This window comes from Schistocerca cancellata, chromosome 3, assembly GCF_023864275.1.
Source record: "Schistocerca cancellata isolate TAMUIC-IGC-003103 chromosome 3, iqSchCanc2.1, whole genome shotgun sequence".
Lineage (NCBI taxonomy): Eukaryota > Metazoa > Arthropoda > Insecta > Orthoptera > Acrididae > Schistocerca > Schistocerca cancellata.
The window spans coordinates 673,380,672-673,957,387 of NC_064628.1; the positions used below are offsets into that span (position 1 = coordinate 673,380,672).

The following is a 576,716-nucleotide window of genomic DNA, read 5'->3' on the forward strand; positions in this document are numbered from 1 at the left end:
ACATATATAAATCTGTATAACACAAGGCCTTTATGACACAAGGCTTGTAATAGTACCTGAGAGAAAATCGATAAATTAAACAGAATATTCTAAATTCTTGAATTTTTATATTGAGCTGGAAGTTTCATGCTTCTCTTACAGATTATAGCTGACTATGGAAATGAAAATGGTAGAAAGTTGACTTACTTCTTTCATTTTGCTTACTAATGTCTTATGACATCATGTTCTGGGGTAAATCTTCACTGGCGAAGAACATGTTTGCTGCAGGGAACTGTGTAATAAAAAAAAGGAAAGAAGATTAAGGTTTAACATTGCATCGACAGCTAGGTAAATTAAGACAGGGTGCAAACTCATGTCGCAGATAAATGGGGAGGGAATCATCATGTGATTTTCAAAGGAATGATCTAAGCATTTGTTGTAAGTGATGTCGGATAAGCATCAGAAACCTAAGCATTGCTGGTCATATAGGACTCGCCATTGTCCCAAATGCAAAACCAGTGTCATACTGCTCACCCACCTCATTTAGGGCATGTAGTATGGTAATCGTTGTGTCTACTCTAGAACCTCTTTCAGCTGGCCTTGTAAACAGTTGGGCATACTGATGAGAACCTAACACTCGCTTACAAAATTTTTTTGCCATCAAGTGAATGGAGTTCGTAAGCACACTAACCTTCAAAAATATAAAACCAAAAGGAAAGTGACTTAATAACTAACAACAAAAGGAAGGAGGCATTATGCTCCCATAAGATACTCTTGTACAATACTAGCCTCAAGCTAAGAAAACCCCATTCCAGTGATGTGAAGAAAGTACACATCTGCCTACAAAAGGGTAGCAGAAGTGATCCACATAACTATCTTCCAATGCCACTGATATCCATCTGCTGTAGAATCTTAGAACATAATCTGTGTTAAAACATATTGACCTGTTTGGAACAGAACAACTTGCTCCATGCCATCCAACATGGATTCTCGAAATATTAGTCAGGAGAAACTCAACTTTCTCTTTTTTCACATGATATCCTGAAAGCCATGGATCAGGGGAATCTGCCATTTATTGATCTCTGGAAGCCTATGGATTCAGTAACACACCAATGTTTATTAACTAAACCATAATCATAAGGACTACCAAAGAGAATTTCTGACTGAACTGAGTATATTTAGGGAGGAGACAGTATATTATTTAGGATGGAGAGTCATCAACAAATGTAGAAGTGACTTCAGCTATGCTCCAGGGAAATGTGTTAGGACACTTACCATTCATATTGTATATTAACTTCCTAGCAGACTAATTTATAGTAACCTGAAATATTTTGCAGACAATGAAGTATTTTCTGAAGATATTCAGCTAGATCTTAACAAGCTTTTAAAGAGGTGCAAGACAGGAAGCTTGCTTTAAATATTCAGAAATGTAAAATTGTACACTTAACAAAATGAAAAAGAACATAGTATTCAAGGAGTACAAGATGAACACGTCACAATAGGAATCACTCTTACAAATACCTGTGTGTAACACTTTGCCAAGATGTGACACATAATGATCAATGGCCTACAGGCTCAGCTGTAGGTAAAGCAATTGTCAAACATCAGTTCACTGGTAGCACACTTGGAAAATACAATCAGCTTACAAAGAAGATTGCTTACAAATCATTTATCTAACCTATCCTACATAAAATATTATCCAAGTTTTTCAACTCCTTCAAATACAACGAACAGGGGATACTGAACATATATAAAGAAGAGCAGCACAAATGTGCACTGGTTTGTTTCAGTCATGGAAATACTGGAGAGTCTGAACTGACTAAACACTTGAAGACAGATGTCAACCAACTCATGAAAGCCCACCTTCAAATCTCAATAACCAAACAATGGAACCAGCATGTAGGAATATCAACAAAGTAGGAAGAAATAGATTCCTACTTAACCATAAAGAACACACATGAAGTTACAGTCAGACAGATTCTGGCCTGAGCTGCATGAGGTGTGCTTACTTGTGAGTATGAATGGCGCATGTTTCTCTGCTTCTCTTTTGCTGTTGAAAACTGTGGCCGAAAGCTTTATGTAAGTGTCTTTTTTAATTGTGCCTGTCTGCAACTTGCCATGTCTTTTTTATGGTAAGTAGCAATCTAGCTTTTCCTAAATTGTTGATAAATTTCAAAAACCACTATTCAATGAGGAATCTTCAATGCATCCTCGCCATAAGGACCATGATGACCAGATTAGAATAATTATAGTGTACACACAGACATTTAAGCAGTACTGTTGAGCATACAGTAAACTGATTGTAAATTGCAAGTTATGAACTGATCTGGCATACAGTTCTAACTTGTCACACACAGTTGAGACCCATTTACCTGAATTAAGTAAAGATTTTATGTTTAATTTCTTAATCTTACTTAAATTGTATATTTTTAAAAAGTGTTCAGTATCTAATAGTAGAATCTTATTGCACTTCCAGATAGCTGTAGGTTCTGGCAAGGAAAAGGGAGAAAGAAAGAATTCAGTTTTGTTTCGATCGTGAAACTAAATTAATTTTAAAAGGTCATTACTAACATCACTATTTCGTAAGACTATAATACCGATTACATAAGTTACAAATAATTACATATTCTTTTCAAATACTAGTATTAATGTGTAACAGAATGTGGTGGAAGTTAGAGGTTGTGAAACAGATGTATGAACAACTTCGTCCCCTAAATGCACCAACAACACATATACTTTCTGCAGTGCACCGTGCACCTATGATAGTAAAACTGAGACATACATATCACATTTATTTAAATGTCTCATGAATATGTCTTCTGCAAATTTTAGATAGTTCCTGCAGTAGACCAGAAATAGCTTCATTATTCACTTCACTACAAAGTAATGAATAAACAGACAGCACAACACCATAGGAACTATGTAATGGATGCTCACTGCTGTAAGGACAACGAGGTGTTATTAGTATTATTGGCAGTGGGACTAGCTTGGATTCCTGCATGTGTTAAAGTGCTGCTTTCAGGAAAGGGACATGCACCAGTGCTGATTAAATTCATCTGACAGACTAACAATGAAGGTTAGTGTTGGTCTGGATGTGGGTTTTGGGCATTTTCCTGCACCCCACTGGGTTAATACTAGGCTCATAATGGAATGGTCCAGTATAACATGTTGAAACCCACTCTAAAATTTTTTATGCAGGTTCATGGTGTGGGTTCCTGTAGTCATGTCCTAGTTCATGAACCACGGGTAACGTATGAGTGGCCAAGTAAGTGGTCCTGACAGTCGGGATACCAGTTACTTTGGAATAAGGCTGGGCATCTCGGACATATTCTGAGTCGTGGTCACCTTTGTGCTCATACGGCAAAGACTACCAAATCCACCGGTTAGTCCCTCAGCCGTTAGGGGTAAAACCCAATGGGACTCGGGGCAAGTAAGGCTAGCAACCTGCTTCCCTGGTACTTTAAATATGATGCTGGCAACAATCAGAGCAAAATGCCTCGGACCTTTGGAGGTGACGGAGTCCCACCTCTGACTGACAAACCAGGGACTCCTAAGATACGACTTGGCAAACAAATGGTAATGAGATGGGGAGCTATTAATATCAATGGGGGCTACTCTGGGAAGAAGGTAGAGCTGGCAGAGGCTGCAAGTAAGATGGGGCTGGACGTTTTAGCTGTTAGTGATATTCGGGTAAGGGGTGAGAAAGAAGAGGAAGTGGGAGAATACAAGGTCTACCTGTCAGAAGTCAAAGCAGGAATAGCACAATGGGGTGTAGGGCTTAACATCAGGAAAGAAATGGAACCCAGCGTAGTTGCAATAAGGTATGTAAACGAACGACTGATGTGGATAGATTTGACAGTGTCTAGCAAGAAAATTAGGATTGTGTCAGTATATTTGCATTGTGAAGGGACAGATCAAGATAAGATGGATAGTTTTTATGAGGCACTCAGTGATGTAGTTGTTAGAGTAAAGGACAAGGACAGTGTTCTGCTCATGGGTGATTTTAACGCCAGGATTGGAAATCGAACAGAAGGGTATGAAAAGGTTATGGGTAAATTTGGAGAGGATATGGAGGCCAACAGGAACGGGAAACAACTCTTGGATTTCTTTGCCAGTATGGGCTTAGTAATCACAAACTCCTTTTTTAAACATAAGAACATTCACCGGTATACTTGGGAAGGCAGGGGAACCAGATCTGTCATTGACTATATAGTAACAGATCAGGAATTCAGGAAGGCTGTGAGGGACACCCGTGTATTCAGGGGATTCTTTGATGACACTGATCGTTATTTAATCTGCAGTGAAATTGGGATTGTGAGGCCGAAAGTGCAGGAGGTAAGGTCCATATGTAGGAGGATAAGAGTGGAGAAACTTCAGGATAAGGAAATCAGGCACAAGTACATAACAGCGATCTCAGAAAGGTACCAGTTAGTTGAATGTAGCCAATTACAGTCATTGGAAAAGGAATGGACAAGGTACAGGGACACAGTACTAAAAGTGGCTAAAGAATGTCTTGGAACAGTAGTGTGTAAAAGTAGGAAGAAGCAAACAGCTTGGTGGAATGATACAGTCAAGGCAGCCTGTAAAAGGAAAAAGAAGGCGTATCAAAAATGGCTACATACCAGAACCCAGGTAGACAGAGAAAGTTATGTTGAAGAAAGAAACAAAACCAAACAGATAATTGCAGCATCCAAGAAGAAATCATGGGAGGACTTTGGAAACAGGTTGGAGACTATGGGTCAAGCTGCTGGAAAACCATTCTGGAGTGTAATTAGCAGTCTTCGAAAGGGAGGTAAGAAGGAAATGACAAGTATTTTGGACAGCTCAGGAAAACTGCTGGTGAATCCTGTGGATGCCTTGGGAAGATGGAGGGAATATTTTGAAGAGTTGCTCAATGTAGGTGAAAATGCGATCAGTAATGTTTCAGATTTCGAGGTAGAACGGGATAGGAATGATGATGGAAATAGGATCACATTTGAGGAAGTGGAAAAAATGGTCAATAGATTGCAGTGCAATAAAGCGGCTGGGGTGGATGAAATTAAGTCGGAACTCATCAAATACAGTGGAATGTCAGGTCTTAAATGGCTACACAGGATAATTGAAATGGCCTGGGAGTCGGGACAGGTTCCATCAGACTGGACAAAAGCAGTAATCACACCAATCTTTAAACATGGAAACAGAAAAGATTGTAACAACTACAGAGGTATCTCTTTAATCAGCGTTGTGGGTAAAATCTTCTCAGGTATTGTTGAAAGGAAAGTGCGAGTATTAGTTGAGGACCAATTGGATGAAAATCAGTGTGGGTTTAGGCCTCTTAGAGGTTGTCAGGACCAGATCTTCAGCTTACGGCAAATAATGGAGAAGTGTTATGAGTGGAACAGGGAATTGTATCTATGCTTTATAGATCTAGAAAAGGCATATGACCGGTTTCCTAGGAGGAAGTTATTGTCTGTTCTACAAGATTATGGAATACGAGGCAAACTTTTGCAAGCAATTAAATGTCTTTACATGGATAGTCAGGCAGCAGTTAGAGTTGACGGTAAATTGAGTTCATGGTTCAGAGTAGTTTCAGGGGTAAGACAAGGCTGCAACCTGTCTCCACTGTTGTTCATATTATTCATGGATCATATGTTGAAAACAATAGACTGGCTGGGTGAGATTAAGATATGTGAACACAAAATAAGCAGTCTTGCATATGCGGATGACTTAGTTGTGATGGCAGATTCGATTGAAAGTTTGCAAAGTAATATTTCAGAGCTAGATCAGAAATGTAAGGACTATGGTATGAAGATTAGCATCTCCAAAACGAAAGTAATGTCAGTGGGAAAGAAATATAAACGGATTGAGTGCCAAATAGGAGAAACAAAGTTAGAACAGGTGGACGGTTTCAAGTACTTAGGATGCATATTCTCACAGGATGGCAACATAGTGAAAGAACTGGAAGCGAGGTGTAGCAAAGCTAATGTAGTGAGCGCTCAGCTACGATCTACTCTCTTCTGCAAGAAGGAAGTCAGTACCAAGACTAAGTTATCTGTGCACCGTTCAATCTTTCGACCAACTTTGTTGTATGGGAGCGAAAGCTGGGTGGATTCAGGTTACCTTATCAACAAGGTTGAGGTTACGGATATGAAAGTAGCTAGGATGATTGCAGGTACTAGTAGATGGGAACAATGGCAGGAGGGTGTCCACAATGAGGAAATCAAAGAAAAACTGGGAATGAACTCTATAGATGTAGCAGTCAGGGCGAACAGGCTTAGATGGTGGGGTCATGTTACACGCATGGGAGAAGCAAGGTTACCCAAGAGACTCATGGATTCAGCAGTAGAGGGTAGGAGGAGTCAGGGCAGACCGAGGAGAAGGTACCTGGATTCGGTTAAGAATGATTTTGAAGTAATAGGTTTAACATCAGAAGAGGCATCAATGTTAGCACTGAATAGGGGATCATGGAGGAACTGTATAAGGGGGGCTATGCTCCAGACTGAACGCTGAAAGGCATAATCAGTCTTAAATGATGATGATGATGATGATGATGATGATGATGATGGAAGAATACAGTGAAAGAAAAGCACTTTCAAAATTTTGCCTGCTAAGACATACTGCAAGAATTTTTAAAAAATTGCTGACGTTACCCGTTTTGCCACATGAGGAACTACTTTTGACAGAGTGGTTTGTGCAACCCTTCCTGCCTAGTGTGCAATCAGTGATGGGAAGAGACTGTAGCATGAATATTTACAGTGACACACATGAATTTGAAGCACCTAAACTATACAAAAAAGACGCATATAATTAATTTTTTGAATAAGAGACAGTTCATAACGATAGCTAAACTGTTGCATATGTAATTCTTACAAAGGTGATTAGCAGAGGAAAAATAAAGGAAGGTGTGGTGTCAACATTAGACACCGTGCTAGAGGCTGCGAAAATTGATAGCGGTCCAGCACTTGCAATGTGTCTGGACTTGCTGGTGCTTGCAGCGTCGCCGTATGGCATGGAGAGATTTGCAGATCCCTCTGGCTGAGTCAGCTACAGGTCGTGAGCGACATCAGATTAGAATAGTCTTCAGCTCGCTAGGTTTGCAGCCTCTAGTTTGCACATGTACTATGCACGTAATACCAGAATTGTGTTATCTTGCTTGTTGTATAATCCAGTTAATGTTTGTTAATGAGTCATTTGTATTCAAGAAAGATAGTTGTCATTAGTTATGTTCCTGTAGAGCAGTAGCTGCAGGCACTGAGGTCCTTGCTACAACAACAGGTTCTCACTCCACCACAACAACCGCTGCCTGCTGCTGTTCCGCCTCCACTGCCACAGCATCCAATGCCGCAATTTCGCCCGTTCGATGCCACCGCTGAATTGTGGATGGAATACAAGGCTCAACAGCAGCAGCACCTCCATGCTCATTCAACATAACAAGTAAACGTTGTCTCCACTATTTCTTATCTGGAGTGGGAGTAGCCACCTACAGAGTGTTGTGTAACTTATATCCACGAACCTCTCTAGATGACCTAGCATTCGAAGAAGTTATAGAAAAACTGGACAAATACTTTGCAGACAGTATCAGTGTGCTTGCACAGAGATTTAAATTCTTCTGAACCTCCCCTAATCAGTTTCAATCGAACAGGGAGTGGGTAGCGGAACTGCATGGACTGTCGCGTGACTGCAATTTTTTTGCTCCTGTGGAATTTCCTATGCAGATAGCATGGTTAGAGATGCTATAGCTCAGAACATTGCGGATTCCCAAATCAGGGAACCAATTTTGAAATTGTCAAATCCCTCCCTAGAACAAGTGATGGACATTCTTGAAAGACAGGATGCTTTAGATTTTGCGGCAAAATCCTTTGAATCGCTGCCCGGAGTCTGTGGCATTAGTTCACTGGCTGCTTGCTGTGCACCCAGACTTACACGTGGCCACATTTCTGTGCATGCGGCTTGCACATCGGCCCCAGGCCGTCAGCATAAACAACTTTTGTCTGCTGTGTAATCATGTCCTAATTGACAGCGCAAGCATTCAAGTCAATCCTGCCCATCCTGGAAGGCTACTTGCTACTTTTGTAATCAAAAAGGATACAAACAGTCTGTATGTTTGAAACACAAATGTCCAAATCAATCTTCTGTTCCCCAGAAAAGTAACTCCCGGAACAGTTCTCAGGTCAAAACCAAATTCAAAGAGGCTTTACCTATGCACATTAATGTCGTTTCTGTTCCACAAGTGAACTTTGTTGTACTGAATTGTGACTCACATGGATTCGACTCTGAACTTTGTCAGTTGCACACGCAATACACACCGTGCACACGATGCCAGCCTCAGTCGTGACGTGCTCGTTTTGCTCATCAGGATGCTCAAGGGCATTAGCCACGACCTCTGACATTTTTTCACGATGTCAGAACAAACTTTTTATGGATTTGCTTATAAATGGACACACAATTACTTTCCAATTAGATACTGGAGCTGCCGTTTCTCTTATTAACAAGGAAACATATCATTTGCTTGGAAGCCTTCCCTTGCATGAAGCAAATGTGTCACTTGCAACATACAGTGATCATGACATCCCGGTATTAGGACTGTGTAGCTTGCCAGTGACATACCGTGGACAAACACAAGTGTTAACTGTGCATGTGCTTTGTTCCCATAATTCTGTCAACATCTTCAGCTTGGGCGCCTTTGATCTATTTTCATTAACTGTGCGTGATAAAGTACTGTCCCTCACCTCAAGTGTTCCAAAGACCAGCATCGAAGCCTTGTGTAACGAATTTGCAGACTTGTTCTTTCCAGGTTTAGGCTGCGTGAAGAATTTTCAAGCTCATGTCGAGTTAAAAGAAGATGCATGGCTGAAATTTTACCAAGTGTGCCCAGTCCCACAAATGCTGCATGACAGAGCTGCACAAACCTTGCATGATCTGGAAAAACAAGATGTAATAGAACCTATTCCAGCATCACAATGGGCTTCACCACCTGTTGTCGTAACAAAACCTTCCAGAAAGTTGAGACTATGTGTGGATTACAAGGCCACAGTCAACCCACAAACTGTTGTAACAACATTTCCATTGCCTCACCTGGAAGACTTGTTTGTTTGGTTTGGACCCGGAAAATTTTTTTCCAAGATAGATTTGCAGCATGTCTATCTTCAACTACCACTTTATGAAGAAACCCAAAAGTTCATGGGATTGAATACTCACCTCAGGTTGTAAAATACAACTGCCTTCCTTTTGGATGTGCTTCTGCCCCAGCCATATTTTACAGTTATCTACAAACCCTTTGTGCATCGGTACCCTCTTGCCTTAACTATTTAGATGACATTTGTCATGTCTGGAGTGACACCGATGGACCATTTACAAAACTTGCATCATCTCTTTCATGTGCTTCAGGACAATGGACTGAAAATAAACAGAGTTAAGTGCACCTTCTTCGCGAGTGAACTGACTTACCTTGGACATGTAATCAATACTCAGGGCATACACCCATCACCGGAACATTTGCGAGCCATCACCGATTTGCCAGCTCTGACAATGGTAAAGGAACTGCAAGCAATGTTAGGCAAGATCAATTACTACTACCGCTGCTTTATTCCCCATGCCTCTTGTCTTGCAGCTCCTCTTCATCGTCTTCAACAGAAAAACGTTCCGTTTGTTTGGTACCAGAATGTGACAAGGCTTTCCAGAAGCTGAAAGCAGCGTTGTTATCTAGTACTTGTTTAATGCCCTTTGAGTCTCAGAAACCATAAGTTCTCATGGTTGATGCTTCTCATTTTGGGATAGGGGTGGTTCTTGCCCATCAAACCAGTTTTCACAATCATCCAGTTGCTTTTGCATCTAAATTGCTCTCATCTGCTCAGAAAAATTATTTACAGATTGAGAAGGAAGCTTTAGCTGTCATTTTTGGTTTGACAAAATTCCATGATTTCTTGTATGGTTGCAAGTTTATTCTCATCACCAAACATAAACTATTGACTTCGTTGTTTCTCCCATCGAACCCCGTACCTCCACGTATGGTGCAAAAATTGATTCGCTGGTCTTCATTTATTTCGCAGTGCCATTACAACATACTCTGTCAGTCTACTGCTCAGTACAGTAACACTGATGTGTTATCTCATCTTCCCATTTCTGAAGACACAACTTTAGATGAATCTGAACAGGCTTGTATGTTTATTAATTTACAAAATGATGAGGTGCTCGAAAGGTTTTCTGCTCGACTATCATTACGTAGCGGCCACTACTGCTGCCGATTCTTCTCTTAGACTTGTTTTGCAATATATCACTGCACAATGGCCTTCTTATAGTTCACAGATTGCAGATCCTGTTCCTCACCGTTTCTTTGCACACCGACAGCAGTTATTTGTGCAATGTGGTGTTCTTTTGCTCCGCACGGAGAATGATCAGTGCTGTGTTGTCGTTCCACATTCTTTGCAATCAGCTGTGTTATGCTTGCTACATTGAGGTCATTGAGGTCTTGTACGGATGAAACAGTTAGCTTGCCGTATTATACCTGGTTTGGCATCGATTCTGATATTACGAGGGCAGTTCAATAAGTAATGCAACACATTTTTTTTCTGAAACAGGGGTTGTTTTATTCAGCATTGAAATACACCAGGTTATTCCCCAATCTTTTAGCTACACAACACTATTTTTCAACGTAATCTCCATCCAATGCTACGGCCTTACGCCACCTTGAAATGAGGGCCTGTATGCCTGCACGGTACCATTCCACTGGTCGATGTCGGAGCCAACTCCATTGATTGCCGTTTTGTTTCAAGTTCGAAGTGATGAACCCATGTTTCATCGCCTGTAACAAGCTTTGACAAGAAATTGTCACCCTCAGCCACATGACGAGAAAGCAATTCCACACAGATGGTTCTCCTTTGCTCTTTATGGTGTTCGGTTAGACAACGAGGGACCCAGCGGGAACAAACCTTTGAATATCCCAACTGGTGAACAATTGTGACAGCACTACCAACAGAGATGTCAAGTTGAGCACTGAGTTGTTCGATGGTGATCCGTCGATCATCTCGAACGAGTGTGTTCGCACGCTCCGCCATTGCAGGAGTCTCAGCTGTGCACGGCCGGCCCGCACGCGGGAGATCAGACAGTCTTGCTTGACCTTGTGGTGATGATGACACACGCTTTGCCCAAAGACTCACTGTGCTTTTGTCCACTGCCAGATCACCGTAGACATTCTGCAAGCGCCTATGAATATCTGAGATGCCCTGGTTTTCCGCCAAAAGAAACTCGATCACTGCCCGTTGTTTGCAACGCACATCCGTTACAGACGCCATTTTAACAGCTCCATACAGCGCTGCCACATGTCGGAAGTCAATGAAACTATACGAGATGAAGCGGGAATGTTGTAAAATATTCCACAAGAAATTTCCGGTTTTTTCAACCAAAATTGGCCGAGAAAAAAAATGTGTTGCACTACTTATTGAACTGCCCTCGTAACAAGCATTGTTCTTCTTGCACGGTGTGTGCTGCCTATCAATATGCACCACACAGACATTTTTTCTCTTGGCCCCATGCCACCGCACCTTGGCAATGCTTGCATTTGGATTTTACTGGTCCATTCTGGAATACACGATGGTTGATTGTCATTGATTCAAATAGAAATTTTTCATTCGTTGTGCAGACGCCATCAATAACTTCATCACCTATGATTCGTGCCTTGACTTCAATTTTTTGCATTGAAGGTTTGCCTCACATTATCGTTACTGACAATGGACCCCAGCTGCCTCACGTTATCGTTATTGACAATGGACCTCAGTTTGTCTCTGTCGAGTTTGAGAATTTTTGTGACTCGCAAGGTGTTCAGCATATCACTTCTGCTCCATTCTTGCCTCAGTTTAATGATGGTGCTGAACATTTTGTTCACACATTTATGATGTAAATGTCTAAGTTGCATGAGTTGCATTCTCAGGAAGCTGCACTTCTACTGTTTTAGGTCTCTTACCGGTCACAGCCACACTCCGGCTCATCACCGGCTGACTTGTTATATGGTTGTCCACATCGGACATTGATGCATTTGCTACATCCACTGAACCATGTGTCTGCACCACGGTCGTTTCCCAAGTTTTTGCCCGACGACATTGTATCTTTTTGCAACTATTGCGACACTCGCTGCTGGTTGCAAGGTCGGGTTCTTCGCCGCCTTGGCAATGCCTTGTATGTCATTTCTGGCCCATCTGGAGAGGTATGCCAACATCGGAACCAGATGCACCTTGTACACCGAGGAGTCTCTGCTGTTCGTCGTATGATTTCAGGCCCGGTGCCCCAAGTCGACGTGCCTGCACAGTTCCCCAGTGCCATGCCGGAGCTGCCCGTCATTGTGTCATCACTACGGCAGCCCGGTGATTCCTTGGGCCCATCGCAGATGACAGTGGGTGTGCCTCCAGATAGTGACGCCATGGCGGCCTCCACCCCCACTGTACAACCTGGCCCATGGATTGTGATCAATATTTGCCTGTCGGGTGCTCCAGACCGGCAGATCCTCCTATTGTAGTGGACACGCACACACCCCATGTTGATGTGCATCTTGGAGGTGGTTTTCTGGCATTTCCATGCTCCCCTCAGTCTAAATCTGCATCTACATCTACATCTACATCCATACTCCGCAAGCCACCTGACGGTGTGTGGCGGAGGGTACCTTCAGTACCTCTATCGGTTCTCCCTTCTATTCCAGTCTCGTATTGTTCGTGGAAAGAAGGATTGTCGGTATGCCTCTGTGTGGGCTCTAATCTCTCTGATTTTATCCTCATGGTCTCTTCGCGAGATATACGTAGGAGGGAGCAATATACTGCTTGACTCTTCAGTGAAGGTACGTTCTCGAAACTTTGACAAAAGCGGGGTGCAGGTGGGCGAGCCTTGCCTGAAGTTCGGATCCCTCCCCCGGCATCCATGTCAGCATGGGGTCCTCCCCCCAGCAGGCATAAACCCTACTCCATGTCTGTTTGTAAATTTGTCAGGGAGGAATGTGGTGTCAGTGTTAAAAGACACTGCACTAGAGGTTGCGATAATCGATAGCGGTCGAGCACTAGCAATCTCTCTGGACTTGCTGGTACTTGCAGCGGAGCCATATAGAATGGAGAGACTTACAGATTGCACTGACCAAGTCAGCTACAGGTCGTGAGCGAAGTCAGATTAGAATAGCCTTCAGCTCGCTAGGTTCACAGCCTCTAGTTTGTGCATGTATTACGCACCTAATACCAGAATTGTTTTATCTTGCTTGTTGTATAATCCAGTTAATGTTTGTTAATGAGTCATTTGTATTCAAGAAAGATAGTTGTTATTAGTTATGTTCCTGGAGTGCAGTAGCACGACAAAGTTAAGTAAAAGTTATTTACTAAAGTATTCCAGTACTAATTATTATAGAATGTTCCAGATTCCTACAACCACGTCACATTACAGATGACTTCCATCAATCATGACTTTAATTTATTTAAATGAAATATTTCTTACTCATACATCTTTTTATAACAATTCCTGTAGCACAATTCTTATTATAATTTTTGAATAATGTTTATTTTAGTAATAATGAAACAGTTCCTTGTTAATCCCTAGCCATCACAATAAAGTAAAGTGTCATTTGAATGATGAAAAACATTTTCCTTTCACCAGGCACACCCAATGAAAGAAAAATTATTGCTTTCAGGCACATCACAGTTTTATTTAGACAGAATTGCATTGGAGTAAGAAATGATCCCGGTTGTTGCTCTGCTTATTGTGCTGCATACTGAGCATACATAAAGTAATTTATAAAATGTGCCGATGCAAACTGATAATCCACAAATGACTGAAATTTGAGGACAATGTCCTCCTGATGAATCTGGAATGGCATGGAGCTATTGGAAATTATTTTGTCCAATCATTTCCTTAAAATACTTTCCACAGCAAAAAATCTTTATTGAGAGTTACATTGTTTGTTCTGTGTGGAAACTGAATTTTATCAACAATCTTCTTGTTGTCCTCCTGAAAAACAGAAGTATCATTATGTCCAGGTCAAGAGTCCAATAAAAGAAATGAATTATTTTCTGCAACTGGTTAGAAATTATTTCAAATGAAATTTTAGAAATTATTCTTTCCTATTTTTCCAGATTTGGATAGGTCAATTATAAGATTTTTGCGACTAAAAAGTCCTTTTTTTATTTTTGGTCCTAATATGTCTGAGGTTCTTGAAGATAGATATAAAGCTGGAGAAAAAGTAATCCACTCATACTTATCACTGTCATTGTTGTATATGAGTGTGTGATAGCAATAATTTATTGCACAACAGACCTTATCGTTTTTTGCCTCAAAATGATAAACTGCATTGGACACTGCACATGTGGGGACAACAGCAAGCTTCATCTTCACATCAGCTATGAATTAATGGCATTTCCTCTACACTTTTACTTGAAGTAAACTTTGTTGTTTTACACCTTCCTATACAGTATGATTTATTAAATTTACTCAACAAGGTTGAGGATGACTTAAAATAACCAATGTCCTTCTTTGTCACAATTTGGATGACCCAGTGTCAACAGAGCTCCATTGGTAACAGCACACTGCCTCTCATGAGCAACTCTACTTGGTTCATATCTCAAGAAAACTCCTCCAAAGAACTGTTGATCATGTTATTTATTCAAGTTTGGGGGTTTATGATGGTTATTAATGGGGTGGGGGAGTGAGGAGGTAAAGGGACTTTGTGACCATGCTGTACGGCAAATTTTTTGGGTAGCTTTTCTTTCACATTTTTGTAAGTTTCATTTCAGTGCGTATTAATCACTTCATGTAAGTCTTTCTCCCATTTTTAGAGATTTTAAAAGGGCAAAACCAGGTTTGCACTCTCTTTAACACTATGTATAAAACACAATGAATATTAATTCAGTTTTATCTCCATCATTAACACTTGTGTTACAACAAAAGCAACTGATTATTATCGTGGATATTAAATGAGTTGCAAATTTGAGCAAACAGTAACTGTGGATAATCGTTTCAGAGAAGCTATCACCAAAAACTGAAATTTGCTTTACAAATTAAGATCATGCTGAGTTGTGTTATCTGTTTACCAATGTGCTGTCACAAAGGATATGTGCCTGTCATGTTACACATATGTAGTCCACTATAGCTGCTGTAGTGGTGTACAATTCTACAACCACCTGGCAAGCCACAAATTTTTATAATTTTCAACATTTTCTTTTAAAAATACTTGCAGTGTGTTTCAGCATCTAAAATTTTGTAGGGTCTTTCTTTTGGTGTATTATTCCTGTATAAAAACAATTTCAGGGCATGTTTCAACGTATCGGACTGGACCATTCCCTTGTCAGTTACATGAGATGCAGATATTTAAAAAAACTTTCATTTACTTCTCACTTGCGTAACACTACACACAGACAGTTGGGGTATGCACATTCGATGCTAGGGGTGAGGGGGAAAGGTTGGGAATCACTGTTATAGATGCACAGCTGGTATAATAAATAAAAATAGTTACAGTCTTGGGATACATTTATTAAATCTGACAGACAGGTACTTTGCCTTATAGGACACACATAGCTGCTGTACAGAAAGAAAACAACCACTAAACAAATTGCTTGTCACTCCTGAGATTTCTCTCATACACATATTTATAGGTATGATTACCCTGTAATAGGATTATACAGCAAATGGTTACATAAATAATCACTTGACATATGTTTCTTACAGAAGAGGAAAATTGTGTGAATGCACCAAATAGATGGAGAGAAGGTTCTTCTTATTTAATTACTAAATGACATTGATAAGCAGATAAAGGCATGATGACAGCAATTATTTTATGACACACTTGCCTTCTGTTTTTTTCTAAAAGTACTGGAGCATGTGTGTTGTTTTGGGCGCAGTCCAACACAGATGTTATACCTGTAGTAGGCAAGAGCGAGGGAAGTTACTACAGGTACTTTTCCCCGGTACTTCAGAATTACAGTAGGCAGTTGTATCTTATTATTAGGGAACGCATTGCACTGTGCCATGGAGATATATATTATATATGTATGAAGGGGGGATGTGCCTGGTTGTGCTGTGCAAGAAGCCTATGGGAGGCTGGTACCATAAGGGTCCTTCCACAACACATTTTATTTGGCAACATTCAGCCTCTCCCCCCTCATATATGATACTTTTCCTATCATCCCAACCCTCCCATATTTCACACTGAATGTATATTTGCCACTGACAAAATAAATAAAGACCAGTATACCACAAAGCTCAACAGTTCTTTGCTGTTATTTTAAATAGCAGGCAACAATAAATATATTATTATTTTGGAATAAATAACATTTTAAATAATCTAGTATCATAAACATATACTATATGATTCATCATTGCACATTTAAATATATATTTATTTAAATATATGTATATATGTGTATATATAGAATTTATGTACTCCCATGTAAATTATCCATCACATACTCACTGAAAGTACTGCCAATAATACTTTTTTACACAGTATCACACTTAAAGCATATATTAAACAATCAGCTATCATAAACATTCAACAAAGTGCAAGCATTTATATTTGTGTTTCTGCATTTTTCAGTTTTTGTGCAGTGCTAATTATTATGCTACCATGTATATTCTGTAGAGTAACTGTTATAGAAAAGGAGGAGGTTAACATATTCTGTAATTCACGTTTGATGAATGAATTACACAACAGACACAAAAATATCTTTTGAATAGCAAAGTGTTGAGCCATGTTTTGTGCATTTTGTGCTTTGGTTTTATACTTCTTCATTATATCTACATATATTTGTACTGCTAAAGAGTTTTGTGCAAGGTTGAATAAAATAAAGTGCTTTAGGAATCTTTTAACAGCAGTGTATATAGTATATTTAAAATTGTATGCCGAGATTGATCCTGTGGAACTTTGTGACGTGCAACATCAATTAAGTGCTAGGCCATTAAAAATTCCTTAAGTTTAGCTTACAAGCTAATGTTTTATAATTTTTCAGTTTCTCCTATAACATATGGGACACACTAGAGCAGAGTGTGCCCTTTCTTTGTGGCATTCTTGAGGAGAAACTTTAAAAAATCTATACTTTTTCAAGTAATTCTCTGCTTTGATTTTGTCCACATTGCCAAAAGTGGGCAGAGAAGTCCTCCAGCATTTTAGGCTGCAACACAATTATCTTTGGTAGATTAATTTCCAGATTGTTTCTTATGTTGAGCATATCTGCTATCAACACACAAGTCTTGTATATATCATGTAGTTTAATTTTCTGTTTCCTTAATTTTCTTGATGCTGCCAAATAAACGTAAGTTTATCACATCTGGTAGCAAACTAATTGTAGCAGTACTTTAAAAATGCATTTAAGCACAGGTAATGGTGGCATGTAACTGATTAATCATTGCTTTGTGGTTGTTTTCCTGCTTTTTGTATGCCATTGTGTTAGTCATCTTACATGTCTTGCACATTTACATTTAAAAAGGAACTCAAATAAATAGGAAGTTTAAGTGTTTTTTCATCACATATTTTCCCTTGTAGAAAAGTACTTAAAAAAATAAAGCTGCTTTTGCTGAAGGAAAGGAATCTCTTTTTTATATGTGGTCATGAAAACACTAACTTTAGAACTGATGTGTGCAATTTAGAAGAATCCAAAATAAGAAATGTATTTTCAACTAAGGGATTTAGTTTAACAGAGATGTCCAGAACGTCAAAATCATAACACTAAAGAAAACATTAATGGTCAAAATGCATATCACTATAAGATAGCTCCTGCATGCATAGATAAGCGGCATACACCTAACAGTGCATATAGAAATACAATAAGAAAACCGCTTTTTTCTACAGAATGACATAAGCACTGTTATTATACTTCTCTTGAGATAGCATTAGTAATAATAAAGGCAAACACTGTAAAGTTTCTGTTCTGTCATTGCCATAAACATTGATGTATTGTTTAATAGTATCCTTAGCAATGAGTCTCAAGTTGTCTATGAAGTTCTACAAGGTACCAACAGTAGCTTTTTTTCTATAGATATCTACTTATGAGTAAACACAGTCTTACTATAACTAATTTGTCAAATTAGTCCTATTTTAAATTACAAACAAAAGTTGGCTATTTATTATTAATGGCATGTGCTATTAATTTTAAAAGAATAAAACCTGAGTGTTGTTGCTGAAAAAATAGGCCTACCATGCATGCAGAAGACCATCCTACATACAGCAGCATTCTGTGCTACATTTGTTAATCTCCTAGTTCACTCCTGAAGAACTAAACATTCGCCAACAGTTTACTCTTCCAGTCATATTAAGTTAACAAAGTGGCATTTAAATTCCTCTGTGATGGGAAATGATACCTGGTGTTTGTTCATCTAGAAATTATTGATGCCTGAACTAGAAGGTCAGCTCAGGTATAAACAATAAACATAAAATAATTTTATATACTACATAGCTACCAGTATTAATGTTAAAATCTTTTTCTCATATTTCATTTCTATTTATAATTTAGACTTTAATTAAAAATGGCATGACATTATCTACAAAATGTATGTTTCTCCAGAAGCCATAGGGATAAAAATGTTGTTATACTATTATCATGCAGCTACGTGCCATGCAGGAAGCCACAAACAGGACTGTGTGTTCTTTATTACGATACAGTTTTCTCTACATGCTCTCCATCTTATACAATAATCACATTAAATAATGTTTGTAAAAATATCAATTGATTATATCAGTTTTCTATTTCACTCTCTAATGCAATTTCTTATTACAATAATTTGAATATTTATCATGGTCCAATGTGCCTGACATTTCTCTCACCAATGAATAATATTTTTAATGTGATGTTATTTCTGTCAGTGTGTGCACAGCACTATTAGTGGCTTCCTGTAATTATTTATAATTTTTACTGCTGCTGTTGTTGTTGCTGCTGTTGTTGTTGTTGTTGCTGCTGCTGCTGCTGTTGTTGCTGCTGGGGCAGAGCCTTGAGGATTGCATGGACCTCTTCTGCAACGGCTGTCAGAACAAATTCAAACTGCTGCCGTGTCCTCACCATGCCAGGTCTCTGGTCTCGGATATGCTCCAGAGTGGCTGCTATGTCAATCTCTTTGGCTCCCTTAGCCATGCGATTCAGCACCATATCAATGAGGCAGTATGTACCAGTGCGGCCTACTCCATCACTGTAATATTTTAAAATTAAAATTAGATGTACAACACCTTATTAAAAATCATGAGATTTCATTCTAGGGTCAAAAAACCAAATTTAAGAATTAATATGTCAAAGATCTGCCTCAGTTGCAAAAAGTTACTGGTCTTTGCCCAGGGTTCAGCTAGAGGAATCTAGCCTTCTTCAGAAGTATAAAATAAACTAATACATGACCACGCAGTCAAACATAAAAAGCTAAAGTACCATGGTACCATGTCAAGCTACGTTACTTAGCTGAGGAACAGCCCAGGCCCCACTTCATGGAAAGCAGTCGGTTAGCCGCAGGCGCTGCATTGGGACTAACTGTGGGGATATGTACTGAGCAAGATGGCGGATCACGCACATGTATGCATGGAAAGTTAAAAGTGCCTACTATGGATGTCTTTGTGTTATGTACTGGGAAATTACCGATAATGTTAAACCATAAATTTGTAAGAGAACAAGGCACTAAGTAGATAGAATCCTGATGATCATTAACTATAAACGGAGATCTTATTAACTGACAAGAAAATCTACTTAGCCGTTAAGTTCAGCTTGTTAGATTAAAAACCTCAAATGATCACTGCTAAGTTATATGGTCCTGCACAGTCTCATGCAGGGGACAAACAAGGTTATATGTCCGTAGTGTGAGAACTTCTCAGGGTTATGAGAAGGTGGAAATAAAATAATTTCCATTATACATGGAGTAATACGTTGAGTGAAATTTGACTAACATTATGTTATGGTACTATATTACTATGCATTTATGACTGACTGGGTGTGTAAGGTTTAGATCATTATTTATAACTTTATGCACAGATGGTCAACATTGTATTTAGGAAACCTCTAGTAACTTAGCCAAACATACACTAACTATAAATATAATGTGTATGACCATTCACTAAATGTAGTCACAAGGGTGACATGGAATAAAACTCTTAAGGGATAAGGTTAATTATTAGTTAGTAGTGGGTTCAAGACCCCTATGCATTTAAATAGGTTATGCACACTCTAGTGTATCAAATACTACCTATTTATGAAATTGCCTATAAGGCTATTAACTATTTAGGATGAGTATTATTGTGAGTGTGGTGGAATTCCCACATAGACTACCAACAAATAAGGACCTAATATTTAAAGTAGGGTGTGTCAGGGCATACCATGCCACTGCCACCACATTTATAGACTGTTGAGTGACAAAGGTCAATCTAATAATATGAACATTAGGGATATGGTCTAATAGTGAACAAAGTAAAAATGTCTCACATAGGTTAATAGCATAATTCAAAATGTAATATTTACATTAGGGTGTGACTGGGTGTACAGCACCCCTGTCATCACACTTACGAACTATTGACCGACATAGGTCAAGCATTTACAATAGTAGGGTGTGCCTGGGCACACCATACCCCCGTCATCACACTTACGTACTTTTGACCAACATAGGTCAAGCATTTACAAAAGTAGGGTGTGACTGGTTGTACTATGCCCCCGTCATCACACTTACATACAACTGACCAACGTAGGTCAAGCATTTACAAACTACAGTCTGCTACCTAACCTTTGATAGGTATAATATCTCAAAGGTTACATTGTATACAGCATGACTACGTGGGCAACACATTATTTTTCATTAAAAAAGTTCTTTAAAGCAACAAGGTCAAAATTATCTGCCTATGGGAGAATATTTTAAACCATATTGTATAACTATTAAACTTAGCTTAAATTGGTGTCAAGGTCTCATCAAATAGTATTGGCCAGCTTGAATTAAGATGGGCATAAAGCTCAAAGCCTATGGGTAGAAAGAAAAGGCCATGTGTGCCAGCATCGTTAGTAGGTTTGGCTACCATATTGTCAGTTATGTTGGAACTATATTTACCATAAGGAAAATTAATTAAACCGTAGTATTGAATGTTACCAAATGTCGTGGTGAATTTCTGTCTTAAGTGTTGAAGTATTACGAATGGATATGCAGAGACAAGGCATGAAAGTTAATGTGATTCTCTAGCTACGTGCCATTCTTAACTGTTAGTCATAAACTAATAATTCAGGGAATTGCATATAATGATTTGGAAACTTAAATTGTATGTAACAATACTAAGTGTCATAGTAGCATCACAAGCTAGTGTATTATGCATAGAACTATGAGATGAAAGTTATGGTACCATAAGATCCTTAATAGAATCAAAGTAATAGCTTATACATACTAGGCAAATAAGTGGGCATTCATCAGATGTAAGTTTGTCTCATGTTATACATAAGTTTATTTTATTAGTCAATATACAGTTGTACATCTTTCATATCCTATTATCTATGTAAGATCATCTATGACAAATCCTTTGTCATTTTATAAATATGAGATACAAGGATGCTATATGAATAAATAAAATTTGGGCTGCTTCACTTTAAAAAAGTAGATTTCCATTTTAAGTTAGTAGTGTGCAGTTCAGTTGTAGTTGTTTCAAATGTTAGAGTAAACATTTTTTCTCAGAGTTATGAAGTAGGAAATAATGTGTCTATTTTATGATTTTTCAAAATAAACAAATGTGAATGTTAGATATTCAACTATAAGATATTTTCTCTGGCATCCATTAGGCTGTTTTCATGAAAATCAGAGGGATGTTGCAGACTGTAAACTACACAACTACATATTATTTCTTAATTCTTCATTCATATCTTATGAACAGATGGAACAAGTCTAGTAACCAGAATCAAGGAAGACTGGAGTGCACTGGCCTATGGGCCAATGGCACCAATGGGGAATCACCAGTGCAATACAGACAAACACAACAGGGACGACTGACAACCAGACCACATGGTGAGCTATCTAGACCAGAAAGCAAACCAAATTGGATACTGAGAGAGAGTAATTATCAGTGACCAGAGCAATGATGAAAAAATAAACTATCATGAGCACTGTCGGAACATGACTGTGGTCCGAGCACCTGTGCTGCTGGCTTTATAGGCCCAACATCATCACTGCACTGTTAGATCAACACAGTGGGCTTGGCCTGCGCATAGGGTTGTGGTGGTGACAGCAGCGCTCGCAGGTTATAGAGGTGCCGCCTAGCAGCTGCCGTCTATGTCCACGTCTTCTGGCAGGCTGTTAAATTGTCGGACCAGGATACCAGATCGATAGTAAAATCTAACAGGCAATACAAACCCTCTTTTTTCAGTGACTACTATGAATTATACACACACTATGATCAGTGAATGATAAAATGAGTTTATTAAAGGTGGCAAGGCTTGATACATGGATTTCAGTATGTTTCCAACTCAGTCACACCTAGGTGCAGTATTTTATGACTATTTATGTAATATTCTGAGGTGTTCAAATTACAGGTGGCATCACCAATCACAACATATACTGTTTTCTTGATTGATTTAAAATAAATGTTTCAAAAATTCTGCAGGCAGATGTTACACTAAGCTGATGTTAACTGATATTCACTTACCTGCAGTGGACAACGATGGGGCATGAGCGTCCACGGTATGATTTATTAACTTTCCTAAAAACAAAAAGCAAAAAATTAAGAAGCCATCAATATCTTGAAAATTAAAAGAAAGTTAATTTTTAAAAGTAAAGGAGTCAATAGGATGACTGAAATACAAACAATTATATTTATGAAATAATTTTATCAGCACTGTCTTAGCATTTCACTTCCTGTTCATTGCCCTCATTATTTATTAATACCAGCAGCAATTTTCATACCATTTCTCAGACAGACAAATAACAGCAGGATGTAACTGACTGAGCAGTGCAGTGGTTAGGACACTGAAGTCACATGCAGAAGGACTGTGGTTTCCATCTTGATCTGGTCATATAGTAAAAGATTCCAAAGCTTTCCCTAAATCATTTAAACCTTTCAGCCTAATTGGTTTCATAGTTTCACTTTGTACCTACTGCAGTGGTAATTTCTCACTGGACCCACGATGACCTCACTGATCTGTGCAGTCATCTTGCAGCAAAACAGGAAATTTGTGCTCCAGGAAGTTGCAGCAGTACTTGAAACAAATGGTCAAATGGCAGTCAATGCGTATTGCATCCTGTAATGTCATAAGGCCAATACTTCTGAAGAAGATATTTTTACAAATGTCAAAACCATAGTCAAGGGATAGTAAACCTTTATTTTCAACTGGTTGGCTGATTTTTTTTTTTTTCCCTCAAGAACACAGTTGCTGTTTTGCAGCCATGTTTAAGATTTTACGACTATTTTATTTTATATAATCACCATCAGTGACAGTTTCTATACATTAGATAATATTAAGTATATATAATATTTTACTAAGGAATGCTTATGTTATAATGGTAGTTTCAATCAAAACCACCAAGTTGCAGATCATTTTCAATTTTGGGTTACATATATTGTGGATCTCTTAAAACATAATAAATTACTGAATAACTTCATACTTTAGTGATTTTATGGTGAAATACCTTTTTTTTAAATTATTGTGATGTTTACTCCATTAAGTCAATAAATAAAAACAGGGGAACTGTCGATAAAGCAGACATATTGAAAGCAACATATGCCATTGACTAAAAAACAGAAAATAATGGTACAGAATATTCTGGCACCTCACTGATGTCAGTATTGTGAACAGTTACAGTTACATTTTCAATAAGTTGCCCAAGTTGTCATTATCATTTTTCAGGTGTGCTGTAGCTACATGACCTATTGGATAGGTATCTTTCATCCCCTTTGGGGGGAAGGGAGACAGGTAGTCCAAGAAACCATTTCAAGCCCTATGTCTCAAAGGCAGTGTATACTGATAAAGCAGAACACATTCCTGTAAAGAGCACTTCTAAGCATTGTGCCTACTGCAGCAGCAAGCAAAATCCCAAATGAACAAGATGTATGTGTTCCATGTGCAAATTTGGATTATGCATGATGAAGGGGTAATAGTGCTTACAGCTGTATCATGAATAGTGCTTTCACTTGTCAGAACTAAACATGAAGAACACAAAGGAATTTTTATATGCTTGAAATGAAGGATCATTATGAAATTATGTGTCATGGATTCTGATTTTGTCATTGTATTCTCAGTTCTGTTAATATTGGAATAATACTCCTGTTTAACACATGGCTGGTATAATTAAAAATGTTCATTTGTGATAAATAAAAAGGTGGTAGTTTTACCAACAATCTAGGAAAAGACAGATTGCTATTTACCATAAAGAACTCATGTCAAGTTGCAGACAGGCACAATTATAAAACTCTCTCTCTCTCTCTCTCTCTTTCTTTCTCTCTCTCTCTCTCACACACACACACACACACAAGCAAGCACACCTCATGCACACACAGCCACCAACTCCAGCATCTCAGGCTGCTGGCAATTTTTATGTTCAGGTCTTCTGAAGCTGGCATCGCTACAGTGGTTTATAAAAATATAATTTTCAACTCAATTTGAAACAAAATAGTTTGTGGCTCAAAGGGTTGATGCAAATACTGTAACTGTTCTTTGAAAGAGAAGTGGTTGATTTTCTTCCCCATCCTCCACCAATCGCAGTTTGAGCCCAGTCTCTAATGAACTCATCACTGACAAGGCATTAAACACTAATCAACTTTGCATTAAACTGTAGAGTGATGTGTTTTCAGGATAAACGAGAAAATGGTACTGCCTATGTACTTTTCCTTTCTGCTACACAAACTAAACAAAGGCAGAACACATCAGAATGGTTAGTGCTATAGTAAAAGTTGCCATTATGTATGATCTTTATCTCCTCTATTTGTTACATGGAAAAACTGATGGTATTCATTACAAACAAGGAATTCTGCAGCAACTCTAAAGAACACTTTACATCTCCATGCCCCAGGAAGATAATACAAATGATGTCTCATGATGTTGACAAACAAGCTGACAGGATCTGAAAGTCACTCTGAACTGTTGTCCACCAAACATGTTTAGGCTGTTTCAGGAAAGTGACTTTTTCTTAGGTGAGGAATCTGGAGTACAATTTGGAGTACAGTTTGCAATAGCTATGACATGGTCTTCCTCTGAGGTACAACTTACTTCTCAACAGTTACATACGTGTTTTTATTACTATATGTCGTTTTGATCGAAAGCACATTGTGTGACACGTAACTGGCCACACAATTCAGAGTTTGTGACAATTTCTGTATATTGTGCTAGTTTGATGGTATTGGGACATATGCTTCAAGATGAACACACTTCTTTCTTTCCTTTTATGTTGTATCTGGCCACAATAAATTGTTTAAAATACTGTGTGCTTCTATCTCCATTTGTTTGTCTGCTTCTCTACATCATACAGTCTATACCAAAGAATATCAGATATTAAGTGAGAATGTGAAAGCAGGAAACATCAAAGAAAAAGAAAGACTGTTATTTATCATTTTCTGCAACTAGAATAAGAAGATCAGGGTCAGTTTCAGTACAATGCAGGAGGGGGGGAATGAGAATAGAAATTTTTAAGCAGTGGTTCCTCTGTGGGGGGTGAAAGGCAATGTGAAAAAGAAAAGTGTTAAAATGACATACTACAGAAAATGAAATGACTCTAAAAGTCCTAGGAATAAAGAGAAGTTCAGAAAACTGAGACAAGTAACTTTCCTTTCTTTCCTGTGTTTGTGCTAATTTTCATGACCTCTTCTGTGACAGACAATGCAGATGCATTCATCTTCAGCCACATATTGTTGGGACTGCACAATTATATATGAGGCACATCAAGAAAGTAACTTTTCCTATTTTTTTGTAACAAAGACAACAGGGTTACACGAAAAAATTTATTAGCAACAGATATAGCAATGTTTGAGCAATTTTTCCACATAGTCACCAAAAGAACTGAGACACATGTCATATTGTGGGACCAACTTTTGTATTCCTGTGTCACAGAGGCCTGCCGCACGTGTATGGAACTAGCGTGTGACAGTCACCTTAAGCTCTTCATCATCGTCAGAACACTGACCGGAGGACAGGAATTTCTTGAGGTGCAGAAAAAGATGGAAATCACTGGGAGCAAGATCAGGAATGTATTCTGGATGACCAAACAGCTCCCAGTCAAACTTCTGCAAAACAGCTGCTGTGCATAGAGCCATATGGCAATGAGCATTTCCACGGAGCAGCATAACACCTGCAGTAAGCATCCCATGCCTCTTGTTCTGAATGGCATGTCCCAGTTTTTGCATTGTTCCACAGTAATGGCCAGCATTCACTGTTTCACCTCTGGGCAGAAAGTCAACAAGCAGATGCCCTTCCTGTCACGGAATAACATGCACATCACTTTCTGGACTGACACAGTCTGCTTGAATTTCGTCTAGACTGGAGATCCAAAGCAACACCATTGTACTGACTGCTGCTTGGTTTCTGGGATAAAGAGAGAAATCCATGTCTCATTGCCTGTGACAACCATTCAAGGAACTCATCACCGTCATCATGATACCACTGCAGAAATGTCAGTGCTGCTCCAAAGCAATTTTTTGTGCTCAGATGTGAGGTTTTTTGGCACCCACCTGGCACACAATTTTTTGAACAGCAGATGCTTAGTGACAATTTCATGCAACAAGGATCATGATATCTGTGGAAAATGGCTGCTGACCACGATTATTGAGAAGAGATGGGTCTCCAGGAAGCACTGCCACACCAGCTCAACCAGATGATCATGGATGAGGGACGGTCACTCATTGTGCTCTTCATCACGGACACTTCGACAACTTGAGGAAAAAAGCCTAGACCAGTGACACACCATCTGTTTGCTCATGATGTTCTGCCTATAAACGTGATGATGACTTTTCAATGGGTGCTATGTTTTATGCATTAAGCAACCTTATCACTGATCAAAACTCGCAGGTGGTGGGAGAACAAATGACGCCATTCCAGGGCACTGCTGCCATGGTACTGGCATCAGGCGGGACCTGTCTGGCTGGCATTTGATTGTCACATCATAGATCTGTTGTGCATGTGCAATTTTCTTGGATGCACCTCGTATTTCCAGGGATTGCATATTACAGTCTCAGATTTCAGAAATCATACATGGTCACCAGCTTTCATCAGTATGATCATCTCCACATCTATGTTCAAGTATTTTAAAGTGGAAGCACATGACAACATTCTGCTAAAATACCAGCGTCATTCAAGTACTTATAAAAACAGCAAACAGTGCTGTTGTATGTCCAAATATTTATTATATGGCAATATTATGGTGTACAACACTACTGTTCACTGCTTTTAGAAGTTGTTGCTTAATTTTCTGTTGTAATAGGGTTTTAAATGTATTTTCACACTCGCATACTGGGACTCAGATCTGCAGATGATAATTGTTGATAAAGCCAGTAATTATATGTTATTTTTATTACCTAAGACTGGAATAAGGGATTCCTTCAACTTCACTGGATTGCTGTGGTTCTTTGATGTGACCATGTCATATTCCTCAAAAATTTGCACATATCATACTGAAAACTCCTAATGAGTTAAAGACACAGTTCAAGAATAGTAACTTTCTGATAGTGTTTTGCTTTGCAGAAAGTGATTGTGTAAGTAAAAGAACCACATATCCTTGGGGTGACTTCACTGTCCAGCATACTGTTGTTTTCTGCATTATCATACTACTGAACAATGCACATTGACTTGTCTGTACTGATAGTTTGCCATTTAGTCACTGGAAAGTGGAATTGTGTTCTTTGTTATAGAAATCTCCTTGTCAACATCTGTGAAAGGTGGTTGTTTCATTTAACAGGTTTATGAAAATTTGACCACAATAAAGTCTTAAGATGCTTGGACTTAACAAGATGTTCAGCAACAAAGCAAGGCAAACACACCAGATATAAACAAGACAACTCATTCATACATTCACTCATTCACACAAAGTTCTACACATCCCTTTATGAAGGAGAACCTTCAGTCATATAGAATGAGTCAAGTTAAACATTAATAGGCAGAAGCAGTCACTGCTGGCTACTTCTGTAAAGTAGACTAACAACAAATTATGACTAGTGTTTATCTACACTCCTGGAAATGGAAAAAAGAACACATTGACACTGGTGTGTCAGACCCACCATACTTGCTCCGGACACTGCGAGAGGGCTGTACAAGCAATTGTCACACGCACGGCACAGTGGACACACCAGGAACCGCGGTGTTGGCCGTCGAATGGCGCTAGCTGCGCAGCATTTGTGCATCGCTGCCGTCAGTGTCAGCCAGTTTGCCGTGGCATACGGAGCTCCATCACAGTCTTTAACACTGGTAGCATGCTGCGACAGCGTGGACGTGAACCGTATGTGCAGTTGACGGACTTTGAGTGAGGGCGTATAGTGGGCATGGGGGAGGCCGGGTGGACGTACTGCCGAATTGCTCAACACGTGGGGCGTGAGGTCTCCACAGTACATCGATGTTGTCACCAGTGCTTGGCGGAAGGTGCACGTGCCCGTCGACCTGGGACCGGACCGCAGCGACGCACGGATGCATGCCAAGACCGTAGGATCCTACGCAGTGCAGTAGGGGACCGCATCGCCACTTCCCAGCAAATTAGGGACACTGTTGCTCCTGGGGTATCGGGGAGGACCATTCGCAACCGTCTCCATGAAGCTGGGCTACGGTCCCGCACACCGTTAGGCCGTCTTCCGCTCACGCCCCAACATCGTGCAGCCCGCCTCCAGTGGTGTCGTGACAGGCGTGAATGGAGGGACGAATGGAGACGTGTCGTCTTCAGCGATGAGAGTCGCTTCTGCCTTGGTGCCAATGATGGTCGTATGCATGTTTGGCGCCGTGCAGGTGAGCGCCACAATCAGGACTGCATACGACCGAGGCACACAGGGCCAACACCTGGCATCATGGTGTGGGGAGCGATCTCCTACACTGGCCGTACACCACTGGTGATCGTCGAGGGGACACTGAATAGTGCACGGTACATCCAAACCGTCATCGAACCCATCGTTCTACCATTCCTAGACCGGCAAGGGAACTTGCTGTTCCAACAGGACAATGCACGTCCGCATGTATCCCGTGCCACCCAACGTGCTCTAGAAGGTGTAAGTCAACTACCCTGGCCAGCAAGATCTCCGGATCTGTCCCCCATTGAGCATGTTTGGGACTGGATGAAGCGTCGTCTCACGCGGTCTGCACGTCCAGCACGAACGCTGGTCCAACTGAGGCGCCAGGTGGAAATGGCATGGCAAGCCGTTCCACAGGACTACATCCAGCATCTCTACGATCGTCTCCATGGGAGAATAGCAGCCTGCATTGCTACGAAAGGTGGATATACACTGTACTAGTGCCGACATTGTGCATGCTCTGTTGCCTGTGTCTATGTGCCTGTGGTTCTGTCAGTGTGATCATGTGATGTATCTGACCCCAGGAATGTGTCAATAAAGTTTCCCCTTCCTGGGACAATGAATTCACGGTGTTCTTATTTCAATTTCCAGGAGTGTATAAATAAATGAGCTCCTGCTCAGGGAATGAGAACAGGGGGAGTAAATGCAGGAATCCTGCATTGCCACTCATGGCAGGGTACTAGTGCAGGTGGTTTGCCATTGCCTTCCTTCGATGTGTGATGAAGTGTCAAGTATATATCTACGTCATGTGGGTGACTGTGATGACTGCTTGCACAGTGTAGTGTTTGGTTGGTGTTGTTATAGATGGAGGGAAGGGAGAGCATGGAACTCCTTGTCAGCACATAGCCTGCTCCTCTCGAAAAGCGCTAAAGGGTTGGCGAGCTTAATGCCCCCATCCAACAAACTGTTCACCACCAACAGGCCCTCGTTTCATGAGACAGTGCAGAGAGGCTTGGAATTTAATCCAGGACTTTGGCACAAAGACTGGTGATCAGGAACTTTACACCGCCACCTTTTCTCCCCGTGTCAGTCAAATACTGGCAGTGAAAATTTGATCCACCACCAGGTTCTGAATTGGTTTATCTCCTAGTCAAGCGCCACTGCACAGGCATGCATTAGTGACCACAGCAGTGGAATTGGGTTAGTGATTATTTATTCAAACTTATACTTATGGTAATTACTTTATACACTGATGTTAGGAGAAAAACAGCTAATTTGAAAAATAAAGAAATGAGTAAATAAACAAAGACAGAAAAAAGAGGCCACTGCTCCTCCTGCTATATTACTCACTCACTGTTTTTACTTAGTCTTTCAAACAGAGTATTAATCCAACTTCACACAGTCCTCAACTGACTATGTACTGGCAAATTCTGGATCTATCTAATACAAATACAAAAGTTACCCAGAATTTACATTCTAGAGTCCAAATATTCTGATAAATTGTAGAAGGGATTGCCAATGAGGCATTCTTTTACTTTGTTTTTAAATATTTTGAGATTTTCTATTTCCTGCCTCATGTCCACTGGCAATAAGTTACAAACTTTTGCACCAGAATATAAACTACATTCTGAACTGTAGTTAGGAATGCATAGTCTATATGGAAGTTATTCCTATTGCTAGTATCAGATTGTGAATTGCTGAGTCCATACAAAATTCACTCATATTATCAGCCACAATGCCAATCGTCTTGCCACAGTGGTAATAATGGTTCCTGTTAGATCACCAAAGTTAGGCGCTGTCAGGCTGGGCTAGCACTTGGTTGGGTGACCATCTGGTCTGCCGAGCACTGTTGGCAAGTGGTTTGCACTCAGCCCTTGCGAGGCAAACTAAGGAGCTACTTGATTGAGAAGTAGCGGCTCTGGTCTTGGAAATTGACATATGGCCGGGAGAGCAGTGTGCTGACCACATGCCCCTCCATATCAACATCCAGTGATGTCTGTGGGCTGAGGATGACATGGCAGCTGGTTGGTACCGTAGGGCCTTCACGGCCTGTTCAGAAGGAGTTTAGGTTTTTATTAGCTAAAAATGTCATTAGGAAGTATATGCACTAGCAAGATATTGTGTTATCAACTTTATTTCCTGCACACTTCTGTAGCAGAAACCCTTTTTGCCTAAGCTGCAGTGCCACAGAAGATTGCAATAAAAGACAGAAATGTGTAGAAGTATGCAAGATATTCTAGCAGTCATTGTGTTGCTCATCACATAGATGATGCACTGTGTGGCAGACAAGCACATTGAATAAAGGCTGCTGAATATTATTTAGCTCTCAGTTCTTCATCAGATATAGACAAAAAATAATGTCTAGCAGTTTTTATTCAGTATGCTTGTCTGCCACTCAATGCTGTCACTGTGTGGTGAGTAGCAATTCAGCCTTTTTTACTGTTGCTATTTCATCTCAGTTTTTCCATTGTTTGAGCATAGTGAGAGAGATTTCTGAGAGCAAAACAGGCAGAACTGAGCTTTTTGGTTAACTTATCCATGTGCTGGAGCCGCTTTAGTTTATTATCAATCTGGATGCTTTAAGGGATCCTATCAATGGTACAGACTTGTATACAATTTGATCCCTTAAATGTAATATAGAATCTGATACAGAGGTCATGGAAATTACAATATTTGTAATTACTGTTAACATTTGATGTTTTACCAAGATGCAGATGTAACTGTACTAAATACTATGCCACCAGATGTTAAAATTTTTACTTTACACATAAAAAACTGTTTTTGGAAAGTTCTAAAAGGTATTGTAACAACTCAAAATTAGTTTAAAAGTGTTTATGATATTTCTACAAAACTTTTGAATGTATAAGTTTGTTAATGTTGAAGCAAAGAGTCAGGGATAATGTTAGCAGGAACAACAAATGTGTAATTACAATGCAAATTAACTTTTACTGTTACTGTTTACACCTTTTACTATAAAAATGTTTTGCTATCTAAATTCTGCTTATACAGGGTGTTACAAAAAGGTATGGCCAAACTTTCAGGAAACATTCCTCACACACAAAGAAAGAAAATATGTTATGTGGACATGTGTCCGGAAACGCTTACTTTCCAAGTTAGAGCTCATTTTATTACTTCTCTTCAAATCACATTAATCATGGAATGGAAACACACAGCAACAGAGCGTACCAGTGTGACTTCAAACACTTTGTTACAGGAAATGTTCAAAATGTCCTCCGTTAGCGAGGATACATGCAGCCACCCTCCATCGCATGGAATCCCTGATGCGCTGATGCAGCCCTGGAGAATGGCGTATTGTATCACAGCCATCCACAATACGAGCACAAAGAGTCTCTACATTTGGTACCGGGGTTGCGTAGACAAGAGCTTTCAAATGCCCCCATAAATGAAAGTCAAGGGGTTGAGGTCAGGAGAGCGTGGAAGCCATGGAATTGGTCCGCCTCTACCAATCCATCGATCACCGAATCTGTTGTTGAGAAGCGTACGAACACTTGAAGCTAGTACTGTAGAGCAATGAGTCGCATGTCAACACAAGCACCAAAGTCAACATTACCTTCCTTCAATTGGGCCAACAGGCGGTGAATCGAGGAAGTACAGCACATACTGACGAAACTAAAATGAGCTCTAACACGGAAATTAAGAGTTTCCGGACACATGTCCACATAACATCTTTTCTTTATTTGTGTGTGAGGAATGTTTCCTGAAAGTTTGGCCGTACCTTCTTGTAAGATCCTGTATAAAGCCTGTTACCACATTTTTTTAGTAACAAATAGTGTGTTCAAACTGCCAAAGATATTGATTATAATTTCAGCTATTTATTTATCTAAACAATACTGTGAAATATTTTGATTGCTAAATAATATGTATACCATGATAGCAGGGCCTGCAAGTTAGTATCTCTGAAGTCTGATTTTAGTTTGGACTGAATCAGTAGCCTGTGTTGGTTCTTGCCAAAAATATTTCATGCTTTTCTTTGTCTGGTAAAATTTGAAGCCATAAATGAAGAGTAATTTAAAATGGTGTTTGGATTCAATAACATTCCTAGACACCTCGGCAGAGTTGCATTTCCCACATATGAGTACATTTTCAAAATTGTTTTTAGTTGTGCATTTACCATACCATCATTTACCTCTCAGTGGTTGCAATGGCAGTTGTTCCAATAGAAATAGACGTAGTTTTTCAAAGTTCATTACCTGCAATGATTATGATGTTCATAATTTTTGCAGTTTTTGAATGGTAGATGTTACGTTGTCAAGGAACTTCATACATGGAGCCTCATCCAATAAATGCTACTTATCTCCGCTTCTGTATACTATTGTTACTACTACATTCTTTAATCTTTCAGGAATTATACCTTGACTCACTGAATGGCTACAAAGATAACTCAAGGGTGATGTTGCCAAGACAGCACAATATTTTGGTGCTCTGGCTGAGACAGCATCATAGCCAGAAGAGTTACTTCTTTTTAGTGACACAATTATTTTTGTAATGTCTCTAACAGGTGAGTTGAAAAAACTGATGGTATGGAGGAATATTTATTACCTGTCTATGTAAGTTTATTCCATCTGTTTTCGATGGAGTATATTTTGTCCTCATATTTTCAGCTACTGTTAGGAAGAATTCATTGAATATAGTAACCAGTGATTTGAATTCTTTATTGTATGTCTTGCTCTGTATCATTTGCCTTGAGGTTATTCATTTCCACTGAATAATGCTCTAAATTGTACTTGCTCTGTCCTTGGAATTTTGAATGTTTTGTGCTAGTATACAGTTTCTACATTTTTGAAGAATTTTGCAAAACTGCTTGCAGTCCATTTTCAGTTTTGATTATTGTCAGTCCATTTCATTAAATAAAGCTCTCTCTTCCTAGTGCAAGAGATTTTGATCCATAGTGTAAACCACCCTTTCTCTGCTTCCACTGTATGCCCCTGAACCTTCGTAAAGGAAAACTAGATTGATAATGCATAATGTTGGAATAAGATTTTTAAGGAAAAAATGAAATTTGTCACCTACTATGTCCTTGGTGAACTTATGTGCATTTTTCATACTGTAAATTCTCTTTGAGTAATGTAACTGAATCAGTATTTAGGCACAATGAAAAAGACTTCTAAAATATATAAGCTTTTGGACAAAGTCCTCCTCCTGAAGTAGAATATGCACACATTCACACAAGAACAACTCACACATACAAGAGCCCAGCACCTGGAGAAGTAGCCATGCATGTGCGTGTGCATGTGTGTGTGTGTGTGTGTGTGTGTGTGTGTGTGTGTGTGTGTGTGTGTGTGTTCTATTTCAGAAGCTTATATACTTTAGCAGTCTTTTTCATTGCCTGTCTGTGACTCAATGCCTCCTCTATGTGGTGAGTAGCAATCTATCCTTTATATGTTGTTGTTATTCCATCCTGGACTTTCCACTTTTTGAATGAGTATTTACAGTTATTTACAATGTTCCTTTTCCTTTCTTAGTTAAATCTGTTTGATGAGTATGCTTAATTCTGCCATTTGGCCATCATGGTCAGATAGGTGTTAGTTCTTTCTTCACGCTATACGAGATTGGAAGATGGAGATTGTGAAGGTGGTTCAATGAACCCTCTGCCAGGTACTTAAATGTGATCTGCAGAGTATCCATGTAGATGTATGGGACTCACGTCTATTTCATTAAGGACTGCTGAATTTACAAATTATCAATTGCTGTTGCTCTATATTCTTCTACTCTTACCGATAACATTACTGTGGTGGTCAGACTGAAGCACACAGTAGCACTAGAAGTCCTCAGGCGGAACTATTGAAGATGAAATCTATACTGAAATCACAACATACATTCACTTCCTAGTTCCTTCACTGGACTGGGACACTGCCTTACCTGCGGAATTCCAAAAGAGGCCGTGCCGCAGGTACACCAGACTCTGGCCAAGAGAGGAAATGGAACTGGGTGACTGTGCGTGTCTCCCCAGTCTTCAGGTTTTTCAGATAGAAACTGCGGACCAGGTAATCGTCACACCAAATATGTTCACTAACCAGATGAACCTGTAAAAGACATAACCAACCTTTTATTTTTTTTATTTGTTTTCTACACTCTTCACTCACTCTCTCTCTCTCTCTCTCTCTCTCTCACCCACTCCCTCAAGCGCGCACACACACACACACACACACACACACACACACACACACACAAAAGAATAAAGGATTTTTTATTCAGTGTGTGAGTGGAGGCAGTACATTGGCACAACAAATGAGGTTCTAAACAATTCAATTACCCTTCAATTATAGCGGAGGTATTTGCAATCCAGCACGCCTACTATGATGAGAGGACTATGCCTGGCATCAGAGTAATATGAGTCAGCAAGCAGTCACTATCCCTGGACCATCTTCTGGGACCAAGTCATCCTACCTGGACTTGGCACCTTCCTATTGGTGAGCTGCCTCCAGCCTTACTCCTGCAGCAGTGGGACCCCTACACTGGGGGGCAGCAGATCACAGCCAGAACAGTACAGCTGCTCATGGTGCCAGGCACCCTGGCACCATGCTCTCTACTCACAGGGTGAGTTCCACCCCCACAGGTTGTCATCCCCTGTGATAATTCTAGCAGACTTCTACATCACTGGCACTTTCTCTGAGCAACCATGCTGTGCATAGCTGGTACACGGACCACAGAGTGGTCGTCTGGGTGGCAGCATTCCTGGGAACTGATTTCACAACTGGCCCTCTGGCCAACAGCTAACCACGGCAGGACACCACATGTCTTCCACACTGTGCACTGTAGAAAGCATGGCTGCTGTGTTGCAGTGCTGTGAGTGTAGTAGCATGAATGTCAATAAAGTGTTTGACTTCCTGATATTGTTTTCAAGAGAAACCAACAGACTGGACTCTCTTCACTCCAAACCACTACTGTAATTTGTCAGTAGCTCTGAGAGAATCAAAGCAGTTAGGAACCACTAATCACAGCAATAACATTAGGAATAGGTCAGATGAACAGAGTATTGGGAACTAAGCAATGTATTTAGGCTGTAATGTAAATCAGCAGCCTTGTGGACAAGACGAAAGAATACATACAACTCAATCAGATTGTTGTCAGCCATATAGTACAAACAAGGAAGTATAAGCCAGGGGGATTAAAAGACTGAGAGGACAATTCTTCCAGGAAGTTGTCATGTGGGGAAATCACCAAACATGGTTAAGAAAAGCCCTGGTAGGACATAAATAATTTAAGAGGTATAGGTAATAACTCACAGAATAGTTGAGACTTGCCTTTTTTTGAGCTAGTGCTATACACACACACACACACACACATACACATACACACACATAAAAACTGTACACCTACACTGTGCTGTGCTGAAATAGTTGCCTTTGCACAAATCCTTTTTTTGAGCTTAACTATGTTTTCAAGTGATCTTTATTCCATACAGAAATTGTGACTGATTTAGCCATTCTATGGACTACAATGTACTGTAAATTCCTCAAACAAAAAAACTGTGTCAGAAATGTTCCACAAAACTACTGTCCAATATCTTTGACATCCATCTATTGTAGAATCTTGGAGCATGTTCTGATCTACAACATAAAGCGATATTTCAGAAGAAATGGCATCCTCCATGCCAACCAGCATGGATTCCAAAAACCCAGCTTACTCTTTTCTCACATGATGTCCAGCAAGCGATAGTTAAAGGCAGTCTAGCAGATGCAATATTTCTTGACTTATGAAATACTTTTGACTGAGTAACATACAAATGCTTATCAACAGACATACAGTTATATGGAGTTTTAAATAAAATTTGTGACTGAATAGAGCAGTTGGGAAGATGTATCCTGTTATTTTGGATGGAGAGTCATCAACAAATGTACAAGTAACTTCAAGCATGTGCCTTGGATGTGTGCTGGGATCCTTACTTCTCATCTTGTATATAAACGACATGAAAGACAAAATAATCTCACTTTTTTGCACATGCTGCACTTAACTAAAGTGAAGTACAATTTAAAAATAAACTGATCTTCATAAGATTTTAAAGCAGTGAAAAGACTGGCAACTTGTTTCACAAGTTCAGAGTGTAAAATTCTGCACTTGAGAAATACAAAAATTTTGTATCCTTTGACTACAGTATAAATGATTTGCAATTGGAATCAGTCAACTTGCACTAATATATTGTAACAATTTGTGGGGATATGAAATAGGCCCAATCATAGCTAAAGCAGGTGGCAGATTTCAGTTCACTATTGGGATACTGCACACCGTCTACAAACCAGATGACGTACAAACCACTTATGCTACCCATCGTAGATCATTGCTCAAGGGCATAGAATACATACCAAGTAGGATTCTGAGGGACTTATGAAAGTATATGAAAAACGACCACATTAATGGTCACATGCTTGTTTGACCCATGGGAAAGCATAACAGAAATGCTATGACTTGAACTGGCAGAAGAGAGGTGTCAGCTATCCCATGAAAGCTAACTTATGTAGTTTCAAGAACTGGTATTAAGTGAGTGATCTAGGAACATATTACAACCCCCCCCCCCCCCCCCCCCACAACAGAGGGACTGCAAAGACAGGGTCAGACAAATTGTGTCACACATAGATTTATTTAAGCTGCTATTCTTCCCTCCCTCTGTCTACAAAACTGACAGTGGGAAAATCCTCATATGTGTGCTCCCTCTGCCACACACTTCGCAGTGGCTTGCAGAACATGGATGTAGACATTGGTGTACCATTTTATCCCACACACTATTATGTAGAAAAAATAAATTATTGTAATTTAGATACTGAAGTATGGTTAACACAAATTATCTATTCCATTGTGGAATAAGTTAGAAAATGTGTTATGAGGTTTTGATTTCTGGGTTGTACATTTCAAATGTTGTTACAATCAGTTGTGTTAAATGAAATATCAGATCCAAAGTGTAATGAAAGATGTTGAAATCAAAAAGGTACTTTACAGCAATTAGATTCTTCCTTTATAGTAGAATTTTATTTTCCTATGAAAATGTGCTTTCATGATAAAAGAACTTTCACAGATTTTGTTATGAACACAGTATCAAAAATCTATTTCATTTCATTGTGTTTATAAGGGCAAACTGATATGAAATAAAGTCATTTTTTGAGCAAAGTGGGCATATCACAGGTATCCCATGAGGTTGCAGCTGAATGAAATCAATATTTTGCCACTACAGATGGAGCAATAATTGACATTGAGGGCTAAACTCAAAAGATTGTGGTCATGCAGTGGTAACCTATGTGCATGCGGCAATTTCTGGTATAAACTTAATAACATGCACCACCTTTCTGCAGTGTTGAAACTCAGCTGCATGTCTGCCTGGATGTATGCTGAAATATCATAACAAGATGTCGATGTTACCTGGCTGTAATCCCAAATCCTCCTTGAATACTCTTATACTGTAAAAACATGAAGAACCACGAAGCTCAAAGTAGCAGCAATGGTAAAACAGGAAACAAATGTGAGAACAGCAAGCCTTTGGCTTCGCGCTTTGTGACTGAAGTTTACAAAAAAAGCAAATAATACTGAGACTCTGTATACCCTATCATTTGATGTATAAAATTCTATTGGTGTTCAACGTATGACATTTACTGTAAAAACTTGGATTTTTCAGAACTCACACGTCCTCTTTAGTAGGAGTGAAAACTTCATGTATGCCATTTATCTACTTCTGAGATTCAGATGTGTATGCATGAATATTAGTGGAGAATGATGATACCTCATAAATGTGATACAGCTCAGAGCCTTCCTCAGGCCAGTATCGATGGCACATGGCAGTGCCACCTTCAGTAAGTCGGGTGAGCATAACAAGCACAACAGCTCCTTGCTCCCATACAAGCTGCCAGAAGTCTGGAGCCGTGTGGGGAAGAGGCCCTTGTGCTGCAATGTAGGCCGGGTTTCGAGGATCATGATCGGTCTGCAACAAGTGTAAAAAGTTACAATGCTTTCTCTTTCACTTTCACTGTAAATCAAAAGAATCCATATGCTAATACCACTTCTGACAAAATTTTATGACGTGTGGCATTACATCAATAGAAGGCTTAATGAACACACACATCATATTGGTTGTCCATATGAAAGTAAACTTCCAGATGCATACATTAATGAGACAAAATGTTGTCCATCTTTGAAATGAAATACAGCAGTGATTCTCGATGGTACAGATTTGAAAACTCTTTGATAGGTTTCTGCACTCTTTGGTAAGTTTCTGGAAATACATATAACCATATGTGGAACCAGGTCACGTAATTCCTGCAGATTACAAGGTGCTGGTTTGTGGGCCCAGAGTTGGCCTCCCGATAATACCACAGTCATATTTTATTATGATGCATCAGGAAAATTTGATGGCCAAGACATCAACGTAAGTTCACCCTCATACTCCCCAAACTAACTATAGCACAATTCTGGCCTTGCGACATGAACAGTTGCCCTAGTGGAAGATTCTATTGAAATCAGGAAAAACTTCAAGCATGGTGGAATGCAAGTGGTCTGTAGTAATGTTTACATTGTCCATGGCTCTCATGGTGCCTTCAATTACTGCTACACAGTCCATGGAACCCAGGTGAACTTGCCTGATAATATAATACTGCCCTCACAGGCCTGTATCCATGGCACAGTGTGTATTTTGAGCAGATGTTCAATAGGATGACAATGCATCTGGACCTGACCACCTAACTGGTGTAATGACAAACATGATTCGTCTGACCAGATGTCACATTTCCATTGATCCATGGTCCAATTCATTGATCTCATGCCCAATGTCATCATACCTGACATTGTTAAATCAACATGGATATGTGTAAAAATGTCTGCTGAGGAGCCCCATGTTCAACAATAAGTGCTGACAGTGTTCCCCAAAACACTTATACCTGCAGCAGCATAACACTCTGTCATCAGATCTGCCACAGATCACCACCTATCCAGCTGTACATATTGGGCAAGTCTCCAACTTCCATGTTCTGTAATGAGACATGGAGGGACAATACACTGTCACCTACTCATGGCTTCAGCATCCTTTAACCACTTTCCATAGATTAATACTCGAGCAGCTTTGCCATCTCCAAGGAGCTCAGTCCTAGCTGCCAGGCCATAACAATCTTCCATTTGTCAAAGTTGTTTATGTCAGTGGATATCCCCATCTGTTATATGTATTATTGTTAGAATGATTCCCCATAGGCCTCTGATCCATTTTTATACTTTCCTTACTGGGTCATGTGCTTGAAACACAACAGGTGGCATTCAATCTCTTTTGTGGTAACAATATTTTGTCTCATGAATATAATAATTATTAGTATTCTTGTAGCATTGCCCACAACTGCTTGCAGGTTACCATCTATTAATCTCATTAAGCATGAACTAAGTTTTGTAACAGAAAAATAAGACTTCTCTAAAATTCCATTTCATACTCACAATTGTAGAAGCATTTATGTAGTCTGAGCCAGAAATGTTAGCAAGTTCATTCAGGACCACTCTTGAATGGTCATATGGCAGAAATTCAGGATAGCGATTCTTTCCAATATTTTCAGGCTGCAATACAATGACAAAACAAAAACTAAGAAGTCAGTAAATATTTAATAGTCAACATTTCAGATGAAATATTAGCAGATACTTTTAGTTATTATACTATTAAATATATATTTCTGAGTAGTAACCATCATATTTCTTTGCTTTTAAAATATACTTTTTTTTATAGTAGATGATTATGTCACTGTAAATATTAGTATAGATCTTTTCCTCATAGTTACCAATTTACTGAATATTGTCACTGTCTTGCGAGACTGAATTTTATGAGAAAGTCAAATGTTCAAATCACCTTAATTACAGCTGTAATATATTTATTGTTAATAATATTTATTTGTCCAAATGTAGTTGCAATATTCCCACCACGATCAAAAAGTAAAGAAAAATCTGTATGATTTTTTTTTAAATTTAATTGCCTTGATGGCACAGCTTTTTGAATAGAATTACTGGTTTCAGCTATGATATGGCCATCTTCAGATTCTCTCATCCTGCTGCACTCCAACAAGTCATAACATCTAAAAATAACATGAACTGAGTATTGATTCAAGTTATTTTTGCATGTTATGAGTTTAAGCAGTGCAGCAAAATGAGAGAATCTGTAGATGGCCTTTGCATAGCCAAAACTGGTAATCCTCTCGAAAAAGCATGGAAATTAAATAAAAATTATGTACATCATGATCGCTCTCCAAATGGTAATTTTTGCCATATTCTGTTCAAATCTGCATGAGTTTAACTTAAATCAACTTATTAAGAGTACTCTGCAACAATATTAAAATTAGGCTACTATATATTTTAGGTGGGGAACATAGAAGAGTTCAGAAAATGGGCGAAATTAACTTTCTAACATAGAATCATATAACCTGATAATACAAACAGCTTTATTTTTCTGAAACTAGTAGGTTATATTAAGAGATTAACAATACTGATTAGTTAACATTTATTAACAATATCTACAAGTATCAGCTCAATTATGAATAATATTAGATACTTAGCATTATTCAAAGAATAATTAATATTAACATACTTTCATTGTATCATACCTTTTGTGCTATGGTGGTGGCACAAGGCTCAGCTTCATATGCACACAGAGCAATCCATTCTCGCTGTAGGCGATCAGCATTACGGAGATGGTCCTCCATGTATGCCTATTTTATAATAACATAAAAAATTTTTAAGTGATGGAATATGAAAAAATCCAAAATTGATCTTTTATTTGGCTTAGAATAGGTGATTAAACAAATTTCTTGAAACTGAAAACAGCAACAGAAACTTAAATAAAACATGATGGGAGCATTAAGAAAGAATTCAGTAAAACACTAAGCCCATCATAAATAGAAGGAATATCATAAAGTGCTTTGCATATGGAGAAAAGTGAGAGATACATTAAAATTCCTAATCAAAAAGTTGAAGAAAAGGTTAGAGAAAGACAAAGAAAGGATACAATATTGGAGACAATGAGGAACGTAGTAGTACAGAACTGACAATATAAACACAAAATTTTTACCTGTATGAAGATAGGCAGAATGAGGAGTGTGGAGATACGGATATATGGCAGTGAGAGGCGGCATAACAAAAGTTACACATATATGTACCGAAAAGGTCCAGGTAAGTAAATTTCATCAGGTATTGGAACCCTAAAACACATGTCAGAATACGGTCTCACTTTGGAGGTCTAGCAAAGGAATCTCTAAACCTCTGACATGACGAAACATGTCATTTATTTGCAATGGTTGAGAGGCATGGCACATTAAGCAGAGAGAAAGAAATTGGTTATATTGCCTGTGTTTACAGGCAGCAAATATTGAAAGCAACTGTGCAAGCAACAGTGGGCTGGGGTATGGGAAATCCTATAAGCAATGGGTAAAATTTGTAACACAGTTCTTGGCAGTATGCACTGCAGACTGTCTAAAAAAAAGGTGCTGTAACTTTACAAACGAAAGCATTGGTATGTTGATAGAGACAATAAAAAACACACAAACACACACACAAATTTCAAGCTTTTGCAACCCAAGGTTGCTTCATCAGGAAAGATGGAAGGAGAGGGAAAGACAAAAGGATGTGGGTTTTAAGGGAGAGGGTAAGGAGTCATTCCAATCCCGGGAGCGGAAAGACTTACCTTAGGGGGAAAAAAGGACAGGTATACACTCGCACACACACACATATCCATCCGCACATATACAGACACAGGCAGACATATGTAAATCGAAGAGGTTGGGCAGAGATGTCAGTCGAGGCGGAAGTACAGTGGCAAAGATGTTGTTGAAAGACAGGTGAAGTACGAGTGGCGGTAACCTCCGCTAATTTCAAGTTGCCGCCGCTCGTACCTCACCTGTCGTTCAACAACATCTTTGCTGCTGTACTTCCGCCTCGACTGACATCTCTGCCCAACCTCTTTGCATTTACATATGTCTGCCTGTGTCTGTATATGTGCGGATGGATATGTGTGTGTGTGTGTGTGTGTGTGTGTGTGTGTGTGTGTGTGTGTGTGCGAGTGTATACCTGTCCTTTTTTCCCCCTAAGGTAAGTCTTTCCGCTCCCGGGTTTGGAATGACTCCTTACCCTCTCCCTTAAAACCCACATTCTTTTGTCTTTCCCTCCCCTTCCCTCTTTCCTGATGAAACAACCTTGGGTTGCAAAAGCTTGAAATTTGTATGTGTTTTTGTGTGTTTTTTATTGTCTCTATCAACATACCAATGCTTTCGTTTGGTAAGTTACAGCATCTTTGTTTTTATATATAGAAAAGAGACACCGCCAAAGAAATTTCATTAGTGATATAATCTCAGAGTAGTAACTTCATCTTCAGAACAGAAACAGAAAGGCTTCTCCATTCCATTACAAAAAAATCTTGTGAGATGAACAGTACATACTACATTAAGTGGTTTCAGGAATGGTGTGTTGTAAATCTCTTGTACAGATATATTGTTGTACCTGATGATACTCCATGTCACACAGTTCAAGAAAATTAGTGTAGTCAAAGCAGTGCTGGACTCCTCCATATTTGGCCACCACATGCGCGGATATGCTTTGTGGACCAGGTACAGCCTCTGCCTCAGCTCGGGAGGTTGTCAATAGAAGAGTCGCTGAGCTGTTTACCACAAAGCCTTCTGCAGCTGTCACAGCTTCTGAGGACACATGCCACGTTGATACATGGTGTGGAGATCACGATAAACAGCACTGCAGTCGCAGGCTACCTGTGTCCACACAGTCACATGTTCATGTGACACCGCACCTGTATTCCTCCACTGATGGGTATTTAGGTTGCTGCTCAGCCCCTCAATGGCTAATTCAGCTTCAAGCTTCAGGCTGACTGCCAGTCACCCTTCAGCCAAGGCTTTGGACTAAAACACCTGCCACTGCTGCAACCCATTACACAGTGCCATGTCAGTGCCTTCCAGGATCGCAGCCACTGTACATCCATCAGCCAATCCGGCATGCCCTGCTTCACCTTCATCTGGATCATATCTGATGGGCTCCTGTCAGCTACCCCAAATGCCCCCCTTCCCTAGACCTGTTCCTCGATTGCCCATGAGATCATGGCCTCGTGAGACCTTGTTGCTATGCCTCCACAGCACCTCCCTGCTCATCCCCACTACCGACAGTCATGAACTTCGTCAAAGTGAGCACTCACTATGCATGATCTCGGCAGGACATTTCGGTAGTACTTATGTGTGGACATTAATCCTCTAAATACACTCCTGGAAATTGAAATAAGAACACCGTGAATTCATTGTCCCAGGAAGGGGAAACTTTATTGACACATTCCTGGGGTCAGATACATCACATGATTACACTGACAGAACCACAGGCACATAGACACAGGCAACAGAGCATGCACAATGTCGGCACTAGTACAGTGTATATCCACCTTTCGCAGCAATGCAGGCTGCTATTCTCCCATGGAGACGATTGTAGAGATGCTGGATGTAGTCCTGTGGAACGGCTTGCCATGCCATTTCCACCTGGCGCCTCAGTTGGACCAGCGTTCGTGCTGGACGTGCAGACCACGTGAGACGACGCTTCATCCAGTCCCAAACATGCTCAATGGGGGACAGATCCGGAGATCTTGCTGGCCAGGGTAGTTGACTTACACCTTCTAGAGCACGTTGGGTGGCACGGGATACATGCGGACGTGCATGTTCCCTTGCCGGTCTAGGAATGGTAGAACGATGGGTTCGATGACAGTTTGGATGTACCGTGCACTATTCAGTGTCCCCTCGACGATCACCAGTGGTGTACGGCCAGTGTAGGAGATCGCTTCCCACACCATGATGCCGGGTGTTGGCCCTGTGTGCCTCGGTCGTATGCAGTCCTGATTGTGGCGCTCACCTGCACGGCGCCAAACACGCATACGACCATCATTGGCACCAAGGCAGAAGCGACTCTCATCGCTGAAGACGACACGTCTCCATTCGTCCCTCCATTCACGCCTGTCGCGACACCACTGGAGGCGGGCTGCACGATGTTGGGGCGTGAGCGGAAGACGGCCTAACGGTGTGTGGGACCGTAGCCCAGCTTCATGGAGACGGTTGCGAATGGTCCTCGCCGATACCCCAGGAGCAACAGTGTCCCTAATTTGTTGGGAAGTGGCGGTGTGGTCCCCTACGGCACTGCGTAGGATCCTACGGTCTTGGCGTGCATCCGTGCGTCGCTGCGGTCCGGTCCCAGGTCGACGGGCACGTGCACCTTCCGCCGACCACTGGCGACAACATCGATGTACTGTGGAGACCTCACACCCCACGTGTTGAGCAATTCGGCGGTATGTCCACCCGGCCTTCCCCATGCCCACTATACGCCCTCGCTCAAAGTCCGTCAACTGCACATACGGTTCACGTCCACGCTGTCGTGGCATGCTACCAGTGTTAAAGACTGCGATGGAGCTCCGTATGCCACGGCAAACTGGCTGACACTGACGGCGGCGGTGCACAAATGCTGCGCAGCTAGCGCCATTCGACAGCCAACACCGCGGTTCCTGGTGTGTCCGCTGTGCCGTGCGTGTGATCATTGCTTGTACAGCCCTCTCGCAGTGTCCGGAGCAAGTATGGTGGGTCTGACACACCGGTGTCAATGTGTTCTTTTTTCCATTTCCAGGAGTGTATGTCTTCATGGTCAATAAACAAACAGTTACTGTTTCAATGCATGTATATCATCCACTACCTTGGTAGACCATTTGGTCAAGGATACTACAATGGGCAATGTGGATATTGGTTTTGTGTTATAGTGCTCTTCTTTTGTCTTCCAGATGCAGTACTTCCACTGGTGACAAGGATAATGATTTCATAATTGTGTGACACTTATATTTTGTGTGGTTTCTCAGTACAGTGCCTGCTCAAGATTCGTCCACTCTAGCTGCTCCTCACAGTTTGCTGTCTGGATTGTCAACTTTTGGTCTCATTTGGCACACTGCTGCCTCGCCTCTGCCTCATCAAGATCGATGCTGCCACGCAATGTCGCATTCCACCCACACAAAGCTGCCATCAGTGGCCCCCTCCCTAAGGGTGCCACTGCCTGGACAGGACAAGGATGATCAGGTTGTTTGTTCACGCGTGTTTCAGTGCTTCTTCATATGTCTTTGTTCATTTTTGCTGGAACATGGTTTTATTCTTTTCCAAATGTTCAAATTTGCTTGTGTTTTCATTCATCTCTATGGGACAATGTGTCCATGCTATTGTGTTGTTCTACTCCAATTACAGTGTGAATTTATCCAACCATGTACTGGACCAAGGCTGTTTATGTCTTACTACAGTGAGAGTGTGTCCACCCACATACCAGACATGGACTGGTCTGTTCTTGGATTCAGTACTAGTATTCAGTTATTTGGTTGCCTTGATTCTGGCAGGTGTTGCTTTGTAATTTGTGTTCACATTTATCAGAAGATGCAAGTTCTTGGTAGTGCGCTCTCTTCTGTGTAGTTCAGGCATATCATTCATGCGTTGTTCCAATGTACATTCTGTTACTGGCTGTTGTTGGTCTGCAAATGCTTCATTTCTCTTTGTTCATTCTGGTTCTAGTTCACTAGGAGTGTCTTCTCCATCACAGAAACTACTGTTGCCTCCAGCCCTACAATTCAGAGGTCGGGCAATTTATTTCTGTCTCCAGCCCTTCCATTCAGCAATCGGGGGATTCAGGACCTGCTGCAGAGCATCATTTGGTTCACTCAGCTTCTCCAGTACTTTTTTCTGCAGCATTCAGACAGGGCTTCCTAGAGTTTTGTGATTGGCAAGCTGAGTCTCCTGCCGTCAAACCTGTTGTCACACTGTGGGGGCACTCCATTCTCATTCACTGAATTCTATGCCAGATATCCCACTGGTATCAGCAAATCCCTTGCAAGTGACGCCATCAAACTCTGACTCACTCATCATCAGCCCTTCATCATCAGTCCGGTCTTCAGTGGCCCTGTTGTGACCTGCCCGCCCAGTCCACTCCCTCACCAATCCTGTTGTGGTCGGCCCTCCAGTCATCACCAGCCTTTTCACAACTGGCCCTTGTGGTGCCATCCTGGGCTATCACCCCCACTGCCACCATTATTGCAGCCAACCTCACAGCTGACCATGTGGCCTCCTCTGTGGCCATTGCCAGCTCCTTTCACTGACGACCATCTCAAAGCTCTTCCCAACAGTCATCCCTGCTGCCTCCACCTCCTTTGTGGCCATTCCTGTACACTGCCAGCTATTCCCACTGGTACTGCCAATCCCATTGTGTGCTCTTCTGGGGTTGCACCTTCTTGGACATCTAGCTGCTAGTCCTACCATCACCCTGTGTTCCTCATTGCTTGTGGTGCCCTGTTGCCATTCCACTATAGGAAACAGCATGCTTCTTTTGCCAGGGTTAATTTCTTTGTTCACTGGCTGATTGTCCTTTTTTTAAATTCCAGTCTGCTCTGGTGGCCTCTTGGTGCCTCCTCTCCTGGGTGCTGCACATCTCTGAGATGGTTGCACCATCTGCTTTAAGGTGGCAGGAGTGCAGTATATGCAGGGCTTGCCCCTTGCACATTCAGCCACACACTTGTGGATACACTTTGGGGGCTCTAGCTTGGGAGATTGCTTGTCAAGGAAAAGTTTCTGAGCTGTTTACCAATAAGTCTCCTGTAGCTGCAACAGCATCTGGAAGTAGAAGCCATGCTAATATGTGATGTGCAGGTCACAGTAAAAAGCACTGTAGTCACAGGCACCTATTTGCATCCTTGCGGTCATGTGTACCCATGACACTACACCTGTACTCCTCCAATGACACTTACTTAGCTTGCCGTTCAGCCCCTCGATGGTCCTTTCAGCTCTGTGCTCCAAAGTGACAGTCAACTGCCCTTGAGCCTATGCTTTGGACCACAATGCCAGGCATTGATGCTACCCATCAGACAGTGCCATCTCAATGCCTTCTCCAGGACCACAGCCTCTGAATGCCTGTCAGCTACTCTGGAAGGTCCTGCTTTTTTTTCACCTGAAACACAGCTGCTTGAGTCCTGTCAGCTGCTTCACTGGACTTGCACCTCAACTACCCACAAGCTCAAGGCCTTGTGGGACCATGTTGCTACACCTCCATGCACCTGACTGCTTACCGCCACTATCGATGATAGTAAACTTCATCATAGTGAGCACTAACTATGCATCATCTCAGAAGGACAATTCTGCAGTACTCATATGTGGACCCTCATCCTCTAAAGCTGAACTGAGATAGTTCATGGTCAATAAACAAATAGTTGTTATTTCAGTACATGCATTTCAGTCACTACCATGGTTCACCACTTGGCCAAGGATACTATGATGAGCTTCCCAACCTAGTTTTCTGACAAGAAAATGCAATATCTTCACTGAGAAAAACATTGCCTCAGTGGTAAAAGACATAAGAATTGTTAGAAATGGTATGGTAAATAAAACTAAGCTTGAGAACATCATGGACAGATTTTAGACAAAAATGGGTTTTCTGTTGGCTGACTACCTCCCTACCACTATGACCTGTGATTAATTGAAGTGATATAGAATGTAACCAAACAAAACATTTAAGCAAGAAAATCTACAATTTTTTTTATTGAAGACACTGAAGAAACTAGCATGAAGTTGCAAAAAAGAAGCAACTGTAAAAACTGATCAAAAGCATGTGGATACATTAAAATGTTTAAAAGCAATATTGACACTATTGTGCTTTAATATAGTGGAATTTTAAAATGTATCCAACTTATTGGAAATATGCTTTATTAATATGGCAAAAGAATCTAATCATACAGCTGATGATTGACAAGAGAGTTTACAGCTATGTATAGAACTTATTAAGAACCCTTATTAATTAGTCATACATTTGTATTTATCATTTGCAAACACACAATACTTGTATTAGACTAATATTTATCCAGGCTCAATAATGATCTGCAATGGAGCGTACCTACAGTTCCCCTTCCCTCAGTACCGGTGTGATAATAGGGCAACAAACATTCTAACCACAAGTTATGTAATACATTTATAGTTACAGAAATATATTTTGAAATCGTGATACAAAACCATCTGTAATTTGTCTAATTAAAAAAAGACTTACCTTGGGAGAAAAAAGGACAGGTATACACTCGCACACACACACATATCAATCCGCATATACACAGACACAAGCAGACATGTCTGCTCCCGGGATTGGAATGACTCCTTACCCTCTCCCTTAAAACCCAAATCCTTTTGTCTTTCCCTCTCCTTCCCTCTTTCCTGACAAGGCAACCGTTGGTTGCGAAAGCTAGAATTTTGTGTGTATGTTTGTGTTTGTTTGTGTGTCTATCGACCCGCCAGCGCTTTTGTTTGGTAAGTCTCATCATCTTTCTTTTTAGATATTTTTATCATGCTGGATTTTGGAAGCTGTAATCTTACTTTGGATCTTGTACTCATGTAATGACACTTGTAAGAGATAGACTATTCAATTAATTATATTTGTTTTCTCCAAACTAACTAGGAGTAACACACACATTGCCACAAAAAGGCCAACAGTACGTATCACAATATTTCATTGAATGACTGGTTTATATTTTGAATCTTCTGAATCACTTGCTTAAAATCAAGAAATTTGGAATGGACTATAAAATCCTCAGAAAATTTGTTGTTGAATCATATTTTATTTGAGGTAAACTGACTGATGCTTCTTTCCACAGAGATTGTTTGAGAGCCTGTTAAGTAACTTCTCAATATTTCTTAACTGTTAGTAAGAGTGAGGTATAACTAGAAAGCCATACAGGTAGTTAGTTAAAGAGAAAGATAGGTCTTCCATTTATTCGACTATTCTACTGAGGTTGCCAAATCCCCAGCTTCACAAGATGATTTCTAAGGTGAAGAGCTATGTTTATTCATTTGTTAGGTCTGAGTGGCTGACCTGGAGGAACATTATCTAAAATTGTCAGGTATCCAGGTTGAAATCCTGGTTCAGCACTTACTTCTAACCTCCAAATTTTCCCTTGTGTGAGTGCTACTGAAATTTTTTTACAATTTTTTGTCTGGAAATTACAGAAAGGTTTTCTATTATTAACAACTGAAGAGAGTATCACTTACCAATACCATGTGTCCTGTTGATATGTCCATATTAGTTAGTGCAGGTTCTTCACTCCTGGAAATGTAAGAAAAATAAATGAATGAATGCAAGTGACACCAATAGGAAAGATAATTCTGTTCTTAACAGTACTTCCACTGACAGTGTGTGCAATTTTTGTCTTTTAACTATAAATTTGACTATTTGATGACTTATAGTTTTGCATGTTATGTTTACAACAAAAGCCATAGAACACAAAATGACGATTCTATGGACATGTGCATAAGTGAAATGTTTTCCTTGTTTTGGATTCAATAATCCATACACCCCACATGATCACATAGTTAAGAGATGTAAATAGAACTCTCTAGCCAGGGAAATTTGTCATAAAACTCCATATTACTCAACAGATATGAAATGCAGCAGTTAACTAAGTAAACATAGCAATGGAGTGAGAACTTCTTTTTTTTTAACTGAGGTGTTTCAATGCCATTATGACATTAATCTATGCTATGCTTCTCTACATCAAGACATTACTAGGAACCTTGCTAACAGGAGCAATGCGCTGGTACGTGTTGGGGAGCAAATCTACACCAACCTTTATACAAAAACCACGGTGTGAATATGTTGTAATACTTCTTTTGTGTTATGCTCCTATTTGATATGCATCGTATAGAGAATATAAGGAGAATGGGTGGCTGCTGCTGAAGTGGAAATACTGCTAGTGATTTGAGGATTTGTTGTCAACAGAGGTTTTCAAGAGTGATTAGTGAGGTGAAGATCAGTTCCCATGAATGTCGATCACTGAGCTGAGTACAGTTTGGTGAAACAGGTGGTAGAAAAGGTTTTGAGGTTCAAGAGGCATGAATCTTGTGTGCCCTCAGCATGGCTCCAGATAATAAATATGTCATCAGTGAAGGTGAATTAGATGAGGAGTTTAAGTTTGTTAGTGGATAAAAATGATTCCACAAGAGACCCGTGAACAGACTGGCATAGGATGGACCCATTCGGGTAACCATGGCAGTATGTTGGATTTGTTTGCAGGTGATGCCCTTAAGAGGAAGTAATTGTGGATTGCAGTTGGTCATGTATACCATGAAGGAAGTTGTGGGATTGGACTCAGCGAAGCAATATAAAAGATAATGTTCAAAGGTGGCAACTTAATGGGCATTAGGAACTTAGTGTGGGGGGAGGTGGAAAGGACAGCATCAGATGGTGTAAGAACGTGAATCGTGGAGAACCAGTGAAGGAACTGGTTAGTGTCTTTAAAATAGGAGGATAAACTCCAGACAATAGGTTGAAAGTGTTGGACTGCAAAAGCAGAGATCACTTCAGTGGAGATGCAGTAGCTAAATATGATGAGGCATCCTGTGTGGCTGAGCATATGTATCTTGGGAAACATGTAGAAACTGGGTGTCCGGGGAAAGATTAGTGTAAGAAGGGAGACAGTTGAAGAGCTGAAGAGATGCTTTGAGAGGGGCCTAGGGACTTGAGAAGGGATAGAAGGTCACACTAGATTCTAGAATGAGGTCACTGTGGCAGGCATAACAGGTGACTGAGTTGGAAAGCTGACGGGGGCCTCTGCCTGAATATAAGTGAAGTTTACAATGTGTAACAACATATCAATGTAAATGCATCCAAAGACATATCACTGTTTACTATCAGATTCTCTCTCCTTCACACATGTATTTTCTTGCATTTATCTACATTTTGGGTAGGCTTCTATTAACTATAACTTATGAAAAAGTTTCTACAGAACTTTAGTTTTATTTATTACTTTCTAGTGACAATCAACTAATTAACCTATAGGATTATCTGGCCAGCATAGCATACTAGACACTCTACCATTGTAGGTAATATTCCTTGGGCTTCCATTGATCTGTGAACCAACTAAAATATGTGTATGATGATTCTTTATTTTGTACTCATCATATTCTGTAAAAGGTTTATTTTTTTTTATTTTTTTTTAAGATTATCTCTCTCGCTTTCCAAAACATCACAATCTTTCTTCCTTACTTTTACTACAGATTCTACAGCATTTTTCTGTTTTGTTCCCCAAGATGTCTCCTATTCTTCTTCTCTATCAATGGTTCTGTTCTTTGCACTGGAAGTCGTTCTACTGTAAAGCTGTCATCAGTAGTGGCCTGTGAGTATTCATTCTGACTGTTCACAGATTTTTAGATTCAGATAAATACAAGAATGTGAAATTAATAGTATCTGCTGAATTACAGTTAAGCTTATCAACATATTTTCACAACTACAGCTACTGCCAATAAAAATATGCATAACTTGTCTCAAAAAATAAAGAATTGTTTCTGTGGAATTTTGTTGTTTTGTACATAATTAAGTACAGTTGAGGGCAAGAATGAAATAATGTTTAAGGTTTTGCTACACTTTGTTTCACACTTTTGTGTATGTGGTTGTTCCATGCTTTTTTATTTTTTTGGAGAAATGTACAAGATCCATAATACATGTATTATTTAACGAATTAACTTCTGGTCTGAAAACCAGACATTCTTATGTTGCACCCACACAAGAACTTAATGCTTATTATACGCTTCTTTTTTAAATATTTACTTGTAGTCATGCTTATTAGATTTTGTCACTTTCTCAATCAACAGATTTGGTCTGCGAGGTCCTAGTTCATTTGTGGCTACTGTTTCTGGTAATTTTCTCTTCTGTTAGCATTTAAAACAGATTTTATGAAGTTCATGTTGATACTACACACGGAAACCAATTCCTGCACAGTAAACAAGAAATCCAACACAAACTCCATTTGTGGAAATCATTGAATTCAAGTAGTATTGCTTAGCAACAAGATCACTTGAATAAAAATGTGCTGAGAAACATGAGGGCCAAGAGCACACCATCTTTGATCCCACATTTAAGTGAATATCAGAGAAACCTGTGAGACAGATTTTCATGGGTGCTTATATATACGCAAGCTGCAGTCCAGATAAACATGATCCACCATAAGATCGACAGATGTCAGAAGCATGAATAAATGCTACAGTCCCAGAACTGATGATGATGTGCTTTATGGTTCTCTGTGTCTCAAATGGATTTCTGTATGATAAAATCCAAAACTTAATATATTATATATCGTTTAGAATCACACCCAAATAGGTTTTGCTATCAATATAACTGTAATATATACTGATGTCCAATGTCAAATAGTGAGTGAATTGGCATATCTGAGGAATGTGCTACCATCTAGCAGGATTTATGCCAAGCGAATGGTGATAAAAGTCTGCTGCAGTGTGCTACCACCTGGCTGCATTGGCATAAACTTTTAGTTGAGTAGTAAGCGTTAGCTGTGCATGCCATGAACCATGCACATTGTTTATCAAATCTGTATGTATTTGGCATGTAAGGCAATTATGTGATGCCAGCTGTGCATGCATAAAAGCTCCTTAAAATGTGCACAACTGAAGATGCGCTCGTGACCTCAATGCTGAGTTTCATGGAGTCTAGAGTAGTAGCAATGTAGCATAGTGCAGTAGATTTAGTGCCATGTATTTCAGAGTACCACATCTACATTGTGCTTAACAGCATTCAAAGAAATATTACCAAAGAATCCATGTTGTTGTTGTTGTTGTGGTCTTCAGTCCTGAGACTGGTTTGATGCAGCTCTCCATGCTACTCTATCCTGTGCAAGCTTCTTCATCTCCCAGTACCTACTGCAACCTACATCCTTCTGAATCTGCTTAGTGTATTCATCTCTTGGTCTCCCTCTACGATTTTTACCCTCCATGCTGCCCTCCAATGCTAAATTTGTGATCCCTTGATGCCTCAAAACATGTCCTACCAACCGATCCCTTCTTCTAGTCAAGTTGTGCCACAAACTTCTCTTCTCCCCAATCCTATTCAATACCTCCTCATTAGTTACGTGATCTACCCACCTTATCTTCAACATTCTTCTGTAGCACCACATTTCGAAAGCTTCTATTCTCTTCTTGTCCATACTAGTTATCGTCCATGTTTCACTTCCATACATGGCTACACTCCATACAAATACTTTCAGAAACGACTTCCTGACACTTAAATCTATACTCGATGTTAACAAATTTCTCTTCTTCAGAAACGATTTCCTTGCCATTGCCAGTCTACATTTTATATCCTCTCTACTTCAACCATCATCAGTTATTTTACTCCCTAAATAGCAAAACTCCTTTACTACTTTAAGTGTCTCATTTCCTAATCTAATTCCCTCAGCATCACCCGACTTAATTCGACTACATTCCATTATCCTTGTTTTACTATTGTTGATGTTCATCTTATATCCTCCTTTCAAGACACTGTCCATTCCATTCAACTGTTCTTCCAAGTCCTTTGCTGTCTCTGACAGAATTACAATGTCATCGGCGAACCTCAAAGTTTTTACTTCTTCTCCATGAATTTTAATACCTACTCCAAATTTTTCTTTTGTTTCCTTTACTGCTTGCTCAATATACAGATTGAATAACATCGGGGATAGGCTACAACCCTGTCTCACTCCTTTCCCAACCACTGCTTCCCTTTCATGCCCCTCGACTCTTATAACTGCCATCTGGTTTCTGTACAAATTGTAAATAGCCTTTCGCTCCCTGTATTTTACCCTTGCCACCTTTAGAATGTGGAAGAGAGTATTCCAGTCAACATTGTCAAAAGCTTTCTCTAAGTCTACAAATGCTAGAAACGTAGGTTTACCTTTCCTTAATCTTTCTTCTAAGATAAGTCGTAAGGTTAGTATTGCCTCACGTGTTCCAACATTTCTACGGAATCCAAACTGATCTTCCCCGAGGTCCACTTCTACCAGTTTTTCCATTCGTCTGTAAAGAATTCGCGTTAGTATTTTGCAGCTGTGACTTATTAAACTGATAGTTCGGTAATTTTCACATCTGTCAACACCTGCTTTCTTTGGGATTGGAATTATTATATTCTTCTTGAAGTCTGAGGGTATTTCACCTGTCTCATACATCTTGCTCACCAGATGGTAGAGTTTTGTCAGGACTGGCTCTCCCAAAGCCGTCAGTAGTTCTAATGGAATGTTGTCTACTCCCGGGGCCTTGTTTCGACTCAGGTCTTTCAGTGCTCTGTCAAACTCTTCACGCAGTATCGTATCTCCCATTTCTCCTTCATTTACATCCTCTTCCATTTCCATAATATTGTCCTCAAGTACATCGCCCTTGTATAAACCCTCTATATACTCCTTCCACCTTTCTGCCTTCCCTTCTTTGCTTAGAACTGGGTTGCCATCTGAGCTCTTGATATTCATACAAGTGGTTCTCTTCTCTCCAAAGGTCTCTTTAATTTTCCTGTAGGCAGTATCTATCTTACCCCTAGTGAGACAAGCCTCTACATCCTTACATTTGTCCTCTAGCCATCCCTGCTTAGCCATTTTGCACTTCCTGTCGATCTCATTTTTGAGACGTTTGTATTCCTTTTTGCCTGCTTCATTTACTGCATTTTTATATTTTCTCCTTCCATCAATTAAATTCAATATTTCTTCTGTTACCCAAGGATTTCTATTAGCCCTCGTCTTTTTACCTACTTGATCGTCTGCTGCTTTCACTACTTCATCCCTCAGAGCTACCCATTCTTCTTCTACTGTATTTCTTTCCCCCATTCCTGTCAATTGTTCCCTCATGCTCTCCCTGAAACTCTCTACAACCTCTGGTTCTTTCAGTTTATCCAGGTCCCATCTCCTTAAATTCCCACCTTTTTGCAGTTTCTTCAGTTTCAATCTGCAGTTCATAACCAAGAGATTGTGGTCAGAGTCCACATCTGCCCCTGGAAATGTCTTACAATTTAAAACCTGGTTCCTAAATCTCTGTCTTACCATTATATAATCTATCTGATACCTTTTAGTATCTCCAGGATTCTTCCAGGTATACAACCTTCTTTTATGATTCTTGAACCAAGTGTTAGCTATGATTAAGTTATGCTCTGTGCAAAATTCTACAAGGCGGCTTCCTCTTTCATTTCTTCCCCCCAATCCATATTCACCTACTATGTTTCCTTCTCTCCCTTTTCCTACTGACGAATTCCAGTCACACATGACTATTAAATTTTCGTCTCCCTTCACTACCTGAATAATTTCTTTTATCTCGTCATACATTTCATCAATTTCTTCATCATCTGCAGAGCTAGTTGGCATATAAACTTGTACTACTGTAGTAGGCATGGGCTTTGTGTCTATCTTGGCCACAATAATGCGTTCACTATGCTGTTTGTAGTAACTAACCCGCACTCCTATTTTTTTATTCATTATTAAACCTACTCCTGCATTACCTCTATTTGATTTTGTATTCATAACCCTGTAATCACCTGACCAAAAGTCTTGTTCCTCCTGCCACCGAACTTCACTAATTCCCACTATATCTAACTTTAACCTATCCATTTCCCTTTTTAAATTTTCTAACCTACCTGCCCGATTAAGGGATCTGACATTCCACGCTCCGATCCGTAGAACGCCAGTTTTCTTTCTCCTGATAACGACGTCCTCTTGAGTAGTCCCCGCCCGGAGATCCAAATGGGGGACTATTTTACCTCCGGAATATTTTACCCAAGAGGACGCCATCATCATTTAATCATACAGTAAAGGTGCATGTCCTCGGGAAAAATTACGGCTGTAGTTTCCCCTTGCTTTCAGCCGTTCGCAGTACCAGCACAGCAAGGCCGTTTTGGTTAATGTTACAAGGCCAGATCAGTCAATCATCCAGACTGTTGCCCCTGCAACTACTGAAAAGGCTGCTGCCCCTCTTTAGGAACCACATGTTTGTCTGGCCTTTCAACAGATACCCCTCCGTTGTGGTTGCACCTATGGTACGGCCATCTGTATCGCTGAGGCACGCAAGCCTCCCCACCAACGGCAAGGTCCATGGTTCATGGGGGGAAAGAATCCATAAGGTGTCTAAAGTTAGAGTGTTCACGTGTTCTTACACAACAGCTGTCACTTGATGTGATCAAACTTGTCCTGCATAGTTGACTCAACAGTGTTTGGCTTTTTTCTCAGAATATTCCTTGCTAGTGTCCCAAAACATTTGTTTTTTAAGAAACGTTTCCTTTTAGATAGTCTTGTTTGCCTCAGCTATAGGGTCTGCATGAAGGTTTCAGTAATGAGTCTCTCTCTCTCTCTCTCTCTCTCTCTCTCTCTCTCTCTCTCTCTCTCTCTCTCTCTCCCTTTCCTCCCTCCCTCTCTCTTTCTTGTTTGGCTATTCTGCACATTTTACTCAGTATGGAGTTGAGAGAATGGGAAAGGCTCCACACAAATCTCATTAATTTGTCTTGTAGAATACTGAGTAAACCAGTGTTTTCATAGTATATACTTTTTTGTTTTTATTTTAAACTTCATGGCTTTTTAACTTCAAATCAATACAACTGGGTTGTTGCTTTTATTCTTCATAACTGGGAGGAATTATGCATCTCCAATTATTAATTAATTGTTTATACTTAACATCTAACTTATTATCACAAGCATGTGAATCTACTGCCTAGAACTTAAACACACCTAGTAATAGTCCAGTTCTATAAAGAAGCACAGCATCAGTGTAGAAACTGACACTGTCCCTCAGCATTTTAAGCATACTGTTTAATATTTTAGCATCAATTCTGTTCAGAGAATTATATTATTTCCTTTTTTTACCACATTATTGGTAAGTAATGGAGATACACTGTATTTTTATAATTATTTCTGGAAAGTTATGACATATATTTTAATGTACACTCATAATACAAAGAAATCTTTTCTTCAAAGATGAAGAATATATAAATTATGAACATAAATGGTTATATTACACTTATTTTATAATTGCCAGATATTTTTTATAATTCAATAGATGACTTGTCACCAAGTATAAGATACCAAGTTGATTATGTTCAGAAGACCATAGGACTGTTTTATCTAATATGTAGCACAAATTTAATAATTCTCATAGCACACATGTTGTAGATGAAATTTTGTGGATAGACATGTGGTATGAGATAAGGCAAATAAATGTCATGTGACTAGGGCCTCCCGTCGGGTAGACCGTTCGCCGGGTGCAAGTCTTTTGATTTGGCACCACTTCGGCAACATGTGCAACCCCTGAGTGCAGAAAATCTCCAACCCAGCCAGGAATCGAACCCGGGCCCTTAGAATTGACATTCTGTCATGCTGACCACTCAGCTACCGGGGGTGGACATGAAATATGGTTTAATTGATATATCTGATTAATTTAGGAATCATTATTCCCTGCTGACTTTAATTCTTGAAGTTTTTCTAACAAGAAGAGTTCAATGATGTTTCAGTATTACAACTTGACATCTTGCCATGATATTTCAGCTGACTACCATTCAGGCATTTACAGGTGAATTTTACACTGGGATTGCTGGCACATGTCACAGATCTCTAGTATAAAACTTACCTGTGCTGTAACTTGGGCACAGAATACAACCAAGAATGTTGGTACAACTTTATTACCCTATGGCATGTACTCCAATCACCATAACATATACTGAACACAACAAGATAAAGCAAATACATGCAAGCAGTAATAACATGATAACTGAGTGCAAGCATAGGGTGGCACAATTTAAATAGTCACTTGTCTGTGATGAGTGCTATCAGAAGTTCACAGTATTGCTCTTTGGTGGTACATTCTCGTGGATGACAAGACACTGCTAATGTGCATGGCTTTCAAGTGTGCGCACATTACTTCTTTCCTCTTCCCTTGGGGAACAGCTTGGATTCACAGGATGTCTACGGTGTCTTCCTCCACAAGGAAGTACCCCTTGCTGAGCAACTAGGTGGTGTGAAATCCCATCAGTAGCACCGACATACATCTTAGATGCAACAGATGACCAACCAGAGATTGAAAAACCGAACGGAGAACAATCCCACACGCGTCATCACTGGTGTTGTAACTTGGACACACGACACAACCATGAATGTTAGTACAACTTTATTGGACTGTGGCATGTACACCAATCACCATAACATACACTGAAAACAACAAGATAAGGCAAACGTATGCAAGCAGTAATAACATGATAACACACGAACATAACAAAGCAGCATTTAAATAGGCACCCACCCATGGTGGGCTCTATCAGAAGTTCATAGTATTGCTCTTGTGTGGTGCACTCTCGTGGATGACAACACACTGCTAATGGATGCAGCTGTGAAATGTGCACACATTACTTCAACCTGAAGATGGTTGAATGATTGTCAGACAAAATATCCTGGCAAGATCTCAATGTCATCCAGCTGCAAACCTGGCATTTAAGGTATATGGCTGATTTTGTTTTTGAAGAGCAATTACACAGCATACAGAAATACTAAAGCAGGAAGCAGGATTATAAATATGGATAAAATCCATGCAGCTCAAGAGAATGTCACTGACAGTTGCAATAGAAAACTCCATGTCTTGGTTATTGCAGAGGAACAGTCACATATTCTGTTGTAATTTTTGTGAACACAGGTACTTGTACATCAAAACACTTAATGATTTTCTGGAGAACACCCTGTGTTTATTCACACATCAATAGCATGATTTTTTTCATTTAAATGGATTCAGATGATGACTTCAGCATAGAATTATATGATGATGATGATAAGATTTGCAGAGCTTCCCCATAAATCAAAAAAACAGTAAGTCCTTCTTAAACAGTGATCAAAGATTTGCAAAAGAAATGTTTTTTATGTTTAACATCCTATCAATGTCAACATCATTAGAGCCAGCAAGGATCTATATCTATTTGGTACATGATCTACAAGACTTTAATATATTTTGTAAGCTTTTTTCCCATTCTTCCCTCAGAGTGATTTGGAGTTCAGAAGGTTCTGAATAGTTAGATGTCTTTGCACAACATGTCTTCCGAGATTGTTCAATGCATGCATGACTCGATCTATATATAGAGAACATGCAGGTTGCTCCATTTGTTAGTACCCTCATTGTCCAGTCGAAACATAGCAAGGTGGTCGGATAGGTACACTTACTACAATTCTACTCCTTGCATAATTTTTAATTTTTTTTACATTATACATGAAATGCATATACCATGGATACATAAAATGACTAAATTCTGATTCACACAATATCTCATTAAACTTCACTACTCATGGTGTAATTTGGAATCTATTGATGACAATAGTATATTTAGTTCATTTGACAACATTGCTCTTAAGTAAATATTCACAATTTAAATTTACAACCACATGCATGTCAGATTTGAATAACATTAAAAATTGTTCGTTTTAAGACTGATATAGTTTATTTTAAAGCCCTCATCCTCCACTTTTCAGCAAAGGTTTTACTTTCTCAAAAAGCTTTATATTCTATACACAGTACTTTAGAAGTTACTTGTCTCCAAAATTTTCTTATTCTACAATGTTCCAATCTCAAAATGTAATTCTTTCAAAATTCCAAATTATAATTTAGTAGTCCTGATTTTTCTGTTACTGAAAAAGTACATTTTCACTAACATAACATATTAGTTTATTAATTATTCAAATTAGAAGAGTTCACTATATAAAAAATTCTTGGCAAACTTTTGAATTCCCATGGGCATTAAAACTTCACTCCTAGAAAGTAGTACCTAATACTTTGTCATCTTCTAATTATACAGATTTTAGTTGAGCACATTCTCCCTTTTACGTTATTATATCAAATGTAATAATTCTGTCTTTTACCAATTTGTGATGTCTGTACTACCTGCCTCTATAAAAAGGTGTAATGTTACTTACAAAGTCTGAGTCAGTCATGTTTGGACAGTTAAGGAGTGCAATTAATATGTATCACTCAGTCAATGTTTGGCAATTAAGATGAGTGGTTACTTTGTCAGTGAGTAGTGGGCGAGTTTTCAGTTCAGTTATTATGTCAGTTAGTTAGCATCCTGTAAAGTACATGTTAGCCTTTTCCACAGGTGAACTTTGTGAAACTTCTGCTAATTGATGTAGCTTACTGATCTGTGTTAAGATATTGGTGCTCCTGTATTTTATGAAGTTAATCATTGAAATGGGACTTAGCATTAATATATATGAATAAATTTAAAAAAAATAATTTCTGTACTGTTGTGTATAGTACTAATAGCTGTTTAACCCAAGAATCACAGGATGACAATTAAAGAGAAAATTGAGAAATTTATGAAGTAAATACCAGTTCGGTAACAGTCCGCAATGTCTCAGGAATATGAGCAGTCACAACATGTAACTGACAACAACTCCTGGAAAAAAAATAATAATTACAAAACTAATGAAATTATACGAAAGACCGACTAAAAGGCCTACTACAGTTATGTTTTCTCCAGGCTTCCATCATTGCAGATACTGATGAATAGATATCTTCATAAAATCTGCCATTCTTGTCCCTTTCCTCTTTGTACCTCATACACCTCACCACATGTATAGGGTGTCCCTCTAATGGTCAACAGGTGCATTTTCTCTTGTGTTTTGGCAGATGTTTGCAGTTTTGTTTTCCAATGTCTTGCTGGAGTCAGCCCAAACAAATACTGCTTATTACATCTTTGACACAATGCCCACTGTCAACAAAAAGCATCAGGTTGTTTCCAATTACAAACAAAATGATTTTTAAAGTGGTATTTTATGTGCCCATTCAATAGGGCAGTACCAAATTAGACTAGTGCAATATTCATTTTGTTGATATATATTAATAAGGACAGTAAAACAAGAAGAATAACCAGGACTCAAGCAGCGACAGCACTGCTCTGGCCTGTACTGACTGCTATTGCCATGTAGCAGCATTGCGCAGTCATTTCTGGAGTATTGGATATTCTTCATGTTTTACTGTCCCTGTTAATACATATTGATAAAACAAACATTATACTAGACTAATTTAGGACCGCTCTATCAAATGGGCAGGTAAAAATCAGTTTTAAAAATCATCTGTTTGTAACAGGAAACAAATTGACGCCTTCATCAACACTGGGCATCACATGAAAGATATGATGAGCAGTATTTGCTTTGTCTGAGTCCAATTATACACTGCAAAAACAAAATTGCAAATATTTGCCAAAACACCAGAGAAAATGCACCTGACAAATCTTAGGAGGTACACCCTGTATATGTACAAACAACAGTGGAGAAAGTAAATGAGAAAATAATTAAGGATGTCTCTTGCAGCCAGTATAAGTCAATATTATAACACTTAGTGACTGACCAGGAAGAGGTACTGGAGCGTGAGGAAGGGCTCTGGTTGCTGTTCTCAGAGTCTCGGGACAGTGATGCGACACGCTGAGGTTCAGGGCGGCTGCCTTCTGCAGTACCGACTCCTGGCTGCTGTGGTGTCTTCGCAGCCATTCGTGCACGGCACAGGTCCTGCAAAAATCATTCATAAACTTTTGTACAGTGTGACAACACATTCAATCAGGTTCAGAGGCAATTTGATTCAGAAATTGTTGTAAAATTTGGCTCTTGAGTGTTTTGTGAAACGTCTTCTAATGTGATTATGGCAACAAGATGGGAACTATCAGAGGTTGATTGTGAGGCACATGAATCATAATATTTTGAAAATGGTTCAGAATTTCAATATTTTTTGAGTATTCTTGACTGCATCATACGTGAAGGACAAGTTTGGTCTAACTATGCTTCTGAAAAGTTGAACAGGCATGAAAAATATTCTTCTGACATCCATCCTACATGATGCACAACACCCCAACACCAGTAAAATCATTCTTTCCTTGATGTTTATATGATGTTTACTGGCTAACACACAAATGTGTCATGAGAATAATTCTGCAAAAACTTGTTAGTATCATCAGTGAAAAGCACTAACTCCCATATAGCCATAGTTCCATCATAGTGTTACAAACTCTACAATAAATGGACCTTTATCTGCACTGGTGTCAGCAGGATGCACATTGATGCATATCTGACATACAGACCAACTGCTCTGAGCTTCCATTACAACGTTAATTTGGATACTGGAGCTCCTGAGGTAGAAGCAGCTATTGCAGACAATTGTCTTACTGACAACACTGTCTGTCTCTGAGGCTACAGCCTAAACCTACCCTGACAATAAATAATTAATTAAAAATAAATAATGATTACTGTCTGTCTGTGGTGACTAGAAATAATGAAATGATCTTGAAGTTGAGACCTGACTGTCTCTCGCTGTATGCAATGTTCAAATAACTTATTGGAATACGGCTGGGTAACATCATCGACAACCGCCGATATTTTGACAGCTGCACACCCTGTCATTTTTGCAGTTTTGTCTTGAAAATGACAGGGTCTGCACACATTGGAATTTCAGAGGTTGCTGATGATGTCACCTGGCTGCATTTCTTAAGGTTATTTGAAGATTCAGAAGTTGACAAAGCTCATCAACCATTTTGGATTTACAGAGGCCTCAGACTTCAGTTAACTGAGGGAAGGACATCTCTTTTCATACTTATGAATCGAGGTACATTGTTACAACCTGTTGGTGTTACAGTCATTAAACTCGAAACAAAAGCAGTGGCAGATTTAATTGTGGGCACATCAGGTGCACATCTAGGGCCCCAACTGCTGGGGTGGGGAGTGAGGGGATGGATGGGGGGAAGGGGAGTGCACAAACCCAGAAATTCCACTTTCTTTTTTAGAGATAAAGGTACTTCAAAATAACTGTTTGTGATGAAGTAGTTAATAAGCCTAAAAAGCAGAAAGGAGGAAAATATAAGTAAATATTTAAATATTTTTACATTTGGCACTCAAATAAATTTTAATTGCTTATGTTCAAATATTTGATTTGACTTCTACCACACTAAATCCATTTCAGTAGTTCTCAAGAAGAAGGAAGGAAGATGTTAAAATATTATGTAAAAACATAGTATTGCACAGAAAGTTCTGGTTGAGAATAACAAATTGTTTACAAATAAAGAGACACCTCACCGAAAGGCAGAAGACTGTGCCGTCAACAGATGCACAAACGAAAGGTACAGAGCTTTGCTCTGCTAGCTTTCAGAATGAAATTTCTTTCCCAAGCTGTAGAAGAAACATCCGACAAACACACACTCACTCACACGAGGACGCCTGTTCTCCTACCTTGTGCTCATTCATCTGCCAGCTCTTTCCTGGCTCACAGTGAGTGTACTGGGGTGAGGTGAGAGGTGAAGTGTGGGATGGATTGAGGGACGGAGGGAAGCGGGAGGCAGGGAGGGCGTGGGGGAAACATCTAGTGGCTCATGGGAGTATGTGGAGCCGTCTGTGGGGTAGCTAGGGGTGCAGGTACAGGGGGCTGCTGGCAGATGGCTGAGCATGCAACTTCACAGATTAGGGCATGACATGGCAACAAACAACTAGCTGACACATATTGGGTGGTGGTAATGGGAAAGGGGTGGTGTACACACACACCCACACACACACACACACACACACACACACACACACACACACACACAATTTGGTGGGGGCTGTGTGTGTGTGTGTGTGTGTGTGTGTGTGTGTGCGCGTGTGTTGCCCCCTGTACCTGCACCCATAGCTAGCCCACAGACAGCTCCCCTTCTCCCATGGGCCACTAGACAGTTCCCCTCAACCCCTACCTGCCTCCTGCCTCTCTTCATCCCTCATCCCAGCCCACCCCGCACCTCCACCTTAATCCAGTACACTCACCTTGGGCCAGGAAAGAGCTGGCAGTCAAATGAGCACAATGTACGGAGACAGGTGCATGCATGTGAATGTGAACATGTGTGTGTGTGTGTGTGTGTGTGTGTGTGTGTGTGTGTGTGTTTTGCATGTTTCTCCTACATATTGAGAAAGGAATTTCACTCCAAAAGCTAGAAAAGCAAACCTCTATACCTTTTGTCTGTGTGTCTGTTGATGGCACATGTAAAAACGCAGTGTAGTTGAACATGTTCACCTCTCCATTTAGGAATATTCTTTCACCATAGTGAATGATTTCTGTTTTTCTTTCTTTTTTTTCTTTTTTTTACTGCCACCTCTGTGACTGATCTCCAACATACTTGCCCTTTTCCTTACTATAAAAATGTGTGCTGTTTTATCGTATCTTGAAAGTACAGCCACAAAGAGGACCAGTTTAAGGGTCTAACGACCCAAGCTTCTGCTTGGGGCACCAAGATGAGAGGCATGCCAGAGGTGCCTAAGTGCAACATCTGTACATTAGGTATATCATGATTAGTAATGAAAACTGACAAAGATGAAAGTATATATAACAAAACCAAAAATTCCAGTAAACATGGTCGAGCCATTCATGAAATAATTGTGAATGTGTGATTATGAGCCATCACTGAGATCAGTATGAATACTGGTTTGCAGACTTCCATGGCTGGTGTCATTTTGGATAAATAATTTTTCGTATTGGGTCACACCATTGTAAGTACTAAAATGACTAAATTTCTGACATTTCAATCAACTTGCTCTGCTCTTCTTCAGAGTGGTTCACTGCCCTGAAGAGGATGAAAGTAAGTCAGTTGAAACATTGGCAGTTTAGTTGTTTTAGTGGTTACAAAGACATGACCAAATGCACAAAATTATTTTATCCAGTATGAGTATTATCCTGGATAGTATAAATATAGTCAAAATGTTAACTTTGCAATAAATTCCTCACCTAAATAGGTTCAAATTTCACCCAAAGCCTTTCTTCACAAGGAATAAATGTGTCTTCAAAAGTACCTACAGTGTTTTATACACAGAAAAATGATACATGTCAGTGGACAGAGCATCTCCCGAGGTTGATCACAATACTCACCACAGCATAGTTGCTGAGCAGGTATAGAGGGCTGGAATGCCAGAGCATGGTGTATAATGCAATGATGCATGTGTATTGTTTCCTTCAATTTGTCAAATGTGAGATACTTTTGATGACTCAGTGATGGGTTCATACCACATACAAGTGAAAGATCCAACATACGAAACAATTCACAGGTGGAATAACATGGTCTGTGAGACTGGCTACTTATACTGTGTGAAGAAAACAACCTGGCCAGGACTGTCAGCAGAGAAGATGGAACATTTGTGACAATTATTTGTCAGGAGCCTAATGGAATCAATGATACATGCAAGCAGAGAACTACAGATACCACAGCCAACCATCTGGCACATTCTAGGCAAACATATGCATGTGTAAACATACCAGCTGCAGTTCTTAAATGCACTGATTACTTGGGACAATGAGCTTGATTCTGACTTTTGCAATGACTTGCAGTTGCTACTAGAGGAAGATGGTTTTTCACAGAGGTTGGTTATCACCAGTGAGAAAGCCCCATTTCATGTTTATAGAAAGGTGAGTTGTCATAATGTTTGTGTTTGGAGCACAGAAAATCTATAAGAATTCGTGAAACACATTTGCATTCACTTACAGTTAACATCTTTTGTGTCATGTCCTCTTCAAAAGTTTGTGGCCTATTTTTCTTAGTTGATAAAACTGTGACTCATTTCATGTATCTGGACATTCTGCACCAATGGCTTGTCAGATACATTTTTATGGTAAATTGTACAATATTTTTGAATTTTGTCCATTTGTGCACAGCTTTTCACCTCAGAGGTGAATCTCTGCTCAGATAATCTGAACTCTCTTTCTTGTTGCATATATTATGAGAGGAGTCTAATGAAAACCTTAATTGTTTTCATAATCTTTTTCAACATAGTCTCCCTGGTATTCTACACATTTCCTCCAGCAAAGAGGCAGTGAATAGATTTCTCAATTTCTCTGGGAAAAAAACCTTTAATCATGTGTGCAGTCACTCAAGCACTGCCTGCTGCTCCTCCTCATCAAAATGAAACTTCTTTCCTCCCATCACCTCATTCAACAGTCCACACTCACCTCTTTGAACAGTCCACACATCACTCAGTGCAAGGTCTGGTGAGTATGGTAAATGTGGCAGAATATTGAACTGCGGGTGATCAGTGGTTGCAAGTATTACAGGGGCAGTATGAGACCGAGCATTCTCATGCTGCAAAATGACACCTGTAGTCATAAGTCCACATCACTGTGATCTTATTGCAGGCCAAAGATGATTTTGTACCACATTGGAATATGATGCACTGGTGATGGTGTTTCCCCTAGTCATGCTGTATTCCAAGACAACACCTCGTTTATCTCAAAAGAGAGTCAGCAAAACATTCCCTGCCGATGGTTGCATCCAGAACTTCTTGGGTTTTGGTTATGACGAATGGTGCTTACTCTCTTTGTTTTGGGTTGGTGATAATGTATCCAGGTTTCATATGCTGTAATGATTCTCAAGAAGAAGCAATCACCTTCTGCTTTAAAGCACTGCAAAAGTTCTTCATGTATGTTAACATGTCACTCTGTGAGTTCTGGAGTGAGCTGCCTTGACATCCATCTTGCAGGGACTTTGTGAAACTTAAGCACTTCGTGAATAGTGCAATGTGTTGATCCATGACTGATGCTCAGATTTGCAGCTATTTCATCCACCATCATATAGAACTTTTCCATCTCAATGACTTCAACTGCTGCAGTAGACTCTGGTGTCACAAGGTTTTGAGCACCTGCCATATAATTCACACCATTTCCAAACTTTCTACTCCACTCATGCTCTTGCTGCAGTGACAGACAAGCATCACCATACTGGACCTTGGATGGATTTCAACAGGTTTGTATCTTCACCACTCAGAAAACATATGACACAATGCTGTTCTTCCTTGGTTTGTGTAACATGTTGGACAGCCATTTTGAACTTGTATTGTAGCTGCATTTCACTTGTCTGTAGTATGCTGCCACCTATAGGGCATTCCTTACATCATAGCATCAGTACTGCCAACTTACAGAACAATGACCAAAATGTTGATTTTTAATTACACTTTTAAGATTTTCACTTGACTCTCTTTTGCACCTTTCACCCAATCATTTTTGTTTCCTATTCTATAGCTGGTAAACTGAAATCCCCCCTTACACTATGCCATAATTATTAAATTTACAGGTTTCTTTCTCCACACTTCCTCTGAAATGTTCTGACACAATGATTTCTGTGACAAAAGGTCTATAAAAGTACCTGATTAGCCTGTTTGATCCACCTTTAACAATTACCTTTATCAAAATTATTTTGCGTTTGTAATCTGTACAAACATGATTAGAAACTATTGTATAATTTACACTATAAACAGGACTCCACCACTGATGTCCAGCTTGTCTTCGTGATATACATCCCAACCCAAATTAAGAATTTTGTTGCTAGTCACATACTGTTTTAGTCACCTTTCAGTTCCTAGCAATGTAGAGCATTGTCATAATGCCCATTGAAACAGTGAGACTAATTCTGAGATGTTTCCATGAATGCTCAGGCATTTAACTAATACTATAATAACATTTCCTATCTCCAATCTGCAGTGACCAATACTACCCTCTATAACTAATGGGGCTGATGTTTTCCCTTCTTCGAAATCACTACATATTCTTTGTATTAGGTGTATGAAATAGCTTTTATATCCTAAAAAATCCCGCATGTGACATGTGCACACCTCACATTCTCTGCTAACGTTGATAGTGGCTACCTGTTTGTAGTGCACATCTGATCTATTAAAATAAGCCCTACTGTTGCCCATCTGATAGCAGAGATTGAGACATCTGCATCCAAGATCATCACACAATCATCTGAGCATTTGGTTTAAGCCTCCCACTTGGCTCCAAGCCAGAGGATCATTATTGGTTCTAGGAATGGTGCTGCAAAACTGCTTCCACCATGTGTGAGCCTATTTGTCTTCCCCAACGTAGTCAGCCACCTGTAGGAACTGAGGATGGCCTCTGAGCCTAGATGACAGGCTAATGTCAAAGCTTGCAAAGACCAGCAGATTCAACTTCTGCACTTGTCTGGACCTTATAGGGCTATTGACACCAGTATTAACAGACAAGGGTGCCATGCTGGCTCTAATGTATTTTCGGCAATGACCAACACCTCAAATATATTTTTAAAGTGTAAGGGGACTTCTAGTAGCCAGTTTCACCTCATGACTTGTGAGCCCACCACTGTGCACTCCATCATTCCTAATTATTATAAACAATTTTGGAGACAATCTGAGCAACCCTTTTTGACTGTTTGCAGGTGATGCTGTTGTTTACTGTCTAGAAAAGTCCTTAGAAGAACAAAACCAATTGAAAAATGATTTAGACAAGCTATCTATATGCTATGCTGTAAAAGGTGCCAACTGACTCCAAACAAACAAGAGTGTGAGATCATCCACATGAATACTAAAAGTAATCTGTTAAATTTTGGTTTCACAATAAATCACACAAATTTAAAGATTACTGATTCAACTAAACACAAAGGGATTACAGTTATGAACAACTTAAATTGAAAATACCACATTCAAAATGTTGTGGGGAAGGTGAACCAAAGACTGCTTTTTACTGGCAGATCATTTATAAGATGCAAAACATCTACTGAAGACATGGCTTATATTATGCCTATGCATTGTCTTCTGGAGTACTGTTGTACTGTATGGGATTCTTTCCAGGCAGGATTTATGGAGGAGATTAAAAATGTACAGATATTACCATGAAATAGGGGAGAGTGTGTCATGGATATGATATGCAAACTGGGGTGGCTAGTATTTAAAAAAAAAGATCTTTTCATGACATTTCAGTCACCAACTTTCTCTTCCGAATGTGAAAATATTTTGTTGGCTTGAATGTACATAGGGAGAAATGACTGCTATAATAAAATAAGATAAATCAAAGCTCGCTCAGAAAGATTTATGTGTTCATTTTTCCTGCTTGCTGTTCAAGAGTGGAATGGCTGAGAAATATTATGAAAATGGTTCTTGAGCCTCCTGCCAAGCATTTGAGTGTGAATTGCAGAGCAGTCATGTAGATGTAGATGTTACCCATTCATCATCAAGATAGTGTCAAGCCAAATCAGATGTACCAGAGGGCACTATGACATCAAGGCGTACCGGAGGGCACCATGACATCAAGGATTGAGTCCAGGCTAAGGTAGAGGCACCAGAGGTGTCACAGCTTTTGTCACAAGTGTCTCAACACCACTGCAGGCCAGGGCAGCGTAGTGAAATTGCCAACTATGGCTAATGCTACTTTTGACTATTTCCTATATACTACTAATCCAAGCAATTACTAGGTACAATATAAGAATCACTGTTATGCTGCACCTGGATACCAATACATCACACAGTTATCTCATGTGGCACTAACACTCACAAATTATATGAATACTTGCAAATAATAATAATAATAAGCAGCACACAACACAGATAAATGTACAGTTACTGTTCATTTCTTCACAGATGACTAACTAAACAGTGTAACTACATGCTGCTGCTACTGATGGCTGGTTGTCTGTCAGGACTGGATTACTGCTGTATTGCCAACAATAAGAAATAATGGACAGCAAATTTCAAACTTCATAAACATTGTGTGAACCTTCTCTACATAAAGTACTGTTTGACAAAGATGCCAGTTGCAGTAACACAAGCTTGGATACATCCCACTTTTGAAACATTCCTTAGGTTTAGGGTTTTGTTTTGAAAATTATGAGTAACTGTCTTTCTGCTGTATGAGCAAGGTGACAAAATGGGTTAGGGACATTTCACCTTGTTTTAAAATATGCCACCTCACATGAAACTAGAATTATAAATTATGAACTTATGTTGTATAAAAAAATGAACTTGACAGATTATAGGGTCCTGTGCATTTATGCTCAACTATTATTTGAAAACTTTACAATTACTATTATGCTAACAGTAATTAAAAAACACTAGACTGACACAGCACTGCTTGACAAGTGCTGAATGGGTATTACAGCCCAAGATACCAAAAGTAATGCAAGATGGATGCTAATGTGCAAACCATTATCTGAAGTGGGACACACATGGAGAAGAAAAACAAATTATATACAAATCATACTCAAATTTTATTGGAGATAAAGTATTAATACTACATTATATTTTTTAATCTAATCCTCATATGCATAAATTAGAGAGTATGTCCACTACCTTCTCCTAAACCACTGGATCGATTTCAACAAAATTTGGTACACATACTGGTTGCCATACAAGGGTCAGCAGGAGTGGAAATAATGGCAAGTAAGGGTTTTTCTAGCCCTGACATGTATGCTGCCCTGCACAACATGCTTTTTATGCGGGTAGTATTGGCCTGCCTTGCAGGGGCTAAATGTGCAGATGGGTACAGCTGAGCAGAGAGATGGAGGAGTGGAGAGATGGTGGAGAGAGGGGAGGAGAAAGTCAACAGAGAAAGGGGGAAGAGAAGATGGACAAACAGAGAGAGTGTGGAGGAGGATGAGCTGGACAGAGGGAGGGGGACGAGAAGATGAACAAAGAAAGGGGCAAGGAGACGACGAACAGAGAGTGGGATTGGTTGAGATTTACAGAGAGAGAGAGAGAGAGGGGGGGGGGAGAGGAAGCAGAGATGGTCAGAGAGGGAGGAGGAGGAGGAGGTGGACAGTGAGAGGGGGAGATGCAGAGTCAGATGAAAAGTGTAGAGGAATATTGGGCAGTTGGAAAAGGAAGGGGGGGAGGAGGATGGACAGAAAGATTATAGACAGAGACAGAGGGAAGGGAGGAAGATATGGTTGGAGGGAAGAGGCAGAGGAGATAGTCAAAGAGAGGGGTGGGGGAGGAGGAAATGGAGAGACAGACAGACTGGGCAGGAGGAAATGGACATAGATGGGAGGATGGGGTGAACAGAGAGATGGGGTAGGAAGAGATGGACACAAAGAGGAGTGAGAAGAAGATGTGTGCAATGAAAAAATGAAAATAATCACGGGGCATTGATGGCTGGGAGGCCCCATCCATGGAAGTTCAGCTGCCGAGTTGCAAGCCTTTGTTCAAGTGGCGCCACAATGGGTGACTTGCATGCCGGTGATGATGAAATGATGATGAGGACAACGCAGCATCCAGTCCACGAGTGGAGCAAATTCTCCAACCTGGCTGGGAATGGAACCTGGGCCCACTGTATGGTAGGCTAACATGTTACCGCTCAGCTTAACAGGTGGAAGATGTATGCATTGTGTGAGTCGAACCCATAAGCAAGTCAAGCCACTGGAAAAAAGCTAGATAAAAATAAAATCTGTTTAACATTTACTCTTAATTTATTATTATTATAATATTCGAGTGGTTTCTAATTGTTTTATACCCAGGGTTCCAATCAATAAAATCCTGCCACTAAAAATAAAACTGGACTTGAGATGGATGGAAAGGAAATTGATGGGACCTATTCACAGGAACCATCTGTGCATTCATTTCAAGTAATTTAGAGAATCCCTGCACCAAACTGCAATTTGTGACAAATGTAGTGCAACTATGAGTTTAGTTCACATCTGTCATGCTTCAAGATCTTGGAGGATCAAAATCAAGTCTTTGTGGCATTAAAGCTTACTCGACAAAATATTAGTTCCTGTTTAAAAAGCACACTGTTTCCTTAGAGGTGCCATAGATGGTGTAGAAAATGGTGGTCATGTGGCCCTTCACTGCTGATAAGTCATAGTAGGGGTGTGGTGTCTATGTGCCAGTCAGTTGTATCAAATCAGCACAGTAAGCTGGTTTAATAGAGATGTGACTGAATGGCAGAAAGGAGCTATTGGATTTGGATGTGTCCACGATCACATTATGAATGCAGCTGCCTTGTTTGCTGGTGTTCATTGTGGATTGTCCACCTACAAGATAAAAAATGGTTCAAATGGCTCTGAGCACTATACAACAGACATCATCAGTCCCCTAGAACTTAGAACTACTTAAACCTAACTAACCTAAGGACATCACACACATCCATGCCTGAGGCAGGATTCGAACCTGCGACCGTAGCGGTCACTCAGTTCCAGACTGAAGTGCCTACAACCACTCGGCCACTCTGGCTGGCCCCAGCTACAAGAAATGAAGTATAACTCACAGCCATGTAACAGAGGCCGGAAAGATATCAAAAGAGATACCATGTTGTGTCAGCTTGACAAGAACAACATTGCAAAGAAAACTGCATGCACTGGGCATTTAGAGTTGCAAAACTCACAAAAGACCATTACCCACAGATGCATATAAAGCTGCACATTTCAATTAAGCTTTTGTTTGTAGCTGATTGGAAGCATGTAGTGTAATGTGATAGGTTGTGATTCTGCCTCTTTCTAAATGACACAAGCTGTCAAGAACACCAGTGACCAAGCAAACTGTTTAAACTGTGGTGTGCAGACAGGTAGTAGTTTTGTGATGTTTTAGGAATGCCTTTTGTACCATGATCTGGGCCCACACTTTCAGATTACTGACATGAATATGAACCAAGAAGTTAATTTTGAATTCTCAGTGAACAAGTGTTGCCCTTCCTCGCACACCTTCATGATGAATATGCTATGGACACTCTCATCTTCCAACATACCAACAGTCATGTTCACAGAGCTGCTTTGATGTACACTCAGGCACCTTGTCTGGCTTGCTAAATCACTCTATTGTAATCCTGCAGAAAATGTCTAGGACTGTCTGGAACAGGTTGGTTGGTTTAAAAGAGAGGGGAGAAGGGTCCAAACTGAAAGGTCATCAGTCCCTTGTTCCGAATAAAACAATGCCACAAGGGTGAGAAGAAAACAAACGAAACTTACAACACAAAACAGAAGAAAGGAAAAACCACAAGAATGAAGGAAAGGCAACAAACACTTAAATGGACAAAAGGGGCAATAGAACCACAGAGATGCAAGAAACAGGGAGAAGAGATTAAAATAAGAAAGCAGGTTACCATGGCTGGCTGACCATAAGAATAAAAAGGCGCCAGCCAGTCACTCTGCAACACATTAAAACCTCCACCCTGAAAGCTCTAGGGTGGAGGACACACAGGGACAAAGGACATGGGCTACAACTTAGATCAAATGATAAAGCCCACCCTCATGAATAAAACGTAAAACTAAATCAACCGATGAGCTGTTGTCAGATAAAATTAGCGGCAACGAGTCCGGTAATTGAAGATTTCATTGCAGGGCAGTCAAAGTGGGACAGTGCACCAGAATATGGGCCACTGTCAACCGGGCACCACATTGACACTGAGACGGGTCTTCATAGTGCAGGAGGTAGCTGTGGGTCGCCCAAGCGTGGCCAATGCAGAGCCAGCAGAGGACCAGAGTCCCTACGAGAGGCCCGCATGGAGAACTGTCACACATTCATAGTCTCCTTAATGGCACGCAGTTTACTGTGCATCCTGAGATTATGTAATTCTGTATCCCAAAGCTGAAAAACCTTGCAGCGTAATAATGACTGCAGGTCAGTTACGGGGATACTGATCTCCACAAATGGTTTCCTGTTTTGCCAGCCTGTTGGCAAGTTCATTTCCTGCGATTCCAACATGGCCTGGGGTCCACACAAACACCACAGAACAACAGGACCGTTCTAGGGTACATAGGAACTCCTGGATGGTTGCTACCAAAGGATGGCAAGGGTAGCATTGGTCGATAGCTGATAGGCTGCTCAAGGAGTCAGTAACAAGAGAAATGACTTGGCAGGGCATGGGCAGATGTGGTCCAGAGTATGAGACATGGCCACCAGCTCTGCAGTGAAAACACTGCAGCCATTTAGCAAGGAGTGCTGTTCAATATGTCCTCCATGAACTTATGCAAAGCCAACGTGACCATCAGCCACTGAGCCATCAGTGTAAACCACTTCATGGCCATGGCACATATCGAGGATCGAGAGGAAGCTTCAGCCTAGGTTTACACTATGGAGGTGTACGTGAACGGATCTCAAGGTGAGGACGCCAGTTCACAGAGAAGGGACAGGATGTGAACTGCAATCGTGAGCCCTGACCTGGACTGCTGATGTGTGAGGTGATGGGTGGGAAAAGGAAATGGTAATTTGGATGCGCAGGAGAACTACAAATGTGTGCAACATAACTGGTGAGCAGTTGTGCATATTGGATCTGTGCTGGAGGGACTCTGGCCTCCACCAGGACACTGTGCACTGGACTCATTCTAAAAGCCCCCGTTGCTAGGCAAACACTACAGAAGTGCACTGGGTTGAGTAAATGCAATGCTGAGGGCACTGCCGAAATGTAAACCAGACTCCCATAGTCATGGCAGGATAGAACTAGGGCTCTGTGGAGCTGCAGCAGCGTAGAGCGATCTGCACCCCAGTTGGTGTTGTTGAGGCGGTGGAGGGCATTGAGGTGCCGCCAGCACTTCCGCTTAAGCTGACAAAGGTGAGGCAACCAAGCCAACCGGGCATTGAAAACCAGTCCTAAGAATCGATATGTCTCCACTACTGTGAGTGGATCATCATTAAGGTAAAGTTCTGGTTCCGGATGAATAGTACGACACTGGCAGAAGGGCATGACACATGACTTCGTGGCTGACAATTGGAAGCCATGGGCTAGAGCCCATGACTGTGCCTTAAGAATGGCTCCCTGTAAGTGCCGCTCGAGCATAGTGCTCAGCAAAGTGCTTGGCAATCATGTTTGCATTGGTACATAACATACCATTCATGTTAACTCCAGGGACACCTGTTGGGGTCTGGTACACAGAAAGATGTCTGATCTTCGTCCAGACTTGGGAATGTGACATATGGCACCCAATGGTCATCAAGTTCCTCTCCCAACACTCCTGTTTCCGTTGTTTTATAAACTGGTGAATGCGGGCATGGTGCCACTTAAAGGCTATTAGGTGCTCTAGGAAAGGGTGCCACTTATGTCGCAGCAGAGCTCACCGATGCTCTTTAATTGCCTCAGTGACTTCCAGAGATCACCGACGGGCTGTCTTTTGCCGGGGGCACCCTAAAGAATGAGGGATCACATTTTCCACTGCATAAATGATTGTTATAGTGACCTGCTCAATGACAACATCGATGGCACCATGTGGAGGAGATTCAAGTAACAGCAGAGGTGAAGGCTACCCAGTCTGCATTGTTTAAAGCCCATCTGTGTAGGAGTCCATGGGCATAATGCAGAGGTAGTGACAGGAAGATGGGTAAATGGTCACTACCACACAGGTCGTCATGAGTCCTCCAGTGAATAGATGAGAGAAGGCTAGGACTGCAGACCGAGAGATCAACAGCCGAATATTTGCCATATGCCACACTGAAACGTGTGGAGGCACCTGTGTTTAAGAGGCAGAGGTTGAGGTGGGAAAGCAAATTTTCGACATCTCTACCTTGGCCAGTAAGTACAGTGCCACCCAACAAGGGGTTCTGGGCGTTAAAATCTCCCAAAAATAGGAAAGGTTTAGCGAGTTGATCAATCTGTGCAGCCAATACATTCAGGGGTACTGCACCATCTGGAGGGAGATATGCATTGCAGACAGCTATTTCCTGTGTCGTCCATATCCTGAAAGCTGCAGCTTCAAGAGGAGGGGCACAGGTTCACTACATACTGAGTTCAGGACATAGATGAGAACTCCACCTGACACTATTATATTCGCTACAGTTCTTGTGATATCACCTGTAGTTGCAAAGGGTAGGGGTCCCAATTGCCGGGTACTAGGTTTCCTGGAGGGCAATGCAGTAAGCAGGTGTAAAGCTTAACAGTTGATGTGGCTCAGCCACATGGTGGGAAAACCACTGCAATTCCACTGGAGGATGACTTGATCGTGAGGCTGGGAAGGCATAAGACACTCAATGAGGCAGTCTATACCTCAGGGTCACCTGCTGTCACCGGATGAGTACCTCTGCGATCAACATTCATTGTGTCTGAGGATCCAGAGAGATTTAAGCCCTCAGCAGACACGAGAATCACCACTTCATCCTCAGACACAGAGCTTGTAGGTAGCGGTGGTGTGGGTGCCACCACAGTGCCTTGGTTCTTAGGGGCCTTTTTCTTTTTCGGTTTTTCTCGCTGCTCCTTAGGTTTGTCCAGCTGGGAGGGCTTCACTGATTGAGTCTCAGAGACTGAGGAGGACCAGATACCTGTGGTTGCTTGAGCCACTGGCGGGTGTCAGCTTTACCACTAGTAGGAATCTGGGAAGGGAGTGACCCAAGGGATCCCAGAACATGTACACTTCTCTGGCTGAGAAGTGGGGATTGATATCCCTGATGGTTGGGGGGGGGGGGGGTATTGCTCCCAAAGTAGGTGGTGCAGGAGCAACAGGGAGGGGAGCACCCTCCACCATCAAGGGGGCAGGTGGAGTCTGGCAGCTCTGAGAGCCAACTGTATGCAGCGGCGTAGGGTGACATCATACACACAGTATGTAGCCTCTCATATTTTATCTTAGCCCCAGTGTACGTCAGTCAGTCCAGGGTCTTGTATTCCATTATTTTCCTTTCTTTCTGGAAAATCTTGCAGTCTGGCAAGCAAGATGAATGGTGCTCCTCACAGTTGACACAGATGGGATGCAGGGTACATGGAGTATTGGGATGTGAAGGACGTCCACAATCCTGACAGGTGATGGTGGAGGTACAGCGGGAAGACATATGGCTGAACTTCCGGCACTTGGAAAGCACCACATTAAGGGAGGGATATATGGCTTCACATAACAGCGGTAGACCATCACCTTGACCTTCTCGGCTAATGTGACACCCTCAAAGGCCAAGATAAAGGCACCGGTGGCAACCTGATTATCCCTCAGATCCTGATGGACACAACAGTCTAAATGAACACCTCGCCGCTCTAAATTGGTGCACAGCTCATTGTCAGACTGCAAAAGAAGCTCCCTGTGAAATATGATACTCTGGACCACATTTAAGCTCTGATGGGGTGTGATGGTAACAGAAACATCCCCCAGCTTGTTACAAGAGAGTAATGCCCCTGACTGGGCAGAGGATGCCATTTTTACCAAGACTGACCCTGACTGCATTTTGGACAAACCCTCCACCTCCCCAAACCTGTCCTCTAAATGCTCCCCAAAAAACTGAGGCTTCATGGACATAAAAGATTCTCCCTCAACTCTCGTACATAATGAGGTTCCAGGGTGCATAAGCTTCACTGCCATCCTTAGCCTGATGTTCCTTCCATGGTGTGGTCAGGGAGGGGAACAATTTGGGGTCATATTTCTTAGCATTGAAGGTATACCTCAACTGCTTAGAGACTACTGGTGGTGGACCACTAGCAAGAGATGATGTACTACACTTCACCACCCTGATGCCACCCACTCTGACCAGGAGCCCTCCCCAAGGGCGTCAACCAGCCACAGTAAAGGACACCTGGCAGGATGGCCATTGCCGGGAGTCCTGATGCCCCTGGGGGACGGGCATCTACTCCTTGGTATACGTGGGTAGTTAACGGCAAAGGCATCAGCAGAGCGATTCCTGTGTGGTCAGGGGGCTACAACCAACAGGGTACATGGCAGCCCCACCACAATGGACTGGCTCGATATCAGTTGCAACCAAGTAAACAAGTCCATTATCATTGTCAGTGAAGAAAACGATACTGCACAGTTGATAGAAAAATATGCACCCAGGAGGGTGACCTCGCCCAACAGTTTGAGAATGAGCAGAAATGCAAATCCACATCAACGAAGGATGCGAGAGGTCTCAGCACATGGTGGACACGATGCACCTTGTAAGGCACCCTTTCCCAGTTGGCTTGCTCTTCAGGCAAATTTTGAAAAATGGAGGTAAAACCCTACAGGGAACCATCACATAAAGGACAAAACATGTGAGACTCCTTTTAGTTGCCTCTCATGACAGGCATGAATACCTCGGTCCTATTCTATCCTCTGGACCTGAAGGGGAGGAGGGGTGTCTGGAACAGCAGAGGAAACACAGGCATCAATATCCCAACAGTTGGGTACCTCTACAGGATCTAATCAAGTGTGTGTGGCATCAGCTGGATATAGCATACCTGAAGAAACACATGGGCCCTTTTCCTTGCCAAACTGAGGCCGTTCTCATGGTTAGAGATGATGTTACATCGTGTTAGTGTAATGTTTCCTGAGGGTGACTTATTTTTTTTGTCCAGTGTGCTTAATGTAAACTTCACCAATGGGAATATACTCTGCTTGCAAGAAAAGTGCTAAACAACTTTGGTGTTATGACTGTTTTCTGTCACTCAGCAATTGCGAATTTTGAACGTAATATAGATGTTTATAAATGAAAGATTGCAATTAAATAAAATCTGCAGGTACTATCTTTATGAATTCAAATGATGAGTATGATAGTAGAAGTACTTTTTAGAATGCGGTACATTTCCGCAAAACACTTATTGGTGTCAATGGTCCAGCAATTAAATAAAATATAAGTTGAACAACAGGGAAACAGTAGATTCCTACTGTATGTAATTAGTCATGAACAACAACATACCTTGCAAGATATTCACTTCTAAACGCACACTACACCTTAACTGTAGAAGCCACAGAAATCTCACAAATGCACAAGTTGGCACAAAAGCAGGCCAGTAGCCTAACGTCTCTGTGTTTTCTAAAACACAGTAAATAATTAACTAATTTATTCATGAATAGCCTATATCACATATAAACAAAGACTTAGATGAATAAATATATTTATAAGTATACTGCTACCATTTTTTCATGTAACTGTGGAGTACTTATGGCCTGACACAATCGATAGTAATCGACCCCTTCAACTTCCAATAACTCATGTACTATTCAAGTTACATGCCTGTAATTCATGCCAATTTAGGTTTACACTAGTAGTTTTCTAAAGACATGTCGCTCGATGAAATTGGATGAGCCATTTAGATTTTGGAAATTTGTTGCTATATTGAAAATCTGATTACACCATCAGAATTGTCATGTAAATAATGGTAATGTACAACTCACCTGTCACCTCACAAGTTTCCTTTTTCTGCAGTTATGCAATACATCTGGACACTTGTGTAAGCAGACTATGAAAGTAGGTGATGTGAGTCACATTGGTTGGTCATGAAGTTTGGCCTCTGTGACAACCCTGTGGAATCAATAAGTGAGAAGTATGTCCCACCTGGTAGTCCTTGCTGGGCTCGGACTCAGGTCTGGAGAGTGCGTTGATCTTGTCCCTGGAGCGGGCATGCCGGCGGATGACAAAGAGGGCTGCAGCAGCAGCCAGCACAGCTCCCAACATGCCACAGACTAGCAGTGTTGCAACCAGCAGCTCGTGGTCGCTGCGTGCCAGGCTCGTCTGGATCACCGATGGCAGCTTCGCCTGCCACAAAGAAGCATCACTACTGTGGGTGTCCACAGAGATTTAAGTGGTGTATATACACAGGTACTAGGACAGTCTTGGGTCTGTATACTTCAGTATAATGAGGGTTTCAAAGTCCCCTGCCCCCTCTCCCCCTTCAAAGTCACTCTCTCCCCTATACCTCCACTCCCCCTCCCCTGTCCATGTGTGCCCAGGTGGTTTCTAAATAATGCTGCTCTAACACAAACAATTTGGAACTGTATGCCCTATTATTATTATTTATTTGAACAATTATGCAGGAGCAGATAGTGTTGTGAATGTCGGAGCAGTCAGCTGTTGCTACAGGTGTGTCTCACACACATGGACCTGAAGCCTCTGATTGACTGAGGACTCACACTGCCTCACACTCAGCAGATGCCAATTGATACCACTGTGGGATTAGGGATAGCATCAATCCCAGCAGCCTGAGCCCTGCCATCTCTGAAACAATTTTGGGTGGTCTACAATGGTGTGATGAACAAAGCACACCAGTCAGAGCTAAAAGGAAGAATAGCATACCAAAAGTATCTGCTTGTTTTCCCACACACATTGGGGGATACCTATGTACACTCCTGGAAATTGAAATAAGAACACCGTGAATTCATTGTCCCAGGAAGGGGAAACTTTATTGACACATTCCTGGGGTCAGATACATCACATGATCACACTGACAGAACCACAGGCACATAGATACAGGCAACAGAGCATGCACAATGTTGGCACTAGTACAGTGTATATCCACCTTTCACAGCAATGCAGGCTGCTATTCTCCCATGGAGACGATCGTAGAGATGCTGGATGTAGTCCTGTGGAACGGCTTGCCATGCCATTTCCACCTGGCGCCTCAGTTGGACCAGCGTTCGTGCTGGACGTGCAGACCGCGTGAGACGACACTTCATCCAGTCCCAAACATGCTCAATGGGGGACAGATCCGGAGATCTTGCTGGCCAGGGTAGTTGACTTACACCTTCTGGAGCACGTTGGGTGGCACGGGATACATGCGGACGTGCATTGTCCTGTTGGAACAGCAAGTTCCCTTGCCGGTCTAGGAATGGTAGAGCGATGGGTTCGATGATGGTTTGGATGTACCGTGCACTATTCAGTGTCCCCTTGACGATCACCAGTGGTGTACGGCCAGTGTAGAAGATCGCTCCCCACACCATGATGCCGGGTGTTGGCCCTGTGTGCCTCGGTCGTATGCAGTCCTGATTGTGGCGCTCACCTGCATGGCGCCAAACATGCATACGACCATCATTGGCACCAAGGCAGAAGCGACTCTCATCGCTGAAGACGACACGTCTCCATTCGTCCCTCCATTCACGCCTGTCGCGACACCACTGGAGGCGGGCTGCACGATGTTGGGGCGTGAGCGGAAGACGGCCTAACGGTGTGCAGGACCGTAGCCCAGCTTCATGGAGACGGTTGCGAATGGTCCTCGCCGATACCCCAGGAGCAACAGTGTCCCTAATTTGCTGGGAAGTGGCGGTGTGGTCCCCTACGGCACTGCATAGGATCCTACGGTCTTGGCGTGCATCCGTGCGTCGCTGTGGTCCGGTCCCAGGTCGACGGGCACGTGCACCTTCCGCCGACCACTGGCGACAACATCGATGTACTGTGGAGACCTCACGCCCCACATGTTGAGCAATTCGGCGGTACGTCCACCCGGCCTCCCGCATGCCCACTATATGCCCTCGCTCAAAGTCCGTCAACTGCACATACGGTTCACGTCCACACTGTCGCGGCATGCTAGCAGTGTTAAAGACTGCGATGGAGCTCCGTATGCCACGGCAAACTGGCTGACACTGACGGCGGCGGTACACAAATGCTGTGCAGCTAGCGCCATTCGACGGCCAACACCTCGGTTCCTGGTGTGTCCGCTGTGCCGTGCGTGTGATCATTACTTGTACAGCCCACTCGCAGTGTCCGGAGCAAGTATGGTGGGTCTGACACACCGGTGTCAATGTGTTCTTTTTTCCATTTCCAGGAGTGTATGTTAAATAATGATGACATGCCAGTGTATGGCACTTTTATAATGCAGTCAGGTGTGAGTTATTGAATGTGGTGTGACCTGATGTGTCTAGCTGAATCTTGTCTGGTTAGGTTGTACTGTGAGTGAGGTGCCATGTGCCTACTGTTGGGGTATACAGTAATGAGATGTCTCGGGCTGCCAATCCATGGCTATGATAGGTCACATAGTCAGACTGCAAGACAAAATAAGCTAAATTTTTTAAAGTTGCAGTTGGTTAATTCCATGTTCCATGGATCATTTTGGACAATATATCTTAGTGATGTCGAATGAGTCATTTTACATTCACATTACAAATTAATTTGTAGATATGGCCATATGTGAGTTAATAATTCCCACCCACCACCTTTTACTCATTACAATAATACAAATTCTTCTATGGAATAGAAGGAGTTGTCGAGAAGAAATTTTACTTTGCTGTCTGTCAGACATTTTATATCAGTGGGTTAGTGATCAAAAATTTTACATACATCATTATGCACCCCTTTTTGCACTAAAGACAAGCTTAATGTGGAGTAATGAATGTCATTTTTTCTTCTGGTATTGTAATTATGAACATCACTGTTTCTTTTGAACTGCAGGGAATTATTTACAAAAAACTTTATGAGGGAGTAAATATACTGAGAAGCAGTAGTCAGTATGCCCAACTACTTAAACAGATGTCTACAGTATGACTATGATGAGCACCACACGTTATTCTTAAAGCATGTTTTTGAGCAATGAAGACTTTCTTTCTTAAAGCTGAGTTAACCCAGAATATTATTCCATATGACATGTGGAATGAAAATATGCAAAATACATCAACTTAATGTTTGGAGTTCCAAAATGTGCTTTTTCCAATTTAAATTCTCACAATACAGACACCTAAAAATTTTGAAGTTTTCATCCTATTTATTATTTCCTCACCATGTGTTAACATGAAAAAAAAAAAAAAAAAAAAAAAAAAAAAAAAAAAAAAAAAAAAAAAAAAAAAGAGAGAGAGAGAGAGAGAGAGAGAGAGAAAGAAAAAAAAAGTTCAGACAGAATGTAACTATCAGTTGGTGCAGGATAATCATAGACTGTCGACATATATGTGTGTCTACACTGACGACACTGCTGTTGCAAGTGACATAATTGAGTATCCTCTAACGAAACCAGTGTCTGAACCTTCATGCATGAAAATATTACACTTCAATACAACATAAAGTTTTGATGTCAGTGAGATCAAATAAGTTCAGATTCCAGTGGTTGTCTTCAAACATCCTCTACGATGCAAAGTAAAATGACATTATCCAGTAATGAGAGGCTTCATATAAACAATAATCTGATGCTATTTGAAACCACGTTCAGCAGAAGTAGTCAGACTTCCACACAAAGGTCCTCATATGTGGCCAACAATTCAGATCACATTTGACAGCTCACTTGAGTAAAACCTAAAATGAGAGACTGTATAATATTTTGGCTTGATACCTGCATCCCTCCTCCAACTGGTTTGTGAGAAAACCACCCCTAAATTCCATGATGGCAATTAACTGAAAACTGACAGGATCGATAGATAATTGAAAACTGAGCAGCTTTCATCATCATGTATGGAATCAAACTACACTCTCCACATACTTGGTATTATAAGCCTCATTGGGTCATTGAGGCACTCTCAGTTTTGCATCACTTGATAATGCTTAAAACTAGAAACTGAGGAAATAAATTTTTATGGCTGTGGCTTATGTGCCAGAAATTCAACAAAAGTGCCATTGACAGAACAACCAAGCCATCTGGCTGCATAGCAGAGAACCTGGATTTGCATCTCAAATGCAGTCTGCAATTCACGCCCCCCGCACCCATATTGGTTGGAATAGGAGGGTTAATAAGGTAAGTACAGCAATAGGGAATAATAAAAAGGGAGGCAAATAAATTTCTCAGGTGACATGGATTAGCACAGAATTAAGATTTTAAGCTGTGTTGAACAATTCCGAGTAAGACTGCTTTGAATTTGTCTCAAGGCACCACAGACAGCTGACCTACACTTGTTTACATTGAGGTGGGGGATAGAATGCACACAGGGATAATTATGTTGGCCTCATTGCCTATTCATTACAAAAAGGTGAGTATTTCCAGCAATAACCTTATGTACATCAATCAGGAGTTGTTCTCCATCATTAGTCTGTTGTGATCCTTGAGTATATTTGTAGTGAATTTTTAAACAATGAAAATTATTTATCATTATTATTTATTAATTATTGCAGTGAATTTTTATCGTATATCCACAGGATAAAATACTTTTTGTGATATAATATGATGATTATCTGAAAATAATATAACACTTATACAGTACATAATTTGTAGTACATCACTTTTTTGTTTATGCAACTTTATTTTATAATTTTTCATCTCCACAATCTTAATAATGGAGGATGTACAGCCCTCTACCAGTGATGAAATAAATATCTGAGATTCTGTCACAGACAGTGGTAAGTGTGAAGTGGCCAACATTGTATATTGGCTTGCACAACTGTTGCAACACAGATGTATTATCAATGCACTACTAGAAACAGGCAGTTTATTTCTCAGCGTTCCAAACTAAGAGGAGCGACTATCATCGAGTGAGCTTTGGAACTGAAGAACAAAGTCATTTTTGTTGATGTCGAAGAACTGCATCATGGAGATGGTACAGAAGGTGGAAGGTGCTGAGATTCATGAATGTGAAATCAGTTGTAATGTTATGGAAATGTCCATGTTCAGTCAAGCTGTACTTCATTAATTACAGGTGAGTGCTGTGAACTGGTAACCAAAAGAGTGAACTATGAAGCTGTACTCCCTGAAGTAAAAGTAAGAGCAGTAGCATTAGGTAAGAATCATCCAGGTTGGAACATTGCAAAAGAATGAATCAACAGCAATCCTGAAAAGGAAGAAAGATTTAAAATTGTGGAAAAGAGGTATCATTAAAGGAGGGACAAGGTATGACAGATATATCAATAAATAAATGGACATTTTATTGATTTGTCAAATCTCATCTTCATAAGAAGAACATGACAATAAGAATACTCCAGCAGTGGGCTGTAGGTGCAGCACTCCCATGTCTAACCAACATGGATTTTAATTTGCTGCATCATTATCTTGGCAAGAAATTAAAAATTGGAGCATAAAATTAGTCAATGGCACATCATGAAATGCATCTTTACACACGGAGGTAGAAAATATAGAGGATATTACAATTTGCAGCAATTTCAGCAAGCAGATGGTGTCAATGTACATTTTAATGTGATTGACATCCGCCAGACAAGATGCGAATACCCGACGAACATTTGATGCACATTAATGCATATGGAAGAAATATAAAGTCTTGTTGCATTTGGTAATATACATAAAATAACAAATCTGTACAAGGTGCAATATTCTATCAAAACATCTTGAAAACCGTAGCCTAATTTTTTTTTTGTGCTGACAAGAAACCAATGATATATTTGCCCCTTGGGTTATAGAAGAGGCCAACTGTTTAACCAACTCTTTAAAAACATTTATGTCACTTGCTCCAAACTGGAAACTGACAAATTTAATTTACAAAACATATCTAGAGAACATTTTAAAATCATATGTTGCTGATAACAAGTTTTACCTGATATTAGATTCCTGGCATTGACAAAAAAACACTGTAACATATGTTACCATGCTTATAGATGATTCTGGTCAACTGTCTTGCATGGTAAAAGTAATACTGCCAAACTGGACACCTGCATGCCAGCAGTGTGATGTTTATTTTTTTTCACCAAGATAAAAAAAACTTTATTTTGAAGCTCAAAAATTGCAGTATGCTTCTGGAAACCCAGTGGGAAATGGACAACTGCATGAATGCAATAACAATTCACAGCATAACTCATAATCAACTTTCAGTACCAATTTTTCAGGTGATGCTACCATATGTATGGTAAGCATAAAAATTAATACCTGAAAAATAAATATTTTAAAATGTAAACCAAGGTTGTTTTCCATTAAGTCTTTAGAAGAAATGATACAATTGCATGAAGATTGAATTTATTAGATATTCTTGCTACTGCAAGTGTATTTGTCTCAAATGTTTATAGGGAAATGAAATGGAAATGAGCGTTTGGCATCATTGGCTGAGAGGCCCCTTCAGGGCAGGTCTGGCAGCCTTGGTGCAGGTATTATTACATTCAACGCCACATTGGATGGCCTATGCCCCAGATGGCGATGAAATTATGATGAAGACAACACAACACCCAGTCCTTGAGCAGAGAAAATCCCCGACCCAGCCAGGAATTGAAACTGGGCCCGTAGAATGCAATCCTTCACGCTGACCGCTCAGCTATCGGGGCGGACAAATGTTTATATGACAACCACCATCCATTCAGCTGTTCAAAGAAAAGTGAGGAGATATAACAGAGTGAGTGGAAGAATCATTTTATAGTGACTAGGACTAAAATTGTAATTCCTTACTAATCCAAATTGTTAGAGAAATTTATTTGTCTGCCTTGTTATTACCCCTTATTAAGCCACCTATTCCTACCAGTTTTGATACAAGAAAAAAAAATTAGCTGCATAGTGCATTTGAGATTCAAATATAGATTTTTGGACCTCAGCCAAATGCCTTGATCACTGTACTCATGGCTCTTTTGTTGAACAACGTGTAACTTATAGATACATAAATGCCAGTTGCAAAAGTTAATTTTCTTTATCTCTAGGAAAATTATCATTTGCTGACACCATATATGATGATTAAAAATGCTCAGTTATCAACTACCTATTGATCCCATCAATTTTGAGTCTACTCCATGTCATGGCTTTAGGGGGTGGTTTTCTCAAAACAGGATATTGAGCCAAATGTCTTACAGTCTTTCATTTTATGTTGCACACATGTGATCTGCTAGATATGAACTGAGTCAGTTGGCTGTGTCTAAGGCTTTCCTCTTGCCAGAGGTATTAGATGGTCATACTGTCAGCAGTAGCGATTTCTCACAAGCAGTGAAGATATATAATGATACAGGATGCATGCATTTACAAGAATGTATATATAAGTTAATATGCAATCTGGCAAGCTGCTTATGAACTCATTTTCTATGAGAAGCCATGGAAAAATTTGGTGCAGCTTATATGTAAGATTATACAGTAAGCAGAGGAGATCATTACCCAGCATACTGATGACTACTGTGCATCAGTATGTAATAACATGTATGATTCCAATACAACAGATGTAGGGAGAGAATGATAATAATGTTAATAGCACGTTCATATATACAGCTGGCCCCCCATGAAACATGGACTTTGCCGTTGGTGGGGAGGCTTGCATGCCTCAACGATACAGATAGCCGTACCATAAGTGCAACCACAATGGAGGGGTATCTGTTGAGAGGCCAGACAAACATGTGGTTCCTGGAGAGGGGCAGCAACCTTTTCAGTAGTTTCAGGGACAATAGTCTGGATGATTGACTGGTCTGGCCTTGTAACACTAACCAAAATGGCCTTGCTGTGAAGGTACTGCGAATGGCTGAAAGCAAGGGGAAACTACAGTTGTAATTTTTCCCAAGGGCATGCAGCTTTACTGTATGGTTAAATGATGATGGCGTCCTCTTGGGTAAAATAATCCAGAGGCAAAATAGTCCCCCATTCGGATCTCTGGGCGGGGACTACTCAGCAGAAAGAAAACTGGAGTTCTACGGGTCGGAGCGTGGAATGTCAGATCCCTTAATTGGGCAGGTAGGTTAGAAAATTTAAAAAGGAAAATGCATAGGTTAAAGTTATATATAGTGGGAATTAGTGAAGTTCAGTGGCAGGAGGAACAGGTGAACACAGGGTTATAAATACAAAATCAAGTAGGGGTAAGGCAGGAGTAGGTTTAATAATGAATAAAAAAATAGGAATGCAGGTAAGCTACTACAAACAGCATAGTGAATGCTCAAGCCTATTACAATAGTACAAGTTTATATGCCAACTAGCTCCGCAGATGACGAAGAGATTGATGAAATGTATGATGAGATAAGAGAAATTATTCAGATAGTGAAGGGAGATGAAAATTTTAATAGTCATGGGTGACTGGAATTTGATAGTAGGAAAAGGAAGGGAAGGAAACGTAGTACGTGCATATGGAATGGGGGTAAGGAACGAAAGAGGAAGCCGCCTGGTAGAATTTTCACAGAGCATAACTTAATCATAGCTAACACGTGGTTCAAGAATCATGAAAGAAGGTTGTATACACCGAAGAAGCCTGGAGATACGGGAAGGTTTCAGATAGATTATATAATGGTAAGACAGAGATTTAGGAACCAGGTTTTAAATTGTAAGACATTTCCAGGGGAATATGTGGACTCTGACCACAATCTATTGGTTATGAACTGTAGATTAAAACTGAAGAAACTGCAAAAAGGTGGGAATTTAAGGAGATGGGACCTGGATAAACAGACAGAACCAGAGGTTGCAGAGAGTTTCAGGCAGAGCATGAGGGAATGATTGACAAGAATGGGGGAAAGAAATACAGTAGAAGAAGGATGGGTAGCTTTGAGAGATGAAATGGTGAAGGCACCAGAGGATCAAGTAGGGAAAAAGACGAAGGCTAATAGAAATCCTTGGGTAACAGATGAGATACTGAATTTAATTGATGAAGGGAGAAAATACAAAAATGCAGCAAATGAAGCAGGCAAAAAGGAATACAAATGTCTCAAAAATGAGATCGACAGGAAGTGCAAAATGGCTAAGCAGGGATGGCTAGAGGACAAATGTAAGGATGTAGAGGCATATATTACGAGGCGTGTTTTTTAAGTAAGTACCATTTTGAAATTAAAAACAGCCATGCTAAGCTATCTCAATAATTTTATTTTTACATGAAAGCCTGCACCTTAATCTACTTTTCTACATAATTTCCATCAATACTGAGGCACTTGTCATAACGTTGTACCATTTTTTGTATACCCTCCTCATAGAATTCTGCTGCTTGACTTGTTAACCACTGCATCACCACTGTTTTGACTTCGTCTTGAAAATGCTGACCGCCCAAGTGTTCCTTCAAGTGCAGGAACAAATGGTAGTCACTGGATGCAAGATCGGGGCTGTACGGAGAATGATCTAGAGTTTCCCATCGAAAAGATGTGATGAGATCTTTGGTCTGATTCGCCACATGCAAACGGGCATTGTCTTGCAGCAAAACCATGCCTTTGCTCAACTTCCATGGACTGTTGCTTTGATTCTGGTGTGTCATAGGCCACCCATGTTTCATCGCTCGTAACAATTTGGCTTAAGAAATCATCATCGTCATTGTGGTACCGCTCAAGGAAAGTCAATGCACTGTCTAAACATTTGGTTTTGTGCACATCCGTCAACATTTTTGGTACCCAACGTGCAGACAATTTTCGGTAATTCAAGTGCTCGGTCACAATGCCATACAAAACACTACAAGAAATTTAGGAAAGTCATCCCGCAAGGAGGAAATCGTAAAGCGTCTGTTTCCTCTCACCTTATTGTCCACTTCCTGCACCAAACTTTCATTAACGACCAAAGGACGCCCACTCCATTGTTCATCATGCACATTTGTGCGGCCATCTTTAAATGCTCTCACCCACTTCTTACCATTCCATCACTCATAATGTTTTCTCCGTAAACTGCACACATCTCACGATGAATATTGATTGCTTTTGGGCCTTTAACACTAAGAAATCTTATAACATCCCGTATTTCACAGTCGGCGGGACTCACAATTATCGGAGGCATCTTAAACACTCAGTACACAACGTAAACAAGGAAGAATCAGACTGTAATGGCGTCAGTGCATCGATTAAGGTACAAGCTTTCATGTAAAAATAAAATTATTGAGCTATCTTAGCACGTCTTTTTTTAATTTCAAAACGTTACTTACTTAAAAAACACACCTTGTACTAGGGGTAAGATAGATACTACCTACAGGAAAATTAAAGAGACCTTTGGAGAAAAGAGAACCACCTGCATGAATATCAAGAGCTCAGGTGGAAACCCAGTTCCAAGCAAAGAAAGGAAAGCAGAAAGGTGGAAGGAGTATATAGAGGGTCTATACAAGAGCAATATTCTTGAGGACAATATTATGGAAATGGAAGAGGATGTAGATGAAGAAGAAATGAGAGATACGTATGATACTGTGTGGAGAGTTTGACAGAGCACTGAAAGACCTAAGTTGAAACAAGGCCCTGGGAGTAGACAACACTCCATTAGAACTAGTGATAGCCTTGGGAGAGCCAGCCCTGACAAAACTCTACCATCTGATGAGCAAGATGTATGAGACAGGCAAAATACCCCCAGACTTCAAGAAAAATATAATAATTCCAATCCCAAAGAAAGCAGGTGTTGACAGATGTGAAAATTACTGAACTATCAGTTTAATAAGCCACGGCTGACAAAATACTAACACGAATTCTTTACAGACGAATGGAAAAACTGGTAGAATCCGACCTCAGGGAAGATCAGTTTGGATTAAGGAAAGGCAAACCTACGTTTCTAGCATTTGTAGACTTAGAGGAAGCTTTTGACAATGTTGACTGGAATACTCTAATTTAAATTCTGAAGGTGGCAGGGGTAAAATACAGGAAGCGAAAGGCTATTTACAATTTGTACAGAAACCAGATGGCAGTTCTAAGAGTTGAGGGGCATGAAAGGGAAGCAGTGGTTGGGAAGGGAGTGAGACAGGGTTGTAGCCTCTCCCCAATGTTATTCAATCTGTATATTGAGCAAGCAGTAAAGGAAACAAAAGAAAAATTTGGAGTAGGAATTAAATCCATGGAGAAGAAATAAAAATTTTGAGGTTCGCCGATGACATTGTAATTCTGCCAGAGACAGCAAAGGAGCTGGAAGATCAGCTGAGCGGAATGGACAGTGTCTTGAAAGGAGGATATAAGACGAACATCAACAAAAGCAAAATGAGGATCATGGAGTGTAGTTGAATTAAATTGGTTGATGCTGAGGGAATTAGCTAGATTAGGAAATGAGACACTTAAAGTAGTAAATGAGTTTTGCTATTTGGGGAGCAAAATAACTGATGATGGTCGAAGTAGAGAAGATATAAAATGTAGACTGGCAATGGAAAGAAAAGCGTTTCTAAAGAAGAGAAATTTGTTAACATCGAGTATAGATTTAAGTGTCAGGAAGTCGTTTCTGAAAGTATTTGTATGGAGTGTAGCTGTGTATGGAAGTGAAACGTGGACGATAAATAGTTTAGACAAGAAGAGAATAGAAGCTTTCGAAATGTGGTGCTACAGAAGAATGCTGAAGATTAGATGGGTAGATCACATAACTAATGAGGAGGTATTGAATAGAATTGGGGAGAAGAGAAGTTTGTGGCACAACTTGACTAGAAGAAGGAATCGGTTGGTAGGACATGTTCTGAGGCTTCAAGGGATCAGCAGTTTAGTATTGGAGGGCAGCGTGGAGGGTAAAAATCGTAGAGGGAGACCAAGAGATGAATACACTGAACAGATTCTTCCCTTGATGTTGCAGTAGATACTGGGAGATGAAGAAGCTTGCACAGGTAGAGTAGCATGGAGAGTTGCATCAAACCAGTCTCTGGACTGAAGACTACAACAACAACAATATACAGCTGTATGCAAAAGTTTATATTGCACAGTAAATAAAAAATTGTAAGTCATGTTTTTTTTTCTCCCTATAAAATCACTTGTTTGCTAATGTAGTCAATTTTATGTCTGGATAGATGAAACGCTCTCTTAACAGTGACTTCATAGTAATACTACTGAAAAAGGAAGGAAAGTCCAATTTTGCCTGACAATATATAACTAATATTTGTGGGCCCTGCAGACTGTGGCAAGATGAACATTACAGTGCCATTTCATACACATCCTGGTGCAGTTTGCTATGAGCATATACATGGATTTTCAAAAACACTGTTTCAGTCCAAGTACCAGCTATTACAAACTATATATTCAGGCATAGATAGTATAACATACAAGACATGCTGTTCCATTACCAGAAACTACAGCTGAAACTGTGTTTGTAGGAATAATGTTGCTGTGGAAAACCTAGAATAGATACAAAATATTTCTGTTTTGGTTGTCACATGTCAGAAAATTTTGTAGCTAACGTCCAAGACTTGCATGAGCTGGAGACGGCATGATGTAGGGTAAGGAAGCAAATAGTATGAGCTCTTCCCTACTACCTAACTACAATGTAGCTATACAACAATATGGACGTCAAGGCGAGACTCACCTTATCACCGATGCCTGCAGATGTTACTTCCACTGCTGTTTCATCCTTGAGTCTTCCCTTGATGTTATCTACAGGCAAACAAAGATGAAATAGTTTTGATAGCTTGAAATGACTTAGGAACTTCTACTGTGATGCCGTGATATAACCACATACCAACAATGTTTAAGAAAAAATGTCACGTAGAACTAACCTAAATGGAAACTATGGAATATTGCGAACATAGGCTACATTGTGTCGTAGTCTGGACTCTTCCACTCGTGTAAGTCTTATGGTCTGCTTATGTGGTGACATTCTTTGGACATAATTAACATATGTTTAATATGTACTTCTGGTTACATTTCTCTTCCATTATCGAGACTTGTGACAATCAGCCTTGAATCATTCTTGAGATCTAGGTTTCATATTTAGACCTTCTGACTGGAACAAATGGACCTACACTCCTCTTCAAAATAATGGAATGCATAATGAATCTCTTGAGACATGACTCCATTTACGAACTCGTATCAAACGCACTAAGCCGATAATAGTAGATTCGTTTTACTTGTTTTCCCGAGTGTGCTGTTCAGCTGCCATAAATGTTGAAATGATAACAAACTTTCAACCTTTCTCTTTAAAATGTGATAAATATGACCCAGAAATGCCTATTTTTATCAGAGTTATAGAGGTATGAAATTACGTCAACTGAATCCCGACATCGATTTTAAATACGTTTTCAGTTCAAAAGACATCACTATTTTCTTCATGACAACGTACAATCCCGCAAGCAGTGAGGAGTGTTGACCTTTTGAAACCAGTCCACAAGTACACGTGACCATCGTCTTATTTCTTATTGTTGACTAATTAGAAGAAGAGAGAAAAGATCGAGGCCCGCGCTTACAGAAAAAAAGTCTATGACATACTACATCAGTACATTCTTGAGGACATGTGGGAGCTTGCATGTAGTTCTTGACAACGGAAGAGTGCATAAATATTCACGAAAGAATATATATATATATTTTTAAAGTAATGGCAAATTATTGAATATATTTGTTGCAACTGATTCAGATAAAAACTCTCAAAGTGATTTTCTTACCTACAACAAGTATTTTTCTTTAAACAATCATCAGCAACATACACTATTTGATAAAAAGTATCTGGACACCTATTAGTGGACTTTAATATAGGATGTCTCCACTATTCGCTTTCATAATGACTTTCACTCTGCTGGGGACACTTCCAATGAGGTGTTTGAATGTCTGTGGTGGAATGGCAGCCCATTCTTCCTCAAGAGCTGAAACCAAAGAAGGTAATGTTATTGGAAGCTGGGGTCTGAAGCGAAGTCGACGCTCCATTTCATCCCAAATGCGTTCCATTGAGTGCACGTTGGAACTCCAGGCAGGCCAGTCGATTCCAGGGATGTTATTGTCCACAAACAATTGCCTCACACTGCTGCTTTACGACAAGGTGCACTGTCGTGCTGACCAAACAATAATCGTCTCTGAACTGTTACTCCACTACATGCAGTGCACAATGTTGTAAAAACTGATCAGATCCTTCCACACTTAGTATTTTCTGAAGCATAATAAGGGAGTCACACCTTAACCACAAAAAACACCCACATATCATAACACCATCTCCTCCATTCTTCACTGCTGTCATTAAGCATGATGACAGGGTACATTCTCTAGGCATTTGACAAAACCATTTGACTGGATTGCCACAGGGTATAGGATGATTCATTACTCGTTTCCAGTAATCCATTGTCCAGTGGTCGCTTAGCATTGACTAGAGAAATGTATGTGTTATGAGGAGGTACTCGACCACCGTACCCCATTCTTAGAATGCCCTAAGCACAGTCATTGTGCTAGCTAGACTGCTGGTAGCACTTTGAAACTTACAAATGATTTCTCCCGGTAATTTAGTGCAGTATGAAATTACAATTGAAGGACACCCTTAGCTGCTTACAGGCGTTGACATACGTCAACGGGGCCAGATGAAAATGTGTGCCCCAACTGGGACTCGAACCTAGGATCTCCTGTTTACATGGCAGAGGCTCTATCCATCTGAGCCTCCGAGGGCACAGAGGATAGCGTGACTGCAGGGATTTATCTCTGGCACGCCTCCCGCGAAACCCACACTCTCAACGTATTGTCCCGCACTACATTCGTAGTGCCCCCGCCCATTATACTCATTACTCGCGGCGCATTGCCGATTCCTGTAAGAGTTCGGGCACTGTTTGTGCACTCGCACAGAAGAAGAAGAAGATGGTCAAGTGGTCGTGAGCCTTAACTATATATATACTAAGATGGTATCTGTTCTTTCGGACATGTCCGAAAGAACAGATACAATCGGTGACCATGCAGCTCGTTAGAATGAAATTACAATTAAAGAACACCCTTAGCTGCTTACAGGCGTTGACATATGTCAACGGGGACAGATGAAAATGTGTGCCCCGACCGGGACTCGAACCCAGGATCTCCTGCTTACATGGCAGACGTTCTATCCATCTGAGCCACCGAGGGCACAGAGGATAGCGTGACTGCAGGGATTTATCTCTGGCACGCCTCCCGCGAAACCCACACTCTCAACGTATTGTCCCGCACTACATTCGTAGTGCCCCCGCCCATTATACTCATTACTCGCGGCGCATTGCCGATTCCTGTAAGAGTTCGGGCACTGTTTGTGCACTCGCACAGAAGAAGAAGAAGATGGTCAAGTGGTCGTGAGCCTTAACTATATATATACTAAGATGGTATCTGTTCTTTCGGACATGTCCGAAAGAACAGATACAATCGGTGACCATGCAGCTCGTTAGAATGAAATTACAATTAAAGAACACCCTTAGCTGCTTACAGGCGTTGACATATGTCAACGGGGACAGATGAAAATGTGTGCCCCGACCGGGACTCGAACCCAGGATCTCCTGCTTACATGGCAGACGTTCTATCCATCTGAGCCACCGAGGGCACAGAGGATAGCGTGACTGCAGGGATTTATCTCTGGCACGACTCCCGCGAAACCCACACTCTCAACGTATTGTCCCGCAATACATTCGTAGTGCCCCCGCCCGTTATACTCATTACTCATGGCGCGTTGCCGATTCCCGTAAGAGTTCGGGAACTGTTTGTGCATGTCCGAAAGAACAGATACCATCTTAGAATATATATAGTTAAGGCTCACCGGCCACTTGACCATCTTCTTCTTCCGTGCGAATGCACAAACAGTGCCCGAACTCTTACGGGAATCGGCAACGCGCCGCGAGTAATGATTATAATGGGCGGGGGCACTACGAATGTAGTGCAGGACAATACGTTGAGAATGTTGGTTTCGCGGGAGGCGTGCCAGAGATAAATCCCTGCAGTCACGCTATCCTCTGTTCCCTCGGTGGCTCAGATGGATAGTGCGTCTGCGATGTAAGCAGGAGATCCCGGGTTCGAGTCCTGGACGCGTCACACCTTTTCATCTGTCCCCGTTGACGTATGTCAACGCCTGTTCTTTAATTGTAATTTCATTCTAACGAGCTGCATGGTCACCTATGGTATCACTAAGATACCATCTTAGTATACTCATGCAGTATTTTACAAACACCCTCTGCAGTGTTCAGTGGGTCCTGTCCAATCTGTTTTTAATTGCGATCGTTCCATCGCTTCACAATCACGTCGCCAATGTCGACTTGGGCAGCATTAGAAGGGATGAAATGTCCCTGACAGATTTATTACGGAGGTGACATCCAATCATTAGTCCACATTCGAACTCACTCAGCTCACCTTACCCACATATTCTGCTGTTACTGCTTCGCTGCTGCTGACAACACAATGGTTTCGTCCTCCATTTATGGTGACGGGCCCCCTTCTCGCTTCACCTAGTGGTGAATTCCACGTTACATACGGACGTCCAGATACTTCTGACCAGACAGGGTTTTCATAACGTGTAGGCTTTCACGGCCGGCGTCTTCATTAATTAAAACTTCCGGGTTAAGAGGCCGTGGTCGAACAGTACAAATTCTTTCTCCTGATGTTTCGTTGCCAAATGCGAGCAACTCACCTCGGATGGTGTTTCCCGCAGTTGCCAACGAAACGTCAGGAGGAAGAATTTCTACTGTTCGACCCCGGCCTCTTAGCCCAAAAGTTTTAATTAATAAAGACTGGAAATTAATTATATGTAAAATTAAATTATATACTATGGATCATAAACCCCACAGAATTGTGGGGCTGTTGGACTTTTCTAGCAGAACGATAATAAAGGAACCAAAATGACAGGCAGGACATCCGGCCAACCTCTAACATCTGCGAATCCAGTTCAGCATGCCGACCCCGTGAAGACATGGGACAAGGCGAGGAAAAAGAAGTAGTGAAGATAATAAAGGACCCATTGTTGAAAGCATAGATATGATTTGTTAATGTCCTCGCTGGATATTAGGCGACTTATAAGATTATGAAGTACACTTACCAATCCGCTTTGCCACTTCCGAAGCGTTGAGCCCGAGCTTATTGGGCTCCACTTTGAATGTCACTTCGTTCAGATCCACTCTGCAACACAGAATACACAACACACTGTTGTTGGTCTATACTCTAGAGTTATGTGTAGAACGACATACTGCAGTATACTATGACTTCTGATCTCCAACATCCCCAATCCTAAAGATCTAATTCACTCATATTCAACGATTTCCACAGGAACAAAAGTCAAAATAATGAACCAATTAGAATACATTATTAAATGACTTTTCCTACTCGTTATTGAAGCCGTTGCTCAAAAAGGAGTACATTATTCAGCAACAAAAGTCTTTGATCATTTGCCCAACAATATAAAGTGTCTGGCAGATAGATCAAGTTTTAAATCTAGATTACAATCATTTCTTTTGGACAACTCCTTCTACTCCATGGACGAGTTTCTGTTTCAGAAATGGCAAAAAAAAAAAAAAAAAAAATGTGCCTCTAAATGTAGTTGCACGTGTAGAACTAAAAATTTCAGTAACATTAACATTAGCACTATTCATGTGTGTATATATATCCTGTAATCTGACTTGTTCCACAACATATCGATAAAATAATCGGGAAAATGATCTAGAGAACATGACATAACTGAAACTAAAACTGATCATTTGCCCAACAATATAAAGTGTCTGGCAGGTAGCAGATCAAGTTTTAAATCTAGCTTACAATCATTTCTTTTGAACAACTCCTTCTACTCCATGGACGAGTTTCTGTTTCAGAAATGGCAATAATAAATAAATAAAAATAAGAAATGTACCTCTAAATGTAGTTGCACGTGTAGAAGTAAACATTTCAGTATCATTAATATTAGCACTATTCACGTGTGTATGTAATTATATATCCTGTAATCTGACTTGTTCCACATCATACCGATAAAATAATCGGAAAAATGATCTACGGAACATGACATAACTAAAACTAAAAACTATACGAAACTTAAAAAAAAAACACTCGCCGCTACTGTTTTTTGAGATAGGCACGAAAGAGTAACACTCTTCATCTGCTCTGAAATATTTAATTGATTTTGGGAGAGGAAACAAAAATTATTTTCCTTGAATAAAATATGATTCTACAGTAAGGTGACAAAAGTCATGTGGTAGCGACATGCAAGTGTACAGATGGCGGCAGTATCGTGTACACAAGGTGTAAAAGGGCAATGCATTGACGGAGCTGTCATTTGTATTCAAGTGATTCATGAGAAAAGGTTTCTGACGTGATTATGGCCGCACGACGGGAATTAACAGAGTTTGAACGCGGTCTGGTAGTTGGAACTAGACGCAAGGGGCATTTCATTTCGGAAATCGTCAGGGAATTCAATATTCCGATATCCATAGTGTCAAGAGTGTGCCACGAGTACCGAATTTCAACATTACATTTCTCCATGGACAATGCAGTGTCCAACGGACTTCACTGAACTACCTTGAACAGAGGCGTTTCGGTAGAGTTGTCAGTGCTAACAGACAAGCAACACTGCGTGAAATAAATGCGGAAATCAATGTGCGATGTACGACGAACGCATCCGTTGGGACAGTGCGACGAAATCTGGCGTTAATGGACTGTGGCAGTAGACGACCGACGCGAGTGTCTCTGCTAACAGCACGACACAGCCTGCAGCGCCTCTCTTGAGCTGGTGACCACATCGCTTGGACCCTGGACGACTGGAAAACCGTGGCCTGGTCTGATTTTCCCGATTTCAGTTGGTTAAGACCGAATGTGGCGCAGACCCCGCGAAGCCACTGATCCAAATTTTCAAAAAGGCACTGTGCAAGCTGGTGGTGGCTCCGTAGTAGTGTGGGCTGACGTTACACGGAATTCACCGAGTTCTCCTGTCCAACTGAACTGATCACTGACTGCAAATGGCTATGATTGGCGACCATTTAGAGCCAGTCATGGACTTCATGTTTCCAAACAACGATGGAATTGTTATGGATGACAATGCGTCATGTCACCTGACCGCAGTTGTCCGTGATTGGTTTGAAGAACATTCTGGATGCTTCGAGCGAATGATTTGGCCATCCAGATCGCCCGACGTGAATCCCATCGAACAGTGTGGGACATAATCAAGAGGTCAATTCCTGCACAAAATGCTGTATGTGCAACACTTTCGCAATTGTGGACGGCTGTACAGGCAGCATGGCTCAATATTTCTGCAAGGGACTTGCAACGACTTGTTGAGCTCATGCCACGTCAAGTTGCTGCACTACGCCGGGCTAAGGATCTGACACGATATTAGGAAGTAAGCCAAGACTTTTGTCACTTCAGGGTATACAGGGTGAAAAGTATTTAAACCGACAAACTCTGGGAGGTTGTAGGGGACATCGAAACAATATTTTTTCCTAATGTCATTTTTTCCTATGAGGAGTATTTAAACCGGTAGAGGAACATTTCTCTGGCGGCAAATTAGTTAAACCAACAAACACTTTTCCATTTTTTTATGACCAAGAGACAACAACCAGGTAGCAGATACGTCCCAATTAAACAGTCTCCAACAACACCGACCCACACATTAACGAAGAACCGCACTTGATGAGCGCTAGTAACTGTGGCATGTGGGTTATCCTCACTCCAAACATGCATGTTGAAGACTCTATCACGCCCGAACGTTGCTTCATCGGTAAACAACACAGAGGATCGAAATGTAGGATGCATTTCACACTGTTCCAGGTACCACTGCGAAAACTGTTCTCTGGGTGGATAATGAACTGGTTCCAGGTTGTGGACACGCTGTAAGTGAAATGGACGTAACAATTGCTCTCGAAGGACTGTTCTTACATTCGTCTAATTCGTCCCCATGTGACGTGCAATTGCACGAGTGCTGATTGAAGGATCCCGCTCCACATACTGCAAGACAGCTTCTTCAAATTCCAGCGTTCTTACTGTGCGACGGCATCCCTGTCCAGGTAATCTGCTAAATGACCTGGTCTCACGCTGACGTTGGTACACAGCATCAAAGGTCGTATGATGCGGGATACGGCGATTAGGATATTGTTGTTGATAAACCCGCTGTGCAGCTCGTCCGTTGTGGTGCGCTATGTAGTACGCACCAACCATATCAGTGTACTCATTCCAGGTGTATCGCTCCATTAGTAATAGGAGACAATGCACTACTAAACTGGTGGACAGCAGTTGCCTACAACTGAAGAGCGTAATACGCGCTCTAACTACTGAAGATCGTAATACGGCCTCTATCAACTGACGAGCGTAATACGGCCTCCAGCGGTTTAAATAATCCTCGTAGGAAAAAATGACATTAGGGAAAAATATTTGTTTTGATGTCCCCTACAACCTCCCAGATTTTGTCGGTTTAAATACTTTTCACCCTGTATACTGGTACTTGTTGCCTGTACGCCGAAAAGTCCGTAATTGAATTCTGGTGAGAACAGCAGGCCTTTAGAGGGTTCTACAGGGCTTAAATTTTAACTAACAACAACAGATTTCTTCACTGGAAATGGTTTTCATCTGACTCAGAACATTGAGGAAACACGCATAATTATCCTGCTGATCTTCATAAAATTTGTCAGCAAGGGGATATTGGCACTCTGACATGTCCGACTCTCTACTTAAAGTAGGCTGTTAAACGCTGCCATCACGGCGCGGACACTGCCTAATGCTTCTTAGCTCCGTCGCCGGCAGGCGCAGCTGGTATAGGTTGCCCGCCAGACGGCCGTATAACAGGCATTTCACCGCATGCGCGCCACTTCGGCAACCCTGCTCGCCTGCATTCGGCCGATCCAGAAATGTCGCACACGGTGACAGCCCAGGCGTCAATTGTTTGTCAACCCCTGCCCAATGATGGACACGTGAGCGGGAACAGCCTTTACACACTTTCTTTATACATTTTTAATATCAGCATGTGAACTTTCAGACTTTTAGAAGATTTAGTGAATAGTGCACTTGTTAATGTTGTGATGGTGGGAATGAATAGGGCAGTTAAAGATATAGTTAACGAAATAGACAAAAAGATGATTTTTTGCAGATGATATGGTAATGTGGGGTGATAAAGAGGTAGATGTACAGTTACAACTTGATGCGTGGAAGGAAATAATGAAAAGGTATGGATTAAAGATAAATAAAGATAAGAGTGAAGTAAAGGTATTTGGAAGAGAGAAAGGGATCAACGGAAATATTACCTTACCCCTCAAAGTGGTAGAAAGTTTCATTTATTTAGGGAGTGTAATATCTAGGGATGGAAGAATAACTAACGAAATTAATAGGAGGTTACAGAAGGGAGGCGATTTTTACCAAACAATAAAACATCTGATTTTGAATAAGGAAGTTTGAGAAAAATCAAAACTCCTTATGTATAAGAATTATTACTTCCCTATTTTCACCTTTGGTGGAGAAACATGGACAATGACAGAAAGGGACTGGAGCAGACTGCAAGCTGGGGAAATGAAATTTCTCAGAGCAGTTAAGGGAAAAACAAGAATGGACAGAGTAAGGAATGTAGAGATTAGAAAGGGCCTTAAACAAGAAAGTATGAGAGAAGAAATTGAAAACAAGAGATTAAGATGCTATGGGCATGTTAAGACGATGCATGGGCAGAGACTTCCCAAAATTGTAGAAGAAATAAAGATGGATGGGAAAAGACCTACAGGGCGCCCAAGAGCGCGGTGGAAAATGGGAGTGGGAATATCTGTGGAAAGGGGAGGTGTGACCTGGCAGCAAGTGGAGGAAGAAAAGTGTTGGGAGGACCGAGCCAAATGGAGAGGACTCGTCAGCACCCAGACCCGGCAGTAGCTGGAGCGGGATCCGGATATAGTACAGTGAATAAAATGGGGCGCAACCAGAAACTGTTACTCCTCCAGATAAATAAACAAATTTTGAGAAAAATGTGTCGCTGATGAAAATGGACCCTGAAAGATATCTGAAACGGAGCAGAGCCATCACTGGTAGTTAAGGTAAGTAGAAAGTCTACAACAAGAATTACTGTTCTTGCTGCAACCTGTTTAGTTTCCTTTTGAACCAAAACCTTTCCATAAAGCTCGTTGAAAAGACGCATTTCATTTTTATTGAGAAAGAATCCGCACCGTCCATGCAGCAAACAATACAAATACACTGAGGTGTCAAAGGTCGTGTGGTAAATACTAATATCGTCTCGGACCGCCCTTTGCTTGGCGGAGTAATGAAACTCGACGTGACATGGACTCAACATGTCTTAGCAACTCCCCTGCAGAAATATGGAGCCATGCTGTCTCTGTAGCCGTCCATAATTGCGAAAGAGATGCCGGCGCAGGATTTTGTGCACGAACTGATCTCTCGATTATGTCCTATAAATGTTAGATGGTATTCGTATCGGGCCAAATCACTTCCCAATGAAACGGTGCATTGTGATCCTTAAAAATTCCATTGTTGTTTGGGAACATGAAACGCATGAATGGCTGCAGATGGTCTACAAGTAGCCGAACATAACCATTTCAGTCAGTGGTCGGTTCAATTGGACCAGAGGATCCAGTCCATTCCATATAAACACAACTCACGTCATTTTGGAACCATTTCCAGTTTGCACAGTGCCTTGCTGACAACTTGGGTCAATGGCTTCGTGGGGTCTGCGCCACAGTCGAACCCTACCATCAGCTCTTCTCGACTGAAATCGGGACTCGTCTGACCAGGGCACGTTTTTTTCCAGTCGTCTAGGCTCCAATCGACATGGTAGCGAGCCCAGGAGAGGCGCTGCAGGCGATGTTGTGCTGTTAGCAAAGGCACCCGCGTCGGTTATCTGGTGCCATGTCTATTAACGCCAAATATCGCACCACTGTCCTAACGGATATGTTCGTTGTACGTCCCACATTGATTTCCAGGGTTATTTCACGCAGTGTTGCTTGTCTGTTAGGACAGACAACTACGAAAACGCTGCTGCTCTCGGTCGTTAAGTGAAGACCATCGGCTACTGCGTTTTCCGTGATTTGAGGTAATGCCTGATCTCGAAAGTTGTAAAGCTTTGTGTCGTGAAGTCATCAAAGGTAAACGAGTGGGCCTTTGGCTCCGGAAGCCCATATTAATGATATTTCTTTGAATGGTTCGCACGCTGACACCTGTTGATGGTCCAGCACTGAAATCTGCAGCAACCTGCGGAAGAGTTGTACTTCTCTTCAGTCGTCGTGAGGCCCGTTCTTGCAGGATCTTTTTCCGGCAACAGCGATGTCGGAGATTTGATGTTTTTCCTGGCTTCCTGTATCACGGTACACTTGTGGAATGTCGTACGGGAAAATCCCCATTTCATCGCTACCTCTGAGATGTTGTGTCCGTTGCTGCTGCACCCACTATAACACCATATTCAAAGTCACTTAAATCTTGACAATCTGCCATTGCAGCAGCAGTGACCGATCTAACAACTGCGCCCGAAACTTGTCTTATATACACGTTGCCGACCGCAGTGCCGTATTCTGCCTGTTTACATATCTCTGTATTTGAATACGCATGCCTATACCAGTTTCTTTCTCACTTCAGTGTAGGTAGCAACAGCTCTTTTATGGAGTATGAGTCTTGTGACTTTCAGCCAAAACCTGCTGGAGAGTATAGTGACAACATGAATGATGAAGTGTTTAGAAAATGGCCCAGTATGTGCTGCTGAAAACAGAGCCCTCTAGCGTTGCTATCGTGGACAACGATTTGCATCATACCGTCACGGTTGAATTCAGGCTACGAAAACCACGAAGAAAGTAAGACGTAAAATGACTGTGGAAATTAGAGCCAATGTCGACCAGATTGCAATTTAGGTCCGATTACTTGAACAGGTTGAAGCTTACGTTGTAGACTGATACACTGTTCATGAAACGGCAAAGGCTGCGGGTGATGTCGTTACGTTACAGCCGTACCACTGGAACGTAAACCCCTACCCAGTTTATTGAGAGTCAGACAAAAGGATGTATCGCTGGAAACAGTAAGACATTCGAGCTACCGGACGTGCTGAGATTATCGTAAAAGAAGATGAGACAATACGGCATCAGTTAAACAAATGGCAGTTACTGTGTGAAATGCGTTAGTCAAATTCTGATACTGAAAAAATTTAAATATTGCCAGACGGCTGATGGTAAGCACTTTCTTCAGTGGTTTCATTTCAGTATTTGATTATAGGGTGAAATCTATAAAGTACGCTTTTACACTGATCTAACATGGACGACTTGAATCATGCAATACTGGCGTGCACTAAGTACAAGGATTCACAAACAGTACTGTATTGGAAATTGGATGCAAAGGGTTTACCACTACAGACAACTGTTACCACTTGACTCTACAGATTCGATATAAATAAGTACAATTTGATAGCAGAATTCTTAAAAGAAGATGATATACGGAATAAAATTTTCAGTCTGCAGGGGAGTGTGCGCTGATATGTAACTTCCTGGCCAAGTAAAAATGTACGCTGGATGGAGACTCGCATTGGGAATCTCTACCATTGGCGCGCAAGTGTTCTGCCGACTGAGCTACCCAAGCGCGACTCACGACCCTCCTCACAGCTTTACTTCCGCCAGCATCTCGTCTCCTACCTTCCAAACTTCACAGAAGCTCTCCTGCGAAACTTGCAGAACTAGCACTTTTGGAAGAAAGGCTACTGCGGAGAGATGGCTTAACCACAGCTTGGGAGATGTGCTCACAATGAAATTTTCACTCTGCAGCTCGAACTAGGACGGGAATCGGCGAAATGCCGCGTATAATGAGGATAATGGGCAAGGGACACTACATTAGTAGTGAGTGGATAAGTTGAGATGTGCTAGGTTAGTCCGTGCAGTTGCGATGCCCACTGTGTTCGGATGGCTTAGTGGTCAGAACATCCGGATAGAGAGCAGGAGACACAGCGCGGCACAGATTTACAAACTTTTCCCATTGATTTCAATCAATGTCCACTCGCAGCCAATGTCTGTAATTCCTTTGCGTCTTAATTCATACTGCCTGATGGATCAAAATGGTGTCTGTTCTTTCAGACATATCTGAAAATAACAGACAATATACAGGGTGGTCCATTGATCGTGACCGGGCCAAATATCACATGATAAAAGCGTCAAACGAAAAAACTACAAAGAACGAAACTTGTCTAGCTTGAAGGGGGAAACCAGATGGCGCTATGGTTGGCCCGCTAGACGGTGCTGCCATGGGTCAACCGGATATCAACTGAGTTTTTTAAAATAGGAACCCACATTTTTTATTACATATTCGTGTAGTACGTAAAGAAATATGAATGTTTTAGTTGGACCACATTTTCGCTTTGTGATAGAAGGCGCTGTAATAGTCACAAAAATATGGCTCACAATTTTAGACGAACAGTTGGTAACAGGTAGGTTTTTAAAATTAAAATACTAAACGTAGGTACGTTTGAACATTTTATTTCGGTTGTCCCAATGCGATACATGTACCTCTGTGAACTTATCATTTCTGAGAACGCATGCTGTTACAGCGTGGTTACCTGTAAATACCACATTAATGCAATAAATGCTCAAAATGATGTCCGTCAACCTCAATGCATTTGGCAATACGTGTAACGACATTCCTCTCAACAGCGAGTAGTTCGCTTTCCATAATGTTCGCACATGCATTGACAATGCGCTCACGCATGTTGTCAGGCGTTGTCGGTGGATCACGATAGCAAATATCCTTCAACTTTCCCCACAGAAAGAAATCCGGGGACGTCAGATCCGGTGAACGTGCGGGCCATGGTATGGTGCCTCGACGACGTACCCACCTGTCATGAAATATGCTATTCAATACCGCTTCAACCGCACGCGAGCTCTGTGCCGGACATCCATCATGCTGCAAGTACATCGCCATTCTGTCATGTAGTGAAACATCTTGTAGTAACATCGGTAGAACATTGCGTAGGAAATCAGCATGCATTGCACCATTTAGATTGCCATCGATAAAATGGGGGCCAATTATCCTCCCTTCCATAATGCCGCACCATACATTAACCCACGAAGGTCGCTGATGTTCCACTTGTCGCAGCCATCGTGGATTTTCCGTTGCCCAATAGTGCATATTATGCCTGTTTACGTTACCGCTCTTGGTGAATGACGCTTCGTCGCTAAATAGAACGCATGCAAAAAATCTGTCATCGTCCCGTAATTTCTCTTGTGACCAGTGACAGAACTGTACACGACGTTCAAAGTCGTCGCCATGCAATTTCTGGTGCATAGAAATATGGTGCGGGTGCAATCGATGTTGATGTAGCATTCTCAACACCGACGTTTATGAGATTCCCTATTCTCGCGCAAGTCTGGTACTGATGTGCGGATTACCCGCAACAGCAGCTAAAACACCTACTTGGGCATCATCATTTGTTGCAGGTCGTGGTTGACGTTTCACATGTGGCTGAACACGTCCTGTTTCCTTAAATAACGTAACTATCCAGCGAACGATCCGCACATTTGGATGATGTCGTCCAGGATACCGAGCAGCATACATAGCACACGCCCGTTGGGCATTTTGATCACAACAGCCATACTTCAACACGATCTCGACCTTTTCCGCAATTGGTAAACGGTCCATTTTAACACGGGTAATGTATCACGAAGCAAATACCGTCCGCACTAGTGGAATTTTACGTGATACCACGTACTTCTACGTCTGCGACTATTACAGTGCCATCTATCACAAAGCGAAAAAAGTGGTCCAACTAAAACATTCATATTTCTTTATATGTAATAAAAATGGGGGTTCCTATTAAAAAAAAAACGCAGTTGATAACCGTTTGACTTACGGCAGCGCCATCTAGCGGGCTAACCATAGCGCCATCTGGTTTCCCCCTTCAAGCTAGACGAGTTTAGTTCTTTGTAGTGTTTTCGTTTGATGCTTATTTCTTGAGATATTTGGCCCGGTCACTATCAATGAACCATTCTGTATATGTCAGGTATTAGTATTAGGGTAGGCCTACGCATAAAATATCTCGGCATGTGCTGTATAGGCGGTGTATTAGCGGACAGAATAACGGTAATGGAGGGGGTCCCTTGTAAACGGATACCGTACGGTAGGAGGGGATCACTTCGATAAATAAAGCCTAAGCGCAAACAGATTTATAACTTGTAAGGTACAGCTAGCGAATCTGTAAATGATCGTATTAATAGGTTATGTCAGTACAACCAATAACTCGACAAATATGGACGTCCAAAATAAATACTTCCTCACTAGAGTACCGAAGAAGAAATAGTTGCATAAACAAAGGATCAGCCTAAGCAAAATCAGATCGATCACACACGACCAAAAGGAAATATTCTAAAATAAAATAGGGGTAAAAATTTATCATAGTAGACAATCCTGCTTACTGCGAGACTGGCAATGTACACTGAAGAGCCAAAAAAACTGGTACACCTGCCTAATATCGTGCAGGGCACCCGCGAGCCCGCAGAAGTGCCGCAACACGACGTGGCATGGATTCGACTAATGTATGAAGTAGTGCTGGGGGGGGGGGGGGGGGGGGAATTTACACCATGAATCCTGCAGGGCTGTCCATAAATCCGTAAGAGTACGAGGGGATGGAGATCTCTTCTGAACAGCACGTCGCAAGGCATCCCGGATATGCTCAATAATGTTAAATCCTGGGGAGTTGGTGGCCATCGGAAGTATTTAAACTTAAAAAGAGTGTTTCTGGAGCTCAGGTTTCTGTGTAGGGGCCATGTTATTAACCATTAGAGCCCAGCGTTACATTACTGGTACACGTGACAGGACTGGAGTGAAGTTTGGACAACAATGAACTTCTATACTACTGGCCATTAAAATTGCTACACCAAGAAGAAATGCAGATGATAAACGGGTATTCATTGGACAAATATATTATACTAGAAGTGACATGTGATTAAATTTTCACGCAATTTGGGTGCATACATCCTGAGAAATCGATACCCAGAACAACCACCTCTGGCCGTAATAACGGCCTTGATACGCCTGGGAATTGAGTCAAACAGAGCTTGAATGGCGTGTACAGATACAGCTGCCCATGCAGCTTCAACACGATACCACAGTTCAGCAAGAGTAGTGACTGGCGAATTGCGACGAGCCAGTTGCTCGGTCACCATTGACCAGACGTTTTCAGTTGGTGAGAGATCTGGGGAGTATGCTGGCCAAGGCAGCAGTCGAACATTTTCTGTATCCAGAAAGGCCCGTACAGGATCTGCAACATGCGGTCGCGCATTATCCTGCTGAAATGTAGGGCTTCGCAGTGATCGAATGAAGGGCAGAGCCACGGGTCGTAACACGTCTGAAATGTAATGTCCACTGCCCAAAGTGCCGTCAATGCGAACAAGAGGTGACCGAGATGAGTAACCATTGGCACCACATACCATCACGCCGGGTGATACGCCAGTATCACGCTTCCAATGTGCGTTCACCGCGATGTCGCCAAACACGGATGCGACCATCATGATGCTGTAAACAGAACCTGGATTCATCCGAAAAAATGACGTTTTGCCATTCGTGCACCCAGGTTCGTTGTCGATTACACCTTCGCAACGCTCCTGTCTGTGATGCAGCGTCAAGGGTAACCGCAGCCATGGTCTCCGAGCTGATGGTCCATGCTGCTGCAAACGTCGTCGAACTGTTCGTGCAGATGGTTGTTGCCTTTCAAACGTCCCCATCTGTTGACTCAGGGACCGAGACGTGGCTGCACTATCCGATACAGCCATGCGGATAAGATGCCTGTCATCTCGACTGCTAGTGATACGAGGCCGTTGGGATCCAGCACGGCGTTCCATATTACCCTCCTGAACCCACCGATTCCATATTCTGCTAACAGTCATTGGATCTCGACCAACGCGCGCTTCAATGTCGCGATACGATAAACCGCAATCGCGATAGGCTACAATCCGACCTTTATCAAAGTCGGAAACGTGGCGGTACGCATTTCTCGTCCTTACACGAGGCATCATAACAACATTTCACCAGGCAACGCCGGTCATCTGCTGTTTGTGTATGAGAAATCGGTTGGAAACTTTGCTCATGTCAGCACGTTGTAGGTGTCGCCACCGGCGCCAACCTTGTGTGAATGCTCTGAAAAGCTAATCATACGCATATCACAGCATCATCTTCCCGTTGGTTAAATTTCGCGTTTGTAGCACATGATCTTCCTGGTGTAGCAATTTTAATGGCCAGTAGTGTATGTTCTTCTTATGTTTATTTAAGGATTACTGAACACTATTCTTTCAGTCTTGTTTTAGTACTTATAAGAGGCAGTTCAGTACCGGGAACAATTGGTAACTGAATTCAAATATACTTTCTACGGCCAGAATCTCGTCGCATCATGGATTCAGAGTAAATATAACAATTAAAACATTTTCTCCTTTAGGTCCAAACATTTTAAATTAAGAAACTAGCAATCACATATCATTTATTGAAATTTATGCGATATCATTTGCATCACAGGGACAGGTACTACATTTTCAGCGTTACGTAAAAGTAGCACTAAGCTTACCGAGAGCACTATAATAATTTTTACTCCCATTTTGACTTGTATTTTGACATCCCGTTTACAAGTTTCAATTTGTTAACTGTTCTTAGAGAAGAAGGTTTCGGGGGCACTGGAACCGTGAGAGCAATTTGAATTCTTCAAAAATGTTCGCTTCCAAGGAAGAAGGAAACAGAATCATGATAGAGGTATCATTCATTCTACCACAAACAGTGGTCTGTTTCTGTGCAAATGGCAAGAAAACTCCTTTGTTTCTGCATCATAAAATGCAACAGGATCTAATGTTCTCAGCGTTCAAGGAAAACACGCCGAAGTTCCTCTACCCTCCATTCTGACGGAATACAACAAGCACATAGATGGAATCGTTCGCATTGATCAGAATGTGACTGAGTACAGGACAAATATCTATAACAGGAAATGGCACTGGCGCCTCACGAAATGTAATGTGGCACTGTGTTTTGAATGTTTTGCTGCTTATTACACAAGGTTATTATTTTTGATTTCTGATCTGTCTCTTGTATAATTTATTTCACTGAGTAAAATATGTGTAACCTTTTCAAATAAACGTATGTTGCTGTCAACAATGCCCAGCATTACATATATCGTACAAGGTGAAAATAATAAATATAAAAAAATTAACAAAAATTAATTTGGGTACTAAGGGGTTATGCGTGAGCTCTACTATAAACATCAGGTTGCCAAATAGTATTTGGAATTTCTGAAACGCTTCCTCATAGTGAAACTGAAACAGAAAAGGAACTCATTGAAGCAAGACTGTGGTGCTTTACTCATTCACCTGCCAAATCTTGCGACAGTGGAAGAACTTCCACACTGTACCCATTTTCATTTCTCTCTTGCAGATGCATCAAGCTTCACAGTAGCAAATCTATTTATACCGTAACATCTTGAGTGAAATAAGAATAAACCAAACAAATGTTGTGCATAATATTCATGTATTTTTATTTCATTTATTCGGTTTACAAGCTTGAATATTTCAGTGTTTGATCTTGGTTGTAAATTTGGGTTTTGATAATGCAACGCGTTACATTCTACAGGGCTATTACAAATGATTGAAGCGATTTCATAAATTCACTGTAGCTCCATTCATTGACATATTGACACGACACACTACAGATACGTAGAAAAACTCATAAAGTTTTGTTCGGCTGAAGCCGCACTTCAGGTTTCTGCCGCCAGAGCGCTCGAGAGCGCAGTGAGGCAAAATGGCGACAGGAGCCGAGAAAGCGTATGTCGTGCTTGAAATGCACTCACATCAGTCAATCATAACAGTGCAACGACACTTCAGGACGAAGTTCAACAAATATCCACCAACTGCTAACTCCATTCGGCGATGGTATGCGCAGTTTAAAGCTTGTGGATGCCTCTGTAAGGGGAAATCAACGGGTCGTCCTGCAGTGAGCGAAGAAACGGTTGAACGCGTGCGGGCAAATTTCACGCGTAGCCCGCGGAAGTCGACGAATAAAGCAAGCAGGGAGCTAAACGTACCACAGCCGACGGTTTGGAAAATCTTACGGAAAAGGCTAAAGCAGAAGCCTTACCGTTTACAATTGCTACAAGCCCTGACACCCGATGACAAAGTCAAACGCTTTGAATTTTCGGCGCGGTTGCAACAGCTCATGGAAGAGGATGCATTCAGTGCGAAACTTGTTTTCAGTGATGAAGCAACATTTTTTCTTAATGGTGAAGTGAACAGACACAATGTGCGAATCTGGGCGGTAGAGAATCCTCACGCATTCGTGCAGCAAATTCGCAATTGACCAAAAGTGAACGTGTTTTGTGCAACCTCACGGTTTAAAGTTTACGGTCCCTTTTTCTTCTGCGAAAAAAACGTTACAGGACACGTGTATCTGGACATGCTGGAAAATTGGCTCAGGCCACAACTGGAGACCGACAGCGTCGACTTCATCTTTCAACAGGATGGTGCTCCACCGCACTTCCATCATGATGTGAAAACACAGGACACAAAAATTCCCAGCTGACTACCCTCTCAGCTTCAGATGTGTTTTACAACAATTCAGAATTGACTTGATTAACTTGACGATAAATTACTTGAAAACAAAGCTTTCACGTTTTATTATTTAGCTTAGGACATGTACTGAAACAGAAGTGAGTGTTTTACAGTTATTAATGAATGTAATACATATTTTTCTTGTTCTCAAGTTAATTTAACTGGCGACACGGAAATTGTATACGGAGCCACACACATCAAAAATTCATGTGTTCAGACTATTGATTTTACTCTTATCCATAGGCAAGATGGTTAACGCGTGCTTGTAAGCTATAGTTCGGTACAGGGGTAGTTGGTCCGACTTGCAAAGCTGACACCTACGTTTCACCGTCAAAGGGAGAAGTGATGATGGTGTAAAATTCCTGATCACCAGACGTTACGTCGAACTCAAATCCCTCTACAGTGTCCCATTGAGAGAGAACATGGCGAACCGTCCGTCAGTTGGATGTGTTAGGCTTGGCGGCCTCCTTGGTGCTATACGAGAGCAGCTGACTATGTGGTGACATCGAGTTTCGCTCTCCTCCCTTCATCGTCACTGTCATCATCATTATCATTAAAGACAACAAGCACACGACTACAACACCACATAGCCACCAAGGTAAGATATGGAGTGGATTTGGTGGAGGCATGGTTGTTGTGTGAGGGATTGTTTGGTCCAAGATGGAGGTGCGGTAATTCTTCCGAACTGAGGATTTAGAAAGAGAAAGAGAGGAGTGGGGAAGGGGACATGTAAGAATAGGAGCATCAGACTGTTGTGGTTGGAGATATTAAGGAGAAACAGCGCGAGTGTGTGTATCAAGTTCACAGGATGTGAAGGTTATACATGGATTGTAATGTGGATAGACAGGAATGAAGTGACAACAAGAGATTCTTGTTAAGGATAGTAAGTTGATGAGAACAGCAAGGCAGCGAGAACGATGTTCAAGAAATCAGAGGGAGTGATAGGATTTCGGGAAAGCATTTACCCAAGTAGTGATTGCGCAAGTGTGGACCAATTGGGTTAAGGCTTTGTGGGTGTGGAGGAACGAGAAGGGACATTGTCCCGACGTTTGGCTCATTAATATTTATAGTGCATTGTGCGATTTCTGTTGGATGGGTAATGGGTGAGAGTATTATATTAGCTCACGGTTTCTATTTAGTGTGACGCATTTTAATGTGTTAGTTGGAGAGGGTGGTTGTAAATGAAAGTGGAAGCCGTAGTGGGTCGTTCTGTGACAATTGCCACGCTTTTAGAAAACGTTTCTCTTAAACTGCAATAGACTGGACCAAAGATGAACTGGTTCAGTGGGAACAGGAGACTCATTGGAATTTCTAGAAGGTAGAGTAGAGAGCTCCTAAATTGGCGGCAGTGCAAAGAGTATATACCTGTGGAGAGAGGACAGACTCTTGAGGCATGGTTCCTATGGGAAGAAGATGCAGGACGCTATGTATTAACAGTATTTTAGATTAAAATACATTATAATTTAAATTTGACAAAACTTTAAACTGTGAAGCAGAAACCAAGAACATATCAAATGGTGCAGTAAAAGTGAGTGGCATGTGGGTTAAATAGTATTAGAATGCAATTAAAACATTTGCATTTTAAATTGGAAAGTATGCATATCATATATTTTAAAGTAATGCTGGTAAATTGTTTCCCTAGTGCTCCAGTTAAAGAACGAAACTGATGTTTGGTTCACAGTCAGTTACACTGATATGTAAGTATAAAAGGCGAAAAAATAAATAATTCTAAAATATATCCTGTGTTAACAGTTGTTTCCCAGGAACCAAATTTCTACTTTCCTGGTCATCAATCTTCGATTTATTTAACACATTTCTCCATGTTTGGCATCCTGTGGCAATTATTCTATTTCTCCTCACTTGGCCCAATACGCTAATTAAATTGTGCCAAAAAATAAATTGCAGAATATTTCCTGAGCTGCAAATTTTGGCCTCTACTACTATAATAGGAAAAAATGGAAAAAAATAAGTAAACTGTTTATTAATTCAAAAGTAATCGCCATAACTCTTAATAAATTTATACCACTGTGAGACAAGACAGTACCTTCATGGAAAAATGTTTTCCGTTGCCTACGGAACCTTGATTGACCCCAGGCGTGCACCTGTTCGTCCGAAGAAAATCGAATACCGCGAATGTTTTTCTTCAGGGCTCCAAAAATGGAAATCGCATATAGAGAGCTCGAGGCTGTATGAGGGATGTCTACGGTCTTCCAAGTGAAACTTCTACAACGTAGTGGAAACAACCGGGGCAACATGTGAGCGTGCATTATGCTGCGACGGAATCATGCCGTCCATCAACATTCCTTCACGTTTGGACTTGATGAAACTCCTCAGTTTTTGCAAAGTGTCCACGTGAGGTGACTGAGATATACACTCGGTGTAGCGAATCAACTGAAATCACTTAATAAAGCCGTGTTCCGGTTCAGACTGTATACCAGTTAGGTTCCTTTAAGTGCGTTCTAACGTAATATTTAGCGAAAATATATAACCGATCGCTAGACGAGCGATTTTTTCCTAATGACTGCAAAGCCAATACACAAGAAAAGATAATAGAAATAACCTCCGGAATTACAGACCCACATCACTGGCGCCGATTTGCTGTAGGATTTTGGATCATATACTGTGTTCGGACATTTTGAACTGCCTCGGGAGTAAAAGAAAGGCCTGTTGTCATATGGCCTGCACGGAGTCAGAAGATATCGTTCTTGTGAAACACAACTGGCTCTTTGCTCACACGAAGTAACGACAGCTATCGACAGAGGGTCTACAATCTACATCTACATCTACATCCGTACTCCGCAAACTACCTGACGCTGTGTGGCGGAGGGTACCCTGAGTACCTCTATCGGTTCTCCCTTCTATTCCAGTCTCGTATTGTTCGTGGAAAGAAGGATTGTCGGTATGCCTCTGTGCGGTCTCTAGTCTCTCTGATTTTATGCTCATGGTCTCTTCGCGAGATATACGTAGGAGGGAGCAATATACTGCTTGACTCTTCGGTGAAGGTATGTTCTCGAAACTTTAACAAAAGCCCGTACCGAGCTACTGAGTCTCTCTCCTGCAGAGTCTTCCACTGGAGTTTATCTACCATCTCCGTAACGCTTTCGCGATTACTAAATGATCCTGTAACGAAGCGCGCTGCTCTCCGTTGGATCTTCTCTATCTCTTCTATCAACCCTATCTGGTACGGATCCCACACTGCTGAGCAGTATTCAAGCAGTGGGCGAACAAGCGTACTGTAACCTACTTCCTTTGTTTTCGGATTGCATTTCCTTAGGATTCTTCCAATGAATATCAGTCTGGCATCTGCTTTACCGACGATCAACTTTATATGATCATTCCATTTTAAATCACTCCTAATGCGTACTCCCAGATAATTTATGGAATTAACTGCTTCCACTTGCAGACCTGCTACACTCCTGGAAATTGAAATAAGAACACCGTGAATTCATTGTCCCAGGAAGGGGCAACTTTATTGACACGTTCCTGGGGTCAGATACATCACATGATCACACTGACAGAACCACGGGCACATAGACACAGGCAACAGAGCATGCACAATGTCGGCACTAGTACAGTGTATATCCACCTTTCGCAGCAATGCAGGCTGCTATTCTCCAATGGAGACGATCGTAGAGATGCTGGATGTAGTCCTGTGGAACGGCTTGCCATGCCATTTCCACCTGGCGCCTCAGTTGGACCAGCGTTCGTGCTGGACGTGCAGACCGCGTGAGACGACGCTTCATCCAGTCCCAAACATGCTCAATGGGGGACAGATCCGGAGATCTTGCTGGCCAGGGTAGTTGACTGACACCTTCTAGAGCACGTTGGGTGGCACGGGATACATGCGGACGTGCATTGTCCTGTTGGAACAGCAAGTTCCCTTGCCGGTCTAGGAATGGTAGAACGATGGGTTCGATGACGGTTTGGATGTACCGTGCACTATTCAGTGTCCCCTCGACGATCACCAGTGGTGTACGGCCAGTGTAGGAGATCGCTCCCCACACCATGATGCCGGGTGTTGGCCCTGTGTGCCTCGGTCGTATGCAGTCCTGATTGTGGCGCTCACCTGCACGGCGCCAAACACGTATACGACCATCATTGGCACCAAGGCAGAAGCGACTCTCATCGCTGAAGACGACACGTCTCCATTCGTCCCTCCATTCACGCCTGTCGCGACACCACTGGAGGCGGGCTGCACGATGTTGGGGCGTGAGCGGAAGACGGCCTAACGGTGTGCGGGACCGTAGCCCAGCGTCATGGAGACGGTTGCGAATGGTCGTCGCCGATACCCCAGGAGCAACAGTGTCCCTAATTTGCTGGGAAGTGGCGGTGCGGTCCCCTACGGCACTGCGTAGGATCCTACGGTCTTGGCGTGCATCCGTGCGTCGCTGCGGTCCGGTCCCAGGTCGACGGGCACGTGCACCTTCCGCCGACCACTGGCGACAACATCGATGTACTGTGGAGACCTCACGCCCCACGTGTTGAGCAATTCGGCGGTACGTCCACCCGCCCTCCCGCATGCCCACTATACGCCCTCGCTCAAAGTCCGTCAACTGCACATACGGTTCACGTCCACGCTGTCGCGGCATGCTACCAGTGTTAAAGACTGCGATGGAGCTCCGTATGCCACGGCAAACTGGCTGACACTGACGGCGGCGGTGCACAAATGCTGCGCAGCTAGCGCCATTCGACGGCCAACACCGCGGTTCCTGGTGTGTCCGCTGTGCCGTGCGTGTGATCATTGCTTGTACAGCCCTCTCGCAGTGTCCGGAGCAAGTATGGTTGGTCTGACACACCGGTGTCAATGTGTTCTTTTTTCCATTTCCAGGAGTGTATTTTGTAGCTAAATGATAAGGGAACTATCTTTCTATGCATTCTCAGCACATACAATTTATTCCATATTTCTAGATTTCCAGGATTCACAAGAGGCTTATAATCACATTGCGTGCCTACGGAGTATCATTGCAGATGTGCGACAGTTTTCATGATTTGCTGTCATAAAGGCCACAGTTCGTAATGACTGACGGAAAGTCACCGAATAACAGGAATAACAGTAGTGATATCTGGCATTCCACAAGGAAGTATTGTAGACCCTCAGCTGTTCGTAATATGTATAAACAATTTAAGAGACAATCTGAGAAGTTCTCTTAGATTGTTTACTGTCGTTTAATGCATAGTGAAGTCATCACAAGTCCAAAACTATTTGAATAATTTAGACATGATATCTACATGGTGTGAAAAGTGGAACTATCTCTAAACAATAAAATGCTTGAGATCATCCAGAAGAGTTCTTAAAGGAATCCCTTAAAATTCGGTTACACGATAAATCACACAAATAAAAGGCTGTCAATTCAATTAAGTATCTAAGGATGACAATTACGAACGACTTAAACTGGGAAGATCACATAGATAAAGTCGTGGGGAAGGCGAAACAAAGAATGGTTTTATGACAGATCAATTTGAAAATGCAACAAATCCACTAAAGAGACTACCTACACTACGCTTTTGCGTCCTCTTGTGGAGTATTGCTGCGCGGTATTAGATCCTTCAGTTAGAATCGACTGAGGATATCAAAAAAGTTCAAAGAAGGGCAGCTCGTCTTATACTACCGCGAAATAACGGAGAGAGTGTCACGGTTATTATACGAATTTGAGAAGCAAAACATGAAAACAAAGTCGTTTTTCGTTGCAGTGAGATATGTTCACGAAATTTCAATCACCAACTTTCTGCTCTGAAAGCAAAAATTTTTGTTATTGCCCCAACTACGAGGGTCGTTCAACAAGGAATGCAACACATTTTTTGCTTGGCCAGTTTCGGTTGAAAAATTGCGGAATTTGTTGTGGGTCATCGGCTAATATTCCCGCTTCAGTCCGTATAGTTTCACAAAGTTCCGATTGGTGGTGTCGCTTTACGTAGCCTTCAAAATAGCGTCTTTAACGAAGGTGAGTTCCCAGAAGAGAGTTGTCACTGAGTTTCTTTTGGAGGAAAATCAGAGCATCGCAGATATTCGTAGGCACTTGCAGAATGGCTACGAAGATATGGCAGTGAACAAAAGCACGGTGATTCGTTGGGTGAGGCGAGTGTCAACATAGCAACAAAGTCGCGCACACCTGTCCGATCTCTCGCGCGCCAGCCGATCGCACACTACTGTGATCGTGCAATGTTGGAACGTGCGGACACTCTCATTCGAGGTGATCGAATGTCTCGCTGCGCAACTCGACGTCTCTGTTGGTAGTGCTGACACACTTTTTCACAAGTTGTGTTACTTACGGAGGGTAGGACGTCAAACGGGTCGACTTGGAGCAGGAAAGGCACCACATGACATTTTAATTTCCGCTGTCTATACTTTTATAAATAAATTCATAAAACTTTGTCAGCATGACCAGGAAGGATGCAGGATTCACACTCATAGCAGAGGAAGTTAAAAAGCATAACAAAATTAATTTTATGCAGATATGAAATTTCATCATTTTTTTCACTTACTATTGGCTGCATTTCTTACTACAGGTACACTTTTCCTCATAAGTAAGAAAGATTCTTCGATGAATTTTGCACAGCACACAAAACATACTTACAGGTGTATGAAACTCTAGAATTTATTTAATTTATGAAAAATGAACAAGTTGTTACATTTAAAATTTCAAGTTTAGAAAAAACCCAAATTTTATAGTTAATTATCTCAATTTTTACGACAGTTTTTAATGGATTTTAAAAATTCTAGAATTTCATACACCTGTAAGTATGACTTGTATGCCCGCCCAGTTGGTCGTGCGGTCTAACGCACAGCTTTCAAGGTGGGAAGGAGCGCCTAGTCCACAGCACGAATCCGCCCGGCGGATTCGTGTCGAGGTCCGGTGAACCAGCCAGTCTGTGGGTTGTTTTTAGGCGGTTTTCCATCTGCCTCGCGGAATGCGGCCTGGTTCCCCATATTCCACCTCACTTACACTATGTCGGCGATTGCTGCGCCAACAAGTTCTCCACATACGCGTACACCACCATTACTCTACCACGCAAACATTCGTCTGGAGTGAGACGTTCCCTGGGGGGTCCACCGGGGGCCAAACCACACAGTAATCCAGGGTTCGGCGTGGGGCGGCGGAGGGGTGAAGTGGACTGCGGTAGTTGTCGTGGGGTTGTGGACCACTGCGGCAGTGGCGGGGACAGAGCCTCTCCATCGTTTCTAGGTCCCCGGATAACATACAATACATACAATACAATGATTTGTATGCTGTGCACAATTCATCGAAGAATCTCTCTCACGTATGAAGAAAAGTGTACCTACAACAAGAAATGCAGCCGATAGTGAAAAAATTATGAAATTTCGCAAGTACAAAAAATTTATTTTGTTATGTTTTTGAACTTCCGCTGCTATGAGTGTGAATCCTGAATCCTCCCTGGTCATGCTGACAAAGTTTTATGAATTTATTTGTAAAAGTATAGGTAGTGGAAATTAAAATGTCCTCCTGCTTCAAGTCGGCCTGTTTGACGTCCTACCGGCCTTAAAAGTGTGTGCCTGCTGGATTCCTCGCCTCCAGACGGAAGAAAATACAGAGCAACGAAGGAGCTTATGTGGGAAACTGCTTGAGGGTTACGAGGGAGGCTATTGGTGCAGCGAGAAGTTGGCTCCGATGTCGACCAGTAGAGTAGTGTTATGCGGGTATGCAGGCTCTCCCAGTAGGGTCGCCGCAGCCGCATTGAAGGAAAGTTATATTGGAGAATAGTGGGAAATAATATGGCTGACCCGTCAGGGTCACCGAGACCTCTGACGCGCTGCTTCCTGCACTCATGTAGGCGCGCCAGCCTGGTACCGAATCCGCCCGGCGGATTAACGACGCGGGTCAGTGTGCCGGCCAGCCTGGATGTGGTTTTTAGGCGGTTTTCCACAGCCTGCTAGGTGAATACCGGGCTGGTCCCCACGTTCCGCCTCAGTTACACGCGTTGCAGACATTTTCCAGACGTCTGCACTATTTCACGATTTACGGGGTGCATTCAAGTTCTAAGGCCTCCTATTTTTTTTCTCTGGACTGAAAAGAGATAGAATCATGCGCATTGTTTTAAAATGAGGCTGCATTCATTGTCAATACATCCCAGAGATGGCAACACCGTACGGCAGATGGAATTTTACCGCCAGCGGCGAGAATGAGAACTGTTTTAAATACTTAAAATGGTGACGTTTTCCTTACTTGAACAGCATGCAATCATTCGTTTTCTGAATTTGCGTGGTGTGAAACCAATTGAAATTCATCGACAGTTGAAGAAGACATATGGTGATGGAGTTATGGATGTGTCGAAAGTGCGTTCGTGGGTGCAACAGTTTAATGAAGGCAGAACATCATGTGACAACAAACAGAAACAACCTCGGGCTCGCACAAGCCGGTCTGACGACATGATCGAGAAAGTGGAGAGAATTGTTTTGGGGGATCGCCGAATGACTGTTGAACAGATCGCTTCCAGAGTTGGCATTTCTGTGGGTTCTGTGCACACAATCCTGCATGACCACCTGAAAATGCGAAAAGTGTCATCCAGGTAGGTGCCACGAATGCTGACGGACGACCACACGGCTGCCCATGTGGCATGTTGCCGAGGAATGTTGACGCGCAACGACAGCATGAATGGGACTTTCTTTTCGTCGGTTGTGACAATGGATGAGACGTGGATGCCATTTTTCAATCCAGAAACAAAGCGCCAGTCAGCTCAATGGAAGCAGATAGATTCACCGCCACCAAAAAAATTTCGGGTAACCGCCAGTGCTGAAAAAATGATGGTGTCCATGTTCTGGGACACCGAGGGCGTAATCCTTGCCCATTGCGTTCCAAAGGGCACTACGGTAACAGGTGCATCCTACGAAAATGTTTTGAAGAACAAATTCCTTCCTGCACTGCAACAAAAACGTCTGGGAAGAGCTGCGCGTGTGCTGTTTCACCAAGGCAATGCACCCGCACATCGAGCTAACGTTACGCAACAGTTTCTTCGTGATAACAACTTTGAAGTGAATCCTCATGCTCCCTACTCACCTGACCTGGCACCTAGTGACTTTTGGCTTTTTCCAACAATGAAAGACACTCACCGTGGCCGCACATTCACCAGCCGTGCTGCTATTGCCTCAGCGATTTTCCACTGGTCAAAACAGACTCCTAAAGAAGCCTTCGCCGCTGCCATGGAATCATGGCGTCAGCGTTGTGAAAAATGTGTACGTCTGCAGGGCGATTACGTCGAGAAGTGACGCCAGTTTCATCGATTTCGGGTGAGTAGTTAATTAGAAAAAAAAATCGGAGGCCTTAGAACTTGAATGCACCTCGTACACTCGACACAGACAGTTGGGGTACACTGATTCCGTCCTGGTGGGTAAGGGGTGGCGGCAGGAAGGGCATCCGGCCATCCCTACAATTAACATTGCCAAATCCGTTGTAACCACGCCGACCCTGCGATCGCTGCGGGACTATGCCGTAAGCGAAAGAAAGAAAGTGGGGAATAATATGGCGTACTGGAATCCTTAATAAAACCAACCTGCTTTCAGTAAACTATAAGTTGCATTACTTATTGAACGCTCCTGGTACATAGGAATCGTACATCAACATATTAAAATAAGAGAAATGACAGCTCGTACGGAAAGATTTAAGTGTTCGTTATTCCCACGCACTGTCAGAGTGTGGAACGGCAGAGAGTCTGAATGTAGTTCGATGAACTCTTTTCCAAGCACTTGGGTGTGAACTGCAGCGTGCTCGTGTAGATGTAGATGTGGATGTCGATTTTTTCACTTTTTCCGTAACTTCCTCGTGTTGAGCACTGTTCCCGTTTCTTGTGTGCCTGTGCGAGACTCACCTGACGTGCGAGAAGGCCTCGGGGTGCAGTCCCAGCAGGCGCGCCACGGCCGCCACGACGCGCCGGCCCTCGTCCCAGGTGTGCACGCTGAAACACACGCACACCACTGGCTCAGCCCCCTCCTCTCCACCTGCCGCGTCGCTTCCGCCGGACTGCAGCTCTGCTTCCTCTCTCCCTGACCGCAGGCCACCTTCCCGGAGCTGCCGACCTTCCCACACCGCTTCCGCGGTACGTCACTTCTGCTGCGGGCTTCCCTCACACAGTCGCCCTCGTGCCTTTTCGGAGGTGACGACGTTCCAGCGAGTCTCGTACATCTTTGTTCCGCAGAGACACAGAAATTATATACTGACAGAATTAATTGGGCGCTCGACATAGTGGTCTTTACAACCCAACAACTTGCTCCCTGTTTGCATTTTCCACGGTTTACGGGATGGATGCTTATCAAGCCTGCGACCAATCCTTTCAGTCATCCTTGGCGTAATCTACGAAGAAAGCACCTCACCTGTAGGTACCTTGCTGACCCCATGACATTGATACCTAACAGAGTATCCACAAATTCAATAAAATACGATAAGGAATGAAAGACGAAGCCGCTTGGTATAATTTTGCACAGAGCATAACTTAATCATAGCTAACACTTGGTTCAAGAATCATAAAAGGTTGTATACATGGAAGAAGCCTGGAGATGCTGCAAGGTCTGGTAAGACAGAGATTCAGGAACCAAGTTTTAAATTGTAAGACATTTCCAGGGGCAGATGTGGACTCTGACCACAATCTATTGGTTATGAACTGTAGATTGAAACTGAAGAAACTGTAAAAAGGTGGGAATTTGAGGAGATGGGACCTGTATAAACTGAAAGAACCGGAGGTTGTAGAGAGCTTCATGGAGAGCATTAGGGAACGGTTGACAATAATGGAGGAAAGAAATACCGTAGAAGAAGAATGGGTAGCTTTGAGAGATGAAATAGTGAAGGTAGCAGAGGATCAAGTAGGTAAAAAAACGAGGGCTAATAGAAATCCTTGGGTAACAGAAGAGATATTGAATTTAATTGATGAAAGGAGAAAACATAAAAATGCAGTAAATGAAACAGGCAAAAAGGAATACAAACGTCTCAAAAATGAGGAGGACAAGAAGTGCAAAATGGCTAAGCAGGGATGGCTAGAGGACAAATGTAAGGATGTAGAGGCGCATATCACTAGGGGTAAGATAGATACTGCCTACAGGAAAATTAGAGAGACCTTTGGAGAAAAGAGAACCACTTGTGAATATCAAGAGCTCAGATGGAAACCCAGTTCTACGAAAAGAAGGGAAAGCAGAAAGGTGGAAGGAGTATGTAAAGGGTCTATACAAAGGCGATATTCTTGAGAACAATATTATAGAAATGGAAGAGGATGCAGATGAAGATGAAATAGGAGATGTGATACTGCGTGAAAAGTTTGACAGAGCACTGAAAGACCTAACTCGAAACAAGGCCCCGGGAGTAGACAACATTCCATTAGAACTACTGACAGCCTTGGGAGAGTCAGGACTAACAAAACTCTACCATCTAGTGAGCAAGATGTATTAGACAGGCGAAATACCCTCAGACTTCACGAAGAATATAATAACTCCAATCCCAAACAAAGCAGGTGCTGACAGATGTGAAAATTACCGAACTATCAAACTTCCTGGCAGATTAAAACTGTGTGCCGGACCGAGACTCGAACTCTGGACCTTTGCCTTTCGCGGGCAAGTGCTCTACCAAATGAGCTACCCAAGCACGACTCACGCCCCGTCCTCACAGCTTTATTTCTGCCATTACCTCGTCTCCTAACTTCCAAACTTTACAGAAGCTCTCCTGCGAGATGGGTAGATCACATAACTAATAAGGAGAGATTGAATAGAATTGGGGAGAAGAGGAGTTTATAGCACAACTTGGCTAGAAGAGGGGTTAGGTTGATAGGGCATATTCTGAGTCATCAAGGGATCACCAATTTAGTATTGGAGGGCAGCGTGGAGGGTAAAAATTGTAGAGGGAGACCAAGAGATAAATACACTAAGCAGATTCAGAAGGATGTAGGTTGCAGTAGGTACTGGGAGATGAAGAAGCTTGCGCAGGATAGAGTAGCATGGAGAGCTGCTTCATACCAGTCTCTGGACTGAAGACCACAACAACAGCAACGATAACCCTTATTACTTCACTGTGCGAAAACTACAGATAAGTGGGGACAGCGAAAATAAATATCCCTACACGCATGTCTGATGAAACAGACATTATTGGCGATACACAGGTGTACTAAGTATTTCGCAATTTATTTGCTGATTGCGAGTTCCTTGACATTAGCTGTATTAGGTAAATTTGCACTACCTATTAGTGAGAAATGAAAATATATGTCAGTCTGGGTCCCGAACCTGGATTTCCTACTTATCGCGAGCGTTCGCCTTAACCACTTCTGCTATTCGTGCAGCTCCCTAGACTCATCCAAACTTCCGTATGTCACACTTTCTGCATCCTTACATGGTAGTCCGCAAAATTCATAACCTATATAATACCCGCAACATTTCTTGGATTACCGGAAAATGAAGAATGAGACAACGAGGAATCGAGACCGACGTTGTCCTCGTGTGTCCGCCTAGGCTTGTAGCACTTATTAAGGGGCTCCGGAACGCCCTATACTTGCAATGTTAAAATAACGCTTATAAATTACATCTTTCTTCACAAAATATTTGAGGTTGAAATGAAATGGCTCTGAGCACTATGGGACTCAACATCATAGGTCATAAGTCCCCTAGAACTTAGAACTACTTAAACCTAACTAACCTAAGGACATCACACACACCCATGCCCGAGGGAGGATTCGAACCTGCGACCGTAGCAGTCCCGCGGTTCCGGACTGCAGCGCCAGAACCGCTAGACCACCGCGGCCGGCTATTTGAGGTAGGAAGTTGAACTTTTTACAGATTATTTATTGGAATATGGGCTACAACTTAACACAGGGATTTTACAAAATTTTATGTCAGTTATTAAAGATGATTTTTTTTCAATTGCAATGAAAATGAATTTTTAGCAATTTTTTATTTATATATTCAAAAATATACAGTTTTTTGGAAAAAGGCTGTGTTAAATTATGCAGAAGGTACTGTGTAACATTTACTGAAAGTTTGAAACAAATATGTTTGGAAGATCCTTAGAAAACATGTAATTAGTATGAGAAAATAAAAGTTTTGGGAATCGAGCGACGAAGATTGGATTAACTTTTTAGTGCATTCCAGGTCCATAGGATTGATTATCTTCATCCTCTGCAAACTCCTCCTCCAGCTTCCTCTTGTTCCTCCTCCTGTTTACTCTTGCTTGTATTTCTAGACTCTTTACAGCCCTGTCTGCAGCCCGAAGGCGTTCCTTGTCTAAAGCAAGCATCGCTCGTCCCATGTTAGAACCTATCTTCATTCCCATATTTCTAAATACCTTGCACCTTACAATGTTGCCATCATTGAAAGTCGCAACAGCAACTTTACTTTTACTCATTATTATACTTCAACAAAACAGAGACTCAAGAAACAGAATTAATTACGAATATTTTCGAGATAACGACAGAGTAAATAAACATGAAACAATCGACAATCACACCAGCGATATATATTGAACCATCACAGGTTAGCCACAACACATACTTTATCTCACATCACTAAAATGTACCTGATGAACACGGACGTTAATAATAACACTATTTGACAGCAGTTTAACAGCGCCACAGTGGGTCACGCCCATGTAGAACACACTTCAAAAAAAATTTTAAAATAGTTGTAGTCTTCGGAATTGAATAAATTATATATCTATTAAAAGGTAATAGTCTGCAGATTCAGAAAACGCAAAAAAGTAAAAATTGAACTTTTCATGATTTTGAGCCTTTCCGGAGCCCCTTAAGTAAATTGAAGGTGGAGGGGGGAGAAAGGAAAGGACGAGGAAGGGACTACTGACGCCAGCTGCATCGGGAGTTTATGCGGATTCTGTGGCGACGAGTGAAAATGTGTGCCGGACAGGGGTTTGAACCCGGGATGTCGTGCTTACTAGGCAGCTGCGTCGACCACTGCACTACCAGGACAGTGTTTATGGCAATTGCGCGGACTATCGGCCGACCCATATTCCCACCTTGCGCCAGCTATCCACGTTTCTACATGTTCACTACTTTGAGATTCCCGCAGGAGGCCGGACGTAATTGTGGATCTGCACTGAGGGTGGTGGAGTCATTGCCCATCGAGGCGAATCAGTTACATGATGTGTGGTGTCTGTTCTTTCGGACATGTTCGAAAGAACAGACACCATGCAGAATTCACGGCTGTGATATATATTATGTAAATTGAAGGTGGAGGAGGGAGAAAGGAAAGGAAGGGAAAGGGACTATTGATGTCAGCTGCAGCGGGACTGAATGCGGAGTCAGTGGCGACGAGTGAAAATGTGTGCCAGACCGGGAATCGAACCCGAGATCTCCTAATTTCAAAGTAGCGAGCACGGACTGTGGCGATGGGTTGGAATGTGATTCGACCGAAAGGCGTGCAGAGATAGTCCGAGCTATTGCCATAAACACTGTGTCCAGGTGGCGCAGTTGTTAACGCAACTGCCTTGTAAGCAGGAGGTCCCTGGCTCGAATCCCTCTCCACCACACATGTCCTAAATAAGAGATACGAGACATTCATATAACCGTAGTGCTTGCATGCATGTTACTATCGGATAGTACTTCTATACCTAATACAGGTCATGGCAAGGAATTCGTGATGAGAAAATTAATTTGAAATACTTCGTACAGTTGTGGACTGCCAACAGTGCCAGTTCTTACAGACATGCATATAAGTACTACAAGCCGAGAAAGGCACACGACAATAACGACACTGGTCTCGATTGCTCGTGTCTCATTCTGCCCGTTACGGGATTCCAGATAATGTTGCGAGCATTATGTGATGAATTTAGGAGACTGACAATGTGACTTATGGAAGTTTCCGTCAGTCCGGTAAGCGTGCACGGATAACCAAAGTGGTTAAGGCGATCTCTCGCTATAAGTGAGGAATGCGAGTTCGAGTCCTGATCTGACATAAATTTTTATGTCATTATTCAGAGTAGATCTATTCTTAATACAGCTGATGTCAAGAAATTCACACTCAGTCAATAAATTTCGCAAAAAGTAAATATCAATGACCGGTTCTTTGTGTCGATCTTTATTTTTTTAGTTTTATTTATTTATTTATTTATTTGAGTACCTTGTGGAGTAGAAAAGGAATTAAAACAAGGAAGGAAAATTGCCACCGCCACTTTTACCCTAAGTAAAAAAAGACAAACAAACAAAACAAATCACTACTTCAAGTTTTGGCCCTTATCTCATCCCACTCCCAGTACTACTAATCTAGAGCTATGGGGGGGGGGGTGAGAAAGGATAAAGGGAAGGAAACCGCAGGGGAGCCATGAAAAATAAAGATAATTAGATTCTTGAGTTTCTCCCGGCGTATTTGATAATCGGTTGCCCGTTGGACACTATAGACCGGCAGCACACCCGTGGATATTTCGATTAAAGATAATTAGTTTTGTTTTATTTGAGCGCGGGGAGGAGCGGGTCCAGCACGCCTAAACGTGTCTTCGCGTTGAGTGGACGTAGATTCCGTTTCTCGTTCTGTTCGGTGCTGAGTGGGATTTTACATAATAACTCTGAAAGAAACTGTTCCTACACTTGAGAAAGGTGTTAGCAGAGAGTGATTGTCCAACCGCATCACCAGACAGGTGATGAAGGTACAGCCTGTGAAATGTTTACCTGGGAAGAAATGGAGCCCCTGATACACCTGCCAACGTCTCTCATCGGCGGATGATATAGAAACCTACAGTCAGATCATGTTCATCAGTTTCTTCCCCTACAGTACAGCGCAGGCGATTTGCACCTCCAGCAAAGCAATGTTCTGAACTGTATCATATTGGTTTGGGTAACAGTCTAAGCACATGACGGTGCTTCGACGGCTCTCTCACGTCATCTGACCTCCACATATACATCTACATTTATACTCAACAAGCCACCTTATGGTGGGTGGTGGAGGGTACTTTGTGTACCATTGTCTTTCCCCCTTTCTGTTCCACTTACGGACAGTGCGCAAGAAGAAAGATTGTCGGTAAGAATCCGTATGAGCTTGGGTCTCTCTGATTTTATCTGATTGGTTTTTTCGCAAAATATATGTAGGAGGAAGCAATAAACTTGTTAACTCTTTTAGGAAAGTACGCTCTCGGAACTCATACACAACGCCTGTCTTACAGCTCTGCCATTGGAGTTGGGTAAGTATGTCCGTGATACTTTTGGGCTTGCTAAACGAGCCTTTGAAGAAACGGGCTGCTCTGCTTGGGATCTTCTCTATTTCACTTATAAATTCTACCTGGTAAGTGTCTCACATCGACGAGCAATACTCAAGTATCGACGGAACGACGGTTTTGTCTGATACTTCATCCGTGGGTGACCTAGTCTTCCTGAGGAGTCTTCCAATGAATCGCAGTCTGGCATCTGCCTTTCCAACGATTACAATTATGTGGTCGTCCCTCTTAAAAGGCTCCGTGCACATACTCCCAAACGTTTACTGGATACGACTGCTTCCAGTAATTGTTCTGCAATCGTGTAGTCATACAATTAACGTATCTTCCCGCTATTTATGTACATTACGTTAATTTGCTTGTACACTGGGCCAATTTACAATCCTTGCACCAATAATCGATCCCCTGCAGGTCTTCCTCAACCAAGATGAGCATCCCAGCTTTGGACATTCCCTAAAAAGAGTTGAGGCCGCTGGTTCAGCATTCGTGGTGGATTATCATGGCTGCTCAACACTTCCGGTGTGAAGTCTGTCATCAGGCCGACAGGAGGTGTTCTCTCTACACGGAGGTGACAGAAATCATGGAATATTTCCTAACATCGTGTCGGACTTCTTTTTTCCCGCGTAGTGCAGCAAATCGACGTGGCATGGACTTAAACAAGTTTGGTAAACATTTTTGGAAAGCAGTGATCAATTAATTGTTATATTTTGACTAAAGTTCAGTCTTGATCACTCATGTATGTTTTAATGATATAGGTAACCGGTTTCGGTTCTTTCTACAGAATCATCATCAGACCCATGAGTTGACTGCGTAGCAGCGAGGAGAGCTCCGCCTACCATCCTAAGGGAGCCATGGGTCTGATGATGGTTCTGTAGAAAGAACCGAAACCGGTTACCTATATCATTAAAACATACATGAGTGATCAAGACTGAACTTTAGTCAAAATATAACTTAAACAAGTCTTTGGAAGTCCACTGCAGAATTACAGAGCCATGCTGCCTCTACAGCCGTCCATAATGGCGAAAGTGTTTCTGGTACAGGATTTTGTGCCCGAAATGATCTCTTGATTACGTCCCACAGAAGTTTGATGGGATCCATGTCGGGCGACCTGGGTGGCCAGATCATTCTTTCGAATTGTCCAAAAATTGTACGAAACCGATCGTGAATAGTTGTGGCCCGGTACTTGTCATCGTTGTTTGCGAACATGGAGTCCATGTATGGCTGCAAATGGTCTCCAGTAGCCTAACATAACCATATCTAGTCAACGATCGGTTCGGTTAGACCAGAGAACCCAGTCCATTCCAAGTAAACACGGTCCGCACCATTATGGAGCCACCACCAACTTCCACTATGCCTAGTCGACGATTTGAGTCCACGGCTTCGTGGAGTCTGCTCCACAGTCGAATCCTACCGTCAGCTCTTACCAACTGCAATCGGAAACATCGGATCAGGCCACGGTTTGCCACTCGTCCAGGGTCCAAGCGATGTGCTCACGAGTTCAGTTCTGCTACCACAGCCCATTAACGCCTTTGATCTCTTCCCCCAAATCAATGAAGCAACAATTAACGCCAAATTTCGCCGCACGTTCACAATGGATACGTTCGTCGTACGTACCCGATTGATTTCTGCGTTAATTTCACGCAGTGTTGCTTGTCTGTTGGCACTGACAGCTCTACGCAAACGCCGCTGCTCTCGGTCGTTAAGTGAGGACCGTCGGCAACTGCGTTATCCGTGGTAAAAGGTAATGTCTGAAATTTGGTATTCTCTGAACATACTTGACACTGTGAAACTTGGAATATTGAATTCGTTATTTTCGAAATGGAATGTCTCATGCGCCTAACTCCTACTGCCCTTTCACGTTCATAGTCTGTTAATTCCCGTCGTGCGGCCATAACTGCGTCGAAAACCTTTTCACGCGAATCACCTGATTACAAATAACAGCTCCGCCAATGCACTGTCATTTCATATCTCGTGTCCCCGACACTACAGCCATCTGTATCGCAATTCCATGACTTTTGTCACCTCAATGTGTTACGCAGTGGTCTCTAATTGAAACGTGTCAGTGTGTTGTGAGGTGTTTCTCCGAATAGTTGGAATGGAGGAAATTCCATGTTGTGCAAGCAATTACCTCAGTGTTTTCACTGATTTGTGATAGTTTTACAAACAACATATTTATAAGAATTAATTGTGACAGAAAAATTCACAGGAACTTATGCAGATGGTGGAATTACGTCACTTAAGAGGCAGTGTGGCGTTCTGGTCACGGCAACGGCCTACGTCTTAGTTTACACACCGCGAGTTCTACGCGGTTGTCGCAATCCTAACTTCCATGATTTCCCGTGATTCCGGCGGAGGCGGCACAGCTTGCGGCAGCTGGGAACGCCAGACCTCAGATTTTGACCGGGTTACGAAGACTGAGACTTCCATTCTTTTTTTCAGTTTTCGAATCAAAACAACCTTCGGTTAAATGAAAGGCAAGGGTGGCTACATTACGAGTGCAACTGAAAATCCACTGTTAAACGCAAAGGAGAGAGCGGAGAGATGAGAACAGTATACTGAAGGCCTCTGTGAGGAGGAAGATTTGTCTGATGAGACAGGAGAAGAAACAGGAGTTGATTTAGAAGAGATAGCGTTCCAGCATTAGAATCAGAACTTAAAAGAGCTATGGAAGACTTAATATTAAATGAGGCAGAAGAGACAGATAACATTCCATCAGAATTTCTAAAATCATTGAGGGAAGTGGTAGTAAAACGGCTATTCACGTTGGTTTGTAGGATATATGAGTCGGCGATATACCATCCGACTTTCGGAAAAATATCATCCACACATTTCCGGACTGCAAGACATGACAAGTGCGAACATCAGCTTAATAGCTCACGCATCCAAGTTGCTGAGAAGAATAATTTACAGAAGGAAGAAAATAAAGTTGAGGATGTGTTAGATGACGATCAGTTTGGCTTTCGGATAGGTAAAGGCACCAGAGAGGCAATTCTGACGTTGCGGTTGTTAATGGAAGCAAGACTGAAAAAAAATCGAGACATGTTCATAGGATTTATCGACCTGGACAAGTCAAATTGTGCACGTTGTCGAAATTCTGAGAAAAATAAGGGTAAGCTATGGGGAATGGCGGCTAATATAAATATGTACAAGAACCAAGGGGGAATAATTAGAGTGGAAGACAAGATCGAAGTGCTGCGATTAAAAAGGGTGTAAGACAGGGATGCAGTCTTTCGCCAATACTGCTCAATCTATAAATTGAAAAAGCAATGACGGAAATAAAAGAAAGGCTTAAGAGTGGAATTAAAATTCAAGATGAAAGGATATCAATGATACGATTCGCTGATGACAATGCTATCCTCAATGAAAGTGAAGAAGAATTACAGGTTCTGTTGAATGGAATGAATACTGTAATGAGTACAGTATATAGACTGAAAGTAAATCGAAGAAAGATCAAAATAATGAGAGGTAGCAGCGAGAAACTTAACATCAAGGATTGATGGTCACGTAGTAGATGACGTTAAGGAATTCTGTTACCTAGGCAGCAAAATCACCAATGACGGACGGAGCAAGAAGGACATCAAAAGCAGACTTGCATTGGCAAAAAGGGTATTTCTGGCCGAGAGAAGTCTACTAGTATCAAACAGGCCTTAATCTGAAGAAGAAATTTCTGAGAATGTACGTTTGGAGCATAGCACTGTATGGTAGTGAAACATGGACTGTGGGAAAATCAGAACAGAAGAGAATCGAAGCATTTGAGATGTGGTGCTACAGACGACTTTTGAAAATTAGGTTTACTGATGCCGCGCGGAGTGGCCCCTGCCGCCGGAGGTTCGAGTCCTCCTTCGGGCATGGGTGTGAGTTAGATTAAGTTAGATTAAGTAATGTGTAAGTCTAGGGACCGATAACCTAAGCAGTTTGGTCCCTTAGAAATTCACACACATCTGAACATTTTTTGGTGGACTGATAAGATAAGGGATGAGGCGGTTTTGCGCAGACTCGGAAACGAAAGGAATATATGGAAAACACTGACAAGAAGAAGGTGTAGGATGATAGGACATCTGTTAAGGTATAAGAGAATAACGTCCATGGTACTAGAGGGAGCTGTAGACGGTAAAAACTGTAGAGGAAGACTGGAATGCAGCTAGCAAATAATTGTGGAAGTAGGTTGCAAATGCTACTCTGAGATTTAGAGGCTGGCACATGAGAGGCGGACAGCATTAGACAAGTAAGATGGTTGATGAGCCTAAAAAACAAAACAAAAAAATAGATAGCGTACATGGCATAATAACAAAGTAGCTCGCAGTAATTGTTCAAAGCGACAACTGCGAACAGAAGATTACGCTAACTACAGTATGCACAATGTCGTGAAGACTAACAAGGTCCAGTCACGTTCATGTGACCACCGCCTATGTTCGATTTGAACGCGTAATAACCACTCACAGACGCACGTGGCAGCAATAGCAGTGGAAGATATACACTGAAGGGCCAAAGAAATTGGCACACCTGCCTAATATCGTGTAGGGCCCCCGCGAGCAGAAGTGCCACAACAGGACGTGGTATGGACTCGATTAATGTCTGAAGTAGTGCTGGAGGCAGCTGACATCCCTGAATCCTGCAGGACTGTCCATAAATCCGTAATAGTACGAGGGGAGTGGAAATCTCTTCTGAACAGCACGTTGCAAGGCATCCCACATTTGCTGAACAAGGTTCATGACTGGGGAGTTTGATGGCCAGCGGAAGGTCTTAAGCTCAGAAGAGTGTTCCTGGAGCCACTCTGCAGCAATCCTGGACGTGTGGAGTGTCGCATTGTCCTGCTGGAATTTCCCAAGTCCGTCGGAATGCATAATGGACGTGAATGGATGCAGGTGATCAGGCAGGATGCTTACATACGTGTCACCTGTCAGAGTGGTATCTAGACGTATCACTCCAACTGCACACGCCTCACACTATTACAGAGCCTCCACCATCTTGAACAGTCTCCTGCTGACATGGAGGGTCCAAGGATTCATGAGGTTGCCTCCAGACCAGAACACGTCCGGCCGGCCAGGGTGGCCGAGCGGTTCTAGGCGCTACAGTCCTGAACCACTCGACCGCTACTGTCGCAGGTTCGAATCCTGCCTCGGGCATGAATGTGTGTGATGTCCTTAGGTTATTTAGGTTTAAGTAGTTCTAAGTTCTAGGGGACTGATGACCTCAGAAGTTAAGTCCCATAGTGCTCAGAGCCATTTGACCCATTTGAACCAGAACACGTCCATCCGCTCGATGCAATTTGAAACGAGAGTCGTCCGACCAGGCAACATGTTTCTAGTCATCAACAGTCCAGTGTCGGTGTTGACGTGCTCAGGCGAGGTGCAAAGCTTTGTGTCGTGCAGTCATCAAGGGTACACGAGTGGGCCTTCGGCTCCGAAAGCGCATATCAATGATGTTTCATTGAAAGGTTCGCACGCTGACACTTGCGACGGCCCAACATTTAAATCTGCAGCAAATTGCGGAAGGGTTGCACATCTGTCACGCTGAACGCTTCTCTTCAGTCGTCGTTCGTCCGGTTCTTGCAGGATCTTTTTCCGCCCGCAGCTATGTCGGAGATCTGATGTTTTACCGGATTCCTGATATTTACGGCACATTCTTGAAATGGTCGTACGGGAAAATCCACATTTCAACGCTACTTGGCTGACGCTGTGTCCCATCGCTTGTGTGCCGCCTATAACATAACGTTCAAATTCGCTTACATCTTGATAACCTGCCATTGTAGCAGCAGTAACCGATCTAACAACTGCGCCAGACACTTGTCGTCTTATGTAGGCGTTGCCGATTGCAGCACCGTATTCTGCATCTTTACATATCTCTGTATTTGAATAGCATGTCTGTACCAGTTTCTTTGCCGCTTCATTGTGTAAAGCGTGTCAGGGGGATGCGGAAAAGAGTGCAACAGTTGTTGTAATGCGGAACCTGTGTGACGTATTTGACGTCCGAAACGACACGATCATTGGATTTCGAGCCAACGGTGCAAGCGTTTCCGAAACGGCTAAGTTTGTAAACTGTTCGCGTACCGCTGTGGTTACAGTATGATAAAATAGAGCTATGCAAAACCTATGCCGAGGCATCTGTGGTGCACCACGGCCCATAGGTAACAGGGGTGAACGATGGCTGTGGTGACGTGAACGGGGGAATAGTCGTGCAACAGTGGAACAACTGACGGCGTAGATGAACCAAGGGACTATCAACAGTGTTTCCTCAACGACCGTTGAGGGAACGTTGATGCGTATGGGCCTCCGCAGCAGGCACCCATGCTGACTGCTGTTCATCGGCGACATAGGCTGGAATTTGCACGCCAATACCTAACTAGAGGTCCACTGAGTGGCGACAGAGGGCTTTTTCAGACGAAAACACGTTTTATGTTCCACCGACAGACGGCTCGGCTGTTGCCGAGTAGGAGGTGAAACGTCTGAAAGCAAATACCCTGCTTGCATTATGGTCTGGGAATTGATTTCATGGTATTTCCTGGCTGATTTCCACATTCTGGAAGGCATAATTGATCAACACAACCATGCATTTAACCTTGGGGACCTTGACCACCCCTGCATGCAATTTGTCTTTCCTCGGCACGATGACATGTACCATAAGGGTAAATAATGCAAAGCGTCACGCAGCTCGCAGTGTGCTTGCATGGTTCGAAGAACACTCTCCTGGCCACCAAACTCCCGGATTTAAACACGTTCGAGAATCTGTGTGACCACTTCAATAGGGCTGTTCGCACCAGTGATCCACAACCGAGGAATCTAGAGCAGGTAGCCACGGCAATAGAGTTGGTGTGGCTCCACATCCCTGCTGTTGTGTTGTTACCAAGAGCACTGGTGTCTTTCGTCTGCTACCACAGCCCATTAACGCCCTTGGTCCCTTTTTCCCGGCGAGGTCAGGGATTTTCACCTGCCTCGAGATGACTGGGTGTTTGTGTTGTCCTCATCATTTCATCATCATCCAGGAAAGTGGCAAAATTGGACTGAGCAAAGATTGGGTAATTGTACGGGCGCTGATAACCACGCAGTTGAGCGCCCCACAAACCAAACATCATCATCAAACGCCCTTGGTCCCTTCCCCCAAATCAATGAAGCAACAATTAACGCCAAATTTCGTCGCACGTTCACAACGGATACGCTCGTCGTACGTCCCACATTGATTTCTGCGGTTATTTCACACAGTGTTGCTTCTCTGTTCGCACAGACAGCTGTACGCAAACGCCGCTGCTCTCAGTCGTTAAGTGAGGGAGGTCAGCAACTGCGTTGTCCGTGGGGAAAGGTAATACCTGAAATTTGGTATTCTCGGCACACTCTTGACACTGTGAATCTTGGAATACTGAATTCGCTAACTATTTCCGAAATGGAATGTTTCATGCATGTAGCTCCAACTACCATTTCACGTTCATAGTCTGTTACTTCCTGTCGCGCGACCATAACTGCGTCGAAAACCTTTTCACGTGAATCACCTGATTACAAATAACAGCTCCGCCAATCCACTGCCATTTCATATCTCGTGTACCCGACACTACAGCCATCTGTATCGCAATTCCATGACTTTTGTCACCTCAATGTGTTGCGCAGTGGTCTCCAATTGAAACGTGTCAGTGTGTTGTGAGGTGTTTCTCCGAATAGTTGGAATGGAGGAAATTCCATGTTGTGCAAGCAATTACCTCAGTGTTTTCACTGATTTGTGATAGTTTTACAAAGAACATATTTATAAGAATTAATCGTGACAGAAAAATTGACAGGAACTTATGCAGACGGTGGAATTACGTCACTTAAGAGGCAGTGTGGCGTTCTGGTCACGGCAACGGCCTACGTCTTAGTTTACACACCGCGAGTTCTACGCGGTTGTCGCAATCCAAACTTCCATGATTTCCAGTGATTCCGGCTGAGGCGGCACAGCTTGCGGCAGCAGGGAACGCCAGACCTCAGATTTTGACCGGGTTACGAAGACTGAGACTTCCATTCTTCCTTTCAGTTTTCGAATCAAAACAACCTTCGGTTAAATGAAAGGCAAGGGTGGCTACATTACGAGTGCAACTGAAAATCCACTGTTAAACGCAAAGGAGAGAGCGGAGAGATGAGAACAGTATACTGAAGGCCTCTGTGAGGAGGAAGATTTGTCTGATGAGACAGGAGAAGAAACAGGAGTTGATTTAGAAGAGATAGCGTTCCAGCATTAGAATCAGAACTTAAAAGAGCTATGGAAGACTTAATATTAAATGAGGCAGAAGAGACAGATAACATTCCATCAGAATTTCTAAAATCATTGAGGGAAGTGGTAGTAAAACGGCTATTCACGTTGGTTTGTAGGATATATGAGTCGGCGATATACCATCCGACTTTCGGAAAAATATCATCCACACATTTCCGGACTGCAAGACATGACAAGTGCGAACATCAGCTTAATAGCTCACGCATCCAAGTTGCTGAGAAGAATAATTTACAGAAGGAAGAAAATAAAGTTGAGGATGTGTTAGATGACGATCAGTTTGGCTTTCGGATAGGTAAAGGCACCAGAGAGGCAATTCTGACGTTGCGGTTGTTAATGGAAGCAAGACTGAAAAAAAATCGAGACATGTTCATAGGATTTATCGACCTGGACAAGTCAAATTGTGCACGTTGTCGAAATTCTGAGAAAAATAAGGGTAAGCTATGGGGAATGGCGGCTAATATAAATATGTACAAGAACCAAGGGGGAATAATTAGAGTGGAAGACAAGATCGAAGTGCTGCGATTAAAAAGGGTGTAAGACAGGGATGCAGTCTTTCGCCAATACTGCTCAATCTATAAATTGAAAAAGCAATGACGGAAATAAAAGAAAGGCTTAAGAGTGGAATTAAAATTCAAGATGAAAGGATATCAATGATACGATTCGCTGATGACAATGCTATCCTCAATGAAAGTGAAGAAGAATTACAGGTTCTGTTGAATGGAATGAATACTGTAATGAGTACAGTATATAGACTGAAAGTAAATCGAAGAAAGATCAAAATAATGAGAGGTAGCAGCGAGAAACTTAACATCAAGGATTGATGGTCACGTAGTAGATGACGTTAAGGAATTCTGTTACCTAGGCAGCAAAATCACCAATGACGGACGGAGCAAGAAGGACATCAAAAGCAGACTTGCATTGGCAAAAAGGGTATTTCTGGCCGAGAGAAGTCTACTAGTATCAAACAGGCCTTAATCTGAAGAAGAAATTTCTGAGAATGTACGTTTGGAGCATAGCACTGTATGGTAGTGAAACATGGACTGTGGGAAAATCAGAACAGAAGAGAATCGAAGCATTTGAGATGTGGTGCTACAGACGACTTTTGAAAATTAGGTTTACTGATGCCGCGCGGAGTGGCCCCTGCCGCCGGAGGTTCGAGTCCTCCTTCGGGCATGGGTGTGAGTTAGATTAAGTTAGATTAAGTAATGTGTAAGTCTAGGGACCGATAACCTAAGCAGTTTGGTCCCTTAGAAATTCACACACATCTGAACATTTTTTGGTGGACTGATAAGATAAGGGATGAGGCGGTTTTGCGCAGACTCGGAAACGAAAGGAATATATGGAAAACACTGACAAGAAGAAGGTGTAGGATGATAGGACATCTGTTAAGGTATAAGAGAATAACGTCCATGGTACTAGAGGGAGCTGTAGACGGTAAAAACTGTAGAGGAAGACTGGAATGCAGCTAGCAAATAATTGTGGAAGTAGGTTGCAAATGCTACTCTGAGATTTAGAGGCTGGCACATGAGAGGCGGACAGCATTAGACAAGTAAGATGGTTGATGAGCCTAAAAAACAAAACAAAAAAATAGATAGCGTACATGGCATAATAACAAAGTAGCTCGCAGTAATTGTTCAAAGCGACAACTGCGAAGAGAAGATTACGCTAACTACAGTATGCACACTGTCGTGAAGACTAGCAGGGTCCAGTCACATTCATGTGACCACCGCCTATGTTCGAACTGAACGTGTAATAACCACTCACAGACGCACGTGGCAGCAATAGCAGTGGAAGATATACACTGAAGAGCCAAAGAAATTGGCACACCTGCCTAATTTCGTGTAGGGCCCCCGCGAGCAGAAGTTCCACAACAGGACGTGGTATGGACTCGATTAATGTCTGAAGTAGTGCTGGAAGCAGCTGACATCCCTGAATCCTGCAGGACTGTCCATAAATCCGTAATAGTACGAGGGGAGTGGAAATCTCTTCTGAACAGCACGTTGCAAGGCATCCCACATTTGCTGAACAAGGTTCATGTCTGGGGAGTTTGATGGCCAGCGGAAGGTCTTAAGCTCAGAAGAGTGTTCCTGGAGCCACTCTGCAGCAATCCTGGACGTGTGGAGTGTCGCATTGTCCTGCTGGAATTTCCCAAGTCCGTCGGAATGCATAATGGACGTGAATGGATGCAGGTGATCAGGCAGGATGCTTACATACGTGTCACCTGTCAGAGTGGTATCTAGACGTATCACTCCAACTGCACACGCCTCACACTATTACAGAGCCTCCACCATCTTGAACAGTCTCCTGCTGACATGGAGGGTCCAAGGATTCATGAGGTTGCCTCCAGACCAGAACACGTCCGGCCGGCCAGGGTGGCCGAGCGGTTCTAGGCGCTACAGTCCTGAACCACTCGACCGCTACTGTCGCAGGTTCGAATCCTGCCTCGGGCATGAATGTGTGTGATGTCCTTAGGTTATTTAGGTTTAAGTAGTTCTAAGTTCTAGGGGACTGATGACCTCAGAAGTTAAGTCCCATAGTGCTCAGAGCCATTTGACCCATTTGAACCAGAACACGTCCATCCGCTCGATGCAATTTGAAACGAGAGTCGTCCGACCAGGCAACATGTTTCTAGTCATCAACAGTCCAGTGTCGGTGTTGACGTGCTCAGGCGAGGTGCAAAGCTTTGTGTCGTGCAGTCATCAAGGGTACACGAGTGGGCCTTCGGCTCCGAAAGCGCATATCAATGATGTTTCATTGAAAGGTTCGCACGCTGACACTTGCGACGGCCCAACATTTAAATCTGCAGCAAATTGCGGAAGGGTTGCACATCTGTCACGCTGAACGCTTCTCTTCAGTCGTCGTTCGTCCGGTTCTTGCAGGATCTTTTTCCGCCCGCAGCTATGTCGGAGATCTGATGTTTTACCGGATTCCTGATATTTACGGCACATTCTTGAAATGGTCGTACGGGAAAATCCACATTTCAACGCTACTTGGCTGACGCTGTGTCCCATCGCTTGTGTGCCGCCTATAACATAACGTTCAAATTCGCTTACATCTTGATAACCTGCCATTGTAGCAGCAGTAACCGATCTAACAACTGCGCCAGACACTTGTCGTCTTATGTAGGCGTTGCCGATTGCAGCACCGTATTCTGCATCTTTACATATCTCTGTATTTGAATAGCATGTCTGTACCAGTTTCTTTGCCGCTTCATTGTGTAAAGCGTGTCAGGGGGATGCGGAAAAGAGTGCAACAGTTGTTGTAATGCGGAACCTGTGTGACGTATTTGACGTCCGAAACGACACGATCATTGGATTTCGAGCCAACGGTGCAAGCGTTTCCGAAACGGCTAAGTTTGTAAACTGTTCGCGTACCGCTGTGGTTACAGTATGATAAAATAGAGCTATGCAAAACCTATGCCGAGGCATCTGTGGTGCACCACGGCCCATAGGTAACAGGGGTGAACGATGGCTGTGGTGACGTGAACGGGGGAATAGTCGTGCAACAGTGGAACAACTGACGGCGTAGATGAACCAAGGGACTATCAACAGTGTTTCCTCAACGACCGTTGAGGGAACGTTGATGCGTATGGGCCTCCGCAGCAGGCACCCATGCTGACTGCTGTTCATCGGCGACATAGGCTGGAATTTGCACGCCAATACCTAACTAGAGGTCCACTGAGTGGCGACAGAGGGCTTTTTCAGACGAAAACACGTTTTATGTTCCACCGACAGACGGCTCGGCTGTTGCCGAGTAGGAGGTGAAACGTCTGAAAGCAAATACCCTGCTTGCATTATGGTCTGGGAATTGATTTCATGGTATTTCCTGGCTGATTTCCACATTCTGGAAGGCATAATTGATCAACACAACCATGCATTTAACCTTGGGGACCTTGACCACCCCTGCATGCAATTTGTCTTTCCTCGGCACGATGACATGTACCATAAGGGTAAATAATGCAAAGCGTCACGCAGCTCGCAGTGTGCTTGCATGGTTCGAAGAACACTCTCCTGGCCACCAAACTCCCGGATTTAAACACGTTCGAGAATCTGTGTGACCACTTCAATAGGGCTGTTCGCACCAGTGATCCACAACCGAGGAATCTAGAGCAGGTAGCCACGGCAATAGAGTTGGTGTGGCTCCACATCCCTGCTGTTGTGTTGTTACCAAGAGCACTGGTGTCTTTCGTCTGCTACCACAGCCCATTAACGCCCTTGGTCCCTTTTTCCCGGCGAGGTCAGGGATTTTCACCTGCCTCGAGATGACTGGGTGTTTGTGTTGTCCTCATCATTTCATCATCATCCAGGAAAGTGGCAAAATTGGACTGAGCAAAGATTGGGTAATTGTACGGGCGCTGATAACCACGCAGTTGAGCGCCCCACAAACCAAACATCATCATCAAACGCCCTTGGTCCCTTCCCCCAAATCAATGAAGCAACAATTAACGCCAAATTTCGTCGCACGTTCACAACGGATACGCTCGTCGTACGTCCCACATTGATTTCTGCGGTTATTTCACACAGTGTTGCTTCTCTGTTCGCACAGACAGCTGTACGCAAACGCCGCTGCTCTCAGTCGTTAAGTGAGGGAGGTCAGCAACTGCGTTGTCCGTGGGGAAAGGTAATACCTGAAATTTGGTATTCTCGGCACACTCTTGACACTGTGAATCTTGGAATACTGAATTCGCTAACTATTTCCGAAATGGAATGTTTCATGCATGTAGCTCCAACTACCATTTCACGTTCATAGTCTGTTACTTCCTGTCGCGCGACCATAACTGCGTCGAAAACCTTTTCACGTGAATCACCTGATTACAAATAACAGCTCCGCCAATCCACTGCCATTTCATATCTCGTGTACCCGACACTACAGCCATCTGTATCGCAATTCCATGACTTTTGTCACCTCAATGTGTTGCGCAGTGGTCTCCAATTGAAACGTGTCAGTGTGTTGTGAGGTGTTTCTGCGAATAGTTGGAATGGAGGAAATTCCATGTTGTGCAAGCAATTACCTCAGTGTTTTCACTGATTTGTGATAGTTTTACAAAGAACATATTTATAAGAATTAATCGTGACAGAAAAATTGACAGGAACTTATGCAGACGGTGGAATTACGTCACTTAAGAGGCAGTGTGGCGTTCTGGTCACGGCAACGGCCTACGTCTTAGTTTACACACCGCGAGTTCTACGCGGTTGTCGCAATCCAAACTTCCATGATTTCCAGCGATTCCGGCGTAGGCGGCACAGCTTGCGGCAGCTGGGAACGCCAGACCGCAGATTTTGACCGGATTACGAAGACTGAGACTTCCATTCTTTCTTTTAGTTTTCGAATCAAAACAACCTTCGGTTAAATTAAGGCAAGGGTGGCTACATTAAGAGTGCAACTGAAAATCCACTGATAAACGCAGAGGAGAGAGCGGACAGGTGGAAACAGTACACTGAAGGCCTCTATGAGGGGAAGATTTGTCTGATGAGACAGTAGAAGAAACAGGAGTCGATTTAGAAGAGATAGGGTTCCAGCATTAGAATCAGAACTTAAAAGAGCTGTGATCTCTACATTCCGGAAAGCATAAATGATCAACACAGGCATGTATTTGGCCTTGGGGATCATGACCATCACTGCGTGCAATATGTTTTTCCTCGGCACGATGACATGTACCAACAGGATAATGCAACATGTCACGCAGCTCGCAGTGTGCTTGCATGGTTCGAAGAACACTCTCCTGGCCACCAAACACGTTCGAGAATCTGTGTGACCACTTCAATAGGGCTGTTCGCGCCAGTGATCCACAACCGAGGAATCTAGAGCAGGTGGCCACGGCAATAGAGTTGGTGTGGCTCCACATCCCTGTCGGTATCTTCCAGAGCCTTACCGACTATCTGCAGCGGTCCCCGCTTCAAAAGGTGTTTGTTCAGTCTTTTGACAGGTAATCACTTTAATAAGAGAATATTTTATCGTCTCCTTCACAGACAAAGAAGAGTAAATATGTTTCACAATATTTCTGATTTAAGAAATATTTTGCAAAATTTTGAAAAATTCTGATACTGAAAGCAGCGACCAACATAAAATTACTCAACAGGGTGACTCCACATTCCTTCCCAAGTCACTAGATTTATAAGAAATAACAAAGCTTGCTTTAAAACTACTCCAGATTTTGGTAAAAGTTTTTAAAATGGCAGACCCAACCGTACGGCTGTACATATGCGTTCCCACTTTGATAGCAAGTCTTCGATCTGCACTCCAAACTAAAACCAATGAAACTCCTGCAGTTCCGTGTCCAAAAGAAAAACAAGTCGGTTTGAGACAGATATGGCTGATACAGGGGGTGTTCGAGAGCTTTTAAGCAGTCTTGGCGCTGTTACAGTTTGTGGAAGGAACTGCAATTCACGCACTATGAAACCAGCTCCATGAAGACTTCAGAAGCCGCAGTGACGTTTGTTTTTATTGAAACATTTATTTTACCTGCTAAAATCAGGGTTTTCAGTCTCTCTGCTACATGTAACCAAGACTCCTTGACGTTTCAAGTACCGTTAGCATAACATAGAAGCAGCATTACAGTCTCGGTAGTGTTAAATATACTACTACTACTACTACTCTTACGACAACAACAACAACTATTACTACAACTACTACTATTACTACCAATAAAATAATAATGATAGTAATAATAATGATAATAATAATAATAATAACAATGAAAAACTAGTACAATATTGGCAGCTCTACTAACACACTCAAGACTAAATTCTAACACTGCATTTACATCAGTCAACAGTAACTGGGTACTATTTATATCCATTGACAATGGTGGAAATAGAATTACTAATGGAGTTATGGCTAATAGGGAATATCATGAGTACGAGGTCGCAAATAAGAATCATTTAGAAATTTTGTGTAACAATTATGACAGGAAAAATATTAGCTGCTAAAGACCATCAGGAGGGCGACAGAAAATGAGTGTCCAGGGGGTGCAAAGATCAATCTTCTATGGGATGTTTGTATTACACTTCACAAAACACACATCTTCGACATTCAAGAAATATTAAAAACAAACCATTAACTTGCACCATGAACACCGAATAGAAAATGCGCCACAGTGATCACAAAGGTTCGCGTCATCAAGATCGGAGGCGAACTCCTTGGGAGTTACAAACCATGCAAGTCGTTCAGAAACGTATCCACTCTCAAAGAGTGCATACGTAATCATATTGGTGTAACGGGGTGATGATAACTGATAAACTGTGATGGCATGCAACCGAATACGAAATAGTCTGTCGTGGAACTTATCGTGACAGAGGATATCCTTTAAAGCGTAGCTGCAGAATAGTGTGACTATGTTTTATAGCCACGGAAAGAACAAACATGAGGCTGAATTTTTCCAGTGGTTCCAGGTGGTATGAACTGTTATGTAACACGCTTTTCAGGAGGGATAGTTTGCTCTAAAGGAGTATGATTTTTATACGCAACCCAGGAATCAAGCAAAAGCAAGTTATTTTGAGCAGCTATTGGCCAAAAGCAGTGCTCATACCACAGTTGTAGTTCTCTTCCGCCTACTTTCCCACTCTTGCTTGCTGTGACGTAAATATTTCCCACTGACCATGCAAGATCACGCACACGAGAAAGAATCGTAGGGAGTAGAGCACCTCCAACTTCTCGCAGCACAATAAATAACTTTCCGCTCAGATTAATAGTCGGAATAATTGTGTAACAATGCATTAAGACATTGATATTGCTTGATCTTAATACAACTCTCTTGGTACCTCTAATTCCCAGGGTTCCTTTGATATGCGAGTCCTCTTCAAATTCCGACTGTTCGGAGTTAAAAACAAATTCCTTACTGAACGACGGGATAAGTTTATCTCCCTCTTCTACAAATTTTCTCGTTGATCCCGCAGTTTGCTGTGCATCGTCAAGGTGACACATTGTTGGAAATTTCGTTATCTTACGTCTTCCAATTCCGTAGCACTGTTTGAAGTTATGCAACCATCCACGGCTTACATCGAAATCACTATAATCTATTTCGCCCGCAGTTTCATGTGCGTAACATAATAGGTCACTATCATGCATATTCCGTAAATTGTATCGAACATCCTTGACACGCGCAAACACCAGTTTTTGTAACAATAAATACATAGAAAGAAAGATCCTTTATCATTTAGCTACAATAAAGCAGGTCAGCAACTGGAAGCACTTAACTCCACAAATTATCTGGGAGTAGGCATTAGGAGTGATTTAAAATGGAATGACCATATAAAATTAATCGTCGGTAAAGCAGATGCTAGACTGAGATTCATTGGCAGAATCCTAAGGAAATGCAGTCCGAAAACAAAGGAAGTAGATTATAGTACGCTTGTTCGCCCACTGCTTGAATACTGCTCACCGGTGTGGGATCCGTACCACATAGGGTTGGTAGAAGAGATAGAGAAGATCTAACGGAGGGAAGCGCGCTTCGTTACAGGATCATTTAGTAATCGCGAAAGCGTTACGGAGATGATAGATAAACTCCAGTGGAAGACTCTGCAAGAGAGACGCTCAGTAGCTCGGTACGGGCTTTTGTTGAAGTTTCGAGAACATACCTTCACCGAGGAGTCAAGCAGTAGATTGCTCCCTCCTACATATATCTCTCGAAGAGACCATGTGGATAAAATCAGAGAGATTAAAGCCCACACAGAGGAATACGGACAATCTTTCTTTCCACGAACAATACGAGAATGGAATGGAAGGGAGAACCGATAGAGGTACTCAAGGTACCCTCCGCCACATACCGTGAGGTGGCTTGGGGAGTATGGATGTAGATGTAGATGTAGATGTAGAAGTGCACCTTCTCCTCCCTTGAATATCCGTAGTTTTTCTTATGCACTATACGGTCATATTGCTGCGGACTAATTCGAAATCTGTTCATAATTATGTTTCTACTATGCTGTGGATGAACTTCCATGTACGTAATTATGTTTAATACCCGCACCTTGGACAACGATTGTCCTTTGTTACGTTTCATTGGAGATGGGATTTATGGCTCCCTGTCCGACAACGATGACGAACTATAAGGCTCGATACCTGTTCCAGTATCACTTTCACTTGGTAAGCACGCATCAGCACCATTGTACTCCTCACGAATATTGTCCGCACAGTCAAGCATATACGACACAACGCCCCCAATGACTCACCTTGCAGAAACGCTAATATTTCAGCTGCCACTTCTTTCTGACTCTGCGAAATTCCTTGGGTTCCTTTCTGATGAAATGTCAACTTCGGCAACCGTTGCTGCAGTTACAATGCCATGTTTGCTTTCTTTATTATTGCCTTTGCTCTGCATTGTATCAACACCACTAGCACTATAATACTGTTGTTAGTTACTCGTAGACTAAGCAGTTCAGCTACACTCCGTAGACTCGTGCTGCGCTTACCATTGGATACTTCCAATCCCGCTCCCTGTTGCCATTAGCAGCCAATATTGTGGATGCATGGTAGACAACACGTGGAGCGTCGAATGCCGTTAACATTATTGGCCTTTTGTGAGTTCGCAATCAAGGGGTTGCTTGTAAGAAAGCAGAATCCAAGCGGCAGAAACGAAATTTCTAAATTTTCTAAGATTGGAGATCTGCACAAGATTAGACAGACTATGAAACGAAGGCATAAAAGCAGAGCTTGGGATATATGTAAGAAGATCAAGTACGCTGACGCTGTACACAGCCAGATACGTTTAAGGTGGGGCCGGTGCATACTGAAAGCTTGTCGAGATGTTTGCGTTTGACGAGCGGAGTTGGTAATAAAGGAGATGGTATGCGAATTTTATGCGACTGGTAACAGCACCACAATTTTTGTCTTTAAGGTCGCTGTTCCACTTGCGGGCAATGCCTGCTGTTACTCTTTTAAGAATATCTCATCCTAATCTTCATTTCAATTGGTGTTTTCTTTCAAAGGTTATGAAGGCCGTTTTCATTACATTATGGCACAGAAGTATGTTGTCAGCTATGTGACAATAGTTGTGCAACTTTTCTTATGGTTAAATTTCCATAACTTCACTAATTTTAAATGAACCTTTCCCAGCTGGCGGCCTGCGTTTCGTGGTAATTCGGCATGATTCGCTTCATGTTGTTTTATTTTCATTTTGCACACTGCCACAGAATGTATATTATGTATTCAATTATGTAAATAATGGTTGTGTTCTTTACAACTGTGATTCGTTAATTCGTTATTACAAGATAATACAATGTGATTCAAAAAGGAAGAACAAATTTTAATTGTTCATTCAACTCAATATGTAAAAGATAGAAACACATTGCTAATGTTACTGGATAGAAGAAGGTTCAAAGTTCTATGTTCGCACAGACGCCATTCAGTCAACATGAGCACTATGTTTTGCTCGAGAAACATCGAAATGGCAGTCCATTTCATTCACACACGAATCAACAGGTCACTGTTTACTGAATCGACAGCTTCATCAATTCTTGAAGAATAGCTGCCATATGTGGGACAAAGAATCTGTCTTTTGTGTACCACTACAGAAAAAAATCGCAAGGTATGAGGTCTAGTGACCTGGAAAGGCAAAAACAATGAACAAAATCTTATTGTCCAACTCTTCCAATCCAACGTTGTGGGACGGTGGTGTTAAGATAACGCCGCACCTCAAGGTGAAATAAGGCGAGGCGTCGTCATACATAAAAATGAAAAACAATGGAATCTTTGTGAAGTTTGCAGCATGGCAGGAATGACATTCCTGTCACAGTTCCTTCTGCAAAAAAAAAAGGCCATAAATTTTGTGAACAGAAACGCCACAAAACACTCTCAGTTTCGGTGAGTCTCCTTCATGTTCGACGACGATGCCAGGATTTTGTGACCCCCAAGTTCTTACATTATGATGGTATACTTTACCCGATGGATGAAACGTCGATTCGTCCAAAAAGATGAGTCTTTCGAAAAAACGTATCCCCTGTCATATCCAGGAGAACTGAAATGCAAAATTTGCACGTTCTTTATGTTCGCTGGGACTCTATTGCTGCAGTAAATGCAACTTGTAAGGCTTCCTAAGCATGCGTCGTTTCAGAATACGCTACAGCGTTGTTTGAGGAAGTTGAAGGGCTGGCCTGCTCGTCTTATGCGCTACCGAGGACTCCGTGTGAACGCGTCTTGGATACGCTCGACATTTTCATCAGACGTGCGTGGCCAGCCAACTTCCCTCTGCGTATGCAACTCAACTTCCAAGAATTTTTTTATGCTAGTCATAAATCTGCTCGTGCAGATGCGCCTTCTTGCTGAATCGATAGCGAAATGCACGTTGCAGTTGAACATCGGAATGACTTCGCGCAAATTACAACACAAAACCATTTCTCTTGTGGTGTATTCGCCATGTTGGTACAAACAAACAACAGCGCAGCTGTGTCAAAACTTTGAATCTTCCTCTATCCAATGACATACGCGATGTGAAGGCCACGTGAGTAGACAACATTCCATTAGAACTACTGACAGCCTTGGGAGAGCCAGTCCTGACAAAACTCTATCATCTGGTGAGCAAAATGTATGAGACAGGCGAAATGCCCTCAGACTTCAAGAAGAATATAATAATTCCAATCCCAAAGAAAGCAGGTGTTGACAGATGTGAAAATTACCGAACTATCAGTTTATTAAGTCACGGCTGCAAAATACTAACGCGAATTCTTTACAGACGAATGGAAAAACTAGTAGAAGCCGACCTCGGGGAAGATCAGTTTGGATTCCGTAGAAATATCGGAACACGTGAGGAATACTGACCCTACGACTTATCTTAGAAGCTAGATTAAGGAAAGGCAAAACTACGTTTCTAGCATTTGTAGACTTGGAGAAAGCTTTTGACAATGCTGACTGGAATACTCTCTTTCAAATTCTGAAGGTGGCAGGGGTAAAATACAGGGAGCGAAAGGCTATTTACAGTTTGTACAGAAACCAAGAAACCAGATGTCAGTTATAAGAGTCGAGAGACATGAAAGGGAAGCAGTGGTTGGGAAGGGAGTGAGACAGGGTTGTAGCCTCTCCCCGATGCTATTCAATCTGTATATTGAGCAAGCAGTGAAGGAAACAAAAGAAAAATTCGGAGTAGGTATTAAAATCCATGGAGAAGAAATAAAAACTTTGAGGTTCGCCGATGACTGGCAATGGCAAGGAAAGCGTTTCTGAAGAAGAGAAATTTGTTAACATCGAGTATAGATTTAAGTGTCAGGAAGTCATTTCTGAAAGTATTTGTATGGAGTGTAGCCATGTATGGAAGCGAAACATTGACGATAAGTAGTTTGGACAAGAAGAGAATAGAAGCTTTCGAAATGTGGTGCTACAGAAGAATGCTGAAGATTAGATGGGTAGATCACGTAACTAATGAGGATGTATTGAAAGGATTGGGGAGAAGAGAAGTTTGTGGCACAACTTGACTAGAAGAAGGGATTGGTTGGTAGGACATGTTCTGAGGCATGAAGGGATCACCAATTTAGTATTGGAGGGCAGCGTGGAGGGTAAAAATCGTAGAGGGAGACCACGAGATGAATACACTAAGCAGATTCAGAAGGATGTAGGTTGCAGTAGGTACTGGGAGATGAAGAAGCTTGCACAGGATAGAGCAGCACGGAGAGCTGCATCAAACCAGTCTCAGGACTGAAAACCCCAACAACAACAGCAACGCGATGTGTTTACATATCTAATAGTATATCTGTATTAAACAAATGTAATCTGTTCTTTCTCTTTGATTTTTTTATTGTAGAATGAGACTGTCGTAGCTAAAGTTCTAGTTGACAGCTTAATGCATGTATAAAAGAATTTAAAAGTAAGTACAGATGCAACGTAGATACACTGGTAACACCACTGTTTCATACTTTAATAGGCAGTTCATGGTGTCATGGCGCTGGAAAGCCAAATCAAGATACAGAGCTTCACTGGAAACACTGCAGCAGATGCGGGGGCCTTCAAAGCGTCCGGGTCCACAGGTCGATAGAGAGGCGCCGGAGACAATATGTTCGTCACCGGAAATTACTTGCCGGGGCCCACTGCGTAGTGCCATGGAGCGCCGATAGGGGCACAGCCAGGAGCCCACCTCACCTCCCTCCAATCGGTGGCTAGCTCTCAATATATCCCCACCAGTACACCCGTTCCTCTCACAAACACGTCACAGCAGTAGGTCGTCAATTTCACGTACAGCTCCTGCGCAAGTAGCACGAGCAGTTTTCGACAGGCGGTACTTCTCAGCTGCAAACATTTAATTACAATCGTCTTAGAAAACCTATCGTCAGCTGCCGAGAGATCCACGCTTTTGTGCAAGCGGTTTCGATTTATAAGACAATCACTGGGCCACAAAACATCACCTTAGCGTCTGTAGGCCTATACGCAATCCATCATGATTTTGATAATGACCATTTTCTTCTAATCATCTTGTGGTGTTGCAGTTCTTCTTGTTACGTCCGTGCTTGCTACAAAATGGGAAGAGGACTTCCGCCTTATGAAAGACACCTTTTCTGTTTTGTTTCACCCAGCCATCTTTCAGCACATTTTGTCCTATCTTCAGTGGTTTATTTTTTTATTTTCTAACTTACATGATTGTATGTATTGTATCGTATGTTAACCGGGGACCTAGAAACGACGGAGAGGCTCCGTCCCCGCCGCAGCCGCAGTGGTCCACAACCCCACGACGACTACCGCAGTCCGCTTCACCCCTCCGCCCCCCACCTCGAACCCAGGGTTATTGTGCGGTTCGGCCCCCGGTGGACACCCCCAGGCAACGTCTCACACCAGACGAGTGTAGCCCCTATGTTTGCGTGGTAGAGTAATGGTGGTGTACGCGTACGTGGAGATCTTGTTTGCTCAGCAATCGCCGACTTAGTGCAGCTGAGGCGGAATAAGGAGAACCAGCCCGCATTCGCCGAGGCAGATGGAAAACCGCCTAAAAACCATCCACAGACTGTACGGCTCACCGGACCTCGACGCAAGTCCGCCGGGCGGATTCGTGCCGGGGAACAGGCGCTCCTTCCCACTCCGGAAAGCCGAGCTTTAGACCGCTCGGCTAACTGGGCGGGCAACTTACATGATACTATTGGACATTTATTTTGGTAGCTATTCTGCTACACAATCTATCGTGTGCTTTCTCATGTGTTGTTGGCGAAGTGAATAGGCAGTGCAGTGCCAAGCGACCATAGGTCACGAAATCAGCCTATTCACTTCGCCAACAACATATGAGAAAGCACCACAATATCAAAGCCATGAGAAGTTGTAGATTGTGTAGCAAAATAGCTACCAAAATAAATGTCCGATAGTATCATGTAACCAGAATGAAATTTTCACTCTGCAGCGGAGTGTGCGCTGATATGAAACTTCCTGGCAGATTAAAACTGTGTGCCGGACCGAGACTCGAACTCTGGACTTTGCCCTTCGCGGGCAAGTGCTCTACCAAATGAGCTACCCAGGCACGACTCACGCCCCGTCCTCACAGCTCCAATTCCGCAAGTATTTCGTCTCCTACCTTTTCAGTATCATGTAAGTTAGAAAATAAAAAATAAAAAAAATAACCAACTGAAGATAGCACAAAATGTGCTGAAACATGTCTGGGTGAAACAAAACAGAAAACGGCGTCTTGCATAAGGCGTAATTCCTCTTCCCATTTTCTTCCATGTTTAAATTATGTAATGTCAAAGATAGAAATTTAGAAGCAGAGCATACAATAATGAGACGTATTGAGGGCTGATGATGACCTTGTAGGCTGAGAGTGGGGCCACAGTAAAGAGGTTGAATTTACAGTTGTCGGTGTCTTTTCCAATATGACTTTCGCGAAGCTACCACTTTTGGTTGGTTGCTTAATTTGGGGAGGGCACGAAACAGCTAGGTCATCGGTCCCATTCGGATTAGGAAAGGATAGGTAAGGAAGTCGGCCGCGCCCTTTCAAAGGAACCTTCCCAGCATTTGCCTGAAGCGATTTAGGGAAATCACCTAAGACCTAAATCAGGATGGCCAGACGCAGATTTGTTCAAATCCTCCTAAATGCTAGTCGAGTGTGCTAACCACTGCGCCACCTCGCTCGGTCCACTTTTGGTTTGCAGCTTAATAATTTGTTAGAACAGGTACTCTTTCAGGATTTCAAACACGAACTCTGTTACCTCGACATTACTTTTCTCATGTTTCCTATAGATGGAGTGTGAGTGTAGAAATTTTTTTGTTTATAAGCGATTGGCGAGAAACGACCGCGGTTGCTGCTTCATTCCATTATTTTACAAACTAAAATCGTACGATTCATTCCGACAGCTTGATGTAAGCTACCTGATCAACAGTATCCCGATTCCTCTTAGTGGACATTAATAAGGGATGTACCCAAACATCTCCTTTATGGCGTTTTAAACTCTGCTGGGGACAATTTAGTGAGGTATCTGAATATCTGTGGAAGATTCTCTCTCAAGAGCCAAAACCAGAGAAGATAGTAATGTTGGACACTACGGTCTGGAGCAAAGCTGACGTTCTAACTCATACCAGAGGTGTTCCATTGGGTTCAGGTCCGTACTCTGGGCAGGCCAGTACATTTCTGGAATGTTATTATTCGCAGTCATTGCCTCACAGACGCTGCTTCCCACAGTGTGCATTGTCGTGCCGATACAACCATTGTATCCAAACTGTCAGTCTACGGTGCGCAGTATGCAATGCTGTAAAAAGTTTTCTTTAGTGCAATAAAGAGACCACATCATAATCACTTAAAATATATCCATACCACAACACTACCCCTTCTGTACTTCACTGTTGGCACTACATTATGATGGCAGGGAAAGTTCACTCACTCCTCCCAGCTTCTTGATTTCTCCCTTACCATCTGTGCCCATCCTGTCCGCCTTTCCCCCACCCTCACCTACCTTAACCTCACCATTGACCGTCACCTCACCTGGATCCCTCATCCCCCCTCTACCCAATCCAAAGCCCACAACCGCCTCTTACTCCTCAAACTCCTCTCTGGCCAGACATGGGGGTTGAACCCCTCTACCATCCTCCACAAATCTTCCTTAATCCGTCCCATCCTCTGTTATGCCAGTCCTGCCTGGGTATCCGCACCCCTCCCCCCCCCCCCCCAATTCTATAAGTGCCTCCAGAGCCTCGAGCACCATGCACTCTGCCTTGCCTTCCATATACGCCTCCCATCCCCCATGCGGATCCTCTATGACCTGATTCTTTTCCCCCATCTGCTCCTTTTCCTTGAACATATCCGTGTCCTCTACACCTCCCCCTACCTTGATCCCCCTCATCCCCTGGTTGCTCCTCTTCTCTCCAATCCCCGCCCTCTGCCGCGTCTTCACTGTTGTATCCGCTCTACCCTTCACCTCTACACCCTTCATCTCCTTTCCCAAGGTGGCTTCCGTCGACTCCCCTCCCGGATGATGCCCTCTCTCCCTCCATTTATCCCTCCTATCAACTCTGATCCCCACCTACCCCTCCCTTCCTCTGTCCTTTTCCTGGGCTCCCTCTCCCCACCTTCCATCCTGTTTTTCCCCACCCACCCTCTCTCTGTCTCCCTACTCTCCCCCGAGTCCTTTTTGCTATCCCCTCCACTGCCTTTCCCACTCCTTCTCGCATCTGCCCCACGTTTCTTTTCTATGTCCTCTCCCTCCATCGCTTCCCCCTTTTTTTACCTTTCCTCTCCTCCCCCCTTTTCCCCCTCATAGGTCCGGGTCTTATCTCCCCTCCACCCTCCCCCCCTTATATGCTCCCGTGTCGCCTCTACAGTGCTGTTTTAAGTGAGTGTTCAGTGTTATGCGTCCCCTGTCAGTGTTGCGAGCAGCCACCATACTGTCTCTAGTTGTGTTTTTATCTCGTGCAAACAGAAACGAGACTGTCGCCATGTTATTTAATTGTGCCTGTCTCTTTCCTGTTGTTTTCATCTTCATCGTGAATGCCGTGTTTTTGTATTATAAGTTCCGCAACTTTCCGCCATTTTACTGCTGTTTACAAAGTCACCGTTTTATCGTATTTTTATATAGTTTGTTCTCTCACCATTGTTGTTTAACTTTTCTCTCGGCTGTAGAGCAGCGTATTAAGCTGTTGTCAGCCCGTCCCTCCCCAGGTGGGGGGGAATCGAAAATCAATAAAGGAAAAAAAAAGAAAAAAGGCAGAAAGCACATCGTGGTGCAAACATGTGAAGCAAGTAGGCAACCATGCCATGGAGATGCACTCGTACTTCCTACAGCCAACTGAGCGAGTTTCAAGGAGGTCAAATTGTGGCCTTCCGAGCGGCGGGATGGTCCTTTCGAAGAATTGCCACACAAGTTGGACGTGCTGCGTCAGTTGTGCTTTGAAGCTGGTATCAGTGGTAACGTGAACGTTCTCACATCTATAGGCGAGGTTCTGGACGTCCACGCAGCACAGACGCCCGTCAGGATCATCGTATTGTAAGCGCAGAAGTGGCAGATCGTACAGCTACCACAGCACAGATAAGAGGGCTTGTGAGTCCACACGTGTCAACACGAACTATAGCGAACCAGTTATTAGTAGTGGGACTATGGACACGCACATCTCTAGCCTTCCTTCCACTCACGCCACAGCATCGACAAGCACGGCTCGATTTCTGCCGCCAGAGGATCACTTGTAAGATGGAATGGCCCGCTGTGGTTTTCAGTGATGAAAGCAGATTCTGTCTGCACGCAAGTGATGGTTGTAAGAGCGAACGACGTACACTTAGTGAGCGCTGTCTCGTAGAGTGCATTCGTCACGCTAGCCGCACCCCAGCCCCTATGGACTAGGGTGCGATATGTTATAACTCTTGTTCACCTTTGGTATTTCTGGAGGGGACGCTAACCAGCGCTCGGCACGTGCATAGTGTTGGTAGACACATTCTTTTTCCGTTTTTGCAATAGGAAGGTGATGTGTTGTTCCAAAAGGATAATGCTCGCTCTTACAGAGCCCGTGAAACTCAACGTGCCCTGCAACATATGCAGGAACGTCCCTGAGCAGCACGCTTTCCGGACTTGTCTCCAGTCGAGTAAGTGTGGGATATGATAGGACGAGAAGCGGCTCGCGCAGCTCACCAACCAACAACTTTTCCAGAACTAGGTGAACAGGTGGGGCAGGTTCGGCGTAACGTATCCCAGGACAGTATTCGCCATCTGAACGATCGACTGGATGCCAGAGTCACTGCCTGCATTGCACGTATTAATATGGGTATTTCAGCGCGAGTCGATACCTGGAACCTTAGAATCCCTTGTGCTACTGATATGTAAATGTAATCATTGCTCTGTTACAACAATAAATGTTGAGTGAATTAGAAACGTCTAAAAGGGTGTACTATTTTTTTCCCCAGTAGTGTATATACAGGATGTTAAAATAAGTAGTCCATATTTTAAGACGTGGTATGATCCAAAACAGACAGTAAACATAGGCTCTACATTGCATATCTTAAGAATTATGGGCCCTTGTTCAGTACGAGAGATGTGTTTCACAGTCGGAAAGATGAACAAGTGCTCATAGGTCTTAAGAGATGCTTTTAGATCCCATGTTTAGGGATATTTTTGGCTTGTTTTAATCTACACAACCACCTCTCAAAATATGGTGAATTTTTTTAACACTCTGTTTTAAACAATGTCCACCCCAAACTGAGTCCTGATAGCTGAGTGGTCAGCGTGACGTATTGCCGCCCTACGGGCCCGGGTTCGATTCCCGGCTAGGTCGGGGATTTTTCCGCTCAGGGACTGGGTGTTGTGTTGTCTTCATCATTTCATCCCCATCCGGCGCACAGGCCGCACAATATGGCGTCGAATGTAATAAGACCTGCACCAAGGCGGTCGGACCTGCCTCCCGGCCAATGACGCCAAGCGTTCATTTCCATCTTTTTACACCCAGCTGAAAAGTCAGCCAAGCTGATTCTGATGCGGAGGACCGCGGTTCGGTTCCCGGTACTGCCAAGGATTTTTCCCCTGATGCTAGGACTGGGAAGGGGTACAACCAGCCTCATGACGCCAGCTGAGCAGCTCCTTGACTGAGCAGCAGTGGCTCCAGGTCACGAAAACTGACAACAACTGGGAGAGCGGTATGATAACCCTACACCCCTGCGCACTAATCCAATGACGGCATTAGCGGAGGATGACACGGCGGTCGGTCAGTACGGATGGACCTGGCAGTGCCTGTGGATGGAGTTATATTGTAAACAGTAACAATCCTACCAAATTTCCTTGGGGTACTATGGAAATTACCCTTATGCTGCATTTTGATCTTTTCAGCAAGACATGTTGAGGTTTATCTGTGAGATTGGTACATTAATTCGTAGCGTTTCGGTTTTGCACGTCGGTATTCCGGTTTGCTATGGGTTTATTTATTAGTCGTCTTATTTGTAGTTAGCTACTGTTATTTGAGTTCGCATTTTGTCATTTTTTCATTTGGAGTTAGTGAGTGGAGCTTTGGTCTGTAGAAAATGGAGTGGCATGTGGATAAATCGGAGCATTTCGACATATTCTTCTGTTTAAGTTCAGTAGAGGGGTGACAGCTCCGTTTATGAGGATAATGTTACTGAACAGACCACGGCAAGAAAATAGTGTTGTGGTTTTGAGGAGGATTGTTTTGACATTAGTGACTCTCCGCGTTGAGGAAGACCTTTGGGATTTGATGAAGATCTTTTAAACGTATTGATCCATAATGAACCACGTCACTGTACTCGTGAACAGGCAAATGTTATGAACTGTGGTCATTCCGCCACTATCTGACATTTGCATGCAAGGAGGAAGTTTCAAAAATTGGGTGAATGGGTACCTTGCTCTAAGCCAAAATCACAAATCAGTGGGTGGCCGTAGGTGCATCTCTGCTTGCTCGTCATCAATTGGCTCATGAACAACATCGACCATTCCTATCCTGGATGGTTACTGGTGACGAGAAATGGTGTCTTTATGCTAACATAAAGAAAAGAAAGGAATGGTTGAGCCCAAACAAAGCAGCAACTTCCCGCACAAAGAACTGCGTGCATCCACAAAAGATAATGTTATGCATCTGGCGGAACAGCAGCGGTGTGGAGCACTACGAATTGCTTCACCGAGATGTAACCATCACTGCTGAGATTTACTGTCAACATATGAGACGTCTTGCTGACGCGACCCAAGAACAACGACCAGGAAGACTGCGTGAAGTGATGCTACTCCACGGTAACGCATTCTGCTAGACTGACAAAAAATATTACAGCTACTCCATGATAACGCATTCTGCTAGACTGACAAAAAAAATATTACACAGTAGTTGGGTTGGGAAGCCATTCCACACCCACCTTATTCACCTGATCTTCCGCCGTCACATTTTCACCTTTTCCGCTCTCTATCGAACAACTTTCAAGGAACTTCCTTTCCTGAAGCAAATGAGCTCTGAACATGGCTCGACGAGTTCCTCGTCTCAAAACCACCTGATTTGTACAGTCGCGGAATCGAGAAGCTACCCTAGCGTTGGCAGAATGTTGCGAATAATGTAGGAGATCATATTACTGGTTCCTAAACTCTGTGTTATGTGTATCTGCAGTGCTTATTAAACTTACAGTAAAACGCTAGGAAATTATGCACCAACTCAATACATTAAAGCGTGAATTTAGTCTCGAATCTGATCCGAATCTCGGTAAGCTGGTATTTTGTTCACTAAACAACAGTGCGGAACTGTATCAAATTCCTTCCCGTCATTAATGGGGTTGCCAAAGCCTGCGGCGCTCTGGATTTCATGGACAAATAGAGCCAGCTGAATTTCGAAAGATCTCTGTTGGCGGAGTCCATGTTGACATCTCGGGGAGAGTTTCGCTGTCCAAAACCGTCGTAATACGAGGTGCATTCAACTTCTAAGGGCTCCGATTTTTTTTTCTAATTAACCACTCACCCGAAATCGATTAAATTGGCGTTACTTCTCGACGTAATCACCCTGCAGAAGTACACATTTTTCACAACGCCGACGCCATGATTCCATGGCAGCGGCGAAGGCTTCTTTAGGAGTCTGTTTTGACCACTGGAAAATCGCTGAGGCAATAGCAGCACGGCTGGTGAATGTGTGGCCATGGAGAGTGTCTTTCATTGTTGGAAAAAGCCAAAAGTCACTAGGAGCCAGGTCAGGTGATTAGCGAGCATGAGGAATCACTTCAAAGTTGTTATCACGAAGAAACTGTTGCGTAACGTTAGCTCGATGTGCGGGTGCGTTGTCTTGGTGAAACAGCACACGCGCAGCTCTTCCCGGACGTTTTTGTTGCAGTGCAGGAAGGAATTTGTTCTTCAAAACATTTTCGTAGGATGCACCTGTTACCGTAGTGCCCTTTGGAACGCAATGGGTAAGGATTACGCCCTCGCTGTCCCAGAACAAGGACACCATCATTTTTTCATCACTGGCGGTTACCCGAAATTTTTTTGGTGGCGGTGAAACTGTGTGCTTCCATTGAGCTGACTGGCGCTTTGTTTCTGGATTGAAAAATGGCATCCACGTCTCATCCATTGTCACAACCGACGAAAAGAAAGTCCCATTCATGCTGTCGTTGCGCGTCAACATTGCTTGGCAACATGCCAACGGGCAGCCATGTAGTCGTCCGTCAGCATTCGTGGCACCCACCTGGATGACACTTTTCGCATTTTCAGGTCGTCATGCAGGATTGTGTGCACAGAACCCACAGAAATGCCAACTCTGGAGGCGATCTGTTCAACAGTCATTCGGCGATCCCCCAAAACAATTCTCTCCACTTTCTCGATCATGTCGTCAGACCGGCTTGTGCGAGCCCGAGGTTGTTTCGGTTTGTTGTCACACGATGTTCTGCCTTCATTAAACTGTCGCACCCACGAACGCACTTTCGACACATCCATAACTCCATCACCACATGTCTCCTTCAACTGTCGATGAATTTCAATTGGTTTCACACCACGCAAATTCAGAAAAGGAATGATTGCACGCTGTTCAAGTAAGGAAAACGTCGACATTTTAAGTATTTAAAACAGTTCTCATTCTCGCTGCTGGCGGTAAAATTCCATCTGCCGTACGGTGCTGCCATCTCTGGGATGTATTGACAATGAATGCGGCCTCATTTTAAAACAATGCGCATGTTTGTATCTCTTTCCAGTCCGGAGAAAAAAAATCGGAGGCCTTAGAACTTGAATACACCTCGTACATCAACATAAAACTTTTTTCATAATTATACAACAAACTGCCGTTAACAATATACGCCTGTAATTATGTAAATCTGTCTTACTACCCTTCACGAAAACTGGAATGACCTGCGCTTTTTGTAGTCGTTAGGTACCCTTCGTGGCTATGGAGACTTGTGACTGTATATGGACAAAGGCGGAAGGCTGCAGTACCATAACTTCAGCGTCTCCATTTTTGATTTTCCGTAAGTGTCACTTAATGTTATTTTACGATGTGAAAGCATAAGACACTGGCTATGGTGCTCAGATGGGCAAGTTGGGCTAAGAGCATGAAGGATAAACTCTGGAGGAATTTGGTGTGTGTCGAATAGATTGGAACCTGACGATTGTCCTGTCTCGAGAATGCCAGCGTCATTAAGAGGCTATACACCGAGGTGACAAGTCATGGGATACCTCCTAATGTCGTGTCGGATGTAGTGCAGCAACTCGACGTGGCATGGACTCAACAAGTCCCTGGAAGTCTCCCGCAGAAATATTGAGCCATGCTGTCTCTATAGTAGTTCAAAAGTGCAAAGTGTGGCTAGTGCAGAGTGTTGTGCACGAACTGACCTCCAGATTACGTCCCATAGATGTTCGATGGAATTCACATAGTCCAAATGATTCGCTCGATGTGTCCAGCATGTTTTTCAAACCAGTCGCAAACAATAGTGGCCAGGGGACATGGCCCATAGTCATCTACAAAACTACCATAATTGTTTGGGAACATGAAGTCCATGCATGACTGCAGATGGTCTCCAAGTAGCCGAACATAACCATTCCCTGTGAAATTTAAAATTTTTTCGCGGCGAACTGAATATTCAAAAAGATTTCGGGCTTGCAGCCGGTCGTCGTTAGCTTCCATCCACGATATTTCGACTGGACAACTGCCAGCCATCCTCAGGTGAACCATCGAAGACTGACGAAGACGCCCTCCGTTCCGTAATATATAGCGTGCAGCGAGTATACCGCGCATGCATCAAAATCATATTGACAGACGAACCACACCGCCCGCCGGCAGCGCCCTCGCTGGTGGAACTGCAGAACTCAGCTGTCTTCGGCGTTGTCAATTGCCGCGGCCATCGGAGTACTCTGACGTCTTTGTCTGGAGCAGATCTTAGAGACGACGGGGTTCCACGCATTGTCTAGCTGGTAGCCATTGTCACGGTTGATAAGATTATCTGTCATGCGAATTTCCACTGATTCTTTTATGACGGAGTCCCAAAAGGATGTTGCTGTGCCCAAAATTGTTGTCTTGTCATACTCCATTAAGTGTCCAGTGGACATGCAGTGCTCAGCAATTGCAGACTTGCTAGGTTGCAAAAGGCGAGTACAGCGCTGATGTTCAGTGCAACGTTCTTCTACTGTTCGCAATGTTTGTCCTATATATGACATGCCACACTGGCAAGGTATTTTATAAATTCCCGCCTTCCGCAATACCACATCGTCTTTCACTGATCCCAGCAGGTCGGAAATCTCGATGGTGGACGAAAAATTACTTTCACTTCGAAACCGTGGAGGATTCTTGCAATTTTGAAGGAAATGTTGCCAACAAAGGGAAGAAAAGCTAAAGATTTAGTAGATGTGCTCTCTTCTTTCTCCACTCCCTGTTTCTTTGGCTTAATTGCAAGTGCCTTGCTAATTTGCCGGGTAGAATATCCATTCTCTTTGAAAACCCTCTTCAGATGGGCAAGCTCTTCAGGCAAACTATCTGCATCTGACACTACAAAGGCCACTGTTCTCGGTCTTAAGTGAAGGTCGTCGGCCACTGCGTTGTAGGGGTGAGAGGTAATCCCTGAAATTTGGTAATTTCGGCATGTTCTTGACACTGTGCATCTCGGAATATTGAATTCCCTAACGATTTCCGAAATGGAATATCCCAAGTGCCAACTCCGCCTACCATTCCGTGTTCAAAGTTTGTTAATTCCCGTCGTGCGGCCTTAACCGCGTTGGAAAGCTTTTCATATGGATCACCTGAGTACAAATGACTGCTCCGCCAATGCAATGCACTTTTACACCCTGTGTACGCGATACTACCGCCATCTGTATGTATCCCACGACTATTGTCACCTCAGCGTACATTTCTTGCACTAACAAGACGAAACGCTGTAGAGTGTTCAAACGTGAGGGTGTGTTTTTATGAGTCCTCTACTTTGGACAGCACCTGTTCCGACATGTCACGCGAACAGCATGGGCGACGTATAACTTTTCAATTTGAGACGCTGAACAACGTGATGGGGCCCCCACACGCTAACGCCAAGCATTTCCTTCTTATTTAGATATTCAGGATGCTTATAACTCCCACCCTGAAATACCTTGGCCTCACCCTTGACCGACACCTCACCTGGACCCCTCATCTCCAGACCATCCAGCAGAAAGCCCATTCCCGCCTCCGCCTTCTGAATGGTTCAAATGGTTCAAATGGCTCTGAGCACTATGGGACTCAACATCTTAGGTCATAAGTCCCCTAGAACTTAGAACTACTTAAACCTAACTAACCTAAGGACATCACACACACCCATGCCCGAGGCAGGATTCGAACCTGCGACCGTAGCAGTCCCGCGGTTCCGGACTGCAGCGCCAGAACCGCTAGACCACCGCGGCCGGCCCGCCTTCTGAAACTCCTATCTGGCCGGACATGGGGATTGCATCCTTCTACCATCCTCCACACATACAAATCCCTCATCCGTCCTATCCTCTGTTATGCCAGCGTTGCCTGGATCTCCGCCCCCACCCGCTTTTACAAGGCCCTCCAAATCCTTGAACGCCATGCGCTCCGCCTTGCCTTCCGTATCCGCCTTCCTTCCCCCACACGGCTCCTGTATGAACTGATCCCCTTCCCCCACCTCCTCCTGTTCCTCCAACATCTCCGCATCCTTTACATTGTCCGCAGGCTTGATCCCCCCCACCCTCTGGTTTCCTCCTTCCTCTCCACCCCCCGCCCATTGCCGCGCCTCTATCGCTGTATCCCTCCCTCTCTCCACCTCCACACCCTCCATCTCCTTCATCAGGGCAATTTCCAATGCCTCCCCCTCCCGGATGACGAACTTCGCCATGACATCTACCCTTCCTTCCAACTATAACCTGGCCTTGTTCCCCCCCCCCCTCTCCCCAGGGCCCCCTTTTTTCCTCTTCCCTCCTTCTCCCAAAGCGGATTTTCCTCCTTCCCCCCCCCTCCCCTGAGACCCTGCACCTCACACTTGCCTCTTTCCTTCCCACATCCTTCCCTACCTGGCCCTCTTCAGCGCGCCCCCCGCTCATCTCCCCCATCTCTTCCCCTCCCTCCCTTCTTCAAGTCTCCCTCATCTCCTTGCGCCTGGCCGATCCTCTGTTTTGATCATCGTCAGCGTGCCACATCAGTGTTGTGTTTAGTGCTGTTTCTCCTGTGCGTCAAGAGGTGTGATTTTAATTGTGTACTGCCTTGAGGTTCGCCGTCAGTGTTTGTTATGTGCTACGCCATCCGTCGATACTTTTATGCTCCAGTCATACTGTGCCTTGTGTTCTTTTAATTGTCGCAGTGTGTGACTTTTTGTGTGTGCTACTTTTGAACAGTTTTCACAGTTTTTTATCTCCATTTTGCGGTCACCCCGTTTTTTGTCTATTGCCTTCCATGATGTTCCCCCTTTTATTATATCTATGTTCGCCATATTCTCTCCTTTGTTATTTTTAAATGTCTTCTATTGTTTGTTCTATGTCTTTCGGCTGAAGAGCAGCGCATATGCTGCTGCCAGCCCGCCCCGATGGGGGGGGGGAAAAAAAAAAAAAAAAAGATGCTTATACTTGACGCTATAACAGATCGACCCGCTTCAGCTTAGCAGCAGAACAGAACTTGAGAGGACGTACCTGTTTTTGAATCCAATGTACGCGTATCTGGTATCGACTGTGTCATATTGGTCAGAAGGGGGCTTGTCAGGCAGCACCTCCTTCTTCTTCGGACGTTCCTCCACCTGGAACAGCAGAACCAGCCGAGTGCACGGAGACCTGGACTCCAGCAACAACAAAAATGTCCTGTGTGACGCGACTCACCTCAGGTTGCTCGGAGGGCGCCTCTTCTTCTGGTTTGGGCCCACCTGCAACAACGAGAAGCGTGATAACGGAAGCAATACTGACTGAACTGAAGTCATTAATTAATTCTGTGTAAAACCAAGTTAACCGCAACACAAAATCAATGTCTCACTAACGTATCAAATACATAAGAGTACAAATTAACCTTGAAGATATTGTGCCAGTGAATGAGTTTTGATATTTAAGGCAGCTGAAGTCAAAGACTGGATGGAAAGGAAAAAAATAAACAGAAGACTAAAAATAGCGTGGAGTACTTATAGTAAATTAAATTGACTTTTCAAAACTAAGCTACTGATGTGTCATAGGAAAGCTTACATTCAGTGTATGTTACAAGTTTTGACTTAATAGTCTTTTTACTGTCGAACTTGATTGCTAATGTTTTTAAAATGACCAATTTTAGTTCAACATGAACCATCCTCAGATCTGTAGATAACAGTAAAATAACTTACTTACTCACTCGTTTTCTCCTGCCTCCACAAATTGTAACCGGTTTTTGGACACATCAAGTAACCTCCTCCACGGCGTTCTGCCCTTGGCATCTTCTTCCTCTGCTCCAAGTATCTGATGATCCTTGGCCACCTGGTCTCTCCATCTTATTTTCGGTCTCCCTAAAAGTCTCATCCCGTCGCATTTCTTCTCCGATACTTCTCTCAATCTTGACCATTCCTCTCTTCTACAGATATGTCTGGTCCATCTCAGATTCCTTGTCTGCGCTTCCGCAACAATGTCTGGTTCAGTATATAACTCCCTGAGCTCCCTGTTTTTTCCTCTTCGCCGTTCTCCTCCCTCACAAATTGGTCCAAATATCTTCCGAAGGATTTTATTTTCGGAAACCTTTATCTTCGTACACTTATCTACTCTCCATATTTCGCCGGCCCGTTTGGTCGAACGGTTCTAGGCGCTACAGTCTGGAACCGCGCGACAGCTACGGTCGCAGGTTCGAATCCTGCCTCGGGCATGGATGTGTGTGATGTCCTTAGGTTAGTTAGGTTTAAGTAGTTCTAAGTTCTAGGGGACTGATGACCTCAGAAGTTAAGTCCCATAGTGCTCAGAGCCATTTGAACCGTTTTCTCCATATTTCTGCCCCACATAGTGACAGTGGTCTGATTATAGTTTTACGTACCCTTAGTTTAGTTCCTCTTGGTAAAAATTTGGTATGACAGTGGTTTGTTGAGAGAATATGATCCTCTGGATTTCGCTTTTATCCTCGCTTTTATTTCTCGTTTCTCATCATTACTGTTATTTACTTCGACCTCCCCCTTGCAGATATTTAAAATCGTCTGCTTCTTCTAAAGCGTGGTCTTCAATCTATATGATTTCCCGCTTTTTTGTCTTGTAATTCCTTTCTACCCTCATGAATTTTATTGTCTCTTCATTTGCCTTTAATCCACTTTCCTTTGCTTTGAGAAATAACTTTCTTGCCGGTATCAAATGTAGTACAGAAAATTCATTACTGTACGTTAGTAATTTTTTGGTGCTGCGACTTTTTTCCGTCCGTGTATAACTGTAATATCTATGGTTTGACGGCATTACTTGTTATCTTCAGTGTGGATGCACCCTAGGTCCGACCTCTTGAGGGAATCGTGCGAGATGCTGCGAGCAATGACAACGGACGGGAGTGTGCTATGTAAGTTGTGTGCGACAAGTTGCGAACTTCGGCTGGACAGGAAGCTTCTTTGTACAGCCAAACGGTAAAGGTGACCACTCGAGTAAAGTGGGAAATCCGAGTTCCAGTGCCAGTTCGGCACAAATTTTTACTTGTCGTCTTTGAATTATTTCAGTGACCTCATGCGGCTGACGTCAGTATCTCTCTTTCATGACGGTACATTTGTTGTTATTCTTCACTTCAAGGAGAAGTCTTACAGCCTGTTTTGTCTTTACGAAAGTCACGTTTTCATTGGTCTTATGGTATCTCTTTTTCCCTTAAGTCTATAATCTGTTAGTATTTGACTATTCTATCTGCCCCCATTCTTTCAAAATGCTTATTCCGTTGTCTTATCGTGTATTCTATTCTTTTATTAATGAAAAATATGTTTAATTCTTTCCTTATTTCATAATTATTTATTTTTTCTCAGAATATATTATTTTCCTTTTTAAAAAAAATTATACATCTGACTTTGTCTTTCTTTGGTTTTTCTTAGTTATTGTCCATGTCTCACTTTGTATGTGAGCACAAGTGTTGTCATTACTTTGTAGAATTTTATCTTTGCATCTTTCCGGGTTTTTTGGCTGATGATCTATATATAGTGCCACATATCATTTGAAACTTGTCATCATCATATTCAAGACTTATATCACATCCTAAAAGCTGAAAACGAGATACCTGTTTAACTGAGTTTTCGTTAGAATTATTTTAGAAAGTACTGGGTATTTTACTGTAACTGTGGTTTTAAGTTTTATCTCTGATATTTTCGAGTTATAGAGATTGCAAACGAATCTCCGTCTTTCGTAAAATTATATGGTCATTAACGAAGAGTGTAGTATTTAAATACACTCCTGGAAATTGAAATAAGAACACCGTGAATTCATTGTCCCAGGAAGGGGAAACTTTATTGACACATTCCTGGGGTCAGATACATCACATGATCACACTGACAGAACCACAGGCACATAGACACAGGCAACACAGCATGCACAATGTCGGCACTAGTACAGTGTATATCCACCTTTCGCAGCAATGCAGGCTGCTATTCTCCCATGGAGACGATCGTAGAGATGCTGGATGTAGTCCTGTGGAACGGCTTGCCATGCCATTTCCACCTGGCGCCTCAGTTGGACCAGCGTTCGTGCTGGACGTGCAGACCACGTGAGACGACGCTTCATCCAGTCCCAAACATGCTCAATGGGGGACAGATCCGGAGATCTTGCTGGCCAGGGTAGTTGACTTACACCTTCTAGAGCACGTTGGGTGGCACGGGATACATGCGGACGTGCATTGTCCTGTTGGAACAGCAAGTTCCCTTGCCGGTCTAGGAATGGTAGAACGATGGGTTCGATGACGGTTTGGATGTACCGTGCACTATTCAGTGTCCCCTCGACGATCACCAGTGGTGTACGGCCAGTGTAGGAGATCGCTCCCCACACCATGATGCCGGGTGTTGGCCCTGTGTGCCTCGGTCGTATGCAGTCCTGATTGTGGCGCTCACCTGCACGGCGCCAAACACGCATACGACCATCATTGGCACCAAGGCAGAAGCGACTCTCATCGCTGAAGACGACACGTCTCCATTCGTCCCTCCATTCACGCCTGTCGCGACACCACTGGAGGCGGGCTGCACGATGTTGGGGCGTGAGCGGAAGACGGCCTAAAAGACGGTCTAACGGTGTGCGGGACCGTAGCCCAGCTTCACGGAGACGGTTGCGAATGGTCCTCGCCGATACCCCAGGAGCAACAGTGTCCCTAATTTGCTGGGAAGTGGCGGTGCGGTCCCCTACGGCACTGCGTAGGATCCTACGGTCTTGGCGTGCATCCGTGCGTCGCTGCGGTCCGGTCCCAGGTCGACGGGCACGTGCACCTTCCGCCGACCACTGGCGACAGCATCGATGTACTGTGGAGACCTCACGCCCCACGTGTTGAGCAATTCGGCGGTACGTCCACCCGGCCTCCCGCATGCCCACAATACGCCCTCGCTCAAAGTCCATCAACTGCACATACGGTTCACATCCACGCTGTCGCGGCATGCTACCAGTGTTAAAGACTGCGATGGAGCTCCGTATGCTACGGCAAACTGGCTGACACTGACGGCGGCGGTGCACAAATGCTGCGCAGCTAGCGCCATTCGACGGCCAACACCGCGCTTCCTGGTGTGTCCGCTGTGCCGTGCGTGTGATCATTGCTTGTACAGCCCTCTCGCAGTGTCCGGAGCAAGTATGGTGGGTCTGACACACCGGTGTCAATGTGTTCTTTTTTCCATTTCCAGGAGTGTATGTTTCTAGCACTTCTTTTATTGTTGGTTTAACTTCTTGTTTCTACTGTCATTAATGTATACAGGTTGGTCTTGAAAGCTTGTAATGGTGTTTCAGTCCAGGATGTGCCGAGAAATAATCGTTAATTAAAAAATTCGATACGTTGAGGCTTTTTCGATTTAACCAACAATGAAGTTAGCCAATCAAGTCATTGCGGGAGCAGATTCAACCATCTTGCCAGATACAATTGCTGTCAGTTTTTCTCATAGCGTAAACAGACGAGCACGTCACTTCTCAGCCATTGACTCTTACTACAGTCCCATGTCAGATTTTGTATTGCTCTGTTTTTCGATTTTAAATAAATGGTTCAAATGACTCTGAGAACTATGGGACTTAACATCTGAGGTCATCAGTCACCTAGAACTTAGAACTACTTAAACCTAACTAACCTACGGAAATCACACATATCCATGCCCGAGGCAGGATTCGAACCTGCGACCGTAGCGGTCGCGCGGTTCCAGACTGAAGTGCCTAGAACCGATCGGCCACACCGGCCGGCTTTTCGATTTTAGGAACCAAACGAAGAACACGTTTGGCGAGATCGTCTCTGGCGGGCCACTTGAATTTGCGCACACCACGATCTGATTAGCTGACTTTAGTCCTAATTAAATCGGAAACGGCGCAACGTATCGAATTTTTTTCTTAACCACGATTTCTCAGCACATCCTATCCCTTATTGTCGTACTCCCCTGCTGATTGCTATTGGTCCTGTTCTCTTTTGCCAGTATTGATTAAAATTTCTTAATTTAAATACAAACATTTTATCACTCATATTAAGTGCTTAGGGAAACCTCGTCTCTCCATTATATTCCGGAGCATATAGACTACCCATTCACTTTATCGAAGGCTATTTCATAATGTACAATTGCTTTATGAATCTCCAATTTATGTTCTCATTTCTTTTCGATGATCCGCCGCACTAATGTAATATTGTCACTGCATGATTGTTCTTTTATGAAACCACTTTTACTCCAGTAAGCTATTCTTTTCAGTCTGTTGTTAAATATTCGTGCATGTAATTTATAGCCATTGTGAATTATAGACTTATTCGAATGCAATTTTCACAAGTTTTACAGTACCCTTCTTTTATAGAGTATGTTTGCCGTCTCTATCTGGGTTCTCGTCGGGACACTCTGGGATGGAGGGGCAGAAATGAAGTAAAAAATTTATTTAATGTAATACAAGTCTGACACAGCGCCTTCTGTTCCGTAGGTCTTTTCTTGACAAAATGAAACTTTCTCTTTCCAACCTTACGTTTTCGTAAGCTGTGATAAAATAAGTTTATTAGACGGTAAACAGTCGACAATAACAGTTTAGTCATCTAAGTACATGGCACTATACACTTCACGCCCTGTATACCCGCAGGAAACACTACAAACATTATTAACTTGAGCTCGTTGTTCGTATTACATTCAGAATCGTCTTGTCAGGTCGCTATTCGAATGGGAACTGCCCGATTCTTCCCCGTGTCACTGCTTAAATAGTTCCAGATACTCACTACTGGAGAAATCTGGTACATTCTACAGATCTACAAGGTGCTTGCATCGTCGATACAACGTGCAACGCCATCTGTGAGCCGACCTTGTCAACATAACTTGTTGACACAGATGAAACTAACTAAGGCTGCATTTGCATATTGCGTTAACAGGTGGCGTTGCTTAAGCACTTGAGCCAAGTTCGTAACCGTATTTTGCAAAATCGGGACAAAATTGAGTCTTGTCTGGATCCATAACGGTGACGGTCCCGATACATCGAGGCGGATGGCAATCTTATTATAGAGTGATATTACTTCCGTCATTCTCCATGAGTCGCATCACATCTATTTCCAACGTTAATTTAAAAAATACAACAGCCTCAGTTCTAACATTAATCCTCTACATTTGATAAGTTCTGCACTGACATTATCGGGTCCTGCTGCTTTTATATTCTTCATCTGCTGCTGATGGTATGGTATAGTAATTACGCCGGCCTGTGTGGCCGTGCGGTTCTAGGCGCTTCAGTTTGGAACCACGTGACCGCTACGGTCGCAGGTTCGAATCCTGCCTCGGGCATGGATGTGTGTGATGTCCTTAGGTTGGTTAGGTTTAAGTAGTTCTAAGTTCTAAGGGACTGATGACCACAGATGTTAAGTTCCATAGTGCTCAGAGCCATTGAACCATTTATAGTAATTACGTTGCATTTCGTAGAGTATTTCTTGATTATTTTACTGTTGTCTACAGATATCGGGATGGCTCATGTTGAACCGAAATCAGTCTTTTTTTAAAAAAAAAAAACAGAGAATCAAGGCGGGCAGTAAAAAATCTGTTTTACACCCAGTGACTGCGGATTTGCTCCACTGACAAATGTAAATTTTTGCAAAGATTTGAGTTAAGACAGAGAGATATAGACTTTAAGCGTGGAAGTCATCCAAAATCCGAAGGTCACACTGGAGTGGAAGACATATATGTAACTGTAATGAAAATAAAGTAGTAGTGAGAAGAACTCGAAGTGGTGAGTATGGATGTAGGATGGATCGAGGCAGTTCTTTACTGGATTCCGAGATACAAGAATAAAGCGAGGCGACGAGCTAACAGGAGGTGGGAGGAGACATGTAGGAGTGGCATGAAGGCATGTTTTCAAAACCTGACACCGTCAGGTGAAGAAAGCACGGTGACACCATTAGTTATTACAAATTTTCATAGTCTTTATTGCAATGCCATCCAATAGTAGGTAGATAACCGGTTACGGTTGACCGGCAACCATCTTCAGACCGAAGAAACAAACAGAAAAATGGCCTTTCAGTACATAAACCTCCAAAAGATTTTTTAAAATAGATAATTTTTTAAGGAAATATTAAAACATTAAATAAACACTGTACGATATTTTCGTTGTGATTAGTACCTAGGTCATCAGACAGTGTTAACCACCACAAAACGGGTACTGTGAGTAAGTTATCGAAATATCCAAAATCTTTAACAATGAAAATGGTAGTTGATCAACCGAAACCGGTTATCTAGCTACTATTAGACTGTATTGCGATTAGGATTATTAAATATTGTATTGGATGTATTTAGCTGAAAGAGTCTGGAAGAGATTTTATTCATGAATTGACGTCAGAGGGCTCATAGCGTTGGAGATGTTGATAATGACTTCTATTACTCATCTGCTGACGACGGTATTTCGCAAAATATTCCTTGATTAGCTATTTTACTATTGTATGCAGATATGTGGATGGTTCACGTTGAACCGAAACCAGTTTAGAAAATTGAAGCAATCAAGACTGACAATAAAAAAGTCGAAATGATCACTGGAGGACGCAACTGTCACTGTAGTTGAACTTTTGCTTTATGTTTCTCATATGACACAAAAAAATTAGATATAATTACCAGTTTCGATTATTAACCAGGATCCTCAGATGATGATGCTTAACTGTGGAAAGCGGTAACTATACCTAAACGTTTCCACAAATTAGATAATTAAACCTGAAATTTTATCCTAAGGTTGTGGTAAAAATCACCCAATCTGATAAGTGCGCCTCAATCCTTAAGGTCAAGACGGAAAAATAATATAGTTCGACTGTACTTGTCAAGTTCAAAAAGAATCCAGTAAAAAACTACGTTTATTTAACGCAAGCTACGAAACTGCCGTCACTAGATCGACAGCTGATAAGAAGTAGGCGTTAAAACAGTGGGCCGAGCGCAATATCGCCAGTTGCAATTGCGTAACCATAAAACAAAGTCAGACAGGCTTGCGAAGTGTCGTGCAAAGCTACCAGAGTCTTGAGAAAACCATGAGCAATTTTTCGTAATGGTAATTGTGCTTATTAATAACAGAATACAGCACTTTTCTAGAGCATAACTGAAGCGCTGGAGAAACTGCTATAGGCATGCGTATTCAAATACAGATATGTAAACAGGCAGAATACGGCGCTGCGGCCGGCAACGCCTATATAAAACAAGTGTTTGGCACAGTTGTTAGGTCGGTTACTTCTGCTACAATTGCAAGTTATCTAGGCTTAAGTGAGCCTGAACGTGGCTTCATAATCAGCGCGTGAGCGATGGGACATTGCATCTCCGAGGAAGCGATGAGGGAGTATATTTCCGCACGAGCATGTCACGAATGTACTGTGAATATCAGGCATTCGGTAAAACATCAAATCTCCGACATCGCAGCTGCCGGAAAACGATCTTGCAAGAACGGGACCAACGACGGCTGAAGAGAATCGTTCAACGTCACAAAAATGCAGCCATTCCGCAAATTGCTGCAGATTTCAGTGCTGGGCCATCAACAAGTGTCAGAGTCCGAATCATTCAATGAAACATCATAGATATGGGGTTACGGAGCCGAAGGATCACTCATTTACCGTTGATGATTGCACGATACAACGCTTTACGCCTCGCCTGGCCAGTCAATACCGACATTGGACTGTTGATGACTGGAAACGTGATGCCAGGTCGGACGAGCGTCGTTTCAAATCGTATCGAGCGGATGGACTAGTAGGGTATGGAGCCTACCTCATGAATCCATGGACCCTGCATGTCAGCAGGGGACTGTTCAAGATGATGGAGGCTCTGTAATGGTGCGGGGCATGTGCAGTTGGAGTGATATGGGGCCCCTGATACGTCTAGATACCACTCATACAGGTGACACATACGTACGCATCCTGTCTGATCACCTGCATCAATTCATGTCCATTGTGTATTCCAACGGACTTGGGCAATCCCAGCAGGACAATGCGGCACTCCACATGTCCAGAATTGCTATAGAGTGGCTCCAGGAACACTCTTCTGAATTTAAACACTTCCGCTGGCCATCAGACTCCCCAGACATGAACATTAGTGAACATATCTGGGATGCCTTGCAATGCGTTGTTCAGAAGAGATCTTCACGCCCTCGTACTCTTACAGATTTATGGACAGCCGTGCAGGATTCATGGTGTCAATTCCCTCCAGCACTACTTCAGATATTAGTCTATTTCATGCCACGTCATATTGCGGCACTTCTGCGTGCTCGCGTGGGCCCTACACGATGTTTAAGCAGGTGTACCAGTTTCTTTGGTTCCTCAGTATATTTGTAATCGCACACCACAGTCCCGTTTGGTTGCCCAGTGTCCACAAAACCGAAGAAAAGTTTATAGAGTCACTACAAAATTTTCTAATTTACTAAAATTCCTTCGTCAGCAGAAAGATGATAAGCGTACGGATGCTGAAGTTAGCGAAAGTATTTCGTACTGTTCGGGATTTGCTTTTATTAAACAAAATACCCGCCTCCGAAATACTCGGCCAATTGCGCGAAGGAATTTTATCAAATATAGCTCATTACTTTTTATCATAGCGAGTACATCGCCAGCAGTAAAGCAGCATCAGGAGTGATTCAAAGAAGTGTGGTAAAATGACCAATTTCAATTTATATATATAACAAACCAAGTAAGACCATGATGGTAAAATCAGACAATTTCGAGCTCGATCGGAGGTTCAGCGACAGCTGTTGTTCGCATATTAAACAGGAAAAGGGACTGTTGGGCTCATGTGGGTCATGACCACCTCCCCCAGTATCTAAAGTACGTCTTACTAAAAGCTTTTGCATTATTACTTTGTCTGCATCAATTTCCAGGCTTCTCAGATAAATTTCGGAAAATAAAGTAGTATGAAAATTGTCTAAAATGGCAAAGAATTCTAGAAAATTGCAAACTATAAGGGGCGATAATAAAGTCACCATCTGAGAACGTTGCTGCAGTGAATACGCAACGTACCGCGGCTCCGACGGCCGCATATAAGCACCGACATGGAGGCGAGGGATTAGTGTGGCATTGGTTTCTTTCCAACATGCGTGCAGTAAATGTGGAAACGTGAACTATGGCGACGTTATCACCAAATGCGTTCAAACGGGACTGACATCCTGTTATTCTTTTCTTGGCTGCAGATAGACAAACACCGGTAGACATCAATCGGAGACTGAAGAATGTGTATGAGACGGCATGCCTATCAAAAACCACCGTTGTGTAATGGTGCGCTGTTGCTTCATGGTTACACACGTCCCCACCTCGCAAATGTAACGCAGAACTCAAGTGAGAGGCATTCGAGCACCAGCACTATAGTCCTGATATATCCGTACGCACGTCTTCGGCCCCTTAAAGAATGCCCTGAAGAATCGACGATTCTTGGCGAACAAGGATGCGCATTGGGCAATTACGGAGTTCTTCATGCAGCAGGAAATGGTGTTTTATCAAACGGGTATCTTCGACCTGGTGCGTCTGTGGGATGATTGCCTCAGTGTTAACGGCAATTTTGCCTGATTGACATACCGAATCTGCCAATCAGGCAAGCACTGAGATGTCATACTACCGACGCCCTTTATATATTTAACACAGGACATTTTTCATTTGCTCGCTTGAGGACCACTCCACAGGAATGCGCTTGCCGACTGACCGACTGCATAGAGCATTCCAAACAGGAAAGACATTCGCTCACAGGCTGGCCATACGAGCTGTCAACAAAAAAAAAGTCCGAAACGGCTTGTGAATCCACAGTTAGAACCAGCAAACCAATGGATGTTGAGTAAATAAAGAAAGAGAAAGGCACAACACTAAGGGTAAAAGAGTATGGGAAACACTGACTTACCTGACTGTTTGATGGAGACAATTGAAAGAAACATTCCTCCTATTAACACGCTCACATGGTCATAGTTTCCAGACCTGTGTTCAGAATCGTACTGCTAAGTGAAATACTGATAATGATAAGAGGAGAGTTCGACTTAATATAGTGTAAATTATTATTCTTGATAATTATGCTAAAGCGGTGTGCTAACCTTAACGTAAGCATGTTATCATCATTACATCCTAGGAAACTGTGCTACGTTCAAAGTGTGAGTGAGGAAATTGTATTCGGAGGGGGGGTTAGGTAACAAATTATGACCCTCCCCAAAATGCAACCCTGGATCTGTGCCTGTACCAAAACATCCTCCAACACATATATTATGGCTTGTGGAGTATAAACTGAGGTCGTGGGATACCTCTTAAAAGAGTGTCGGACCACTTTTTGCCCGGCGTAGTGAAGCAAATAGACGTGGCATGGACTCAACAAGTAGTTGGAAGTCCCTTTCAGATATATTGAGCCATGCTCTCTCTTATAGCCGTTCATAATTGCGAAAGTGTAGCTGGCGCAGGATTTTGTGTACGAACTGACATCTCAATTATGTCCCATAAATGTTTGATGGGACTCCTGTCGGTCGATCTGAGTGGCCAACTCATTCGCTCGAAATGTCCATAATGTTCTTCAAACCAACCGCGAACAACTGTGGCCAGGTGTGATGGTGCAATGTAATCCATAAAAATTCCATTGTGTTTTGGGGACATGAAGTCCACGAATGGCTGCAAATTGTCTCCAAGTGGTCGACCATAAGCATTTCCTGTCAATGATCTGTTCAGTTGGACCAGAGGACCCAGTCCATTCCATGTAAACACAGCCCACACCATTATGTACCCACCACCAGCTTGCATAGAGGGTTGCTGATAACTCGGGTCCATGTCTTCTTGGAGTTTGCGCCACACACGAACCCTACCATCAGCTCTCACCAACTGAAATCGGGATTCATCTGACCAAGCCTCGGTTTTCCAGTCGTCTAGGGTCCAACCGATATAGTTAGGAACCCAGGAGAGGCATTGCAAGGCGGTGTCGTGCTGTTTGCAATGGCACTCGCGTTGGTAGTCTGCTGCCAAAGCTCATTAAAACGGAATTTCGCCGCACGTCCTAACAGATGCGTTCCTCGTATGTCCCACATTGATTTCTGCGGTTTTCACGTAGTGTTGCTTGTCGGCTAGACTTGACAACTCTACGCAAACGTCAGCTGTTGTCAGCAGCTATTATTTCCTATTATTTCCTAAGGAGACATGCAGCACGTACCGGTAAAATTAGCGCTGTTGTGCAGAAAATTTCAGTGCCATACAGGTACGAAGCTAAACAGGGGTAAGAAATCAAACGAAATGCAATTACTCTGTGACGAATCACCGGACACCATTGATACCGTGAACCAAAATGCTCGGAAAATATCCCTGAATCACCTCCGAAGTTTTTTCGGTACCATCGGATTCACACGGTATACAAGGAAGAGGGAAGATAAAATCCTGTGTCGATCCATAGCACCAACACGGCCGTAGAACTTACATCTTACGGATGGATTAACGTCTGAAATGTTACGTAACAAGATACCGAGGAAGCTATGAGATTTAACGCACAACAACGAGGCATTGCTAATCATTAATTGCACTCGGACATTTCAGCACCCTTTCCACTTATATTCCGCTCAAAATGTCTCCCACCGCTGGATTCGAACTATTGGCGGATCGTGTGCCACCGTACTAGCTTGTGCGTTACCTCCCTCTGTTATGAAGTCCAGTTCTGATACAGGGGATGGACAAAAACGAGGACACACCGCGAGAAATGCATGCTTGAACATAAATACAGGTGCTAGGCTAGTCTGCAGGTTGCACCGTTGTATTTGACCATGAACGGTACCTAACAAGGGAACCTCCCCATCGCACCCCCATCAGATTTAGTTATAATTTGGCACAGTGGATAGGCCTTGAAAAACTGAACACAGATCAATCGAGGAAACAGGAAGAAGTTGTGTGCAACTATGAAAAAATAAGCAAAATATACAAACTGAGTAGTCCATGGGCAACATAAGCAACATCAAGGATGATGTAAGCATAAGAGCGCTGTGGTCCCGTGGTTAGCGTGAGCAACTGCGGAACGAGAGATCCTCGGTTCAAGTTCTCCGTAGAGCGAAAACTTTACTTACTTTATTTTTGCAAAGTTATGATCTGTCCGTACGTTCACTGACGTCTCTGTTCACTGTAATAAGTTTAGTGTCTGTGTTTTGCGACCGCACCGAAAAACCGTGCGATTAGAAGACGAAAGGACGTGCCTCTCCAATGGGAACCGAAAACATTTGATCCAGGAAAACACGTCTGATATATTCTATACGACACTGTTGACGGCATGTGCGTCACATGACAGGAATATGTTGTCGACCCACCTAACTTGCACACTTGGCGAATAGGCAAAAAGATTCTTCTACCTTGCCCGATTAGGTTTTCTTGTGGATGTGATAATCACTCCCAAAAATGTGATGAAAACATAAGAGTGTGTCACATAAACTGCAACAAATGAATGCAACCGTTTCACAGTCGCACAGTTTTCTCTGTGCTCTGTCAAAACATATGTTTTTAACGTTTTGAAATTTTTCCGTGTGTAGACCGTCAAATCCTGCCTATGTCCAAGCAAATCTGAACATGTCCTGGAATTTTGGAGAGCGAAGTTGATTATGTGTGAGTGCCTGAACTCTGATAATTGTCTGAAAATAAAAAATTAAACTTTTCACTCGAGGGAAGACTTGAACCAAGGACCTTTCGTTCCGCAGCTGCTCACGCTAACCACGGGACCACGGCGCTCCTGAGCTCTCACTATCATAATGTTGCATATGTTGCGCATGGACTACTCAGTTTGTATATTTTGCTTTTTTTTCATAGTTCCACACAACTTCTTCCTGTTTTCTCGATTGATCTGTGTTCAGTTTTTCAAGGCCTATCCACTGTGCCAACTTATAACTAAATCTGAGAGGGGTGCGATGGGGAGGTTCCTTGTAAGTAATGTCCTCAATACATTGCAGTCTGCAGCTCGTGGTCCTGCGGTAGCGTTCTCGCTTCCCGCTCACGGGATCCCGGGTTCGATTCCCCGCGGTGTCAGGGATTTTCTCTGCCTCGAGATGACTTGGTGTTGTGTGTCTTTCATAATAATTTCATCATCGTCGACTCGCAAGTCGCCGAAGTGGCGTCAGCTAAAAAGGACTTGCAATTTCGCCGGCCGTACACCCCGCATGGGGTCTCCCGGCCAACAATGCCGTACGATCATTTCATTTCAATACGTTGCAAGTCATCGTGGTCAGGACAGTGTTATGTGTAGTTGTGAACGCATTATGTCGGAGCTCAGAACATTCGGACGTGGGCAAATTGTTGGCGCTCATATGGTGAGTGCTTTCGTAACCAAGGCAGCCTAAATGTTTGGTATTCCAAGAGGAACCGTATCGAAGATTTACATCGCGTACAGAGAAAGCCGAGAAACATCATCCGGTAAAATGAAATTTTCACTCTGCAGCGGGGTGTGTGCTGATATGGAACCTTTTGGCAGATTAAAACTGTGTGCCGGACCGACACTCGAACTCGTTACCTTTGACTTTCGCAGGCAAGTGGTCTACCATCTGAGCTACCCAAGCACGACTAACGACCCTACATCACAGCTTCAGTCCCACCAGTAACTCACTTCTTACCTTCCAAACTTCACAGAAGCTCTCCTGCAGACCTTGCAGAACTAACACTCTTGGAAGAGTGCTAGGTGCAGGAGTTCAAAATGTTAAAATGTGTGTGAAATGTTATGGGACTTAACTGCTAAGGTCATCAGTCCCTAAGCTTACACACTATTTAACCTACATAATTTTAAGGACAAACACACACACCCATGCCCGAGGGAGGACTCGAACCTCCGCTGGGACTAAGGTGCAGGAGTGCTCGTTTCGCAAGGTCTGCAGGAGAGCTTCTGCGAAGTTTGGAAGGTAAGAGGTGAGGTACTGGCGGGACTGAAGATGTGAGGAAAGGCAAAGGTTCGGAGTTCGAATCTCGATCTGGCACACAATTTTAATCCGCTAAGTCGCAGTGCGAACGAAGGTATGTGTTGAGTGGTGATGACGGATGGTCATTGAAGAGGATTGTGACTAAAAATAAGAGAACGACAACTGGAAAAGCCACTGTAGAACTGAATGTTGCGCTCTCACTCGCGACCTCTGTCAGCACCAAAAGAACATGAAGGGAGCCCCAGAGCCAGGGAATTGCAGCGTGAGCTGGAATTAAAAAAATCAGTCACCAGTGACGAAAATGTCCGTCACAGGAAAACGTGGTGCCGAAGCCATGAAACCCAGACTATAGAACAATGCAAGAGTGTCATTTGATCGGATCGGTCTTGTTTCACACTGTTTTCAACTTCTGGCGGAATTTACGACTCAATAGTGAAACATGGTGGGGGTTCAGTGATGATTTCGGCAGCCATATCACGGTATTCCATTGTTCACATCGTTTACTCTGCAAGGTTGCTTTACGTCCAAGGATTATTTTTTGCTTGGTTTGTGGGGCGCACGCCTGCGCGGTCATCAGCGGTCGCTCAAAGTCCCAATTTGTACACAGTCCAATCTAGCCACTGTCACGAAAGATGATGATGATGAAATGATGAGGATAACACAAACAGTCCCCGGGTAGAAAAAATCCCCTAGCCGGCTGGGAATCGAACCCGGGACCCCGCGATCCTGAGGCAGCAACGCTCGCCACCAGACCACGAGCTGCGAACATTTCAAGGGTTATGTGGGCATTTTAGTCGATGAGTCCGTCCTACGGAACAGCGTTCGTTCTCCAATGGTGATGCTGCGTTTCAGGACGACTGTGCCCCTGTTCACACAGCTCATATCGTCCGGGGCTGGTTTTGTGAGAACAAGATGAACTTCGCATCTCCCCTGATCACCACAATCAACAGATCTTTATATTGTTGACCCTTTGTGGTTTACACTCGATAGAAGGGTGCGTGATTGCCATCCAACATCACCCTTACGAGAAGTTGCCACTGTTGTGCAGGAAGAATTGTAACAGATTTCCTTGAACATCATACAGGACCTATTGTCATCCATTCCGAAACGACTGGAAGCTATTTTAGATTACAGGGGTTTTCGCACACCTTATTTGGCATGGTAATGTGTTGTTTATTTGGCGTTTTCATATTTTTGTCCGCTCCCCTGTATTATCCATGGAGATATGTTTCCATATTTTTGACCACCCCTTGTACAGGGTGTTCAAAAAGTCTCTCCGCAGTGCCGTATGATTGTTCGCCTGCATGGGTTACTTCCCTTCAAATCGATGTTAGTGTCGGAACGGCCCACACAGCTATAAGGAAAAAATTAGAATTTTTCCCATACAAAGTGACAGTCGTGCAAGAACTGAAAAATACTGATCATGTTGAGAGACTGCATTATTGTCAATGGTTCAAAAATTTCGCTCAACAAAATGGAAGGGTTCTTAATGAAACGTTTTTCACTGATGAGGCGTGGTTACATTTATCCAGGTACATGAACTCGCAAAATTCTCGTATGTGGAGTACCGCAAATCCATTGTTTATTCATGAGGAACCACTTCATTCTGTTAAAAAAGCAATTTGGATTGCAATTTCTAGACGTTGGATTGTGGGTCCCATATTTTTCAACGAAACAATAAACGCACGACGATACTGCAGTGATATTCTGTACCCATTCATAGGAGAACTTGTGTTAAGTGAAATACTGAACGGTTATTTTCAACAAGATGGTGCAACAGCACATACAGGTACAGCTCGCGTTTTAGTGTCACTGCCTGCTGATGTTTGTGGTGATCGTATAATTTCACAGAGACTGTGGCCTCCACGATCGCTTGACCTAACACCACCTGACGTTTTCTTCTGGGGTGCAACGAAAGCAACTGTCTATAAAAAGTGTCCAAAATCCATCGATGAATTGAAAACTGCAATATCCACTTTCACTGCAGCAGAAATGTTGCAGCTTGTGTTTGGAAACATGATTAGACGAATTGAATTGTGTATTCAACTACAGGGGGGGGGGGCACTTTCAACATTTAATGTGAAAATTTGTAACTAAAAATGAATATTCAATAAATTAATACCTTGTATTTCATTGAGTTTCATTTCGGTATATTCACTGAGGCATACGGCACGCGCGGCTAACAGTCATACGGCACTGCGGAGAGACTTTTTGAACACGCCGTATTATCTGTGGAGACATGGTATTAATATTTAATATTATTATTTTATTTTATATTTATGTTGTTGTTGTTGTAGTCTTCAGTCCTGAGACTGGTTTGATGCAGCTCTCCATGCTACTCTATCCTGTGCAAGCTTCTTCATCTCCCAGTACCTACTGCAACCTACATCCTTCTGAATCTGCTTAGTGCATTCATCTCTTGGTCTCCCCCTACGATTTTTACCCTCCACGCTGCCCTCCAATACTAAATTGGTGATCCCTTGATGCCTCAGAACATGTCCTACCAACCGATCCCTTCTTCTGGTCAAGTTGTGCCACAAACTTCTCTTCTCCCAAATCCTATTCAATACTTCCTCATTAGTTATGTGATCTACCCATCTAATCTTCAGCATTCTTCTGTAGCACCACAATTCAAAAGCTTCTATTCTCTTCTTGTCCAAACTATTTATCGTCCATGATTCACTTCCATACATGGCTACACTCCATACAAATACTTTCAGAAATGACTTCCTGACACTTAAATCTATACTCAATGTTAACAAATTTCTCTTCTTCAGAATCGCTTTCCTTGCCATTGCCAGTCTACATTTTATATCCTTTCTACTTCGACCATCATCAGTTATTTTGCTCCCCAAATAGCAAAACTCCTTTACTTCTTTAAGTGTCTCATTTCCTAATCTAATTCCCTCAGCATCACCCGACTTAATTAGGCTACATTCCATTATCCTCGTTTTGCTTTTGTTGATGTTCGTCTTATATCCTCCTTTCAAGACGCTATCCATTCCATTCAACTGCTCTTCCAAGTCCTTTGCTGTCTCTGACAGAATTACAATGTCATCGCCGAACCTCAAAGTTTTTATTTCTTCTCCATGGATTTTAATACCTACTCCGAAATTTTCTTTTGTTTCCTTTACTGCTTGCTCAATATACAGATTGAATAACATCGGGGAGAGGCTACAACCCTGTCTTACTCCCTTCCCAACAACTCCTTCCCTTTCATGTCCCTCGACTCTTATAACTGCCATCTGGTTTCTGTACAAATTATAAATAGCCTTTCGCTCCCTGTATTTTACCCCTGCCACCTTTAGAATTTGAAAGAGAGTATACCAGTCAACATTGTCAAAAGCTTTCTCTAAGTCTACATATGCTAGAAACGTTTTATATTTATATTATAATAATATAATTTCCACAGATAGAGAAAAGGAGTGAGTTTGATTGTAAGCCCATCCTGTCAGAATCATTGTGCTACTGTAGTCTTACAAGAAGTCCCACATCTGTGAACGGCCGTGAGACTGGGTCCGTAACTAGGTACTAACCTGGTGGAGAATACACCGATTGTCGTCTGTTAATCTCGTTGCTCAAGGATGGCGGCTGCTGCTGCAGTTGAAGTAATCGAATAAGCCCTCTTGAAACGTGACGGCTTTCGCTAGTAGGATACCTTCACTCTGTCTACCCCGCTGTTTGCTTTTCCAAAAGGGATTCGTCATTACTTAAGTTGTCGCCGGGGAACTGTGACTGAACATCGCACTTCGGCGGGCGGCCAACAGGTGCCTTAGCACTTTCCTCGCACCCATTTGACTGCCTATCTAATCTGACGCCGGCAAACAGGTCAGCAGAACACATGCGAAATCAGTTGCGTCCTCAGGTCTCAGCGTCACGAAACCGTCATTTCGTGTCATGAGCGATAGCGCCAGTTGCAGAAAGGCTGCAGAACGTTAGAAATAACAGCACAAGGGCAGCTACTTATTTCATATCGATTCCTGTGTGTCAACTGACTCAGGGAGTACAGTAATGTTTAGTTGAACTAATCGACGAGATCAAAATATGTATACATGTACACTATAAATTTTTGACAGTGTTGTTCGGAGAACACTTTTTGAAAATCTGAAACTGTTGTTATTGTTGTGATCTTCAGGCCCCAGACTGGTTCGGTGCAGCGATGCAGTTTTTCACTCGTCTGTTCTGTGCGAGTCTTTTCTTCTCTGCGTAACTACTGTATCCTACGAGTACATTCATTTGTACATGCTTTCTATCAATAGATCACTGCCTTAACCACATTTTTCAGTTTATTTTCTCCCCCATTCAATTTAGCACTTCCCCGTTAGTTCTAAATCTACCCATCCAGCATTATTCTGTAGCCCCAAATTTCAAAAACTTTTATTTTTTTTTTTTTTTTGTCTGAACTGTCTATCGTTCATGTTTCACTTCCGTCCAAGGCAACACACTAGACAAATTTCCTAACAGTTTAAATTTATTTTCGATGTTGTCAAATTTTTCTTTCTCAGAGGTGCTTTTCTTGCTATTGAAAGCCTGTGTTTTATATCTTCTCTACTTTTTTCCCTATAGCAAAACTAATGTACTAATTCTAGTGTCTCGTTTAGTAATGTACGTCTCTCAGCATTGTCTGATTCAGTCCGTCTAGAATACATTACATCTAGGAAGCAAGGTTATGCTGGATGCCCGAATCACGAAATATATCCGATGAAGATTGGCACAGAAAAACAAAACCTTCGTCACTAAATTCATAGACAGAAGTGGAGAAAATGTTCCTGAAAATATCTTCTAGAGCTCCGCATTATAGGGAAATGAAATGTGGAACATCGTAAATCAGGAGAAGGGAAAACTGGAAGCATTCGACGCACACTGTCTGATCAAAAGTGTTCGGAAATCATATGTAATACGGACTTGACCACTACATGACACGAGAGATTGCCCGCCGGTATAAAAGGAAGAGGGGGGCGGGGGGGGGGGGCATTCTGTTGTCAGTAGATAAGCAGCAACAGCACAATGGGCTGGTCAGGAGGAGAGCTGAGTGACTTCGAACGTGGACTAGTCGAATGTCACTTGAGTGTCAAATCCATCAGGGGCATTTCAACCCTTCTAAAGCTGCCCAAGTCGACTGTAGGTGATTGTGAAGTGGAAACATCAAGAAACACAGCTAAATCCATGATCAGTCAGACCTCATGCGCTGACGGATATGAAGCGTCGAGCGTTGGGCAGAGTGACTGAAGAAAATCACATGAAACCAGCGGATGAAATCACTCGTGAGTTCCAAAATGCTACTAGCAGTCCAGCTAGCACAAAGACTACGCGTAGGGAGTTAAAAGGAATGAAGTACAGTGGGCGGACAGCTCCTCGAAAGCCACACATTTCGTTGACACTAAGTGACGCTTGCGTGGTATAAAGATTGTATGACTGGAAACGAGTGGCTTGATGTGGTGAATGACGCTATATTCTATGTAAATACAATGGAAGGGTTTTTGTTGGCAAATACCCGAAGAACACTACCCGCCATTATCCATAGTATCAAACAGTGAAGAACGGAGGTGATGGTGTTAAGGTATGGGAGTGTTTTTCGTTGATAGTATGTGGTCCCCCTATTATGCTTAAGAAAACGCTAAATGCCGAAAGATATAAGCACACTTTGCAGCATTATGTACTGTGTACAGTAGAGGAACAGTTTAGAGACATGAAATCTTAAACTACACTCCTGGAAATGGAAAAAAGAACACATTGACACCGGTGTGTCAGACCCACCATACTTGCTCCGGACACTGCGAGAGGGCTGTACAAGCAATGATCACACGCACGGCACAGCGGACACACCAGGAACCGCGGTGTTGGCCGTCGAATGGCGCTAGCTGCGCAGCATTTGTGCACCGCCGCCGTCAGTATCAGCCAGTTTGCCGTGGCATACGGAGCTCCATCGCAGTCTTTAACACTGGTAGCATGCCGCGACAGCGTGGACGTGAACCGTATGTGCAGTTGACGGATTTTGAGCGAGGGCGTACCGCCGAATTGCTCAACACGTGGGGCGTGAGGTCTCCACAGTACATCGATGTTGTCGCCAGTGGTCGGCGGAATGTGCACGTGCCCGTCGACCTGGGACCGGACCGCAGCGACGCACGGATGCACGCAAAGACCGTAGGATCCTACGCAGTGCCGTAGGGGACCGCACCGCCACTTCCCAGCAAATTAGGGACACTGTTGCTCCTGGGGTATCGCCGAGGACCATTCGCAACCGTCTCCATGAAGCTGGGCTACGGTCCCGCACACCGTTAGGCCGTCTTCCGCTCACGCCCCAACATCGTGCAGCCCGCCTCCAGTGGTGTCGCGACAGGCGTGAATGGAGGGACGAATGGAGACGTGTCATATTCAGCGATGAGAGTCGCTTCTGCCTTGGTACCAATGATGGTCGTATGCGTGTTTGGCGCCGTGCAGGTGAGCGCCACAATCAGGACTGCATACGACCGAGGCACACAGGGCCAACACCCGGCATCATGGTGTGGGGAGCGATCTCCTACACTGGCCGTACACCACTGGTGATCGTCGAGGGGACACTGAATAGTGCACGGTACATCCAAACCGTCATCGAACCCATCGTTCTACCATTCCTAGACCGGCAAGGGAACTTGCTGTTCCAACAGGACAATGCACGTCCGCATGTATCCCGTGCCACCCAACGTGCTCTAGAAGGTGTAAGTCAACTACCCTGGCCAGCAAGATCTCCGGATCTGTCCCCCATTGAGCATGTTTGGGACTGGATGAAGCGTCGTCTCACGCGGTCTGCATGTCCAGCACGAACGCTGGTCCAACTGAGGGGCCAGGTGGAAATGGCATGGCAAGCCGTTCCACAGGACTACATCCAGCATCTCTACGATCGTCTCCATGGGAGAATAGCAGCCTGCATTGCTGCGAAAGGTGGATATACACTGTACTAGTGCCGACATTGTGCATGCTCTGTTGCCTGTGTCTATGTGCCTGTGGTTCTGTCAGTGTGATCATGTGATGTATCTGACCCCAGGAATGTGTCAATAAAGTTTCCCCTTCCTGGGACAATGAATTCACGGTGTTCTTATTTCAATTTCCAGGAGTGTAGTTTGAGGTTCCCCCCGGGTATGCTCCTGCCCATACCACACAAACTCGAGATAACACTAGCAGATTTGTGTCTTTCGCCAGTGATGCACTAATGAAGCAGCCGTTGACAACTTACCCCCACAGAAAACCTGTTAAGGCCTATAGATCATCGCGACACAACAAGGTTGATAAACGCACAGACTTCGTATAACACTGTGAGAAATGTTTAGTACACGAGAAGAATAAAAAGAACAGCATTGCGTTACGAACGATTCAGAAAGCAAATTCTGAAAATGAGATTATCATGCCACGAAAGTCGTACACTGAGGTGACAAAAAGTCCTGGGATAGTGATATGCACATATACAAAAGGCGGAAAATTCGCATACACAAGGTATAAAAGGACAGTGGACTGGCGGAGCTATCATTTGTAGCCAGCTGATTCATTTGAGAAGATTTCCGACGTGGTTATAGCCGCACGACGGGAATAAACAGACTTTGAACATGGAATGATAGTTGCTGCTAGACACATGGGACATTCCATTTCGGAAACCGTTAGGGAATTCAGTATTCCAAGATCCATAGTGTGCCGAGTATACCAAACTTCAGGCATTACCTCTCGCCACGGACAATGCAGTAGCCAAGAGCAGCGGCTTATGCGTAGAGTTGTCAGTGCTGACAGACAAGCAACATTGCGTGAAATAACCGCAGAAATCAATGTGGGACATATGACGAACGTTTGCGTTAGGACAGTGTGGCGAAATTTGGCGTTAATGGGCTATGGCAGCGGTGACCAGCGCTATTATCTTTGCTAACAGCACGACATCGCCTGCAGCGCCTCTCCCGAATTCATGACAATATCGGTTCGACGCTAGACGACTGGAAAATCGTGGTCTGGTCACATGAGTCCCGATTTCGGCTGGTAAGAGCTGACGGTAGAGTTCGAGCGAGGGGCAGTCCCCACGAATCCATGGAATCAAATAGTCACCAAGGCCTGTGCAAGCCGGTGGTTGGTCTGTAATGGTGCAGGCTGTGTTTACATCGAACGGTCTCGGTCCTCTGGTCCAACTGTACTTATCATTGAATAGAAATTTCTATGTTCGCCTGCTTGGAGATCAGTTGCAGTCATTCATGGACTTCGTGTTTCCAAACAACGTTGGAATTTTTATAGATGACAATGCACCATGTTATAACGTTCTGGACAGTTCGAGCAAATGATTTGGTCACCCACATTGGCCGACATGAATCTCATCGAACATGTGTAGGAAATAATCCAGAGGCCAGTTCGTGCACAAAACCCTGCGCCTGCAACATTTTCGCAATTATGGACGGCTATAGATGGCTCAATATTTCTGCAGGGGACTTCCAGCGACCTCTTGAGTCCATATCCATCGAGCAAAAGGAGGTCCGACATTATATTATGAAGTATCCCATGACTTTTGTTGTCTCAGCGTATTACTAGTATCGGTCGCTTGTGGCGGTACGTGTAAACTTTTAGATGGCAGACCTCTCCCTAGTCCTGAATCGGTACAAGTCGGTAAACGTCGGGAGGCTTCGGTGGGCATGCAGTTTCGACTGCTGCCAACATTACGTAGCTGACTGTGTTGTACAAGGTAGCCATTGTCGTCTGCTTCGTTATTGTTTCATTGCAATCGGATGAATGGTTTGTGAGCGCATAGTAGACACATATATATATATATATATATATATATGTGTACATGATGATTTCAGTTTCGTTTACGAACAACATTTAAAGCGAGTTTTACTTCCAAGCCTTTCGTCTGTTTTTGTGTAAGCATGATGCGCAATTGTAGTGCCAGCACTGCAACTGGTAGGCATGCCTTGTCCCCCTCCCCCCCCCCCCCCTCAACGGCTCCACTCCCCTCGCCAGCCGATGCTTGCTTCCTCCTCTCCCCTCACTCCCCTCACAACTCTGCCGTCTTACAGTTAACACACTGTACTTTCCTTCGACCTTGACGACTGACTGATGATGTGGCAACAATGCGCCGGCTGCTGGGGCAATGCATAGTCTTCTGAAGAATGAATGATTCCTGCGTGAACTTCAGAGCAGCGCTGATATCGCTTACCTGTGTCAAAAGAATCTCCAGCTTGCTGGTTGAATTTGGGCTGCTCCTCCTGAAACACACAAGGCAAACAACTCTATTACAAACGAGACACAGACATTTTACTGCACCTGAGACGTCGTGAACTACTGGCCACTCCTCGCATTTCGTTCTTTTCATTGACAGTACAACCAGCCATTGTCCGAGAATATTAGGTAGGTATGGCCGTTAGTCTTAATTAAAATCTTGTGAGTCTTTTTCATGATTTTTCGTGATAACTGATGTTATGCTTCGGACTGACGCCAATTAACATGGAAACCCCACCCTCTAAGTATTCAACAGGAAGTCCACAACACACTAAAGCTACTAAGCTGCCGAATATGCGGACTGCACCTTTCCACAATCATATATAAATCCCCGGCCTGACTCAACCTCTGTTATGCAAATGTAGCATGCGGATCCTGGAACGCCAAACGCCCGGTCTACCTGTTCGGATCCTCTTACCCTCCCGTACGTGAATTCTCTATAAACTCATGCAATTCCTTACCGTTATCTTCCATGCTCAACATTTACGAAAGTACTATATTACCCGTAAACTTGGCCCTAACCACCCTATAGTACCCCCGCGCTCTCTGATCCTAGTACTCTGCCGCTTCTGTACCCTAATAACTTTCTCACAGGCAATCTACATAAACTCATCACTTCATTCATTTCTGTGTAAATATTTTAAACGACCAACAAATCAGCGCTTTATATTTCATCCAGCGCCAACTCACCATTTGTGTTTTACTTTTCTGCAAACATGCTGTTTTTAACGTAATTCACAAAATTTAAACTGCTTTAAAATTTTTAATGTCGTTTGAAGTGCGGCGAATTGTAACCACTGACAACCCAGCTCGCCCTTCCCCCCCCCCCCCTCCCTTTCACCGCCAATGTGGGTCGAGGGGTAAGGAAGAAAAAACTGATGTAAGACTTCTTTTCCTTCCTCACATTGGACTTCCATTCGGGAGGACGATGGTTCAAATCCGCGTACCGACTATCCAGATTTAGGTTTCCCGTGATTTTCCCAAATCACTCCAGGCAAATGGCGGGATGGTAGCTTTAAAAGGGTACGTCCGATTTCCTTCCCCATCCTTGACACAACCCGAGCTTGTACTTCGTCTCCAATGACCTCGATGTCGACGGGACCTTACACCCTAACCTTCTTTCCTTTTTCCTTCATCGGCGTTTTCGACCGGCGGGGATCTATGTGGCGTGGATGTCTACGTTGAATAGACTGAACGATAACATTCTGTGACACTGTATTCCACTAGATAGGATGGAAATGTCCGTTCTTTTGTTTTCGTAACTGCGCAGTTTCGGATCTGAAGCTGTTTTCAGGTACTTTTATCTTGTCATTAAAATGGGCTAACTTGGTTAGAGTAAAACGCTTTCTTCAAATCCGCAACAAAAAAATAATGGCAGTTTGGTAGACTTGACAGAGTTTATTTTAGTCTTCTCTCTTCTTGCACGTCTGTGGATCGCATCCTACAACTCACCTCGATGTGGGACGTATAAGTTTACAAATAAGATATTTTTCTGTGATGCATAGCTACATAGCAAGATTCTGTGTTTTAAAATTAATCTTCAACAAAATTTGATAATTGTAAACCAACCACAGGCATTTTACCCCTATACAGTAGAAGGAGTTGTCAAGTAGAAAAGATTTCAATTTGTTCCTAAAACTTTAATTACCTACGAGCATCTTTAATTTACAAGGAAGGTGGTCAGATATTGTTATTGCTGCATACTTGGATCCTTTCTGTGCAAGAGTAAGGTTATATTGTAGACAGTGGTGGCTATTTTTGTTCCTAGTTTTTTTAATTGTATTATTATTTTCAAATTATGCCTGATCCTTCGTAACAAACTTCATAAGAGAGTAAACGTATTGTGCTGCTGTTGTTAGTAAGCTTAATGTTCCAAACGGTTGCCTACACGAAGATCGAGGATGGACCTCAGATATTATCCTTGCATCATGTTTCTGTACAATGAATACTTTATGTGTGGAATTGCTCCAGGAAATACAGCATACGGCATCAGTGAATGGAAGTATGGAAAGTAAGCTAATTTTATGATGCAAGACATGACACCAAATGTATTTCAAACAGAGCTGATGTAGCATACCTCTTAGTAAGGTCGTATCGGAGTGCGTATTGCGACATGTGGCAGCAGCAAACACGAATATGGAGGACTGTTGCGGAAACGTAACGAAAGGGAAGATGAAACTTTGACGTTCCTTTTTAAACCATAGAATGATGCATCAATGTCAACAATGTCCCTCTATGGACGAGCTTAACAAATATTTCACGCTTATAATACATTGTTATATCTGCAAAGAGCGAAACATTTTCTCACAATTGCCACATGTCGCAGATTTGTAACGCTTCAGATTACAAGTATAGAAGGTGACGTTGCACTGTGACAATTTATTGAACCAAGGGAGCGGTTCTATATTGGGAGTTCCGTGTAGCATGGACGTACTTTTTTTGAGCTGTTGATATTTATGATTAGCAAGCATATTTTTTTTTAAACGATACAAATTTGTCACGTTAGGTATTCGCAAGAAAACTTTTATTTTTATAGAAAACTAGCTTTTTACCTGCCCACATACAGTGATGTCACATCCATTGCACACATATATCCCTGAATCTCTGCTGTTTTACACCATAAACTCCAGAGAGGATCCCAAACTGCTTCTTACTACTCAGTAACTCCATGTCTACATCTACATCTGCATCTACATAGATCCTCCGCATTTACGGTGCGTGGCAGAGGGTACCCTGTACCACTACTAGTCACTTCCGTCCTTGTTCCACTCGCAAACAGAACGAGGGAAAAACGACTGTACATACTCCGTATGAGCCCCTATTTCTCGAATCTTGTCTTGGTGATCTTTAGGCACAATGATTGATGGCGGCAGTACAATCATTCGGCACTCAGCTTCAAATGCCGGACCTCTAATTTTTCTCAGTAGTGTTCCTCGAAAAGAACGTCGCCATCCCTTCAGGGATATTTCGTATCACTTACGTGTCTTTCGAACCTACCGGTAAGAAATTTAGCAGACCGCCTCTGAATTGCTTCGATGTATTCCGCAGTTCGACCTGGTACGGATCCAAAATACTCAAGCAGTATTCAAGAATAGGTCGCACCGGAGTTCTATATGCGGTGTCCTTTAGAGGTGAACAACTCTTTTCTAAAATTCTCCCAATAAACCGAAGTCGACCATTTGCCTTCGCTACCACAGTTCTCACCAGCTAATTTCATTTCATATCGCTTTGCAACGTTACGCCCACAGATTTAAACGACTTGACTATGTCAAGCAGGACACTAGTAGTACTGTATCCGAACATTACAGGTTTGATCTTCCAACGTATCCGTATTAACTAATTTTTTCCACATTTAGGGCTAGCTGCCATTCGTCACACCAACTGGAAATTTTGTCTAAGTCGTCCTGTATCTTCCTACAGTCGCTAAACTTCGACACCTTACCGTACACTACGGCATCATCAGCAAACAACCGCAGATTCCTGCCCACCCTGTCCATCAAATCATTTATCTACATAGAAAACACTTTCCAGGCGCACTCCTGACCATACCCTTGTCTCTGATGAATACTCGCCGTCGAGGACAACATACTATGTTCTATTACTGAAGAAGTCTTTGAGCTACTCACATATCTGTGAACTTATTCCATATGCTCGTACCTTCGTTAACAGCCTGCGATGGGGTACCGCGTCAAATGCTTTCCGGAAATCTAGAAATATGGAATCTGCCTGTTGCCCTTCATCCTTAGTTCTCAGTATATCAAGTGAGAAAAGGGCAAGCTGAGATTCGCACGAGCGATGTTTTCTAAAACCATACTGAAGAAAATTTGTTATATTCGAACTGAGAATATGTTCAAGGATTCTGCAGCAAACCGAAGTTAGGGACTGATCTTTAATTTTGCGGGTCCGTTCTTTTACCTTTTTATATACTGGAGTCACCTGCGCTTTTTTCCAGTGAGAGATTCACGATAAATGCAAGTTAGGTAAGGGGCCAATGCCGTAGCGTACTCTTTGTGAAATCGAATTGGGATTCCAGCCGGACCTGGTGATTTATTTGCTTTCAAATCTTTTAGTTGTTTCTCTATGCTAGGGATGCTTATTACTATGTCGCCCACACGGGAGTCTGTCGGGTGGTCAAATGAAGGTGTGTTTGTACGATTCTCGTGTGTGAACGATTTCTTGAAAGTGAAATTTAAAACTTCGGCTTGCGTTTCGCTATTTTTAACTGCCAACTAGACCACGGTGAACTCACACAGCTTTTAACAATAGTAGCAAATCTTAGGATATTTTGAAGGCTTTTACTGCCGATGAGCCATGTGGCACAGTCTTTAGCCCGAAAAATATCAACAACAACATTAACTTGGAGTAGAAACTCGGTGGTAGTCGACAAATGAAGAACTCTGTCGACGCCATGTTGGGTTTCGTCGTAATTCATCGTTTGCGTATTATCTGTGTGTTACGACAGCATGCCGTTTCAAGAAAAAGATACATTGAAGTTTTTATCACATACACATCATTCTTGGTATGATACTTTATAATTAAATGCTATCTAATAATACATCGGAGGTAAAAATTTTCAGGATTCTGAGATGAAAGATACTGTTGTTGAAATCTGTGTATTGTTCATCGTGGCGTAGTGGTGGCATTGAGTTACGAATACGAAGAAGTAAGTTCGCATACTTTTCAAGTTTGTAACATATTCTGGGATTTGCTTATTAAGGAGATAGAAGTATGTTGTGTAATATTCGATGTTATATAAACTACTACATAAAACAAGAAGTCGTTGTTTAACTTTTTTACCAAAGATCTCTAAAAGCACTTGACCAATTAACTTAACGATTTGCTTCAAATTTTTAGACGTTACTCTGCTGAACTTTCGAATGGACATAGGCTACACACGGTCTCTCCCCTAAGAGACGTCAGGCGCATTTTCTCTGGTGTTTCGGGAGATATTTGGAATTTCGTTTTTACACTGTGTCGCGGGAGTCAGCCCAAACAGATGATAGTCATCACGTCGTTCATCCAACGCTCATTGTCGACGGAAAGCGTCGGTTAGTCTCCCGTTACTGATTTTTGAATGGGGAATTTTACATGCACAAGCGATATAGCGGTCCCATATTAGTCTAGTGCGATATCCGTGTTATCGGTATGTGTTAGCAAGGACAGTAAAACACGAAGAATAACCAGTACTCATGTTGCGACAGCACCGCCGTGGCACGCGCTGACATCTACCGCAGCTTGCAGCGCTACAAATCGCTGCTGGACAGCTGTTTATTCTTCGTGTTTTACTGTCCCTGCTAACACATACCGATAAAACAAATGCCGAACTATACTAAGCTGAGTCTACTTTATCGAATGCGGACGTAAAATTCCGTGTTACAAAAGATTTGTTTTGTAATGGGAAATAAACCGACGCTTCCTGTTGACACGGGGCGTCTCATGAAAGACGGGACGAGCAGTAATTGTTTGGGCTGACTCCAGCTATACGATGCAGATACTAAATCGCACATACCTGCCGAAACACCACAGAAAATGCTCCTGACGACTCTCAGGGGAGACATCCGGTGTAATTCATTAATATATACGATGTATAAATATATATGTATTACCTGAACGGGAGTATAAATATATATGTATAAATATACATATATTTTATGAAAGGAAACGTTACCAAAAATCTCTAGAAGTTCTTGACCGATTTACTTAAAATTTGTATACACACTAATGCTCATTCGGCTGGACATAGGCTGTATTTATTTTTCACAATATATACAATAATCAACATATGACCCGCCAGGTTAGCCGAGAGCGCTAATGCGCTGCTTTCAAGACACGGGTAGGCGCGCCGGCCCCGGATCGAATACGCCCGCCGGATTAACGACGAGGGCCGGTGTGCTGGCCAGCCTGGATGTGGTTTTTAGGCGGTTTTCCACATCCCTCTAGGTGAATACCGGGCTGGTTCCCACGTCCTACCTCAGTTTACACGACTCACAGACATTTGAAACCCATCCACACTTTTCCATGATTTTCACTAGACACAGACAGATGGGGTACTCTGATTCCATACCAGGGGTACGGGGTGGCAGCAGGAAGGGCATCCGGCCACCCCTTCACATTAACATGCTAAATCCGATTTAACCACATCAACCCCACGCACAATGCGGGACAAAGGCGCAAGCGATAGAGGTAGCATACAATAATCAACATATACGCAATATATATGGGGGAAATGCTACCAAAAATCTCGAAAAGATCTTGACTGATTTATTCCAAATTTTTACACGATACACTAATAAACGTCCAGATGTTCAAATGTGTGTGAATTCCTAAAGGACCAAACGGCTGAGGTCATCGGCCCCTACCTAGATTTACACACTACTTAAACTGACTTATGCTAAGGACAACACACACATCCATGCCAGAGGGAGGACTCGAACCTCCGGCGGGAGGGGCCGCGCAGTCCACGACGTGGCGCCTCAAACTGCGCGGCCACAGTGTGCGGCAAACATGCAGATGGACATAGTCTGTATATATATTTTTAAGCGACGGTGTCATATTTATGGCTTATCGGCTAATAAGTATAATATTCCATCGAGTCTGAAAAGTCCGAAACTTTGTTAACCCTCCCATCTGCATGATGAAGAAGGTATCGAGGTTCATCAGTTGATGCAACGCTCTGCCAGTGCGCCAATGTCCAATGGTAATGGTCACATGTCCATTTCAGTCATAGATGCCACATCGTGGTGTTAACACTGGCACATACATGGGTCATCGGCTGTGGAAGCCCATCGTTAGGAGTATTTGGTGCACTGTGTGTTCAGACTCACTTGTACTCTGCCCAGCTTTAAAGTTTGATGTTAGTTGCGCCATAGTTCGCCGCCTGTCCCATTTTACCAGTCTGCCCAGCCTACAATGTCTGATATCTGTAACGAGGGATGGTCGCCCAAACACACGCACAACATCTGGTTGTGGTTTCACCTTGCCTCCACCACATGTTAGGAACACTCACCACAGTGCTTCCCAACAAATCGTGCAGTTTCCAAAATGCTTGGGCCAAACTTCCAGGCCGTCACAATTTGCCCTCGGTCAAACTCAGCTAGGATGTGTGCATTCCTATTCTACACACGAACAGCACGTTCACTGATACTACATGCAACGTGCATGTGCCTGACTAGTAATCATTCCTCGCCAGGTGACACTGCTATCGCCTGGACGTGTTTGTATCGATAGTAGGTCGGTGGTCATAATGTTCTGGCTGATGAGTGTATGTTGCTTGTGTAGTGATACAGAAGTTGCACAGAATCATCGAGAACTTCGTCGTTTACACGATGGATGGTACTGTGTATAATTACGAGGGTTGCCCAGAAACTAATGTGCCGCATCTTAAAAGATTACTGTTTCTGTATGTATTTTTGTTTGTTACTAAGCAGGACAACTACGCTCTTAAGAATCCTATGTCACCCTCCATAACACCAACTCCCGTATCTTTTATCCCACTGCTGGCGTCCCCCAGGGCTCCATCATCTCCCCTCTCCTCTATCTCCTGTACACCGCCAATATGCCCAAGCCACCCCCACCTGTCCACCTTCTCCAATATGCTGATGACACCGCCTTCCTGGCTCTCTGTCCTACCCTTAAATGGTCCCAATGCACCCTCCAAACCCAGCTTGACCAGTTCACTACCTGGTGTAACCAGTGGTTCCTACATCTCAACTCCTCCAAAACACAGGCAACCATCATAGCACCTCCCGCTCCTTCCATCTCCATGATTTCTACCTCAAAATTTATGGTCGTCCCATCCAGCTCACCCCGACCATGAGATACATTCGCCTCACCCTCGAGCATCACCTCACTGGGACCCCTCACCTCCTGACCATCCAGCAGAAAGCTTATTCCCACCTCCACCTCCTGAAACTTCTGTCTGGCTGGACATGCGGATTGCATCCTTCCACCATCATCCAAACCTACAAATCCCTCATCTGTCCTAGCCTCTGTTATGCCAGTGTTGCTTGGATCTCAACCCCCACCCACTTTTACAAGGCCCTCCAAATCCTCGAACACCATGTGCTCTGCCATGCCTTTCATATCTGCCTTCCTTCCCCCACACGGCTCCTGTATGACCTCATCCCCTTTCCCCACCTCCTCGTTTTCCTCCAACATCGCCGCATTCTTTACACTGTCTGCAGGCTTGATCCCCCAACCCCCCACATCCCCTGGTTTCCTCCTTCCTCTCCACCCCTCACCCACTGCTGCGCCTCTATCACTATATCCCTCCCTCTCTCCACTTCCACACCCTCCATCTCCTTCATCAGGGCAATTTCCAGCACCTCCCCCTCCCGGATGTTGAACTTCGCCATGATATCTACCCTTTCTTCCAATTGTAACCTGGCCTTGTTCCCCCCCTCCCCAGGGCCCCCTTACCCCTCTCCCCTCCTTCTCCCTGAGTCTCTGCACCCCCTCCTTAGCTGTTTTCCTCTCCTGTCCCTTCCCTCCCCAGCCCTCCTTCGGCACACCCCCACCTCATCCCCCTTTCTCTCCTGTCCTTCTCGCCTCCTTTCCCCTTCTTCCCATTTCCCTCGTCCCCCTTTTCAGATCCTTCCAGGTTTTTAATCATTGTCAGTGTGCCACATTACTGCTGTGTTTGGGTTCCGTTATACAGTGTCATCTAGTGATCTGGTTTTAATTGTGTGCTCGACCTGTTTTTCGTCCATGCCCTATCCTTGCTGCGCCGTCTATCACATGGCAGTTTTACTCGTTCTCCGAATTGTTACACTCTGGCCATGCTTCTCCTGGTGCCTTTTAATGTAGTGTGTGGTTTTTCTTGTACCATACTTTTTTAGATTTTTATCTCCAATTTATAGTCATCACTTTGTATGCCTTCTTTTCTTCTGTTCCGCCTTTTTTGTTTCTATGTTCCGCCATGTTACCTTCTTTATATTGTTTTTAAATGCCTTATTGTCTATTTACGTCTCTCGGCTGAAGAGCAGCACTTATGCTGCTGCCAGCCCGCCCCTCATGGAGAATGGAAATGACAATAAAGGAAAACAAAAAAAAGCTCTTAAGAACGTCTTAACATTAGGTGATGTTTTTGGATTCGGCTGCTAGTCGCTATACGCATATAATTATACACAGTCCAGTCAAGTTAATGTGACCACCTGTCAAAAGCCTGAATAATCACCTTTTACAGCACAGACTTGCAGGAAGAGATTCTGTGTGATTCTGGAAGGTACCGACAAGGATGTGAAACCATACTGATTCGAGTCCATTGCCTTGGCCAGCTGCACTAGGTTTCTCGGTTGAGGAGCCACAGCGTAAACAGCCTGATCAAGGTGGTCCCACAGATACTCGACTGGGTTTAAATACGGAGGATATGGTGGCCAGGGCAGCGCAGCGCTCTGCGAATGACCCACGTACATTTCCAGCTGTGTGACATGCTGGGAGATGCCATTGTGCCGAAGAAAACAATTGCATGCAAGGGTGCACATGCTCCCCAAGGATAGATGCATACTCGTGTTGATCCATAGTGCCTTTCAGAATGACGAGATGAGCCAGGGAATGTAAGAAAACATTCCTTAGACCATAACTCTCTGTCCTCCGGCCTGGAGCCTTCCGAAGATTGTTGCAGGATATTTGCTTCCTGGCACATAAAATGTGATTCTTCTGAAAAGGCAACCTGTCGCCACTCAGTGAACGTTGACTTGCTGTAATGGCATTGGCATGCAAATTCCAGCCTTCGCCACCGATGAACAACAGTCAGCATGGGTGCAAGACCAGGCGACTGTTGCGGAGGTCCATACACAGCAGCGTTCGTTGAACCGTCATTGGGGAGACACTGTTAGTAGCCGCTTGGTTCATCTGGGCAGTCAGTTATTCAGCAGTTCCAAGTTTGTTTGCCTGTCCACATCTTGGCAGCCTTCATTCACCCCTATTCTATGGCCCGTGATGCACCACAGTTGCCTTGGCGCCAGTTTTGGATAGCACCGTTTTACCACGCACTGTATATTTTAACCACGGTGGCACATAACAGTTTACAGACTTACCCACTTTAGCAATGCTTCCAGTGTCCAAAAGCCAATGATTATACACTGCTGGACGTAAGACAAATAGCTCCGTTTTTGCAATACGACAACACTGCACTGCCCCCCCCCCCCCCTCCTCCCCTAGGTGGTGACTGTGTAAAATACCGTCGAGCACTGCCGACCGCATGTTCGAAGATCATACCCTTTCTGACATCACGTAAATCGACCCGTTTTCATATTCCGACTACGACTGCACTATTTTTCCAACCCAAGTTTTACACACTCTCCGCCGCTTGTGCTGCCACCTATCGTCTGACCGTAGTGTTGCCACTTCGGGCTTTCGACCCTAAATTTAGGGGGAATCAACTGTCTTAGGTGGGAACTTAGAATCAGTGCTTCAGGGGAAAGTGTAGGAGGAAATATACCTTGTAAGGAATTTTAGGGGCTTCTCTAACATGAAGAACGCGTATCAACTCGAAATTATTTAGCCCTAGCTAACATTGAAATATTTCATTCTTGCGTTTTTGGTTGGCAGCCCTCCTTTGTAAATGTTTCCGATTAGGAACACCATGGAACTCCAGAAAGAGAGTATAGATAAGAGGAGTTAATGATAACAGTCAATCAGCAAAAAAGAAACGATACAGTGAAGCTAGTGAGCTGAATTCTGACAACGTTTTAAGTGTAAATGTGTCTAAATTAAGCGAATATGGCATCCAGAGACAAAAAGTATTTTCAGAGACACACAAAAACGCAGGAACCAGATTCCTAGCTGAAAAGTACGTTGATCTCTGATTTGATTGATCTTATGTGCTTAGCTGAGCAGTGACGATGATTATATAGCTTGTATGCTACGGTCTACATCTTAGTATATCGTTCGGAAACTGCTGCTTTTTTTAGTAGACACTAAAGTGTAGAATATTACAAATTAGAATTTATGCGCAATGGACTTTCAGAATGAATACTGCGCTCAACATGCAGAGTTTTGATGGAAGGTTTTATCGTTGAAAATTAATACTAATTGCTATTTTCTATACTTTAATACGAGTTACAAACGGATTAGTTAGTAACTGAGCCCCCCCCCCCTTCCCCATCGTTACTGTTAGGATTGGTTGACCCCTGACCTGTCTGGTGAAGAATGTAGAGCCTTTTGTAAATATTGCCATTCTAATCTTAAAGCTCATAAAATGGGATCAACTACATCATGCAAAAAGTGAAAACCACGAAGAAAAACGTACAATGGAAAAATAGCAAAACCACGCAAAAAAGTAAAGCCTTTAAAAATCAACAACCAAGTTAAAAGAGAAGAATTAAAAGTTGCTGTATATGTTGCTCAACACTTTCATTAATAGCCTAGGAGAACTGCTGCCAATGTTGGGGCCTTCAACGTTTTTGCAGGGCCCAGCAATACATCGCACAATATGTACCACTGGAATTATTATATTTGTCTTGAAGTCTGAGTTTATTTCGCCTGTCTCATACATCTGCTCACGACATGGAAGAGTTTTGTCATGGCTGGCTCACCCAAGGCTATCAGTAGTTCTAATGGTATGCTGTCTACTCCCGGAGCCTTGTTTTGACTTAGGTCTTTCAGTGCTCTGTCAAATTCTTCACGCAGTGGCATATCTCCCATTTCATTTTCATCTATGTCCTCTTTCATTTCCATACTGTTGCCCTTATATCGTCCTTGTACAGGCCCACGTTTCTGGCTCAAATGGCTCTGAGCACTATGGGACTCAACATCTTAGGTCATAAGTCCCCTAGAACTACTTAAACCTAACTAACCTAAGGACATCACACACACCCATGTCCGAGGCAGGATTCGAACCTGCGACCGTAGCAGTCCCGCAGTTCCGGACTGCAGCGCCAGAACCGCTAGACCACCCCGGCCGGCCCACGTTTCTGCTTTCCCTTCTTTGCCTAGGACCAGTTTTCCATCTGAGCTCTTGATATTCATACAGATAGTTCTCTTTTCTCCAAAGGTCCCTTTAATTTTCCTGTAGGCAGCATCTATCTTACACCTAGTGATATATGCCTCTACATCCTCACATTTGTCGTCTAGCCATCCCTGCTTAGCCAGTTTGCACTTTCTGTCGATCTCATTTTTGCGACATTTGTATTCCTTTTCACCTGCTTCATCTACTACATTTTTATATTGTCTCCTTTCATCAATTAAATTAAGTCTCAGGACTGAAGATCACAACAACATCTCTTATGTTGCCCAAGGATTTCTACTACCCCTCGTCTTTTTACCTGCTCGATCCTCTGCTGCCTTTACTATTCCATCTCTCAAAACAATCCATTCTTCTTCTAGTGTATTTCTTTCCCCTGTTCTTGTCAATAGTTCCCTAATGCTCTCTCTGAAACTCTCTACAACCTCTGGTTCTTTCAGTTTATCCATGTCCCATCTCCTCAAATTCCCACCTTTTTTCAGTTTCTTCAATTTTAATCTACAGTTCATAACCAATAAATTGTGGGCAGGGTCCACATCTGCCCCTGGAAAGTCTTACCTGTTTGGTGAAGAAAGAATAAATGAATTGCTGCTATAGCAGCAATAATAAATGGTAGTACAAAATGGAATGTGAAAAATCGATTTAATGTTGCGTTATCAACAGCAAATCCTCCTCACACTCCTTCAAAATCAGGTTCCTAAATCTCTGTCTTACCATTACATAATCTGTCTGAAACCTTCCAGTGCCTCCAGGCCTCTTCCACATATACAACCTTCTTTCATGATTCTTAAACCAAGTGTTACCTATGATTAAGTTATGCTCTGGGTAAAATTCTACCAGGCGGCTTCCCTTTCATTCCTTATCCCCAGTCCATATTCACCTTCTACTTTTTCTTCTCTTCCTTTTCCTACTATCGAATTCCAGTCACCCATGACTGTTAAATTTTCGTCTCCCTTAACTATCTGAATAATTTCTTTTATTGCATCATACATTTCTTCAATCTCATCATCATCTGCGGAGGTAATTGGCATATAAACTTGTACTACTGTGGTAGGCGTGGGCTTTGTGTCTATGTTGGCTACAATAATGCGTTCACTATGCTGTTCATAATAGCTAATCCTCGTTCCTATTTTTTTATTCATTATTAAACCTACTCCTGCATCACCGTTATTTGATTTTGTATTTATAACCCTGTATTCACCTGACCAGAAGTCTTGTTCCTCTTACCACGGAACTTCACTATATCAAACTTCAGCCTATCCATTTCCCTTTTTAAATTTTCTAACCTACCTGCCAGATTAAGGGATTTGCCACTCCATGCTACCATCCACAGAACGCCAGTTGTCTTTCTCTTGATAACAATGGCCTCGTGAGTATTCCCCACTCGGAGATGCGAATGGGGGACTATTTTACCTCCGCGATATTTTACCCAAGAGGATGCCATCATCATTTAACCATACAGTAAAGCTGAATGCCCTCGGAAAGAACTACGGCTGTAGTTTCCGCGTGCTTTTAGCCGTTAACTGCTTGTAATTCTCACACCATTTAAAATGTTCTACGTCATTCAGAATGGGAAAGTGATGGTTTTTAAGCGCAAAATTCTGACGGATAGTGCAAGTGTAACTCTGTAACTGCTACTCTGAAATAAATAGTTCCTGACTTAATTATTGTTAACTGCGAGAGTATGTCCTGCTCAAAAGCGTTAAGTTCCATACTCCTTGCAAAAAAATCATCCTGACTGAATATTGGATACTCAGAATTTGCGTTTGGACTTTTTTATATTTATATAAAATGTTACAAAAACTTAATGGAAGCTGCTTGTACACACTGTAAAATTATTTGTGAGAACTTCATGCAAACTGCACTGAGGCAGATCGCGGCATTTTCTGAAAGAAATGCAATTCACAATTGCACCGGCTAAAATGTTACAAATTATTAAATGGGTTCAGAACACTCTCCCCTCCCACAAAAAAATACAAATATAATAATGCAGCCATTTAGTTTGTTAACAATTCAGGAGACTTTGGCCTGATTTAGGGTGTTTGATATGCGGTACGGTAAAGGGGAATTGTGCCTTAGATTTGGTGACACTGCTTGTGAGTGGTTATTTCACGAATTCACGTTGACGTTTCAACGTTGGCGGTGATCACAAATCACATTAACCTGTAAAATTCGGCGAGCACTGGCGGGTCGCACGATTACTTATTAGGGTCACCACTGGTCTAGAACTTTCAGTGATAAAACTTCGTACTTCGGCAATGTACAGTACAGATTAAGATAGTTTACTTAAAAAATTGTGAGTACGACATTTCTTAATTGCTGTTGGGTAAAAACGACTAAAGATTGACGGCAGATTTGAATTCACTAACTTATTGCTTGACTAAATGTGAAACAGTCATAACTGTTTTATAATTCGAAAGTGGCAGTACCGTGCTCAGATTGTAAACTTAAGTGTTGTAAACTTTTGCGATATCACGCTACTTATGGTAGATATTCGTAATATCTCAAAGATTTTAGTAGGTAACAGTGAGGAGAATAGGTTTTACGTGCAGACGAACAGAAATCCCAAAACAATTCTGTGTTTATACGACGTTCTACAAAACTGCAAAGGATCTGGGCCCTGTTGTGGATGAAAACAGGCAACTAAACACTATTTTTTAACTACTGTATACCGATATTTAAACGATCCCAATGGGTCTTTGGATAACGTATTGTTTTACCGGTAGTGTTTAGGAAGGGTGTTATCGTGTATTAAAGACTCTGCAGCAGTGAGAATGGTGTCTGCTGCATGTTAAACAGTGCTTTACAGGATTTGCACGTAGATACCAGCAGATCATGGATTTTTTTTTTCTGGGGAGTTACTGGAAGATGGACTACAAAGTTGTAAATAACTAACAAAAAGGGCTAAAAATGAATAACAAAATAATTGCTATACGGAAATACGCTTACCTTACGATGAATGTTTGCGTGAAAACTCCATTCTTCTCTCCGTATGAGCAGAGAATTTGCTTAGGCATTCATTAAAGTTTGCTGCGTACGAAGTCCGTTTCGAGGGAGAGCACCGCTAGTGCTATTAGTCGCACTTGACACACAGTAGTTCGTAGAAAATTTCTCCGTCGCAGAAGTGAAGTAACACCCGTGAGAGTTCTTAACTCATTCCTCGTGTATAGTATCTGAAGCTCCGTTTTCATCTTACTGAATTCAAGGAAGTGATAGCGGTATATTTCGCTGGATCTCTGCAGCATCGTTTGCGAAAATTGGGCTAGAGAGCACTTACGGTGTCGGTGGCTATTACGTTTCGTGCTGATGTTGGCAGTTCGTTGACATTGGTGGTAGCCAACTGGGTGATAGTATACGACAATGAGAAAGGCTGAAAACAGTGATTTCTTTTGGCCGAGGGCACGTATTGATTATATTTGTTTTAGTTATGTAGAGCGCCAGAATAACTTGTACTAATATGATTATTATGAATTTTTATGTTGGTTACCGATTTTCGTATTTCTTTAGTTAGTTACTGAGAAAATTTAGATAAGTTTTAGAATGACTTTTAGCTCAAGGCCATGGCTATGTTTGAGTGTGACAGTGTGGTAGTGAGTTGGTGGGGCCAACAGATGTGAATGAATGGAAGAAAACTAGATATGCTGACAGACTGGACCTGCGAGGAACCCTTGTACTTCAGTAATTGTAGCAGTTTACCAAGATATAAGCTCAATTCGCTCCAGGCATTATACAAGCTACACCCTGTTTTTGTGCACAACTTGCATTCTTTTGATTTAAAATTCCATCTTGTGCTGGAAACATTTGGCACCACCGTTCACCGTGAAGAAGTAGTAAAGAAAAAACAGTACTCCACATTCTAACATCCATGTTCAGTTTCAACTTATGGCCACAACTATGGACAAAATAGCCATGTTTTAACTCCTCTTTCAGAATAGTCTGTACTTGTAAAAAAACTACTTATAAAATATGCACTGTTGTATGTTTGAGAAATAACTTCATCTGCTTTATCTACAATATTGAGTAAAGTTTCTGTAAGTGATACTGCTAAAGTTTTTCAATCATGTTCATGAGGAATGAGAAAAGTTCAAACCGTTTCTGCAGGTTTACCCTCAGGCAAGACATATCTGATGACTGTAAGAAATGGTAAAACTAGGAATATCAGCTGTCCCATCTGCGACAAATGAGAGGAAATCAGTGGCAGCAGTTCCCATTTTTACTTGATAATGATACACCTCCAGCATACAGAAAAGTAAAGCATTTTGAATATATTTAGAAGTAACTTTGAAAACAGTAATTTTCAAAAGGTGACTGTAAACTGCAGTATCAAATTCAGCGGAGAAATTTATGACTTCAGAAAATTCCGAGAGTTGATGAGTCATTGCATTTGTCATGTTCACAAAGTACAAGTTCGATTTCATAGAGTACCGTCATTTGGGGTTAGTTTGTTCTGTAGGGTCTAACTTCACTCCACTAAAAAAAAAAAATTAAAAAAAAAAAAAATAAAAAAAAATAAAAAAAAAATAAAAATATAAAAGAAATAATAAAAAAAAAGATTCGTTGGTTCCTAGATGCTGCCCTACTTGCTGCGTATCTGTGAACTATGTTTTCTGTGGAAGATATCAGTTTTAGGTGTGCCACCTTGCTTGCCTGTTCCATTGTCGACCATTTTGAATTTTTCACAAGCATCTAAGTGAAGACATTCTGAAGTGTGAAAAAAATCAATCTGGAAAAATCTGTCTGTTACACATGGCTAACTGGTCTCTGTGAAAGTCAGTCACCATCATTATAATTAGTCAGAATGTCTAGTTGTGGAAAAGAATTGTAGTTTTCATTTAATGGAATAAAATTTGGAAATTTGTGGTAAGATCCTATGGGACCAAACTGCTGAGGTCATCGGTCAATGAGCTTATGCAAACTGTGACAAAGGCACCTCAGACTGTGTGGCTACCCCATGCAGGCTTATTGGAATATTGTGTATGTCCTTGTCAGTTTACTTTTGTAGGATATGAAATTTCTTATTTTGGGGAACATTGCGCCACAACAGAAGTGGAGCAAAGTATCCCCAGGGAGCACTTCTTACATACTTACAAACATTTCAGACTTAGTTTACCACCACAGTGTGCTCTTGGCACTGAATAAACTCTCTTTCAGATAGGTGAAAATGCTATGGAGGTACAAGAGAATTGTCATAAGGAGACAATACTGTTATTACAGCGCAGAAACTCTTGAGAAATGCCATCAGGAGGAAGGAGATATCACAGAGGAAAGCTGAAAAACTTTTTAATACCACAAGAAGAACCATAATTAATAAACTGAAGTCAAAGGAAGGAATTAATTCATATCCAGGTTTCTCTCAGATTTTTGCTAATGAAGAAGTGCTGTTTGTAAAATATGTTTTGCAATTGAGTGAATTTGCATTCCCCATCACTCCAACGGAACTCTGTATGATTGTGAAATCATAACTGTCCAGACAAGGACATATAGTTTCTAGATTCAAAGACAGTTGTTCAGGCCATGAATGGCTCTTGGGTTTCATCAAATGGCACCATGAACTTTCTGTACACTTTGTAACCAACGTTAATAGGAGTAGTGCTGCTGTTGATGAATGTGTTCTCAGCGAATAGATATGTTGAACATTTGCATGCTGAACTGAAAGATGTACCAGCAAGCAATATACAGAACTTCAATGAAACCAATCTCAGTGATGATTCATGGGAAAAAGAAAGTTCTCACTAAAAGAGGTTCAGAATATTCAGAAAACATTTGTAACTCTTCCAAGAGTGGCATATCTGTAATGTTTGCTAGCAATGCTGAGGGAGAAATTTTGCCTCCATTCATTGTTTACAAATCAGTAGATTTATGGTCTACATGGACAGAAAATGGTCCAAGGCATCCAGCCTTTACTCACATAGCCCTAGAGCGTGGTTTGACTGTAACACATTTAGTGAGTGGTTCACTAAGTTGATGCTACCGAGATTGAAAAATCTGGAAGGAAAGAAGGAAGTAATCTGTGATAATTTGTCCTCACATTTGACATGCTATGTTCTAAAGTTCTATTGAGAGAATAAAATTTCATTCACCTGTCTACCAGCAAACAGTACCCTTTGGATGTTGCTTTCTTGGGGCCCATGAAAGCAGACTGGAGACAGATCCTTACAGGGTGGGAAAGCTGCAAGTAAGGTTTAAAAGACACTGTTTTGCAGAAACAGCACTTCCATTTCTGTTAAGAAGACTAATGGATATAGTTGGCAAAAGCCCAGCAAAAAACCTAATAGCAGGTTTCAGAAAGTGCAGCATGCATTCAATCAATGTTGATGAAATTCTTTGTCGTCTTCCTACATGCATTGTGATAAAAGATGCAGTACAAGAATATTTCATTGAAGCCTTTCAAAATAAGATATCTGAATGGACTACTGGTGTTGCCAGTAACAGAGAAAGAAGGAAAATTGCAGTACCACAAGGTAAAAGTGTGATAGTGATGCAGAAAAAAGTTATGAAGAAATGCAGATGACACAAAGATCAAGAAAGTAGGTCAGAAGAAGATTACAAAGCTATCTGAGGATGAGAATTGTCTAAGATCTCAGATTAGGTCACCATCACCTGTAGTGTTTGAAGTGGATGACACTCAGTTAATAACCAGGCCGAAGATGAGGGATCCAGAATGTGGCAAAGTTGTTCACACTGTGTGCCAGTATGTGATCTTCAAATATGAAGACGAATATTTTCCTGGATTAATTACTGATGTTAGTGATGATGGAGCTACAAAACGTTCAATAAAAAGTCTAAGAAATCATGGAAGATGAAATGAGGTATGACTTTGACAAAATAATTTGCACCATTCAGCCTCCAAAACCGATAAGCCGACGTGGTTTTTTTCTCCATGACAGAGCTTGGTAGATATTGGAGTTAATAACTCATGATATAGACTACTTTGTGTGTTAAATATTTCATTTGTAAAACTGTTTTGGTAATAAAATTTATTTGTGCTTCCATGATTGCTATTTTTCCTGCATTCCTGTGGTCAAACATTGATCCAGAGTTCTGTAATTCTTTTTCTAATGCAACCGCTGTCTTTTCTTTCATTCCTATGGTAAAACATTACTCTGGCCCTCTGTAATCCTTATTTTTACTGTAATTTAGATATCCGGTGCAAGGTATCCCCGGGGCAAGGTGTGTTTGCTCCACTTTTTTAGTAAACAATCTAAAATAGAAATAAATGGTTATCTTAAGATATACGAATACAGATTTCAGACAGTATTAACTATTAAAAATATTTTGAAACACAGAAGCATTAAAGAAATCCTGTTTTGAATCTAATTTCTGTAAAAATCTGTAAAAAGCAGAGCAAAGTAACCCCAGATGACGGTACTACTAACAGTGATTTTGGTCAGTCTTGTAATTGAGTCTTTCAGTTGACTGCCTGTAAACTTGACTGCAACAAATAAGAGAAAAGTCCTGCTATTGCTGCTGACTAAGAGAGTCTTTGTTATTTCAGATTTAGAAACATTATTGCTTACAGGGGTCAATACGCAACAGTTCTACGTCTACATATACATCTGTACTCTACAAACCACTGTTCCATTGAAGTATGGAGCATGGGAAGAATGATTGTTTGAATGCCTCTGTTCATGCAGTAATTACTCCCTGTGTGAGCGATATGTGGGAGGTTGTAGTATATCCGTAATCATTTAAAGCTGGTTCTAGAAACTTTGTTAATAGACTTTCTCAGGATAGTTTACATCTGTCCTCAAGAGTCTGTCATTTCAGTTCCTTCAGTATCTCTGTGACAGTCCTCCATGGAGTAAACAAGCCTGTGTCTATTCATGCTGCACTTCCCTGTATACATTCAGTATCCCCTGTTAGTCCTACCTGGTACAGGTCCCACACACTTGAGCAATATTCGAAGATGGGTCGCACAAGTGATTTGTAAGCAATTTCCTTAGTAGAGCAATTACACTTCCCCAATATTCTACCAATGAACTGAAGTCTACCATCTGGTTTACCTAAAATTGAACCTATGTGATCAATACATTTCATATCCCTACAAAGTGTTATACCCAGGTCTTTGTGTGAGCTGGGCGATTCCGACAGTGACTCATTGATGTATTGAACAATTTTACATTTCTGAACATTTAGAGCAAGTTGCCAATCAATGCACCATGTTGAAATCTTACCAAGATCTGACTGAATATTTATGCAGCTTCTCTCAGATAGTACTTCATTATAGACTACTGTATCATCTGCAAAAAGCCTGATTTTACTATTAATATTGTCTGGAAGGTCATTAAAATACAACATGAACATCAAGGGTCCTAACACACTTCCCTGGAGCAACCTGAAGTTCCTTCTACATTTGGCGATGACTCTTCATCCAAGATAACACGCTGTGTCCTCCCTACCAAAACGTCCTCAATTCAGTCATAAATTTCACTTGATACCTCATACGACTGTACTTTTGACAATAAGTGTAGGTGTAGTACTGAGTCGAATACTTTTGGAAATATAGAAGCAATGCATGTACCTGATTGTCTTGATCCAAATCTTTCAATATGTCATGTAAGAAAAGTGTGAGTTGGGTTTCGCATGATCAATATTTTCGAAAACCATGCTGGTTGGCATTGAGGAGGTCATTTGGTTCAAGATAGCTCTTTATATTTGAGCTCTGAATATATTCTAAGAATATACAAGAAATCAGTGTCAAGGATATCAGACAGTATTTTTGTGTATCACTTCTACTACCCTTGTAGACGGGTGTGACATGTGCCTTTTTCCAAGAACTGGACACAGTTTTTTGTTTGAGGGAACAACGATAGATTATAATGAAAAGAGGGGCTAACTCAGCTGCAAATTCAATATAGATTCTGACAGGCATTCCATTGGGGCTTGGAGTTTTATTCAGATTTAACGATTTCAGCTTTTTCTCTATAACACCGACACTAATGCTTATTTCATTCATCTTTTCAGTGATACGAGGATTAAATTGGGGCAGTTCTCCTGGGTTTTCCTTTGTAAAGGAACATTTGAAAACAGTTCAGCATTTCAGCTTTTGCTTTCATATCCTTAATTTCAGTACCTGTCTCATTTGCTAGGGACTGGGCACTAACTGTGGTGCCACTAACAGCCTTTACATAAGACCAGAATTTCTTTGGATTTTGTGAAATCTCATTTGACAATATTCTGCTACAGTAGTCATCGAAGACATAATGCATCACACTCTTTACAGCCAAACATGTTTCATTCAGAGTATCTCTATCTGTGACCCTATGCTTTGTTTTACAGCTATAGTGTGGTAATCTCTGTTTCTCTAGAAGTTTCTTTACAGTGACTGTATACTGTGGAGGTTCCCTACCATTATGAACTGTTCTACTGGGTACATAGCTATCCAGTGCTTGGTCAACTATTCTTTTAAATTTGAGGTAGAATTTCTCTACATGCTCCTGACTTGTGCTGAAAGTTTCAAGTTCCTCATTTAGGTACGACATTACTGATTTTTTATCTAGTTTACCATATATGTCTTTCTGCTTGTTTTAGTTGTCCTTTGTACTTTTGTAATCATTATTGCCACAACTGCATCATGGTCAGTGATATCAGCTGCGATGTGGACATCCTCAAAGAGGTCAGATCTATTTGTTGCCATTAGATCCAAAATATTTCCATCAGGAATGGGGTTCCTAACTACCTATTCTAGATAGTTTTTAGAGAAGGCATTTAGTAACGTTTTACAGGATGTCTTATCATGCCCACCACAAACAAAATTGTACCCAATTAATTGTTGGATGATTAAATTCTTCACCAATGATTACAATACGACTGGGGAACCTACGTACAAGTGAACTGAGGTTTTCTCTGAAGTTTTTGGTTACGTCAGGAGATGGCCCTGGTGGGTGATAGAAGGATCCAATTATCATTTTATGCCCATGCCCACCCCTGATACTGAGTATTGCCCAGATAATCTCACATTCAGCTTCAGTTTTTATCTACTGCAACAAATACACCATCTGCATTTCCCATTTGTCTATCCTTTTGGTATACACTTAAATTTTCCTCAAAAATCTTGCTGCTATCAATTTCAGGTTTCAACCAACTTTCTGTACCTGATAAGTTACAGAATAGTGTAAATATGAATTAGATTGAAAATCTGCTATTTATGTGTCATGTTGGCTGAATGAGCAGGAAGGAAGAAGTACTGCACTTTGGCGAGCTTCAGCAGGAGGAGGGGAAGTCCAGGCTCTGCCAGATACACTCCAGAGAGTCACTCCAATGCTCAGAGTAGAAGACATGTATTGATCCTAATTCCTTCTGTGCCCTTGCCTATGAACTCACCAACTGGAATGTGGTCTCTGCAGGTGCAGAACTGGATTTTATGCATGGGTCAAGCCAAGCACATAAGAGCTGTTTGCGAGTTTCAAACATGAGTGTAGACATTGGCAGGGAGTTTCATATATATTGCTATCTAATTATGTGTAACAGAGACATGATAATGGATGATTTGAAGTTTAAAATCTGTATACATTGTAAAGTTTTCTCAGATGCATTCACTGTTCCCTTACACCACCTGATGGACCACCAAGGATAACCTGTCTGGATAAGTGTTTAGCTTAGTATGTAGAATTCCCATGATAACTGAGAGTATCATTTTCCAGCAGTGTCTGCCACAATTTATTAAAATGAATAAAAGTCTGTCATATGTATGCAGAGTGAGATCATTACACACAAGCAGTGGAATACTCACTTTTACATAATACTGGCAGCATCACACCGGTTTGATAATTGTGCACATAGCACAACTCAAGCCTGAAGCAAAGCAGTGGAATACTCGATTTTACATAATACTGGCAGCATCACATCTGTTTTCATAATTTGCACGTAGCACAAATCAAGCCTCAAGCAGTCTTCACTGCAGAAACCAGTGGTTGAAATTACTATGAAGCAGAAGCATTCCATTGTTTTTAAATGATTCAGCACTTTCAATTGGCATGTGTACATTACCATGCTTCTTGCGAGAGTGCTAGAGTGTCCTCTTCCATACTTATTTGGTCTTTCTTAAACATGTATATCTGTGGTCAACCCAAGAGTTAGTTTGAACATCTGCCAACTTTACTAGACATGGTCCTATTGAAGGTGGTTTGCTCTTGGCTTCCTCCCACCTTTAAACTGACTTATTCTGTCAGTTATAGAGGACCCCTGGACTCTGAACCATGGAGAAGCTTGACATTTTTCACATTAACAAATTATTCTTAGCAGTGAAAGAAGTGACAAGCAACAAGAAAAAAATCCCAGAATCTACAGGGATCACAGTCAGAACCTTATGATTCGTAATCTGGCTTTCACCTGCTGAGAATATCTAAAGTAAAATCTAGTTGAGATTGTCCACATTTTCAGGGCTTCTTCACTTTCAATGGTATTGAGTCAAATGCTTTTCGGAAGTCAAGAAATACTGCATCTGCCTGATTACCTTGAATGATAGCTTTCAATATGTCTTGTGAGAAGAAAGAGAGCTGGATGTTGCATGGTGGATATTTTCAGAATCCATACAGGTCGGGATGGAGGAGGTTGTTCTGTTCTTGTAAAGAAATATAAGTGCAGTGTGATTAAGTGTTGTTGAAAGCTTTCAAATTCTGATATGAACATCATGTTAAAAATTTGGATGTTTCTCTCTGGGAAATCCTAATGAATGTTTTTCAGAGTCTATATTATTTGTCAGAACTGAAAAAATATGATCACCAAATATCATGAAGCTTTTGAGATCTTGCACTTCATAATTAAATGTTATCATCAGTAACAGTAGCTATGATTCTCATTGTAGAATGACTGTGACTAGAAGGGACCTAAACGTAAGAAAATATTAAATGAAGTATTCCACAGAAAACAGTTACTAGCTCTTGATTACAGCATGACTAAGTAACATTAATCAAAGTATAATGAAAGTGAAGAATAAAATACATAGAATGTAAAACTTCAGTATGATTCACTTTATGGGTTTTCTTAAATTTCTTCTATGTACAGTGAGCAACATAGAATATTTACTCATCCAAAATGTAAGTGACAATTATTATTATTTTTTATGTAAATCTCAGTTTTAATCTGTAGCAATTTATGTTAACACTTCTTATAACTTCATCTAGATATAACTTCACCTAAGAATTGATTTACACATTTTCATGGTATCTATAATAGCAATAGTAAGGACTTTCAGTGTGATTGTATAAATGTACAATGCCTGCTTCTTGACAGGTGATTGTGTCACCACATAAACGCATGAAGTATCAGGAAGAGGAGGTGTTTGACAGCAGACAGGTACATTTAAAAGTAGAGTGTTCGATATATATTCTGCTATTAGTCGAAGTCCTGCATCAGAAGAACAAGCACATTTAAAAGTAGAAGGTGTCTGTGGTAGCGTACAAGGGCAGGATGATGGGCTGCTAGGTGCAGCACTGCGAGCGGTAAAGCTAGAACAGAAGAGGTGAGCCAGATTGATAAAGGCTGTTTGAGGCTGGAGTAGGAGCAGGGAAGGGGATTGAGGCAGTTGGAGGACAAGGGACAAATGAAGACTGAGGCCAGGCAAGCTATGGGAACAAAGGATATGTTTCATAAAAGCTGTTATTGAAGGTACAGTTCCAGATGGCATGGGACATAAAGCAGCCATTGAAATTAAGCACATCACATTGCGTGGCATACTTGGCAGCTGAATAGTCCAACTGTGTAATCTTCACAGTTTGGTGAAGGCCATTCATGTGGACAGACAACTTGTTAGTGATTACAACCACTTACACAGAGGTGAGAAAGTCATGGAATAGCAATATGCATTTATGCAGATGGCAGCAGTATTGTGTATAGAAGGTGCAATGGTGGAGCTATCATTTGTACTCAGGTGATTCTTGTAAAAAGGTTTCTGACATGATTATTGCCACACCATGGAAATTAACACAGACTTTGAATGTAGAATGGCAGTTGGAGCTAGATGCAAGGGACATTTCATTTTGGAAATAAGTGTTCTTTACTCTGAGATCCACTGTTTCAAGAGTACCAGATTTCATCCATTACCTCTCACCACATACGGCCTTCACTTTATGACTGAGAACATGGCATTTGCTTAGAGCTGTCAGTGCTAACAGTCAAGCAACACAGTGTGAAATAGCAGCAGGAAGCGATGTGGATTGTACAACAAATGTATCTGTTAGGGTAATGCAGCAAAATTTTTCATTAATGGGCTATGGCAGCAGATGACCAACATGAGTGGCATTGCTAACAGAATGATATCTCGTGCAGAACATCTCCTGGGCTCTTGACCATATTGTTTGGACCCTAGATACTAGAAAACCATGGTCCCAATTTCAATTAGTAAGAGCTTATGGTAAGGTTTGAGTGTGGTGCAGACCCCCAAAACCTTGTGAACAAGCCACTGTGCAAGCTGGTGGTGGCTCCATTATGGTGTGGGCTGTATTTTAGAATGGACTAGGTCCTCTGGTCCAGCTGAACTTATCATTGACTGGAAATGGTTATGTTCGGCTACATGGAGACCATTTGCAGCCATTCATGGATTTATTGTTCTCAAACAGTGATTGAATTTTTATGGAGGACAATATGCCATGCCACTGGGCCACAATTGTTTGTGACTGGTTTGAAGAACATTCTGGACTGGCAACACATTTGCTATTGTGGATGACTGTAGAGGCAGCATGGCTCGATATTCAACCTCCAACAACTTGTTGAGTCCATGCCATGTTGAGTTGCTGTACTATGCTGTTGAAAAGGAGGTCTGACCTGATATTCTAAGGTATACCATGACTTTTGTCAGGTCAGTGTAGAATGTGATACAGTGATGTTTGGGTGGCAGGAGAATATCACTGTGAGAGAAATGGGAAATGTCTAATTTCAGGGCATGAAAAGAGGTAGTCAAAACTCTGGCAGAGAATATGATTCTGTTGCTCCTGTCCTGAATGGTACTGAGTCATCAGAGGGGGGGATGCTCCTTTGTAACCGGTCAGTGAGTATTTGAGGAATGATAGGCAACTGTGTAGACAACACACATGAGATCTGTTCATAGACAAAGCAGGAACAGTAAATTCAGTAAACAAAGACCTTAGCAAGACCTTTGGTAATGTCAGGAGAACTGCTGGTCACTGTAGATGCAATCACTATAAGTGTATAGGCTGTATAGAAGGTGTTAAAATTGTGGCAGCTGTTAAAATGGAGGTGTTGTTGGTAGTTGGTAAGTTTGATGTAGATGGAGATATTGATGGAGCCACCAATGGGGTAGAAGTCAACATTGAAGCATGTAATTTGTTGAGCTGAGGAGGACCAGGTGAAGCAAACAGGGGAGAAAGTGTTGAAGCTGCAGAGGAATCTGTATGGGTGTCCTAACCCTTTGTCCAGATCATGCAGACACTCTTAGTCAGTCTGAACCAAATGAGATATTTAGGATTCTGGGTGGCTACAAGGGTTTTCTCTACATGAGCCATGAATGCGTTGGCAAAAGATGGCCCATGTCTGTGACCGTAGCCATTCCCCAGGTTTGTTTATAGTGTGAGAATGTTTGGGCATGGCAGCCCCATTGTTTCTGTAACATTCTAACACCATGTATGTAACAGAGAAATGAATGCAATGAAGAACTTCCAAGATATATTGTACAAAAAATGAGCTTTATTTTTCTTTTGTATACCATGCCATGTTTCAACAGGAAGTTGAACAGAGTGTAAAGCATAAGGTCACAAAAAATAACCAAACTACAATGGCATTGTTTAAACGTTGTAGTCCCACAGTAAGAAATCAACATGTCATGAGGCAATCAAACTCTGCCCTCATGTTTTACGTAACTGATGTAGCTAAGAATTAGATTTATTACTTTTGGCACTTGACTCTGGGAGACTGAAAGTGAGACTTTAATTTTGAAGAGGGAACAAATTTCTTATGTGTTTCTTTACTTTTAAATATCATTCACGCATCCTCTTCTTCATTTGTCATGCAATGAGTGTGAAGTAAGTAGCGTTACTATGTCTGCTTAAGAATGTCTTACCTGTCTGTGAACAGTAAAAGCAGGTCCAGGTTTCTTAACATCAAGTCGTTCACGGCGTTTGAAGCCAGCATCTAATTCATCCAGAAGATCATCGAGTTGTTGATCGACATCTACAGCTTCTCCTGCAATAGCATTATGATGTTCTCAGATTGCCTGGTATGCACTCTTTTTTTTTATAGTGTATGTGAATTCTTTCAGTTAACACTATTTGTTCAGTTTTCAGTGAAAGGGGAAGTTTGTCATAATTTAGCTAGACCCAGGCAAACCAGATATCAATTATGCATGTGCCAGTAGAGTATTGTTATGATTTAGAATGAGAGGCTTTTTCAAATGAAATAACAGGAGTGTTCCTCTTGATGATTGTATTGGATTATGTAAGCAAACATTGCTGACTGAGAAGAGATAAAAAGTATGGAAAAAAGAGAAATATGATTCTTTTACATGAAGTATGAACACAGGTGTTACTAACTGGTTTGAAAGGGAAGTATAAATGGTCTGAAAAGTTTGTAGGTAAGTGTCATTATTATTAGTATTCATGAATTATTGTTTGTGTCATTTAAGTTAATTTAAATGGGGTCTGTAGATGAAGTATTATATATCAATAAAGAAACTGTTTTTTTTTTCCTTTCATCAATTTATTTTTGCCAAATGTGAGAATTGCTACATCCTATGTGGGCAATACTTCTTCTCTCAGTACCTGACAGTTTTTTGTGTATTTTAAGCACAAGAAACGTGGAAAATAAACATATAAATAATTTTTATGTGTTTTCAAACCAGTATGAGTGTACAGTGTAAATGTTGTAAAGTATAATTTTTCTGCTTAAAATTGTTTTGTATTTTCACCATGTTCCTTGTGTTACTATATGCTTGAAATATACAGCTAAATCAGATGTTACAGTTCTCAAACTGAAATTAGTAAAAAAGAGAACTGCAGTATGTATAAAAAAAGAGCACTGCATTTGTGTATATACAAGTGACATGTACGTAATAGCACTACTGTAATTTCTTATAAGAAACCAGTAGCTGAAGCATAGATAGCAATGTCTTACAGCCGTAGTAAAGAGAGGAAACAGATCCAGAACATACAGTTGTGTACGGAATCAAGAAGTGTGCTGAATGTCATGATAAAATATTACTTTACTGGGCACTGTTTATTAACTGTGATGTTTGTTGAGGACTCGAGCATAACAATCAAGGACCCAAACATAGCCATACCAAACACAGTCCACGTGATACCCGAAGAGGCCTACAATGGTTCGAAGCCAATAGATTGTCTTATAAAGAGACTTATATGGATCATAAAAAAATCTTTGTTTTTGTGTTTTTAAAAGACAAAGCTTTCTTTAAGTGGTGCATTTTTTATCGGCTTTCTGTGAATTGTTGCAACTGATGTAGCAGCAGCAACAGTTTTGTAAACAGAAGCTATCCAGTCAATCTACTGTTTAATTTATCCTGTGTAAAGTACAAATAGCTTATATCAGTTTAATAATAGTCAATTATTAATGCAGCTTGTAAGAGTCCCTTCTCAGTGTGTGCCTTCCACAAGCATGAATGTTCTCCTTCATGATGGGATCCAGGAAATATGATGAAAGCATGAACTTGAAGCAGTGTGGCAGAATGTGACATGGTTGTATAGTCTGTTTCATGCCTTCAACCTAATTCAAAATAAAAATATGAAAAGTGGATTACAAAAGTAGAACAAAAGCTATTTTTTGACGGATAATTATAATTATTTTGCTACAATTTAATTTTGTAGAGAAGTGCATGTCCTGTTGCATTACTACACTTGATTGTTCATAAAAACTGTAGGTAATGTTGCAGTTTGAGACTGTAGTAGCAGTGATGTAAAGGAAATAAAGAATTTACAGCTTGTCAGAATATGACAGTTCTGTGATCCCAGATGAGTTAATTACTATAAAACATCATTGATTGTCTTTTGACAAAGTATCTAGGTTTCATTTACAGGTTCTTTTTGTCATTGTCTGCATAATTAACTGCTTTTGTTTTGATTTAGGCAATTTCACCCACCAGTGCAGTCATAGTATTTTGCTGGCAGAACTTTGATATCAACAGCTGCCAAGACATAATTAGGTCTAATGCTTCTTTAAATTAAATCCATCTAATTATAGGCACATCACATTTCATGAAGAGTAAGAATCTTACTTAACAAGTCCACTCTGTTCCTCCCATTCCCTTCACAGGCTAGAAAAGGAGAACATAAAAGAAGGAAAGGAAACTTATTAATTCTGTCTGCAAGTTTGTGCCACGATTCAGTGCAATTGCGATTTTCAAATGAGTGTTTGGAGCTATATTTGCTGTAGAATTTGAGTGTTAGAAGATGCTGAAAATGTTTTAGTAGCTCAAATTAATGGAAGGGCATAAATGAATTTACAGTAAGAAGTCAATAAGAGATAAATTAGTTTATTGTTTCAGAACAGGTGTAACATACAGAGATGATTAGAAACAATTCCAATCTGATTCATAATAATTATAAAATTGAGAAGTCTACATGAAAAGAGTAACTCAAATTAGTATTTGTGTTAACCATATGGAAGCATTGCTGAAATGCTCTGTTCTACAGTCATTCTTCTTTGTAATAAATGTGTATATCTCTTATTTTATAGTTTTACACAGTTTCTGTTACTGCAGTTGATATTACAAATCTATTGGTGAGGCCTAACTTTAAAACTAACTGCAAATTTCATGTCCATAACAGTCAGACTAACAGAGCTGGTAGTATATATCCACAATGATATGTTGAAATTGTTACATTTCAGAGTAATCATTTCCTATCATAAGCTGCTCATTATGACACAATGTCTTTAATTACAACTCTACACCATTTGTTTTAGTAACAAAGTGTCTTTCTAATAAATGATTTAAAATTATATATACATGAAATCATATTTACACACAAATTAAGAAAGTAATACAGTGGGAAGTTGTTTTTCAAAAGTACAACAGGTATTTGAAAGTTTTGCTTCCAAAATGTGGACTCTGTGATGTTGTATTATACTTCTCTTCAACTTTAATTTCTTTCATGTTATAAGATGTTACATAGCTTCCTTGTACCACTGCTAGTAGTGACTGAAGCTCAAGATCTGTCTTTCCTTTGACAGTTTAAAAAAATGTGATACAGAATTTCATGAGAGTAAGGAAAATCAATTTATGGTAACAAGATGATCAGTACAGGTGAAAGAAGATATACTGTCACTCAAGTATGTGATTTTAGTCTTGTTTCTTAAGAAACTTTATAGAATCTTATTTTGCAGTGTTGTAGATAAAATTTTGACATGTATCATGGTGTTCAGAATCTACCATGCAGTGTTTCCCAAGTAAATGAATGTCTACAGTTGAGTAGATTGTGCATAATCACATTATGTTAGTTTAGTAGTATTTGTCACTTTTCAGTGTTATTTTGTAGGTGTATGAAGTGAACATGAATTATCTCATGAAGTATTTGATTCATTGTGATTTCTAAGTTGTATTCACTGTAAAATAAGAAGAAAATATTGCACACACTGTTTCATTATTCAAAAGGACTTCAATGTAAACGTGTACATTTTGAAGGAAGGTAAGGAACTACAATATAATTAAAAAGATGTGATGATTATTACATGAATGAAGCTACAAAAATATTTTATTAACAAAAACATTTACTTGGTTCCTACTTGACAGACTTCAAATGCTGTGAATAACTGTCAAAAACTGAACATTGTTTCTATGAGTAAGCAGATCATTTGAGAAAGTAGTTTTCCATTCCAAAAACTGGAAGAGTGTTTAATAGTTAATTTATAATTGTTTGAACTCAGTCATAGCATGAACTAATTTACTGGTAAATTTAGTTTCCTCGTTCTGTAAAATTTTATGTCATTAATTTTTTTGCAAATGATAATAAAAATTTTTAATTGTGAGTTACTGGAAGCTAAACAAGAACTGAAAGGTAGAATTTTGCACTGGTTTTTGATACCATCAGTACATTTAACAAATTATAATTGTGAAACATTTAAAATTGCCAAGTACTAACGGTGTCATCATTTGTTATTACAGTTGCTTTATCTTCCAACTTATAAGCTTATTTTCTTATATTGTCTTTTTAATAAGAAATGTGTATTGTAACTGTAGAAATGTAAGCTTTATCACCAAAACTAATTCCAGGTACGGCATCTGTGTGAACTTTGATATGTATAAATGGCATGTGTTGAACAAACCTATAATTGTACAAATATTTTTTAAGTTAAATGGGGTATTATACCTGATTTTATGTTTTGTACAGTATTATGAAAGTAATAACAGTATACAGAAGGCAAATGCACAACAGTCTATGCATGATGGAGGCAGAATTGTATACATAGCAGAGTTGAAGAAGAAGAGCAATATTATGCAATACATTGAAAAGATGTGAAGTCAAAAACATAGTGTGAAGAGAGAGTACATTCACTGTTGTAGGGAGATGGTTACACTGCAAACAAAAGCTATATAATTCATAGAAAGCAAAATATTGTGATTAAAAGTTGCACGAGCCAGAAACGGAAACAAACAGAAACAATATACCCAGAAAGCAGGCACATTGATGGACAAAAATAGGACTGCAAAATAGAAAAAAAGGAGCATACAGAATGAGAAACTGCCACTTCTGGGGGAACTTCTCTGATGTGCAGGTGACAAAACACACATTTTTCAAAGAAAATAAGCAATAGGAAACCATTCATAGTGATGTAAGCAGAAAAGATAAAACTTTTTGTTATTACAGACTGCAGAATTTACATCTAAGTCAGTACGTAGAACACTGTGGACTCCTATTAACTATATGTAAGTTGAAATGTGTCAACATGTGCCATTTGTATAAACCATACCCTACTTGCTTGTGGCACTAGCAAGAAGCTGACTGTACTGAACCCAAAATACTTTTATTCATAGCATATGAACTTAAGAAAAGGATTATTGCATCATTTTTAGCATCTTGTAGCTTTATTGGACTGAGCTCTGTTCTCAAGAATCAGTGTATTTTACATTATGAAAACCATTAGAATTTATTTCTTGGAACATTTCATTCTCCCTGTGCATTTCCAAAAATTTCTCCTATATTACGAATATGTCTGCTTTGCAGTTTTCCCCTTCAGTTTCTTTTCATTCTGTATTGACACTAAATTTCAGCTGAAACTTTAACCATCATATGGAACTCAATGCTTAATCAGTCTTTCTTTTATTTAGGAAGAGTGTTTGCCTTTCTCTCATCCTTGGTCATACTGTAGGAAATGTGTCAGTTGTTGTAGTAAAAAGGAAACCAATGGATCTACTTTCTATGACCATGCACTTTTATAGTGTAATTGGTAGTCCTTATACCTCAGATTTAACTGTTCAATCAAAATTACTTTCTTAATTATAACAAATCTTTTAGAGTTGTTAGCTTATAATGTGAATTACTCTGGATTACTCTGTACATGTATAGTTTGTTGCTTGTGGAATAGTGAATATTTTTTGTGTTACTCTTTTTGTTGAAGACCTGAAATGCACATAATTTAGTAAAATGTGCCACTCACTTGAAAAAAATCCATCAATAGAAATTAAGACAATCTGCTTTAGTGAACATATAGCCACAGTTGTGGTTCATTCCCAGTACCCTTTTACACTGAACTGAAAACAGTGTAACATGCAGTGCATTAGTCATTGGTTATGCAGATGTTATTTTGGAAGTTCTTATATTACATCTGATACTTATTTTAGAACCTGTGTAAAGAGGCATGTGAGTGTTTTGAATGTAGGCAGAGAAAAATGCAAGAGCTGTACTCATATCATGTTATATTTCATTTTTGCTTGCAAAGGACTGTTGATATTAAAAGGAAATAAATTTAAAAAAAGATAGTAGATAGTCACTGTGGCAAAGAAATATTCAAGCTCACAAAGTGCATAGTCTGAAAGTATCTACAAATAATGAGAGAGAAAGTAGGCCACACACACCACCAGGAATTGTAGAGTTAACCATTTAGTTGATGATCACTGGAAATGACAGCAGAGAATGAAGACAATAATAGATTCACATCAGCACCCAGTGTAGAGGACTTGTTTTAACAGAATTTCTGATATCAAACAACATAGGCTCAAGAGAGAAAATGCTAGAAACCAACTGTTCAAAAAAATTATTTGTTGTACTAAATATTCCACAGACTCATTTTTCTAACACTGGAAAAAGTAAGGAAAATCATACGTCACATAATGTTGACTGCTTGAAAGCAGTTAAAGAAGAATTGTGTTACATGACGATCTATAGCAATATTTGTTGCTTACAACTGTGGCTTTGTTAGTAAGATTTCCAGATAGTTTCTTCTATACTTTCTGGAAAACTGGGAAACCTAGTATATTTAATGGTCTTTAATACTTTCTCATCACTACTGATTCTATTGTTAGGAGAAATTCTTGAATATAGTGTATGTGTGGGTGAGTATGTGTGCGTGTGTGTAATGTATATATTGATAAACAGCACAAATTTATGCTAAGGCCAGTTGTTTCAGATTTTTGGTGGCCATTTACTTTTAATGCCCAATATGGTTTTGCTAAATTATTTTTGTTTTTGTTTATGAAAAGTTGAAAATGAAATTAGGAGATAATATCTACAGAATCTTTATTGGGAGTTATTAGAAATATTAGAAAAATCTTAAGAAAAGTATAATAAAACATCTTCCAGCCAAAATCACCAACAGATATATTTGATATGAGTATTCTAACACACATGTGGAAGATACTCTTGTGCGTATAAGTAATCCTTATAGAAATATACCACATACTGTTTCAGCAAAAACCTTCCAAATCACATTATTGAAATATAACTAACACATAAAAATATAGTATTACATAGTGTAAACATGACAATATAAATAAAAGCAGTGCCTGAACATTCTACTAATCTTCATACCCAATGCAGTTCAGAGACATTTCGCACATCAGTGAATTAAACCTTTGCACAGTTGTTGATTTAAAGAAAGAATATCCAGTCCTATACATAGACATATACTACTTTTAGACTGAAAGTCATATTTCAGTACATACAGAACAGATTACAGCCATTTTCTAATTTAATTATTCTGTTAAACAAGCGACAATCACTTATACATCCTCAGAATATTTGCAGTGTTTGTTTATATCTTTCTCTCTCTCTCTCTCTCTTTGTGTGTGTGTGTGTGTGTGTGTGTGTGTGTGTGCACATGTTCCTATGTATGTATGTGTTATAAGCACATTTGAGAGAGAGCTTGTGGATTGTTGTGCTACATTAGTTGATACAGCAAGCATATTGCATTCAAGCAGAAAGAAATAATAAAAACACATGTTTTGTGTACTGAACATTCATGGACTACATTATTACACAACATCTTTACAATTTAAATAGTTAACTAGTATTTGGGTCTAAATTATCTCAGCCCCTACCAAAGCATGAGGCTTAATACCACATAAACTGGTCTGATGTACCTATTGGCCTGCAGCCTATTGTTATTAGTGCTGATGACAGTACTACTTGATTATCTTACTGAAAGACTCTCATAGGAATACCTTGGAGTACAGGTCCACCTTCTGTGTACCCTGCACGGTCACGGGTCTCGTAGCCCTGGCGGAATTGTTCAGGAGTGTTATATTCACGAGAGAAGCTGCTAGGAGCAGCTCTCTCCTCCACTGTTGGTAAGTCCACACCCAAGATGTTGCGCCAAGATGCCACATCTGGGTTGGCCTCAAAAATTCCGGGAATTCTTTCTGCTTTCTTTGCAACTATTGTACGATAATTGCCATCTTCATCTAGAACTTCAAACAGAAAAGAAAAATTGCAGTTATAAAAGTGAAAATTTTTATTATAAGTGGTATATAATTACACAGAATGATGTATAACTACAGTTAATATTGACAGTTTCATGTTCAAAGTTATAAAGGACTTCATGAAGACTCATTGTTGCATATAATCAGAGGGAAATTAATCTATGTGATTTCACACATTATGAGTCTCTTTCCACCATTATCTAAAGAGCATTTATATAAGCTGCCCTAGTACATATGGAAATAAATGGTGACATTTTCCAGTGATGTTACAGAGAAAATAATTGTGATTATTTTTTATACTCAATGATAATCAGGTACAGAAATTTCCATTGTAATGTACATATGTTGATGGAGTAATAATATATAGTTAATTACATAATAAGTATAGTTAAAAAAACATAGAGACTCGAGAAATTTTTAAGTTCTATTTCATTATGCAATGAGAATTGGCATTAAAGCAGAAATACTCGGAAATGTGTGGCTGTCATGGACTGGTTAACTAACTATTATTGCACGTGGATATGAGAGTTTTTGTATTCTTGGTGTCGTGACAGGTGTACATCCACTTGGAAATTTGGATCACAGTGTCTGTGCAGTATGACACCTGTTTCTGTGGTATCACTCTCACATGGCAAGTGTTCAGGTTGTCATGTGAGTGCTTCAGGCCAGTGAGGTGCAGCTAGCTGGTGTGGCAGTCTCTCTTCGTCGTGTGGTATGACTTCTGCAGGACAGTGACAGATTTTTTTGTAGTGAGTGCCAGAGATAGCTTTTTTGGACCAGTAGGTCTTTCCAGTTTGTGTGTCACATAGGCTATTGGATACCTACATTTATGGAACAAATTGGTCAATTGGGGCTTGCAATGACTTGTTTGATGAATAGCCAAAATTGAATCGTGGGTGTTACTTTAGATTGCTTGTCTTTTACCTGGGTTGTTACCAGTGCAGATTTTTGCTGTCATTACATTGCTGAATTGGGATATGAGTCAGTGCTTTGTGTGGTTTACTCTCACTCAGGTTCAGACATCATGTCTATTTAGCTAAATTTGTGAATGTTGGGCTATAGGGTGGCATAGTTTTGTTGTGAACAATGAAGTTACTAATGATGTTACAACTATGAGAATTGAGGTTCCACATAAATCCTTTCTCTACTCCGAATTTGGTATAACTGTATACTAAATTGACTGTGGCTTGCTGACCACCAGTCAGATAATGGTGTGTATTACTTCATACTATGTAGCATCAATGGTATGGAGTGTTTATCAATGTTATGTTATCGGAGCACTGGATAAGTGATTTCCCTATGCTTTGGTATTGTTCTGCTAACTTGGCTTCAAAGCAGTTGCTTCTAGGTGCTGGTGGATTTAGTTCAGCTTTCCCAAATGGGTTGTTGATGCAACTTGCTTATGGTACCCCATATGGTGAATGATGCTCATGTTTGAAGATTGGAGTCATTATTGCTAGAAAGTGAGTGAAAATTGTTATGACATATGCAAGCAGAACATGGTGTTATTGTGAAGATGCTACCCTGTGAGTGTGTCCGAACACTTGTTTATGTCCTCAGTGCTGGCTCTCATGAAAGGCATTAATAGTCCTGCTTACGGGTGTTGATTTGGTTCACACTAATAGAGCACCAGCTCTCTGGTTCCGTAGTATAAGCTACAAGTTGTGTGGCCACAATGAAACTAATTAAAATTGTTTGCAGCTCTTGTTATTACATGACTTCAAGCTATAGTGTTCCTTTTCAAATTATCAAAACATTTTAGGCGTCCATTTTAAAGTTATAATTTTTTTATGGTCCAAAAATTCAGGTTTAAGTATCTCAATCAGTTTAGAATTCTGAAGTTTTATAATTGTAGTAGTTTGAGTTGTTTTAAGCTGAAGAGAGGATTGTTGCCAAATATTTGAGAGTTTATAAATCACAGCATCTTTGCTAAATGATTTAAGCCTGCCTCCTGTCTTCTATGGCAGGTACCAGAAAATAAACTGTTGTTGCCGCTGCCAGTTAAAGGTCTGCAACTTATATGGATCTCTGTTTCAGAATACATTGCAGGTCCTTGCTGTGAGAGCCTGCATCGACATCTACATACATACTTCGCAAGCCACCCATGTGGGGAATGGTGGAGGACACCATGTAACACTAATTAATCAGTTGCTTTACTTATGCAAAATGACTTTCTAAATGCCTTCACATGAGCCTTAATTTTTCATATGTTATCTTCATGGTCTTTATGCAAAATCTATATTGGTGGCAGTACAATTGTTCTGCAGTCAGATGCCAGTTCCCTAAATTTTCTCAGTAGTGTTCTTCTAAACAAATGTCACTTTCCCTCTAGGGATTCCCATATGATTTCCCAAAGCATCTCTGTACCGCTTAACATGTTTTCAAACCTACCGGTAACAAATCTATCAGCCTGCCTTTGAAATGCTTTGATGTCTTCCTTTAATCAGACCTAGTATGGATCCCAAAACACCAAGCAGTTCTCAAGAGTAGGCCACACTAACATCCTATGTGTGATCTTTACAGATGAACCACACTTTCTCAAAAATCTCCCAATAAATCAAAGTAAATCATTCACCTTTCCTACCACAATCCTCACATGCTCATTCCCTTTCATATCACATTGCAGCATTAACTCATGTATTGTCATGACTGTGTCACGCAGGATGCTACTAATGCCGTATCCAAACATTATGGGTTTGTTTTTCCTACTCATCCACATTAACTTACATTTTTTCTACATTCTGAGATAGCTGTCGTTCATCATGCCAACTAGAAATTTTATCTAAGTAAACATGCATCCTCCTACAGTTACTTATCTTTGACACCATACTGTACATCATAGCATCATCAACAAAGAATCACAGACTGCTGCCCACCCTGTCCACCAAATCGTTTATGTATATAGTAAATAACAGTGGTCCTACTGCACTTCCCTGGGGCACTCCTGACAATACCCTCGTCTCTGATGAACACTCACTGTCAAAGACAACATACTGGGTTCTATTACTTAAGAAGTCTTGAAGCCATTTGCATATCTGAGAACCTGTTCCATATGCTCGTACCACTGTTAACAGTTTGCAGTGGGGCACCATTGATCTCAATAAAATTCATTACATTTGAAATGAGAATATGTTCAAGGACTCTGCAGCAGACCGATGTTAGGGATATTGGTCTGTAATTTTGCAGGTACATTCTTTTACCCTTCTTATAAACAGGAGTCATCACTGCTTTTTTCCAATTGTTTGTGACTTTGCACTGCACCAGAGATTTAGGATAAATCCAGGCTAAGTAAGGGGCCAACGCCGTAGAATGCTCTTTGTGAAATCATATTGGGATTCGATCCAGACCTGGTAATTCTTTTCAAATCTTTCAGTTATTTCTCTATGTAAGAGCTGCTTATTACTATGTTGTCCATAAGAGAGTCTGTTTAGTGGTCAAATGGCGGTATGTTTGTACAATTCTCATGCATGAACAATTTCTTAAATGTGAAATTCAAAACTTGAGCTTTTGTTTTGATATCTTCAACTGCCACACCAGACTGGTGAATGAGTAACTGGATGGAAGCCTTAAACTCACTTATCAGTTTTATGCAGGACCAGAGTTTCCTCATGTTCTCACCCAGATCTTTTGCTAAGGTATGGCAGTGGTAGTTGTTGTTTGCTTCATGCATAGATCTTTTCACAGACACAAAAATCTCTGCTGACCTTTGCCTGTCATCACATGTGCATTCTCTGAGGCAACAGCTTTTTCTTCCTCAGCATTTTCCAAGTTTCATTGTTAAACTATGGTGGGTCTTTCTGTCCTTAATTCCCTTACTAGGCACAGAGTTCTCCACGCCACAATTTACAATTTGCTTACACTTTTCCCATAATTCCTCTACACTATCTTACTGAAACTAAGTGATATCATTTCATTGTCTAAGTGAGATGTTAACAACTGCTTAGCTTCATTTTCAAGCAGAAACATTCTTCTAGCCTTCTTGACTGATTTACTAACTTTCATAACCATAGTTACTATTATGACATCATGATCACTAACGCCCATCTCTATACTGATGCTTTTGATAAGGTCTGGCCTGTTTGTAGCTACTAGGTCTAAGATATTTCCATTGTGTGTGGGCAAGTGAACTAGCTGCTCAAGACAGTTATCAGAAAAGTTGTTTGAAAGTACTTCACAAGACTGTCTGTAACTGCCTGGAATGAATCCATAGATGCCCCAGTCTGTATTCAGTAGGTGACAGTCGCCTCCAACTAGTACAACATGATCTGGGTATTTACATGCTACTGACCATAGACTTCCTTTGAATGACTCTAGAACTGTCACAGCGGAATTGGGTGGGTGGTAAAAAATCCAACAATTAACTTGGTTCCACATAGCCCTGTTATATGCAACCATTTAACTTCACTGTCACACTCAGCTTTGTCCTCAATAGAGAAAATATTTTTGTCAACTGCAATGAACACTCCCTCTCTTATGGCATTTAGTCTGTCTTTCTGATATATGTTCCATGAGTCGCAAAATATCTCCCAATTTTCTGGTTCAGGTTTCAGCCAGCTCTCAGTCCCAAGGATAATTTGAGTTCTAGAACTTTCATAAAGGGCAGTAAATTTGGGAACTTTGTTATGAACGCTTTGACAATTTACTGATAAAATTTTGACAGTTGAAATGTGTTTACTCTGCTTGTGGTCTGACTTCCCTTTCTGCATATCAACTGGCAAGTGTTCATCAGAGTACCTCAGACTATGGTCTAGCCCAAAAAAATTGATCTGCACTCCACAAATACTCTGTTACATGAGTAGTTGCTTCCTTTGTATAGTGCACCCCTGACCTAGCAAGGAGAATCCTACAAATACCCACCCGATAATGCAGCTCTAGAAATCTGCAGCCAAGACTGTCACAGAGTCAACAGAGCCTTTGTTTGAGACCCTCCACTCAGCTGAAACCAAAGGAGCCCAATAAATTCTGGGAACAATGCTGCAAATTGCAAGCTTGGGTAGCTCAGTTGGTAGAGAACTTTCCCGCAAAAGGCAAAGGTCCCGAGTTCGAGTCTCGGTCCAGCACACAGTTTTAATCTGCCAGGAAGTTTCAACAGATGAGTTGGTGCATAGCGATTTTCCATAAGTTTCATAGACACAAAAAATACACAGAACAGAGACTTTAGTCATCAATAAGATATTCTCGTTTTCTATTTACAACAGTCTTCCAGTGCTGGGGTAAATTTTTCAATCCAAAACAGTATAAATAAAAAGCAAATGCAGGGCAGCTAAGGTGAATTGGCTGCAGAAAAAAAGATGAAATCAAGAAAGAAATGGTTGTCAATGGGAATGATTCAGCATATAGAAAAGTGAAAACAACCTTCAGTAAAATTGAAAGCAAGGGTGGTAATGTCAAGAGTGCAATAGGAATTCCACTGTTAAACACAGAAGAGAGAGCAAGTAGGAGGAAAGAGTATGATGAAGGCATCTATGAGGAGGAGGACTTGTCAGATGACATTTTAGAAGAATAATAATTGGAGTTGATAGAGATGACATAGGGGACCCAGTATTTGAGTTAGGATTTAAAAGAACTCTGAAAGATTTGAGATCAAATAAGGTAGAACAAAAAGATAACATTCCACCAGAAATTCTAAAAGTCGTTGGGGAATCTGGCAACCAAATGACTGTTGAAGTTGGTCTGTAGAATCTGCGAGACTGGCGACATATCAGACTTTCAGAAAAATATTGTCCACACAGTTTCAAAGATAGCAAGGGTCGACAAGTGTGAAAATTATCAAATTGTCACCTTAACAGCTCCTACATCTAAGCTGTTGACAAGAATAATATACAGAAAAATGGAAAACAAAATTGAGGATCAATTAGATAACAATCACTTTGGCTTTGTGAAAGGTAAAGGCACTGAAGAGGCAGTTCTCATGGTGCACTTGACAGTAGAGGGAAGGTTGAGGAAAAATGAAGACGTGTTCATAGCATACGTTCACCTAGAAGACAATGTAAAACAGTTGAAGATTTTCAAAATTTCAAGAAAAATAGGAGTAAGCTACTGGGAAGGAAGGGTTATATGCAGTATGTACAAGAACCAAGAGGGAACAAAGAATGACGTGTTCTGGTTAAAAAGGGTATAAGACAGGGATTCAGTCATTTGCCCTTACTGTTCAATCTATTCATTGAAGAGGCAATGATGGATATAAAATAAAATATTAAAATTCAGGGCAGGAGGATATCAGTGATAAGATTTGCTGATAGCATTGCTACAATCTGTGAACATGAAGAAGAATTGGATGGAATGATTGGTCTAATGAGTACAGCATACAGATTGAGAGTAAACTGGAAAAAGACAAAGGTAATGAGATGTAACACAAATGAAATAGTGTGAAACTTAACATCAAGATTATGGATCACAAACAAGATGAAATTAAGTAATTCTGGTACCTAGACAGCAAAATAACACAAGACAGATGGAGCAAGGAGGACATCAAATGGAGACGCCTTGTCAGGAAGGGCATTCCTAGCCAAGAGATGTCTACTAATATCAAACATAGGCCTTAATTTGAGGAAGGAATTTCTGACAATGTATGTATGGAGCACAGCATTGTATGGTAGTGAATCACTGACAGTGGGAAAAATGTAACAGGAGAGAATCAAAGTGTTTGAGATGTAGTGCTACAGAAGAATGTTAAAAAACAGTTGGACTGATAAGGTAAGGAATGAGGAGGTTCTCCTCAGAATTTGTGAAGGAAGAAATATATGTAAAACACTGATACAAAGAAGGGACGGGATGACAGGACAGGTATCAAGGCATCAGGGAATTACTTCCATGGTGGGAGAGAGAACAGTAGAGGGGCAAAACTAAAAACTGTAGGGGAAGACAGAGTTTTTTTTTTTATGTGTAGAGATGAACTTTCTTCGATGGGTAATTTATTGGACAGTCTGTGTTTCAGTTTCGATGTTTTTATCTTGTATGCCACCTGTAATGTTCTAGTAAACCATGTGGCAAGTGGTGCAGCTTATTCACTACTTTCAAGGCAAGCAATTAATTGTACCTAATTAATAGATGGAGCAATAATTAGCAGTACATGGAACTTTGAGTAGAAGTAATCTCTAAACTGTAATGAGTGGTAATTGTGAATGGAAAACTTTAACGAATTTCAAAAATACTAATTTGGGCTTGTGAACTTTTATTGAATATATTGATTTGTTAAAGCAGTAAACTTTTTTTAATGACATAGTTCCTGACTCCTTTTGATTATAAATAGAAAGTTAGGGCATTTTATTCCAGAGCAATGAGCTGGACTGTGGACTTGTGGACTGGAGATTATGGGTAGCAGATTTCTCGATTGCTTTCTGACTGTCTGTGCAACTCTTGTAAATTGCAGTGGTATTTAAAATTGAAAAAATGTGTACTAAATGCAACAAAAATAAACAATGACCCATGAAGCAATAACAGAACTCTTATCCCATCTTCCCAGAAAACGACATATCAGTCACACTCCTGCCCTCTCACCCCCACCCCTTCTCCTTTCAAACATTAGATGTCTGTCCTTTGGGTCTTGTTAAGACCTCTAGAAAGAAATATATGTCTAGAGATTGTATAAATGGGTTGGTTTCCTTTCTTTTAAAATAAGCACTACGTTCATATTCCACTGTAACAGAAAAAAATCTGATCTTATTTCAGTGCTAAATATTAAAAGGTGGAACAACTTATTTCCAATTAACAAATGTATTAGAACTCTCGTAGGTTTTCATGAGAGCAGAAAGAACTAGACCTTTTATACAGTTCCAGGGTCGGCAGGAATGTGTTATCTATCAAATTGGGTGAAAAGAAAGAAAATGTAAAATTTGTGATACTTTTTGTTTAATGACTGAACTTTTTAATTCTATAATTAACAAATATTTAACTTTTCATAAGAAAAAATGGGACAGAAATACAAAACTCAACTAATTTCATATTGATGTGTTAAGCATACAACACTGCATAAACTGAATGTTACATGTAAAGAAAACTCACCAACAGGTACTTAAATTTCAGAAAATTTGCTATGAAAGTAGTTGAAAATTGATAATTGTTGGCCAAAATTGTCATGTATGTGACTGAAAAGGAGAGCACAAAAATGTGTTTGAGATTGAAAGAGAAATTTTGTATTAATACAATCATCTATAATTCCTATAGTTCTTCATTATATGTACTGACAATGTTCCCCTTCATAAAAACATCATACTGAATTTTTTCTGGTCATTAATTAGGCAAAATCTTTCAAAACAGAATCTGAATCTATTGACTTCTAGGTATCACTTTTAATTTGCAAAGATGATAGTCTACTTAATTGGTTTTGAGAAAGTATTGACCTTAGATGTGTCTTTATCATCTTAAGTTTTGAAAAACTCCTTTCACCACTAGCTACAGATTTAGGTGAAGTTAAGCTTTGTAAGTTTACAAATGTATTGGAAAAATTGGCAATGAAATTGCCTTTTGTCTTGTAAGATAGTGGAGAAGATTTGGCACTAAGATCGAAATTCCATCATTTAGTTCTTTCACACAGATGTCACATTCATCGCCATCATTTAAAGGCTCAAGAGCCATGCATGCAGCTTTAAGTTTTCCTCTACCTCGCATGTGCAGATTATGCATATTGTATAGGAGCGGACGCTCTTACTATGACCATCCATAAGCTCATATCCATCTTTTAGTGAGCAGATAGCTGTATATAAGGCAAAAATTTTACCTTAAAGAGTGGTCTGCATCTTTGTTAGGCTCATAGATAAATTGCTTCTTCACTCTTCTTGGCCAAATTTTCTCTTCTTTTTCAAAGTCTGAATGAATGATATCCAAGATTGTCAGTAAGCACTTTTATAATTGTTATCACACTTTTATTACACTCTCCTGACCTCATATTCTTCAAAACACTCCCAAAACTTTCAGGTAGGCCCACAGCTTTGCTGATCAAATTGATCCTAACCATAATTTCTTACCAGACCACTGTACAACAGAGTCTGATTTATTAGAGCTTTCTTGCCATCCCAGTGCCACTGTTTCTTCCAAAAGCATCTGATTTAGAATCATAACTAGCTTCAGTATACTATTTAAAAGTCTCCAAGGCATCTACTCAGTTTCCCTGATGGGTACCCCTGAGAAGTTTTGCAGCCAGATATATGATTCTTCAAAATAAAGCACCGATAGATGCAGAAAGCAAATTGAAAACTTCTTGAATTGTACAAGAAAGCTGATAGCAACAGAATATTAGAGCACTGCATCATCCATGTTAAAGTTCAAAAAATGAAGCCCAAGTGGAACAAAAAATGCATGATACTTAAAGCTAGTCCTTTAAACCTGAGACCCCAAACAAACTATTCAATAGATATTTGCGAATATTAGGTTATAAACTGCCAATAACTTCAGTATGAAATGTTCATCTATTTGTACAACTGTATTTAGAACGTAATCTTTTTGACTAAGCCCCATATAATTGGGCTCAAATTTCACCCTTGTACTACCTTAACTTATGTAGTCTTGATGACTGTGATACATACATGATAGGCCATAGGGACATTTTGCTGCTGATATATGGATACATCAAATGTGCAAGTGTGGCCCAAAATAGATTGGTTACCTTCTTGCATTTAACACTTAGCAGTTAATAGCAGTTTACAGGGGAGTGGCAGATTAGTGGAATTCTAGCAACAGGTCATACTGTACTTCAAGCTGAGATCTATGAACACTAACAGAGAGCAGCATTGCATACAGAATCATATTTACCATTGATTGGTTCTGGTGCGGTGATTGGTGGATAATATACTTCGTCAGCAAATTGGGGATGTGGATTGGCAGCACTTGGAGTAAATTTCACCACTGCCAAGCTTTGTGGGGCTGGCTGTAAGAGAACAAAATTTTTGTTGAGGTTAACATAGAAAATCACAGAATGTAATTGTAAAGTAACGACTGCTATGACACAATCATTTTACAGTAGCAGTTCTAAAGCATAATGTTTCTTTGTTGTGGACAACAAGGTATCAAAAAACTCTGTGGGTAATGAATAAAGCATTTATAAAACTTAAGTGTATACTTCGGATTTCCATTTTTTGGACCTGTTTGGTCCTGAGTGAGTGATGTGCAAAAACACTGGTCTTTCAGTTTTTTTGCCTTGAGTGTAGCATGTAACCACAGTTGGCATTAGTTGCAAAGAAGGGGGGGGGGGGAGCAATTATCCAGTGCATTGTTTCCAAATTCTATCCTAAGACTAACCTGTTTCACACATATCATTAAAGCCTAATGAGGATTTCAATCACACCTTCCTTAGTTCAAGTATGGTACCTTAATCATTACATCAATTGTCTCATTTTCAAGTTCTGAACAAGTACCAGTTATCTGAAAAACTCTTAATGGATTTAAGTATAGTGTGTGATGTTTTGACTTTACTTTGAAAGTACAGGATTTAACGTTCGCTAGAGTTTTATCCATCTCCCGTTGAGTTTATAATGTATTTAATATTGTCTTTTCTGTACTCTGGATGCTTATTTGAACTGTTTAATAAATTCTCTAGTAATTTATGGTGTAAACATTATTAAAGATCAGTTTCTTTCTAATTTCATAAACCCACCCCACTAGATGGGTGTGTTAAAGCACTTGCTTTCAGGGCACGGAGAGTTGGACTACCTCTGGTTTGAATCTGCCTCATGGATTAATGATGGGGATTGGTATGGTTTTAGGTCCTGTGCCTCCAATGCACAGTGTGCAAACACTGTGCAACATGATGTCACATATATCTGTGTGGTTACACTAGACGCTGACAGAAGCAGTCAACACATTACTCCCTGGGGCAGGAGCAGTAGGTTCAAAATGCCTTTTGGAGTGGCATACTGATCATAATAATAGCCTGTAAATGGGTATGAATGGTTCTCCCTGGAATAGGAGAAGTACCAGACCAGACCATAGATGGCATTGGCTGGATCAAGGGCACTGGAAAGGAAGAAAGGAAAGAAGGAAGTTTCTTTCTCTTTCATACGTGCTGAACACAGGAAACCTGCCTGAGTGAAATTCATATCTCCTGTGTCCATTCTCTAAATCACTGTATATATCATTAAGTGATAATTCAAGGAGTGTCATAGCTCAAGTAAGACTCAGATGGTAGCTTCATCCAATGTCTAGGAAATATGGTACTAGCAAAAATAGTATTTTTCTGGAGCTAATGTAAACACTTTCCCTGGTCTGTAACATGACACCACATTGCTTAAAACTGTAAAATTGGAATGTATGTTTGCTGAATAAAAAGTTATTTAATCTTTTGTAGAGTTTTCTGGAGCAAAGAGAAGAAGAAAAACAATTACTCACATAGGGCCTAAAACTATTCTGTGACGTACTACTGATCTGCATAATGAAAAACTTGTGAAGAAAAATGAGTATAACTGTCAAGCAACACAGTAGGGAGCAGACAAAGAGTCTGGTATGCTGACCCATCAAAGAGATAAATACATTATTTCAGTGTAAGTTTGAAGAATTCATTAATATGTGATATATGTTGACTAGTCGCCAGTGCACCCAGAGACATTTGTCTTGAAATCTCAAAATTATTTCATCATTCACAATGAAATTACTGTAATATAAACTGCTCTCCCATCCAGTTCCCTCCTTCATCCATTTCTACTGATGGATATGTCCTTGCATGGAAGTATGCTTTATTTAGGGTGTCCAATTTGAGCCTTAACAGTTGGCCAGACAGAGATGGGGTAAAACTGGTAGTACACCATCACTGAAAACACAGCTGATGTGAAAAATTACTGTAGTGAGAAAAGCAGATTTGAAGACTGGAGTGCCTCAAAATGGAGAGAACATTATTTTTAGAAACCTTATTTGCTTCAAGTAAAGAATGTGTCACAAAAAGAAGCAATTGTAGTTTTAAATACTATTTTCTCCATCAGCCTCTAAACATAATATCTATTGAACTCTGCATTAAATTCTCCCAAATAAGACATATATCTTGTTAACTAAGAATAAAAATAAGGGAGACTACATGTCTTCATGCAGTCCAGGTTGTCAGACACTAGTATATGCCATCTGTGTTTCAATAATCAAACCACTTGTCTTGCTCCAGTCCTATTCACCAAAGTGTGATTGCTGAATGTGTAGGATGTCTTATGTTCTGGTTCTATTTTGCTCCAGACAATTACACATCAAAGAACAAATGATGTCTTGATCAGTTCTGTCTGTTCATTAGTTAAAGTGTAATCATTATTATTGAAGGAAAGAAGAGAGATAAAAAATAAACATTTTACTGCCACTACTCTTTGTTTCAGTCTGATTTAATGTGCATCTGAATTTAGTCACAGTGGATGTAATTCGACGTATCATTATACACACATTTAACATTGGCTGCCAGTCAATGATCGTCAGCAAAAAAGTGCTATTGAAAAAAAGTAATATTATTTTATTGAAACTCTGAGTCTATATAGTCTCTGCCCTGTATCTATCACTATCAATGCATAAAGAAGCTTTACTAGAAAACACTTCTTTAATACTTAAGTAACTGTATGGAACTGTGTAGCATCCACTTTTAGCAGTCATACATCAAAACAAATACAAATGAATGAAGATGTAGATACTAACCATTTCATCTCCTTCTATAGCTCCAAGTGCAGATTCTAAGTCTTGATCAGAGAGTGGGTCACATTTTGCATTGTCCCATGCCACACTGCAACATCACAATAATAATAAATTATATTAATTTTAACACTGTATCAGTAAATAACAAAATGTGCAAGATTTCATTACAAATAATTCAGTTTCTAGAATTTAGCAAGTGGTTTTCATAGGATAGTTGATAACTCTCTATATTTAGATTTTTAAACATTTCCATCACACTTTCTTGTGTATCAAATAAGATTATTCATATTGCTTTTATGTACATCTGCTACTCCTAAAAGTCCAGAATAATACAGATCTCACATGTACAAAAATATCAATGTACAAGGTGACATGATAATTTAAAATCCAATCTCTTTCTTGAGTGAACCTCAGTTCATTAATAATGTAGAACCCTGTGTTTGTTTTACCTATCAGTGAAATTAGTAGATAATTCTATTTCATATATCCGTGCATTATCAATACCAGGTGTTTATATGATACTTGTTGATTGGCCAGCATTGAGTAGTTACTCATTTGTTCGGTTTTCTCACAAGATAAATTTATGGTAAAGTGATTTACGGTTGAGAACTATAGGATCCCCCTACATGGACAAGGCTGCTAGCCAGCTAGTTGACTGTTTATTGGATGTTTATAAGGGCTTTTTAGAGAGACTGTTAAAATCCTAATGGTCAATTGATGAAGAATTTGCAACAAATTTCTTGAGTTCATAAAACATTTTGAATATCGAGTTACAGCTGACTAAAACCTGAAATTGGCAACTGTGTGATTTTTTGGGGTGGATCTAAGCATGTAATGAAGGGATAGGAGAATGGGAAAATAGAGGTGGTTTACTTATCACAGTCAATGAGAAACTCAAATCCCCCAAGATAGGAATTAAAATGGAAAATGAGATGGTTTGAGCAAGACTCAGTATTATGGTTGGCCGTAAACTTATAACTGGATCTTCCTGTCAACCACAAGGCTCACCCCCAGATGTTACAAAAAACTAAAAGTGAAACCTCATCCCCCACAAACATGATGTCATCATTGGAGCACATTTTAATCCTCCAAGAAGTGAGAAGTAATTACAGTTTTCTAAGTAGCGGGCATGAGAGACAACTTACTTAAGTCTGAATGAGTCTAGCAGCTGCTGGAGGACGCATTGTGTGTAGATATGGCTCCAACGGTAACCGAGCGAGAAGAGTCTTGACATCTCGCGGTGTAGTGCCCGTAGAGCCTGGTGCCCCAAAGGATGTCTGCAACACACAACACAAGCCCATCTCTGTGGAGAACACACAGCTTCAGATGTATGTGACAAAAGCACAAAACAATGATCAATTATATTTTCATTTCTTTATATGTAGCAAAGTTACAGTGGCTGCATGTAGGAACATAAGGGGATCCACACATGACATGATTTTTTTTATTTTCAACCCAGAAAGACCACACCAATAGATAAATATCTCTTACATTGTTCCTGTCATTATCCCGAACAGCATCTCAGCAACTGCAAAATAAAGCATTAAATATAGTGGATAAATTTGCAGCAATTTTGGATGTTACTACATCAACACACTGGAAAGGGATATTTTTCCATCCATTAACTGCCAATAACTTCTTTGTGTATTGTGGTTGTAAATATGTTCAGGATTTCATATAGTTGAAGGATGTTTGCACTTGTTTGTGTGAATAAAATAGTAAATACAGGGGATAAGTTTGTAGCTATTTTGTGTGCTACTACATCAACATATGGGAAAGGGATTTCCCCCCCCCCCCACCCCCATCCATTTTCTGTCAATAACTATTTTGTGTACTGTGATTGAAATATGTTCAGGATTTTGTGTAATTGAAGAATGTTTGCACTATTTGTGTGCTAAAAGGGACGGGCTGGGTAGTGATAAAACTAATTCCCACTTTTCATTTCAAATGGAAAGATGTTCCATCAACATTTGTTGCTAATTACAATTTGAGTTTAAACTTTTGATCTGTGTTGTGCAGTTATATCCTGTACATTTAGTGGCATTTTGACTGTCACTAAATCATGTGATACATAACACTGATAAAATAAATTGTTATTCTCTCACTTGCATGTGAACTTACAGCTAATGAACTACATAGATGTCACAGGTTAGGTTAGTAGATATTTTTTAAATAAAGTCAAGTTCAATGCACTGTATTTTAATTTAATTTTATCCACATTTTGCTGCTTCAAACGTGACTGTATAGAATATACTCAAGGTATGAATTAAAAAAATGCCTTCAGTCATAACTTTTCATGTTTTTTTTTTCAGTACACAATGCATTTCGGCCCCTGTAGGTCCATCTTCAGGTATAATTACACCTGAAAATGGACTCACAGGGTCCGAAATGCATCATGTACTGAATAAAACATGAATAGTTGTGAGTGAAGGGATTTTTAAATTCATATACTGTATTTTGTTCATAATAAGACAGAAACTACTGTCTCCAAAATATTTTTCTTTTTGGGTTCAATAGATGAGGAATGTCAGTAGAAATGGCTTACAATAATTGTGCTATCTATGTAGGCAGAAACATACCTCAAGTATATTCCTAGACTTGTCAAAAGTATTTGATACCATCAATTGAGATAAATTACTGGGTAAGATTCAGAACTGGGGTATTAGGGGAGCAGCGCGTAACTGGGTTAAATCATTCCTCCATGAGAGAAAACAGCTCATAGAGATAACACATGAAGTAAATGGGAGTCAGAACTCATCAGTCAGATTTATTAGTGTCAAACATTAAGTTCCCCAAGGTTCTATATTGGGTAAAAATCTGTTCTTGCTGTATGTAAACGATTCACATATAAACAGTAAAAACAGTAATATATATCAATTTGCAGATGAAACCAGCATCATAATTACAGGAAGTAGCGAAGGAAACCTTGAAAATGACATTAAGACAGTTACAGAGAAGATAGTATGGTACTTTGATGCAAACAGTTTGATTATAAATCTCGAAAAAAATTGTTGCTATTGATATTTTCATCATCCAGAATAGGCCACCAGCTAATCCTCATGTAGAAATAAGTGGACGAAAAATTGAAAAAACAGGGAGTACAAAATTTCTCAGTATATGGATTCAACAAAACATGAAATGGGATACACACATAGACTATGTGAACAAAAAACTGTGCAAAACATATTTTGTAATGAGAGTAATAAGAAACTGTATATCACATGATAATCTTAGGACCATATATTTTACTTACGTTCATTCAATATTGAAATATGGTGTAGTGTTTTGGGGAAATTGTGGAACTAGTCAGCAAAAGATTATTAGATTAACGGATAGATAATAATGCAAGCAATTATTTAGGAAAAATAAAATACTATCACTTCCATGTATTTATATACTTGAAAATGTAATTATTATAAAAGAAAAACTAAGCAGCAGCAGCCCATGAATCACCCGTAATTAATCTGTACATAGCTACCACACAGGACACATAAATGATGTACATGTACAACAGACAAACACAGTGCTATTACAGAAAGGCATACTCCACCCAGGCATCAAATTGTACAATGCACTGCCCAAATTAATGGACTTAAACAAATTCAATTCAACTGTGAAGGAGTACTTGGTCAAGCACTGCTTCTATACAGTAAGCGAATACCTAGAAAAACAAGACTGCCTCTCTGAGTAGGACTATTTTTATAAAATGTGTAGAGTAAGAAAATATTGTATAATCTTATCTTTTGTTAAAATGATGTCTGAAAAAAAGAAAAAATGAAGGAATATGTATGGTAATGAATGAATGGTCCAATATCTTTTGTACATTGTACAGTCCTAGACTCACAGGACCAATAAATAAATAAACCAGAACTGCACTGACAAGATTTTGGATAGTGTTCAGAGATATTTTATGAGTACTGTATGTCAGTATAAGGGATCTCTGGTCTCTGGTGGCTCATTACGGAGTAATCACATAATTATGATTTTTTCAGTTTGTTATTCCAATTACTTTGTTTCCATGAAAATACCTTCATAACAGTGAAAAAGCCTGTAATTTGCAATAACTATAATTTATAGCAAAAAACATTGGGCAGTGCAATGAAAGAACAAATGCTAAATCACTATGATGTGGTTGCTGATGATGTTTATTTATTTATTGTTTATTTTAACCATATAAATATTTTTTGATACATACATCATACACAACATGTTAGGCAGGAAATCGTTTTGCAGAATGAGATTTTCACTCTGCAGCGGAGTGTGCGCTGATATGAAACTTCCTGGCAGATTAAAACTGTGTGCCCGACTGAGACTCGAACTCGAGACCTTTGCCTTTCGTGGGCAAGTGCTCTACCATCTGAGCTACCGAAGCAAGACTCACGCCCGGTACTCACAGCTTTACTTCTGCCAGTATCTCGTCTCCTACCTTCCAAACTTTACAGAAGCTCTCCTGCAAACCTTGCAGAACTAGCAATCCTGAAAGAAAGGATATTGCGGAGACATGGCTTAGCCACAGTCTGGGGGAGGTTTCCAGAATGAGATTTTCACTCTGCAGTGGAGTGGGCGCTGATATGAAACTTCCTGGCAGATTAAAACTGTGTGCCCCACCGAGACTCGAACTCAGGACCCTTGCCTTTCGCGGGCAAGTGCTCTGCCATCTGAGCTACTGAAGCATGACTCACGCCTGGTACTCACAGCTTTACTTCTGCCAGTATCTCGTTTTCTACCTTCCAAACCTTACAGAAGCTCTCCTGCGAACCTTGCAGAACTAGCACTCCTGAAAGAAAGGATATTGCGGAGACACAGCTTAGCCACAGCCTGGGGGAGGTTTCCAGAATGAGATGTTCACTCTGCAGCAGAGTGTGCGCTGATATGAAGGTTCTGCAAGATTTGCAGGAGAGCTTGCAGAACTAGCACTCCCAAAAGAAAGTATATTGCGGAGACATGGCTTAGCCACAGCCTGGGGGAGGTTTCCAGAATGAGATTTTCACTCTGCAGCGGAGTGTGCACTGATATGAAGGTTCTGCAAGGTTCGCAGGAGAGCTTCTGTAAAGTTTGGAAGGTAGGAGACGAGATACTGGCAGAAGTAAAGCTGTGAGTACCGGGCATGAGTCATGCTTCGGTAGCTCAGATGGTAGAGCACTTGCCCGCGAAAGGCAAAGGTCCCGTGTTCGAGTCTTGGTCGGGCACACAGTTTTAATCTGCCAGGAAGTTTCATAATCTTTTTGACTTGTTGGTTTTTCGACACACACATGTACATCATTTAAATTTTTGTAGCAAATTGGACATGTAATAATAAGCTATAAATCTGAATAGGAATTGATTTATATGTAGTGTACACTTACAGCTTATTTGCACATTAAAAGGATAAGTACACATTTTCATGCATGAGATTGAATAAAAGCAGTTTTGCAGTATGTAGAATACCACAGATATTTTTAAAAGTATATAGCTTTGAAAGAAATTTTACATGTCTGATTAATCTATTGGACAGTTTTGTTCCTGCAGGAACAGTTCAGCATACTGTGCTGCTCTTCCAATGAATTCAGTGAATCCACATATGCGGTGCACAAACTGGCCAACTCTTCATCAGTAAACCTATGCACATTGTTGTGTACCACTATTAACATATAAAACTAATCAAGGCAGAGCTGAGTAATACTGAACACACACTTGAGGGGAAAGAGTAATGTGAGCATTACTGTTGCTAACAGCAAATATGGTAAGTGAATGGAACAAATTTGTTTCCACACAAGAGAAACAGCCCTTGCTATTGATATTTGCACATACAAAGATAAAACGGGGTAAGGAACCAAACTAAATATAATTCATTTGCAATGAGCCACTGGAGATAATAGATACCACCAAAATAGTCAGAAAAATATCCCTGAACCACCTCCACAATTATATTGGTGGAGTTTGGGTTCACTATGTACACTGGAGAAAGAACTGTGAGAAAACAGTTCTGTCATTTTGGGGACAACCTTTCAGACATGGACAAATTGATGCATTTAGGAAAATTTTGGTAAATACATTCTCAACAATTTAATTCATCATCCCAACAAGAAGCAGATGTGGTGAACAATGTCCACTCAGTCATTAAGCAAGTTAGTTAATTCCATGTCCCATTGAAAATTTTTGTGATTTCTATCAAAATGATTTGCTTATACGTATGACTACACTCTGGCCCTTTATAAAACTAAATTATTCATTACCATATATTTTTGCTGTGTTATTGATTCGATTCAAACCAGTTTGATTGTAGGTGTGGCAACACAATGATTTCCAAAAAAACAAGTTTTTCTACAACAGTATCATCATCCACACACTCAAATTCTTTGGAGAGGCTACAATAGATTCAAACTAGTTTTATTGTCCTGCGAATGCTCTATAAAAGCAATATTTGGTGAGTGAATGTATGTGTGGCTTCTCAGTTGAGCATCCACACTGGGAACCAAATTGTGGTGTGCCAAACAAGTTATTTCAGCTTATATGTGACCTTTTCTTCCTGTGCACTTCTTCAAAAAATGAACTCAAAAATATTTTCGAAAACGATGTCAGTTACAAAACTGGACAATTATTTACACTTTTACTGTCACCTTACTTGTAGATTGTTTTAACAGTGGTATATTTAAATTTTCTAGAAAAATCTTTAATGTGCTAGTGACATTTATGTTCAATGCTTATACTGGCATCTCCTGCTCAGAGTGAAAATTGTAAAACTCTGTGGGTAATCATTTGTGCAACTCAGCTGTTCAGCTTCAATTGATGTTTATTTTTTACCACAAAAATGAAATGAGTGGCTGAGTCCAAGTGAAATAAAAATGCACTGTACAAAAGTTTCTATCAGTCCATGAGTATGGTACCAAGTGAGGTGGTGCAGCAGGTTACACTGAAACATCTGGCAATCCAGTTTTCAGATTTCACTGTTTTGCTAAAACCACTGTGAATGAATACTAGGGCAGTTCCTTTGAATGAGCTCTGGCCTATTTCTTTCCTCATCCTTGTTATGTCCAAAATCCTACATCACCTCCAGTGACCTCAGCATCTTCACAAATATAATATTGGTCATTTATGAACATCAGCACTAGTGCTCATGTTTGCATAAGAATAGGACCCACTCAAGCCATCATCATGGTGGTGCGCATTAAGACGGCATGCTGTGGAGCGACACACAGTGGCAAGAAGCAATGTATCACATAACAATCTAGCCAGTAGCATAATTCTGCTGAGCCTGCCTGTAGCACAGACAACAGGGGAAGCTTAGAACATTTAGCACTGATTTTTGTTAGTATGGTGAGGTTGCATAGCCGCTATACACTGTGGTGACAAAAGTCATGGGACAGCGGTATGCACACATACAGATGGAAGTGGTATCATGTAGACAAGATATAGGAGGGCAGTACATTGGTGAAGCTGTCATTTGTACTAAGGTGATCCATGTGAGAAGGTTTCCAACATGTTTAGGGCTGCTTGATGGGAATTAACATGCTTTGAACACAGAATGGTATTTGGAGCTAGATGCATGGAACATTACAGTTCGGAAATTTATAGGGTATTCAATATCCTGAGATCCACAGTGTCAAGCATGTCCTGAGAGTACAACATTTCAGGCATTACCACTGACAACGCATTGGCTGATGGCCTTGTCAGTGCTAACAGACAAGCAACACTGCATCAAACAACCACAGAAATGAAAGTGGGATGTACGACTGATGTCTCTGTTAGGATAGTGTGGCGAAATTTGGCGTTAATGTGCTATGACAGCAGATGCATTTGTTAACAGCTTGACATCACCTGCAGCACCTCCTCCGGCCTTACGACCATATCAGTTGGACCACAGACAACTGTAAAACCATGGCCTGATCAGACGGGTCCCGATTTCAATTGATAAGAGCTGATGGTAGGGTTTGAGTGTGGTGCGGATCCCATGAAGCCATTGATTGACCCAAGTTTTCAACAAGGCATGGGCAAGCTGCTGCTGGCTCCCTGATGGTGTGGGCTGTATTTACATGGAATGGAGTGACTCCTCTGTTATATTTGACTATTTGAAGACCATTTGCTGCCATTTGTGGATTTTATGTTCCCAGACAACGATGGAATTTTTTGAATGACAATGCACCATCTTGTAATACACTCCTGGAAATTGAAATAAGAACACCGTGAATTCATTGTCCCAGGAAGGGGAAACTTTATTGACACATTCCTGGGGTCAGATACATCACATGATCACACTGACAGAACCACAGGCACATAGACACAGGCAACAGAGCATGCACAATGTTGGCACTAGTACAGTGTATATCCACCTTTCGCAGCAATGCAGGCTGCTATTCTCCCATGGAGACGATCGTAGAGATGCTGGATGTAGTCCTGTGGAACGGCTTGCCATGCCATTTCCACCTGGCGCCTCAGTTGGACCAGCGTTCGTGCTGGACGTGCAGACCGCGTGAGACGACGCTTCATCCAGTCCCAAACATGCTCAATGGGGGACAGATCCGGAGATCTTGCTGGCCGGGGTAGTTGACTTACACCTTCTAGAGCACGTTGGGTGGCACAGGATACATGCGGACGTGCATTGTCCTGTTGGAACAGCAAGTTCCCTTGCCGGTCTAGGAATGGTAGAACGATGGGTTCGATGACGGTTTGGATGTACCGTGCACTATTCAGTGTCCCCTCGACGATCACCAGTGGTGTACGGCCAGTGTAGGAGATCGCTCCCCACACCATGATGCCGGGTGTTGGCCCTGTGTGCCTCGGTCGTATGCAGTCCTGATTGTGGCGCTCACCTGCACGGCGCCAAACACGCATACGACCATCATTGGCACCAAGGCAGAAGCGACTCTCATCGCTGAAGACGACACGTCTCCATTCGTCCCTCCATTCACGCCTGTCGCGACACCACTGGAGGCGGGCTGCACGATGTTGGGGCGTGAGCGGAAGACGGCCTAACGGTATGCGGGACCGTAGCCCAGCTTCATGGAGACGGTTGCGAATGGTCCTCGCCGATACCCCAGGAGCAACAGTGTCCCTAATTTGCTGGGAAGTGGCGGTGCGGTCCCCTACGGCGCTGCGTAGGATCCTACGGTCTTGGCGTGCATCCGTGCGTCGCTGCGGTCCGGTCCCAGGTCGACGGGCACGTGCACCTTCCGCCGACCACTGGCGACAACATCGATGTACTGTGGAGACCTCACGCCCCACGTGTTGAGCAATTCGGCGGTACGTCCACCCGGCCTCCCGCATGCCCACTATACGCCCTCGCTCAAAGTCCGTCAACTGCACATACGGTTCACGTCCACGCTGTCGCGGCATGCTACCAGTGTTAAAGACTGCGATGGAGCTCCGTATGCCACGGCAAACTGGCTGACACTGACGGCGGCGGTGCACAAATGCTGCGCAGCTAGCGCCATTCGACAGCCAACACCGCGGTTCCTGGTGTGTCCGCTGTGCCGTGCGTGTGATCATTGCTTGTACAGCCCTCTCGCAGTGTCCGGAGCAAGTATGGTGGGTCTGACACACCGGTGTCAATGTGTTCTTTTTTCCATTTCCAGGAGTGTATATTGATTATTCCTAGCTACTGTAGTGTTATCTTGAAGCTGTGAGAAAGGAGGACAGGCGCTCCAAGGCGCGGAAGCAGAGACGATGCTGAGGGCAGACGAAACAAGGAGAGATATTGTTACATGAAGTAAACCGTAAGGGGAGAGCCTTGCGAAAATGCAGACGCCCCAAGACGTGGTCCGAGGGCGCTAGTTACTCCTCAAGGAATTAACAAAGAATTAATATGTCGTCTAGACGCTGTGGTAGGTTCCCGCTGTAGAACTTTGTAACCAACAGGCACGTATTAGCGCATACAGCCAGCTTGATACCAGCCCTGAGAACAGTAACGTCAGTAGGCTCACAAGGGTTAGAAAGAGAGCGAACACGGCAAAAAACTGTTGACCTAGCAGTCCCTACTTCGGGGAGCCCGAGGGGCGGGGCTAAATGACGTACAACAATAATGTTGGAAGCCTTCTTTAGCCGAGCAGTTACGTTTAGCTTTCAGCTAAACAATGTTGATACAAAATACGGACTTAGTGCAACTGCATTAACATCGCCGCCTTAGGAGCAGTAGAGGGGACCTAACTAAACCGTGATTGGCAGGCGCCTGCAAGAGACTTGCGGGATTGGCTGGGTGGCTTTAAGTGGGAAAAAAAGTGCCCCCACGTGACTCTTTAAAACCCCTAGATTCCGCATTTTGGCAGAGATCTCAGTCAGACGATCTGGGAGTCGAATCCACGTCCGTCGACTCCAGCCGCGGTCCAGCTCCGCGTAAGTCTGCTTTCCCACTTGGAGTGCCTCAGTGAAGAGTGTCGCGTTATGTTTTGAACTAGGTTGTTGCCTTAAGATGCTGCTAGTGTTTGCTACTGTGGTTAGCATCCAATCCTGGGACTTCTGCACAGTGTTATTCATGTTTTTTCTAACCCTAGAACTATCCTCCAGTGTATTAGTTAGTCCTGTCTGGAATAAACAACTATTTCAAAACCCTGTTTGTCCACGAGTCTCCACAACGAGTTCCCTACCGAGTCTCATCACCTGCATTTCTAGTAAATGCCAGTGTTGGCTCAGATAGAAGAAAACAAATGCCTTCACTGTGAATTGTCCTGCATTCTGCTCTGTACCGCTCGGTAGCGCAAACTGACCAGAACCCCTTTTCTCCATCTCCCACCTATGTCAGGACACGACAATATCACCAGGCCACAACTGTTCTATGTTGGTTTGAAGAACATTCTGGACAATTCACGCGAATGATTTGGCCACCCAGATTGCCAGACATCAATCCCATCGGATATTTATGGGACGTACTCGAGATGTCAGGTGGTGCACTAAATCGTGCACAGGCAACACTTGCGCAATTATGCACGGCTATAGAGGTAGCTGGAATCGATGTTTCTGCAGGGGACTTACATCGACTTGTTGAGTCGATGCCACGTCGAACTGCTGCACTACGCTGGTCAAAAGGAGGTCTGACATGATGTTAGGAGGTACCCCATGACTGTTGTCACCTCGGTGAATTTTTCATTATGGATGGCATAAATCCAACAATACTAGTTTTACGGTAAGAAGTGATAGTGATAGTTACTTGGGAAAGTAAGAAGCAAAAACAGTGGCTCAGTACAGCATTCATCCCGGCATTGCCGGTTATCAGGGCATTCCGTGGTTTATTCGTGAGGTGTGGGACAGAGACAGAGAGCTTATCGCCCGCGCTGCAAAGTATTCACTGTACCTCTCCGTGTAGAACGCATTGTGCAGACTCCTTAAATGCACACCATTAGAGCTCTTGTTCGTGTACCTGTCAATACAAATTATTTGATGTTTATACTCGTATAAAAATACCCTTGATGGTATGTAGTGACTGTCCATGTTATCTTCTTTATGTGTCCGTAGACATTTGACTGTAGACTTAGCCTTCGGATCTGTTGCTGTTACAGTAGTGTTTTTTCTTCTGTCTTTTGACAGATCTGATGATGGCTGTAAGCCGAAACCGTTCGTGAACGATACAGTGATGCGCCATAAAGATGGACATTTATGATTGCAGACTCGTTTGTACACTTTGTTTCTTCAGTCGTCAAATTATATGGATGAATGAAAACGTCCTTATCGCTTTAGATCGCTAGTACCAAGAAAGCACTTGTTCTTAAACATTTTTTTACTAACGCGTTTCTGGCAAGGTCCATCATGAGAATACCAGAGAAATACTTAATACGTTCATGTCAGGTGTCATCTGTCGTAATACTGGTGTTCAAAGCACTGACATGCTACTTATGGCACGACGGTGAGTCAATGAATGAGTTGCAATCCGGGATAGAGATATCAGAGCTGCTTGTACCAACATGAAATTTGTTTCCCTTTTCAACATACTCCCCCAGGTAAACTTAAACACGTATCCCATCGTTCGACAAGGCGTTGAAGCCTGCAGCACAGAATTCTTATGACACCGATCGCATCTAGCTTGTGTCGTCTCTAATAAGGTTATTTGGTTCCTTAAATTGCTGCAACCCAAAAGACCGTCGGGTCCTGGAGGTAGCAGAGACCCCTAGATGGAGAAACAACGTCCCATCAATGGATAACCAGGGCGACCAGTGCCCCCTTGTTTGTGATTTTTTCTTGCCCTTTGCTGAATTACTGTATTCAGTTTAACACATATTTCCATGAAATACCGTTCTAACCATATACGAGACGAATTTAGTTATGGTGGTGCTCTGTGGACAGTCCATCGGCTCATAAAAATCGCCTCGTTCTAGTAGGGTAGGCACTCATAGCACGCCTGCCATCTCGGTCTTACTTCAGGAATCTGAAGACCAGATCATTAATCATTGGTCGCGACATTTGCTGCCACCTTCTGGACAAGTATAGGCGCGAAATTTAAAACGATATGCGGTATTCTGGCGTTTGTGAGTTATTTATTGATTCACCTTCGTAAGTTTTGTTGTTGTTCTGGTTATAACAACAAGTAGACTCTTGTTACTAGCTGTTGAAATTGGTGATAAGGACATGCATTGTTATACGCTTCTGCGTAACTCCCTTATCGATCAACGAGGTAACGTTGATTATTCTTATTCTAAGAACAAGTGTTTGTCCCATCACAGACTACTCACCTGTAGGTGTAAACATCACGATCTGTTGTTTCACTGGGCACACATCTCCCGAAGGCGTAATCTGCAACAAGCACAGAAACTTGTTAGAAAGCGAAGATGTCTCACCGAGGTGCAGCACCCCCAGTTCGTCCCATGTACTCTGTGGCGTGTCAGAGAAGCCGCTGCTTCCCTAAGGTCAAAAGCAGTATTGCTGGCAAGACACGCGAGTTTGACAAATTGCGTAACAAGCGAGACAGATTGCTGTGCACAGTGGTCTTTTTATGAGATGCCGTGACAAGCAAACTATCCCTGTGCTTGCTAAAATTAAGCATCATATTGACTCTACTGCCGATGTCAGAATTAAGTTACTGGTCGGTGCAGCCCTCGTGTATGTGTGTGTGTGTGAGAGAGAGAGAGAGGGTACGTTGTACCCTATGGAAACTGCCCTTAGTGCACATGCAATTACTATCATTAAATTTAAAGATCTCGCTGAACCTCTCAGTTGCATCCTGACACTGGGTGGATAGCGCTACCTAGCACTAGCTGACTGGACCTAACACCGAGATAACGTTCGCCAAATGGCAAAGCATGCCAGACTCGAAGCTGGAACGGAAGAAGAAAATACACCACGAAGACGCACCAAACTTAATCTCCGGTCAGGATTCTGGATGACGCAGCGCTTTCTGTGCTAGCGAAAAGGTCTGCAACAACAGGAGGTATAGCTCCAGTCCGAGATGTGACAACTGGGGTAGAACAGGCAATTCTGAAATTTTTCACTGAGGTTACAGAAGACATTAAGAAGGTCACCTGCCGAATGTTAAAGCGAGGTACGCCTAAAAAGTTTAATAAGGCTTGACATCCTCAAGAACGTGCAAAAGCAATCTTAATTTTTAATACAAGCTTCATTTGCAAGATAGCGACTTTATAAAAGGATATGACCTGTTACGATTGTGTTAGCAATCCTCTTCAGATTATATAATATCGTTATGGAGTGTAATATGCCCATGTTGTACAATCAAGTACTGAGTCACTACAATTTTAATGAGCCAGTACTTTATTCTGCAACATGTGACGTGTTACACTCTGTAACGATATGTTATCGTCTGAAGATGATTGCTAACACAATCGAAACCGGTCATATCATTTTATAAACTTTTAATCTAGACAAATGAAATTTATACCTGCGGGTCAGAAACATTCTGAAAAGCCTGTAAGGGAGTTGCAGGGTAGGCTGTAATTAGAAATAATTGTCAAGAAACATTTCGATACATTGCGCCGTTTCCGAGTTAATCAGCAATGAAGTTTGCCAATCAGGCCTTTGCGCGAGCAACTTCAAGCGGCTCAACAGGTAATAATTAGCGTTAGTTGCTCTCACTTAGAACTACTTAAACCTAACTAAGGTAGCGCTTAGAACCGCTCGGCCACTCCGGCCGGCCAACTACCAGTACGCACTGAGCATGTGAGGGCGAGTATTATCACTTTGATAATTCGCCAGTTGTTGGCATTTTTACAGTTCGGCTTCTGAACAACACGGCCGATACATATTAAGTTGAAGTGGTTTACACTTTTAAACTTTTTAAAGGAAACAAAGAAATGACGGCTTAATTTATTAATGTTACAGAAACAACACGTGGCTGTGCGACCATTCATTAAAATATTTTTGGATAAATATTAAAAAAACCTAGCTAATAGTGTTTGTGGATATTAATATAATAGAACGAGCTGCCAGTGATCAAAAAATGCAAATTTACTCCTAATTGATCGTCGATTGGGATTGTCTAACGCAATGCTGTATTTTGTTTTCCTATTCTTTCTCGCATTAACATCAATAAATAAATCTTGTGCGTCGTGGTCGTATTAGAACACAGCAATTGTTGAAATTTAAGATAATTTCTACTCAATTAGCTGCAACCAGTTTCTTTTAGAAGCATTTATTTTTCCATCGTGACACTTCAAGGTTCCTGGCTTCTTTTGGATGTTTGCATTCGTTTAAGTGTTGTAAAAATTGTTGCTTTACTAATGGCATTGCAGAATTTTGCAACGGGAGTTTTTTTGGGCAGCTATTGCAAAACATCAAGTTCACTGCGCGAAAACAAATGTAAACGTCTTAGGATGGGGTGAACATAAAACGAATGCACCCTTTAAAAACGCGTGTTTGAGGCATATCTGTTAGTGTGGCGTGTCGAGAAAGGGGTGCCATTCATTTCGATGCGTTACCCCATGAAAATTAACCTCACAGGCGTTGTAGTTTTAGCTGTATGCACTTGGAGCGCTGCTGTCTCATCACGTCACGAGGCGCCCCGCGAGCTTCAGTAACTATGTCAACCAGGGCAGCGGGTTACCAAAGGTTGCCCGTGTCTGGGTAGATGAAAGCGCACGAGATTGCTCAGCCTTTGGATCGGATTCGATCCGCACTACCGTCCCATGTCCAATTTTTGTATCGCTCTCTTGTTCGGAAACCAAACGAACAACACATTAGGCTGCACCGTCTGGGTGACCACTTGAATTTGCGCGCGAAACGGCCTGATTGGCTAATTTCAGTGTTAATTAGTTCGGAAATGGCGCAACATATCGAACTTTTTTTATTATTAGTTGTTTCTGAGCACAACCTACCCTGCAACACTCTTACAAGCTTTTCAGACGGTTTTTGACCGCACCGTAAAAAAAATGTTGAATACTACTTCAGCAGAAAGGAAGGCTCTGTGAGACTTGAGAGCAAAGACCTCCTCATTTTATCCACCAAAAAGGGGAACGCCAGTGTCCTCTCACGAACTGACAAGGATACGTAACCTACTTGACCTCATATTTTAATGAGAAAAAGGCACACTTAACATCAGCCAAATTTCTGATGTGATGCAGTTATGACCTTCTAGACTTGACATGGCGCACTGTCTTCCACAAAATATCAATCGTTTTTTGGGAACATGCGATCCAGGAATGGCTGGAAATGGTCTCCAAGTAGCCGAACATAACCATTTCCAGTCAATGATCGGTTCAGTTGGAGGAGAGGACCCATTCAACGTAAACAGAGCTCAAAGAATTATGGAGCCACCACCAGCTTGCACAATGCTTTGCTGACAATTTCTGTGTATGGCTTGTTGGGGCCTGCATCACACTCGAGCCCTACTATCACCTCTTACCAACTGAAATCGAGACTCGTCTGATCAGGCCATAGTTTTCTAATTGTCTGGGGTCCAACCGATGTGGTCACAAGCCAAGGAGAGGCGCTGCAAGCGATGTTGTGCTGTTAGCAAAAGCACTCGCGTCGGTCGTCTGCTGTCATAGCCCCACGTTCGTCGGACGTCCCACATCGATTTCTGCGGTTATTTCATGCAGTGTTGCTTGTCTGTTAGTACTAACAGCTCTATGAAGACGCAGCTACTTTTGGTCGTTAATGATGGCCGTCGGCCACAGCGTTGCTGCGGTGAGAGGTTATCCCTGAAATATGGTTTTCCCGGCACACTCTTTAAATTGTGGCTCTCGGAATATTGAAATCCCTGACGATTTCCTATGTCTCATGCGTCTAGCTCCAACTACCATTTAGCGTTCGAAGTCTGTTAATTACCGTCGTGCGGTTATAATCAGTCGGTAATCTTTTCACATGAATCATCTGGGTAGAAACGACAGCTCCGCCAACGCGCTGCCCTTTTATACCTTGTGCACACGATACTACCGCCGTATGGATATGTGCATATCGCTATCCAATGACTTTTGTCACCTCAGTCTATTACCAGCTGGGAACCCCCTTGACGTACCCCTAATTCGTAGCGATTTGTCTGGGAAGAGCCGAACACTGCAGCTGTCCCGATTTGAGACAGCCCGCTTTAGTTAAAGACAATGTTCGCCTTCAGGTTTGAGCTTCCACTCTGAACATAATGCGATGCTTCAAACGTCAAAAATATGGCCACACGACGTAAGAAAAGGTGAGCACGTTGTAGCGATGGTGGACTAGATGCTCATGAACCACCATGAACAATGTACTGACGTAGTCAAGCATATGACAATTTCTCATGCAAACGTCAGAGTGCTGGGTTTCAGTCAAGGACAAAACAATCTAGAACTCTGGGTCACAAATCGTATATCGAAAGATTAAGCAAAAGTAGCATGTAGGGCTCTACAACAGAAAATATTCATGACCTCGTTTTCTAGCGCGGCAACGAACAGATGAATATGATCGATGAAGCTACGCAGACGCGGACAGTAAAAGCCTGCACTAACACTTCCGAAAAGAAAAAAAAAAAATGAAACAACTCCCATTCTCAAACCACTTCAAGCAAATGCGAAAAAGAAAATGAGAAAGTTAGCAATGAAAATGAGAAAAAGGTTGAAAAACTCGGAGTGTCGACAACACCGTCCCCCCTACAGAGAGAAAAGTGCTAAAAAAAAGTGGAAATAGAGAAAAAAAGGGTCCCACGCTACCGTATCATGAAACACTGTTTTTCTCTCTGACGGTTTTGATCATGACACTCTTCTCGATCCAATGGAAGTCGATAAAAACGGCCATCCATCGCGTACCCCATCTCGACGAAACGACAAAGGGGAGTAAAAAGCAACCTCGTCAATAAATAGTTCCCATACGTAAGTAGTACTTAAATAGTTTCAGAAACTATATGGAGGAAATGAGACTCTTAGCCTACATTTTTATTTTTCCAGGAGACAAACTTTAAAGACAGCCGGCACGGTAGCTCAGCATGTTCGGTCAGAGGGTTTAGCTACCCTCTGTAATAAAAGAACTGAATGAACGGATCGACGAACAGCCTGAACGAGTGTCATCGGACGTCCGCCATGAACAACTTCAATGAACAATACAGAACAAAATGAGATCGACAAAAAAAAAGTGAATCCTAAGGGCCCGGGTTCGATTCCCGGCTGGGTCGGAGACTTGTGTTGTCCTAATCATCATCATTTCATTCTCATCGATGCGAAAGTCACCGAAGTGTCGTCAAATCGAAAGATTGCACCCGGCGAACGGTCTAACCAACGGGAGGTCCAAGTCACACGACATTTTTTTAATACCCCCGACATCTCAACACCAGTTTGCAAGCAGTTCCTGCAGTACTACATGTGATCAACATCTACAAAGACTGAAAAAGTAGTGATGCAGCCATGAGGGGAAGAGGAAAAGAAATGAAACTTCAGAGTGTACATGATCATATTCCAGTGATTACGAAATCGAGTCTAATTTGCAAAGAATATGGCAGTATGAGTCCACTTATCAACATGACGTTGCACCTTCTCTGGCGTGGACGCACACACTGATACGCTTCGAAATGGTGTCATAGTGTCATTGTACCTTTTTCTGGCCCACAACCGTCGTAACTGGTCCTTGGTACCCTGGACACTGGAATTGGGATGGAATGGACATCCGCGCTGGTGCTACACACGTTCTATCTGGGACAGGTCCGGGGATTTCGATGGCCATGGGAGTGCATCAACATCACGCAGACAGTTCGTGGAGGTCATTGGTGGTCGAGGATTGTCCTTTTGAAAACTGACTCCACAATATTTTCGCATGAAAGGTAACACATGAAGGCGCTGAACGTCCGTGGCGTAACGTTCTACCGTGAGAGTTCCCTCAGTCACTACCAGCCGTGACCTAAAGTCATGCTCAGGAACACTCACTGAACCCTGGACGGATCACATCACCGCTTTAGCCTACCAAGTAACTTACGCAACCATTCCAAAGTCTTCAGGCTTTCAACGAAGACCGCTTGTTTCCTAAGAACGGCGGACACTTCATTTGTTTGGTCAAGCTGCGAACAGCGAGCGTGTCGACTGGAAACGCGGGAGCAAAGCGTCTTTGTTAGTGCGAGAATGCGGTGATCTCATCTGAGACGCTAAGGTATTTGAACCCTTCCAGCCAATCGGAACACTAGGCGGCAGCTTTGTTTGTTCCGGTCACGCGGCTCTTAAGCATAAAAGAATCCTATTCTGCTTCTTGGCTGGTCTTCGGTTGGTGGGCCATATTAAGCAGTTATACTGATCTTTGTCTGCTGCACAAGATGGAAGGTTCTGAGCAGCACACTTGTATGTAACATGGTGAGATGTATGTTGCTCACCTATTGCGTTTAGTTTCGTTTTCAAATGAGTTTTGTGAATTATCGGTATTGTAATTTCGTGTGCTAAACGCTGGTGTTTTATGGACGCAGGGCATTTATACAGGGTGGTCCATTGATAGTGACCGGGCCAAATATCTCACGAAATAAGCGTCTAACGAAAAAACTACAAAGAACGAAACTCGTCTAGCTTGAAGGAGGAAACCAGATGGCGCTATGGTTGGCCCACTAGATGGCGCTGCCAGAGATCAAACGGATATCAACTGCGTCTTTTTAAATAGCAACCCCCATTTTTATTACAAATTCGAGTAGTACGTAAAGAAATTTGAATGTTTTAGTTGGACCACTTTTTCGCTTTGTGATAGATGGCGCTGTAATAGTAACAATCGTATAAGCACGTGGTATCACGTAACATTCCGCTAGTGCAGACGGTATTTGCTTCGTGATACATTACCCGTGTTAAAACGGACCATTTACCAATTGCGTAAAAGGTCGATATCGTGTTGATGTATGGCTATTGTGATCAAAATACCAAACGAGAGTGTGCAATGTATGCTGCTCGGTATCCTGGACGACATCATCCAAGTGTCCGGACCGTTCGCCGGATAGTTACGTCATTTAAGGAAACAGGGAATGTTCAGCCACATGTGAAACGTCAACCACGACCTGCAACAAATGATGATGCCCAAGTAGGTGTTTCAGCTGCTGTCGCTGCTAATCCGCACATCAGTAGCAGACAAACTGCGCGAGAATCGGGAATGTCAAAAACGTCGGTGTCGAGAATGCTACATCAACATCGATTGCACCCGTACCATATTTCTATGCACCAGGAATTGCATGGCGACGACTTTGAACGTCGTATACAGTCCTGCCACGGGGAACAAGAGAAATTACGGGACGATGACAGATTTTTTGCACGCGTTCTATTTAGCGACGAAGCGTCATTCACCAACAACGCTAACGTAAACCTGTATAATATGCGCTATTGGGCAACGGAAAATCCACGATGGCTGCGAAAAGAGGAACATCAGCGACCTTGTCGGGTTAATGTATGGTGCGGCATTATGGGAGGAAGGATAATTGGCGCCCATTTTATCGATGGCAATCTAAATGGTGCAATGTATGCTGATTTCCTACGCAATGTTCTACCGATGTTACTACAAGATGTTTCACTACATGACAGAATGGCGATGTACTTCCAACTTGATGGATGTCCGGCACATAGCTCGCGTGCGGTTGAAGCGGTATTGAATAGCATATATCATGACAGATGGATTGGTCGTTGAAGCACCATACCATGGCCCGCACGTTCACCGCATCTGACGTCCCCAGATTTCTTTCTGAGGGAAAAGTTGAAGGATATTTGCTGTCGTGATCCACCGACAACGCCTGACAACATGCGTCAGCGCATTGTCAATGCATGTGCGAATATTACGGAAGGCGAACTACTCGCTGTTGAGAGGAATGTCGTTACACGTATTGCCAAATGCATTCAGGTTGACGGACATAATTTTGAGCAATTATTGCATTAATGTGGTATTTACAGGTAATCATGCTGTAACAGCATGCGTTCTCAGAAATGGTAAGTTCACAAAAGTACATGTATCACATTGGAACAACCGAAATAAAATGTTGAAACGTACCTACGTTCTGTATTTTAATTTAAAAAACCTATCTGTTACCAACTGTTCGTCTAAAATTGTGAGCCATGTGTTTGTGACTATTACAGCGTCATCTATCACAAAGCGAAAAAATTGGTCCAACTAAAACATTCATATTTCTTTACGTACTACACGAATATATAATAAAAATGGGGGTCCTTATTTAAAAAAACGCAGTTGATATCCGTTTGGCCTATGGCAGAGCCATCTAGCGGGCCAACCATAGCGCCATCTGGTTTCCCCCTTCAAGCTAGACGAGTTTCGTTCTTCGTAGTTTTTTCGTTTGACGCTTATTTCGTGAGATATTTGGCCCGGTCACGATCAATTGACCCTGTATAGCACATGTGGTTCCGAATACATTTCAATGACAGACATCTTAAACCTCAAGTGACTTGCGCGCAGATTATCTTACCTTAAATGAGTTATTTATTCCACAAGGAATATTGTTTTTGTAATGTGTTTTTGGGTTACTGTATAGATTCTGTTTTTAAAGTCATTCTATTTCAGTGTGTGATCACGGCCGTCTGGGCTGAATAGCGTACTTGGTTCCGTTCTCATTTACAGCTTCAGTCAATTTAATTTGCCTGCAAATCCATTAATTTATTTCTTCATTCAGAAACTTTCCTTACCATACTGCATCCATATTAGAATTTCGAACGAAGGCGCTCAACGAGTTCATATAATTCAGACTGGTGTATGAAGGACGCAGTGCACTAGCGAGTTTTCTTTGAACTTATCTTTCGCAATTGATTTACAGATCGTAAGGTGAGTTTTGCGCTGATCCAATTTTCTCCGATACCTTGCTGATGCAGCAGAATTTTGCATTCAAAATTCTGGCGATTATACCGGTTATTATTGTACCAACATTTCACATTTGCTGTGACTCTTCTCGCGCTTACATTAACCCGTGATCTTGCAACGTTCATGATTTAAATACATTACCAAGGAAAAAGTTTTCCCGGAATTTCATGACTCTACGTTATTTATTTCTTGGTATTGGTATTTTCTTTTCCGTCAGTGTATAAGTATGCGCGAAAACTAAAAGACATACGTTAAAAAGACATGGATTAGTGGATAAAGCATCTCCGCAAGTTTCGATTCGTGATATGTGCCGTGACGTAGTTGCACTCGGGGCCAGGCATGGCCAGGCTTGTCAGATAGAACACGTAGACTAATCTCCGCTCTGTATTGCCGCAGATAGGCAACCCAATGGACAGAGTTCCAAAGCAGGCTGCTGTCGCACTTTCCCGGGCAATCAGTGTGCGCACATATTGAACTTCGCCGTGTATGAGATGGTACTCAAATTGGGCACCTTAATGTGAGTTAAAAACTTGGAGAAATGATCTGTCCACTAATATGAGTTTATTTTTTGCATGTCTAGTAGTTTTCGCTTAGTCGTCTACCTAAACCTATGAGGTATCGGTACTTATACGCTGAGTTGACAAAAGTTATGGGATAGCGATATGCACATATACAGATGGCGGTAGTATCACGTACACAAGGTATAAAAGGACAGTGCATTGGCGGAGCTGTCATTTGTATTCACTTAATTCTCGTGAAAAGGTTTACAACGCGATTATTGCCGCAAGACTGGAATTGGAAGACTTTCAACGCGGAATGATAGTTGCAGCTGAACGCATGGGACATTCCATTACGGAAATCGTGGGGATTTCAACATTCCGAGATCCAGTGTGAAGAGGATGCCGGAAATATCAAATTTCAGGCATCACCTCTCATCACGGACAACACAGTGGCCGGCGGCCATTACTTAACGATCGAGGGCAGCGGCCTTTGCGTAAGAGTTGTCAGGTCTAACAGACAAGCAACACTCCGTGAAATAACCGCAGAAGTCTCTGAGGGACGCATCCGTTAGGACAGTGGAACGAATTTTGGCGTTAATGAGCTATGGCAGCAGACGACTGGCGCGAGTGCCTTTGCTGACAGCACGACACCGCCTGCAGGGCTTCTCCTGGGCTGGTGACCATGTCGCTTTGACCCTAGACGTCTGGAAAACAGTGGCCTTGTCAGATGAGTCCCGATTTCAGTTGGTAAGAGCTGATGGTACGGTTCGAGTGTGGCGCAGACCCCATAAAGCCATTGACCCAGTTTGTCAACAAGACTCTGTGCAAGCTGGCGGTGGCTCCATGACCGTGTGGGCTGTGTCTACGTGAAATGGATTACGTCCTTGTTTATGTTTGACTACTTGGAGACCTTTTGCAGCCATTCATTAACCGCATGTTCCCAAACAACGATGAAATTTTTGTGGATAACCATGCGCCATGGGCCGGCCGAAGTGGCCGCGCGGTTCTGGCGCTGCAGTCTGGAACCGCGAGACCGCTACGGTCGCAGGTTCGAATCCTGCCTCGGGCATGGATGTGTGTGATGTCCTTAGGTTAGTTAGGTTTAACTAGTTCTATGTTCTAGGGGACTAATGACCTCAGCAGTTGAGTCCCATAGTGCTCAGAGCCATTTGAACCATTTGAACCATGCGCCATGCCACGGTGCCACAACGATTCACGATTGGTTCGAGAACATTTTGGACAATTCGAGCGAATGGTTTGGCCGCCCAGATCGTCCGAAGTGAGACCCATCGAAAACTTATAGGACATAATCGAGAAGTCCATCCGTGCACATAATCCTGCACCGGCAACACTTTCGCAATTATGGACAGTTACATGGCTCAAACGTCCAATGACATGTTAAGTCCATGCCACGTCGAGTTGTTGCACTAGGTTGGACAAAAGGAGGTCCAAAACGATATTAGGAGGTAGCCATGATTTTTGTCACCTTAGTGTATGTCTGTGTTGTAGGGCACCTTACGATGTTCCAGAATTATCATGGAAGATGTTTTCTTACTTGCTGCAGGATTTACGAGTGCCTGTACTATTCTGTTAGATGTGTTGTTAGTAAATGTCACATTGATTCTACCGACTTACAAGTTTACGATTTGTAAACCGAGTCACCCTCAGTCAGCGATATTTTTAAATAGAGTGTACTTTCAGTCACTTCCTCCCTTACAGATAACACTATTACTTTGTCACCAAAGAGCTACGCACTCATTTCTCAATAACAGTATGGTAACAATATGTCAGAGGCTTGATACGTAATGGTGATCTTTAACGAAAGTAAAGAGTAACGAATACTATGTATTAGGTGTTACTAATAAACAGTTTCATTATTACGGAGGGCAGAGCAAGGAACACAGTGATCAGAGATGACAAATATAATTGGGTAATGGAACTACAAAATAAGAGGTGATGATGGAAACAATACTTGGTGAATCAGAATGAATTCTCACTTAAATGCAAAGTTGCTCTGATTTGAAACTTCCTGACTGTGCGCTAGACCGGGACTCGAACCTCGACCTTTGCCTTTTGCGGGTAAATGCTCTAACGGCCGGATTTCTGTGAAGTCTGCAAGGTAGAAGAAGAGGCATTGGTGGAAGTCAAGGTATGAGAGTGGGTACTGAGTCGTGTTTGATTAACTTAGCCGGTAGAGCACTTGTCTGCGAATGGGAAATGTCCCAGTTTCGATTCCCTTTCCGGCACACAGTTTTAATCTGCTACGTAGTTTCAAGGTTGGAGAACATTAACACTTTTCTGGAGAAATTAGGCCAACTGCAAATGTCCACGCAGCACAAAAAGGTGATAGGGGAGACTCATTATTACTTGTGCATTTCCAAACGCTTTTTACGAACGCATAATGAAAAAATGTCCAAGAACTGATGAAGTACCAGCGGAACTCTTTCGCATCAGGTCAAATGGCGGAACAAAAACCCATGAAGATCGTGAATAAAACCTACGAAACTGGGGAAGTTCAATCATATTTTGCAAAGCGTGTAATTGCTACACTTCCAAAGAAAGCAAGAGCGAATACCACACCGTTGCACCGGTATCACATTTATCTAAGGGTGCACCGAGCTTGGGGAACGGCAGGACAGTTTTCGTCATAAACATTTAGATGAATGAAAAATAGCTTCTGCTCAAAATTACCCAGATTATATTCAACCAGTGTTTGATAATGAGAGTACGTAGCGACTTCCAACAAACTTGACACACAATTTCAAACCTTTTCTAAACTTTATCTAGATTACATCCTTAACGTCAAAATTTTAACGCATTAACTGATTTACAAAGTAATAAGACATTTGAAGGTGTCTTATACACTCCTGGAAATTGAAATAAGAACACCGTGAATTCATTGTCCCAGGAAGGGGAAACTTTATTGACACATTCCTGGGGTCAGGTACATCACATGATCACACTGACAGAACCACAGGCACATAGACACAGGCAACAGAGCATGCACAATGTCGGCACTAGTACAGTGTATATCCACCTTTCGCAGCAATGCAGGCTGCTATTCTCACATGGAGACGATCGTAGAGATGCTGGATGTAGTCCTGTGGAACGGCTTGCCATGCCATTTCCACCTGGCGCCTCAGTTGGACCAGCGTTCGTGCTGGACGTGCAGACCGCGTGAGACGACGCTTCATCCAGTCCCAAACATGCTCAATGGGGGACAGATCCGGAGATTTTGCTGGCCAGGGTAGTTGACTTACACCTTCTAGAGCACGTTGGGTGGCACGGGATACATGCGGACGTGCATTGTCCTGTTGGAACAGCAAGTTCCCTTGCCGGTCTAGGAATGGTAGAACGATGGGTTCGATGACGGTTTGGATGTACCGTGCACTATTCAGTGTCCCCTCGACGATCACCAGTGGTGTGCGGCCAGTGTAGGAGATCGCTCCCCACACCATGATGCCGGGTGTTGGCCCTGTGTGCCTCGGTCGTATGCAGTCCTGATTGTGGCGCTCACCTGCACGGCGCCAAACACGCATACGACCATCATTGGCACCAAGGCAGAAGCGACTCTCATCGCTGAAGACGACACGTCTCCATTCGTCCCTCCATTCACGCCTGTCGCGACACCACTGGAGGCGGGCTGCACGATGTTGGGGCGTGAGCGGAAGACGGCCTAACGGTGTGCGGGACCGTAGCCCAGCTTCATGGAGACGGTTGCGAATGGTCCTCGCCGATACCCCAGGAGCAACAGTGTCCCTAATTTGCTGGGAAGTGGCGGTGCGGTCCCCTACGGCACTGCGTAGGATCCTACGGTCTTGGCGTGCATCCGTGCGTCGCTGCGGTCCGGTCCCACGTCGACGGGCACGTGCACCTTCCGCCGACCGCTGGCGACAACATCGATGTACTGTGGAGACCTCACGCCCCACGAGTTGAGCAATTCGGCGGTACGTCCACCCGGCCTCCCGCATGCCCACTATACGCCCTCGCTCAAAGTCCGTCAACTGCACATACGGTTCACGTCCACGCTGTCGCGGCATGCTACGAGTGTTAAAGACTGCGATGGATTTCCGTATGCCACGGCAAACTGGCTGACACTGACGGCGGCGGTGCACAAATGCTGCGCAGCTAGCGCCATTCGACGGCCAACACCGCGTTTCCTGGTGTGTCCGCTGTGCCGTGCGTGTGATCATTGCTTGTACAGCCCTCTCGCAGTGTCCGGAGCAAGTATGGTGGGTCTGACACACCGGTGTCAATGTGTTCTTTTTTCCATTTCCAGGAGTGTACATCGCAGTTCGATTCTTTAAGGAATTTGAGGTCTACTGACCCAAAGCCCCAGACTTTTACAATTGTGTAGAGTCACACAAAGCTGATTTAAGTATGGCCCACAGGAAAAATAACCACTGACACTAAAATAGGAAGTGACTGAATATAACACCGATTCCTTGACTTTAGAATAAACTTTTCGTAAAAAGAACTTTTTCTCATTTGAAGAGTGTTCCGAAGGAAATTTATCCATCAATTTTTTTTTTCTTTTTCCTATCGATGAAGCCCTCGTAATCCCTAAGCTTATGCTTTTGCTTCTGCAGTAGCTGTTGTTATTCTCATTTTAAAAAATGGTTCAAATGGCTCTGAGCACTATGGGACTCAACTTCTGAGGTCATTAGTCCCCTAGAGCTTAGAGCTAGTTAAACCTAACTAACCTAAGGGCATCACACACATCCATGCCCGAGGCAGGATTCGAACCTGCGACCGTAGCGGTCTCGCGGTTTCAGATTGCAGCGCCTAGAACCGCACGGCCACTTCGGCCGGCATTCTTATTTCATCTTTACACTGTCTGCAGAGGCAATACGTAGAGCCTTCGTAATTTTCATAGTTTCTGTTGCGAAAGGTGGAATTTTTCTAAGATATTAGGCGTTCTTTTCGAATGTCAGGCAGCTGAAATGTTTCAATATGTCAGGTACACTCTACAGCGAAACAAACAAATTTGTGACCATATGCGTTGCTCTCGTTTCATTGTAGGCTGTACAAGTATTTTTAATTAATCTCTTTCGTGGACAAACCGTTATTTCTTAGTATTTTACCAATAGATGAAAGGCACAATTTATTTTACCGACAATTGTGAGTATGTGATTATTCTATTTCGTATTCCCAGTTATTATTCCCATTCAGCTTTGTAGCTCGATCGATCCATTACGACTCATAAATCTTATAGTGAAGAACTAGATCTTTTATGAGATAGTGAAGTGCACGACGTTATATGTCTCTGCATTAAATCCTAGCTGCTGATGGGTGCGAGATCTGCTGTAGAATACGAAATTTAGATCTGTGATAATTTCATTGTTTGGAAGACTGGTTACTTACCATCAAAACACCATTCAGATGGATCATCACACACCCCGGGGCTGAACATGCAACCTAAAACAGAAAAGAGAAAATGAGTCAGTATTTATTCCTGACGTTACTATTTGCGTTCCAAAATTTATAGAAATCTTTGCACTATGCAGTGACATCGCAGTAGCTCTTGTGAATACATCATTTAGCTACCAAATTAGTTTCAATTTTCTTATTGGCGCGATATTGATGTCGTCATTATTTTGTGCATTTATTGCTGTGGCTGTGATACACATTCACAAAAAAAGAGTCACCACGGAGTGATTATCCGAATGGGACGGAAATCGGTAGATGTGATGTGCATGTACAGACAAAGAAATGATTACAATTTCAGAAAAATTGGATAATTTATTCAAGAGGAAGAGCGTTACAAATAGAGGAAGTCAATAACGCGTTGCTCCACTTCTGGGCCCTTGTGCAGGCAGTTATTCAGCTTGGCGTTGATTGACAGAGTTGGTGGCTGTGCTTCTGGGGGATATCGTACCAAATTCTGTCCAGCTGTTGATTGTCAGATCCTGAGCTGGTTGTAGGGCTCTGTCCATAATGCCCCAAACGTTCTCAATTGGGGAGAGATCCAGAGAACTAGCTGGCCATGGCAGGTTTTGGCAAGTAGGAAGACAAACAGTAGAAACTGTCGCCGTTTGGGCGGGGATTATCTTGCTGTAATCTAAGTGTAGGATGGTTTGCCATGAAGGGCAACGAAACGGGGCATGTAATATCGTCGACATATCGCTGTGCCGTAACGGTGCCAAGGATGACAATGGTTCCTGATAAAAAACGAAATGGTACCCCAGACCATCACTCCTGGCTGTGGGGCAGTATGGCGAGCGACAGCCCAGTTGGTATTTCACCACTGTCCGGGGCGTCTCCAGATTGTCTTCCTGGTCATTGTGGCTCACTTCGAAGCGGGACTCATCACTGAAGACAATTCTACTCCAATCAATGAGATTTCAGGCCGAAGCCCCTGAATCTACTGTAGGTAGAACCCTGGACTTTGGATTTTTTGTCTGACACTTGCCCACTTGAATAAAGGCATACAATCAATAAGTGATTTTTCAGTTTCTCCAGGCGTATTTCTTGCTCGAACAGTCCACAGGTGTACTGCCGGTCCATAGTGTCCAACGGGCACAATATTTCGGCGATCAGACATGTCACCATCGTCACGTGCGCTGACGATGGCGACATGTCAGATCGCCGAAATATTGTGCCCGTTGGACACTATGGACCGGCAGTACACCCATGGACTGTTCGAGCAATCAATAAGTGTTTCCAGCTCCATCCTTGAGTGGACTGTGAAGAGACTTTAATGCAGTGTACAATAAACGCAACCTTACGAGCAAATGTACATCGACTGAAAGACAATTCCGTTTCCCAACTTGCCTGTATCACTATCACTTGCTTCACACGACCAGCTGATTTCGGCGACGTGCCATTTTCAAGTGCTTACATGACATGTACGTCTGTCACCTAACTTCTATCTGTCTATCTTCCTCCATTTATCTTTTATATTAGCTATATTTAGTGTGCAGCAGCGTAAATCAAAATTGCATCAACCGATAAGTAGAGCATTGCTCATAAATGTTGGTGGATTCGTGAGCGTCTTAAAGAAGGAAACAGACTTGGGCAACCATGTGGATGACTCGAGAAATTTCGAAAGACTTCTAAGACGGTTGAGGGCCCATTTAAATAGAGACGCCAGTTTCAGACTGTCACTTTCTGTTTCCCTTATATTTGCAATCTCAATTCGGATTCATAATGCATTGCACATTCGTCGAAGAGCAGGAAGCGAGTTACTTAACTTCGAAGTATCGTGAGCAATCGTTTGAGAGCAATTGCATAGCAAAAAACACGTGAATAGAAAATCTGTGGTTTTTAGTTTGTCACGCAAAAAATAAAATGTTTTTCGACAAATTACGGCAAGATCGGTAAGGAACGTAGCTTTGATTCGTTTACTTAAAGAGCATATGACTCTTCTCTCAGCTTTCTGCTTTCCTTGAATCAAATCTAGACGTGAACACCACTCTTCGAGTGGCAGGGCCTAAAAGTCTGTCACATAGAATTTACAGTAAAATACTACGACAGTGAGTCTGAAGAATGAATAACTACGTAGTGACGTTTACAAGAGAAATGCTGGCTCGGGCTACATATACAGATCAGGCGTGTTTTTTCTGTTTTATTTAGCGTCATTTATGGCCTTCAGACATGGTCCATTCAGCCATTCTCCGATACACGATAAGTTACAAACTGAAATATACAGGGTGTTACAAAAGGGTACGGCCAAACTTTCAGGAAACATTCCTCACACACAAAGAAAGAAAATATGTTATGTGGACATGTGTCCGGAAACGCTTACTTTCCATGTTAGAGCTCATTTTATTACTTCTCTTCAAATCACGTTAATCATGAAATGGAAACACACAGAAACAGAACGCACCAGCGTGACTTCAAACACTTTGTTACAGGAAATGTTCAAAATGTCCTCTGTTAGCGAGGATACATGCATCCACCCTCCGTCGCATGGAATCCCTGATGCGCTGATGCAGCCCTGGAGAATGGCGTATTGTATCACAGCCGTCCACAATACGAGCACGAAGAGTCTCTACATTTGGTACCGGGTTTGCGTAGACAAGAGCTTTCAAATGCCCCATAAATGAAAGTCAAGAGGATTGAGGTCAGGAGAGCGTGGAGGCCATGGAATTGGTCCGCCTGTACCAATCCATCGGTAACCGAATCTGTTGCTGAGAAGCGTACGAATACTTCGACTGAAATGTGCAGGAGCTCCATCGTGCATGAACCACATGTTGTGTCGTACTTGTAAAGGCACATGTTCTAGCAGCACAGGTAGAGTATCCCGTATGAAATCATGATAACGTGACCCATTGAGCGTAGGTGGAAGAACATGGGGCCCAATCAAGACATCACCAACAATACCTGCCCAAACGTTCACAGAAAATCTGTGTTGATGACGTGATTGCACAATTGCGTGCGGATTCTCGTCAGCCCACACATGTTGATTGTGAAAATTTACAATTTGATCATCAGAATCGAGGAAGTACAGTACATACTAAGGAAACTAAAATGAGCTCTAACATGGAAATTAAGCGTTTCCGGACACATGTCCACATAACATCTTTTCTTTATTTGTGTGTGAGGAATGTTTCCTGAAAGTTTGGCCGTTCCTTTTTGTAACACCCTGTATACCCAGTCTCTCTGTCTCTTTCACAAACACACACACACACACACACACACACACACACACACACACGCACACACACAAAACATTCACACACACACTCATCATTCACAAATAATATTTACTTTGGTTCTAAAGATATTAATTACATTATAATATGTTCGCAGCATGGTCACGAGACGTCACTCCAAACGTAAGTTAAATATGGAACATATAATTTTCATGCCTTCTGAAAACTATCCTGGAGTGAGCTGATTCAGTTTTTAATGTATATGGAAGTCATGACATTCAGTCACCTAACACGTTATCTGAATTTGAAGCACAGTACTACGAAGTGCCCCGTAAACACACTGATCGTTACTCCAGACAATTGCTGCGGGCAATCATCACCAATTCGACCTCATATTTTGAGGGGAAAAAAGCACACTGGAAAAATACCAGCCCCAGCAATCAGTCCAACGGGAAAATTTGAGCCGTAATTCTGCTAGTACGCACTTAAGACCTTCCAAATGAACAGCATTTAAATTTTGCTCCCACCGCTTCTTTGTCACTCACTCCGCCCCAATGCAGACGCCTGAGGCAGAGCGCGAAGTACTGTCCGGTGGAACGAATAAGAGGTTTGTGAAATACTTCCGTAACGTGCCTTGTTCTTTAGGTCGAAGTGTGTGGTTTCTGAACTGTAGCTTATCACAATGATTTCTTTGCTTTGAACGTTTTTATGTTCTGATTCACAAATGCAGTGTAAATTAATGAAACGGATCAGTGTGTCAATTAAGAAGCAGTGGGGGGTCTGTTTCACTACTAACTCCACTGATATGCGTTATTTTCTTTGGATTTTAAAGCTGACAATATTGAAGTGAATACATATGAAAGAGTTGCTTTATCCACTAGCGTGATTGCTGTGATTAAATTGCAAATCGAAAAAAATTATCTTCATTTCATAATAATTATTCAGTTACTTAGATTTACTCATTTTTCTCTTCAGGTGTATACAATAATACTCAACATATGTGTTCGTGAGGTTGACATATTATGTGTCCTAGTCACGTTATGTATCTATTTTTCGCGAATACTAACATGCGTTCTTGAACAAGATTTCATAAAACATTTGGCAGATGTATCCACCTCCGCTCTCCTCTTCCCTCGCCTTCAGCATTCCACGAATAGAAGGGCTCTGGCTGATGCTATGCTGTACAATTCTTCGCGTTGGGGCTTCAGATGGCTGCAGTGGGGCGGAGCGACTGACAACAACTCACGCTCGAGAAATTTAAAAGCCGTTCGTCAGAAGGTCGTAACTGAGTGCTATCTGAATTAGGGAACAGATTTTCGCGCGGGATCGATTGCTGGGGCTGATGTCTTGCATGCGTATAAGGGACAGTCAAATAAGAATGATACAGATGCAAAAAAAAGAAGGTTCAAATGGCTCTAAGCACTATGGGACTTAACATCTGAGGTCATCAGCCCCCTAGACTTAGAACTACTTAAACGTAACTAACCTAAGGACATCACACACATCCATGCCCGAGGCAGGATTCGAACCTGCGACCGTAGCAGCAGCGCGGTTCCGAACTGAAGTGCCTAGAACCACTCGGTCAAAGTGGCCTGCCAGATGCAAAACAGTAAGTGAAATATTCATTATTCCAAAAGTAATCGCCATTACTGCTAATACAGCTATCGCACTGCGAGACAGGACGTTTAACGCCTTTATCGAAAAATGTTTTCGGTTGCTTACGGAACGATATTGCCCGCCTACAAATTGCCACTGTTGTTTCGAGTACCCTGCAGAAGTTTCGCTGAGTAACAGTTACACATCCTTCATGCACACCCGACCTCTCCTCACGCGACTTCCATATTTTTGGAGGTCTGAAGAAAGACTTTCGCGGCAGTCGATTTACTCTCCTGGGTACAATCATTGTTTCGTAGGCAGTCGCAAACATTTTTCCATGGGCGCATTGACCGTCTTGTGTGAGATGATTATATGAACAGTTATGGCAATTACTTTTGAAATAATAAACAGTGAACGTATTTTTACCGATATTTCTCTTTTTCATTTGAGTGTCCGTTATACTTTCTTCTCCTTAAAGTATGAGGTCGAGTTGGTGATGTTTGCTTGTTAGTACCACCCGGCTGAGCAGGGCGGGTCGCTAGTTTAAATTATAATGCCTGTCGTAGTAGACTCGAACGAGACTAACGTTCCGTACCCGTCAATGATTTAAATATCGCTCATGAGTAAGCACTCCAAAATAGCACATAGCTGGAACCAGATAAATGTCTGAAATAAATGAGTGTCTAAAGCCAATGTTGAAAATGGAATTATCTTTTTGTAAATTTGTGACTGTAGCGTCTGATATCAAAGAAATGACAGCGATTTTCAGAATTTGTTACTTTTTATTTTATCTGCTTCATGAAGTGGAAATACACCACAGGCCATTAAAATTGCTACACCAAGAAGAAATGCAGATGATACACGGGTGTTCATTGGACAAATATATTATACTAGAACTGACATGTGATTACATTTTCACGCAATTTGGGTGCATACATCCTGAGAAATCAGTACTCAGAACAACTACCTATGGCCGTAATAAAGGCCTTGATACACCTGGGCATTGAGTCAAACTCAGCTTTGATGGCGTGTACAGGTACAGATGCCCATGCACCACAGTTCATCAAGAGTAGTGACTGGCGTATTGTGATGAGCCAGTTGCTCGGCCACCATTGACCACACGTTTTCAATCGGTGAGAGATCTGGAGAATGTGCTGGCCAGGTCAGCAGTCGAACATTTTCTGTATTCAGAAAGGCCCGTACAGGACCTGCAACATGAGGTCGTGCATTATCCTGCTGAAATGTAGGGTTTCGCAGGGATCGAATGAAGGGTAGAGCCACGTGTCGTAACTAGAGATGGGCGATCCGCTCTTGAACTAATTCATAGACTTCAATCTTTCAAAGGAGTGAACAATCAGTGATTCAGAAAAAAAGAACGGTAGCTCCAAACGTGTCCCACGGCAGAGAGAGAGAGAGAGAGAGAGAGAGAGAGAGAGAGAGAGAGACGGAGCATATCAGCAGCGCCTCTGCTGGTCACAGCACAGTGCACGCCACACAACACAGCCAGCGCCGGCCTCTGCCCTGCTTCTACCTTGGCTGCCTGCATTGTGCAGTGCCCCATTGGATTTTGTGTTTCACATATGCCGCGCAGTGTCTGGCGCAGCGTAACTTCGCATCGCACTCTGTCGGCGATCGTTTCAGTCGCACATCCTGCCCTCTGGGCAGTTGATGCGAGCAACAGGACAGAGAGCCACCTAGCGGATAACATAGGAACTACTTGCAAAAACCCGCTCGCAAGTGAACGAACTATTTGTCTCGGAGCGGGTGAGTTCACCGCTACCCCCTCCCTCGGAACTCGCCCGCTCAACGCTCGCCCCACCATCTCGACTCTAGCCAGAGCGTCGAGCAAAGCGACTCAGGTGTCACGGCTGGTCTCTGCGGTCTCAGCTCACGCAGTAATACAGCTCGCGGCTCGACCTGCTCGACTCAGCGCCTCTGCATCGGAGTTCGTCCCCACTGGATATTGTTCTTCGTAGTAATGCCGCTATGTATATTACATTATTATGTTATGTATACATCAATTGTTTTTATTTTATTTTTATTTGTTTAAACTGATTAGATTAGGTTCCTGATGACTCCTCTTACTATAGGATTTTTATTATAGACACTCGAATTTACGCTTTAATTACGAGCGAACCGATAAACGTATCGCAAAATGTGATACACCAATATTTTCCTTGTTTTATTCTGCGTAAGGCTATATGCAGCACTTTCGTTTTACAGTCAAATTTATATTTTTTTTTCTTATTCTGGTACGGATTTTGCGATTTTAGGCGTCTTCGAAAGGAAACGTTCACTTTAAAAATATATGGCTTGCGATGTATTTGTATGAGGTTAATGAAATTTTAATACGTTATAGCCAAATATATTGTTAATGTAAATCTCAAGTTACAACATTTTCCGATCACCCAAAAAACCACGATAGTGCAAAATAAATCAATAATCAAAAACTTTGTCATATCGTGGAAATTTCAATAAACAATACAAAATTCTTACTGATTATCTGTGTTACTTCAAAATAGGATCAAATAAGATCAAAATACAGGTATAGTACTGGAATAAACCAAGTTTAAAGGGCAATGTGCCTTCCATTTATTTTATATTGTAAATGAGTGGTGAGTCATGAAAAAGAGCTAATTCATTTCAGGGAGTGAACAGTTCTGATCCAATCTCTGAAAAGAACAGTTTTGCCCATCTCTAGTCGTAACTCGTCTGAAATGTAACGTCCAGTGTTCAAAGTGCCGTAAATGCGAACAAGAGGTGACCGAGATGTGTCACCGATGGCATGCCATACCATCACGCTGGGTGATACGCCAGTATGGCGATGACGAACACACGCTTTTAATGTGAGTTCACCGCGATGTCGCCAAACACGGATGCGACCATCATGATGCTGTAAACAGAACCTGGATTCATCCGAAAAAATGTTTTGCCATTCGTGCACCCAGGTTCGTCGTTGAGTAAACCATCGCAGGCGCTCCTGTCTATGATGCAGCGTCAAGGGTAACCGCAGCCACGGTCTCCGAACTGATAGTCCATGCTGCTGCAAACGTCGTCGAACTGTTCGTGCAGATGGTTGTTGTCTTGCAGACGTCCCCATCTGTTGACTCAGGGATCGAGACGTGGCTGCACGATCCGTTACAGCCATGCGGATAAGATGCCTGTCATCTCGACTGCTAGTGATACGAGGCCGTTGGGATCCAGCACGGCGTTCCGTATTACCCTCCTGAAGCCACCGATTCCGCTAACAGTCACTGGATCTCGACCAACGCGAGCAGCAATTTCGCGATACGATAAACCGCAATCGCGATAGACTACAATCCGACCTTTATCAAAGTCGGAAACGTGATAGTAAGCATTTCTCCTCCTTACATGAGGCATCACAACAACGTTTCACCAGGCAACGCCGGTCAACTGCTGTTTGTGTATGAGAAATCGGTTGGGAACTTTCCTCATGTCAGCACGTTGTAGGTGTCGCCACCGGCGCCAACCTTGTGTGAATGCTCTGAAAAGCTAATCATTTGCATATGACAGCATCTTCTTCCTGTCGGTTAAGTTTGGCGTCTGTAGCACGTCATCATCGTGGTGTAGCAATTTTAATGGCCAGTAGTGTATTATTCCGAAAGTAATCGCCATTACTGCTAATACAGCTATCGCACCGCGGGACAGGACGTTTAACGCCTTTATCGAAAAATGTTTTCCGTTGCTTACGGAACGATATTGCCCGCCCACAAGTTGCCGCTGTCGTTTCCAGTACGCTGCAGAAGTTTCGCTGGGTAACAGTTACGCATCCTTCATGCACTCCCGACCTCTCCTCATGCGACTTCCATATTTTTGGAGGTCTGAAGAAAGACTTTCGCGGCAGTCAATTTGCAGTCCTGGGTACAATCATTGTTCCGTAGGCAGTCGCAAACATTTTTCAGTGGGCGCATTGACCGCCTTGTCTCGCTGTGAGATGATTATATGAACAGTTATGACAATTACTTTTGAAATAATAAACAGTTTACGTATTTTTTCCCGATCTTTCGCTTTTTCATTTGAGTGTCGTTATAGGGGGTGTTCAAAAAGTCTCTCCGCAGTGCTATACGATTGTTAGCTGCGCGTGCCGTATGATTTTTCGCCTGCCTCGGTTACTTCCCTTCAAGTGGACTCTCCCAACATTCCACGGTTTCGTTTTTCTCAGTAAAAATGAATATTCAATAATTAATAACTTCTATTTCACTGAGTTTCATGTCGGTGTATTCACTGCGGCATACAGCACGCGCGGCTAACAATCATATGGAACTGCGGAGCGACTTCTTGAACACCCCGTACTTTCTTCTCCTTGAAGTAGGAGGTCAAGTTGGTGATGTTTGCTTGTTAGTACTACCAGTGTTGAGCAGGGCGGGTCGCTAGTTTAAATTATAATTCCTGTCGTAGCAGACTCGAACGAAACTAACGTTCGCCGGCCGGAGTGACAGGGCGGTTCTAGGCACTACAAATGGTTCAAATGGCTCTGAGCACTATGGGACTCAACTGCTGAGGTCATTAGTCCCCTAGAACTTAGAACTAGTTAAACCTAACTAACCTAAGGACATCACAAACATCCATGCCCGAGGCAGGATTCGAACCTGCGACCGTAGCGGTCCTGCGGTTCCAGACTGCAGCGCCTTTAACCGCACGGCCACTTCGGCCGGCTCTAGGCACTACACTCTGGAACCGCGCGACCGCTACGGCCGCAGGTCCGAATCCTGTCTCGGGCATGGATCTGTGTGATGTCCTTAGGTTAGTTAGGTTTAAGTAGTTCTAAATTCTAGGGGACTGATGACCTCAGAAGTTAAGTCCCATAGTGCTCAGAGCCATTTGAACCATTTTTGAAACTAACGTTCCGTACCCGCCAATGATTTAAATATCACTCATGAGTAAGCACTTCAAAATGGCACATAGCTGGAAGCAGCTAAATGTCTGAAATAAATGTGTGTCTAAAGCTAGGTTGAAAATGGAATTACCTTTTCGTAAATTTGTGACTGTGGCATCCGATACCAAAGAAATGATAGGGATTTGCAGAATTTGTGTACTTTTTATTTTATCTGCTTCAAGAACCTTACTTAAGTGGAAACAGATAGCAAAAAAATGTAAATGTCGTGTGAATAGGGCCTCCCGTCGGGTAGACCGTTCGCCGGGTGCAAGTCTTTCGATTTGACGCCACTTCGGTGACTTGTGCATCGATGGGGATGAAAGGATGATGATTAGGACAACACAACAACCAGTCCCTGAGAGGAGAAAATCTCTGACCCAGCCGGGAATCGAACCCGGGCCCTTAGGATTGACATTCTGTCGCGCTGTCCACTCAGCTGCCGGGGGCGGAAGAAATAGATAGTGAAAGAAAGAATAAAAAATAGTAGCGCAGATCTAGCACAGGTACTACATGAAACGTCATATCCTTAGGTAGTGTAGGTGGATTGCACATACAGGTTGAGAAGGGGTAAGAAAAGGAGAAGCTGCGACAGAGAGCAGCGGTCGCCTGCATTGTACGAAAGCTTTCGTCATAATTACCGTCTCGGAGGCCGTAATATCCGTTAAAAGCAGCTCCGGGGCCAGAACAAATGGGAACAAAAGGCGGAAGCAGTGATGCTGACTGGCAAAGTGCCCACACAGGACACGGCAGGGAGGGGGGGAGGAGCGTTCTTGATGAGCTCCTGCGTCATCCCACCCCCCTCCATCCCCTCCCTCCCTATCCTCCACCCACCGTCCCTTCCTGGAACACCACATACTGCTCCGTTAGATTCCACTCTCCTACAGACCCACCGGATTCAACAGATTACCACAGTCACCACTGGCGAGTGCCGAAGGCTGAGAATTAGCACTTACTAACCGAAGAATTTCATTCCGCAAAGGTAGCAAGGGTAAAATACAGGGAGTGGACTTGTACAGGTTTTATGGGAGTCGAAGGCATGAAAGGCAAGCAGTAGCTCAGAAGGAAGTGGACAGAGCCGCAGCCTACCCCAGGGATGTTATTCAATCCATATACTCAGCGAGTTGTGAGGGAAAACCAAGGAGAAATTTCAGAAGGGAATTACAGTTCCGGGAGAAGAAACAAAAACTTTGAGGTTGGCTGATGGTATTGTAATTCTGTCAAAGACGGCAATGGATGTGGAAGAGTAGCTGAACGGATTGGATAGTGTCTTGAAAATAGGTTATAAGAAGAATGTCAACAAAACTATAACAACGGTAGTGGAATGTAGCCGAATTAAATCGGGTGGTCTGAAGGAATTGGATTAAGTAAAGAGACATTAAAAGCAGTAGATAAGTTTTGCTATTTGAGCACCAAAAGAAGTGATGATACCAGAAATGGGTAGAATATAAAATGTAGACTGTACACGCCAAGAAAAACACTTGTGAAAAACTAGTTAATGTGGAATATAAATTTAAATCTTACCAAGTGTTTGCTGGAAGTATTTGTACCGAGCGTAATCTTGTTTTTATACGAAACGTGGACGATAAACTGTTCAGATAAGAAGAGAATAGAAGAATGCTTAAGATCCGCTCTAATAACTAACTGAATCGAAATAACAGATAATGTATGGCAGAACCTGACGAAAAGAAGGGACCGGTTGACAGGTCACATCCTCAGGCGTCAAGTAATCGTCGGTTTAGTAATGGAGTAGGAGGTCATTAGGGAGACCAACGCTCGCGGTCCAAATGGGTTCAAATGGTTCTGAGCACTATGGGACTTAACATCTGAGGTCATTAGTCCCCTAGAACTTAGAACTACTTAAACCTAACTAACCTAAGGACATCACACACATCCATGCCCGAGGCAGGATTCGAACCTGCGACCGTAGTGGTCGCGCGGTTCCAGACTGAAGCGCCTAGAACCGCTCGGCCACAATGGCCGACGTTTCAAATGGATATAGGTTATGGTAGTTAAGCAAAGATGAAGGGTCTTACACAGGACACATCAGCGTGGATGCATAGAACACCACAACAATATAGGCAACCTGTCACTCATAGGTGTTTTTCCAGTCTATATCAATACTCCATAGGCTACTTTGCAGTGTTCATTCCACGCCCCCCCCCCCCCACCCCCCAGCTCCTCACCCACACACACCAACCGCAACCCGGTTCCCTTCGCAAATGGAATGGCGAAGGATGATTCGGTAAGCCGTGTCTGCTCGAATTTCTCTCCCTTTACCATCATGCTCATTTCGCAGCATGCATGTTGGAGGAAGTAATATTTTTACTGACTTCTTAGAAATTTTAACATTAAACTATTGTGTTGTCGTTGCTCCCCAGCTCGTAAAGTTCATAAATATTGGAAGAAACTCACATTTGAGGAAGTTCAAGAGCTGCTGATTCAATGAACCTTTAGTCACCTCTAGTTTCGATCAGCCGAGCGTCAAGAAGTACCTGTATATCAACGGAGAAAATGCGCGAGGTACCTTTGATCATCTATGAAAGCAAGAATACGTGTGAGCATTTTCACCTTACATGTTTGCCTGAATGTATCTCAATTGTTTCCTCAGCTGTTATACAGGCTCCTGCTGACGATCGGTTGATCGAAACTGGTAGTGATCTGCTTCATGAATAGCTCCTGGTGGACCTTAAAAATAACTGATCCAACTTTTAATAACAAATCTCCCCGTGACGCACAGTGCCTCTGTTACTTGAAGCTCCCTCCGTGGTTTCTAAACGAGTCACAGACGAGACGTGCTTCTCTTCTTTTTATGCAGACCATCTTCTCTGTTAATGCTATCCGCTACCTCACTAGCAATATTCAAGCATCACGGGAAAAGTGAGGTATGAGCCATTTATTTAGTGGTAAAATTGAATTCCCTTGCAGCTTCTCCATCTTGCAGCTATCCCATAAACAGGTTTCTTATGTCGTTACACTCTAATCAACTCCAGCTGCATATTGACAGATATTTTACCTTACTGTTTCCCGTGATTCAGCATCAATTGTGTAATCGACCAATAACAATAATTTGTCCACGAAAAGAAAAATTTAATTACACAGAAATGACGAAAGTCATGGGGTAGCGATATGCACACATAAAGATGGCGTAGTATCGCGTAAACAAGGTGTAAAAGGGCAGTGCATTGGCGGAGCTGTTATTTGTACTCAGGTGATTCATGCGAAAAGGTTTCCGACGTCGTTATGACTGCACGACCGGAATTAACAGTCTCTGAATGCAGAATAATAGCTGGAGCTAGACGCAAGAGACATTCCACTTCGGAAATCGTTAGGGAATTCAGTATTCCGAGACCCACAGTGTCAGAATTTGCCGAGAATACCAAATTTCAGGCGTTACCTCTAAGGACAATGCTGTGGCCGGCGAACCTCACTTAACGACCGAGAGCGGCAAGGTTTGCCTGAGGTTGTCAGTGCTAACAGACAAGTAACAATGTGTGAAATAACCGCACGAATAAATGTGGGACGTACGACGAACGTACCGTTAAATATGGCGTCAATGGGCTACGACTGACGGGGGTTCTTTTGCTAACAGCACGATATCGCCTGCAGTGGCTCTCGTGGGCTCGTGACCATATCGGCTGGACCCTAGACGAAATCCGTGGCCTGGTCAGATGACTGTTGATATACTTTCTGGGATGTGAGGTCGTGGTCCAAGGAGCAGAAAAGTTCTTGGACCACGACCTCACATCCCGGAAAGTATATCAACAGCCATGTTACCCGGTCGTGAAAGCCTTCATTCTACTGGTCAGATGAGTCACAATTTCAGTTGGTAAGAGCTGACGGTATGGTTCGACTGTGGAGCAGTCCCAACGAAGCCATAGGTCCAGGTTGTCAACAAGCACTTTGGAAGCTGGTAGTCGCTCCATAATGGTATAGGCTGTGTTTACATGGAATGGACTAGTTCCTCAGAACCGATCAATGACTGGAAATGGCTATGTTCGGCTACCTGGAGACTATCTGCAGCCATTCATGGACTTAATGTTCCCAAACAAAGATGGAATTTTGATGGGTGATGTCACCAAACCACAATTGTTCGCGAATGCTTTGAAGAACATTCTGGACAGCCCGCGCGAATGATTTTGCCTCCCAGATTGCCCGACATGAGTCGCATCGAAGATCTGTGAGACGTAATCGAGAAGTCAGTTAATGCACAAAATCCTGCACTGGCAAGACATTCGGCTATACAGGCAGCATGGCTCAGTACTTCTGCAGGGGACTTCCAACGATTTGTTGAGTTCGTAACACGCTCAGTTGCTGCGCAACGCCGGGCAAAAGGAGGCCCTGCACGATATTAGGAAGTATCCCATGACTTTTATCACCTCATTGTATGTTTATGGTCATATCTCCACAGAGTGTCGTTCCTCTGCATTTCTTCCTGAATTTCGCTGAAATTTTCTGGCGTTACGATTTCCCCAGTTACCTATGTAGTCGTACAACAGCATAATCCACAAACACCTTCCTAGAGTTTAAGACGTATGAACAGAGTCTCTTTTGCACTCCATATAGTGAATGACAACACTCCTACAACCCTGTGTTAGAATATGCCCAAAGCTACTTTGGCACACGACGATTTCGCTCCGTTTTTCATGATGCTAGCAAGCGCTACGACGTCGTGCCTGCATAGAATTTGAAGGACGCTAGTTATAAGGGCTGTTGTGAATGTAGCACCTTGTGCAGGCTGGACAGATAAAAAAATTACCCTAAAAATGAGTCTACTTGGATATTTATCATCGTCAGCTGATGACGGCTCTGGTGATCTAGCGGTAAAGCACGTGCCTGGGAACCTTCAACTCTCAACAATATGAGGAGTCGCTAGAAACGACACGTTCTTCGGCTTCCACGATAAACTGTAGGTCCTCTTTGTCAGATTGGATAGATGCGGCAGGTTAGGGACACGTCTGTCGCCGAAATTGCGTTCAACTGAGAGACTTGCAGCACGCCACTGGGCCATACAAAATTATTATATCGTCAGCAGATCGACGATAAATTTGAAATTTTCTCGTTTTCGCATATAACTTTCTACTGTCCTTCCGAACGAGGTTTCCCTATCCAGAATTAATATAGATCCCCTTCTAGTCATCTCAGAATATTTGTATCACAATTTCGTAAATACTAAGTATGTTATTGTCAGTTTGTAGTTGTACTCGGTCTAATTTAGATAGTTTTGCATTCAGACCACGCTGAAAGTAATACGAAGAGAAACTTGTTTCAGATTTGATATTGCTTCCTAGAATAATTTGATAGCGAAAATAGTAGTAGATGGGAAAAAAAACTGTAGGTGTCTAAAAGCAGTAGAAAATGCAAAATATGTTAAGGAGATGGTGAGGCTAGCTATGCCGCGGATTAGTGAGCGCTAACAGGCGCGGTTTTTAGACGGTTTCCCATACTCATTTAAGCAAATACTGGGCTGGTTCCGAATCTCTGCTTAAGAAGATACGATCACACACACACACACACACACACACACACACACACACACACACACAACAAAGCTTACGCTATTCACACACTCCACTCCCTTATCTTAACCGACGACTGTAGTGAAGCCAGCCAAAAAATTAAAATAAAACAATTGTGCCAAATCATGAAAACCAACGGACCCTGAATGCTAGGAAAGAGAGAGTGTAGCACTGATCTGGCTCGGTAAATACACTGCAAGGTACTTAAGTGCAGTTTGTAGAATAGTCATGTAAATGTAGATGTAGATGTGTAGATGGAAAGAGTGGCACGGGAAGGGAAGAAAGTGAAAGTTTGTAGTTCTTCAAGTGGTTCCCACAACTTTGCTCTCTCGCGCAGCCAAATAGAATAACTAAAAACCATTCAAACTGGTTACACGACAGTAGTGTATCGACGATATGGCGACTCAGTACATGATGACGGAATGGAGCATATGGTGTTTTGGGGGAGGGGGGGGGGAGGAGGGGAGGAGCTAGATGATTTTGGTAGGAAGGCCATTCGTGCGTTGGGGAATGATACGGGGTATTGTGTGTGTGAGTGTGTGTGTGGTGTTGTGTGTGTGTGTGTGTGTGTGTGTGTGTGTGGCGGGTCGCCGACAGCCGAGGCCGCAGGGTGTGGTGTGGATTGCTGGCGCCAGCAGCGGTCGATAGCAGCCTCACGTCCTAGCCGCTCCGCCAGCGCGTTTGCTGGTTCTCACTGTTGGCGCCAGTTTTCTTTGGGAACCCTCTCGCTTTTGCCGAGTTGGACATTTCAGGGCAAGGCATTATTCTGCTAAGATTATAGCGTCTAGTCTCTTCCTCAGTTTTGATAGAAACGACACGGAGTTTAATTTTTCACTTGCAGATATGACCTATTTTGCGAAGACAGAGAAACAGCTCTATAATGGTCACAACATGCCGCACATATTGAGCATGCGAAACCCATAATGCATTGTCACCGAGCGAGGTGACGCGGTGGTGACAAACTGGCCTCGATAAGTTTATTCATCTCGGGTGCCACAGGCACAAATTTATTGAAGGGCGATTCTATTTTCCACATTGGATGCTACATAATCACTATTATTTACATTTTAGTTGATTTGGCCGATAGCCATATTTGAGAGTATTCCTATATTCTTAAAGAGACGGGCGGGAACAACGTTCTATGCTTGTCAACACTTTGAAATAACTCCCGCAGCAGTTTTAAAGTGTTTACAAGCACAGGACTTTGTTGTCGCCCGTGTCTTTAAGAATATAGGAGTATTCACTTGAAAATGGCTAACGGCCGAAATCAGATGACAGTGATGTAAATAACAACAATTATACACTGAAGCGCCAAGGACTGGTATAGGTTCAAATGGTTCAAATGGCTCTGAGCACTATGGGACTTAACATCTGAGGTCATCAGTCCCCTAGACGTAGAACTATTTAAACCTAACTAACATAAGGACATCACACACATCCATGCCCGAGGCAGGATTCGAACCTGCGACCGTAGCGATCGCGCGGTTTCGGACTGAAGCGCCTAGAACCGCTCGGCCACACCGGCCGTCAAACTGGTATAGGCATGCGTATTCAAATACAGAGATGTAAATATGTAGAATACGGTGCGGTCGGCACATATTGACAGTCATAATCCCGCCTCAATACACAGCTGGAATAGGACAGAAAACTGATAGTACTGGTAAGATGGCAAGAAGTAGCCTCCACCATGAAATGTCGGAGATTAGTCAGGTATATTCGTATAAGGGACCCATCGTGTCTGCTGGCCCGTTACAGTGTAATTGCATTCCGTTTGATTTATTAGCCCCACTTATCTTTGTTTCTGTACTGAAATGAAGATATCTGTACAAAACGAAAACGTCGACAGAATGTCCTCTGTGTCATTTTTGTAAACAAATGCTTTCCATTCACAGAAAATACTCACTGATTACAACAGTATTGCGAACTTCACTCTTCGCCCTCAAGTTTGTATTTAGTACTGCTCTGTTATGTCTCGGGTTTTTCCCAATAACGTTGGTTGTACTTTAACAGTGATGCACAGCAAAGCTGCCGACATCCACCTCGTGTGCGGGTTCACTGATTACAAAAGAACGGCGGTATGCTGAGGTGTTCTTGCAGATACAGTAACATTAACAGTATACCGGGCTGTCGCCTGCAGCTACTGCTACCCGGCAACACAGCTGTAACTGGCAGGTTGCTGCGTCACAGAACAACAGGCTCCACAGGCACAGGCACAGCGTGTCAACAACACGGGCTGGATTCTACTGGGTGGTTATAATTAAAAGTGCAGCAACCCACATAGGTCCAGCGTGAGCTGTAATTGCAGTAAGGCAGCGAAACTTGGTAGATATGCTAATGCGTTAATGCGGTACTGATTTAATCTGAAATAAAAAAAAAATTAGTTCCAATTTTGGCCACGAGATGCAAATCAGGCCCTGTACAGCATCTCGACAACAACTCTGTGGCTCGTTTTGAACAAACTGTGTAAGCAGTGGTTAATGAAATCATCAACATTATCTCTTTCTCACTTGTTTGAACTTTTCTGCCCTCGTCCTGTTCCTAATCCATTACATAGATAACATTTCTCTGTGTCTTTCTTGTATTCACAGCGCCAGATTTGCATCTGGTGGCTAAAACTGGAAATAATTTTTTTTCCAGGGTTAATCGATTCTGCATTAACATATTTTCGCTGCCATACGATAATTACAATCCACACAGGACCACTGTGAGTAGCTCACTTTATTATAATCTAGCGGTGCTTCAGAACAGCTGACGACCAAAACACACAGGTGCCTTTATGAGTTACCGTCCAGCAGCCGCCATGAGAAACATACGGATTAGGCCTCATCACCCACCTTCAGTGTATCGCTGTTATAGTTGGAGTCACGAACGACGGCAGTCGAGTTTAGGCTTGCCTTGCACACCTATGTCACGTATTCTCCGACAGCTAATGAGCGCTCAGTAGTGTTTTGAGCGCTCTGCTCTGAAAGTCGTAGCTAATGTGAGCATTAACTGAGATCGTAGCCAGTTGTTTAGTGAATTTCGATTCCATTTGTTGCGAACTGTCACCGCTGATTGTGGGGGTAAGTGATAAAGTCTGCATAATTTGCAGGATATAAGCTTTCTTCCAGGGGAAAACGTGCAAGCGCGTACCGCAACTGTCGCTTAGAATCGTCAACAATGCAATATCCGTCCGTGCCTCGAAGTGCGCGAACCGCCATCGTTCGTGGATCCGACTATATTCGCGCTACATTTGTAGACACTACCTCGCGTCTGGAGATCAAGTGTCTGCCAAGCACATATCTGGTATCCGTCTGCTGGGTGTGCACTCAAGTCGCCGCTTGGCTGCTAGCAAGCAGTGCCAGTCGCCGCTCCAATCGAGGATGTACTCAGCGCTGTGCCGAAGCTGTTCCAAATGCAGCTGCAAGCAAGGAGGATGATCACAGCAGCACTGCGAAGAGCTACCAGCAGCCGAAGCCGGAGCTTCCACCAAAGACTGTGCTCTGGTACGGTATAAGTCGTTTGCTTTGATTCTGTGATAGCACCCAGTAACTGTCATCTCTGAATAATTTCTGTTTTGTCAGTCATCTGCGACGACAAAAAAAAGATGGAAATGAACGTATGGCATCGTTGGGCGGGAGGCCCCATCTGGGGAAGTTCGGCCGCCAAGTGCAAGTCTTATTTCAGTCAACTCTACATTGGGCGACTTGCGCGCCGACGATGAGGATGAATTGATGATGAGGACAACACAACACCCGGTCCCCGAGCGGAGAAAATCTCCAACCCCGCTGGGAATCGAACCCGGGCCCGCTTGCATAGGGGGCGAGCACCACTGAAATCTGGTTTCGCAGGACAGAGCGGATCAGGCCGTGGATAGGGGCCAAGGTCAATTACTGTTAGTTATACGAGAACAAATGGTTCAAATGGCTCTGAGGTCATCAGTCCCCTAGAACTTAGAACTACTTAAACCTAACTAACCTAAGGACATCACGCACATCCATGCCCGAGGCAGGATTCGAACCGCACGGCCACTTCGGCCGGCTAGGCGCTACAGCCTGGAACCGCGCGACCGCTACGGTCGCAGGTTCGAATCCTGCCTCGGGCATGGATGTTTGTGATGTCCTTAGGTTAGTTAGGTTTAACTAGTTCTAAGTTCTAGGGGACTAATGACCTCAGCAGTTGAGTCCCATAGTGCTCAGAGCCATTTGAACCATTTTGTAGCGCCTAGAACTGCTCGGCCGCTCCGGCCGGCTATACAAGAACACACATATAGCTTTATTTCTCAAACCAATGCACAGTTTTCTCTTTAAAACAACAAAGATTAATTCACGGCTGAGGGCCCAAGTTACTTCTCCAGAATAAGTTTAAATGATTGATTTTAAAACACCAGGATTTAGAGTAACGGCTGAAGACCTTACATAAGTAAAATTACAATATCTTCTCGGCTTAAGGCCGAAATAATATTTCGGATCACCTAAGGAAATTCTTTAAAACCAAGCATTTACATATTCCGGCTAAAGGCCATATTAAAGAAAATTCAAGTTAATTCTTCGGCTGAAAGCCCAATTAAAAAAAAATTTCTTTACATAATAAAAGGGAGGCTTTAAAGATAAACCTTTACAAAGTACAGCAGAAAAACATCTTAAGAAAACTTGAAGTATCTTGTCGGCTGAAGACCCAAACAATTACTCAAGAATAATTAAAGACAACCTTAACATAAACATTTACAGAACACGGCTCACGGCAGAAGGGCGTTTCAAGAATTCAAGATAATAAAGAGAAACCTTACAGACAAGGATTTACATATTAAAGCCACAGATTCTGAAACAAAAGCGGCTGAAGGCCTAAACGCAGAGCAACAAGAATTTTAAATGCAGCTGAAGGCCTAATCTTAAAGCTGTTATGAAGTTCGGCTGAAGGCCATATACTAAACATAAAACAGACAATATTAATACACGGCTTAAGGCCTGGCACAGTACCTGCTACCAAATAAAATGACAATCACAAACAACAAACAGTGGTGCTAAGACGTGTTCCAGGGTGTGGCCTGGGGAGGAAACTCTAACCACAGTTTAGGTGAGACAGGCAGCCAAGCGTAACACTAAAAATCGGGTTGCAGCACGACCTACGGACGGCTGACGAACCAACCAACCACCTAATCAATTCCCTTCCACCCGACCAACTGCACGACAAGCAAGAGTACCAGCAAAGACGAGGATCGCAGCAGGATTATGTCTTATTGGGGTAGAAACACAGTCAAGGCATAATAAACGCCCGCATCTCATGGTCGTGCGGTAGCGTTCTCGCTTCCCACGCCCGGGTTCCCGGGTTCGATTCCCGGCGGGGTCAGGGATTTCTCTGCCTCGTGATGGCTGGGTGTTGTGTGCTGTCCTTAGGTTGGTTAGGTTTAAGTAGTTCTAAGTTCTAGGGGACTGATGACCATAGCTGTTAAGTCCCATAGTGCTCAGAGCCATTTGAACCATTTGAACCACAATAAACGCTCAAAGAGAAAAGGAGAACAACACCAAGCTGTCGAACTACACGCCGTGCTGGACAGCATCAACACGGCGAGGAAAACACACTGGCACAAAACTACGCTAACGACCAGGGCAGGTAACCGGAACGTTAACGGCCACAAGGCAGAAGATGTCGCTGGTGCACTTCACTAAAAATTATAATCATATCAAAGGTTAAACACCATACAGGGAGACGGCTGTCAAAATTTTGTCACCTCCAACACACCATCACATTGCTGTTTGTGGGGACAGCCCAGGATGCAACAACCAGCAATCTACGAAGAGATGTCACAACGGTTGAGCTTTCATGACAGGTTCACTGATTACTCAACTCCAGTATGCAGGTGCGGTGGGCGACGAACTTAGCAGTTCTCACAGCTAGTGCCACACAACTCCGACCACGCGTGCACACCTCCAGCGGCCCCGGCAGAGACTTCCTCGCTGCTCCGCCGCAACCGACCAACTGCCACACACACCATGACACGGGAATATAACTGCCACGCCAAACGAGTTACAGCAGTACTAGTGTCGATAAACGCTGCTGCTGCCACTGACGGAGGCAAGTGAGCAACTCGTTCAGATAGTAACTGAGGGAGGAATAAGACGCCACTCGATGATGACAAATTGCCGAGAAGGAAAAACGGCATCAATGCGAGTCGATCACAGCTCAACTACCCAGTTAAGCAGGCGGATATCGTCAACGAACTAATAATCTCATAGGCTCACAACTTCTTTTGCAAAATCAAACCTCGGAAGATTACAATTTAGGTGCGCTAAAATTTTATGGAATTGTGTCTCCAAGGATATAGTTTGTAAATCTCATTTCCCATGATATTTTTCGTAATAAACAGATATTTATTAATATCACCTGGAAATCTTATTGCATATGTAGCTCCACTCTGGTCACCTCGGGCATTTTCACTGAAATAAAAGTAACTGGAGTAACGAATAGAGTAAAACATAATTACACCATTAATTCGTAACGGACCACCAGATATCACGCGCCTCTTGTAGCAAAATACTCATAAACTATCCCTGAACAATCAATGATGTTCTGTCGGAGGAGTTTACTTTCACCTTGTGTATGTAGATGTAGATTAAAATTCCACAGAAAATCTACGCTAGAGGGTTGCTGCAAGAGTAAATTCTACTTCCGTATTCTGCAGTCCTATTCCATGAAGCATACGGTGTTGACGAGTCCAAGGGGCAAATAGCAGCCCGCGAAACGAGGTCGTTTCGACCTGCGGAGGTGGCTGGCGACCTCTGTATCGGATTGGATTATAAAAGTCAAAGTCTTTCTCACACTATTTTATTATTAACTACAGGCCTACATGTCGCTGCTGTAATTTGTAGACATGATGAGGGCTGCAAAGCCGAAACCGGTTATCAATTTTTAAAAAAGTAGCGTGTGACCAAGATTACGACTTTTATAATGTAACTGGCATTTGCCTCTCGGGAAATCGCGGATCTGCCCGTGTCAGTCCGTCGAGCCTCGTCTGAACAGGAGCTAAAGGTGAGCTGCGGTGTGGCGTCACTAATGCGCGTAGGTAGATGTCGGCGTGGGCGCTTCTGCGGAAGCGGGCTGCTAAAAATTCCTCTCCCGCCGGACCTATCGGTAGCCACGGTAAAAGCACGGACGCGAGGACCTGTCCGTGACACACGTCCCACGCCCTGAGATCTGCAGTTTCCAATCAGAAGCACGAGATGCATTACACAAAAATCAAGCCCACGCAATTACGCTTCAGTTCTATAAACGCTTTTTCAGGCCCCTAGAGTACTTCTATTATTAATCCACTGGTGGGAACCTGGAAAGAAACAATATACGTTGAAGTTTTCATGGCTTCAGGGACATCGAAAGGCGGACCTACAGCGACCGGAGACGGCTGTCACACCTTGTCAATGACAGACGGTCTCAAACTTGACCGGAATTACTGCTGTGATTGGCTGAGCGGTTCTAGGCGCTACAGTCTGGAACCGCACGACCGCTACGGTCGCAGGTTTGAATCCTGCCTCGGGCATGGGTGTGTGTGATGTCCTTAGGTTAGTTAGGTTTAAGTAGTTCTAAGTTCTAGGGGACTGATGACCTCAGAAGTTAAGTCCCTTAGTGCTCAGAGCCATTTTTTTACTTCTGTGATTGAAAGCAGGTCCACCTCAACCAGTTTCCGCGCGAACGTTGCAACGGGAACTGAATGCAGTGGACATTTGGAGTGGGGTACTTCGCAGTAGGTCATTCCCAACAGTGGCATATAAATCGCATGTCATCACTGGACGAAAGAACACAGTGGAGAGTAGCTGGACTGGAGGCGTGTAGTGCAGTCTGAGGAGTCACAGTTTTTTCGTCTTTTGCTAATGATGCAAAGCGCCACGGACATCGGCGGCGCCGGCCGTGGTGGCCGAGCGGTTATAGGCGCTTCAGTCCGGAACCGCACGACTGCTACCGTCGCAGGTTCGAATCCTGCCTCGGGAATGGATGTGTGTGATGTCCTTAGGTTAGTTAGGTTTAAGTAGTTCTAAGTTCTAGGGGACTGATGACCTCAGATGTACCATAGTGCTCAGAGCCATTTAAACCATTTTGTAACACCGGCGGCTCAATGAGGGGTTTAACTTCCAGCGTGTTTCAGGTCAGAGGTGGTTCTGTGACGTATCGGGGTTCTTTTTCGTAGCATGAAATGGACCCGCTCATTCCGTGTACCATTTACTTTCTTCATACGATAGTGGGTAACCTGTAACAGCTTATAGATCCCAACCTGGCAGCTTCCGTTTTGAGGCCCACGCATCGCCGTCAGGCGTCGTATCGTCCTCTTCCGTATGACGTAATTTGGATGTAGTAAGGAGGTGCAGCACACCGTTCACCCTACCCCTGCCAGCTTTGCTGGGAATTGAAACTGGATCCTCTGCAGATACGCCGACCACTCGGCTACGGAGGTGAATCGAATTAATTTAAACGATACTGAAAGAACTGCGGAGCATACCAGAGAGCCGAAGCCTATTAAAGTGCTGTGGTGTTCAAAGCAATCTACGGCTTAATAGACGCTGAACCTTTTTATGTCGATGAGACATGTACAGCATCCCATCAGTTCTGTGACTCACAGAAAACAGCTTTTCCCCTCTGTCATCTTCCGTGTGTCGCCCTTCTATCTGATGCGTTACTTTGTTTCATTTTATGATGTCATTATGAATCGTAATTTTACTTTCACCAATTGAAATTTCATTAATGTTGTTCGTTAATGTTATAACAGGCGTGATACTGAAACAGAAATAAAGATTAACATTTTAGCCTCTCCACACACACTAATCAAAATTAAACACCTTTCATGTCAAAAAAAAAAAAAAAAAAAAAAAAAAAAAAAAAAAAAAAAAAACTTCGGAATAATTTGCAAGAATTTTCACGTGATAGCTCAATACTGGATGGACATAGTTTAGAGGTGGCAGTGCTATTTGATTTCCCTGCTCATGCTCATAACCGAAACCAAAATTTCGTAATAATTTCAGATTAATTAAAAAGGAATTATTATTTCTTGTGTTTGATACAGCGCAGCTGAAAATTCTAAGCTTATATCTGCAATCCACATCAAAATCTGTCCATAGTTTGGAGCCTAGTCAATTTCAAACTTAGCGAAGCAGCCGAATTGATAGACGAACACGCAACCAAAGGTCGCCATGAAGTACAATATAATGAGCAGACTAGATGATGTAAGTTGCTGATAGGTGCAGAAGAGGTTCCATGTGGAGGTGCCATCGTGGCTTTTCGATCCTTCTAAGGGGTTGGAATATATTTATACTTCTGGTTTAAACAGAAGGTTAGAAACATTTTTCCATGTTAGCGACATATTATTTTGCACCCTCCCTCCCCGCCTCTCCTCCGAGAATAACTGTCTTTCCTTGGCCTGTTGGTAAGCACCACACAGACATTCCTCTCCAACAGTCTCTAACAGAATTTTCTGAATTTTATACCAGTGCAAAAATTTTGGTAATAGCTAGAGGAGTACTATAAACTGGTGCCCTTCGAGCCACTCATGTACGCTGCGAGCTGTATGACAAGTTGTATTTCCTGCTGGTAGATGCCATCGTGCCGAGGAAAACCGAACTGCATTCAGCGGCGGACAAGGTCCTTAAGGATAGATGTATACTTGTATCGTGTAATGTAAACGTAGGCTTCCTCGGCCGTTGTCACAGTCAATAAAATTCTTCTGGGTTTGAGGCCGCATTGTCATCTATAAAATTTCGATGTTTCGGCGACTGTTGCAAGGCGCCTTTCTGAGAGTGTATTGCTAACTGCTGCATAAGCACTAGTTTGCTTACTTATATACTATGGAGGAGTGCTGTCGTTGGATGTGAGGGTGAGGAGGAAGGAGTCCCGCCATTTCCAAGATGAAATGCAAAGACCGCCGGCCGGGGTGGCCGAGCGGTTCTAGGCGATACAGTCTGGAACCGCGCGACCACTACGGTCGCGGGTTCGAATCCTGCCTCGGGCATGGATGTGTGTGATGTCCTTAGGTTAGTTAGGTTTAAGGGACTGATGACCTCAGAAGTTATGTCCCATAGTGCTCAGAGCCACGTCCCATAGTGCTCAGAACCAATGCAAAGACCAATAAAATGGACTCCTAATACCCTTCCTCCTCACCCTCACATCCAATGACAGCACTCCTCCATAGTATATAAGTAACCAAACTAGTGCTCATACAGGAGTTAGCAATACACCCTGAGGAAGGCGTCTTGCAACAGTCGCCGAAACGTCGGAATTTTATAGATGACAATACGGCCTCAGACCAAGAAGAATTTTATTGACTATACTTGTGTTGAGCCATCGTGCCTTCCCAAATGACGAGATCGCTCAGGCAATGCCACGAAAACATTGTCTACGCCGTAAGGCTGCCTCCTGGTTGTAGGGGACAGTTTTCAGACGTTTCACGCCGTACACGCTAGTGGCCATCTGCCCGATGGACCATAAAACATGATTCATCTGATAAGGCCATCTGTTTCCATTTAGAGGTCGGGCAGTTGCAGTACTGGCGTGCAAATTCCAGCCTTCAGCGCCGATGGACAGTGTTCAGCATGGATGCACGAACCAGGCGCCTGCCGCGGAGGCCCACGCTCAGCAGCGTTACTGAACGGTCGTTAAGGAGACACTGTTGGTAGCCCCGTGATTCATCTGGGCGGTCAGTTGACCCACAATAGCATACATTTCCGCAGCCGTCGTTCACCCCTGTCATCTATGGCCCGAGATGCGCTGGTTTTGGATAGCGCCATTTCGCCAAGCACGGTATAATTTCCAGAATGAGATTTTCACTCTGCAGCGGAGTGTGCGCTGATATGAAACATTCTGGCAGATTAAAACAGCGTGCCGGGCCCAGACTCGAACTCGGGACCCTTGCTTTTCGCGAGCAAGGGCTCTACCATCTGAGCTGCCCAAGCACGACTCACGACGCATCCTCACAGCTTCAATTATGCCAGTACCTCGTCTCCTACATTCCAAACTTCACAGAAGCTCTTCTGCGAACCTTGCAGAACTAGCTATGACCACTATGGGACTTAACAGCTATGGTCGTCAGTCCCCTAGAACTTAGAACTACTTAAACCTAACTAACCTAAGGACATCACACAACACCCAGTCATCACGAGGCAGAGAATGCAGAACTAGCACTCCTGGAAGAAAGGATATCGCGGAGACATGGCTTAGCCACAGCCTGGGGGGATGTTTCCAGAATGAGATTTTCACTCTGCAGCGGAGTGTGCGCTGATATGAAACTTCCTGGCAGATTAAAACTGTGTGCCGGACCGAGATTCGAACTCGGGATCTTTGCCTTTCGTGGGCAAGTGCTCTACCAACTGAGCTACGCAAGCACGACTCACGACGCGTCCTCACAGCTTCAATTCTACCAGTACCTCGTCTCCTACCTTCCAAACTTAACAGAAGCTCTTCTGCGAACCCTGCAGAACTAGCATTCCTGGAAGAAAGGATATTGCGGAGACATGGCTTAGCCAGAGCCTGGGGGGGGGGGGGATGTTTCCAGAATGAGATTTTCACTCTGCAGCGGAGTGTGCGCTGATACGAAACTTTCTGGCAGATTAAAACATCCCCCAGGCTCTGGCTAAGCCATGTCTCCGCAATATCCTTTCTTCCAGGCGTGCTAGTTCTGCAAGGTTAGCAGAAGAGCTTGTGTGAAGTTTGGAAGGTAGGAGACGAGGTACTTGCAGAATTGAAGCTGTGAGGACGGGTCGTGAGTCGTGCTTCGGTAGCTCAGGTGGTGGAGCACATGCCCACGAAAGGCAAAGGTCCCAAGTTTGAGTCTTGGTCCGGCAAACTGTTTTAATGTGCCAGAAAGTTTCACGGGTATAATTTAACCACGGTGGCAAGCGAGCCGTTTACGAACGCAGTCGTCTCGGAAATGCTTCCAACCTTCACCCGAAAGCCAGCGCTCACATCCTTTTGGACGTTTCCATATTACAACGATTGCACCCCTTATATCCCCACCGCTGCTAGTGCTGCCACCAGCCATCCGTGAGTGATTATAGCACGTTGGTGTCAAACATAGGCGGTGGCCACATTAATGCGACAGCACCATGTATGATTTAGGCTACAAGGTATTTCACTTTTCATTTGAAAAACCAGGACAGAAATACAGAAACCATAATCTATTTTTGCATTTTTAAATATAAGACAGTATTTAACTGGGTAAGTTGTACGTTGCATATGAAGAAAATTCAGCAGGAAGTAGTTAAATTTTAGAAAATTTGCTTTCCAAATAGCTGACTTTCAGCCGTGCAACCAATCTCAGTTTATGTGAGCCCTCTAAGCTTGTTGACACCAGTGCCTACCAATTTAAATTGTATATTATAGCACTGAGGATGGTCGACCGAAAATCGATTTTGCGGTTAATAAAACAAAAAAAATACGACCAATGCTGTCTCTCCTTCTAAGTATATCCATTATCTGGTCATGGTGCACAGGACACTCCATGGAGTCGCCAATCAATCTCAGTCGTGCTGGACTGGTCATACATCTACCTTCCTTTATCAGCTCGTTATAATGGAAACACTTTCAGCAACCCTCTCACACGGACATACAGTGTCATGCTAAGTGTGTTGTTGGTGTTGTTTTGGGGAAGGAGACCAGACAGCGAGGTCATCGGTCTCATCGGATTAGGGAAGGATGGGGGAGGAAGTCGGCCGTGCCCTTTCAAAGGAACCATCCCGGCATTTGCCTGGAGCGGTTTAGGGAAATCACGGAAAACCTAAATCAGGATGACCGGACGCGGGATTGAGCCGTCATGCTAAGTAAATCGGATTCAGAATGCTACTTAAATCTCTCCCCGACCCTCTTCGGCGCCCCCCCCTCTCCCCCCCTCTCTTCCCCTCCATCCCCTCTTCCCATATCCCCCCCCTCTCCTCCCTTCCTTCCAAAAATGGTTCAAATGGCTCTGAGCACTATGGGACTTAACATCTGAGGTCATCAGTCCCCTATAACTTAGAACTACTTAAACCTAACTAACCTAAGGACATCACACACATCGATGCCCGAGGCAGGATTCGAACCTGAGACCGTAGCGGTCGCGCGGTTCCAAACTGAAGCGCCTAGAACTACACGGCCACATCGACCGGCATCCCTTCCCTCCCTTCTTCCCTCCTCCCTCGCATCTATGCCCCCGGCAGATCCTCTCAGCATGCTCATCGTAACGAGTGTGCTACGTCAGTGTTGTGTTTGGTGCTGTTCTCCCATGTGTCAAGAGCTGTGGTTTTAATTGTTTGCTGGTCTTGTACGTAGTGTTACTATCAGTGATTGTTACGTGCTACGCCGTCCGTCGATACTCTTATGCTCCGGTCATAGTTTGCTTCGTGTTTTTCAAATTGTCCCAGTGTGTGGTTTTTTTGTGTGCATTACTTTTTTACTGTTTTTATCTCCATTTTACAGTGGCCCCCCTTTTTGTCTGTTCTCGTCTGCACTGTTCCCCATTTTTTATATCTACGTACGCCATATGTTCTCCATTCTGTTATTTTAAATGTCTTCTTTGTATAATTACTGTCTTTCGGCTGAAGAGCAACGCACATGCTTCTGCCAGCCCGCCCCAGATGGGGCATTGAAAGACAATAAAGGAAAAAAAAAACCTACTCAATTATATGTTTCAAAAAAGATCTTTTGAAATGATATCAATCTGGAAAGAGCCTGTGGACAGGTAAAATGTTTTCAGTAGTTGATGTCCCACAGCTTTGTTATTGTTTACTGGAAGTCATACTGAACTATCAACGGGGACTACGGCAAATCATTTTATTTTTCAACTAGTTTCTATCGGAACAGGACATTATCAGACACGAAAACATAGCAGTTGTCGGCGGCACAATAAGTCATGCAATTTCGATGTGTGTTAGTAAAACAATTTATTCCAGAAACTGGAACGAAACAGAGGACGGTGTAGTGTGTGACCAAGAAACTAATTTAATTGGAAATTTGGTTTGTCGTCATGGATTGCATATGGGCTGTGAGAGGTATGCGGACAGTATTTGCAGCAAGATCGAAGCATGGGTCGGAAGGTAGCTTTAACGCTGGTTGGCGAAAGTAGAAGGCGAAGACTGCGGACCGGAAAATCGCGTTTTCCTTAATTATGTAGTTGGGTGGGCACAGGGATAGGGAGCTGAGAGCGGCGCGCGCGCGGTATAGACCTTTATTACTGGGTGAAAATAAACTGCTCAGAATTCCGTGTTTAGCTAATGTTAGATATACAGGTCTTAAAATCCCGTCTGAGGTTAATAATTGGCAACCAATGCTGTACAAACGCAATAAAGCCGTGAGATGTTCAATTGACTCTTTTATTAGAACATGTTACGCGTTTCGGGATTACACCCATCTTCAGACATCACAAACTTCAAATCCTTCCTAACCAACCAGGCGTACAGCCATGACAACTCAAAGAAAGTGTCGAATAACATATGACTGCGGCACAAGCAGTCTTGAAGCATACGCCTGGTTGGTTAGGAAGGAGTTGAAGTTTGTGATGTCTGAAGATGAGTGTAATCACGAAACGTGTAACATGTTCTAATAAAAGAGTCAATTGAACATCTCACGACTTTATTGCGATTGTGCAGCATTGGTTGCCAGTTATTGGCTAATGTTATGCAGCTGAGCTTGTGCTTATAAATTTTAGTTCCACGTTTAAAGAGTGGGTAGTGCAGTCAATAAGACATCAAAAGGGAAAATCCGGAAATCGACATAAAGTTTATGCTGAGATGACAAAAGTCATGGGATACCTCATAATACCGTGTAGGAGCTCCTTTTGCCGGCGTAATGTATCATCACGACGTGTCATGGACTTAATAAGTCGTTGGAAGTACCCTGCAGAAATATTGAACCATGATGCGTCTATAGCCGTCCATAATTCCGAAAGTATTGCCAGAGCAAGCTGTTGTGGACGAACTCTCGATTGTAAGCCATAAAAGTTCGATGGGATTCATATCGGGCTACCTGGGTGGCCAAATCATGTGCTTGAATTGTCCAGAATGTTCTTTAAATCAATGACGAACAATATTGTGGCTCGGTGACATGACATGAATGGCTGCAAATGGTCTCCAAGTAGCCTAACATAACCATTTAGGCCTCAGCGTTAAAGTAATGAATGAAATTTGGTATTCTCGGCACAGTCCTAACACTGTTTATCTCGGAATACTGAATTCCCTAACGATTTCCGAAATAGAATGTCCCAAGCGTCTAGATCCAACTAGCATTCCTTCTTCAAAGTCTGTTAATTACCATCGTGAGGCCATAATCACGTCGGAAACCTTTCCACGTGAATCACCTGAGTACAAATGATAGCTGTGCCGATGCACTGCTCTTTTTACCTTCTGTAATGCCACCATCTGTGTATCTTCATATCGCCATCCCTGTCCCTATCATCTGAGTGTTTACGGTGATCGCAATCCCAGCATTAACGTGGGTCAGAAATGGACACAAATTACACAACAAGAAAACGGAAGCTGCCGGGTTGGGATCTCTAAGCTGTTACAGGCTACCCACTACCCACTACCGTTTGGTACACGAAATGAGCGGGTCCATTTCATGCTACGAAAAAGAATCCCGATACGTCACAGAACCACCTCTGACCTGAAACACAACCTCCACCCGCTGGAGGTTAAACCCCTCATTGAGCCACCGGTGTCCGTGGCGCCTTGCATCATTAGCAAAAGACGAAAAAATTGTGACTCCTCAGACAGCACTACACGCCTCCAGTCCAGCTACTCTCCACTGTATTCTTTCGTCCACTGATGACATGCGGATTTACTTGCCACTGTGGGGAATGACCTACTGCGAAGTACCAGACTCCAAATGTGCACTTCACTCAGTTCCCGTTGCAACGTTCGCACGGAAACTGGTTGGGCTGGACCTGCATTCAATCACAGCAGTAACTCCGGTCAAGTTTGAGACCGGCTGTCTTTGACAAGGTGTGACAGCCGTCTGCGGTCGCTGTCGGTCAGCACATTTTTACGTTCACTCTTCTTACGGCGTGTTTCATGGCTGGAGTATTACATCATTCCTTATTGGAACGTTGGACAGTTCGCGTTGATTCACCAGCAAATTGGGCGTGGGTACGCACAAACACGATAACACCGTTCTGCCATGTCTCTATGTCGAGCCATTTTACTCCGCTCATTCCATACAACCAAATGGTACATACAAATCACTGCCAATGTGAGTGCATTGGAGGGTCACATAATCGCCTAGTATTGATTCTGCACCCTCTACAAAACCTCCAGAGCAACCAATGTTCTCTTTTAGCAGAGATATTATGGCAGCGGACTTGTGTGTGTGGTGTGTGTATATATATAAATATTCGCGCCCTAATGATACATCTCTGCAAAGAAATAATAGTCATAACGATGTGGGACACTACATTCAGAATGTATAGTGTTTGATCGATCTAAGAATTGTAAAGGTTTATGAACGACAGTTTATTACTTGCGAAGAAAACAGCATTTGTTAAACGAGAACCGTAATTGCGGATGCTTCCGAGTTTCGCTCATGCAGCAGTAGCAACGAACGTCAGTGCTACACGATATAACGGATCACAGATCGCAACACCCGTGCTCTTCAGGCAGCCGGCGCTGCTTTCGGTGGCCGCTTTCATTTGACTACACATGAGCGCGCTTGTGTTCTCCTGAATGTCACGGAATAAGCGAAGCTGCGGCGCACGGCGCAGCGGTGTGCGATGAATCGCCACTCGTCGCCACACACCAGCCAATTTCGACAGCAGCGCGCGCTTCTACGCCCACACACCAAACACCACACACACATACACACAAACACACACACACAATCACAGTAGCCATTCTATGAACGCGAAAGCCTGACAGTGTACAGCCTGTTCTGTAGTGAAAGCGAAGCTCCTTTAAAGGGATTTCAAAGCGCCATTCAGACCGTTCATTTTTGTACTGTAATTTTCAATGGTTCGGTGCTGGCGAAAATTTAATTTTGGGGATGTTCCGCATCATTATAAACGCTCCTTCGACTTAAATAATACTTTCACAGATTTTTTTCTGTTCTACTTGTGTCGGTACTGTGTGGCTAGTACGAGAGCGTTTCAGAGCTGCTCAGTACACTCGAGTGAAATACGCTAAGTAGTCAGAAAGTCTTGTTCATCAGCTTGAAAAAATAAAGTTTAGTTATTAACTTTTTGTTTGGATGGAGATACATATCTGCAGTCCTCGCACACCTGCGTCACAGTACTGTAGTGGACCGCTAGAGCAACCGATAAAAAATGACGCAAACCATTCATAAAATTGTGTATCGCGTGGTAGTTCGATTAAGGCGGTAGCGGGTACGTTGCATCCGTGCCAAGCTACTTCTGGCTGCTAAGGAAGTCATATAGATTGGCCTGACACAGGTGCACTATATTTTCCGCTGCAGAAAACGAAGTACCGCTCTGTAGTCCACTTTATAACTACGCTATTTTGTTTCGGCTGCTCTTGCGGCGTTTAACACTATTGTGGCGCAGGTACTGCGATGTATACCAGCACTACAGACGTATCTACGAGCGAACAAAAAATCAATGCAATTCTTTTGAGGTGAGACTTAAAATACGCTCTAATGCGAAGTAAAGCGACGCAGCACGAAGGAATTGTTCGAATGGGACGGAAATTGGTGGGAGACGTACAGACAAACATACGTTTACAATTTCCGAAAAACTGGATTATTTATTCAAGATTTTATTTATTTATTTAGCGTATGGCTCATAACATCACAGTAAAAATTACAGAAACAACACAATTTAAAAAAATCACATATGTATAAACAGAACAATAAATAACAGTTTGTATATAAGGACACCACCAATTGTAAATTTACACTCACAGAAGAGCAATCACAAACAAACGTCCAGCTTCGATAATATATAGTCGATTTCCTCTTGGGTCGCCATTAGGAAATCCTGTGGGGTCTCCCTCATATGCCCTTAGTGGGCATTCCTGCACGATGTGTTTGACCGTCTGACTCTCAGCGCCACAGTCGCAAGCGGCCGAAGGAAGTTTACCCCATCTGTGTAAGGAGTCGGCGCATCTCCCACAGTTGGTTCTGATGCGATGAAGAGTTGACCAAACTTTGCGAGGGCAATCAAATCCTTTTGGTTTACAAAAGATGCATGGCATACTGTGGCAGTTTACTGCTGTTCTGCTCTCCCATTCCTCTTTCCATCGGTCATTTATTTTAAAGTTGGTTTGGTGCAGCGCCTGTGCGGTCTTTAGTGGAGGATGCCTAGACCGGAGTCGGTTTTCTTGGATGTATTGAGTATCTTCATGAATTTGTAATTGAGGGTTGGTCATGATTTTTTGAAATTCTCTAACCAGAGCCCCATTTATTCAAGAGAATGAGTTTCACAAGTCTAGCACGCCAATATGGCGTTGGTCCACCTCTGATCGTTATGCAAGCGCTTATTCGGCTTGGAATTGACTGATAGAGTTGTTGAACATACTCCTGAGGGATATCGTGCCAAATTCTGCACAATTGGCGGGTTAGATCGTCAAAATCCCCAGATGATTGGCGGGCTCTGCTCATAATCATCCAAACGTTCTCAATCGGGGAGAGATCCAGCGACCTCCCGCTATCTGCGAGTGGGCACTATGTTGCTGAAATGTAAGCCCAGGATAGCGTGCCACGAAGGACAACAAAACGGGTAATAGAATATCGTCGATGTACAACTGAGCTGTAAGGGTGACGCGTATGACAACCACAGGGGTTCTGCTATGAAAACATATGGCACACACTCACTGTCGGGCCGTAAGGCGGATGACAGCTAGTTTGCTATCCTACCGCTGTCCGGGATATCCCCAGACACGTCTTCGCTCATCATCGGGGCTCAGTTCGAAGCGAGACTCATCATTGAAGATAATTCAATGAGACGCCAGGCCGGTGGCGTGTTTGGAGACGTCAAGGACTGCGATGTGATACCAGACACCCGCCATACGACCGCCATTCCCGTCCATAACAGGATCCTTTTGGTTGCCATCCGCGGTACCCTTACAGCACAGCAGTACGTCGACGATATTCTACGCCCTGTTTTGTTGCCCTTCATGGCAGACCCTCCTGAGCGCATACTTCAGCAAGACAACGCCCGCCCTCACTCGGTGGGAGAATTTACTGCTTGTGAAAACCTACCTTGGGCAGTAAGGTCTCCAAATCTCCCCCAATTGAGAAAGTGTGGAGCATAATGGGAAAGGCCATCACAGTAGCTCGGGACTTTGACGATCTAACGCACCAATTGGACAGAATCTCAGGAGGACATCCAACAAATCTATCGATCAATGCCAAACCGTATAACTGCGAGCATCAGGGTCAGAGGTGGACCAGCGCGTTATTAACGTATTCAGTTTGCGAAACTCTTTCTCTTGAATAAATCATCTAATTTTTCTGAAATTGGAACCATTAGTTTGCCTGCACATATACCGGGTGATCAAAAAGTCAGTATAAATTTGAAAACTTAAAAACCACGGAATAACGTAGATAGAGAGGTAAAAATTGACACACATGCTTGGAATGACATGGGGTTTTATTAGAACAAAAAAAAAAAAAAACAAAGTTCACAAAATGTCCGACAGATGGCGCTGGACAGGAAAACGTCAGTGAGTGCGCATGACAATCGTGTATAAAATGAGCTGTAATGAGAGAGAGAATCAGATGCGCCAGCAGTCGCAGCATGTTGACGTTGCCTGAAAAGGCGCTTTTAGTGAAGCTGTATTATCAGAATGGGGAATGTGCTAGTTCAGCATTACGATCCTATCGCCATAGGAAGGGGATTCGAACGGGTAAAGGTCCGTTGACAAATGCAGCTGTGGCGAGAATGATTTCGAAGTTCGAAGCGACGGGTTGTTTAGACGATAGACCCCGTAGTGGCCGACCGAGCACAAGGCACAATAGTGCTGAGACAGTTCAGGAAGAAATGGAGACTGTAGCGGGTTCGTTTATGCACGGGGGAGTCAGCGTTCGTGCAGTCGCACGTCGCACCGGCATTCCATACATTACTGTTTGGTTGGCACTTAGGCGTACCCTCCGATGCTATCCGTACAAAATCCATCGGCATCATGAACTGTTACCTGGCGATATAGTGAAGCGGAGGGAATTTGCGGTGTGGGCGTTTCAAAAGACGACGGAAGATGACGATTGGTTGTGTAACGTGTTGTGGACCGACGAAGCTCATTTAACGCTCCGAGGGTCTGCCATTGCCCACAACTGCAGAATTTGGGCTACCGAAAATCCTAGAACTGTCGTGGAAACTGCATTTTACGACGAGAAAGTCACGGTATGGGTTGGATTTGCCACATCTACCGTTATCGGGCCTTTTTTTTTTCGAGGAAATGCGTGATTCTGGTTTTGGAACTGCTACCGTGACGGGTGAGAGGTACGCCGATGTGTTACAGAATCGCAACATCCCCAGCCTGGCTGATAAAAACCTGCTAGAACGTACGATGTTTATGCAGGATGGCGCTCCACCCCATATTGCTAGACACGTGAAAGATCTCTCGCGCGCGTCGTTTGGTGATGATCGTGTGCTCAGCCGCCACTTTCGTCATGCTTGGCCTCCCAGGTCCCCAGACCTCAGTATGTGCGATTATTGGCTTTGAGGTTACCTGAAGTCGCAAGTGTGTCGTGATCGACCGACATCTCTAGGGATGCTGAAAGACCCACATCCGACGCCAATGCCTCACCATAACTCCGGACATGCTTTACAGTACTCTTTACAACATTATTCCTCGACTACAGCTATTGTTGAGGAATGATGGTGAACATATTGAGCATTTCCTGTAAAGAACATCATCTTTGCTTTGTCTTAGTATTTTATGCTAATTATTGCTATTCTGATCAGATGAACTGCCATCTGTCGGACATTTTTTGTACTTTTGTATTTTTTTGGTTCTAATAAAACCCCACGTCATTCCAAGCTTGTGTCTCAATTTGTACCTCTATATCTACATTATTCCGTGATTTATTCAGTTTTCAAATTTATACTGACTTTTTGATCACCCGGTACATCATATCTACCGATTTCCGGTCCCAATCGGAGAATTCCTTCGAGGTGCTTTTCCTTGTCTTACTGTGTATTATTATTACTTCTCGAATACCAATAGCCGGCCGGAGTGGCCGAGCGGTTCTAGGCGCTACAGTCTGGAACCGCACGACCGCTACGGTCGCAGGTTCGAATCCTGCCTCGGGCATGGATGTGTGTGATGTCCTCAGGTTAGTTAGGTTTAAGTAGTTCTAAGTTCTAGGGGACTTATGACCACAGCAGTTGAGTCCCATAGTGCTCAGAGCCATTTGAACCATTTTTTTGAATACCAATACTACAAGAAAGAGCTGATTTAATTGAAAATTCCATTAATGCACAAAATGGTCCTAGCTGTGAGTTGCGCGCCGGAAGAGTAGCGACAGAATGAGATCAGTGAGCTTACAGAAGCGTATGGTTGTTTCCGCAAGGCATCCGCGAATGTACGAGTTCCGAAAGCGCGGAAGAATCATTTTGCTACATGACCGCTGAACCACTATCCAGAACTCAAGATATTCGATGGTACGATATACTGGGCGGTGAATGTTCAGAAGACACGAAATTCCCAGGACTGGTTTGATGTAGCCCTCCATGCTAGTCCACTCCGTGGAAGATTCGTGTATACTACTGCAATAAAGTATTCAGTTGCCTGACCTGCTTGCCTTGGTCTCTCTCCCTTTATAGTTATTACTGTCCAATTTTCCTGCCTGTAACCAGCTCACGACTCTTTGATACCTCATAATGTGTACTATCAACGGATTCTTTTATTTTAGTCAAATTGTACCACACATTTATTTTCTTTCCGATTTTATTCAGTACCTCTTTAAAACTCATCTGATCAGTCCATCTAATCTTCATGATTTCAAAAGCCAATGTTCTTCTTCTCTGTTCCGTTCACCACCCACGTTTCTCTTGCGTGTGATGTTACACTCCAGACTTCTTCACACTTGAGCTTATATTAGACATTATCATTTTTCTTTTCCTGATCAGCTTTCCTTGCTATTGCGGGTCTGCATTTTATATCCTCTCTACAATTACCATCACAATTATTTTGCTCCCCAAGTAACAAAATTCATTTAGTACGTCTCATTTCCGATTGTATTTGTCTCAGAATCACATGAATTAATTCCACTATATTTCTCTTGGTTTTTTTAAAGTTCATCTTATAACGAGTGTATCCATTCAAGCAACTGTACTGTCATCGGGGCGTTAAACCCTAAACATAAAACGGAGAACTCTAATGAAAAGGTAAAGCACTAGGATCGGAGTTACGGTTATTGTAACGTTTTATAGCTCGTTAGACGCTGGATTCGCACGTTTACGTCGCAATTCCAGCTTTTCTCAGCCTTAACGTCAGAGTATACGACCGTGGAACGAGCAGCGAATTTCCGGAGCACCGTGGAATCGCTAGTCAGCAAGGTACTTCTACGCTAGACAATGCTTCTGTTCGTGTAGGCTGCGCACTTGTCTGTAACCAAACGAGGGAATAAACTCAAACCGTGACGCTCACATGCGAGTCACTGCACGTAAAATCTCATAATCCATAGTGCAGGCTCGTTTTTTGTGTTTCACGTGCATTTCATTTAAAACGAGGAGGAAATGGAGTCGAACTGATACCTTACCAAACATGTCGTTTTCTAAAGACCACATCGATTTTCCCTTTTTCGTTATCATTGTGGTGATTTGAGAACACGGGCCAAAAACCACCGTGAGACAAAACAAGAAGATGCTCGAATGTACAGGGTGTTTAATAGTGTTTGCGACAAACGCCTAGGAGTGATAGATCACGTCATGGAGACAACTTTTTTTAGAGAAAATTTTTTGCTGAAGCTTCCCAGCGACGCGATACATCTTTTACAACTAAAGATGCCGCAGAGACAAAGCAGGGAGTAGGCATTCTGCGAATTTCGTATGCAGATAAGGCAGGAATCAGCTCCGCATACAAGAAGGTAGACCGAGCTTTTAAAATATCTCTCTCCACTCAATCTTAAGGTTTCATGTTGATAATTACTCTGTCAGTTTACTGGGGCAGGAAGTATGGAGCTGCAGCACACCTTCTAGTTAGGTGAAGTCGTCCCAGGGCGATGCCGTGATCTATCACCCCTAGACGTAGTTGCAAATACTTTGAAACGGTACGTTGACACGCAAGCTGTGAGAGTGTGAGTAACATAACGTGTGCTTAAAGTTCTGCGTTGTCAGCGAGCGTTGCAAAGTAAAATTAAAGCAAATACAGCCCTCGGTCGCAAAAATGAAGCCTTTTAACCTAGGTTTCCACCACTGCTAAGAGTGCCTTCATCAGACATAAAACATTTAAACTGGCGTGTCACGTATAAAATAAATATCAAGCGATAAAGCTTTAGTCACAAAATTTTAAAATAGAAAACATAGAAGGCAAGCCACTATGGGCTGCTCACACATGTCGAGCTGCGGTACCTCTTACTTGTTTGTGTGGTCCATAGAAATAAAATTCTAGCGATGAACATTTTTTCCATCAGTAGAACTCCAGCCAGTTACATCTGGTTCGAACTACGGAGCTGACTAGTCGTTGCTCATTCCATAGTCCGGTCACTTTGCACCGTTTTCCACCAACAGCGATCTACTTGCGTTTATTTCGTTTGTAAAATCTCGGTTTTGGAGTGTTAACTATGGTCAAAAGGTACGCCGCATTCTAATCTCATGCTGAATGAGACGCGGTGAAAGGTTGCGGTAACAACTGGTTTGATACGCCGCCGACTACTGCTACAAAAGGCGAAAAACTGGAACGTTTCATTCGTATAGACAGCCGAAAAGACAGTTTGTTTACTGGTAATCGTGCAACAGTCGTAGTTCTGTTTCTCAACGCAACGTTGTCGAACGTAGCCGAGCCACGGCGAAGTTGGCACCATTTCGACGGATGAGTTAACGCTCTTTTTGCTTTATTTAATACTTGCTTAGTTCAAGCCTTTCCTGTTTTTGTTGAAGTTTTCTCAAGTTGTTTCTACTGTGGTCATCATGACCTTAGAAGTTAAGTTCCATAGTGCTCAGAGCCATTTGAATCATTTGATAAATAGAAGTGAAGAGACCTTTGGTTTCCTCGAGTCTGTTGAATGAGTACACGAAAGCAGTTGTGCGATTACAAATAAACGAAATGATGTTTCGGCTATCTGCACCATCAGACCGTCCCAAGATTTCGCATTTTGAAGTAGTTAACGACGAAAAGCGAACCACCTCTCAGCAGCCTCTGTCAATGTCTTATGAAGCAAGAGGCCAGACGTTAAACAGAGGAAAACAACTTTAAGTAAAATCCCAGTAAAGTGGTATCAAAAAGCAAATAAACACCGACTGAAAATTTTAGTGATACGAAGCTCACTCTGAAAAATGGTGTCTGTCAGGGTGCAAATATCACACTGCACAGTTTCTTGTCTCACATGCTGCTAAGTGATCGTCTTTCATTTCGGTATTTTGAAGAAGCGGACCATAAATCATACGTTTTATGAGAAACGGCATGTATGTATCAGTGTTGCATATTATCCATCCTGTTCCATTTGCGGGCGATTAGATGATGAAGATACTTCCAGTATATTTCTGTGTGAGCTAGAGTAACAAACGGAAACCTCGAAAATGAGATAAAGAAGGATGACAATAAAGACTGCGCCGTTGAAGATGTCCCTGAGTCTCCTACTTGTTGCGTCGCATTCTGTTTCTAAAATTTTGCCGTATTTCGACATCATTCCCCCACGAAGAAGTGCAGACGCTATGTTGAAATTATAACAGTTCTGAGCTTCCGCGCCAAAATTGTTTTTATGTGGTGGCAGACATAAGCGTGAACTGATTTATTCTGTGGATGATTCTGTTTGCATGCGATATGACTCCACAGACTGATGTGGGCACTGTATTCGACTGAACTCACAACTGTAGGAGGCCATTCTGCTAAGATGAGGTCTCACTAGATGCTTCCCTGTGGCTGTCAGTCGGCAGATGACTTGGCAGACTTCTGGCTGTTAAATCCTTGGCCGACGCGGGAGACAAACGTGTGTGGCGAAGATCAGGGCCAGTGTAGAACCACTACACCAAAGTCGCACAATCAGCCGGTAAAATCATGGCAATGGTATTCCGGAACCCTGAAGGGGCTATTCTGTTTGATGTCCGCCGTCATGGTGCGACGATCCGCTCTGAGCTGTACTGTGCTGAACTTAGAAAACTGAAGATACGGCTTCAGTATGTTCATCGCCACAAAAATGCAGACAAACTTCTCCTTCTCCATGACAACGCAAGTCTGCGCACCCGAGAGCAGCTCACAAAACTTCATTGGAGTGTTCTTCCTCATTCACCCTACAGCTCGGATTTGCACCTTCCAACTTCCATCTGTTTGCCACAATGGAGAATGCACTCCGCGGGAAGTAGTGTGTGGGTTATGGGAAGGCTATTAAGCAACACTTTGGCTCAGTAGAGTGGTACCATGAGCACATATAGGCCCTCCCAGTAAGTCGACGAACGGCCGTCGTATTGAACAGAGATTACGTGAAAAATAGGTTTTTGTAGCCAAAAGAGTGTGGAACAATATGGCTTATTGGAATTCCGAATAAAACCAACCTGCTTTCAGAAAAAAAAGAAACGTTTTAAATTACGTATTGAACCCCCTTCGAAGTAAGTTTTTCGAGTCAGTTACCCTTATCTGCAATAGATCAGTACATATACAAAATGGCTCTGAGCACTATGGGATTGAACATCGATGGTCATCAGTCCCCTAGAACTTAGAACTACTTAAACCTAACTAACCTAAGGACAGCACACAACACCCAGCCATGACGAGGCAGAGAAAATCCCTGACCCCGCCGGGAATCGAACCCGGGAGCCCGGGCGTGGGAAGCGAGAACGCTACAGCACGACCACGAGATGCGGGCAGTACATATACAGGGTGGTCCACTGATGGTGACCGGGCCAAGTATCTCACGAAATAAGCATCGAACGAAAAACCTACAAAGAAGGAATCTCGTCTAGCTTGAAGGGGGAAACCGGATGGCGCTATGGTTGGCCCGCTAGATGGCGCTGCCATAGGTCAAACGGATATCAACTGCGGTTTTCTTAAAATAGGAACCCCCATTTTTATTACATATTCGTGTAGTACATAAAGAGATATGTATGTTTTAGTTGGACCACTTTTTTCGCTTTGTGATGGATGGCGCTGACATAGTCACAAACGTATAAGTACGTGGTACCACGTAACATTCCTCCAGTGCGGACGGTATTTGCTTCGTGATGCTTTACCCGTGTTACCAATTGCGGATATCGTATCGATGTATGGCTATTGTGATCAAAATGCCCAACGGGCGTGTGCTATGTATGCTCCTCGGTATCCTGGACGACATCATCCAAGTGTCCGGACCGTTCGCCGGATAGTTACGTTATTTAAGGTAACAGGAAGTATTCAGCCACATGTGAAACGTCAACCACGACCTGCAACAAATGGTGATGCCCAAGTAGGTGTTTTGGCTGCTGTCGCGGCTAATCCGCACACCAGTAGCAGACAAATTGCGCGAGAATCGGGAATCTCAAAAACGTCGGTGTTGTGAACGGTGCATCAACATCGATTGCACCCGTACCATATTTCTGTGCACCAGGAATTGCATGGCGACGACTTTGAAAGTCGTGTACAGTTCTGCCACTGGACACAAGAGAAATTACGGGACGATGACAGATTTTTTGCACACGTTCTATTTAGCGACGGAGCGTCATTCACCAACAGCGGTAACGTAAACTGGCATAATATGCACTATTGGGCAACGGAAAATCCACGATGGCTGCGACAAGTGGAACATCAGTGACCTTGGCGGGTTAATGTATGGTGTGGCATTATGGGAGGAAGGATGGCAATCTAAATGGTGCAATGTATGCTGATTTCCTATGTAATGTTCTACCGATGTTACTACAAGATGTGTCACTGCATGACAGAACGGCGATGTACTTCCAACATGATGGATGTCCGGCACATAGCTCGCGTGCGGTTGAAGCGATATTGAATAGCATGTATCATGACAGATGGATTGGTCGTTGAAGCACCATACCATGGCCCGCACGTTCACCGGATCTGACGTCCCCGGATTTCTTTCTGTGGGGAAAGTTGAAGGATATTTGCTATCGTGATCCACCGACAACGCCTGACAACATGCGTCAGCGCATTGTCAATGCATGTGCGAACATTACAGAAGGCGAACTACTCGCTGTTGAGAGGAATGTCGTTACACGTATTGCCAAATGCATGCAGGTTGACGGACATCATTTTGAGCATTTATTGCATGAATGTGGTATTTACAGGTAATCATGCTGTAACAGCATGCGTTCTCAGAAATGATAAGTTCACAAAGGTGCATGTATCACATTGGAACAACCGAAATAAAATGTTTAAACGTACTTACTTTCTGTATTTTAATTTAAAAAGCTACCTATTACCAACTGTTCGTCTAAAATTATGAGCCATATGTTTGTGACTATTACAGAGCCATCTATCACAAAGCGAAAAAAGTGGTCCAACTAAAACATTCATATTTCTTTACGAACTACATGAATATGTAATAAAAAATGGGGGTTCCTACCAAAAAAAAAAAAACGCAGTTGATATTCGTTTGACCTATGGCAGCGCCATCTAGCGGGCCAACCATAGCGCCATCTGGTTCCCCCTTCAGGCTAGACAAGTTTCGTTCTTTGCAGTTTTTTCGTTTGACGCTTATTTCGTGAGATATTTGGCGCGGTCACGATCAGTGGACCACCCTGTATACTACCAATTTTAACGTTTCATTGCCCGATACCCGTATTTTGTATCACAATCCTATCATCCATCTCTCGGACTAGTATGCACACTGCTACATGTTTTAATTTGTTTTTAGTTAGTAGCTTGGCACCTAGATGAATAGCTAGTTAACCCTTCTAAGCATAAACACAGTCCACAAAAATTAACTATCCTAAAAATTAAAATCACATTGTGCTTTTAATTAAATCAGAATTGCAGACATGGGGTAAGAAATTAGAAAATAATTTAAATTTTCAGCAACACTATATAATAAGTCGCCCAAGAAGCTAAGAGTAATCATGGAATGTACTCGCATAACCGCGTACAAATTAGGAGGGAAAGGATTCATGGTAAGGGAACCTATAGGCAGACACGGAAAGTCAGAAAATCATAAAATGGTGAGAAGATCTGATATTACTAATGAGGTGCACGGATAATCTACAGAAGTCTTCCGAAAATTTAATTGTATCTGGTCCAAATAGGACAACTTGGAGGCATTTTGAGATGCCTATACTGAACTCCAGTAGCGGCACATATTCGTGTATTTCGTAAAGAAATATGAATGTTTTAGTTGGACCACTTTTTTCGCTTTGTGATAGATGGCTCTGTAATAGTCACATTTTATATTTCATGCAACTTCATGCAACATTTATAAAGTTCTGTCCTTCAGAATAGTTTGCATCGGTCCTAACGCACTAAGTGTTCACCTCATTGACGAAATAAGCTTTTCACGTTGTCAGAAATTATGCTATATTTGTTTCACCTTATCTATGATCTGTAAATGCAGCCATTTTAGAACTCTTTTCATTATGCGTATCACCAACGAATAACAGAGTGTCAGGTGAATTAAGATGGTTGAAAAACTATCATTTTGTTTTTGGCTCATTTCTGTAATATATGGAGCGTTTACTTAACGGTGGAGGCTGTTCTTTGATCGCCACAACACACGTCATCTTTTCAACAGTGGACGTATGGATTCGTTTAACTCTGGACGATAAAGTTTGCAAACTGTAGTATCTACGTGAATGATCATATTAGATTAACTCCTTCATTTCGTAAAAGCATACCAACATTGCTTTAAATTGGTGGTCACTTTTATTGTTTTCTTCGGGTGTGCAGATAAAGCTGTCGTTCACAGATTCGGTTGTTGTGTGGTATTTATGTCACGCTTACAACACCATGTCTCATTGCTTGTAAATTTATTTGTCGAAAACTTGACTTTAGGATGGGGTGGCGCAGTGCTGGGACACTGGGCTCGCATTCTGGAGGACAACAGCTCAAATCCCCGTTCGGTCGTACAGTTTTAATTATTCCCTGGTTTCTCTAAATAACTAAAGGGAAATGCCCAAGTGGTTGCTTGAAAAGTCACGGGTGATTTCCATCCCCGTCCTTCCCCAGTACGAGGGCCTCTTCGTTAATGGGACGTTAACTCTAGTTCCTTCTTATTCCTTAACATCAGGGATGCACAGACCGCGGGCCGCATGCGTCTCGTCGTTGATCTGATGGTCACCCACTCCTCACAGTTTTTTAAATTCTTTTTTTAAAATTCATATTTCATTACCTCCCGGAGAGGAGAGAACAGGTCCTTATGGAACTTAGTTCTTTTAAGAAAACATTGTTGTAGCTATATTTATTAAATAAAATAAATATCTGTGAAAGAAATTAGCCGGCCGAAGTGTCCGAGAGGTTATAGGCGCTACAGTCTGGAACCGCAAGACCGCTACGGTCGCAGGTTCGAATCCTGCCTCGGGCATGGATGTGTGTGATGTCCTTACGTTAGTTAGGTTTAAGTAGTTCTAAGTTCTAGGGGAATGATGATCTCAGATGTTAAGTCCCATAGTGCTCAGAGCCATTTGAACCATTTTTTGAAAGAAATTATGTGTATGTTTTTCTTCTTTGTGTGGCCCTTACATAAGCACAGTGAGGGGTTTGAGGCTCGCGGTACTAACAAGCTCGTACACCGCTCCTGTATATGATGTCCGCAAATGTAAAATCTCTGAATAAGCGGAACAGCGTTTATGAAGCCGCTAAACCACAGGCGAAGTGCTTCATAACCGTGTATAGCAGAGGCATCTAGTGGGAAAACTTATCAGCACCACTCCTCCATCCGCAGGGAAGGAGTTTTTGTTACATTCGATTCTTCCCCTTCCGCACAGCACCGATCATGTGTCTTTAGTGAGTCATACCAAAATGAACTCTGAATCGTGCATAAACATGTTTTCTAATAGCTTAGGTAGCCACCTTCGATTATGGAAATCGCCTTTCTTGTAGTGCCTGCTATTGGTTTTTGATTTCCTATAAGGAAGTGGCACTCAATGTTTCACAATAGATGCTGAGAGTTTGTCATGCACCTCCCTAATCATGAATGACGTGAAGGAAAATTTAGACATTCACATTTTTCCGGAGCTGATGGAACGTTCGGTTGGTAATCTTTTAGAGGACGGTCGCCTCCCGTATGCTATCATAGACTGGTTGAAATATCACGCGGCCACAAGAATCAGAGTGGGGCAGCCAAAAATTGTGTTCTGGAGCGACAAATTAATCTATCTGTGTGAGAAAATAGAAACAGTTACGTAACGTTTTTAACATAAACACTGAAGAGAGAAAACATTGCGACCACTGCCCACCGCGAGATTGAATGCCTTGTGGTGGCGCTGTGGACACGTGACGTAGAAATGAAAGTACATTATGTGATCAAAAGTATGCGGACACCTGGCTGAAAATGACTTACAAGTTCGTGGCGCCCTCCATAGGTAAATTCAGTGTGGTGTTGGCCCACCCTTAGCCTTGATGACAGCTTCCACATTCGCAGGCAAAAGTTCAGTCACGTGCTGGAAGGCTTCTTGGGGAACGGCAGGCCATTCTTCACGGAGTGCTGCACTGAGGAGAGGTATCGATGTCGGTCGGCGAGGCCTGGCACGGAGTCGGCGTTCCAAAACATCCCAAAGATGTTCTATAGGATTCAGATCAGGACTGTGTGTAGGCCAGTCCATTAAAGCGATGTTATTGTCGTGTAACCACTTCGCCACAGGCCGTGCATTATGAACAGGTGATCGATCGTGTCGAAAGACGCAGTCGCCATCCCCGAATTGCTCTTCAACAGTGGGAAGCAAGAAGGTGGTTAAAACATCAATGTAGGCCTGTGCTGTGATAGTGCCACGCAAAACAACAAGTGGTGCAAGCCCTTATCTATGAAAAACACGACCACATCATAACACCACCGCCTCCGAATTTTACTGTTGGCACTACACACGCTGGCAGATGACGTTCACCGGGCATTCGCCATACCGACACCTTGCCATCGGATCGCCACATTGTGTACCGTGGTTAGTCACTCCACACAAAGTTTTTCCACTGTTCAATCGTCCAATGTTTACGCTCCTTACACCAAGCGAGGCGTCATTTCGCATTTACCGGCATGGTGTGTGGCTTATGAGCAGCCGCTCAACCATGAAATCAAAGGTTTCTCACCTCTCGCGTAACAGTCACAGTACTTGCAGTGGATCCTGATGCAGTTTGGAGTTCTTGTGTGATGGTCTGGATATACACTCCTGGAAATGGAAAAAAGAACACATCGACACCGGTGTGTCAGACCCACCATACTTGCTCCGGACACTGCGAGAGGGCTGTACAAGCAATGATCACACGCACGGCACAGCGGACACACCAGGAACCGCGGTGTTGGCCGTCGAATGGCGCTAGCTGCCCAGCATTTGTGCACCGCCGCCGTCAGTGTCAGCCTGTTTGCCGTGGCATACGGAGCTCCATCGCAGTCTTTAACACTGGTAGCACGCCGCGACAGCGTGGACGTGAACCGTATGTGCAGTTGACGGACTTTGAGCGAGGGCGTATAGTGGGCATGCGGGAGGCCGGGTGGACGTACCGCCGAATTGCTCAACACGTGGGGCGTGAGGTCTCCACAGTACATCGATGTTGTCGCCAGTGGTCGGCGGAAGGTGCACGTGCCCGTCGACCTGGGACCGGACCGCAGCGACGCACGGATGCACGCCAAGACCGTAGGATCCTACGCAGTGCCGTAGGGGACCGCACCGCCACTTCCCAGCAAATTAGGGACACTGTTGCCCCTGGGGTATCGGCGAGGACCATTCGCAACCGTCTCCATGAAGCTGGGCTACGGTCCCGCACACCGTTAGGCCGTCTTCCGCTCACGCCCCAACATCGTGCAGCCCGCCTCCAGTGGTGTCGCGACAGGCGTGAATGGAGGGACGAATGGAGACGTGTCGTCTTCAGCGATGAGAGTCGCTTCTGCCTTGGTGCCAATGATGGTCGTATGCGTGTTTGGCGCCGTGCAGGTGAGCGCCACAATCAGGACTGTATACGACCGAGGCACACAGGGCCAACACCCGGCATCATGGTGTGGGGAGCGATCTCCTACACTGGCCATACACCACTGGTGATCGTCGAGGGGACACTGAATAGTGCACGGTACATCCAAACCGTCATCGAACCCATCGTTCTACCATTCCTAGACCGGCAAGGGAACTTGCTGTTCCAACAGGACAATGCACGTCCGCATGTATCCCGTGCCACCCAACGTGCTCTAGAAGGTGTAAGTCAACTACCCTGGCCAGCAAGATCTCCGGATCTGTCCCCCATTGAGCATGTTTGGGACTGGATGAAGCGTCGTCTCACGCGGTCTGCACGTCCAGCACGAACGCTGGTCCAACTGAGGCGCCAGGTGGAAATGGCATGGCAAGCCGTTCCACAGGACTACATCCAGCATCTCTACGATCGTCTCCATGGGAGAATAGCAGCCTGCATTGCTGCGAAAGGTGGATATACACTGTACTAGTGCCGACATTGTGCATGCTCTGTTGCCTGTGTCTATGCGCCTGTGGTTCTGTCAGTGTGACCATGTGATGTATCTGACCCCAGGAATGTGTCAATAAAGTTTCCCCTTCCTGGGACAATGAATTCACGGTGTTCTTATTTCAATTTCCAGGAGTGTATGTCTGCTTGTTACACTTTACGACCCTCTTCAACTGTTGGAGGTCTCTGTCAGTCAACAGATGATGTCGGTCTGTACGCTTTTGTGCTGTACGTGTCCCTTCACGTTTCCACTTCACTATCACATCGGAAACAGTGGACCTACGGATGTTTAGGAGTATGGAAATTTCGCTTACAGGCGTATGACGCAAGTGACACACGATCACCTGACCACGTTCGAAATCCGTGAGTTCCGCGCACCGCCTCATTCTGCTCTCTCTCGATGCCTAATGACTACTGAGGTCGCTCATAAGGAGTAGGTGGCAGGACAATGCACCTAATATGGAGATGTCCGGATAGTTTTGATCACATCATGTATAGAAACGGTGTAGAGACGAATAGGGAATCATTGTAACGACGATATGGGCCGCAATGGGGAAATCCACTGACGTGAGTAACTTTGACGAAGGGTAGATTGGTATGGGCTGGCTCTATTATACACTGCGCAACAAAATTAGAGGATCACTTTTTAGAAACTCCGTAAGTGTCTCAATTGCGTCGAATAAGTTTGAATTTTGGCTCACAGGTACCTACAACCACCTTTCCTCTGTGACTGTGCAATAGCGTGGCGCCTGCGAGTTACCCTCGGGCTCGGTGAAACTTTAATCAAAAAGGTGTCGACACATGCGAAAAAAAGGCCACAGCTTGGAAATTCACATGAGGTGTAAAGTGTGTTAATTATGTCACACTGACACCAAATTTCTCCACAATTCTGCCCAACGCCACCGTGGACGTGTCGTACGTTTAGAAGTCTGTCACAGTCCTCTTAACCACATTCCACCCTTTGTTTCAGCCCCCTTCTTCGGCTCGAAAGTCACTTGGACAATTTCTCTGATATCAGTTCTTTATGACTAGTTTGTCTACTGTTAGGTCTACACCTTTGCTTGCGCCATTTTTTCTCGAAGTCTGAGACTTTATTGTGAAATAGTTACAGAATATTTGCGACTGATTGGCCCTCGATGACCACTACTTTCTCCCATCTTCCGGGCAGCATACGAATCTCTCGGTGGAAGAATCGAGTGTCTTTTGATGAGAGCCATAAATCGATCCAATTTTACTCCTGTTTATATGATCAGAAGTGATGCTCAGCTAGACTATGAGCCATTATTCGAAAAAGGTGGTAGTCAGAGGGAGCAATGTCTGGGGAATGCGATGGGTGGGGTAGGACTTTCCATTTCAACGTTTCCAAGTATGCCTTGAAGGGTTTTGCGCCATGGGGTCGAGCATTATCATGGTGAAAAACCACCTTTTCATGTCCAGCGCTATATTTTTTCTTTCAGTGCGCGACTCAGCAGCATCAGTTGCTTTTGATAACGATTTCCTATGATTGTTTTAGCCGGTTTCAGTAACTTCGAAGAACTATCTTTCACCGCCATGCCGGTCTTCGACGTCAAAGCATTGGAACTATTCCCCGCACGTTCTTTCAGCAATAGATGCCTCAACTTAGGTCTTATCCAGCATTTTATGAGCCTCATCCGTAAATTTATTTATGTTAAAACAGAAAATTAAAACTTACGAGAATTGTGCTCGTAAGTTGACATATTCTATCGAGTATAACTTTATCATGCAATCACAAATCGATTAATATTTTGATGTCGTTATGTTTACAAATGCCTAAGCTCATTGTATGACACAATAGCTATCACCAACATATTTTGCAAAAATTGGGATCTCTCTCTAGTATTGTATACTGCGCAGCAGTGTAGTACATGCATGTGCATATTATTCACTTTCCCGTTACAAATGAAGCTGTGTGCTGTACATGTAATGGTACTTGATTTTCTATTTTCAGGTTTTGTTTACCAAGTTACATATGAAGCTGTGTGTGTGTGTGTGTGTGTGTGTGTGTGTGTGTGTGTGCCTGTATATGCAAATGTACTTGATTTTCTATTTTCAGGTTTAGTGTAACAGTATACGGTAGTCACCCACTCTAGCTCTCTAAATTCTGTTTTCGAACTGTTTCCAGAGTATAGGAAAATTAACTCTAATTAAGTCCGTCTGTTCGCTGAATCCACTAGAATGCTAAATGTGAAGTAATTACCGGCAGACGTGCAAACACTGACGCAACATGTTCTCTCTGGCAGGGCAGTAAATTAAATCAGTTATCATCCGTAAATGGCAAGAACTGTCACGGTCGTGCTGAAGTGGTAATAAAATAATTGGGACTGTCGAGAACATGTCTATGACAATCACAGAATTCAGAATGTTATGTCAGCAATTAATAAAAGCGCTTAATTATTGTCTGTGGCGCATGATATGTTTTACTCTTGCCGTTAACCAGAAGTACCACTGCCGAAACGTCACGGCAGCTCAAATAAATTTTATTTAATTCTAACCATTTAGATGATGTGATTTGAAATGACGTGCAGTAGCATAGCCTTTTCAAAAATTACACCTTTCCATGATTTGCAGTAGAAAAATCACGGGAGATCAAATGATATTGTTGGTTCTTGATGAAGAACTGTTTTTTTTTTTTTACGAACTGGCGTTTCCGATCTTGATTTCGATAATTTTTAATATTTAAAAGACTTACGAGAGACTGCTCGTTTCCAACACTGACAGTGACAACAAACATGAAGATTAGATTTAAATTTACATCTACATGAGTACTTTCCAATTCACACTTGTGTGGCTGGCAAGGAATTCATCGAATCACTTTTACCGTTCCATTCTCGAACAGCACGAGTAGAAAAGGAACGCATAAATCTTTCCGTGCGAGCTCTGACTTCTCTTATTTTATTACGATAAGCATTTCTTTCTATGTATGTGGCCTTCAGTATACGTGACAACAACCATCTGCACAAACAGTTCGACGACGTTTGCGGCAGCATGGACTATCAGCTCGGAGACCATGGCTGCGGTTACCCTTGACGCTGCTTCACAGACAGGAGCGCCTGCGATGGCGTACTCAACGACGAACGTGGATGCACGAATGGCAAAACGTCATTCTTTCGGATGAATCCAGGTTCTGTTTACAGCATCAAGATGGTGGCATCAGCGTTTGGCGACGTCGCGGTGAACACACATTGGAAGCGTGTATTCGTCATCGCCATACTGGGGTATCACCCGGCGTGGTGGTATGGGGTGCTATTGGTTACACGTCTCGGCCACCTCTTGTTCGCATTGACGGCACTTTGACCAGAGGACGTTACATTTCAGATGTGTTACAACCCGTGGCTCTACCCTTCATTCGATCCCTGCGAAACCCTACATTTCACCAGGATAATGCACGACCGCATGATGCAGGTCCTGTACGGGCCTTTTTGGATACAGAAAATGTTCGACTGCTGCCCTAGCCAGCACATTCTCCGCCGGCCGGAGTGGCCGTGCGGTTCTAGGCGCTACAGTCTGGAATCCTGCCTCGGGCATGGATGTGTGTGATTTCCTTAGGTTAGTTAGGTTTAATTAGTTCTAAGTTCTAGGCGACTGATGGCCTGAGAAGTTAAGTCGCATAGTGCTCAGAGCCATTCGAACCATTTTTTAACCAGCACATTCTCCAGATCTCTCACCGAGTTAAAAGTCTGGTCAATGGTGGCCGAGCAACTGGCTCGTCACAATACGCCAGTCACTACTCCTGATGAACTGTGGTATCGTATTGAAGCTGCATGGGCAGCTGTACCTGTACACGCCATCCTAGCTCTGTTTGACTCAATGCCCAGGCGTATCAAGGCCGTTATTACGGCCAGAGGTGGTTGTTCTGGGTACTGATTTCTCAGGATGTAAATGTAATCACATGTCAGTTCTACTATAAAATATTTGTCCAATGAATACTTGTTTTCATCTGCATTTCTTCTTGGTGTAGCAATTTTAATGGTCAGTAGTGCAATTTGTAATCGTAAAAGTTTGTTTTAACCTCCTCCTCTACTAAGTATAAGCGGTTAAATGCTAATCGCGTGCTCTTTCACTACTTTCCCCTACATCTGGCACTGCCGATGCGGCTGCGGCGGTGGACCCGAGACGACCTTGCGGTGCGCAGAACCTCGCGGTCGCCGCCAATCGATACTGAGGACGCCGGCATGCCGGAACCCAACGCCACACAGCTGGCGCCCCATCTCTGCACAGAGACTGCGCCACATGCAAGTAAAATCTCTTACAGCCCCCTGCATCGACTTTGTGGGTTAGAAGAAGGTAAGTCCTGTGAGTTGTACGCTATCACATCAAAGGTATGAGTACACCCATATGTGACTAACAATTGTCCACTACATGTACGATCCAACAGTATAAAAGGAGGCTAGGAGTGTAATGTAGGCAGTAGAGAAGCAGTAACAAATGTTCAAATGTGTGTGAAATCTTATGGGACTTAACTGCTAAGGTCATCAGTCCCTAAGCTTACACGCTACTTAACCTAAATTACCCTAAGGACAAACACACACACCCATCCCCGAGGGAGGACTCGAACCTCCGCCGGGATTAGCCGCACAGTCCATGACTGCAGCGCCCCAGACCGCTCGGCTAATCCCGCACGGCTATCAGTAACAGAAGAGTGAGTCAGTCAGAAGAGGTACCTCACTTCGGTCGTGTGCTAGCCATTGAAGTCACCTGAACAACAAACCCATCGGAGACATTTGAATTCTTCCGAAGCTGCCCAAGCAGGCCGGAGTGGCCGTCCTGTTCTAGGCGCTACAGTCTGGAACCGCGAGACCGCTACGGTCGCAGGTTCGAATCCTGCCTCGGGCATGGATGTGTGCGATGTCCTTAGTTCAGTTAGGTTTAAGTAGTTATAAGTTTTAGGGGACTGATGACCTCAGAAGTTAAGTCTCATAGTGCTCAGAGCCATTTGAACCACTTGAAGCCAAGCTGTCCAAGTCGACTGTTGGTGATTGGATTCTGAAGTGGAAACGAGAAGGGTAAATCACAGCTAAAACAAGACCAGGCAGACCTCGTGTACTGACGATTAGAGATCGTTGGGTCTTGCGGAGTGCGGTTGTAATAACCACATGAAATCAACGGTAGGAATTACTCTGAATCAAATGGTTCAAATGGCTCTGAGCACTATGGGACTTAACTTACGAGGTCATCAGTCCCCTAGAACTTAGAACTACTTGAACCTAACTAACCTAAGGACATCACACACATCCATGCCCGAGGCAGGATTCGAACCTGCGACCGTAGCGGTCGCGCTGTTCCAGACTGCAGTGCCTAGAACCGCTCGGCTACTCCGGCCGGCTACTCTGAATTCCAACGTGCTAGCACGTCAGTTGTGTGTGCCCAGGTTAAAAAATTGGGGTACAATGGTTGGGCCGGCCGCTGTGACCGAGCGGTTCTAGGCGCTTCAGCCCGGAACCGTGTTGCTGCTAAGGTCGCAAGTTCAAATCCTGCCCCGGGCATGGATGTGTGTGATGTCCTTAGGTTAGTTAGGTTTAAGTAGCTCTAAGTCTAGGGGACTGATGACCTCAGATGTTAAGTCCCATAGTGCATAGAGCCATTTGAACCATTTTACAATGGTTCATAAGCGACACATATCTGCAGTCAGTGATTAGTGACGCTTGAGATGCTGTAAAGATCGGATGACTCAAACGAGTGACTTGGAGTTATGAATCATGCTAGACCCTATGGCAGTTCCTGCTATCACGCGTAGTGCCAACAGTGAAGCACAGAGGAGGTGATGTTACGAATAGCGGTGTTTTTTCGCGATTAGGGTGTTTCCCCCCTTACAGCGCTTAAGAAAACGCTAAATGCGGAAGGTTATGGCCACATTTTACAGCAGTGTGTACTGCGTTCAGTAGAGGAACGATTCGGTGACGATAACTGATTGCATCAGCCTGAAAATGCACCCCGTTATAAAGCACCACTTGTGAGGCAATGGTTTATGGACAGTAACATTCCTGAAATGGACTGGTCTGCCGCTTCAGTCCCCAGCGCGTAACATCACCATCTTCTCTGGTTTCGGCACTTGAGGAAGAATGAACTGCCATTCCTCCACAGACACTGACACCTCACTGAAAGTGTTCGCAGCGTAGTTCAAGCACTCGTAAAGACGAAGTGTGGACGTACTATACATTAACGTTCACTAACAGGTGTCTGGATACCTTTGCTCAGATAGTGTACATCAGTGGAAATGTATGACATGTCTCTTTTATTATTATTATTATTATTATCATACAGTCAGTAGCGGGAATTTCGTTTACTTGAGGTATTGGCCAGAAACAATGTCTACGTTTTTCTTTATTTTTTGCAAAGCCATAATTGTTAAGAGCACTGGCTGACTAGGAACACGAGTTGAAAGTATACATACGCAGTGAGAGCTTGTTTACATTGTGCATACAATAGAACCGGCTGCTTACCAATGTAAAGAGCAATGCGGTTAGTTAGGTTATTCATATTAATACAGTTCCACCTTCCTATACTTTCCAATCCACCTGTTCTATATTTTAAACTCTGGGAAGAGAAAATTACGCTTCCTGTCTGAGGAATGGAAAATTAGGTACAATTAATACAGTGTTTACAATCTGAATTTCAAGAGTAAGTCTCCAAGAAGCTATCATCCACAGAGTATTATCGCAGCGTCATGGACTGTCTGGAGTGTTACTTTCGACGAATGGCCCGTCGTAGATTGTGTTCCAAAGATTAGCATAGAGACAGAAGTGATGACACTTTCTGCAGAGCCTGACCATCATTTTGCAGCACAATGCTGAAGCACGTACAGTGCAAGCTGTTACTGATTTGTTTGGCTGATGGTGCTGCAAAGTGCTATACCACCTACTGCACTCCCCTGACTTAAGACCTCGTAAGTTCAACTTGATTTCTAAACTGCAGGAAACACTTCACGGCATTCGCTTCAAAACTGCTACAAATTTGTCGCGCAATAGATCGCGCCGCTCGAACTGTCAACCCAACTGGAACTGTTAAGAGTATCCTAAGACTTCCACATCTCTGGCAACGGGTTATACACAAAGCTGGTTACGAGGGTCAGTGAAACTTTGAAACATGTATCTATTTTGTACAAGGTGTACATAAATAGCCGCCACTATTCCAACCCTCGTAGTAATAATTCACCCGGTACTGTACTGAATTGATTCTCCTCTTGCTTGAAACAAAGAAGAGATTCTGATTGTTTGGCCTCTCATGTAGAAAAGATAAATTTATCCAATCTAACAATTTCAGTCCTTGAACCAAAATATATATCACGTACAGTAAATCCAAAGTTTTTACGGTAACAACCACTTTCATCTGTAACAAAACTTCATCCCTGTTCAAATTTTACTTGCTTTTCCTATAGTGAAATAGAAAAAGAAGTCATTTATTTCTGCCTTCTCTTGAAAACTCCTCCTTCTAACTGGAGATGATGCGAAACGTCGTTAAAATTCTAAGAAAAATAGACAATGTAAAATAACAGTGGCTGTTTTTGTGAGAAATATCTTGGACATCGGTTGCTTTTGCTGAAATTTCCTATTTTCGAACTGAAATAATTCGGGTTTTGTTCAGTTGTGGTGGTGGTGGTGATTGGTGTTTAACGTCCCGTCGACAACGAGGTCATTAGAGACGGAGAGCAAGCTCGGGTTACGGAAGGATGGGGAAGGAAATCGGCCGTGCCCTTTCAAAGGAACCATCCCGGCATTTGCCTGAAACGATTTAGGGAAATCACGGAAAACCTAAATCAGGATGGCCGGAGACGGGATTGAACCGTCGTCCTCCCGAATGCGAGTCCAGAGTGCTAACCACTGCGCCACCTCGCTCGGTGTTCAGTTGTGTTTAATCAATGAAGATAGTAGGTTTCGACCATGGTTACCAGTTTGGGCCAAAAGTACGAAACCGAATCAAATTTAGAGAGGTTATTTTTAAATAAACCATCTGCTTTGTTTATAATAATGATGCAAAATACTGAGCCCAGCATGTACACGAACGTAGTGTCTTGCACTGCAGCCTTCTCGTTTCCCACAGGCGTGAGTAGCAAGCAGAATCAGCCGCCTATTATTTTGCTTTTCTTTACTGTCATCTGCAACCGATATGGCCTGATCCAATTATCCCTGTTGTTTTTTTCTCCTGTTGCTGACTGGCCGTCGAACTGCCCGAGGGCATATTGACATTGCTGTCAGTGCATCCGCAGAGCTGGTAATTGAACCGTTGCATCATGCAGCTGTGTGACCTATGTGCCGAGAAACTCGTTAGAGTAAGAATATTGGGTGAGCACGTGTTAACAGTTTCAGATTAGTTAAAAACGTGGTGATACTTCTTAGTTAGAGGGTATGTGTAAGGAAAACTACATTGAATTCACTTAACGGAAACAGCAAAAGATACACTTTTTACGAATAAAATGTTGTCAGCTTTTTGTATCATTGTTTTATTAGTACCTATGAACATTGCTACCTACGTTGGTGGCGGAGAAAGATAGTCTTACATTAGTCAAACTGTGATTTGGAATTTCAGTGACATTGTTCTGCTGTCGCGACAAGTAAGTTAAGTACAGCATGGGGACTCGAAATTTGAAGTGGAATCTGACGCACGTGATTTGTGGAATTCTTCTCGGGCATGCGAACGGATCACAAAACCACAATGATATAATTTTTCAGAAGTCCACATGGCCATCGTTTGCAAACGAGACGCTGTTGCTGAATGTACGAGACTCAGAAATAACGTCTCATTTGGAAACGGTGGCCATGTGAGCCTCTGAAAAATTATGTCAACTTGATATTACCCAATACTTATCTAAGTGACCGAGACATGTATAAATCACTCGAAGACAGGTCTGCTGAGAAGATAAGCAAACTTCACGTCTGTAATTGTAGCAAGGTCTTTGTTTGGTAGGAGCTAATGCATTGCCATGTTGCGAAAGAACAGCTGCAGAGAGCAATCTACATTGATTCGATTTAATTATACGCCGAGGTGATTTTTTTTTTTTTTTTTTTTTTTTGGTGGATCTGACAAGGAAGGATACCCAACCGTTTTCGCCGCACGGGCTAGCCGCCCGGTCGAGGCGTCTTGTCACGGTCCGCGCGGCCTCCCCCCGTCAGAGGTTCAAGTCCTCCCTCGGGCATTGATGTGTTTGTTGTCCTTAACGTAAGTTAATTTAAGTAATGCGTATGCTTAGGGACCGATGACCTCCGCAGTTTGGTCCCATAAGATTTCACACACATTTTGAACTTACGCACGTGTCACCTGTCAGAGTCATACCTAGACTATCAGGGGTCCCATATCACTCCAACAGCAGACGCTCCGGCCATTACAGTGCCTCCACCAACTTGAACAGTCCCCTGCTGAAGTGCAGGGTGCATTGATTATGAGGTTGTTCCGTACCCGTACACGTCCAATCCTCACGATACAATTTGAAACGAGACTCGTCCGACCAGGCAACATATTTCCAGTCATCAACAGTCCAACATCGATGTTGACGGGCATAGGCGAGGCGTAAAGCTTTGTGTCGTAAAGTCATCAATGATAAACGAGTGGGCCTTCGGCTCCAAAAGCCCATATTGACGATGTTTCGCTTAATGGTTCGCACGTGTTTCAGTGTTTGGGAACTGAACCCCTAAGGGAGTGAAATGGGGGATGACATTTGTTGTGGAAACATTTTATTATGAAGACATTTTTAAAGATAAATCTCTGAAAAATTAAATTTGGCTTCTCAGTTGGAAATAAAGAAATACGAGTTTTACGGTTTTTGGAAATTCAACCCCTATGGTGGGTGAAACGGGGGATGAAAGTTTTTATGGAAATATTTCATTGTACAAGCATTGTAAGTTAAATATATGAAAATTTGTATTCGGTTTCTCTGTTAGAAGTAAACCATACGCATGTCACATTTTTTGGAAATTACACTCCTGAGGGGGTGTATAGTATAGAAGCTTGAAGTCTGGAGAGGGTTGTTTGTTGTTGTGGTCTTCAATCCAGAGACTGGTTTGATGCAGCTCCCCGTGCTACTCTATCCTGTGCAAGCTTCTTCACCTCCCAGTACCTACTGCAACCTACATCCTTCTGAATCTGTTTAGTGTATTCATCTCTTGGTCTCCCTCTACGATTTTTACCCTCCACGCTGCCCTCCAATACAAATTTTTTTCATTCATGATTAAAGTATGCTCCATGCAAAATGCTACTAGGCGGCTTCCTCTTTCATTCCTTACACCCATTCCATATTCACCTACTACGTTTCCTTCTCTTCCTTTTCCTACTATCGAATTCCAGTCACCCATGATTATTAAATTTTCGTCTCGCTTCACTATCTGAATAATTTCTTTTATCTCATCATACATTTCATCAATCTCTTCGTCATCTGCGGAGCTAGTTGGTATATATACTTGTACTACTGTGGTAGGCGTGAGCTTCGTATCTATCTTGGCCTCAATAATGCGTTCAGTACGCTGTTTGTAGTACCTTACCCACATTCCTATTTTTTTTTTTTTTTTTGGAGAGGGTATGAACCTTATACCGTAGGCATCGTTTAAGGAGGGATTGTCCGAAGTTCCATTCCTAAGGGGATGATATAGGCGATGAAAGGCTTTTTGAAAGTATATCGCTATTAAGGGAATTTTGAGCTAGAGTTAGGAAAACTGGTATTTGGTTTCTCAGTCAAAAAATAAAAAAATTACATGTTTCGGCATTTTTGTAAATTCAGCCACTAAGGGGGTAAAATAGTAGGTGAAAGTTTTTTTGAAAATAAATGATTGCTAAAGAACTACTCAAGCATTTTAAGGCTACATCTGTGACAGTTGGCATTTAACTTCTCGGTTAGAAATTAAAAAAAAAAAACATGTTTCAGGGTTTCTGGAAATTCCACCCTTAAGGAAGTGCAATAGTGGATGAATTTTTTTAAGAAAATGTTTCGTTACATTAAAAAAAATAAATATAAATTTATGAGAATTGGCATTCACTTCTCGGTTAGGTATACAGAAAAATTTGTTAGGAGATGAAAGTTGCTACGGAAATATCTCCACAAGAAAGCAAATGCATGATTAACAACAACTTTGGACTCCAGCTACCAGCAGCGCTTTCTAGTACATTCCGAAAAGATCATGCTTGTATGGCCTTAGGTAGTGTGGATAGCTTAGAGGGTGTTGCAGTTGACCAACAACATAAAAATTAGATTAAATAAAAAGAAAATGAAAAAAAACTCTGCAGGGCATACAGTCTATGCGAGCGAAGCAGCGGGCTCTAAGCTAGCAACGTATAAATAAAACACCTGTGGGGAAGGTAGACGTTGTAAGGAAGACCAGCTCTTGGACGCTGAGCAGGGTGTGGGGGCAGCAGCGAGCATTGCCCAGGGCGCGGGCCGAGAGCCGGTCGATCCGCGATCAGCTGTGCGGCTGTGCGCGGCGCGCTGAATTAAACACGGTTGCTGCGACCCACGCAAAGGTCGCAAGCCATTTCCGGCCGCCCCGGCTAAACTCCTGCCCACGCGCGCCCTCTTTAGCCTCACAACTACGTCACTGCCCACCTGCGGCGTAGCGCAGCAATCACCAACCCCTCCCCCCCTCCCTCCTCCCAGTCAATCACTCCTGGCCAAATAGACCAGGGTTCCAGGTGAGATTAAAATTCAACGTGAAAGGATATCAGTGATAAGGTTCGCTGATGACATTGCTATCCTCAGTGATACTCAGAATGAATTACAGAATCCGTTGAATGGGCTGAACAGTCTAATGAGTAGAGTAGAGCGGGGCTAGAAGTTACCGAGGTAAGTTGAAATAACTCCGCAAGGGAAAGAGATATGAATATGAAGTAAACATGTCGTGAAATGAAACGCCACAGCGCATCGACTGCAGCCATCGTAAACATGCTAGTGGTCCCCGGAACATTCGAACGACAGCACGTGCGTCGTTGGTTCACGTAAGTAAATATTTTCTTATTTGGTATTTTTGGTCTGTCTCACGAATTTTAACGAGTAGCCTTTAGTATTTCAGTATTTTATTGTAAGGATTTAGCTACTGTTTTGGTACACAATGCGTAAATTAGCTATATTTCGTGAGGTAACCAATATCTTGCTTCTATTTCAACATGTGTGATTGAAGCTAGATGCTCCTTTTATCGGGGGCACGTTGTGGCCACAACTTGCCCCAATTCATTTGTACCACCAATGGAGTATAAATATCGTTATTTTTTTCTTATGTAGTATGAGGACATATACCCGAGAAACAACACGAGGTTCTGTGTCTCAGGAGTTGGATCCAAAAGCAGCAGATTCAGTTTTCAACGATGGAAGAAAAATAAAAACTGTTGCCAAAGAATGAGAAATTTGCCATATGACTTCATACAGATTTGTCAAAAAGCTAGGATCTGGGGTAGAAAATATCGCGATGTGCTACAAAAAAAGTTGATGCGCCTCTGCCATCAAGGGTTGTCAGTCTGCCTGCATCTTCTGGTGTCATAGAAGAACAACTCGGAGATCAAGTCCCTTTCTTTCCAGAAGCAGTAAGTCCTTTTCCGAAGGGGACGTCTTAGAAAATCCGCTATTTTAAACGATACTCCAGTAAAATAAATCTTAGTAGAACATTAAAAGTGAACATCAACAATAAAAGAGTGAGAAAAAATAAAGGAAAAGGTAAAATAACACACGGAAACGCAAAAGGAAAAGGCAAAGGGAAGGCGAAGTCTGTTAAATGACAGGTTTTACAAACGAGTAGTGAAAGGTCTGAGGGTGAAGAGGACAGTTTAGAGTATTATTGTCTAGTGTGCTGTGACAGATACTCCAATTCACGTTCTGGAGGAGTGTCAAGAATATAAGAACCGGGCCCATTCCAGATGTAGGCAGAATCAAGCCTTATTAACCTATCTATGCCCAAACAGTGATTGTGATATATCTGCTGATGATAAGTTAATTATAAGTATACGATTTCTCTGCCTATGACGGCAATATGATAGATATTATCAGCCTAAGACAAGGCCTATATGATTGCATTATCAAGGCTGAGTAGTTATAAGCTATTTGATAAATACTAAAGGGTTAATAATAGTTTAAGTACAAATTATAGTTACTTATTATATAACATACAAATATTTACCTGATAATACATACGACATTGTTGATTATTTCTTAAATAAACAGACATGGTTTAATCATTTATTGTTTTTTATTTCACAAACAATAGTTTTAACAAATATGGTAACAACTTACCCCGGCTCGTTAACAATTTGCCCCAAGTCGGGGTAAGTTGTTATTTTACGACTTTAGACATTAAAAGATTATTACTAAAAAAATCTCACAACTAATGACCCAAATAACTGTCTTAATATCAAAGTTACATATGTAAATTAATTTTGATTGCATCGCATGAATACTAAAATCAAGTATTCCTAACGAATTTTGTGGTTAACTGAATATCGGAACTTGTAGCCCCGTATGTAGCGACGGAAAGTCGAAGAAAGATGAAAGTAATGAGAAGTAGCGGAAGACGAAGTTATGGAATTCTGTTACCTAGGCAGCAAACGGACGGAGCAAGGAGAATAAAAATCAGACTATCACAAGCAAAAGGGCATTCCTGGCCAAGAGAAGTGTGCTAGTATCGAATATAGAAGAAATTTCTGAGAATGTAAGACTGGAGCACAGCAGTCTATGGCAGTGAGTCGTGGACTGGGGGAAAACGAGAAGAGATCGAAGCATTTGAGATGTGGTGTTACAGGGGACCGTTGAAAATTATGTCGACTGGTAAGATAAGGAATGAGGAGGTTCTCCGCTGACTAGGCGAGGAAAGGAATATATGGAAAACACTGACAAGAAGTAGGGACAGGATGGTAGGACACCTATTAAGACATTGTGGAATGATTTCCGTGGTACTAGAGGGAGCTGTAGTGAGTAAAAACTGTAGAGGAAGGCAGAGACTGGAATATATCCAGCAAATAATTGAGTTTGCAAGCGCTACTCGGACATGAAGAGGTTGGCACAGGAGACAAATTCGTGGCGGGTTCCTTCAAACCAGTCAGAAGACTAATAGGTCTTTGCAACAGCCTGCAACATTGGAAACCTTTCTACTGATGCGTCTGCGCTTTCAGCCGCACTGACGGCTGCTCTACATACACATCTATACTTAGCAAGCCACCTACTAATCGTTCGCTATAAGGATGCTCTTGGCACGCTGGCTGATGGGACTATCTGTTTCGGTAGGAGGCGGAAGATCACAGGTATACAGGATATTTGTTTTAACTTGGAAAAATAAGCATCGTATGAAAAAAAAATGTTTCAGATGAAAAGTTAATATTTTCAAGGTGCTAAAACTGGATAAGCAGTAACCCCCCTCCCCTTACCGCTGACCTTTTATTTTCAAGTAGGAACCATCCTTTGCCGATTCGGGTTCTACGTCAAAAAATATCTAGGGTCTGTCTGAATTAATTTTTTCCATTCGTGATAGATGGCGCTATAATCGACGAGCGAGTTACGGAGGTTGGACGGAAGAACGCACCGATATCAGTCACTGTGATGGTGAGATTCGAGGGCACTCACCGGAATCAAGCATCGTCATAGTGTGGGCTCTCATCTAAATCAACCCTGAAAGGGACAGAAAACCACATTATGTTAAAAGTAGCTCACTTGCCAGACGTTTAAGAGTCAAAACGTAAAAATTTTACTCTACAATCAAATTTGCAGAATCCCTTCGGGTTTGATTTCGGTTAGTCTCCACACCATCAGGATCCTTGGTTTCATTGCGTGCTTTCGCATCTCACCAAAAGGGTGGCTGATATCGGTGTGCTCTTCTGTCCAACCGCCCAACTCTCGCGCCGATTACGGCGTCATCTACCACGAATGGAAAAAATCATTTCAGACAGACCCTAGATATCTTTTGGCGTAGGATACGAATCCGCAATAAAAAAAAAGGGATTCCCATTTGAAATGTGAGGGGGGAGGGGGAGGAGGAGGGAAGTTAGTGGGTGTACAGTTTTAGCACATGCAGATGCCCCCTTTCAAAATATTAACTTCTCATCTGGAACATTTTTTTTCACACGATGAGTATTTTTCGAGATTTTTAGTTGTTCCAAGTTAAAAAAAAGAAAACACCCATTATATAGATCACAGCAGTTGCCAGCATTAGCAAAATAAGTAAACAGGATGTGCGCCTATACGACTCATGTCAGCACCTTATTCGTTTGAAAATGACTTAACTGTAAAGATGCTTCTATGGAAATTGTAATAAATAATGCAATAATGGCGAAAATGTTGTCACTTAAAAGACTGAGCGAGACAGCAATTCCAAAACAAATACAGCTCATTGTGTGGTTAAACGTTCAAACAAGACTGGAAGACGTCGAATCAGTTTCGTAGTTTGCATATTACGAGTATTTTCAGACGACACCTCGTAAATAAGTGTAAAATGTAATCAAAAACAGAAGTGGCCACGACTTTTATCCGTAACGTCCTGTTTTTCCATAAAATATGGGTTTACGTTTTAAGATTTTTAACTAAATCCACTAAACATGATGAAACAATGCTAAGTCAAGTTGCAGAATATGTAGGAAAACCTGAATGTCAAGAAAACTGTTGAAATAGGTCAGATAATATTAACACTTTGTCACCTTATAACCTTCGTCAGTTTCCCTTACAGCCATATCGAAGAAAGTACAGATAAAATGCATTTTCCATCTCACTGCCCAATGCAGTTCACACTTCTTCCGTATGTTTCAGAACTACCTGTTTTCTCTCTTTCCCTTTACGTATTAAATGCTAAGGCAAATTAAAAACAAATAGCAATGCATTTGACTTGTCTTTCTTCCAATACCAAAATTGTATGAAAAAAGTCAGGTGACAAATGAATATTGTTTAGCTTTCTTTTCAAGGCAAGGTCGAAACATACCTTTGTATTTCGTCAAAGAGAAAAATGTACACTTCTGTTTCGGCTTCAAACGTCTGATTACTTTACAAATAAGTTGGCGTTTAGCGTGTAAAACTTTTTTGGTTGACGACGAAAAACCCTAATTGAGTTGGTTTCATTACTTTCTGATTATTCACTGGATGAGTACAGTCTGAGTAATTTGAGCTCCGTTTTAAGAACAGCTAGTTTTTCACGCATCTCAGTGTTTTTATGACGTCACATCTCCTGAACTATTGGTCCAACAATCTAATTTTGCAGGTATATTCAGTGGCATACAGGGTGATTCTTATTAACGTTAAAAAAACCTGAAGCGACGTAGTTGACGGTGAGACAAGTAATTTAATATAAGATATATGGGGCTGCCAGTGTCGGGAAACACTCCGAAAGTGGATGACAAACGTTGAATATGTGACGTCACCAGACGACATATCTCGCCACACGCGATTGCTGCACATCTCTCTGCTAAGCACCTCTTTTGTTGAGTACTTTTATAAATCTGGTCTGCTCTAAACGTAGAAATTACAAAATTTTGTCGTTGCAATAACCAAGCTTCGGGGCTTTATAGACGTTAATAATAATCACACAGTAAGTGGATACTGTCTGAAAAACGTGTTGGGAATAAAGCTAGTAGTAAGGAAGCAATAAATTAAAGCATCATTCCTGATGCTGAAGTTTTACTGCGAGAGCAACGAAAATGTAATAAACGGTAGACTTTTTTCATTTCATTAATTTGGCAGGGAGCGGGAGCGGAGGGTGTCACCGAGGAAAAGTTTCGAAAAAGTTTGAAATTATGAGCAAAGTTGTTTGGAAGTCACGAAGTTCTCTCATTCTCATTCTCGTTCAGCGTAAGTACAGTCGGGATAACTTGCAAGCTGTGAGTTGTACTACCTCAAGACGCAGTTTCTAACCTCAATACTTAACTTACTGGCTAAAACCTTTAACATAAGATTATATTTCTTAATGTGCAGATTATGTCCTCATCCGAAATTTTTAAAAATGGGACTTAACTTCTGTGGTCATCAGTCCCCTAGAACTTAGAACTACTTAAACCTAACTAACCTAAGGACATCACACACATCCATGACTGAGGCAGGATTCGAACCTGCGACCGTAGCGGTCGGGCGGTTCCAGATTATAGCGCTTAGAACCGCTCGGCCACACCGGCTGGAAAATCAAATTTTTGTTGCCCCTGGACGCTGTTAGATAGGCAACCTGCAGTATGACGGAATTGAGCCGTTTGCTAATATAGATGACATGTCGTCAGATTCTTAATGCGGGTCCACTATAAACGATTCATCGTTTTCAAAGTTCTGTATTTTTACAAGTACAAATATGACACATGCATAAGTACAACAAACTCACCGAGGATGCACTGTGCTCAGCAGGTGGCGTTAGGAGTGCAGTACCTTCGAAAAACAGCGCAATACAAGAAAACAGTTTTTGTGTGTTGAAATACGACAGATGTTTGCCTGTATTCAGAGGGGATTATGGAAAAGATCCGTCCTGTAAAGAAGGCATCCTGCATTGGTATCGAACGGTCGATCATGTGTGCCAGATGTAACAATGGAGAGAGCAAGTCCAAAAAATTCAACGGTTCGCACAAGCCTCTAATTTCGACCACCACTGCAAAGGGTGTGCGGTGGCGGCAGTTACATATCAGACGGTACCGTCTACAGGTCGTGCAACAATTACATCCAGAAGCTTATGGCAAGCGTCTACAATTTCGCATCACACTGCAGGAAACACTTGAGAATGAATATTTCGCCTCCAAGCAGTTATTCAATGAGGAAGCAACTGCCCGTTTATATACAAGGGTTAATAGCCACAATATGGGAGTGTAGAGCACTGAAAGTCTTCATGAAATTGTAGCACGTGAACGAGATTCGCCGAACGTTAGTATTTTCTTTGTAGTGCTCGTCTGCAACGGCCGTTTCTTCAGTTACGAGAAGATGGTAGAACGCAAAATGCAATCTCGTATCTACGGCCTGATACCTTTGTTAACAGGGCCCACGCCATTTCAGACCATGCGAATTTTTCAGCTGAGTTACCTCGAGGTCACCTTTCTCCAGAATGGCGATAGTGAAAGACAGGGCGGACTGTGTTGCGCTATGGACCAAGTGTGCTCCAGGTGAGTGGATATGTCATCGCTGTGGCAGCAGTATCTACGGCATTTTTGCCTTACGCAGGAAGCATTTCCAACAGGACTGGTCGCGTTTTGCAGAAATATGATGTGAAATATGTTTTTTGGCCACCATATAAGACCAGCGTCCTTTTAGGTTTGTTTGTGTAAGGCAGATGTCTATCGTATTCCTTACAGTTGTGGTATGTCATTATATTGGTCAGACTAACACGACTGTGCACTAAGCATAAACGCCATACACGCTTACAGCAACAGCGCAAATTTGATACTGAAGAACATTGTTTTTGAACCGGTCATCCTGTGGAATACAACAACATGGAGATCCTGGCATGCAGTTCCAGTTGTTGGCTTAAGAAAGCTGTTGAAGTTAAATTAGGTAGTGACCTTATAAATAGAGAAGGACGTTTTTGTTTAAATTCTGCGGGGAAACCTGTTCGCCGGCCGGAGTGGCCGTGCGGTTCTAGGCGCTACAGTCTGGAACCACGTGAACGCTACGGTCGCAGGTTCGAATCCTGCCTCGGGCATGGATGTGTGTGATGTCCTTAGGTTAGTTAGGTTTAAGTAGTTCTAAGTTCGAGGGGACTGATGACCTCAGAAATTAGGTCCCATAGTGCTCAGAGCCAATTTTTGAAACCTGCTCTCACTCTTGTCAAAAAACAGAGGGACAGAGTTCGAGCTACCCCACACCGTTGGTTATTAATATTCACTAACGGTTTAAGACGTCGGTCATTTTGGGTGTGTGGTGGTGCCAGTACACTGAAGAGCCAAAAATCTGGTCCACCTGCCTAATATCGTGTAGGGTTTCCACGAGCACGCAGAAGTGCCGCAACACGACGTGGCATGGTCTTTACTAATGTCTAAAGCAGTGCTGAAAGAAACTGACACCATGAATCCTGCAGGGCTGTCCAGAAATCTGTAAGAATACGAGCACATCGCAAGGCATCCAAGATATGCTGAATAATGTTCTTGTCTGATGAGTTTGGTGGCCAGCGGCAGTGTTTAAACTCAGAAGAGTGTGCCTGGAGCCACTCTCTAGCAGTTCTGAGGGTGTGGGGTGTCTCATTGTCCTGCCGGAATTGCCCAAGTCTTTTGGAATGCAAAATGCGCATGAATGGATGCAGGTGATCAGACAGGATGGCTACGTACGTTTCACCTGTCAGAGTCGTATCTAGACCTATCAGGGGTCCCATCTGCACACGTCCCATACAATTACAGAGCCTCCACCAGCTTGCAAAGTCCTCTGCTTACAGGCAGGGTCTATGGATTCATGAGGTTGTCTCCACACCCATATACGTCTATCCGCTCGGTACAATTAGAAATCAGACTCGTCTGACCAGGCAACATGTTTCCAGACATCAACAGTCCAATGTCGGTGGTGACGGGCCCATGCGAGGCGTAAAGCTTTGTGTCGTAAAGTCGTCAAGGGTAAACGAGAGGGCCTTCGGCTCCAAAAGCCCATATCGACGATGTTTCGTTGAATGGTTCGCAAGCTCACACTTGTTGATGGCCTAGCATCGAAATCTGCAGCAATTTGCGCAAGGGTTGCACTTCTCTCATGTTGAACGATTCTCTTCAGTCGCCCTTGATCCCGTTCTGGCAGGATCTTTCTCCGGTCGCAGCGATGTAGAAGGTTTGATGTTTTACCGGACTCATGATATTCACGGCACACTCGCGAAATGGTCGTACGGGAAAATCCCCACTTCATCGCTACCTCGTGTCCAAATATCGACGGTTGTCGAAGACGTCATCCGGCTGCATTCCTGCAAGTTATTTCACAACCATATATTATACTGCTCCGTTCGTTACAAGCAAATCCAAAATCCTGTCCGTTTATAGATGGCAAGAAATACCTATGCAAATTCCCTTTGTTATTTTCTCGAATACGTCTTCGATACTTATTGCCTGTCTGAAAGCAGACGAATGAGTGGTTACTTTACGAGAAGACACCACAATTTGTTGCAGTGCTGCTTGCAATGTGTCTTCTCTGAGGGAACGACCTGGGCCTGGAGAGCAGGGAAAGTCTTATATCTTCCTGGTTATGTAGAATTTGATGTTTCAGCGTCAGTAAATGTCTATGAAAAGTTACTGGTTATGCTAAGCCTGTCACTACGAAGCAAAAACTCAAGTAGGATTTCCATTTTTAAAACGCTATAGACGGATAGAGAAAGTTGAAGTTTCCATGTCTTCCATAATGCACTTACTTTATATTCCGCGTCAGAATACGCAATTGTTATTTTTCATCTGATGATTTACTCTAACTCTGTAAACTAGTGGGAGGTAAGCATGAGTATCCCTGAGTGTAAGACTTGTCACTTTTACGGGAAGTATGTGTTACGGAACTCGTCGCAGTCACATCTGTCGTCTACAGCACTACTCATTTTACAAATTTGGTCTCACTTGTATATCTGGAAACACCTATGCTCGGCGTTGTTGACGTTGGTAAGCCTCCTACCGACAGTAAATTATGTTGTTAAATGCAAGCAGGAAAACACAAGCGTTAAATTATTCCTTATCTGAACTGATAATACGTAGATTTAACTTAAATTTGTTAGATGACTCACACTTAGCTATAGAACGAAACAATGAACGTAAATTATTGATAATAAATTGTTAAGTTCAAGACCGTTTAAAAATTACAGTGTTCACATTACCGGTTTGGGCAATTGATTACCATCCCCAGATGGTCAAGATATATAACAATCCCAGTCAAGCATTCTGGAGATCATGACGTCTCATAAACTATATTACCGAATTACACATCTTACGGTCACATATTAAATGAGACTGAAATTGCAATATTGTCGGGTGCTGTTCATATAAGTACTAGCTGACAAACCCAGCATTGCATGAGTATTCATTTTGAACTGTATTTTTAGTGAAATGCAGAACAATTCATTTCCATGTATTCGTGAAAACATCTTTTTAACTTACGGAAAAGTGATGCAAAGAAATACGATAATGTACAAATGTACAAGTACTGTATCCAAATTAAGAAACATAGCATGCAAAATACAAATTCTCTGAAATGTTTATTTAACTCAGAACACGATTATAAACAATATTTCTAGTTACATGTCCCGGCAGCAGGGCGCAGCTGTTTCGCGTGTCTACAGTGCGATTTTGTAAAAGTCTCTATGGCAACGCCTCTTCTTAGTTTACAGAAGGCTATTGTTTTCGCCTGCAGTCGTTTGCGCTTCGCAGTTGAAAGCCGTCAAAAGCGCTACCAGGCGTCAGGGATTTCCTTAACTTTAGTCGACTGTAGCAGTTTCTTTGCTTTAAAGATTAAAGTATTAAACTTCATGTATGATGGGGCACTTTTTCACACATCTCAGTGTTTATGACGTCATACCTCCTGAGCTGTGTGGTGTACTATGATATAATTTTTCAGGTGCATATAGCGGCATAAGTGGATAATCTCTACGAAATTTATTGTGAATAGATTTGGTAGCACAGAAGTAATAAATTTAAGAATCATGCGTGATGCAGTTTTTCACACATCTTCTTGTTCATGACGCCGTACCTCCTAACTGTGATAGATGGTTCTTACCCCCACAGCGATTGTTGCCCGACAGTAAGGTATATGTGTACCAAGTTTGATTGAAATCGGTCCAGTGGTTTAGGCACCACACACACACACACACACATCCATTTTTGTAATATGTATAGGTTGTGGAAGAGAGGGTTACGGGAAATTTGGAAAAACTAAGACCATAGACGAAGCGGGGCAGATAACAGCGCTGTCCATTTATGTGTTCTATACGTTGTTTTAAAAGTACAAGCGTGGTTTGAAAAGTTCTCGGAACGGAATAGAAAAAAAGAACTTACTTCACTGAAACTTTTTTTATTTTTCACTGTAGTCTCCTTGTAGATTAATGCACTTGGTCCAACGATGTTCCAGTGCCTTGATCCCATCTCGAAAATGAGTTTCTTCCAGGGCTGCAAAATAGTTGTCAACTCCAGCTATCAATTCTTCGTTTAAAGTGAATCTTCGTCCTCCAAGAAAAATTTTCAGTTTTGGGAAGAGATAGAAGTCTGACGGAGCCATATCAGGTGAGTAAGGTGGGTGTGGCAACAATTCATACCTTAGTTCGTGTAATTTTTCCATGGTGACAGCACATGTGTGCGGCCGCGCATTGCCTTGATGGAAGATGACTTTCTTCCTTGCTAAACCTGGCCTTTTTTCGCGGATATTTTATTGAAATTTGTCCAGGAGGTTAGCATAGTATTCTCCAGTAATTGTTTGCCCAGTGGGGAGATAATCTACAGACTGAATCCCCTTCGCATCCCAGAACACTGACGCCATGACCTTCCCCGCCGAAGGAATAGTGTTTGCTTTCTATGGCGGCAGAAATCAGCATATTTCCACTGATCTGACCGTTGTTCTGTCTCTGGGGTATAATAGTGTACCCAAGGTTCATCTGTGGTCAAAAACCGGTGCAAAAAATCTTGTTCGTTTCTCCTAAAACGGGCCAAATTCATTCTCATTCTCATGTGTTTCTGACCAGCGTCAAGAGTTGCGGCACCTATCTTGCAGATAAGTTTTTATTTTTCATTCTTCAGTTAAAATGCGATATACCGTTTCAGATGATATCTGGCAAGCGTGAGCAATTTCAGGCACTTTCATCGGCGATCCTCCATGACCATTTAGTGCACTTTTGCAATGATTTCTTGAGTAGTGATACATCTTGGCCGATCAATGCGCGGATCATCATCTAAGCTCTCCCGGCCAAATTTAAATTCATTTGTCCACTTGGCAACAGTTGAGTATGAAGGAGCAGAGTCCCCCAGTGTATTCTGGAAATCGGCATGTATGTCCTTTGCTCTCATACCTTTCTTTACGATCACTGCTCGAATCTCGATTTTTTTCCATCTTCGCAAATCGCTACGGGGAAACAACAACAGAACCATGTCACCGCCACAGCTCTCTTCCAAGAGCACTGATGTTACATGTGTTTACAGATAACAGTCCAATGAATATCACGGAACAACTCGATGCGCTAGCGCTGACCTCTCGTGGTGATTCCGAGAACTTTTCAAACCACCCTCGTAATAGCTTAAAATAATAAGCAGGGTTAAAAATAATGGAAGTTATAAAATTTTACATTTTTTAATGAAGTTTTAATGCTTTCAAAAATAGTGGTATATGCGTATATCAACGGCTGTCGCATCCCAAGTTCATAATACATATAGACTTTTTATATTATCATTCACAGTGAAATTCTACAAAAAGTTGTGTACGAAAGTACAAAATACAAGTCCTCATATTAAAAACGCTTGTAAGTATATAAATAAAAAGCTGTTAAGAGAACCATAATGAAGTACGTTTTCAAGAACGTGTCATTAATTAAATAAGGGCAACAAGAGAAATTCGTTAGTAAGAAGCAGTCGTAAAGCGACTGACGTAAGGCAACAGTGCCCTCTTATGGGCTGTGTGATAACGTGGTGGTGTTCGCGCTGGTATTGTCGGTGGGTCTACTGTGGTAATTAACGGTAGCGTACGACAGTCTTCCAGGTTTTTAAATATAGTGTATAACAACTCGCATTTCGATACAATTCGAAAAATATAAGGACCTATATATTATTTCCATTAGAAACTGATGGGTTCGAAACTTCTATAACAGTCCTAAAGCAGGTCCTGGCTACACCAAACACCAGCGAGCCTAGATGCCATTATGAAGTTCTTACAGGGGTAATTTTTAGCAGTGGTGCAGCCTTTGTCTTTTTAAACTTGTCACGTTATTTCATTTGATGCGCTATTCACGCACTGATGACAGTACTGAATACGAACACCCCCGTCCATTGCCGGGCACACGCCGTGTTTCGCAAGCAATAGCAGGACTTCCGACTACATGGCAAAACAACGCAATTTGCGCTTTTATTAGATTTTCCACTGGCGGGTCCGTTAATGACGTCAAATGGCTGTCACCGGTTTAATGACGTCCTGTCCAGTGCACACGCGCTGGGCTGCGCGTTGCACGACAGGTAGGACACTGCGTCTGGCGGGCTGAATCTGTTTTCGATCACAGAGAAGAATACCATGAAACACACACAACACAGTTACGTATCATCTGCGACCAACGATTAGCAGTGCCGTAGGAGGCTCGAACATATCTCCAGCATATACGCTGCGAGGAAACTGTCATCAACCTATTAATGATTAAGAGGTTCAGTCTCGGAAATTGCACGCTAGACGTAAAAAAAGCCACAAGACATGATTATAAAGCTACGGGGTTGAAAAATTACTTTTCAGGCAAAGACGAAAAATAAGCATGAGCATCTGAATTTGGATAGAATCTTAATACTTACATCAGCATTCCACAAGACACCTTAGGGTGTGGCGGAGGTATTACTATCACTTCCCTCCTTTCCTGTTATATTCGCGAGTATTGTGTGAACAGAACTACTCGTAATTCTGGTGAGCCTCAATATGATCTCTACTTTTTGCCCTATATTTCCGCGAGCCTTATGTGGGAGAAAGTAATACGAGGGTCGTTCAATAAGTAATGTTCCACTTTTTTTCACCACACATTTATTGTTAAGAGTCAAAATTTGGCGACAATATACATCAACACGTCTTGTCCATGTCCTATTTTTCTACGTAGTCCTCATCACGTTCTATGGCCGTACGCCAACGTTGTGGAAGAGCATGTATTCGCTCCTTGTGAAAGCACTTGTCCTGAAGGCGTAGTCATGTTTTCACTGCATGACTGACCCTCTCGTCATCTTCAAAATGTGTTCCCCGTAGGGAAAGGTAGAGAAGTGTTCGGCACGAATAACGGCATTCGCACGATTCAGCATGTCTGAACAGTAGTTGCGACAGGACGTTCCGAGCGTGGCTGATCGTGGAGCACTGTTTCTGCATTTCCTGAAGCTCTAACTTTCTTTACCTGTTGCCCAACTGTACTCCTATCAACTGCAGCATCGCCACACACTGCACACAAACGTTTATGGATGTTTGTTGTGTCTAGACAAGACAGCCTAGACACAATGCGAGGAAGCCGAAAGGCACGCGCTTAAACTCACGCAGGCTGGCGTGAGGTCTGAAACAGGATACGTAATGAATGCTATAAAGAAAAGTACGTAGCTTCTGGAATACTTAACTTTAATCCACATTTTTAGAACATCGCTCTTGATGATACATTAATAGAATCTCAATATCTATACTGGTAATGGCGCCTTGCTAGGTCGTAGCAAATGTAGCTGAAGGCTATGCTACTATCGTCTCGGCAAATGAGAGCGTAATTCTCAGTGAACCATGGCTAGCAACGTCGGCTGTACAATTGGGACGAGTGCTAGTACGTCTCTCTAGACCTGCCGTGTGGTGACGCTCGGTCTGCAATTACTGACAGTGGCGACACGCGGGTCCGACGTATACTACCGGACCGCGGCCGATTTAAAAGCTACCACCTAGCAAGTGTGGTGTCTGGCGGTGACACCACAATGTTCACCACGGTTTCTTTTTCTGCACACAAGAATTTAATAACAGCACGATGCTTGTAACGTTAGTCGTATGCAGACGCAATTTTGACGCTGTACTGCGACTCTGCCATGTGCCAGAACGGTTCGAAACTTCACCGGCGCACAGAACAATCATCAAATGTGAAGCACCACCAAGGGTGTTTGTCGATGTATATTAATGGCTTTTTAAAAAAATGTGGGGCATTACTTATTGAACGACCCTCGTACACTGGCAGACTTCTTGGAACGTACGCTCTCGGAATTTTAATTATACGCTGTCCAGTCACATTAATGTGACCACCTGTCAAAAGGCTGAATAATCACTATTTGTGCCGTACACGCCAGCGGCCACCCATCCGATAGAACGTGATTCATCTCTAAATGTCACCTGTCACCGCTCTGTCGTCGTCTAGACGCGCTACTGACGTGCAAATTCCAGCCAGCATGGGTGCACGAAGCAGGCGCTTGCTGTGGAGACTCATACACAGCAACGTTCTCTGAGTTGTCGTTCAGGAGTCATTGTTCGTAGCCTCGTAGTTCATCTGTGTGGTCACTTGCTCAACAGCTGCACTTCTATTCGCCCTTACGCATCTCCGCAGCCGTCTCTCACACCTGGCCCGTGGTACACCACTGTTGCCTCGGAAACCGGTTTTGGATAGCACCATTTTACCATGCGCGGTGTACTTTAACCACGGCGGCACGCGAACAGCCGTTTCGGAAATGCTTCTTCCCTTGGCTCGAAAGCCAATGATCAATGCTCAGATGAATAGCTCCGTTTCCGTATTACGAGAACGACTGCATTGTTCGCGCCCCCCGACGCGTTTTGTATACCCTCCACGCTAGTGCTGCCACCAGCCGTCTGTGAGTGGTTACTGCATGTTAACGTCGACCATAGGCGATGGTCAAAGGGGACCGTGCAAACCTCTCCGCGATACACAACGCTTCCGCTGTAGCGTCTACCACTAGAATTTATCAATCACGCACGTGTGAAGAAACATGCTGCTATTCTTTGAACCCTTCTATCTCGTCTGTTAGACTTACTTGGTAAAGGTACTACCAAGCTGACGAGCAATGCTAAAAGAACGGGCGAACGTGTGTTTTCTAAGCCACTTCTTTCGTTGATTAATTATAATCACTTAAGATTCCTGCAACAAATCTCATCCTGTCATCTGCTTTTCCTACAACTAGTTTTAGGTCGATATGGACGGCTATTCTTAGGTATTTTCGGTTGTTACTATTTCCTCTAATTTGTCATCAATAGCGTAATCGGTCAGCCATCGATCTCTCCGTCTATGTACATGCAATACGATACATATATTTACGTTCACGGTCAACTGGCGGCATGTGCACCAATCATTGATCCTCTTCAGACCTTCCTGCGTTTCACTAGTTTCCCGGCGTTGCAAACTCTGCTACGTACAACAGCGGTTCAGAGACGGCATAGTGTTCGGAAATATATCTCGTCCGATCTCCAGGTCACACAAATTGCAGTTGTCTATTGTGAAGACTTTTCAGTGACTTAAAATGTTTCACATGTAGATAACTTAGCTTGGGGTCACAATTAATATCGAACTTCACACTCTTTGACGGTGCTGCACGAAACGCCTTTCAAAAGTAAAGATGCTGGAACGTTGCCAGGAAACGTGGTCTGCCTTTACGATGATCTCCGTGCCTGCTCAGTCCATATGACTACTCTACAGAGTGCTCTACACTGACGTCACGGAAGAGACTTGTATATGTTGCCCGCAAGTCTTATAGCTGTAGCGGTGTCAAGAGGAAAATAGACCTCCAAAGCAACCTCGAAAAATTGATACAGAAATGAATTTTATCCATAGTGGATGCTGTTGAACTCCGTGACTCTTCCTTTATAGGGTGTAGAAAAATTTCCGCTACGAGCCACAATAAAAGATTATTTATTTGTCACACGATCGGTTTCGGGCTTGTGCCCATCCTCAGGTGCTTATACAAAAAAAATTATTTGCTGGTGACTAAACAGATATAAGTGGGACAATTGTAAGTGGCAAGGCGGCATTTGTCGGAAATATATCTGTACTTGCATAAAGATGAATCTTCATTATTATAATATCACAGCGTAATTAGTTTAGTCACCAGCAAATAACTGTTTTGTATAAACACCTGAGGACGGCCGCGCGGGATTAGCCGAGCGGTCTCAGGCGCTGCAATCATGGACTGTGCGACTGGTCCAGGCGGAGGTTCGAGTCCTCCCTCGGGCGTGGGTGTGTGTGTTTGTCCTTAGGATAATTTAGGTTAAATAGTGTGTAAGCTTAGGGACTGATGACGTTAGCAGTTAAGTGCCATACAGTTTCACACACATTTGAACATTTTGAACCTGAGAATGGGCACAAGCCCGAATCCGGTCGTGTGACAAATAAATAACCTTTCATTGTGACTGGCAGCGGAAATTTTTCTACATCCTATGATACAGAAATGCATCGTTACTTTGTGAACCACTGTCAGCTGCCGCTATTCTGTTCCAGTCGCCAGCTGTCCGGGGGAAGAAAGATTGTTTCTAAGCCTCTGCCTGAGGTCGAATGTCTGTAATTTTACCTTCACGATCTTTTCGCGAAATGTACATAGCTGGAAGCGATATATCGGTTGAGTCTTCTAGAAACGTCTGGTGTTGGAATTTTAACAATAAACCTCATCGTGATGCGGGACGCCTCTCTTGCAGCGTCTGCCATTGGAATTGGCTGAACATCTCCGTAAAGCTTTCACTATTACTAAATTAACTTGTAACGAAACGCGACGCTACATTTTTTTGGGTCTTCTCTGTTTCCTCCAGTAACCCTTTCTTGTACGGACCGTACATTGACGAGCAATGTTTCAAGTGTCGGTCGACCAATGGATTTATAAGCTACGTCATTTGTGGGTGGAACGCACTTCCTGAGAATTCTTCCACTGAATTTCAATCTGGCTCCCGCTTTACCTGTGATTTATGTCGTCAAAGGGAAATACCCTATGTGTTTTGATGAGTGAGTTTTCGACTATCAAGGTGTGTGACATAAATGGCTGTATCGTCTGATGCACTGAGTTAAAAGCTTCAATTTTTTACACCGCCAGGGGAATGTAGACGTTGGTATGTGACGTAAATTCAACTTCACACGTCTATCCCGCTCCTGAGAAAAATACTTTTTAAAAGTCGGACGGACAAACAGACAGACGGACAACAAAGTGATCGTATAAGGGTTCCGTTTTTACCACTGAGGTATGGAACCCCAAAAACGAGTTGAAGGAATTGCTATATTTTCGTGTTTCAGTCAGTAGTGAACCCGAATGAAATAATGAAATGTAAAATTTTTCTTCATTGTGAAGCTTTATAAATGTCAGTAGCAACAAGACGCAGCAGACATGATAATTACAATGAAATGCATACCATTAGCTGCTTACAGGCGTTGACATACGTCAATGGGCACAGTTGAAAATGTGTGCCCCGACCGTGACTCGAACCCGGGATCTCCTGCTTGCATGGCAGACGCTTTATCCAGCTGAGCCACCGACGACACAGCGGATAGTGCGACTGCAGGGACTTATCTATGGTACGCCTCCCGTGAGACCCACATTCGCAACTTATTGTCCCGAACTATATTCATAGTGCACCCGCCCATCATACGCACACTCGCGGCCTTACTGCCGATTCCCGTAACAGTTGGGGCACGTTTGTGCATCCGCACAGAAGAAGATAGTCAAATGGCCGGTGAGCCTTAACTATATATACAGGGTGGTCCATTGTTGTGACAGGCCCACATTTCTCACGAAATAAGCGTCAAACGAAAAAACTACAAAGAACGAAACTAGTCTAGCTTGAAGTGGGAAACAAGATGACGCTATGGTTGGCTCGCTAGATGGCGCTGTCATAGGTCAAACGCATATCATCTGCGTTTTTTTTAAATAGGAGCCCCTACTTTTTATTACATATTCGCGTAGTGCGTAATAAAATATGAATGTTTTAGTTGGACCACTTTTTTCGCTTTGTGATAGATGGCGCTGTAATAGTCACAAACATACGGCTCACAATTTTAGACCAACAGTTGGCAACAGGTAGGTTTTTTAAATCAAAATACAGAACGTAGGTACGTTTGAACATTTTATTTCGGTTGTTCCATTGTGCTACATGTACCTTTGTGAACTTATCATTTCTGAGAACGCATGCTGTTACAGCGTGATTACCTGTAAATACCACATTAATGCAATAAATGCTCAAAATGATGTACGTCAACTACAATGCATTTGGAAATACATGTAACGACATTCCTCTCAACAGCGAGTAGTTCGCCTTCCGTAATGTTCGCACATACATTGACAATGCGCTGACGCATGTTGTCAGGCGTTGTCGGTGGATCACGATAGCAAATATCCTTCAACTTTCCCCACAGAAAGAAATCCGGGAACGTCAGATCCGGTGAAAGTGCGGGCCATTGTATGGTGCTTCAACGGCCAATCCACCTGTCATGACATATGCTATTCAATACCGCTTCAACCGCACGCGAGCTATGTTCCGGACATCCATCATGTTGGAAGTACATCGCCATTCTGTCACGCAGTGAAACATCTTGTAGTAACATCGGTAGAACATTTCGTAGGAAATCAGCATACATTGCACCATTTAGATTGCCATCGATAAAATGGGGGCCAATTATCCTTCCTCCCATAATGCCGCACCATACATTAACCCGCCAAGGTCGCTGATGTTCCACTTGTCGCAGCCATCGTGGATTTTCCGTTGCGCAATAGTGCATTTTATGCCGGTTTACATTACCGCTGTTGGTGAATGACGCTTCGTCGCTAAATAGAACGCGCGCAATCAATCTGTCATCATCCCGTAATTTCTCTTGTGCCCAGTGGCAGAACTGTACACGACGTTCAAAGTCGTCGCCATGCAACTACTGGTTGATGTAGCATTCTCAAGAGATTCCCGATTCTCGCGCAATTAGTCTGCTAGTGATGTGCGGATTAGCGGCGACAGCATCCAAAAAACCTACTTGGGCATCACCATTTGTTGTAGGTCGTGGCGGACGTTTCACATGTGGCTGAACACTTCCTGTTTCCTTAAATAACGTAACTATCCGGCGAATGGTCCGGACACTTGGATGATGTCGTCCAGGATACCGAGCAACATAGATAGCACACGCCCGTTGGGCACTTTGATCACAATAGCCATACATCAACACGGTATCGACCTTTTCCGCAATTGGTAAACGGTCAATTTTAACACGCGTAATGTATCACGAAGCAAATACCATCGGCACTGACGGAATGTTACGTGATACCACGTATTTATACGTTTGTGACTATTACAGCGCCATCTATCACAAAGTGAAAAAATTGGTGCAACTAAAACATTCCTATTTCTGTACGTACTACACGAATATGTAATAAAAAATGGGGGTTCCTATTTAAAAAAAACGCAGTTGGTATGCGTTTGACCTATGGCAGCGCCATCTAGCGGGCCAACCATAGCGCCATCTGGTTTCCTCCTTCCAGCAGGACGAGGTTCGTTCTTTGTAGTTTTTTCGTTTGATATTTCGTGGGATATTTAGCCCGGTTACTATCAATGGACCACCCTGTATATGAAGATTCTTTCGGACATGTCCGAAAGAACAGATACCATCTTCATATGTATAGAGACGATAATTCTAGCGCGGTAGGCGCGTCACGCCATGCGACAGAAACGACCGACACAGCACAGCATAGGCGAGGCTAACGGGAGGCGAGCAGACGCAGACGCGCTGTAGGGAGGAACTCGGCAGCTAAACTGTTAAACAGAAGGGCAGACATCGCAATGTCCGACATTGTAGCTACCAGCGCTCAGCTCTCGCCAAGGGCAGAGGTGTCCAGAGCGTAGTTTCGTCAAGTGGTGCACCTTCCCTTGGCGCTCGGAAGTAACGACAACAAGCCAGTGCTCCCGTTACCGCATCGGGTTCATTTCGTGAGTCGCAGCGGTGCACCTGTGGCACAGCAGTGTCCGGACCGCTCCCAGTGGGATCGCGAGGTGGCGCAGCGTGACTGCAGAACATCCCAGCCAACTCTGGGACACCTCGTGTCGGCCTCGACACGTGGCCGCACACACACACACACACACACACACACACACACACACAGAGCAGGTCGTCACGCGAACCCTGCCACCCTGCTCACCCTGCTGACGTTAAACAGCTACGCCTGAGCTGTCCCGCATTACTCGTGCGAAACGCCGCAGTTATAACTCAGCCACGGTATTATTGCACTTGCGCGCTATCAGAAGCACGAGGTGACGGCTAAACAAATACAGTACTGGATAAAAAAAGGTTAGTTCGCCTCGATTGCAGCGCGGTCAGCGCGGCGGATTGCTAACTTAAGGCGCCAGGGTTCGATTTCCGGCTGGGCCGGAGATTTTTTTCCACTAGATTCAAATGGTTCAAATGGCTCTGACCACTATGGGACTTAACATCTGAGGTCATCAGTCCCCTAGAACTTAGAACTACTTAAACCTAACTAAGACAGCTTACACTACACTCGTTCGTCCTTTGTTAGAATATTGCTGCGCGGTGTGGGATCCTTACCAGGTGGGATTGACGGAGGACATCGAAAGGGTGCAAAAAAGGGCAGCTCGTTTTGTATTATCACGTAGTAGGGGAGAGAGTGTGGCAGGTATGATACGCGAATTGGGATGGAAGTCATTACAGCAAAGACGTTTTTCGTCGCGGCGAGATCTATTTACGAAATTTCAGTCACCAACTTTCTCTTCCGAATGCGAAAATATTTTGTTGAGCCCAACCTACATAGTCAGGAATGATCAAAATAAAATAAGAGAAATCAGAGCTCGAACAGAAAAGTTTAGGTGTTCGTTTTTCCCGCGCACTGTTCGGGAGTGGAATGGTAGAGAGATAGTATGATTGTGGTTCGACGAACCCTCTGCCAAGCACTTAAATGTGAATTGCAGAGTAGTCATGTAGATGTAGATGTAGATGAACCTAAGGACATGACACACATCCATGCCCGAGGCAGGATTCGAACCTGCGACTGTAGCGGTCGCGCGGTTCCAGACTGAAACGCCTAGAACTGCTCAGCCACACCGGCCGGCTTTTCCACTAGGGTATTGGGCGTTGCGTTCTCCTTCCGTTCATATCGTCGTAAATGACATTACACTATTGAGATGCAAAATTGTTAAGGCTTTCGTGGCCACTTGTTGATAAACTGCCTATTGGCATCTGTCTCGGGTTCTTCGACCGAAGAGATGAACGTCGGCCGAAGAACCAGAGACAGAAGCCAATAGGCAGTTTGTCACTATTGAGATGGCTGTATGGGCACGTCCCGAAAGCCAGTAAAATAAAAAAAAGGATAGCATTGTCAATGCTTTTCAGATCAGCTGTGGGTATACACAGTGTGTCCCATTTTCGTTAGGACTGTAGCTAAGACAAATTAGTCGTGGATTACGTTCACAAATTCAAATTGAAACAAATGAGCCCTCGGTCACTATTATTTTTAGTTTTAGTTTTTAGTCTTTAGCTTTCAACACTACGAAGCGTGACTTCTTCAGAATTAAAACAATTAAAATGGACTATAACATAGTTATAAATTTATAGGAAAAGACATGGCTGAATGGCTCTGAGCACTATGGGACTTCACATCTGAGACCACCAGTCCCCTAGAACTTAGAACTACTTAAACCTAACTAACCTAAGGACATCACACACATCCATGCCCAGGCAGGATTCGAACCTGCGACCGCGACCGCGCGGTTCCAGACTGAAGTGCCTAGAACCGCTCGGCCACAACGGCCGGCAGGAAAAGACATTTTTATACAAAAAGTGTAAGTACTGACTAACAATAAAAGACAGAGGCAGTACATACATGTCACATATAAGATAATTAACAGGCCAGAATGGCTTTAGTCGCAAAGTATATTAAAAATATATAAAAAGGAATGCTTGAAGGCGAGTCACTATGGGCTGCTCGTACCTGTACAGCCACAGGCTGCAACGGGCTGACAAATTCATTGAGCTTAGTAAAAATAGTCTCCCAGTGAATCAAAACACAGCTGCAATCGTTTTAAAAGTGTTTTGAAACAGTCACTATCGTCCTTTTTGGAGTTGCATTTAATACTGCAGTACAATTTCCTTGGAAGTTCTCAACTGCATCATGACGGCGTCCATTCGTTGCCAGCTTCAATTTGGGGAACAACCAGAAGTCAGCTGGGGCCAAATACGGCGAGTACGGTGGGTGATCCGTGACTGTGGCACATTTGATGGCCGAAAACTTGTGCACAATCTTTGCTTTGTGGGCTGGGGTGTCGTCAGGGAGAAGCAACCAGAAACCTGCCTCTTGGTAAAAATGAAATGAGCGTATGGCATCGTTGGCGGGGAGGCCCCGTTCGGGGTGTTCGGCCGCCATGTGCGACTTTTATTTCATTCGACACCACATTGGGCGACTTGCGCGCCGGTGATGAGAATGAAATGATGATCGAGACAACACAACACCCAGTCCACGACCGGAGAAAATCTCCAACCCGGCGGGGAATTGAACTCGGGGCCGCTTGCATGGGAGACAAGCACATTACCACCCAGCTAAGCAGGCGGACTGCCTCTCTGTTTTCGGGTTGAATTCGACGAATTCTCGCCCACGAACACTGAACGACTCAAAAATGTTTGTTGTCGCCTCACTGCTCCACTGCCATTTTCCGACAAGTGCCAGACACGTACTGCTGCATTCGCGGTCGGGATGACTGCTGCATCAATGCTAGCGCTTCGACTTTCTATTCAGGTGTTTTTGAAACTTCAAGGATCGTACCGCCGCAGCTCGTCACGAGATAGGATTTCAGTCTGGAGTTTCACACAAGCAGTCCTAACTGAAATTGGACACGCCGTGTAGTGTCAACCGTGATTACGAGGTAACCAACAATAAGCCTACCGAAGCACCCTCACTCCCAGGTGCTATTATAGTGCGGTCGACCAATAATCGATGCAGGCGAGATACGTGTCATGGTGCAACGTTTTTCGATAAGACTTCTATCCAGTCCTGCAGATGAAACAACACAAACGACCGAAGATTTTTTTTTCGTGTGTGCCGAGGACTGTCTCCATTCTTTGATGTATCAACCCCTTCCTCTCACAATCGTACTGATACCCACGGCTTCAATAACTTGTCGAATATATTCCTACCTCTGTCTTCACCTACATTTTTTGCCCTCTCAGGTTCCCTCCAGTACAGCAGTGGTTTCCAGTCTTTCTGAGACATTTAACCCTGAGTGCAGTCACACATTAGGTATTACCGCCTATGAATGAGCAGGCACCACACACTCATATAGAAATCCTTCTCAGAAAGGAAAGCTAACGACCCACAGTGAGGGCACACTCTTGTTACAAAACGTGTTTCATCTACACTGCTCCTGTCCCGAGCAACACTTCCTTCACCCACAACCTGCACCCGTATTTAGAATCAATTAAATTAAAATCTGTGCAATATACTTACGGTTACTACTTATAAATCACTTGTTTGATGAAGTCCTTACTTCTGAACTGGCAGAGATTTGAAGGCTTCAGGCTGAAAATTGGCGTCTGGTGTGTTACAAGAAGGGTATGTCTACGGGTCGCAGTGTCCAGGACACGCACCAACTGTGATTTGTGGTTATACCGAATAGCACACCTCACCATAAGGTCGTGAGTTGACGCTGTATGTCTTGTGCAAATGCAATCAATGTGATACCGCTCCTCATATCTTCAGCGAACCAAAATGCGGCTATAATTTTCAAACAAACAGAACCTGGATTCGACCGAAAACACTATCTGATGCCATTCCTGTCCCCAATGACGTCGTTCGACTCACCATTGCCGTCTCGCATGTTTCTGTACATTCTTCGACGGTAGGTGGAGAAGTGGACGACGCGAACGTAAACCACACCGTAATAAGCGGCGTTGTACTGTCACCCCTGATAGTGTACGACGCGTTACACTGATCCACTGTTGCGCCAGACGCATATCTGTCCTGCAATGCTATTCGGATGAGGTTCTATCTTCTCGGGGGGTGGGGGGGGGGGGCGTCTGAGTGTTGCGACCTGACCCATCTCGTTGTATTCTACAGCCTTCCATGAACCACCTTCTGCGCACACCCGTTGCACTGCGGAAACACTTCGTCCCACACGAGCAGCGAATTCCCGGATGGATGCATCGCATCCTCTCTTGCCACTAATGAACCCTTCTTTCAAACTCGCTGACTTGACCGTCTGACTCGCGCATACGTCTGCGAGGCACCCTCCATGTCTGCTCCAGTCACACTGATTCTTTACCTCTGGTTTCTACCGACAACGAGGGCCGCAGGCTCATTTGTCCGGCAGGTGGTGTCGCACCGCGATATTGATATGGACTTTGAACCCGCGGGTCGACATGGTTCATAGGCTAATCATTTCTGCAGAACATGCTAATGTACATGTCCTGTGAATATGGTGTCCTGTGAATATGGTGTTCAAGGTGTTCTGGTTTTTTCTGAACATGAGTGTACTTTCCAGGCCGGCGTTTACGTGATAGATACTTATTGTTCTCTGTTCAGCAGCAATAATGGTGATAATAATGAAAATGGTGCTGGTGCTGTGCGACACCGGGCACGACGCCATAAACGTTGAAATTCATTGAACAGAACAGAGTTACTCAGAAGCAAAGCCACTGGTCGCAGACAATCCGGCTATGCATGTATTGAGCTCTTGATGAGAGGATTTGGAGGCTGTCCCTCTGTGCGTTCAACAGGGGCCTTCCATCAATTCTTCCTGCATGTCCGCCCTCGCACCGGGAAACGGGACTCGTGGCTGGGGCAAGGTCGGCGGCGCTTTCATACGTCAAGGCCTGCGCAGGCTGCGGAACAGCCCCTGTACCTTATCTGCCGCAAACCACGCTCATCGCCAACACAAACATTACCTTGACACCGACTACTCTGCCGCTATATGCTCTGCACACAACAGGAGGAACACAACTTTGGCCGAATTACTATGTGCTTTTTGCTTCCTGCTCTTCGTTTAAGTTATTATGAGGAATGATAAACGCTATCCGAGTACTCCATTGTCCCCCAGTGGTATGCTCCACGTTACATGGAACTACGTTGTTGTGGTGACTTCTCTTCACGTTGGAAAAGGAGTTGTATACAGGGCCGTTGCTAGGTATTTTGCCGCTATAGGGGAGAACTGAAAAATGACGCCCCCTATTTTTTACTACCATCGGTCTCCCCGATATTCCTCTCCTGTCCACCACGACATCCAACGTCACAAGAATGAAAATCTCGTACCCTATTGGCCATTAAAATTGCCACACCATGAAGATGACGTGCTACAGACGCGAAATTTAACCGACAGGAAGAAGATGCTGTGATACGCAAATGATTAGCTTTTCAGAGCATTCACACAAGGTTGATGCCGGTGGCGACACCTACAACGTGCTGACATGAGGAAAGTTTCCAACCGATTTCTCATACACAAACAGCAGGTCACCGGCGTTGCCTGGTGAAACGTTGTTGTAATGCCTCGTGTAAGGAGGAGGAATGCGTACCATTAGGTTTCCGACTTTGATAAAGGTTAGATTGTAGCCTATCGCGATTGCGGTTTATCGTATCGCGACATTGTTGCTCGCGTTGGTCGAGATCAAAAATGGTTCAAATGGCTCTGAGCGCTATGGGACTTAACTTCTGAGGTTATCAGTCGCCTAGAACTTAGAACTACTTAACCCTAACTAACCTAACATCACACACACTCATCCCCGAGGCAGAATTCGAACCTGCAACCGCAGCGGTCGCGCGGTTCCAGATTGTAGCGCCTAGAACCGCTCGACCACTCCGGCCGGCGGTCGAGATCCAATGACTGTTAGCAGAATATGGAATCGGTGGGTTCAGGAGGGTAATAGGGAACGCCGTGATGAATCCCAACGGCCTCGTATCACTAGCAGTCGAAATGACAGGCATCCTACCCGCATGGCTGTAACGGATCGTGCACCCACGTCTCGATCCCTGAGTCAACAGATGGGGACGTTTGCAAGACAACAACCATCTGCAGGAACAGTTCGACGACGTTTGCAGCATCATGGACTATCAGCTCGGAGACCATGGCTGCGGTTACCCTTGACACTGCATCACAGACAGGAGCGCCTGCGATGGTGTACTCGACGACGAACCTGGGTGCACGAATGGCAAAACGTCACTTTTTCGGATGAATGCAGGTTCTGTTTACAGCATCATGATGGTCGCATCCGTGTTTGGCGACATGGTGAACGCACATTGGAAGCGTGTATTCGTCTTCGCCATACTGGCGTATCACCCGGCGTGATGGTACGGGGTGCCATTGGTTACACGTCTCGGTCACCTCTTGTTGGCATTGACGGCACTTTGAACAGTGGACTTTACTTTTCAGATGTGTTACGACCCGTGGCTCTCCCCTTCATTCGATCCCTGCGAAACCCTACATTTCAGCAGGATAATGCATGACCGCACGTTGCAGGTTATGTACGGGCCTTTCTGGATACAATTGAAAACGTCTGGTCAATGGTGGCCGAGCAACTGGCTCGTCACAATACGCCAGTCACTACTCTTGATGAACTGTGGTATCGTGTTGAAGCTGCATGTGCAGCTGTACCTATACACGCCATCCAAGCTCTGTTTGACTCAATGCTGAGGCATATCAAGGTTGTTCTGGGAACGGATTTCTCAGGGTCTATGCACCCAAATTGCGTAAAAATGTAATCACATGTCAGCTCTAGTATAATATATTTGTCCAATGAATACCCGGTTATCATCCGTATTTCTTCTTGGTGTAGCAATTTTAATGGCCAGTAGTGTATTATACAGTGACGCACAAAAGTATTCGGCCACCAGTGTTATGTTTTATTTTTGCTTCATTATGTAAGAGCTTCACGTATTGTAGGAGCAGTCTCGGCACAAAATGGACTACGTAATAAATAAGAGAACCGCATTTTCTTATTTTCAAACTCAACTCAAACAACATAAACAATAATACATAAAGAAACATGCCCACAATCACAGCCACAAAAGTTGTGGGACAGCAAGTGTTACAATCGCAACCTTGTACATTGTAATACCTTGCATGCAGTCTTTTTTGCTGAATCACTTGTTCCAAGCGTTTACGCATGCTGTGAACAAGCTTCCGCGTATAATCAGGACTCATTTGTCGCCATTCTTCCAGTATTCGTTCCTTTACAGCTTTTTTTGATGTCACTGGCGATTGTCGTACTTTTCGCTTGAATTCACTTCAAAGATTTTCTATTGGGTTCAAGTCGACTCTGAGGAGGGGTATCCAAAACCTTAGGGCAATTATACAGCGACAATAGTCTCACAATGTCCCCTTTATGCTTCAGATCATTGTCTTGATACAATTTGAACTCCCTCGAAAGCCCGAAACATGTAACACTTTGCGGTAAGTTCTCTTTAAGGATGTTCAGATACATATTCTTGTCCATTGTACCTCCAATGGATGCTAATTCACCTACCCCAGATGACGACATGGAACCCCAAGTCGTGACACCCCCACCACCGTCTTTAACAGTGGGTTGCAGATGCTTCGATTTGAAATTATTCACGTGGACTTCTCCAAGTTATAGGTCTTCCGTTTGAGGAGAAAATCTGCACTTGACATTCATCGACGAAAATTACTTCTCCCCACCAAGACACTTTTATTTACGTGCCGCTTCGCGAAGTCCAATCGTTTCTTTCGATTCCTCTCATTTATCATAGGCGTCTTCCTGCTTACTGGACGATTATACCCCTCTCGTCTGACAATTCGTCGGACTGTTTTTGGGTGCCCGCCCTTCCCATATTCCAGCTGCACTGCGGCAACAATTTTCGCCTATACGACATGTGCCTGAATAATAAAGTGACTGCATGTTGTGGTGTCTTATAATGAAAATTACATTGCACGTAGTTAATTATATTATACAGTGACATGTTTGTGGTACATTGTCAGACAATATTCACATTACAGAACGGACCGGCAATTGCTTCTCGTGGGCCTCAAATGTTCGAAGAGAACTTCGCTTTTCAAGAACAATGAGGGTGGTCGAATACTTTTGTGATGCACTGTACTTTTAATCCTTAAACTAAGGTGACCAGAGGTCCAAATTTTCTCGGAACAGTCCCCAGTTTTCATGCTTTGTCCTGAATTCCTTTAAAACTGGTTGAGAACAACAAAAGTTCTCAATATCTTGTTATTTCTACTCAATTTCTGAAATTTTACAAAATAATTGAAATAGGAATAGTATGCTGAACATTTTAAACTAGAACTCAACTGAATGAACCAGTGCAGTCAAATTACTTGTTGTATGTAATTGTAAGAAAATGGGCTAGTAAAGGCGTAGAGCTATTTTGTGGTACGAGTGAATTTTTCCTTGAATTTAGAAGTTAAGCTATGCTCATGGAAGACAGGCTGAGGCATCAAACTAGGACATTTGGATAATCGTGGTGTTATTTCGTTTCTGATCTAATTGAAATATTTTTAGAATGACGAACAATATAATCTATTTCAGCGTCGATAAACAACTCATGACTTTGTGTTCATCGCTATTATTTGTCGTATACGTCAAATTTTCAGAAAATGACAGCTAATTTGTTGGAGATAAGACAATGCAGTTCTTTTCTCGTGATACGAGTCTCGGACACTCAGAGCAGTCTTACAGACAGAGACAGACTCATTTTCATGAATGGGCGTGATGAACTGCACTCACCTTTTACTCCTTTTAGATATGTTGAAAGCGAAATTCAAAACCTAACTTGTGAATACGTGATCAGTTATCCACAGAAAATAATAGCAGAACAAAAACATAAGCAGAACCTCTCAACGTAGCTGACACTTGACAAAATATCTGCAGAAACCAAAACAGAATGAGAGACAGGTGGAGGTATGGTATCAAGTTGCAACATGGTCACATGCCGGCGCAACTGGCCCGGTTCAGCGCTCGACAGAGATGATTGAATGTCATGTTTGTTTTTTGCCGTAGGCAGTAGAGGCTGCTTAAGCTATGAGGAAGGTAGAGGCAATGTGTTTACTTTCGTCAGAATAAGTAAGGACTTATTAAGTAACTTTTCCGTATGCTTTTGAAGACAATTCGGTCTTTTAACTTTCCCTCTTTTCCAGTCTATCTCCTCATTTGCTCAATTATTTCGCTGTTTGATTTGAAATTAATTTTTTCGACCTTTGCCGCCCCTAAAATTTTGCCATCCTCGGCTGCTGCCTAATCTTGCCTTAGGGTAGAAACTACCCTTGGTATATCAAGCAGTTAGCGATCGGGTCATTTACCAAACAGTGTTGTATCTGTAGGAGACTGTTGATTTGAAGCTTTTATGACGTCGCAACTAAGAATTTGACGCATTGGTTCCAGAAGGTCACATAACCACTGACACAATACAGTTCTCTGAGCAAGTATTTCCTAGCAGCAGTCCTTCAGCTGTATTCTAGATGTTGAGGGCCGATTTTGCCTTGCAGTCAGCGGTGTTATAAATCATTACAGAGAAGGCTTATTGGTTTAATATACGGGCTCAATATTTCGCTCGCCGTATTTCGTTTTTTGCGTTATGATTCACCTATGTGTTTCATGTACAGAGGTAAAACGAATAAGACTGTGGTATATTTACAGGTGTTGCTGTTATAGTTGGAACAGCAGCGCCTAGAATTCTATCCTTGCAGACAATATTTCAATATTTTCTATGAAGATGGTATACTTCCTTTGGAAATGTTGCAGTGGTCCTGGTGTTAGTTGCCAGCTTTATGTTCCGGTTGCATTCCTTTCTCTTTGGAGTATTTGCCGGAAAGATAAGATCACCCGTCCTGCATTTTTCTGGCAGCGAATCCTATTTCCACGAATAAATACGGAACTTTCCATTCTGCATGCGAATGAATTAAATGAAAACCGAATTTTTAAAAAAAATGTACTGTGCAGAAGCGGCAAAAATCTGTATCGTAGATACAGTGCCACTTCGCCAACGTTAACAAAGTTCCCTCATTCCCGTAGAAACTAATTCTTTCGAGAGATAGTCTCTTCACAATGCTTCTTGTCTAAAGATACGGAAATCGATCGGTAAACTGTCTGGTTAGTATGGTGAATGCGAAAGAGACCCAAACTCTATGTCTATGATAGTCAAAACTGTCACACAGGCCATTTGAGGTGGATGTTGCAACAGATCAACACCACAGGGCAATCGACGTCGTTTAGATGTCACTGCAGACCGCAGATAATGATTTTTTTTTTAAAGATTTGTGAATACGGTACATTAGCGACAGTGATTCCTTTGAACTTACAGTACCATGAGATGATGCCTTTTTTCGGCCCTTAAGAGGGGCACCATAACGTTCTCTGCTGACGCTGTGTTCGGAACTGCTTTGGTTTAGATGATGAAGAACTGGTCATCCCTTACCAGCTTTCTTTGAGTCTGAATGGACATACTAAACTCATATGTCGACCCAGTCGAACGTTCATTCATAATAGATACCTCATTTTGAATGAAATGATCCGACTGGCTGTAAAATACTTTTTATTAAAAGTAGCGATCGGCAAATGAAGACGCATCCTCAGGTGGTAGAGATTAACAAGTCATAGCGGAAAGGTAACTGCCTTACTACCACTCCTCACCATTCACGTCAAGTTATAAACAAACACAACGCTAAAATCGGTAGTCTATAGTTAAAATGAAGGGCGTGACAGAATCGTGCCACGAGCAGAGAGGTGGTTCAAATGGTTGAAATGGCTCTGAGCACTATGGGACTTAACATCTCAGGTCATCAGTCCCCAAGAACTTAGAACTACTTAAACCTAACTAACCTAAGGACATCACACACATCTATGCTCGTGGCAGGATTCCAACCTGCGAGCGTAGCGGTCACGCGGTTCCAGACTGAAGCGCCTAGAACCGCTCGGCCACAGCGGCCGGCCAGAAAGGTAGTTCAGTGGTAGCAGGCCTAAGAATTAATATGTAGCATCAGTTCCGGGCAGAATTCAGGAGCAGAGGCTGATGATAAACAACAGAAGGGGAAGGATTGTTGAGAGAGGTATGCAGACCTGAGATCTGTGTGGTTTCGGAGACGCAGAATGTTGGAAAAGGTCAAGTGAAGGAGAAGATATGAAAGACTATAGTGGCTGCGGAAAGGCACATTACAAGAACGCAGTTCTGTTGTTGTTGTTGTCTCCAGTTTGATACAGCTCTCCATGCTACTCTATCCTGTGCAAGCTTCTTCATCTCCCAGTACCTACTGCAGCCTACATCCTTCTGCATCTGCTTAGTGTATTCATCTCTTGGTCTCCCTCTACGATTTTTACCCTCCACTCTGCCCTCCAGTACCAAATTTGTGATCTCTTGATGCCTCAGAACATGTCCTACCAACCGATCCCTTCTTCTAGTCAGGTTGTGCCACAAACTCCTCTTCTCCCCAATTCTGTTCAATACCTCCTCATTAGTTATGTGATCTACCCATCTAATCTTCAGCATTCTTCTGTAGCACCACATTTCAAAAGCTTCTATTCTCTTCTTGTCCAAACTATTTATCGTCCGTGTTTCACTTCCATACATGGCTACACTCCATACAAATACTTTCAGAAACGACTTCCTGACACTCAAATCAATACTCGATGTTGACAAATTTCTCTTCTTCAGAAACGCTTTCCTTGCCATTGCCAGTCTACATTTTATATTCTTTCTACTTCGACAATCATCAGTTATTTTGCTCCCCAAATAGCAAAACTCCTTTACTACTTTAAGTGTCTCATTTCCTAATCTAATTCTCTCAGCATCACCAGACTTAATTCGACTACATTCCATTATCCTCGCTTTGCTTTTGTTGATGTTCATCTTACACCCTCCTTTGAAGACACTGTCCATTCCGTTCAACTGCTCTTCCAAGTCCTTTGCTTTCTCTGACAGAATTACAATGTCATGGGCAAACCTCAAAGTTTTTATTTCTTCTCCATGGATTTTAATGTCTACTCCGAACTTTTCTTTTGTTTCCTTTACTTCTTGCTCAATATACATATTGAATAGCATTGGGGAGAGACTAGAACACTGTCTCACTTCCTTCCCAACCACTATTTTCCTTTCATGCCCCTCGACTCTTATAACTGCCATCTGGTTTCTGTACCAATTGTAAATAGCCTTTCGCTCCCTGTATTTTACCCCTGCCACTTGCAGAATTTGAAAGAGAGTATTCCAGTCAACATTGTCAAAAGCTTTCTCTAAGTCTACAAATGCTAGAAACATAGGTTTGCCTTTCCTTAATCTATTTTCTAAGGTAAGTCGTAAGGTCAGTATTGCCTCACGTGTTCCAACATTTCTACGGAATCCAAACTGATATTCCCTGAGGTTGACTTCTACCAGTCTTTCCATTCTTCTGTAAAGAATTCGCGTTAGTATTTTGCAGCTGTGACTTATTAAACTGTTAGTTCGGTAATTTTCACATCTGTAAACACCTGCTTTCTTTGGGATTGGAATTATTATATTATTCTTGAAGTCTGAGGGTATTTCGCCTGTCTCATACATCTTGCTCACCAGATGATAGAGTTTTGTGAGGACTGGCTCTCCCAAGGCTGTCAGTAGTTCTAATGGAATGTTGTCTACTCCCGGGGCCTTATTTCGACTTAGGTCTTTCTAACGTACGAAAACGTCGCCTTTAATAGCCTGCCAGGTTGGGCCGTTCTGAGTAAGCGTCTGGTGTTCGTCGTACGCAAATAATACGGCCTCGTGCATTTGCGAGATCAAAGACGGGGGGAATACTAATGCAGCAACGACGTGCCTCGTGCGTCACCCGAAAAAAGGGCGGCAGGCGGAGCTGAGCACAAATAGAGGGAGGAGGAACGGCTGAGGGCGCCGGAGAAAGACAGCGAGCGCCGGCGCTGGCCAAACAAGGGGCGCAGGGCCGCTTAGCGCGCGGCCACGGCGGAAAGCTCTCTGCCCAGGCACTTCGGCCCTACGCGTCTGACGTCACGGCCGTCTATCTCCACGAGATGGCGCAGCCGCGGAAAGCTGCGAGGCACTGGTTGGCCTCCAGTACGGCGGGGGCTCAGCTTCCCTGGCACTCCTTTTAACTTTGGCTATGGTAGCTGTTGAGCTACTGCTAGAGGTCTGCGCGGACGCGGACATGCGCAGGAATAATTACTTTGTGGTTAAAAGCGAATACTGTCAATATTACGATTTTCGTCCATTTGGATCCCATATGATCGATAGGTAAAAAGACGAGGGTTAGTAGAAATCCTTGGGTAACAGAAGAAATATTGAATTTAATTGATGAAAGGAGAAAATATAAATATGCAGTAAATGAAGCAGGCAAAAAGGAATACAAACGTCTCAAAAATGAGATCGACAGGAAGTGCAAAATGGCTAAGCAGGGATGGATAGACGACAAATGTAACGATGTAGAGGAATATCTCACTAGGGGTAGGATAGATACTGCCTACAGGAAAATTGAAAAAGAGAACCACTTGTATGAATATCAAGAGCTCAGATGGAAACCCAGTTCTAAGCAAACAAGGGAAGGCAGAAAGGTAGAAGGAGTATATAGAGGGTTTATACAAGGGCGATGTACTTGAGGACAATATTATGGAAATGGAAGAGGATGTAGATGAAGACGAAATGGGAGATAAGATACTGCGTGTAGAGTTTGACAGAGCACTGAAAGACCTGAGTCGAAACAAGGCCCCAGGAGTAGACAACATTCCATTAGAATTACTGACAGCCTTGGGAGAGCCAGTCATGACAAAACTCTACCATTTGGTGAGCAAGATGTATGAGATAGACGAAATACCCCCAGACATCAAGAATGTAATAATTCCAATCCCAGAGAAAGCTGGTGCTGACAGATGTGAAAATTACCGAACTATCAGTTTAATAAGTCACGGCTGCAAAATACTAACGCGAATTCTTTACAGACGAATGGAAAAACTGGTAGAAGCCGACCTCGGGGAAGATCAGTTTGGATTCCGTAAAAATGTTGGAACACGTGAGGCAATACTGACCCTGCGACTTATCTTAGAAGATAGATTAAGGAAAGACAAAGCTACGTTTCTAGCATTTGTAGACTTAGGGAAAGGTTTTGTCAATGTTGACTGGAATACTCTCTTTCAAATTCTAAAGGTGGCAGGGGTAAAATACTGGGAGCGAAAGGCTATTTACAATTTGTACAGAAACCAGATGGCAGTTATAAGAGTCGAGGGGCATGAAAGGGAAGCAATGGATGGGAAGGGAGTGAGACAGCGTTGTAGCCTATCCCCGATGTTATTCAATCTGTATATTGAGCAAGCAGTAAAGGAAACAAAAGAAAAATTCACAGTAGGAATTAAGATCCATGGAGGAGAAATAAAAACTTTGAGGTTTGCCGATGACATTGTAATTCTATCAGAGACAGCAAAGGACCTGGAAGAGCAGCTGAACGGAATGGGCAGTGTCTTGAAAGGAGGATGTAAGATGAACATCAACAAAAGGAAAACGAGGGTATTGGAATGTAGTCGGGTGATGCGGAGGGAATTCGATTAGGAACTGAGACACTTAAAGTGTAGATTAGTTTTGCTATTTAGGGAGCAAAATAACTGATGATGGTCGAAGTAGAGAGGATATAAAATGTAGACTTGCAATGGCAAGGAAAGCGTTTCTAAAGAAGAGAAATTTGTTAACATCGAGTATAGATTTAAGTGTGAGGAAGTCTTTTCTGAAAGTATTTGTATGGAGTGTAGCCATGTATGGAAGTGAAACATGGACGATAAATAGTTTGAACAAGAAGAGAATAGAAGCTTTCGAAATGTGGTGCTACAGAAGAATGCTGAAGATTAGACGGGTAGATCACATAACTAATGAGGAGTTATTGAATAGAATTAGGGAGAAGAGAAATTTGTGGCAAAACTTGAGTAAAGAAGGGATCCGTTGGTAGGACATGTTCTGTGGCATCAAGGGATGACCAATTTAGTATTGGAGGGCGGCGGGGAGGGTAAAAATCGTAGAGGGAGACCAAGAGATGAATACACTAAGCAGATTCAGAAGGATGTAGGTTGCAGTAGATACTGGGAGATGAAGAAGCTTGTACAGGATAGAGTAGCATGGAGAGCTGCATCAAACAGTCTCTGGACTGAAGACCTCAACAACATCATGATTGATAGTAATTTTTTTTCGGGTCCTGAGTCTTCTGACTGGTTTGATGCGACTCACCACGAACTCTTCTCCTGTGCCAGCTTCTTCACCTCAACGTAGAAGTTGCAACCCATGTCCTCAATTATTTGCTGGATGTATTCCAATCTCTGTCTTCCTCTACAGTTTTTGCCCTCTACAGCTCCCTCTAGTACCACGGAAATCATCCCACAATGTCTTAACAGATGACCTACCATCCTGTCTCTTCTCATTGTCAGTGTTCCTTGCCTTTCAGATGCAGCGGAGAGTTCCTCATTCCTTACATTATCTGTCCACCTAATTTTCAAAATTCTTCTGTAGCGCCACATCTCCAATACTTCTAGTCCCTTCTGTTTAAGTTTTTCCCACAGTCCATGTCTCACTGCCATACAATGTTGTACTCCAAACGTTCATTCTCAGTAATTTCTTCCTCAGATTACGACCTATGCTTGACACTAGTAGACTTCTCTTGGCCATGAACGGCCGTTTCGAAAGTGCTAGTCTGATTTTTATTTCATCTCTGTTCTGTACATCATGGGTTCTTTTGCTGTATAGGTAGCAGAATTCCCTAACTTTATCTACTTCGTGATCACCAGTTCAGATGTTAAGTTTTTCGCTGTTATCATTTCTCCTACTTCTCATTACTTTCGCCGGCCGTTGTGGCCGAGCGGTTCTAGGCGCTACAGCCCGGAACCACGCTGCTGCTACGGTCGCAGTTTCGAATCCTGCCTCGGACATGGATGTGTGTGATGTCCTTAGGTTTGTTAGGTTTAAGTAGTTCTAAGTTTAGGGGACTGATGACCTCAGATGTTAAGTCTCATAGTGGTTAGGGCCATTTGAACCATTGGAACTCATTACTTTCATCTTTCTTTGATTTACTCGCAATCCATATTCTTTACTCATTCGACTGTTCATTTCATTCAACAGATCCCGTAATTCTTCTTCACTTTTGCTCAGGATAGCTACGTCATCAGTGAATCTTATTATTGACATCCTTTCACATCAAATTTTAATTCCACTCTTGAACCTTTCATGTCTGTCATTGCTTCTTCGACGCATAGATTGAACAGCCTTTGTAATCCGTGCATTTCGCTCTTGGTCCTCCACTCTTATTGATCCCTCTTGTTTCTTCTACATATTGTGTATCACCCATCTTGCGTTATAGCTTATCCCGATTTTTCTCGAATTTCTAACGTTTTCGCACCATTCGACATTGTCGAACGCTTCATACAGTCAGAAAAATCATATAAACCTGTCTTTATTTTTCTTCAGTCTTGCTTCCCTTCTCAACCGCAACGTCAGAACTGCATCTCTGGTGCCTTTACCTTTTCTAAAGCCAAACTGGTCGTCATATAACAGAGCCTCAATTTTCTTTTCCATTGTTCTGTATATTATTCTTGTGAGCAGCTTGGATGCATAAGCTTTTCCTGACTGTCAGATAATTCTCACACTTGTCGGCTATTGCAATCTTAGGAATTGCGTGGATGATTTTTTGCCGAAAGTGTGATGGTATATTGTATGCCTCATACATTCTACAAACCAATGATTTTAGAAATTCCGATGGAATGTTATCTATCCTTTCTGCCTTATCTGTTTTAAGTATTCCATAGCTCGATACTACTAACCGGTATTATTTTAACTCATTGTCTTTTATTTATAAAATGACGTTCAGTTTGGCACTAAGAAAAGTAAGGTATTGTATGTTCTTCTAATAATTTCCGGGTATGCAGCCGGATCCCGTCGACATTCTGCCACGATATTTCGGCCCAGAGACGTCCGGCCATCATCAGGTGAGTACACAACTACTGAAGAGCCCAGGTGCAGTCGCGGTATTTATGCCGAATGTCGACGGGATCCGGCTGCATACCCGGAAATTATTAGAAGAAGAAATACGCCGGGAAAATTTCAGAAGTCACAAGGTATTGTATGATTTAAAAAACCTCTCTGTTGTTCTCAAATCTCCGAACTTATGATATCTGCACTGTTATCTTTACACTTTGTATCTGCTTTCTCATTGAGCCTGAGACATAACTATTACTGGGAGAACTAATTTTGAAACAATTTAGGCAATATCATTTTTTTTAAGTCACCTCCACATGGAACAAAGACAGCACCCGTGCGTGTGTCTGTGTGTGAACTAATTTTGAAATAATTTAGCCAAAACCATTTTTTTTTCAAGTCGCCACCGTATGGAACAAAGTGAGCACCCGTGTGTGTGTGTGTGTGTGTGTGTGTGTGTGTGTGTGTGTATGTGTGTGTGTGTGTGTGTGTGTGTGTCTGTGTATGTGTGTGTGTCTGTGTATGTGTGTGTGTGTGTTACGTATTGCGCGGCCCCTCCCGCAGGAAGTTCGAGTCCTCCCTCGGGCATGGGCGTGTGTGTTGTTCTTAGCATAAGTTAGTTTAAGTGATTTGTAAGTCTAGGGATCGTTGACCTCAGCAGCTTGATCCCTTAGGAATTCACATCTGTGTGTGTGTGTGTGTGTGTGTGTGTGTGTGTGTGTGTTTGTGAGGAGCTTACGAGCGCTCAACGTTATTACCGCCCACAAAATCAGATACAAAATGTGATTTGCGACTGCTACCAGAACAAGAAGGGTCGAACAACATTTTTAGTTTCTCTACTTCCGTCGGTGACAGTGAAAATGAGTCAGCAACAGATACATATTTGGTCGAGTGAGCGTCTGTTTGATATCAAATGAAATGTGAATAAAAAATGATAAAGAGAACACTTCTTTACAAAGACGACTAAGCGGACTGTATTATGTCGCAGCCAGGGGCGAATCAAAGCTCCGATATGCCGGCCTCATATCGGTTAAACGGTACCGACCGATCTCCGTGTCATCCTCAAAAATGGTTCAAATGGCTCTGCAAGATTTAAGAAAATACGGGGAGTTTCATAGGATTTGTCGACCTATAAAAGGCGTTCGACACTGTAAAAATATGCAAAATGTTCGATATTCTCAGGAAAGTAGAAGTAAACTATTGGGAAAGACGGACAATATTTAAATATACAGGATCCAATAGGGAGCAAACAAAGTGGAAGACCAAGAAAGCAGTGTTCGAATTAAAACCGGCACAAAAGAGAGATCCACACCTTCTCCCCTACTAATCAATCTTTACATAGACAAAGGTAATGATAGGAATAAAATAGAGATTAAGAGTGGGATTAAATTTCAGGGTGAAAGTATCTCTATCGTCGGATGACATTACTGTCTTGAGTAACAGTGAGAGAGCCGCGCGGAGTGGCCGCGCGGTTTGAGGCGCCATGTCACGGATTGCGCGGACCCTCCCGCTGAAGGTTGGAGTCCTCCCTCGGGCTTGTGTGTGTGTTTCGATCTTAGCATAAGTTAGTTTAAGTAGTGTCTAAGTCTAGGGACCGGTGACCTCATCAATTTGGTCCCTTAGGAATCCCACACATTTATTTAAAAGTGAGAGAAGAACTACGGCATCTGTTGACGGAAAGTTTTAATGAGTACGAAATGTGTAAATCGAAGAAAGATGAAACTAATGAGGAGTAGCAGCTAAGAAATTAATGATAAACTTACCATCAAAATTGCGAACCAATTAATAGACGAAGTTAAAGAAGTCTGCTACCTAGGGAATATAATAACAAACGACGGACGAGACAATGACGACACAAAAAGCAGACTAGCAGAGACAAAAAGGATATTCCTGGCCAAGAGTACTCGTATCAAATATAAGATATAAGCCTTAATTTCAGGAAGAACTTTCTTAGATGGACGTCTGGAGCACAGCATTGTACGGTCGTCAGTCATGGACAATGGGAAATTCGGAACAGAAGACAAGTGTTTAAGATTTGGAACTGTGCAAGGATGCTGAAAATTAAGTGGACTGATAAGATAAGATGTGAGGAGGCTCATCGTAGAATCGGCGAGAAAAGGACTATATGGAAAACACTGCCTAGAAGAAGGGACAGGCTGATAGGACTTGCGTTAAAACATCAGGAAATGATTTTCGTGGTAATAGAGGGTAAAAACTGTAGAGGAAGACAGAGATTGGGCACATCCAGCAAATTACTGACGACTTTGGATGTAAGTGCCACTATGAGAGGAAGAAGTCGGCAAAGCAGGGGAATTCCTGGGGGCGGTATCAAACCAGACAGAAGACAGATGGCGCCAAAAGAAAGTATATTTTTATAAGACTTGACGAAGAAATTATCAGAGTGCAACTGTGTTGGCTGAAATGCACAGTGCCCTGGAGAGTGCAGATGCAGAGTTGTTAGCTCCAAGGCCTAAAGATAGTCACATCCCCTTGTATCGGCTTTTCCGCACAGTTACCCGTGCATCCTATTTCTGTCGTACCAGCAATTGCTTTATAGCTAAGGCATTCCTGTTTCTATATAGGAAAGAGCAGATACGATTGATGACCGTGCAGCTTCTCTAGAATGAATGATAATTAATTGGAACTCTCAGCTTGCCGATAGGTGTTGTTGATATACCTCGATGGGCACAGCTGAAAATGTGTGCCCCTATCGGGACTCGAACCCGGGATTTCCTGCTTACATGGCAGAGGCTCTATCCATCTGAGCCACCGAGGATGAATAGCGCGACCGTAGGAAATTATCCCTTGCACGATTCCCTTGAGACCCACATTCCCAACTGTCCACTATTAGGAACATTACGTATGTAGATTGTGGACAGTTGGTAAGGTGGGTCTCAAGGGAATCGTGCAAGGGATACGTCCCTGCAGTCGCGCTATTCATCTGTGTCCTCGGTGGCTCAGATGGATGGGTAACTCAGCGTGTTCGGTCAGAGGGTTAGCTGCCCTCTGTAATAAAAAAACTGAGTGCATGGAGCAACGACGAAATGAAACGGGTGCCTTGCGACGCCCGCCACGAGCAGATGCAACGAACGAAAACTTTGTATCAAAACGTAGTCATATTCGGCTTCTACTTTCTTAGCCAGTGAGTGTAAATTACGAGGTACAACTTCAGCAGACAGAAATCTAGGCAAGTGGAAACCTATCATTATAGTGCCGGCAAACCTAACGGATCACACTGAGGTGACAAAACTCATGGAACAGCGATATGAACATATGCAGATGGCGGTAGTATCGCTTACACAAGATATAAAAGGGCAGTGCACTTGCAGAACTGTCATTTATACTCAAGTGATTTATGTGAAAATGTTTCCAACGTTATTATGACAGAATGACGGTAGTTAACAGATTTAGAATGGCAGTTGTAGCTAGACGCATGGGACATTCCATTTCGAAAATCGTTAGGAAATTAAATATTCTTAGATCTGCAGTGACAACAGTGTGCCGAGAATACCAAGTTTCAGACTTTATCTCTCACCACGGGCAACACAGTGGCCGACGGTCTTCACTTAACGACTGAGAGTAGCGGTGTTTGCATAGAACTGTCAGCGCTGAAAGACAAGCAACACCATTTGAAATAGCCGCAGAAGTCAATGTGGGACGTACCACGAACATATCTGTTAGGACATTGCAGCGAAATATGGCGTTAATGGGCAATAGCAGCAGACGATCGACGCGACTGCCTTTGCTAACAGCACGACATACTGGTGTGGACTGTATTTATATGTTGGATATGAGGTCCGCCAGTTATGCAAAACACCGTTTTCCTCAGTACCCAAACGTGTTTCGGCACCACTGTGCCATCATCAGTGGGTTTTCGTTTTTATTTATTTTGCAATGTGAACATTTTTGTTAAATGATTATAAAATTATGTGCATCTTTAGTTCAAATAACAGATCGTTTCTTTTTGTAAATACCTTAAATTTGGTGTGGATAGATTTTCTGGATCACTTGTGTGTTAATTACTGCAGGTAGCGTGTCCTCTGCAACCAAACGATGTTGATGAGAAAGTATTTTGCTGGTAGTTAACCTATCTTCTAGAATGTAATTTAGTTTGTCGCGATGTTTTCGCGCCTATATTCGTTTTTACTTACGTTTTCGTGTGGCAAGCACTTCCATTCTCCGCATCATGCTGAGGTGTTGTGATGCACACGTAACTATAAAAAGTATTTTCCACGAATAACGTAGTAAAACACTTTTCACATCGCCAGAACACAGTGTGATTGTGGTTTGTTATGTGTCCCAGCCCAGTCAGTGTTCATTTGTTCACCAGAGTTCGGCGCCAAATTTGAATTTTGTTTGCGTTCTATCTTTGTGTGTGTGTGTGTGTGTGTGTGTGTGTGTATGTGTGTGTGTTTTCTATGCGCTTCTTAGTTGCGTGTGTTGTCCTTTATATGGTATTCCTTTTGTATGTAAATGGTGCGTCTTTGCAGATTTTAGTGTATCTATTTTGTATGTGTCTGTGTGTTTGTGTGTAGATTTTATCTGTTTGTGCTGTTTTTATTTGTAAAGTTCCTTTAATGCGTTAAATAGAATGCCCTTGCAGAATGTAGTGTATTCGTTTAAGACCTGTTTTCCTTCTGTTATTGCCTTCTGTATATGGAATTTTTCCTCAATGGTCAGTTTGCTGTATAGGCTGTGGATGGGTTTTAGTATTCTTAAGTCTGTTTCTATTATGGTTAGGTGGTGATTGTTGGCTATAAGGTGGTCAGCAAATGTATTTATATGGAATGTACTGGGTCTTCTGGCCAAAATGAACCGATCATTGACTGGAGTTTATGTTACAAAACAACGATATCATATCACCGGGCCACAATTGTTCATGACTGGTTTGAAGAAAATTCTGATCAGCTCGAACGAATGATTTGGCCACCCAGATCACCCGACATGAATCACATTGTACATTTATAGTACGTAATCGAAAGGTCGATTCGGGCACAAAATCCTGCACCAGCAACACTTTCGGAATTGTGGGCAGCTATGGAGACAACATGGCTCAATATTTCTGCACGACACTTCGAACGACTTCTTGACTCCGTGCCACGTCGAGTTGCTTCACTAGGCAGGGTAAAAGAAGGGCCGACACGATATTCGGAGGTATCCGATGACTTTTGTCGCCTCAATGTAAAGTGATACCCCCGCATACTACTAACACTTCCAGATGCAGATAAGGGCTGTGGATAGCATTTATCTTATCCACGTAGACGCCTAATTACACTGTCAGCGTAAGCGTTGTGTTGCTGTGCTGTTCATGTTTCACTCCTGCTTGTATTTTGACAGGTACGGCTTTGTGTAACTGACGTTTCCTGGCTTAATGAGCTTTCCACGACAGTCTGAGACGAGAATCGGATGACGTTGTCTGCTACTACCTTATTTGACTATCAGTCAGGCGGACAGCTCTCCTGATGCAGGCCTACCCCAGGGATCGGTCCAGTCAGTTCTCCTTGATCTCATACACATAGCCGACGCTCGTTAACTGTTCCCGTCCTTGTACCGACGTCAGTATGGCAGCGACACGGCCTGCTTCGCAGTCCCTCTCACTCTCTTTTCGTCCCAACGATTCCTCCAGTTCCATCACAAAAATTTCACCTCATATTGTAACCAGTGGTGCTTCTCCACCACCCCTACAAAAACCTAGGCAGGAATTACTGGAAAAGGCACGCGATCTCTCCATCCTAGATATCTCTACGTGAAAACCCACAACTTTCCCACTAAAGCATTAAATTGTCTTGGACTGACATTCGTTCAAAAGCTAACCTCGAAACACTGCTGCTAACCATCCAAAAGAAACAGCTTAATAGGCCGAACTTGGTAATTACGTACCTGCAATACCCTCATTAATCCCATCCTCACCTTTGTAGATCTCGTAAGAACCTTTGCCCTTCCCAGATTTTCCACTCGCTGCAAATTTTTGCCGGCCGTGGTGGCCGAGCGGTTCTAGGCGCTTCAGTGCGGAACCGCGCGACTGCTATGGTCGCAGGCTCGAATCCTGTCTCGGGCACGGATGTGTGTGATGTCCTTAGGTTAGTTAGGTTTAAGTTCAAGGGGACTGATGACCTCAGATGTTTTTAGGCGTCATGCACACCGCCACTTGCATGTCTTTAAATGTTTGGAAGTCCTTCGAAGGTCTTCGAGTCCTTCAAAATCGATTCCCAAAATGGCATTGATCGCCACCCTTGACAACCTTGATTTGGTGCCTCGCCTCTATCATTCTTCCTTATACCTCAGGATTCTGCAGTATCTTCTGCAGTAGGCAAAATGATTTTAACAAAAGTTAACAGCCTTCCTCAGGCAAAATATGAAATCATTCCCGAAAACTACGCGTCCTATTGACTATAACATACTTAGTCTCTACTTTTGAAACACATGATTTCTTACATCACTTCATTTCCAGTACCATCTGCATCCGAATCCCGCACCTAGTGATTGTTATTAGAAGCCACAGCAAGGTATTCTTATAGTTTCCCAAGCACACATACCACAATCTTACCAAAACCAATGAGATTATAATTTTTATTTTTGTCAATATATTTGTATATTTTTTAATAATTCGTTCGAATCTTGAAGCTAAGACATGTTGATGATCCTGGGAGAGGTGGGGGGGGGGGGGGCAGGGGGCTATTGGTAGGAATGAAAATAACAAATTAAGAAAGTAGCGTTTATCGACAATAGGTTCCTCTCTCCTCCTTCCTTACATTCTGAAATCATCCGCAATAAGGCAAACAACACACTATACAGGAACATATCACACTTACCCGAGTGATATAATTAACAAGCGTTTCTACGGATGAATGGGGAAAATGTCGTCTGTAACGGAGATGCGTTCCAAGCAGAGAGCTGTGGTCCGGTTTTTTGGCGGAAAAGCAGAGCATCGCAAATGCACATGGGCATTTGCACAGTGAACAAAAGCACGCTGAGTCGTTGGGCGAGGCGTCTGTCGTCATCATAACAAGGTCGCACAAACCTGTCCGATCTCACACCGTCCGACTTCCATTTGTTGAAAGACGCGCTTTGCAGGAAGCAGTTCGTGGTTATTGATGCTGCAAGACGGTGGTTCCGACGTCAACCAGTAAGGTAGTACCATACGGGCATGCCATAAAGGCCTTCCCAGTTAGGTGGCGTATGGCCGTCACATTGATCAGAGATTGAAAAAGAGGGTTCTGATGCCAAAAGTGTGGGGAATAATATCGTTTATTGGAATCCTGAATAAAACCGACCTACTTTCAGAAACAAAAATGTGTTGTATTACTTACTGAAGGCTCCTCGTATGTACGTCTTATTTCCAAAACCACCAGAAGGAACGTAGCGAGCTTGCATTCTCAGAGCGAGACAATAATATCCGCAGGTCACCGAAAGAGTCTTCATATCGCGAAATTCGGCATCGTAGTCGTAGTGCCGAAACACGCCTTGCGTCTATTCCTAGCACCGTGAATATTGATTCAAAGGCTTCTATCAATAGCTGGCGTTTTTGACGGCGCATCCATGTGCATATTTTACAGGGCGCTCCGGTGTTCCAAGCCATTAAACCGCTATTCCTATCCACACAGTGACCTATCCCGCCGTTTATAGCCTTTGAAATTTGGAAACAAAGCTACAGGCGTGGTAGATCTTGAAAGTAGCAACTCAAAGGAGTAAAAAGGGGATAATCGCTGGGGACGGTATAGTGTGACCTTGGTAGACAATGTAACGGAAGTATCATGCAAATCCCTGCATAACAAAGAACTTGTTCTTAAGGATCGGGAAATCACATCACAGAACAATATTTATGTGTAGTCACCGTTTGAGGTAGACCTAGGGAAGCCCTTTGGAATGTGCCAGGGACATAGACAAAGAAAAGAGCTCCAAGTTTATGTTATAATTTTACGTGTGGAACTGCATAAATGCGCGTTAAATGTTGGGTGAAATGTTGAATAAATCAAGTATTGTGTCAACTGGACTTACAAATATATTAATGTAAAACAGTTTAAGTTCTGAAGCAATGTTCATCAGATTTAAATTTTAAAGGATGTACGAAGAGAGAGAAGTGCGTCATAATTTCCACACCTCAACAATACTCGCCAAGAAAATGTGCTAAATTATAGAAACATTTATTAAATACGAATCTAAAGATTTGATTATTATTATTATTGTTGTTGTTATGGTATGTATCAGTTACAACAAATTCAAGAAGTGTTTAGCCAATGGAGGTAAGTATTTAAAATATATAAGCACCCGACGGCCCAGACTACACACTATCCCAGTGGAGCACCTCGTTGGATGCTTCATGTAGACTCACTTAACAGAGGAAAGTCCACTGGATCTGAATGGATACCAATTCAATCCTACACAGAGTACGCGAAAGAACTTGACCCCCTTCTAACAGCCGTGTACCGCAAGTCTCTGGAGGAACGGAAGGTTCCAAATGATTGGAAAAGAGCACAGGTAGTCCCAGTCTTCAAGAAGGGTTGTTGAGCAGATGCGCAAAACTATAGGCCTATATCTCTGACATCGATCTGTTGTAGAATTTTAGAACATGTTTTTAGTTCGCGTATCATGTCATTTCTGGAAACCCAGAATCTACTCTGTAGGAATCAACATAGATTCCGGAAACAGCGGTCGTGTGAGACCCAACTCGCTTTATTTGTTCATGAGACTCGGAAAATATTAGATACAGGCTTGAGTTCCGGAAGGCGTTCGATACAGTTCCGCACTGTCGCCTGAAAACAAAGTAAGAGTCTACGGAATATCAGACCAGCTGTGTGGCTGGATTGAAGAGTTTTTAGCAAACAGAACACAGCATGTTCTTGTCAATGGAGGGACGTCTACAGACGTTAAAGTAACCTCTGGCGTGCCACAGGGGAGTGTTATGGGACCATTGCTTTTCACAATATATATAAATGACCTAGTAGATAGTGTCGGAAGTTCGATTCGGCTTTTCGCGGATGATGCTGTAGTATACAGAGAAGTTGCAGCATTAGAAAATTGCAGCGAAATGCAGGAAGATCTGCAGCGGATAGGCACTTGGTGCAGGGAGTGGCAACTGACCCTTAACATAGACAAATGTAATGCATTGCGAATACATAGAAAGAAAGATCGTTTATTGTATGATTATATGATAGCGTAACAAACACTGGTAGCAGTTACTTCTGTAAAATATCTGGGAGTATGCGTGCGGAACGATTTGAAGTGGAATGATCATATAAAATTAATTCTTGGAAAGGCGGGTGCCAGGTTGAGATTCATTAGGAGAGTCCTTAGAAAATTCAGTCCATCAACAAAGGACGTGGCTTACAAAACACTCGTTCGACCTATCCTTGAGTATTTCTCTTCAGTGTGGGATCCGTACAAGGTCCGGTTGACAGAGGAGATAGAGAAGATCCAAAGAAGAGCGGCGCATTTCGTCCCAGGGTTATTTGGTAAGCGTGATAGCGTTACGGAGATGTTTAGCAAACTCAAGTGGCAGATTCTGCAAGAGAGACGCTCTGCATCGCTGTGTAGCTTGCTGTCCAGGTTTCGAGAGGGTGCGTTTCTGGATGAGGTATCAAATATATTACTTCCCCCTGCTTATACCTCCCGAGGAGATCACGAATGTAAAATTAGAGAGATTCGAGCGCGCACGGAGGCTTTCCGGCAGTCGTTCTTCCCGCGAACCATACGCGACTGGAACAGGAAAGGGAGGTAATGACAGTGGCACGTAAAGTTCCCTCCGGCACGCACCGTTAGGTGGATTGCGGAGTATAAATGTAGATGTAGATGTAGATCTAGACTTCTGGTGTCACCAGGGTAACGTCTGTTAGGGTATTCATTTACAATGTGACTGTCTGTATATCACCACAGCCATACGTACTGTCTGTGCAAAGGCCCCACTCATGCATGTTGTATTTTCACCCATCTTCTCCAGTCTGGAATTAAGTTGTACCCACACCTCCCTCCCGAAGATCACGAAAGCCCAACACTTTAACAGTTGGGTTGACAATAAGTTCTTGATTACCGGTTTTCGTAGTGTGCCACTTACGTTTCCATCCAGTGTCCCCGTTGAATCCAGTGGAGGGTATTTGGACTCCTTCATATGCTGATCTTCTGGATTTTAGCCGTTTCCTAGGCAGCGAGATTAAATCTACGTGAAGAGCGATTGGTTCATTTTTAGAAACGTGCTGGAAAAAGTTGTAGACTCCAGTGAGTGTTGACTGATGAAAGATCAAATATTTGGTTGCCAGTGTTAAGCAGATGGTTACATAGTGCATGTGTAACGTTGCAAATGAGACATCAGTTATTATAATTATGTTAATTAGTGCTGGAAGTTACAGATTACAAGTTTCGTAACTTGGAGTTAAACAGTTTGTAGTGGCAATGTTAAGTGGACTCCAATAGTAAATAACATATAGAGCGAGACAGAATTTAAGTTCCGAAAACGTATTTCATTTGCAAACAATCCTGCCAGAGGAACATCTGCATCTGAGTATTATAGCAGAGGATGAAAGTACTGCTTCACTTGTAAGGTTCTTTTTATTTCTCAGTAGTTAAAATACAACCGGTTTCGGCCTCTCACATGCCCATTGTCAGGTGTTACAACTTGCTCTGCGCTCGCTGGCGATACACCGCGTCCTGTACTCCTCCACTGCTGCGCTCGGGGTCCAGCACAAAGTTATAACACCTGATGATGGGCACGAAAGAGTGCGAAACCAGTCGTGTTTTAACTACCGAAAAATAAAAAGAACCTTACAACTGAAGCTGTACTTTCAACCTCTGGTATTTTATTTAGTGATACGTTTGCAGACTGGTAGAATATTTGTACGACCACTGTTCTTACACCGTTTTACATGGCCACGAGTGGACACAATTCTTTACAGAAACTTTGCTCAACCCGTGTTGATACACCAACAAATCAGGCAATTTAATGCGCGGCGTGGGTATGGGAACGCCCGAATGTGTGAAACGCGCCCCTTGTATTATGCCCGGCTCTCTTGCAGAACTTGGACAAACTGTCCGCCTCGGTAGCAGCGCGGTCTACGGGGCATATTGCTAAGCGATGGGGACCGGTTTCGATTCCCGGCCTGGTCGGAGATTTTCTTCGCTCGGTGAGTTCGTATCGTCATAACTGACATTTCACTGTTGATATGGCTGTATTGGCACATCCCGAAAGCCAATAAGTTAAAAAAAATACTTTGGCAAATTGGAGGCATTTGCCGCCAACTGAGCCAGCAAGGTGTTGGACTCGGAGCAGCTGGCTGCCCGCATGTGCCGTGGCGCAGCAAGTGGGGCAGGCGCTGCTCCCACCTGCCGGCCCGTCAAAACCCTCGGGCCGAGCCACGATGCAAGCACGCCCTTCTCAATTAATTGTATTCTAAACATACGTTTCAACTCCTCACTTTTAAAATGCTTTTCTCACAAAACTCAACAGTGTGGTGTCACCTCCAGACACCACACTTGCTAGGTGGTAGCCTTTAAATCGGCCGCGGTCCGTTAGTATACGTCGGACCCGTGTGTCGCCACTATCAGTGATTGCAGACCGAGCGCCGCCACACGGCAGGTCTAGAGAGACTTCCTAGCACTCGCCCCAGTTGTACAGCCGACTTTGCTAGCGATGGTTCACTGACAAATTACGCTCTCATTTGCCGAGACGATAGTTAGCATAGCCTTCAGCTACGTCATTTACTACGACCTAGCAAGGCGCCATTACCAGTTACTATTGATGCTGTAAAACATGTACCGTCAAGAGCGATGTTCACCAATTATGGATTAAAGTTAAGTATTCCAGAAGATACGTACGTTTTTTGCTAGTCTCAATTCCTTGTCCTGTTCCAGACCTCACGCCAGCCTGCGTGAGTTTAAACGCGTGCCTTTCGGCTTCCTCATAGTGGGTTGGCTGTCTTGCCAATCCACAACAAACAGTAGAGTTACCAAATGTTCACTATAAAAAAAACCGGACGGTGCATATAAAAAAGAGGACATACTTTCTCGATAAAATCATGCGGTTTACAACTTAAAAATGAACCATGTAAAATTACCCTAAACTAAAACAGTGACTTTCCCTGGTTATTTGAAGACTAAAGATGCAGTAGCTTGACAGTTTATCCGTCATCACTACACTCAGTTATCTCATTATTGTGTTTTTCACTTTCGTCACCAATATTTCGAGGAAGAAGAAGTCTATCTTAACATACTTTTGTTTCCCAACAGGTATTGGTAAAACCTCAAGTGTTTGAAATTGTACTGGACACACACACAACACCAGGTTTACAAGAGAAAAGGCATGTTCCGTGGTAGCATTATGAGTAGATACAGAAAAAAATTACAATTTTCAGCAGTTCAGTGTAACAAACAACACTAGGTGACTGATTGAAATATGCACACCACATTTAAGCAGCGGTAGATTTTGTTTCCATCGACAATCTTTCAAAAACCTTATAAAATTACAGAACTCATCGTAGCACAATGTATCATTAACGCTTACATTTGTTTGTTCGTTGAGATACGTGATACTCCCACTTGAACGGTCAGAACTGCTGATATTGAGCCAACCACCTGTGCAGATATTCAATAGCAGAACTATACGCGACTCTTTGCCAAATCTGTCACACTCCCGTGAGTGACCTTATTCCCTTTTATGTGCAAGTACTACTTGTACATTTATTTACGATTAATAACATGACAACTGATTTACTTTGTTCAAAACTTGCATTTTTTTGGGATCCCAAAAAAGAGGACTTTTGTAGATTTTTATGAAATCCACCTGGACACATTTTCTTGCCTCACAAAGAGGACGTGTCCAGGAAGAGACGACGTGTCCGGCAAAAAGAGGACGCGTGGTAATTCTCCTTAACAGGATCTTATTCCGCGGTTTTTTCGAATGACGTTCTTATTTCTTAAGCCGGTCTCACAAGCGCAATTAGGACTGTGCAAGCCCGCCTGTACTGGTTTGTCTAACAGGCCAACCAAACGCCTGCTGTACAGATACACACCGTCCATGTAAGCTGCCAGTTTATCGGTTCAACATAACGTTAAATGCGACGCTGTAGACGTACTTGGTTTAGTTCTAACAAGCCAAAGTTACTGCAAACGTAGATGAAACGTGTGGTGTGGCGTAACGAAGGTTATTCACATATCAGTTTCTTACAATAACTGGAACTTGCTCTTAAAGATCGGCGTTATTATTTACGAATGGACAATGAATTACGTCACACCAATATTCAAGAAAGGTAGTAGGAGTAATCCACTAAATTACAGGCCCATATCATTAACGTCGATATGCAGCAGGATTTTAGAACATACATTGTGTTCGAACATTATGAATTGCCTCGAAGAAAACGGTCTGTTGACATACAGTCAACATGGGTTTAGAAAACATCGTTCCTGTGAAACACAACTAGCTCTTTATTCTCATGAAGTGTTGAGTGCTATTGACAAGGGATTTCAGATCGATTCTGTATTTTTTTTCCCGAACGCTTTTGATACTGTACCACACAAGCAGCTCGTATTGAAATTGCGTGATTATGGAATATCGTCTCAGTTATGTCACCGGATTTGTGATTTCCTGTCAGAGAGGTCACAGTTCGTAGTAACTGACGGAAAGTCATCGAGTAAAACAGAAGAGATTTCGGGCATTCTCCAAGGTAGTGTTATAGGCCCTTTGCTGTTCCTTATCTATATAAACTATTCTGGAGACAATCTGAGCAGCCGTCTTCGTTTTTTTTGCAGATAACGCTGTCGTTTATCGACTAATAAAGTCATCAGAAGATCAAAACAAACTTCAAAACGACTTAGAAAAGATATCTGAATGGTGCGAAAAGTGGCAGTTGACCCTAAAGAACGAAAGGTGTGAGGTCATCCACATGAGTACTAAAAGGAACTCGTTAAACTTCGGTTACACGATAAATCAATCTAATCTAAAAGCCGTAAATTCAACTAAATACCTAGGTATTACAATTACGAACAACTTAAATTGGAAGGAACACATGGAAAATGTTGTGAGAAAGGCTAACCAATGCCTGTATTTTATTGGCAGGACACTTAGAAAATGTAACATACCTACTAAGGAGACTGCCTACACTACGCTTGTCCGCCCTCTTGTAGAATACTTCTGTGCGGTGTGGAATCCTTACCAGACAGGACTGACGGAGTACATCGAAAAAGTTAAAAGAAAGGCAGCACGTTTTGTATTATCGCGAAATATGGGAGAGAGTGTCACAGACATGATAAAGGATTTGCGCTGGAAATCATTAAAAGAAAGGCGTTTTTCGTTGCGACGGAATCTTATCACGAAATTCCAATCACCAACTTTCTCCTCTGAATGCGAAAATATTTTTTTGACACCGACCTACATAGGAAGGAACGATCACTACGATAATATAATGGAAATCAGAGCTCGTACGGAAAGATATAGGTGTTCATTCTTTCCTCGCGCTATACGAGATTGGAATAATAGAGAAATGTGAAGGTGGTTCGACGAACCCTCTGCCAGGCACTTGAATATCATTTGAAGAGTATCCATTTAGATGTAGATAAAACAAATTTTTGCTTCTTTCCATATTTCCCCTCTGACTGAGAAGAAAAATATTACTATGATGAAAGCAACCTTAACGCATGAAAGACCAGCCTCACTTTTAAGGTTTCTTGTCACTGAAAGATACTACGAAGACCTTATACTTTCTGCAGTAACGTCACATTCTGAGAGTTGCTTCTAATATTATTTTTTTAAATGGTTTAAAACGGTCTTGACCGCAATAAAATATTTATTTACAATAATAAGTGGTGTCTGTCAGAATATAACCATCTTCAGACCATTTATGTCATGATGGTAGGCGGTGGCGGTGAACGGAGCAGGTGTTATGACTCCACGAACTTCAACTGCTCTTTATATCACCACGGTAGGGGGTGAGGGTGAACAGAGCTCCGTTCACCACCGCCGCCTGCCATAATGGTATAAATGATCTGAAGATGGTCACATTCTTACCGAAACTGGTAACTACTGTAAATGAATATTTGATTGCAGAAAAGACTTTATTTAATCCATTTTAAAGTATTTTTCTCACAAGAAAAGTTGTCAAAAATTATTTTTTTGGCTGATAAAAGAACTACTGCCAGTGACAGCAAATGACTTGGAGGGCAGTTGACCGGAATGGATAGTATCTAGGAAGAACGTTATGGGTGTCAACAAAAGTAAAACAAATAATGGAATGTTGTCGAATTAAATCAGGTGATGTTGAGGGAATTGGATTATGCAACGTGACACTAAAATCTATAGAAGAGTTATATTATTTGGACAGCAAAATCACCGTCTGTTGGTGAAGTAGAGCATACATAAGACTAGTAATAGCAACAAAAACGTTTATGAAAAACAGTAACATGGAAAATAAATGACAGGAACCTTTTTCAGAAGGTATTCGTCTGGATCGTAGCCTTGTACTGAAGTGAAACGAAGATGATAAATAGTTCAGTCAAGAAGGGAATAGAAGCATCTGAATTGTGGTTCTACAGAAGAATTCGGAGGATTACACGTGTGAAACGTAAGCTCCTTCCACAGGCTCTTGCGGGCCCTCCGGTACCGACAGATCGCCGTGTCATGCTCTGCCAATGGCATCATCGGATGCGGTATGGAGGGGTGTGGAATCAGCACACCGCTCTTCTATGTTTTCGTGACTGTGACGTCTCCGGGCAAGACATTTGTAAAATCTGTGTAATATATCCAAAAAAACATTTACCTGCGTTCTTATATTTCATTTCTGTGTGAACAGTTACCGATTATATGGATTCTGTGTAAAAGAAATTATCATTTTGCATTTTTATGTCTGTATAATATTATGTATGTCAATTTAGCAAATAACGTCTGTGGTCGGCGAGTGTGGAAACCGACGCAGGCAATGATAATTAAAAATCAAAGATATGTATTAGCATATTAAATTGCTTATAAATAGTGGAGGCTTAGACATTACTCTCTTTGTCTTCTCGTAGCCGTGAATGTTGTAAGAGTCTGTGACGCTCTCCCAAACGCTTAGTTAGTTTTCATTTGTTTTTCGATCGAAAAAGACGCCATTGGGCACTGATGTATAAAAAAGGTGTGTACTTTGAATTTTATGTTAATTCTGAATATAGAAATTATTAAAAATACTTGTAATAATTTGTAGCTCGCTTGACCAGTATTTCATCCCACATTTTTATCCCTTTTCAGCGAATTTAGCATTTTTTGTGACGCAGTGCTGCGCCACGATCGCGGGAGCCGCTGCCGCGGCAAATTCAAACTGTAATTGAATGAAAGCAGTTTTCCCGCAATTAAGCGGGCACGTAATTGTACATTAAAATTATTTCTTTCAGATTCCCGGAGATCACAGAGGAGGACTGCAGATTTTATTATGTCATTTTCGGATGGACATGAGCAACTGCTAGTACCATATTACATTACATAATACACCCAACAATATTAGTCGCAGAAATAATTTACGTAAATCTGAGAGTTAAAACTTTACTTGGTTGAGATCAAAGACTGCTGTGTTGAAATCTGGTATGGCTAGTAATATTAAAATCATTTTCATTTTTAGTTTCATGCTCTCGTGTTAGCTGTGGCAATATAGTGTTCAAATGTTAAAAAACACCACTGCAGCTTTTATGTCTGGCAAGCATAGCATACTGTAACTTCTGTGCGTATAACAAGAATAATTTTCAGTGCATTTCAGAGACTAAAGTAGAGAAAGACATGTTTAATTTCGTAATCAGTTACAGTAATGATACAGTGTTTCATTTCTAACAAGCCAGATCAGAGTTATGAGAGCATAGTTTTGCAAATTAACGATCATACATTCACAGTAGGAAATCTTTTAGTGTTGTGTGTATCCCCACATAATAGATCAGAGTGCACAAAGTTAAATTTTCAACTACAGAAACCAGTAGTGAGAACTGCATTTTATCTTTTGTGTTTGCAGCGATAATCAACATTTGGTTTACTTAATGTGCTATGCAATAGAAACTGTATTATAGCCAAAGATCATAAAAGTTCAATCCATAATTTTATTACTACCAAGCAAATGAATAACATTCTTTTACATTCAATCAAACTGTATATAAAATCAAAGTGCACGGGGATACGTAACATGACGTACAGCCGACATTACTTGGTCAAGTATCTGCTGCTCAACTGGCATTACTGGGCCGAGAGTACCACCAAAGAAAAATCCCTGGCAACGCCAGGGATCGAACCGACGTCGTCCGTGTAGCAGTCACCTCCCGCCGACTGCCCAACCACGTAGGGGGACATATTACACAAATATATCGGCTACTTATAGGGGTGAACAGCAATTTATGGCGCTGCATGGCTAAAAATGAGGATCCATTGAGAGTACACATCCTTGAGTGTCATGGAATAGTCGATTTGCTAATGGAGGGCCGTGTGACGGATGTAAATTGTAGAGGAAAAGCAGGTCTTGACTACAACAAGTAGGTTCAAATGGATGAAGGCTTTAGTAGTTACAAAGAGATGAAGAAACTTGCACAGGCTAGATCAGCGTGGACAGGAGCATCAAATCAGTCACGCTAAAGATCACTGAACCAACAATAATATTCTTAATGTTGGAAACTTCAGTGTTTGTCTCCAGTAGGTTATATTTCTTGTTTCTTCTCGCGATCGTAATAATGTTTCCGATTATCTTAACAAAGGCACGGCGCAGAGTATTAGATTTCAACAACCCTGCGATGTACTCTGTTCTACTTAGTGTCGTCATACCGTTGTTTATGTAATTGCGCACTTGACTTATCTCAACACTCCAAACCATACAAAGATACCGTTGTACTGCCAAGATCCGCGTACGTATATCGAATAACGTCACGAATTTGTTCTAGGCGCCTGTGCAGATAAACACATCTGTGCAGTTTCGTCATCCATACATGTTCCATTTTGATTGCACAGGCACGCTGGAGCAGACAAAGCTGTCAACTCTACCTGAACGTTGGAAATGATTAACAACGGGCATCGTGTGTCTCATTACTGGTATTATTCGTGGGACGCTGTTATGTCCTTATGTTTAACTGCCGATCGAGGTGTCACATAACTTGACACTGGACTCATATTCAGTAGGACGGAGTTTCAAATCCGTCCACCCCTCTCCTCCAGTCCTTTCGGCGCTGTTATGGTGATGATGATGACGATGAAGATAACACTTGTATAGGCGAATGACAGCAAGATCTTTGACGCCCGTTCCGCGCTTGTGTCCCATCTTTACTGACCGTATCATCGTCCATTTTTTAAACCCTTATCCTTTTTTTTCACCTCATTCAGCTCATCTACTCCCCCCTTCCCCCATAACTAATGACTTTGTTGTCAACGATACTTTAAATAAATTTTTCTTCCCTTTTTGCCTTCCTATCTTTCTGGATTTGTGTTAGCAGAAAACGAATGCTTTGTCTCACTTTGAAATAATCATTTTTGTTTTCATTTAAAGCTTTGTCAGCTAGCATACGATTAGGCAAACGTAACTTTCGATATTCTTGTAAACAACTTCAGGCGAGTAAGAAATTGTTGTACGAAGGAGCCACCGAACATTGCAGCACCATTAAATTGTACTCTTTCTTTCATCTATTCTAAGAACCAAATCAATGAGACGTATGTGACTCCGTGGGTTTCCGAAAAAGATGCGACTTGCAGTAATTTGTCTACGAGATAATTGCTAATAGTAAAAAATCGTGTTAATCGTCAGGAACAAATCCCTAGTTTAGATAAACCCTAATTGTTTGGATTAATAAGAAGGTCCTTAACCAACTGAGACATCAAGTCGATACATTGGTTGATCCAAAAAGAGCAAAATGGTTACTATGTTTCTAGCAATGTGATGCCTTGTCCCAAGTATTTCATTGAACTGTAATAGCATAGTTCGCCACTGACGTTATTTCGCCCCCCTCATAAGGAAACGAAATAGGTAAGTCACAAGGTAAATGCCTTTTATTAGGTTTTTCGTAGAATAGTTTTCTTTCCAGGAAATGAGGCTCGACTGTAACAGAAGTGACAGAAGTCGTATCGTCAGACAAGAATAATATTTCGAATCTGGTTTTTATAATACAATGATTAATACCAATTAATATCGCTTACATATAGTATGTGTTGTGTAAACCAATTAATTGGTGCGTGCGAAATTCATTTGTTTTTGTATTTATTGATTCGGTTATTTACGTTGCCTCTGTAAATATCTGGATGTCCCCACACAATTATCATAACAGGTAATGGTGACGTGGAGGTATGTTGCCACTTTACTGTAAAATCAAAGTAAAAGAAAAAATACGTAAATAGGAAAGAAAGAAAGGAAAAATAGGACAGAGAGAGAGAGAGTAGCGAGAGGAGGGTGGTAGTAGACTGGGGAGACGTATCTGTCTATGAGCTCAGATGACAAGTTATGATAGACCGCTATTGGTGGTGTACAGGTATTCATTGGCAAGTTACGAGATATGGCGTTTATTTTTGTATGAATTGTCCATACATTTAATATCTGATATCTAGAGGCATGTAATATAATAGCAAGACAGAAGGACTATTCCAGAATATCTATGCTCCAGGGTAGACTGAAATAAGTATGTAATTAGTTTAGATTAGATTAGATTTACTTTCATTCCAATTGATCCGTAGTGAGGAGGTCCTCCAGGATGTAGAACATGTCAGAAAAACAATAATACATGACAAATATTTACAACTGAAACAAATAAGGTAATGTACCTTCCACAGGTCCCAAGTGGAATGATCGTCAGTTTTTTTAATGAACACTAAATGAAAGAATTATTTTACAAACACTAATGCACTGAGTTTAAAATAAAAAAAAGTTTTTTTTAGGTAATAAACATGTAATAGAACTACTATAATACTTACTTACAGTGAACACATTACTGCACTGAAATGGTGGTTAGATTGTACTTATTCACACACACACTGTGTGTGTACTGATGTAACAATATCGTATTTCACAACAGATATTTTGGATTGTGACTGCTAAGAAGAATGATCTGGTGGAAGCGGCCACGGGCTCTTTTAGCACTATAGTGTATAAAACAGCCATCGAGCCTAGGATAATATTAATCATACACACCCACGGTATAGTAACAGTTTTTCTACGCTTATGATAAAATGCTTTATTGGCTTTAGTTACTAACCAGCTTGGGATCAGCAGTGAACACGAAAACGAGCAGCTATTCAGCCGTACCGCACACAAAAGGCTACGGTTCCCAAGCGACGCTATGGTATTGAACATTCTAGCCGCTAGGGCTTTGTTCAAAGTCGGTCAGCGTTATTGAGATAGCTGTGTCAATCTGTTTCATAATTCGATTCAGATCCACCGGAGCAAACAACAGTCGCTCCTTTGAATTTGCAGGCACCTTTTAGCTCGGCCACAATCGCTGCACACCCATCTGCGTCTTGAGTGGAGCCAAAAATCCCCTGTCTCCCACAATTCGGTATACAAACCAAATCTGGTTCTTAGTATTGTCGTTAGCTTCTGCAATTTGTTCTAGTGAACAGCATTTCGTCTCGCTTTCGTTTCTATGCATTTCTGAGAGGACACACAGAGTGTTCAAGTGCAAACAGGACACGCGTACCACACAAACTGCTGTGGTTCAAATGGTTCAAATGGCTCTGAGCACTATGGGACTTAACATCTGTGGTCATCAGTCCCCTAGAACTTAGAACTACTTAAACCTAACTAACCTAAAGGACATCACACACATCCATGCCCGAGGCAGGATTCGAACCTGCGACCGTAGCAGTCGCGCGGTTCCGGACTGAGCGCCTTAGCCGCAAGACCACCGCGGCCGGCAAACTGCTGTGGTACTCGGACACTCCATAGTATTCTTCATTCTACATTGAATGTATTGCTTTTGTTTACGTTGCAAAGATTATCCACTGAGCAAAGTATCACTAATTCCGCAACAAGCAAAGAAAAAAAAATGGTTCAAATGGCTTTGAGCACTATGGGACTTAACATCTGTGGTCATCAGTCCCCAAGAACTTAGAACTACTTAAACCTAACTAACCTAAGGACATCACAAACATCCATGCCCGAGGCAGGATTCGAACCTGCGACCGTAGCGATCACGCGGTTCCAAACTGACGCGCTTAGAACCGCACGGCCACAACGGCCGGCTTCACTGACATATCCGTGAACTTATTCCATATACTCGAACCTTCATTAGCAGCCTGCAATGCGGCATCGTGTCAAATGCTTTCCGGAAATCTAGGAATATGAAATTGCCTGTTGCTCTTCATGCACAGTTCGCAATATATCAAGCCGAGTTTCGTACTAGCGATGCTTTCTAAAGCATTCGTAGACATAAGCTTCTCAGTCGCAAGAAAATTTATTATATTCGAACTGAGAACGTGTTCAAGGATTATGCATCAAACCTAAGTTAGGGACATTGGTCAGTAATTTCGTGGGTTAGTTCTTTTACCCTTCTTATCTAGAGGAGTCACCAGCGCTTTTTCCAGGAGCTTGGGAGTTTGTGCTGGACGAGAGATTCGCGATAAGTACAAGCTAGGCAAGGGGCCAATGCCATAGAGTACTCTTTTGCATAACCGAACTGGGATTTCATTCGGACCTGGTGATATATTTTCTTTCAACTCTTTCAGTTGTTTCTTTACGACAGGTACACTTATTACTAAGTCGTCCATACGGGAGTCTGTCCGATGGTCAAATACGTTATGTCTGTACGATTCTCCTGCGTGAACGATATCCGGAGCGAGAATTTTAAAACTTCGGCTTTCGTTTCGCTATCTTTAACTGTCACACAACACTGGTTAACAAGGGACTGAATGGAAGCCTTAGACACACTTAGCGATTTTACATAGGATAAGAATTTTCTCGTATTTTCTGCCTGATCGTTTTTAAGGTACGACGGTGGTAGTTTTATGCTTTGCACATAGATCTCTTCACAGATGCACGAATCTCTACTAACCTTTTGCTTGTCGTTATTTTGAACCGAGAGTGCAACAGCCTATGCATCCTCAGCATCTTCCGAATTCCGCTATTAAACAATGTTGAGCTTTTCCATCCATTATCCACTTACTAGGCACATATCTCTCCAGAACACAATTTACAGACTGCGCGAACTTTATCCGTAATTCCTCAAAGTTCTTCTTACTGGAACTAAGTGACGTCAGTTCACTCTCTAAGTAAGATGCTAACAACTGTTTATCTGAAAAAACTTCCTGGCAGATTAAAACTGTGTGCCTGACCGAGATTCAAACTCGGGACGTTTGCCTTTCGCGGGCAAGTGCTCTACCATCTGAGCTACCCAAGCACGACTCACGATCCGTCCTCACAGCTTTACTTCCGCCAAGTACCTCGTCTCCTACTTTCCAAACTTCACAGAAGCACTCCTACGAACCTTGAAGAACTAGCACTCCTGGAAGAAAGGATTCGAACCTGCGACCGTAGTAGTCGTGCGGTTCCGGACTGAGCGTCTGAACCGCTAGACCACCGCGGCCGGCGTGAAAACTCTTCACCGACAGCATTGTGTGCTATAAAAAATTTAGGATTTGATATTTTTGTAGTATTAGAAGACTGCCATTAATATTAAATGCATAGCTCACTGTTCTCACTGGTTCCTGAATACTAATTAGCGAATTTCTACAATCAAATAGCGTTGCTGCATTTGATGAGGTTGCCTGAGATATGTAGACGAGAAGTTTTCCATTGGTAAATCTGTACCGTTGGATTAGTTCTTCTGTTAATATACAGCGAAACAACGCCGCTACATTCTGATTAAAATTACTTGACGACACTTCACCCGTTGGAGGTGTTTTTCTTCAATCAGAGCGCTCAAAGTCAATCCCGAACAGTTCAGCATTGCCAAACTGCCACAAAAATTGGTCATTTCACTTCCAGTTCCTCGTCCGGCATTCATTCTTGATGTGTTTGGATCCGGAATCATGGGTCGGACACTTTTATTTCGTATTTCATCATGCATGGTAACGACACCACAAACAACAGACACACATAACGATGCTAATGAAATACACGCGTTTCATACACAGCACTAAGTAAACGTGATTCAGCGCATATGTTGTTATCATAATCACATAGATCGGCTTAAATTAGATCAGCTTCACACGACATTGCGTGAAACCGAGTTTTTGAAGTTGACATTAATTATTGCGACTGGGCATGAGAGTCAATCATAAAACAACTTCATTCAGGGCTGTATTTATTGTAATGGTTAGTGTATTACATTTCCACATTCAGGGGCGTAGATTCGAATCTCATCAACTGTTAGGAATATTTTATTTCTAAATTTAATCAAAAAGAGTTTGATCATCATTTTTATTAAATTAATTGGTTTAAATGTAATGTTTTTGCTCCTAATTCATTGACACGTCATTTCATCACCGTCTGACATCCTTTTTTTTGGTCTTATTTTTCTATCTATCATTCTTTTTTTGTCTGGGACCTAACGACAATCTTTCATTCCACGAGCAATACGAGACTGGAATAGAAGGGAGAACCAATAGAGGTACTCAAGGTACCCTCCGCCACACACCGTCAGGTGGCTTGCGGAGTATGGATATAGATGTAGATGCCTGTGTCACCTTTAATCTACAACCAAGTGTCAACGAGTACTGCTCATAGGTTGGTAACGCAGCAGCTAGTGTACTCAGGTAACTAGTGACAGCAAGAAGTTAGTTTGCTATTAGCGCTGAAACTGAACTTTTTCTGTCTTGAGTTTGGTTGTAGAGGTTAGCGTTGATAGCCGTGAACAAAGCTATCGTGATTTTAGTACTGCCGCTTTCTCAGATACATGAAATATAACGAGGTTGTGGTTACCTTAGGAAACTAGTTTAAATTCAGGGGCACGAAAAGCGTCTCCTGCCGCAGTTCAGTCATTGGTCACTTAAAATCTGCTGTTGATAGAGCATATCCCACTTCCGACATGTCTTGCAACGGCCGCTTCCAAAATTGCTCCGCGTTACATATTAACAGCATTTGTGAAGCGGCTTGCAGTGTTTGAGTGTTACCTACAACCGAGTGGTAACCGGCTGCCTGTGTGACAACATCCCAGCGGCAAGTAGCAGACGTCCACTATCAAGTAATTTTAAACGGACTTTAGTCGGCATATGATGTGGTCAAACATCTGTCTAAATGGTAGTAACATCACACGATGAAAGCTGTAAATGAATGTGCGACAAGCCGTTTCGGACTGCGACTACATCCGATGATCTGTGATGTCTGTTCCGATTTACGTTTTACGCCAGTAGCAGCAGCTGTAGCATGCATTGTGCACGGGCGTCAAGTTATGCTTGGGCAGTTTCCTGTTGTGCTTTGAGAGTGTTGGGGATTGACTAGTGTGGACTGGTTCGGTATATGAAGCATTCGGAGCAGAGCGTAGAGACATTAGCTAACTGGAGCTGGTGTTGGATAACAGTGATGGATAGGGTTCAGTGATACAAATAAATATTTATTTCCGTGCAAATTGAGAGTGATTTTTTTTGAGCGACTCTTTCCCTATTGACACTGAACTGTTTCCTGAATTGTTACTGTGGTGATTATTAGCGGTAACCACTAAAATCCAGTTGGAAGCGGTGTATAGAGCTGTCAACGGAATCTTTCCGAAAGCGATTGGATTGGTTCAGGGCTTTGACTATTGACATTGGAGAGAGAGAGAGAACTTGAACCCTGTTTCGTGGGGCAAAGCGAGGCTGGCGACCCTTATTTAGACTGATTTTGCGTGTGTAGCAGTGTAGGAAACTAATCCGGGTGCACGTATAAACGTTTGCAATTAATTCCGCTGGGCCGTAAGTCGGGCAATTTGGCGCACGGCACATCGCCAAGAGCCCACGGCTCCCAGTCGCAGCAGCGGAGAGTGACTTCGCGCTGCACCACGAATGGAGGCCGCAAAGAACGGACGAAACGGACGTTTCAAGCCTTTTGTCATCCACCCTTTATAAGTGTCCAGACGTATCAATCTATTATTTTTCTACATTTCGATGCATATATCATAATTACTTCTTAATTTTGAGGCTTTTCTGCATCTTATCACCGAAAATTTTCCTCATGATTCTTTCTCTAACATATCCAATTCGTCTAAATCATAATTCACTACTAGCAATTCATTGCGGTAGATGCAATCTCGTTCCACTACCCTGCTGCAATCCATTATTTTTGTATTTCTTCCTGTAAATATCCCTGTTAATGGTTCAAATGGCTCTGAGCACTATGAGACTTAACATCTGTGGTCATCAGTCCCCTAGAACTTAGAACTACTTAAACCTAACTAACCTAAGGACATCACACACATCCATGCCCGAGGCAGGATTCGAACCTGCGACCATAGCAGTCGCGCGGTTCCGGACTGAGCGCCTAGAACCGCTAGACCACCGCGCCCGGCTCCCTGTTGATATTTTTTGTTATTTCATATCCCCATTACATTAAGTGTGTCCTTTTATTTACGGCAGATTTATCTAAATGAATTGCTTGGATTATCTCTTAGGTACTAGCACTTTTTGATTCTTGCTATTTCAAACATTATGTAACAAACTCCATACTGCTGCTATAGTAGTTTAATGAAGTATTTATCGTGATGGATTCATTTCAGCTAGATTTAATCTTCAGACCATCTGCGAAACTTACATAACATTCTTTTTTATTTTATTGTAATGTTGGTTAATTATATTTTTGCATATACAGATTTGCTACTTACTTCCAGATATCATCAGTGGTCGCTGCCGCTCTCTATTGTATTACAACGTAGTGTAAGTTTAGGACTCTTATGCTATAAGATGTTTTGTATTTTGCTCCGGCCGTTAATGGCTCCTTGTTGCAATCTTTATAATTTGACGTTTTATCGTCAGATTTGACAGACAGACAGTTATGACAGTTGGCGAAAGATGCTACAGTGATCAGTCAGAATATTATGACCACCGGCGTGCTATAGATATAAACGCGTCCATTCAATAGCATCTTCATGTGGTGAGGAATGACTACTAGTCAGACAAACGCACGGTGCATGAAGTAGCAGTGCGCATGCTGGCCGCCTGTAGAATGGGGAAGGTGCGCGATCTGTCTGATTTTGACCGAGGGCAGATTGTGATGGCCTGGAAACTTCGGAAACTGCACTTCTTGTCGGGTGTTCGAGGGGTGTCGTGATGAGTGTCTTCAGCACGTGACGAAACCAAGGTGAACCCACGCCCAGAAGTCATGGGACTGGGCGGTCACCCCTGGTTACAAATGTCGGACGTCATAGGATGGCCAGACTGGTAAAACGGGACAGACGGCGAACTGTGGCGGATCTAACATCAGAATTTATTGCTGGACAGAGTAAAAGTGTGTCGGAACACATAGTGCACCGAACATTCCTGAAGATGGGCCACCATGCATGTGCCAATGTTAACACCACGACATCTGCACGTGACCATCGGCATTGGACGCTGGCGCAATGGCAGAGGCTGCATGGTCTGATGAATCCTTATATCTTCTTCATCGTGCCAGGGGAACAGCTCCTTGACGCATGCATCGCGGATGGAGACGAGCTGGCGGAAGCTTCGTTACGCGCTGGGGAACATTCACGTGGACACCCATGGGTCCAGTGGAGCTCGTGCAAGGCACCATCATGACCGCCAAGGACTATCGTATACTGATTGCTTCCCATGTACACCCCTTTATGACGATCACGTTTCCCAACGTCAGCGGCATTTTTCAACAAGATAGTGTGCTGTGTCACAAGACCAGGAGTGTGGTGGAGTGGTTCGAGGAACACAGTGGCGAGTTCCAATTGATGTGCTGGACCCAACTCGCCAGATCTGAACCCAATCGAAAATATCTGAGATGTGACTGAACGTGGCGTCAAAGTTCATCGCTACCGTCCCCGGAATTTACGGGAATTAGGTGACTTGTGTGTGCAGATGTGATGCCAACTCCTTCCAGCGGCCTAACAAGACCTCATTGCTTCCACGACGCGTTTTCGGTACCAAAGGTGGACATACCGGCTTATTAGGTAGGTGGTCATAATGTTCTGGCTGATCAATGTATATGGTTACAGTTTCTATGGTGTGTTGATGTTATCATTTCGGGCTGTCTGTAAGATCACTGTAGTTAATATGTCTGTGGCTAGTTGTATGTGTCTATCCGTTAATCAATAAAAATTTTAAATTAAATATTTTACATCTGTTTGTTCATTTAAAATGCCATCAGGATGTTGTATTGTGTGCAGAGTTCTCTCTCTTGAAGTACGTTCATTGTTAAACCTTTAGGTAATATCTGTAAAATTTTCATTGCTAACTTCATTCGTTCTGCGTTGTGGTTAACTAACTTCCGCAGATGGTCTGAAGATGGCAATCTAGACGAAATGGATCCATCACAATAAATATTCAGTTACTATAGCAACACTTTTGGATTTTATTACGTAATGTCTCTAAGAGATATCTTCTACACTACGGGCCCATTAGATCGTAATAAAATGGTTCAAATGGCTCTGAGTACTATGGGACTTAACATCTGTGGTCATCAGTCCCCTAGAACTTAGAACTACTTAAACCTAACTAACCTAAGGACATCACACACATCCATGCCCGAGGCAGGATTCGAGCCTGCGACCGTAGCAGTCGCGCGGTTCCGGACTGACATTAGATCGTAAACTTTCCTGTTTGACCATACGTCTATAAAAACTTCATGCAACTTTAATACTAACCTTTTTTTAGCACTTATTTGGAGAGTGCCAACCTCTTCCTTCGCGTAAGAGGCCACACACGACAAATAGCTGTGCATGTGCAAGGCCAACCTGACGGCAGAGTGTGTCTGTGACGTGTGTGGACACAGGCGGCGACAGCTGGCGTGTGTAGGCATAGCTTCGCTCGTTTCGTGAAGGTCGGCCCTCAGCGCTGTTTGCTGCCGAGCGTTAACAGTTTACCTTTGCAGTCCAACACATCGCGTCTCTCTGCAGTAAAAGAAGCCTCTGACTAGACGCCCAAACTCATGCAGGATAAACTGTGCCAACTCAGACAAGGACTTTACCTGGAGTGTCATAACCAGTCATTTTCAGCATTGGAGGATGTACAAAATACGGTACGAAAAGGGGAGATTTTAGGAACTGTTAACAGCATATTAAAGTTAGAAAGTGAAGTTGAAAGATTAGTTGGAGCCTAAGTTCAAACTGTGGAACGATAACGAAGAAAACTGCCGTGTCCTTTCCAAGAAAACCACATTTATTTCCTCTATACGATTTCACAAAGCACGGAAATAAGTTTCCTTTGATGTACGTCTATGGTCACAAACGTTTTGTTAACAGATTACCGGTTTCGGTCTATAATGGCCATCATCAGATCTGTTTTATAAAAACGAAGTCCTAATGTACTGCAGCCATAGTGGCATCGTCAAATGTTAAATGCAAAATCAGCACCAACATCGGCAAATATATATAAATAACATAATATGCACGAGTCATGTTGTCAGTAGCACTAGATTAGACTAGAGTAGTGCTACTGACATGACTCGTGCATATGATGTTATTTATATATATTGACGATGTTGGCGCTGATTTTGCATTTAACATTTGACGATGGCACTAGGGCTGCAGTACATTAGGAATTTGTTTTTATAAAACAGGTCTGATGATGGTCATTATAGACCGAAACCGGTAACCAAATGGTTCAAATGGCTCTGAGCACTATGGGACTTAACATCTATGGTCATCAGTCCCCTAGAACTTAGAACTACTTAAACCTAACTAACCTAAGGACAGCACACAACACCCAGCCATCACGAGGCAGAGAAAATCCCTGACCCCGCCGGGAATCGAACACGGGAACCCGGGCGTGGGAAGCGAGAACGCTACCGCACGACCACGAGCTGCGGGCGAAACCGGTAACCTTTTAACGAAAAATTTGTGACCATAGACGTAAATTAAAGGAAACTTATTATATATACGGGTCACTGTTTTATCCGCGACAATGTCGCAGCTTGTAAAGCACGGAAAACATAAATCTAGATAAGCGGACGAGAATTTGAACCCCTCTCCTTCCGATAATGTTTATTCAGGCGAGGACACCTCAAACAAACAGGAAGTAGTCCTACGATATTTCGTTAAAACGCAGTAAAATTACATTGAGAGCGCTATGAGAATGGTAGCAAAATCCCCTAAGTAAAATGTCATTTAAGACACGCAAAAACTAAGTCAACTTCATATTTACAATACATGAAGTATTCACCAGCTTAAAAAAGTTCAGAATTCAACACGATGATTTACAAATTAACACAAGCGAGATGTCGAGTAGAAACTCATACACTGTCTGTCCTCAGTTCCGTGATACAAACGGAAAAAGTACAGTCTTACTCTGGAGCACATTCAAACCTCTCGAAATATATCATTGAAAAATTAAACCAGAATCCAGCACCTACACGACCGAATACCACTCGTTACCACAGGCGCGTCTGCCTCCTTTAAGCAGAAACGTAAAAGTGTAGAATCACTCCCTTGAGCTCTTCACCAAAAAGTCTCGTCTCCACTTAACTCCCATAGTTTTCTGCCAATGTCTGATTTTTCATTGGCTGACGGTCTTCCCCACCAAAAATAGATCATTCTTTTGTTCTACAGACATGATTTGGCTCAACTCGACCACTTTCTGGACTAAACAAATATATTACGACAATATTCAAATACAGAGATGTTATAAATATTCGGTCACATTCATATTATTCACAATAACTAGAAATAAGCTAATTTTCTTGTGCAAGTGCGCTCACATTTAATGACAGGGAATTGTAGTTAAATAGTGTTTAAACAATTATTTATGCCTTCTTGACAGAAGTGTCTTTCGGTTCCCTTTTCAGTGGTGGTGTCTGGTAACACATGAGATTGACCACTTTTAAATTAGCACGATTTTTAGTAGCAGTTCCAATCAATATTTATTTAAAGTTACTGGCAACATGACCATTAAAAAACTACACAAGTATGTACATTAAATAACTACAGAAATATGAGTTTGACAGAGCACTGAAAGACCTGAGTTAAAACAAGGCCCCGGGAGTAGACAACATTCCATTAGAACTACTGATGGCCTCAGGAGAGCCAGTCCTGACAAAACTCTACCATCTGGTGAGCACGATGTATGAGACAGGCGAAATACCCTCAGACTTTAAGAAGAATATAATAATTCCAATCCCAAAGAAAGCAGGTGTTGACAGATGTGAAAGTTACCGAACTATCAGTTTAATAAGTCACAGCTGCAAAATACTAACGCGAATTCTTTACAGACGAATGGAAAAACTGGTAGAAGCCGACCTCGGGGAAGATCAGTTTGGATTCCGTAGAAATGTTGGAACACGTGAGGCAATACTGACCTTACGACTTATCTTGGAAGAAAGATTAAGAAAAGGCAAACCTACGTTTCTAGCATTTGTAGACTTAGAGAAAGCTTTTGACAATGTTGACTGGAATACTCTCTTTCAAATTCTGAAGGGGGCAGGGGTAAAATACAGGGAGCGAAAGGCTATTTACAATTTGTACAGAAACCAGATGGCAGTTATAAGAGTCGAGGGGCATGAAAGGGAAGCAGTGGTTGGGAAAGGAGTGAGACAGGGTTGTAGCCTCTCCCCGATGTTATTCAATCTGTAAATTGAGCAAGCAGTAAAGGAAACAAAAGAAAAATTCGGAGTAGGTATTAAAATTCATGGAGAAGAAGTAAAAACTTTGAGGTTCGCCGATGACATTGTAATTCTGTCAGAGACAGCAAAGGACTTGGAAGAGCAGTTGAACGGAATGGACAGTGTCTTGAAAAGAGGATATAAGATGAACATCAACAAAAGCAAAACGAGGATAATGGAATGTAGTCAAATTAAGTCGGGTGATGCTGAGGGAATTAGATTAGGAAATGAGACACTTAAAGTAGTAAAGGAGTTTTGCTATTTAGGGAGTAAAATAACCGATGATGGTCGAAGTAGAGAGGATATAAAATGTAGACTGGCAATGGCAAGGAAAGCGTTTCTCAAGAAGAGAAATTTGTTAACATCGAATATAGATTTAGGTGTCAGGAAGTCGTTTCTGAAAGTATTTGTATGGAGTGTAGCCATGTATGGAAGTGAGACATGGACGATAACTAGTTTGGACAAGAAGAGAATAGAAGCTTTCGAAATGTGGTGCTACAGAAGAATGCTGAAGATAAGGTGGGTAGATCACGTAACTAATGTGGAGGTATTGAATAGGATTGGGGAGAAGAGAAGTTTGTGGCTCAACTTGACTAGAAGAAGGGATCGGTTGGTAGGACATGTTCTGAGGCATCGAGGGATCACAAATTTAGCATTGGAGGGCAGCGTGGAGGGTAAAAATCGTAGAGGGAGACCAAGAGATCAATACACTAAGCAGATTCAGAAGGATGTAGGTTGCAGTAGGTACTGGGAGATGAAGAAGCTTGCACAGGATAGAGTAGCATGGAGAGCTGCATCAAACCAGTCTCAGGACTGAAGACCACAACAACAACAATATGACAATATGTGAGGTATTCATGCTGTAATCATTACCGTGTAGTTATGGAGAATGCAATGTTCTGACAAACATTTGCTTGATAAAAAAATGTATAAAAGATGTCATAAGCCAATAACTAAAATAGATACAATGAATGGCTTTCTGGCTTTATAGCTATCGTGCAATGCTGTCATCTGAAATATCGTTTGTCGAAATCGCCTGAAGCGTTTGAAAGTTATTAATTGTGAGGTTCATTGCGAAAATATTTATTCAGTGCGAAACATACCGCTCTTCGTTGGATCTTTTCTCCATCTCGTCTATTAATCCTACTTGATAAGCGTCTCAGACTGATGAACAATAGTCAAGAATCGCGAACAAGCAAGTTCTCTCGTGGATGAATGACATGCTCTTAAGATTCACTCAGTGTCCTTGTTTAGAATTTCTTTTCACTACGCCGTCTACAGCGCGCCAAAGCGACTAGTGTGCTCATTTGAGCGGGTGACTAACAATTTCTCCGGTGAGCTCATTTCGAGTTTAATTTCCCTGCCGGAGCAACAAACAAACACAGGGAGGAGAGGCGCTTTATACGTGCCTAGGGTCTGAATCCTCCGGCGTAGATCTTAATTTCGCAGTGCCTCGTCCTCTCCCAGCTGCTACGAGGATCATTTCAAATGTCCTGCACGCTGCGCATGAGCGACTCTTACGGAGGCATGATAAAGTTAGAATTCATCTCAGTCCTGAGCGAGGCTTTAGGCGTGACGGTACGTAGTTTCCTGGTTTGCATGGCTGTTTCGTAAGTAATTCAGTTTTAAAACAGGAGCTGAAACAGAGTCATTTTTTTATATGGATATGGTGTCTGTTCTTTTGGACATGTCCGAAAGAACAGACACCATATCCATATAAGTATATAGTTCTGGCAATACCGGCCATGAACTCCTTCTTATGTGCCGATGCACACGTATTCCTGAACACTTACGGGACTTGGTAACAAGGTCTTCCACCAGTAATGAGTGTGTTGGGGTGGGTCACTACGAATGTAGTGTGTGGACATTCAAGTTGAGAATGTGGGTCTCGCGGGAGGCGTGCGCGATATAGTCCCTGTGCCTTCGGTGGCTCTGATGGATAGAGCGTCTGCCATGTAAGCAGGAGATCCCGGGTTCGAGTACCGGTCGGGGCACACATTGTCACCTGTCCCCGTTGATGAATATCAACGCCCGTGAGCAGCTGACGGTATTAATATAATTCTAATTTCGAAACCGAGTCAGGTCGGATTACACGTAGTGACCAGTGTTCCTACATCAAAATCGAATCTCTACGTCGAAAGAACCCAACGGAAATTTAGCTCAAATGGCTCTGAGCACTATGGGACTTAACAGCTGAGGTCATCAGTCCCCTAGAACTTAGAACTGCTTAAACCTAACTAACCTAAGGACATCACACACATCCATGCCCGAGGCAGGATTCGAATCTGCGACCGTAGCGGTCGTGCGGTTCCAGACTGAAGCCCCTAGAACCGCTCGGCCACACCGGCCAGCCCGGGAATTCACAACGCCTTGAGAGAGATGTATGGGAATAGAGTAGGGGATCGTAGCAAGTATCACGGTGGTCTTGTGTTTCTGTGAAGTTCGGGTAAGCACTTAGAACAGCCCGAAAAGTGGAAGGCCATCAACTGCAACAGACTGCAGCTCTCAAGTTACTGTAAATGGTATTTTGGGAGAGAGGATCGACGAAAAAAATGTGAGTAATTTGGATATGAGACCAGCGCCTCTGTCACTTCAGTTTACTGAATCATAACCGTAAAGTTAAAGATGAGAAAAGTTGCTGCCAGATGGGTTCAGCGCGATCTGAGTGACGTCGCAAAAAATTGCAAAACTACTGCTTCAACGTTATCGAACAGAATTAGAACAGTGATGAAACCTGGATATAAGATTTTGAGCCAGAACTGAGGTCTAAGGCGTCACAATGTAAAAATTCCAATTCTCCACGCCCGGAAAAATTCCGCTGCCAACGATCAAAGGTGAAACTGCTGATGATAATTGTGTATGACATGAATGGAGTTATAGATACAAATAGAATGTGCCAGGGGCGTCTGTAGCAGCGCGTACTACAAGCTGTTTCTGACAAACGTTTTGCGTCTGAAAATGCGTCAAAGAATGCCTGACAGGCTTGCTGCTGGTGACCTCCTTTTGCACGATAGTGCCAGACCCCATATCGCCCTGCCAGGGGCAGAAACGCTGGACAAATATGGATGATAGAAACGTTCTAAAGCCAAGATCGCATAATTTTTTTTTTAAATTTAAAGCAACAGATTTTCAGGTCTTAAAAAAATCTATTCTTATGAAGCGTGTTCAGGTGGTCCTCACGCCAAGTTGTCATGTGGATAAGAAAACAGCGTATTATAAAATGTCTGCCATAACTGAAATATTTAAAAACATAAAACTTGTGCAAATGGCCATGTCCATATATATATAGCGCTCACAGATGATTGTTACGTCACAAAACACAGTACACAGTAGCACATTTGTTGACATAAGCTGGACATATACTGAACATTGAAAATCCATCTGTACAAGGTACAATTTGTGATTTTCAAGCCGTTTAAGGTGTTTACTATTCAAAATCCACCTTCAACGGCGTACAAAGTACAAATCGTACCTTATACGCCGTTTAAGGTGTTTAGAATATATCCAAGCTTATGTAAACAGATTTGATACTGTGTACTGTCTTTTTGTGACGTAAAAATCATCTGTGAGTGGTATACAGATAGACATGGCCATTTGCACAAGATGCTTTATGTTTTTAAATATTTGAGCTATGACAAACCTTTTATAATATGTTGTTTTGTTATTCACACGACAACTGGCGTGAGGTCCTCCTTAAAATGAACACTCTTCGTAACAAAATGATTTTTAAGACCTAAAGATAACAGCAAAGTCTGTCGAAACCGGTTGTTTTAAATTAGAAATATTTATGCGATCTTGACTGTAGAACATTTTTAGCAAGTAGGACAGATCGCTCCTTCTGTCTTCTCAAATAAATAAATAAATAAATAAATAAATAAGTAAAATAAGAAAGAAAAAAATGGATCCAAACACTATGGGATTTAACATCTGAGGTCATCAGTCACCTAGACTTAGAACTACTTAACCCTAACTAATCTAAGGACATCACACACATCCATGCCCGAGGCAGGATTCGAACCTGCGACCGTAGCAGCCGCGTAGTTGCGGAATGAAGCGCCTAGAACCGCTCGGCCACAGCGGCCGGCTCTGTATTCTCTTAATGAGAAAAGTCAATAAATATGGATGGGACACACCGCCCTCTTCCCCCCACTGCTCCAGAAGTTGCTGAAACGTTTGGAAGCTGTCATACGCAAGAATGGAGATTATATTGACTGCCTGTAAGGGTATTTTGTAAAATTATTTTCTTCAGTTTTATCTTACAGTGTGGAGAATTTTTGAAATGACTCTCGTTGGAGAAACTCTCCGAGCTCTCGATATTGAGCTCGGAACGTCGACGCCTCCCGCCCCCATCGCAATATCGGATCGCCCGGCGAGTATCAGTGCTGTGCTTTCTTTTTCACACCCGTCGGCGGCGCCGATCGAGTTTCGCCTTCCGCTCTGCCGATGAAGTTGCAGACGCCTCGCAGGGGAGCCGATACGGGCGTCTCATTTCCGCTCGGCCCTTGCCGTCCCGCTCCCTCTACAAGTAGGAGGTGGTGGTGGGAACATTTTGGTATCGCGCGGCCAGCTAACTTGTTTACGGGTATCGGACGCCGCCCACGCCCTCGCCGGCGCGCCGCCTATCGACCTGCGAAGCCGCCGCCCCCGCCGCCGCCCCGCCGCCGTCCAGAGGCGCTGGCTGCTTGCTGCTCGCTACCACCCACATACCTCGTCCTTGCCACACCCAAACGTCGTAGTATCAGCGGGTATGTTGTCGAAAGCCTCATTTGCGTGAGCAACTGTCTTCTGTCAGTCAACTACTCGTCGCAAGTGAGTCTACTGCAGCGCTCCTGGCGTCTAATTCACGTACTGAGACTCTGTTCTCACGAGTGGTCGTGTTGGTTTGGACCACCAGATTTACCTCCGATGTCAGTTGCGAAAGGGAGGTTCTGATGGAGCACCTTTCTTACAAAAACTCGGAACTACCAATGATGGTAGAGTTTCAGAATAATTACACTACTGGCCATTAAAATCGCTACACCACGAGCATGACGTGCTACAGACGCAATATTTAACCGGCAGGAAGAAGATGCTGTGATATGCAAATGATTAGCTATTCAGAGCATCCACACAAGGTTGACGCCGGTGGCGACACCTACAACGTGCTGACATGAGGAAAGTTTCCAAGCGATTTCTCATACACAAACAGTAGTTGACCGGCGTTGCCTGGTGAAACGTTGTTGTGATGCCTCGTGTAAGGAAGAGAAATGCGTACCATCACTTTTCCGACTTTGATAAAGGTCGGATTGTAGCCCAGAGCGATTGCAGTTTATCGTATCGCGACATTGCTGCTCGTGTTGGTCGATATCCAATGACAGTTAGCAGAACATGGAATCGGTGAGTTCAGGTGGGTAATACGGAACACCATGCTGGATGCCAACGGCCTCGTATCACTAGCAGTCGAGATGACAGGCATCCTACCCGGATGGCTGTAACAGATCGTGCACCCACGTCTCTATCCCTGAGTCAACAGATGGGGACGTTTGCAAGACAACAACCATCTGCAGGAACAGTTCGACGACGTTTGCAGCAGCATGGACTACCAGCTCGGAGACCGTGGCTGCGGTTACCCTTGACGCTGCATCACAGTTAGGAGCGCCTGCGATGGTGTGCTCAACGACGAACGGCAAAACGTCATTCTTTAGGATGAATCCAGATTCTGTTTACAGCATCATGATGGTCGCATCCGTATTTGGCGACATCGCGGTGAACGCACATTGCAAGCGTGTACTCGTCATCGCCATACTGGCGTATCACCCGGCGTGACGGTATGGTGTGCCATTGGTTACACGTCTCGGTCACGTATTGTTCGCATTGACGGCACTTTGCACAGTGGACGTTACGTTTCAGATTTGTTATGACCCGTGCCTCTACCCTTCATTCGATGCCAGCTGAAACACTACATTTCACCAAGATAATGTACGACCGCATGTCGCAGGTCCTGTACGGGCCTGTCTGGATACAGAAAATGTTCGACTGCTGCCCTGGCGAGCACATTCCCCAGATCTCTCACCAATTGAAAACGTCTGCTCAACAGTGGCCGAGAAACTGGCTCGTCACAATACGCCAGTCACTACTCTTGATGAACTGTGGTATCGTGTTGAAGCTGCATGGGCAGCTGTACCTATACACGCCATCCAAGCTCTGACTCAATGCCCAGGCGTATCAAGGCCGTTATTACGGCCAGAAGTGGTTGTTCTGGGTACTGATTTCGCAGGATCTATGCACCCAAATTGCGTGAAAATGTAATCACATGTCAGTTCTAGTATAATATATTTGTCCAATGAATACCCGTTTATCATCTGCATTTCTTCTTGGTGTAGCAATTTTAATGGCGAGTAGTGTATTTTATTCATACCTGTTACTTTTTCACCAGCAGTAGCATATATTTCAGGATAAAATTTAGTCTCCAGTTGTATGAATATTTTTATAAATAGAGTTTACTAATAACCAACAACAATTCAATGGATTGTAAATAACAGCCAACCAGATGCACAATGCAGGTTTGCAACTTTGACCGCGGTGAAAGAAGGCAAAAATGGTTCCATTCCACGCTGCGGACCTGGTGCAGAAACTGGTTATGAATTTTTTGAAATAATTCAGTCTCTGTTGCATCTTTTTTATTCACAGGAAATGACGCGTTTCGACCTTTTTAGGGCATCATCAGATTGACTTATGGGTACAAAACGACAATAGTGAGGCATATGCAGATTAAACGCGGAAATAGGGTAAATATAAAAACACATAAGAAGCAAAGTTCCAGGCTGTGCAGCCATCTCTCCAATTAACCGTAACGTGAAACTTACGTAAAAATCAATGTGGAAACATTATAGACGATCTGCGTCAATAAAAAAACCAATCCTGATCAGTCAAATCTTCCATTAGGTTTACTACCCAAGAACACTAGATTTGTTAAAATCCCTTTTTTAGATACCTTATGGTTTGACCTTGCAAATCTATTTAGAAAATACGTCAGAAATAAAATATCTACTGAAGAAAAATACTCCGAATCCGGGATTTACAGAATAGCGTGCGCCGACTGCGAAGCTTCATATGTGGCAGGAAGTTTCGAACTAGATTTGGTGAACATTATATTTACAAGTATGGACAAATTAACATAATTCGACCTTTGCAGAGCATCTAAAATCTAGTGGGCACCGCTCTCCGACATTGAGCAATTTACATGTACCCCATACCGCCTGTAAATTTTAATAGTTTACTGTTTACCTAATTTCTCTTCCGCATGTGTATTTTGTAAGCACGTTGGATAGCCAACGCCATTTGCCTTTAATGTCTGGTGCTACAGTCGTGTATAGCCTTGCCTCTACGGCTCTATGTATGTGTGGCCGGCTTGGAGGGCTGACGTATCCTGTTTTCGACCGCATTATCTGCTATTTGTCGGCTGTACGCAGCGCTCCTGCTGGTTGGTTCCGTGTTACGTAAGATTTTTTAATTTTTCTTGGTTTGTCATAGTTGCAGCAGAAACTATAGTTATAGTTGGCATTGTATTAGCTGTTACAGGTTCCGTAGTGCTTATATTCATGCCATGAAGATAGGACAATGGCTCCTTATCAAATTTTATCTTAATGTTATATGCGGGCATTAATTGACGAATGCTGGTATTCCACATTAATTCTTACGTAAGTTCCACGTTTTACTTAATTATAGAGGCGACAGCACAGCCTGGAACTTTGCCTCTTTTCTATTAACTCTGTTTCCCCATTTAATCTGCATACGCCTCACTATTGTCATTTTTTACCTCTACGTCAATCTGATGACGCCCCAAAAGGGCGAAACGGGTAATTTCCTGTAAATAAAAAAGATTTTGCAACCGAGACTGTCTTATTTCAAGAATTTCAAGTTCTTCAGAAGGTATTGCACGAAGAATTACGTATTATCTATATCCGATGTAGTAGTCGTTAGTACATATGCGTGCCCTCCACTTAATCAGCATTTAAAATACATGATTCAAAAATAATAGCTTCTACGATGGTGTTTTGTCTTAAAACGTATTTTGTGGTACTGTGAAAAGTTTTAAGTCTAAGCCCGACAGTAGAGAGCTACCATTTCAAAATCATGTATTTTAAATGGTAAGTGGATTACGCGCACATGTAGTAGACAGAATCAACGACTACTACATCGGATATAGATAATACGATGATTGTTTTAAAACTGTCTAAACCATGGTCAAGGTTTAATAAACATTTATTTTTCAACTGCTTGTCTGTCATTCCCAGTCCATTAAAACTGTTGCATGCAAAATTTCTGAAGCGCAGCCATGATCAAAATAAACACCAATTCATTGTGAATGTTACTGACAAAGAGGTATTATCAATTTTCCACTGTGGAAAAGTTAGTCCAACTATTACAAAATGTCTCCATTTTTTCTCAAGGAAATAAATAGATCGACGTACTAACACCGACACAACACGGCAGTACATAGCAGCGTTTTACTTAACCCTTTATGTCTTGTTTGCTTTCTAAGGTCCATATAATACCCGAATCTAATTTTCACCTGCAACAGAGATGACTTTTCACTGTTGAAACAATGTTCCTTAAAAGCTTTTATCTACTTCTCACCTAGGAATTGTGTATACCTTTCATTTATCTAGTTAATTTTTGATTTCGGATGTACGGTGAATCGTATGGGACAACAATCGTAAGAAAAACATTAAATTCCCATGGAATTTTCACAAAATGCCAATAAAAACAAAGTGAACAAAATGCGTACACTTTTGGTTAGACTATCATTGACGTCGAATGAAAAAAAAGTTAGTGTTACCAGTCACTGGCTTCTCTCTCTCTCTCTCTCTCTCTCTCTCTCTCTCTCTCTCCCTGCCCACAAAAATAACATACTAATAATAAGGTAATAGATGTTTATATACAAAGTCTGCCACTGTTGGCAACACAGTTATTACATTTAATAGCTCTAACATGTCATTTTGATTACTTAAATGTGTATAAAATACTACGTTATATGAAACTGACAGAAAATAATTTATGACCACTGGCGATATTTACACTTACTCTGTTCATCTCCGCAAGCAAAGATCTTCACAATGCTTTGAAGCTTGCTCTGAAATAGTGTTTTCTTTGGCTGTATGTTCTTTGCACTTACGAGATTCTAGATGCCATATTTTTTTCCCCCAGTGTTTATAAAATGCAATGGTGTACTTGATGTAATAGGAAATTGAAAGAAGAATATCAGCACAGGAGGTTTTTTTATTTTATTTATTTCTCTTTCACATTTATATTTTCGTTCATATTGCAGTCAAGGACCCTCCGCCCCTTCCCCTGCCACTCTTAAAAAAAAAACTGATAGGCATGTACTGAAATAGTGTTTTACTTATTCTCTATTAGATAGCACCCCAGGCTTCTCCAAAGTCGTAATACAACCTTCTCATCGATGCCAAATTAATCGACATACAATAATGTTAATGATTTTATCATACCAATAGTAACTTAATGAAAAACTATGCCATGTTTGTTTGTGTTTCCTTTGTTGCATGTGCGTCACGAGTTCCGGAATGTTTGAAATGCGCAAAGTTTGTTGTAAGTGGCTACATGCTGTCATTGTCAAATACTGGATGAATATATTCTAGGTAATTTGCGCGCGGTGAGTTGTACTGTATCAAGAAATATACACAATTTATTCCTTAAATACTTGATACTGCGTCAAACCTTTAACGTAAGAATATGACGGCGTTTTAAATTTTCAAATTCGGTGAATAATTATTTGAAAAACTGAAAATCAAATTTTCGATTCTGTCAGAAGCTATTAGATTAGCAACTGCCAGCTGGTAGCGGATAACAAGATAACTGTTTAGCCGTTTAGTAGTATAGGTATCGTGATATATCACGGTAGCCGTCCTATTACCTCATATTTCCCATGCAGTACAGGACTAAGCGAAGTGACCTGTTGACGTTCTGTCTATTGAAAATACACCACCATTTTACAGTGACATCGCCTTCTGTTCCGTTGCTGTCCATTGTGAATCAGCCTTCAGCCCTTTTCGTCCTTAAATTAACTACTCAAGACAAATAAGTGAACCTATCGCCAACTTCCTATACCTGTACCGAATCTTGTCTGTCTCTAGTGGACAATTTCGTTTACACATCAGCAAAATTGCGTGTATTGTGAAAGCTGTCTGCCGTGGAGTTTGGCATCTGAACGGCGAAAGTGAGATTACGAGGGATTGCCCTTTTTACGAAAAAAAATGAAACACAGTAACAAATGAAGGACAGTGAATGATAATACGGTTTATTAATGACTGTAATAGAATTCAAAGGGGAAGTTCTTCTCAAAAGCCGTGTAGTAAATTATTTACTGTCCTGAAAATTGAAAGAGTAGAAAATGTATCATACAAGAATATCAGAACATATACGTTTATTTGCTCAAGGAAATATATACTTGCAAACACACAAAACAATATCTTGAATGCAGTAAATAGAGATTTTTGCTTTATCCTTTGTATCTTGTCTTATTTGTGTGCTAAATAATATAGAAAATTATTTTTCTAAATAATTCTGAGTTTTTCGCTGTGTTATTAAAACACTTTTATCTATTTACGTTCATATTTACGCATAATGTAGGCTTTTTCTCTGTTAAAGGTACATATCTTTTTGGTTTCAGATATTTCTACTCTCTTGTAGGAGGAAAAAATAACAGGACCTTCTGTAACTTTACACTCTTTCACGGAAACAAAGAGAACAATACAGCAAAGATTAGTAAGGCATGAAAGCATGAAATCCATTTCTATTAGGCTAGTACATAAGTTCGCAGCATTTTTGTTTCGCGCGTTGGTATTCCGGTTGGTATTGGTTCATTTGTCGATTGTCATTTTTTATTTGTAGTTCACTGTTGCTAATTGAGTTGACATACTATCATTTTGTCATTTGTAAATAGTGGATGGAGCTGTGGGCGCTAGAAAATGGAGTTCTAAGTGGAGAAATCTGAACATTTCTGACACAGCCTTCTGTTTGAGTGCAACATAGGGGTGACAGCAGCGTAGGCAACCAGCAACATGAGGATAATGCCACTGGACAGAGCACAACAAGAAAACTTCTCGTTTTAACGAGGATCGTTTTGATTTTAGTGGCTCTCCATGTTCAAGAAGAAGACCGTTGAAACGCATTAATGCACAATGATTCTCGTTAGTATACTCGACAACTGGGAAATGTGAAGAAACCGTGTTCATTCCACCATAGTGCGACATTTGCATGCAATGGGAAAGGTTCAAAAATCGGTTGTATGGGTACTGCATGCTCTAAGCCAAAATCATAAAAATCGTCGGGTAGCCTTATGTGCATCTACGCTTGCTAGTTATCAACTGGCTCGTAAACAACACCGACCACACATGTCGTTACTGGTGACGAAAAATGGTGTATTTATGCTAACGTAAGAAAAAGAAAGGAATGGTTAAGCCCAAACAAAGCAGCAACGATTTGCTTCTCCGAGATGTAACCATCACTGCTGACATCTGTCAACAATTGAGACGTCTTGCAGACAACGACCAGGAGGGCTACGTGAAGTGATGCTACTACATGATAACGTCTGCCTTCTGTTACACTGACAAAACACGCTATATAGGAGTTGTGTTGGGAAGTCATTCCGTACCCACCTTATTCACCTGATCCTGCGCCCTCAGATTTTCACCTTTCTCTATCAAACAACCTTCAAGGAACTTCCTCTCCTGATGAAAATGTGCTCCGAACATGCCTCGACAAGTTCGTCGTCTCAGAATCACGTTATTTCTAGTAGCCTGCATGTGCGAGAAGTGGCAACGGCCTTGCCGCAGTGGATACACCGGTTCCCGTGAGATCACCGAAGTTAAGCGCTGTCGGGCGTGGTCGGCACTTGGATGGGTGACCATCCAGGCTGCCATGCGATGTTGCCATTTTTCGGGGTGCACTCAGCCTCGTGATGCCAATTGAGGAGCTACTCAACCGAATAGTAGCTGCTTCGGTCAAGAACACCATCATAACGACCGGGAGAGTGGTGTGCTGACCCCAAGCCCCTCCTATCCGCATCCTCATCCGAGGGTGACGCGGCGGTCGGATGATCCCTGTAGGCCACTCGTGGCCTGAAGAGGGAGTGCATTTGCGAGAAGCACTTTCGTCCCTGTAGCTCTATTCACAGGTGGGCATTTGAAGCCTCTAACAATACGCATATGGTTGTTGTTGTTGTTGTGGTCTTCAGTCCTGATACTGGTTTGATGCAGCTCTCCATGCTACCCTATACTGTGTAAGTTTCTTCATCTCCCAGTACCTACTGCAACCTACATCCTTCTGAATCTGCTTCTGAATATGCTACGCATATGGTAGGAATGAATAAATGAACGAAGAGCGAAAGACAATAAAAGAAAAATAATTATTCTCCGTTGGCGAATCGCCACGAAAGTTCGAAGCGGATTCCAGTGCCACTGGTTCACTTGCGACAGACAACTTTGTGCAGCAATGTTGTGCTGACACCGGAATCAACTGTCCCGATGTATTGCTGTGTTTGTGATTTTTGACTAATTCAGTGTATTTCGCCGCGCTACCGTATGCTTAGCTTTCTACAGACATAAACTTGACCACAGTACGCAGAGCTCCACGGAATGCACTGCGCATGTCACACACAGAATGGCTGCGGCGGATCCTATCATCTGCGAGCGGCAGGCGGTTAATTAAACCTCCAGTGGAGCAAGCGGCAACTGAAAAGCCAGCGTTTGAATTACGTCGAAATCACACCGGCACACTGCTCTCCGCGCCGCATATGCGGTTTTGATGATGGCAGCTCTAAACGGAATCTCACCGTTTCACTGACACACGCGTGTCAAACTATCATGTTAAGCTGTTATACTGGAGGACGTGTATTTTCAAGCCCTCTCTTGATTTGCTGCAGAATGCGGTTTGTTTGGAACGGATGAGCTAGGCGCTATTTTTATTTTGTACTTACACGGATAAAAAGTGGCCCTAGTCACTCACGGCATTCCAAATATGTTTCTAGTTGCCTCCATTAAATGAACGGCCTGCGTACGATCTCCGAATTAGACAGTAACGAGTATAAAGCTGAACATCATGAAGGAAGACGATCTGTTATCACCTAGTCAGCAGGGATTCAGAAAATATCGTTCTTGTGAAACACAATTAACTTTCCATTCTAGTCAAGTAATGAGAGCTATCGACAGGGGACCTCAAACACACGGAAGAGACAAAGAAACTGGTGCACCTTCCTAATATCGTGTAGGGTCCCCGCGAGCACGCAGAAGTGCCGCAACACAGCGTGGCATGCACTCGACTAACATCTGAAACAGTGCTGGAAGGAACTGACACCATGCATCCTGCAGGCTGTCCATGAATCCGTAAGAATACGAGGTGGTGGAACAGCACATTGCAAGGCATCTCAGATATGCTCAATAATGTTCATTTCTGAGAGTCTGGTGGCCAACGGAAGTGTTTAAACTCAGAAGAGAGTTCCTGGAGCCACTCTGCTCTAATTCTGGACGTGTGGGGTGTCGCGTTGTCCTACTGGAATTGCCCAAGTCCTTCGGAATACACAATGGACATGAATGGATGAAGGTGATGAGACATGATGCTTACGTACGCGACCGAGCGACGTGGCGCAGTGGTTAGCACACTGGACTCGCAATCGGGAGGACGACGGTTCAGTCCCGCGTCCGGCCGTCCTAATTTAGGTTTTCCGTGATTTTCCTAAATCGTTCCAGGCTAATGCTGGGATGGTTCCTTTGAAAGGGCACTGCCGACTTCCTTCCCTAATCCGATGAGACCTCGCTGTTTGGTCTCCTCCCCCTAAAACAACCCAACAACAGCTTATGTACGTGTCATCTGTCAGTCATATCCAGACGTATCAGGGGTCCCATATCACTCCAATTGCACACGCCCCACACCATTACACAGCCTCCAGCAGCTTGAACAATCCACTGCTGATATATAGGGTCCACGTCCATCTGCTCGATACAATTTGAAACGAGTCTTGTCCGTTAAGGCAACATGTTTCCAGTCAGCAACAGTCCAAAGTCGGTGTTTACAGGCCCAGGCGAGGCGTAAAGCTTTGACTGCAAGTGACAGGGCTGCGACTTATGTCTCGGTTACTCACTGGATGACAGACTGTAACTGACTGGGCCCTCCAGTCCGTGGCGGCGATCTTAATATTGGCGGCCGAGAGGCCGTTGGCGACGCGTTTCTTGCGAGTCTGTCTTTGGCTTCTATCGATCATCCTGCAATGCCGCCTGGTGTGCTGACGCCAGATTACTAGCTCAGCAGGTGATGTTCTCCATGTAATCACGAAAGCCGAACCCTTCCACTGGAGTGCCACAGGAGATAGCATGATTCATCATAGCAAATCACTTGTTTCCAGTCATCCACAGTCCAGAGGCTTCACTCCTTACAGCACCTCAAGTGCCGCTTAGCATTGACTATAGAAACGTAGCTTATGAGGAGCTGTTCGATAATTACAACCCATTCCTTTTAATTCCCTGCTCACTGGTGATTCCTTCCACTGATTTCATGCGATTTTCTTACGACCACCCACCTCAATGCTCGACTGTCCCTATCCATCAATACATGGTGTTCACATGGCCTTGGTTTAGCTGTGGTTGTTCCTTCATACTTCCAATTCACTGCCATATCACCGACAGTTGACTTGGGCAACTTTAGGAAATCCATAATGGCCATTTCAGTTCTTCTAAACGGGTGGCATCCATCGACTGGTCCACGTTCGAAATTGACTGAGCTCTCCTGGCCGATCCATTCTGCTTTTATTGCTTCTCTACAGACTGCACAGTACTCCCACCACCTTTTATACTGTCAGATCCGTCTCTCGTGATATCTAGTGGGCAATTATGCATTACATAAGGGTGTCCAGATGCATTTGAAGAGACAGTGTATTTGTCTCCGCCCACGTTCACTCTAAGACAAAAAAAGTACGCACCACGAAGCATTTACCCAATGGTATGGAAATCAGGAGATGTGATGTACATGTACAGAAAAGGAATTATTAAAGATTCAGGAAAAAATGGATGATTTATTAAAGAGTCTGTATTCCACATTTATAAATTAAGCAAGTCAATAACACGTTGGTCCACCTTTGGTCCTTATGCATGCAGCTATTCAGCTTTTCACTGGCCTAATGCAATTATTGGATGCCCTTCTGACGGATATCATGTCAGGTTCTATCCAACTGGCGCGTTAGATCGTCAAAATCTAGAGCTGGTTGGTAGGTCCTGTCCATAATGTACCAAAAGTTCTCAATTGAGGAGAGCAGGCCAAGGTTGTGCTTGGCAGGCGCAAAGACAAGCAGTAGAAACTGCCAGCGTTTGCGGGCGGGCATTATCTTGCTGAAATGTAAGTCCAGGATGGCTTGCCATGAAGGGCAGCAAAATGGGCCGCAGAATATAGTGGACATGCAGCTGGGCTTTTTGGTGCCGCGGATGACAACCAAAGGGTTTCTGCTGTGAAAAGAAATGGCACGCCAGATATTCACTCACGGTAGTCGGGCCGCATGGAGTGGGACAGCAAGGCTGGTAACCCTCCGCTGTCCGGGGCGTCTCCAGACACGTCTTTGGACTGGAATCTCATTGACTGGAGTAGTATCCTCTTCAATAATGAGTGCCGCTTTAAATGAGCCCTGCTGATTTTCTCAAACTGTGAAGCTTTTTCTCTTGAATAAATAAGCAATTTTGCTGAAATTATCAAAAGAATTGCACGTAGATCACATCTACCGATTTTCCGTCCAATTCGGGGTAATTCCTTCGTGGTGCGACGCTCTTTTTGTCTTGTGTGTGTGTGTGTGTGTGTGTGTGTGTGTGTGTGTGTATGCGTTTGTGTATTGTTTTACAAAGAGCTACGAAATAATGCAGGCTTACGTCGTAGAGGATATGTTCGTAAAGTGGTGTGATAGAAAAGGCTTAGAGTAGTAGCACTAGATCTTTACGGCGTGAATGCGTGAAACATCCGTGATGCACTTAAGCGTAGCGGAACTAACGCCAGCTCGTTATTACACTACTGGCCATTAAAATTGCTACACCACGAAGATGACGTGCTACAGACGCGAAATTTAACCGAGAGGAAGATGATGCTGTGATATGCAAATGATTAGCTTTTCAGAGCATTCATACAAGGTTGGCGCCAGTGGCGACACCTACAACGTGCTGGCATGAGGAAAGTTTCCAACCGATTTCTCATACACAAACAGCAGTTGACCGGCGTTGCTTGGTGGAACGTTGTTGTGATGGCTCGTGTAAGGAGAAGAAATGCGTACCATCACGTTTCCGACTTTCATGAAGGTCGGATTGTAGCCTATCGCGATTGCGGTTTATCGTATCGCGACATTGCTGCTCGCGTTGGTCGAGATCCAATGACTGTTAGCAGAATATGGAATCGGTGGGTTCAGGAGGGTAATACGGAACGCCGTGCTGGATCCCAACGGCCTCGTATCAGTAGCAGTCGAGATGACAGGCATCTTATCCGCATGGCTGTAACAGATCGTGCAGCCACGTCTCGATCCCTGAGTCAACAGATGGAGACTTTTGCAAGACAACTACCATCTGCATGAACAGTTCGACGACGTTTGCAGCAGCATGGACTATCAGCTCGGAGACCATGGTTGCGGTTACCCTCACAGACAGGAGCGCCTGCGATGGTGTACTCAACGACGAACTTGGGTGCACGAATGGCAAAACGTCATTTTTTTCGGATGAATCCAGGTTCTGTTTACAGCATCATGATGGTCGCATCCGTGTTTGGCGACATCGCGGTGAACGCAGATTGGAAGCGTGTATTCGGCATCGCCATACTAACGTATCACCGCCGTGATAGTATGGGTGCCATTGGTTACATGTCTCTGTCACCTGTTGTTCGATTGACGGCACTTTGAACAGTGGTCGTTACATTTCAGATTTGTTACGACCCGTAGCTCTACCCTTCATTCGATCCCTGCGAAACCCTACATTTCAGCAGGATAGTGCACGACCGCATGTTGCAGGTCCTGTACGGGCCTTTCTGGACACAGAAAATGTTCGACTGCTGCCCTGGCCTGTACATTCTCCAGATCCCTCACCAATCGAATACGTCTGGTCAATGGTGGCCGAGCAACAGGCTCGTCACAATACGCCAGTCATTACTCTTGATGAACTGTGCTATCGTGTTGAAGCTGCATGGGCAGCTGTACTTGTACACGCCATCCAACACTCAATGCCCAGGCGTATCAAGGCCGTTATTACGGCCAGAGGTGGTTGTTCTGGGTACTGATTTCTGAGGATCTATACACCCAAATTGCGTGAAAATGTAATCACATGTCAGTTCCAGTATAAAATATTTGTCCAATGAATACCCGTTTATCATCTGAATTTCTTCTTGGTGTAGCAATTTTAATGGCCAGCAGTGTAATTCGTTGCAGTCCGCGACCGTGGAACCTGTGCGGAAGTGTTGGTAAGTGCAGTGCGCCCGTACCGCGCTGCAGCGCTGGCCGGTGACACGTGCGGAAGACTGCGGCCACCTAATGCCGCGCTGCCGGCCTGGTATCGGCTGCCCCCTATTACGCTACGGCCAACCGATAAAGCGGCGCCATTTCCACGGTTTATCAGCTTCCGCGCGACGCCCGCCTAATCTCGGCCCTGCCCTGAGCGTGAGGCTGTGTCAGTCCCGAACTAGGGCCCACGGTAGCGGGTTCGGGAAGCAAACAGCTACTCGCCGGTTAATCACAGTTTGGATTTCAGAAGAGCTGCATAACTGCTAATGCCATTTACACGTTCACTTAGCAAATTTTACAAGCATTAAGTAACAAAATAGCGCCAGTTGGTATTTTCTGTGACTTATCTAAAGCATTTTACTGCTTGGCTCACAATATTCTCCTAAGTAAACTGGGATTTTATGGAACTGATCGTGAAGGCAATCAATGGATAATTTCAAATCTAACCAAAAGAATGCAAATAGTTGTAGTTAATAATTTATGCAATGTAAGCAGGGGAGAGTCTTCTGGCTGGACGGAACTCGCTCATGGCGTTCCACAAGGCTCAATTTTAGGTACACTGTTATTTCTCATATATGTTATAGACCTTCTGTCTAATATACCATGAGATCGGGGCCGTCTTAATCAACAGAAAAATGTATCTTACAACAAACTAAAACCTATTCATTCATAAAATACTAGCAAAAGAATATACAGTTAAGAATATGTCCAGCAGCCCTCAGCGGCGGTAACTCCTTGGCATCTCCAAGGATAGCTTGAAACAAAGTTTTTCAGGTATTCACGTGGAAGAGGCCTCCTAAAGCCTTAAATATGCGTTAACAGCTGTTTCAATGTGGAGATATTTCTTTCTTGTCATTTCTCTTTGATGTAAGACCATAAGCTTTCAGTTCATTTACCATCAGGCGACTGTGAGGGCTAACCCATACCTGCACTCCTTTCTTCTTTTTTCACTCCCTGCAAAGCCTGCTGCGGTGCTTTGCATCTTTGTCCTTCTGCAATATCCAGTCTTCGTTTCTGTCACTGAACCAACGTTTGGCAGTCTGCATCAAACATCTTTGATGAACGCGAAACGTAAGTTGCACTCGTATCTCTTCACGTGTATCTCAGTGAAGAATTCAGAGTAAAGTAATGGATATTGCATGAAGGATAAAGGTTCTCTCTGTTGGGTTGTGAAAGAATTAACACGATATATTTTACCATCTGTGTCTAACGCCGACCACGCCCTTACTTGACATATCGTATAACAAGCGGAATTAGTTTTTTTGCGGATGACACTAGTGCTATAATCAATTCAGACTTACATACACTAACAAAGGAAATTATAAAACAATATTCTTAAATTTTACTGAGTTTTCTCTGCGAATGGTCTCACTTTCAACTTCAAAGAGGTACAATATTTCAGTTTGGCCGTAACGTACTACACCAATGATAAGTGTAACACATAGTGAAATAAAACTAGGACGGAAATTTCAAAAAATTTAGGTAAATATGTTGAAAAAAAAATGTACAAATGTGTGTGAAATCTTATGGGACTTAACTGCTTACATACTACTTAACCTAAATTATCCTAAGGACAAGCACACACACCTATGCCCGAGGGAGGACACGAACCTCCACCGCGACCAGTCAGACAGTCCATGACTGCAGCGCTTTAGACCGCTCGGCTAATCCCGCGCGGCATCTATATTGAATTCAAAATGGAAAAAATCATTTTTGAACTCCTAAAACAACGAACAACTATAATTTCAGAAAAATCGGACGATTTATTCGAGAGAAAAAGCTTATAATTTGGGCAAACCAATAACGCGTTGGTCTCCACCTCTGGCCATTATTCAAGCAATTATTCGGCTTAGCATTGATTGATGGTGTTGTTGGATGTCTTCGTGACGGATATCGTTGCGAATTCTGTCCCACTGACGCGTCAGATCGTAGAAATCCAGAGGTGGTGGGAGGGCTCTGCCCATAATGCTCCAAACGGAGGTGCGGTCCAAGAGGAGAGCTGTAATTTGAATTTCTTTGGGCGGAAAACCAGAGCATCGGAGATATTCGTAGGCGCTCATACAATATCTACGGAGACTCGACAGTGAATAAAAATACGTAGAGTCGTTGGGTGAGGCGTCTGTCATCAACGCAAGGTCGCGCAAACCTGTCCCATCTCCCGAGTGCCGGCCGACCGCACACCGCTGTGACTCCTGGAATGTTGGAACGAGTGGACACTCCGTTTGAGGCGACGACTGATCACACTCAGACACCTCGCTGCTCAACAGGACGTATCTATTCCGCAGTACCAAAGATAAACAACCTACAATAGCCGGCCGGAGTGGCCGAGCGGTTCTAGACGCTGCAGTCTGGGACCGCGCGACCGCTACGGTCGCAGGTTCGAATCCTGCCTCGGACATGGATGTGTGTATTGTCCTTAGGTTAGTTAGGTTTAAGTAGTTCTAAGTTCTGGGAGACTGATGACCACAGAAGTTAAGTCCCATAGTGCTCAGAGCCGTTTGAACCATTTGCACCAACCTACAATACCAGGCATACTTACGAGATGAACACCAGAAAATTACTGGTCATCGAAAATACAGGATTACATACGTGAAGTTTCTCAAGGTACCAACAAGTAAAGCTTATGACAATAATGTGACGTAAAGGCTTATGTAAAAGAAAAAAGAAACTTTAGTGTGAATTCTACAAATGTGTCACGTAAGAAATAACTCTATGGACAATTTCTTACAGATTTCCACGTGGAAGACTGAAATGTGAATGTGTCGTAAAGTATGTAATTATTTATGAAATGAGTTCGCTTTCTGTTCTATTTATGTTTTCTTATTACCTCAAAATGTTCAATTTTCTGGATTTAAAAAGAAGCCGTTCAGTAACCGAAAGAAAAGCATATATCAGCTACATTACCCACAATCGTGGATGACAAACCAAAGAACGGTGATGAACATCGCAGTGCAGCCAGCGTACCTCATTTCACAGGCGGCGCTCCTCGAAGGCTTGTGATGAGATCGGAAACAATGGCAGACTACCCTTGTTTGTAAAGCTAAAAGCAGTCCATCCGAGCTAACGGAACTTCTGCGGTGGGAGTCATGTTTCCGTACTACCTAACCATAAACTACAGTTTCGCTGCTTCTTAGTGAAAATACATCGCACTTTACGAGATACACCGACTAGTGTCTCACGCATGCTTCAAATTACGAGAAGTGAACGCTCCTGGGACCTAAATACGTTAAGTTTGAAGGTGCGTAAATATAAGGGTGAGGCACAGCACTTCTCTAATGCGAATGAATGTAAGCTGATCAAAAGGCTTCACTTAACAGCGAGTATATTATCGTGGTACTTAACATAAAAAATTAAAACTGAAATTCCGGGAGAGCATTTGAACAACAGAGAGCGCAAACCACCGCCTCTGCTGTCAACTTGATTAAATTCTGCTCGGATTGTAACGTTGCATCAGGGGATTAAACTCTCAAACGTTCCAGCGAAGGAAACAAATGACTTCTCAGAGGCATTGATCTTCCTGTGAGGTGCTCAAAAGTAAGCTTTTAACGTATTAAACCAATTAGAGTAATATTCAGTCTTATTCTTTGTCGGATATAGGAGAGTAAGCTTCCCTTATGAAATACGGTTTGGAACTGCTGCTCTACAGGGATGTACCGAATTAGAGAGGGGGGAAAAGAGCTATACTACCGTGGTAGTTTTACTTCCTACGTTCCTCTGTTTTCTCACAGCCTCCTTGGAGCTTCTTTTGTGTTGAGATGCAAGCGTAGTCGAAAGACAAGGTAGCAGTTTTATGGTTCACTGGCCGAACGGAGCGCGGGCGAATCGAAACTTGGCTATGAAATGTCAAGAAGCGCTGCGTGCGTTGGTGCGGATTGGGGCAACAGAGCTTGGCGCCAAGACAAAGTCAACCTTCTTGAAATAAAAACCACATGATCCACACAGTTCATTGCTTGCAAAAAAGAAAAAAAGCCGTAGCTGTCAGATAGAACTCAGCACCTCGTACTTAGGATCCACTGAATCTCTCCTGCAAGAGAAACTTTCAGTGTAGCTATGATGTTTTCCAAGATCGACAGTGACGTGCATAATTCTTGATTTTTTATTTTCACTTTGATATATTCATGCTGAAAAATGTCATATTTCCTTTTACGAAAAACAAAATCAAATTTAAAGTTTAAATTATCATTCATATTATTTTGAAGGCGGAATAACTTAAGTCTTGTGTATAGACAGCAGGTACACGTAAAATAGTCCCCCGTAACATCTGACGAAAATGAGAGGATCAGTCATGAAACTATTGTGCAGAAGAAAGCAATTGGTAACCGGGAAAATCATCGAAAAATATATCTTGGAATTCTTACCAATATACGTAATCCTCTTTCTTATACTATTCACAAATAGAGTGACAGAAAGGGTAATGCTATCCCAAATTTCTATTCTGTTCTTACGTGAAGTACACGATGACGACGCTAGAATTGTTTCAGAGTCCCTGTGAACTTTTGGTTCTCTAAATTTTATGGTCTTACCGTGAGTTCCATTGGCGAGGAAGTATAATTTACTGGAACACTTGTTACCATAATTTGCACAATAGCATTTCATAACAAAATCTCGTATTTCTTTAAATGATTCTAATTAAGTCCCCTGAATATCTCCTTGAGGCTGGAGTACACGCTAAACGGATGTCTCTGAAATTCTTCCATCATGCCCTTGGGGATAATTGGCGAAGATCTCAAACACTCATTGCTAACTACAAAAGAGTATGTCGCACAAGAATCGTGTATGCAGATGCTTTCAAAAGGCGCCCTATAAATCTAAGTCGTATATTCACCCTCACATAACTAATTATATGTATTTGTTGTTGGAACTACTGGCACGCACATCTTTAGCTCGTCTTTCACCCACGCCACAGTATCGACGTCGACGTCTCGACTGGTGCCATCAGAGGATCACTTGAAGATGGAATGGCACGCCATAGTCTTCAGCGCGGAAATCCCATTCTGCCTGCACCCAAGTGATGGTCGCTCGCGAGTACGATGTAGACCTGGTGAGCTCTGTCTCTGCATTCACAATGGCTTCACCCCAGGTCTCACGGGCTGCGGTGCGAGATGTTTCAACGCTCGTTCACTTTTGGTGTTTCTGGAGAGGGTGCTAACCCGCGCCGAGTACGTGCGTTATGTTTTAGACCCGTTCTTACAACATGAAGGTGACGTCTTGTTCCAACCGTATAATGCTCTTGCAAACACTGTATGTGAAACCCAACGTGCTCTGCAAGACGTGCAACAACTTCCCTGGCCACCACGATCTCCGAATTTGTCTCCAATGGAGCACGATATGACTGGAATGACTCGTCAGTCAAAGACTCTCACAGAACTATGTGAACAGGTTGGGAAGCCGCGGTATGACGTATCCCGGGATAGTATTCGCCATCTCTACGTTCTACTGGATCCCTGAGTGAGGGCCGGCGATGCCACCCATGGAGGTGTACTAATAGGGGTGTTTGAGCATGGGTCGAAACCTAGTACCTTAGAGCCACTTGTCCTTTTGATCTGTAAATGTAATCATTTCATGTGCTTCATATACAGCTGTTACAGCAATAAATCTTGAGTTAATTGGAAACCTCTAAAAGGGTGCACTAATTTTTTGCGGCAGTGTATTATGTACAGGGCTATTACAAATGATTGAAGCGATTTCATAAATTCACTGTAGCTCCATTCATTGACATATGGTCACGACACACTACAGATACGTAGAAAAACTCATAAAGTTTTGTTCGGCTGAAGCCGCACTTCAGGTTTCTCCCTCCAGAACGCTCGAGAGCGCAGTGAGACAAAATGGCGACAGGAGCCGAGAAAGCGTATGTCGTGCTTGAAATGCACTCACATCAGTCAGTCATAACAGTGCAACGACACTTCAGAACGAAGTTCGACAAAGATCCACCAACTGCTAACTCCATTCGGCGATGGTATGCGCAGTTTAAAGCTTCTGGATGCCTCTGTAAGGGGAAATCAACGGGTCGGCCTGCAGTGAGCGAAGAAACGGTTGAACGCGTGCGGGCAAGTTTCACGCGTAGCCCGCGGAAGTCGACGAATAAAGCAAGCAGGGAGCTAAACGTACCACAGCCGACGGTTTGGAAAATCTTACGGAAAAGGCTAAAGCAGAAGCCTTACCGTTTACAATTGCTACAAGCCCTGACACCCGATGACAAAGTCAAACGCTTTGAATTTTCGGTGCGGTTGCAACAGCTCATGGAAGAGGATGCGTTCAGTGCGAAACTTGTTTCCAGTGATGAAGCAACATTTTTTCTTAATGGTGAAGTGAACAGACACAATGTGCGAATCTGGGCGGTAGAGAATCCTCACGCATTCGTGCAGCAAATTCGCAATTCACCAAAAGTTAACGCGTTTTGTGCAATCTCACGGTTTAAAGTTTACGGCCCCTTTTCCTTCTGCGAAAAAAACGTTACAGGACACGTGTATCTGGACATGCTGGAAAATTGGCTCATACCACAACTGGAGACCGACAGCGCCGACTTCATCTTTCAACAGGATGGTGCTCCACCGCACTTCCATCATGATGTTCGGCATTTCTTAAACAGGAGATCGGAAAACCAATGGATCAGTCGTGGTGGAGATCATGATCAGCAATTCATGTCGTGGCCTCCACGCTCTCCCGACTTAACCCCATGCGATTTCTTTCTGTGGGGTTATGTGAAAGATTCAGTGTTTAAACCTCCTCTACCAAGAAACGTGCCAGAACTGCGAGCTCGCATCAACGATGCTTTCGAACTAATTGATGGGGACATGCTGCGCCGAGTAAGGGAGGAACTTGATTATCGGCTTGATATCTGCCGAATCACTAAAGGGGCACATATCGAACATTTGTGAATGCCTAAAAAAACTTTTTGAGTTTTTGTATGTGTGTGCAAAGTTATTGTAGAGCTGTGAAATCGCTTCAATCATTTGTAATAACCCCGTATAAGTACTGTATGTATGAATGGAATTGTTTTATTCTCGAACGTTCTAACAATTATAACTAGTACGAAACGAATCTTCCGTCATGACTTATGACCTAGATGTTATCGACAAAGGAATCGTAATGAATTACTTTCGCAGAAATTATTTTCAAGCGGTCCACAATAAGTAAGCCGAATTTCATCAGTATTGGTTGGTGTGACCTCCCACGTAAGACATTGGATAAAAGAGGGCAAAGAGGCGAGGTTGCAATCCCAGACGCAGCCATCGGGCATTCTTCAGGCGGCGTCGCACTCACGGCCTGCGCTGGAATGTCTTCATCAGCCGGCAGGCCAGCTCCGGTGATCCGCAATAAGGCCGTCCCACACCAGCGGCGACGAGGCTGCTGCTCTACTGCCGGAGGAATGCCGGCATTCCGTGGCCATTGTACACCATCTCGACATGGTATTGCCTCAGACTTCTCTTCATTATTTGTGGTGTGCGGCCGACTGCTAATGCACCTACGAATGTTTGATATTACCGTTTTATGAAGAATGTCGGGAAAGGATTTAAGGTCAGGGAGAAACAATAAAAGAAATGTCAGGGTCGGCAAAGAACTTAGAAAAATAGTTGAATGAAATGAAAAGATGTCATACGACCAACGCCAATAAGAGTTTATTAAGAGTAATGGACTCTAGTCGAATGAAGTCAGTTGAAGTTTGGGGAATTACGTATATTAGGGACCGAGACTCTTAATATAATAGACCAATATTGCTTTCTGCGCAGCAAAATAACTGATGACGGAAGAAATAAAGAGAATATAACATGCTGGCTGGGAAGAGCACAGAATCTATTATGATAAAGAGAAACGTAAAATCGAATGTAAATTTAGGTGTTGGAAGATCTTTTATAAGAGTATTTGTCACGTTTTTAGCCCGGAAGCAAAGTCCTACAGCAAAGAGGTACAGACAAGAGAATACGAGGTTCATTCAAGTTCTAAGGCCTCCGATTTTTTTTCTAATTAACTACTCACCCGAAATCGATGAAACTGGCGTTACTTCTCGACGTAATCGCCCTGCAGACGTACACATTTTTCACAACGCTGACGCCATGATTCCATGGCAGCGGCGAAGGCTTCTTTAGAAGTCTGTTTTGACCACTGGAAAATCGCTGAGGCAATAGCAGCACGGCTGGTGAATGTGCGGCCACGGAGAGTGTCTTTCATTGTTGGAAAAAGCCAAAAGTCACTAAGAGCCAGGTCAGGTGAGTAGGGAGCATGAGGAATCACTTCAAAGTTGTTATCACGAAGAAACGGTTGCGTAACGTTAGCTCGATGTGCGGGTGCGTTGTCTTGGTGAAACAGCACACGCGCAGCCCTTCCCGGACGTTTTTGTTGCAGTGCAGGAAGGAATTTGTTCTTCAAAACATTTTCGTAGGATGCACCTGTTACTGTAGTGCCCTTTGGAACGCAATGGGTAAGGATTACGCCCTCGCTGTCCCAGAACATGGACACCATCATTTTTTCAGCACTGGCGGTTACCCGAAATTTTTTTGGTGGCGGTGAATCTGTGTGCTTCCATTGAGCTGACTGGCGCTTTGTTTCTGGATTGAAAAATGGCATCCACGTCTCATCCGTTGTCACAACCGACGAAAAGAAAGTCCCATTCATGCTGTCGTTGCGCGTCAACATTGCTTGGCAACATGCCACACGGGCAGCCATGTGGTCGTCCGTCAGCATTCGTGGCACCCACCTGGATGACACTTTTCGCATTTTCAGGTCGTCATGCAGGATTGTGTGCACAGAACCCACAGAAATGGCAACTCTGGAGGCAATCTGTTCAACAGTCATTCGGCGATCCCCCAAAACAATTCTCTCCACTTTCTCGATCATGTCATCAGACCGGCTTGTGCGAGCCCGAGGTTGTTTTGGTTTGTTGTCACACGATGTTCTGCCTTCATTAAACTGTCGCACCCACGAACGCACTTTCGACACATCCATAACTCCATCACCACATGTCTGCTTCAACTGTCGATGAATTTCAATTGGTTTCACACCACGCAAATTCAGAAAACGAACGATTGCACGCTGTTCAAGTAAGGAAACCGTCGCCATTTTAAGTATTTAAAATAGTTCTCATTCTCGCCGCTGGCGGTAAAATTCCATCTGCTGTACTGTGCTGCCATCTCTGGGACGTTTTGACAATGAATGCGGCCTCATTTTAAAACAATGCGCATGTTTCTATCTCTTTCCAGTCCGGAGAAAAAAAATCGGAGGCCTTAGAACTTGAATGCACCTCATACAAGCTACTAAAATGTGATGATACACAAGAATGCTGAAGGATGAAGTTTGCATGGAACGGATAACTAACGAACAGGTGACGAATCGAATCGGAGAGAAAAGAACTTTATGGCACAACTTGGTTGAAGGAAGGGATAGGTTCATGGAACATAGTTTAAGGTACAAAAGGAAGAGTTGATTCCTTTTTAATAGTTGGAAAGGGAGACAAAGCCTTGAATATTGAAACAGATTCAACTGACAGTGGGGGGTTGAAGAAAATGATCGAATGGCCACAGCAGCAGACACATAGCAAACCTCTTGAAAAATTTTCTGGACGTAACATGTAGTGGTGTTGCATAACTTCGTAGCGCTTTCCCATAAGTTTAATAAACAAAACAGATTCACATAACAGAGACTGTATTCATCAATAATATATACTATTTCACTACTTGCTACAGTCTGCCAACGCTGGGGTAACTTTTCGATTCCGCGTCTGTAGAAATCATGTGGTTATGGGGCGGAGAACAGTCAAGCCATGTTCGGAGCACATTTTCATCCGGAATAGAAATTCCTTGAAGGTTGTTCGACAGAGAGCAGAAAAGGTGAAAATCTGGGGGCGCAAGTTCAGGTGAACAAGGTGTGTGCGGAATAGTGTTTTTCTGTCAGTCTAGCCGAATGCGGGCGGACGTTATCGTAGATTGGTATCACGTGACGCAGTCTTCCTGGTGGCCGCTCTTGGACTGGTCTGTAAGATGTCTCAGTTGTTGACAATAAATGTCAGTAGGGATGATTACACCTCGAGGAAGCAATTCGTACTACAACACACCGTCGCTGTTCCATCAGATGCATGACACTGTATGTTGTGCATGTGCGAAGGTCTTTGTACGGGAAGTTTCTAGTTCACCAGTAACAATTCAATATAGGAATTGTCGTTGCTGTTCAACAACCAATTGGTTACGAGCAAACAGAGATGCACCTGATGATTTGTGTGATTTCGGTCGGCTTAGAGTATGCGGTACCAAATGGTTCAAATGGCTCTTAGCACTATGGGACTTAACATCTGAGAACTTAGAACTACTTAAACCTAACTAATCTAAGGACATCACACACAGCCATGCCCGAGGCAGGATTCGAATCTGCGACCGCAGCAGCAGCTCGGTTCCGGACTCATGCGGTACCGATGCACCCGATTTTTGAACGTTCCCCATTGTATGCAAACGTCGCACGATGGTGGAATGATCATATTCATCACATTAGCTACTTCTCGAGTACACTGACGTGGATCATTGTGGATTAATACTTATAAACGATCTTTTTATGTTTATGTGGAACCGAGTGTAGCTTCTGTGATTTTCACTGAGCAGATGAATGCTGTCTGCGTACTGCAGTAGTCAGTGGGTCGGTTGAAAAAATGTTCAAATGCGTATGAAATCTTATGGGACTTAACTGCTAAGGTCATCAGTCCCTAAGGTTACACACTACTTAACCTAAATTATCCTAAGGACAAACACACACACCCATACCCGAGGGAGGACTCGAACCTCCGCCGGGACCAGCCGCACAGTCCATGACTGCAGTGGGTCGGTTTAAACAGAGTGAGTGCGTCGGGTGGAAGGGAATTGATTAAGCTCTTGGTTGGTTCTTCAGCCGTCCCTAGGTTGTGTTGCCACCAATTTGTTTAGTGTTACGCTTGGCTGCCTGTCTCCCGAAACTGTAGAGTGTCCTCCCCAGGCCGACCCTTGGAACACTTCTGAGCACCACGGTTTGTTGTTTGTGATTGTCATTTTATTTGGTCGCAGCTACTGTGCCAGGCCTTCAGCCGTGTATTAATACTGCCTGTTTTATGTTTAGTATATGGCCTCCAGCCGAACTTCATGTCAACTATTTTAAGATTAGGCCTTCAGCTGTGTTTCATTTAAAATTCTTGTTGCTCTGTATTTATTCCTTCAGCCACTCTTGTTTCTGAATCGGTGACTTTAATATGTAAATCCTTGTCCGAAGGTTTCTCTTTGATTATCTTGGTTTCATGAAACTGCCTTCAGCCGTGTTCTGTAAAAGTTTATCTTAAGGTTGTCTTTAATTATTCTGGAGTAATTGTTTGGGCCTTCAGCCGACAAGACATTTCAAGTTTTCTTAAGATGTTTTTCTGTTGTGCTGTGGAAAAGCTTATCTTTAAAGCCTCTCTCTTATTATGTAAAGAAGTTTTTTTTATTGGGCTTTCGGCAGAAGAATTGACTTGAATTTTCTTTAATACGGCCTTTAGCCGGAATTTGTGAATGTTTGGCTTTTAAAGAAATTCCGTACCTGATCTGTAATATTATTCCGGCAGTAAGCCGAGAAGATGTAATTTTACTTACGTAAGGCCTTCAGCCATTACTCTAAATCCTGGTGCTTTAAAAGCAATCACTTAAACGTATTCTGGAGAAGTTACCTGGGACCTCAGCCGTGAACTGATCTTCGTTGTTTTAAAGAGAAAACTGTACGTTGGTTTGAGGAATAAAGCTGTGTGTGTTCTTGTATAAGTAACAGTTATTGACCGTTGCCCCTTTCCACAACCTGATCCGCTCTGTCCTGCGAAACCAGACTTCAATGGCCGCAGGACGCTAATGAACTGACTTTGAACGTGTAATCGTAGCTAGAGCTAAGCGCATGGAACATTCCATTTCGGAAATCGTTAGGGAATTCAGTATTCCGAGATCCACTGCGTCAAAAGTGTGTCAAGAAATCCAAATTTCAGGCATTACGTGTCACCACTTTTAAGACCGGGAGCGGTGGCGTTCGCGTAGAGTTGCCAGTACTAACGGCAAGCAACATCGCGTGAAATAACCACAGAAATCAATGTGGGATGCATGACCAACGTATCCGTTGGGAGCGTGAGGCGATGTTTGGCGTTAATGGGCTATGGCAGCAGACGACCGACGCGGGTGTCTTTGATAACAGCACGACATCGCCTGCAGCGCCTCTCCTCGGCTCGTGACCATATCGGTTGGACCCTAGACGACTGTAAAACCGTGGCCTGGTCAGATGAGTCCCGATTTCAATTGGTAAGAACTGGTGGTACGATTCGAGTGTGGCGCAGACCCCACACGTCATGGACTCAAGTTCTCGACAAAGCACCGTGCAAATTGGTGATGGCCTCATAATGGTGTGGGCTGCATTTACATGGAACGGACTGGGTTCTCTCGTCCAACTGAAGCGATCATTGGCCGGAAATGGTTATGTTCGGGTACTTGGAGACCGTTATCAGCCACTCATGGACAGCATATTCACAAACAGCGATGGAAATTTTATGGGTGGCAATGCGGCATGCGGGCCCACAATTGTTAACGATTGGTTCGAAAAACATTCTGGACAATTGGAGCAAATTATTTGCACATCCAGATCGCCAGACATGAATCCCATTGAATATTTAGGGGACATAATGAAGAGGTCGGTTGAGCCGCCAGGGTAGCCGAGAGCGCTAATGTGCTGCTTCCTGGACACGGGTAGGCGCGCCAGTCCCAGATCGACTCCGCACGGCGGATTAACGACGACGGCCAGTATGCCGGCCAGCCTGGGTGTGGTTTTTAGGTGGTTTTCCACATCCCGCTAGGTGAATACCGGGCTGGTCTCCAAGTTCCGCCTCAGTTACACGACTTGCAGACATTTGAAAACTTTCGCACTATTTCATGACTTACACTAGACGCAGACAGCTGGGGTACACTACTTCCATCCCGGGGGTTACGGGGTGGCTGCAGGATGGGCATCCGGCCATCCTCTGCAAATAACACTGCCGAATCCGTCATAACAAAGCCGACCCCGCGTTGGAGCGGACAAAGGCCCGAGAAAGAAAGAAAGAAAGAAAGAATGGATAGGTCAGTTCGTGCACAAAATCCTTCATCGGCAACAGCTTCGCAATTATGGATGGGAACAGACGCAGTATAGATCAATATTTCTGCAGAGGCCTTCCATCAACTTCTTGAGTCCGTGTCAGGTATAACTGCTGAACTGCCTCAGCAAGTGGAGGTCCGACACAATGTGAGGAGGTATGCCAAGGTTTTGGCACCTCACAGTATTGCCAGTTCATGAAATAATTGAAAGAGGCTGAAGCAGTAATTCCCTGTAACAAGATAATATTCGTATTCATGATAACACCAAAGTGCAGTAATAAAATATACGAGCCGAGAAACAAGGCGTAAACGTACACTACTGACCATTAAAATTGCTACACCACGATGATGACGTGCTACAGATGCGAAATTTAACAGACAGGAAGAAGATGCTGTGATATGCAAATGATTAGCTCTTCAGAGCATTCACACAAGTTTGGCGCCGGTGGCGACACCTCCAACGTGCTGACATTAGGAAAGTTTCCAACCGATTTCTCATACACAAACAGCAGTTGACCGGTGTTGCCTTGTGAAACGTTGTTGTGATGCCTCGTGTAAGGAGGAGAAATGCGTACCATCACGTTTCCGACTTTGATAAAGGTCTGATTGTAGCCTATCGCGATTACGGTTCACCGAATCGCGACATTGTTGCTCGCATTGGTCGAGATCCAATGACTTAGCAGAATATGGAATCGGTGGGTTCAGGAGGGTAATACGGAACGCCTTGCTGGATCTCAACGGCCTCGTATCACTAGCAATCGAGATGACAGGCATCTTATACGCATGGCTGTAACAGATCGTGCAGCCACGTCTCGATCCCTGAGTCAACAGATGGGGACGTTTGCAAGACAACAACTACCTGCACGAACAGTTCGACGACGTTTGCAGCAGCATGGACTGTCAGCTCGGAGACCGTGGCTGCGGTTATCCTTGACGCTGCATCACAGACAGGAGCGCCTGCGATGGTGTACTCAACGACGAACCTGGGTGCACGAATGGCAAAACGTCATTTTTTCGGATGAATCCAGGTCCTGTTTACAGAATCATGATGATCGCATCAGTGTTTGGCGACATAGCGGTGAACGCACATTGGAAGCGTGCGTGTATTCGTCATCGCCATACTGGCGTATCATCCGGCGTGACGGTATGGGAGGCCATTGGTTACACGTCTCGGTCATCTCTTGTTCGCATTGAAGGGACTTGGAACAGTGGACGTTACATTTCAGATTTGTTACGACCCGTGGCTCTACCCTTCATTCGATCCCTGCGAAACCCTACATTTCAGCAGGATAATGCACGACCGCATGTTGCAGGTCCTGTACGGGCCTTTCTGGATACAGAAAATGTTCGACTGCTGCCCTGGCCAGCACATTCTCCAGATCTCTCACCAATTGAAAACGGCTGGTCAATGGTGACCGAGCAACTGGCTCATCACAATACGCCAGTCACTACTATTGATGAACTGTGGTATCGTGTTGAAGCTGCATGGGCAGCTGTACCTGTACACGCCATCCAAGCTCTGTTTGAATCAATGCCGAGGCGTATTAAGGCCATTATGACGGCCAGAGGTTGTTGTTCTGGGTACTGATTTCTGAGGATCTATGCACCCGAATTGCGTGAAAATGTAATCACATGTCAGTTCTAGTATAATATATTTGCCCAATGAATACCCGTTTATCATCTGCATTTCTTCTTGGTGTAGCAATTTTAATGGCCAGTGGTGTGATTCATACCATTTTAATTCGTGGGACTCAGAAGTCCATGTGAAGAATATGTAAGAAATACATTGGACTTCACTGGTCATGTGTGGGAAGCAGTTCCCTCTCTCCAGGAAGTCACACCCTCCCTAAAGACGTGACAGATAAACAAAAAAGGTGCACGTGACACAATTACACTCCCACTCTACAGATTACCGTATCTTCGAGGATCATTATTCTTGAGCAAGGCAAAGGACAGGGAGATTTCACATCCGTACAGCAGCCACCAAACAGCGACGCTTTCCCGGCTAAGTACACCCCACACCGAGGTAGCAACGCCGGACGTTTGTCGGGAGACGCCTTTGCAGAGAGCGCGCCGTCACGCTTCATCTCTCGATGGCGGCTTTAATCAAGTCGCTGGGCGGCCGGAGGGATCGGATGCCGCCGCCGGCTGCCGGCTGCCTTTGACTCGTGCTGAAGCGCCTTCCAGGGGATAAGGGAATTTCCGGCGCTTCATTTGCGCGCCGCGGCGCGCGGCCGCCGGCTTTGGCAGTTCTTTGTCTTCCGCGCCGGCGGTCGATGCAGCTGGAGGGCCCTCGTCTGCCCGCGCCCTGCCCCGCCGGCCGTGCCCCTTCTGACATCGACACGACGCCCACGCCGCACTACAGTCTCGACCTGCCTTCACCCCGCTAGGTCAGGAACCCCGCCAATGTCTTGGCCGCAGGTAATCTGGATTCAAACGATGTGTCGACGACCTACTCTACGTCTACATCTGCACATTGTAACGCCGCTTCCTTTGGAAGGAAAATGAAGAACATAAAACTGGTACCCCAAAGCCCAAAACTCCCTAAAATCAAGTTCCAAATTTCATAAATGACAAAAAAAGGAAAAAAAAAACACAAAGTCCCTTTTGGAATAATGTTGCTTGAATAGTAGCTTGAATAGTTGCTTGAAGAAGCCTGGAGATACTGACAGGTTTCAGATAGATTATATAATGGTGAGACAGAGATTTAGGAACCAGGTTTTAAATTGTAAGACATTTCCAGGGGCAGATGTGGACTCTGACCACAATCTATTGGTTATGAACTGTAGATTAAAACTGAAGGAACTGTAAAAAGGAGGGAATTTAAGGAGATGGAACCTGGATAAACTGAAAGAACCAGATGTTGTACAGAGTTTCAGCGAGAGCACAAGGGAATAATTTACAGGAATGGGGGAAAGAAATACAGTAGAAGAAGAATGGGTAAATTTGAGGAATGAAATAGTGAAGGCAGCAGAGGATCAAGTAGGTAAAAAGATGAGGGCTAGTAGAAATCCTTGGGTAACAGAAGAGATACTGAATGTAATTGATGAAAGGAGAAAATACAAAAATTCAGTAAGTGAAGCAGGCAAAAAGGAATACAAACATCTCAAAAATGAGATCGACAGGAAGTGCAAAATGGCTAAGCAGGGATGGCTAGAGGATAAATGTAAGGATGTAGAGGCTTATCTCACCAGGGGTAAGATAGATACTGCCTACAGGAAAATTAAAGAGACCTTTGCAGGAAAGAGAACAACTTGTATGAACATCAAGAGTTGAGATGGAAACCCAGTTCTAAGCAAAGAAGGGAAAGCAGAAAGGTGGAAGGAGTATATGGAGGGTCTATACAGGGGCGATGTTCTTGAGGACAGTTTTATGGAAAAGGAAGAGGATGTAGATGAAGATGAACTGGGAAATATGATACTGCGTGAAGAGTCGAAACAAGGCCCCGGGAGTACACAACATTCCATTAGAACTACTGACAGCCTTGGGAGAGCCAGTCCTGACACAACTCTACCATCTGGTGAGCAAGATGTATGAGACAGGCGAAATTGCCTCAGACTTCAAGAAGAATATAGTAATTCCAATCCCAAAGAAAGCAGGTGTTGACAGATGTGAGAATTACCGAACTATCAGTTTAATAAGTCACAGCTGCAAAATACTAACACGATTTCTTTACAGACGAATGGAAAAACTGGTAGACGCCGACATCGGGGAAGATCAGTTTGGATTTCGTAAAAATTTTGGGAGACATGAGGCAATATTGACCCTATGACTTATCATAGAAAATAGATTAAGGAAAGGCAAACCTACGTTTGTAGCATTTGTAGACTTAGAGAGAGCTTCTGACGATGTTGACTGGAATACTCTCTTTCAAATTCTGAAGGTGGCAATATTGACCCTATGACTTATCTTAGAAAATAGATTAAGGAAAGGCAAACCTACGTTTGTAGCATTTGTAGACTTAGAGAGAGCTTCTGACGATGTTGACTGGCATACTCTCTTTCAAATTCTGAAGGTGGCAGGGGTAAAATACAGGAAGCGAAAGGCTATTTAGAATTTGTACAGAAACCAGATGGCAGTTATAAGAGTCGAGGGACAATAAAGGGAAGCAGTGCTTGGGAAGGGAGTGAGACAGGGTTGTAGCCTCTCCCCGATGCTATTCAATCTTTATATTGACCAAGCAGTAAAGGAAACAAAAGTAAAGTTTGGAGTAGGCATTAAAATCCATGGAGAAGAAATAAAAGCTTTGAGGTTCGCCGATGACATTGTAATTCTGTCAGAGACAGCAAAGGACTTGGAAGAGCAGTTAAACGGAATGGACAGTGTCTTGAAAGGAGGATATAAGATGAACATCAACAAAAGCAAAACGAGGATAATGGAATGTAGTCGAATTAAGTCGTGTGATACTGGGGGAATTAGATTAGGAAATGAGACACTTAAAATGGTTCAAAAGGCTCTGAGCACTATGGGACTTAACATCTGAGGTCATCAGTCCCCTAGAACTTAGAACTACTTAAACCTAACTAACCTAAGGACATCACACACATCTATGCCCGAGGCAGGATTCGAACCTGCGACCGTAGCGGTCACGCGGTTCCAGACTGACGCGCCTAGAACCACACGGCAACACCGGCCGGCTGAGACACTTAAAGAAGTAAAGGAGTTTTGCTATTTGGGGAGCAAAATAACTGATGATGTTCGAAGTAGAGAGGATATAAAATGTAGACTGCCAATGGCAAGGAAATCGTTTCTGAAGAAGAGAAATTAGTAAACATAGATTTAAGTGTCAGGAAGTCGTTTCTGAAAGTATTTGTATGGAGTGTAGCCATGTATGGAAGTGAAACATGGGCGATAAATAGTTTGGACAAGAAGAGAATAGAAGCTTTCGAAATGTGGGGCTACAGAAGAATGCTGAAGATTAGATGGGTAGATCACAGAACTAATGATGAAGTATTGAACAGAATTGGGGAGAAAAGGAGTTTGTGGCACAACTTGACAAGAAGAAGGGATCGGTTGGTAGGAAATGTTCTGAGGCATCAAGGGATCACCAATTTAGTATTGGAGGGCAGCGTGGATGGTAAAAATCGTAGAGGGAGACCAAGAGATGAATACACTAAGCAGATTCAGAAGGATGTAGGCTGCAGTAGGTACTGGGAGATGAAGAAGCTTGCACAGGATAGAGTAGCATGGAGAGCTGCATCAAACCAGTCTCAGGACTGAAGACCACAACAACAACAACAGATAGAAAAGAAATTCTGTAACAATTAGCTTAGTTTTTTGAAAAAGAAAGAGAGAAACAAGATGGAATCCCATTAGTTTCAAAATAAAATCATAGTAGACCGCAAAGTACCGTAATTAGAAATCATGGAGTAGAACGAACGATCTCAAAGAATACTCCTTATGAGTACTCTTTGAGAATCATGTGAAATACCTTTGAAAGAACCATGCGTTGTTACCGTGTTACGAAAGTTTGTCGGAGCAAGTGGTACCTCAACGTGTGCTCGTATACATGGGGGCGACAAGATTGTTTTTTGAACGCTTAAGGTTTGCGATCTACTACGACTTACTGAACTTGTAAGAAGTAAATCAGTAACTTCAAACAGGATATCACGTAGAAACCAGATAGTAAAAGATTCGAAATTGTCTTCAATTGAATATTTTCAATAAAAGACTCGATATTACCCTTAGTTAGAAACTATTAATGATGGACCGATATACAGACTAAACTTTGAAATCGAATTGTGAGAAAAGAATTAACTTTCGTAAAATCAGTTAATGGATTCTGGAACTTGCATAATATCTTGGACTGAAGTATACGTTATTAATTCCACCCAGATAGGAAAAGCTACTTCCTTACGGCAATATAAGGATGTGAAAATAATGCAATGAAACAGCATTCATTATTATTACTCCGTTAATAACTTCTTTCAATCCATTTAATATTGTGTATTCAGTAAATAATTATCTGTGCGACGACATTGATTATCCAAGGAACGCGGCGTGCATAAGTACTCTTTGCCGCATTAACGAATTATCGCTCTGTTACGAACTATTAGGCTCAAGTAAACTGAAAAACTTTAATGGAGATATTGTTGTTGTGTATGTACTGAAGCTATGATTAATACCGGAATAGGAACTGATATATCCCTGCGTGTAGCTGTGTTTAAATACGCCGGGGGGCACGTAATTGCTTGACCTGATCGAGACAAATAATACGCACTGGGTGGGATTTCGCGCAGCCCAAATAGATTTTTTTATATAAGGTCAATATATACAGCTCTACCGCTAGTTAGCCAGACTGCGGCGTTATAACATGCACTATCCACTCAAAAGTATCCAGACATCCCTACGTAATGTGGGTAATGACATCATATCATCTGACTTTCGGAACATGGTCGTCACAGATTCCGAAATCATATACTGGTTTGTAAGGCGTACCCAGGAGCAAATACAGACTCAGATTACAATGAAGTAACGAAGAGTAGGCTCAAGTCTAAGAGACTAGTCACGAAGAATCAATGCGCAAAGAATTGGGATATAGAAGCACCAAGGAATGAAGAGATACCCTCGAAATTCACTGAGGATATAGGCTAGATACTGCGACGGAATAACTCAGTAAGCAGTTCAATTGAAGAGGACAGGGCGTCCCTAAAAAGGACATTCACAGTAACTGAAGAGAAATACATAGCTACAAGGAAGGTAACTGCGAAGAAACCATGGGTAACAGAAGAAATCGGTTGATCGATGGAAGAAGAAACTACAAAAATATAATACAGGCCACTTAGGAATTAAACAAATGAGAAATGCAGGGAAGATACGCCGATACGTCTACAGGATAAATGCGTAGAAATCAAAAACAGAGGTGTTTGTCGGAAAGACTTAACTCAGCACATAGAAAAGTCAAAACAACATTCGGTGAAATTAAAAGAAAGGGCGGTTACATTAGGAATGCATTACGAATTCCACTCTTAAATGCAGAGGAGAAAGTAGATAGATGGAAAGAGCACACTGAAGGGGTCTATGGGGGCGGGGGTACGAATTGTCTGATAACGTGATAGAAAGAAAAGAGGAATCGATGTAGAAGACATAGGGGTTCACTATTAGAATCAGAATTTAGAAGAGCTGTGGAAGATGTGGAGCCGGCCGGTGTGGCCGTGCGGTTAAAGGCGCTTCAGTCTGGAACCGCGTGACCGCTACGGTCGCAGGTTCGAATCCTGCCTCGGGCATGGATGTGTGTGATGTCCTTAGGTTAGTTAGGTTTAATTAGTTCTAAGTTCTAGGCGACTGATGACCTCAGAAGTTGAGTCGCATAGTGCTCAGAGCCATTTGAACCATTTTTTTGAAGATGTGGAAGATGAAATAAGGCAGATGGGATTGATAACATTCCATCAGAATTTCTAAAATATTTGGAGGAGGTAGCAACGAAACGGCTATTGACGTTGGTGTGTAGAGTGTATGAATCTGTCGATATACCACTTGACTTTCGGAACAAGATCATTCATACAACGGCGAAGATTGCAAGAACTGGGAAGTGTGAGAATAATCGCACAGGCAGCTTAACAGCTCATGCATCCAAGTTGCTGAGAATAATAATATACAGAATTAAGGAAAAGAAAATTGAGGAACTGTTAGATGACGATCAGTTTGTTGAGTTCCTGCCACGTCCAGCTGCTGCACTACGCCGGGCAAAACGACATCCGACACGATATTGGGACGTATCCCATGACTTTTTGTCACCTCGTTGTATGCCTTGAGTCAGCTGACTCACGACCCACAAATTAGTCACACCACATTCATCCAGCATTTGAGAATGAGAGCACCTGGCGACCTCCAACGAACTTTACACACAGTTTCAAACATTTACGAAACTTTTTCTGGCTGATATCGCTCCCCCTACCCCATCCCCGCCCCCCTGTCCCAAACACAAACAAAATCTTGAAAGGAAAAACGTTGATAGCTTACTAGATTTCGTTGCTCACGCAGTAAAACTGCAGCATCAGGCACGACGTTTTATTACTTATTTACTATCAATTCTATTCGCAAAATATTTCGCAGACAGTATTCACGTTTTATATACGGGAGTTCGTTTCTGTAAGAAATCAGGGGTGGCATTTACTGTTCAGATCTAACAGCTCATGGTAGTCTTGGTTAAGCGACTCGACATTGCCGCATTCAGCGTTGAAGTACCGAAACATTATGAAACTATGATGAGACACTAAGCACGTGGAGAAGGTTCTAAACATCGTAGCCTTGGTTAAGCGACTCGACATTGCCGCATTCAGCGTTGAAGTACCGAAACATTATGAAACTATGATGATACACTAAGCACGTGGAGAAGGTTCTAAACATCGTAAAACTCACTTTGTACTAAACTGCTATCCTAAAAGTAGAACTTAAGTAAATACTGTTGCCACAAGGCCCTGCGAGAAGAAAATTGGGTGGTCAGGTATCGTTCTGCTAGTAACGAACGAAGCGTAGATGATGACTTCTTTGGCACTTAGGTACGCTTCCGAATTTTGTCTATGCGGTTCGAGGATTAGCAATAGGGTGCCAAGAAGAAACTCATAATCTACAAGGTGACAAATTTGTTTGACCGGAATGTAAAGGGACTGGTCTCCTACTTCAAGAACCAACTCAAAAGAAGGAGACAATCACGTAGAAATGTTCAAATGGTTCAAATGGCTCTGAGCACTATGGGACTTAACATCTATGGTCATCAGTCCCCTAGAACTTAGAACTACTTAAACCTTCAACTATTTGTTCTACGTATTCTTATCACTGTCTTTGGCTACAGTTTTTTGCCGTGGTTCCACATATTATCATGGAAGTTATTCTTTGATGTTCTATCATCCTGTTACTTAGTGTTTTCCAATTCCCCCCTCTTTTGCGTAGAATATCCGTATTTTTTTACATACACTTTATTTTCGGCAACATATGTAACAAGGTTTCACCATAGTCTTATTTACTTTCACACAAAGGCCTAACACGCACGTACATTCTCAAAAATCTATATATCAAGTTCAAGCTCATGATGCCAGCTGACTTATTTTGGTGATGAATGCTCCCTTTGCCTATACTACTCCTTATATCTATCATCCTTCATCCACCATACGTCATTATGCTTCATTTCGCCCCCTACATAGTCTTCAATTTTGTTAAGATTATTGCTAACCTCTGCTACACTCTGCTAATTTCTGTTACTTCTAGATACTTTCGTCATTCTTTCGCTTGCTCGTAATTCATGTTCTATGCTATTCATGGTACTCAACAGATGCTGTAATTCCTCCTCACATTCACAGATAGCAGGAATGTCAGCAGCGAATCTTATCGTTGACACCTTTCACCCTGAATTTTTATTCCACCGTAGAACCTTTCCTGTGGGTAATTCGTTGTCTCTCCGATGTGAATGTTGAAAAGTAGAGGAGAAATACTGCAACCCTGCCTGACGATCTTTTTGAGCGGAACACTTCTCTCTTGTTCTTCCATTATTTTTGTTCGCTGTTTTTTATTGTAGACATTTAATTTTATCTGTTCTTCCGTTTCTTTTCTTGAGGATGTCAAACATTTTGCAAGATTATACTTTTTCGAATGTTTTTCTAGATTAACAAATCGTATGAGTGTGCCCTGATTTTGCCTAAGTTCTGCTTTCATTATCAAGCGTAAATGCCGAACCACGACCCTGGTTTCTTTACCGTTTTTAAAGGCAACTCATCGTCATCCATCAGATACTTAATTTTCTTTTGCGTTCAGTTTGATTGTGTGATAGTTCTAACATCCTGGCCCAATAAACTCGAGATTGTGTGGATAATATTCTTCCGAACTTCAAGAAGCATATCCCCATACTAAAGTAACCTTTTGTTACCACTTCGTCAATGATCTTAGAAATTTCGCACTTATGCTGTGTATCCCTGTTGCTTTGTTCAGTCGCAAGTCTTCCAAAACTCTATCAGATTTTGACTCTAGCACTTATCCCCTGTGTCCCCCAAACCAACACTCAGTTCATCTTTAACCATTTTACCACGTTAGCAAACCGATCCTCCCCTTCGTAGAAGCTCTGAATGTTCTCTTTCTGCCTAACCACTCTCTCTTCTGTGGTTTTAAATTCATCGAAAGTTATTTTGACTACTCGTCATGTTGAATTCCTTATTCTGGTGACCATTTCCTTTTCGATTACATCGCATTGTTCCGACAAGTATGTCGCTTTAGCTTTCTCGTACTAACTAAGATAATAAGTTCCTCGTCTCGGGAGATAAGTATTTTGATATTGAGAACCCTTATGGACAGAAACCACCAAGAATGGCTGTAAATTATTCATTTCCCTTCTTGTTATCGTCACTAATTTCAGACTAACGTACATTATGTAACAATCGTCTTCAATGAAGGAAACGTGCCCCAAATAAAATAATTTTTAGTTATCAATTGACAGAAGGGAGAACATTACTGGAGGTTAGAATGAAAACCTCGTACCAAAAAGAAAAAAAAACAGTTATTACGTAGAACACTTAAACTACCAGTAAGCAAAAGACAGAGAATGCCGATGTGCTGCGTTCTAGTGAAGACAAGAAGAAACCATGTACACTGACAGGCAACCACTTTAAGTGAGAAAACCACGCATTACTTGAGAAGTCTGCTGATGTTCAGCAGTTTTCAACAGCTAAAACATATATTAATCACCTCTGAGTAAGTACAGCGTTTTTTATTTATCTTTAAGTTAAGGTGATAAGCAACATTCCCAATAATTTTACCTCTAAAACACTACAAACAGACGTGAAAACCATGTATAAAGTAAGGTCAGATTGTATTAGAATGATAAACTCGTAATTCAAAATCAGTATATTTCACCTCCTGTAACATTTGTATTTCATGACATAAGAGGTTTAAAATGTGAAAGTTAATTGAAAAAAAAAAGAAAAAACAAAGAGAATCTCTATCGTAGCAGGACAGCAAATTGTTTAAATGCTTATCACGTGGACAAATTGAAGTTGCTAGTAAATAACAGCTGGTCTGGAATCATGCGAAACAAAATTATGGTGATATACGAACAATATGAAGGCCTTGCATGAAATATGATGTTCATATATCGCCACAGTTTGTTCGCACGTATCCCACCGACCGCCGATGGCAAGCAGCGATCATATCAAAAACCACATTAGGGTGATACGATAACATCGACTGTGCTCCAAGAAAGCACAATAAGATCACTGATACTCATACTCACTACAGGTAAATAATTTATTGGTTAGGGTCATCATCACAGTGGAATGTAGTCGAGCTAAACCAAGTGGTGCTGAGGGAATTAGATTCGAAAATGAGACGCTTAAAGCGTAGACGCGTTTTTCTATTTGGGCAAAAAATAATTGAAGTCGGAAGAAGTAAAGACGACGTAACACACAGAGAACGCAATATCAAGGAAATATTTTCTGAAAAAGAGAAATCTGCAACATCGAGAGTAATTTTAACCGTCAGGAAATCTTTCTTGGAAGTATTTGTTTGGAGTGTAGCCTTGTATCAAAATAAAACGTGGCCGACATGCAATACAGACAAGAAGATAATAGAAACTTAAAACTGTCATGTCAGACTAGAACGCTGAAAGTTAGATGAGCAGATCGAATAACCGATGAAGATACAGTGTACCGAGATCGGGTAGCAAAGAGCTTTGTGAGACAACTCGGCTAAGAGAAACAGCAAGCAGATGCGACATATTTTGAAGAATCAAGGAATCCTTTTGAAACAAACCAACTGATTATGACTTAAAAAGAAGTCGAAATCAGTCCAAGACTGATATATACAATAAAATAATTAATGAATAATTAGTTTGTTGATGGAGAGATGTGTGAGGAAGATCAACCCTCGAATACAGCAAGCAGCTTGCAGTGGACGTAGTTTTCTGTACTTGTGCAGAAACGTGTAGCCTTTCACACGACTGAATAAACCGGAGAGTTGCATCACTCGCGCTTTCGTACTGAAGAGTAAAACCATTAATTGTCATTTGCGCTCGTGTTGCAAAATTCAGCAACAATATGATACAATACTTTGATTAGTTTTATTGTTCTTATTTCAAGTGATAACGATGTCACAAAATTCAGATCACATAACATTCGTATGGACCCATTTTCGTTACCCTTTAACGTATTAGCCGTTTGTGGATTCCACCAGACCCCTGAGGTTGCAGAATCTTTCCCCGACAGTCTACTGATATTTACTATTATCAGCAGTTCACGAAAGCTACTCCTTTAGCGGAAGTTCTCTCCTGTAGGGAGCTAGCGAGTTTAGATGCGTAAGCCACTCGGCGCCACTGAAGCGAACGACATCGGGGGTGACAGCTTCTTAGAAGACAGCGCTGCCCACGCAAAGGAGCGGAAGCAACACCCGTGACGTGTTTCCGGCACCCTGCCTGCCAATAACGCTCTCTCCACCTCCTGCATCACACCACAGTCAAAGAACCTCTCACACCATCTAGGTCACAAGCGCCTTCCGACCACGGTGCCGTGAAACGTATCTCCACCTAGTTTGTTGGGCTCTGGATGTTTCTTTCCCGTTATTATGGCGAGGTGCAAAAGCAACTTGGGGAGCATTCCTGGGAGTGCTGTGGGCCGTTACCGTTCACAGTATACAAGGGAAATATTAAGTTACCGGACAAACTTCAGGAACCAATTTCTAACTGCAAAAGAAACAACGGAATTTATGTCAACAAATACGGGAAATGGACAGTGAGTATGCAAGAAAGGAGTCAGCACTGGTACATTACATTACTCATTACAAGCTATTAATTTATGATTTAATTAAGGCGGATTTGCCAACGTTTGTGGCATTGATGAACAACAGTATTGCCTGCGTTGCAGGTTGTGATATGGTGGTGTGGACAACCGACAGCAAGGTTTTTAGGGTGCTGGTTGTGAGATTTGAGCCAAGTCGAAGCCCAAGGGTCCGTTATTCATCCCTGGAGCAAGCTGATGCGGTTTTCGTCTACGGTCTATCATGTGGAAAAGGTCGAGGATTCGCACATATTTACCGAGCCATTGACCCTTTACTCGTTAAACGTTTGCATCCATTTTTCGATGTTAGTATGACGGTGAGTGCTTTCAAAGACATGAAAGACCTGGGCATGCGCGCGTTGTTCGTACGTCGTCTCTGGAACAACAGGTTTTACACGATATTGAGACCAATCGCAGTACAAGATCCAGGTACGTGGCCTGCCAGCAATGAGTAAGCCATAGGAAGGTATTGCGTATACTACATAAAAATCAGTAATGTTGCTAGCACCTTCAACACGTAAAAGAGTTACCGGCAGCTACAGACTGAAACATTCGAAAGAGTAAGGCAGTCCAAGATACGACAAGAGGACACTTGCAATACATCCCGTGGAGGTCACTTCGAACATATTTTGAAACCAATACCACGTAATGTATAGTGTAATCTACTAATACTAATATATTTATTGCTGACTGACTGTCCATTTCCGGACACATGGCAGTATTATCACTTTTGTTCCGTTTCCTGCCAGGAACCACCTCCTGGAGTTTGTCCCATTATTTTATTTTCAACCTACATGTAAATTATTTCCTGTTTAACTTCGGAAAATCGGCGAGACAGTTCGCAGATAACAGGAAACATGAAATGTCAGAGAACCTGAAGAGGACCAACGATCTTGGCAGTTGTCCTCAATATAAATTGCCCAAAAATGTACGCGGAGAGATGCGTTACTGTTCGATTACAATATTGACGATTATTCGGTGGAATCAGTATCAACAGTAAAATATCGTCAATAGTGACCTAAAGAAAAAACGTCTCAACAAAATCACTGTAGCAAAAACAGATGTTAGACTGAGAGTCACTGGAGCAATCCTAGCTTAGACACACCTTTCAGTCCAAAGTGAACAGATCCTCAAGGATATAGAACACTCCTCAAAACCAGAATACATAGTAGGGTGATTTCATGTCAAGTAGTCCAGCGATTGCCACTAGGCCATTTCAGATTTTGCACAAATTTTATGTAGAGGTTTGCCAAGTTATCAAAGAAAGATAAACGAATTTCAATTTCACAAATCGTAGTACTTCATCTGTGGGAGTCTCTTAAGTGAAAGGCTGCTAAAAGTCGCGGTGACATATCAAAAATTTTGCGCAAGTGTGAAGTGCTGTTTTTCAGCGAATAGTTTTGATATTGCTGTAAAACTTAGCAATACGCCTGCACAGCTTTCATTGTATTCATTCTGTAAGCAATTTGAGTCACTGTTTTTGCTCCAAGCAACCTCCAAAGTCGTCAGTAGCGACAAAAAAAAAAAAACATTATTCTTTTCGAGGTGTCGCGCTTTTAAATTATTCATAAAGTGCGACTACCTCTCCCGCCCGCGCCCCCCACCCCCCTACTCCGCTGCTCATTCACCCCGGTAGCTCAAAAAGAAAGACAGAAAGACGCCCGTCCTCATTCAGCCCTGTTTACTAGTTTCTCTATGCACTGCCGCCAAACGTCGTAATAGTATTGGAAAAAGCTGGCGTCAGCATTCTATAATACGCGCTGCGCAGATGAGTGCGCATAGCGCCTGTCAGAGAGAATCAGATTGTCTCTCGTGACACTAAACACCACTGCTATAAGTGCACTATATTCACACTTTGCGAGAGAGCCGAAGGGGCTATATGAATCGACAGACAAAGAAGAAGACGCACCGCGAAGGAATTATCCGAATGGGACGGAAGTTCGTAGATGTGATGAACATGTACAGAGAAACAAATGATTACGATATCAGAAAAACTGGATGACTTATTCAGGAACAAAGCTTCACAAACTGATCAAGTCAATAACCCGTTGGTCAATCTCTGGCCATCATGAAAGCAGTTATTCGGCTTGGCATTGATCGACAGAGTACTTGGATGGGCTCCTGAGAGATATCGTGCCAAATTCTGTCCAGCTGGCTTCTATCTATCTATATCCGGATCCCGCTCCACCTACTGCCGGGTCTGGGTGCCCACGAGTCGTCTCCATTTGGCTCGATCCTCCCACCACTTTTCATCCTCCACTTGCTGCCAGGTCACACCTCTCCTTTCCACACATATTCTCACTAGCGTTTTCCACCGTGTTCTTGGGCGCCCTCTAGGTCTTTTTCAAATGTTCAAATGTGTGTGAAATCTTATGGGACCTAACTGCTAAGGTCATCAGTCCCTAAGCTTACACACTACTTAACCTAAATTATTCTAAGGACAAACACACACACACCCATGCCCGAGGGAGGACTCGAACCGCACAGTCCATGACTGCAGCGCCTGACACCGCTCGGCTAATCCCGCGCGGCAGGTCTTTTTCCATCCATCTTTAGTTCGTCCATAATTTTGGGGAGTCTCTGCCAACACTTCCTCTTAACATGCCCGTAACATCTTAATCTCTTTTTCTCAATTTCTTCTCTCATACTTTCTTCTTTAAGGTCCTTTCTGATATCTACGTTCCTTACTCTGTCCATTCTTGTCTTTCCCTTAACTGCTCTGAGAAATTTCATTTCCCCTGCTTGCATTCTGCTCCAGTGCCTTTCTGTCATTGTCCATGTTTCTCCTCCATAGGTGACAATAGGGAAGTAATAACTCTTATACATAAGCAGTTTTGCTTTTTCTGAGACTCCCTTATTCCAAATCAGGTGTTTTATTGTTTGGTAGAAATTGCCTCCCTTCTGTAACCTATTAATTTCGTTGGTCATTCTTCCATCACTAGATATTTCACTCCCTAAATAAGTGAAACTGCCTACCACTTTGAGGGGCTCTCCATTCAAAGTAATATTTCCATTGATCTCTTTGTCTCTTCCAAATACCATTACTCCAGTCTTATCTTTATTTATTTTTAATGCATACGTTTTCATTACTTCCTTCCACGTATCAGGTTGCAACTTATAACGGATCTTTTACGTTGGGATAAATTTATTTCTTGTCAGATGTTTTCGTTAAATAGCTGAATAAATTGTAATTAGGGATAATTTAATTAAGCAGAGTAGAGAAGATAAAGTCAAAGAGATGTTCATTGGGCGGACATTGTCGTAAAGTAACGTCATTGCGTTGTTCGGTTGTTAAAAACAAGTCGTTTGTGTTCCGTTCTGCTGTTCGGTCGTGCGCGTATCTGAAAGGAATTAATTCGGGGATTAGAATAAACTTTCACATAATAGTTACGATTCGATGTTCCGACATAAAACGTCAGTGTTAATTTGAATTGTGGGCGACAGGATTAGTTGTGACAGATACATCAAAACGTACGTAACGAAAGTTGTTCGCATATCATCCTTGAACGTGACTTTTTATTTAATTAACGATTGCAGGCTCATTAAAAGCTGTTGTCTCACGATTAGGATCAATCCCTCTTTCCTCCTAGATAGTGATCATTCATTAACATTTACGTCATAAGAAAAAGGATTATTAATAAAAGTGATGTTAAATGACAATTAAGTGTTATTCCGTTAGTGTGGAACCGACGTAATATATCTAAAATGACATTGATATGTAATTTGTGTTAAATACTGAACTGAGATAGGAAGTAAATTGAAATTAGTGAACATTTGATACTGAGACTATAGAAGCAGAAGCGCTTAAGGTTTCTCTTCTCTAAAATGGCAAAATAGGTACGAACTTTAACTCATAGTCGACATTATATATTGCAAAGACATTTGCATTTCATACTTATTTTGACGACAAAGGAACGTTGAGTCTCTGTAAGAGTAACAAAATTAAATCTAAAAACATAATTAATAACGGCGAACTCCGCTTTAACAAACTGTATTGCGTGTCGTCATCGGGCAATAACTGCTCAACCCTGGAGACTTGTGTGTTGAAATTAGAAGTCGGGCATATAAAACAAACTTAAAAATCCATTCAAGGTACAGTGGAGTCGGCACAACACGACGTGGGTAGCTATCAACTGCACATCTACATCTTTATCGCCCATATTACCATATCATCTGCAAAAATAATCTTTTTGTCTTTTTCTTTTATTATATCTTTAACTGCCCTATTCATTCCTTCCATCACAACATTAAAAAGTGCAGGAGATAGAATACTTCCTTGTTTAAGACCTTGTATTATTTCGAAGTTTTCAAAGTTCCACAATGCTACGGTCGCAGGTTCGAATCCTGCCTCGGGCATGGATGTGTGTGATGTCCTTAGGTTAGTTAGGTTTTAGTTCTAAGTTCTAGGGGACTGATGACCTCAAATGTTGAGTCCCATAGTGCTCAGAGACATTTGAACCAAGCTTCCCAATGGATTGGGTCATCAAAACACCGAGCAGGTTGGAGGGTCTTGCCCATAATGCTCCAAAAGTTCGCAGCTGGGAAGAGATCCGGCGACATTGCAGGCCAAGGTAAGGTTTGGCAAGTACGAAGACAAGCAGTAAAAACTCTCGCCATATGCGGGCTTGTATTATCTAGCTGAAATGAAAGCCCAGGACGAATTACCATGAAGGGCAACAGAAAACCCGGACGTAGGCTATCGTCGACATACCTCTGTCCTGTAAGGGCGCCGCGGACGACAACCTAAGGGTTCTTGCTATGAAATGAAATGGCACCCCAGACCATCACTCCTGGTTGTCTGGCCGTATGGCGGGCAACAGACAGTTCTACTCCATTCAGTGTTATTCCAGGTCGAATTTGCCCAACACCGCTGCAGACGGTCTTGTTGATGTACAGAGTCCATGGTAGTCGCCTTGAGATCAGCCCCCTTTCTGTCAGCTGCTTGTTAATGGTCCTTGAGGTCACTGAAGCATCAGTTGTCCACCGGATCGATGATAGTGATGAATTCGGGGCTCTGAGTGCCTCTCTAACGACTGCTCGGTCCTCAAATTCTGTCGCCTCTTCCTTCTTGACTCTCCACTCGGCCATGGTTCACCCATTCCTGGCAACAGCGCCGAATAATCGCACCGCTCCTATTCAAATGTCGAGCGATTCAGTGATGACCCCAACGGCATTCTTTGAGCCCAATCTCAGGCCCTCTCTCAAATGCTGACATCTGCGCATGTTTCTGCGAAGCATAGTTACTGTTCAACTGAGTACATGAAATGAAATTAGCATAAACCTTATGCTCAGGTATCGAGATGTCCTCTGTTTGCCAGCCGCTGTGGCCGGGCGGTTCTAGGTGCTTCAGTCCGGAACCGCGCTGCTGCTACGGTCGCAGCTTCGAATCCTGCCTCGGGCATAGATGTGTGTGATGTCCTTTGGTTAGTTAGCTTTAAGTACTTATAAGTCTAGGGGACTGATGACCTAAGATGTTAATTCCCACCCATGGTGCTTACAGCGATTTGAACCATTTTGTCCTCCGTTTACCATTCCTGCCAGCTGCGCGTTGATATTGCGCTGCAGCGTCACACCTTCATCCATCGGCCGCCAAAGTTTACAGTTTTGCATTTTTCGTCGATACCTGTATTAATATGAATTTGTGGCCAATTTTCATAACTCCTTCGTGGTGCGTCGGGACTTTTTTTTCTTTGTTGTCTTAGAGCGTACGTTGACTGGTACTGCATGTTTCATTCGATTTATATTGATTTCGCTACTCCCGTCAACCATCTCGCCGACAATCTGTATGTAGTACCTCTGGTGTCGGAGGAAGAAACGTTCGTGTTTAACGTTCTACCAAATTCGAGGCTCCTAGACGGATAAGACGGGGATGGAGAAAAAAATAAGTAGTGGTCTCAAGAAATCACAGCAAAACAGGCATTGGTTGAAATGTATTTTTTTTCAGTAAAATAAAGGCCTTTTTGGCAACTGGAGCAGCTAGTCATTAACTCAACATGCAAACTGCTCGGCAATAGCGCTTGTAGACATGGCCTAAGTATCAACTTCCTTGTTGACCGTTGACTTATGTCTTCAGCACATAAGTAGCATAGCTTATGCGACGCCAACGACTTATCCTGATCATCAAGTTTCTTTCCGAAGTATGAGAAGTAAACTTATTTTTATAAAATGTGTACTGTTTTTCTATTATACCTTAACCATAAACTCACCACTAATGTGACAAAAATTGTTGGGACAATTTTTACAGCGACTGGTTGTTACATTAAACACATGTGCTAAAACGCAAAAAATGTGACGCTAACCACTACTACCGAAGTTTCTGCCACGTAATTGGATCACTAAACGAAACAAAATCATTAGAAGGTATTTTTTAAAACATTAAGTGGTGATAATATCTTTTTATTATCGCATTAGGATTCAGCACATTAAAATCGCAAGACTAAGCCGCTAATTAATTTTGTTCTCATTGATGGCCTGTGTAGTCTTCATATGCGCTCTGTTCGCCTCTTTGCCTTGCATGCGAAAGTGCAGGTAACTGTATTGCCTTTCCAAGCAGCCAAAATGTGGGATCCGCCCCTCTGATTTTGGGTGCTACAGATAGCGGAGACCCCAGCGCGTCGAGTGCCGTTTATCTCGTTCGCGCTTCCCCCGCTTAGGAAAGGAAGTTTCACGGAAATACACTCTTTCAGCATCGCCGTCATATCCGAAAATAGTTCACGTAATTCACAGTATTACTTTGCCGTTATTCTCTCGCAATACCTTTACTGATATTTGATAAATGTGGATGATTTTTATTTCCGTAGTGCTGGAACTTAACTATCGCTTAATTATGAACTAAGTAATAGTAACCAGTCACTTCACTTTTAGCTTTGTTTAGTCTTCCAAAACAGGTTTCAGAACGACGCTGTAGCCCAGGCAGCTAACAGAAGCTGGTGCGGTGGACTTTCGACCTGCAGGTATACGTTTCGAATCCTTGTGGTGACAACAATATCTGAACATCTCACGTGAGGGCAGATGACCGTAGCTTGAAAAGCGATAGTTTTGGCAAACTATTCTGAGCACAGCGATTGAACTGGAGGAAGGAGGCGGCAGCTCATGTCTTGCTGTGTTTTGAGATTTCACGACGCTGGCTCAAAATCCAGTACATCTTATGCCTTTCTTCAAACTGAGCCTGAATTGAGATGTCTGTCTGATCGACTGGGTAGAACGCGAGTTTACTTTGGTAAAACCTTTTTTCTAAGGGGATTTGGGGGGGGGGGGGGGGAGGGATGGCCTGACACACTGCTCCAGCAACTACGCACTAATATCTTCGTCATCCTCTCTGGGTTTCTGGAAGAAGCGGATAGTCAGTTCTAATTCAGTTGTATGAAAGCGTGGAAGTTCATCGAAGGATGATGGTCGGCAGTTTCAATGAAATCTAGCAGTTATTAAATCTGTGTAATTAGCTATTTAGGCTCTTGTGAAGATCCTAGTATATAAGGTACCGTATAAACAAATAGTTAATAGTTATACAACGATTTCTGAATAGAATGAATTTTCACTCTACAGCGTAGTGTGCGCCGACATTGAAACTTCTGTGTGCCACACGCGGTCTCGAACCTGGGACCTTTGCCTCTCGTGGGCAAGTCCTCTACCGACTCTTTTTGCAGTTATCCCGTCTCCCATTCTAGCCCACCCCATCTCTTTCCAAAAATGCCTTCTATGGCTAGCTTCCCACGTTACATTCGTCTTCAACGTTTTGTTAAGGCATAACATGTAATACTTCCCTTCAAAGTATTATAACAACCCCTATCCGTTTTCGAAACAAAAAGAAAAATCTTTCCAAAACACGGATATGATTTTTCTAAAAAAGGGTTTTTCTTCCAAAGAAAATAAAACTCCTCTTCCAAAGCAAGCAAGATTTCCCTTTTATAACAAAAGGTAGTCCTCTTCTGAAAGCAAACACGTCTCCTCTACTGAAATGAACATTGCTCCTTTTCTAAAACAGGCCGAGCTTCCCTTCTCTCTCCAGACTGGAAGAAGACAAAGATGTGTGCAAAGTTTGTTCCACACCTCTTGACTCCCAAATAAGATAACGAAGCATGAAAGCCTGCCGTGACTTGATTGAAACCAAAAACGCAGACAGTTCGTTTCTGGACGAAATCATAATGGTTCACGAGACTATGCGAACCTACCACAAAATGTCAAAGTGCAGAAATTCACATGAAGGTGAACGCTTTGACGACGTAACCGACATTCAAGGCACTGTGAAGCGCGAGTCGAACATCATCCCACAGAAGGACGTCTCTGTGAGTTTCACGTGGGTGTATGAACGTTCTATGCGTTGTACTCAAGTGGAGGGAAGGCTATGTAGAACTCCTGAACCATTAAAATAAACATCTTAACTATTTGCTATTCTCTATTGCCGGCCGCTGTGGCCGAGCGGTTCTATGCGCTTCAGTCCGGAACCGCGCTGCTGCTACGGTCGCAGGTTCGAATCCTGCCTCGGGCATGGATGTGTGTGATGTCCTTAGGTTGGTTTGGTTTAAGTAGTTCTACATCTAGGGGACTGATGACCTCAGATGTTAAGTCCCATAGTGCTTAGACCCATTTGAACCATTGTATTCTCTATTTTTTATTAATCCAGTCTCCAGACTTTTTGGACTGAAGAAGTATTTTTTTTATCTTCACGTAACAGCGGCTGGCTAAATGTATGGGGTGACGAGGAAAAGAAAGCGTTAATCCTGCATTCAGAGGTCCAACGTTTTACTTTTACTTGGAGCCTACGAATGCGGTTGCACATCGTTTTTAAGGATCATTTCATAAGTCTTGGATAGTCATATCAAACTTGCACATAAGTCTGAGATTCATATCGCCGCCTCCAGAGCGCACTCTAAGCGGCCCTTTAAAGCTGTGGCCGACATCCTTGCTTTGCTGAATTCGCTCGCCCGCAGTGCCCTCGTAAAAAACGACCGCCCATCCCTGCTGGGTGAAGTGCTTTTACGTCAGTGGGCAAGAGAGGAGCGTCGAGAGAGGGGGGAGGGGGTGCCGGGAAGAGAACAGAGAATATTGGCGCTGGTGCTCGATCGTTTCGCCAGTTGTTCGATGGGTGTGGACCAACGACATCTGACGCAATTGTGGAAAATACACGGATGAGCCTCCAGGTTGTAAAAGAGGAGTAAAACTGATGCAGTTAAGTTCGGGTATTTACTTAAACGGCAATGATCCTTGAATGTTGACGATGTTAAGTTTTTAGAAACAAAAGGATGTTTGAGATTGTGCCAGTCGACATTCGAAATAGTTCAGACAGAGGATGGGAAAAAAAACCAGCTTGCACCCTATACAAGCAACATACCAGTATTCTGCTGAAAATATTTAGGAAAATCGCGGGTGGTGGAATGGGGAATTTATTCTGATGTCACAAATCTCTGGGACACCTCCTAATATCTGTCTGACCTCCTTTTGCCCGGCGTAGCGCGGTAACTTGACGTGGCATGGAAACATGTCGTTGCACATCCGCTGCAGAAATATTGAGCCGCGTTGCCTCTATGTTATTCCAGTCTTCAGTCCCAAGACTGATGATGCAACACTCCGTGCTTCTCTCTTGATCTCCGAATAACTACTGCAACCTACATCTTTCTGAATCTGCTTACTTGTTCCCCCTCTATGATTTGTACCCCCCCCCCCCCTCCATCACACAAACACACGTCCCTCAAATACGAAGTTGGTGATCCCTTGATATCCCAAAATGCGTCCTATCAACCGATTCCTCCTTTTGGTCGAGTTGTGCCACAAATCTCTCGTCTCCCCAATTCTATTCAGTACTTCCTCATTCGTTAAGTGATCGACCCATCTGATCATCAGCATTCTTCAGGGCAGCAAATTTCGAAAGCTTCTTGTCTCAACTGTTTGTCATCCATGTTGCCCTTTCGTACATGGCTACGCTCAAGACAAATACCTTCAGAATAGACTTTCTACCTCTTAGGTCTATATTTGATCTCAACAAATTTCTCCTCTTCAGGAACGTTTTTCTACCCATGGCCATTGCCATTTTATATCCTCTCTACATCGGCCGTCAACAGTTAGTCTGCTGCCCAAATAGCAAATCTCATCTACTAATTTATGTATCTCGTTTTGTAATCTGATTTCTTTAGCATCACCCGATTTAATTCGACTACATTCCATTCTCCTTGTTTTGCTTTTGTTGATGTTCATCTTATGTGCTCTTTTCAAAATACTGTCCATTCCGTTCAACTACTCCTCCAAGTCCTCTGCTGTCTCTGACAGGATTACAATGTCATCGGCAAATCTCAAAGTTTTTATTTCTTCTCCCTGAATTTTAGTTCCTACAGCAAATTTTTTCTTTTGTTTCCTTTACTGCTTGTTTATTGTACAGACTGAATAACATCGAGGATAGGCTACAACCCTGCCTCACGCCTTTTCAACCACTGCTTCACTTTCACTCGCTTTGACTCTTGTTACTACCGTTTGGTTCTTGTACAAGTTGAAGAAAGCGTTTCGCTCCCTGTACTTTACTCCTGCTACCTTTAGGATTTCAAAGACAGTATTCTACTCAACATCGTCAAAAGTTTTTTCTAAGTATACAAATGCTATAAACTATGGTTTGCCTTTTGTTAACCTATCTTCTAAGATAAGTCGTTAGGGTCAGTATTGCCTCGCTTATTCCTACATTTCTCCGGAATCCAAACTGATCTTCCCGGAGGTCGGCTTCTACCAGTTTTTCCATTCTTCTGTGAAGAATTCGAGTTAATATCTTGCAACCATGACTTATTAAACCGACAGTTCGGTAATTTTCACACTGCAACAGCTGTTTTTGGAATTGGAATTACTGCATCCTTCTTGAAGTCGGTATTTCTCCTGTTTCATACATCTTGCACAGCAGATGTACGAGTTGTGTCACGGCTTGCTCTCCCAAGGCTATCAGTAGTTCTGAAAAAATGTAATCTACTCCCGGAACCTTGTTTCGACTTAGATCTTTCAGAGCTTTGTCAAGTTCTTCTCGCAGTATCTATCTCCCATCTCATCTTTATCTACATCCACTTCCCTTACTATGATACTGTTTAAAGTTCATTTCTCTTGAAATTTCCTGTCAGATTAAAACTGAGTGCCGGACCGAGACTCGAATTCGGGACCATTGTCTTTCGCCGGCAAGTGCTCTACCACCTAGCTACCCAAGCACCGACCTCACAATTTTACTTCCGCCAGTACCTCGTCTCCTACCTCCCAAACTTCAAAAAAGCTCTCCTATGGTGAGGATGGGTCGTGCTTGGGTAGCTTGGTGGTAGAGCACTTTCCCGCGGAAGGCAAAGGTCCCGAGTTCGAGTCTCGGTCCTGCACACAGTTTTAATCTCCCAGGAAGTTTCAAATCAGCGCACACTCCGCTGGAGAGTGAAATTTTCATTCTGGATTCATCTCCCTTTTATAGACTGTCCATATACTCCTTTCACCTTTCAGCTTTCCCTTCTTTGCTTAGGAGTGATTTAGCATCTTAAATCTTGATATTCATACAGCTGCTGCTCTTTTCCCCGCAGGCCTCTTAAATCTTTCCTGTAGGATTACCTATCTTTCCCCCAGTGAAACATAATTCTAAATTCTTAAATTTGTCTCATTTTTTAGACCTTTGTGTGCCCTTTCGCCTGCTTCATTTGCAGCATTTTTAAATTTTCTCCTTTCATCAGTTAAATTCGATATCTCTTTTTTATCCAAGGATACCTGCTAAGCCATGCCTTTTTTACCTATTGGATGCTCTGCTGCCTTCACTATTTCATCTCTTATGCTACCCATTCGTCTTCCACTGTATTCCTTTCCCCTGTTCTAGTCAAACGTTGCCTGATGCTCCCTCTAAAGCTCTCAACAACATCTGGTTCTTTCAACTTATCCAGGTCCATCCTCTTCAGTTCCTGCCTTTTTCCAATTTATTCTGTTTTAATCTACGTTTCATAAGCAATAAATTGTGGTCAGTGTTCACATCTGCCCCTGGGAACGTCTTACAAAAGCTGGTTCGTAAATTACTGTCTAACCATTTACAACCAATGGAAACCTTCCGGTGTCTCTATATCTCTTCCACGTATACTACCTTCTTTTACAATTCTTAAACCAAATGTAGTGATGATTAAATTATACTGTGAGCAAAATTCTACCAGGCGCTTTCCTGTTTCATCCCTTTCCCCCCAATCCATATTCACCTACTATTTTTCCTTCTCTTCCTTTTTCTACTGTCGAATTCCAGTTCCTATCACAATTAAATTTTCGTCTCCTTTAACTATCTGAATAATTTCTTTTACCTCGCCATACATTTCTGCACTCTCGTCATCTTCTGCGGAGTTAGTTGGCATGTAAACTTGTAGCACCGTGGTAGGTGTGGGATTCGTGTCTGTCTTGCCTACCACAATGCGTTCACTATGCTGTTCATAGTAGCTTACCTGCATTCCTATTTTCTTATTCATTATTAAACCCACTCCTGCATTACTCCTATTTGACTTTGTATTTATAACTCTTTATTCATCCGACCAGAAGTTCTATTCTTCCTGCCACCGAACTTCAACGATCCCCACTATAACTAACATACCTATCCACTCGCCTTTTTAAATTTTGTTACCTACCTGCCCGATTAAGGAATCATAAATTCCACGCTACGATCCCTAGAATGCCTGTTCTTTTTTTTTTTTAATTTCCTGATGACGGCAACCTCCTGAGTAGTTCCCGCCGGGAGATTCAAATGGGAAATTACTTTACCTCCTAAATATTTTACCCAAGAGGACGATATCATCATTTAACCGCACAGTAGAACGGCATGCCCTCGGGAAAAATTACGGCTGTAGTTTCCCCTTGCTTTCAGCCTTTCGCAATAATAGCACAGCAAGACCGTTTTGGCTGATGTTACAAGGCCAGATCAGTCAATCATTCAGACTATTGTCCCCGAAACTATCGAAAAGGCTGTGACCCCTCTTCAGGAATCACGAGTTTGTCTGGCCTCTCAACAGATATCTCTCCATGGTAGTTGCACCTACGGTAGATTACCTGTACCGCTGAGGCGTGCAAGCAACCTCAGCGACGGTAAGGTTCATGGTTCATGGGGGGACTGCCTCTATAGACGTTCATAATTGCGGAACTGTTGCCAGTGCGGGATTTTGTGCACGAACTTACCTCTAGATTATGTCCCATAAATGTTCAATGGGATTCATGTCTGGAGATCTGCGGGGGGGGGGGGGGGGGGGGCGGTTGGCGATTCATACATTAGAGCTGTCGGAATGTTCTTTAAACCAGTCGCGAACAATTGTGGCACGGTGCGATGTCATCCATAAAAATTCCATCATGGTTTGGGAACATGAAGTCCATGACTGGCTGCATATGGTCTCGACGTAGCTTAACATAACCATTTCCAGTCAATGATCGGTTCAGCAAGGCCAGACGACTCAGTCCATTCCATGTAGACGCAGCCCACACCATTATGGGCCAACCACCAGCTTGCTGACAACGTGGCTGATGGCTCCTTGTGGTCTGTACCACACTCGAAACCTCCAAATGAAACTGAGACTGATCCGACCAGGCCACGGTTTTCCAGTCGTCTAGAGTCCAATCTATACTGTCACGAACCGAGGAGAGGTGTCGTAGGTGATGTCATGCTGTTAGCAAAGCACTCACGTCGGTCGTCTGCCGCCATAGCCCATCAACGCCAAATTTCACTGTACTGTCCTAACGGATAAGTTCGTCGTACGTCCCTCATTGATTTCTGTGATTATTTCACGCAGTGTTACTTGTCTGTTAGCACAGATAACTCTACGGAAACGGCTCTACTGTCGGCCGTCAAATGAAGGCATTGGCCACTGCTTTGTCCGTGGTCGGAGATAATACCTGAAATTTGGTGCTCAGTCTTAATACTGTGGATCTCGGAATATTAAAGCCCCAAACGATATCCGAAATGTAATGTCCCAAGTGTCTAGCTTCAACTACCATTCTGCGTTCTAAGTCTGTTAATTCGCGTCGTGCTACCATAATGACGTCGGAAGCTATTTCACATGAATCACCCGAGTACAAATGACAGCACTGCCCTTTTATACCTCGGGTATGCGATTATCTCGCCATCTGTATGCACTGATGAGCGAAAACATTACGACCATTTCCCGCCGCGAGGTTGAATGCCTCCTTGTTGTGCAGGCGCATGTGAAGCAGTAAGGAAAAAATGTAAGCGGAAGAGAGACGAATGGGCGGCCATTATGGCGAAGATACACGTAGCGAATAAGCAGTTGTGACAAAGGGCACATTGATGTAACGCTGCTGTCGCAAACGTGAAACTCTGAAACGGCGAATCTGGTCGCCTGTTGGCGTCTATTGCCATGAGTACCTACGGAAAGTGGTCGAAAGATGGTGAAACAACAAGCAGGTCGTATGGTATCAGACGTGCTGTATGGCCAGAATCGCCCTACAGTAGTTTGAGGAGCATTATAGTGAACTCATATTGATCTCTCGGCCATCAAATGTGCCTGAGCTGTATCCCTTGGAACACATACCGGGCACGAGCTGCGTGCCCGTCAACCACCATCCCGTAATTTGCGGGAATTGCTTACCTTTGCGTAGACATCAGGTGCCGCAAACCTCTGGAATCCTGTCAAGAACTTGTAGAATCCATGCCAAGCAGAAACTCTGTTATTGTGTGCCCGGAAAGTGGAACAACACGCTATTAAAACGCTATTACTCAAGTGGTCATAGCGTTTTGGCTCATAGGTGTATGTGCATATCGCTATGCCACCACTCCTGTCACCTCATATAACGTGACTCTTTCCGGTTTCGGGTACAGTGCTATAACAGATGGCCGGCCTTGGTGGCCGAGCGGTTCTAGGTACTTGAGACTGGAACCGCGCGACCGCTACGGTCGCAGGTTCGAATCCTGCCTTGGGCAGGGATGTGTGTAATGTCCTTAGGTTAGTTAGGTTTAAGTAGTTCTAAGTTCTGGGGGACTGATGACCTCAGATGTTAAGTCCCATAGTGCTCAGAGCCATTTGAACCATATAACAGTCGAGTCACCTCGTTTGGTCTATTCACTCGAAGAAAAGATCTAGTGCGTTGTTTTGGATGTAATCCAGCAGAGTTTCCGATGGTGGCTTCATTTGCATCTCTTGCATTTTCACTATTGTTCATGTAGATCTCACTTTATCATTTTTCCTACGTTTTTCTGCTTTCACTGTAAGCTCAGCAACTTATGAATCTCTGCACATCGCAGATTTGAAATTTGGCTCCGCAGCCAGCTTCGTTTCTCGCACTACAAAACCACTTTAATGCTTATCAAAGAGGATCTGATGCATGCAGACTCTTTTCTGTTTTAACTGTTTCTACGCTGTGGTTTCAAGCTTCGGAAACACTCGTGGTACTCTAAACAGCCGTGGGAAAACATAAAACGCAAACTGGTCGGTTCTATACCATACTGAAGGAATGTCATTATGCCGAACACCTTCAGCTGCTGAGTTCAACCACTTTATTCGCTACTGGTTTCGGTCTAGATGACCATCTTCAGGAACTTGAAAATACACCGCGTCCCAAGAGGAATGGTCAGTATTCAAGGATATGACGGGACCGATCATTCGAAGCAAAATAGTGTAATGAATATTGGCTCTGAAATACATACCTTAAGCGCTAGGATCACTTCTTTACCTTCGATGCTGTGAAACAAAATTCTTTTGTTGCATTCTCTTTGCTGTCAACATTTTGAGAAATGGTAGTATGGACCAAAACAAGAGAAAAATCCAGTAAACATAGGCTCTAAAGTGCATACCCTAAGAGCTATGAGCAGTTCGTTGTCGCTACTGTGAAAAAAACTCACAGCTCTTAAGGTATGCAGTTTAGGACCTGTGTTTACTAGGTTTTTTCTATGTGATCGTTCCTGTTGAAAATATGGAAGCTTACTATCGGGTTATAACCAGATAACCAGTCTGTGACAGTGATATTTCAGTCTGGAGAGGAGTCTGAGTTTCTTTGAAATTTCCTGGTAGGTTAAAACTGTGTATTGGACAGGACTCGATCCTGAAATCTTGCCTTACTGGCTGAGCTACCTGTCCTGACAGGTTCAATTCTGTCGATAGGGTTACCCCTGTCTTCTATTTGCCAAGTTTCACAGAAATATTTCTGTGTACCTCCGTAACCACCCCTCCGTCCGCCCCAGTAGCTGAGTGGTCAGCGTGACGGATTGCCGTCCTCCGGGCCCGGGTTCGATTCCCGGCTGGGTCGGAGATTTTCTCCGCTCAGGGGCTGGGTGTTGTGTTGTGTTCATCCTCATTTCATCCCCATCCGGCGTGCAGGTCGCCCAATGTGGCGCCGAATGTAATAAGACCTGCGCCAAGGCGGCCGGACCTGCCCCGCGAGGGGCCTCCCGGCCAATGACGCCAAACGCTCATTTCCATTTCCACCACCCCTCCTGGAAGAAAGGACATTGCTGAAAAACAGCTTGGCCACAGTCTATGGCGATTGCTTACATACAGATATTTTAGAAAGGACTTCCTAACTTAAATTTTTATTAGATATTGACAAATTTCTCTTATTCTGAAAGGTTTTTGTTGCTGTTCAAATGGTTCAAATGGCTCTGAGCACTATGGGACTCAACTGCTGAGGTTATTAGTCCCCTAGAACTTAGAACTAGTTAAACCTAACTAACCTAAGGACATCACAAACATCCATGCCCGAGGCAGGATTCGAACCTGCGACCGTAGCGGTCTTGCGGTTCCAGACTGCAGCGCCTTTAACCGCACGGCCACTTCGGCCGGCTTTCTTGCTGTTGTCCGTCCGAATTTTATACCCTCAACACCTCTACCATCGTCGGTGTTTTTGCTGCCCAAATAGCTCCTGGTCTTCTACTTACTCTGTTTTTGCTTTTGTTGATGTTCACCTATAACCTCTTCTGAACATACTGTATACTTCTTTCAACTGATCTCTCAAGTGCTTTGCAGTCTCAGGTAGAATTACAACATCGTCGGCAAACCTTAAAATTTTATTTATAGACCGTGAACTTTAATTATTTTTTCACATTTCTTCTTAGCTTCCTTTACAGTTTGCCCAGTGTACTGACGGTATGACATAGCGTATATGCTACACATACGCTACTGGCCATTAAAATTGCTACACCCAGAAGAAATGCAGATGATAAACGGGTATTCATTGGACAAATATATTATACTAGAACTGACATGTGATTACATTTTCATGCGATTTGGGTGCATAGATCCTAAGAAATCAGAACGCAGAACAACCACCTCTGGCCGTAATAACGGCCTTGATACGCCTGGGCATTGAGTCAAACAGAGCTTAGATGGCGTGTACAGGTACAGCTGCCCACGCAGCTTCAACACGATACCACAGTTCATCAAAAGTAGTGACTGGTGTATTGTGACGAGCCGGTTGCTCGGCCACCATTGACCAGACGTTTTCAATTAGTGAGAGATCTGGAGAACGTGCTGGCCAGGGCAGCAATCGAACATTTTCTGTATCCAGAAAGGCCCGTACAGGACCTGCAACACGCGGTCGTGGATTATCCTGCTGAAATGTAGGGTTTCGCAGGGATCGAATCAAGAGTAGAGCCACGGGTCGTAATACATCTGAAATGTAACGTCCACTGTTCAAAGTTCCGTCGATGCTAACAAGAGGTGACCGAGACGTGTAACCAATGGCACCACATACCATCACGCCGGGTAATACGCCAGTATGGCGATGACGAATACCCGCTTCCAATGTGCGATCACCGCGATGTCGCCAAACACGGATGCGACCATCATGATGCTGTAAACAGAACCTGGATTCATCCTAAAGAATTACGTTTTGCCATTCGTGCACCCAGGTTCGCCGTTGAGTACACCATCGCAGGCGCTCCTGTCTGTGATGCAGCGTCAAGGGTAACCGCAGCCATGGTCTCCGAGCGGGTCAGGGATTTTCTCTGCCTCGTGATGACTGGGTGTTGTGTGATGTCCTTAGGTTAGTTAGGTTTAAGTAGTTCTAAGTTCTAGGGGACCTATGACCATAGATGTTAAGTCCCATAGTGCTCAGGGCCATTTGAACCATTTGGTCTCCGAGCTGATAGTCCATGCTGACAGAATGTGACTTTGCAGTGTTACTTGAAAATGGCCGTAAAGTCGAAATTGCAATAGTAACAATAAATATTTTAAACAGTCAACGGCGACTATGATGTCTTTTAAGAAAAAAAAATACAATTAGCTGTTGAAGAATTTCTTTTTAATCTTTTATACACAAAAGTTGAAAGTACAAAAATGGCCAGTGAAGGTGCATACTGGGTTTGACATAATTCCTTTGCTGCAAGTAAGGCACTCCTGGAGCCTGGCCTTGACGTTTAACATGACTCTCGCAGTTCTGATTTTTGTGGGTGCATCAGCGTTAAACACTTTTGTTTTTAGGTACCCCGATAAAAAAGAACAACAGCACAGGAAGTCAATATGGAAGAGCGAGAGGACGGATGGATAGCCCCGTTGCGAGAAACGACAACAGCGCTGCACAAAACAATCATCAAGATTCCGTCTTCATCTCGGACCTCCCCTCACCACCACGCGTCGAAAAAGCCATTTACGCTGATGACACAATGCTTTACACCAGGGAAAAATGGCTCGAAGTACTTGTTCCACGCCTGCAGAGTGCCTGCTACGCCTTAGAAGACTGGGCGGCGAAGTGGCGTATCCGGTTTAATCCGCAGAAAACGCAAACTATCATCTTCACCAAGAGGCGACCTGGTTATCGCCGCCTTCGTCATCTTCGGAAACTTCAGCTCTATGGAACCGAACTGCAGTGGGACTCCGTTAAATACCTCGGAGTGACTATGGACAAGCAGCTTACATGGAGGCTCCACGTCGACGACATCCGCGTCAAAGTGTCTCAAAGGATAGGGGCACTTTATCCCTTCATAAACGAAGGTTCGGACCTCTCGATAGCAAACGGTCTACTGATATTCAGAATGTACATTCGCCCCATTTTTGACTACGCCTGCGAGGTATGGGGCAACATGGCAAAGACACATCTTCAGCGCCTTCAATCGCTGCAAAATAAGGTACTTCGTCGTGTTTTCCACGTTCCCCCGCAGTTCCCGCGCCGGCACATCCATGAGGCCGCAGATGAACTGGAAGTGTCACAACGACATCAACAGATAGCACGAAGATTCTACACCAGGACTGGAACTTCCGCCAATCCCCTGATACGAAATCTTGGAGCGCCGTATCAGCCAAGGGAACGCTACGCGCGACCCATTGCCATGCTGGAACGGTAATGTAAATAATTGGAAATAAGACGGAATCTGCACCAAAGACAGGAGATAATTCGTGCCCGCCCACACCCAAGACACACAAGCAAATAAAGATGTTACACACAAACCCACCCCCCCAGAGAGAAGTAGGAAATGCTCCAGAGTAAACCCTACACAACCCAGCTGCCGAAGAACAGCGTGAAGCAAAGCGGAAGTAGAGATTCTTTCAATGTTGCTTGTAGCCTGTTTTCTTTCTTTTTATTTTAAGAGCGTGATTATTCACTTGAAAAAGGGTTATTTGTAGATTGACAAAATTATGAATCATTTCAGCGCATCGCTTAGAATTAACAACTACTGCATTACCATTTTCTGTACCCAAAAAACTGGACCATCATCCTATTAGTCTAACTTGAGGACCACATTGTACTTTTCTGAACATGAAGAGTCTCATCATGATGTCAACGTGGGCTTTCTCCTCCCTGCACTTGAAAGCTTGTTTACTGGAAACACCAGAGAGATGGAAGCGCGCCACGTTTCGTTCATTTGCCTTATTTTCTTCAAGAACTCTGAGCATATTCTCGCAGAATCAGGTTCGTTGCTGATAGTCTCCCGGGTTAACGCATTACACAATGTGGAGTTTGTAAAGGTGTAAATCAAAGTCTTAGTGGAGAATCCTCTTCTATGACATGCAAGTTATTCTAAGGGGTAAAGCATGTCGTATGGCCTAATCGGCACGAACTTCTAAGCATCGCCTGATGAACGGCTGCGGTGTTTTCAGGGATCCGAACAGTTCTTACAGCTTTTTTACGGTGACAGTTCGGTTAGGAGGCTAGATACTCACGTTCCAATCGCTTTACCGAGAGATTTGGCGCAGTGGTTAGCGCACTGGACTCGCATTCGGGAGGACGACGGTTCAAACCCGAGTCCGGCCATTCTGATTTAGGTTTTGCGTGATTTCCTTAAATCGTATCAGGCAAATGCCGGGATGGTGCCACTGAAAGTGCATGGTCCACTTCGTTCCCCAATTCGATGGAACCGATGACCTCGCTGTTTCTTCCGTCCCCCAGATCAACAAACCAACCGAACCGGTTTATCTGATCGAACACGTTTGCTACGCGCTATACTTAGATGACATCGAGAAGTGGGTTGGAATTTCACCCATTTAGATAATACGTATTCACCTCGTCGTTCTTCTGTGCACGACCGATTGCCACTAAATCGTAGGCCGTGCAGATGGTGGGGACTAGCAACATTAATCCCCATCACCTCCTTACTACGAGGTGCATTCAAGTTCTAAGGCCTCCGATTTTTTTTCTAATTAACTACTCACCTGAAATCGATGAAACTGGCGTTACTTGTCGACGTAATCGCCCTGCAGACGTACACATTTTTCACAACGCTGACGCCATGATTCCATGGCAGCGGCGACGGCTTCTTTAGGAGTCTGTTTTGACCACTGGAAAATCGCTGAGGCAATAGCAGCACAGCTGGTGAATGTGCGGCCACGGAGAGTGTCTTTCATTGTTGGAAAAAGCCAAAAGTCACTAGGAGCCATGTCAGGTGAGTAGGGAGCATGAGGAATCACTTCAAAGTTTTTATCACGAAGAAATTGTTGCGTAACGTTAGCTCGATGTGCGGGTGCGTTGTCTTGGTGAAACAGCACACGCGCAGCCTTTCCCGGACGTTTTTGTTGCAGTGCAGGAAGGAATTTGTTCTTCAAAACATTTTCGTAGGATGCACCTGCTACCGTAGTGCCCTTTCGAACGCAATGGGTAAGGATTACGCCCGCGCTGTCCCAAAACATGGACACCATCATTTTTTCAGCACTGGCGGTTACCCGAAATTTTTTTGGTGGCGGTGAATCTGTGTGCTTCCATTGAGCTGAGTGGCGCTTTGTTTCTGGATTGAAAAATGGCATCCACGTCTCATCCATTGCCACAACCGATGAAAAGAAAGTCCCATTCATGCTGTCATTGCGCGTCAAAATTGCTCGGCAACATGCCACAAGGGCAGCCATGTGGTCGTCCGTCAGAATTCGTGGCACCCACCTGGATGACACTTTTCGCATTTTCAGTCGTTATGCAGGATCGTTTGCACAGAACCCACAGAAATGCCAACTTTGGAGGCGATCTGTTCAACAGTCATTCGGCGATTCCCCAAAACAATTCTCTCCGCTTTCTCGATCATGTCGTCAGACCGGCTTGTGCGAACCCGAGGTTGTTTCGGTTTGTTGTCACACGATGTGCTGCCTTCATTAAACTGTCGCACCCACGAACGCACTTTCGACACGTGCGTAACTCCATCACCACATGTCTCCTTCAACTGTCGATGAATTACAATTGGTTTCACACCACGCAAATTCAGAAAACGAATGATTGCACGCTGTTCAAGTAAGGAAAACGTCGCCATTTTAAGTATTTAAAACAGTTCTCATTCTCGCCGCTGGCGGTAAAATTCCATCTGTCGTACGGTGCTGCCATCTCTGGGACGTATTGACAATGAACGCGGCTTCATTTTAAAACAATGCGCATGTTTCTATCTCTTTCCAGTCCGGAGAAAAAAAATCGGAGGCCTTAGAACTTGAATGCACCTCGTATGTCTCACCATCACCCAAAATCTTCCCATTTCACTGGCGGACCCTGTAAATCACTACTACTAACGAACGCGCTTTGGTAGGGGGGAGAACTGCGGCTTTTTGTCATTATCGGAACTGTGCGCTCGCTGAGTGAGGAAGGCTTGCCCCCTGTGGTGGGGCTTATCTGTTGCGCTGCCGACCACCGCGTGCGGTATTTGCGAGGCTTAACACTCAGTTGCTACTTGCCGATGCTTCCAGCGCTGTTCAATGACCGCCGTGGCCATTCATGGGCAGTCGGTCGGCCGGACAGTGCGGGAAGCGTGCACTCGTCGGCTATAAATAAGCCACTCTCCTGCCCTTGACTCTGTTACGTACGTGATTACTACTTCCCCCCCCCCCCCCCCCCCCAGTCCTCAACAGTACTCTGTAGTAGACGAATTGTAGCGCAATAAAGACAGCCGACCATATTTTATGTAAGCACAGGCACGGAAGAAAACTGTCCCTTGACGAATCCTCGAGTGTCGTGTAATGTTGCTCAGCAGTGTCTATTAAATAATTGTAAGACCACAAAATATATTGTTTGCTTGAAATATGTTTGAAATACGATACTTTGTGCACTGAATATGCCGTACTGTGACTGCATACAATCACTGTACATAGGCATGCCACTAATACCTTCAAGACGTAAAACACAACGTAATCGCTTACCGTGTAACGATTTGAAAGTGAATGTCCGAATGAAACTTTGCATAAAAATGCATTACATAAAGTTATTGCCGGTACCAGTGAGATATCTTATTTTTGGTCACTAAATAACTCATTTGTGATGTCGGAAAACAGTGCTGTTGCAGGAAAAGTGTGTTTGGCTGCAGTCAAACAGCGAGAAACGAAATCTGCGCTCGACACCTGATGAAGAGAATCAGGACAGATGCCGAAATGTCGTATGCAGATAAAATGGCAACTTGGCTGCAAACTCCAAAACTTGTAATTCATTTCCACTAAAGTCAGGAGAATACTTTCAAAATATGCCTCCATTTTATCGCTGTAACCAAACTGGAAGGTCTACTATGTAGTGGAAGATCCGGGACTCCCAAAACTGCATGTATTCACGTACCGTGCAGATGTGGTTCTTCATATGTGGAACGTTTTCTGAGAACTCTGTAACCGAGGTTTAAAGAACGCAAGCGTTGCGCTCAACTCAGAGAGCCAATAAAACAGCTATCGTCGAATTGTGCCTCACCTGTCAGCATCAAATGAAATGTTAAGATAGCACCACTGCGTTGCAGGCGATGAATTTCTGTGACGCTTTAATAAAAGAACAATCGAGGTTAGAGTGGCGGATAATTTAATCAAGAGGGACAGGACATTTAGCTGAAGTAAAGTCCGGGTTACGGTATCATACTGAAACCACTTCAGAAAACATGCCAATGTTTTATCTCTCTCTGTCTCTTTCTATCTGCTGGTAGGTAAATGCTTATTAAGATGTTTTTTAATGAACGGTGCTTTTACCCAGACATTTTTTTAGTTTCGGCGTAACATTTCTGTTGGATTTGTGTTCCTGTCGACTTTTATTTGTTAACAGCTTCGGAAGACAGTCGCTAGGGCGACGTGTAGCGTGTGTGCACTGAGAATTTCTCTGGAGTCTGAAAAGCGAGCAACGAAATCTACGCCTGACATCTGACGAAGGTAACTGAGGAAGCTGTTGAAACATCGTGTAATAAGGAAACAATAGCTTGACTACAAACCTAGACCCTTGTAAACCTATTTCTTTATATTGATATAGTTACTGTACATCGTGTTCAAATTTTTATAGAGTTTGTTCAAATTAAGTCCAAAACTATATCAGCCCTTGAGAAACAAGATACTGCACCAATCCCTGTTAATATCCTCGTGAACATACGCTTTGATCCAACAGATTCCGTTACACCCTCTTCAGGTACCGGAAAATTCAGAACTGAAATAATCAGACAAAAAGGTTCTGTAATATCTAAACCATTCTTAACAACGTTACAAAAATAACTATTACCTCAAATGTAGATACTCTTGAACATATGGTGGTAGACTGTAATAGAACATGTATGAGAGTACTTCTGAAAATCATATTACAATAAAATAATGCGTAATCAACACATCGCATAGAAAAAGTGATTTCGAGACAGAGCTTCCGACATATCTGGAAAGGAAAGCTTACAATACATGTGAATTTTGAACTATGGCACTGAGACATGACATCTGAATGCGAGAAGAAATTGACTTTCCTTAGCGAGACGCCGAAAAATGCATGCTGGGATTTGCTAGATGAGACAGGCTAAGTAATTGTTAAGGGAAAACTCTGAAGTGGAAGAAATTACAACTTTAATAAAGACGACGTGGCGGCTGGAGGGTGAGGGGGGGAACGGTGAGGTAGATAGATGATTGATTGACAAAGGAATTTCGTTGCTGGATTCTAAGAGACATGAAAGACTGTTGCTTCAGTCTACAAGAGTACAGGCACACAACCAAAGAAGATACTCTGGAGCATCATGGAAGCTCATGACTGAAGACGCTAGGGGATAGAAAAGTCCAGAGATGGCCCACATTGAGCAATGGATGTCAGCTGATCCTTAATAATGTTGACCATCATGATCACCATACACAGAGGACGGTATAAGAACATTTTTCCACACAAGCTGCTAATCATTTCCCACCTCCCCATTTTTCCCGCGTAGCCTTCAGCCCTGTTAGTATTCACAACTAATTGTGATAGGCATTGTACACGTCTTACATTTCGGCCGCTACTCATTATGATAATTACGGTTGTGGCACCTTTGACACCCCTGGAAGCTTGTGTCACTTGGGCCTTAAACCTATCCTGGCGATGGGAATGCTGTTGCTGCTGCTACCGATGATGATGGTGGTGAACGGTGGTAATGACAAAAGACGGAACCTAGTGATTTACAAGCATGACAACCAAAAACCTCAAAAATGGCTCTAAGCACTATGGGACTTAACATCTGAGGTCATAAGTCCCCTAGACCTAGAACTACATAAACCTAAGGACATCACGCACATCCATGCCCGCGGCAGGATTCGAACCTGCGACCGTAGCAGCCTCGTGGTTCCGGACTGAAGCGCCTAGAACCGCTCGGCCCCTAGGGCCGGCACCAAAAACCTAAATATGCTCGCCGGCCGGTGTGGCCGAGCGGTTCTAGGCGCTTCAGTCTGCAACCGCGCGACCGCTACGGTCGCAGGTCTGAATCCTGCCTCGGGCATGGATGTGTGTGATGTCCTTAGGTTAGTTAGGTTTAAGTAGTTCTAAGTTCTAGGGGACTGATGACCTCAGAAGTTAAGTCCAATAATGCTCAGAGCCATTTGAACCTAAATATGCTCATAGTCACACACAAAGCAAAATGTATGACTACATCTGTGGAACCAGTTAGACGCAAACAGATAATGACACTTAAATATCTATTTATTGAACTGTCCAGATGTGGAAGTTGAGAAAAGTAAGTTAGAGAACAAGTAGTAAAAGCAAACACAGTGGCAGGATATTTAAATGATACTATTTGGAAAAACAAACATATAGGAAAATATGCATACGAAAAGATGTATACGAAAAATAGTGAGACCAGTTATGACGTACACGGATGAGACAAGACCTGAAACATAAAAAACTATAAGACTTTCGGAGACCACGGAAATGAAAATTCTTCGAAGGATTACAGAGAAGACACTGGGAGATAAAGAGGGAAGTGAAAGAATTAGGAAAGGATGTAAAGTAGACTCCATTAATTAGTGGGTACATAAGAGAAATCATGAAAGGAACGAACACATACACAGGATAGATGAACAGAAGATTGTGAAAATCGTAAGAAGTAAATCACCGGCTGATTAAGGAAAAAAAAATCCCGTCAAAGGAAAAAATGGAGTGACAACCTCAGGAACACTGAAGGAAACAGCCTTTAGGCTAGGAAGAAAGAAGAAGAAGACTTATAAACGTACTTTGTGTACAATATTTTATCTTGGGTCAACTATGTTTTCGACCTACGTGCACAAAATGTCTTCCCTCAATCATTGGTCCCGGTATTTCTAGGTCGACAAACACCAATGCGATCACTGATCACGGTAAATGGTTGACAGATGAGGATTGAGAGATTTCTTTGTGGAGATGTCATATTCAATTTTCCGCTGAGAGGATACTCGACGTCTGAGGCTAAATTAAGACGCCGCTACGACAGCTGAAGGAATCGATGCCGGCAGCCAGTCGCTATAAACAGAATCCGCTGCACGCCGTTATTCATGACAGCCACAGCGCTACAAGCCCGAAATATCGCAGCAGCCACTCGTATATCAATGTCTGCGAACTGTCTGCGGAGTTTGACAGACGATTTAAGTTAGGAGGAGCGTTCAATCAGTAATGCACAACTTTTTTTTTCTGGAAGCAAGTTGGTTTCATTTAGAATTCAAATATACCATAGAACTCCTCATCCTTTTGGTTGCAAAAACCTATTTTTCAACAAAATCTCCTTTCAATGGAATGGCCTTACGTCACCATGCTGTGGGCGGGGGGGGGGGGGGGGGGGGGGGAGGGGGTTGTATGCCTGCATGGTACCATTCCACTGTCGACGTCGCAACCAACATCTTGCCGTATCGAAAACCTCCCCATTATCCGTGTACCATCTGAGTGCATCCTTCATTGAGCAAAAGATGAAAATCGGAAGGTGTGAGACCCGGGCTATGGTTGGATGAAGAACGATTAAGCTGCGACGATGACAGACGCCTAGCCCAACGACTCACCGTACTTTTGTTCACTGCCAGGTCTCCGTAGACATTCTGCAAGCGCCTATGAATATCTCCAATGTTCTGGTTTTCCGCCAAACAAACTCTCTGCTTGGAACGCACCTCCTTGACAGACGTATAGCGCCGCCATGTATCGAAACTTAGTGAAACTACAGCGGCTGAAGCGGGAATATTCCACGACGACCCACAAATAATTCTGCATTTTTTCTACCCAATTTGACCGAGGAAAAAAATGCATTGCATTACTTGTTGAGCGCTCCTCGTACAAACTGCAAACACGAGTCCGACAAAACATTCCGTCATCTTTAAATCACGTACCTATTCCAAGCACGGAGAAATCCTTTCCAATACCGATGGCAAAAGTTTGGTATTTAGGGAAAATAATTTATTAAGGTTCAATTTTTCTTTTCCGTTCCTTACTCTTTTGCACAGTGTCAAACGGGAACGATGGGCAAAATAGTTTGATGGGAAATTAAGAATGTCAGGTCGTACCCACCTGTTTTTCCGACTTTGCTTAATACCATATCGTTGGCTGTGGGCGTGTGATGCAGAGGTAATCTGGAGGTATTTCCGACAATTCAAGGGTCTCAGAACGCGACGGACGCGAAGGCAACGATAGACAATATAATGTGAAGTTCTAAAGAGGTTGCCCACCAAAATCTGGTTGAAAACAACTCCGCAGATTTATGAGGTAGGTCATCCAAAGCCTGAAATGGCATTGTGCAGCACAAAGCTACCTTGTTCAGTTATTCAGAAACAAAATGTACAAAATGCCCCTGAACAAGGATATTCGAAGAAATTCGTTTACAAAATTCACCAAGACCAAAGATTTTAAACTTTTCCTAGTTTCATTTGCAAATTTCTCTACACACGTCGAACTTCTGTGTTAATTCTGATTAATTAAAATTAACAAGAAACACAGAAGTTTAAAACACGCAGGAAAAAGATAGAAATTATATTAGAAAAAGACGGCTAATGTTGTGTGAGTGCTTCAAAGAATGAGTAATAGCTAACTGCAACAGATATTGTACGTTTTGAGAAATTAAAACACATCAGAACTCGCTTAGGAATGTGCTCGAAGATCTAGGCGAAACTGCATAAAGCAAAAAAGAAATTCAAACCACAATAAAGCACAGAAAAAATTAAGAAGTGGTGAGTTTCCAATGGAAAACATTTAACATAAAAAAGGGAAGAAAATAAACGGCTAGAGGAGCAATGGGGAAGTATGAGTCTAATTCAGCTGCTTAAAAGTGACCCTGTAAGTAAACGAAAGCCAAATGTTTAATTTTGTAGAAATATTTACAGAGCAAGTGTACTGTTTCAGACAATCGTTCCTTAAAATTCGTTATACAAAGCATTTATAGCGTGGAACGTCTCTAAACTATGAAGTGCTAATTTGTCAGTTACACAGTTAACCGATATTTTGGGTCTGTCCGCAAAACTAAGCCGTTATTTTTCCGAAGGTATGCAGTTCTGCTGTACAAGTAAATGATACTGGAATAGTCTCGGGTACAATATTCCGGAGAAAAAATAGTTCACCGTTCGTATCTCCAGGGGGGACTATTCAGGACGACGCCACCAGGAGAAAACAAACTGCCATTCTACGGGAGTTCAAATGGTTCAAATGGCTCTGAGCACTGTGAGACAAAACTTCTGAGGTCATCAGTACCCTAGAACTTAGAACTACTTAAACCTAACTAACCAAGGACATTACACACATCCATGCCCGAGGCAGGATTCGAACCTGCGACCGTAGCAATCAAGCGGTTCTAAACTGTAGCGCCTAGAACAGCTCGGCCATCCCGGCCGGCTCTACCGGAGTGTAGGATCCTTTAATCAGATAGGTATGTTAGAGAATTCAAAAATGGAAATGTATAAGCTGAATTATAGTGCGAGTTAGTGAAGCCCGGTGGTAGTAAGAACAAGACATCTGGTCAGGTCACCATAAGATTTGGTCCGGCACCTCAGCCAGTTGGCATCGTCCTAATCTAGGTTCCTTTGGCGCAGTGGGTGTCATAAGTATTTCGTGGGATAAGTCAATTGGGATTCTCGAGTTCGAACACACTTCCGAGCTCTGTAGCGATTGTCCTGTGGCAGGTAGCGTGGCGTCGGTATTGAGTAAGAGCAAACACGGCAGGCGTCCGCTTCCGTCCTGCGGAAGTGGTGAGGCCGCAGACCGGCCACTACCGGCCAGTCACAGGTGGACACCGAAAAATTCATTACTGCCTCGAAACCTGCAGGCGCCGTTGCAGCATTTCACCGTACGAACCACTCACTAACGCCCTGGTGTCGGAAAAAAAGCATTTTCATCACAAGCTTCGATATTCGCCCTGGTAGCAAACGCCTCAGTTCTATCCGTTGTCCACTGTATCGTTCACTTACAGGGAGACAGTTATTGAACTATATGAAATAAAATCGTCGTAATTTGTCAACGGTTTGCGTTAGGACGTTCAAACTGCAGAGTTGGCCGCGGGGCATGATGGAAATTAGTATGGTTTGGTTTACGCACTTTCATTTGGATGGGTTCATCAATAAGGAAAAATTGCGCATCTGGGGGACTGAGAACCCGCATTTCGCCATGGAGAAGTCTCTTCACACTCAACGGGTGACTGTATGGTGTGCAATGTCCAGTCACGGAGTAATCGGTGCAATTTTCCTTGATGGCACGGTGACTACCGAACGGTACATGAAATTCTGGAAGATGATTTCATATCCATCATCCAAAGTGACCCTGATTTCGACAAGATGTGGTTCATGCAAGACGGAGCTCGATCTCATCGAAGCGGAGAGTGTTTGACAGCGAGGAGGAGCACTTTGGGAACCGCATTCTGGCTCTGGGATACCCAGATGCCACTAACATGGGCTTCGATTGGCCGCCATATTCTCCGAATCTGAACACATGCGACTCCTTTTTGTGGGTCTATATTGAAGACAAGATGTACAGCAATAACCCCCAAAACCATTTCTGTGCTGAAAACAGCCATTCAGGAGCTCATCGACAGCATCGATGTTCCGACACTTTAGCGACTCATGCAGAATTCCGCTATTCGTCTGCGCCACATCATGGGCAATGATGGCAGGCATATCGAACGTGCCATAACCTAAATCCGAATATCTGTAGTGACGTTTACATGTTGAAACAAGTTTGTGCACGCTGTAGTTGGTAACTAATTTACGCTTTTTTCAATATAGTTCAATAATTGTCACCCTGTACGGTTTCAACTTTTGCCTAAGCTGTTTGACCGACCGCCTAATTGGCGCATATTCTCCCCTTCGCTTTCCATATCTAAAGAGTCATTTTTCTGTAGTTGTTCACCGGGCACTGATATCCTTCCCAGCTCTGTTGTTAGCTCCAGATATCCTCTTTGACATATTTTATACCAGGATACCTCGAAAAGGTTCAAAAATATGGTTCAAATGGCTCTGAGCACTATGGGACTCAACATCTTAGGTCATAAGTCCCCTAGAACTTAGAACTACTTAAACCTAACTATCCTAAGGACATCACACACACCCATGCCCGAAGCAGGATTCGAACCTGCGACCGTAGCAGTCCTGCGGTTCCGGACTGCAGCGCCAGAACCGCACGGCCACCGCGGCCGGCATCACGAAAAGGAAGTTACACATTATGATAAGCCAAGAAATTTTTATTCAGTGGTACATTACACTTTAAGTATCAGAGATACGTGACACTATTTTTCGGCATAGTCACTAAGTCTCTTTAAACAACGGTCGGAAAGTACAACTAACCGTTCAATAACTAGCCGGTAGGAAGCTGCTCCTTGGTCGCGAAACCATACGAGAACCAGTAACTGAACTTCCTCATCGTTGGAAAATCTGCGAATCACTTCCTAGATTGCCTGAACATTATCATCTGCGGTCGACGTCGATGGTCTTTTTCCTGATCATCACCACCCAGGTCTGTTGCGGCGTTCGTCAAATTTTTGTCATCGTTTCACAACGGCTGTACTCGGCATTTCGTTTGATCCATACCGAAAAAATTTCACGGTGAATCTGTGTGCAATTCAGACTTCTTTACCGCCTACTCCGAATTAGGACTACGTTTCCAGATGCCGTGCCATTTCACTCGCATAATATGATGCATCTGTTATCCATATCGGAGCAGATATGTGTCACCTGACACATGTACCGCGGCAGAACTGCGGGATATGCAGAACATGTACTTTCTTCTGGTAACGCGCCGCCGTTGTTGCGCTATGGTCTTAGCGGAGGACGGCGTGTGTTACTTACTTTTTGAAGTATTTTTCTGTACTCTACACCTATATCTATCTACATCTGTTCTCCGTAAGCTTCCTTACGGTCTTTGTCAGAAGGCAGTTGTGGCATCATAATCTTATCTCTGTTCCCTGTTTTGTTCGCGAAAGCTGCCTGCAGCGGACGCTTGTTGATAGGTTTCCGTATGAACTCTAATTTTTCAGGTTTTCTCGTCGTTATTATTACATGCTCTTCTAAAAATACAGTGTTTAACGTCTCTCTGACAACGGGGATATTGTAGACGGAGCACAAGTAGGGAAGGGTGGGCAAGGAAATCGCCCGTGTCCTTTCCGAGGCACCATCCCGGCATTTCCCTGAAGCCATTTCCTAAATAAGGATGGGCGGACGCGAATTTAAACCGTCGTCCTCCCGAATGCGTATCCAATGTGCTAACCACAGCGCCCCCTCGCTCGGTATTCCCACAGTAAACCTCTCCGTAATGCACAAGGCTTCTCTTGTTGCCACTGCAAATTGCCGAGTGACTGCGCAACGTTATCGCAATTTCTAAACAATCCCTTGGCGAAAGCTTTTCGTTTGGTCTACTCTCTCTTATCTATTACCCCAACCTCGTAAGGGTCCCACACTGATGAGCAGTACTCAAGAAACGGGCGAACGAACAGTTAGGTAACCAACCTCTTTCGTGGATGAGTTATATTCCCATAAGATTCCTACTAACAGTTTTAAGTGTTTATTCTACTTTTGATAGCTCTAGAAGAATACTCCTAGGCATTCTATTGTAGTTACTGTTGCTAATTATTTATCGCCAGTAGCGTAATGAACATTAATGGATCTCTGCGTCTGTTTATGTGCAGTATGTTACATTTATTCACGTTCAGCATCATCTACCAGTTCCTGTATCAGTCTCCAATGCTCTGCAGACTTTCTTGCATTTCGCTACCGTATTCTAGCAGATCAATATTTTTATAGACAACTCCGTCTACAAACAGCCTCATGGAGCTCCCGAAACCACGGAGAACCACTAAAATTACCTTTACATCCGTTGATTTCATTCCATTGAGAACAACGTACTGAGGTCTATCTTCTGAGAATTCCAGTCACAAATCTGTTTTGTGCGCTAACGGTTGTGCGGAACTGTACATCGAATACATTCTGCAAGTCAAGATACGAACCACCATGTGGATGCCGTTCTCTACGGTTGTTTGGGTATCACGTACGAACAAAGCGAACTGATTCTCGAAATATTTCCTTTTTTGGAAGCCATGATGATTTTTACAAGGGATATTTTCTTTCTCCAAACACGTCACAATGCGTAAATGTAAACCATACGGAATGATGGTAGATTCTCTACTTCATATCCGGATCATTATCCACATTAGATTTCTTACACAAAGCTTTTTTCCTGTATCAACCTTTGTTTAAATAAATACTTTATTTCATTCGCAATTAGTTAACTTTCATTTTAACCAGCTTGGTGTTGAAAACACAAACAAACGTTATTGGTAAGATCATAATATACATGCCTTGAAGCAGGTCGTCTTACTTACATTCAAACACAAATTATTAAATGCTTGTCACAGTTTCTTTTGCTCCACTAAAAAATCTGTTGTATCCATCAGTATCTCAGTCGCATGCCACGATCCACAGAGCAGTGTCAAATATACCATCTTGTAATAAGTTCTGCAGAAATTTTTACGAAGTCTCAGACGGTGTTCAGGAAACATAGATTAGGCAGAATTGGTGGTGGAGTGTTTGTGTCTGTCAGTAGTGGTTTATCTTGTAGTGAAGTCGAAGTAGATACTCCGTGCGAATTGGTATGAGTGGAGGTTATACTTAACAGCCGAACTAAGTTAATGATTGGCTCCTTCTACCGACCCCCAGACTCCGATGATATAGTTGCTGAACAGTTCAGAGAAAATTTGAGTCTCGTAACAAATAAATACCCCACTCATACGGCTATGGTTGGTGGGGACTTCAACCTTCCCTCGATATTTTGGCAAAAATACTTGTTCAAAACCGGTGATAGGCAGAAAACATCTTCCGAGATTGCCCTAAATGCTTTCTCCGAAAATTATTTCGAGCAGTTAGTCCACGAACCCACGTGAATTGTAAATGGTTGCGAAAACACACTTGACCTCTTAGCCACAAACAATCCAGAGCTAATAGAGAGCATCATGACTGATACAGGGATTCGTGATCACAAGGTCATTGTAGCTAGGCTCAGTGCCGTTTCTTCCAAATCCACCAGAAACAAACGCAAAATAATTTTATTTAATAAAGCGGATAAAGTGTCACTAGAAGCCTTCCTAAGAGACAATCTCCATTCCTTCCGAACTGACTATGAAAATGTAGACGAGATGTGGCTCAAATTCAAAGATATAGTAGCAACAGCAATTGAGAGATTCATACCTCATAAATTGGTAAGAGATGGAACTGATCCCCCATGGTACACAAAACAGGTCCGAACGCTGTTGCAGAGGCAACGGAAAAAGCATGCGAAGTTCAGAAGAACGCGAAATCCCAAAGATTGGATAAAATTTACAGATGCGCGAAATTTGGCACAGACTTCAATGCGAGATGTCTTTAATAGGTTCCACAACGAAACATTGTCTCGAAATTTGGTAGAAAATCCGAAGAAATTCTGGTCGTATGTAAAGTACACAAGCGGCAAATACGCAGTCAATACCTTCGCTGCGCAGTGCCGATGGTACTGTTACCGACGACTGTGCCGCTAAGCGGAGTTATTGAACGCAGTTTTCCGAAATTCCTTCACCAGGGAAGACGAATGGAATATTTCAGAATTTGAAACACGAACAGCTGCTAGCATGAGTTTCTTCGAAGTAGATGCCTTAGGGGTTGCGAAGCAGCTCAAATCGCTTGATACTGGCAAGTCTTCAGGTCCAGATTGTATACCGATTAGGTTCCTTTCAGATTACGCTGATACAATAGCTCCCTACTTAGCAATCATATACAACCGATCGCTCACCGATAGATCTGTAGCTACAGATTGGAAAATTGCGCAGGTCGCACCAGTGTTTAAGAAGGGTAATAGGAGTAATCCATCGAACTACAAACCTATATCATTGACGTCGGTTTGCACTAGGGTTTTGGAGCATATACTGTATTCAAACATTATGAATCACCTCGAAGGGAACGATCTATTGATACGTAATCAGCATGGTTTCAGAAAACATCGTTCTTGTGCAACGCAGCTAGCTCTTTATTCGCACGAAGTAATGGCCGCTATCGTCAGGGGATCTCAAGTTGATTCCGTATTTCTAGATTTCCGGAAAGCTTTTGACACCGTTCCTCACAAGCGACTTCTAATCAAACTGCGGGCCTATGGGAAATCGTCTCAGTTGTGCGACTGGATTCGTGATTTCCTGTCAGGAAGGTCACAGTTCGTAGTAATAGACGGCAAATCATCGAGTAAAACTGAAGTGATACAGGTGTTCCCCAGGGAAGCGTCCTGGGACCTCTGCTGTGCCTGATCTATATAAATGACCTGGGTGACAATCTGAGCAGTTCTCTTAGGTTGTTCGCAGATGATGCTGTAATTTACCGTCTAGTAAGGTCAGCCCGCATCTCGTGGTCGTGCGGTAGCGTTCTCGCTTCCCACGCCCGGGTTCCCGGGTTCGATTCCCGGCGGGGTCAGGGATTTTCTCTGCCTCGTGATGGCTGGGTGTTGTGTGCTGTCCTTAGGTTAGTTAGGTTTAAGTAGTTCTAAGTTCTAGGGGACTGATGACCATTGATGTTAAGTCCCATAGTGCTCAGAGCCATTTTTTTAGTAAGGTCATCCGAAGACCAGTATCAGTTGCAAAGCGATGTAGAAAAGATTGCTGTATGGTGTGGCAGGTGGCAGTTGACTCTAAATAACGAAAAGTGTGAGGTGATCCACATGAGTTCCAAATGAAATCCGTTGGAATTTGATTACTCGATAAATAGTACAATTCTCAAGGCTGTCAATTCAACTAAGTACCTGGGTGTTAAAATTACGAACAACTTCAGTTGGAAAGACAACATACATAATACTGTGGGGAAGGTGAGCCAAAGGTTGCGTTTCATTGGCAGGACATTTAGAAGATGCAACAAGTCCACTAAAGAGACAGCTTACACTACACTCGTTCGTCCTCTGTTAGAATATTGCTGCGCGGTGTGGGATCCTTACCAGGTGGGATTGACGGAGGACATCGAAAGGGTGCAAAAAAGGGCAGTTCGTTTTGTATTATCACGTAATAGGGGAGAGAGTGTGGCAGATATGATACGCGATTTGGGATGGAAGTCATTAAAGCAAAGACGTTTTTCGTCGCGGCGAGATCTATTTACGAAATTTCAGTCACCAACTTTCTCTTCCGAATGTGAAAAAAATTTGTTGAGCCCAACCTACATAGGTAGGAATGATCATCAAAATAAAATAAGAGAAATCAGAGCTCGAACAAAAAGGTTTAGGTGTTCGTTTTTCCCGCGCGCTGTTCGGGAGTGGAATGGTAGAGAGATAGTATAATTGTTGATCCATGAACCCTCTGCCAAGCACTTCAATGTGAATTGCATAGTAATCATGTAGATGTAATAACGTAAGTAAAAAAGGCATAGTAGAACCTAACGTCTGAATATACGATATTACGCAGTTTAATGTTAATGCGGTGAGGTATTCACACATGTGTTCTTAGAATGAAAAGCGTTGAATATTCAGGTTCAAAAATGGCTCTAGGCGCTATGGGACTTAACATCTAAGGTCATCAGTCCCCTAGACTTATAACTATCTAAACCTAACTAACCTAAGGACATCATACACATCCATGCCCGAGGCACGATTCGAACCTGCCACCGTAGCAGCAGCGCGGTTCCGGACTGAAGCGCCTAGGACCGCTCGGCCACAGCGGCTGGCGAATATTCAGGGATATACAGTTCGACCCATATCAGCTTTGTTGCTGTTACAGGTTGCGTAATCCATATCGCTGCGAGGATAGTGACACATATCTCACAGTGTGATGTAAAAAAAAAGTCTGTGAAATCTTATGGGATATAACTGGTAAGGTCATCAGTCCCTAAACTTACACACTACTTAACCTAAATTATCCTAAGGACAAACATAGACACCCATGCCCGCGGGAGGACTCGAACCTCCGCCGGGGCCAGCCGAGTGTGATGTAAGTTTGTGGGAGGGTAGGTATCTTATTACTTCTTTTCGTACGTACGAGCACTTTGAGAAAGATAGTATTTTCAAATAAAAATACATACTGATGTCAGATAGTAGATTTTATTCGCAGCCATAGGGGGTGAAGTGACTGAAATGTTTGAGACACTTTGCTTTTACTGTCTTAATGACAGCTTCTTTATTAAAAGATATTGTGTATTTTATACTATAGTTTCATCGTCGATTCTTCACTTACTTCAGCAACGAAGTTGTCTGACAAGCATGTTGTAGCCCTAACGATGAAGTTGCATTTCGTAACGTTTATCGGGGGCCTGATAAAAACATCAGTGGGAAATTTCATTCACAAGGAAGTGGAAGGTTTGTCGTTGCTACCATGCTTTTGTAAGTTCATTGGCGTTTAGTACGAAGGCTGTTTTTTAAGGCAGTCGTTAAACTTGTCATTTAACATTTCTTCATTGTATTGTATCCACCTATAGCAAAACTGGAAAAGAAGCCCAATATCATCATAAAAATTCAGACGAAATACACGTTTCCGATTTTTCATGCCTAAACTTAAGTTTCAATAGATGTACATTTGCGTACGAAAAACCCGTATGCGTTCATAATAGTTTGCCAGTTTTTCCCCTGTCTTGAAGTATGCTTTTATCTTGTATAAAACGGAATATCCACTTCTTCCAGTCGTTCTTCATGTAAAGCTACTTTTACTATGAAGAACAAATGGCTATGAACCCTGGACACAACCTGCTTTGTTGATCAAACCTCAAGCGCAGTTTGCAACTCAAATTACAATTCAGTCGTTTCACAAGAACATCTCCTCTGACAAATTTCTGTCGTCAGAGTCTTCTCTTTTCTTCGTTCTACATTCTAAAGATCTGAGTTGACAAAAAGCATGGAAATTCGCCAGGTAGGAGCTCCATGAAGCGACGTACGGCGCTGAAAGACACTGAGCGACTACTTGCGATGATTGAAACTCATCAAAAGGGTGTCTTTCGCCGCCGCACGACGCCCCAGGTGCACGTCGAACATAAAAACCAAACTCCCAACAATCCCTGAATCGTCTCAGTACCTTAACTGACGATAATAATGCTGCGTAAACGTAACTGAACGCCAATTATGAACGATTACTCAATTATACTAACTGCTAAAAGTACAGATTTTTCACAAAACCCATGAAATATTAACCAACGTATCTGTACGCTTACAAGTCGGTACGATCAAGCCTCTGCTGCATAACAAAGACGATTCAGGAAGTACATTAACACAAGATCTGTTCGGAAAGTATATTACTTAGGCAGTTATCGACACACTGGTGACCGCTGGTGCTGACTGTTTTTAAACGTCTTCAGTGCGCATTTCTTTCCAATGATCTGTTCCACTGACAAACAGTACATCGATACTTGCATAAAAGGAACTTGTTGTCTCGTCATGGCCGTATGATGGACGTCCCTATAGGAGGAGAATTGTCTTCTACCCAAAAGTCTTCTCAGCTGAAAGAGATGAAACTTACTTGGTACTTGGTCGGAGCTGTAGAGAGGATGGTCCAGTATCTTCGAGTACTGCAGCAAATCAGGTCTACTGATGACTGATGAGAGCCGATCTGCCACTCGTCTCCTCAGATCAGAGGAGAAGCACTTGAGAGGCAGGCGACTACCAATGCTGACGTATCGGTTGAACAAATTCTTGCAGAAGCATCGTGACTACGTTGAAATACAATGAGCAGCGTCATTGGAAATGTGTTACTGTGCAGCTTCTGAATATTTTCTTAGTTATAGCTATTGTTACCTTACCTTTTAAATAATACCATAATCGGTGGATGAAAATCTGAGATTGCGTTTTACGTGACTAAAGATAAAAATCAGTAATGTAAGTGGACCGTATTTAGTACCTATCGTTACAAAAGATTGAACGTAACATTTTATTAAAAGAAAACATTACTATAGGGATGTTTTATATTGTTGAGCTTGCGGGTATTCTATGGTACAGTAGAGTGTCGGTGATTCATAGAACAGCAAGGAAAATTAGCTTCAGTGATGTCTTAAAAATGTAAGAAAATGGAGTTATTTCTTGATTACATGAAACAACGTCAAATTCGGATTTAGCAGTCGACTGTGACAATCAAAATTGTGTATTTTATTTTCTATGCCATTAAAGATAACGACGACTTGAGATTAAATTACTACTGCAGCAAACTTGGAAGCTTTGACTTCCTAATAAGACCTCAAAATGCACTTCCGTTTCAGATTTTTAGAAGTGCTTCGGACGTATAGTGCCTTCTTTGTATACTCCTGAGGCTACTTGGAAAGGAAAAGTTTACAGCGAGATATATGTTTGTTGACATCTGCCCGCCATCGTTCTCTAAATCTAAATCAAATTAGAATTATATTAATACCTTCAGCTGCTGATGGGCGTTGATATATACCAACGGGGACAGGTGAAAATGTGATCCCCGACCGGGACTCGAACCCGGGATCTCCTGCTTACATGGCAGACGCTCTATCCATTTTTTTTTTAAAACCTCATATTTTTCGCTTTCGTTCGTTGCATCTGCTCGGGGCGGACATCGTGAGACACCCGTTTAAGTTCGTCGTTGACCGGTTAACTGATTTTTTTTATCACAAAGAGCAGCTAACCCTCTGACCGAACACGCTGAGCTACCGTGCCGGCAACTTTATTTTCTGTGCCATCCATCTGAGCCACCGTGGGCACAGGGGTAGTGCGACTGCAGGGACTAATTCGCGCACGCCTCCCACGAGACCCACATTCTCACCTTGTATGTCCACACACTACACTCGTAGTGTCCCACCCCAACACACTCATTACTCGTGGAAGACATTCTTACCAAGTCCCGTAAGATTTCGGGGAATATGTGTGCATCCGCACAGAAGAAGAAGGTCTTGGCCGGTATTGCTACAACTGTATACTTATATGGGAATGGTGTCTGTTCTTTCGGACATGTCCGAAAGAACAGACACCATTGATGACCTGCAGCCGAAGAGAACGAAATTAGAATTTCAATAAAAAACTTAGTGAACGGATCAACAAAGAACCTTAACAGGTGTTATCGGACGTCGGCCACGACAAATTCAACGAACAATATAGAACAAAATGAGATCGTAAAAAAAAAGATGGATAGAGCGTCTGTCATGTAAGCAGGAGATCCCGTGTTCGAGTACCGGTCGCGGCACACATTTTTCACCTGTCCCCGTTGATATATATCAACTCCCATCAGCAGCTGAAGATATTAATGTAATTCTAATTTCGTTCTCAACGGCTACAGAATGACTACGTTGCACTGCTACAAATCATATTCGTAATGCATCATCAAACGTGTTATATTTGGTTATCTTATGTGAGTTATTTCTCAAGAACTTTAATTTATACATCCTGAATGCAAAAATCCGCAATTGAATTCCACTTTCGAGGCGAATCATTAACTCTTCATGAGAATAAGTTTCTTCTTTAGTAATAGGTTCTAGAATAAGATACGGAAGTTAGAGATTTTCATGTGTTTCAAGTGGTTCAAATGGCTCTGAGCACTACGGGACTTAACATCTTAGGTCATAAGTCCCCTAGAACTTAGAACTACTTAAACCTAACTAACCTAAGGACATCACACACACCCATGCCCGAGGCAGGATTCGAACCTGCGACCGTAGCAGTCCCGCGGTTCCGGACTGCAGCGCCAGAACCGCTAGACCACCGCGGCCGGCTTTCATGTGTTTCATTAGCATTATACAGTCTAGGTGAAACAACTGAAAATTAGAACGCAAGATAAGGAAATTATATTTGTGTGAAGCTAATTTAAGAGGTGCAAGTCTCAGGTTATACCGATGACAGCGTAACTGTAAGCATAAATCTTGCAGAGTGCAAGATACAGTTGTGTTTTGTGATCACGAGTGAGATAACTTAGATATGGATAAGTCGTGGAGTTATGTAAGTGAAGAACGAAATACGTTTCGTGTATGTAACGATGTTATACTTGATAAATTTACAACATCTACATCTTACTTAAACGACGTCTGGAAAGGGATAGTTTTTCCTTCATCACTTCTGTGTTTTATAATGCCATTCGTACATGGAGCGTGGAATGAATAATTGCTTTTTACGCCTTTACGCCTTTCTGTAGCCTGTGCCAACGTAATTTCATCTGCGCTGTAAGCAGAAACGCATTGGAAACTCACGTTTAAGCACTGCATAAATAAGAAGATAAATGTCTTGTATAATGATTTACTGAAAAACTTTTCAGCGTCCCAATAACGTACCAATAATTCACCAATCACTGCAACAGCAACATTTGGAAAAGCAGTACAAAGCGCAGCATCCAAACAATAACAGCTTCTCATCAACAATGGTCTTCGTATTAGGTTGGGCATTAATTATGTTTCTTGTTCTCTAACTGCATGCAATACATGAACATCATGTACCACAGCTCGCAATACATTGTAATTAAAGACATTTAATTTAACAATTTTTGCAGTTGATAGATGAAAAAGTAACTGAAATATACACTGAAGAGCCAAATAAACTGGTACACCTGGCTAATATCGTGTAGGGCCTCCTGAGCACACAGAAGTGCCGCAGCATGACGTGGAATGGACTCGGCTAATGTCTGAAATAGTGCAGGAGGGATTTGACGCCATGAATCCTGCACGGCTGTCCATAAATCCGTAGAGTACAAGGGGGTGGAGACCTCTTCTAAACAGCACGTTTCAAGCATCCCAGATATGCTCAATATGTTCATGTCTGGGGAGTTTGGTGACCAGTGGAAGTGTTTAAACTCAGAACAGTGTTCCTAGAGCCACTCCGTAGCAATTATGGACGTGTGGGGTGTTGCATTGTCCTGCTGGGATTTCTCAAGTCCATGGTAGTTCGTAGTGAATATGAATCGATGCAGGTGATCAGACAGGATACTTGAGTGCGTGACACACGTTAGAGAATCGTATCTAGTTGTTTCAGGGGTCCCATATCACTCTAACTGCACACGCCTCACACCATTACAGAGCCTGCTTCAGCTCCCTGCTGACATACAGGGTCCATGGATTCATGAGGTTGTCTCAATATCCGTACACGTCCATCCGCTCGATAGAATTTGGAACGAGACCAGGCAACAAGTTCCCAGTCATCAACAGTCCAATGTCAGTGTTGATGGGCACAGGCGAGGCGTAAAGCTTTGTGTCGTGCAGTCGTCAACGGCACACATCGATGGTGTTTGGTTAAATGGTTTGTACGCTGACCCTTGTTGATGGCCCAGCATTGAAATTTTCAGCAGTTTGCGGAAGGGCTGCACTTTTGTCACGATGCACGATTCTCTTCAGTCGTCATTGATCCCGTATTTGCAGCATCTTTTTCCGGGCACAGCGATATCGGAAATATGATGTTTTGCCGGATTCCTGATATTCACAGCGCACTCGTGAAATGGTCGTACGGGAAAATCCCACTTCATCACTACCTCGGACATGCTGCGTCCCATCAAATTCACTTAAATCTTGATAACCTGCCATTTTAGCAGCAGCAATTGATCCAACAATTGCGCCAGACATTTGTTGTCCCACATAAGACGCTCGACCATAGCCGCGCACCCTACCTGTTTACACTTCTCTATATTTGAATAAACATGCCAATGTCAGATTTTTATTTTTATTTATTTATTTTTTTTTTTTTTTGGCGCTTCACTGTATTTAGGACTACCGTCATTACCGCAAGTTGTTCCGCCTAAAACTGAAGTCTTTCCTAACAGACCTCGGAAGGTCCGACGACACTGACAGAGCCCCGTCTCTATCTCAGGCCATAGGCGTCACTGGATACGGATATGGAGGGGCATATGGTCAACACATCGCTCTCCTGGCTGTTGTCATCTTTCGTGACTGGAGCCGCTACTTCTCAATCAAGCAGCTCCTCAATTGGCCTCTCAAGGGCTGAGTGGACCCTCATTGCCAACAGTGCTCGGCAGACCCGGACGGTAACAATACATCAATCAGTACGCTACAGCCTTTCTTCCTAGGAGTGAGAATTTGGTTTATTGTTTTTCTTGCGGGGAGGGGGCGAAAGATAGAGGATAGTGGGGTCCATAACAACAAAAGGAACAAATTTCTAATTTCTAATACAGCTGGCTGCGATGCAGACATTTTGTTACGCTTCCATATACCGGGTGATCAACAAGTCAGTATAAAACTTCCTGTCAGATTAAAACTGTGTGCCCAACCGAGACTCGAACTCGGGACCTTTGCCTTTCGCGGGCAAGTGCTCTACCTTTTTTTTTTTTTTTTTTTTTTTTTTTAAAAAGTCTAATGAACCGCTGCAGGAGCAGGACGACGGGTAGGGCAGGGGTCGACACCCGAAGCCTGGCCATCCCGCCGCCACGCCCAAGCAACGTGTTCGAGTTCGAGGATCGAAGGATCAGGAAGATGATGTAGTGGGTTTGTCGATGTTGTTTTATTTATTTATTTCTTTAATTTTTATAACATTTTTTTTCTTTATAGATTTATTTTTGTTTCATTACAAAGAAAGATCCTACAACTGCCGTAGCCGTGCGTCCGAGTCGTCTTCTCGTCTGTTGGGAGGAGTTCCCCCCTATTCCGTCCGTAGAGGATCCATATGCTCCAGGATTCTTCTTCATTTTCAGCGTCTCATACCCGGAATGCCCCAGTGAGCAGGAGGATCCGCAAATAATGAACCTAAATAATTTGCGAAACGAGTTCTGTACTTCGGGTGGCGGCTGAAAGCTGCATGTGTCGTCATCAGTAGGGACCAAAAGTCGAGTGTGCCTTTGGAAGCATCGCAAAATATGTAGTAAACGGCCATGCCTTTTAGCCAGTTAACGGCGTTCGTTCTGGTTGATGGAAAGTATACGCTGTCGGGGCGCAATACTTCATCAGGGGAGATAGACTCCGGCAATCGCTGCAAGAGTAACGTCAGCATGCGCTGCGTCAGTAGCCAGCACTCGCTGGTCGCGGCACACGTCAGACGGTGTGCGTCCGAGTCAGTGACTGAGCATGTCGGACACAAGGGGTCGTCCGTCAGATGTATGGAATGTAGCCTCTGACGAGTAGCGAACTTCCCATTCACAACCACGTACCACAATAAACGCACCGTCGTAGGTAGAAAAGGCGTGTGTACCGCTCGCCACACCGTGTTCCAGGCAACTTCAGGATGTCTGTGGGTGACCGTATTTACAGGTTGCTGCTGTTGATAGAGGCGATAATAGTCTTTTGTGCTGGGCTTCCGTGTCGTCGGAAGTTCTGACCGTAAGTAGCTGAAGTCAATCAAGAACTCTCTGATGTGGGTGAGTGCCGGTGAAATGTGTCCTACAGAAACCGGGGGATGCAGAGAGTGTGGTGCCACTTCCGCTATCAGGGTGCCCGTCAGAGTGGCGTGGGCAGAGGTCCACGTGCGACGCATAGTGTTGAGATAAAGCGATCGCGCGCGGTTATATACATGAATTAAACCGATACCGCCAGCCCGCTGCGGCAGCGTCAGGGTGGCGTATCGGACTTTAAAAACCAGACCGGTGCTTACGAAATGTCCATATGCTGCTTGAAATCTGTCGGCCATCGTAGACGTCAAGGGCAGGATATGCGCAAAATAGTTCAGTTTTGAGACAAGATAGGTGTTGACATAACGTGTTCTGAGAAGCATATCCAAGCGACGCAGTTTGTTGTCCTGCAGCAGAGCACGTGTCTGGTGTAGGAGCCGGCGGTACGTAGCCGCCGCCGTGCGGCGGACATTGCTATAGAATTGCACTCCTAAACACTTGAGTACGGGCACCTTGTCAAAGGGCACCGCCGTTGTGTGGGAAAGCCCCCCTCCGACATCCATGTATTTTGTCTTCTTCACGTTGATGACGCTCCCAGCGACCGACCCGTACTGGCGTAGCCACTGTAGCGCCATATGCATTTCATCCTCTGATCTGGTCAGGAACACCACGTCATCGGCGAATGCACCACAACGAAAGGTCACGTCCCGCAAGGAGATACCAGTTAATCGCTGTCGTAGACCATGTAAAGCTGGTTCAAGCGCTGCAGCAAATAATATACCCGACAGGGGGCACCCTTGTCGCACTGACCGTCCAACAACAATGTGACCAGACTGCTAACCGTTGACCATCATGCGGGAGCGCGCTCCGTGGACCAGTCGAAGGACCACCTGTGCAGACTCCGGAGAGAGGCCCATGTGTTGCAAAACTGCGCATAAGAAGCCGTGGTCGACGCGGTCGAATGCGTGGTCAAAATCTACGGCGACAAGGGCGCCGCGTATTTTGCAGGCCGCCGTCAAAGCAATTACGTCGCGGTATGCTCCTAGCGCCGTATGAATGTGGCTTTCCCGATAGCGGTGTGGAGACGCGCGCGGAGGATACGGGCGAAGATCTTGTAGTCGTTGTTGAGGAGTGTGACTGGGCGAAAGTCCTGCCACCTACAACCACCATTCGGTTTCGGTACTGGGATCAAGATGCCTTCTGTGAATTCTGTGGGGACAGTGAAATCAGGGCGGATCAGGTCTTGAAACATTTGGAGCCACTTGTCACCCATAAGGTGGTAAAAAGTGCGGTAGAATTCCAGGGGTAAACCGTCCGGTCCAGGCGACTTGTTCGGTGCTCCACGTGCCAAGGCCGATGTCAGCTCGTCGGGTGTAATGGGCAACAACAGACTATCATCGGGTGCCACGTCCCGAGGGGCGGGAAAATCGTGCAACAGCTCGTCATAATCACGTACATTTCGCGGATGTTCCATGTACAAGGTCCCATAGTGTCTGGCGAACGTGTGCGCAATGTCCGTTTGTGTCACTGCGCGGCCGCCCTCCTCCTTGTTTACCGCCGTAATGAGCTGACGTTTGCGGTGGCGCCTCTCGCGCACAATGTGATACACGGACGCTGTTTTTTTGGGGATATAGTCTTGCACTCGCGCACGGATGCGGACACTTCGAGCTGCTCGGTCCTGATGCGAAGTAGACGAGCTTTGATGCGTTGTACGGACATCTGACGTTCGGGTGACGGCGGTTGCGTCGCCAGCTCACGTAACGCTGTATAGAAAAATTCCGATGTTGCCCTTTGCCAGTTCGATCTGTCACGCCCGTAGGCCATCAAGGTCTTTCGGAGTGCAGGTTTGACACATCCCAGCCACCACAGCAACGTGGAAGCATACATGGGCAGGCGCCTGATACATCGACGCCACGTGTCAGTGACTGCTCGCCAACACGCTTCCTCGTGAAGGAGGGAGACGTTCAGCGTCCACGGGCCCCTGCTGCGTCTTGTGAGTTGTCGGGGTAAGGTGACAGTGCAGATGTACGCGAGATGGTCCGTGAAGGCCGTCGGCCAGAGTTCTGCATCACGGATTGCTGTGCGGAGGGCACGCGAGACGTATATCCGGTCCAGACGACTGGCAGAATGGCTGGTAAAGTGCGTATATCCACTCTGGGTCCCATGATGTAAGAGCCATGTGTCGTGGATCGCGAGGTCACGTATCAATGCTTGTAGAGCCGGGCAAGGGACGTAATGCGGTATCTGGTCCTCGGGCCGCAGAACACTGTTAAAATCGCCGCCCGCTATGTAATGGTCCATATTTCCTTGCAAAAGTGAGGCTACCTCCTCCGAATAGAAGACATGCCTGTCACCACGGTGCGAATTACCGGAGGGAGCGTAGGCGTTAATGAGGCGGACTGCGCCAAGTGTTAGTGCGATGCCTCGCCCGTTCGGCAAGTACGTCGCGTCCGTCGCGTCTATGCCATCTCGGAGAAGGATGGCCGTTCCTCCTGCACCATCACCTAAGGGTAGGCTGTAGGTGGTGTAGCCATATAGGTCTAAACGCAGCTCGGGACGGACCTCCTGGAGAAGGGCAATGTCCAAGTCTGCCGCTCTGATCATGTCGTGTAACATGCGGGTCTTGACAGTGGAGTGGACACCATTTACATTGACTGTTCCCACACGGTATGACTGAGACATATCAAGTGGCGGAGGCAGTGTGCTGGTGCAAGCCCACAGTGATCTCACACACCACATAGCCATCCATCTGCATGCTGTGCATTACTGTGTCGTATGAGTCCCTGACTGGCAGAGCCCTCCGGGCTCAATGTCAGCCATGGGCTCTGGTGGAGATATCGATGTTTGCTGTGCATCATCTGCCTCCATATCGTCTGCCCAACCACCAAGAGACGATTCTGATGTCATTGGTGGCTGGTCGTTTTCACAGGAGCCCACATTTTGGGAGTCGACGCAATGCGCCGCGTTTTCTGGGCCACCAAATTTAGGAGTGTGTTCCTTGTCTTCAGGCACCTTTTGGTGAATGATGCCACTGGAGTCCGTTGCAGTTGTGGACGAGTCAACGAAGTCGATGTCTTCCGCTGGCTTCACATCCCTGTCCTGTTCTTCAACTGACAATCGCCTCTTCTTGTGTCGCTTGGGTGATTTTTGCTTTCGGGTCCCAGATTCGACATCCACTGGAGGGCGGGGCTTGACACAGTCTCGGTCGCTAGGAACCCCTGTGTCCGATTCCGACAGTGACGGTGGCTGGGTGCCCACGACGCTGCGGTGGGCAGAGGCTGTAGGAACCTCTGCACCGTTGGGCTGCGGCGTCGTCGACGGCGCTGACTCTCCAACGGAGCTGGCAGCGGCTTGCGGAGGTAGCAGGTTTTGATCATCCATCACATCATGTCGTGCCGCCTCCACGTATGTTAGCGGGAGAGAGGTCATAGTGGATCGTTGGGGAAGTTCATTGCGGGGCACCTGAACGAGGCGGCGCTGCAGACACTCAGTTCTAACATGGCCTTCCTGGCCGCAGCCCGAGCAGGTCCTCGGTTGTCCATCATATATAACAATTGCGCGGCAGCCACCAACGAAAACATGTGATGGATTGTAGCTTTTCGATATGAGAACGCCATGTCGGGGCGGTACAGGTACTATACGGCAATACAACGACGCGACCGCGCGCTAGCGGGTAAACAACAACACCTGCGGAGCACTGCCCGGCGCGCCGAGCCCGTCCGCACGGTATCACGGCTGAAAGCCGACTGCGCACGACTCACGCCCGGTACTCACAGCCAGTATCTCGTCTCCTACCTTCCAAACTTTACAGAAGCTCTCCTGCGAAAGTTTGGAAGGTAGGAGACGAGATACTAGCAGAAGTAAAGCTGTGAGTACCGGGCGTGAGTCGTGCTTCGGTAGCTCAGATGGTAGAGCACTTGCCCGCGAAAGGCAAAGGTCCCGATTTCGAGTCTCGGTCGGGCACACAGTTTTAATCTGCCAGGAAGTTTCATATCAGCGCACACTCCGCTGCAGAGTGAAAATCTCATTCTGGAAACATCCCCCAGGCTGTGGCTAAGCCACGTCTCCGCTATATCCTTTCTTACAGGAGTGCTAGTTCTGTAAGATTCGCAGGAGAGCTTCTGTAAAGTTTGGAAGGTAGGAGACGAGATACTGGCAGAAGTAAAGCTGTGAGGTCCGGGCGTGAGTCGTGCTTCGGTAGCTCAGATGGTAGAGCACTTGCCCGCGAAAGGCAAAGGTCCCGAGTTCGAGTCTCGGTCGGACACACAGTTTTAATCTGCCAGGAAGTTTCATATCAGCGCACACTCCGCTGCAGAGTGAAAATGTCATTCTGGAAGTCAGTATAAATTTGAAAACTGAATAAATCACGGAATAATGTAGATAGAGAGGTACAAATTGACACAAATGCTTAAAATAACATGAGGTTTTATTATAACAAAAAAAATACAAAAGTTCAAAAAATGTCCGACAGATGGCGCTTCATCTGATCAGAATAGCAATAATTAGCATAACAAAGTAAGACAAAGCAAAGATGATGCTCTTTACAGGAAATGCTCAATATGTCCACCTCATTCCTCAACAATAGCTGTAGTCGAGGAATAATGTTGTAAAGAGTACTGTAAAGCATGTCCGGAGTTATGGTGAGGCATTGGCGTCGGATGTTGTCTTTCAGCATCCCTAGAGATGTCGGTCGATCACGATACACTTGCGACGTCAGGTAACCCCAAAGCCAATAATTGCACGGACTGAGGTCTGGGGATCTGGGAGGCCAAGCATGACGAAAGTGGCGGCTGAGCACACGATCATTACCAAATGACGCGCGCAAGAGATCTTTCACGCGTCTAGCAATATGGGGTGGAGCGCCATCCTACATAAACATCGTACGTTCCAGCAGGTGTTTATCAGCCAGGCTGGGGATGATGCGATTCTGTAACATATCGGCGTACCTCTCACCCGTCACGGTAGCAGTTACAAAACCAGAATCACGTATTTCCTCGAAGAAAAAAGGCCCAATAACGGTAGATGTGGTAAATCCAACCCATACCGTGACTTTCTCGTCGTGCAATGGAGTTTCCACGACAGTTCTAGGATTTTCGGTAGCCCAAATTCTGCAGTTGTGGGCGTTGACAGACCCTCGGAACGAGAAATGAGCTTCGTCGGTCCACAACACGTTACTCAACCAATCGTCACCTTCCGCCATCTTTTGAAACGCCCACACCTCAAATGCCCTCCGCTTCACTAAATTGCCAGGTAACAGTTCATGATGCCGATGGATTTTGTACGGATAGCATCGGAGGGTACGCCTCAGTGCCAACCAAACAGTAGTGTATGGAATGCCGGTGCGACGTGCGACTGCACGAGCGCTGACTTCCCCGTGCATAGACGAACCCGCTACAGTCTCCATTTCTTCCTGATCTGTCTCAGCAGCATTACGCCTTGTGCTCGGTCGGCCACTACGGGGTCTATCGTCTAAACAATCCGTGGCTTCGAACTTCGAAATCATTCTCGCCACAGCTGCATTTGTCAACGGACCTTTACCCATTCGAATCCCCTTCCTATGGCGATAGGATCGCAACGCTGAACTAGCACTTCCCCATTCTGATAATACAGCTTCACTAAAAGCGCCTTTTCAGGTAACGTCAACATGCTGCGACTGCTGGCGCATCTGATTCTCTCTCTCATTACAGCTCCTCTTATACACGATTGTCAAGCGCAGTCACTGATGTTTTGCTGTCCAGTGTGTGAACTTTGTTTTTTTTTTCTTTTTGTTTTCGGTTCTAATAAAACCCTATGTCATTCCAAGCATGTGTGTCAATTTTTACTTCTCTATCTACATTATTCCGTGGTTTTTTAAGTTTTCAAATTTATATTGACTTTTTGGTCACCCGGTATTTTAACTTGCTGAAGACGAACCGAAAAAACACTAATGATCAGAAAAAAGAAATATAAAATTTACAGTTTTTAAAGCTTCTTTTATATTCGAGTCAGATCCAACATGGAGCTCAGATGATTTCAGAAAAGACTTTTTTTGTTTTCTTTATCGAGTTTCGATTTCCCCCAATGGGGGCGGGCTGTCAGCAGCTTAGTACGCCGCTCTTCAGCCTACAGAATTTGTTTTAAAAAGATGAAGATAATAAATAATAAAAGCAGGCTATAAAATCGGTGACTTAAATGGTAAAAGAGCGGAAAATTGTGGAACTTAAAACTTTTTTTTCTTTATTGAGTCAGAAAAGATGCGTAAAATCTCTTAAAAAGTTGAAAATTACACGAATAAGGTTTGAGGGCAGGATCCAGGAATAATTGTAACGGTTCGATGTATCTATCACGCTCACGGTCAATGAAGAGCAATTAACGTGGGGCGTTCAGTGAGTAACGTAACACTTTTTTTCTGGGCTAATTTTGGTTGAAAAGGAGAAATGCAGAATTTGTTGCGGGACTTCGTGGATTAGTCCGTCTTCAGCCCCTACAGTGTCATGAATTTGCGATAGGTGGCAGCGCTATACACAGCCTTCAAAATGGCGTCTGTAACAGACGAACGTTCCAAGTAGAGAGCTGTCGCTGAGTTCCTTTCGGCGGAAAAGCAGATCATCGAAGATGTTCACAGGCGTTGTAGAATGTCTACGTAAACATGGTAGTGAACAAAAGCACGACGAGTCGTTGGACGTCTCAGTTCTTCCTCAGCCATTCTACAGCCCGGATTTCGCATCTTCCGACTTCCATCTGTTTGGCCCAAGACTGCACTCTGCGGGAAGCAGTACGTGAACGATGGAATGTTATTGATGCAACAAGATGTTGGCTCCCACGTCGACCGGTAAAGTAGTACCATGAGGACATCCAGGCCCTCCCAGTTGGTGGCCTAAGGTCCTCGCATTAGATTGAGATCATGTTGAAAAACAGGGTTTTGTAGTCAAAAGAGTGAGGAATGATGTGGTATATTGGAATCCAACCTGCTTTAGCAAAAACGTTTTGCATTACTTATTGAACACCTCTTGCATAAATTATTTGTTTACTCAATACGAATTGTGCAAGTAACTGTGACACGATGATTTTTTATGCTGAATGTTCGATTTAATTTTTGTTGATACTTTATTTCATGTGAATAGCGCATAACGTATTAGATGGATGTGTAAATAGGATGGTATTCTGCTAGTATTAATGAAAGAAAAGAAAAAATTCCATATTTTTACTGAGCGTTAATCTCTGAATAATATGAAAATGGAGAAGAAAAGAGGTTCCAGCATCCCAAACGGCCACTCAAAATCTTTACCTTCCCTTATGATCGACTGGAAATTAATCGTTCTCAGGAAATCGGCGGCAACTGACAATCCTCTAAGTCAAATGGTTCAAATGGCTCTGAGCACTATGGGACTTAACTGCTGAGGTCATCAGTTCCCTAGAACTTAGAACTACTTAAACCTAACTAACCTAAGGACATCACACACATCCATGCCCGAGGCACGATTCGCACCTGCGACCGTAGCGGTCGCGCGGTTCCAGACTGCAGCGCCTAGAACCGCTCGGCCACCTCACAATCCTCTAAAATTGAGGTAATAACATAATGGTATTTAAATAAAGACAATTGCGTCAGTTATATTACTGACTTAGATGATTCCTTGTCTTCAGCCTTCTCGATTCTGGGATCACATAAACATACCGAGTACAGAAATGAGTTTTGTTTTTATATCCAAGGTGTTTCACCGTCAAAACAGAAGTAAATAGTTTCTTCTTTCTCCAGTTTTTCACGATCGACAACGATTTACGATCTCCGTAAGGAGACGGCTGCATATAAACCCCAATAGATCTGTCTTATCGACTGAGAGGACAGGAAAGTACAGAGACGTTACTATCGAGGATCTAGACAGGCTGCCTTACATCCGTAACAGGGATGGGAACATCTCGACATATGTCTCTGTAAGACAAAAACACAATTATGTTTGAAGTGTATCGGCAAATATTATTGATTTGATGGTGCATCCAGTAAACCACACATAATCAAGAGCAGGTATATCGCAAATACGTTGCTGCTGCGGTAGTTCAGTGTAATACATTGTTGCACAAAGTGATTTTTTGTTGCACGTAAAAGTATCAGACGTGGATGCACGTTCGACGCATTATCCACTTGGCGTCCTCTACGAGTCCTAGGTATTGGTCAGGTACATTTCCTAACATCCTGCGCTAGTACACTATTAAACGAAATGTCTTTCTCTGTGTGACGTCATGGTGTATAAACATATATAAAATGCCTTAACATGGTATCCAGAAAGTACTGGTCACAAAAATGAGTATACGACGCATTTTAAAGTGTTGCAAACAGCTGTGATTGATCTAGATAATCTTGTATGGAGTGACGTTTAATTGTACGCGACTCAGTACGAAAGTAGCAGCGGGAAAATGTTAAAGACGCATATCGAACGATATTACCTTGTAATGTTATGACAACAGTAGATTTGGGTGGAGCTCATATATGACCTGAAGTAGTTTGTCTTGGTTTGGATCTCTGCACATTGGTTCATGTTGCTGGCTAAGTGAACACATGTGTTTATGCCATTTTTAATATACTACAATATTTCATATTCAGACATCATAATTCTCCTTTGTAAAAGCAAATATGATTACCTGGGAGGTCGTTGTAAAATATGATTTTTTGTTGTTCTGGCGTGCTCAAATCCCTTACCTGCAAATCACCGAGGTTGAGAAGTAGTCGATTGTGTGCTAGACTTACCCACCGATAAATCCAGCCACAACTAGTTACCATACATCCGAGAGAATGGCAACAAATTCCGCCCGCAGTGTAAAGTGGAAAGACTCCCCATAAGATTAAACTTTAAGACAGTATAAGCTAATACACAGTAACTACAATACTACCTATGTCATAATATTTTGGAGGATTAATCCTCGGTCTTCGTGCATCTGAATTACAACTACATCGCACAGAATGAGTTAACAGCCTGAAGAAGGAGGCTTAACCCTGCGAATATGATGGCGTTTGATGAAAGACACACTGCCGGAGGGCTATTGTATTTCTTATAGCTAAGACGGTGCCACAGTGAGTTCGTACTTCTCTTACTTACGCGGCTGGCATCTTTCGACAAGAACAGCAATCAGGGGTCATAGATTATTACAATATGTTTTAAGTTGCAGGGGACAGAGGTCAGTGAAGGGAATTTCGTCGAGTAGTAGACTGCATACAAAGCGCAAGCGTTTCGTGTAGAGTGCTGCTCCACGTCTTAAGTCGAATTTACTGCACCTGTAACGTTACCTCACGAGTGCCATATCATGTTGTGAGAATTTATTTCCACATTAGAGTTTTTCGGGGTTGACACAAGTTTTGGATGCGATGTATGCGTCTTTGTTGTTCTGTCACTTTCCTTACAGTTGTCTTTTTACGTTGCTACGGTGTTGTGCCTCCTCCGTCAAGCAAAATTTCAGAGACAAATGCAACGTGTCCGGACGGGGTTCAAATCCAGTACCTCAGCCACAGTGTTACGTCGTGGAGCGTAACGGATCCATCCGAGTGAGGAATTACCGTCAACAGTGCCATACGCCCTCACTTCATTAAGCGCTGTGTTGAAGTTTGTAACTGTTTTCAAACGCCCTTTGCTTGGTTCAAATGGCTCTGAGCGCTATGGGACTTAACTTCTGAGGTCATCAGTCCCCTAGAATTTAGAACTACTTAAACCTAACTAACCTAAGGACATGACACACATCCATGCCCGAGGCAGGATTCGAACCTGCGACCGTAGCGGTCGCGCGGTTCCAGACTGTAGCGCCTAGAACGACTCGGCCACTTCGGCCGGCCACAGTTTATACACGAAGAAATACATTTCCCCAAAGACCATGGCCATAAATGACTAACAAAATTAATAAATTTCAAAGCATTCCGCAGGATTTCATGGAGTGAGGGCATGCGGTCGTAATGCGTGTGTCTGATGGGCACTTTAATGCGGATGAGGTGACGCTGTGGTTGAGACACTCAAATCGCATTCCGAAGGAACAGGGTTCGAATCCCGTCCTGATACGTTGCATCTGTGTGCGAAATTCTGACTGATGTACGAGGTACAATATCTGGACCATATAAAAAGACGACTGCGAAGGAAGAAAACGCATAACAGCACACGCGCACGCAAGCACAAGCACACACACGCACACACACACACACACACACACACACACACACACACAGAGAGAGAGAGAGAGAGAGAGAGAGAGAGAGAAAATCGTGTCTGAAAAAACTGGAACACTGGAAAATGTGAATAAAGATACATGATTGCTGCAATAGCTTTACTCTTTAAGGAATTTTAGTTAACGTAGGACAACTGCACTTGTTTTTTGTTTATTGTTCAGCAACCGATTCCAGTCTACAGTCCTTGGGCAACATAAACATGAACAGCTGAGCTTATAGACCGCAATCGGTTGTCTAATAACAAAAAAGAAAAATGTTCAGCTGTTGAACAGACTATGAAATTTTTCAAGTTACTCAAGTATCTTACAGTTGTCAACGATGGCTTACTCATAATGTTACTTTAGTAATGAAATTGTTACGAAAACAAGCTCTGAACGAAGCAGAGGCGAAACAGATGTTAGCGAACGGGCGTGCTGGCTCGAGCTGCGTGCTGCCCCGTGCGTTATCGAGCGGCGAGCGTGCCGGGCGGCGGCGTGCTGGCGGGCCGCCGGTACTCACCGATGAAGCCGCGGGCCTCGCAGGTGGCCGCGAACAGCGCGAGCGCGACCAAGAGCGCGAGGACGCGCCGCTGAGCCGCCATGGTGTGCCTGCCGCCGGCGTGCCGAGCAGGACTCAGCGCCCCGCGGCCAGCCGGCGCGCACCGCCACGCTGTGGCGGCGGCTGCAGCCCCGCGCGCCGTCTGCGCCGACGCCGACGCTGCCAACAGGTACCCCGAGCGCCCTCCGCCGGCGTGGGCGGCACTCCGGCCCCCGGACGGCCCGCACCGATCGATAATGGCCGAGCTACCTGCCTGCGGAGGCGCGCGCGCACGTCGACAGAGACGGTCGGACGCGGTCAGCGGCTGCGGGATCGAGACGGAGCGAGAGTGCGCGGGCGACGCTGCCGGGGCGCGCGCCCTTTGTTAAAGCCCGGGGACGACGCCCACGCGACGCTCCGGTGCGCTTGCGCAGTGGCTCGCTCGGCCCTTCGCGCAGGGCGGCGGTAGTAAGGAGAACGAAGGCCGGTCGGGCGCACGGCAGAGCGCGCGGTCGGCGCTCGCTGCCCGTTATCGCTCCCCTCCCCTCCCCTCGCCGCTCCGACCCGGCCGCAGCTGGAGGCAACATGGCGGCCGCCTGACGTCACCGCGCCCCCCCCGGCCGCGTCCTCCCCATGACCTATTGCAATAACGATTGTGCCACCCCCCCGCTGCCGCCGCCGTCGCCCACTGTAACTGTGCTAGTGGCGCTATTGATCGCGCGAACACTTGTTGAGCTCCCTGTCGGCCGCCACCGTCGAATGGGACCTCGCCTCCCTGGACGCCGGCGCTGCGGAATGAATCTCTCTCTGTCTGCCCCACCACAAGTTTTCGTCTTATTTTCTCCGTGGCGCAGCAAACACTCGCCAGAATACACGCCTCGTCTACCACCAACCGTGTCCCGTTTGCGTGCAACGGCAGCCCTACATGAAACACTACTTGCAGACTCTTGCACGGCGCCAGAACACTTGTTGAGCGACCATCTGTAGGGCTGTAAATACTGCTTTCCATTAACAAACGACAATATCTCGCTGAGTAGGTTAGTAATTTTTTAACGCTCACTATAGTTCATGCAGCGAAAGAAGGGCGTGACAATTGATAGCCCTGTTGTCAGCTTCCATTGTGTTAGGGCAACAGCGAGGCGATGCCATGCAGATGATTGTATGTGGCACACCTGTGAGCAACGGAGCCAACTCTACTGTAACCGTTTCGGTTGTTTCACTGTGGCCGAGCGGTTCTAGGCACTTCAGTTCGGAACCGCGCTGCTGCTGCGGTCGCAAGTTCGAATCCTGGGCATGGATGTGTGTGATGTCCTTAGGTTAGTTAGGTTTAAGTAGTTCTAAGTCTAGCGGACTGATGACCTCAGATACTAAGTGCCATAGTGCTCAGAGCCATTTTTTCGTTACGGTTGTTTGTTCGTTGTGCAGACCGTACCAAAAGCAGCAGTACAAGGCGGGCATGGGCACCTTATGAGCTTATCTTCAATGTTGGTACCCAGTCTGAATAGAATCAGGTGACAGAAGTCATGGTATAGCGATATGCACATGCACACAAGACGGTAGCATCGCTTACACAACGGCAGGGTATTAGCGGAGCTGTCATTTGTACTCAAGCGAATCATGTGAAATGGCTTTCGACGTGATTATGGCCGCACGACGGAAATTAACAGATCACATGAATTCGCAATTGCGAATAAGGTCTACCATCAGATGTAGAATGGAATGACGACAATGAAAATTTGTGCCGAACCGGGAATCGAACGAGTGAGAGCGGTCGCCTTACCATTTGGCTATTCGTACACACTCACAGCCAGACCCAAACTTCCATATGTCCTCAACCAAGCGTCTACATGCAGGCATGTCCAAAGGAACTTTGCATCGTAATCAGAATAACACGGACACTGCAATATCGTATCGAAATTAACAGACATTGGACGCAGAACGGTAGTCGGCACTATACGCAAGAGACATTTCACGTCGGAAATCGTTAGGGAATTTATAATTCCGAGATCCACTGGTCACGACTATGCCGTAATATCAAATTTTAGGCATTTTCTCTCACCACAGACAATGCAGTGGCCAACAGCCTTCACTTAACGACCGACAGCAACGGCGTTTGCCTAGAGTAGTCAGTGCTAACAGACAAGCAACACTGCGTGACATAACCGCAGAAATCTGCGCATCCATTAGGACAGTGCAGTGAAATTTGGCTTTAATGGCCTATGGCTGCAGGTGGCCGAAGCGTGTGCCTCACCTAACACTACATGGACTGCAGTGCCTCTCCTGGGCTCTTGACCGTATCGGTTGGACCCTAGACGACTGGGACTGGAAAACGGTGGCCTGGTCAGACGAGACCCTATTCCAGATGATTAGAGCTGATGGTTGGGTTCGAGTGTGTCGCAGACCCCACGAAGCCATGGACCCAAGTTGTCAACAAGGCACTTTGCAAACTGATAGTGGAACCGATCATTGACTGGAATTGGTTATGTTCGGCTACTTGGAGACCATATGCGGCTATTCCATTTATGGACTTCATGTTCCCAAACAACGATGGAATTTTTACGGATGACAATGCGCCATGCCACTGGGCCACAATTGCTCGTCATTGGTTTGAAGAACATTTTGGACAGTTCGGCCGAATGGTTTGGTCCTCCAGATCGCCCGACATGAATCTCATCGAACATATGTCGCACTTAATCGAGAGGACAGTTCATGCACAAAGCCCTGCACTGGTAACTTAACTATGGACGGGTATAGAGGGAGCTTGGCTCAATATTTCTGCAGGAAACATCTTACTTGTTGAGTCCATGCCATGTCGAGTTGCTGCACTACCCGACACGATATATCCTATACAGCTCAATGTATTTCTAATGGCAGAAATTTTCATCCCCAGAACGCCTGCCTCCTACAGTGTCGTCGAGTAAATATCTCTATCTCACCACGAGCTTATTTTCCACACTTCGCAAATAGCAAAACATACGCCTCCTCTACCATAAAACTTTTTTCTGTTTGTATCAGACAACAGTACTACAAGAAATATTACTCGAGACTCTTGCACTATACATGAAAGCTACTTGCGCTACCCATAGTTTTATTAACACTCCTCTCCATTAACAAATGACACGATACCAACTCATCCATTTCCCATACCTTCTTCCCTTCTTGTAGCGCCTTCTGATACTCTAATCAGAAAACCCAGATCTTTAATATGCTAACCACATATCACCAGCCCACGAACTCAAAGCGCCACTACATTTCTATTCCATCTTCCGTGCAACTCTACGCCTTGTACATCCTCCCCCTTCGGAACAACAACAGACTCCCACGACCTAATGATGAAGTTTTTCCTGAGGTGTATCCTTTCTTCCATCTCACGTATCCTTTCGTTTCTTACCACCTTGATCTTCCTCCTTCCATAACAGTTAGTTGCTTGCTGCACTTTGATGGGGCGGCAGTGAAGCACGCAAACACAGTCACTTTCATGCACCATAAGTAAAATATTATCCATACCACAGCAGCAACATCATTATTATTACTGCTTGTCCGCAGCTCGTGGTCGTGCGGTAGCGTTCTCGCTTCCCACGCTTCGGTTCCCGGGTTCGATTCCCGGCGGGGCCAGGGATTTTCTCTGCCTCGTGATGACTGGGTGTTGTGTGATGGTTTAAGTAGTTCTAAGTTCTAGGGGACTGATGACCATAGATGTTAAGTCCCCTAGTGCTCAGAGCCATTATTACTGCTTGTGTATATCTACAAAAACACAATTTAATTTTCATGTGTCCTATATTTCTTAACAATGTTTGTTAAACATGTTGTACTGTAGGTCCCAAGTGGGAGAATACAACTGGATTAATAAAATTCAAAATATTACAGTGGCAAAAAATCAAAATTAAAATAATTGTCCGTCACAACAATTCATCATTAGACAGTTTACTATGAATGGCTTGTTTTACTCGTTTGAAAGAATATTCCATTACTGATTACAGTCAGGCAATACCTATGTTCGTTCGCAACCACTCAAAAAATGTTGTATACAATGGATACTATGATGATAAGCAAAATAAACCACATTAGGATTTGACTAAGGCAAAATGATACACTCCGTAGACCCACTAAGCCCTCACATGTGTGACAGTAAAATTCCTTCTACCCACATAATTAAGATAGTTCATATCTTAACAAGAATGAAAAATGTTCCTATAGTAGCACAAAAAAGGCTCATATGTCCAGGGCAGAGATAGGGATGTAAAATAAGGAAATTTATTTTCGACTTGCCTGGCAGCTTCAAACACACATAAATTAAAACATCTTGTAATATGCGTGCTTTTTTCACTTGTTATCTAATGTAATGTCATGTAATGTAATGTTTTATGTCAAGTAAAGTAATACGATACATGATTCCAAATCGTATAACGTGGCATATGCCATCACGTCATCCAACATGGCATTTGTCGTGTCGTCCAATATGACACAATGTTTCATTATAAGTTTAAGATGCATATACCCCCACTCGGATATGCCCTATTGTACATTCGTCACACTCTCTAGAAGCACATAAATTTGTGTCTATTTTTTCTTTCAGCCCTCACCATATGTGTAAATAGTGGGTGTATTTGGGGGGGGGGGGGCGGGAGAAATGGTCCCCTGGGGGAAAAAAATCAACCCCCACCACCCAGAAACAAAAAAAAAATTATTTTAGCATCCTCCAGGAACAAATTCAACCTTAGAAATTTTATTCTCCCATAAAAACGTTTTTGGCTATTACGTATATGCTCTTCATCCATACGATATTATTTATACACAGTGATTCTTATTAACATTTAAAAACCCTCGAACCGACGTAGATGACTCTGAGACAAGTAATTGCATGCAAGACACATAGGGTCGCAAATTTCTGGAAGTACCCCAAAACTGGATGAGAAACGTTGAACGTGTGACGTCACCAGATGACGTGGGCGTGAGGGGATGATAAGCGATGCGATACTTGCATTCGAGCAAACGTGGAAATTTCGAACACCTTTTGTAAATGCGATCTTTTGTAAACGTAGAAGCTACAAAATTAGTAAACGTAGAAGCCACAAAATTATTGTCCTCGCTATAGACACTATTTAGTAAAAAAGACGTAGTTCGTTTACTGGTAACGACGCAGTTCGGAAGCTTATTTACTTGTGATGCAATACGGTAGATGTTTGTTGTTCTGCCCAATTTTACAATCCATCTTAAACTGCAAGATCGGTAAAGAAAATAATAAAACATAATGTAAGCACATAATTGTTTAACACAATGAAAAAAGTACTTCCTGCCAGACGCAAGACTCGACACCTAAGCTCCACTTGCTAAAGGTGTGCACGTGAGACCAGAACCAACACCGACGTAAATACTTGACTTGTTTTGGGACGATCAGATGCGACAGACCTGTAGGTTCAATCGCTGCTTGTGCGGCGAGGTATGTCATCGGCGACGTCCATTGTTCAACATTTGTCATCCACTTTTGAGGTATTTTCCGACATATGCGACCCCATGTGTCTTACATTAAATTACTTGTCTTAGTGTAATCTAAATCGCTTCGAGGTTTTTAAACCTTAATAAGAATCACTCTACATTGTTTGCTATGGCTGGCGAATCTTCTGGATTTTGGGCAAAGGATCAGGGACTTCAGCCTGTAAATTGCAAGATGCAGCTGTGCCAACATCTTGCAGCCAATATAGCTCACAGTACTGGAGAAGTAGGGTTAATTCGTAAAGAAGCACAAATATATCAAGATATTTTGGTGTATATATGAAGCTGCCAGATTAGTCGAAAAGCTAGTTCCCTTCTTTTACATCTCTAACTCTGCCCAGGACATATTAGTTTTTTTGTGCTGTGATAGGAGCATTTTTCATTCTGTTCTCAACTTTTACTCTACCAAGATTCTGACTATAGATAGCCGTGACTTGGCAACCAACAGAGATTTTTGTTGACTCGGGCCATGATGCTTTAGATGGGCACCGTTAGCCTGGCTCTTCCACGGTTGCCTGCCTGGTATGGTTGAAACTGTCCAGTATAGCCTACTGTGTCCTCAGAGTGCACAAGCCTCACAACCACGTCAACGTCATATGCCCGCGGGAGGTTTCTGTTTTATTTTTAATTTTTTATTTTGTTTCATATTTTAAATGTTAATTGTTTTATTGCTGTCCTTTTTTGTTTTGTATTTACACACATTTTATTCATATACGCATGAGACTGTGTACGCAAACATATGAAAATAACCATAAATACCAGCTGACATAAATGCCGTGGCGAACAAAATATTAGATACTGTGCGATGTTTTTGATAGTAACATCCGTAAATAGTTTATATTATCTAGGCATACTTACTAAACGACCATGTTACATAGATAAACTTACTTAAAAGCTTACTATATTGCAAGCTGAACAACTCGCGCAAAAATAGTAAACTATTGGAAAGCATGCATCTTGTTATTATCTCTCATATTAAAATTCCTGTCATTATTTATTTAAAGTATGCAACAATAAAAACTTAAAATTAAGGAACTGCCGCTCGAATAAGTCACGTGAATAGTTTTGGCGCGAAATATTGCGATAACCTCTCCTAATTAAGTATGAGTATAATTGGCTGTAATAAGCAGATAACTGCAAAACAATGTAAGCACGAAAAAATACTATCAGTTTTTCAGTCCTGTACTGAAACTGACGAAATTACGGTTGTTTTGTCCTAAGTTAATTATTAGATAGCACAGTAGTTTTGGAAGAAAACGCGGTAAACATTTACTGTTGGTTAGAAATAAGGTGGTCTTTTTCTGACAATTACTTTTACAGCAATTTTTGGGTTAGTTTAATATTCCGCGTTGTCACCGAAAATGCCTTAAATGCACGATCAAACAGTGTATAATTCTGTATCATTTTGGCACTCTTGTTTTAGACGTCGAAAAATTTTTCGATGATTTTAAGCCAGTGGTAAATAAAATCTTTAACAAAATGTTCAAATGTGTGTGTAATCTTATGGGACTTAACTGCTAAGGTCATCAGTCCCTAAGCTTACACACTACTTAACCTAAATTATCCTAAGGACAAACACATGACCGAGGGAGGACTCGAACCTCCGCCGGGACCAGCCTCACAGTCCATGACTGCAGCGCCTTAGACCGATCGGCAAAATTTTTAATACATAAACGACGAAATGATAGAAGGAAATCATCACTCAGCAGCGAAGTGAAAGCTAATTTGAAATGATAATCAATTGTAATAACCAGTTATTTAAAATTATATCGAAATGTAGCACTAAAATGGAAGACATTTCAACGAAACTCAGTTTCATGAGTAACCGCGTGACATTTCGCGCGTAAAACTCCAGTTATGAATGATTTTTGCAAATACTTCTTATAATTATCGTAAGAATATTTTTATTGTCCTCTGTATCAGTTTAAACTATTTCAGCACGTGCGATTTGCGAAAAATCGGATTTTACATGCATTTTAAGTGCAGCTTTCGACCGCTATTCGAGGCAGTGGATAAAAGCAACACGACGATCATTAATTACATGTATCTGTCTACTCTATTATATAATTTGAACTCATTCGCACAAGTATGAAACACAGAAGTGGCATGCGTAAAAATACTCACAAAAAACGTTTGTTTGCACGTAAAATCCGAACAAAGCTAGATTTCTGAATGCGAGTTTACAATTTTATCGTAATAATGCACTTTTTACTTCTCTGATTCCATTTAAACCGTTTCCACGCATTAAATTCACGTAAAAAGAATTTTGCTTGTTACATTTGGCTCGACTTTAAACCATCGTACTTCGACAACGGATGAAAATTATTGGATGAAGAAAAATGATTTTATTTCCCTATCTATCTTCATGACAAGTTTGAACCAATTAGTACAAGTTTAAAGTATAAAAGTAGCGCGCTTCAAAAACCTCACAGAATAACGCTTTTTTTGCACGTAAATTTCGAACGGTGCACGTACAAATGGCGCCATTAGCTGAGTATTAATTTCAGCCCAATTAATTTTTTTTCAAAATGAATTAATCGATTCACACAATTTGCCTAGGCGCCAGCTCTAGTTCGAGGTTCGTCCTTCAGACCTTGCTTAATATACTGTAACGTAGCCCCCTCCCCCCAACGCGCTAGGGAACAATTAAATAATACTTTATAAAATTATTAGCACGTACAGAAAAAGATGACTTTAAGCGATACCCTCCTAGCTCAGAGTTTAAATTGGAAGTGGTGTAGAGTAGGAAAACAACTTATAACAACACTACATAAAATAACTGACGTGTGGAGGTTTGCTTAACTTTCAAACCCCCAAGTCAACATCATATATCGTATAACCTGTCGGTATAATTAATAACAACAAGAAGTAATATTTTAAATTAGAGAATAAAGACTAATGTATCACTTTCAAGCCGCCCCTTTGGTTCAGAGTTTTAGATAAATTTAGTACAGGAAGCACCAGTTCAAATATTCGGCCAACAACCCACTTCTTATTATTGAACCATTTACCATTCCCGCACCACATCCACTACTGCACGAGCTCCATCAGCCATGACCCCAGTACCTACTTACTACGGCTGTAATGACTACAACCAGCTGTGAATGGAACCGGCTGCAGTCCGATCAAGTTCACTTACCCACGCCAATGCACCAGGAGTCTAGAAACAAAGTCTCAGGACATGTTGGCAGTTCCAAGTCCACAAGCTATGAGGAATTGACCACACAGTCTACAGTTAAGGAGTCCAGAGTATACAAGAGTGAGAACGTACCACTTTCTATATTTAATCGAGTTGATTGGATTTGTGCACAACGCAGTCCTTCTTTGCAATGCACTGGTAAGCAGCGACATTTATTAAATTTACTTTTCTCTTCAGTGATCTGTGCCATTGATATTTACTAATAGTAAATATATCAGATAATCGTACCAGTGTCACGTGGCTCACGGTGGTGAGCTATTGGTGGCGGTAACAGCGTCGTATCCGGTGAATGTGGCGCTACCAGATACCACAACGGCTACGCTTGCTTGATGTGCTGCGTTGAAGTTTGCAAGCGCCTGGAAGGGCTGCAACCGCATTACTATACTGCGTGGTTGGTGGCTGCATCGAAAGGCGCCAACCACAGGCATCATCACAGAAACAGCCAATCAGTATGTATCCCAAACAGTCGAATGCGTCATGTCACGCAGGACGCACAGAGGTGCGCACGCGGCCGACACAGCCGCGTCGATCGCACAGGAATTGGTCGATTGCTGTCCCCTCCCCCCCCCCCCCCCTCACGGCCTAACCGGCCGCTTCGTTTACGACGATCCCGGCGACGGCGAACGGGCAACGGCTTATGACGAACCAGGCAACGGACACGGCACACGAATGCGTACCTCTCAGACAGGACAATGTACACTACTGGCCATTAAAATTGCTACACCAAGAAGAATTGCAGATGATAAATGGGTATTCATTGGACAATTATACTAGAACATGTGATTACATTTCCACTCAATTTGGGTGCATACATACTGAGAAATCAGTACCCAGAACAACCTCCTCTGGCCGTAATAACGGCCTTTATACGCCTGGGCATTGAGTCAAACAGAGTTTGGATGGCGTGTACCGGTCCATGCAGCTTCAAGACGATACCGCAGTTCATCAAGAGTAGTGATTGGCGTATTGTGACGAACCAGTTGCTCAGACACCATTGACGAGGCGTTTTCAATTGGTGAGAGATCTGGAGAATGTACTGGCCAGGTCAGCTGTCAAACATTTTCTGTATTCAGAAAGGCCCGTACAGGACCTGCAACATGAGGTCGTGCATTATCCTGCTGAAATGTAGGGTTTCGCAGGGATCAAATGAAGGGTAGAGCCACGGGTCGTAACACATCTGCAATGTAAAGTCCAGTGTTCAGAGTGCCGTCAATGCGAACAAGAGGTGCCTGAGACGTGTAACCAATGACACCCCACACGATCACGCCGGGTGATACGCCAGTATGGCGATGACGAATACATGCTTCCAATGTGCGTTCACCGCGATGTCGCCAAACACGGATGCGACCAACATGTTGCTGTAAACAGAACCTGGATTCATCCGAAAAAATGACGTTTTGCCATTCGTGCACCCATGTTCGTCTTTGAGTACACCATCGCAGGCGCTTCTATCTGTGATGCAGCGTCAAGGGTAGCCGCAGCCATGGTCTCCGAGCTGATAGTCTATGCTGCTGCAAACGTCGTCGAACTGTTCGTGCAGGTGGTTGTTGTCTTGCAAACGTCCCCATCTGTTGACTCAGGGATCGAGACGTGGCTGCACGATCCGTTACAGCCATGCGGATATGATGCCTGTCATCACGACTGCTAGTGATACGAGGCCGTTGGGATCCAGCACGTCGTTCCGTATTACCCTCCTGAACCCAGCGATTCCATATTCTGCTAACAGTCATTGGATCTCGACCAACGCCAGCAGCAATGTCGCGATACGATAAACGGCAATTCCGATAGGCTACAATCCGATCTTTATCAAAGTCGGAAACGTGATGGTAGCATTTCTCCTCCTTACACGAGGCATCACAACAATGTTTCTCCAGGCAACGCAGGTCAACAGCTGTTTGTGTATGGGAAATCGGTTGGAAACTTGCCTAAAGTCATCACATTGTAGGTGTCGCCACCGGCGCCAACCTTGTGTGAATGCTCTGAAAAGCTAATCATTTGCATATCACAGCATCTTCTTCCTGTCGGTTAAATTTCGCGTCTGTAGGACGTCATCTTCGTGGTGTAGCAATTTTAATGGCCAGTAGTGTAGTATCGGGGCCTCACTTTAGGAAGGTCAGCCCTTGTCCTCTAACACAGGCCGCGGTCGGGAACCTGGCAGGCGAAATCAATCAGAATCGTTACACTAGAATCACACACTTCTGCTTCCTAGACAGAATCAAGGGCTATGGACGACACTTCATGATCACCGAATCACCGCCCAGGACCGAACACTTCGAAATGAAAGTTCTAAAAGACTCGCCGCCAGACGTGAAATAATGCTACATAACATCCCTAACGGAAAGGACATCACACTTACTGCGACGCAATCTACAGAGTTGCGAACTTCGTCAGCTTCTGAACCACCGAAGATGTCGGACAACGACGATGCTCAACCACCAATACCAGTACCAGTACCAGTACTAGGACCAAGACTTTCAACCTGTTGTCCATCAACGTTGGATGAAATGGAGGACATCGCGAAACGATACCACCGTGTGCCCACCTCAGAAAAATACGCACTGCTACAGCCTGATGATGATCAGATGGAGGTGTCAACAGACGGATCGCGGCTGGCACCAGCAACGACTCAAACCCCGCACCGACGCAAAACCTTCCAATACCACAAGCTAGGATACCACCTATTACCATCCAATACTCGTGACAATACCCACTCCTAAACAATGAACTGAAGAAACACGTCGAAGGACCCATAAGGGCGATCTGTAAGGGTGATACATCATTGGCAGACCAGAGTGAGAGCCCACGGTTTTGCAAGAATTCAAATATTCCATTTTTTACACACAAATCGCCAACAGGCAAGTCTTTCAAAGTCGTCTCCAAGTACCCCCTCTCCCCCCTCCCCGGAAATCACAGAAGAGGGGACAGCACAAGCTCTTTACAACATTAGTTTTCAACAAACCTTGGTCCATCAATTTAAATCGGGAGACGTGAAAACCAGCAAATTAATACCACAGCCAGTGTATGCTGCCGACAGGCCCAGCCTGGGATTCAATATATCACGTCAGACATCTTCTCGACACGGTAATTGAAACATTCCGATCAAAAGAGGGGCCTCCACAATGTAGAAGATGTCAACACTTCTTCGATATGGCCAATTATTGCCATCCGCCACCTCGGTGTGCGAAGTACATGGATCAGGATCCGCCAAAGGATTGCTAAAAATCTGCAGAACAGAAGGCCAAATGCGTAAACTGTGGAGGCGAACATCCCACTACATGGAGAGGATGCCCCAAATTTCAGGAGGCACTGCGGATTTACTCTACACAGTGACAAGCAGCACAGACCGGATGCAGGAAGATCTGCAGCGGATAGGCACTTGGTGCAAAAAGTGGCAACTGACCCCTAACATAGACAAATGTAATGTATTGCGAATACATAGAAAGAAGGATCCTTTATTGTATGATTATATAATAGCGGAACAAACACTGGCAGCAGTTACTTGTGTAATATATCTAGGAGTATGCGTGCGGAACGATTTGAAGTGGACTGATCATATAACATTAATTGTTGGTAAGGCGGGTACCAGGTTGAGATTCATTGGGAGAGTCCTTAGAAAATGTAGTCCATCAACAAAGGAGGTGGCTTACAAAACAGTCGTTCGACCTATACTTGAGTATTGCTCATCAGTGTAGGATCCATACCAGGTCGGGTTGACGGAGGAGATGGAGAAGATCCCAGGACGAGCGGCGCTTTTCGTCACAGGATTATTTGGTAAGCGTGATAACGTTACGTAGATGTTTAGGAAACTCAAGTGGCAGACTCTGCAAGAGAGGCGCTCTGCATCGCGGCGTAGCTTGCTGCCCAGGTTTCGAGAGGGTGCGTTTCTGGATGAGGTATCGAATATATTGCTTCCCCCTACTTATACCTCCCGAGGAGATCACGAATGTAAAATCAGAGAGATTCGAGCGCGCACGGTGGCTTTCCCCGCAGTCGTTCTTCCCGCGAACCATACGCGACTGGAACAGGAAAGGGAGGTAATGACAGTGGCACGTAAAGTGCCCTTTGCCACACACCGTTGGATGGCTTGTGGAGTATAAGTGTAGATGTAGATGTAGTATGTAGCGTGTCATATGAACCTTGGGAACTATACAGCGGCGGCCCTTCTCGATGTTGGAAAGGCATGTGATCGAGTGTGGAAAAATAAGCCGCTCGACAAACTTCATGACGTCCCCAGCATCAAGGACTACTGCACGAAGATTTGCGACAGCTTTCTACGAGACAGGTGCTGCTTTGTCCGAACTGACGGCCAGAGGCCCAGCATTCGAGAACTGCCGGAGGGCATCCCTCAACGCTCTGATCTGTCCCCTGTTCTATTCATCTTGAACGTGAAAGGCCTCCTGTTACTTCCACAAGTCGTTCTTGCGCAATTCGTGGGTGATACAGAGAGCCTTACCAACTGCCTCAGAGTCGATGCAACGGCACGGCGACTCCAACGTCAGCTTACACTGATTCAGCTGTATATAGCAGCGAGCCATATTACCCTAAGTGCAGAGAAGACGCAAGCCATTATGTTTACTCGCTGTCAGCCCGAACGCAGGTAACATCTCATACTGCACAGCATCGCAGTTAGATGGACAGATCAGGTAGAATACGTGGAAGTGACATTGGACCGAAAGCTCCTCTTCAGGGAACGTAGTGGGGAAACGCAAGAGTAACGTGTACCTGTTTTCCCAATTATACCCACTGGCGTCGAGTCAACATCTGAACATGACGGCCTTTACCAGCAACTATCCTGCCGTCACTCTTAAACGGACCCTCCTACTGTTGGGATCACCTTCAACAGCAATCTCAGATCGCTGCAAACCCTACAAAACCGATGCCTGCGGTTAATGCTTGAAGCATCTGGAAGGGCAAAGATCAGGGATCTCCACCAGGAGCGCTACATGGAGATCATCAGCATAGTAATCACATCATCCACACACAAACAGCTTGCTGAACTAAGGCCCACCACGAGAAATGTTGATTATGTGGGTTCTGTTGCCCCTGAGAGGTGGCATCGCATCAGAGTTCCCCAAGCCATCATCGAGTCACCCGAATGACATAACAGGTAATATATGTTTATAAAAGACAGGAGAAAAAATAATGTAACGTTGTGTGACAGAAATTTAAAGTTAACTGGATCAAAATGTAACCTTAAATGAAATGTAATAAAGTAACCAACATCTTAGGAGGGTCAAAGGATCTAGTGCCCGCGACCCTCCTCACGCGGAAATACAGGAAATAGCAGGTTCATCTTTTACACCGAAGAAGTCCAGCCACGACGTGGTAGTACTTCTGTGACACAAAAACAAAAAAAGTACTCCAAAATTTTCTGTACCTTACTTGGTGCCCAAATGCAATTATAGTTCGATATTTGAACCCACAATCCACAAAATATAATGTATCCGTCAAATTAAGAGTCACAACCTTATGCCCTCGTCTGAAATGTGTCTATTATGTTTCAAACAATACGTAAAGAGAATGACGCTACTGGTGTAACTTGTAGGCTAAGATGCACTTTACGCCTAAATTACGAGTGTCGACTCTCGAATTAAATGGCACAACGTCAGTTCCACGTCTAAATTGTCGCTATGATTGTTCTATAATAGAACATAAACCGTGGGTCAAAAATATTGTAAGTAGGCAAGACAGTAATATTCGACAGTTACTCCTAGGCCTACCTGAGGCTTTGTAAATGGCAGTACAAAAACTAACTTTCATTACCTGACCAATGACCATTTTAGGAGGGGGGGAGGAAGGAGGAGGGGATAATGCATCTGTCTTAACACTAAGAAATGGCTCTGTGCACTATGGGACTTAACTGCTGAGGTCATCAGTCCCCTAGAACTTAGAACTAATTAAACCTAACTAGCCTAAGGACATCACACACATCCATGCCCGAGGCAGGATTCGAACCTGCGACCGTAGCGGTCGCGCGGTTCCAGGAGTAGCGCCTAGAACCGCTCGGCCACCGCTAAGAAATGTAATTGACATTATTGACTGGATAATATAGCTTTTTTATCACTTTTGAACTTACTTTATTTTCTATGGGTTCTACAAAAACGAATTTTAGAGAAGGTTATGACGTTTACCGATGAGAACTATGGTGCAAGGCCTTCAAAAAACGTTTACATATTGTATATAAGCCCGCATCTCGTGGTCGTGCGGTAGCGTTCTCGCTTCCCACGCCCGGGTTCCCGGGTTCGATTCCCGGCGGGGTCAGGGATTTTCTCTGCCTCGTGATGGCTGGGTGTTGTGTGCTGTCCTTAGGTTAGTTAGGTTTAAGTAGTTCTAAGTTCTAGGGGACTGATGACCATAGATGTTAAGTCCCATAGTGCTCAGAGCCATTGTATATCTTTTCCTTTCCATAATCAACTACTAAACAATTTTCGATATTCAATGTTTTTACAATTTTCACACATTCATTATCTGAGCAAATAGGATTGATGTTTCTTGGTCACAAACATGTGCAAACAAATATATTATACAAATTTTCGATTTATCCAGGATTATACATCATACTTGAGATCAGATTAAATCAGGATAATGAAAACTGTACAGCATTTTTCCATTTTCATACATACAAAGTTTTTACATTTCTCCACTACATAAAATGTAGATGTAAAAAAATTACATTCCAGGCAGACCGCGTACATTTACGTAAATTGTTCAACACAGCCTATTACATACATTGCACCCACGAAGAGAGATATTCAGAGTTTGAATTGTACAATGTTTTTACGTTCAATGTTCTTACATTTTACCCACATTCACTACTTGAGTAATTGCTATGGACATTTCTTGATCGCAAACATACGGGAGCAAGCTAAATTATATAAATTTCCGAGAGATTGAAAAGTATACTTCATACTTCAAATTGGATGAATTTCAGTTATTGAGAACATATTTTCCTGGAGTTTAATAGAAACGATCAGAAAGGAGTAAGTGAATTCACATCAGTTACAAAGGTGGTAGTGACCTCAAGACACAATTTACCATCACTACGGCAATTTATAATTACAATCTACAATCTAATTTTCACACAAACACACACACACACACACACACACACACACACACACACACACTCATTTTAAATTATTTTCATTTTCAGATATGTAAGTTATTTACATTTTTCAGGTATTTACATTTTCATGTATTTACATAAAATCAATCATCCTCATCATTTATTAGACGGCTGCGACTTGAAACCAATGTGTTTACCTTTTCCAGAAGTATAAAACTTTTATCAACCAATGCAGATAAATCCAGTTTATATTGCTTAATAGTAGAAACTGTATGTTTGTCTGATTGAATTCCACACTTCACAGGCGTTTTCACTTCTGAATACAGTACACATTCTTATAATCATGAAAGGTTAACCTATTACCAAGAGATTGTTTAGATCCTTTGTTCTATACATTACATATCTAGACTCGGTCTCAAATGCATACATTTTTACTCGTAGACCATCGACTTCTGTTGTAGGTTGAACATCGTCCCTGATACCATCAAAGAAGTTTGAAGTTGTAATGTGATAAATGAAGCTATAAGTGTCTGTGTAGCATAATGTTACTTGATATCCTGGAAATTTGTTTAACATATATCCACAATGAAAGTAGGAAAAAAGGGTTTTCGAACTACCCAAAACGGCCATTCCTGCTGCATTGGGCTTTTAGAAGACTACGTTAAGCCTGCTCAGTCTAGTAATAACTAGATTTTCGTTAAAGATAACATTACTTTGAAAGTTTGATTAGTAGTTTAAGGAGCTGCTCTATTTCTGCGTGCCCAGTGTGTCGCTAGTATTACGTTCCGCATCTGTCACGTATTTTACTGCATTCAAGCTGTGTTTAAGTGTTATATATCACCCCTGTTACGAGTCAGAGCCAGTAAGCAGTACACACATGTTGCATGGAGTTTAACCTCTTCCCATCAGCGGAGCAGTAATTCACGCTGCTCTTAAACTAATATTTATTGATAGCTGCATGGTTTTTACAAACATTCATCAGTTTGAAAAAAATCTTCTTAAAATCGTTGCATTTTTGTGTGTTAATCTCAGCGTATGGCATCATATAGGAACCTTTCCTAAATAAGAAAATCAGTCTCTTTTTAAAACCCGTATATGTTACGAACATTGTTTGAAATTTCTGTAATGACTAATTTAATTTTTCTTATCTTACAAGATCGAAATCAATTTATTTTGTTCTTACAACCGAATGGTGACATTCCTTCAGGACATAAGGGCAATATGAATGGAAATCGTGAATACTCTCGGGACATTCAAGAACCACTTCTAAAAGGTACTGTGTGTTTGAACAGTCTGGTATGTTTTCCACTACGAAAGTTTAACTCTCTCAGGAGGAGTTCATAGAAAACTGAACACTAGAAGTTACTACAAGGTCGCCCAGCTGTATAAGCTATTCACATCAAGATAACGTAAGATTCGTCAATTTTTTCGTCATAATTAACTATGAATCTGTTGTTTGGAACTGCACGTCTGCAAGAGCAATGGAAAATACCGACTCTAATGCCTCTCTCAGCAAACTGTAGCTGTGCAGTATTGGTTATAAGCTGCAATTCCACTTCAATAATTATCAGCAGAGCATCCAACGCCGAGCCAGGTGAAGTAATGTAATGCACACAGTCCAGTTCGTGTGTCTTAAAACAAACACCGCAAAAGTTTTCAAACTTTAGCAAACAGCAGCACGTCATTTTTTAAATATAAATCGGAAAAATCTCCAAGTCGTTTGCACTTGAATACATTCTATACATTGAAATATTTTTGGTACTCATCTACTATTATTATTTCGGTTGTTAATAAACTTTTAAACTTTTCTATTGTGGATAGGTGAACTTTCAATAAAAACGATTCGCTGCTCTCATACGGAAAAATTCTCTTCTGATTCAGATAAAACTCTCAATCATGAAAAATATGCCCCCATTATCTTGAGTTCATATGATTTCAATTCAATATCCCGCACACTTTTCGGGCGATCACGCCAAGAAATTTTGTTTTGAGTCATCAGTCTTCTGACTGGTTTAGTGCGACCAGCCACGAATTCCTCTTCTGTGCCTCAGAGTAGAACTTGCAACCGATGTCCTCAATTATTTGCTCTGTATTCCTCTATAGATTTTAGTCTCTATAGCTCCCTCTGGTATCATGGAAGTTATACCTAGATGTCTCGACACATGTCTATCATCCTGTCCCTTCCTCTTGTCAGTGTTTTCCATATATTCCTTCCCTCTCCGATTTTACAGAATACATCCTCATTCCTTACCTTATAAGTCCACCTAATTTTTAACATTCTTCTGTAGCACAACATCTCAAATGCTTTGATTCCCTTCCCTTTTCTTCATCCTACAGTCCGTGTTTACTACCATACAATGCTGTGTTCCAAACGTACATTCTCAGAAATTTCTTCTTCAAATTAAGGCTGATGTTTGATACTAGTAGACTTATCTGAGACAGGAATGCACTTCTTGTCAGTGCTGGTCTGCATTTATGTGCTCCTTGCTTCGTCCATACTGTAATATTTCGCTGCCTAGATAGCAGAATTCCTTAACTTCATCTACTTTGTCATCACTAATTTAGATGTTAAGTTTCTCGCTTCTCTCATTTTTGACACTTATCATTACTTTAGACTTTCTCGGTCTACTCTCAATCCATATTCTGTACTCATTATCCTGTTCATTCCATTCAGCACATCCTGTAATTCTTCTACACTTTCTGTGATGATAACGACACCATTAGCGAATCTTATCGCTGATATCCTTTAACCCTGCATTTTTAATCTCACTGTTGAAACTTTCTTTTATTTGCTTCAATGTTTAGACTGAACTGTAGTGATGAAAGACTACATCAATATCTTACAATCTACACTACTGGCCATTAAAATTGCTACACCACGAAGACGACGTGCTACAGACGTGAAATTTAACCGACAGGAAGAAGATGCTGTGATATGCAAATGATTAACTTTTCGGAGCATTCACACAACGTTGGCGCCGGTGGCGACATCTACAACGTGTTGACATGAGGAAAGTTTCCAACCGATTTCTCATACACAAAGAGCAATTGACCGGCGTTGCCTGGTGAAACGTTGTTGTCATGCCTCGTGTAAGGAGGAGAAATGCGTACCATCACGTTTCCGACTTTGATAAAGGTCGGATTGTAGCCTATCGCAATTGCGGTTTATCGTATCGCGACATTGCTGCTCGTGTTGGTCGAGATCCAATGACTGTTAGCAGAATATGGAATCGCTGGGTTCAGGAGGGTAATACGGAACGACGTGCTGGATCCCAACGGCCTCGTATCACTGGCAGTCGAGATGACAGGCATCTTATCCGCATGGCTGTAACGGATCGTGCAGCCACGTCTCGATCCCTGAGTCAACAGATCGGGACGTTTCCAAGACAACAACCATCTGCACGAACAGTTCGACGACGTTTGCAGCAGCATGGACTATCAGCGGGTGGAGACCATGGCTGCGGTTTCCCTGACGCTGCTTCACAGACAGGAGCGCCTGCGATGGTGTACTCAACGACGAACCTGGGTGCACGAATAGCAAAACTTCATTTTTTCGGATGAATCCAGGTTCTGTTTACAGCATCATGATGGTCGCATCCGTGTTTGGCGACATCGCGGTGAACGCACATTGGAAGCGTGTATTCGTCATCGCTATACTGGCGTATCACCCAGCGTGATGGTATGGGGTACCATTGGTTACACGTCTCGGTTACTTCTTGTTCGCATTGACGGCAGTCTGAACAGTGGACATTACATTTCAGATGTGTTACGACCCGTGGCTCTATCCTTCATTCGATCCCTGCGAAACCCTACATTTCAGCAGGTTAATGCACGACCGCATGTTGCAGGTCCTGTACGGGCCTTTCTGGATACAGAAAATGTTCGACTGCTGCCCTGGCCATCACCTTCTGCATATCTCTCACCAATTGAAAACGTCTGGTCAATGGTGGCTGGCTCGTCACAATGCACCAGTCACCACTCTTTATGAACTGTGGTATCGTGATGAAGCTGCATGGGCAGCTGTACCTGTACACTCCATCCAAGCTCTGACTCAATGCCCAGGCGTATCAAGGCCGTTATTACGACCAGAGGTGGTTGTTCTGGGTACTGATTTCTCAGGATCTATGCACCCAAACTGCGTGAAAATGTAATCACATGTCAGCTCTAGTATAATATATTTGTCCAATGAATACCCATTTATCATCTGCATTTATTTTTGGTGTAGCAATTTTATAGGCCAGTAGTGTTTTTAATCCGATCGCTTCGTTCTTGCTGTTCCACTCTTATTATTCCCTGTTCGTTCTTCTACATATTGTATATCACCCAGTTTTCGCTATAGCTCATACCTATTATTCTCAGAAATTTGAACATCCTTTGCCATTTGACAATGTCGAACGCTTTTCCAGGTCGACAAATCCTATGAAAATGTCTGGATATTTATTCAGTCTTGTGTTTATTATCAACCACAGCATCAGAAATGCCTCTCTGGTGCCTTTACCTTTCTTAAAGTCAAACTGATCGTCATCTAACAGATCCTCAGTGGTTCTTTTTTGCATTCTTCTGTAAACCGTTGTTCTCAGCAATTTGGAAGCTGACTGTAGGATAATTCTAGCACTTGTCTCATCTAGCAATCTTGGGAATTGTGTGGCTGATGTTTTCCAAAAGTCTGATAGTAAATTGACGGTCTCATACATTTTACACACCAACATGAATAGTCGTTGTTTTGCCACATGCCCCAATTATTTTAGAAATTCCGATGGAGTTTTTTCCATCCCTGCCGCCTTATTTGATCTTCCAGACCACTTTTAAATTCTGATTCTACCTACAATACTGAATCCCTGGTCTCTTCCCTATCGACTCCTGTTTTGTCTTTTATCATATCGTCAGACATACAATATGTGATCAAAAGTATCCGAACAACTGGCTGAAAATGGCTTACAAGTTCGTGGCGCCCTTCATCGGTAACGCTGGAATTCAGTGTGGTGTTGGCCCACCCTTAACCTTGATGACAGCTTCCACTCTCGCAGGCATACGTTCAATCACGTGCTGGAAGGTTTCTTGGGGAATGACAGTGCTGCACTGAGGAAAAGTATCGATGTAGGTCGTTGAGGCCTGGCACGAAGTCGGCGTTCCAAAACATCCCAAAGGTGTTTTGTAGGATTCAGGTCAGGACTCTGTGCAGGTCAGTCCATTACAGGGATGTTATTGTCGTGTAACCACTCCGCCACAGGCCGTAAATTATGAACAGATGATCGATCGTGTTGAAAGATGCAGTCGCCATCCTCGAATTGCTCTTCAACAGTGGAAAGCAAGAAGGTGCTTAAAACATCAATGTAGGACTGTGTTCTGATAGCACCATGCAAAACAACAAAGGGTGCAAGCCCCCTCCATGAAAAACACGACCAAACCATAACACTACCGCCTCCGAATTTTACTGTCGGCACTACACACGCTGGCACATGACGTTCACTGGGCATTCGCCATACCCACACCCTGCCGTCGGATCGCCACATTGCATACAGTGATTCGTCACTCCACACAACGTTTTACCACTTGTAAGTAGGCTGTTTAGATTTTTATATGGGTAATGCCACGTAGCGCTCTGTATGAAAATCACTGGCTGTGCTGTGTGCAGTCTGTGGCTAGTTTGCATTGTTGTCTGCCATTGTTGTCATGAACTGCTATAGCTGGATGTGAACAGCGCGTAGCGTTGGGCAGTTGGAGGTGAGCCGCCAGCAGTGGTGGATGTGGGGAGAGAGATGGCGGAGTTTTGAAAAATGTCATGAACTGCTGTATATATTATGAATATTGAGGTAAATACATTGTTTGTTCTCTATTAGAATCTTTCATTTGCTAAGACTATCAGTAGTTAGTGCCTTCCGTAGTTTGAATCTTTTATTTAGCTGGCAGTAGTGGTGCTCGCTGTATTGCAGTAGTTCGAGTAATGAAGATTTTTGTGAGGTAAGTGATTTTTGAAAGGTGTAGTTTAATGTTACTCAGGGGATTTTGTAGGGATTTTGATAGTCAGATTGCGTTGCGCTAAAATAATATTGTGTGTCAGGTTAAGCACAGTCTTGTATAAATTGTTCTAAGGGGACGTTTCATATGTCGACCCTTAGCCTAGGATACCTCACTGGAATCTTCTGATTTTTTCTTGTAGTTTGTGTATTTAGTGTAGCTTTTGTTTATTGCTAGCGCGTAATTGTAGAGAGAATCTCCTTTGTAGTTGTAGCCTTTCATTGTTGTACAGAAAACAGTTGTGGCATGCATATAGATTTGCACCAAGTATTTCGCAGCTACGCTTGCAATTAACTAGATATTATTTTTAGTGCTATGTTAATGTGTTCTCTTATTTTTGCTATTCAAATTGTGCTTTTCTGTGTTATCGTGTGAAATATTGTAACAATAATGGCGTGTGAAAAACGTAACACTAGGCTCCAAACTAAATTGAGAAATAATAGTGACGACGAGCGTAGCTTATCAGCACCACTGGGTAGTGAATTAACAGACATTCGAAGTAGTAATTTGGTAATTGCGCATAGGGAAATGGAGCGGGCGGCAAATAATGATGTAGACAGTCAAACAGGTAGTGAACAGGGAAGCATTATCGATCGATCGGTCGGCAACAGCTCGCCTCAGGAATCCGAAATGATAGGACACAATTTTGCAAATACTGTAGATTCAGGTTTTGCGTCCTCATCGTTTTCTCAAATGAGTCAAGACACATTTTCTGCTTGTCAAAATGTGTATGTTGCCGGTGAAAATGCACTGCCAAAAAGCATAGAGAAACAGATTCCAGACACTAATACATTATTATTGCAATTAATGCAACAAATGGAACAAAATCAGAGACAAATGGGACAAAATCTTCAAAAGTTAGACACCATGGAACAGAATCTTCTAAAGTTAGACACAATGGAACAAAATCTTCAAAAGTTAGACACAATGGAACAACACCAGAGACAAACACAGCAACAGTTACACATAATGGAACAAAATCAGAGACAAACACAGCAAAAGCTTCAAAAGTTAGACTCATTGGAACAAAGTCTCGAACAAACACGTGAAGATTTAACTGCTGAGTTACATAACATTGAATCGAAATGTCAGAAAGTGTGTAATGACGTAAATACACAAATTTGTGAGCATTTCCAACCTATTTTTTCACGTCATGAAAATGCATTACAGAATCACGAAGCAGCCATAAAAGAACTGCAAACTATTGTTCATGAAAATCATGAGACCTTGCAAGCTAAAATGGACTCAGTTGCATCTACCGATTCGGTTACGCAACTTGCAAAAACTCAGGAAAACTTAAAGGACACAGTAGATACTCTGAAAATTGGTTCAGAAAGACACATGGAGGAAATTAGTTCATTATCAGAGAAAGTAGCCGAACTTTCGGATCAGGTCACTAACTTATCTACAAAGGTAGATGATAATCTGAATGACACAAAACCGGTAGTCTTTAATGACACAGAAGAGTGCGAACAAATTAGGAAACTGAAACAAAATCTGAATCAAATTAATACGCAACACCAAAGAGAAATCCGGGAAGTACAAGAACAGCTGACACAGGTAATACAAGAATTACGTATTTCAGAGGACACTCGCGCCCCAATACTGGAAGAGGGACATAGAAATGCGGAAAAGCCACAATATAATAACACAGGGCATTTCGGTAATTATGAAAGGAATTGGCAAGGTGCACCGAATTTTGAGATGGAACCGCCGACACGACGTAACAATGACCGATATGTGACTCGCCGACATGATGAATTTGGCTATAAGCTGTTCATTACTACACGTAAATTCAAAACATTTAAGAATTCTGGCAACGACATTCATCCACAAGCATGGCTCCATCAATTCTTTCATTGTTTTCCTCCCAACTGGTCATTGGAGCACAGGTTAGAATTTATGTGTGGCTACTTGGAGAATGAACCAGCTGTAAGAATGCGATCGGTCATTCACGATTGTCACAGTGAAGGAGAATTTTACCATGCGTTCCTCTCAGCATATTGGTCTCAAGCTACACAAGACCGTGTAAAACATAGCATCATGATGATGAAACACTTTGAACAATCTGAATTTTCCAATCTTGTCAAATATTTTGAAGACATGTTGCACAAGAATCAGTACCTGTCAAACCCATACAGCCCCTCAGAACTCATCCGCATTTGCTTAATCAAATTACCTGAACATTTACGGCATATTATTTTGGCAGGACGTTGCAAAGACGACATTGAAGCTTTTCAGGGACTGTTACAAGAATTAGAAATTGACACAGACAGTCGCGGGATGCGAAAACAGGAAAACAATCACTACAGGTCACATCCGTCACAATTCCGTGACGACAGAAACGATAACTGGACGCGACAAGGCTATTCTCACCACATAAATCGTGACCAAAATAGACACCACCCGTATGACAACCGTTGGCAGAGTAGTAATAATTACAGGGAAAGATCACCTCTCCGCAATAATGACTATCACAGAGACAATCAGAGAAACAGACACTATGGGAACCAAAATAATTATTATCAAGGGAGACAGAATAACTTTAGACGCAATGGTCCAGCGCGCAGTTACGATTCAGGGAGAAATTCTCCACCACATGACCGACAAGAAAGAAACTATCGAAACTACCGACAAAACGACAGACGTGAATTTCATCAGAACTGCCGGGTTTCTAACAGAGCTGGGCCCTCTGGGCAACGTGAATTTGTAGAAGTTAGGTCTCCAAATCCCAATAACGACGCGCGCCAACAAAGAGACAATAGGCAATGACTCACTCCGCTGTCAGCCACAATACGTACTTATGAAACTGACGACGCAGCTGCCGTAGCTAGTAATTACGTAAAAATGGAAGACATTAGGGACATCTTACTCCAGGAACACGACGTAAAACATAACAACATTGCATATCCTGTGATTCACATTACTGTAAATGACGTAAAATTTACGGCATTACTTGACTCTGGCAGTCCCATTTCAGTAATTAGTGAAACAGCTTTTAGCAAATGCAACAAATCGAACGATTGCCCCACACTTCCGTTACGTAAGATTAAATTACAAGGTGCAATCTTTGGAAAAAGTGTAGATGTACGCCAACAAACCAATTTAGAATTCTTTTGCCAAAGCCACAGCTTCTCTATGAACTTTCTTATTGTTCCATTATTGTCGACGGAAATTATACTGGGAGTAGACTTTTTGAATGAATACAAAGCAATCTTAAGCTTTCACGATGCTGAAATAAGTTTAGAGAAAGAAGGTAAGTCAATAGCTTTGAAATTTGAAGATTGGCTCTCAAACCATGACGAGGAAATTCATCGGCTATACCTTCTGTTAGACAACAGTTCGGAATTTTCTACGGAACTAGACACTAACAATCACTCTGCAAGTACTGACAGGGATGATATCGACGACATATTTGAAATTAATGAGTTAATTCAGAATAAAATTCAAACAATTGAGAATTGTAATGACACCGATAGGCAGGACCTTTTTGAGATTTTACAAGCACATTCCACAGTTTTTACTCACAAAACAGGAGCAATCACGGGATTTCAATACCAATTTCGTGTTCGTGAGCATACTAAATTTTGTGTTAGACCATACGCAATTCCGGCGCATTATAGGGACCGTGTTAGAACAGAAATACAATCTATGCTTAATGAGGGCATTATTGAGCTTGCAGTAAGCTCATACAACAACCCATTACATGTTGTTGAGAAGAAAAATGGATCGATCAGGCTTGTCTTAGATTCGAGACAAATCAATACTATCATTTTTCCTGAAACAGACAGGCCGCAGACGATGGAAGAACTTCTTCAAAATTTTAATGGTGTAAAAGTGTTGTCTTCCATTGATCTCAGATCCAGCTTTTATCAGATCGAACTTCATCCAGAATGCAGAAAATACACAGCTTTCCTTTGTTTCGGCGTTTGTTATCAGTTTCGGAAACTTCCTTTTGGTTTGAACATTTCTTCGGCAGCATTCATTCGTGGGTTAAATTCCATATTACCTGAGTTCTTAAAACGTCACATCACCTTATATGTGGACGATATTCTAATAGCAGAAGCTTCATGGGAACAACATAACGGCATCCTCAACAGTTTGTTACGTATTTTTGCAGAATCTGGAATTACAGTTAACTTGGAAAAGTCTGAATTCGGTAGGTCAAAGGTGAAGTTTTTGGGACATATTATTTCTTCTGAAGGCATTCAGCCGGATACTGAAAAGTTAGAAGCAATCAGAGCCATTCCAGTTCCATCCACAAAAAGACAAGTCCGCAGTTTTCTAGGTCTCGTAAATTTTTACCGTCGTTTTCTGAATATGCAAATTCTAGTTACACCAAAACTTTGTTCTCTCACTGGAAAAAATACTATTTGGAACTGGGACGAACAAGCACAGTTGGAATTCAATTCTATGAAAGAAGCGTTACTTCACGCGCCAATACTAGCTCATCCAGATCTGTCACAAGATTTCTGCCTTAGCACGGATTCTTCTCAAGTCGGTGTTGGTGCCCACTTATTTCAAGAAGCCATAGAAAATGACACTACTGTTCAGAAACCATTGCTTTTGCTAGCCGAGTGCTAACAAAATCTGAAAAAAATTATTCCGTTACTGAATTAGAAGCTTTAGCTATCGTTTGGGCATTTAACAAATTCCGTTTCGTTCTTTCTGGTAAGCACGTAAAAGTATACAGTGATCATCGTGCATTACAATTTCTTATGTCTTCAAAATTAAATCATGATAGGTTAAAACGTTGGGCATTGTTTCTGCAAGAATTCCGCTTCACAATAGTCTATATTCCCGGCAAGGAGAACATTGTTGCGGACGCGCTGTCACGCGCACCGGCTGGGCTTGAGAAAAGTAACACAGAAGGCAACCTCGAGAAAAATTTCAGTATTCTTTACATTCAGAAAGTCGCCTTTGAAAACTTCATCACCACATCTTTAAAGGACATTGCTCATGAACAAGATAAAGATCCGATTTGGAAAGACATCAAAAGTAAATGGCATGAAAGGACACACACTCAGATTTGGCATTATTACCTGGTTAGAAACAACATACTCTTCAAACGCTGCACTGTTGATGACAAGCTATGGGTACTTTGCATTCCAGACGATTTTGTTAATAAGCTCATTTGGTACATTCATTTCAGCTACGCACATTTTGGCCCACGAAAATGTTATCATATTCTTCGAACGACTGGTTATTTTAACAATATGGAAAAGCGAATTCGAAGAGTCTTGTCTATTTGTAAACTTTGTCAAAAGGCGAAACCATCTACTGTCTCCCATCGTGCTCCGCTGTTTCCTATCATTCCTTCTAAATTAAAAGAATTTGCTGCTGTTGATCTCTTGGGACCGCTTGTCAGAACATCGAATGGATTTGCGTACGTTCTAGTCGCTGTTGAACTCACTTCAAAATTTGTTTCTTTCACTCCGTTACGTAAAGCCACTGGACGGTCTGTATCCAACGCCTTTGTTAAAAATTTCTTACGTGAAGTTGGACACGTTAGTAAAGTCATTTCAGATAACGGACCGCAATTCAGATCTGCTGTTTGGTCACGCATGCTTCGGAATCATAAAATCAAACCTGTTTTTATTTAATTGTATTCACCACATTGTAACCCGTCTGAACGGATTATGAAAGAAATCAATAAGCTTTGCAGACTTTATTGTCACAGAAAGCATCAGCATTGGGACAGATATTTACACTTATTTCAAAATGTGCTGAATGAAATGCCTCATGATTCCACTGCTTTACCACCTACTCTTGTACTGAAGAATGTAGAAACTCCGAACAGAATCAGAGAGCTTGTACCTTTCCCGAATACACGTAAACTTCGCCACAAAGACATAATTGATTTGGCTCTTAAAAATATAAAATCTGCAGCAGACAAAAGGAGAAAACTACACGGTAAAGCAAATGCAAAGAAATTACGTATTGGTCAGAAAGTTCTCATTAAAGCTCATTCATTGTCACATAAGAAGAAACACTTGAGTCACAAATTCTTTCTAGTTTACAATGGACCTTACAGAATCCGACGTATACCACATGATAATTGCGTTGAAGTTGAAACTCTGCGTACTAGGAAGAGTAAAGGTTTACACCACATTTCTCATGTAAAACCATTTATTGACAGATAATCTGCTTTTTAACTTAGTCTTTGCAATTTTCCCTTCACGCTACTTGTACAATTTGTCACACTGAGAAACTGTTAACATGCAACAATGTTTGAAGTTAAATATCCAGTCAAGAACCAAGAGAACTTATTTAAACAGAAACTACGAATGCATTGTTATTGCGAACAGACGACACAGTGTTATTGTGTGTGTACATTCTTGCTTGTTAGTTGCACGATTACGTAACGAATATATGGCTTACGTACTTAGAACATATACCAGCACTGCTAATGAGATTTTCATACAACATTTTGGTTCACTTGAAAATACATTCTGGATTTAGGGTACTTTCAGTGAGTTACCAGATGAGACAGTGGTTAGTTTATGTGACAGCTACACGATTTTATCACGACGCCACTAATGAGCGACAATTTACAATGTTGCTTTTGCGGTGTATCTGTTTGATATCTGCACAGTTTTTCTGAATTCTTCTGTAAAGTAAAACATGTTTTAGTAGTAACTTTTGTGGTATAGCTACAGTGAGACAGCCTCTTTCGTAGCACAACAATACGTTACAGCACAGTACTTTCTTCATCACGGCAATAAGCGTAATAAGTATGATATCGATACGCAAAGCATTTCACTTTTGTTTATCATGAGGTAAGTACATTGGCTTCTGCTGAACTTAGCTTTTGGAGCACGATAACTACGACACTTCCACAGAGATTATCTTACAGCAAGACGCACATTTAGCGCTACAGGACATGTATTTAAGTGATTAATTTTGTACTTAAAACATTTATTTTTAAAGAATTTTGAATTACAATGAAAGTTTTCTGTGATACATTTCATTCCATTCTTGTAATCTGTAACACCTGAGGGTATAATTACATTAAACCTCAGGGGGGTACACGCCTGCTTTGTGTACCATGTGTTTGGCAAGCACAAGGAGCCCTAGCTAATATGGTATTTGCTTATACAACTTTACACATCGGTACCATATTCCTTTAACACATAAATTACACAGCTACCTGATCATTTAACTGAGAGACAAACATTTTTTTTACTACGTCAGTGACACATGTTTACGCAATTACAGAGTTGGATTACTTCACACTTAAGAAATTGTATTTTGTCTGTACTTTGTGAACTGTTCATATTTTTTCAGAACCATTGTGATGCTATGAGAGCTTTGAATGATGTATTTGGTAAGGGAGAATGATTTTAAAGTACGTTTGAGGTAGATGACGCTATTTAAATGAGCAGAGAATTTTTTTTAGATTTTGAAATTATTGCAGAAAGGTACGACTTTTTTGAGATTTGACTGAGGTGTTATGATGTTATTTTTACGACGACGATGTGTATTATGCTGTTGAGGTATGTTTATGTCAATAAGATGATGCTACCATATATGAGGAATGTGATTACGTGTTTATATGTATATGAATAATGAATAGAAGTTAGGGACTCTTGACTTGTGAAAAAGGATGTTGGAAACCGAGAATCGTACTTTAAGAGTTATGAAATGTGTGTAAATGCGTGAATGTATCACAATGCCGGCGAAAATTTTTTGGACACTGTTATATTCATAGGATTTTGTTTCTACACACTTGTGACGTAAATTTTCGACCTGCGAAATTTTCATATGAGACTGTCACTGTAGCGGAAACTGGTGTCGTAAATATGTCCGTAAGAAAGTGACCACCTGCACGTGCGTCGTCGGCACACAGCTGTGTCAGACACCTGGAGAACTAGCCATTAGGGTGTGCCTTTCCGGAAGCCTATACCCCCGCTAATGACATTCCTTTGTAGAGGGCATCGCTAATGCGACACGCTCGTTACTTGAAAACATATGATTTTTGTAATGCGTTGTGGGCACACAGCTGTGTCAAACACCTGGAGAACAAGCCATAGGGTGTGCCTTTCATCGCTAATGCGACACCCTCGTTACTTAAAAACATATGATTACTCGCACTTTGTGCTAATTATTGAAATGCTTATGAATTGATGGGAAATATTCGTACATCTGCACACCTGATTATGACAAGTGCCTTTCTCCGAGAGTTGAGTGCTACTGACTTACGAAATGCCACATGACTATTGAATGATATTTTTATGCTTTGCTTTTCATAATTGCTTATTTCATTTGATGTCTGGTTTCCAGCTGTGTTGCAGCATTGCTTTTATAAAATAAAATGCATTTGCTAATGTGAACACTTTCTGTCAACAGATCTATTAAATAATTATTTTATGATCCACATTCTTTCAAAAAGGAGCACTTGGAAAGGAAAGAACAATAAGAAGGAACTAGTAACAGTAACACATAATTTTCTTTTCAAGTACATGGTAATATTTTTTTACAATCAGTTGTTATGGTGCTCCACTTTAATTACATAGACATTAAGATGTGAATAGACATTTCCCTTGTCTGCATTGTTGTTTTTACTGTAATATTTTTTCTGCTTGAGCTATGTCATGTTTAGGTATAAGTTGCTGCTGTTTGCCAGGCATAGTGTTATTGAATTTGACTTTTGCTAATTTCTTAATGCTGCTTGCTTCACAAATCTGCGTTTTTTCCATTGCTGTTTATATTAACTGTTTTATGTGATGCTGCATTGCCTCGTCCCTTGGTATATATATCTGAGCTCAGTAGATTTAAGTTAGCTTAAGAGGGGGTAGACTATATAAGAAACTGACTATGGAGAATAGGTAAAGAATGCATTGCGAAGTTATATGAAAAAGATTTGGGCCCCAATGAGTATTGTACAATCAGAAATAATTATTTTGAAAGAAATATGAATAGAATACAGGAAGGAGGTATAGATAGGACTTTTTGGGAATAATGATGAATGAAGGGAGATCTCCGAGAAGTAAAGAAAGTCTTGTTTGCAAAATACTGCAGTAAAACAAACCCTGTCCTTTCCTTCTATTATTCCGCTATATGTTTGTGTACCCTTGTGTATTTGTGTTTTTCCTGTCTTTATGTGTTTAGCTGATGAGAGCTATGTAGTAGAATTTTTCTAATACTCTGTTATTTTCTTTGTAAAGATGCTTAGACATTATTTATTCTGTTTTGTTTTAATGCTCATGTGTGAAGTTGACGTTTCAAAAGTGATTCTGATCTTTTATTTTTGTACTCATGTCATCATTCCTGTAACACTGATGTATATGTTTATTTCTATTCTTTTGTAAAGCCCCTATTACTACAAATGTTATCCGTATTGTTATGTTTTTAATGATGTATTTTGTATCTTTGTAATTGTATTCTTATGTTATATAATTGTATTTGATGCCAGTTAATCAAATTAAGTAACTTGAAAGCATTCATTTCACTGCACACATTTCTGTTGGTCATAGTATATGGACAATATGTGAGAAGTAGGGACTGATAGTGTTTGCATGTGTGTTAATAATTCAGCAAGGGACTGGATAACAGCATTGCTGGTTCTAAGGACAGTTCCACAAACTTTCTGAGTGCACAAGTGGGGGTATATGGACTTTCTATCTTCTCTGCAAGACTCTTCGATGGTGATTGTGCACCTGCACAGTCGCAACAGATGGCTGCTGGCCATCTCTACAAGGACTACAGTGGGTCTGCATCTCTGATGACCCACCAATACCATTATTTCTACAAGGACTGCAGTGGGTCTGCACCTCTGGTGGCCCACCAATACCATACTCTCTACCAGGACTACAGTGGGCCTGTCCACAATTTCTACAAGGACTACAGTGAGTCTGCATCTCTGGTAGCCCACCAATACTTTCTATCAGGACTGCAGTGGGTCTGCTCTGTGATGACCTACCTACCAATATTCGTCAGAACTTCGAATGACTCTGCTGTGGGTTTGCTCCATTGTGGCCCATTACCTGTCAGCATGTCAAGAGTCAGTACTGTCTTTCCGTTGGAAGGACACCACTACTTCTTCAAGACTGCATGGAAATCCACTACTTCTGTGTGCAATTTTTTTACTAATGAGACTTTGTGAAGAATACCGTAATTACTATTATGATGAATGATCAGGACTGTCTTTATGGACTGTGAGAAAATTTTAGCTGTTGACCAACATTGTATCAATAAGTGTGTGCATTGGATATCTTTGATAGTGTAATTATGAAAAATTTTATCAAATCAGTATTGGCCAGTGCCCAACACCATTTGTAAAAATTTTTTGTGGGGAGCATGGGGGCTATGTAAGTAGGCTGTTTAGATTTTTATATGGGTAATGCCACGTAGCGCTCTGTATGAAAATCACTGGCTGTGCTGTGTGCAGTCTGTGGCTAGTTTGCATTGTTGTCTGCCATTGTTGTCATGAACTGTTATAGCTGGATGTGAACAGCGCGTAGCGTTGGGCAGTTGGAGGTGAGCCGCCAGCAGTGGTGGATGTGGGGAGAGAGATGGCGGAGTTTTGAAAAATGTCATGAACTGCTGTATATATTATGAATATTGAGGTAAATACATTGTTTGTTCTCTATTAGAATCTTTCATTTGCTAAGACTATCAGTAGTTAGTGCCTTCCGTAGTTTGAATCTTTTATTTAGCTGGCAGTAGTGGTGCTCGCTGTATTGCAGTAGTTCGAGTAATGAAGATTTTTGTGAGGTAAGTGATTTTTGAAAGGTGTAGTTTAATCTTACTCAGGGCCATTCCTTTGTAGGGATTTTGATAGTCAGATTGCGTTGCGCTAAAATAATATTGTGTGTCAGGTTAAGCACAGTCTTGTATAAATTGTTCTAAGGGGACGTTTCACACTGTTCAATCATCAATTTTTACGCTCCTTACACCAAGCGAGGCGTCGTTTGTCATTTACCGGCGTGATGTGTGGCTTATGAGCAGCCGCTCGACCATGAAATCAAAGTTTTCTCACCTCCCGCCTAACTGTCATAGTACTTGCAATGGTTCCTGATGAAGTTTGCAGTTCCTGTGCGATGGCCTAGATAGATTTCTGTCTATTACACATTACGATCCTGTACAACTGTCGGCGGTCTTTGTCTGTCAACAGACGATGTCGGCCTGTATGCTTTTGTGCTGTATGTGTTCCTTCAAGTTTCCACTTCACTATCACATCGGAAACAGTGGACTAGAAATGTTTAGGAGCGTGAAAATCTCGCGTACAGACGTATGACACAAGTGACACCCAATCACCTGACCACGTTCCAAGACCGTGAGTTCCGCGGAGCGCCCCATTCTGCTGTTTCACGATGTCTAATGACTACTGAGGTCGCTGATATGGAGTACCTGGTAATAGGTGGCAGATAAATGCACCTAATATGAATAACGTATGTTTTTGGGGGTGTCCGGATACTCTTGGTCCTATAGTGTATCTTTCCCCTCGTAGAGGCCTTCAGTGTACTCTTTCCACCTATTCGCGCTCTCCTCTGCATTTAACAGTGGAATTTCCATTAGACTCTTAATGTTACCGCCCTTGCTTTTAATTTCAGCAAAGTTGTTTTGACTTTTCTATATGCTCGGTCAATCTTTTCGGCAATCATCTCTTTTTCCCATTTATTCACATTTTTCATGCAGTAATTTTGCCTTTTATTACACTTCCTATTTATTTTGTTCCTAAATGACCTGTATTTCAGTATCCCTGAATTTTCCTGTACTTTTTTGCAATTTCTTCTTTCTTCGATCAACTGAAATATTTCTTCTGTTAGTCATGATTTGTTCACAGTTACCAATCTTGTGCCTATCTTTTTCTTTCCAACTTCTATGACTGCCGTTTTTAGGGATGTCCATTCTCTTGACACTGAATTGCCTACTGAGTTATTCATTATCGCGGTACCTGTAGCCTCGCGGAACTTGAAGCGTATCTCTTCATTCCTATTTTCGTACATCACTTCTTTGCGCAATGTGTAAGGTGTCAGGCAAACCCAACACCTTCCATGAAAACCCTGACATGATAGCAAATCCGGCAGTATGTCACAAAGATCCAAATAAATCCTGACATTAAATTAACCAAAGTAATACGATCAACGAGTGAGCAAATGGAATACCACAGACTAACACAAGAACGCCTAAATGCATGTCATACCTTCCCACCGTGAAACAGACGCAGTTCTGAGGGGAGAAACGAGAACAGAAGCCGAGAACCGAATCGTGTAGGCTAGGAGGCCCTACGATAAGCGACGGACACCCACGTCGCCAACTGACCGCCAGAACCACCCCCCAGCCCATGTTAGAAGATAGAGCCCTCCAGAAGAACAGTATAGATCTTACGATAACACTAAAAGGGCCACACCAGCTGCAAGTTTTAGTGTGAGACTTTTTCGCGACTCTGTTACGTTGCAAACGTTAAAAACATTGCCCCACCACGAAAAGTATAACGTTTCTCATTGGATAGACAGAATTTTTGTAGGCGGAGCTTAAGGTTAACATTGAGACCCTGATTGGTCAGTTGAAAACACAGCCAGATAGCTTTTTTTAAACCAACTTCGGTAAATTGTAGTAAGGAGAAGTTAGGAGAGAGTTGCTTCCGAGACGGCGAGATGTGAGGAGCTGCGCGGCCGCCGCCCCCTGACGCTGCCTAAACACCGACAAGGTAATGAACGCACGCGATGCCGCATTTTTGAGCGCATAAGGCTTCACTCAGAACTGCAGAAGTCTCATCTGTTACATCCCCTTTTTGCGTAATACTAGTGTCGATCGTCAATTAAAGCTCATGGTATTCACATTTGCTACGTAAGTTAAAATCTGAAACGCGATTATTTTTCTGTTATATAATTATTGAGAAGCCACATCAGCCACTGTAATTTACGACAAGTTAGATAAGTAATTAAAGATAATTGAGGGTCACTGTAGACCATTTTGATAGTTTTCTCTTTTATGAAACTTAACTTAAATCTAGATTATAGCTGTGATATGGCATAGGTCATCCTTCGATCCATTGTAGAACTTGGAAACCCATTCAGGGAATATTCGTTCACATTTTTGTTGAATGCAGTTGGTTTTTATCATCCTGTATTAAAATATTTCCTTTTATCAATAGTGCAATTTATAAGCAATGTTTTGTGAGTAGAATAAAATTTCCAATGGTAAACTTAACTGCTTTTTCGACGTTATTTTACCAGCTAACTAAAAATAGGAAAGCCTTGAACCCGTTCCACTAAATTTAGTTAGTATTAAGATTCTTTTACAGGGAGTGCAGTGGAGCTGACGCTGAAATCATTAAGTATTTGATTATATCATCGCTAGTCTCACTGAACTCTTCCGAACTCTACATGTCATGTGTGGTCTGGCGTCTCCTTACCAGCAACAGGTCCCAGGTTCAAACTAGTCAATTCCCTAAAAAACACGCTCAGAGCGTCGTTGCGTGAAAGGGGTAAGGAGACACGACTTAGAACAAACAGACACCAAGCAGAATGTTAGAAATGATTCTTCCTGACTAATTTCATAAACTTCACCCTACTCTTCATCATTACTAAATTGTGATCTAAGTCTATATCTGCTGCTGCGAACGCTTTACAATTTAGTATTTAATTTTGGAATCTCTGCCAGACTACTATGTAATCTAAGTCAAATATTCCCGTACCTCCCGACGTTTTGCAAGTTACCTCTTTCGATTCTTGAACAGAGTATTCCTATTACTATTTGAAATTATTGCAGAACTCAATCTTCCTCCTCTATCATTCTTACTACCAAGACCATATTCTCCTGAAACCCTTTCTTCTACTCCTTCCCCTATAACCGCATCCCAGTCCGTTTACTTACTGAATTACCCATTGGGTATCCTGATATACTCTCTCTATCTCTTCATCTTCTGCTTGAGAGGTCGGCATGTAAAAACTGAAGTATTGTTGTCGGTGGTGCTTAAGAGGTGAATTTGAACGACGAACCATTAGTGCCAGCAACGTCTCATTGTCCAGAAAGGAAGATCCTCGGTCGCTCAGCTCTTGTCCCAGTCACAGGTTCGTCATCAGTTCGTCGAGAGCAGTGTCAACATGGAAACAGCTTTTCAGCATGAGGTGAGTCCGTAACTGTTTAAAAACAATGCTTTTCCGTGCACTTCACAAAATGTGTGTGTCCCCGGTGCTCTCTCGTTTCGTTTAAATTCACGGTACCCTTTTCCAGGCCTAGGTGCCGTCATTAATGTACCCTACACAGTTCTCGCAAGCCGAAGTTTATTGTGTTCTCGCTGCCAAGGGCGATGATTATTTCCTTTTCGCTGAGAAATACATTTTTTGTGTGGAATATCTACGGAATAATTGAGGTACTATGGCTCTTGTACGCCACAGTCCCAACCACTGCTTCCCTTTCATGCTCCTCGACATTCCTGCAAATAGGTAAAGAAGGCTAAATTAGTTCCTATATGTTTCTCTCCAACTTCTATGACTGCCCTTTTTAGAGATGTCACTTCCTCTTCAACTGATCTGCCTACTGAGCTATTCATTATTGCAGCTCTATAGTCTCAGACAACTTCAGCTGTACTCCTCGTTCGTTAGTGGTTCCGTATCCCATTTCTTTGCGACATGTTTCGCCTCTTAAACTTCAACCAAAATGTGATTTAAGTCAATATCTGACCCCGGGTATGCCTTACAATCTAATACCTGATTTCGAAATCGCTGCTCTACCGTGATGTAATTTAACTGAAATCTTGCCATATCTCCGGGCCTTTTCCAAGTATATCTCCTCCTCTTGTGATACTTGAACAGAGCATTCGCTATTGTTGTTTGTTGCTTTTGTCTTCAGTCCTGAGACTGGTTTGATGCAGCTCTCCATGCTACTCTATCCTGTGCAAGCTTCTTCATCTCCCAGTACTTAGTGCAACCTACATCCTTCTGAATCTGCTTAGTGTATTCATCTCTTGGTCTCTCTCTACGATTTTTACCCTCCACGCTGCCCTCCAATGCTAAATTTGTGATCCCTTGATCCCTCAGAACATGTCCTACCAACCGGTCCCTTCTTCTTGTCAAGTTGTGCCACAAACTCTACAAGTGCTAGAAATGTAGGTTTGCCTTTCCTTAATCTATTTTCTAAGATAAGTCGTAGGGTCAGTATTGCCTCATGTGTTCCAACATTTCTGCGGAATCCAAACTGATCTTCGCCGAGGTCGGCTTCTACCACTTTTTCCATTCGTCTGTAAAGAATTCGCGTTAATATTTTGCAGCTGTGGCTTATTAAACGGATAGTTCGGTAATTTTTACATCTGCCAACATCTGCTTTCTTTGGGATTGGAATTATTATATTCTTCTTTAAGTCTGATGGTATTTCGCCTGTCTCATACATCTTGCTCAGCAGATGGTAGAGTTTTGTCAGGACTGGCTCTCCCAAGGCCGTCAGTAGTTCCAATGGAATGCTGTCTTCTCCCGGGGCCTTGTTTCGACTCAGGTCTTTCAGTGCTCTGTCAAACTCTTCACACAGTATCCTATCTCCCATTTCATCTTCATCTACATCCTCTTCCATTTCCATAATATTGTCCTCAAGTACATCGCCCTTGAATAGACTCTCTATATACTCCTTCCACCTTTCTGATTTCCCTTTTTTGGGGTTTCCATTTGAGCTCTTGATATTCATACAAGTGGCTCTCTTTTCTCCATTCGCTATTAGCATCTGAAATTTACTGCAGAAAATTATTTTTCCTCCTCTTTCATTCCTACTGCTAAGCCCATATTCTCCCGTAATCCGTTCTTTCCTCTACAACAACATTCCAATCCCCCATGACTATTACATTTTCGTCTCCCTTTACGTGCTGATTACCCATTCAATACTCTGATACACTTTCTATATGACAACGGAATATATACCTGAACTATTGCTGTCCGCGGTGGTTTGTCGCTTTTGATGAGAACCAGCCTATCATTGAACTGTTCCCAGTACCTCACTCTCTGCCCTGCCTTCATATTCGTAACGAATCCTACCCCCACTATACCATTTTCTGCAGCTGTACATATTACCCTATACCCATCTGACCAGGAATCCTTGTCTTCCTTCCATTTCACTCCACTGAGACCCAATACATCTAGACTGATCCTTAGCATTTACCTTTTCAGATTTATAGCCTCCCCACCACTTTCAAACTCCTGGCATTCCACGCCCAGACACATAGTACGTTACAACTTTCCTTCGTGATTCAATGTTTTTCACATGTTCAACTCCCCCTTGGCAATTTCCACTCGGAGATGCGAATGACGGATTAGTCGGAATCTTTTGCCAATGGAAAGACCATCATGACCTTTTCACTTATGGGCCACATGTCCTGTGGATTCAAATTATGTGTCCTTAATGTATCGGTTGCTATTGCTTTCTACATTCTCATGCCGTTGATCATTGATGATTCTTCGTCCTTTTAGGGGTAGTTTCCCATCCCAAGGGCAAGAGTGTGTGCCCTGAATCTCTGTCCGCTCCTCCGTCGTCTTTGACAAGGCCGGAAGTCTTCGGCCGCCATTGCTGTCGATTTTTATTCAAAATTTAGGCATTGGCGGAGTTATAACCCGGGACCGAGGACGTTTTGATTGCTGATCAAAGGCGTTACACCTAGAATATGATGGGAAGTGTACAGTATGATTTGTAGATGACATTACAGCTGCTGTACCTCGGCAAGGACTTTTAAATAACAATGGCCTTTGTGTTTCGTTGGCAACGGCCTTGCCGCAGTGGATACACCGGTTCCCGTGAGATCACCGAAGAGCTGTCGGGCGTGGTCGGCACTTGGATGGGTGACCATCCGGGCCGCCATGCGCTGTTGCCATTTTTCGGGGTGCACTCAGCCTCGGGATGCCAATTGAGGAGCTACTCGACCGAACAGTAGAAGCTTCGGTCAAGAATACCCTCCTATCCGCATCCTCCCCCGAGGATGACACGGCGGTCGGATGGTCCCGGTAGGCCACTCGTGGCCTGAAGACGTAGTGCTTTTTTTGTGTATAGTTACGCTTTCCTGGGATGGTGTTCGGCAATTATAGCAGACATCTGTCGTGCGAAATGCTACTCCTTCAGCATTCATTTCCATCTTTTTTATTTGCAATACAAAGTCATTCACTCTCTCAAGGACTCCATATGGCTGTTCAGTGAACTAGTCCATGCATTCACTGCCTCTCGTCGCAGCAGCGATGTATGTGACAGGTTATGCAGAGTGGTTTATGCAAATGTGCCTGACAGAAATACGAACTGGGGTCACTACTACGGCTGCAAGTAGCAATTAGTTCTAACACGCATTCCTTGTCAGCATAAATTACACATTGCATTTTAAATTTGTGCTGAGCTTGGTAAATTTTAAAAACTTGTTCTTGCCTCTGGGTATGACGCTGTTGACTGGTTTAAACTTCGCTCAGTCAGCTAAATGTGCATTTAACTTTTCTTTCGAAAAAAATAACACTGACAACGTTCACTTACTACAGTTGAATGGGGAGAAATAATAATATTAGTAACGACAATTTCTTGTGCAATAGAGATGACATGTATCTGTATTAGCAAAATGCAACATCAACAGATTAACATGCTTCTGACGACGGTGGTTTGTGATACATAGAGGTACAAAGCGAAATTCTTTCTCATCTGTGACTATCCGTTGATAATTAAAATATTGGAAGCCACAGAAGTTTACATTTTGGAAAATTTTAACATTTTTCAGCTCAGTAGGAAACGATATATTGGCGAAGTTTAATATGTTTACGTATACTATTACTTAGACGCACGCTGTGCATTCTGATTTACAGGATATAAACGCACCAGAGTCGTCAACTTAAAACATCATCCTTTGACTTAAGGTTTATCACTGTATGTCTATCTACCATCACATTGGGCAGTTTCATCTATAGTCCTGTATAAAATCCTTATTTTCATTTAGACTAACATACAATTGAACTATTTCCTTCAGTGCTCAGACAGAATGTTTCCCTTTTGAAAAGTCTCAAATTTCTTTAACTGCTTATCAATGACATTAAGCGAGAGCCAATCATCTCTAATTTGACATAGCAAAACACACATACTTTGTATTGAGATACTTTAGTTTTCTTCACATGATTTGGGCAACAGAAACATGGAGATTTGCAAAAAATTGATTTTAAGAGTTTGTTAAATTACACGAACTCTGTCCTCTCTCATCCTGTGGGGTTCCTATAGATGTCGCCAAATCCAACACGTCTGTCGCTATCGGTTTGTATCTTACCATACTTCCTTATCTTCTTGTATTTGTATTTTCCTCGTGGTTTCCTTTATCCCATCTCACCAGGCCGCCTTCGGTCTCCGCCTTCTCTTTCTTCCCTGAGGACGATGCATCAAGGTCTACTTCAGCCCTCTTTCATCTGTCATTCGCAGTTTATGTCCATACCATGCAGCTGCCAATCTTCTATCAGTGAGGCTTTCTTGATTATGGATCATTTCCTAATCGTTGTATTTCTTACACGGTCTCGCTGAGATGTTCTACACGATCTTCTGAGATAGCCCAGTTCTACAGCCTTCAATTTTTTTTTGTTTTCCACAGTAAGCTTCCAGCACTCATCGATATAGACTCTATATCACGAGATATGTAGAGCATCTTATTTACTTTCCAACTTACCTTTGAGGATCACAACAGCGTGTTTAGTTTCTGGATTGCTGTTTTACCATGAGCTACTCGTTGCAGTATTTCCCAGTTACTTTTTCCGTCATTCGATAGAATGCTATCCAAATATTTAATTTTTTATTCACTGATGTGCCAAAATTATGATCACTGCCCAACGTGAGGTTGAATTTTTCCTGGTGGTGCCAAGGTTATATGACGCAGTAAGGAAAGAATGAAAGCGGAAGAGAGACGAATGGACTGTCACAGCGAAGATACGGGCCGCAAGTGCGGCAATCCACCGATATAAGTGGTTTTGACAAACGGCGCATTCTTATGGCGCTGCTACTGGAGACGAGAATCTCTGAAAAGGCGAAGCTGGTCGGCTGTCGATGTACTACTGTCGTGAGAACCCATGTAAAATGATGATGAATATGATGTTTGCTGTGTGGAGCGCTCAACTGCGTGGTCATCAGTGCCCGTACAACGTCCCAATATGTTCACATTCCAGTTTTTTCACAGTCCAATCTAGCCACTGTCTCGAATGATGAGGACGATGATCAAATGATGACAATATAAACACCCATGGAAAATGGTTGAAAGACAGTTAAATAAGGAGTAGACCGTATGGTATTGGACGACCACGTCTCACCACAAAACCTAGAGGTCGGAGGATCCCCCACTCTGTAATCCAGGATAGGAAGCGATCTGTGGCAGGTCTGACGTCAGAGTACAGTGCTCGTGCAGGCACAAGTGTTTCGGAGCGCACCGTTCAAGGGCCATTTTTGAACATGGAGGTCAACATCACACGACCCTTGCGTGTTCCCGTGTTGACCCAACGAAATCATCACTTACTATTACAGTGGGTACAGCATCACTGAATTTTCACCGTACATCAATAGAAATGTGTCGCCCGTCGAATGAATCACGTTTATTGTTACACCAAGTCGATGACTGGGTCCTTCCATGCTGTCATCCAGGAGATTGGCTGCACAAAACATGCACCGCGCCACAGATGCAAGCCAGTGAGGGCAGAATTATGCTACGGAGTACACTAAGTTAGGCTTCCATGGGATCTGTGGTGCTAAACGAAGGCATCTAGTCTGCAGTGAACTACGTGAACATTATTGCGGACCGTGGACGCCAGTGAAACGGATTTGTGAAGTTCGGCTGAAGAGTGAAGGTTCGAATATTTGAATTGGAAGACATTTACACTCTCAGTATTTTGTCGAATTCGCCGCCAAGGGCGTGTGGAGGAGGGGCAAACGTGGTGGAATGAAATTCATTGCCTCATTTTTCCTGGATTAAATTCTAAGAATCTTTACGTGTCCACAAAGCTACCTTCTATTTCATTGACGCCACATGCACAAAATTACACTGAACATGCAGTAGTCAGTCATGTGTCCGACAGACACAAATAAATAAAATGAACATCTCTAATCTATCGCACCCACTTTATACCTTTCAGCAATGTTGTACAATATTTGCATTTTAATAAGTTTTGTTTTCCTATCACTGTCAACAACTCATGTAGTGTAAATCCAGAGGTACTTAATACTGTAGTCAGGTGAGAACTCTCCCTTATCAACCAGAAATGATTTTCAACCACATTAATGGAAAGCAGCAGATATACTGAACAGCGTTCGAAAGAGTGAGAAGACTTCCACTTCTCTCTTCGCTGACATTTAGGTTCAAGATTTTTCAATCTGGGGCGCATTGCACGGTCCGTGCGGCTCCCCCTGTCGGAGGTTCGAGTCCTCCCTCTGACCTGGGTGTGTGTGTTGTCCATAGATTAAGTAGTGTGTAGCCTCAGGGGCCGATGACCTCAGAAGTTTGGTCCCATAAGACCTTCCCAAAAATTCCCAAAATTTTTTCAATCGCTACCCTCACACTTGCTGGTCCAAGCAGCTTCATTTCTAACGTTCGGGGCCAATATTTGTTCACACTCTTGCCCACGACATATTGCTCTTAAGGCAGAGGCATCATGAGAAATGAACGTAATGTCCGGTTTATCTGAAAGAATGGTGTTGGGGCTGTCACTGTTCATTAAACTCACATAGAAATGACACGGCAGGTAGCGTTTATAGCCACCTACGGCTGTTCGTAGGCAGTCTAGTTTTATCCACGGAGGTCATGTTGCTAGAATATTATTACGAAATACAAGAAGATGCAAAGGCGATCTCTGAGATTTATTGGACGATTCCCAAGGAAGTGTTAAACGCCTAAACAGGAGAAGGTTTTCCAAAACCATCAATCGACCTTTTACTGAGTAGTGTTCTCCAGTCTGGGGTCCACATGAAGCTGAATTAACAATAAAAGTAGAGAAGACTCACAAAAGAGCTGAGCGCTTTGCCAGCACAATCTACATGTACATCTAACAAGGGAACCTCCCCATCGCACCCCCCTCAGATTTAGTTATAAGTTGGCACAGATCAATCGAGAAAACAGGAAGAAGTTGTGTGGAACTATGAAAAAAATAAGCAAAATATACAAAATGAGTAGTCCATGCAACATCAAGGATATTTTGAGCTTAGGAGCGCCGTGGTCCCGTGGTTAGCGTGAGCAGCTGCCGAACGAGCGGTCCTCGGTTCAAGTATTCCCTTGACTGAAAAGTTTAATTTTTTGTTTTCAGACAATTATTATCTGTCTGTCCGTCCGTCCGATGTGAGGTAACTGCGCCGTAGTATGGGGACGCTACACCTAAACAAATATCGAAACACACGACGTCAGTCGACTACAGCGCACGGAAGAGAGAGGGATCGGTTGACCTATGACCTTGCGATCAAATGTTTTCGGTTCCCATTGGAGAGGCACGTCCTTTCGTCTACTAATCGCACGGTTTTGCGGTGCGGTCGCAAAACACCGACACTAAACTTATTACAGTGAACAGAGACGTCAATGAACGAACGGACAGATCATAAGTCTGCGAAAATAAAGGAAGTAAAATTTTCACACGAGGGAAGGCTTGAACCAACGAACTCCCGTTCCACATTTGCTCACGGTAACCACGGGACCACGCCGCTCCTGTGCTCATTCTATCTTTGATGTTGCCTATTCTTCACATGGACTACTCAGATTGTATGTTTTACTTATTTTTTCATAGTTCCACACAACTTCTTCCTGTTTTCTCGATTGATTTGTGTTCAGTTTTTCAAGGCCTATCCACTGTGCCAACTTATAACTAAATCTGAGGGAGGTTCGATGGGGAGGTTCCCTTGTAAGAATATACTGCGCAAGCCACCTTTCGATATGTGCTGTAGGGTATTTCTCGCACCACTATTTTTCCCCTATTCTGTTCCATTCGAGAACGGTACTTGGTAAAAACGACAGTCGATAAAATTCTGTAAGAGCTCTAGTTTCACAGATATTCTCGATGTGGTCATTTTACAAGACGTTTGTGGGAGGCACTAATACGTCACCCGATTATTCTTTGAACGTACTCTGTCGGAATTTCAACAACAACCCTCTCCATGATGTGCAGTATTTTCTCTCAGAGCATCTGCCACTGGAGTGTGTTGAGAATCCTCGTAATGTTCTCGCTGCAGCTAATCGATCCCGTGACGAAACGTGCTGCTGTTCATGGGATCTTCTCTGTCTCTTCTATTAATCCTACTTGGCAAGGGTCCCAAACTGATGAACAGTAATCAAGAATCCGAATTAGTGTTCAGTAGGTTACTTCTTTCGTGGATGAATTTACATTACCTTAAGATTTTTCAAGATAATCTTTTCCTACGGTTCCACTTTAGGTCGCTCTGTATTGTTACTCCTAGGTAAATCACGGATTTTACTGTTACCTGAGATTTGTCGTCTTTTGATGCACGTTCACGTTCAGGGTCAGCTGTAAGTCCTTCCACCGATCATCGATCCTCTGTGGGTCTTCCTGCATTTTGCTGCATTCTGGTGTTGCTACCTTCCTATAGACAACAGCCTGAACAAGATCTCACGGAGCTTCTGTCGTCATCCAATAGGTCATTTATACAGCAGGGTGACATGAAAGTCCGTTAAAGAACGAAAATACGCTAATTCAGGGAGTAATGTAGGTCGAGAAGTAAAACTTGACATACATGTGGGAAATGATATGAGGCTTTATTGAAAATAAAACAATTGGCAGAAACCTGCCAATGGCACTGGACAGTAACATGTCAATGAGGCTGCCTGAGAAAGGTGTGATCTCTAGAGAGAGGAAATCAGATGCGTCAGTACACGCAAAATGTTGACTCTATTAGAAAACACACTGTTAGTGAATTTTTTATCAGAATGGAGAATCCGCCACTACAGCTTTATGATCCTATCACCATAAGAAGGGCATTCGAACGGGTAAAGGTCCTGTGACAAGTGTGGCTTTGAAGAAAATGATCAAAAGGTTTGAGGTCACAGCCCCTTAGTGGACGACCAAACAAAGGCGCTACTGCTTCTCGGACAGTTCAGGAAGAAACAGAGACTTTATTGGGTTCATCGCCTTATAGTGAAGTGAGCGCCCATCAAGCCGCACGTCGCATCGGCATCTCACGCACTAGTGCTTGGACAGCACTAAGGCGTACTCTCCAACGCTATCCGTACTGAACCACAAGGTTGCATCTTAGGGCCCTTACTTTTTCTTGTGGATATCAATGACCTTTCATTAGTAACATTACCAGATGCCAAGTTTGTTTTGTTTGACGATGATACAAACATTCCAATAAACAGCAAATCAAATGTAGTCTTAGAAAGATCGGCTAATAAAATATTTGTGGACATTAATCACTGGTTCCTAGCCATTTCTTTGTCACTAAACTTTGAAAAAACACACTACACGCAGTTCAGAACTTGTAAGGGGTGTCCCACGAGTATATGCCTAACATACAATGACAAGCACATAGAAGGAGTGGACAGTGTTAAATTCTTGGGATTACAGCTTGGTAATAAGTTCAACTGGGAGGAGTATACCACAGAACTGCTGAAGCGAATGCGAATAGTGTCACACATAGGGGATATAAAAATGAAAAAGCTGGGATACTATGCTTTCTTTCATTCCATAATGTCATATGGGATTATTTTTTGGGGTAATTCTTCAAGCCAAGCTAAAGTTTTCCGGGCACAAAAACGTGCAATAAGAGTTATATATGGTGTGAACTCAAGAACATTCTGCAGAAGTCTCTTAAGGGAACTAGGGATACTAACTACTGCTTCCCAGTGTATTTATTCCTTAATGAAATTTGTCGTTAAAATATATCAGTCTTTGAAACCAACAGCTCAATTCATGGAATCAATACTAGAAATAAAGATAGTCTTCACAAGGATTTAAAGTCACTTACTATTGCACAAAAAGGTTTGCATCATTCAGGAACACACATTTTCAATAACTTGCCAGCAGCCATAAAAAGCTTAACAACCAATGAAATTCAGTTTAAGAGAAGCCTAAAGCGTTTATTGGTGGCCAACTTCTACACCATTGATGAATTTCTCAGTATAACCAACTGATTTGTGTGTGTGTGTTCAAAATGGTTCTGAGCACTATGGGACTTAACTTCTGAGGTCATCAGTCCACTAGAACTTAGAACTAATTAAACCTAACTAACCTAAGGATATTACGCACATCCATGCCCGAGGCAGGATTCGAACCTGCGACCTGCGACGTAGCAGTCGCGCGGTTCCAGGCTGTAGCGCCTAGAACCGCTCGGCCACTCCCGCCGGCCTGTGTGTGTGTGTGTGTGTGTGTGTGTGTGTGTGTGTGTGTGTATAAGTACAATAAGTACAATGTAACGTCTGCGCCATTTCAGTGCAGTAATGTGTTCATTGTAAATAAGTATTGTAGTAGTTCTATTATGTGTTTATTACCTTATAAATAACTAAAACATATTTTTTTAATTTTAAATTCAGTGGATTAATGCAATCTTAGTAAAAAAGTGTAAAATGATTCTTTCATATAGTATTCATTAAAAATTACGATCATTCCACCTGGGACTGTGGCAAGGTAGATTAGCTTATTTGTTTAAGTTGTAAATATTTGTCATGTATTATTGTTTTTCTGACGTGTTCTGCATCCTGGAGGACCTCCTCACTAAGGATCAATTGGAATGAAAGTAAATCTAATCTTCTTCCAGTCCATATGTGGCACAACCGCAAACCAGTGCTTAACAGTATTGGTTAAAAACAGTCTTGGTTGCAATTTTAGTTTTTTTATTTATCAGCAACGCGTTTCGCATTATTTAGGCATCTTCGGGTTATCTTTTCTAGATGGACGCGAGAGGCACCAAGATCTGCATAACGCGTTCCCGTTCACAGGAGCGAGTAAAAGTAAGATGGGGGCTCAGGTAGTAAGCAGGTAGTAAGCTTACTACCTGAGCCCCGATGTTACTGTTGCTCGCTCCTGTGAACGGGAACGCGTTATGCAGATCTTGGTGCCTCTCGCGTCCATCTAGAAAAGATAACCCGAAGATGCCTAAATAATGCGAAACGCGTCGTTGATAAATAAAAAAACTAAAATTGCAACCAAGACTGTTTTTAACCAATAAATCTAATCTAAACTATGTCATCATGAACTGTTAGCCACTCATTTTGTGATGCGGAGCGTATTTACAGTGTGGGCACTTCAGAAAATGAAGGAAGATGAGACTGGTTGTCTAACGTGTTGTAGACCTACGAAGCACGTTCCACATTCCGAGAGTGTCAATATCGACAATTGCAGAATCTTGGCTACCGAAACTCCTAGAACTGTCGTGAAAGCGTCATTGCATGACGAGAAAGTCGCGGTGTGGTGTGGATTTACCACATGAGTCGTGATCGGATTCTTTTTCTTCGAGGAAATACGAGGTTCTACTTTTCAAACAGTTAGCGTGACATGTGAGAGGTAAGCCTAATGTTACAGAATCGCATCGGCCGATTCTGCCTGATGAACTCATACTGGAAAGTACGACTTTTACGCTCCACCCCATATTGCTACACGTGTGGAGACCTCTTGCGCACTTCGTTTGGTGAGGATCGCGTGCTGAGCCGCCATTTCCGCCAAGCCTGGCCTCCCAGGTTCCCAAACCTCAATCCGTGTGATTATTGGTTGTGGGGTTACCCTAAGTCGAAAGTCTATCGCGATCGTCTGACCTCATTGGGATGCTAAAAGACAACAACACTCGATGGCAGTTTCTCACCTTACTGATACGCTATACAGTGCTGTTCACAGCATTGTCCCTCGACTACTGGTATTGCTAATGAACGACCGCCGGTATGTTAAGCATTTGTTATAGACAACATCGTCGCTGCAAAAAATTGATTGGTAATTACAGCTTTTGTATCATACGAAGCTCCGTCTCTTTGCCATTTTGTGCACTTTTCTTGTTTCGATAAAATTTTATGCCGATTCAATCACGTGTCGGGTTTTATTTCGCTACCTACTTTATTCAGATGTTATTCAAATGTTAATGGACTTTCGGGTCATGCTGTATACGTCGTAAACAGTTCAAAAAAATGGTTCAAATGGCTCTGAGCACTATGGGACTTAACATCTATGGTCATCAGTCCCCTAGAACGTAGAACTACTTAAACCTAACTAACCTAAGGACAGCACACAACACCCAGCCATCACGAGGCAGAGAAAATCCCTGACCCCGCCGGGAATCGAACCCGGGAACCCGGGCGTGGGAAGCGAGAACGCTACCGCACGACCACGAGATGCGGGCTCGTAAACAGTACTGGTCCAACAACACTCCCTTGAGGTACTCCAGAAATTACCTTTACATCTGTCGATTCCGTCACGTTAAATATAACGTACTGAGTTCTGTCTCTTAAAAAGTCCTGAACCCAGTGAGGGAACCTGGTCTGATGTCCGGAAAGTTCGTACTTTTCTCACTAAATGACAGCGTGGAACTGTATAAAACGTCCTCCGGAATTCAAGGAAAACAGCATCAAACTGAGTACCCTCGTACTCGTAGTAATAGACGGCAAATCATCGAGTAAAACTGAAGTGATATCGGGTGTTCCCCAGGGAAGCGTCCTGGGACCTCTGCTGTTCCCGATCTATATAAATGACCTGGGTGACAATCTGAGCAGTTCTCTTAGGTTGTTCGCAGATGATGCTGTAATTTACCGTCTAGTAAGGTCATCCGAAGACCAGTATCAATTGCAAAGTGATTTAGAAAAGATTGCTGTATGGTGTGGCAGGTGGCAGTTGACGCTAAATAACGAAAAGTGTGAGGTGACCCACATGAGTTCCAAAAGAAATCCGTTGGAATTTGATTACTCGATAAATAGTACAATTCTCAAGGCTGTCAATTCAGCTAAGTACCTGGGTGTTAAAATTACGAACAACTTCAGTTGGAAAGACAACATAGATAATACTGTGGGGAAGGCGAGCCAAAGGTTGCGTTTCATTGGCAGGACACTCAGAAGATGCAACAAGTCCACTAAAGAGACAGCTTACACTACACTCGTTCGTCCTCTGTTAGAATATTGCTGCGCGGTGTGGGATCCTTACCAGGTGGGATTGACGGAGGACATCGAAAGGGTGCAAAAAAGGGCAGCTCGTTTTGTATTATCACGTAATAGGGGAGAGAGTGTGGCAGATATGATACGCGAATTGGGATGGAAGTCATTACAGCAAAGACGTTTTTCGTCGCGGCGAGATCTATTTACGAAATTTCAGTCACCAACTTTCTCTTCCGAATGCGAAAATATTTTGTTGAGCCCAACCTACATAGGTAGGAATGATCATCAAAATAAAATAAGAGAAATCAGAGCTCGAACAGAAAGGTTTAGGTGTTCGTTTTTCCCGCGCGCTGTTCGGGAGTGGAATGGTAGAGAGATAGTATGATTGTGGTTCGACGAACCCTCTGCCAAGCACTTAAATGTGAATTGCAGAGTAGTCATGTAGATGTAGAAGTACACGACGCTCTAAATTTCTTGGATGAACCGAGAGACCAGGGTTTCACAATATTTATGTTTACGGAATCTATGTTGAATTTTATGAAGGAGCTTTTTGTTCGCCAGAAGCCTCATAATGTTTGAGCAGAGAACATGTTCCATAATTCTGCAACAGACTGACATCAGCGATAAAGGACTGTCTATAGTCATGTACATCAGTTCGATGAGCCTTATTTATTCCAACCGTTTGGCACCCGTTTTTGTCCCAGAGACCTAGGATAAACTGCTGCTAGAAGAGGAGCAGGTTCTTCCTCATGGTTTTTGTCGAAACTCGCTGTCAAGTTGCTCTATTACGATGATGTTGTCTACAGGACAGTATCGTCGATGTAAGTGCCTAACGACAAGCAGACAGTCTTGAACATAATTTCCAATAGATGTAAAGGATGGCAGCTCGCTGTAAACGTGGATCAACGCAATTCGGTTAGTTTAAAGGAATAGTTAACCGACCCATGTTTGAGAAGCATCTTCGCTAACTCGAAGAGCTCTCCTGAAGATTGATGAGTGCAGGAACAAAAGTGTGCTCGTTAGATAAGGGAGCGCAGGAGCCAGAGAGTGTGGAGTGTGCGGTGTCACCCTGCCGGCACAGCTCTGTGACGGCCGCTTCGTCATGTTAGCGACGCCTGGGCGTGCATTATCGCGTTGCAGCTGCTCTTGATCTTCTCGGACGGCTGCCATAAATTGTGGTCACGACACCTCTCAGTTGCTGGCAGTGAACCCCAGCAGTTACGGTTAAATGCCTGGGAAGTGATTCATAGCACACTGTACGATATTTATCGGTTGTGACGCATTGGCATCACGTGTGAATGGTAGAAATAATAGTACATGCCATTCTACGTTTGCTTTGATGTCCGTCTCCTATTACTGAAGATTTTCCCTTTCAGTTTAGCCACATTGTTGCAAAAGACTTTTTTTATGGAAATAAACAGAAAATTTTATAGGAAAGCACTTGTAAAAAATTTTACTATATTTTTGCTCAAAAGAGGAATTAATGTTTTTCAAGCTGGTAACATTAAACTCGTTGTTTTTCAATAGTGTGTGTAGTGTTTCTGTTTGTATGGCTGTGAAGGAAACTCTTTTGATCGGTGTCGACTACTAGCACAGCATACGTAATTTCTTACACGTAGATAAGTTAATCACGTGGTGGAGAAACAGCTGCCGACTCCGACGGTTGCCTGTAAATTTCTTGAAATGTAAGAGAAAGAAAACTTCTATAGGATCTTCTCGAATTGGAACACTGCCATTCGCATTTGGTCATACTATGATTGGTTGCGAGTGAAATGAGTTCTTTTTAGCAGAGAAAACATTCTGACCGTATTATTGCAAATGTTCGAAGTCCTATACAAGCTTGTAGTACGTAATAGTTCATCACAGAATCCTTTGATCAAAACTAAATACTCGCAATTACCTTTGAAATGCAACAGACTGTATTATGAACGTTACTAAACTCCATATTAATATTACATACCGCTTGTGAATCTCAAAAAACACAAATTATCCAATATGGCGGCTAATACTGACTCTTTCATTGCACACACCTCCTACGCATCCTCTCGTAACAGTCACATTCCGATTTTCTTACTTTTCTTCGCTCGCCATGGAGCAACGCGGAGTCACCTAGCGATATCTCTTCATTTTAAACCGATAACAATAGAAAGGTCGTTGAACCGATCTGTCTTTTTCGCCAGCTAGTACGGAAGAAGGGATAATATAAATTTTTCGCCGGCCGGGGTGGCCGAGCGGTTGTAGGCGCTACAGCCTGGAACCGCGCGACCACTACGGTCGCAGGTTCGAATCCTGCCTCGGGCATGTATGTGTGTGATGTCCTTAGGTTAGTTAGGTTTAAGTAGTTCTAAGTTCTAGGGGACTGATGACCACAAAAGTTAAGTCCCATAGTGCTCAGAGCCATTTGAACCATTTTCAATATAAATTTTTCCATTCCATTTTGGCACTTTGTTACAGCAACCGGTTTAACTGTTTCCGGAATGAAAGGTAGGAGACGAGGTACTGGCGGAAGTAAAGCTGTGTGGAGAGAGTGTGAGTCGTGCTTGGGTAGCTCAGATGGTAGACCACTTGCCCGGGAAAGGTAAAGGTCCCGAGCTCGAGTCTCAGTCCACCACACAGTTTTAATCTGCCAGGAAGTTTCCGTTTAAGTGTGTTCCAGAACAAAAAAAGTCTCGGTTGCGAAATTATTTAATGTCAATGACGCGTTTTTCCTTTTTGGGACACCATCAGATTGTCTACAAGAACAAGAAAAGCAGTCAATTAGATACAAATTGAGGAAAAGAGCATGGTCCTATATTGCACGACTACGCAGACAACGTGAACTAAATGTAATAGAAACTTATGTAAAAGTAGCTGGCTACGTTACCCATCAGTTATAAAACCACATATAATATAAAATAGTTACCAAGGTAACGGATGTATAATCCGTCATGAAACGCCTAAACCGTGAAGAGGACCTAGTGAAACGAGAGAGACAGTCAGAAATATGTGACGGAAAAGTTTTCCTCGGTTATCTGCGTAACATTGGGCACACCAGCCGGCTCCGCCGTGGCAGTGCAAGACTGGTCCACGCTTACAAGACCGTGGTACGAGCCACACGTGGTACAATGTCCGTATTGGCGCGCACACGAACGTTACTATGACTATTTGAGATACAGGTGCCGCGTAAGGGCGAAAAGCGTCGTTGACATTTCATAATTTCTCATCCGAGACTGATTTTTTTCTGTAAAGCATTTACGTTAGACTTTAGGGAGATGCATCCTTTACAGAAGGTTGTTGCCTTTTAAAGATTTACACATTCTTTTCTTTCTAGCTTCTCGGTCCCTTTTGTTTTCAGAACACTAGGTACGTTTTCTGCAACACATTTTACCAAAATAGCTTAGGGAGATGCACTGTCATATTCAATCACCCATACGTAATTTGCACATTATTCTGTGTGTTAACACAATTCTTCTACTTTTGATTTTTTGGTTGGTGTACCAATTAGCTGACTTGCCGAAGTCTTGTCGTCTATGATTAGATACATTTCAATTTATGACAAAACAGTGAAGCATCCAGAAAATGAGTAGGAAACAACAAGAAACTTCACGGATTGGGATGAGATTAGAAAAGTAAATGAAATTTACGATGAACTTGGCAGTATGAGCGCACTTGTCGGTACGAGGCTGCATCCCTTCTCGTCTGTCTGTATGCACTGATTTGGTCCCAAAGGGCTGTCATAAGGCTGTTGTATCTTCTTCTAAGGAAAAGTGGCCCACAACTTTTGTAACTGGTCCTTGACGTCTGGGATGCAGTGTGACGGGAGCTGACGTCCGAGCTGGTACCACTCATGTTCGATCAGGGACAGATCTGGTGATCTTGCTGACTGCAGGACTCCCTCAACAACACATAGACGGTTCATGGAGAGACGTAGCATATGTGGACGAGCATAGTCCTGTTGAAAAATACACTATGTGATCAGAAGTATCCGGACACCTGGCTGAAAATGACTTACAAGTTCGTAGCGCCCTCCATCGGTAATGCTGGAATACAGTAGGGTGTTGGCCCACCCTTAGCCTTGATGACAGCTTCCACTCTCGCAGGCATATGTACAGTCAGGTGCTGGAAGGCTTCTTTGGGAATGGCAACCCATTCTTCACGGAGTGCTGCACTGAGGAGATGTATCGATGTCGGTCGGTAAGGCCTGGCAAGAAGTCGGCGTTCAAAAACCTCCCAGAGATATTCTATAGGATTCAGGTTAGGACTCTGTGCAGACCAGTCCATTACAGGGATGTTATGGTCGTGTAATCACTCCGCCACAGGTCATGCATTATGAACGGGTGCTGGACCGTGTTTAAAGATGCAATCGCCATCCTCGAATTGCTCTTCAACAATGGGAAAAAAGAAGGTGCTCAAAACATCAATGTAGGCCTGTGCCGTGATAGCGCCACACAAAACAAGGGGTGCAAGCTCCTTCCATGAAAAACACCCCCTCGGAATTTTACTGTTGGCACTAATAACTCTGGCAGATGACGTTCACCGGCATTCGCCATACCCACACCCTGCCAATGGATCGCCACATTATGTCCCGTGATTCGTCACTCCACACAACGTTTTTGTACTGTTCAATCGTCCAATGTTCACGCTCCTTACACCAAGCGAGGCGTCGTTTAGCATTTACCGGCGTGATGTGTGGCTTATGACCAGCCGCTCGAGAATGAAATCCATGTTTTCTCACCTCCAGCCTAACTGTCATAGTACTTGCAGTGGATCCTGATGCAGTTTGGAATTCCTGTGTGATGGTCTAGATAGATGTCTGCCTATTACTCATTATGGCCCTCTTCAACTGTCGGCCGTCTCTGTCAGTCAACAGACGAGGTCGGCCTGTACGCTTTTGTACTGTATGTGTCCCTTTACGTTTCCACTTCAGTATCCCATCGGAAACAGTGGACCTAGAGATGTTTAGGAAGTGAAAATCTCGCGTACAGACGTATGACACAAGTGACTCCCAATCACCTGACGACCTTCGAAGTCCGTGAGTTTCGCGGAGCGCCCCAGTCTCTCACGATGTCTAATGATTACTGAGGTCTCTGATATGGATTACCTATCAGTAGGTGGCAGCACAATGCACCTGCTATGAATAACGGATGTTTCGGGGGTGTCCCGATACTTTTGATCACATAGTGTAGCATCGCGACACTGTCACACGAGATGCCGTCAGAGTCTAACGAATGGTACAGGACGATAGAATTTATAGGGAGGCCATTACTTATTCTCGAATGGTAGGCGTAGATAAGGAGTTACGTTGCGCTTAGTGGACATTATGGAGTACCTCCCTTGTATTGATCAGAAGTGGGCGACCGGAACCTTGAAGACGAGTATGCCTACCCACACCTCCTTCTCAAGACGTCCAGCATCTGGCCACTGCCATTTCTGAATGCCCTACAAATCTGGATACTGCGGATTAGACCAACCAGCCAAAGGGTGGCCCACAATGACGTCCCTCTCCCCTTAAAATGCGAAAACTAAAGAAGTATGAGACTACTGGTTTAGTGCGATAAAAAATAGTGCCGATTTGGGACGTTAGGCGTTTGACTACTGAATTTGCCAAAAGTATGGCGCTAGGTACACAGCAACCAGGACTGCCTGCTGCTTTTTGCTCAAGTGGTCGCGTATTCCCAAGCGTGGCGGTTTCCTGTCCTTGGCTTCTGTAAGCTAACAGAACAGCACCCTCTAGTGCCATCGAAGTTATTTCCTGATGTATTAACAGATATCTTTCCATTCAGTCCTTTCTTCTTGTCCGTGCTTTCCATCTATTCCTTTCCTCGCCGAGTCTGTGGAGAACCTCCTCATTCCTTACCTTATCAGTACATCTGATTTTCAACATTCTCGTCTACGTCTCAAATGCTTCGATTCTCTTTTCCGGTTCTCCCACACTCCATATTCCACTACCACACAAATGCTGTGCTCAAAACGTACCTTCTCAGAAATTTCTTCCTCAAATTAAAGCCTATCTATGATACTGGTAGACCTGTCTTGGCCAGGACCACCCTTTCTGTCAATGCTAGTCTGTTTTTTATGCCCTCCTTGCTTCCTCCGTCATGGGTAATTTTGTTGCCTAGACAGCAGAATTCCGTAACTTCATCTACTTCGTGATCACCAGTTCTGATGTTAAATTTGTCACTGTTCTCATTTCTGCCATTTCTCATTACTTTCGTATTCCTTCGATTTACTTCAATCCATATTCTGTACTCATTAGACTGGTCATTCCATGTAACAGCTCCTGTATTTCTGCTCCGCCTTCACTGAGCTTAGCTATGTCCTCTGCGAATCTTGTCATTGATATCTTTTCACCTTAAATTTTATTCTCAGTCTTAAAACTTTTTATATCCTTCATTACTACTTCGATGTGTAGATTGGACAGTAGGGGCGAAGCACTACATCCCTGTCTTGCATCCTTTTTAATCCGAGCACTTCGATCTTTATCTTGCAGCCTTACTGTTCCCTCTTGGTTCTTGTGCATATTGCTTAATAGGCGTCTTTCCTTACAGCTTGCCGCTATTTATTTCAGAATTTCGAACATCTTTCACCAGTTTACACCGACAGCCGCTTTTCTGAGGTCGACAAATCCTATGTACGTGTCTTGATTTTTCTTCAGTCTTGCTTTTATTAGCAACCGCAACAGCTCTCTAATGCCTTAGCTTTCCTAAAGCCAAACTGATCGTCAGCTAACAGATTCTCAATTTTCTTTCTCATTTTTCAGTATATTATTCTTGTCAGTAACCTAGATTCATGAGCTGTTAAGCTGATTGTGCGATAATTCTCGCCCTTATCGGCTGTTGGAGTCTTCGGAATTGTGTGGATGATACTTTTCCGAAAGTCTAATGGTATATCGACAGTCTGATACATTCTACAGACCAACGTGAATGGTCGTTTTTTTTGCCATTTCCCCCAATGACTTTAGAAACCCCGATAGAATGTTATCTATTTCTTCTGCCTAGCTGGCCGGAATGGCCGAGCGGTTCTAGGCGCTACAGTCTGGAACCGCGCGACCGCTACTGTCGCAGGTTCGAATCCTGCCTCGGGCATGGATGTGTGTGATGTCCTTAGGTTAGTTCGGTTTAAGTAGTTCTAAGTTCTAGGGGACTGATGACCTCAGAAGTTAAGTCCCATAGCGCTCAGAGCCATTTGAACCATTTTTTTCTTCTGCCTTATTTAATCTTAAATCTTCCAAAGCTCTTTTAAATTCTGATTCTAACATTGGATACATGATCTCTTCTTTATCGACTCAAGTTCCTTCTGTCATCAGACAAGTGTTCCGTCTCATAAAGGCCTTCAGTGTACACTTTCCAACAGTCCCCTCTCTCCTCCGTATTTAACTAAGACGTTCCCATTCCATTCTTATTGTTACCGTCTTTGCTATTCATTTCACAGAAGACTGCTTTGACTCATCTGTATGCTTAATCGGTCCTTCCGACAGTAATTTTTTTTTCGATTTCTTCACATTTTACATGCAACCATTTCGCCTTAGTTTCTCTGCACTTCGATTTATTTCATTCCTACGTGACCTATATTTTATATTCTTCAATTTCCCTGAAAATTTTTATACTTCCTTCTTTTATAGATCAACTGTAGTATTTCTGTTAGCCATGGCTACTTCGGAAGATGTCCATTCATCTTCAGCTGAACAGCCTACTGAGTTATTCATTATCATTGAACCTATAGCCTGAGAACTTGAAGCGTATCTCTTCATTCCTATTTCATACATCACTTCTTCGGGCATTAATTCTTCCTGACCAGTCTCTTAAACTTCAGCCTACTCTTCATCATTACTAAATTGTCTATATCTGCTCTTGGGAAACCTTTACAATCGAGTATCTGATTTTGGAATCTCTGACTGTCTATGATGTAATTTAACTGAAATCTTCCCGTACCTCCTTTTCTTGCTACTCTTGAATAGGATATTCGATATTATTAGTTGAAATCTGTTGCAGAACTCAGTATTTCTCCTCTCTCATTTCTACTACCAAGACCATATTCTCCTGTAACCCTTTATTTTACTCCTTTCCCTACAATCCGTTTATGTCATGAATTACCCGTTCAGTATTCTCATATACTTTCTCTATCTCTTCATTTGCTGCTTGCGACGTCGGCATATAAAAACTTAATTGTTGTTGTCAGTACTGCTTAGGATGGGGATTTGAAAGACCGGCCATTAATGCCGCCGACTTCCCAATGTCCAGAAAGGCAGTTGCTTGGTCGCTAAGCTCTTGTCCCGGACACATAATCATCAAAGTTCGTCGAGAGCAACGCCAGCGTGTGAACAGCTTCTCCAAATGAGATGAGTCCGTCTCGTCAGTGCTTTTCGTGTTGTATGTTCCACTCTCTCAATTCCCGTAGGCCCCTGGTGCGTTACTCTCTATGTGAGTAGCTGTTTAAAAGCAATGCTTTTCTGTGCACTCCACAAAATATGTGTGTCTCTGTGCTCCCTCGTATTGTTTCGCTTAATTTTAAGGCACCCTTTTCCACGGCTAGATGCCGTCATTAATGTACATTATACAGTTCTGGCAAGCCGAATTTCATTGTGTTTTCGCTGCCAATGATGGCGATTATTTCCTTTTAGCTGAGAAATATAATTTTTGTGTTGGAAGTCTGCGGTAAGGAAGGTACTATTGCCCTTGTACGCCATCGTCAGTAAGAAGGTCATTATCATGAAACTCTCCCGCAAGTAGGTAAACAAGTCTAAATTGTTAGGGCAAGGCATAATGATATTTCGTTCACACAGAAGGACAAATTACAATTATTCATGGAGAATGCGAATTAATTTCATACAGACAACAATCCATCCAGGAAGCGGCCTCCAATTTATTTTCCACATCACCACAACTGGGGTAGCAGGAGGTGGTCAGAGGTTACCCACATGTTAATACGAGTACATTGAAAAGCCAAAGAAACTGGCACACCTGCCTAATATCGTGTATGGCCCCCGCGAGCACGTAGAAGTGCCGCACCACGACGTGACATGGACTCGACTAATGTCTGAAATTGTGCTGGAGGCAAATGACCCCATGAATCCTGAAGGGTTGTCCATAAATCCGTAGAGTACGACGGGGTGGAAATGTCTTCTGAACAGCACGTTGCAAGGCATCCCAGATATGCTCCATAATGTTCATGTCTGGGGAGTTTGGTGGCCACGGAAGAGTATTCTTGGAACCACTCTGTAGCATTTCTCGTCGTGTGGGTTGTCGCATTGTCCTGCTGGAATTGCCCAAGTCCGTCGGAATGCATAATGGACACGAATTGATGAGGTTGATCAGACACGATGCTTATGTACGTGTCACATGTCAGAGTCGTATCTAGACGTATCAGAGATCCCATATCACTCCAACTGCACACACTCCACACTATTACAGAACCTCCCACGTTCGACAGCCCCCTGTTGATATGCAGCGTCCATGGGTCCATGAGGTAGTCTCCATAGCCGTAAACGTCCATCCGCTCGATACTATTAGAAACGAGACTCGTCCGGCCAGTAAACATGTTTCCAGTCATCAACAGTCCAATGTCGGTGGTCCAGTTCTCGCAGGATATTTTTCCGGCCGCAGCGATGTTGGTGATTTGATATTTTATCGGATTCCTGATATTTACGGCACACTCGTGAAGTAGTCGTACGGAAAAATCCCCATTTCATCGCAACCTCGGAGATTCTGTCTCCCTCGCTCGCGCACGTCCGAACTCACTTAAATGTTGATAACCTGCCATTGTAGCAGCAGTACTCAATCTGACAACTGCGGCAGATACTTGTTGCCTTATATAGACGTTGCCGACCGCAGCGCCGTATTCTACCTGTTTATACATCTCTGTATTTGAATACGCATGCTATACCACTTTCTTTGGCGCTTCAATGTATATAGTTAGTATTTTTCTCAGAATGCCCACGGAAGCCAGGAATCCGGCTTATTTAAGATGGAGCGAACTGGTCTATGAGTTACGTAGGAGCAAGCTCGAGTCAAAGGGTACCGTGCGGGAATTAATTGAACAGGTTCGGGTTCGCCAAAACAGCCATTTGCCGGTGCATCAGATTACCGACCCGACTGATGTAAGTTTGGCCGCTGCTGCTATCGCTGGTGCTTTCGAGAAAATGTTGGAGGTCGTGCAGGGTGACGTTGTGTGCACTGAGAGCCAGGTGCGTAGGCTGAAAGCGTGGGTTGACAATTACTTAGACAGGATGAAAGACCTGGTAGGTGTGGTTGAGGTGTAGGGGCAATTTTCAGTAGCCGGCAGTAAGAGTATTCGGGAATGGTTGGAGGACCAGACTAAGAATTCTCAGGAGGGGGGCAAGTTAATGTAGCCAAGTTGCTGCCAATGCGGGGGTGGGACGAGCGGTCTTTAACATGTGTAAGTAGGCTGTTTATATTTTCTTATTGGCAACGTTACGTAGCGTTCGGTATGAAAATCACTGGCTGTGCTGTGTGCAGCCTGTGGCTAGTTTGCATTGTTGTCTGCCATTGTAGTGTTGGGCAGCGGCAGCTGGATGTGAACAGCGCGTAGCGTTGCGCAGTTGGAGGTGAGCCGCCAGCAGTGGTGGATGTGGGGAGAGAGATGGCGGAGTTTTGTAATTTGTCATGAACTGCTATATATATTATGACTATTAAGGTAAATACATTGTTTGTTCTCTATTAATATATTTCATTTGCTAACTATCCCTATCAGTAGTTAGTGCCTTCCGTAGTTTGAATCTTTTATTTAGCTGGCAGTAGTGGCGCTCGCTGTATTGCAGTAGTTCGAGTAATGAAGATTTTTGTGAGGTAAGTGATTTCTGAAAGGTATAGTTTAATGTTACTCAGGGCCATTCTTTTGCAGGGATATTTGATAGATTGCGTGTCAGTTTAAGCACAGTCTTGTATAATTGTTCAAAGGGGACGTTTCACATGTCGACCCTTAGCCGAGGATACCTCACTGGAATCTTCTGATTTTTTCTTGTAGTTTGTGTATTTAGTGTAGCTTTTGTTTATTGCTAGCGCGTAATTATAGAGAGAATTTCCTTGGTAGTAGTGGTTTTTCATTGTCTCACAGTAAAACAGTTGTGGCATGCATGTAGATTTGCACCAAGTATTTCGCAGCTGCAATTAACTAGATATTATTTTCAGTGCTATGTTAATGTGTTCTCTTATTTTTGCTATTCAAATTGTGTTTTTCTGTGTTATCGTGTGAAATATTGTCACAATAATGGCGTGTGAAAAACGTAACACTAGGCTCCAAAGTAAACTGAGAAATAATAGTGACGACGAGCGTAGCTTATCAGCACCACTGTGTAGTGAATTAACAGACGTTCCAAGTAGTAATTTGGTAATTGTGCATAGGGAAATGGAGCGGGCGGCAAATAATGGTGTAGACAGTGAAACAGGTTGCGAACAGGGAAGCATTATCGATCGATCGGTCGGCAACAGCTCGCCTCAGGAATCCGAAATGACAGGACACAATTTTACAAATACTGTAGATTCAGGTTTTGCGTCCTCACCGTTTTCTCAAATAAGTCAAGACACATTTTCAGCTTGTCAAAATGTGAATGTTGCCGGTGCAAATGCACTGCCGAAAAGCGTAGAGGAAAAGATTCCAGACACTAATGCATTGTTATTACAACTAATGCAACAAATGGAACAAAAGAGAGACAAACACAGCAACAGTTAGACACAATGGAACAAAATCTTCAAAAGTTAGACACAATGGAACAACACCACAGACAAACACAGCAACAGTTAGACACAATGGAACAAGATCTTAAAAAGTTAGACACAATGGAACAACACCAGAGACAAACACAGCAACAGTTAGACGCAATGGAACAAAATCTCCAAAAGTTAGACACCACGCCTGAACAAACACGTGAAGATTTAACTACTGAGTTACATAACACTGAATCGAAATGTCAAAAAGTCTGTAATGACGTAAAAACACAAATTTGTGAGCATTTCCAACCTATTTTTTCGCGTCATGAAAATGCATTACAGAATCACGAAGCAGCCATAAAAGAACTGCAAACTATTGTTCATGAAAATCATGAGACCTTGCAAGCTAAAATGGACTCAGTTGCATCTACCGATTCGGTTACGCAACTTGCAAAAACTCAGGAAAACTTAAAGGACACAGTAGATACTCTGAAAATTGGTTCAGAAAGACACATGGAGGAAATTAGTTCATTATCAGAGAAAGTAGCCGAACTTTCGGATCAGGTTACTAACTTATCTACGAAGGTAGATGATAATCTGAATGACACAAAACCGGTAGTCTTTAATGACGCAGAAGAGTGCGAACAAATTAGGAAACTGAAACAAAATCTGAATCAAATTAATACGCAACACCAAAGAGAAATCCGGGAAGTACAAGATCAGCTGACACAGGTAATACAAGAATTACGTATTTCAGAGGACACTCGCGCTCCAATACGGGAAGAGGGACATAGAAATACGGAACAGCCACAAAATAATAGCACAGGGCATTTCGGAAGTTATGAAAGAAATTGGCAATGTGCACCGAATTTTGAGATCGAATCGCCGACACGACGTAACAATGACCGACATGCTACTCGCCGACACGATGATTTTGACTATAAGCTGTTCATTACTACACGTAAATTCAAAACCTTTAAGAATTCTGCCAACGACATTCATCCACAAGCGTGGCTCCATCAATTCTCTCATTGTTTTCCTCCCAACTGGTCATTGGAGCACAGGTTAGAATTTATGTGTGGCTACTTGGAGAATGAACCAGCTGTAAGAATGCGATCGGTCATTCACGATTGTCACAGTGAAGGAGAATTTTACCATGCGTTCCTCTCAGCATATTGGTCACAAGCTACACAAGACCGAGTAAAACATAGCATGATGATGAAACACTTTGAACAATCTGAATTTTCCAGTCTTGTCAAATATTTTGAAGACATGTTGCACAAGAATCAGTACCTGTCAAACCCATACAGCCCCTCAGAACTCATCCGCATTTGCTTAATCAAATTACCTGAACATTTACGGCATATTATTTTGGCAGGACGTTGCAAAGACGACATTGAAACTTTTCAGGGACTCTTACAAGAATTAGAAATTGACACAGACAGTCGTGGGATGCGAAAACAGGAAAACAATCACTACAGGTCACATCCGTCACAATTCCGTGACGACAGAAACAATAACTGGACACGACAAGTCTATTCTTACAACGCAAATCGTGACCAAAACAGACACCACCCATATGACAACCACTGGCAGAGTAATAGTTACAGAGAAAGATCGCATTTCCGTAGTAATGAATATGACAGAGACAATCATAGAAACAGACAATTTGGCAACCAGAACAATTATTATCACGGGAGACAGAATAACTTCAGACGCAATGCTCCACCATGCAGTGATAATTCAGGGAGAAATTCTCCACCACATGACCGACAAACAAGAAACTATGTAAACTACCGACAAAACGACAGACGTGAATTTCATCAGAACTGGCGGGGTTCTAACAGAGCAGAGCCCTCTCGGCAAGGCGAATTTGTAGAAGTTAGGCCTCCTAATCCCAGTAACGACGCGTGCCAACAAAGAAACAGACAATGACTCACACCGCAGGCAGCCACTTGCTCAGAGAAAAATAACATAGACGCTAACCTTGAGAAATATTCCAAGATTCCTTACCGACGTATACCACATGATAATTGCGTTAAAGTTGAAGTTCTGCGTACTAGGAAGAGCAAAGGTTTACACCACATTTCACATGTAAAACCATTTATTGAGAGATAATCTGCTTTTTAACTTAGTCTTTGCCATAAAACGTTTCACTTCACGTTACTAGTATGCTTTAGAAACTGTTACCATGCAACAATGTTTGAAGTTAAATATCCAGTCAAGAACCAAGAGAACTTATTTACACAGAAATTACGAATGCATTGTTATTGCGAACAGACGACACAGTGTTATTGTGTGTGTGCATTCTTGCTTGATAGTTGCACGATTACGTAACGACTATAAGGCTCACATACTTAGAACATTTACCAGTACTGCTAATGAGATTTTAAATGCAACATTTTGGTTTACTTGAAGAAACATTCGGGATTTAAAGTACTTTCCGTGAGATACCAGATGACACAGTGGTTAGTTTATGTGACAGCTACACGATTTTATCACGATGCTACTAATGAGTGACAATTTACAATGTTGCTTTTGCGGTGTTTCTGTTTTATATCTGCACAGTTTTTCTGTATTATTCTGGAAAGTAAAACATGTTTTAATAGTAACTTTTATGGTATAGCTACAATGAGACAGCCTTTTCCGTAGCACAACAATACGTTACAGCACAGTAATTTCTTCATCACAACAATAAGCGAAATAACTAAGATATCTATACGCAAAGCATTTCACTTTTGTTTATCATGAGGTAAGTACATTGGCTTCTGCAGAACTTAGCTTTCGGAGGATGATAACTACGACACTTCCACAGAGATTATCTTACAGCGAGACGCACATTTAGCGCTACAGGACACGTATTTGAGTGATTAATTTTGTACTTAAATCATTTATTTTTAAAGATATTTGAAGTACAATGATACAAAGGTTTTCCGTAATATATTTCATTCCATTCTTGTAATCTGTAACACCTGAGGGTATAATTACAATAATCCTCAGGGGGGTACACGCTTACTTTGTGTACCATGTGTCTGGCAAGCACAAGGAGCTCTAGCCAATATGGTATTTGCTTATACAACTTTACACATCGGTACCATATTCCTCTAACACATAAATTACACACCTATCTGATCATTTAACTGAGAGATAAACATTTTTTTACTACATCAGTGACACATGTTTACGCGATTACACAGTTGGATAACTTCACACTTATGAAACTGTATTTTGTCTGTACTTTGTGAACTGTTCATATTATTTTGGAACTGTTGTGATACTATGAGAGCTTTGAATGATGTATCTGGTATGAGATCATGATTTTTAAAGTACGTTTGAGGTAGATGACACTATTGAAATGAGCAGAGAATTTTCTTTAGGTTTTGAAATTATTGCAGAAAGCTACGACGTTTTTGAGATTTGACTGAGGTGTTTTGCTGTTATTATTACGACGACGATGTGTATTATGCTGTTGAGGTATGTTTATGATCAATAAGATGATGCTACCGTATATGAGGAATTTGATTAGGCTACGTATTTCTTATGATGAAATATTGAGGAAGTGTCGACGAATATGAATATGTATAAAAAGGTAAGGAATAAGGAGTAGTGGTTAGGGACTCTGATTTATGAAAAGGATGTTGGAAACCAAGAAACGTACTTTAAGAGTTATGAAATGTATGTAAATGCGTGAATGTATCACAATGCCGACGAACATTTTTTGGGCACTGTCATATCAATAGGATTTTGTTTCTACAGATTTGTAACCCAAATTCTTGACCTGTGAAATATTCTTATAAGAGACTTTCACTGTAATGCAAACTGCTGTCGTAAATATTTCAGTAAGAAAGTTAAGTGACCACCTTCACATAATGCGTCGTGGGCACCCAGCTGTGCGGCAGACACCCGAAAAAAAAAGCCATTAGTGTGCCTTACAGAGGCGCAGGTGGAGAAGAAAAAAAAAGGGAGGCCATTATCCTCGCTATTGACATTTCCTTGTTGAAAGCATACTGTGGAGCTCTTATGTGGAGCTGACTTTATGATATTTACTAAAATGCCTAATGAAACGATGAGAAACATTTCACGGCTATTGTCTTGCTAGTTGAGAAAAATGCCATATGGCTTGCTTTAAGTATTTATTTACTCATTTTGTTTAATATCATGTTTCTAGCTGCAGCAGCATTGGTTAAAATAAAATTTAATAGATGTAGTAATATAAATATTTTATGCCTACAGATCCAGTAAATAATTTTATGATCTATTCAAAAAAACGAAGGAGCATAAAAAGACGTTTCCCTTCACAGGAATTGCATACGGAATTTTCTTTTCAACTACTTGGTAATTTCTTTTGTAGAATAAATTGTGATGCATCACTCTAGTGTTAAGATGTGACATAGGTATTAAACATGGCCATTTTTACTGTAATATTTTTTCTGCTTGAGCTTTGTCATGTTTAGGTATAAGTTACTGCTATTTGCCAGGCATAGTGTTACTGAATTTGACTTTGTATTACGCTGTTAAGCCAGTTTACCACTGATTTATGTTTCTTGTTGCTGCACATTGGCTCATATTAGTTGTAATGTTGCATTGCTTGGTAATTTAGATTTGCTGTAGCTTGCTTTGCAATTTTCCATTTTTTTTGTCATTGCTGTTTGTGTTAATTGTTTTGTGATGCTGCATTGCCTCGTCCGTTAGTTTAGCATCTGAGCTCAGTAGATTTAAGTTAGCTTAAGAGGGGTAGACTATATAAGAAACTGACTATGTAGAATAGGTAAAGAATGCATTGCGCAGTTATATGAAAAAATATTTGGGCCAAAATGAGTATTGTACAATGAGAAACAATTATTTTGAAAGAAATATGAATAGAATACAGGAAGGAGTTATAGATAGGACTTTTTGGGAATAATGATGAATGAAGGGAGATCTCCAAGAAGCAAAGAAAGTTTTGTTTGCCAAATACTGCAGTAAAACAAACCCTGTCCTTTCCTTGTGTTATCCCACTATGTGTTTGTGTACCCTTGTGTATTTGTTTTCTTCCTGTCTCTGTGTAGTTTCATAGAATTTCTTCTTCTTCTAATACTAAGCTACATTCACTATGATGAGGAATACTGTTATCCTCAAATATAATTGGCATTAATAATATGTTATTTACCTTGTAAATATGCTTAGACATTATTTATTCTGTTTTGTTTTAATGCTCATGTGTGAAGTTGATGTTTCGCAAGTTATTCTGATCTTTTATGTATGTACTCATGTCATAACTCCTGTAACACTGATGTATATGTCTATTTCTATTCTTTTGTAAAGCATGTACTACTACAAATGTTATCTGTTTTGTTATGTTCTTTAATTATGTATTTTGTACCTTTGTTATTGTATTTTTATGTTATAAAATTGTAATTGACACCAGTTCATCAAATTAAGTAACTTGTAAGTTACATTTCACTGCACACGTTTCTGTTGGTCATAGTATATGGACACTATGTGAGGAGTAGGGACTGATAGTGTTTGCACGTGTGTTAATAATTCAGCAAGGGACTGGATAACAGCATTGCTGGTTCTAAGGACAATTCCAAAAACTTTGTGAGTGCACAAGTGGTGGTTATGGACTTGCTCTATTATCCGCAAGACTCTTCAATGGTTGCAACAGATGGCTGCTGGCCGTCTCTACAAGGAGTACAGTGGGTCTACACCTTTGCTGACTCACCAATACCATTATTTCTACAAGGACTACAGTGGGTCTGCATCTCTGATGACCAACCAATACCACAATCTCTGCCAGGACTACAGTGGGCCTGTCCACTATTTCTACAAGGACTGCAGTGGGTCTGCACCTCTGGTGGCCCACCAATACCACAATCTCTACCAGGACTACAGGGGGTCTACTCTGTGATGACCTACCTACCAATCTTCTTCAAAACGTCGAATGACTCTGCTGTGGGTTTGCTCTGTTGTGGCCCATTACCTGTCAGCATGTCAAGAGTCAGCACTGTCTTTCCGTTGGAAGGACAACACTACTTCTTCAAGACTGCATGGAAATCCACTACTTCTGTGTGCAATTTCTTTTACTAATACGACTTTGTGAAAAAAAACTGTAATTACTATTGTGATGAACAATCTGGACTGTCTTTATGGACTGTGAGAAAATTTTAGCTTTTGACCAACATTGTATCAATAAGTGTGTGCTTTTGATATCTTTGTTATTGTAATTATGAAAAATTTTATCAAATCATTATTGGCCAGAGCCCAAAAAATTTGTAAAATTTTTTGTGGGGAGCATGGGGGCTATGTAAGTAGGCTGTTTATATTTTCTTATTGGCAACGTTACATAGCGCTCGGTATGAAAATCACTGGCCGTGCTGTGTGCAGTCTGTGGCTAGTTTGCATTGTTGTCTGCCATTGCAGTGTTGGGCAGCGGCAGCTGGATGTGAACAGCGCATAGCGTTGCGCAGTTGGAGGTGAGCCGCCAGCAGTGGTGGATGTGGGGAGAGAGATGGCGGAGTTTTGTAATTTGTCATGAACTGCTATATATATTACGACTATTAAGGTAAATACATTGTTTGTTCTCTATTAATATATTTCATTTGCTAACTATCCCTATCAGTAGTTAGTGCCTTCCGTAGTTTGAATCTTTTATTTAACTGGCAGTAGTGGCGCTCGCTGTATTGCAGTAGTTCGAGTAATGAAGATTTTTGTGAGGTAAGTGATTTCTGAAAGGTATAGTTTAATGTTACTCAGGGCCATTCTTTTGCAGGGATCTTTGATAGTCAGATTGCGTAGCGCTAAAAACATTGTGTGTCAGTTTAAGCACAGTCTTGTATAATTGTTCAAAGGGGACGTTTCATACATGTTTTCGAAGTTGCAAAACCAGTTGCAGGACAATTTTTATCAATGCGCCCCTTTGTCGCTAGATTCGGTTGATAGTGTAATTGAATTCTTGAATTTTGCTGTAGAATTTCAGAGGCAAGCAGTGGCCATGCAGCTTAACGATTTGGATTCCTTGAGGTTGTTGGCCACTATTGATAAGGGAAGGGGGCATACGGAAGTAGAGAGTGTGTTAGAAATAAGACGCACATGGAAACAACTAAGGGAAAGGATTTCTAGGTGAGTCCCTCCGAGGGCCCTACAAGAGTTGATTAACACACAATATTGGCATGAGCAAGGTGTAGTCGAGCCACAAGTAGAGTATGTAGAGTGATTAAAGGAAATCGTGAAGCCCTAGAGTGAGTGTATACTAAGGAGCAGGTGGTCTGACACATCTTGGACGGTTTGAATACAGAGACTAGACAGAGGGCGATATTTTGTGGGACTCCTATCACTTACGATCAATTAGAAGTAATGATCAGGCAGATGCAGGCCGCGGAACTCGTGGACGCCCGGCGGACAGCGCGGACCCGAGACGGGAGTTGCGTGGGACCATCGGAGTAGAACGCTCCCGAAGTAGGCGGTGTAGGTGATGGGCAATTACATCAACAAGAAGGAACAGAAATTATGACAAGAAGGAACGTCGCTGGCCTTGCCATTTGTTTGCACAGCGGTGAATAATGGACCAGTTTGCACCTTACTTGGTTTGGGAAATTCGATATCGGCCACTGATGAGAAGTGGTTCCGAGAACATGCGGCAGTGTGTAGATGGGGAAGTTTAGGAATCAACTCCGAAGAATATTTCGCGGCGGACAGATGGAGTTTGGGCGTGAAAGAGGTTCTGCGTGTTAAGATTATGGTGGGACATTATTCGTGGAAGATAAATATAAGAGTGATCAGGAACTTGGCAACAGAATGCATATTGGGCACCGATTTTATTGGTAAGACAAGCCTCATCGCCGAGTGGGCAAGGAAGCAGTTTTATTTCAGATTAAATCTTCAGGTTCGGTTCAGGTTTTGTCGGCATGAGAAATCGTTATGGCTGACGAAATTCAGCCTCTGGGAGTGGAAGGGGGAACACCGATCTTCGTTAGCTGGCCCGCTGGATCACCTCCATGGTTTTCTTCGAGATGCGATCAAGGCAGTATCTAAGGAATAACCTGACTTGTTGACTGAAGAATTCGGGGAGGCCAGATTAATTGAATATCGCACTGAGCTGAGTGATCAGGTCCCAGTGAAGAAGGCGTCATATCGGCTTTCGCCACCAAGAGTAAAACTGTTGAAGGAGCATGTTGACAGGATGTTAGAAAACAGGGTGGTACGGCCGTCTAAGTCACCGTACGCTGCGGTGATATTTTTGGTACCAAAGGCCAAGGGTGAGTTTCCCCCGGTTGTGGACCACCGTGATCTTAACTAAAAGGGGCCTTTGCCAGACTTACATACGTGTTCCGAGTTGTTAAGGGGCTAAGCTGTTTACGACATTGGATATGAATCAAACATACAACTAGATTTCCTTGGAAGAACGCTCAAAACCAATAACTGCCTTTTGCGACTGATTAGAATTTGTTAGAGTTCAATCGTGTCCTCTTTGGACTGACCACTGAGGGGGTTAGTGAGAGGGGGAGGGGGGGGGGGAGTCCTCTCCCAGTCTATGGACATCGGCTTTCGAATTTGAAGTTTAAATTGGTTTACCATTATTGGGATGCTCTAGTAGCATATAGTCAATCGATGCATGAACATGTTCAGCATTTGCGGGAGGTGTTTCGACGACTGAAAGAGGCAGACCTCATGGTTAGTTCCCATAAGGTAGTTTTTGCCAGAGCGACTTGAAATTTTTGGGGCACATTCCATCGAGAGAGGAAATTTGCATTGACAACGAAAGGATAGAGATGATTCAACAATTTCCATCTCCACGAAATGTTAAGGAGGCGCCGAGGTTTGTAGGCATCGCAAATTTTTTCCGAAAATTCATTGACTGATTTGCCGAAAAGGCGTCTCCACTTAAGGAAGTTGCGCAAGAAACTGTGTAAGTTCGTGTGGGGACCATCAGAGGAAAGTTCATTTCGGGCATTAAAGGAGGCTTTACAACCGGCACAGTTTTATCTTTACCGAATTTCAGTAGTGAATTCATCCAGCAGACCTACTCATTGGCGTCAGGTGTTGCGGCAGTTTTGCTCCAGGAACAGGAAGGGGGGACGAGAGCGACTGCTTATGCCTCAAGGGGACAGAATGACCTGGAGAAGAGGTACTCCAATTGGAAACCTTGGCGCTGCTTTTCGGTATGGAGAAATTCAGATACTACGTCGAGCAGAGGAAGTTCATTCTCAGGACTGACAACCAGACACTTAGCTGGCTGTTGGCTACTCCGAGGAAGACCTATCGCATATCAAGGTGGGCAACGTGGATTTTGGCATTCGAATTCGAAGTTAACGGTACCCAGAGTTTGAAAATATCGTGGCGGATGCTTTGAGCCATAAGTTTGACGGGGATGAAAAGAAAATGACAGTCAAAACTAATGTTGTTGCTGTGGTCTTCAGTCCTGAGACTGGTTTGATGCAGCTCTCCATACTACTCTATCCTGTGCAAGCTTCTTCATCTCCAGTACCTACTGCAGCCTACATCCTTCTGAATCTGCTTAGTGTATTCATCTCTTGGTCTCCCTCTACGATTTTTACCCTCCACGCTGCCCTCCAGTACCAAATTGGTGATCCCTTGATGCCCCAGAACATGTCCTACCAATCGATCCCTTCTTCTAGTCAAGTTGTGCCACAAACTCCTCTTCTCCCCAATTCTATTCAGTACCTCCTCATTAGTTATGTGATCTGCCCATTTAATCTTCAGCATTCTTCTGTAGCACCACATTTCGAACGCTTCTATTCTCTTCTTGTCTAAACTATTTATCGTCCATGTTTCACTTCCATACATGGCTACACTTCATACAAATACTTTCAGAAATGACTTCCTGACACTTAAATCAATACTCGATGTTAACAAATTTCTCTTCTTCAGAAACGCTTTCCTTGCCATTGCCAGTCTACATTTTATATCCTCTCTACTTCGACCATCATCAGTTATTTTGATCCCCAAATAGCAAAACTCCTTTACTTCTTTAAGTGTCTCATTCCCTAATCTAATTCCCCCAGCATCACCCGACTTAATTCGACTACATTCCATTATCCTCGTTTTGCTTTTGTTGATGTTCATCTTATACCTTCCTTTCAAGACACTGTCCATTCCGTTTAACTGCTCTTCCAAGTCCTTTGCTGTCTCTGACAGAATTACAATGTCATAGGCGAACCTCAAAGCTTTTATTTCTTCTCCATGGATTTTAATGCCTACTCCAAACTTTTCTTTTGTTTCCTTTACTGCTTGCTTAATATACAGATTGAATAGCATCGGGGAGAGGCTACAACCCTGTCTCACTCCCTTCCCAACCGCTGCTTCCCTTTCATGTCCCTTCACTCCTATAACTGCCATCTGGTTTCTGTACAAATTGTAATTAGCCTTTCGCTCCCTGTACTTTACCCCTGCCGCCTTTAGAATTTGAAACAGAGTATTCCAGTCAACATTGCCAAAAGCTTTCTCGAAGTCTACAAATGCTAGAAACGTAGGTTTGCCTTTCCTTAATCATTTTTCTAAGATAAGGCGTAGGGTCAGTATTGCCTCACGTGTTCCAACATTTCAACGGAATCCAAACTGATCTTCCCCGAGGTTGGCTTCAACCAGTTTTTCCATTCGTCTGTAAAGAATTCGTGTTAGTATTTTGCAGCTGTGACTTATTAAACTGATAGTTCGGTAATTTTCACATCTGTCAACACCTGCTTTCTTTGGGATTGGTATTACTATATTCTTCTTGAAGGCTGAGGGAATTTCGCCTGTCTCATACATCTTGCTCACCAGATGGTAGAGTTTTGTCAGGGATGGCTCTCCTAAGGCTGTCAGTAGTTCTAATGGAATGTTGTCTACTCCCGGGGCCTTGTTTCGACTTAGGTCTTTCAGTGCTCTGCCAAACTCTGCACGCAGTATCCTATCTCCCATTTCATCTTAATCTACATTCTCTTCCACTTCCATAACATTGTCCTCAAATACATCAGCGTTGTGTAGACCCTCCATATACTCCTTCCACCTTGCTGCTTTCCCTTCTTTGCTTAGAACTGGGTTTCCATCTGAGCTCTTGATATTCATACAAGTGGATCTCTTTTCTCCAAAGGTCTCTTTAATTTTCCTGTTGGCAGTATCTATCTTACCTCTAGTGATATGTGCCTCTATGTTCTTACATTTGTCCTCTTGCCATCCCTGCCTAGCCATTTTGCACTTCATGTCGATCTCGTTTGTGAGACGTTTGTATTCCTTTTTGCCTACTTCATTTACTGCATTTTTATGTTTTATCCTTTCATCAATTAAATTCAATATTTCTTCTTTTACCCAAGGGTTTCTACTAGCCCTCGTCTTTTTACCAATTTGATCCTCTGCTGCCTTCACTATTTCATTACTCAAAACTACCCATTCTTCTTCTACTGTATTTCTTTCCTCCATTCTTGGCAATTGTTCCCTTATGCTCTCCCTGAAACTCTGTACAACCTCTGGTTCTTTCAGTTTATCCAGGTCCCATCTCCTTAAATTGTCACCTTTTTGCAGTTTCTTCAGTTTTAATCTACAGTTCATGACTAATAGATTGTGGCCAGAGTCCACATCTGCCCCTGGAAATGTCTTACAGTTTAAAATCTGTTTCCTAAATATCTGTCTTACCATTATATAATCTATCTGAAACCTTGCAGTATTTAGAATTCTACAATACACGGCCCATGAAACCCTCGTGGAAACTTTGCCGACGTGATCCAACAAACTAATCAGTGGCCGGAGCGGGCGCAATATCACTGAATACAGCGTGGCAAAGCGGCGTCGTTGTGTGGACGTCAGCCGACCTCGTGGTGCTGCAAGGCTGCGCTCGTCTTTTCACTCCTAGCTATCTTGCTCAGTACATAGCAGAACCAAAACTTCCTATCTCCAAGCTCAATCGTTCCATTTGCTAAGTCCTAAACTGCAGAGATACTCACTCTTTCTCGGCAAGCTGAGTAAAGAACGCCACGTCCGCACTCTAGGCAAGCTGGGAACGGAAGACCTCTAGGGTGACTTCTCACAGTCCGCTCATCGGCTCGGTTTCCCCTCCAGCAAAATCACTTTTCCCGGTACACCAGCATGGGGTCGGGGTCAACCACCCATACTGTTACTCATCTTATGGCAGATGGAGGCTGCGCCCCGTTACCGTTTTCTCAGAGCTTGAACCGCCCTAAGCTGCCCATTGTCGCTTCCCTTAGCCTCTCCCCCGGCGACCACAGTCAATTCTGAGTACTTCCCTGGGATAAATTAGCCTCCAGTAAATCGACGCATTTCCACAAAGTTTTCATGTCGTGTGAATTACTTTAAAACCATCACCCGACATTAATTATTTCAATACGTCCATACTATACCCTCTACAAGATGCATTGTGCCTTGTCAGTCATTTTTTTTTTGTTCAGCCCTACTGTTCACTCAACGTGAGTTAGGTGATCTTTAATGACTTCATGTAAGGGGCATGGTTCTTGCCATCTTAAAAACTAAAAACTAAAACATAAATCCAAATGAAACAGTACTGCCCTGAAAGGAAAGAAATGCAGTCGAACGTCTTCGAGTGACGCAGAAGACGTGTGGGGAGATGAGCGCACCCAGCCCCCCGTCCTGGGGGATTAAGAACAGCGCGAGCGGCGGTGGAGGCAGAACCAGGACAGGCCACTCCCCCGAGGGTCGTTCGGGGCAGAGCAGGGCGAAGCGAGACGGCGGGGGAGGAAGAATGACGCCGACGCAAACTTCCGCCTCTCAGCCTCTGCCGTCTCCGCACTCCATAGTCCTGGTATTAAAGTAGACGACTTTTGCTCATCTCGCGGGAGGGAGCAAATGCACACATTCTTTTACGGCGGCTACTGCTCCTTCATGTATTTGCTAAAGAAGGGCGGGCAGCTTCGTATGGAAAGGAGCAGCTTACGAGTCAATCCAATTTAAAACCGTGGAAAACGTCCTTTTCCTTACAAGCCAGTTCACTTTTATTAAATGTCTCACAAGTATTCTGTTTTTATGATGCCTCTCTCCAAGCTAGAATGAAGAACAGATGTCACGCTTTGCTGGAATAGAATTTTCTGCCCTATTTTTCAAAATGTTCAAATGTGTGTGAAATCCTATGGGACTTAACTGCTAAGGTCATCAGTCCCTAAGCTTACACACTACTTAACCTAAATTATCCTAAGGACAAACACACACACCCATACCCGAGGGAGGACTCGAACCTCCGCCGGGACCAGCCGCAAAGTCTATGACTGCAGCGCCCCAGACCGCTCAGCTGATCTCGCGCGGCCCATTTTTCACTATTAACCAGCTTGACTATTATGTTATTTTCAACTGACAGTTGCATAGAGCAAAAAAACAAATCCTCCCTACACACGTCAGCTATTAATGTAACAAACTCTTCATTATTATTGGACAATACTCATTCACTTACCTCTATATCTTGTAACTACCGTTCATACTGTCTAACAGCTTTCTAGCCTCTACACCAATTATCTGTACACCGACTACCGAATTCCAGCTGCCTAGTCGTACAGCCCCAGCTGAACCGTGAATTTCATTTCTAAGAATATTCTAAAAAAAATTTTTTATTTACTAGCGATTCATCAAGAACATTAACACATTTAATCACACTATGTGAGCGTGGAAGTAGTTCCCAGGGAGTAACTGTTGAAATCAAAATCAAATTGCATTTAACAAATAGGAATTTTATTCCTAAAAGCCGTTTTTTTTAAGAAACAGATTTAAAATTATAACTAGAAAGCAACCTCTAAATATCAAGTTACAATTTATTCAGAGACAGAAAGAAACTAGTTTTGACTGTATGAGCTTCGGGTAGAGAAGCTTGCCGCTCCCTTTTGACATGGCCGTCGTTACGACCGCTCACAACAGCCTCTGAAAGACTTCACTGGTGCAAATCTTCAACACACCAGATTACTTTAAACTAAAGGTTTTAACAATTTACACAAACACATAAACAATGCACCCCCCTAGGAGGGATGGAAATGGTATAAAACACTAAAAATTAAAATATTAACTTTGTCACCGAAGGTGCAACTTGATTTTAACTTCTAAGAAAGTCTTACGGTGAAAGGGTGGCAACTTTATATACTAAAATGATCATTTAAATAAAAGCCCATGGAATGCAATCTTATATAAAATTCTACAGGGCTGGCCAAACATGTTGAGATGCTCTACAGTACACAGATACCGCCTCTCAAGATGATAGGCAAGATCAAAACATGTTTCAGAAATTAGGCCGTTACACTCCAAGCAATAAATTCATTAACACACCAAATCCGACAAACATGACAGAGGCAGCTCCGAACGACCGACAGACACTAACTGCCTAACAAATGCGGACGAGAGACAGACTAGCAAACTGGGGAGGAGAGACTGACCCCAGACTGACCCACTGAAGAGCTCATAGCGCCCCTTAAATGCACGTGAACAGGCAACCTTTCTCCTTTCCCACCAGAAGGAGACACCAAAGCTGCGATTGCCACAGCGTCGCCACCGCCAGAAACGGAGGGCGACTGCTTCACACTACGCGCTGCGGCGCGCTCTTCAAGACAGCAATTTTTACCACGGCTCACTAGCGTTAACAGACTTATGGTGTTTCTCGTACAAATGTATGAGAGACATCGTAATTCCTAAGGCTCATCCATGTGGATAATCTATAGAAACAACTGTTACATAACATAACTGAATACAATATAGCTCTTACCACAGACAACACATGACCAAAGTCTTCTCAAGAATCCCCCAGAAGCAGACATACAGTTTAAAGTTTATAAAATCAGCTGAAAAACCAAGCAACAAAACTTTGTGACAAGGTATCACACAAAACTAAGAACACTTAAATCAAAGACAGACATAATATTTTATTTAATCTTCTATTGGTTGCATGTCTTTATTTTTTTGCTCATTTCCTAAAATTGAATCTATTTCATACTGAAACTTAATAGAAATTCCAAGAAAATTATGTAGACTGTAAAATGTTGAAACGCCCCCTTAGAAAAATTATACATGACTGTGCTTAAACTGACACACATCACTTTTAGCGCAACGCAATCTGACTTTCAATAATCCGTACAAAAGAATGGCCCTGACTAACAATAACCTATATCTTTCATGAATCACTTACCTCACAAAAATCTTCGTTACTCAAACTACTGCAATACAGCGAGCGCCACTACTGCCAGCTAAATAAAAGATTCAAACTACTGAAGGCACTAACTAATGATAGGCATAGTTAGCAAATGAAAGATTTTGATAGAGAACAAACAACGTATTTACCTTAATAGTGTTCAAAAGTCATTATATATTTATAATATCAGTCCATGATATCCAATATTACAAATTTACTGTCTGTGATGGACACACGTCCAGATCATCCGCTCTCAAAACTCCGCCATCTCTCTCCCCACATCCACCACTGCTGGCGGCTCACCTCCAACTGCGCAACGCTACGCGCTGTTAACAGCCAACTGCCCAACACTACAATAGCGAACAACAATGCAAACCAGCCACAGACTGCACACATCACAGCCAGTGATTTTCATACAGACCGCTACGTGGCGTTACCAATAAAAAAAACCTAAACAGCCTACTTACAATGTGACTATTGCAGTTACGCAAAGAGTATGTAACAAAATCGAAATATAATACTGGAAGCCCGGACGGCATGCCCTAAAACAGCCCACTCTTCCACCCGACGGAAGAAAAGTGAAAAAGCGGCTAATTATAAATACACTGCCTGACCAAACAGTGAAGCACACGGAAGACGTGCTCGCATGTCACTGTAACTGTATACACGTACATGCCATTAGAGAATATGTAAATGATTCAGCGGCATTTCGCTGTCTTAGGTAGAAAGGGCAGCAGACGCGAATGTTCGTTTCGCATACAACTTGAAACGGCAAACCTACAGTGCGTGCAGTAATCGCTCCTAGCTATGTGATGACGGATAAATTCCGAAACGAGCCCTATGAGCAATAAATTCGTCTCTTTCCTAATGTCTGACTTTTACTGTTGCTACCCAGTTGCCGGCCGACGTGGCCGAGCGGTTCTAGGCGCTTCAGTCTGGAACCGCGCAGGTTCGAATCCTGCCTCGGGCATGGATGTGTGTGACGTCCCTAGGTTAGTTAGTTTTAAGTAGTTCTAAGCTCTAGGGGACTGATGACTTCAGATGTTAAGTCCCATAGTGTTCAGAGCCATTTGAACCATTTTTGCTACCCAATCAGCCTGAATGGAGAGCTACTGATTATTTTAATAGTGGTTGGCTGCCTCCTGCGTGACCTTACATCGCATTTATATTATCGAAATTAAAACATTCTCCAAAATCGTAGAGACCCTGGGAGCGATATCTTGCCAGTATCAAATCAAATGGTTCAAATGGCTCTGAGCACTATGGGACTTAACATCTGAGGTCATCAGTCCCCTAGAACTTAGAACTACTTAAACCTAACTAACCTAAGGACATCACACACAAGCATGCCCGAGGTAGGATTCGAACCTGCGACCGTAGCGGTCGTGCGGTTCCAGACTGAAGCGCCTAGAACCGCTCGGCCACATCGGCCGGCTTGCCACTATCAATGTCGACATTGAACAAAATAGCCTGAACAGATGATGATATAATTAGAAATATGTAATTACTCGTGTGACGTTTGTACTGGCGTGGCGGTGAAGTCGAGGGTGATTTCTGACGTGGTGAAGTTCGCGATATTGATACCGTGATACCGGTGTCGTTGTCGATGGTGGTACTGCTGGCGACATCGTTGATTACATAAATACAAAGTACTGATATATAAAACCTCTGGTTTTTTAAGTTTATCCAGATCCCATCTCCGTAAATTCCCACCTCTTTGCAGTTTCTTCAGTTTTAGTCTGCAGTTCATAACTAATAAATAATTTTGGTTAGAGTCCACATGTGCTCCTGGAAATGTCTTACAATTTAAAACCTTGCTCCAAAATCTCTGTCTTACTATTATATAATCAATCTGAAGCCTTCCACGTATACAACCATACAACCTTTTTACATAATTCTTAAACCAAGTGTTAGCTGTTAGCTGTTAGCTGTGATTAAGTTATACTCTGTGCAAAATTGTATCAGACGGCTACCTACGTTTCCCTCGCTTCCTTTTCCTACTATCGAATTCCAGCCCCCCCATGACTATCAGAAGACTGATTACAACAACAACAAAAAAAAACTACCTGCCCGACTAAGGGATCTGACTACACACTCCGATCCGTAGAACGCCAGTTTTGTTTCTCCTGATGAGAACGACATCCTCCTGAGTACTCTCCGCCCAGAGATCCAAATAGAGGACTATTTTACCTGTGGAATACATTTCACTAGAGGATGCCATCGTCATTTAATCATAAGTAGATCTGCACGCCCTCGGGAAAAATTACGACTGTAGTTTCCCCTTGCTTTCAGGCGTTCGCCGTACCAGCACAGCAAAGCCGTTTCGGTTGATATTACAAGGGCAGATCAGTCAACCATCCAGACTGTTGCTTTTGCAACTACTGGAAAGGCTGCTGTCCCTCTTCAGGAATCGCACGTTTGTCTGGCCTCTCAATATATACCCCTCCGTTTGGTTGCACCCACAGTACGGCTGTTTGTATCGCTGAAGCACACGAGCCTCCCCACGAACGGCAAGGTCCATGGTTCATGGCAATGGCAGTACTCCAAAGCAGTTCATTATGTAAGTGAAGTCACGTTGGAAACATCATGATGGCAACACCAACATCTTTCAGCTTATTTGAGCAGTTCATAAAAAGAAATGTAATTATAGTTTGCCTTAATTACATTTCTCTACAATTATTCCTATTATACGATTTTGATTTCAAATAACTCATTCAATTGTAATTTTTTCAGTTATAAAATAATTAAAAACAATGTAAATTAGACAACAAATAAAAAATATCAACTGGATAATACAATAAAACATTAATTTTTAATAAAAGTCGCTGAGCAGAAATTTTACACATTCTTTAAAAAGTGAATAAGGCTTTTACTGTACGACCACACTCGTAAATAACAATACTGAAACGTAGTTCAAACCTACCACATTCAGCTATCAGGCATACAAGCAATGAATGTGCATTAAGAGAACGAAACAAGTATCTACTAGGAGAGAAATTAGGAGAAGCTAGATATACTATGGTGTTCAGATATATTTTCAATGAGAACGCTTGTCGAAGTAGAAGAACGGTACGTGAGTTGCCCGAGCTCTCAGTAAATCTTCGCTCATAAATTCTTTGTATCACCCGTGATTACTTACGGCCCATCAGCTTTTTACTTTGACATTTCCAAAGGAATCTTCCACTACCGAATGAGCACAGTTCCTTCTAGAACAACTTGATGAGTTCCTACCGCCAGCGAATTCCCAAAGCAATCAGGCAAGTTGCTCACTGGAAATTACAGTCGAAAGAACACACCCACGAACGTAGTTCCTGGCTTGTCGTCTCCTGCACTCTTGTCGAAGACAGAGCTTTCGAAGAAGACTGTTACTGCGGTTTTCAGAATAAGTTTCTCGCTAAACAGAAAGCAGGAAAGTTTGTGGAGGCGTAGATACCGTTGCTCCGCGGCAACTTTGCGATTTAAGCGTTCATTAAAGACATAAGATAATTCATTCAAATAATGGAAGATAGTAATGACGAAGAATGTTTGCAGAACGAATCTTTCTCTCTTCAGCGGAGTGTGGGCCTTCCTGGCAGATTAAAAGTGTGTGCCGGAGAGGACATATACCTTTCACAAGCAATGGTCTTACGACTGATGAATAAGCTGTCTTTTTCTTTTCTTTTCTTTCCTTTTTTCGTGCCTTCTGCATTCTGGCTGATCCGCCATTAATGTCCAGTAATATTGAGATGATCTGATGCTGAGATGTTACACTCACAGCAAAACTAAGTCTTCCATTTGTTTACAACATATAAGATAATTAAATAAGTTCTTCACTTAATCTTGAAAGTATTTCCTCCTTTGCGAACTTGCAGCATTCTGCAGGTGCAAAATTCGTCCGCAACTTGTCTTGTAATTGAAATAAATGGTTGTAGATTCACCATAAGTTGCATTGATTTCTTGATGGTGACTAGTAACGGACAACTGTGTCCATTTTCAAATCATCCTACAAAGACGTTTACAGTTGACATAAGAGTCTTGTACAAACGAGGCACATATTCGTATTACAATTGTACTACACTAGTATACGTATAAAGTATACATATTTGTCATTTTGTCATCGTTCTACGAGGGCGGTTCAGAAAGTAACCTCCGATCGGTCACAGTGCGGGTTGTGGGGGGAGTAGCGACGCCATCTGTGCGTTCACGCACTCAACAGGTCAGTCGGCATCAAGCCGTGGTCGAGTGAACGTCGTATCTGCGCTAGTTTAGTTTTTGTGGCAGTTTGAAATGTGTGCTGCAATAGAAAACCCCGCCAAATGTGAAGTGCGTGCTGTCATAAGGTTTTTTACAGCCAAAGGATATTCTGCAGCAGCTATTCATCGTGAGCTTTGTGCCGTGTACGGACCAAGAGTTATGAGTGAAGGAGTTGTCCGTGAATGGGTACGTTTATTTAAAAGTGGACGAGAAAACGTTCATGATGAAGAGAGGAGTGGTAGACCATCATTGGTGACTGACGAACTCGTTCAGACAGTTGATGCAAAAGTTCGTGAAAATCGACGTTTCTCAATGTCGGAGTTGTCTACTGGTTTTCCACAGATTTCTAAGACTCTCTTGTACGAGATAGTGACAGCAAGATTGGGTTACCGTAAGTTCTGTGCCCGATGGGTGCCCAAAATTCTTACCGACCACCACAAAACTCAAAGAATGGCCTCTGCATTAGACTTTCTGTCACGTTATGAGGACGAAGGAGAACGATTGTTAAACAGAATCGTGACCGGTGACGAAACCTGGATTAAGTACGTGAACCCTGAGACAAAAGAACAATCAAAGATGTGGGCACATTCAAAATCGCCTACCAAACCAAGAAAAGCCTCGCAAGATTTTTCTGCCAGAAAACTGATGGCAACGGTGTTTAGGGATGCCAAAGGGGTGTTGTTGGTTGAATTCATGGAACGTGGTACGACCATTAATCAAGACGTGTACTGTGAAACAATAAAAAAGTTACGACGGGCTATACAGAACAAACGCCGTGGTATGCTGACTTCCGGTATCGTTTTTTTGCACGATAACGCCCGTCCTCACTCTGCTCGCAGAACAACGGCCCTTCTTGAGTCCTTCAAGTGGGACGTTATCAACCATCCACCTTACAGCCCAGACCTGGTGCCAAGTGATTATCACCTCTTCATGCATTTGAAGAAATGGCTCGGGTCACAGCGGTTTGATGACGACGAAGAGCTCAAAGATGCGGTCACAGGCTGGCTCCAGGCACAAGCGGGTGATTTTTATGCAGAAGGAATTTCAAAGTTTGTGAAGAGATACGATAAGTGCCTCAATCGCTATGGAGACTATGTAGAAAAATAGTGCAAAGATGTAGTTGTAAGATGTATATATTAAAATATTTTTATTTAACTTGGTGTATTTTTTTAAATCAACCGGAGGTTACTTTCTGAACGGCTCTCGTATTTTACAAGTTCCCTAAGTATTTACATATCGTGCTGTAAGTGTAACAAATACAGGCGATAACCCTTGTACAGAAAGTGCCCCTGCAGTAATCGAAGGCGTATATGACCGACTTAACAACAGCAAGTTACACCACATATTATAATCAATACGACGCTTTTCTTCTCCCTTAGACGACTGAATACAAACTAGTGAATTACTATGGTGATCATCTGCTTAAGGGGCACGACAATTTATTTCTTTTTGGAGTGAAGCTACCGTAGTTTTTGGTTTTGAGTTGTAGTACAGACACGTATTTTTTAGGAACTGGACACATGTTGTGTAATGCATAACAGTATAACTACTGAGCGTAGCTCATGCAACTGCAGCGTCATCTGGAGATTACGTCATATAATGACGTAACGCATAGCAGTTTGGTGTTCGATCCTCTGGAGACCAATGAGTGGTCTCCGAAAAAAAAAGAATTATTGGCATTGTAGGATTTCTAAATCTATATTAGGTTAATAATAAGTGAAAGAACGTATTGTTTAGTCACTAAATGTTTTATCTCCAACGCACGCTGCTGTCAGCGGCCTCTAGAGTTTTACTTTGTAACCACTAGTGTGTCTGCACACCAGTTCTCTAATTTCCGTCCTATGTGGTGTAACTTGCTGTTGTTAAGTCGACCATATACGGTTCTGATTACTGCAGGGGCAGTTTCTGTACGTGGGCTGTCGCCTGTATTTGCCACACTTTGACCACGGTATGTAAGTAGCAACGCAACTAGTAAAATAGAACATGGCAAATTTGTACAACTTACACTATATAAGTGTACTATAATTGCATTACAAATATGTGCCTCGTTTGTATAAGATTGTCATGTCAACTGTAACCTTCTTTGTAGGACGATTGGAAAATGGACACAGGAGTCCGCAACTAGTCACCATAAGGAAATGAAAGATAGTTATGACGAAGCAACAAACATTTATTTCAACTTCTTCCTTTCTTTATAAAGATTAGAAAGAGAGCAAATGCTTTATCAAGAATAAAGGTGAGGTCATTGTTATGCTCCTGAAATTCACAGTACTGTGGGAATTAAAACAGCCAAGGAAAACTACACGAATAGCTTTAACAAGTCTTTCTTTTCCGTCACTTACTACATTTAGTTGAAGGAGTATTGTATTCGCCGAACGGTTTATTCGAGTGTGAACGTTAAAAATTCTGCATCGGTATTTTGTACTTATGCAAAATATTCATTATATAACATCTGCACAAAGCCTATTAAGTATCGAAGATCATTGTACAATATATAGCCTGTATGATCAAAAGTATCCGGACCCTACTACGTAATGCAAAACTGACCAGTACATGTCATGAGTGGGCACCTGCCAGTATGAAAATACACTATGTGATCAAAAGTATACGGACACCTGGCGCCATCCTCCCGCAATGCTGGAATTCAGTATGGTGTTGGCTCACCCTTAGCCTTGATGATAGCTTCCACTCTCGCAGGCATACATTCAATCAGTTGCTGGAAGGTTTCTTGAGGAATGGCAGATCATTCTTCACGGAGCCCTGCACTGAGGAGAGGAATCGATGTTGGTCGGTAAGGCCTGGAATGAAGTTGGTGTTCCAAAACATCCCAGAGGTGTTCTATAGGATTCAGGTGAAGATTCTGTGCAGGGCAGTCCATTATAGGGATGTTATTGTCGTGTAACCACTCCGCCACAAGCCGTGCATTATGAACAAGTGCTCGATCGTGTTGAAAGATGCAATCGCCATCCCCGAATTTCTTTTCAACAGTGGGAAGCACGAAGGTGCTTAAAACATCAACGTAGGCCTGTGCTATGATAGTGCCATGCAAATCAACAAGGGGTGTAAGCCCCCTCCAAGAAAAACACGACTACATCATAACACCACCGTCAGCGAATTTTACAGTTGGCAGTACACACGCTGGCAGATGATCTTCTCCGGGCATTCGCCATACCCACACCCTGCCATCGAATCGCCACATTGTGTACCGTGATTCGTCACTCCACACAACGTTTTTTCACTGTTCAATCGTCCAATGTTTAGTCTCCTTACAACAAGCGAGGCGTCCTTTGGCTTTTACCGGCGTGATATGTGGCTTATGAGAAGCCGCTCGACCATGAAATCCAAGTTTTCTCACCTCTCGCCTAACTGTCATAGTACTTGCAGTGGATTCCTGTGTGATGGTCTGGATAGATGTCTGTCCATTACACATTACGAACTTCTACATCTGTCGGCGATCTCTGTCAGTCAACAGACGAGGTCGGCCTGTACGCTTTTTTGCAGTATGTGTCCCTTCACGTTTCCACTTTACTATCACATCGGAAAGAATGGACCTAGGGATGATTAGGAGTGTGGAAATCTCGCCTACAGACGTATGACACAAGTGACACCCAGTCACGTGACCACGTTCGAAATCCGTGAGTTCCGCGGAGCGACCCCATTTTGCTCTCTCACGATGCCAGACTGAGACTCATTGGAAGAATCCTAAGGAAATGCAATCCGAAAACAAAGGAAATAGGTTACAGTACACTTGTTCGCCCACGGCTTGACTACTGCTCAGCGGTGTGGGATCCGTACCAGATAGGGTTGATAGAGAAAATCCAACGGAGAGCAGCGCGCTTCGTTACAGGATCATTTAGTAATCGCTAAAGCGTTATGGAGATGATAGATAAACTCCAGTGGAAGACTCTGCAAGAGAGACGCTCAGTAGCTCGGTACGGGCTTTTGTTGAAGTTTCGAGAACATACCTTCACTGAGAAGTCAAGCAGTATATTGCACCCTCCTACGTATATCTCCCGAAGAGACCATGAGGATAAAATCAGGGAGATTAGAGCCCATACAGAGGCATACCGACGACTTTTCTTTCCACGAAGAATACGAGATTGGAATAGAAGGGAGAACCGATATGGGTACTGAAAGTACCCTCCGCCACACACCTTCAGGTGGCTTCCGGAGTATGGATATAGATGTAGATGTAGGTTACTGAGGTCGCTGATATGGAGTACCTGGCGGCAGGTGGCAGCATAATGCACCTAATATGAAAAAGGATTTTTTGGGGGTGTCCGGATAGTTTTGATCACATACTGTAGGTGAGGAGTATTGTGTTGTCAGTAGAGAAGCAGTAACAGTAGAATGGGTCCGTCAGGAAAGCTCAGTGATTTCGATCGTGAACTAGTCACAAGATGTCATCTGAGTAGCAAATGCACCATGGACATTTCAGCCCTTCTACAAGTGACCAAGGCTACTGCTGATGATGTTATTGTGAAGCGGATGCAAGGAATAACCACAGCTAAACCAAGACCAGGCACGCTTCATGTATTGGCGGTCAGGAATCGTTGAACATTACAGTGGGTGGCTGTAAAAAAACTCATGAAGCCAGCGGAACGAATCAGTCTTGAGTAAGGAGTTAAAGAGAATGAGGTACAATGGTCGAGCATCTCCTCATAAGCCACACATTTCCAGAGTCAAAATTAAGCGACGCTTGAGGTGACCTAAAGAGCGAGGACTGTGGATAGTGGATGACTACGATCGAATTATGGGTCTCACAAAACCCTGCGGTAAGCCGATACAAAGATTATGTTTCACTGATCGCCTCTAGAACTACTTAAAACTAACTAACCTAAGGACATCACACACATCCATGCCCGAGGCAGGATTCGAACCTGCGACCGAAGCAGCAGTGCGGTTCCGGACTGAAGCGCCTTGAACAGCTCGGCCACAGCGGTCGGATATATGGAAAGGTATGAACGCATTTTACAGCTTTACGTACTCCATACGGTAGAGGAACAGTTCAGAGACGATGACTGTCTGTATTAAGATGACAGTGCACTCTGTGAGGCAGTGGTCTGTGGACAATAATATTCCTAAAATGGACTGACATGGTCAGTGTCTTGATATGAACTCAGTGGAGCACCTTCGGGAAGAGATAGAACGACTTCCTTCCAGACCCTAGCGTCCAATATCAGTACCTTCTCAGGTTTCGGCTGTTGAGGAAGAATGGGCTGCCATTTCTACGCATACATCTAATTGAAAGCGGCCCCAGGAGAATCCAAGCCCTCATAAAAGTGAAGGGTGGACAAGCTCTGCTGTGTCGAGGACTTGGGTCTGCTCAGCCACCACACAGACGAGTTATATGGGCACGGACCTCTCAGGCGCAGCTCTTCAGACGCCAGACAACGGATGACCGTGCCCCACCAGCCAACGGGCAGCGACCCGAGTGTCGCCTGAGGTTACTGTCCCAGCAGACCTTCTTCCTCTACGGGCAACGTGACCGGAAGTAATAAGTGAAGTATCCTAGTGTCTAGGCAGTATTTAGGGGGGCGCCCAGAATACGCTCTGGGATTTCGCTCCGAGTGAGTTTCCTGGGTCATGCAAAGATTTTGAAACCATCCCCACATTCTGTATTTCACTCTGGTGCCGCCGCTGCGATGACGCTACTGCCCATGTCGACCTTCGCCTCCAGGAGCTGCCAGCTATGGACTTACGCTTTTTGTGACCACTACACCAAAGAGACATGGCCTCCGATGCCATTACCAGCAATTGGACTTTGTAATATTGGTCTTTGTTTTTCCTCAACAATAAGCCAGACTTAAAATTTTGTGCATCCTTTCAAGACTGCCGTCATGCAGGCGACAGCATATCCCATATTAATTTACGCTAATAGCTGCGATACGCCCTGCTTAACCCGCAGGACAGGACAGATAGAATAAAATGTGGAAAGGGGCCAAAATAAGGGGCTGTCAGTTACAATCGAACATACAACTTTATTATTTGATCAAACATTACAAGAGCCCAAAAATTTTTTTTAAACACACAGCCTTAATCTTTGTGACTTAATTACCAGCTGAAACTCACTTTAATTTAAAAACGGCTGAAGGCCAATAACTTAAAACCCAAGCATAATCATTTTAAAGGCAAGCCATATCTTAAAACAGTTCTTTAGTTAGGCTGAAGTACACAAGTTAAATTCAAATCGACTGAAGGCCTAAGACTTAAAAATTCAAAAACATTTTAAAATGCCAAAGGGCTTACGTGAAACAGTACTTTAAAATAGGCTGAAGGCCTTAAGGGTAAAACAACTCTAATTTAAAACACAAAACCGGCTAGAAGCCATACAAGTATGGACAACAAGAACAAATTTAAAAAAATAAGGCAGTCGACACAAGGGCGCCCAGATGTTCGAGGGTCGGCCTGTAATTCAAACACTAACGCTCGCTTAGGTGAGACAGGCAGTCGGGCCAACCATTCACGATCCGACGACCATCCAACCGACAGACAGCCAACAGACCAATTACCTAGATCAGTTCCGCTCCACACTTGCACCAAAACTCAAACGATGCTAACAGCGGACACAGTGGAACAACAACAAGAACGGATCAAATACAACCATAAGAGGTGGATGACCCCAATACACGCCGTCTAATCAGACGACCAACCACACGGCCAAACAAGGTCTTTGTATCGGCAAAAATCGTTGGGCGAGTGATGGCTATGCTGTCCTTCCTGACTACTCCACGCCAACCGACCAATTCAGAGCCAGTACGCCGACATTTAAATTAACTTGTCAGTCAAAATCACTTAAACGACACACAGTTTCACGAACACTAGTACGAAGAACTAGACGATGCTAACGGCAGTTACTGTGCAATAACAAGGACGAATCACGAGTTGGCACACGAAGCTAACCCATAAGCGATCGCCAGCCAAATACACGCCGTTCGACAAGACGACCGACCGACGATCAACCAAAGTCGTCGCCACTCAAATCATGTGTGTCGGCAATCATCGGGCGAGTGATGGCTATCCGCGCCTCCCTGGTGCTGCATGCCCCACTGGTGCTATGTCGCGACTGCGCCAACCGACCAACTGCTACACATGAGCACTAAAATAACTGGGCAGTCGACATCACCAGCTACACACAATTTCACAAACACTTGGACGAAGAACACGACCAATGCCAAAAGCAGTGACTGTGCAATCACAAGGACGAACCACGAGTTGAGACACACACTGCCAACCCATAAACGATCGGCAAGCAAATAGACGTCGTCCGGTAAGACGACCAACCGACGATCAACCAAGACCGTCCCCACTCAAGCCATGTGTGCCGGCAACGGTCGGGCGAGTCACGGCTATCCGAACCTGGTCGCGTCCCAACTGTCTGACTGCCAGGTTCGAACTCCACTGCTAGCGCGTTCCAACCGACTTCATTGCCCGGTCGGAACTGTACTGCTGGCGCGTTCCAACCCCTAGGACGACACACGACGACCAGGAAGTAACAGCAGTTCAGCAAAGATGATACGGCAGGGTCTATGTCGATAAGCGCTGCTGCTGCCGCTCACGGGCAGGCAAGGCAGCAACTCAGTGACACCAGTAATTGAAAATTAACATAACGAGGCGGCAGTACGGTAAAAACAGGGTGTTAAATAAGAGATGGCATGAACACGAGCCACGCACGGTGAAGCTGTCCAGATATTTTTGATCGGATAGTGTAATTCCCCAAGTGATACAATTGTCCTTGGTGTTTGTGAACTAAGACCAGCGAATGCCTTGTGAGAGAGATGTAGATGAGTTGCACAATGGAGAACTCTTGAATGCTTCAATATCCCATGTTAGGGTACGTGTGAGAACTATGAATGTTTATAGTAACCTTCCTTTTTAGATCTCGAACGAAGTCTTAACATGATCTTGTCGAAATATTGTGGAATTTACAATTTACTACACGAACATTTGCAAAATATGGTGCATGTCACTGTCATAAACAGCATAGGTGTAATGAAAATATCGAAGAAACAGCATATGACTCCCCGAAAGAAAATCTGACTTTACTACAGGTACTTGCAATTGCGCTATTATCATCGGGTGCAACATTGGAAACTCATGATGAATGAAATACTTCGTGACTGATGCAAAACTATACATTTTTTTCATTTTAATTAACGGATGCTGTCCTCATTCATAATGGGTGCAGTTGTGGGCCCGTGACGCGCTAAGGAAAGTAAATAAGTGGAGCAGCTACGAATGGGGAATCATTCCAGCGACAATACGGGTGTATGAGGTGCATTCAAGTTCTAAGGCCTCCGATTTTTTTTCTCCGGACTGGAAAGAGATAGATTGTTTTAAAATGAGGCCGCGTTCATTGTCAATACGTCCCAGAGATGGCAGCACCTACGGCAGATGGAATTTTACCGCCAGCGGCGAGAATGAGAACTGTTTTAAATACTTAAAATGGCGACGTTTTCCTTACTTGAACAGCGTGCAATCATTCGTTTTCTGAATTTGCGTGGTGTGAAACCAATTGAAATTCATCGACAGTTGAAGGAGACATGTGGTGATGGAGTTATGAATGTGTCGAAAGTGCGTTCGTGGGTGCGACAGTTTAATGAAGGCAGAACATCGTGTGACAACAAACTGAAACAACCTTGGGCTCGCACAAGCCGGTCTGACGACATGATCGAGAAAATGGAGAGAATTGTTTTGGGGGATCGCCGAATGACTGTTGAACAGATTGCCTCCAGAGTTGGCATTTCTGTGGGTTCTGTGCACACAATCCTGCATGACGACCTGAAAATGCGAAAAGTGTCATCCAGGTGGGTGCCACGAATGCTGATGGATGACCACACGGCTGCCCGTGTGGCATGTTGCCAAGCAATGTTGACGCGCAACGACAGCATGAATGGGACTTTCTTTTCGTTGGTTGTGACAATGGATGAGACGTGGATGCCATTTTTCAATCCAGAAACAAAGCGCCAGTCAGCTCAATGGAAGCACACAGATTCACCGCCACCAAAAACATTTCGGGTAACTGCCAGTGCTGAAAAAATTATGGTGTCCATGTTCTGGGACATCGAGGGCGTAATCCTTACCCATTGCGTTCCAAAAGGCACTACGGTAACAGGTGCATCCTACTAAAATGTTTTGAAGAACAAATTCCTTCCTGCACTGCAACAAAAACGTCCGGGAAGGGCTGCACGTGTGCTGTTTCACCAAGACAACGCACCCGCACATCGAGCTAACGTTACGCAACAGTTTCTTCGTGATAACAACTTTAAAGTGATTCCTCATGCTCGCTACTCACCTGACCTGGCTCCTAGTGACTTTTGGCTTTTTCCAACAATGAAAGACACTCTCCGTGGCCGCACATTCACTAGCCCTGCTGCTATTGCATCAGCGATTTTCCAGTGGTCAAAACAGACTCCTAAAGAAGCCTTCGCCGCTGCCATGGAATCATGGCGTCAGCGTTGTGAAAAATGTGTACGTCTGCAGGGCGATTACGTCGAGAAAAACGCCAGTTTCATCGATTTCGGGTGAGTAGCTAATTAGAAAAAAAATCGGAGGCCTTAGAACTTGAGTGCACCTCGTATAATGTCTAAAGCCACTGAAACAATTGACTTTGAAGATTGTGGCTGACCACAAGAACAATGAATCAGTTTATGAGAAGAACGAAGTCGGAGGTGACAGACAGTTTTAGCACTAAAATAAAAATAGATGAAAGACACTGATGCATTTAAAGAACAAAATCGTTCCCACAAGGCAGTTAGTTTAAATGAGTACTTAACTAAGCACCACTAACCAGTTTCGAGCGAGTGTTCATTTCTAGTTCACAAATGGTTGTGGACACGTTATCCTAGCAATATGTAACAAAAATCATAAGTCATCAATGGCTACACATATTATGGTCATCAGTGGACACAACTCGGAACTTTATTCACAAACCACTTATGCACAATTGTTTGCAGTAGATCCACGTGTGGCTGGATGCGTCTTCCGAGGTTAACTCAATCTATATCCACTTGTGGCTGAATACGTATTTTGAAGTCATGTCCATTGAGATCCATTCCATACGTAACTGTGCATGACGTGACTGTTGTTATATATTTCCGAGGACAGGCTGTCCACGTCCATTTTTGAACTTCTTAATGAAGTTAAAATCTCTTTTCCACTGAAGATAACCTACACCTACTGTTATTCAACTATCACACAAATCTCGCGTTAGCAGTTGCCTAAGCTTAACAGCTTAGCGTGCACCAGACATGGGAATAGCTCTTCTTTTCTATGTCAGCTAGTTAGCGTCGTAGATGTGTATGTTGGCCCGCATGTGCGCATTGCCAGACCGCCGCTTGGTTACATTTATTAGCAAGGTGTACGACTAGGCTCCGCAGCGCAAACAGTTGTGATATTGCGCAAGGAACTATATCGCTGCAACCGTGAAACGACTAGGTAAACCACAGAAATCGAAATCAGGGAGGTATGGCCGCATCGGCTACCGCATTGTTTCCGCTACAAGCTGAACGCTTTTACCGGATCGGCGTTACGATAAGTGGAAGTATGGCAGACAGCCTGTAGGAATCAGTTTGATGCATTAGGTAGCGCTGGCGCCATATACAACAGTGAATGGAACGTGCTGATTAAAAGCTACCAAACGACAGTACAAACAGGTCGCTAAGCAAACGCTCCACTCATGTTCAGAAAAAAAACAGGACACCTTGAACCACTGGAGACAGGACGTTCATATTCACGGGGCATGCACATTAGCATGCTCTGCAGAAATGATTAGCATCTGAGCCATGGGCCGACGGATTCAAGGTCAACATCGATTTCGCGGTGCAAAACTACCTACCATTAAAATGTGCCTGCGGTTCTTGTTGTCGCTATAAACCGAAGGCAATGGATCAGTGTGACTTCAGCAGGCGTGCAGGATGCGTCGCAGTCGTATGCGCGAACCGTACCATGAAATCAGTGAGTTTGAACCAGGGTGAATTATTGACATGAGAGAATGTGATGCAGTCATCTGTCAAATTCCAGCTCGTGTGGGACGAAGTGTTTCGGCAGTGCATCTGGGGTGCGCAGAATGGTTCACGGAAGGCCGTAGGACACAACGAGATGGGTCAGGTCGTACCACCCAGATCTTCGTCTGAGAAGATCGACACCTCATCCGAACAACATTGCAGAACTGATCTGCGATCTCCTTGGCCTTGGCGCAACAGCAGAACAGTGTAAAACATCGTACACTATCAGGGGTGACAGCTCGTCACCGTTTATTACGACATAGGTTACGTTCACGTCGTCCAGTTCTCCGTCTACCTTTGACGAATGTGCAGAATCATACTAGACGACAGTGGTGTATGGAACTACGTCACTGGGGACAGAAATGGCATCAGAGAGTGTTTTCGAACAAATTAAGGTTCTGTTTGTTTGAAAATGATGACTGCGTTTTGGTTCGTCGCAGACAGGGGGGGGGGGGGGGGTGGCACCAAAGTGACTACACTCGGACAAGACCTGCAGCGCCAACTTAAGGCCCTATGGTATGCGGTGCTATTGATGAGTGTCCAGGGCACTGTCGCCGTGTGACCTATGTGAACGACATCCTACGACCCGTAGCCATACCCTTTTATCACAACACCCTTGACGCCATTTCTCAGCAAGCCAGTGCACGACTGCATGTGCCTTCTTGGTGTCACACGACGTCAGCATTTTATCCTGGCCCGTCACATCACAAGACTTGTCGTCAATCGAAAATGTGTGGGATATGGTGAAACGACGGGTGCAGCGCTGTAACCCAGTGCCACCCACCACAGATGAACTACGGAACCAGGTGAATGCAGCATGGATGGCTATACCGCAGGACGCCGTTCGCAGCTTATCCGCGTCGATGACATCACGCATGGAACAAGTTATCGGGGCCCATGGCGGACACAGTCTACTAGGCAACAGGAAACGTGCTGAACAGAGATGAGTGAAATGCTCATCATTTATGCAGAACATACTAATGTGAATATACAAATTCTATCTCTAGTCGTTCAAGGTGTCATATTTTTCTGAACGTGAGAGTATTTCGCATATTGCAAAATCGAAAGATCTTGTATTCCTTTTCTCTACTTTCCACACGTCGCTGAAAACTATATGGTAGGGAGTACCTCCATTGTATCATATGTTAAGATTTTTTTACGTGCCAATCACAGATGGAGCGAGGGGAGTGTTAACTAGAAGTGTGTATGTACGAGCTATAATTAGTCTCAATATATAAGCATGTGTGGTGGATATATTACTGTTTATCATTACACACACTGATCTAAGGTATCCAATGAATATTAATATGGAGGGTGTCCACCATTCGCTTTCATGACGGCTTGAACTCTGCTTTCCATGAGGTGTCTGAATGTCTGAGGAGGAATGCCAGCTCATCCTTGCTCAACAGCCAGAACCGAAGAAGGCAGTGATGTTGGAGGCTGGGGTCTGGAGCGAAGTCAGCGTTTTGACTCGTTCCAAAGCTGTTCCACTGGGCTTATGTCGGGACTATGGGGAATATAATCCATTTCAATAGTGTTGTTATCCATAAACCATTGCCTCACAGATGCTGCTGTATGACAGGGTGCACTGTCATGTTGATGCAACAATCACTTCCGCCATGCAGTGGAGAATGCCGTAAAAGTTAGCGTTACTAGCTTGATACATCATTCCCAATCACTCGTTTCGAGTCATACACTGTCCAATGGTACCACTATTCGCATCATCTCAAGCGTCACTTAGCATCGACTCTAAAAATGTGTGGCTTATGAGGCGTTGCTTGACCATTGTGCCCCATTTTTCTACACGGTCATCGTGCTGGCTGAACTGTTGGTAACACACTGGAGCTCACGAGGGAATTCTTCAACTGTTTCATGTGTATTTTTACAACAACCCTCAGCAATAGTCAACGGTCCCGGCCCATCAGTACCTAAGGTGTGCCTGGTTTTGGTGTAGCTGCTGTTGTTTCTTCGCGTTTTCCCCTTCTTTGTCACGTCACCATTAGTCAACTTGAGCAACTGTAGAAGGGCCGAAAGGTACGTGATGGATTTTTTACTCGGTTGGCATCCAGTGAGGAGTCCACGTGTGAAGTCACTGACGTCTCCTGACCGACGCATGATACTGTTACTGCTTCTCTACTGACAACACAATCCTCCCCGTCTCCAGACTTGTGACATCTAGCGTTGAATTCGTCGTGACG

General features: G+C 42.8%; 1 protein-coding gene and 1 pseudogene across 2 annotated transcripts; one reads left to right on the forward strand and one right to left on the reverse strand.

Moving 5' to 3' along the window:
* Positions 1-15,429: 15,429 nt before the first annotated feature.
* LOC126175647 (receptor-type tyrosine-protein phosphatase N2) lies at positions 15,430-484,126 on the reverse strand. Of its 2 annotated transcripts, XM_049922539.1 has the most exons (23): positions 483,746-484,126; positions 259,603-259,656; positions 245,242-245,302; positions 233,752-233,883; positions 232,610-232,694; positions 229,766-229,880; positions 219,758-220,003; positions 212,213-212,334; positions 185,170-185,218; positions 161,397-161,440; positions 161,214-161,317; positions 120,719-120,805; positions 96,430-96,509; positions 92,002-92,069; positions 79,590-79,790; positions 61,987-62,144; positions 49,870-49,924; positions 41,395-41,499; positions 40,244-40,360; positions 38,553-38,750; positions 34,703-34,866; positions 22,556-22,609; positions 15,430-19,095 (listed from the first exon to the last, which is right to left on the reverse strand). In XM_049922539.1, exons 1-23 carry the CDS (start codon positions 483,825-483,827, stop codon positions 18,822-18,824), a joined length of 2,655 nt encoding a protein of 884 aa, XP_049778496.1. In that variant the 5' UTR covers positions 483,828-484,126; the 3' UTR covers positions 15,430-18,821. The 2 variants fall into 2 exon arrangements, with proteins under 2 accessions (XP_049778496.1, XP_049778495.1); XM_049922538.1 differs by lacking the exon at positions 120,719-120,805 and having other exon boundaries at positions 483,746-483,871.
* On the forward strand, positions 398,300-398,417 carry LOC126177540 (5S ribosomal RNA; annotated as a pseudogene).
* Positions 484,127-576,716: the final 92,590 nt, after the last annotated feature.

What these genes read in the sequence shown, in the direction of transcription:
- LOC126175647 (XM_049922539.1), bottom strand. Translation starts at nt 483,827, where the DNA reads ATGGCGGCTCAGCGGCGCGTCCTCGCGCTCTTGGTCGCGCTCGCGCTG. An exon ending in CGAGGCCCGCGGCTTCATCG is followed by an intron (nt 259,657 to 483,745) that starts GTGAGTACCGGC and finishes TTTCTGTTTTAG; the next exon opens with GTTGCATGTTCAGCCCCGGG. An exon ending in GAGGCCTTCTCGCACGTCAG is followed by an intron (nt 96,510 to 120,718) that starts GTGAGTCTCGCA and finishes TCTGTGTTGCAG; the next exon opens with AGTGGATCTGAACGAAGTGA.